This window comes from Balaenoptera physalus (genome assembly GCF_965194825.1).
Source record: "Balaenoptera physalus genome assembly, chromosome: 11".
Taxonomy (NCBI): Eukaryota; Metazoa; Chordata; class Mammalia; order Artiodactyla; family Balaenopteridae; genus Balaenoptera; species Balaenoptera physalus.
This window is the reverse complement of record NC_138896.1, coordinates 103,265,165-103,691,299: the sequence shown is the minus strand read 5'-3', so window position 1 is coordinate 103,691,299 and position 426,135 is coordinate 103,265,165. Positions and strand designations below refer to the sequence as shown.

General features: G+C 44.8%; 12 protein-coding genes, 1 long non-coding RNA gene and 1 pseudogene across 84 annotated transcripts; 6 read left to right on the top strand and 8 right to left on the bottom strand.

The window, feature by feature from the left end:
• The first annotated feature begins 2,690 nt into the window (after positions 1–2,690).
• RPUSD3 (RNA pseudouridine synthase D3) lies at positions 2,691–12,231 on the top strand. Of its 3 annotated transcripts, none has more exons than XM_082415789.1 (9): positions 2,691–3,050; positions 5,696–5,835; positions 6,712–6,756; positions 6,890–6,989; positions 7,844–7,951; positions 8,033–8,117; positions 8,338–8,461; positions 10,543–10,682; positions 11,630–12,231. In XM_082415789.1, the coding sequence occupies exons 1-9, from the start codon at positions 2,866–2,868 to the stop codon at positions 11,819–11,821; spliced, it is 1,119 nt and encodes a 372-aa protein (XP_082271915.1). In that variant the 5' UTR covers positions 2,691–2,865; the 3' UTR covers positions 11,822–12,231. The 3 variants fall into 3 exon arrangements, with proteins under 3 accessions (XP_082271915.1, XP_082271913.1, XP_082271914.1); XM_082415787.1 differs by lacking the exon at positions 2,691–3,050 and adding an exon at positions 4,755–5,385; XM_082415788.1 differs by lacking the exons at positions 2,691–3,050; positions 10,543–10,682 and adding an exon at positions 4,755–5,385.
• TTLL3 (tubulin tyrosine ligase like 3) lies at positions 12,209–42,801 on the bottom strand. Of its 7 annotated transcripts, XM_082415661.1 has the most exons (16): positions 42,358–42,486; positions 42,094–42,185; positions 40,300–40,468; positions 40,067–40,164; positions 38,880–39,008; positions 37,678–37,792; positions 36,744–36,842; positions 35,821–35,904; positions 35,340–35,535; positions 32,256–32,404; positions 28,862–29,105; positions 27,419–27,854; positions 15,737–15,909; positions 14,920–15,051; positions 14,580–14,778; positions 12,209–14,389 (listed from the first exon to the last, which is right to left on the bottom strand). In XM_082415661.1, exons 2-16 carry the CDS (start codon positions 42,139–42,141, stop codon positions 14,045–14,047), a joined length of 2,616 nt encoding a protein of 871 aa, XP_082271787.1. In that variant the 5' UTR covers positions 42,142–42,185; positions 42,358–42,486; the 3' UTR covers positions 12,209–14,044. The 7 variants fall into 7 exon arrangements, with proteins under 7 accessions (XP_082271787.1, XP_082271784.1, XP_082271783.1 ...); XM_082415658.1 differs by having other exon boundaries at positions 14,580–15,051; positions 42,358–42,801; XM_082415657.1 differs by having other exon boundaries at positions 12,209–14,374; positions 14,580–15,051.
• A 2,690-nt stretch (positions 42,802–45,491) lies between these two features.
• Positions 45,492–55,514, bottom strand: ARPC4 (actin related protein 2/3 complex subunit 4). The gene is given in 7 exon segments (XM_082415803.1): positions 45,492–46,399; positions 48,567–48,737; positions 49,732–49,827; positions 51,394–51,505; positions 52,774–52,892; positions 55,382–55,453; positions 55,455–55,514. Coding segments are annotated over 7 exon segments (621 nt in total). The 5' UTR covers positions 55,500–55,514; the 3' UTR covers positions 45,492–46,393.
• A 260-nt stretch (positions 55,515–55,774) lies between these two features.
• TADA3 (transcriptional adaptor 3) lies at positions 55,775–66,067 on the top strand. 9 transcript variants are annotated; one of them, XM_082415768.1, is made up of 11 exons: positions 55,775–55,894; positions 56,238–56,295; positions 57,016–57,240; positions 58,606–58,856; positions 58,976–59,081; positions 60,219–60,323; positions 60,566–60,707; positions 60,799–60,902; positions 62,111–62,220; positions 63,048–63,233; positions 65,500–66,067. In XM_082415768.1, the coding sequence occupies exons 3-11, from the start codon at positions 57,034–57,036 to the stop codon at positions 65,690–65,692; spliced, it is 1,404 nt and encodes a 467-aa protein (XP_082271894.1). In that variant the 5' UTR covers positions 55,775–55,894; positions 56,238–56,295; positions 57,016–57,033; the 3' UTR covers positions 65,693–66,067. The 9 variants fall into 9 exon arrangements, with proteins under 9 accessions (XP_082271894.1, XP_082271892.1, XP_082271893.1 ...); XM_082415766.1 differs by having other exon boundaries at positions 57,008–57,240; XM_082415767.1 differs by having other exon boundaries at positions 55,775–55,978.
• Positions 60,927–102,351, bottom strand: OGG1 (8-oxoguanine DNA glycosylase; the record flags this gene model as incomplete). Of its 17 annotated transcripts, none has more annotated exons than XR_014251421.1 (8): positions 60,927–61,757; positions 83,588–83,779; positions 84,720–84,850; positions 97,540–97,684; positions 99,282–99,463; positions 100,905–101,084; positions 101,651–101,898; positions 102,215–102,351. XR_014251421.1 is itself a non-coding variant. In XM_082415784.1 (7 exons), the coding sequence occupies 7 exons, from the start codon at positions 102,349–102,351 to the stop codon at positions 97,005–97,007; spliced, it is 1,032 nt and encodes a 343-aa protein (XP_082271910.1). In that variant the 3' UTR covers positions 96,757–97,004. The 17 variants fall into 17 exon arrangements, 9 of the variants coding, with proteins under 9 accessions (XP_082271907.1, XP_082271908.1, XP_082271905.1 ...); XR_014251425.1 differs by lacking the exons at positions 60,927–61,757; positions 83,588–83,779 and adding exons at positions 85,441–85,639; positions 88,308–88,493 and having other exon boundaries at positions 83,820–84,847; XR_014251426.1 differs by lacking the exons at positions 60,927–61,757; positions 83,588–83,779 and adding exons at positions 85,441–85,639; positions 88,308–88,493 and having other exon boundaries at positions 83,822–84,850.
• CAMK1 (calcium/calmodulin dependent protein kinase I) lies at positions 86,039–96,489 on the top strand. Of its 2 annotated transcripts, none has more exons than XR_014251420.1 (12): positions 86,039–86,133; positions 88,123–88,237; positions 90,324–90,455; positions 91,684–91,758; positions 91,866–92,004; positions 92,832–92,958; positions 93,051–93,126; positions 93,820–93,932; positions 94,503–94,581; positions 94,677–94,764; positions 94,941–95,220; positions 96,131–96,248. XR_014251420.1 is itself a non-coding variant. In XM_082415776.1 (12 exons), the coding sequence occupies exons 2-12, from the start codon at positions 88,155–88,157 to the stop codon at positions 96,437–96,439; spliced, it is 1,113 nt and encodes a 370-aa protein (XP_082271902.1). In that variant the 5' UTR covers positions 86,045–86,133; positions 88,123–88,154; the 3' UTR covers positions 96,440–96,489. The 2 variants fall into 2 exon arrangements, 1 of the variants encoding a protein (XP_082271902.1); XM_082415776.1 differs by lacking the exon at positions 94,941–95,220 and adding an exon at positions 96,357–96,489 and having other exon boundaries at positions 86,045–86,133.
• Positions 102,352–104,540: 2,189 nt separating the features above from the next.
• On the bottom strand, positions 104,541–120,602 carry BRPF1 (bromodomain and PHD finger containing 1). 10 transcript variants are annotated; one of them, XM_082415622.1, is made up of 14 exons: positions 119,977–120,599; positions 118,370–118,529; positions 117,459–118,067; positions 112,737–113,696; positions 111,729–111,891; positions 111,067–111,198; positions 110,545–110,691; positions 109,453–109,762; positions 108,805–109,125; positions 108,199–108,483; positions 107,554–107,701; positions 106,618–106,975; positions 106,114–106,268; positions 104,541–105,389 (listed from the first exon to the last, which is right to left on the bottom strand). In XM_082415622.1, exons 3-14 carry the CDS (start codon positions 118,055–118,057, stop codon positions 105,206–105,208), a joined length of 3,762 nt encoding a protein of 1,253 aa, XP_082271748.1. In that variant the 5' UTR covers positions 118,058–118,067; positions 118,370–118,529; positions 119,977–120,599; the 3' UTR covers positions 104,541–105,205. The 10 variants fall into 10 exon arrangements, with proteins under 10 accessions (XP_082271748.1, XP_082271752.1, XP_082271751.1 ...); XM_082415626.1 differs by lacking the exon at positions 118,370–118,529 and having other exon boundaries at positions 106,618–106,736; positions 106,839–106,975; positions 108,805–109,122; positions 119,977–120,595; XM_082415625.1 differs by lacking the exon at positions 118,370–118,529 and having other exon boundaries at positions 106,618–106,736; positions 106,839–106,975; positions 119,977–120,593.
• Positions 120,603–121,373: 771 nt separating this feature from the next.
• On the bottom strand, positions 121,374–146,365 carry CPNE9 (copine family member 9). 4 transcript variants are annotated; one of them, XM_082415715.1, is made up of 20 exons: positions 145,101–146,365; positions 144,536–144,576; positions 144,371–144,417; positions 144,193–144,296; positions 143,662–143,698; positions 143,103–143,179; positions 139,348–139,411; positions 139,128–139,231; positions 138,826–138,930; positions 134,242–134,283; positions 133,388–133,463; positions 133,226–133,279; positions 132,740–132,801; positions 131,960–132,006; positions 130,837–131,018; positions 130,468–130,595; positions 125,647–125,749; positions 124,881–124,938; positions 124,432–124,505; positions 121,374–122,617 (listed from the first exon to the last, which is right to left on the bottom strand). In XM_082415715.1, the coding sequence occupies exons 1-20, from the start codon at positions 145,391–145,393 to the stop codon at positions 122,432–122,434; spliced, it is 1,884 nt and encodes a 627-aa protein (XP_082271841.1). In that variant the 5' UTR covers positions 145,394–146,365; the 3' UTR covers positions 121,374–122,431. The 4 variants fall into 4 exon arrangements, with proteins under 4 accessions (XP_082271841.1, XP_082271842.1, XP_082271844.1 ...); XM_082415717.1 differs by lacking the exon at positions 125,647–125,749 and having other exon boundaries at positions 122,429–122,617; XM_082415716.1 differs by lacking the exons at positions 139,348–139,411; positions 143,103–143,179.
• Positions 146,366–146,482: 117 nt separating this feature from the next.
• MTMR14 (myotubularin related protein 14) lies at positions 146,483–189,400 on the bottom strand. Of its 7 annotated transcripts, none has more exons than XM_082415707.1 (19): positions 189,086–189,399; positions 186,854–187,002; positions 181,802–181,910; positions 176,033–176,108; positions 175,674–175,734; positions 174,053–174,175; positions 172,993–173,066; positions 168,132–168,202; positions 167,460–167,534; positions 163,571–163,637; positions 162,585–162,670; positions 162,236–162,312; positions 161,944–161,980; positions 159,452–159,522; positions 158,687–158,745; positions 158,390–158,528; positions 157,518–157,697; positions 149,962–150,117; positions 146,483–147,078 (listed from the first exon to the last, which is right to left on the bottom strand). In XM_082415707.1, the coding sequence occupies exons 1-19, from the start codon at positions 189,239–189,241 to the stop codon at positions 146,898–146,900; spliced, it is 1,947 nt and encodes a 648-aa protein (XP_082271833.1). In that variant the 5' UTR covers positions 189,242–189,399; the 3' UTR covers positions 146,483–146,897. The 7 variants fall into 7 exon arrangements, with proteins under 7 accessions (XP_082271833.1, XP_082271834.1, XP_082271836.1 ...); XM_082415708.1 differs by having other exon boundaries at positions 174,053–174,172; XM_082415710.1 differs by lacking the exon at positions 149,962–150,117 and having other exon boundaries at positions 174,053–174,172; positions 189,086–189,400.
• Positions 189,401–190,195: 795 nt separating this feature from the next.
• Positions 190,196–195,637, top strand: LOC309638998 (aldo-keto reductase family 1 member A1 pseudogene; annotated as a pseudogene). Its single transcript has one exon. The product of its transcript is annotated as an aldo-keto reductase family 1 member A1 pseudogene (transcript).
• A 19,212-nt stretch (positions 195,638–214,849) lies between these two features.
• LHFPL4 (LHFPL tetraspan subfamily member 4) lies at positions 214,850–246,678 on the top strand. The gene is made up of 4 exons (XM_082415607.1): positions 214,850–215,518; positions 216,435–216,917; positions 239,214–239,450; positions 242,837–246,678. The coding sequence occupies exons 2-4, from the start codon at positions 216,512–216,514 to the stop codon at positions 242,935–242,937; spliced, it is 744 nt and encodes a 247-aa protein (XP_082271733.1). The 5' UTR covers positions 214,850–215,518; positions 216,435–216,511; the 3' UTR covers positions 242,938–246,678.
• SETD5 (SET domain containing 5) lies at positions 220,514–338,705 on the bottom strand. Of its 15 annotated transcripts, XM_082415562.1 has the most exons (27): positions 338,343–338,704; positions 304,445–304,504; positions 301,505–301,691; positions 300,469–300,693; positions 296,901–297,093; positions 296,513–296,618; positions 295,977–296,185; positions 295,580–295,638; positions 294,847–295,025; positions 293,867–293,905; positions 290,308–290,550; positions 289,595–289,743; positions 289,092–289,209; positions 287,869–287,978; positions 286,707–286,956; positions 286,251–286,334; positions 285,244–285,501; positions 284,232–284,552; positions 283,571–283,813; positions 278,268–278,397; positions 270,870–271,114; positions 267,800–267,856; positions 265,430–265,897; positions 262,570–262,868; positions 261,551–261,684; positions 260,987–261,075; positions 259,801–260,645 (listed from the first exon to the last, which is right to left on the bottom strand). In XM_082415562.1, exons 5-27 carry the CDS (start codon positions 296,990–296,992, stop codon positions 260,037–260,039), a joined length of 4,491 nt encoding a protein of 1,496 aa, XP_082271688.1. In that variant the 5' UTR covers positions 296,993–297,093; positions 300,469–300,693; positions 301,505–301,691; positions 304,445–304,504; positions 338,343–338,704; the 3' UTR covers positions 259,801–260,036. The 15 variants fall into 15 exon arrangements, 14 of the variants coding, with proteins under 14 accessions (XP_082271692.1, XP_082271688.1, XP_082271694.1 ...); XR_014251403.1 differs by lacking the exons at positions 259,801–260,645; positions 300,469–300,693; positions 301,505–301,691; positions 304,445–304,504; positions 338,343–338,704 and adding exons at positions 220,514–221,342; positions 233,119–233,173; positions 233,827–233,936; positions 236,677–236,824; XM_082415568.1 differs by lacking the exon at positions 300,469–300,693.
• On the top strand, positions 337,529–346,054 carry LOC309639001. 2 transcript variants are annotated; one of them, XR_014251406.1, is made up of 3 exons: positions 337,534–337,783; positions 340,663–342,176; positions 345,309–346,054. It is a non-coding gene; the product is annotated as an uncharacterized lncRNA (long non-coding RNA). The 2 variants fall into 2 exon arrangements; XR_014251405.1 differs by lacking the exon at positions 340,663–342,176 and having other exon boundaries at positions 337,529–337,783.
• A 3,343-nt stretch (positions 346,055–349,397) lies between these two features.
• Positions 349,398–374,323, bottom strand: THUMPD3 (THUMP domain 3 tRNA guanosine methyltransferase). 5 transcript variants are annotated; one of them, XM_082415588.1, is made up of 11 exons: positions 374,220–374,323; positions 372,613–372,901; positions 371,462–371,539; positions 364,737–365,213; positions 360,997–361,127; positions 358,775–358,844; positions 355,643–355,758; positions 351,255–351,365; positions 350,513–350,636; positions 350,308–350,340; positions 349,398–350,220 (listed from the first exon to the last, which is right to left on the bottom strand). In XM_082415588.1, the coding sequence occupies exons 2-11, from the start codon at positions 372,865–372,867 to the stop codon at positions 350,170–350,172; spliced, it is 1,446 nt and encodes a 481-aa protein (XP_082271714.1). In that variant the 5' UTR covers positions 372,868–372,901; positions 374,220–374,323; the 3' UTR covers positions 349,398–350,169. The 5 variants fall into 5 exon arrangements, with proteins under 5 accessions (XP_082271714.1, XP_082271710.1, XP_082271711.1 ...); XM_082415584.1 differs by having other exon boundaries at positions 349,398–350,340; XM_082415585.1 differs by having other exon boundaries at positions 349,398–350,340; positions 374,203–374,286.
• Positions 374,324–426,135: the final 51,812 nt, after the last annotated feature.

Sequence of the window (426,135 nt, the reverse complement as noted above, 5' to 3'; positions counted from 1 at the left end):
CGGCTCCTTCCTGCCCCAGGTAGCTTAGCGGGCCAAGACTGGTCACCAGCAGGCTATGGCAGGAAGGCTGCCCCTCAGCAACCTGTCTTCACGTGCTACACTTTCATTACACTGCCTACCTCCTGGCCTCCCATCCCAAATGCTCCTGAGTGAATTGTCAACCCACTCGTGTATGATATTAGAGAGTTCGCAATAAATTATTTACGCTGATACATCTTCTTTGCTTCTGTTCTTTGCGAGGTGAGGGTGGGGTTCTATCTGGAAAGTTGGTAAGGTCTAAGGGAAGAGAGAACTCTGTTGTCAAACCATTCTCCATAATGTGGGGTTATAGGAAACAGCACTTTTTCTACCAAAAAAACAAACAACAAAAAAAATTACAGTTAATTCTGAAATTAATGTCTGCTTAATCTGAGGCTTGAGCAGATCATGTAATCAATATGGTAAATGACAATTTCCAAAATAAGTTTGCCTACCAGAAGGACTTTGGGAACACAAAAGAGCCAGAATTGCCAAAGCAATCCTGAGGAAAAAGAACAAAGCTGGAGGCATAACCCTCCCAGACTTCAGACAATACTACAAAGCTATAGTAATCAGAACAGCATGGTATTGGCACAAAAATAGACATATGGATCAATGGAAGGAAATAGCCCAGAAATAAACCCATACCTACAGTCAATTAATCTTCGACAAAGGAGGTAAGAATATACAATGGAGAAAAGACAGTCTCTTCAATAAGTGGTGCTGGGAAAACTGGACAGCTCCATGTAAAAGACTGAAATTAGAACATTCTCTACTACCATATACAAAAGTAAACTCAAAATGGATTAAAGACCTAAATGTAAGACTGGATACTATAAAACTCCTAGAGGAGAACAGAGGCAGAACATTATTTGACATAAATCGCAGCAATATTTATTTTGGATCTGTCTCCTAGAATAATGGAAATAAAAGCAAAAATAAACAAATGGGACCTAAACAAACTCAAAAGCTTTTGCACAGCAAAGGAAACCATAAACAAAACGAAAAGACAACCTCCAGAGTGGGAGAAAATATTTGCAAAAGATGCAACTGACAAGGGCTTAATTTCCAAAATATAAAAACAGCTTATATAGCTCAATATCAAAAAAAACAAACAACCCAATCAAAAAATGGGCAGAAGACCTAAATAGACATTTCTCCAAAGAAGACATATAGATGGCCAGTAGGCACATGAAAAGATGCTCAACATTGCTAATTATTAGAGAAGTGCAAATCAAAACTACAATGAAGTATCACGTCACACCAGTCAGAATGGCCATCATCAAAAAGTCTACAAATAATAAATGCTAGAGAGGGTGTGGAGAAAAAGGAACCCTCCTACACTGTTGGTGGGAATGGAAATTGTGCAGCCACTATGGAGAACAGTACGGGGGTTCCTAAAAAACTAAAAATAAAGCTGCTATATCATCCAGCAATCCCACTTCTGGCCATATATCTGGAAAAGACAAAAACTCTAATTCAAAAAGAGACATGCCCCCCAATGCTCATAGCAGCACTATATACAATAGCCAAGATATGGAAGCAACTTAAGTGTCCATCAACAGATGAACGGGTGAAGATGTGGTACATATATACAATGGACTAGTACTCAGCCATAAAAAGAATGAAATAATGCCATTTGCAGCAACATGCATGGACCTAGAGATGATGATAAAAAGTGAAGCAAGTCAGACAGAGAAAGACAAATATCATATGATATCACTTCTATGTGGAATCTAAAAACATGATATAAATGAACTTATTTACAAAACAGAAACAGACCCACAGACATAGAAAACAAACTTACGGTTACCGAAGGGGAAGGGGGAGAGGGGGACAAATTAGGAGCTTGGGATTAACAGATACACACTACTATATATCAAATAGGTAAACAAGGTCCTACTGTATAGCGCAGGGAACTATATTCAATATCTTGTAATAATCTACAATGGAAAAGAATCTGAAAAAGACTATATATATGTATAACTGAATCACTTTGCTGTACACCAGAAACTAACACAACACTGTAAATCAACTATACCTCAATTAAAAAAAAAAAAAAAAAAAGAAGGGCTTTAATAGGGATTATGGGATTAAGGCACTCTTCCAGTTTCTCAATGTCACATTTTATTACAACCTTTTAAGTGTGTAGGTGGGAAAGTACTAGTCAAGATGTAATGCAACTCTCCTCTGAAGCCTTCCCTAGCTTGCTAGACAGCCCTCCTTTCGTGTTCAGAACTCTTAATCTCAGGATTTCGAAATGAGCCGTTAGGTAGCCACAAAGTATTAGTTTATCAGTGTGAGCTGGCATTTTTCAATATCAAGCAACTCAAACAAGACAAGTAACTAACTATAAAGGCTACTTGGGTTTATTAAATGCTAAGATAAAGGCCTATGTTACCAAAGTTAAAGTCTGGAGGGTTATTTCTGGCAGCTGACCCATACCCTGCAGCCATGTGTGGAAGGAGCTGCCAGAGCTAGCAAAGAACATTTCCATTCTGGGCTTTCCTGCTCTTGCAGCTATGGTTGGAGGCCTGGCTCACGGCTGTCCTGAGTCCATGGGGTAGGCCTTCTGGTATGAAGGCATGATGTTTATGTCAGCACAGAAGCTATTCCCATTCAACTCTTGCTGAGGCTGTGGCCTACCTGCTCTTCCTGTGAAGTCAGTCATAAACTGAGCCGGGCTGGGGTGGCTGAAACTTGGAATTTGTCCCGACTTGCCTTCCTCCTGATATTCTGAGTTTCACACGTGAGTCTCGAGTGGCTGATCACTGTCTCTTGGCACTGAGCCCTCCCAGCCTAGGGATAATTAGGTTTCTTCCTTTTCTTCTGGAAGCTTGGAGATTAATGCAGTCGCACCAGCTGTGGGCAGTGAACAGGAGAGGGCAGGCTTTGATGAGTCTGGGGCGTGTGGAGGGAAAATTCCAAAGAGCAAGGGAGCTCAAGCCTTGGCAGGGCCAGGGGCCAGTCCAAGTGGGGGAATGGCCCTTCCTGGGGCCAAGCGTGACCAATGGAGGAGAAGTCTGCTGTCGGTAAGGTAGGCTGTGTCCTGCCCCCCGGCCTCCGCCTTTCCATCTTTGCTCAAGCTGCAAATTATGAACGCACCTTTCCGAAGTGGGGTTCCAAACTACCGCGGGGCCTTAGGACACAACAACGTCCGAGCCCAAAACAAGATAAAATTACTTGCGTTCTTGCTAAATTTCTTGCCAGTCCTGTCTGAATTTGTGCACATTTAAAAATTGACTTTTGGGACTTCCCTGGTTGGTCCAGAGGTTAAGACTCCGTGCTCCCAATGCAGGGGGCCCGGGTTAGACCCCTGGTCAGGGAGCTAGATCCCACATGCTGCAACTGAAAGATCCTGCGTGCTGCAACTAAGACCCAGCATGACCAAATAAATAAATAAATATATATATTTTAAAATTGACTATTTAAATCTTTGAATTAAAAACAATTAAGTTTACTGAGGTATAATTTACATACAATAAAATCTACCTTTTTAAGGTATATAGTTCAATAAGGTTTGGCAAATTTATGCAGATATGTTACCACTAGTTCCAGTACACCAAAAATTTCCCTTCTTCCCGCTTCTAGTCGATTCTCATTCCCTCAACCACTCCAGCCCTTGTCAACCACTGACTTTTCTAAAATGTCATGTAACTAAAATCACACAGTCTTTTAAAAATTTTATTTCTTTTATTTTCATTATTTAAAAAAATTTTTATGAATCGTACAGTCTTTTATATCTGGCTTAGTTTTTTTTTTTTTTTGGCCACACCACGCATCATGCGGGATCTTAGTTCCCCAACCAGGGATCGAACCTGCACCCCCTGCAGTGGAAGCACGAGTCTTAACCACTGGACCGCCAGGGAAGTCCCTTTTTTTTTTTGGTCTGGCTTATATTTTTAAACTAGGGCTCCATGTGTGTCTGAAGAAGAGATATATCAATGAGGTTAAAAATTTAAGCAGTTCTAAAGGGTAAAAATAATTATTCATGTTCTCACTTCTGATTCCTTTTCTGGAAGCAACCCACATCTCATTTGTGTATGTCCTTTCAGAAATGCAGAAATATGTAAATATAATAAATATATGTAAATCACACGCATGCACGTATATGCATATTCTAGTCACACTGTTCTTCACTTTGTTGTTTTTTGATTTAATATATTCTGGATATTGATTCACATTACCACATGCAGACCCCTACACATTCTTCAATTAATGGCTACATATGTATGTGCTACAATTAATTTAGCCATTCCTCTGTTGACAGATGTTGGTTTATCTGCAGTCCTTCACTAATGCAAACAATGAATTGAAAGTTATAGTGCTCTTAGTAAACAAAATGATACACAGGTTGCATGTAACTTTTCCATAGTTGTAATTACAGGATAGAGCCCATTTTGCTTTTTGCTTTTTTTGCACGTAACGTCTTCTTTTTCCTGTTGCCCGCTCCCTCTCCTCTGACCCACACCTTTCCCTCCTGGTGAATTTCTGAGTTCTTCACAGTCTGTAAATCACAACCCCTGCTGGGGAGCTTTCTCAGATTTCAGCGGGCTCCTGGGCTCCTCACTCTTCTCTCTCTCAGCATCTCCACAGCTTCTCTCAAGGTGGGTTGTGATGCTGTGATTTTAAAGGTGAACTTCTTGTGGTTGGGGCCGAGTCTTGTTAATTTGTTCACAGATGCCAAGGCCTTGCGTAGAGTTAGCATTCAAAAACTGAGGGTGATGAATAAGATTTATTTCCCTTATAGATCTAATCAAAGGACAATTTGTTTCCGTTTTTGAGATTTGTTTTGGTTTTGCTTTTATAAATAATGGTGCAGTGAACGTCTTTCTGCCTCTGGCCTTTTTTTCCTTTTGGATTTGGCACCAGGCTGTGTTCTTCAAAGCAAGTTTACTGTACCAACGAGTGTGGATTTTTTTTTTTCCTTTTCCAATTTGCCTTACAAAATTGTGCCCAGTGGCGGGTTTTTTTTTTGAAGTCAGAAGACTCCTAAGAACTGCAATGATAATCAGAAAACCTGGCTTTGTCCTAAGACAGGTCCTCTGACCCCCCCCAGTAAATTCCTCTTCTGCTCCGTGCCTCGCTTTCCCCAAAAGCACGGACGAGAATTTCTTCATCTCTTTCCCTGGCAAAGGCAAAGCTCCGCCTTCTCACAGCTCTGAGCCTCGCTATTCCGATTGACAGTCAATCTGACCAATCAGCGCGCTGTGGGGCATCCCTGGGCAGCCCTTCCGGACACATGCTCACTGTCCTCGCTCCGGAGATGGGCGGCTGTCGCGTTTTGGGCCAGGTCTGGGGTGGCTGGCGGCGGGGTCCGGGGGTCCGCGCAGCGCCCACAGCCTCAAGCTTTGGCACCGAGGCCCGGTGATTAGCAACCCCCGCCCTCCTTTGTGTAGGAGGGAGGCTGGGGCCGGGGGAGGGTGTGTGCGGGATCTGGAGTTAGGCAGATATGGGTTCTAATCCAGCTCTGCTGTGTGACCCTCAACTGGTCAGTAGACCTCTCTGAGCCTCAGTTCTCTCTTCTGTACAGTGGGGCCAGTCGAACCTAACATTTCGGGAAGCTCAACCCAGGCTTTCTGAAGCATTAGTAGGAAGCCGCAGGATTTAGGAAGAGGTGTGTGGAGGTAAGAATGGGCGGCAGTGATTCCCCTGTTGCTTACCTAACCTTTTCCAGGCATCAGCAGCAACGTCGAGGCTCCAGCAAACGGTCGGGGCCCCTGGATGACCAGCCTTTCTCGGGGCTGCTGCGGCCAGAGAACCTCAGTAGGGAGGAGCTGGTTGATGTGCTGAGGGCAGCTGTGGTGGATCAGAAAGGTGAGCGGTGGGAGGGACAGCTGCAGGGAGACCCGGAAGGGGAGGAGTCTTCACCTGAGCCTTCTGAGCATCTGGCCGGGTTCCCTACTAAAGCCTGTGGGATCAAATCCTGGTTCTGCCTCCCACTAGCCACAGGAGCTGGGACCAGACACATAATCTCTCTGTGCCTCAGCATCATGGGGATAGGGCTGTGGGGTGGGAGAGTGTAAATAACTAGAGAGCTTTGCACTAGTAGGCTCTCTGTAAAGGAAATTGCTGTAATAAAGTGTTTATTGAGGGGCAAAACACAGGCTTTGGAGCCATATCTAGGCTCTGTAATCAGCTTGCTGTGTGGCTTTAGGAAAATAACAATTTCTCTGAGCCTCAGTCTCCAGTGATTTTTAAATTTTCTCAGCTATTTATTGAGCATAGGCTATGTTCCAGGCACTGTTCTAGACATGGCTGTATAGTGCTGAACAAAATAAATATGGTTTCTGCCTTCAGGGAGCCAACATTTCAGTGGGAGAAATTGATTAACCAGAAAATAAATGAAAAAGGTACTTACTAGTGATCAGTGCTATGAATAAAACAGCGATGATGAGGAACTGCAGGAAGGGAGCAGACATTAGATTGGAGACTCAGGCCTCTTTGTGATGGTGACATTTGAGCCACGATGATATGAAGGAAGCAGCCACGTGAAAATCTGAGAGAGAGGAAACAGCAAGTGCAAAGGCCCTGACGTGGCAGGCAGCCTGCTTAGCATATGCAAGGTTCAGAAAGTTCAGGGTGATAACTCATGTATGAGAGTTGTACTGGGACCACACGATAATATGAATTGAGAAAGTGCTTTGTAAACTGCATCTGCTGTTGCTGATGTTTATGTATTATACGTTTCAGGACCTCTGGTGACACTGAACAAGCCACAGGGCCTGCCAGTGACAGGTATGGGCAGGGGAAAGAGATGCAATGAAAGGGGTTTTGATGTCTCGGAGGGGACGAAACAGTGAAGAGAAAGGAAAGGCAGGATAAAGTTGCCTCTGGGAGCAACTTGTACTCTTCCTTTTTTTTTCCCCAGGAAAACCAGGAGAGCTGACGTTGCTCTCAGTGCTCCCGGAGCTGAGCCAGTCCCTGGGGCTCGGGGAGCGGGAGCTCCAGGTTGTCCGAGCATCTGGGAAGTAAGTGGTGGGGGTGAGAGGAAGGTAGAAGGACAGGCATCCATCTGGGTGGGGGCATAACTACTTGGGAATAAACTGAGACATTTTCCACGGGCTGGTTTGGGATCACAGAGGTAGGATACAAGGAAAAGGAGGAGGAAGTGGATAGATCTGGGTTCAAATCCTTATGCATAAACTGTGATCTTAGCAATCACTGAGCCTCAGTTTCTTTAATCATAAAATAGAGCTAATAATATCTATGCTCAGTGTGCAGTCACTTCTCCAGTTCCATATTCATGGCATGTATTGTCAATTGATCTGTGACATTCTTTCCTCTAATTGCCATCTATTAGAGACGGTGCTTGAGATAAAATGTTTCTGCAGTTCCACAAACTCATGGGCTTGTTTGTGGGGAATTTAATTATTTAATAGCTAATATATATAAAATTCCTAGTACAGTGCCTAGCACATGGTAGACACTCAACAGTTGGTGGTAATTGTTATGATGTTTGGCTCTGAGCTCCCTGGGAGCCAGAGCAAAATGAGCTGTGTACTCATTTAAGCTGTGTACTCTTATTATCAAACACGGGGAAGACTTACTTGTTTCTCAAGAGGAGGTCTGTGTTATAGTCCTGATGTTACTGTTTGGTCGTAAGCAGGTCAGGTGTTCCTTTCTAGGGGTCTTTTTTTTTTTTTTTTTGGCTGTGCCATGCGGCATACAGGATCTTAGTTCCCCAACCAGGTATTGAACCCGCACCCCCAGCACTGGAAGCGCAGAGTCTTAACCACTGGAACGCCAGGAAAGTCCGGGGTCTCCTTTTTGTGTGGGTGAGCCCAGGGGATTTTAACTTTTGTGATTTGTCTCCTTCCTCCAGGGAAACCTCTGGGCTTGTACTCCTCTCCAGTTGTCCCCGGACAGCAAGCCGCCTCCAGAAGTTCTTCACTCACTCACAGAGAGCCAGGAGACCCACAGTCACCTACTGGTGAGAGGGGATGGGAAGCTCCCAGGGCAATGGGGAGGTCCCAGCAAGCCACTACGTGACTTCCTCTTGCCTCTTTCTCAGTGCTGTCACTGATGGGATCCCAGCTACTTCTGAGGGGACGATCCAAGCAGCTCTGAAACTGGAACACATTGATGGGGTCAATCTTGTGAGTCAGGGTCTAGGTGGGGAAGAGGAGGGGTCCTTCCAGACATAGTACCCCTACAGGGTATAGACGTGGGGTGACTGGCCCTCCAGTCCCCGAATACAGGCGAGTGACGACTGCCTATACTGTGGCCCTGTCCTGAGTCTGCTGGGAGCAAGGAGAGTCTGCGGGTAGTTCCCAGGTGTGTGTGAAGCTTGTTCATTCTTGGGCGCTGACACCACAGGTAGTTCCAGTGAAGTCCCCATCCCGAAAGGACATCTTGGAAGGTGTCAAGAGGACCCTCAGCTACTTCCGTGTGGTGGCCATGGGCTCTGGCTGTGCCCTGGTCCAGCTGCAGCCACTGACAGGTGGGTCTAGAGCCCCAGCCAGACTTGACAAACTGTATTTGACCGGAGGAGGCAGGAGGTGGGAGGAGGGTGGTGGTTTTAGTGGCAGCCTGGGGAGCATTTGATGGACTGTAAGGATGTATGTGACCAGCTCCACCTGGAGGGGCAGTGCTTCTCCTGTCACCCTCTGCAGCTCACCTGTTTTTTCTCTTAGTTATTGGTCTCAACGTCTTCTCTTTACCTTTGATGTTCTGTAGTTTCACTATGGTGAATCCAGGTGTGTGGGTTTAGTTTTGTTTATCTTGCTTGGGATTCACTGTGTTTCCTGAGTCTGAAGATTAATCTATTTCATCCATCCTGGAAAGTTCCCTTTTCAAATGTGCCTCTTGCATCCTTCCTTTTGAATGCCTGATAGACGTCTTTCTCATTCTACTGCTATGTCTCAACTTTTCTTTCACATTTTTCATGTCTTTATCTCTGCTGCTTTCTGGGTAATCTTTAGATATACCTTCCAGTTGAGAAATTTTCTCTTCCGCTCGATCCAACCTGCCAGTTTAACCTACCCATTGATTGTAGTTTTCACTTCTAGAAGTTCTAGTTGGTTTTTTTTTTTTTCAGTTGGTTCTTTTACAAATACAAATGGCCTTCTAAAAAATAAGGTATCTGGTTTTTTCTCATATTACTTGTTCTTTTTTGTCTTTAGTCATTTAAAACATATTTATATTGTGTTTCTATAATTCCATTGTCTGACATTCTGAGGGTCTAATCCTGTTGTGTTTCCTGCAGACTCTCTCCCCTTGGTGGATTGTTTCCTTCTTGTTCTGTGATTCAGGATTGTGAATTCAGGTTAAGCTGGGCCTTTATCAGTGGAAATCCTTTATTGCCTCATTGGAGGTGGTGACTTCAGGAGAGGTTCTGCCTTTGCTTCTGCTGAGTGCCCCATGTCACTGCTTCAGGACCTAAATATTAACGTCTCAGTTGGAAGTTCACAGTTCATGCAAGTGGGATTAGAGCCCCAAACCTGTGTGAGAGCAGCTCACGGTTGTGAATTCTTTTTGCTTCCCCTCATCCAGACCTAAGGTTCTTGTCTCCCTTCCTTGGTGGCTGGCTTTTTCTCCCGGTCCATCCTGTCAATGAAGATGTAGCCTCTCAGATTTCATTTAGGCACCAAGACCTCACCCCTGGCCCCTTGTAGCTACTTAAACCCAGGCCCCCTGCATCCCAAGATTGGCAATACCCTAGAAGAGGTGAAATGTTGGCTTTCCTGTGCTCTGGATTTGTTTTCCTTTTGTATCTTCGTCTGGGGGACCTTACTTTCCTGTGTGCCCAGCTGTGTATTTAGAAGGATGATCGTTAAAGTTTTCCAGTGTTTCTAAGTGGTTTATAAGAAGTGAGTTTTTAGATTATCCAGTCCAGCATATTGCCAGACGTGAAAGCAGAGGACAGTTCCTGGGTTTGAATCCCAGCTTATGGTGGGCCAGTCACTTCTTTTTGAGCTTCGGTTTTCCTGTCTATAAGGTGGGAATGATGATAGAACCCACCTTATAGGGTTGTCAGGAGGATTAATAAGTTTACTTATGTGAACAATTTCATACCATTTAAGTTTCCCCAAAACCAGTTCAAGTTGGTGTAATCTAAAAGGGGAAGTTATTGGCTCAGGTAACTGAAAGTTCAGGCCTGGCTGCATCCGGAGGCTCGGAGGACATCATCAGGAAGCTGTTTCTCACTTTCTTTTCGCCTCCTGCCCGCTGGCTTCTTCCTCCGACAGGCTCTCCCCGTGGGGGCAGAGATGGCAGGCGCTCCAGCAGCCCCGGCTCACACCCCAGCGGGAAAGAGCGTTCTTCATTCCCAGTAGCTTCACAGTAAATTCAGGGTTGCCCCCTTCATGGACAAATCCCACAGGGCTGGTGGATTGACAGCTCTGACTGTCCCGACCTGGTCATGCACCCCTCTCCAGTGGCAGGGGTGGTAGCATTCACCTCTCTGAAACCACACCATCTGAGAATGGGGGTGCCATCTCCCCAGAGGAAAGGGGAAGGGCAACACCGGGTGCACAGAAAGAGCTGCTGCCTGCCATCTGTCCTGTCTCTCTTGTCTTCTAGCATTTCCCAGCCAGCTACAGGCGCACATGGCACTACAGCTCTGCCCTCTGCTCGGGGACCACACGCACTCTGCCCGTGTGGCCACTGTTCTGGGCCAGCGCTTTCTGCTGCCTGCTGAGAGCACCAGGCCCCAAAGACAGGTACCCAAGCCCACCTGCCGGCTGCCTTTGGGGTGGGCTGGGGATGGGGGTGAAGAGCATCTCCAGACATTAGCTATGCAGCTTGGGTTTCCAAAGCTCCCTGTAGCTCTGTCTTGCTCTGTGGCGCTGAGCAAGTGAAATCCCCTCTCTTGGGTCTCTTTCTGTCCATCTGTTCAATAAGGAAGTCGAACTGGCTGATTTCTTTTTTTTTTTTTTTTTTTCTCACACACACACACTGTATTTTATTTTTACAAGAGATAAATAGACTGACACCAAGCATTGTACATGGATGACCACAACAAAAGCAACAATGATTGCAATTACCAAACATGAAACACACTCATACTATGTCATAATATTGACATTCAGTGAACTGGCTGATTTCTAAAGGCCCTTCTAAGTCTGCCGTTCTTTTTGGTATAAGGGGTAAAAGAGGTTGTGTGTGTCTATTTGGGTAACTCTGTCTGCTCTAACAGAATAACCTCAAGTACCAGAGCCTTAGCACAATAACTTCCTTCCGTGTTAAGCCCAATTAATGGCGGTAGGGTAGAGATGGGCTTGCTCCAAGCATGGGTCACTCAGGGACCCAGGCTGTTGCTATCCAGCCAGCGGAGGAGGAGACAGGGCAGGTTCATGGGGAGGTTTTCTTGGGCGAGATCTGGAAGCGGGATACATGCTCACACTCCTGTGGCGTTCAGTGGGGCTCAATCACACGGCCTCACCAACCTGCAGGAGGGGCTGGGGAATGTAGTTTCACTGAATGCCCAGGAAAGTGATTCGGTGACCCCCTAGCTGGTCTCTGCCATAGTGTGTGTTTGAGTGTGTACGTGTGTACGTGTAGAGAGGCATGCAGAACACGGACGCAGAGGGAGGAGGAAGTACTTGCCTCGCTCCCATTTTGCTTAGAGCTCACCTGGCTGAATGCTGACATGTCTCTCCCACCCCAGGTCCTGGATGAAGCCCTCCTCAGCCGCCTCCACCTGACCCCCTCCCAGGCTGCCCAGCTGCCCCTGCACCTCCACCTGCATTGTCTCTACCTCCCAGGTGCCAGGCCCAGGGACCCACCCATCAAGCTTCTGGCACCTTTGCCCTCTTATTTCTCCAGGACCCTGCATTGCCTGGGGCTCCACTACCAATAGTCCTCTGGGCCTTCTGTTCCCGCTGGAAAGCAGTGGGGTTGCAGGGTAGATGGGCTGCAGTCAGGCCCGAGGAGAGTGAGGTCAGTGCTCAACACGCAGAAGGCCACAGTGTAAGATCCTCTGTAGTTGGACAAACTTAAGATCACATCCTAAGGCCCCTTGCTGTGTGGTGTTGGGCAAATGACTTCACCTCTCTGGACCTGAGATAATAAAAGTACCTACCCTCATAGTATCGTTTTCAGGATTCGCTGAGAAAGAGAATGTTTATCATGGACCGTGGTTTCTGCCGAGTTCAGTATGTGGTCTTTATATTTGGCTGTTTCTGGCCCAATTCTAGCTGAGAGAAAATGTTAGGTTTTTAAAAAAATTGTGGTAAAATACACCTAATAAAATTTACCATCTTAACCATTTTTAAGTGTCCAGTTCAGTGGCATTAAGTACATTCACATTGTTGTGCAACCATCACCACCATCCATCTCCAGAACTTTCTCATCTTCCCAAACTGACACTCTGTCCCCATTAAACACTAACTCCCATCCCCCACCCCTCCCAGCCCCAGTTGCCACCATTCTGTCGTCTGTCCCTATGTATTTGACTACTCATTTAAGTGAAGATGTTAGATCTTTCACTTTAAAAAACCGTGAAATATATGAAACATACAGAGTGCATAAAACATCTCTGTGATTTAAAGAACAACTCGTAAGGTGACACCCACATAACCACCACTCGGCACAAAATAGAAGCATCCCTTCTCCTATCCTAGACAACAGCAGCTCTCAACCCTGGCCCGACATGAGAACCCCCTACCCTGCCCACTCAGAAAGCTTAAAAAAAACACCCGTGCCTCCCATGACTGCACCCCAAAGATACTGGTTTCACCAGTCTGGGATGGAGACCCTAGCATCAGATCTTTTTTAAAAGCTCTGGAATGGGTACTGTTGTTCAGTCAAGGTTGGAAACCACTGCCCAGACGTGGGAGAATTCTTGTTTGTTTTTCAGAGTTTTACCACATGTACTTGCATCCCTAAACAATATATTTCATTTTGCCCTGTTTCTGAAGTTTCTGTTGGAATGGAATTGTGCTGCATATATCCTTTTGTGACTTGTTCTCGCTCCACCCTGTGAAATGCATCCGTTGTGCAGCGCGGAGTTGGAATGTCAGAGCTTGCAGTCTATCCATCTGACTGTTAATGGACACTTAGGTCGTCAGCTGTTACCACACTGCTGCTGTGAGCCTGCTTGTACGCATCTCCTGGTTCAGCTGTGCAAGAATGGATTCATAAATATACAGAATATGTGTATCTTCATTTGACTAGTGTGTTAGTTTCCTAGGGCTGCTGCTGCAACAAATTACCACAACCTGAGTGGCCTACAACAACAGAAATGGACTCTCTCCCAGTTCTGGAGGCCAGGAGTCCAAAGTCAAGGTGTCAGCAGGGCTGTGCTCTCCCTGAAGGTTCTAGGTGAGAATCCTTCCTTGCCTCTTCCTGGCTTGTGGCTGCATCACACCAGTCTCTGCCCCTGTCTCCACATGGCCTTCTCCTCGTTTGTCTTCTCCTCTGTCTCTTGTAAGGACACTTGTCATTGGATTTAGGCCCCATCTGGATAATCCAGGATGATCTCATCTCAAAATCTTTAACGTACTTACATCTACAAAGACCCTTTTTCCCAAATAAAGTCATATTCACAAGTTCCAGGAAGACATACCAATGTTCAACCCATTACAATTAAGAAATACCAGACTTTTTCAGATGGGTGTGGCTTATTGGGTATTTCCTTTTTAGGTGACCTTGGCCCCTTGCAGAGGAAGGGACAGACCCACTTCATCTGGAGAAGGGCTGGGTCCACTCCTCTGCTGTGTCTCCTGCTGTAAACCTTGTGCCCATTAGGTGTCACTCTGCTGCCAGCCCAGCTCCTCCTCTGGGCCTGGGGACTGGGGAGGCCCGCAGGGCTCAGCAGTCGTGGTAACGTGTCCCAGCCCTCTGCTCACTGCCACGTGATCTTGGGCAAGCCATGTCTCCTCGTTCAGACTCAGTTTCCTCATTTGTAACATGAGACTTATCCTCCCACCCCGAGATCGGAGATGCCAGGGGAGTCCCTGGACAGGATGCCTCCTGTCTGTCACGGGGTGGGAACTCTGGGCCTTGCTTTGTGGAGGAGTTGCTGATGGCCTCTAGCTCTTGTTCTGGACCTTGGGGTACAGAGCCGCGCCCTACTCTCTCTTCACCCTCTAACAGAAAAGGAGCCAAGCCTCAAATACTTCATTTGCTTTTTTACTTGGCGTTGCGTCCAGGATAAGGGCAGTGACGATCGAAGCAAGGACTTCTGTAGCCACACGTCCCTCATGCCCCCCAGACCCTGGTGTGCACTGATAAGGGGCAGGGGTCCCGGAAGGCTCAGTGTCGTCATGAGGCATGTCGCAGCCTTGGGTTTGTCGCAGAGTCTGGCCTTGAACTTGCCTTTGGCCTTGATCTTCCTATGGGTGCTAGGAAGATTTCTGACTTCAAAGGGTTGAGACCATAAGTTACTTCCAAGTGGGGGACCATGAAGGCGCTGGGGAGCAAGAGCCTCGGTGTGAAAGGAGGAGAGAAGGGGAGAGATGATCAGGAATCTGTTCGGGAAGGGGGTTCTGACGGATACAAGCCCTTCCCTTGGGGCTCAGGCCAGCCTGGGAGCTACCCTCTACCTGTGCCCTTCCAGCCCTAACCCCGGTTCTCAGCATTGCCCACCAGGGTATGGGTCACTGTTCGAGGCCCACCTTTCTTGGTTTCAGGGCGTTGGGTGCCAGCATGAGCTCAGGGTTAGGTGGGAGGGAAATCAAAAACTTGGCAGTAGGTAGAGTCATCAAGGCCTTGCCTGTGGTCGACAGGGCCTCAGAGCCCACCAGCCTGCTGTGCTGCAGTCTGAGGCCCTGCCCCTGGGGTCGGAGCACACGGGGAGAAGGCAGCCGGGCCGTGCTGTGGAGGGTGGGGAAGTGGTGATGGGCTGTGAGGGCATGGGGAGCCCCAGGCTGACCAGCTGCCCCTCCAGGTGTGCGTGGAGGGCGGGGAGGCAGGGGGAGCTGACGGCTGGGGTGTGTGAGGGCAGATGGAGCCCACCTGGTTCTTTCTCCAGAGGCCGTGGGAAGAACACAGGGTTTGGAGTCCAACAGACCTGGGTCTGCATCCCAGCTCTGCCCCTTCTGAGCTGTGCAACCTCGGGCAACTTCCTTAAACTTCCTGATACCTCGGCTGGAAAAATGGGGATAATAGCACCTACCTCGCTAGGTTGTGAGGACTAAAGGAGCTGGTCAGGTATCAACACAGTGTAAACTGTTAAGTGCTGTACAAATATTAGTTCCTTTCCACAAGGCGACTTTGCATGGAGGCAAAGACAGAATACTGCAGCAGGGAAAGCTTGAGCTCTGGAGAGAGATCAACCTGGGACTGGGTCCTGGCATCTCTGAAACGAGCACAGCTGCCTAGCTGAGTGACTACTCTGGAGGGGACGATACTCATTTGGTTGTGTGTTTTTTAAAAATACTTTGTAAGTGGTGGCTTTTACTTACTACCGGTGGCTCTTGGGTGGGGACAAATCCAGGTGGTTAGCAGGGGCTTGGAGAGCAGGAAGAAACTGCCTTGAGACCCTGGGGTGTTTTTGGGGAATGGTCTTACCTAGGGCCTGGGGGTTCTTCAGACTCAATGGCAATCTGTTCAAGGGGTGGGGATGCCTGTCCCCACTAGCAAAGGTCATGGTGAAAATGCAGCCCATCCTCGTGCTGGGGGGTCCCACTTCCGGAGACTGGGGCGGACCAGGGCTGTGGCACTTTTCGCCTTGCCTTTCTTCACCTTTCCAGGGGCCGAGGTGGTGGCAGTGGAGTCTGGCTTCTCAGTGTGCCCCAGGCTCCTGGCCCCAGCAACTTTCCTAGAAGCTGACCTGTGGGTAAGGGTTCCCGAGTCCTTGCCTTCCCCAGAGCCTCGCTGGGTCAGCAGGTGAGGGAGGGCTGGGCGGACTTCTGTTTGCCGGTGACACATCGCCAGGGGCTTCTTGATGGTGGAGCCCTCTACTAGAAGCCGGATACCCACATACTGGGGCACCTCCACGACAGGCTGTGGGGAAGAAGAGGAGACAAGGCCTGCTCAGACAGTGCTGCTGGAATCCTAGGCCTGGAAGGACTCGGAGCACAGGTAGATGGAATTAACTTCTGGGGCACCTGGTCAGGAGACACTTCTGGGCTGAGAAAGGCAAAGCCCATCTCTGTCTCTTAAGGGGTCTGGCCCTGGAGGCCTGAATCAGTACCTAGAGGGTCACAGAGCCCCTGAGATGAGTAATCCAGAGGAGTGGGGAAGTCTTAGCCATGCCCCCACCGCACCCCTCCAACCCCTTGCTCTCCTAAACTGCCCAGCCGCCGCTGGAATGTGTGTTCTCCTCCACAGGCCGCTGCCGATGGACAGCTTCCTGAGGTGAGCGAGATTCTCTGCTGAGAGCATATGAGTTATGACACCCAGACAGATAAGAGGCCTAGAGCCTGCCTAAATCCTTGTCTGAACCCAAGACATGGGGAAGCAGAGCCTCAAAGAAGGCATTCTGTGGAGAGCATGAAGTAGCAAATATGCAGACGGAGGCAGAGAAAACAGTCCAAGAAAGGAGCTTCTGTACCACTTTCAATTCCCATTAAGGCAAGCTGTACTTCCTGCAGCTGGACACAGGAGAGCCCCCTGTGTCCTGCCAGGAATCTCCTTTTATTTTTCATTTATTAATTTTTATTATTATTATTTTTTGGCCGCACTGCATGGCACGCGGGATCTTAGTTCCCTGACCGGGGAGTGAACCCATGGTCCTTGCCGTGGAAGCATGGAGTCTTAACCGCTGGACGGCCAGGGAAGTTCCTAGGAGCCCTCCTTTTAATCTGGAGCTAGTTTGAGGTGTTTTCTGCGTCATCAAAGGATCCCGATTAGAATCTATCTAAACAGTCACTTAGAGCTTCTTAAAAATACAGATATCAAGGTCCTACTGTATAGCACAGGGAACTACATTCAATATCCTGGGATAAACCATAAACGAAAAGAACATGAAAAAGAATATATCTATATGTATAACTGAATCACTTTGCTGTAGAGCAGAAGTTAGCACAACATTGTAAATCAACTATACTTCAATAAAAAAAAAATACAGATATCAGAGCTCAAGGAAAGCCCAGTTGATGAGGCAAAGCTCAACTTTATGGAAAAATCTCAGCTAATAAATGTAGAAGGAATGATAGAATTAGCAATTTACCATTTTGCAACTCTAATACAATAGGTAAGGATCAAAACTAGATGTCAAAACAAGTAGGTGAAAAGGATGACAGGAAAATGTGTCATCTGTACACTACCAAAGAATCACCCTACAAACAAACTGATCATTGCAAAGGGGAGGATGCAACTTACAGTGGAGAGATCGGGTAGCCAAGACCTTAAAGCCATGGTCAGACTTAGCATCACTAATCATGAGATACTCTGACAATGTGTGCCTTGTGATGCTGTATGAGGTACCCAGCATCACCTCTCAAGTATACTTGCCAGAAGTGTGTAATCTGAACTTCATCAAGCTGGGTGACCTAACTTCTACTTTATAGGACATTCAGATAACAGATGAACAAGTTAAATACCACCATGAGGAAACAATCAGATAAATCCAGAATGTGGGACGGTTCCGTAAAACAACCAGCCTGGTGCCTTCAAAAGATCCAAATATGGGGAAAAAAGCACTGGGGCTGTTCTAGATTATAAGAGATTAAAGAACATGAAAGAGAATAAAATACCTAGGAATAAATTTAACCAAGGAGGTGAAAGACCTGTACACTGAAAACTGTAAGACACTGAAGAAAGAAATTGAAGATGACACAAATAAATGGAAAGATATTCTGTACTCATGAATTGGAAGAATTAATATTATTAAAATGTCTATATCACCCAAAGGAATCTATAGATTCAATGCAATCCCTATCAAAATTCCAATGCTATTTTTCACAAAAATAGAAAAATCAATCCCCAAATACGTATGGAACCACATAAAACCCCGAATAGTCAAAGAAATCTTGAGAAAGAACAAAGTTGGAGGCATCACACTTCCTGATTTCAAACCATATTACAAAGCTATAGTGATCAAAATAGTATGATACTGGCATAAAAACAGACACGCAGATCAATGGAACAGAATTAAAAGCCCAGAAATAAAACCACACTTATGTGGTCAATTAATGACAAAGGATTCAAGAATATACAGTCTCTTTAATAAATAGTGTCAGGAAAACTGGACAACCACATGCAAAAGAATAAAACTGGACCACTATCTTACACCATACAGAAAAATCAACTCAAATGGATTAAAGACTTGAACGTAAGACCTTAAACCATAAAACTCCTAGAAGAAAACAGGCAGGAAGTTCCTTCACATCAGTCTTGGCAATGATTTTTTGGATTTGACACCAAAAGCAAAGGCAACAAAAGTAAAAATAAATAAACTAAAAAGCTTCTGCACAGTGAAGGAAATCATCAACAAAATCAAAAGACAACCTACTAGATTGGTTCAAGATGTGGAGTAGAAGGACGTGCGCTCACTCCCTCTTGCAAGAGAACTGGAATCATAACTAACTGCTGAACAATCATCGACAGGAAGACACTGGAACTCACCAAAAAAGATACCCCACATCCAAAGACAAAGTAGAAGCCACAATGAGACGGCAGGAGGGGCACAATCACAATAAAATCAAATCCCATAACTGCTGGGTAGGTGACTCACAGACTGGAGAACACTTATACCACAGAAGTCCACCCACTGGAGTGAAGGTTCTGAGCCCCACATCAGGCTTCCCAACCTGGGGGTCCAGCAACGGGAGGAGGAATTCCTAGAGAATCAGATGTTGAAGGCTAGTGGGATTTGACTGCAGGACTTCGACAGGACTGGGGGAAACAAGAGACTCCACTATTGGAGGGCACACACAAAGTAGTGTGCGCATCAGGACCCAGGGGAAGAAGCAGTGACCCCACAGGAGACTGAACCAGACCTACCTGCTAGTGTTGAAGGGTCTCCTGCAGAGGCAGGGGGAGGGTGTGGCTCACCATGAGGACAAGGACACTCGCAGCAGAAGTTCTGGGAAGTACTCCTTGGCATGAGCACTCCCAGAGTCCGCCATTAGCCCCACCAAAGAGCCGGGTAGGATCCAGTGCTGGGTGGCCTCAGGCCAAACAACCAACAGGGAGGGAAACCAGCCCCACCCATCAGCAGACAAGTGGATTAAAGTTTTACTGAGCTCTGCCCACCAGAGCAACACCCAGCTCTACCCACCACCAGTCCCTCCTATCAGGAAACTTGCACAAGCCTCACAGATAGCCTCATCTACCAGAGAGCAGACAGCAGAAGCAAGAAGAACTACAATCCTGCAGCCTGTGGAACAAAAACCACATTCACAGAAAGATAGACAAGATGAAAAGGCAGAGGGCTATGTACCAGATGAAGGAACAAGATAAAACCCTAGAAAAACAACTAAATGAAGTGGAAATAGGCAGCCTTCCAGAAAAAGAATTCAGAATAATGATAGTGAAGATGATCCTGGACCTCGGAAAAAGAATGGAGGCAAAGATCGAGAAGATGCAAGAAATGTTTAACAAAGACCGAGAAGAATTAAAGAACAAACAAACAGAGATGAACAGTACAATAACTGAAATGAAAAATCCACTAGAAGGAATCAATAGCAGAATAACTGAGACAGAAGAACGGATAAGTGACCTGGAAGACAGAATGGTGGAATTCACTGCCATGGAACAGAATAAAGAAAAAAGAATGAAAAGAAATGAAGACAGCCTAAGGGACCTCTGGGACAACATTAAACACAACAACATTCGCATGATAGGGGTCCCAGAAGGAGAAGAGAGAGAGAGAAAGGACCCGAGAAAATATTTGAAGAGATTATAGTTGAAAACTTCCCTAACACGGGAAAGGAAATAGCCACCCAAGTCCAGGAAGCGCAGAGAGTCCCAGGCAGGATAAACCCAAGGAGAAACACGCCATGACACATAGTAATCAAACTGACAAAAATTAAAGACAAAGAAAATTATTGAAAGCAGCAAGGGAAAAATGACAACATACAAGGGAACTCCCATAAGGTTAACAGCTGATTTCTCAGCAGAAACTCTACAAGCCAGAAGGGAGTGGCATGATATATTTAAAGTGATGAAAGGGAAGAACCTACAACCAAGATTACTCTACCCTGAAAGGATCTCATTCAGATATGACAGAGAAATCAAAAGCTTTACACACAAGCAAAAGCTAAGAGAATTCAGCACCACCAAACCAGCTCTACAACAAATGCTAAAGGAACTTCTCTAAGTGGGAAACACAAGAGAAGAAAAGGACCTACAAAAACAAACCCATAACAATTAAGAAAATGGTAACAGGGACATACATATCTATAATTACCTTAAACAAAAATGGATTAAATGCTCCAACCAAAAGACACAGGCTCGCTGAATGGATACAAAAACAAGACCCGTATATATGCTGTCACAAGAGACCCACTTCAGACCTAGGGACACATACACACTGAAAGTGAGGGTATGGAAAAAGATATTCTATGCAAATGGAAATCAAAAGAAAGCTGGAGTAGCAATACTCATATCAGATAAAATAGACTTTAAAATAAAGAATGCTACAAGAGACAAGGAAGGACACTACATAATGATCAAGGGATCAATCCAAGAAGAAGATATAACAGTTATAAATATATATGCACCCAACACAGGAACACCTCGATACATAAGGCAACAGCTATAGTGCTAACAGCTATAAAAGAAGAAATCAACAGTAACACAATAATAGTAGGGGACTTTAACATCTCATTTATACCAATGGACAGATCATCCAAACAGAAAATTAATAAGGAAACACAAGCTTTAAATGACAGAATAGACCAGACAGATTTAATTGATATTTATAGGACATTCCATCCCAAAACAGCAGATTACACTTTCTACTCAAGTGTACATGAAACATTCTCCAGGATAGATCACATCTTGTGTCACAAATCAAGCCTCAGTAAATTTAAGAAAACTGAAATCATATCAAGCATCTTTTCTGACCACAACGCTATGAGATTAGAAATCAATTACAGGGAAAAAACATAAAAAACACAAACACATGGAAGCTAAAGAATACGTTACTAAATAACCAAGAGTTCACTGAAGAAATCAAAGAGGAAATCAAAAAATACCTAGCGACAAATGACAATGAAAACACGATGATCCAAAACCTATGGGATGCAGCAAAAGCAGTTCTAAGAGGGAAGTTTATAGCAATACAAGCCTACCTCAAGAAACAAGAAAAAATCTCAAATAAACAATGTAACCTTACACCTAAAGGAACTAGAGAAAGAAGAACAAAACCCAAAGTCAGTAGAAGGAAAGAAATCATAAAGATCAGAGCAGAAATTAATGAAATAGAAACAAAGAAAACAATAGAAAGATCAATAAAACTAAAAGCTGGTTCTTTGAGAAGATAAAATTGATAAACCATTAGCCAGACTCATCAAGAAAAAGAGGGAGAGGACTCAAATCAATAAAATTAGAAATGAAAAAGGAGAAGTTACAAAAGAAACCACAGAAATACAAAGCATCCTAAGAGACTACTACAAGCAACTCTATGCCAATAAAATGGACAACCTGGAAGAAATGGACAAATTCTTAGAAGGGTATAACCTTCCAAGACTGAACCAGGAGGAAACAGAAAATATGAACAGACCAATCACAAGTAAGGAAATTGAAACTGTGATTAAAAATCTTCCAACAAACAAAAGTCCAGGACCAGATGGCTTTACAGGTGAATTCTATCAAACATTTAGAGAAGAACTAACACCCATCCTTCTCAAACTCTTCCAAAAAATTGCAGAGGAAGGAACACTCCCAAACTCTTTCTATGAGGCCACCATCACCCTGATACCAAAACTAGACAAAGATACTACAAAAAAAGAAAATTACAGACCAATATCACTCATGAATATAGATGCAAAAATCCTCAACAAAATACTAGCAAACAGAATCCAGCAACACATTAAAAGGATCATACACCATGATCAAGTGGGATTTATCCCAGGGATGCAAGGATTCTTCAATATATGCAAATCAATCAATGTGATACACCATATTAACAAATCGAAGAAGAAAAACCATATGATCATCTCAATAGATGCAGAGAATGCTTTTGACAAAATTCAACACTCATTTATGATAAAAACTCTCCAGAAAGTGGGCAAAGAGGGAAACTGCATCAACATAATAAAGGCCATATACAACAAACCCACAGCAAACATCATTCTCAATGGTGAAAAACTGAAAGCATTTCCTCTAAGATCAGGAACAAGACAAGGATGTCCACTCTCGCCACTATTATTGAACATACTTTTTGAAGTCCTAGCCACGGCAATCAGAGAAGAAAAAGAAATAAAAGGAATACAAATTGGAAAAGAAGAAGTAAAACTGTCACTGTTTGCAGATGACATGATACTATACATAGAGAATCCTAAAGATGCCACCAGAAAACTACTAGAGCTAATCAATGAATTTGGTAAAGTTGCAAGATACAAAATTAATGCACAGAAATCTCTTGCATTCCTATACACTAATGATGAAAAATCTGAAAGAGAAATTAAGGAAACACTCCCATTTACCATTGCAAGAAAAAGAATAAAATACCTAGGAATAAACCTACCTAGGGAGACAAAAGACCTGTATGCAGAAAACTACAAGACACTGATGAAAGAAATAATGATGATACAAACAGATGGAGAGATATACCATGTTCTTGGATTGGAAGAATCAATATTGTGAAAATGACTATACTACCCAAAGCAATCTACAGAATCAATACAATCCCTATCAAATTACCAATGGCATTTTTTATAGAACTAGAACAAAAAATCTTAAAATTTGTATGGAGACACAAAAGACCCTGAATAGCCAAAGCAGTCTTGAGGAAAAAAAACAGAGCTGGATGAATCAGACTGCCTGACTTCAGGCTATACTACAAAGCTACAGTAATCAAGACAATATGGTACTGGCACAAAAACAGAAACATAGATCAATGGAACAGGATAGAAAGCCCAGAGATAAACCCACGCACCTATGGTCAACTAATCTATGACAAAGGAGGCAAGGATATACAATGGAGAAAAGACAGTCTCTTCAACAAGTGGTGCTGAGAAAACTGGACAGCTACATGTAAAAGAATGAAATTAGAACACTCCCTAACACCATACACAAAAATAAACTCAAAATGGATTAGAGACCTATATGTAAGACTGGACACTATAAAACTCTTAGAGGAAAACATAGGAAGAACACTCTTTGACATAAATCACAGCAAGATCTTTTTTGATCCACCTCCTAGAGTAATGGAAATAAAAGCACAATTAAACAAATGGGACCTAATGGAACTTAAAAGCTTTTGCACAGCACAGGAAACTACAAACAAGACGAAAAGGCAACCCTTAGAATGGGAGAAAATACTTGCAAAGAAATCAATGGACAAAGGATTAATCTCCAAAATATATATAAGACTCATGCAGCTCAATATTAAAAAAAATGAACAACCAAATCAAAAAATGGGCAGAAGACCTAAATAGACATTTCTCCAAAGAAGACATACAGATGGTCAAGAAGCACAAGAAAAGCTGCTTAGCATCACTAATTATTAGAGAAATGCAAATCAAAGCTACAGTGCGGTATCATCTCACACCACTTAGAATGGGCATCATCAGAAAATCTACAAACAACAAATGCTGGAGAGGGTGTGGAGAAAAGGGAACCCTCTTGCACTGTTGGTAGGAATGTAAGTTGATACAGCCCCTATGGAGAACAGTATGGCGGTTCCTTAAAAAACTAAAAATAGAATTACCATATGACCCAGCAATCCCACTACTGGGTATATACCCAGAGAAAACCATAATTCGACACATGCACCCCAATGTTCATTGCAGCACTATTTACAATAGCCAGGTCATGGAAGCAACCTAAGTGTCCATCGACAGACGAATGGATAAAGAAGATGTGGTACATATATACAATGGAATATTACTCAGCCATAAAAAAAGAACGAAATTGGGTCATTTGTAGAGACGTGGATGGATCTAGAGACTGTCATACGGAGTGAGGTAAGTCAGAAAGAGAAAAACAAATATCGTATATTAACGCATGTATGTGGAACCTAGAAAAATGGTACAGATGAACCAGTTTGCAGGGCAGAAGTTGAGACACAGATGTAGAGAACAAACGTATGGACACCAAGGGGGGAAAGCGGCGGGGTGGTGGTGGTGGTGGTGGTGGTGGGATGAACTGGGAGGTTGGGATTGACATATATACACTAATATGTATAAAATGGATAACTAATAAGAACCTGCTGTATAAAAAAATAAATAAAATAAAATTCAAAAAAAAAAAAAAGACAACCTACCAAATGGGAGAAAATGTTTGTAAATCATTTGTAAGAGGTTTATATCCAAACATACAAAGACAATCTTTTTTTTTTTTTTTTTGGGCCGCACTATGTGGCATGCGGGTACTTAGTTCCCCGACCAGGCATCTAACCCACGCCCCCTGCAATGGAAGCGCGGAGTCTTAACCACTGGACCACCAGGGAAGTCCCCAAAATATATGAAGACAGTCTGATTAGAAAATGGGCAGAGGATCTGAATAGACATTTTTCAAAAGAAGACATACAGATGGCCAACAGGTACATGAAACGGTGCTCAACACCATTAATCATCAGGGAAATGCAAATCAAAGCCACAATGAGATATCATCTTACACCTGTTAGAATGGCTATCATCCGAAAGACAAAAAATTACAAGTGTTGGCGAGGATGTAAAGAAAAGGGAACCCTTGTGCATGGTTGGTGGGAATGTAAATCGCTACAGGCACTCTGGAAAGCAGTATGGAGATTTCTTGAAAAGTTAAACATAAAACTACCATATGATCCAGCAATTCCACTTCTGGGTATTTACCTGAAGGAAATGAAAACACTAACTTGAAAAGATAGCTGCAAGCCCATGTTCATGGCAGCATTATTTACAATAACCAACACATAGAAGCAACCTAAGCATCCACTCATGGATGAGTAGACAAAAAAAATGTGGTATATATAAATATACAACGGAATATTACTCAGCCATTAAAAAGAAGAAAATCTCAGGACTTCCCTGGCAGTCCAGTGGTTTAAGGCTCTGCGCTACCACTTCAAGGCGGCATGGGTTCAATCCCTGGTCAGGGAACTATGATCGCACATGCAGCATGGCGTGGCCCCAAAAAATAAATAAATAAAAAGAAGAAAATCTTGCCATTTGTGACAATGTGGATAGACCTTGAGGGCATTATGCTAAGTGAAATAAGTCAGACAGAAAAAGACAAACACCATATAATTTCAATTATATGTGGAATCTAAAATCAAAAACAAACTGAACTCACTGATACAGAGAACAGATAGTTGGTGGGTGGGCAAAATGGGTGAAGGGGATAAAAAGTTACCAACTTTCAGTTACAAAATAAATAAGTCATGTAAGGTACAGAATGGTGACTATAGTTAATAATGCTGTATTGTATACTTGAAAGTTGCTGAGAAAGTAAATGCAAGGAAAAAAAATTTGTAACTGTGGTGATAGTTGTTAACTAGACTTACTGTGGTGATCATTTCACAATATATACAAATATTATGTTGTACATCTGAAACTAACAATGTTGTATGTCAATGATATCTAAAAACAAAACAAAACAAAACAAAACTTCAGAGAAATCTAAGCCATGCCTAATAGGTCCTTTAAAGCAGCTACAGGTCTTTTCAGCACCCCAAGTGTACACCTGTAGGTCTTATGATTAAGTCTTTAACACATTTTGAGTTAAAAGACAGGGTTGCAGGCCCTCTCTGTTAACAGTTGGGCTTCTATAATTTTGAGGGCTGTTGTCCTACATCAGCCTCATGGAAGAGAGAAGAGTTTATCTCTAAGATCTGTGGACATGGCCTTTGTGCAATAAAATGGGTTATAAATTGATATACAAGAAACCCACAAGGCTTTTAAAAATATCAACTTGGACTGAAACGGACAGATGCAATATGAAATGAAAGAGGCTTCTGTAGCCCCAAAATTCTTGGAGCAGGTAACAGACTAAGAACTACCGAGCATGATCACAGAAGAGGGAGCATGGCTCAAGGCTGAACAGACTTCCCAATGGATGGAAGCAAGAGACACAGGGAACTCCTAGGAAGTAATAATGGGTCCTAAGAGCAAAAGGAGAATTAAGTGCCAGGGTGGATTTCACAATTGCTATGGACTAATGATTCCTATGTACTTCCCACCCTGCCTCTCCTTTCTGAGTGGGAGTATCTATTTAAAAAAAAGAAAAGAAAAGAAAAGAAAAGAAAGGAAATGAAAGAGACAAAACAACCAATGCAAAGTGTGAATCTTGATTACATGTTGGTTTACAAAACCAAAAGACTTGGCTATAAGAGATTTTGGGAATAACTAGGATATTTGAAAAATGCAGATGCATAGTCCCTAAACCAGTCATTTCGGGTCAACCTCTGGGGGTGGGGCTTCCTGACAACAGTATCTTTGGAAAGCTTTCCAGGAGATTCTGGCCTGTGATCAGCATTTGGGAACCACTAAGTTAAAATTTTCCCTTCCCCTTTGCTTTATCTTATTTTCCTGCCCTTATGTTTCCTCATTTACATTTTTTGAAGCCAAAATGCTAACGTATTAATTTAAGATACAATCAGTAACTGACAAAGACCAGAACACTTGGGTTATGCGACCAGCACATCCTCTCCCTGTGGCCAAACTTTGATGGAATCCTAATCCTAATCAGAAGGATTAGGATATTTAATTTAATAACCACAGGAAATTATTTGCAGCGTTCAGAAACCCTTGAAATCAGTTTTCTGACTTTTAAAAATCTTATTCCAATAAGTGGACTCAAATCTCTTTTTGGAACAAGGTAAAATAAATAATAACAACAACAACAATAATAACATAACAATAATAATAGCAGCCTCCACAAATTGACTGTGGAGGCACTTTATGTGAGGCACTTTACAGTGATGGCATTTATCATAAAACACCTAACAACCTCACTAGGTACTAACAATAGCTAAAACCTCTGTGGCATTTACTATGTGCCAGGCACCTCTAAAGTGCTTTACCTGTATCAGCTCGTTTAATTTTCACAATCTTACGACGTAGGTACCATTTTCATTCCCGCTCTACAAATAAGGAAACTGCGACCCCTAGAGGTTAGGAATTTGAGCCAGGATTTGAACCCAGGGAGGTTTCAGAGTCTATGCTTTTAACACTATGCTACTGGCCTCTCTAGAAATATTATCCACACATTAACTCATTTCATCTCCCAAAACCCAGGAGAAAGATGGTTATAGCATGTCCATCTTACAGATGGGGAAATGGAGGCTCAAGGGGGTGAAGTGGCTGTACCCAGTCACTGTGGCAGGACCAGGACTTGAGCCGGGTTTATGTGACCGCAAAGCCCTGAGCTCCACTATGGGAAGGCCTCCCTGGGTGCTGCCTGGGCCTGGCCACCTCACCTGTCTGTAGATGAGCTCGAAGGCCCCCGTGTCACAGTTGCGGTCCAGCCGCCGGTCGATGACCACGCGCAGGGTGTCGGCCTGCACGCCAGCACAGAGCCGGGCGGTGACAGCCGTGGAGGGTGCCATGGTGGGGCTGGCGTTGATCTCGATCAGCCAGGGCTGGAAGTCCTCACCGAACACAAAGTCGGCGCCATAGAGCTCGAAGCTGGCCTTCCGACACTGCACGGTGTCCTGGGAGGTCTGCAGGGCGTGGATCACCGCAGCCTTCATGCCAGGCACGATGACGGTGGACCAGGCGTTCGGGGCCCCCATCTCCTGCAGGTGGGCCTGGAACTTCTGGCTTGACCACATGTTGTCTGAGGGCAGCAGTGGGTGTCGGTGGCACGAGTTCTCCAGGTGCTTCTGGATGGAGTTGTTGCACAGGTGCACGGAGCTGGGACAGAGCAGAAAGCTGAGGGCTGGCTCCCTGTGCCCCTCCCACCCAAACGCGGGGAGGGCAGGCAAACCCCGAAACCAGCCCCGCGCACTCTGGACCGCTCAGCTTGAGGGGACAAAGGCCTCATCACATTCTTCTAGGGCCACTACCAGTCTTCGCTCAGGACCTCTCTGAGGGCACTAACTACAGGGGCCACAGTGTTAAGTGCTTTGTGACAGTGTCAGTTAACCCTCCCAGTGCCTGGAAGATAAGAAGGTGGTTAAGAATACAGGCCCTGTGGTCACCAAGACATGTGTTCAAGTTCTATCTTCATCGCTGACTGGTAAGACCTTACATAAGTCATTTAACCCATGGGCTCCTTTCAACATCTGTAAAATGGGGGTAGTAACAGTACCTACTTCACCGGGTTTTCATGGAGGACTGAGATAACATACACGAAGTGCTTAGCAATCGTCACATACAGGGCACTCAGTAGCCGACAGCTATGAGCTCCATATTACTGCCTCCATTCTTCAGATGTGGCAACGGAAGCTTAAATACTGATAGGTTTTCACCTGACCCAAGTCACAGAGCTTGGAAACTTCAGAGACGGAATTTGAACCCAGGGCTCAGCAGGCTTCCTCTCCCCCGAAATGAACGCTGCAACCTGCCTCTCTCCTCTCACATTTCTCCCGATCCCCCTTTACCCCGCTCTACATCCTTTCTTCCATAACATATATCACTTTTAACCCATTAGATGATTTTACTGATTATGTTCATGGCTTGTCTGTTTCTCCCTGCTGGAATATGAACTCTTGAGGGCTGGGCTCGTTTTGTTCACTGCTGTGTCCCACATGCCTAGAACACTGAATGGCACAGGGTACACACAGGTGGCTGGATGGATAGAGGCCTGCCTGCCTGCAGAGTGTGTTTGAAGCCCCACATTGCCCTGGAATCGCTGCTCCTTGCCAGCTCCCCAGCTAGACTGGGAGCTCATGGGAGTGAGGGTTCTGGGGGAGGCTCACTTGTCCAGGTTCTTCAAGGAGAAGGGCTGTGTAGAGAAGCGGATGTAGCTGTCGCGGTAGAACCACACAGTAAGTGGGTTCCAGTCGGTCACCAGGAACCACTGTCTCAGATCAAACTTGGTGCCAAAGATGAGCAGGGGCTGCTCAATATACTTCTGCACCACCCACTTGCCTTCCTTCATCACCATGGGATTGCCGTCCACCAACTTCAGCATCTCCTCCAGGTGGTCCATGCACATGATGCCTTCGGGGGAAACAGGGTGGTCAGGGATCGGGCCAGGCTTGGGCTGGGAGATGGGCCAGGGGACCGTGGAGAGCTCATCATAAGCTCTCACCCCCAAAGGACTGATAGGCCCAAGTGCGTAAGCCTGCCCTTCTCCCTGTTCCCTTTGGGAAAGCTGAGAATCTGCTAAGGATTTAAAGTTTAAAAAAAAATTAACCAGTTTTATTTGATGAAAAGGAATATATGCACGGATAACAATTCAAACAGTATTGGGCTTTTTTAAAAACCACGTGCATAAATGACTTTGATTAGTTTTTCACAATAACTAATGGAATATAAAACAACAGAAGTGAAAAGTAGGCAGTACAGAAGGGTATACAATTTAAAAAAATACATCTCCTTCCCCAGAGGCAGCCAAGTGCTGCTTCCAGGTCCTATGGATAGGCTCCCAGGTTATGGAAGAGTTGAGTGTGCCTCAGTTTCATAGGATTCTATGCACTTAAACATGCTAAGGAATTGGAACACTGCTTGGCACTTGGTGAGCATTCAGTAAATGTTAACTCATATCATTATTACTAGTTACCTGTGGAAAACATCCCTAGGTATAGATTTGCTGGCTCAAAGGGTATGTGCATTTTTTCACTTTATAGAACAAAGATGTTCTACCAATTTGTACTCCCAGTAAGAGTGTATGAGATTGTGTGTTTGCCCACATTCTATCAACAGTGTTGATGATTTATTTTTGCCATTCTCTTAGGCAGAATGATATTTTAATTTTATCTGTTTTATAACAAGTGAAGTTAAGTATCTTATGCTAATAAGGCGTTATTTTAATGCTGATATATACAGTTGACCCTTGAACAACACAGAGATTAGGAGCGCCAACCCTCCGAGCAGTCAAAAATTCTCATATAACTTTACAGTAGGCCCTCTGTATCCGTGGTTCCACAGCCATGGATTCAACCAACAACAGATCATGTAGTACTGAAGTATGTATATAGTGAAAGAAATCCGCATATATGTGGACCCACGCAGTTCAAACCCACGTTGTTCAAGGGTCTACAGTAAGAATCACAAGGCAAACAAACACACAAATCAATCTCATTTCTTCATTGTTTGGCCCCTCAGACAGTCTGATTGCCCGCCAATGACACAGAATAACTTGTGCTGGGTTCCCAAGCCAGATCCTTTCTCAAATAGCCAGAATGATCACTAAGATCCCCAATAACATGACGCCTTGTATAGCCAAAGATTGAGGCTGTTCGTGACCTCTGACCCAGCAATTTCACTTTTAGGAATTTATCCTAAGGAAATACATGGAAAGGCTACTAAGATATCTGCACAGGATATTCATCACAGTGTTGCTTGTAATAGCAGTTCATCAATTAATAATCAAATAAAAGAAAAAAAAAAAGGTGGCCATCTAAATATCCATCAGAAAAGGATTAGGTAAGACCATGAGAGTACATCTAAACAAGATTAGACTATGCAGCTGTAAAACAGAATGAGGTAAGAAAGCACATACTGTACTTTTATATAAAATTCAAAAACAGGCAACACTAATCTATGGTATTGTAAGTCAGAATAGGGGTTCCCATTGCGGGGAGGTAGAGACCTGGAGATGGCATGGGAGGGGGCCCTCTCGGGTGCAGATAGTGTTGTATTTCATGATCTGGGTGCTGTTTCCACGAGTGTGTTCACGATGTGACAATTCACTGAGTTGTATATTCACAATGCATACCCTTTTCAATGAAGTATATTGTATACATATCTCAATTAAGTTTTTCTAAAAATGGAGAGAAAATGTTGAAATACTTTGGGATTCACTGTATTATTCTCTCTGCTTTTGTGTATGTTTGAAAAGTGTCTATAATAATAAGCTAAAAACAAGCAGGGAAGAAAAGCAGATCTAGATGTACTGCAATGGAGTGATCTGCAAGATCTACTGTTAAGAAAAAAGAAAGGTGCAAAAAATAAATGAGTAATACTCACTGATATGGAAAGATATAATAAATGAAAAAAGGAAGCTACCAAATAGTATGCTCTTATTTAAAATAAAATAAAACATGCACACACTCTCCACATGCATAGAAGAAAGTATAGAAAGAAACACATCACAAGGTGAATTGTAGTTACCTCAGTGAAATCAAGGGTGCCTTTGCTTCCTTCTACTTTTCTGTACTGTCTGATCTTTTTTTAAAAAATAACAAATACGTATGTTCATACTTGGAGAAAACCAACAAAACTATTTCCAAGGTAGAAAAAGAAAAGACTATGATGCTGGTTTTGAAAAGGCATCCCAACAGGAGTGTCCCATAGTGTGTGGAGCTGCGACAGCTTCACTTGGACATGAACAAATTCACCCAAGGGCAGGCAGTACATGGAGCGATCTGCTGCCAGAAGTCTGTTTTTTACATCTCGGAAGTCCTTAACCATCTTTTAAAGGCTGGGCTAATGCACCATCCCAGCTTGCTGGCTGCCCTGTTCAAATTCCATTCATGCTGAGCAGTCAGAATAATAGCTGAGAATAATGGCTGTTATTACATAGCAGGTACTCTGTAAAAGCACAGAATCCAAGCACTTTCCATATATGATTCTCATGTAATCCTCTCAGGTAGGCATTATTGGCTTCATCTTAACAATGATGAAAATGAGGCACGGAAGAGGTTAACTAACCTGCCCCAGGTCTTACGGATATTAGGAGGCAGAGCTGGGGTTTGGATCCAGGAAGTCTCGCTCCCAGCATCCATACCTTTAACCCCTGTACTATACCCTCACAAGGATGCACTGGTCAAATATGAGAGCCCTTCGATGACAAGCAACTGCATGTGAGTATCACCAGACCTGCCTAAAGCATTAACCTAAACCCACAGGGCAGGAGAGGAGGTGCTGGCATCATCATCACAGCAGCCAGCATTGACGGGGTGGCTACTGTGCCAGGCACCATGCTGAGTGGTAGATGTACTACCTCGTTTAATCCTCAACAGATGAGGGAACTGAGGTTCAGAGAAGTGATGTAACTTGCTCAAGGTCACACAGCATATAAGTAGCAGAGCTGGGATTCGAACCTAGGTAGTTTGGCTCCAACAGAACCTGTACTATTTAACTTCCCTGGCCTCTAGCTGGGGAGGGTGTAGGGTGCTGGTACAGGAAGCAGGGGCTGAGCCACACCTCGTCCACGGGACTTGGCTCCCGGCTTCACGATCCAGATGTTGCGATCTCCTTCCATGTCCATCTGGGGCACCACGGCCCGCAGCTGCTGCAGGAGGTCCTCACAGCGCTGGACCTGAGTGTCGAGGTACCTGAGTTCTGCCCCCTCGCTGTGGGGAGATGATGGGACTTGGGCAGGGCTGGGCCTGGGGGCATCCTGGTGAACAAGGCAAGGGGAGACAAAAGCCCCCTGGCCATGGTCCAACCAGCTTTGGTCACGCCCTTCCCCTAGAGATCCAGATAGGTCTCTCCCAAACCTCCAGCCCCACGCTCAGGGTGTCCCCCAAATCCACCCTGCCCAGGGCACCACCCAGACTGCTGGAATGGGAGAGGATGGGGACATTCTACCTGCTGCAACCCCCTCACTCCAACACTCCACCTTCTGCCACCTCCCTTTCTATTACATTAAAACTGCCTTTGATAGAATTTAATCATACCAGCATCAAATGATGAGGCACCACTATGTGCCAGGCACTGTGCCAAGGGCTTTACCTATATTATCACTAATCCATCTCCAGGGAAATGTTACTGGTCCCATTTTAGAGAAGTATAAACTGAAGGTTGGAGAGTTAAGGGATTTGCCCAAGGCCACACACTGAGTTAAGTGGCAGGATGCAAACTCCACTCTTCCTGATTCTTCCATCCACAGGTGCTTTTGGGGGTTCATTCCCCTCCTAATCAGAACCTAACACTGGTTGATAGGTGGGCCCCTTCCTAGTCTAATTCTTTTCTAGCACATCGGTATCACACATCTCCTTGATTTATTTCTCTTCCCATCACTTACCACCTGACACCCAGACTGATTTGGTTATTGCCTGTCTCCGCTCACTGGAACGCAAGCTTTATGAGAGCAGGAACATTTTTTGTAGTTGTTATTCTCTGTTGTAGTCCCAACCCCAAGCAGTACCCGGCACTTATTAGGCGCTCCCTGAAAGTCTGTTAACTGAATGCCTGGTTGGATAAGTAAGTCCTCTGGCAGGAGCTGGCCTCAGCAACTGGGCTGTACTGACAAGGGTTCATGGACAAAGAGGGACCTGTTCCCTACAGGACACAAAATGTCCTCAGCTAAACCAAGTCACAAAATACCCCAGATGGTAGCCTCATCCAAACTCTCCCATTTGTTTTCTTCTGAATGAATACAAAGGAAGCCTCCACTAGACGGTAACATCTCTTTAACATCTTAGCCTCTTGAATGTCTCCAGCCACAGAGGACTTATCTCTCTGTTGCTAAAGCAGGAACAGCAGCAGCAGCTGGGCAGTGCCAGGAACGGGGACAGTCAGATGGAGGGAGCTTGGCAAGGCCTCTTATTCACACGTAAGTCCTGGCTCTTCTATTTCCACAAGGTTTGCTGGAAACTTTTCTGTGGTCATGGCATAAAGAATCTGCTGAGCAAATCTGTGATTTGGCCCAGGAAAGTGTCACATGGTGGTGGCAGGGGCACGTGCAACTTGAAAAAGTATATTCAACATGACAATATGATTTTATATTTAACAACAAAAAAAAAGTGTTTCTGTGGAAAGTGAACCTTGATAAAAGCCTGGTTGGTGGGGGGAGCAGGGGGAAAAAAAAAAAAGCCTGGCTGGTGCGTCATGGATTTGTTTTTTTAAAAAGTTGAGAAGCAGCAGTAAATACTGAATAGATTAATAAAAGCTAATGATCTGTACTGAACAATTCAAGGCAATGTTATATGATGTAATATTTTATGTAATCCTGACTTTTGAGAGGTTCCTCCAGCCCCCAACTTACCCCACATCGAGAAATGCAGAGGAGTGACATTCTTTCCACCTACTGTTCTAACTCAGTCCTGATAATTCTTAATTTAAGAAGGGTGGCTTCATGTTTTCTGGCAGGTGAGGGGAAAGTATGGGGTCATCTAGTTTTTGTTTCCTGATGTTTAAAAAAAGATACAAATGAATTATTCATCAATGATGTGGGTTTGCTTGGTAAGTCATTCGTCCAGAGTTCATTTATTAGTTCTTCAGTCTCCCCATCAATCATTATATCTGTCTGTTCCTTTCTATTCTAACATCATGCCAGCTGAGGCCCTTGGCACTCCCTCCAGCTTACTGCTGTGTGCCCCTGAGGGCAGGGACTTCGTTTCATTTCTGGAGCCTGGCACAACTCCTGGCACATAGGAGGGGCTTGGTAAATGCTGAGTGTGCGCCTGCCTTCAGGGCCCTCCTCCGTCCAGTCTCTCCCACACACTCTGTTGAACGGAGTCTCCCTACAACAGCTCCAGGTCCATCTCAATACTCCTTTGCTCTGCTCAAGAACCTTTCCCCGGAGTGTGTTCTGCAAACGCAACCACTCAGGATGCTTGGGGCGGGGGGCTGGGGTCACGTTAAGTACAGGATATACTGCACACTCTGTCTCTCTTGGAGGTTTATACCACCAGTAGGTTCTGAAAAGTCCTGCATCAAGGAAACCTATTTTAGCTAACTTTGTTTAACCCAATGTTTTCCAAATGTGATGGACCACAAAAGCCCTTTTTTCATAAACTCTATTTACAGCCTGTAGTACTAGCATCCTGTGTAATACACTTTGGGAAACGTTGGCCTGCAGCATAAAATCTAAATGACTTAATAGAGACTTACTTTGTGAGTGAATTCTACGAGTCAGTGCTGAGAACATCATACAAATTATCCTGTCTAATCCTACCTTTCAGGCAGACATTATTTTTAAACCAATTTTACATTTGAGAAAAGCAAAGCTCAGAAAGATTAGTGATGTTCCCAAGGTCACAGAGCTTGGAAGCGGCAAAGGCAGACTCAGGTCTATCTGACAGCACAGCCATGATCTTAGTCACGATGCTATGTCAAGATCTGGGAAGAGTGGTTTGGATCCTATTATGAAGGCAGTGGGAGCTCTTGAGGGTTCTGAAGAAGGAGAACAGTAGGGTGAACGAAACGGGGAGGCTTGGAGAGAGATGGGGGCAGCACTCGACAGAGACGGTCTGTCCCTGAGCATCAGCTCAGAACATGGAAGCTGCCCAAGAGCAAGGGGCACCTGCCATGCCCCGTGGCCAGGGCTGCAGAGGTACTCACTGGACCACTTGATAGTAGCGCTGGAGGAAGAGGGACCAGCCCTCAGGGCTCAGGTAGAGCGGAGCCTCCATGTCCTTGTCAATGTCCACGTGGGCCAGGTTGTTAAGGTGCTCCTCGCAGGCGCACAGAGCCTCCTCCACAAACTCTGGCGACACCGTCACTGGCTTTTTCTCCTGTTTCTTGGGCTGCTTGTCTCCTGTAGAGACAGGAGGGGGCTGTCACTATCCCATATGCCATGACCCCCACTGCCCCAAGGCCTGTCACTTACCTGCGACTTCACCCTAAATACACCTGAGGCCCAGCACACACTTGCATCCCCTACTGCCCTGGGACCTACCACTCACCTGGGGCTTTTGTTCTAAATCCACCTGCGGCCCCAGTGCTCACCCTTGGCCCCCAATGTCCCAGGACCTATCACTCATTTGAGGCTCCACCTTAAGTGTCCCCGAAGCATCTCAGCACCTATAACCCCAGCACACACCTGCAGCCTCTCTGTGCTTGGGAGTTCTGACACACCTGAGGCCCTTGTGCCCCTGCTCCTGACACATGACAGTCTTCTTTGCACCTGGCACACCCAAGAAACAGCAATTGGGCAGTCAGCCTCTGGAGGAGCCAGGGATTTTCCTCCTCCCAGTAGAGCTGCCCCTCACTTCTTCGAATCCCTGGCTGATGAGACCCTGGGTTACAGGATGGAGGCTGTGAGGTAGAAGCTAAGTCCAGAGAGGGAAAAGGCAAGCAATGGGTTGAGCCAGCAGGCAGTGAGGGACTCTCTGTGTCCCTTCACAAGGCACAAGAAGTCCTCAGACCACGTGAAACTACAAGGTTTCACAGCTTCCTCTCCTCACAGACCTGAGCTCCCCACAGGGTAGGGATGGACCACATCCTCCTAGTCTGTCCAGGCCCATGGGAGGGCTGAATGAGGCAGTGGGTCAATTAACAAATGTATAGGAAGACACTTGGGTAGGTGGTTGGGACAGAAAAATGATGAGTGGATGGGCCGGAGGACAGATAGGTGGTGGATGGCTGGGTGGAAAAGAGGTAAATGGATGGGGAGACAAGGACAGGTAGGTAGATAGGCAGGAAGGTGGAGTGGCTAGATGGATAGGGAGTGAGGAGCTGAGAGAAGTAGGTGAATGAACAGAACGACAGTGGGGGGGGAAGATGAATGGATGGATGAATGGGTAGGTGCATGTGAGTTGGGTGGGTGAGTAGGTAGGCAAATGGATGGACAAATGGTGGACAGATGGGTGGGTAAATGTACGGATGGGTTGGTAGGAAGGGGTGGTGGATGGGCAGACGGATGAGAAAAATACAAAGACAGATGCGCAGATGAACAGGTGGATGGATGTGTGGCTGGCTGGGAGGATAAACAACTGGGGGGGTGGAGGTAACCACAGTACTTACCTGGAGCCTCTTCCTCTTCTGCTTGGATAGAGTATGACTTCCATTCTGACTTTACCACCAGCTTGAGAACGTTGCGGGCAGCTGTCAGCCAGAAGTCCTCTGCTCCCGGGGCAGGGGATACCCTGCTCAGCCTCTAGGCTCCAGGCCTGTTCTGGTTCCGGAACCTGGTCATGACCTGCCCCATTTTGGATCCGGAACCTGACTACTGTTTCTGACTCTAGAACCCGGATTAGAACCTGGCTTCTGTTTCAACTGTAAAAACAGACCCAGAACCTCACCTGACTTGGCTCATATTCTACCTTCAGAATCATGCCTGGATCTGCTGTCTGATTTCTCTCTTCTGTTCCTGATCCACTTTTTTTTTTTTTGGTGATTTTTTTTAAATTTTATTTTTTAATTGATGTATAGTTGATTTACAATGTCCTGATCCACTTCTGATACTTATCTAGCCTGAGAATCAGACCTTGGCCCAAAATCTATATCAGATTTGGAGACTAATTTAAACCTAGCATCTAATCTGGATCCAAATTCTGACCTGAATTTAGAGCATGTGCTGGAGTTGGAGCCTATTCTGCCTGAGAATCCCAAAGTCTAGAGCCTTTTCTAGATTTGGAACCCAGTCTAGCCAGTGGAATCTGACACAAGGTTGGAACTTATTCTGGATTCCAAACTCAACCAAACGACCAACTTCTAGAACCTGCTCTAGAAAATAAGATAAGCTACATCAGCTCTTCTGGAGGTCTGGGTTGACCAAGGTAGGAGGCTCATTAAGGGAGGCACATTAGGGAAAGATAAGGATTGGGGATGGAGAAGGAAATCTGCTGGGGTAGATGAGGGCATGAGGAGAGAGGCCCTTTGCTCTCCAAAACCAGCCAGGGCTTTAGCTCTCATCCTTCGGCTTGAGGGTCCAGGCATGGGGCTGGCATCTCCTTACCTATGAAGGCCTTTTTGTCATCCTCAGCCCCCAGGCGGTAGCAGCGCGGGAAGAAGGAGTCAGCATCGGCCTCGTCAAACCACGGCAAATTCCGGAGATTGAGACATAGACCCACCTATGGAGTTAGCCGCTGAGGGGGCAGGGTGGGACTGGCCCAGAGGGCCTCCAAGGGCCCCCACACTTGGCACACACCCAGACAGCTCAAGGGGACCCTGCTTGGACGTGCTCAGAGCCTCTGCCCCACTTGCTAGGCTTGATCCGCTCATGTCCACCTCCCCGTGTTGCCCATGTGGTTCCTCCGCCGAGTATGCCCCACATCCTTCCTATCCACTCTTTCACACCCTTAAATACCTGCCTTCTCTAGGAATCCTCCCGGTCCACACTAATAATATACTAGCAGGTCTCAGTTATAAAGCCTATCATTCTTGCCATAACCCCAGAAGATAGGTCTTACTGGTATTCTCATTAAAGATTAGGAACCTGGGCTTCCCTGGTGGCGCAGTGGTTAAGAATCCGCCTACCAATGCAGGGGACATGGGTTCAATCCCTGGTCCGGGAAGATCCCACATGCCGTGGAGCAACTAAGCCCGTGCGCCACGACTACTGAGCCTGCGCTCTAGAGCCCGCGAGCCACAACTACTGAAGCCCGCGTGCCACAACTACTGAAGCCCGCGCGCCTAGAGCCTGTGCTCCACAATGAGAGAAGCCACCGCAATGAGAAGCCCGCGCACCACAACGAAGAGTAGGCCCCGCTCGCCGCAACTAGAGAAAGCCCACGCACAGCAACGAAGACCCAACGCAGCCAAAAACAAATAAATTAAAAAAAAAAAAAGATGAGGGACCTGAGGCTCAGAGAGGTGAAGTCACTTGTTAATAAACCCAGCTAAGATATAATGGATCCATCAGCCAGATATGCTCTGCTTGGAGAAAAGGGTCCTCCTGCTCACGATCACCAGACATGGTGTTTGTTCTGTCTCCAGATCCCATTTGGATCCTGGAGTCTATTTTAGGCACCATGTCTACATGTGCCAGACATGCTGCAGGCGTTGGATTTGAACCCAGGAGTGTCCGAATCCCACTGAGTCATATACCTCCCCATCTCCTGAGAACTCTTACTGACGAGGAGAACAGGGAGTAGGGGTTGCCGGCCCAAGGACGGGGGGTGGTTAGAAGCTGCCATGCCCGCGCCCTGGAGAGCCCACCTTTGTGGTAAAGGAGCCCGCCCGGGCATAGTGGTTTATCATTTGATCCTTGGAGAGGAAGCGACAGTCCAGCACGTCCCGCCGAGTGGTCCAGATGAAGTAGGGGATCTCGTTCCGAACCATGCGCGACTGTGGGGAGGGGAGGGGACAGGGGAGGCTAATGTGGGCAGCACAAGGCCCGAGGAGGCTTCTCCCCGCCCTGCTGAGCAAGGTGGGTGAATGGAAGGAGAGGATGCTACCAAGGGGGCCTCTAGCCCACACGCCATCTTTGTGTACGTTAAGGAAAGACATCTCTTCCTCCGGGGCACACACTGGGTGAGCGGAGAGCAGGTGGGCTCGCAGCTCCTTTGGCCAGGTGCCCCTAGGCAGTGACTAAGCCCCACAACTGAACACCACACCTTGTTCTGGCTCTTGGCCATTAGTGACTTGCTCAATGGCATGACTGTGACTCCAAGCTGATGGGCACACAGCATGTGACAAAGGCTCTCTCGTGGGCTCCACCTCTCTCCGTCCTTCCTGCAACTCTGGGAGGTAGGATTATTGATAACCTCTAACACTATGTGCCAGGCCCTGTTCTAAGCTTGCCATGTCAACTCATTTAATCCTCACCATGACCCTATGAGGTAGGTGCTACCATTATCCCCATTTCACAGATGAGGGAACTGAGACACAGGGACTTCTCCATGGGCTCACAAGGTTGGGCCATATGGAAGTGGCAGTCCTCAACCTCGCCTGACAGACCAAAACGGCAGTTTGGTCTAGTTCAGCTCAGTAAGTGGTGGTGCAAAGATTGAAAGCCAGGTGTCCCCATCTCAGCACACACACCCTCCACAACATCATATCAGCCTCTTTCAAAACGTTTTAAGCCCTTCCTGCTAGCCTTCCCTTGCTGGGGACGGGGGAAGATGAACTATGGGGTTTTTATTTGGAAGGGGGAATTACCAGGCGTGGAGGTTGTGCCGGCTTCTGATAACAACCTAGCAAACAGTTCTGAACCCAGGCCAGCCTTGTCTGTGTCCCTCACCACTCCGCTGGCCTACCTAGGCTTTAGAGAACCAATCAGTTTTTACCACAGATAGGGAAACTGAGGCCCAGAGAAGGAAAGGACTTGTCTGGGGTCACCCAGCTGGACTCTAGTGCTCTCCCTCAAACGAAGCAGACCCCTGTCCAGCCCCCTGGGCCCTCACCATCAGAGCATGCGTCCCATGCAGGTCATCAAATTCCAGTAAATCATCGAAGTCGAACAGCTGTGGTGGCCGGAATGCCTCATCCTCATCTTCGTCCTCTGTGGATGCAGAGCCCAGGCCTGGTAAGGCCCCTGTCCCCATCCCACAGGCCCATATCACAGCCTCAACCCTGGGACAGTGGGAACCAAAGGGATGGGACTCAGGAAGTCTGGGGAAAGGGAGGGATTGCTCACCGTCCTCAGTGGTGTCACTGTCACCCATGACTGAGCTATTCAGATCCTTGTGTGGTGGTGGCAGTGTGGTACCCAAGTGATGGACCATCTTCTTCTCCACCCAGCCCCTCCGGCACAAAAGGCACCGGATCACAGGGTAGCGGCCTTGGATCATGAAAATCTTCTTCTGCTGCAAGGTGACAGAAGAATGCTTGTTCAGTAAGTATAGCCTAAGTGCCAGCCACAGGGGATATAAGGGTGAACCAGACAGCTATGGTCTCTGCCTTCAGGAAATTTCTATTCCAGTAGAAGAGACAGGCTATAAATAAATAGAAAAATAATCTGCATAGTAATCATCATAAGAGTAACTATATTTATTTGCTAATATTTATTGAGCACCTACTATGTGTTAAGCACTTATATACATTACTAACAATGATAAGTATTTTTAATAGATACTATTATCACCACTTAACTGGTTATGAAACAGAGACATAGAGAGACTGAGTAGCTTGGCCACACAGTGGTTAAGTGAAACAGCAGGAATTTACATCCAGGCTGGCTAGCTCGAGAAACTGGATCTTAATGGGGACGCAGAGAAACACAGTCAGGGGAGTCTGAGAAGGAGCCAGGAATGTGCAGAGCCGGGAAAATTGCAGTTCAGGCAGAGGGAAAAGCATGTGCAAAGGTCTTGAGGCTGGAGAGGTTGGCAGGAACTGGAAGGAAGCCAGGGTGAATGGAGTGTGGAAAATGAGGGGGAGACCTCCTGAGAGGTAGGAATAGACTGTGGAAGGTCCTGCAGGCCTTGGAACGAACTTGAATTTTATATTAAGAGTAGCGTGAAGCAATAAAGCAAAGGGAGGGAGTGACATAGTTGGAGGCTGTAAGTGTGGCTTGCTGGCTTGCTGTCGTACGGAAAACAGATGGAGGGGACAAGGATGGAAGCAGGGAGACGAGTCAGAAGGCTGTTGTGCTTTCTGCAGGTTCTTACAGTGGAGATGGGAACAAGGCAATAGCGTTGAGATTCGTTTTGGAAATAGAGACTAGTTTTGCTGATGGGATTAGATGTGTGCGTGAGGGAACAGAAAGATCAGATTTCTGGCTTGAACAACTGGGAGATGGAGAAGACCAGAGAGTAGGGAGGAGAACAGGTTTGGGCAGGAAAATCAAGAGTATGGTTTGGGGCATGGGTCTGAAATGCTTTGATGTTCCCTGGGCGGAGATGTCAAGTGGGGGGTTGGATCTCTGGAGCGTGCAGTTAGAGGACTGGCTGGGCTGGAAAGGGCATGGAGCGGGCACAGCACACTGACTGGACTCACGGCCAAGGAGACAGGTGTGGAGAGGGACCCAGGGAACCAGGAGTGTCCCAAGAAGTCTTCAAAGGCAACTGAAAAGTAGCTGCCAGGGAGGGAGAAAGGAGAACTAGGAGTGTGCAGACAACCAAAAGGGAAGGTATGTGTGGGGGGTCGGTGCCTAAGGTGCCAAACCAAGGTCAGGACAGAAAAGGGACTGACTGCTGGATCTGGCTCCTTGGAGGTCACCAGTGACCTTGACTAGAGTGGTTCCCGATGGGAGTGGGGAAGGGCAGGGAACCAGAGTGGTGGGAGCTGAGGAGTGAATCCCAGGTAAAGTAGACAATTCTGCCAAGAAGTCTGGCTGTAAACGGGGTATTGAAAAACGGGGAAGTATTTGAAGATGGGTGTGGGATCAAGGATTTTTTTTCTTGTATGTTTTCTAAGGATGGGAGAAAATAGTGCAGGGAGGCAGGATGAGCCACTCTCCAGGCCCTTTCTAGACCCCCAAGCTCCCTCCGACCTTGATAGCTCTCTCCACGTGGATCTTGGCGTTTCTGAGCCGGCCCATGTTTTGAGACGCCTTGGAGAATCCTCGCCAAAGGACAAGAGAACCTGCAGAAAGATGCGCAGTGGGGCTGGGGTAGGCACCCCTCCTCTCTCTCCACTCTTCATCCGGATGCTCATCCTCTACAGCTCTTCTCCGTATCCCCACGTCCGCCCCCAGTCTTCTGGTCCTGGCCCCAACCGCCTCGGGCCAGGAGGGACGGGCCGCAAGGGGCCTCACCGTCCTGCGGCGAGGCGTCCTCCTGGGCCGGGGTGGGCGAGGGCCCAGGGGGGCGGGGATCCGCGGCTCCCTGGGCGTGGCTGCCGTGGGCCGAGGACTCGAGGTCGCAGCCTAGGCGGCGCGCGGAGGCTGGGCTGCCGGCCCAGCGTTGGCCGCCTGCTGGAGCCTCCTCTGGAAGCCGGAACTCGGAGTGGCCCGCGCAGGGCCATGGGGCGGGGGGACTGGTGCGGAGCTCGGGCGGCAGCAGCTTTCGCGGCCAGCTGCACACGGGACCCCCGTCCTGGCGGTACCAGGCGGTGGAGCCACGGGGTGTAGCCCCCAGTTCCCCCGCCCTCAGGAGCAGCGCCGCGCCGGGGCCTTGCCTGCGCCCCTCGCCGCGCGCGCGCGCCCACGCGCGTTCCCAGGGCCCCAGAGCCCGCCTCCCCTGCGCGCGCAGCCGCGTCTCGCGGGAAGGCCCTTCGGTGCCCGAGCTGGGCCCTCCGTTCTGAAGCCCCGCCCTCTGTTTTTTGTCGCCTTAGAAACCACTCACCCGGCACAATCAGGCCTCGGATGGAGGGTTCGGCGGGACTACTTCCAGCAGGCCAAACTCCGAGCCTCACCTGCCCCAGACCCTTAATGAACAGGGCGCTGGAGTTGGAAGCGCAGAGCACTGGTCCGCCAGTTTCTAACAGAGTCCTGATTCTTTATCCAGCGCTTCCTGGGGCTTCAGTTATTCCGCAGCATTCATAGGGGACCACATGCTAGGTGGTGAGCTAGGTGCTGGGGACCGGAAGAACAACCTAGAGATAGTCCCTGATTTCACGGAGCTTACAGCCAAGTGAAGGGGAAACAAACAAAAAGCGAGCAACAAAGGAATAAAACAGGTGTAGGTATGATAAGGGCAATGAACAAGCAATGAACTGAAACTAGGAAGGGGGCACACTTTATATAAGGTAATCAAGGATGTCCTCTCTGAAGAGGTGACATTTAAGCTGAAGCCTACAGAATGCAAAGGTTTTGAGGAGCTCGCCAGGGGAAGAATAGCATTCCAGGGAGAGGAAAGTCTCAGCAACAGCCCTGAGAGAGTAAGAACCTTCCTGGGGAACTAAAAGGAAGCCAGTGTCCTGGTGAGACCTGATCAGATCTGCAGGACCTGGCAGATGGAGCTAGGGTAAGGTCCTTGGGGGTAGATTTGAAAGCCAGGGCAGTATTACGGGGAAAATAATGAAGTGCAGAACACCCCCCCCCCCAAAAAAACCCCTCAGAAATAAAGTCTCATTGTTTGAGTCGACTGCAGAAAAAAACAAGTTATGCAACAGCCCTCAAGACAAGACTGTAAGCAACCTTTTTGGAAGCAGTAGGAAAGTGTTAACCTCAAATGTCACAGGTGAGATAAATAAGCCTCCAAGACGTTAAATAATTCGCCTTAAATCACACAGCAGAGGCAGCATTGGAACCCAGATCTGACTCCAGAGCCCCACTCTGAAACAGAAATGCTATTAAACACAAGTCTATGTCATCACTCAGAAGGGTTGCCTATCAGTCACGCAAGTACCAAATGGACAGTTTGTGAGGCAAACTCTAGCAATGCCCACTCAAGCAAAGTCCACAAACCCAGCTTTGTTAAGTCACTGGTAGATCTGCTCATACAGTGACGGTGGGTCCTCCACAGAGCTGTCCAGCCAACCCTAACCACTGAAATCACCCTTCCCAACCCTGTGGCTGGTGACTGGGCTTCCCAAAAGGCACGCCGTCAGGAGAGGACCAGCTGATTGGCAACCATCCAGTCTGTACTCACCAGCCAGCAAATTTGGTTTTAGGGGCTCTGAACCCTGGAAGATGGATCTGTGACAAATGAGAGTTCTGGCTGGCTCACCCAGGCAATGCTGTCCTGTGAGGGCTGAGTGAGCAGCTACCATACTCTAGTGGACATCCACCTTCACCTTGAGCACCTTCATGAGAGCAACATTCACTGCAAAGCTAGGATACAGCCATATGCCCCAGAGAAGGGCACACCTAATTCTGCAAGGCAGGAGGGGGAGAGTCACAGAGGTTATGTCATAAAGGAGATGATAGCTGTCCAAGCTGCCCCCACCCCCAGCCCCTCCATCCTTAAGTCTTTAACAGTACCTTTTCCTGTTTCAAGAGACCCCTTTTGGCCACAAGGAAGAAACTCTTTTGAAAACTCAGCTCAAAGGCCAACCCTTCTGAAACTTTTCCTGACATCCTCTTCCATAAAAACACCCGCTGTGGGCCCCCCCCAGACTTCCACTAGTGAATCTGAAATGCTTCAACGCACCTATTTACACACCCAGCCGTTTTACTGGCCCCCAAGTCTCTCTGAGACAGGGATGATGTCATCCCCCACGTCCAGCACAATGGAAGTTACCAAACAGCTTGGATACTGGGCTGGTGGAAAGATCAGTTACTGTTAATTCAGTACCTGTACGGCAGGTACTGTGTCAGATTGACATTATCTCCACTTTAAGAAACTGAGGCACAGACTATTAATAACTTGCTCAAATTCATCAGTAAGAATCAGGACTCAAGACATTTTTTTTTTAACTTCAAGGTATCACTAAGGTTTAGTGCTGTCCAAGAGAACTTTCTGCACTGATGGAAATGTTCTATTTACATACCCTGTGACACGGCAGGCATCAGCAACTTGTAGCTATTGAGCACTGGTGGGACTGAGACAGTAGATTTTAAACTTTTTTAACCGTAACAATTAGACACACGTGGCTAGTGATTACTGTCTTAGCACAGGTAAAGGAAGAAATCTTGGATTTGAACTCTACCCGCTTGCTCACTAGCTGGGAGATTTGGGGCAGGCTGCTGCATCTCATGGAACCTCAGTTTCCTTAGCCATGAAATGGGATCATTATTTCTCTGAGGTTACCTTCTAGCCCAAATGAGCTCATTACGTGAAAAGGACCAAAGCTCTATATAGGCAGAGAGAGCAGTTTCAGAAATGGGTGGAGCCTGGACTGCAACGGAGGTCTCTTGGGTTAGGGCCCTCGGCAGGACTAACGCCAGGGGCCAATCGTGAAACTGTCTCTGGTGGGGACCCCCAGGCCCAAGTGCCAGCCAGATGGTTTTAGGGAAGAAAAAGCCTCACCTCCCCTCTTTTCACGTATACACAGAGAGCACAGACCTCATGCACCCCCAGAGGGGCAAAAAGAGACTTTAATTAGGGGAGGGAGGATCCACCAGAATAAGAAAAGGTACAGCGAGCGTGGGAGCAGAGGAGCCAGAGCAGGCAGGAGGCCCCAGCCGGGAAGCTCTGGAGGACTCACCTCTCCACCTCTAGCACAGGCACTGCACTGACAGACAAGGCGAAACAGCAGCCCCTCTCAGCTGGGAGGGCACGAAGAGGCCCCTGCGGCCAGAGGTTGCCTAGCTTTCAGGCCCCAGCTCCTAGGCGTGGCTGGTGGCCACCAGTTCAGCCCTTGTCCCCAACCAGTGCTGGGTGGCCATCTTCAGGCAGAGCTCAGGAAGCTGGCAGAGGGTCTCCACCGCTTCTACTGGGCCCAAGGAAATAAGAGAAGGAGGGAGAGGAACTGGAGTCTGAAACCTCCCTCCCTCCCCACCTGGGGTGGCTCCAGGGAGGAACAGTAGTCGCCTTCTGGCTCCAGGCCCGCCCAGACCCACAGCGACCAATAAGGTACAATCACTGGGACCAGTCACAGCCACTGGAGGTGGAGGTTGTTTGTTTAAAAAAAAAAAAAAAAAAAAAAGACAAAAAGGTTACAGTCTCCTACAAGCACAGAGTTTTAAGTTTCAAGACGTTAAAAAAAATCTGTCCCAGCCCAGGGGACTGAACATCAGAAGCCAGCCTGACCAGGCACATGTGGCCTTGGGGCAGGTCCACTGCTGCTTTGCTGCCCAGCTAGCAAGCACACCCCACCTCCCGCATCTAATGCCCACCCCGACACCCAGCTCCCCTCCGCTGCTGCTGCTGCCGCCGCCGCCGCTGCTCTGGGGAGTAACTCCAGGACGCCTTCGCAGAGACACGGGGGAGTCTGAGGGGGAAGGCCACGAGATCCAGCCAGATGCTTTAAAACTGTCAAGAGAACCAAGAGGCGGTGAATGATGGTTATTACTGTATCCTCGGAGGCCTGCTCTGGGGAGGTGGGCTGATTTGAGAGCTGCAGCTGTACTCAGATCTCTGCAGGGCAGGGTTGGGTCTCAGGACACCCTGTGGGCACGCTCTAATTTAGCCAGCATTCAGCAGTGACCTTTGGGGCACTGGCCCTAAAACCTAGCACTGGACAAGGCAGAAAAATTAAGGGTGATGCGGGTTTTTCCACAGCTCCCCTTGGCCGTGCCACAATGGCTGCCAAAAAGCCCTGTCACAGTGCCTTGCTTGATGAACTGAGGTTGCCTTCTTTACAAATGGGGGCTCACATGCAAATGCTTGGGGATTCAGAGAGAGACCCAGGATCTGGTACTCTGTGTCAAGCTCTGGGTGGTCCTCCAAGTAGGACAGGCCCTTGAATGCTTTCTGCCCTCAAATATCTCCCATGGTGCCTAGAACAGCCCTGGATATTTTATAGACCAGAGATTGTGGACCAATGGCCCATGGGCTGAACTCAGCCCAAAGATGAGCACTGTTTGGCCCAGGGTTTAAAAGAATATGAATTAGTCGATATGAATATGAATTAGCCAACCTTGAAAATATAGTACACCACACAAAGATCCAGATTTTGAGATTCTTTTGATGAAGCCACGGAGGGCCAGAGCTGTGCGGTGGTGATCCTCTCCAGGTGAGGCACGTGCTCACCAGGTCCCCACATAGCCCGCCTCACTCATGTACATTACCGGCCCGACCCTTACATGCACCTGATGCCATAATACTATCTTAGATCTTTGAGTCTGAAAACTCCAATTCCTGGTTCATTCACTTACTGGCTGAGGCACCTTGGACATATGACTTAACTTCCAGAGCCCAGATAATTCATCTATGAAATGGGGATGACACCTGATTCAAAGGTTGTTTTAGGTATTAAATGAGATACATGAATGTACTTTTTAGCTGTATTACCACAGAAATGTAATTACTGTAACAACTAAATGACTGTTGAATGAATGACCCAAATACTAAATTGGGACAAGAACTATTTTTCTTCAGTTGAATTTAGAGACCTCCCAGTGCCCTGGCCATATAACCTTGTGCTACAATACAGGGAAAGCTTACTATGCACCAGGTGATATGCTTTATACACATTTCCTCATTAATGCTCAACCACACTGAAAGGTACGGATTAATTAACAGTCTCACTTCACAGCCGAGGAAACTGAGGCTTAGTCGAGAGGTTCTGTAACATGCCCGAGGAAGCAGTGGAGCCGGACTCACACATAGGTGGCCTGACTCCACGGCCTGTGTGACCTGAACAAGCGCGTTCCCCTGGGTGCACAGTACAGCTACTTTGTACACTGGCTGTCCTCAGTATAATTAAAGCCCAGGGGAAGCGGGTGTAATATCCATTTTCAGGAATCGGAGCTCCTCCTGGGCTGGACCTGTACGCACTGGTAGGAGTAAACACGAATTCTACCATCTAGGGATCATAGCTGACTCTGAGCAGAACATAGCAACAAACCAAGGACTGTTCGGAAAAAGAAAAAAAAAAAGAAGGCACGTCGTGATTGACTAAAAAAGAACAACTGTGTCATCATTTCATCAGTGTAAACAATTCGCCCTCCTCAAAGGGCTGTAGTCCTTTCCGTCACGAAGGCACAAACAACTAAAGAGGGATCTGTAGGACTTAAGCCATGAAAATGATGGAAAACAGGCTGAAGAAATCATGACTTTAAGCCTGAGAAACAGATGCCGAAGGAGACTTTTCCAGTCTGTTTGAGAAGTGGAATTATACTATGATTAACTGTCCTATACTCCTAGAAAATTCACATGTGGATTTAACTTGCCTCACTCGGGGACTGAACTAGATACAGGGAAGGACTGTGTACATTTTGAGATGTAGAAATGAGCGACTAAGAGAGGCATCCCCCAGGCCCCCGGAGATGGAAAATGCCCTGCAGCTCTCCAACATGAAGCATGGGCCCTCCCACCCCAAGGAATCGGGCCGACCTACAGCCCACCAGAGTTCCTAGAGGCCTCAGGAAATATTCACGCACAGTTGGCACCACTTTCCCACCGGATGCTAAGTTCTCAGCACAACCCATAGGTCCTTCTACTTCTGGAAGGAAACCAGGAAGGCCCCTACACTTACATTCTTGAGGAACTCCTCGGCCACAATGCGCGCACGGGCATTGACCGAGAGCTTCATCTCACTGATCTCCTTGTCGATTTCTTCCATGAAGTGGATCACAAAGTCCACCAACTTGTGTTTATACATCTGTTCCGTGTGGAAGTTGGTGATCAGAAAACTGATGTCATACCCCTAGGGAAGGAAGACAGTGGGGAGGAGGGAGAGAAGAAACAGGAGAGAATCAGCATCCTGGGGGCACTGAGCTGGCCATGCCCTCTACGTCCACTTAGCCACATGCTTCCAGCTGCTTGTGACCCTATCCCAAGCTACATGCCCTTCAGGCAGCAGCCCACCTGCTCCGGTGGGGTGTGTATGTTGGATCCAAGGAACCAACAGTTGGATCAACTAAACCCAGTTGAGAATTTTGTGTCTATCAGACATCTCTGGCAGACTATCTGTGGCACAGACAGTTGCATTCAGAATGAGTCAAGGAAGAGTGAAGGGACTGGAAATCTTGTCAAAGAAGAATCTCATCAAACAAAAGGAACATCTAGTCCAGAGAGAAGCGAAGATGCTGTGGGAGAAGGATGGGACTGAGGTCTTTAACTCTCAGATGGGCTGTGTGTAGAAGAGCAATTTTATTTATTCTGGGTGGCCCTGGAGGTTAGATCTAGGACCAGGAGACATTTTAGCTCAGGATGAGGACAAGCTTGGCCAACATGTCTAATGCGTCTGACGATGGTTGTTTGCTGCTCTGTGTGGTAGTTGCTTAGTCACTGGCAGAGAGTCAATCTGGCAGGGAGTCTGTAGAGAGGACTCAAGTACAAAGTCAGGCAATAATTGACCCAATGTCAACTGTGGCCTTGAGACTATGATTGAGTTGGTGGCAGAGTTTAGATTTCTGATTCATCATGCCCTTTCTGCCGCTAAACTATAGGCTCTGGGAAGGTGCACAACGCATCTCATCTTTTTTGCCTTTTCCGTGGTTGAGGCAGACCCAGCCTCCTAAGCTGATTCCCCTTATTCCCACAACAGCCGAAATGAAGGCCAACTCTCAACTAAGGCTGTGGGCGCCCTACAGCTGGGGGAGCAGCAATCCCAGTTCTAGAAACAATCCCAGGCCAGTGACAGTTGACTCGGTAGTGGAATTCTGGGTATTACAAACATATGGATCACACAGTCTCACCTCCACTGGTTTCCTTCGGAGGATAAAGAAGTTCTCTGCTCTCATCATCATGAAGCGCATGAACTTGTGACATAAAATCTTCTCGATCTCATCAGCCTGGTGAGAGCAAAGGAGAAATGTGTTTCCCTAAAGCTGACACTCTAGGCCAATGGAAATCTGGAGCATGGTCTTCTGACTGCAATTTCCCCCAGGTTCGCTGGAGGTAGTGGGGTTGGGTATTGGCACACCACCACCTGAACTCTGAATCGTGGGGTAACTGGTTGCCAACTGAAAAGAGGGTCTACTACATTAGAGCCCTCCAACTTAATGGGACGTTATCATGATCTTGCCTTCACCCTTTCCAGAAAAGTAATTCTGGCAAGCCCAAATCTTTTTTTAATTTTTATTTTTTGGCCATGCCGCATGGCATGCAGGATCTTAGTTCCCCGACCAGGGATCGAACCTGTGCCCCCTGCAGTAGAAGTGCAGAGTCTTAACCACTGGACCGCCAGGGAAGTCCTGGCAAACCCAAACCTTTTATCTGTTCCTTCCAGAGTCCACATCTATATTCAAAACTACCCTTTCCTTTCTTATTTCACTAGTGCTACATTTTCCAGTCTGTGATACATACTGTGAAGAATATCAGAGATAACCTTAGGTGGTCTCCACTTTAGTAACAATGACCATCAAACAATCCCCAAAGTTTCTCTCTGATGAACTCTCAACATTTCTGAAGGAAGAATTTTGCTGCACAGGGCAGACACGCGCTTAACAGCCCTCAACACTTGTTAATCTCCCCTTTCAACAAAGAGAGCAGGCCCTTGGGTTAGAGCTTTCTATAGGCAAAAGTGTATAGTCTGAACTTAATAACCTTGTTTTGTTTTCAATGTGCTTGTTTTTTAGAGCTGTCCTCAATTTGGCAAGTGGTATTATTTTTCCATTTGTGGCACAAAGTTTCTTTTTCAAACAAATTTAAGTAGGAGAAAATAAGTTGGGCTTCCCTGGTGGCGCAGTGGTTAAGAATCCGCCTGCCAATGCAGGGGACACGGGTTCGAGCCCTGGTCCGGGAAGATCCCACATGCCGCGGAGCAACTACGCCCATGCGCCACAACTACTGAGCCCACATGCCACAACTACTGAAGCCTGCGTGCCTAGAGCCTGTGCTCCGCAAAAAAAGGAACCACCACAATGAGAAGCCCGCGCACTGCAAGGAAGAGTAGCCCCTGCTTGCCACAACTAGAGAAAGCCTGCGCACGGCAACGAAGACCCAGCACAGCCAAAAATAAATAAATAAAATAAATTTATTAAAAAAAAAGAAAAACAAAAAGAAATTACACTTCATATTTTTACCCTAAATCTCACTTTCGGAGTCTATGGCTATCAAATTGATACTGTTACTGCTTACTTTTCTGAACTGGACTTATCCTTCATTCCTTAGGAAAAGTTTTGTGACCTGACACCAAACTGGCCTGTAGCCTTGGCTGCTACATTTCCTGCCTTCCAATCCAGAGCAAGGCCTAGAAGATGGGGCTGATCTCTCTTTATTCTACCGAGCTGACGAGTTTGGCAATCATTTCCTGGAAACAGAACCTGGGTTTCTTTGCACCCTGAATCTGGCATGCTGATCTCTCACATGGGGGCCCCTGGCCTCCCGGTGAGGCAGGGGATCTGTGGTGAGCTCACCTGTTTCACAGCAATGCTGACCCGGACAGAGTTGATGGAGCCTTCAATCAGAACCTTTTCCTTCTCATTCCTGCTGATGGTCACAGGCTGTAGCAGGAGCTCTTTGCTACTCCTGAAAACACAAAATCACAGAGGCCTCTGTACTATAAAAGAACAGAATGGTCAAGGAGACCCCATGGCAGGTCCTAGAATCACTATCTGGGACCACAGAGTCCAAGGAATAGGAGACTCACAAGCAGGGGTGCTCCAAGATGGGGGCCAGCAAGCATGTTCTCCAGCAGAAAGAGCACAGGCTCTGGAGTCAAGGCGAAAACGTTTTGAAATCCAGCCTCCTCTGTTACTTTCCTTGGGCAAGTTACCCTGTTGGAATCTCAACTTCCTCATTTGTAAAATGACTCTGATTCCTATTTCACTGCTGAGGACTGAGAGAGATCAAAAAGAGTCAAGTGTCTAACAGTGTGCCTGGCACATTGTAGGAGCTTTACAAATGACAGCTCTTATTTTCATAACTATAGGCAAACCCATACACTGTTTAGGGAATGAGGAGAGAGCCTGCCTTAGAGATAAGGACAAGCTAAAATCGAACAGTCTGGCCTCCTCTAACGATCAATCCAGAAGGATTCACTTGTTCAGCATTAAGATCCCTCTCAGCTCAGCTCCCATTCTGATGTCCCTAGATCCCTGTGATGACAGTTGGTAGTTAGCTATGGTGGTGGTATCTGGGAGCTAGTATCCTTTAAAAATGCCTATTGGAAACGATATATGTTAAGTAGCATAACAGGGCACATCCTAACATCTTGTCAGTTTTCTTAAATTCAAATCATATCAACTTAGTGTTGTAACACTGCTTATCTCAGTTGTATATGTCCCAGATTAAATTTTAAAGGGGAAAAAGAATCATTTATTTACAAAACATAAATTACGTAAGAGAAAATAATCCCAAGTATGGAATATTTGGAGTGGACGATGGAAGAGTCTAGTTTTTTTTTGGCGGGGGGTGGGGGGGTGGGGGAATCCTTGATCTTTAAATTAGAAAAGAATAGAGATGGCATCTCAGGTAACTAAATTCTTAGTCTTCTCCTTAAACTGCCAGAGGGCTCACTAACTCCATGGGAGATACTTTCCAAATGGCCCTACGCTGAGAAGTCACACCTTGTGTCAAGCAATCTTGACTCCAGAGCAGCTTCTCCCCTGAGTTTTGTCCTGCCAACCCACTGACCCTATTTTCTGAACTTCAAATCGGGAACCATTGTTCATCTGGCAGCAAGACAAAAAATGTGAACTGCAGTTGTACTGACAACGCCAGGATGGAAGTTGTTCATGGCACACAGTCATCTCTGGGTGCTGCACCCATCAACCCCACCCCTTTCCCTTCCCTACCTGACTTCCACTTCCGGCTTGTTGTGTCGTTCCACCACCTGGGAGGAGAAATTCTCCAGGCAGAGGGCAGCCTGCAGTGTGGCCCGCACGGCACTCAGGTAGGGACGGAGAGTGGCAGTCTGTAGGAAAAACGCCAAGAGAGGATCAGAATCTGTCTCACCAAACCCACTGGTCCCCTAGTCGAGCTACACAGGAGCCAGGCAGTACTCAGGGTCCCTGACTCCCAGACACTACAGTAAACAGAATAGACTAGGCCTTCAAGGTGCCTTTCATTCTAGGTTTAGAACAGTGGTTCTCAACAGGGGACCATTTTGCCTGCCAGGGGACATTTGGCAATGTCAAGACATTTTTCATTTTCACAACTTGGGGTGGGGTAGGGGTTACTGGCATTGAGTAGACAGAAGTCAGGCATACTGCTAAATATCCTACAATGCACAACAAAGAATTATTCAGCCCCAAATAGTGCTGAAGTTGAGAAACTCTGGTCTAGAAGCATACAGGTGAATGACTGTCTTCAATCTACCTTTTGAGCCAACAAATGTATAAATCTACAGTGTGCCAGGCACGCTAGCGGCTGGGAATTCAAAGATGATTAAGACCTTCTCTACCCTTAAAACAGCTCAACTAGGTCAGGAAAACAAAGAAAGTAACTATGATATAATGGGTAAAATGTAAAATAGATTTACAAATTTTATTTGCAAAAGAAATTGGTTTTGATTTGAAGATGGAAATAAGATTAGGAGGACTTTACAATGATAAAAAGTAGAATGACATTCCCAATAGAGGCAACGGTGTCTAGCTACACTGGCCTATCTTCAGTTCCTCGTATTAGCCAAGTTCTTTCTCACCTCAGGCCTTCACACATGCCAAACCATCTATCTGCAGGCTTTTCTCCCCCTTCTTTGCCTAAGTCATCCTTTAGATCTTGGCTTATTCAGGGAAGGCCTCCTCCTTCCTCAGAGAGGCCTTTCCTGACTTCGCTCTTCATAGCAATTACTATAATTTACAATGACACACCCTTTATATACTTTTAATAAAGTAATTTTCTCCTTCACTAAACTGTAAGCTCCATGGTCAACAGACCATGTCTGTTTTATTCAAATTTACTTACCCTGCACCTAGCTCAGTCGGCACCTTACATATACACTGTCTTACTCAGTTTCTGTAGAATAAGTGAATGAATGAAAAAATAACTTAAGCAAGATCAGAATAACAAAAAAGGGCAGTAAGAGTTCCAGAAGTAGTAATGAGTACAGTGTTGCCGGGAAGCATTTTAGATTCAATGGATGAGGCTGCAGTGGTAGCCTAGAGATTCATGGGGAATCTCAAATTCCAGGCTACTGAGTTTAGCTCTTCTTTTAAGGTGGTAAGGAACTGCTGGGGCTTTCTGAGGAGGAAGTTACACGACTACAGTTGCATGGCAACTCTGTGGAGAATGGACTGGAGGAGAGGGAAGTGAGAGAGCAGGCAGAGAAGGTTATTTAAGGAGGGTAATGAGGGCTTGGCCTGGGGCAACGCAGGACAAGCAAGATTATCTCTGTCAAAATTCAGACAGCAAATCTGAAAAAGGTGCATTTTAGGTGGCCAGCCCTGTGATGTCTGCCCTTTCAAAAACAGAATAGACATATTCTCGTGTAATACCTCAACAAGTTTGATGTTTAAAAAAATCAAGAGGCATGGCCTAAATTAAAACAAAAAAAGAATATTCCAGCTTTCTAGCTGACATAAGAGGACACAGAGGTGGAATAAGTAACACAGGAGGACGAGCAAGCTTAGGGAGAGAAGATGAGTTTTGATCCAGAGGTCTAATTTCAAGGTGTCTTCAAGATATCCAGGTGAACCTTGAAAGAGAGCTAGGAAGGTAGATTTAGGAGTCACCATAAATCACATGGTCACGAAAACCTGTACATTAAATAGGTATCACCAGAGAGTGTAAAGAAGAGGAAGGTAGTGAGCCAAAGTCTCAATTTCCAGGAACACCCACAGTTATCAAGAGGACTTCCTGGAAGGGACGGGTCAGCAGTATGAGAGCTTATATTCTACAGTAAGGTTGATACGGTTGAGTTCTGACCAGGAAGGGGTCTGCGTAGAGGCAGCATAAAAGAGATCCTTCAGTGAGGCAGAAGCAAGGCTGGGGCAACATGAAGAGTGGGATAAGCAAGTGTGGAGGTTTCCCTGAGAGAACTGTGGAGTCAAGCGGGCAAGAGAGAACAGGGGAGTGTATTTAGTGAAGGTCTACTCGGGGTGGGGAGGTGGCCCTACTACGTGCCTCAGCGGCCCTACTACGTGCTGAGGCTTACTACGTGCCTTCGAGGCGCTACCACAAGCCTAGGAGAGCCCACTTCCGGCTTCCTCCATGCCTCACTAGGCCCCATCTGCTTCAAAGATCAGACTATGCAGCCGCAAGGCCTGCTTCTTCCAAGGGCGTCCCCCGCTCGCCCCTTCCTCACCTCGGCCCCGCCCCGCCCTCTTTCTCCCAGTCTCAGGGTGTCCCACACCCCCAGCATCCCTCGGCCCAGGGCCTCTCCGCTGCAAAGCCGCATCTCCCCCAGACCCAGATCCTTGAGACAGAACAGCGGGGGTCCCCGGCCCGGGGCCCGTCTCTCACCATCGCGGGCGCTGGCTGGGCCGGAAAGCGGAAGTGCGGAAGTGGCCAGTCCCGCGCCGCCTTCCCTTTCGCGAGAAGCGCAGCCGCAGTCTCCGCCCGGACGTCTGGACTGTACCATCAACGCTCCGAGCGGGGGAGGAGAAGGCTAAGAACATTTGGCCCCTCGGAAGTTTTCCCCCTAGGACTGTCTTGGTAGTTTTAGGCTCCTGAAGTGTAGAGTCACTACTCAAGCTTCTCCCGTTACCCGTGGAGCTCTTGCTTGCGACTCTGGCCGTCTTGTCGTCTTTGCCGCCTTCTTCCCTCATAGTCATGCAATGGTGCAGCCCGGCCTCAGGTTGGGCACCATATTAGGACAAGGCGAGGCGGAGGAGCCCTTCGATCCTTCCGGTTCTGCGCCCCCATCCTTTCTCCGGGCCCCTCCTACCTGCAGCCTTTGGGGCTCGACGGGACTAACTGCCCGGCAGAGAACTCGGCCGCCGAGCCCCGCCCCCCGGCGCCGGGCTGTTCCCTAGGGTCCGTGCGAGGCATACCCTCTCCACCCCACCTGCAGCGGGCTCGCTTGCTGCCCGCAAACCTCCGTCCTCCGAAAGACACAGGGTCTGGCCCTCGCGTCTTCCCGCCCCCGCGTCAACTGCAGGGGCCCCGCACATAGCCAGTTCCGGGGCGGTTGCTCGCACCGACCGGAACTCCCCGCCCCCTCCCGTGGCCGCGGGGCCGTGGGAGGCAGCAAGGAGGAGGTAGAGGGGGCGGAGGCCGCGGTAGGGTGTTCTTAGGGGACTGGGACCATAAAGGCGGGACATTGGGGCGATCCATGGGTGGGGCCATCCATTAACCAGCCCCCCTTTTTCTGTGCCAGGCACTGAACTGAGCTCTTGACGGGCATCATCTCTTAATCCTCAGAACATCCCAGGGAGGTAGGTACTATTGTTACCCCATTTTACAGATTCAGACTTCTTATGGGGAAACAGACTCAGGCTTCTTTTGCCCCCTTTTACGGATGGTAAAACCGAGACTCAGGAGAGTTAATCAACATGTTCAGGGCTAAATAAATAGAGAATGGTCAAGCCTGGGCTTGAATCCAGATATATCTGGCTTACCAGCCCACATACTTTACTCTCCGGGGCAAAGAGAAGGGGCAGAGGTGGGGAAGGGTGAGACAAGGAGAGGCTGGGAGGCACAAAGAACATTAAGATAATAAGTATGGGATGCTTGGAACTCTGGGGCTTTGCAGAACTCAGGAAGAGTGGAACTGAAGGGAAGAGCGTCAGGAAGACAAGCGTAGTATATCATGGCGGTTAGGGGCACAGGCTCAAAACTGTCTGGATTCAAATTGCATATTGGTAAGCTTGGACATGAACCCACCCTTACAGAGTCTCAGTTTCCTCATCTGTAAAATGGAGATGAGCATGGTCCCTGCTCATGGGGTTGGGTGAGGAATTCAATGAGAAGTCAGTAATGTGTCTGCACCTCACTTGGCACACAGTAGGTGCTCTACGAATAGGAGCTGTGCCATCAACCTTGTCAGTAGGTTACTGAAGCCTGACTTTCTCCTGGATGGAAGGAGCCCTTGGGCTTTTCTTGTGCCACTTCCCCCCACCGCCCCATCAGTGGTCCTTTCCTCTCCAGCTCCACAGGGTCCCCTATCCTGGGCCATGAGTGAGCTGAAGGACTGCCCCTTGCAGTTCCACGACTTCAAGTCTGTGGACCACCTGAAGGTCTGTCCCCGCTACACAGCAGTGTTGGCCCGCTCTGAGGATGATGGCATCGGTATCGAGGAGCTGGACACTCTGCAGCTGGAGCTTGAGACCCTGCTTTCTTCTGCCAGCCGACGCTTGCGGGTGCTTGAGGCCGAAACCCAGGTGATACCCCACAGAGGGTACATCACCAGGGATGGACTGTGGCAAGTTATGGGTTAGCCTCATCTGCTGAGGCTTGGGTTACAGGAGCTTAGTGGGGAAGAGAGAGGCCCAAACTGGGCTTGCGTGACATGGAAAGTATGCAAGAATGTGCATGATCCTCATACACTGCGAGATTTCTAACTCACTAAGCAACTAGTGACCCTTACTCCCCACAATGTTCTGGGCCCTGTGCTAGTCACTAGAGAGAGGTAATTAGGACAATTCTGGCCTTTGGGGAGTTTGCCAACTAAAGGGAAGGGGAGGTCAGACAACTACCAGGAGAAGTGCTGTTGTGGTTAGGAGTACTGGGGGAACTGGAATGGGGAGGCCTGGATTTGAATCCTGACCTAAGCGCTTGCTAGCGTTGCTATTGCCAATGCTAAATTCCAACGCTTGCAAAAGTTACCTCCTGCCTCTGAGGATCAGTTCTCCATCTGCCAAGTGGGCTAGATAATAGGACCTACCTCAGAGCTTTTGTGAGAATTAAAGACTTTTTGCAAAGGTTCAGCCCAACGTCTCATACTAAATAAGCATGGCAAACATTATTTACTGGTATGACTCTCATTATTTTTATTTATGGCATAAATATTCTCTGAGCCCTGGGTGCCAGGTGCTATGCCAGATCCTGGGGACCAGAGATGGTTAAGATGAACTTCCTGGTCTCCAATAGCTTATAATCTTCTTGAAGAGACAAGGTACTCTGTTTATTCTAGTTATGACCAAACAACACGATTGGGCCTACAGTGGAGGTACGAAGTACCAGATGCTCATAGAGAGAGAAGATGCCATTTTAACTGGACTTCAGAAGATGAATAAAATTAACTTGTGGTCCCTGGGAATCCACTGAAGCTTTTTGAGCGGGGCTGTGGCACAATCAGTTGTATTTTAGCATCTAAGAAGCTGGATAACTGATTCAGAAAAGGCTTCCCAGTTGTGGTGACATTTGAAGTAAAGGTTTGCTGGGAGGCATGCTTGCTTCCACCAGAAAGTTACCATCAGCGTATTTTCCTAGAGCTAATGTGCACTGAGACGTGATCTACTTGTTTGAACTGCCTCACGCTGTGTGACCAGCTTGGGTGCTGCAGAGGTGAATCAACACAGACAAACAAGTGAATGGAATGATGAGAAATACATGAATAAAATCCTGTGAGATGGGCACAGAAAAGGAGCTGAGTTTTGCAGGATGAGTAGGCGTTTACTAGATAAAAAGGGGAGGGGGAGAGACTTGGAGCCTTCTTGAGTTCTAGATCCTTATTTTTCACCGGGAGACAGAGTTGTCCTGTGTCTTCCCTTCTCCCCCTCAGTGACAGTCTCTGTGAATTTCAGATCCTCACCGACTGGCAGGATAAGAAAGGTGACCGACGATTCCTGAAGCTGGGTCGAGACCATGAGCTTGGTGCTCCCCCCAAACATGGGAAGCCCAAGAAGCAGAAACTGGAAGGGAAGGCGGGACATGGGCCGGGCCCTGGCCCTGGGCGACCCAAATCCAAAAACCTTCAGCCCAAGATCCAGGAATATGAATTCACTGATGACCCAATCGACGTGCCACGTATCCCCAAGAATGACGCCCCCAACAGGTTCTGGGCCAGGGGACATAAATGGGCCTTGGGATTCGGGTATTGGAGGCTGTGGAAGGCCCCGGGGCTTAGGCTGGTGGGGCAGGGGGCACCCCCTCAGGCTCTGCTTCTCTCTGCAGATTCTGGGCTTCGGTGGAGCCCTACTGTGCCGATATCACCAGTGAGGAGGTGCGCACGCTAGAGGAGCTACTGAAACCCCCAGAAGATGAGGCTGAACATTACAAGGTAGAGACCCCAGGCCTAGATAGACGTGATGGAGAACAAGAAGGCTCAGAGGTGCCTCAGAATCAAAGATTGCAGTGCTGTACATCATCTTCCTGCCCTGCCCTGCCTAGCCTCCCGTCTGTTCCATTAACCCACCCAGACACCCAAGTTCTAACTCTCAGCTTCCTCCCTTCTACCCCATCCAAATGGTCACCACGTCCTAAGGCATCTTCTTCAGTGAGATCCTCCCTTTTTCTCTCATCGCCTTCCGCTCTGCTTTGGCTCAAGCCTTCATCAGCTTTTACCTTGACAGCCTCTTAACACTTTGTTCCCTCTAGAGCAGGGGTCCCCAACCCCGGGGCCGTGGACTGGTAGCGGGCCGCCGCCAGTTAGGAACCGGGCCGCACAGCAGGAGGTGAGCGGTGGGCGAGCGAAGCTTCATCTGCCGCTCCCCCGTTGCTAATGTTACCGCCTGAGCCACCCCCCGGCCCCCCACCCCGGTCCATGGAAAAACTGTCGTCCACGAAACCGGTCCTGGTGCCAAAAAGCTTGGGGACCGCTGCTCTAGGGGGATTCTCTTTTTTTTAATATATTTTTTTTATGATGAAAATAAAAAAGTTTCCATTAAAGAAAATGTAGAAAATACAGAAAAGTGCTGGTGGGGAATTCTCCCATAGGTCAGCTGTCATGATCGGATGTGCTCATGACATGGCCTCCCCTGGCTCCCGTTACCTACAGAATCGAGTCCAAGCGTCTCAGCCCTTGGTGGCACAGCCCCAGTGCCCCTCTCCAGTTTCCTTGGCCACACTCCCTCTCCACTGCTGTATTTACCAGCCCTCCCAAGCACCTTGCCCTCACTCCAGGCCTACACAGGGTCCTTGCTGGTCTCTGGGCCTCTGCACATGCCCTTCTCCCCTTGGCAAACTAACACCCTTCGAGCCCCTGATCGCATGTTACCGCCACCAAAATGGCTTTGCAGATTCCCCAGCAGAAGGTTGGTCTGTTTTGTGTGCTGCCACAGCACCTTGACCTACCTCTGTCACTTCACTTGTCTGAATTTTTAAAAACTTTATCTGAAAAGGTAATCCATACAGGCAGTAACAAGTTCAGGCAATGCAAAAGATATTTTCCTCTCACTTCTGATCCTAGGATCTATAGTTCTCTCTAGAGATATCAGCTGTCAACGGAAAAGGTCCATGTACACGCACCATTCTGCACCTTACATCTTGGAAATTGTTCTGTATTGCCGTCTGTTTCAGTTCCGTACGTACCTGGCTTCCTTACTAGACTGTGAGTGTAGAGATTTTATCTCCTTTATCTCTTCTCACCTGTACCAGGCTCAGGCCTTGGCCCTGGGCTAGGTACTTGGGAAGACAGGTAAATGAAGCAACGAGGGATGAACGAAGAGCCTGTTGGCAGTCCCAAGTGCGCAGAGAGCCCCTGACACCCCAGGCACAGCTGGCCTGTATTTACTGCTTTGGGACCGGATGGGGTGTCTCCCACAGATCCCGCCCCTGGGGAAGCACTACTCCCAGCGCTGGGCACAGGAGGACCTGCTGGAGGAGCAGAAGGACGGGGCCCGGGCAGCAGCCGTGGCTGACAAGAAGAAAGGCCTCATGGGGCCACTGACTGAACTGGACACGAAAGGTAGGCCCCTCACCTCCCTGCCCACCCCAGGCCAGGACTTGAGTTCCTAGTACTTCAGCACACTTGTCCACCCCTTCTCTGCCCGATTCAGATGTGGATGCCCTGCTGAAGAAGTCTGAGGCCCAGCACGAGCAGCCGGAAGACGGGTGCCCCTTTGGTGCCCTGACGCAGCGACTCCTGCAGGCCTTGGTGGAGGTGAGCAGCCCAACCCAAAACAAGAACTGTGTTCACTCTGTTTCAGTGTTTAATTTTCATTGTTTATTGCAGTGCATTATACATTTAGAAAGGTACGTAGATCGTAAACGTACAGCTTGATCAGCTTTCACAAATGAGCACACTTGTACAGGTACCCCCAGGACCACAAAAGAAGACATCATCAGTATTCTCGAAGACTCTCTCACGCCCCTCCCTGTTTTTAACCTCCCCCCAAGGTAGCCACTACTCCACAGTTACTTTTGCTGAGCGTTGGCTAAAGGCCCCGTGCAAGGGGGCTTTCTACACATCCTCTTGTTAGAGGCAAAGACAGTGGTTAACCCCACGTTACACCCAACAAGGTCGAGGCTCAGAAAAGGGAACTGTTTGCTTGAGGTCACACAGCTAATACATAGAAGCAGGATTCAAACCCCAGGTTCAGGGTCCCTTTCTTTATGCCTGCTGGCTGCCCTTAGGCATATCTCTTCACCTCTTGAGCCTCAGTTTCCTGGCTGTCTCAAACACGATAGCGTCTTTCTCTCCCACGTCTTTCTGGGCACACGTTGCAGGTTGGCTGAGGTGGGGGTAGGGGGACATCTCCGTTCCACACCATCAGACGGGGACCCCACGTATGCTGGCTTTGCTGTCTTAAACATGCACTCTGCACAAGGTCACTCCAAGTGTGATTGCCACTCCAAGCCCACAGAAAAAGAGCAAGGAGTGTGTGAAGGCCGTGGCCAGCTGTGGCTCTTATCTCTTCTAATCACTTTCCACTGGAGAGAGTTCATCAGATGACCACCCCTGACTGCAAGGGACGCTGGGAAGTGTGGTGTATCTGGGCAGCCATAAGCCCAGCTACTGTGGAAGAAAGGCGAGAATGGCTTTTGGACAGCTGGCAGCCTCTGCCGCAGCATGCTTAGTGCAGCGCCTGGTGCATTGCAAATGGTTAACATACCTTAGCTCTTATTACCATTGTTGAGTGTTACCGTCACTCTTCTGTGCTCCCTTCTTTTGGTATCAGTACAAAAAAATTTTTAAAATGATCAAAGTTTTTTAGAGTCGGTTTGGGAAGACTTGCCACAGGGGGTGGGATAAGAAAAAGAAAAAGATACTTCTGGTATGTGAAGACTGTCCGTGTAGGTCAGAGGGGGGGCAGGAAAATGGTAATACTACAGCTCTTTCTCCCTCCATCCATTTCTGTGCTCTTCTAGGAAAATATTATTTCCCCCATGGAGGACTCTCCTATTCCGGACATGTCTGGAAAAGAATCGGGGGCTGACGGGGCAAGCACCTCTCCCCGCAATCAGAACAAACCCTTCAGGTGAGTGACATCCTGTCCACACCTCACAGTCTGGCCTCTGCTTCTGTTGACTTTTGTCCATCCCAGCATGGCTGGTCTTCATTAATAGAGAGACTGAGGACATTTTGATAAAGACCAGCAGAAGTCAGATGTGCGTGCTAGGCCAGGATTTCCACATGCACAGGCTTAGTACAGGGTTTTCGTCATGGCCCTGTTCTTACTATAAACAACCTAAATGTCCACCTGGAGGAGACTGGTTGGCTAAATTGTCATGACTCCATATGATGAAATAACTTGCAACTATTAATCGTATTAGAGAAATATAGTTAACTGACACGCAAAGATGTAAACAATAGAGTGATAAGTGGAAACTGTCAGTTGCAGCACAATACAGACAATATGATCCTATTTTTACTTAAGATATATTTAAATGTTGGTACGTGGGGGGGAAAGCTAAAATAATACATTAAAAAAGTGGGAATAATATGTAACAAAATCTGGAATACGTATAGTATTTATATAAGAACATAAAATACATATTTTTATGTATATAATGTAACATATGGTAAGAAGATGGTAATATATATAATAGTAACAGATAACAAAATAGGGATTCTCTTTGGGTCGTTAGCATTGTAGGTTTTTCTGTATTTTATATTACATAGCATATCGATATCTCTTGCTTATGTTTACAACAAGACCAGAGGTGTCTCTCTCTGTATTTTTATGTGTAGATAGATAGAGAGGCGGTGCCCAAAGAGAAAGGAAGGTGTTCACTAACCTTGGGCACCTCAGAGCGGTCCCCCCTTCAGGCTGGCCCTTGAGCTGAGCACTGCCTTTCCCTGCAGTGTGCCGCATACCAAGTCCCTGGAGAGCCGCATCAAGGAGGAGCTGATCGCCCAGGGCCTGCTGGAATCTGAGGACCGCCCTGCAGAGGACTCGGAGGACGAAGTTCTGGCGGAGCTGCGCAAACGGCAGGCCGAGCTGAAAGCGCTCAGTGCCCACAACCGCACCAAGAAGCACGACCTGCTGCGGTGAGTGTGGACAGGATGCCCGGGCCAGGGGGTGGCCAGTGAGGCCTTGGCCATGCTGGTGACCTTCCGGGAGCTTTACGACAGGCTTTCCAAACCCGGCAGGGCCTCTAAATCACCCGGAGGGCTTTGAAAAAATGTCAGTGCCGGGCACCACCCCACTAGTTTTGTCTCAAACAGATTCTCATTCCACAGACTAGAGCTCAGGCATCTGTGACTTGCTTATTCACTTCTAATTGTGGTAAAAACAAATAACACAAAATTTACCCTCTAAACCATTTTCAAGTGTACGGTTCAGTGGTGGTAACTATATTCGCATTGTTGCGTGGTTTATTTTTTAAGTCTTTCCATGCCTATTTTCTTTTTCCTCCCGAGGTTTATTGTGAAAAATTTCACACACACAGAAAATCTGACGGAGTAGTACAGTAAACACCAGTATACTCTCCACCTCAGTTTATCAACTGTTAACATTTTCTTGAGCATCTGTGATTACTACCAGCCCCTCACCAGGAACTGACCAATGTTTTAGTGCGATGTCATTCATTTTCTATTCATTCCCATCCATCTTGCCCTGCACTGGTCACAACAAGGGTGCAGGTGGTATCTGTAAGGAGATCACGGTAGTGGCTACCCTTTTATTGAGGAGATAGAGAAGCAGCCAAACTAAGTCCCCTTGCTCCTCGTAGGCAGGTGCTGTGTCTCCGCCTCACAGAGCCCCAACAGAGCAGGGCACGCTCGTTCATTTGGCCACCTCTGCCTGTCTCTTAGACGTTGTGCTGGGTTAGGAAGAGAGGCAGGGTGAAGGGCTTGCAGTCACCACGCGAGTGGTTGGTAAAGATGTTTATCATTAGAAGGAGAAGAAGTTGCTGGCAGGCTGCTAGGGTATTTAAGGATGAGGGTATACTGAGTGCCTACCATGTGCCAGGGGCTTTATGTACACCTTCTTACTTAATCTCTGCTATAGCCCAGGGAGTAGATGGTAGTTTTCCCTGTTTACCAAATGAGGAAATAAAGGCCCAGTGAAATGAGTGCTCTGCTGAAGGTCACACAGCCAATAAACAGCTAAGCTGTGACTAGAGCCCAAGGCTGAATCCAGAGCCTCTTTCTAGTTCCCTTTCAAGGGCAAGAAGAGGAAAATACAGATGAAAGAGTACTGAGGTAGGGAGGGGGAGGGGAGAGAGAGAGAGAGAAGTGGGGATGTGCAGCTACAGAAGTAATGGGCAGTGAAGGAACTAGCTTGGTTATCAGGAGGCCAGCGTGCAGCCCTCAGCCCTGCATGGGCTGCAGGGCCTTAAGCAAGGCATCTCCTGCCCTGAGCAGCAGCTTCCCCTTCTGAAAAATTAACAGGTTGGACTAGATAGATCTCTAAGTGACCTTCCAGCTCCACCATGAATTGAATTCATAGGTCAGGTTCCATTCGGAGGGGTCAGTTTGGTATCTCACTCACCTCCTGTAGACCTCAGGCTGTCTGGACCCTTAGGTTGCTCTGGAATTTGGATGCTGAAGTAAGCAGGTCTTCTGCTGGCACCAGAACACCTTTTTTTTTTTTTCTTTTTTTAAATTTATTTATTTCATCTATTAATTTTTGGCTGCATTGGGTCTTTGTTGTGGTGCACGGGCTTTCTCTAGTTGCAGAGAGCTGCGGCTACTCTTCATTGCCGTGCACAGGCTTCTCATTGCGGTGGCTTCTCTTGTTGCAGAGCACGGGCTCTAGAGCGCAAGCTCAGTAGTTGTGGCACACAGGCTCAGTAGTTTTGGCTCACGGGCTCTAGAGCGCAGGCTCAGTAGTTGTGGCGCACGGGCTTAGTTGCTCCGCGGCATGTGGGATCTTCCCGGACCAGGGCTCGAACCTGTGTCCCCTGCATTGGCAGGCGGATTCTTAACCACTGCGCCACCAGGGAAGCCCCCAGAACACCTTTTAAAGAAGATTGTTTGGAACAAGCCTGCCTTGATTCAGGTCTCCTCCTCACTAGTTGTGGGATCTTGGGGCATTTCTTATCCTCCTTGAGCCTCAGTTTCCTCACTGGTAACATAGGAATAATAGTACCTACCTCACAAGGTTGTTAGGAGGATTAACTGAGCTGATATTTTTGAAGAGGTAGTACCTGGCACAGGGCACCATGTAAGTGTGGCTCAATTACTTTGCTTTTTGGTATGAAACGGTCCACAGGAGTGGCAGCCCTGGGTATTGGGGTGGGCTCAGTCTGGAAGAGGGAGGAGCCCTACTCTGGTGGGCTTCCCATGGCACCTGGCCGGCTGGTCCCCACAGGCTGGCAAAGGAGGAGGTGAGTCGGCAAGAGCTGAGGCAGCGGGTCCGCATGGCAGACAATGAGGTCATGGACGCCTTCCGCAAGATCATGGCTGCCCGGCAGAAGAAGCGGACCCCCACCAAGAAGGAGAAGGACCAGGCCTGGAAGACTCTGAAGGAGCGTGAGAGCATCCTAAAGCTGCTGGACGGGTAGCTCTCACCCCTGCCTCAGGCTGCCTCCCCCTGGCTTGGGAGGGGGAGGCCCACTTCCTTCTTTGGGCTGCCAGAAGCCTCAGCCTGTGGCTGCCTGTCTAACGGCGACAGTCTCTAGAAGCTGTGACCCTTTCCTGAGGTCTTTTGGCCCAGCTCTGTACAGCCAGGACATGAGAGGCCCTGCTGGGCTGGCCTGGGGCCCAGTCTCTGCTTGGTCCCCCAAGATGGGGGGGACTTCATTTCTGGGTTGTCCTCGTTCCCCTCTTCACCATCTCCCACTCCCCTACCCCTTTCACCCTCAAGGACTTCTCCCTTGTGGTTTTGTAAAGTACAAACTTAAGAATAAAGTGACTGATGTGGGTTTTTTTTAAAAGCATCCAGAATCTTTGAATGTCTGTTACTGTGGGGTAGAAAGGAACTTGTGTGGGTGGCATAGTTTAGGAGGGCATGCTTGAGGGCTCTCAGCCTGCGGCCACTCGCCTTGGTCATTCATTCAGGGAGAACTTTCTGAAGATACTTGTGGCCGCAGGTAACAGAACATCCCAGCTCAAGGTGGTTTAACAACAAGGAAATGTGTTAGCTAGGGGTTTGGTGGTCCTGGGGCAGGGTGGCATCCAGGGTTGGCCAATCCAGCAACTCAACAAGGCCATCAAGGGTCCAGGTGTCTCCACACTCCCACGGTGTCAGCTTTTGCCTAAAGTAGGGTCCCTTCCAGCTGTGCAGTGGCAGCCAGTAGCAGCTGATGGAGGCCAAATGCTTCCTCATTTCTGTCCAGCACGAGAGAGGGCAGGAAGGCGCCAGCTGGCTTCCATGCCCACCCAAAAGAGCAAGAAGCCTTTCCCAGACACCCTTATGTTTCACCAGCCCAAACTAGGTCCTACATGCCCATTCTTGAAGCAGTCACTGGCAAGGGATGACTCTAATGGGTTTAAACTACTCTCCATGAAAATGGAGTCAGCTTCCCCACTAAGCCTAAGGCGGTGGGGAGACGAGGTGGGACACAACAAAGATCTGAAGAGGAAGGGGAAATGGATGCTGGATAGGCCACCAAGAGCGTCCCTTCCACAGCCCCGGTTAGGAAGCTAGGCCTGGGGTCACAGATGAATAAAGACACTCTTGTCCCTGCCTCCATTTGTTCCCAAACTATGGTGTCAAGAGAGTCGGAGAAGAATTTGCAATTTACTGTGGGAAGGCTGAGGTCCACGTGGAGGAGGGGAGGGGAAGGTTCCCTGACGAAGTGACCTATGAACTGAGCTGTAAAGAAGGATGGCCAGGACGGCCAACATTCTTGTATGCCCAGCACCTCTCCTATTGGAGAACTGTCCCTTCCCCGTTCCATGTAGCTCTGTGGGGCTGTCAAACTCGTGGACACACGACCCTAGCTTGGCCAATCTCAGTCCACCATCCCTCTAGCCACAATGATTGATCCAAAGAGTGGGCATGTGACCCAAGCTGGGCCATCAGAGGCCTTCCATAAGATTGCTCTATGGATGCGGAAAGAAAGGAGGATTTCTCTTCTTTTATATGAAAAACCATAAAATATAAGCTTGAACCACCCAGTAACCCATTTTCCTGCCACATGGAAGAGTCTGCCTGAGAATAAAGCCAATACAGAGAAGCAGAGCCAGGAGATGGAGAAGACAGAGCACTCATGATGTAGCTGGAGCCCTGGATCCTCCATTGGAATTCAGTTATATCCACCCACAAACGCTTCTTTTGGCTTAAGCTAGTTTACTTTGCAGCTGTCATTTGTCAACTGAAGAAGACCTAATAAAAGCGGATTTTGGCAAAAAGAAGGGTGGAGTAGGGTCCTGCGAGAAAGGACAGCGTGAGGATCTGCCTCCTGCTACGTGGCAGGGGGGGAGGCGTGGGGGTCGGGTGGCGCGGCTGCAGATTATCGGTGACCCACTGACCCTAGCTTGTGTACAGCCTTCTCAGAAAAAAACACCCACACTTAATTTCTAAAATTAAGTGCTCAGTAAATTCAGTCCTTTACAAGGCACTGTTAAACTCGTTAAGCTACTGAATCTTCTCAACTATCCCTCATGGTAGGTACTAATAACATCCCATTCACAGATGAGGAAGCTAAGTCAGGAGTTTACATGTGTTGCTTGCTCAAACAATTGATTAGTGGTTGAGCCAGGTTTCAAGTTCAGTTCATCTGACTTGCGCACAGAGCCTCTTTATTACACAACACATCAGGGCCCCACTTCCTTACAGTCTGTGAATGGTACTTCCAGGCTCAGGCAGTGCACAACCTGTGCAGCCATACATGGCAGCCCTGCCTACAGACCCCCTGTTCTTAATTCACTACTCATTTCCATGTCCATTAGACCAGACCATAAGTATGGTAGGCGTCGTTAGTAGAGTGTTCCAGGAACAGAGACAGATTTGTGGAGGAGGTAGGATGGCAGCTGAGGTCCCATAATTAGGTAGAATTGTGAGAGAGGAAGGTAGATATTATAAATAGAAGGAAAAACCCTAGAAGAGTGACTGGGCCTGATTCATTAGGGAAAAAACTTAACTTTCTCATCAGTTGTGAGAATTCTAGTTATTCTAGTTATTCTCTATTGTACACCTACTATCTGCCTAGTACTGTGCTGGGCCCTTTACTCCCATGTCTTATTTGATGCTCGCCACACATCTGCAAGGTGAGTAGTAACATCCCTACCCTGCAGAGTAGGACATCAAGGCTCAAAAAGGTTCACTGCCTTCTGAGGCTACACAGCCTTGGTGCAGGAACAGTTACCACCATGATGGCACCACCCCTGACAGCGTTGACAACCACAGCAGGACAGGGAGTCCCTTCTTATGGACATACCCATGTCCGCTGGAGCCAAAGAAGGCTTCCTTTATGGGGTTTGGAGAAAGCTGGGTTCCCTGTGATGAGGCGGAGATTAGTTCCAGCACCTCAAGGTTCCAATTTTATTTGTTTATTATTTTATTTTTTGGCCGCACCCCACGGCTTGCAGGATCTTAGTTCCCTAACCAGGGATTGAACCTGGCCCCAGCAGTGAAAGTGTGGAGTCCTAACCACTGGACCTCCAGGGAATTCCCTAGGCTCCAATTTTAATTTGAAACAATACTGACACCTTATCACCAGTTTGGGGAAAAAGTCTTCTGTGTCTTGGCCCTGAAAATCATCCACCAGCATCGTTTACCTGAGTCCCAAATGCCTTACAATTGACTTTCAGAAACAGCAGGGTGAGTGAGAACAGGATTGGGCAGAGGTTAAGCCCTGGCGTAGGGAACGTGACCCAGCATGGGTCCCCAGGCCAGTTCTGGGGACGTGACTGGTGGGTGCTGGGTCCCAGGTGACTTCTGCTAGGAAGCAATGGGAGACTTCCCTGGTGGCGCAGTGGTTAAGAATCTGCTGCCAATGCAGGGGACACGGGTTCGAGCCCTGGTCCAGGAAGATCCCACATGCCGCAGGAGCAACTAAGCCCATGTGCCGCAACCACTGAAGCCTGCGTGCCTAGAGCCCACGCTCCTCAACAAGAGAAGCCACCGCAATGAGAAGCCCGAGCACCGATAGATAGATAGATAGATAGATAGATAGATAGATAGATAGATAGATAAATGAATGAATGAATGAATGAATAAAAAAGAAGGAGGGGTTCCCTGGTGGCCTAGTGGTTAGGATTCTGGGCTTTCACTGCCGTGGCCTTGGTTCAATCCCTGGTGGGGGAACTGAGATCCTGCAGGCCATGGGGCACAACCAAAAAAAAAAGAAAAAGGAAGGAAGCAATGGCTGGAACTTTGTGGAAAAATGGTCAGAGGGTAAATTCGTTTCCTGATCTGTGACTGAGGACTCAAAGGAGAGAACCAAGCACAAATGGACCATAACTCACTTGTTCGTGTATTAACTCGCTCATTTCTTCTCTTCACTCACCTCATTGATTTATTCACTCCATCTACCTGCCTCCTTTTCCTCATTCGTTCTTTGGTTTCCTTACTCAGTGACCCTGTTACCGTGGCTAAGAGCTATGTAGGTGACTAAGGCTTCAGAGATGGGGAGGCAGCTGGGCAGACAACCAACACACAAGGCAATAAAAGCAATAACAGAAGAATGTACAAAATGTGTAGGGACCTGGGACAGAGAATGGTTTAACAACAGCTTAGAGGGTCAGGAAAGCCTTCGGGGAGGATGTGGAAAGGAGGCTGCCGATCAGAAGATACTCCAGACAAAAGGAACAGCAAGGCACAAAGGTGCGAACAGCTTGCCTGCTTAGAGAGAGGTGAGAACTTCAGCGTGACTGGAGCCCTGGCTGTGTGGAGGGGGAGGGAAGGATGAGAGATGAGGTGGAAAGTAGGTTGAGACCAGGCTGGAATAGCCTTTGCATGGCAGGTTAAGGAGCACTGGTTTTATTCTTGACGTCAAGGGTCCTCAAAGTGTGCTTCCTGAACCAGCAACATCAGCATCACCTGAGAACTTAATAAAGATGCAAATTCTCAGGGGCCAGACCTACCCAGTCAGTAGGGCTACAGGTGGGGCCCAGCTGTCTCTGTTTTAGCATGCCCTCCAGCTGATTCCTAATGCATTGTACAGTTTGGGCATCACTTTCCTAAGCAGTATGGAGCCAGGGTTGGTTTGTGACCAGGGCAGTGCCATAATAACACTCTGAAATGGAAAGTACTCTGATAGCAGCATGGAAGCTGTACTGAATAGAGGGGGTGAGGGTGAAATTGGGGTAGACGGGAGTGCAATCATGTGCAAAGAAATACATCTGAGGGACTTCCCTGGTGGCACAGTGGTTAAGAATCCAGCTGCCAATGCAGGGGACACGGGTTCGAGCCCTGGTCCAGGAAGATCCCACATGCCTCAGAGCAACTAAGCCCGTGTGCCACAACTACTGAAGCCCGCGCGCCTAGAGTCCAGGCTCCACAACAAGAGAAGTCACTGCAATGAGAAGCCTGCGCACTGCAACGAAGAGTAGCCCCTGCTCTCCGCAACTAGAGAAAAGCCCACGCACAGCAACCAAGGCCCAATGCAGCCGATAAGTAAATAAATAAATAGTTTTTAAAAAGTGTCTTTAAAAAAAAAAAAGAAGAAAGAAATACATCTGAGATAGGGCTTCCCTGGTGGCGCAGTGGTTAAGAATCCGCCTGCCAATGCAGGGGACACGGGTTCAAGCCCTGGTCTGGGAAGATCCCACATGTTGCGGAGCAACTAAGCCCACGCAACACAACTACTGAGCCTGCGCTCTAGAGCCTGTGAGCCACAACTACTGAGCCTGCGTGCCACAACTGCTGAAGCCCACGTGCCTAGAGTGCATGCTCTGCAAGAAGTGAAGCCACTGCAATAAGACCGCGCACTGCAATGAAGAGTAGCCCCCACTCGCCGCAGCTAGAGAAAGACCGCACAGCTACGAAGACCCAACGCAGCCATAAATAAATAAATAAATAAATAAATAAATAAATAAATAAATAAAATAAATACATCTGAGATGGCGGACGTGGCAGGAACTGGTAGATGTCCTTCCAAATCTGTTCTCCCTTTCTTCTATAGTAACAGAACTCCTGATTTTTAGCTGGACATGTGCCTCTGAAAGACTAAATATCCCAGCCTCCTTTGCAGTGAGGTGTGATCACGTAACTGAGTTTTGGCTGACAGGATGTGAGTGGAAGAGATGTGTGTCACTATGAGGTCTTGGTCCCAGTGCGTGTGCCCTCCATGTCCCCCTCTTCCCCTGGCTGGGATGAGGCATGGTGGCCACTCATCTTGAAACATGTGGTCAAAGACACCATAGGAACAGCTGAGCAATAAGATAAGAAGCTAGGGTCCCTCTTACCTTGTAGTCATCGTACCAGCCTGAGACTGCTGTGGCCAGATTGTTATACACTTCTATTTTATTTAAGTCACAATTATTTTGGGAGTCTCTTAGAGAAACCAAACCTATATTCTAGTTGATACAGTGAGTAGGTGGCATGCCAAGCCCTCTTTTCAAACTATACCTGCTTCTGTCTCTTCCCTTCTTCTCCTCTTTCTTTTTCAAAAGAATTTGAGAAAACTTATAGCTGAGGGTGTGTCTCACGAGTTTCATAAAATACAAATATCAAGTTAAGCCCATCTGATTTAATGGAGTCGCCGTCATTAAGCGTTAGATTTAGCTCTAAGCTCCCTGGAAGCTAAGGCGAAAAATGGAAATATGATGAATCAGTCTCAGAACATTTGATATCAGGGTAAAGGGCATCTCCCAGTTTTCAGGACAAAAATTCTAATAATTTGTCATGCTGGAGAAATTTCTCAACTGGAGTCATATGTTGATAAGATTCTCCATAAATTTGGCAGCAAAAGGAGACGGAATTTCACATGGCGATTTCTTATCACAACCTTTGATGAAAGCTCAGGGCCTATTGTTAAAACAACTCTGGGAGGACGGTTATGCAAGGGAAAAAGCTAGGGTGATGCCCAGCACTGTACATGAATTTGATCCTCTCAACAACCTACGTCAAAGCAGGTAATATTATTACACTTATTTTACAGATGAGGAAACTAGGATACAGAAAGGGGAAGGGCCAGATCACAGAGTTGGTGGTGAGCCAGTTTTGTAAGGCAGGTCTTAGACTCTAGAGGCCCTTTTTACACGTCCCTCTCTAGGGCCTACCAGCACCCTCACATACAAAATTGTAGGTACTGTGGGCTGAGAATCAGAGAAAAGCACAACAATCATTGCCCCAGACGGAGGGCAGGGGGGAAGATGGCGGAGTAGAAGGACGTGCGCACACTCCCTCTTGCGAGAGAACCGGAATCACAACTAACTGCTGAACAATCATCGACAGCAAGACACCAGAACTCACCAAAAAAGATACCCCACATCCAAAGACAAAGGAGAAGCTGCAATGAGAGGGGCGTAAGAGGGGCGCAATCACAATAAACTCAAATCCCATAACTGCTGGGTGGTTGACTCACAAACTGGAGAACACTTATACCACATAAGTCCACCCACTGGAGTGAAGGTTCTGAGCCCCACGTCAGGCTTCCAAACCTGGGGGTACGGCAATGGGAGGAGGAATTCCTAGAGAATCAGACTTTGAAGGCTAGTGGGATTTGATTGCAGGACTTCGACAGGACTGGGGGGAAACAGAGACTCCACTCTTTGAGAGCACACACAAAGTAATATGCACATCGGGGCCCAGGGGAAGAAGCAGTGACCCCATAGGAGACTGAACCAGACCTATCTGCCAGTGTTGGAGGGTCTTCTGCAGAGGTGGGGGGTGGCTGTGGCTCACCGTGGGGACAAGGACACTGGCAGCAGAAGCTCTGAGAAGTACTCCTTGGCGTGAGCCCTCCCAGAGTCCGCCATTAGCCCCACCAAAGAGCCGGATAGGCTCCAGTGTTGGGTTGCCTCAGGCCAAACAACCAACAGGGAGGGAACCCACCCCACCCATCAGCAGACAAGTGGATTAAAGTTTTACTGAGCTCTGCCCACCAGAGCAACACCCAGCTCTACCCACCACCAGTCCCTCCCATCAGGAAACTTGCACAAGCCTCTTAGATAGCCTCATCTACCAGAGGGCAGACAGCAGAAGCAAGAAGAACTACAATCCTGCAGCCTGTGGAACAAAAACCACATTCACAGAAAGATAGACAAGATGAAAAGGCAGAGGGCTATGTACCAGATGAAGGAACAAGATAAAACCCTAGAAAAACAACTAAATGAAGTGGAGATAGGCAACCTTCCAGAAAAAGAATTCAGAATAATCATAGTGAAGATGATCCAGGACCTCGGAAAAAGAAAGGAGGCAAAGATCAAGAAGATGCAAGAAATGTTTAACAAAGACCGAGAAGAATTAAAGAACAAACAAACAGAGATGAACAGTACAATAACTGAAATGAAAAATCCACTAGAAGGAATCAATAGCAGAATAACTGAGACAGAAGAACGGATAAGTGACCTGGAAGACAGAATGGTGGAATTCACTGCCATGGAACAGAATAAAGAAAAAAGAATGAAAAGAAATGAAGACAGCCTAAGGGACCTCTGGGACAACATTAAACACAACAACATTCGCATGATAGGGGTCCCAGAAGGAGAAGAGAGAGAGAGAAAGGACCCGAGAAAATATTTGAAGAGATTATAGTCGAAAACTTCCCTAACATGGGAAAGGAAATAGCCACCCAAGTCCAGGAAGCACAGAGAGTCCCAGGCAGGATAAACCCAAGGAAAAACATGCCAAGACACATAGTAATCAAATTGACAAAAATTAAAGAAGAAGAAAAATTATTGAAAGCAACAAGGGAAAAACGAAAAATAACTCCCATAAGGTTAACAGCTGATTTCTCAGTAGAAACTCTACAAGCCAGAAGGGAGTGTCATGATATATTTAAAGTGATGAAAGGGAAGAACCTACAACCAAGATTACTCTACCCCGAAAGGATCTCATTCAGATATGACGGAGAAATCAAAAGCTTTACAGACAAGCAAAAGCTAAGAGAATTCAGCACCACCAATCCAGCTCTACAACAAATGCTAAAGGAACTTCTCTAAGTGGGAAACACAAGAGAAGAAAAGGACCTACAAAAACAAACCCATAACAATTAAGAAAATGGTAATAGGAATATACATATCGATAATTACCTTAAACAAGAATGGATTAAATGCTCCAACCAAAAGACACAGGCTCACTGAATGGATACAAAAACAAGACCCGTATATATGCTGTCTACAGAAGACGCACTTCAGACCTAGGGACACGTACAGACTAAAAGTGAGGGGATGGAAAAAGGTGATCCATGCAAATGGAAATCAAAAGAAAGCTGGAGTAGCAATACTCATATCAGATAAAATAGACTTTAAAATAAAGAATGCTACAAGAGACAAGGAAGGACACTACATAATGATCAAGGGATCAATCCAAAAGGAAGATATAACAATTATAAATATATATGCACCCAACATGGGAGCACCTCAATACATAAGGCAACTGCTAACAGCGCTAAAGGAGGAAATCGACAGTAACACAATAATAGTGGGGGACTTTAACACCTCACTTACACCAATGGACAGATCATCCAAACAGAAAATTAATATGGAAACACAAGCTTTAAATGACACAACAGACCAGATAGATTAAATTGATATTTATAGGACATTCCATCCAAAAACAGCAGATTACACTTTCTTCTCAAGTACACATGGAACATTCTCCAGGATAGATCACATCTTGTGTCACAAATCAAGCCTCAGTAAATTTAAGAAAATTGAAATCATATCAAGCATCTTTTCTGACCACAACGCTATGAGATTAGAAATCAATTACAGGGGAAAAAACGTAACAAACACAAACACATGGAGGCTAAATAATACGTTACTAAATAACCAAGAGATCATTGAAGAAATCAAAGAGGAAATCCAAAAATACCTAGAGACAAATGACAATGAAAACACGACGATCCAAAACCTATGGGTCGCAGCAAAAGCAGTTCTAAGACGGAAGTTTATAGCAATACAAGCCTACCTCAAGAAACAAGAAAAATCTCAAATAAACAATGTAACCTTACACCTAAACGAACTAGAGAAAGAAGAACAAACAAAACCCAAAGTCAGTAGAAGGAAAGAAATCATGAAGATCAAAGCAGAAATTAATGAAATAGAAACAAAGAAAACAATAGAAAGATCAATAAAACTAAAAGCTGGTTCTTTGAGAAGATAAAATTGATAAACCATTAGCCAGACTCATCAAGAAAACGAGGGAGAGGGGCTTCCCTGGTGGCGCAGTGGTTGAGAGTCTGCCTGCCAATGCAGGGGACACGGGTTCGAGCCCTGGTCTGGGAGGATCCCACGTGCCGCGGTGCAGCTGGGCCCGAGAGCCACAATTGCTGGGCCTGCGCATCTGGAGCCTGTGCTCCGCAATGGGAGAGGCCGCGATGGTGAGAGGCCCGCGCACCGTGATGAAGAGTGGTCCCCACTTGCCGCAACTGGAGAAAGCCCTCGCACAGAAACGAAGACCCAACACAGCCATAAATAAATAAATAAATAAAATTAAAAAAAAAAAAAAAAAGAAAAAGAGGGAGAGGACTCAAATCAATAAAATTAGAAATGAAAAAGGAGATGTTACAACAGACACCTCAGAAATACAAAGCATCCTAAGAGACTACTACAAGCAACTCTATGCCAATAAAATGGACATCCTGGAAGAAATGGACAAATTCTTAGAAAGGTATAACCTTCCAAGACTGAACCAGGAAGAAACAGAAAATATGAACAGACCAATCACAAGTAAGGAAATTGAAACTGTGATTAAAAATGTTCCAAAAAAAAAGTCCAGAACCAGATGGCTTCACAGGCGAATTCTATCAAACATTTAGAGAAGAGCTAACACCCATCCTTCTCAAACTCTTCCAAAAAATTGCAGAGGAAGGAACACTCCCAAACTCATTCTATGAGGCCACCATCACCCTGATGCCAAAACTAGACAAAGATACTACAAAAAAAGAAAATTACAGACCAATATCACTGAAGAATATAGATGCAAAAATCCTCAACAAAATACTAGCAAACAGAATCCAACAGCACATTAAAAGGATCATACACCATGATAAAGTGGGATTTATCCCAGGGATGCAGGGATTCTTCAATATACGCAAATCAATCAATGTGATACACCATATTCACAAACTGAAGAAGAAAAACCATATGATCATCTCAATAGATGCAGAAAAAGCTTTTGACAAAATTCAACACCCATTTATGATAAAAACTCTCCAGAAAGTGGCCATAGAGGGAACTTACCTCAACATAATAAAGGCCATATACAACAAACCCACAGCAAACATCATTCTCAATGGTGAAAAACTGAAAGCATTTCCTCTAAGATCAGGAAAAAGACAAGGATGTCCACTCTCGCCACTATTATTCAGCATAGTTTTTGGAAGTCCTAGCCACGGCAATCAGAAAAGAAAAAGAAGTAAAAGGAATACAAATTGGAGAAGAAGAAGTAAAACTGTCACTGTGTGCAGATGTCATGGTACTATACATAGAGAATCCTAAAGATGCCACCAGAAAACTAGTAGAGCTAACCAATGAATTTGGTAAAGTTTCAGGATACAAAATTAATGCACAATGGACTTGAGGACACGGGGAGGGGGAAGGGTAAGCTGAGACGAAGTGAGAGAGTGGCATGGACTTATATATACTACCACATGTAAAATAGATAGCTAGTGGGAAGCAGCCACATAGCACAGGGAGATCAGCTCGGTGCTTGGTGACCACCTAGAGGGGTGGGATAGGGAGGGTGGGAGGGAGATGCAAGAGGGAGAAGATATGGGGATATATGTATATGTATAGCTGATTCACTTTGTTATAAAGCAGAAACTAACACACCATTGTAAAGCAATTATACTCCAATGAAGATGTTAAAAAACAAACAAAAAAAACAAAATTAATGCACAGATATCGCTTGCATTCCTATACACTAATGATGAAAAATGTGAATGAGAAATTAAGGAAACACTCCCATTTACCACTGCAACAAAAAGAATAAAATACCTAGGAATAAACCTACCTAGGGAGACAAAAGACCTGTATGCAGAAAACTACAAGACACTGATGAAAGAAATTACAGATGATACAAACAGATGTAGAGATATACCATGTTCTTGGATTGGAAGAATCAATATTGTGAAAATAACTATACTAACCAAAACAATCTACAGATTCAATGCAATTCCTATCAAATTACCAATGGCATTTTTTACAGAACTAGAACAAAAAATCTTAAAATTTGTATGGAGACAGAAAAGACCCCGAAGAGCCAAAGCAGTTTTGAGGGAAAAAAACGGAGCTGGAGGAATCAGACTCCCTGACTTCAGACTATACTACAAAGCTACAGTAATCAAGACAATATGGCACTGGCACAAAAACAGAAACATAGATCAATGGAACAGGATAGAAAGCTCAGAGATAAACCCATGCACATATGGTCAACTAATCTATGACAAAGGAGGCAAGGATATACAATGGAGAAAAGACAGTCTCTTCAATAAGTGGTGCTGAGAAAACTGGACAGCTACATGTAAAAGAATGAAATTAGAATACTCCCTAACACCATACACAAAAAATAAACTCAAAATGGATTAGAGACCTAAATGTTAAGACTGGACACTCTAAAACTCTTAGAGGAAAACATAGGAAGAACACTCTTTGACATAAATCACAGCAAGATCTTTTTTGATCCACCTCCTAGAGTAATGGAAATAAAAACAAAAATAAACAAATGGGACCTAATGAAACTTAAAAGCTTTTTCAAAGCAAAGGAAACTACAAACAAGATGAAAAGACAACCCTCAGAACGGGAGAAAATATTTGCAAACGAATCAACGGACAAAGGATTAATCTCCAAAATATATAAACAGCTCATGCAGCTCAATATTAAGAAAAAAAAACCCAATCAAAAAATGGGCAGAAGGGGCTTCGCTGGTGGCGCAGTGGTTGAGAATCTGCCTGCCAATGCAGGGGACATGGGTTTGAGCCCTGGTCTGGGAAGATCCCACATGCTGTGGAGCAACTAGGCCCGTGAGCTACAACTACTGAGCCTGCGCGTCTGGAGCCTGTGCTCTGCAACAAGAGAGGCCGCAATAATGAGAGGTCCGCGCACCGCGATGAAGAGTGGCCCCCACTTGCCGCAACTAGAGGAAGCCCTCGCACAGAAACAAAGACCCAACACAGCCATAAATAAATAAATTAATTAATTTAAAAAAATTGGGCAGAAGACCTAAATAGACATTTCTCCAAAGAAGACATACAGATGGCCAAGAAGCACAAGAAAAGCTGCTCAGCATCACTAATTATTAGAGAAATGCAAATCAAAACTACAATGAGGTATCACCTCACACCAGTTAGAATGGGCATTATCAGAAAATCTACAAACAACAAATGCTGGAGAGGGTGTGGAGAAAAGGGAACCCTCTTGCACTGTTGGTGGGAATGTAAATTGATACAGCCACTATGGAGAACAGTATGGAGGTTGCTTAAGAAACTAAAAATAGAATTACCATATGATCCAGCAATCCCACTACTGGGCATATACCCAGAGAAAACCATAATTCAAAAAGACACATGCACCCCAATGTTCATTGCAGCACTATTTACAATAGCCAGGTCATGGAAGCAACCTAAATGCCCATCGACAGACAAACAGATAAAGAAGATGTGGTACATATATACAATGGAATATTACTCAGCCATTAAAAGGAACGAAATTGGTCATTTGTAGAGACGTGGATGGATCTAGAGACTGTCATACAGAGTGAAGTAAGTCAGAAAGAGAAAAACAAATATCGTATATTAACGCATATATGTGGAGCCTAGGAAAATGGTACAGATGAACCGGTTTGCAGGGCAGAAACAGAGACACAGATGTAGAGAACAAACGTATGGACACCAAGGGGGGAAAGCGGCGGGGGTGGTGATGGTGGGATGAATTGGGAGATTGGGATTGATGTGTATACACTAATATGTATAAAATGGATGACTAATAAGAACCTGCTGTTTAAAAAAATAAACTAAATAAATTACAAAAATTCCAAAAAAAAAGAATCATTGCCCCAGAATATGCCTGTGTTAGCCAAGAGAAATTAGTGAGATCTGGTAAATATCAGAGGGACCTCTGAGCCTCTTAAGATAGGCTGCCGCTGATAGGGTGAGGAAGTAGGGGTAGGTACCATGGAAGCAGAGGGGAAACCCCAAATTTTGAGCTTGATTTCAAGCTTGACTAGAACTTGTGGGGCTTCAAGAACGGAAGGAGAAATAATATTGAAAGTGCTGTCCTAGGACAGCTAATGTCTAGAAAAGGAGAAAAAAACTCTTCTCTGTCTCACTTCTTACTGAGCACCCACTCAATATGTACCAAGTATGTGCTAGGAACCCAAGTGACAAGGGAACTAGCCTACTGGGTGAAAGGCATTTTCTAAGTTGTCTCATTCTCAAAATAACCCTACAAAGAAGGTATGATTATTGGTGTGATTATGTCCTGCTCTAGATGAGGAAACTGAGACTCAGAGCTGTTAAATGATTTGCCCAAGTTCCCACAGCTGGTAAGGGGTGGGGGTGAAGTTTGAACTCAGATCTGTCTGACTCCAAATCTTTCAATGCGCTATCACTGTTTCATTAGCAGGGAGAGAAAAGGTGTGATGAATTCGACATTTAAATCCATTCTATTTCTTTGTTGTTATTGTTGTTAAAATACAATTTAAATAACTGAACACCAAACTGGACCACACCCACCATCTTTTGGCATAATTTTTTAAAAGTGACTTTTTGATTGTAAAATTAATATTACTCAACAAAAAAATGTTTGGAGACTACAGACATGTAGAGAGAAGTGAAAGAAACAAAACTGAATCAGAGGGACTTCCCTGGTTGCGCAGTGGTTAAGAATCCGCCTGCCAATGCAGGGGACATGGATTCGAGCCCTGGTCTGGAAAGATCCCACATGCTGTGGAGCAACTAAGCCCATGCGCCACAACTATTGAGACTGTGCTCTAGAACCCGTGAGCCACTACTACTGAAGCCCGCGCGCCTAGAGCCCGTGCTCTGCAACAAGAGAAGCCACCACAATGAGGAGCGCACGCACCACAATAAAGAGTAGCCCCTGCTCGCCGCAACTAGAGAAAGCCCACTTTTTCAACGAAGACCCAATGCAGCCAAAAATAAATAATTAATTAATAATTTTTAAAAAAACCCAAATCAGATAATTCTTTAAACATTAACATTTGTGGTGTTTCTCTCCACTCTGTTATGAATAATTTGTAGTTTGCATTTTACATTGAAGTTATCAAACTGCATACCTGCTTAACATTATAAGCATTTTTTCCCTGTTTTTAAGTAGGTTGCATTACCATCAATTTACGAGCTGTGAAATATTACATCTGGTAGATGTACTTTATGTTTTTTAATCATTCCCTTCTTGGTGATTTCTTGTAAATTTTCCTGTTATAAAAATATTTCTTCAAACATCTTGGCGTGTATATCTTTGTCCTAATTTAGGATTATTTCCCTGAAATTGATTCCCAGAAGAGAAATTCCTGGTTCAAAAGGCCTGGGCATTATTTCTTTTTTTAAATATATTTATTTATTTATTTATTTTTGACTGCGTTGGGTCTTCATTGCTACGTGCAGGCTTTCTCTAGTTGCGGCGAGTGGGGGCTACTCTTTGTTGTGGTGTGCGGGCTTCTCACTGTGGTAGCTTCTCTTGTTGTGGAGCACAGGCTCTAGGTGTGCAGGCTTCAGTAGTTGTGGCGTGCAGGCTCAGCAGTTGTGGCTCGCAGTCTCTAGAGCACAGGCTCAGTAGCTGTGGTGCATGGGCTTAGTTGCTCCGAGGCATGTGGGATCTTCCTGGACCAGGGCTCAAACCCGTGTTCCCTACATTGGCAGGCGGATTCTTTTTTTTTTTTTTTCAGAAGAATTCTTATATCCTTTATTAGACTAACCAATGATAATAAAAATTAAAACTAAATGCTTAGAGCTAGACTTAAATATGACCAGGAAGAAATAGAAAAAGAATCACTCAATCACTCAGTGGGCAGGCGGATTCTTAACCACTGCACCACCAGGGAAGTCCCAGGCCTGGATATTATTTAAGCCTTTGATGCATACTGCCAAATTGCTTTCCAAAAGAAAGATTTTTAGCAAGTCATTTTCCCACCAGAAATGTAGAAGTATCCATTGCTCACACTAACACCAGCTTTTGGGGTTACCAGTTTTTTTAAACTTTATATTTGAGAGGGTATAAATGGCTTCTTTTAGTTTGTACTTCCTTAACTACTTGTGAGGTAGAGAATGTTCCATGTTCATTGTGTTTCATCTGTCTCCTTTGACCATTTATTGGGTTCTTAGTCTGTTATCAATTTTATGTTCTTTACATAATGGAAATATTAACCCATTGTGTGTAAAACATTTCCCCAGTCTGAAGTTTGCCTTTTACTGTTAGTTATGATTTTGGAATAAAGTAGGGTTTTTTTTTTTTTTTTTTTGGTTTGTTTCCAAAAACAGAAGTTAAGAATGTTTTTATGTTTGTGATGCAACAGACAAGGGCTTAATTTCCAAAATATACGAACAGCTAATACAACTCAAAAACTAAAAAACAAACAACCGAATCGAAAAATGTGAAGACCTAAATAGACATTTCTCCAAAGAAGAAATACAAATGGCCAATAGGCACATGAAAATATGCTCAACATCATTATTAGAGTAATACAAATCAAAACTACAATGAGGCACCACCTCACACTGGTCAGAATGGCCATCATTAAAACGCTACAAATAACAAATGCTGGAGAGGGTGTGGAGGAAAGGGAACACTCCTGCACTGTTGGTGGGAATGTAAGTTGGTGCAGCCACTATGGAGAACAGAATGGAGGTTCCTCAGAAAACTAAAAATAGAGCTACCATATAATCCAGCAATCCCACTCCTGAGCATATATCCAGACAAAACTCTAATCCAAAAAGATACAGGCACCCCTATGTTCACTGAAGCACTATTCACAATAGCCAAGACATGGAAACGACCTAAATGTCCTTCTACAGATGACTGGATAAAGAAAATGTGGCACCTATATACAATGGAATACTACTCAGCCATAAAAAAGAACGAAATAATGCCATTTGCAGCAACATGGGTGCAACTAGAGATTATCATACTAAGTGAACCAAGTCAGCCAGAGAAAGACAAATAACCATATGGTATCACTTACGTGTGGAATCTAAAATATGACACAAGGAACTCCCTGGTGGTCCAGTGGTTAGGACTTGGCACTTTCACTGCTGTGGCTCAGGTTTGATCCCTGGTCGGGGAACTAAGATCCTGCAAGCCGTGCAGCATGGCCAAAAAATAAATAAATAAATAAGATAAAATATGACACGAAATGAACCTATCTACGAAGCAGAAACAGACTCACAGACATACAGGACAGATTTGCGGTTGCCAACAGGGAGGGGGTTGGGGGAGGGACGGGGTGGAGGCTGGGGTTAGCAGATGTAAGCTATTATATATGGAATGGATAAACTCAAGGTCCTACTGTATAGCACAGAGAATTATATTTAGTATCCTATGATAAACCGTAATGGAAAAGAATATAAAAAAAGAATGTGTATATATACATATACATACATATATATATATATGTATAGGCGAATCACTTTGCTGTACAGCCGAAATTAACATAACATTGTAAATTAACTATACTTCAATTAAAAAAGGAATGTTTTTATATTTGTAAAGAAACCTGTCCATCTTTTCCTTGTGATTTCTTCCATTTTTCTCTAATCTTAAAAGATCATTCACTCATCTAATGGCTAATTTTCTGTTGGATTCAAGAATTGATGGAGGGACTTCCCTGGTGGTCCAGTGGCTAAGACTTCGAGCTCCCAATGCAGGGGGCCCAGGTTTGATCCCTGTCAGGGAACTAGATCCCACATGCTGTAACTAAGAGTTCGCATGCTGCAACTAAAGATCCTGCACGCTGCAACTAAAGATCCCACATGCCTCAACTAAGACCTGGGGCAGCCAAATAAAGAAAGAAAGAAAGAATAATAAAAGAATTGATGGAGATGTCTGAATTGTTTTGTCATTTTTTAATAACAAAAGAGAGAAGAGGATTATTTCCTTTACTTTTTTTTTTCATATATTTGACTTTCCTTGCCTTTTTCAGTACCTTGAAATATGCTCACTGGAAGTGGGGGCTGTAGGAGGAAGTGTGTATATGTATACACATCAAAAAAAGTCTGGAAGAATATGTACCAAAACATATTAACACTTTTTTTTCTGACTGATGGGAGCAGGGCTGGGATGGATTTGTTAGTTGTGCCTGCCCAGCACTACTATTTCCTTTGGGCAAGATAGCCATCTTCATTCCCTGTGACTTTGGTGTGGCTGCCCATGACAATACACTTACCCTGTACAGCACCTTATTCCTCTGGCAACAGTTCTGGGGGTAAAGGCATAGGCATGTCACTCCAGCAGAGCCCATCGGAGTCCTTCCCTGAGACTGATACATGAAACTGGGTGTAGCTCCTCTTTTGCTGGGTTCAGTTGGAAAGTTGGGGCTGCCTCACACCATGCTTCCTGCCAGGTAGAGGAGATCACTCTGTAGAGGAAAGGAAGCCGAAGTGTAAAGAAAAATCAAGACAAGGAGAGATGAGAGAAAGCAAATCCTCCAAGTACTGTGTCTCCAGTTCCGGTCTCACACCCTGATCCATGGTGTTCCTCTTTCAATCTTGCCTCAGCTATTGTGAGCCATAGGCTCCTCTTTGGTGAAGCTGGCTTAGATTGGGATTCTATTACTTGACAAGTGAAAGAATCTAACCAATGGCAAGGAGATTTAGGGGAGGGAAATTGCCCCTTAGCCCCCTATCCCCCAGGCAAACTAGGTCCCTTCTCTGAGCCTCAGTTTACACTAAAAGTACATTTTAGCTGTCAAATTTTTAATCCCAGTGGTATTCAAGGCATTTCACATACATCAGTCTCATAGAATTCTCAGGAGAATTCTGAGTCAGTCATCGATATTCCCATATTCCCAATGAAGAAACTGAGACTCAGAAAGGCAGAGTGTGACTCAGTTAAGTTAGTCTCAAAAGCCTTTCTAGGGGGACTTCCCTGGTGGTGCAGTGGTTAAGAATCCGCCTGCCAATGCAGGGGGCATGGGTTCGAGCCCTGGGCCGTGAAGATCCCACATGCCACGGAGCAACTAAGCCCGTGCGCCACAACTACTGAGCCTGCGCTCTGGAGCCCACGAGCCACAACTGCTGAGCCCACGTGCCACAACTACTGAAGCCCGCGTGCCTACTCTTGCCGTAACTATAGAAAGCCCGTGCACAGCAACGAAGACCCACCTCAGCCAAAAATAAAGAAATTAAATAAAATAAATTTATTAAAAAAAAAAAAAGCCTTTCTAGGAACCTCAGCCATCTTCCTTTCTCACTGTAAAATGGGCATAATAACTGACCACCCTCAGACACAGTCCTGAGGATAAGAAAGGGAAAAGCCAGTTGAAATTGAGTTGGGGGTAAGCATTGTCCCTTCCCCACCTTCCTGGAAAATGCAGGAATTCAAGAGTTGGGGGCAGCACTGGGTGATGATGGAGGTGGAGTTGGGGACCTCGGCAACGAGCCTCCTCTGGCTGGCTTCAGTCGAATTCATCACACCTTTTCTCTCCCTGCTAATTAAACAGTGATAGAGAATTGAAAGATTTGGAGTCAGACAGATCTGGGTTCAAACTTCAGTCCCACCCCTACTTCCTGGGAGTTGCTGCCCCGCCCCCCCGGGCCACCTTCCCAAAGAAGGCCTTGTGCAAGAGGACGTCAGTCAGGTCCCTTGGCCCCCTGCCTACCTCCCCGGAGCACTTTCGGGCTTTCCCTCCCCAACCTGGCCCCGAGCCATCGGCCACTGGCGCCTGCCTAGTCACGTGGCCCTGTTTGGCCGACTTCCTCTAGGATCCTGATTTAACTCTCCCTCCGCCACCGTCCCTCCCCGCCCCAGGCTCTCTGGGCACCATACCTGTTCTGCCCGGCAGGTGTAGGGAAGTAGAGCATCAGCTCTGCCTCAGAGGGGGACTTCGGGCTTTAGTTTTCCCGCCTGTCAAATGCGGCCCCCACCCTGCGGTTGCCTCAGTTCTCTTCACTGCCTCCTACTCTTGCTTTGTCCTTTCCCTACGGCCCCACCCCTCCACCCCCATCAGTCTCCTAAGCCCTTCCCAGGGACGGAGGTGGGGGGAGGGGGAGGGGGAGGGGAGGAGGGACAGAGTCCAACCTTAAGGGAGCTCACGGAACTGGTCTGAAAGAAACTCCAAGAGACAGGGTGAAAATGACCAGCTTCCGGCATCAGACAGACTTGGGTTCGAATTCGACTCTGCTTCTGACCAATTGCTGATTCTGAACCCTTCATCTCTGTGCCTCAGTTGTTCCTTCTGTGAAACGGGGACCCTGCCAGGAGACGAAGGATGGAAAGACTCCAAGGGAGGCTCCAACCTGAACTAAGGGTTTCCCCCGCCCACCCCCGCTCCCGGCGCCCCTTCCCTAGCCCGGGTGCGGAGCCTCACCTCCCAGTCCCTAGTCCCTCCGCCGCAGGCTCCTCCTCCTCTGACATCAGAGCCGCGGGCGGGGGGGCGGAGGGAGGCAGCTGAGCCCGAACCGAGCCCCACCGCAAGAGCGGGCGTGCGGCCCAAGCGCGCAGCAGCGGCGGACGGCGGACGGAGCTCGGCACCTGCCAACTCGGGCCTCCCAGCCAGCCCCGCGGCTGGGCAGCCGCAGGTACAGCCGGGAACCGCCCCGCCCGCGACCCTGGGCGCTGGCGGGAGGCGGGACCGTTCAGCCGCTGGATACCATCCCCGAAAGATGGGAGGGGGTGCCTGGGCGTGCTGGACTCTACAGGGTCAGGGCTGGGCCTTTCCCCCCCACCTATGGCCCAGGCCCAGCAGGTGCCAGGCGGCCGGTGGGAAACTGAGTGGGTAAAAGAGGAAGGAGGAGAGGGTGGGTGGGTGTGTGTGTGTGTGTGTGTGGTGTGTGTGTGGTGTGTGGTTTGGTGTGGTGTGTGTGTGTGTGTGTGTGTGCGTGTGTGTGTCTGCCTTCAGCTGGGCCTGAATGTGGAAGGACTGGGCATTAGGAGGTAAAGACGTGTGGGGGCCGTGTCGGGGTATGCGAATGTCATAGCACACGCAAGTGGATCTGATATGAAGTTGCAGCATGTTGGTGTGTAAGGGTATCCGTATGGGTGGGGATGTCTGGGAATCAGTGTTTGGGCTGCACATGTGTACCTAGGTGTTGTGTGTGCTGGAATCTGGCTCAAAGGGTAGTAAGTCAGAGTTGGGGGGTATACAGTTGTGTACTGAGGATGTTTGGAGTTAGATGTATGAGGATTTGGAGTTTAAGAGCTTCTAGGGTGTATAGGAGCTGGAGGGTGAAGGATGTGAATGAATCTGGGATGTCTGGTTGTACAGGTGAGGGGTGTGTCTGTCCTGTCTGCATGTCATCTCATCCAGGTGTGTGTGGATGTGTGTTTTGGGGTGTGAGAGGGATCTGTGGGAGGGATGTCTGGGTGTGAGGATGTCTGAGGAAGTGTGTCTTTGGACATGTGTGCTGATGTCTGGGGGTACATGTATGATCAGATGTCAGAGTATCATCTGGAGATGGAGTGTGCTGGATCTGGGGGCAGGTGTTTGGGTTCAGGGGTGTGGGTGGGTCTTGGTGTGGTGTATCTGGGTGTAGGGATATGTGTGGAACTGTGAGGTTTGTATTTGCCAGGCCTCCAGGTGGGTTTTAAAATTCTGCCTCTAGAGCTTACCATCAAGTCTCCTTTCCTAGAAGTTTCTGCCCCTGGGATAGGTGGCCAGACCCCCCTGGGAACAAAGTCCCACCCAAAGAGTGGGATCGCACACCAGGGGCTCTAGTCAGGGCACCTTCCCCTCATTTTCCCACAGAAGAAACAGAAGAAAAGTGCTCTCCCTGAGGTCACACAGTGACTGAGGTCACACAGTGGACTCTCTTTTGGCCTCACTTTCTGTGGGCCTGGGATGGGATTGAGAGGCTGTGTTCTCTGGATGGGTCCTAGTCTGGCTGCAGCACCCTCCAAGGCCTTTACCTTCAGCAAGCTTAGCTGGGCCCCCAGCTAGGGTCACTGGGCAACTCTGGGTCCAGACCCTATCCATCGCCAACCTCAGTCTCCCCATTCTCCATCTGATAAATGGAGAGAGAATGCTCACCCTCTACTGCTGGTTGAGACAGAGGTCTCAACAGAGAAAAGTACAGGCTGGATCAGGGTGAGATCAAGCCGGGAGGGGACAGGTTGGGTGGGACCATTTCTCAGGCTGCTGGGACCCAGACGGGGAGTCAGGAGTGAGAGGGGGGTAATAGGAGGTCCGGGGAGCTCCAGCTGTGGCTGCTGTTGCTGTGGTAACAGTGCAGAAGGAGCTATTTAAAAACATGGCTGAGATATTGCTGGAAGCCCAGGCTGACGGAAACCTGATTTCCAAGAGGCCTGGCAGGGAGAAGGAGGAGGGAGAGGAGACACCCCAGCAATTCCCAGGGTGGGGCTGGGACATCGCTGGTTCTGGGGACGGGGGATCCTCCGGGTCTGTGCATTTCTACAGGCTGCTCTGGGGTCTTCTCTGCTGTCCTCCCAGAGGTCAGTGTCCCCCTGAGTGTTTGGATTTAGAGAGGGAGAAACTGAGAGGTGAGCTGAATAAACGAATGAATGAGTGACTTTGTTGAATAAAGAATTTTGCTGCCACCCTGAAGGATTTTCCTCTAGGCATAAGGATATGATGCATGGATGTTGCTGAATGACCAAATGACCTGTGAATGAGTGAAAGTTGAATGATTTTGTCAAATGAATGAATCAAGGAATGAATAAACGCAGGCTGAATGGGGCCCCCAGTAAGTTCCCACGAAGAAGGCTGGGCCCTGCTGAGTCTTTTCCTTCCATTCCCTTTCCCAGGAGCCCTGGCTGTGGCCAGGGGGCAGTGGGCCATGCCGGGGGCAGCGGAAGGCCCCAGCTGGAAGCAGGCGGAGGACATTGGGGACATTTACGACTTCCGTGATGTTCTGGGAACGTGAGTCTCAGGGCAGGGGAGAAGGGGGAGCTGTCCCTGAGCTGGGGGGTGGGGTTGGGAAGGTCCTCACTCCTGGGCCTGACTGGCTGGGGAGACTGCGTCCAGGGTGGTGCTTCCTCTAGCCAGTTGATCACTGCTTCCTGTTTCCTGCTGCCCAGGCCCCATGGTGGCCTTGTATGGCCCGACTGGCCTGGGCTTCTCACTTCTGGCTGACAGTGGGTGGAACAGAGGCTGCTCTTGCCACAGCTCTGGGTTCCTGTGACGAGAAGAAAGTAGGAGGAATGAAGGAGCCAGTTTTTCAAACTTGCTGCCAAGAACTGGGGGTTCTGGCCAAGGTTTTGGAACTGAAGCTGGGCGTGGCTCTGTTCTCAGTGGTGGGAATCCAGAAATAACTCAAATCTGATCTCCCAAGTCGATCCCAAACATGTGAGGGAGACAGACCTACGGAAAATGACAACAGGGAGTGTGCTGTGCTCTAGCTAAATCCGGGAATGAGGACTTTGTTGAGCCCAGAGAGAGCAGTGGCTTCTGTGTGGAGAAGAACTTTCTGGAGAAGGGAGTATTAGAGCTGGGGACTAAAGGATGGGTAGGAGTGTACTTGTCAGAGAGGGAGAAGGCATTCCAGGCAGAAGGAATAGCATCAGCAAAGGTTCAGAGGTATGTTATGTGTGGAAGGAGACAGAGTCTAGTGGAGCTTCTAATCAGAGGCTGGGGGAAGAGTGGAAGAAGAGGCTGAGAAGAGAGAGGAACAGGTCATGTAAGGCCTGAAAGCCAAGCTATGGAGGCTGGACTTGATCCCATGAGCCATAGGAAGACATTTAAGACTCTGTGGCAGATTTGCAATTCAGGATGGTCACTCTGGCCAGAGCATAGAAGGTAAATTGGAGAGGGACAAGACTGGAAAGCAGCAATGAGGCTATCACAGTCACTAGTTATTCTGATGATTGAGCTTTCACGAGAGATGCTTTTCTTTGACTTATGACTTCTTATTATCCCAGGGAAAGCAAATCGTCCTAGAAAGAACACTCTAGTAAACCCTCCTTAATCAGTGAACTTTAGTGAAAATGAATGTGTTCCTTTCTAAGAGCCTGTTAGAAAGCATTGCTTCTCAAACTTCAGTGAGCATACACATCAGCTGACAGTCTTGTTAAAATGCAGATTCTAGGGCTTCCCTGGTGGCGCAGTAGTTAAGAGTCCGCCTGCCAATGCAGAGGACACGGGTTCGAGCCCTGGTCCGGGAAGATCCCACATGCTGCGGAGCAACTAAGCCTGTGCACCACAACTACTGAGCCTACGCTCTAGAGCCCGTGAGCCACGACTACTGAAGCCCGCGCGCCTAGAGCCCGTGCTCAACAAGAGAAGCCACCACAATGAGAAGCCTGCGCACCGCAACAAAGAGTAGCCCCCGCTCGCCGCAACTAGAGAAAGCCCGTGCGCAGCAACAAAGATCCAACACAGCCAAAAATAAAATAATAAAATTAAAAATGCAGATTCTGATTTAGTAGGTCTAGGGTGGGGCCTGAGATTCCACACTTCTGAAAAGTTCCCAGGTGATGCTGATGGTTCTTCATGGTTCTAAAGGGTGTTAAATAAGCCATGACTCAAATTGGCTTTCAGAAAAAGGAGTGAATCAGTCATGCACATAATAAAAAAGCCTAGGGAGTAAACTTCAGGCATGGGATGCAGGGGCTCACATGATGTTATCAGGAAATTGTCTTTGACGGTTTCTCAGCTCTGATTTCCTTTGTATTGGCTTCATTCTCAAGCAGGCTCTCCCCAAGTGGTGGCAAAGATGACCACCATTAGCTCCAAGCTTACATCTTACCAGCTTAGCAGGAAAGAGCACCTCATTCTCAAAGTGCCAGTAACCTGGCTTATATCACAGGACCCAATTACTGTGGCCAGGGGATAGACTACTCTGATTGGCCAGGCTGGGTCACCTCTGGCACCAGGGAGGTGAATGAGTGATGGAGGGAGGCTCATCGCATCTCCTTGGTCTGGGGATGGTCACGTAACCCATAGGGGGATGGAGGAGAGGCTGGAGGGAAGCTGAGTTCCCCACCTCGTGAATCCCCTCTCTCTGCAGAGGGGCCTTCTCAGAGGTAATCCTGGCAGAAGATAAGAGGACTCAGAAGCTGGTGGCCATCAAATGTATCGCCAAGAAGGCTCTGGAGGGCAAGGAGGGCAGCATGCAGAATGAGATTGCTGTCCTGCACAAGTACGTGAGCCACATCCTGTCCCTGCCCTGGGCTGACCCTGCCTTGACCCCTCCCATTCACTTCCTATCTCTGCTTTGGGCAAATCATCTAAACTCTCTGAGCCTCAAATTGCTCATTTGTAACATGGGGTAATAATCTCCACTTGGTAGGGATTTGGGGAGCATTAGAGGTCCTTTATTTCAAGTGCCTGGCACAACAGCTAACATGACAGATGTGACCGAGATGCCACTGCTTCTTTACAGTGGTTTAATGTCCAATCAGATCTAAAGGTCAATCCTTGAACATGTCTTGAACCCATGTATCTCAACTGACGTTATCTCTAGACCTACTGCAAGTTCCTGCCACATATTAAACCACCCAGCAAGTTGAAAAATGCCCATCTGTGGATGCCCTGACTCAACAACCAAATGGTCTCTGAACTGTTCATGCTGATGGGAAACCTGCTGTTCTCACTGAAAAGCTCATATAGAATCTTCACTTCCAGCCTCCCCCCCTGAGCTTTCCAACCACCATGGGCAGGGACGAAATAATCATTTCCACTGTTGGGTCAGGAAGACTGAGGCCCGGAGAGGACAAAGGACTTGCCCAAGGTCACACAGCAAGTGTGTGGCAGAGCCAAATCTTCCATCAAACTCAATTACCATCATTGGTTCATTTCTGGAGCGTTCACTGTGTGCTAGGCATTGTGCCGATTCTTCCCTGCATTTCCTCACATGATCCTCACTCCAACACTTGGAGGGAAGTACTATCACTGGCTTCATATTATAGATGAAGAAACTGAGGCCCGGAGAGGTTACCCTCAATTCAGTGAGTAGGAGTGAGCACCCACTCTGCACCAGGTGCAGAGCGACAGTGGTGAGCAAGATAAAGCTGCTGGCCTCGTGGAGATGACGTTCTGGTGGGGGAGGCTGACAACTGTATAAACCCGGACAAGTGTTAAAATCATACACTGATCAGCACTGTGAGGTGAGAAGACCTGCCCCCAAACAGCACATGGCAGAGGCGGATGAGGACCCAGGTCTGTCTGACGCCGGAGCCCAGTGTTAACCCCCGTGGCTCTCCTGCCTTCCATGACACTATGATACATCATGGTAAATCAGCTTTTCCCTTTGAGACCCAGATCTTTGGCACGTCCTGCCCAGGTTTGCAGGCGGTGGTTCTTCACGATGAGGGTGGGGAGGTGGCTGAACTGTCCTCAGGTCTGAACCACCTCATTTCTCCTTTCAGGATCAAGCACCCCAACATTGTAGCCCTGGATGACATCTATGAAAGTGGGGGACACCTCTATCTCATCATGCAGCTGTGAGTGGCCCTGCCTCTGCCCCTTCCTCACACCGCTCCCTGCTGCCCCCTCCCTGGCCTCTCTGCCTCCCGTTCTCTTGTCCAGACTGCCCTGTCCCTGGCTACAGGGTGTCAGGTGGGGAGCTGTTTGACCGAATTGTGGAAAAAGGCTTCTACACAGAGCGGGACGCCAGCCGCCTCATCTTCCAGGTGCTGGATGCCGTCAAGTACCTGCACGACCTGGGCATCGTACACCGAGACCTCAAGGTGGGTGTGAGGGTGTGTGGGGAGCTGGGGCACCCAGAGGTGGGGCCTCTGCAAACTCCTCACTGAGACCTTGGGTACCTCTCACCCCCTTGCTGAGCCTTGCCTTCCCATCTGCAGAACTGACCTGGTAACCCCTAAACTGCTTCCTCCCCATTCCATTTCCGACACACAAATGGACACAAAGGTGAACTGTGCTGTTATTTTATCCCAGTCGCATCTTATGTCTTTTTCTGATAATAAAAGTCCCACTTGCTCTTTGTAGAAAACTTGAATGGGGCAGCAAAACACAAAGAAGAAAGCCAGAAGCCCCTGAAAGCCTGCTCCTCAGAGACAATGACGGGGTTCACGTTTTGTAGTACATCTCATTCTGCTCTAGGAGAAGAGCGCTGGGGTGAAACAGATCTGGGTCTGAATTCTGTCCCCGCCACTCCCCTCCCTAACTGTAGATTCTCAGGCAAGTCACTTTGCCTTTCAAGGCATCAGTTTCTCCCCCTGTAAAGTGGGATTATTCAGAGTGGCCTAGCAGGGATGTGGTAAGGATAAATTGAAATCAAGCACAGCACAGGATCTGGTGCACAGGAGCTCCTCAAAAAGTATTCAGGGCGTCACAGTACACACCTGAGGTTTATAGGAAATTCCCTTCCATATCCCCGAGGCCCTTGGCCTTTTGGAACTTCGAACTTAATTTTCTTGTGCCTCCAACCAAGATGGCAGTTGTGACGCCACAGTGGCTTTTGGGGGGCTCGCTGGGGTGCTTGGGGAGGCAGAAGGTCCTGCTAGCCTCTGGCCATCTCCCACTCCTCTTCCCCACCCTCCCGTCTTCCAAGCCAGAGAATCTGCTGTACTACAGCCTGGATGAAGACTCCAAGATCATGATCTCCGACTTTGGCCTCTCCAAGATGGAAGACCCCGGCAGCATGCTCTCCACAGCCTGCGGGACCCCAGGATACGTGGGTGCGTTGGGCCGTGGGCTGGGACTGTGGGCGGGGGAGGAACCCAAAGCTGCCGGGCAGATTTGTCACCACCATGTCCCCTTCCCTCCACAGCCCCTGAAGTGCTGGCCCAGAAGCCCTACAGCAAGGCAGTGGATTGCTGGTCCATTGGGGTCATCGCCTATATCCTGTGAGTGGGGGCTTGGCCGTTGGGGATGTGGCTTCAGAGTTCTCCTCTCCCCTACTTTACTCTCTTCCTCCTCTCTGCCATTTCTTCCTTCCTGCCGTCCATATTTATATCTACCAATTAATGACTAATATTACTTCACTCAACAAATACTATGTTTCTGGCACTGTGCCAAGCACTGGGGCTTTAGCAGAGAACAAGACAGACAAGGTGCCTGCTCTCGGGGAGCAGACATGCTAGTAAGGGAGACAGAAAATAAATAAGTAAATAAATCTATAAAATAATGGCAGGTGGTAAGAAATATCAACAAGAAAAATCAAGCAGGGGAGGGAGATGGGGATGGATGCTATTTTAGATAGGAGGTCAGGGAGTCTCTCTGAGGAGGTGGCATGAGTGGCATCCTGGCTGAAGTGAGGGAGCCAGACATTCGAGGTGTGGGGGGAGAATGGTTTAGGCAGAAGGCACAGCAAGTGCAAAGGCCCTGAGGAAGGACAGATGGCGGCACGTTAAGGAACAGAAAGCCAGGGTAGCTGGACAGGAGTGAGCAGGGCAGAGAGGGGTACATTTCCCCCCTTTGTAAAAGGGGGAACTCCTTCCTGTGGGTCCTGCCTGATCCTTGAGACTGCCCCAAAGCTCCATCCCGGAGCCAGTGGGCACACTGCAAGTGGAGGTGAGAGTGAGTTTCTCCTCGCCCAGGCTCTGTGGTTATCCCCCCTTCTATGACGAAAATGATGCCAAACTCTTCGAACAGATTTTGAAGGCCGAGTACGAGTTTGACTCTCCTTATTGGGACGACATCTCTGACTCCGGTATTTGGGGCTTTGCTTTCTTCCCTTGGGTCCTACCTCCGGTGCCTTCCTCATCTGCTTTGGGGGTCTCCTCACTGCCTTCCTTCCACCTGATTCCCCAGCCCCAGACTAAGAGCTGTCCTCGAGACCAGACACCCACCCTGGGTGCTTCTCTTTGCCGGGCTCCTGGCCTGAGAAACTGTAGGCTTTCATTCATTTGGTCTTCAAACATAGTATTTTAGAAAATACCTCCCCCCACTGACTTCCTAATGCCTAAGACACCACCATTCATGTTTTTATCTGTCCTCCTGTGCCTCCAGTTAGGAGGCAAAGCTGTGAAGCCATTATCAATCATGTACACATCAGTGTGAATACACTGAGCACAATCTTCTCTAGGAACAAGTTATTCTTAAGGGAGAAAGCTGGAGGGTTGGGGTGGGTCTGGGGTCTTAGAGAAAAGGGTGCAGGTGGGGTGGGGCGGTGAATGGACAGATCTGGCTTCGATGCTGGCCAGACCTGAGGGGTGGGTTCTATCTTGGGGGTGTTCTCAGGCACCACCATGCTGTCTTTGCTCTTGTCTTGGGGATTCAGCCAAAGACTTCATCCGGCACTTGATGGAGAAGGATCCAGAGCAGAGGTTCACCTGTGAACAGGCCTTGCAGCACCCCTGGTGAGAGCGCCCACAGGCTGCGGGCTGGGGTGGGATCTGGGGCCCCAGGCCTGCCTCTACCTTCACTGACAACCCTCCACACACATCCGCTCTAGGATTGCAGGAGATACGGCTCTAGATAAGAATATTCACCAGTCGGTGAGCGAGCAGATCAAGAAGAACTTTGCCAAGAGCAAGTGGAAGGTGAGCCCACGTTTAGTCCTGGGTCCCAGCCTCCCCAGGACTCCTCCCCACCCCCATCCAGCCCTCAGCTCACACAGCAGCTCGCACCTCGTGGGGCACAGTGTAAATGCTCAGGGGTGCTTACTGAAGAACCTCATTCATTCATTCAATGCTCTGTGACACCTACTCTATTCCAGTGATGGTCCCTGACCTCCACGTCTAGAGGGAGAAAGAACAGTGTATACTTCTTAAGGAGACATCGAACCCAAGCTACGAGGTCCTGGAAGGGGCATAAACCTGTCAGACGTGATAGCCGAGTAGGAGTTAGCTGGGCACAGCAGAATAATATCTGAGGCAGAGGGAACCAGGGTGCAAAGGGCCAGGAGACGTGAGAGTGCGGCCATTCAGGGCAGTGCAAGCGCTAAGCCTGGCTGGACCGGAGGAGCTGTGGGGCAGGAGCCCAGGCTGCAGACACAGGTAGGGGCCAGGCTGCTTGGGGGCTTGAGTGCCACAGTGGAGCAATGACTTGATCCTGAGGATGCTGAGGAGCCCCAGAAGGATTTTCAGCTGGAACTTGCCCGTTAGAAAGGGCTCTCAAGATGCAGAAAGGCACGGTGCAGGCTGGGAGACCCTTTAGGGGGCCGTGGCAGAGACACAGTCAGGAGACGGTGAGGGCTTGGACCAGAGCAATGGCAACGCGAACAGAGAACACTGGTTGGTCCAGGAGTCGTTTGGGAGGCAGAACTGACAAGAAGTGATCGTAGAATGGATACTGGGGGAGAGAAGAGATGTCCAGGGCTGGCCCAAGATTTTGGTTGGGGACGAGGTGGATGGCAGTACTGTCACTAACATGGAGATCCCAGGGGCAGAAACTTGTTTTAGGGGATGATTTTGGTTTGGGACGTGGTAAATTTGAGGGACATCTCAGTGGATAGGTTGAAGAGAGAACGATACACACACACCTGGGCGAGTTAACCTCTCTGTGCCTCAGTTTCCTCCTTTGACAATGGTGACAGTAATAGTGCCCACCTCAAAGACATTCGTGACGATTAAATGAACTACTATGTAAATTGCTTAGAACAGTGCCTGACACATAATGCTATATTAAGTGTTTACTATTATGTGAATATAAATTATATATAAAAAGTTACGCACGTCTATCTATATATTTGTATACATTTTATACATGTGCATGTATGTGTGTATTACTATATGATATGACTGAATATAATTTAATAAAGTCTTGTAGAGGTTTCAGGGAGTTTCAGGCGATCAACCAATATCGCCTGAATAAAACTAACAGAACTGCTGCGAGAATTCCACCGCCAGACCCTGCCCCATGATGTCCCGCTCTCTCCAAAGTCCCTTCTTCCGCCTCTCTCCACAGCAAGCCTTCAATGCCACGGCCGTGGTGCGGCACATGAGGAAGCTACAGCTGGGCACCAGCCAGGAGGGGCAGGGACAGACGGCAAGCCACGGGGAGCTGCTGGCACCAGCAGCTGGGGGTGAGGCCCTGGGCTCTGTGGGAGGGCATGGGTGGTCCACAGAGAGGCACCCAGGCTAGAGCAGAGGGTCTCCTCCTGTGGCCAACTCTGCTGTCTCTCCCCGTGTAGGGCCGGTGGCCAGCTGCTGCTGTCGAGACTGCTGCGTGGAGCCGGGCCCGGAACTGTCTCCCACGCTGGCCCCCCAGCTCTAGGGGCCTGGATCCCACTGCTCCCATGCTGGCCCCCCAGCTCTAGGGGCCTGAACTCCGCTGCTGCGTGGAGCTGGGCCCAGAACTGTCTCCCACGCTGGCCCCCCAGCTCTAGGGGCCTGGATCCCACTGCTCCCACGCTGGCCCCCCAGCTCTAGGGGCCCGGAACTGTCTCCCACGCTGGCCCCCCAGCTCTAGGGGCCTGGATCCCCTGTGTAGGGGGGGTTGGGGGCAGCCTGCTCCCCCTCCCTCCCTGAACTGGGGAGCTACCCTGCTCCACCCGCGCTCCGCACCCCTTTCCCTACAGCCCCTCCACTGCATTTTCCATACAAATGTTTCTATTTTATTGTTCCTTCTTATAATAAAGGGAAGAGGTTAAAACCACAGGTAGCTCTGTCTCCCCAGACAACCCCCATCCCACACTGTCGCGCAAACTGCTTGATTTGAGGGTGCCTGGCCCCTGAGGTAGCTGCAGGGAGCCCCCTTTCCAACATGAGACTGGATGGGGGTGAGAAGGGGGAATGGTGGGGAGGGGTGTTTGGGGAATCCCTTCGTCCAGTGCCCCCACCTAGCCTTCCGGCCCTGGGCATTTCTTTCTGCGCTTTGCTGGTGGCTCCTGAGCTCGGTGGGGTTGGCGCAGGTCAGCACTGAACAGCACCTGGCGGAGGGGGGGGGAGGAGTCTGAGTGGAGAGAGGGTACACTGGGGTCAAGACTAGGGGGGCAGTGTGGGGAGCCAGAAGGGTTCATGGGGGGCAGGGCTGGGGCAAGGAGAGTCCACTGGAGTCAGGGCTGGGGTGGGTGGAGTCCTTTAGGGTCACCTGGGGCAGTGGTGGGGTAGAAGAAAGTGGGTCAAGGCTTGGGGCGAAGTCCCATGGGGTCAGGACTGGAGGAGGAGGGGAAGCCTAAGTTCACTCACTGCTTGGGCCCAGCCAGCATAAGGTCCCCACAGGCTCCGGAAAAAGCTTCCTAAACCAGAAGTGGTGAGGCGACATAAATTGGCCCCTCCTGCTCCCTATCCACAAGGGTGGGGTTTAGGGGGAGGTGTGGGAAGTTTCCACCACCTCAGCCCGCTGCCAGCCCCGACATCCCACTCTCTCCTTACCCAGTTCCTTGTTGGCCTGCGGGCTCGGACCCTTGGCGGTGGTGGGGTGCCAGCTGTAGTCACATTGAGCAATCTGCCACACGTGGACGTCCACGGGCACAGCCTGGGGCTTGTCTAGGGCCATCAAGCAGATGCAGTCGGCCACCTTTGACAGACACAGAGTGAGCCACAGAGGAGGAATGGCAGGGTCCAGCCAGCAACCTGCTTCTAGCCCCAAAGCCAGCTGCTTCCTTCTCCACTCTGAGGTTACTATGATTGTACATTCTATTAATAATTTAAAAAACAGCTGTGTGGACTTCCCTGGTGGCGCAGTGGTTAAGAATCCGCCTGCCAATGCAGGGGACATGGGTTCAAGCCCTGGTCTGGGAAGATCCCACATGCCGCGGAGCAACTAAGCCCGTGTGCCACAGCTACTGAGCCTGCGCTCTAGAGCCCGCGAGCCACAGCTACTGAGCCCGTGTGCCTACAGCCCGTGCTCCACAACAAGAGAAGCCACTGCAATGAGAAGCCCGCGTATTGCAATGAAGAGTAGCCCCTGCTCACCGCAACTAGAGAAAGCCTGCACGCAGCAACAAAGACCTAACGCAGCCAAAAATAAATAAATTAATTAATTAATTAATTTTAAAAAACAGATATCTCCTGGTATTAAGAAATTGTTTTAAAAAAAATGAAAATAAATAAATAAAAAACAGCTGTGATGAGGGTGCTACTGGATGAACATCTTATGTGTGTCAGGTTCTCAGGTTCTTGTTTTTTTTAATAAGTTTATTTATTTATTATTTAATTTATTTTTGGCTGCATTGGGTCTTCGTTGCTGCATGCGGGCTTTTCTCTAGTTGTGGTGAGTGGGGGCCCCTCCTCGTTGTGGCGCGCAGGCTTATTGCTGTGGCTTCTCTTGTTGTGGAGCATGGGCTCTAGGTGCACGGGCTTCAGTAGTTGTGGCACGCGGGCTCAGCAGTTGTGACTCGCGGGCTCCAGAGCGCGGGCTCCAGAGCGCAGGCTCAGCAGCTGTGGCCCCCGGGCTTAGTTGCTCCGCAGCATGTGGGATCCTCCCGGACCAGGGCTCGAACCCGTGTCTCCTGCATTGGCAGGCGGATTCTTAACCACTGCGCCACCAGGGAAGCCCCTTATCTTGTTTCGCAGACAAGAAAACTGAGGTTCTGAAAGGTGAAATGACTTGGCCAAAGTTACACAGCTAGGGAGACGCAGAACCAAGATTTAATGTTAGGCTGGAGTTCACAGCCCATTAAAAAGAGTTCTTTAAACAAAAGTTCATTTTTAAAGTACAGAGAAATATAAAAAAGAAAACAATAAATGCCAAATTCCCAATCATCTTTCTGATAGCTAACGCTGTTGATATTAAACAGGAAGTCTATAAGTACATATAATTTTAAGAGAAGAACAAAATGAAAAGTGGAAACATCTTTTCATTTGTCTTCCCAAAGGTAACCACTATTAAGTTCCCTGTGATTCCTTCTGGAAATTTCTGCATATAGCAGTGTATATATGTACCTGAACAAATGGTTTTTCTGAAAATGCATTCAAAGAGCAATGTCTTTTATACCCTTTCTGCATTCTACATTTCTCTAATAAAACATCTGCTGGTATCCTTTCTCCTTCCCACTTTGCCTCCAGAAGAGAAGCCCGCATCCAAGCACCCAACTCTCGGGCCTGCCTTCTCTCCTCCTCCGCTACTCTCTGCATGGGTGGTGAGGGCAGCTCCTACCCCCCTGGGGCCTTACCTTGGTGCCTACCCCAGGCAGGGTGCAGAGGGCCTTATGGGCCTCCTCATAGGGGGCCTTGCGCAGCTGCTGCAGCCAGGGAAGTCCACCCCGTTCTTCCAGGATGACTCGGGCACTGGCACTCACGTAGCGGGCACGATACCCCAGGCCCAGCTTCCTGAGCTGAGCCTCCACCTGTGGCCCTGTGGGGTGGTGGGGAGGGGAGCAGGGGTCAGGCATTATCACATTCTTCCTGTCATCAGGCTAGTGTGTGAGCCCTGCACCCCGCAGGAATGCTTTCCCTAAGCACCCCTCTCTTACCTTGCCACCCTCTGGGAGACCCTAGGACACCTGCATGTACAAAGGAAAGGGTTAAGGCCTGGGTTCTGCCCCTCCACAAATGTTTTCTGAGCACTGACTATGTGCTGTGCACTGCAGCAGGGACTGAGAAGGACTTGCTGCCCTGGAGGAACTCCCCAGTTAAGTTCCTTAACCTTTCCAAAGGGCGTTCACATTCATGATATAAAATAAAAGTCATAATAACAGCAACAGCTTCTATTTTCAAGTGCTGGGTATCATGCATGGGCAAAGTGCTTTAGGTACATTATCATGCTTACTTTTCTCAAGGACCCTGATGACAATATTATTGTTCTTCCCACTTTATGGATGGAGAAAATGAAGGCTTAGAAGAGGTTAAGTAACTTGCTCAAGAAAGGACATGGTAGAGGTGGGACCTTGCACTGAGGTCTGGGACATCAAGCCTGTGCTCTTAACCCATTGCACTACCTACCTCATGATTGCTTTATTCATCCCTCAAACCCTTCTGGATAGAGACTGTTATTCCCATTCCACAAACAAGTTAAGAGAAGCTTGGAGAGGTGAATGAATTTCTTGAGGTCTTATGACTACTAAGCTGGGAGCTAAGACCCAAGGTTGGGTTTCTAAGCACCTAAAACATTCTGTTTTCTCCGGAGGGGGCTGTCTCCTTCCTATGCAGTCATCAAGCACTTTCTCTAGCTTGGTTCTCACACCTGCCAACTGATATACTTGCCTCTGTAAAATACTTGCCTCACAGGGCTGCCGTGAAGAACACGTATGTTTCTGGATGCAGAATTGTTGGAATCATTGCAAAGATAACATATTGAATTTTCTGTTTACGTCCCATAAGCCAAACACTGTGCTAGCTGCAGTATGTGTATTCCTTTACTTAACCCTCATGACAACTCTGATAGGTAGGTGCTATTCTTATCCCATTCAATGGATTAAAAAACTGAGGCACACAGAGGCTAAATAATGTGCTCAAGGTCATATACGTAGAAGTCACGTGCCAGAGTTGAGATTCTGACCCAGGCTCTAGAATGCGTGCTCTTAAGCCCAAACTACTGTACACTGTATCCAGATGTCTTCTCATGAGCCATTGAACCCATGGGGCAAAAAGCCCAGACTAGTGAGGTGCTGACATTTCAGGGACAGATAAGGAAGATGAGGTGTAACTGGGGCTGATCAGACCAGGCAGGGTGGTTCTGGATGAGGGCAGTATTGAGAAAGGCAGGAAGCTTTGAGATGGGAGAAGGGCACCAGGGGAGAACTGAACAGACCCTGAAAGCTGCTGGAAGGCCCGGAGGCAAGGACCCACCTACTCACCAGTCAGGGCCGGCAAGCTGGGGAAGCCATGGTAGGCGACATCATCAAGCTGGAGGAGCCGAGGTCCGAAGGTCTGGCAGAGCCGCTCCACCATGCCAGTGATGCGGGCAATGTTGTTGTTGGAGGAACAGATGAAGGAGAAGAGGCACTCGATGGGGTCCTGTTGCAGGAGTCGCACACCTGGGGACCAGAAAGGCAGGGGGACCAGAAATCACCTGTTATTGGGAGTGGCCTCTTCTCACCCTCAGATTCTAGGTACCAAGGCTCCGGGGGACCCCAGGGGAATGAGGGACAGCATTGTTAGAGAAAGCAACACCAGAGCTCTCATTCCTCATAGCACCTCGTGAGGTCTGGGTTACCATCCCATTCCACAGACGAAGAAGCCACAATGTAAGCACTATGAGGGTGGGGATTTGTTTCTGTTTTGTTCACTGTGGTATCCCCAGTCGCACAGCTGATGCTCTGTAAACATTTACAGAATGAATGATGTCACCAGCCCCAGATCACACAGCCAGGATTTGGCTCAATATCCTTATCGCTCCACTATGGTGGTCAGCAGGACAATAATAACAGTAATAATAATTACTATGTGTCAGGCACTATTCTAAGCACTTTATATGTCTTAGCTTCTTTAATCCTCATAAAATCCTAAGAGGTGGATATAATCCCCATTTTACAGATGGTGAAACTGAGTAACTTAACCAAATCACAAGCACCCCAACCCCTGCCTCAGGCTCCGTACTCACCTTGGAATTTCTGAGCCACCTCTTGAAAGTGGGGGTCCACGGAACTCCAATGGTGATACAGCTGAACAAGGCTGACATCCAGCTGGAAGTACTGTCGCACGGCCTTTAGCTCTTCCAGTGTGGGCCTGCCAACCCGGCCCTTATCCCCTCGGTACACAGTGCAGTAAAGATGCTCCTCAGTCTGGGTCAGTGTCCATACCTGGTCGGCCAGCACGCCACTCCAGTGCGCAGGGCTTTGCTCCCTCCACCTGACCCCCAGGCACAGGGCAGCCCTAGCACTCAGTTTCCCTTCCTGCACCCTTTGGGGCCGTCCCATCTTATAACTGCTCCATATACAAAACTGACTTACAAATTGCAAAGTAAAAGCGCTTTCTTTTACATCAATTATATCATGTAATCCTCGCAACAACACTGCGCAGGCTTATTACCTCCACTTTATAAAGCAGGTAACAGGGTCACCACCCGTGCCTCAGTCTCCTCTTTTGTACTCTTAAGTTTCTTCCGTCACCCCCAATGCACCCCAGGATCTGTCGTGCTGAGGAGCCAGGAGCCAGGGTCACTCACCGGAATGACTGTCCAGAAGCCAGAACCAGGTCCAGGCGCAGCTCAGAGCGTGGACAGGGGATGGAGGCCCACAGGGCCGGGACGGAGGCTAGAGTGCGATGTCTCATGCTATGCTGCAGAAGGGAGCGAGCTAACATTTCCACGTCAGGCTCCGCCCCATGATGGCCCCGCCCACTCAAAGCAGCTCTACGCTCCGCCGAGACCCCGCCCCAAAGATCACGCCCCTCTAGGCCTCGCCCCCCAAATCCTGGCCTCTTAATTTGCTTATTTAAGGCCCGCCCAGTTTTATTTAATTTCTCCACTCCCCACAGGTCCCACTCCTTGCGGTCCACCAAGGCTCCATCCCTCCCACTCTGTCCCGACACTCCCGTCCTTCCTCCTTACGTATCCTCCCCCGCCCTCCACAGCCTCCGGGAGCGTACCACTGTCCCCACTGTCCCAAAGAGCTGCCGCGACTTTGGGAAGCGCGCGCAAGCGCGCTCTTCGACTTTCTCCGGGATCCGACCTCTCTCTCACCGGAAGTACGGTTCAAGCCCGGCTAATTGGATCCAGAGGTAGCCAATCCACGGAGAGTTAAGAGTCGCCAATGAGAATCGGGCGTGGCGGCGGGTGGGCGGGCCTTTCCGTGGCGCCGCAGCGGTTGGCGCGCGCTGGGCTTGCTGCCCGCCCTTGAGCTTTCCTCTGTGGGCTCGGCTGTACTCGGCACGCCGGCGTGTGCCATCCCCGCTCCCCACGGTCCAGGCGCACTGTGCGCCCTCAGGCCCCAGTCCTCACTGTCTGATCTTCTCAGAGCCCTGGGATTCCTCAGGGTCTGCCCGCCCACAGAACCAAGTCCTATCCCTCGCCGTCCTTAGCCTTTCTCACCGAGCCTCTCCGGGCTGATCTTCGCCCTCCTCAGTCGGCCTCCCCTGAAGCACCCCCTCACTGAGAATCGCGCCAGAACGCAGCTCCGGGCCCGCCGAGCCCCTGAGGTGTCCCCACGGCGTCTGGCTCCCGAGGATTCTGCCTTCGCGCTCACCCGCTGAGCCGCTCCCCTCCAAGGGCTTGTCCCTGAGCCTCGACGCTGTAGCCTTAGGCCTCCTCACAGACTTCCTCGTCAGAGGCCTGCCTCCTCGGACTGTCCCGCCGGGCGCCGCCCGCTGGCTGCCACAGCTGCTCCCTCCGTCTAGGGCCTTCCTCCACAGCCCTCCCTCAGCCCTGCCCAACGGGGCCCGGGTAGGCCTTCCTCGGGGACTGCGCCCAGCGGCCCAGCGAGGCCACAGGACCGCCAAGTGTGTGGCCCCCGGGCAGCCCCGGTGCCAGGGCCGGCTGCCTGGCCCAGGAGAGATGTATCATGTAACTTCTTACCTTCTAGAGAAAGACACAAAAAACAGGGACACAAGAACTGCCTCTGGGCGGTGATTCTTGGTTACTGCATCTGAGCGATTAGCCTTCAGATTCCTTAAGGGACAGACTGGCAGCTGATTTATCTGTGTCCCTCTTGCCACAGTTCCTAGCAGGGGGGGCTGTGAGCCTGGCAGCGTCTCAGTTCCGGGCTTCAGGAGCCCCAAGGCCCTGGGGCAGCTGCTTCCTGTGCGTGTCTCCTCTGCAGGCACGACAGCCCACAGGTGCCTAGTGCTTAGAGGGCATTCCTCCAGTAAATGTTTAAATTGGAAGAGAAGGTGTCAAGGTGGGGAATGAAGAGTCCCTCTGAATTCCTGCTCAGTCCCCAGCTAAACAGGGGAAGAAGGGTCACACAGCTATAGTGACTCTGAAGCAGCACCCGGACCGTCCCACTGGCAAAGGACTCGAAGCATCTGCAGTTCACGAAGGAATGGCCACTAGACTCTTCCCTTCCAGCCGTTCGGCATATTGGTTGAAGAGCCAGCTTTGGAGGCAGGCTCTTGTTCAAATGCTAGCTCTGCGACTTCCTAGTTGTGGGAACTTAGGCAAGTTACTTAATTTGTCTAAACCTTGGTGTCTTTTTGGAGATATCTACCCTGTCATTAACTTTCCCCATAGTTATTGCAAGGATTATACAAAACTGTGTATCTAAAGGTGCTTCAGCACAGGGTCTACCACTCAGTGAAGGACACGGGAAATGGGAGCTGTCATACTGGGTTAGCCAAAAAGTTCGTTTGGGTTTTTCCGTAAGACGTTACAGAAAAACGCGAATGAACTTTTCGGCCAAGCCAATATTATCTTTGCTGTTGTCTTACAAATGCAGCTGACAGAGCAGCCAGCAACCGCTTGGGCCCAATCATTTACCATCCCTGAGGAACACAGCCTCCCTGTTTATCCCTTTTGCCCTGGCAGAAGGCAAGAACCAAGAATTCCAAACAGACCATTTATTTTCTAAGAATCAATATATTTTCTTCCTTTGAAATAAATACAAACCAGTTTGAAAGGTGGGGGAATCTATGGGAAGAAGGGAAGTGGGGACAGGCCCCAGTCTTTTTTTTAGTACCAAATGACTCTGGCGCGACCCGGAAACGCAGTTACAAATGAGAATAATTTAAATTCTCCACTATTTACAGTATTTACAACAGCAGGGGAGGGGGTCACCTAGTGCCCCTCTTCCGGGCTGGACAGACATCAATCTCACTGCTAGGCTGTGCAGATGCCAGCTCACCTCACCACCTCAGGGGCCTCAGGCCACCAGGCAGTTAGGGGTTCTCCTGGCATGAGTAGGCAGAGGTGGTTGGATGGCCTGTTTTACGCAGTGTCCTAACCTTGGCCCACCAACTTGCGCTACAATGCCATGAGGTCTCTGGAGCTTTCTGGCCTGTGGGACCTCCCCTCTCATTGCGCAGAGCCCCCATGGGCCCTTGGAGTGTTCCGTACAGTCCAGCTGCACTCAGGGCGGGAGGGACCTCCCCCACCCAGCTTCCCCTGAGACTGGCCCCAAGACCAGGAATGAGTCAGTGCAGAGGCCGGTGCCACTCCAGGACAGTGAGCAAAGGGGAGGAGAGAGGTGGCTGGGCACTGTAGGTTGGGTTGTGCTGGACAGTATCAGTCACTATCGCTGGTCTCACTGCTCTGCTCGCCCTGCACCTTGCTGCGGTGCTGCAGAGCCCTGTGGTAGGCGATCTGTACTGACTTGCGGATGTTGGATTTCCGGCCCTCCAGCATCTTCTCCTTGTCAAGGTCCTGGTTCACGCCCAGAGGAACCAGCTTAGTCCTGGGCAGCCACTGCCTGTAGGACGAGGTGAGAATCGAGTAAGTCATCTCTTATCTCTGGGGGAGCAACAGGCACCAGCCTTCCTCACTTGTTCATTCCTTCAAAAACTCCTCCTGAGTGCCCCACTCTGGGCCAGGCTCTGGTGGGAATTAAAGAAACCAAGAGATGCAGTCCCTGCTCTCAAGGAACTGCTCACAGGCTAGTGATGAAAAGAGCCCAGTCATCGGTCACAACGGGGTAATCATAGGGTATTTATGGGCACAGAAAGGAGCCTTGACCAACCCTGAAATAGGTACCTTGTCCAGTGGGCTCCAGGCAGACTTAAGTGACATTAAACATCCTCTGCAGACAATTAACAACCAGAGACTACACGTGTAAGTGTGCCGGAACAGGGATTCAGAACCTGAATGATTATGCCTGCTTTATCCCCATCTTGTCACCATGGAGGCAGAGGTGGGAGAAGTCTAGAAGCCACTTTAGTCTGGGTGGGGAGCCACCCCCACATTTGTCACAGTCACTCATGGTCCTTTGATTTCTAGCTACAGCTGTCAGCTGCTGCCCGCTCGGTCTCTCAGACTCTTGGTCAACACAACCCTTTTGCTCAAAGATCTAAGTCCCTCCCCCACTGATTTATGACAGCTCAGGCTGTCTGTTGCTGGAGTTCCCTGGCAGCCTGCCCCGATACCGAGGGTTGCATCTGTGGCTATGAGTCACATCAAATGCTCCCCTCCTCCCTTACCAGGTTCGCTTGTTGTCAAAGAAGAGGACGAGGTAGAGATGCTCTCGGGCTTCCTGGGTCATCTGTTCCCCAAGTTTCAGCACCTCCAGTGGGGGCACAGGGATGGGAACCCCATGGTGGAACATACCTTCCCGGGGCATCTTTGGATCAATGATCTAAGGGTGTAATAAGACCTTGGTTTAGTTCAGTCTCCTCCTTCCCAAGGCTTACCCTATCCAAGAATTTGGAGACTACATCTGAAGTGGGAACAGAAAAAGGTTATCACACTCCTAGGGCTGCAGTGCTGACCCTTGGCTTCTTCCCATGCTGAACTATTTCAGAGCCCAAAGGGCAAAGGGAAGAAAAAGGGAGAGAGGGAGAAACTAACCAGGGACCTCTAAGTGTCTATCTGCCAAAGACTCCTGTGCTCTGCAGCTCAGCAGAGAGTAGGAAAAGTCTGCTACTTTTGAGTGTGTGTTCTGGGGCTGGCAGACAAGGGACATGACAGGAGAAGTGGAAGCCTACCAGAGCTGGGTATGATGGATAGCCCCGGCATTTGGCCCACACCAGGTCCAGAGCATCCAGCGGGGAGTCCTCATCCTCTGACAGCCAGCCAGCTCCCCGGCCCAGACTCTTCCTTACCACTTCACAGGAATGGGAGAGAGGGGGCGGATCAGCAGTGCGGGGTCTGGCAAGGCCCTGGCACTGGGCCCCCAGAACCCCTAGCTTTGGGTGGGCGTACTTACTGCTGTGGCCCACGCCGCGGCCAGTGCCCACGGAGTAGGCCTCGTTCTCAGTGCCCGAGGTATCTTCACTGCTGTCCTCTGGGAACGTGCCCCGAGAGAAGGAGGGCTTGCCCCGGCCTTGTTTTGAAGGCGTTGTGCTGTGGACAAAAGGGAAGCTCAACTCAAAGAAGGGGAAGAGTGGGGAATGGCATGGTGGGTATCCTCCCTTCTTTAAGCCCCTAGGGTCTAAGACGTTTGGAAAGCAGAGGCTACTTGAAGAATTTCAAACTCAAATGCCCTCAGGGACTTGGGGGCGATTTGACTGAAGTGGGCTGGATATAGCAGTAGTGATGAATGCATGCGCCCGTCTTAAGTCAACAGTGGCCAGAATTGCCAGTCTGATTTTTAAAGAGACTATAGAAACTGGGAATTTTATATGGCACTTCCGAATCTTTTTTTTTTTTTTTTAATACCATGCTGGCCAAACAAAATATGTCTGCAGGCCAAACCCAGGCCACAAGGAACCGGTTTATGCCCTCTGTTCTAAACCATCAGCTTAACACAGGGTGGGCCCCTCTGTTTCATTACGGTGACAGTCTCATCTATTCCATTTATTTTGCAGAGAACCTTTGGTTTGAGCCATCTTAATCTAGGCTAAGATGGCTGCCACCCCACTCCCCATAGGGAAATCTGGAAGGCCATCCCGGAGGTGGGTCTTGACCCGGAGGACTGGTACCTGGTCCGGTCTGAGGCAGCACTGCTGCTGCTACTGCTGCTGGACTCAGAGTCTGAGCTGCTCCGAGGAAGGCTGCAGTCATTACGATATACCAAGAAACTCTTCTTTACTGGCTGGTTTCCACCGCTGAAGCCGTTGGCTGGTAAGTCTTGGTTGGGGGGAGGGGGGAAGGGAAGGAATCAGTCAGGAAGACGTAGATCAGAGATCTACTGGGGGTAAGAGGGACTTAGAGCTTGGCTTTCACTTCTGTGCTGGAAAATTCCTCCAACCTTAGCCAGCAGAGCTAGCTCTGGGCAGTGTCCACCACAGTTGGCCACAGCTCTGCCCCACCCCTTGCACTTCCCTTGGCAGTTACTGGCCTTAGGACACAAATGGCTTAAAGGAGATTCCCCAAGGAGGATAAGAAGAGAAAAGGTGAAGTGATACAATGCAGGAGGGGGGGCCCTGGATGGGAATCTAGCTGGGTCATCATCTCTGGGCTTCAGTTTCCCCGTCTGTAAAATGAGGGAATTGAATTAAAGGATTCCTAAGGGCCCTTCTAGCTCTGATATATTATGGGCAAATGAAGGGATAGGTGGGAGTTATATTGGGAAGGATGGCAGCTTTGCTCACTCTACTGGGGGGCTGGGTGATGGTGAGGCTCACCCATTGGGGGGTCTTCTGTGGATTTATCACTGTCGCTGTCTGAACTCGAACTGGGCCGAGGGCTCCTACCCCGCTTGCGCTGACGCAGGGAGCCCATGATGGGGAGCTGGGGGGGCCCCACAGGACTGCCTCCGTGGCTGGGGGTCATCTGGCTCTCCCGGTTTTTTGGGGGCCGGCCCGGCCTCTTGGGCGGTCCAGCTGTCTTCGGGTTCTTTTTGGAGAACAGAACTGAGGTTCTCCTGCCCACCTCATGTGCGGGGGTTGAGGACATGTTGGGACCCAGGCCTGGAGCAGAGAAAGAGAGAAGGAGAGTCGGTGAGGGGCCTGATGTGGGAAGGGCATACGTCCAGGGTAGGCCCTGGGTATATAGGACCATAACTCCAGCTAGAGTAGGGGAGATAATTGGGGGGTCATGGAGTTGGGAACATTGTCTCTTATACAAATAGCCAGAGAGGCAGCTAAGAGGCCCTTGACTGGGGAATGAGGGAGAAAGTGCAGCTGGCTGTGCATGAGGGACCTCTGCCTGGGGCATGGCAGGCGCTGAGTGTGTGCTGCAGAGTCAAAGTCTGGCTGGCCTCGGGGTCCACCATGCTGCGGGGTTCAGACCTTTGCTTGTCTCCTGGCTGCTGCTCTCCTCGGCGGCACTGTCTGTCTGCCCGTCCTTGTCACAGGCTGCCGGGTGGGGTGTCAGGCTGCCCCGGCTGGAGGGGCCATGCCGCTCAGGCCCATCCCGTCCAGTTTCCCGCTGGTTGGCAAGCTTGCGCCGCAGCGCCGTCATCTCTTTCTTGATCATCTTTGCACGCCGTGAGCGGCCCACGCTCTGCTTACTGGCATTCACCTCATCCAGCCGCTCGAGCAACAGCTTCAGCTGCTCTTCCACTGGCAAGTGCTTCTGGTTCTCCAGCAGGACCAGCCGCTCTTCCTCTGCTGCCAGGGGTGGGAATAGGGAGGAAAGGGTCAGACTCAGGGCAGTCCTCTGGGCCCCGTGAACCTGGGCAGGCAACAAGAAACCCACTCTTCTCCCCCTCTGCTTCTCACCAGGAACAGCTGTAAAACAGTAGCACCGAGATGCGGAATGGCAGGGATTGCTATCCATTCACCCAGTCTGGCTTCTTAGAGAGCATTCCTGGGGATAGCTTGCCACTGCTCAGCCTAGCTGCTTCCTGCCTACACTGCCTGCTCCCGGGAGGGGACTTTGGAAAGCTGTTCACCCCTGGCATTGGCCTCTATGTGGAGGTGTGACTTATCACCCACCATCTTCGGTGTGGTGTGAGGCCTCGTCTCCAGCCAGGCTGTGGGGGATATGCATGCCCGTCTCAAAGTCAATGCCCATTTTTTCTGCCTGGCGCCGGGCCTGGCGGAGCACAGCACCACCCTGCTCACGGAGCCGCACTGCTGCCCGGTAGAAGATGGTATCCTTGGCATTATACTTGAGGCAGTTGCTGACGATGAGGTTGAAGTCCTCCTCAAAATCATCAAAGTTCAGGTAGCGGTAAGCCTCCAAGTTCTGCTTCATGGTGAAAAAGTCCATAGGCTTTTTGATGTGGTCTAGGTAGTCAGGTACCTGGGAGAACACGGTAGGTGTACCTAAGTGGAGATACGTTCCTCATTCCCCCTGAACCCCTGTTCCTAACAACCTCCCTTGAAATGCATCCAGCAACCTCCTCCCACCACAGTTAGAGGCAGGCATACAGCACAAGGGAAAAGAAAGCCGGATTCTAGTCTTGACTTTACTAGTCACAAGCTGTGTGACCTTGGCAAGCCTCTTAACCTCTCTGGGCCTTCTTTTCCTCACCTAGAAAACAGTAATGAAATTACAGCCAAATCTACCTCCTAGAGCCATATGAGGCTTTAGTAAGAAAATGACTAGGGGAATCCTCTGGAAATAACACCACCTTGCATTCCTATAGTTCTTTTTACTTATCATTAAGACTTATAAGGAGGCTGCTGCCTCAGGCCTCTCATTTTATACCTTTTAGAGAGAAGAGTCTGCCAGTCAGGACCTAGGGCTTCAGAGATGGTTCTTTAGGTGCTGAGCCTTCTAAATTCTCCGTTCTAGGGTTCAGCACCCGGAAAGTGTCTTCCTGCCCTGGGATTATTCATTTGGCAGACTCAGTCCCTGCCTCTGGGGAAGGAGTGCAGATTGCCTCCCATTCTGGGCCCTTGGGATATGACAGGGACAAGACAGAGTCCAGGTGATGCATGTGGCTCCAGTTCATCCTGGAGCCCCAGAGCCACCAGCCCCTCTCTTCAAGGTCCCCTCCTAGTCCCTGGCCCAGACCTGCAGCGGGGGTGCATCTGGGAGAGGAACAGAAAGAAGGTGGAGTGAGGGGAAGGGATTCTTACTTCGTCCAATTCGGTTACCTCAGACAGAGGGACCGGCTCGCTGAAGATGTTGCCTGTGTCCTTCTCTTGGAGCTGCTCCAGGGTTTTTCGAAGGAGGATGAGGAAAGGGGTCAGCTGCATCTCCATGGCAATCTGCTGGACCTTGATCTGACACACATAAAGGCCCAATCAGCCAGGCCTAGGCCAGTCGCTTGGCAGAGAGGTCTGAGGAGATGGTTGTAGCTGGTATGGGAACTCGCCTTCCTTCCCACCCAACACAGCTCGGTGTACTTGACTCCTCTGGACTTTCCCTTCCTTGAGCTCCCAGCACCAGCTACCTGCATCACATAATTTAGGATTCCGTTCATACTCTCCTGTGACATTCTGCTTCCGGTGGGCCTGAGAGCAAACTGAGCTCAGGAGACCTGACTCCTGCATCAGCCCTGTTGCTTCCTGGACAGGTGACACATACTTGTCCATGTTTTCTGTTTTCCTGGGTCTGTTTTCTCTACTGTAAAAAAGAGTTGGCCCAGGAGCACTCACCGTCTCCCTTTTGAGTTTCTCCCGCTTGCGGATCAGCTCCACCAGCAGCCGGGCTCGCTCCAGGTCATGCCGAAGCCGCTGCCAGGACTTGAGCTGTTCTTTGAGGGCCCAGTTCTTGTCTTCAGAATCTCTCTGAAGAGGCAAAAGAGGGATCAGGAAATGATGAGAGAGCCAGAAGGGACGAGAGCCCAGGAAACGTGGGTCAAGGGCAGGTAAAGCCAAAGGAGAGAGCACAGTGATTTATTGGTAGGCTCACTAACTAACTGAAGTGGAAGCTCCTCAACCCACGTGTCCCCTAGGCCCAGCACAGAGTCGGTGCTCAGCATATGCTTGCTGTGAACGAACAGATGAACACATAGGAAAAATACGTTAAAAATAATCTGTAAGGATTTCATCCTGAGCTTGCTTTGAGGCCTAGTTTAAAGGAGGAAACAGCCCAAGCCCTCAGACACTGGAAGCTACAGTCACAAATCTCTGTCCTTGGGGACTTCCCTGGCGGTCCAGTGGTTAAGACGCCGCGCTTCCAAGGCAGGGGGTGCGGGTTCGATCCCTGGTCGGGGAACTAAGATCCCACATGCCGGGTGGTACAGCCAAAAAAAAATTCTCTGTCCTCGTCCCCCTGGCACTAGTTCCTAGAGCCCACAGGGAATCTGACACAGTACCCCAACTTGGTCACAGTTCCTCTGAGACTGCAGGTGTGTCTGCAGGCGACGCAGCAGTGGGACCCCATTCCGTGACTGCCTCTTTAGCGTCCAGTAGCTGTGCAGCCTCTGCATGAACTGGCTCTTCCTTTGGATGGTCAGGCGGTTAGTGATTTTACTGAGCCTGGGAAGCAGGAGAGCAAAGAGAAAAACCTCTTGGGCCCTGATTTTCTTAAGCAGAACAGTGGTCTCTGGCTAATGAGAGTTTCTGAGTGGGGCTAAATAGGGAATAAATCTATTGTCAAAAAGGCCTATGACACTGGGCTAAGGCAAAGAAGAGCAAAGAGAGCTATCAATGGCAACTCAGCAGACAGGAAGCCAAGCTCCCAGCTCTAAGCCAGATCCATAATTCTGTTCACCAGTGGGTCAGGGAGCCTGGCCCCTAAGACTGCTCTTGTCACTGCAGCCCAGAGTACTGTTTGACCCTGGGATACCCAACTCAGACTGAGCCTGGGAAGGTTTTAAGATGAAGTGCTATTGTACAGCAGTAAACTATAGGAAATCGACTAGATAGCACAAGAGAGAGTAAAAAATAACTGATGACTGCAGCCCTCATTTGGACTTATTTGTGGCAGTAACCATTTCACAATTCCTTGAGCGTATCCTTCCCCCTTCTTCATTCCATTCTCCCTTCAGAATCAGACCATTTCTTCCACTGTGGCTGGTAGCTATTCCATCCTCTTTCTTCCTAACTTAAACCACCTCATCAAAATGGAAGGCAGTTTAAAACACATGTTAGGTCTGCCAGATAAAAGCTGAAGTTTCTGGTTCCTAATGTAAAAGCCAGGTGACCTGCTAGAGCTCATCTCTTTTGATATTAAAAAAAAAAAAAAACAACAAAACCCCCAAAACTTCTATGTAGCTCCTGATAGGAATAAGATACCCCAGCCCTGTCACTCCACTCAGTGGGCTGTCAGTCTCCAACAGGGCTTCTTCCCTCAACAGCCTGTCTACCTGCTCCCCTCATACCTGTGTGGTGGGATGCAGGGCACAGACACCACAGGTGCTGCTGCCCGTTTCTCTGCCAAGATCTTCCGCGCCTTCTTCATCTTGATCCGGGACTTGGCCTTGGCCTTCTTGACCTTCTCTGAGCTCCAACTCTTACCGTCCTCCTCTTCCTCCTCCTCCTCCTCCTCACCCTCGCTGTGGGATAGGGCAGGCAGGCGGCGTGCTGAACCTGGAGGTGTATGGATGTCGCAGTAGGCAGTCTTGCGGACGCTGAAGGAGGTGCCATTGGCACCCGTCTCCCGCACAGGCTCCATCTTCATGTAAAGGCCGGCCTGCTGGGCACATGTCACATGGAAGGCTGTGTAGCAGTTGGCCTTGTGGCACTGGATGCAGGCCCCTGAGCCCCGCTGTTTGCAAATGTAGCAGGTCAGCTTCCAGCGAGCTGGTGGGATGTGCTCGATGCTGTCGATAGGCTCCAGGAAGACCGTGTTGGCAAAGCAGACCTCAGGGATCCACAGGGCACACACCACATGGGCCCAGCGCCCATCATCTGTCTGCTTGAAGGCACCACCCTTGTTGGGGCACAGGGCGCAGTCCACAGCACGGGAGGGTGACTGTAGGCAGCGGCGGCACAGCCACTGGCCCTCAGGGATGTAGGGGACACCGTAGCACTCCTGGTGCACAGCCAGGTTGCACATGTCACAGAAGAGGATGACATTGCTGTTCTGGCACTCACCATCATTGCAGATACAGCACACAGCATCCTCATCCACTAGCGCATTGGGGTCGCCTTTATTGTGGCTCTCAAAGTAGGACTCTTTCTCCAGCCGGTCCATTAAGTACTCAAAGATTTCCTGCGGAATGGGACTCACACCCTCCGTCTTCCGCCGCTCGTTCATGATATCCAGCCAGATGTAGTCCTCCTCATCCATGTCGTACTCTACTTCCTCATCCAGCTCTTCCGCCGACTTCTCGATGTACCTGCAGTGCACAGAGGCAGCTCAGCACCAGAAGGTTGAGATTTCCCTCCCTTAAAGACCATGGGTTACATCTGCCGAGCACTCACCCTATTCCAGGCCTGTGCCTTTACATCTGTGTTGTCTCATTCTATCCTCACCTTTACCCCAGGCACTCTAAGTCCTATAATTATTCTTATTTTGCAGAAAAGGAAACCTTACATTTGGGGAGGTTAATTCACCTGCCCTGGCCCTCTTGTGAGAAAGTGGCAGAGCTGGGATATGAACCCAACCATGCCGATTTCAAAGCTCATGTCCTGGCTGCTACACTGCCTCCTCTGAGGTGCAGAGGCTCAGCCAGACTCCTGAAGGATGGGGCAGCTAGGACCCATTATTGGGGTGGTCTGGGTGATGGTACAAGGAGTCAGGGGAAGGAAGGTCCTCAGTTCTCATTTGCAAATCATACATAAGTTGTTTTACCACCAACTGGCTATGTCCTGAATGCAGCTGCTGTAGGTCTCCTGTTAGCTGGTGCCAGCATCAGCTCAGGGCTCCCTCAAACTCTAGGTACTCTGTGCTCTCTGGATAGCCTTGGGAAATAACGGTCAGAATAGCTAAGATTTACTGAGCATTTACTATAAGCTAGGCATTGTGCTAAGTTATCACATTTATTTTCCCCATAGCCATAGGGTCAATGTTTTTATTGCCCTCACTTTATAGATGAGGAAACTGGAAGCTTTGAGAAGTTAATTAACTGCCCAACACAGATAGTTCACACAACCAGGAAGTGGCAGAGTGACAATTCAAACTCCACTTCACAGCACTCAGTGGGCCAGCAGGGCTGCAGCTAAGGATTGCTCCAGGTGCCTGGGATACAAAGCAGGCTCCCCACCCCCTTGCCATGCACACTCTAGGTGGCCTGACCCTGGTGTTGTAAAGCTACAGGGAGCTTCAACGGAAAGAGCAGGGCTTTTTGCCCTCTAACAAACCTGGATTTACACGCTGGCTCTGTTACTTTGTGGCATTCAGGACATCACTGCCCTTTTCTGAACCTCAGTTTTATTGGTGACAGAATGAGGATACTACTACTTACTCCCAAAGACATCAGGATTAAATGGAATTACAAAAACAAATGGGCTAAATCAAGTGGCACACAGCAGGCCCTAGATAAATGTTATTTCCCATGCCTCCCCTCTCCTCTCCACAAGGGAAATGTAGCTTTGGGGGCTAGAGCAGGCCACACAAGCATAGGTTCTGGAGCCATGCTCTGGATGACAGCAGGCGAGTGAGCTAACCTCTCTGGGCCTTGGTTTCCACATCTGTAGAATGGAGATGCTAACTTGAACCTATTTCATACAGCTGTTGTGAACATTAAATGAGTTACTACAGGTAAAGGGCTGTGAACAGTAGCTGGCACGCAGCTACTCAATAAATGTTAGCTTTATGATTAGTTTTTGTATAGATCTGCCCCACCCTGTTTTGCGTTGTAACTGTTTTTGTGTCTTAACTCCTCCACTATTAGGTAGAGGCAAGAACCATGTCTGATTCACCACACAGAAAGAGGTGCTCAGTGTTGTTCATTTGAAAGACATTTACGGGGTGGAAGGGAGGACAGACTAAAATACTGTGTCTGTCAGAAGCAACTTCTTCCTTAGCCCTTTACCTCTTCCCCAAGGTGAATGCAATGTCCTCATCCTTGAAAAAGGGTGTGGCTCAGGGCTGGTGTGAAACATCTGGTCCCTTCCAGGCTTGGCACCAGCTCTCAACCTTTTCTCTGCCACGACACACGTGACATAATGTGATGGTGCATAACACACCCCCACCGTGCACCAAGATTACAGGCTGTGGCGCAGGTAAGGTAGGCTGCATGTCACGTACAATTCCTGACACAACAGCTGACACTCCACCCTCTCTCTCCCCCTCAAGAAAGCATACCAGATGTGAGCAAGGCAAGTGGTGTTATTAGAGAGATGACCTCAAGTCTTCTTACATTTGTATAAAAAGTAAATCATTTCCAAAACAGGCAGTTCTGCTAACAGTAGTAACAAATTACATGCAACACACCTCCCAACTGATTGCAGTGCACCAGCTGAGAGCTGCTGCCTGGAGAACAGATCTGATCCCCTGGAGGAAAGAGTGAATCTGAGTGGAGGGATGAAGAAAAGGAGGAGGAGGAGCTGGGCTGGGCTGCCTATTGGAGCCAAGAGCACTGAAGAGCCATTAGGAGAGAGGGCAGGCCCAGAGAGGGGTCTGTGTGTTGGGAGGTGGGCATGGCAGTCAGTACTAACAGACAAGAGAGACAGTGGAAAGCCAGAAGGAAATGGAGCTGGGCTGAAGAGATGAAAGGATGGAAGAGAGGAAGAAGAGACTGGCTAGCATGTGAACAGCGGTGAGAGAAGAGTGACACACTGGGCCAAATTACTTGAGTTCCCAAAGATTTGCTTTTAAAAAACTGAGATTTAGTATAACATCACATGGGCTGCCCTTCTGGTAAAAACTACCTTTCGTATAAAAACTTTTACAACAAGTCCTTGTCAGAGATCAGGCTTTCTGATTAGTTGATACCAAAGATGGCTCCTTAACGAACTCATCCAAATGCCCTCTTTGACTTGGATGCCACGACTCTAAGAAGTTTTACACTTGGTTTTTATTCCATCCTTCAGCTAGGGTTTCTGTATGTAGTTCCACCACCACACTTCCCCACTCCTTCATTTTTTACCTCATGTTAAAGGAATTTAGCCTTATGCCTATGACTTTTTTAAAAAATTAATTAATTTACTTATTTATTTATTTTTGGCTGCATTGGGTCTTTGTTGCTGCACGCGGGCTTCTCATTGCGGTGGCCCCTCCTGTCGCGGAGCACGGGCTCCAGGCGCACAGGCATCAGCAGTCGTGGCTCACAGGCTCTAGAGCGCAGGCTCAGTAGTTGTGGTGCACGGGCTTAGTTGCTCCACGGCATGTGGGATCCTCCCGGACCAGGGCTCGAACCTGTGTCCCCTGCATTGGCAGGTGGATTCCCAACCACTGCGTCACCAGGGAAGCCCTATGCCTGTGACTTTATTAGGAGCCACTGTGACTAATTTTTGGAAGGAAGTGGGGTACTAAGAAACAGTTAAATGAAACAAATAAAAGGGTCCTTGGAGGAGTACAAAACATAGGCGATGAAAATACTGCTTACGCAGGCTAAAGGATGGGTGACAATAACAGAACAAGTAATGGGAAAATTACTTCTTTAGATTTACAAACTGATTTTATAACCTTATGAAATCATTGTCCCTAGTCTTATACCTTTAGGCTAGCAGAGGAATATTATACCTACTCTGCAGATGGGATCACTGCAACACCAAAAGCTGGACGCCTTTCCCAAGATTACAGAGTGATGGAGTAGAAAGAGGAACAAAAAATGGGACCTTTTGATACTGTGGAAATAGTGCAGCTTTGGAGTCAGAGGAACCTGGGTTTGTCAGCTATCTACTGACATGTGACTTCTCGTAAGTCTGGTCCTTTTTCTGGACCGTGGTTTCCTCATCTGTGAAATCGGAACAATACCTACCTGAGTGAGTTGTGAGAATAAAATAATGGAATGGCTATAGAACACCCACTGCAGGGCTTGGCATGTGGCAGTGTACAGGAAGTGCCATCATCATTAGCTGGGGCACTCTTCTGCCTTGGCAGGACCAGTGTGCTTCTGCTATGCTTTACCCCTGCCGCTTCCTATCACCTATCTTTGACTCCTGAGCCCTGCTTGACCAGTCTTCCAGAGTCGGGGGGGTGGAGGCGGCCTTACCGGTAATAGGAAGTCGGCCGGGGCGGGGCGTCAGGGGTGTCCTGCTCCAGCTCCCGGTACACCACCTCCGGCAGCTTGGGGGCGGTGCTTGCAGAAGCGCTGTGGTGATGGTGGTGGTTGGAGTCCTTGCGCTTCTCCTTGTTCTTATGCTTGCCTGACTTGGGAGTAGCAGCCGGTGTCTCAGTGTTCTCCTTATTGCTGCCGTTCTCAGGGGCCTCCTCAGGGGCCTCCTCATCTTCTGACACCACATCCAAGTTGTCAAAGATGCTGATGCGGTGGACGCGGCCATGCAGGTCCACCTCCACCATGCGCTGGGCCTGTGCGTAACTCATCACCTCACGGCTGGGCGACTGGGATACCTCTGAGGGGGTGGGCGACTGCTTGTTGGCTGGGCGTGACTGGCGCCCCTTCTTCTTGTGCTTTCGGAGTGGAGTCTGCTGTGGGGGCGGTGGGTTGTCATGGTCATAGTGGTACAGGTGGTACTCAATACCACTGTAACTCTTGTAGACCTTGCGGCAGGTCTCCACGGGGCACTCATACGGTGGCTTAGTTGCCCGCAAGTTGTGGCAGAAAGTCTTCACGTCAAAGTCCACCCCCATGCTGTCACATCTAGAATGTACAGATCAGTTAGCACAGGCCCAGGGAAGAGCTCCTGGCCACCCACTCCACTCTCTCCAGCCCTCCCTCTCCCCAAGGGTTTTGGCCAGCCAACCTCTACAGCAGCTCCAAATGCCCCCTCCTCCACAACATGGCCATAGTCTCGGCCTTATCACCTCTTGCCTGATCACCCTGCTCTATGTCTCAGTTCTTCTAGCCTAATCTCACACAATGTGTCCAGAACGATCTTTCTACCAAGTAGAAATGATCATGTTAGTCTCTTGATTAAAAGCATCCTGATGTTCCCCACCTACTTCAGGATAATATCCAAATTCCTTATGATGATATTCAAGGTGCTCCTTTCACTGTTTGGCCTTAGTCCTTCTTTCTAGATTCTTCTTTTCACCAGTTACAGCTGTATTTCTGTCTAACCAGGGCAACTTGCCAGTCCCTGAATGTTACAACCTCTCATTCCTGCAAGATGATCTCTATTTAGAATGCCTTCCATCCTCCTTGATTAGTGAGCTCCTACTCATTCTTCAAAACATGGCTCGAATGTCACTCCAGTTATGCTTCTTTGTCTCTCCCATGGAGAGCTGTGTTTCCACAGCATTTCATCCTCACCTCCACCATGGCATTCACCACACTGGAAGTTCTCTGTCTCCTCCCATTAGACTGGGAGCGGTGCAGTGCAGACACCAGAGCCTACCCACCTCTGTATCCCTAGTACCTGGCATGTAGTGTTGTTTTGGCCAATGAATAAATAATCTGTTGAATGAATAGCTAAATGAGGGGATCACCAGTTCTGGAGCTGAGATGGATGAAGGCTAGTGTCAGCCCATGCGGAAGCCTGAACAGGTGGCCAATGATTTGGTCCTGGACTCCAGCAGAAATCACTGGGTTACAGAAAGAATTAGTTAATTTCTGAGGCCTTTACGGTAAGCCTATGCCCTGGCCCTGGGAGTGGCACCAGGCCCTAAGGGTACAAACAGGAACATGACAATCCAGGCACACTCAGCTCCATGCTGGTCCTCAGAGCCCTCCCTTCCTCCTCTCCAGTGTTCCTGGGTGAGTGGAGACAGCAGATGGCACCAACCCCCAGGAAGCCCAGCTTGGTCAGAGAGACTGCCCCAATTTCTCCAGGCCTAGCTGAGTTCAACAATTTAACTGTGGTCTTGGCACCATTCCAAGCAAAGCCACCCTGAGCTCCCTGATTAATAACGGTCCTTGTTGGCTCCTCTCCTGCGACTTAACCAAGCTAGTGAGCTGCTCCAGTCTCTCTGTCAAAGCCCCAGATTGTCATATCAGTAAAACTACTCCTTAAACTCGCCCCTACTTCCTACCTGCACCTGTCTTTAAACAAACCAATCAGAAGCACAAACAAACTCTCCTCTTTCAATGATGAGTCCCTGGTGAACGCTGCAGCTCTGCTGCCCCGGCTTCCTAAGCAGCACAGAAACCTCCAGCAAACGTCCCGCTGGGACTCAGCAGAAGCACAGAGGAGAGACAAGACAACTAAGATCCGAAAGCCCGTGGGGAGGGCCCCAGGCCCAGGGGTATGGCGGCGGCATCTGCCCCAGGCGCTCAGAGGGCTGGAGGAAGTAGGGGGCGGAGGCCAGAGGGATTAGGCCGGGCCCGGGCGGTGCCCGCAGCCCTCTCCCGGATGCGGCTACGTTTCCCCTTTGTCAAAGTGTAAAAAGTTAAACAAGGCTCCTCTCCTGCCATTGGCCCAGGCAGCCCCAGGCAACCCCGAAGGATACACTGTTGCCCGGGATGCAGGCTGTGAGCTAATGCAGTGTCAGTTCTCCGGGCTGGAGTGGCCCGAGGGTACTCGGGCTGGGCAGCTCAGTGCGCGCCCCACGAAAGTAGCCTACCCCTTCCCGGCTGGCCACTGCCGCCCTGGTCCCTGGCCCGCACTCACCGGCCACCTCGAGTCCGGGCTCATTGCCGAGGGCGCCCGCCGGGGCTCCGACCCCACTAGGGGAGGCCGGCGGGGAAAGACGGGCCGGGGATGGGGAGCCCCAATTCCGGAGACTGCAGACCTCGCCACCCCGACTCCCTGCCGCCCCACGCTCTGGCCCGGCTCCCTGGGATTCCCGCGCTGACCCCTGCCGCTCCCAGTCCCGCCGGCGCCCCGGTCTCTCAGTTGCGGCGGCCGCCGCCCCTTTCGAAAGCCCCTAGGTTGCCCGGTCTCGGGACCCAGCACCGCCGGAACAATGGAGGCTACCAGAGGCAGCACGGGGACGGCGGCGGCGGAGACGGTGGCGGCAAAGGCAGTGGCAGCGGCGGCGGCAGCAGCGGCGGCGACGGCGTCTGCGCAGGGTAAACGCGACGCCGCAACGCTGCCGAGCTGCACTTTCGCCACAGATCTCCGCCCGCCCGCTGAGGCTCGAGAGGCCATTCTCTGGGATTCGGAAGGGCCCCTGGACACCCTACATGGCTTTTCTAGCACCTCCATCTTAGAGTTGAGTTTCTGGGGACTGAAGTTGCGGTACTCGGGATCCGGAGTGGTGGGGCCGTTTGTAGCGAATCTGCGGCCACGTACGGTGAGCGCGGACTGGGCGTGAGGAGCCCGCCCTTCTCCCTTCCCCCTCTGCCTCTCTCCCCCCCATCCTCCCTCCGCCTCTCTCCCCCCACTCCTCCCTCCCTCCCTCCTGCTGGCGCCGCGGCTGCGGTAGGGACCTGGCCTTGGTCTCGGAGGAAGGCGGCGAGGCGGGGCGGGAGCCACGGGGCGGGACTGGGGGCAGGGCCAAGAGCAAGAGGGACGCGGACTGGAGCCTAAGGGGGACCCGGAGTTATAGGTAGGGGCGGGGCGGGGCTGGAAGAGAATAAACCAGTCTACGGGGCGGGGTTTGCGGAGAGTGGGCGGGGCCATCTGTAAAGCAGACCACAGTTAGGAGAAGAGGGGCTGAACGTGGGGTGAAGCGTGGGACTAAACAGAAAAGTGGGCCTCAGAAAAGAAAGGGCGGGGCTTTGGGTGGGCCTGGAACTTGGAGCTGGGCTAGGGAGAAAGGATTTAGCTGGGAAAAACGATGCGAAGCTGAAGGTAAAGGGTGGGGCTTGGAAAAGGTAAAGGGGCAGGGCTGGAGAAAAGGTGTGAATCTGAAAGTAGCGACCTGATTGGGGGTGGTGCAGAAGGCTGGTGGGGCGTGAAAGGGGTTGTGTAAGGTAAAATGAGATTCAGATGCTGGAACCCTGTAGGTAGGCGGGGAAATGCTTCATGGCTACGGGTTGCTGGTTGGAAGACAGTGTCAAAACAGAGCTGCTTTTAATGTGACTGGGCCACTTAGTAGCTATGTGAACTTGGGCAAGTCGTTAAATTCTTCCTCACCTACCTTTAGTTATTTGTAAAGCTGAGCTCGACAACTCTGTTGTCAGTTCTTGGGGGCTTTGGAGAACTTGGGGGCGAGGAAGAGTCCACTTGTTAAACAATACTTGTTGCTGAGCCTGTCCAGTTTTGCCATCAATGGGGAGCGTGAAAGATTCTGCCAGGGTTCTGGGGCAAAGCCCAAAGCATCTGGAAACTTCTGTTTTATCTTAATACAAACCTTGCCGTTGACCCACTATACAGTATGTGTTTTCATATACAGTGTCTTCCCCCAAACATCCTAATAAAATTAACACCCCAGGAAGAGGTTTGCTGATTAAGATCTTGGCATCTGGAGTCAAACTATTGGGTTCTCTACAATAAGTGACTTAACCTCTCTGAGCCTCAGTTTCTTCATGTGTAAAATGGAGATAAAATAGTGCTTACCTCACAGGATTGTTGTGAGGATTAAATAAGATGATACCTGTAAATCACCTAGCACAGTGTCTGACGTGTAGTGAATACTCAAAGAAATATCAACTCTTTTATTATCCTCACTCAAAAAACTTGGACTAGATGGATTAGAGCAGAGTTACACAGAATCATCTTAAAGCTGACCCCTTTTGAGGTCAAGAACTCCTTTTAGAATCTGATAAAAGCTATGGGCCTCTCCCCTCAGAAAAAATGTACACACATAAAGATTCACTTGTTTCTTAACGTATTTGAAGAATGTCTGAAGTGTTAGATGAATGTGTGTTAGGATGGGGATGAACCCTAGCTGAAACCGTCCTTGCCCCTTCCTTCTCTTGGTGTGGCCCCAGATCCTGGGTCCCTCCCTCCCCAAGACCCATGAGACATAACTGGAGTAAAGATCAGCTTTATTACTGGCATGAAGGCAAGGAGTGCCAGGCCCTCCTATGGTTGAGGGGGGCAGAGGGCTCGACCAGCCAGTACCGATCCTCCAAGCTGGCCTCCCAGTGAGGTCCAGGGTTCCAGGTGCCTCTGGCTTTCAGCAGAAGCAGTGGGTGGGCAGGTGAGCAGGCTGCTAGGCTTTGGATAGGTGGGCTATTCAGGGATGCTCTGGAGCTGGCGTCGGGCTGGGCTTGGCAGGGGGTGGAGGGCGAGGCTGGATGTCCCTGGTGCGCATATAGGACAGTAGCTGCTCTGGGATCTCGGCCAGCACGTCCTTGGCTAGTCGGGCCATGCTCAGCACCTGGTTCCCTGACCGGTCGACATAGTCTCGGAATGGGACGAACTGGGACAGGCACAGACAATCAGATGTGGGTGGTGGACAGAAGAGAGGGGAGTGGGGAAGGCAGCAGTAGGGAGGCTTCCTCTTTGACCCGCTAACATCTCTTTCCAAATATCACACTATCTCTCTCCCCCATCTTGAGGAGCTTTCTACATTTGCTTTCTCTCCACCCACTTTTTTTTTCACCTTCTGTTCACCCTCAACCCACTCTAATTTGGCTTCATGTAGTCTACTGAAACTGCTCTCACTAACGATGTCAACAGCACCATTTTCCCAAATTAGTCCAGAGGGCAATGATTGTCAGCCTCATCTTGCTGACTCCTCTTTAGCTTTCTATTACATTTGACCATAATCTTCCTGAACACTTCCCACTCTTGACACATTACATTCTTCTAGATTCTCCGACCTTTCTGGATGCCTTTCCCCCCACCCCCACCCCCAGTCCTCTGGGTCTACCTAATCTCTAAATCTGGTGCCTTCTCTCTCTCAGTTCTCTTCCTGGGTGATTTCATACACTTCTGTGACTTTACAAACTGTTCCCTGGATTAAGAGATACAAACTACTATGTATAAAATAGATATGCAACAAGGATATATTATATAACACAGGGAATTATAGCTTTTATCTTGTAATAACTTTTAATGGAGTATAAACTAAAAATACTGAATCACTATGCTGTATACCTGAAACATATTGTAAATCAACTATACTTCAATTAAAAAAAAAAAAACCTGTTCCCTGATGACTCCCCAATTTATACATCCATCCCTGACCTCTTTTTTAAGGCCCAGAGCCACATATTTAGTTGTCCATATCACATCTCCTTTCATTTGTCTTAGATACCTCAAGCCCAATGTGTTTACAACGGAATTCTAGGCTTGTCTGCCAAATCTGCTCCTCCTCCAGCTTTCTCTTTCCCAGTAAATGGGACTATCACTCACCCAGTGGCTCAGTATAGAAAACTGAGAATCATCCTTGAAGCCCCCATCACTCCCTGTCACCATTTAATCAAATCTTCAACTCTTGGAAATTTTTCTTAAATAATCTTTTGAACCTGCTTCTTCTCTCCATCCTTACTGCTTCCATTCCCATCCAAATTCCCTGTACTTCAAAGGCTTCCTCATTAACGGGTCTACCTGCCTTCTCTCTTGCCCTGCTATATAATCCACCGTCCTGCAGCATCTCTGCATGTCTTAAAATGGAAGTCTGACCACCCCACTTCTCTACGTAAAATCCTTCAAGAGCTTTTCAGTTCTTTTAGAACAAAGCTCTAAGCTTCACCATGACTGGCAAGGCCTTGGCTTCCTCTTCCTCTCACTCCCTGTGATCCTGCCACCCTGGCCTCTTGCCTTCTCCATGATTGGGCAAGTTCTTTTGAGCCTAAGGACCTTCTCACGTGCTGCTTCTCTACCTGTAATGCTTATACCCTCCTTTAGATTTCAGCTCAAATATCATTTCCTCGTAGTAGCCTTCCCTGACTACCCTACCTAATCAGGTCCCTGTTATAGGCTCTCATTGTGGCATTTGCAGTCCCTCTGGAGCACTTATCACAATCTAATGAGATGTGTGATTATTATTGGTTGCCTCCACTAGAGGGCAGGAGCCTTGGTATCTCCTACACTATGAATCCACAATGGCTGCAGCAACCTGCCTGTTTCTCAAAAAGAATTTGTTGAATGAATGTAGGAAGGCTGAAAGAGTGAAGGGAAGAAAGGTAGGTGATTAAGAAGGCAGTAAAGGAGAATAGCTGCTAACTTAGCCTCTCCTTCCCACCGTGCCTTTTGACTCCATGACTTCCTCTCCCTGGTCAGGTCTACCTGAACGATGTCCCGCTCTGCATAGCGTCCCCTAGAGGACACGCGCACGTCATCACCATCCAACTCTTCCATTGCTGTGGAAAAGACACCCCTCAGCTGATTGGCCTTTCCCACACCAACCCATGCTGCCCCCTCCCTCTTAGCTCCCCTTTGGAGTCATCAGGAGAATGCCTAACGGTCGTATCAAAGTCCTACAAATATTAGGCATTGTAATGGAGTTATTATTATGCCCTCCCACGCATTCCTTCATCCCAGGAACCTCAGGAGGGAAGTATTTGTATCAACAGCCTCGGTTATGATGAGGAAACAGGTTCAGAGAAGGTCTGTGACTTGGCCAAAGTCCAGCACAGGCATCCATCCTATCTTTTATATGAGGCAGGCCTGGGTGCCCAGATCCTCCCCTATTTTCCCCAGTTACTGGTCCCACTCATGGACACCCCCCATCTTACCCTCAAACATGGCTGGTCCCACACCGACAATAATGATAGACATGGGCAGTGAGGAGGCCTGTGAGGGAAAGAGGGTAAATGGTTGGGGTGAGCAGGCATAACAAGGGAAGGGACTGTTGGGAGACAACTCTGTGTGTGTGTGTGATGTTTCTGCACATCTTACAAGCAGAGGCACTGATTCCCTTTGTGTCAGATTATCTTTTCAAGGATGTCTCCATATGTAACTGCCTTGAAATATACAGTGTCTTCCTGTAAAGCAAAGGGCAGGTTTGTTTACTGTCCAGTATAATATCTCACACTGGAACAAAGGGAAGGCATACTTACTGCCCATTACAAAAGACTCGGGTTCTCTACACTCAGGGTTCCTGTTCTATAATGCAACCCACTGTGGGTACAGGTGTCATCTGGCCCTCTGCACATTATCTTGTGGGAAGTGGGACTTAATGAATCAGAGCCAATGCTGATAGTTGAGCTACTGCTATTGCTGGGAATAGCAAAGTCCTTTGCTTTTTTTGGCCACGCTGCATGGCATGTGGGATCTTAGTTCCCCAACCAGGGATCGAACCCATACCCCCAGCAGTGGAAGCGCAGAGTCTTAACCACTGGACCACCAGGGAAGTCCCAAAGTCCTTTGCTTTTGTGTCTGCTGCCAGCATCCATGAAACTGGCAGGCTGACTTGTTAGCTTGCATGTAGGGTAAAATCTCAGCCCCTTCACGGTTATTAACAGTGACCCCTCCCTGCCAAGCCCTCCTCCTCAGACTCACACTGACAATGGCCTCCTTGGTCTGTGTCATGTCAGAGATGACCCCATCAGTGATGATGAGCAGAACATAGTACTGAGAACCATCAGAGATCTTGGCTGCAGCCCTGGGTGAGAGGCCAAGATCAGAATTCAGCCGAAAGCCCAGAGAGTTCAAAGGAATGTCCTGTCCCTAAAACTTCCATAGCCAGCACGTAAGCAGTGGGCAAGGACTGGGGCTTCTGAAGCTCATGCTCCTTCCCCAGACCTGGCTGCCTGCCCCACCTACCATCCCTCCAGTTACATTTATAGAGCACTCACTATAGCAGGTACTGTGTTAGGCACTGGAGGTACACAGTAAGCAAAAACAAATCCATCCCAGTCCTCTTGAGAGGGGATGCTGATCTAAGAATCACAGAAATAGCTATAGAATTGCACTTGTGACGAGAGTTGGGATAGAAAGAGACACTGCTATGACAGTGTCCTGTAGGAGATCTTAACATGGCCCAGGTCAGTGAAAGCTTCTTTAAGGAAACAATGTTTGAGGATAAAGGAGAGGAGGAAGGAGAAGAGGCTAAGTGAAGGGGGAGGATCATTCCAGGTAGAAGGAACAGCATGGACAAAGGCCCCATAACGGGACTGGAGGAATCCTACACTTTCTGGAGCCCAGAAAGTGAAGGAAGCAGAGTGGACCATGTGACTGAAACGGGGCGGGGCCCAAACCACACAGGGCTTTGTTGGCCCTGGAAAGATTTTGGTATTTATACAAGAACAAGACCAAAGACTGAAGGCCTCCTTTCTTCCCTCTCTCACCCATTTCTCCTCTCTCCCTTCTCCCCTCTGCTGACCACATCCCATTGCCTAGGCTTCTGGGTCCTCAGCCAGTCTAACAGCTGCTCCCAGAGCTCCTTTTCCTTCTCTCACTATCAGTCTTTGAATCCAAGATTTTTTGATCTGAAGAGGACTTCAGAAGTCATTAACTCTAGTCCCCTTATTTTACACATAAGAAAAATGAGACCTCAGAGAGCACAAAGGCCGTGGCAGACCTGGTTTCTTGATTTCCAGTCTCGGGCCCTGTGTGCATTGGAAAGGATGGAATTGCACTCTCCAGTAAGGTAGCCCCTACTGAAATTTATATTAATTAAGTTAAATAAAATTAAACATTCAGTTCCTTGTTCACCCTAGCAACATTTCAAGTGCTCACTATCTGTATATGCCTGGTAGCTACCGTATAGGACATCACAGATGCAGAACATTTCCATCATTGCAGACAGTTCTGTTGGACAGTGCTGGTATTTAAGCTTGATATAAAAAAGGAGGAAAGCGTGGTGAGAGTGGAGAATTCAAATAGCTTCAGTTCATTTTGCCCAGGGCCCAGGGTGGGAGTGGGCCATGATCCGTTCCTGAATTCTGGCTGCAGCCTCCTCATAGGCTTGAGCTGGTACTGTTTCCTGTCACTCACTCGTTTTGCAAATAATCATTGCACACCTGCTATGTGTCAGGCACCAAGTTTGGTGCTGAGCATGCAGCAGAGAATTGGACATTGTCCTGGGGGGAGATGGATGCTTTCACCACTAAGATGCAGTGAGGTTAGGGCTTTGAGGACATGACATCTAACCTAAGACCTGAAAATGAGTAGGAGTTAGCCAGGTGGAGGTGGAGGTGGAGGTGGGGTGGGGGGAGGAGGGGAGGGTAAAGGGAAAGTGTTCCAGAGAGAAGGAATAGCATGTGCAAACCAAGAGAGTGTGTTCTAGGCGGTGCACGTAGGACCACAGAAGAGAGATGAGGCTGGAGCAGTGGGCAATGGCCCCCTCATGAAGGGATTTGTGAGCCAGGGCATTGGGGGGCATGGAAGGGCTTGGGGGCACGGGAGGTACATCTTTGGCTCCCTGCCGATGCCTGGCATTCCCAAGGCCATTTAGACCTGGAGCTGAGTGACTGGCTGGGGAAGGCCAGTCTGTGCCCCACTTGGCTGTGGGGTAGGAAACAACAAAGAGTCGTCTGTGATCATCAAAATCACAGCCGCACTCTTGACATACGTGATCTACTTTAATCCTCACCACCATTCTATGAGGTAGGCACATTTTTTTATTCCAATTTTTAAAATGAGAAAAGTGAAGTTCAGAGACATTAAGTAGCATCCCCAAGGGGTGGTGCAGCTGGGGTCCAAGCCCACGCTTGACCAACGGAACCTAAAGCCTGAGCTCTTGATTCCTCCAGTCTTCATTCCAGCCTGCTCTTTGGATACTCCTCCGTACACACTGCACATTCTGGTCAGAGTATACTGTTCACTGTTCACCGAGCTGGCCCTTCATGCCTCTGGGCTTTTCACATGGGGTTCCTGCTGCCAGGCCTGCTCTGTGCATCTTCCTCTGATAAAGTCCAGTTTGCCCTCTGCACCCAGCCAAGCAGTCAGTCCCCTCCACGACTAGGCTGCCTTGGGTCTCTCAGACTCTCCTTCTCCCTCTGCCTTCTAGGGTGCCACCCACCAAGACGGGCTGTCTGCCCATCCAAATGGGTTCTCACACCCCTGAGGGTACCAGCATGTGTACCAAGGGGAACCCAAGGTCACAGGATACCTGAAGCACTCATTATACTATATGATTTGGTGGATAAAGCTAGATGACTCTAAGTACACTTAAAACACCTCCCCCCCCTAAATTATAGCAAACATGGACACAATATCAGAAGAATGTAAATTTGCATGAATTTTTAAGATAAAATATGGGGATTTCAAAGACATTTTCAGCTTGGCTGCTTTCAGCTGTGCCCCCAGTTTCCCCTAGGGGAAGCGGTTGTTTGCCTTTGCCAACAGGCAACTTGCTGGAAAAGTCTGGGAAGCTCTGACCTACAGAAGGTAATGATTTGTTTATATTTCTGTCTCTTGCACCAAGGCAGGAGATCTCAAGGGCTGAGCCTAGATCTGATTCATCTGTGAGTCTCTAGTGCCCCAGCAGAGAACTGAGCACACACAGATGCCCTTAGAATAGTAATAATGATAATAATAGTACCAGTAATAGCTAACACCTATAGCACTAACAGTGTGGCAGGCACTGTTCTCAGTGCTTGACAAATATTAATTTAGTTAGTCCTCACGACAGCTCTATGATACTATTATCCCCATGTACAGCTGAGGAAACAGGCACAGAGAGGTTAACAGTCTTGCCCAAAGTGACATAGCTAGTAAGTGGTAGAGTGGGTGTAACTTAGCTAGTCTAGCCCCACAGCCCACATTCATGCTACATTCTCCTTTATGGAATGTTCACTGAATGAATGAATGAGTGAACTTGCCCAAGATAATATTTAAGAAATCTGTTTAATAACAACAAAAAAATGTGCTCAGGTTCCATTATTAAGTGAAAAAATCAGTAGTGAAAGGTTACATATAATTTGACTGCCATTATGGTTGCATAAGGAAAAGACTGTCAATAACTATATATACATCCACATTCCCACGGGCCATATTCTGGGTGATTTCTTATTTAATTTCTCCATCCTTGAAATTTTCTACAGCAATGTTATGTTACTTTTGTAATTAAAGAAACTATTATCTCACTATGAATTAGAAAATAACTAATCTTTATTAGAGAAAAGGCAAGTCTCTGGACATATAAATCTCCCTGAAATCCTTACACTTTTATTCTCTTTTTTTGTTTCATCTTTTTACTTTCAAGTTTTCTGAGGTACTTTGTTTTCGATGGGCCTCTTCTATTTAGCATACTACGGTTTTCTTATTATTTTTTATTCAATCAGAGAAACTTTAGGTTCACTGACATATGTTTGGTTTTAGTTGTCATTTTATTTTATCTGCATTTAAGAAAATCATTTCTTACGTGAGCTGGATTTTCTTTGCATTGTATGTTTTTGTTCTGAAAATTTGGAGTTACTCTTTTGTTTTTAGAAGTTACTCTTCTATAGTTTAATCTGCAACTTGAGCTCATTTTAATCTACCATGAGCACTTACTATGGGCCACACACTGTGCTAATCATTCTTTTTTTTTTTTAAAGAGTTTGTGTAATTTCTTTTTTTTATATTTATTTATTTTATTTATATTTATTTTTGGCTGTGTTGGGTCTTCCTTGCTGTGCGTGGGCTTTCTCTAGTTGTGGCGAGCGGGGACTACTCTTCGTTGCAGTGCATAGGCTTCTCGTTGCGGTGGCTTCTCTTGTTGCGGAGCACGGGCTCTAGGTGTGCGGGCTTCAGTAGTTGTGGCATGTGGGCTCAGTAGTTGTGGCTCACGGGCTCTAGAGCTCAGGCTCAGTAGTTGTGGCGCACGGGCTTAGTTGCTCCGCGGCATGTGGGATCTTCCTGGACCAGGGCTTGAACCCGTGTCCCCTGCACTGGCAGGCGGATTCTTAACCACTGGGCCCCAGGGAAGTCCTAATCATTCTTATATTGTTATCCAATTTTAAATTCCCAATAACCCTATAAAGAAGGTACTACGGTTATCCATTATTACACCTATTTACAGGGATGAAATGGAGGCTTAGAGAAGCTAAGTTGCTTCAGGTCACATGGTTAGTGAGTGGTAGACCTGGGATCACTCCCAGGTCTGATGCCAAAACTTGTGCCTTATCCACTGTTCTGTAGGCCCTTCTCTCTTCCCCAGACTTGAGGCCTGGGTTGTTGTTCCCAGGGAGTGGGGTTGGGGTAGTTTGTTGACACCCTTTCTACCTCAGAATAAGGCATTATGTAACCTCTTTATAACAGAGCCTGGCCAACACTGAAACTTTCACCTTCTCCCCAGAGCCCAAATTCACCCAAGAGTGGTCCTAACTATCCTTGGGAAGTCAGTTCACTGTCTGGGTCCCCTTAATTTCCCCCAGCCCCACCCAGTTTCCTTACCTGGCCACCTGGTTGATGACAGGGGCGAAGTAGGTGGGCCCGTAGAGCTGCACTGTGCGCAGGCTCTTGAAGTAGCTCTCCAACACGCCCTCGATGCCCGCGCAGGTGGGGTCCTCATCATTGTTGTTCTGTCAGGGAAGATGCCCTGCTGGGCTGATCCCAGCTCACTCTTTCCTTTTTCCATCGCTGTCTTTCATAGTCCCCTCCAAACTCCAACCCTGCTCCCCTCCCTGCTCTGCCACCTTCTCCTAGCTCCGCCTGCTCCTTGGCAGGTCCTTGACCCTTAGAAGAAACATAAGCAGAAGAATCTTGTCAACTTGGGTGGGCCAGATGCCAGGGCATGGAGTCTAGGTTCTGGCCATACCATACCAGGGGGAACTGGTGGGAGATCCGTCCCTCGGGAGGCAGCTTGGCCCCAAAGCCGTAAGCTGGGAACAGCTTGTCACTGTCATAGTCCTGGATGATTTCTCCCACGGCCTTGAGGGCCATGGCATAGGCGCTGAGCTGATAAGGACTCATGTAGTGCAGGGAGGTGGGCTGCAGGGGATTCCCTGTAGGGAAACAGGAGCCCCACCTCATGGTCATCTTGATGATCTATCAGTTCACCTGCCTATCACTGTATGCATCCATCCACCTATCCATTCACCCACTCTTTACCCATGTACTCCCTCATTATTTTACCCAGTCATCCAAATGTTCATTTGTCCATCTATCCATCCACCAACCCCTATATCTATCCATCAGTTCATCCACCTACTCATCCATCCATTCACCCATCCACTGGCCATAAATCCATCTTTCAGTCTACCTATTCATCTCCATCCGTCCGCTTCTCCATTCTCTTATCCAACTATCCACCCACCTAACCATCCATCCATCTATCCATCCATTCACTTGTTCACCTGCTATTTCTCTTTCTTTCCCATCCATCAGTACAGCCATATTCTTTCATCCATCTATCCATCCCTGTCCATCCCATTCATTCACCTGCCTGTCTATCCTCATATGGATCCATTCACCTGTCCACTCATCCATTTCCCCAATTTAAACATCTGAGCATTTGTCCACCCACATACCAGTTCATGCGTCCACCTGTCTAACCCACTGTACTCACTCACTACCCATTTGCCCCCTCTGTTTATAAATCTATCTAGCCACCCAGCCATCCACCCATTTACCTATTCATCTCTCATTACACTCCTATTCCCTCCCATCCATTCATTTACTCACCTGCTTCTCAAGCTATGTAGAGCTATCTATCCTTTCAACTTTCTTTGATCCATTTACCCACTCATTTTTCTGTACCCTCTCCCACCATTACACCCAGTAATCTCCTCACGACACTCCTGCCCCAGTATGAGCCTGACTGGGCCTTGCCTCAAGCCTGGGCTTCCTGGGTAGCTTAACTCTTATTCCCAGGTTGGAATCCAGGCCAATCCCTAGTGACTTCCTTAGAATTCCTCCGCACCCCATTCCCCCATCCATGCCTCACCATTGGAAGCTGTGAAGTCAATGGCTACTGTGAAGTTCAGCTGCGTCCTGTTGGGGAAATAGATGGATTGAGAAGTGAGGGACTAATAACTTACTATACCGGGATTTCTCAAACACTAGTATGCACATGAGCCACCTGGGAATCGTGTTAAAATGCAAATTCTGATCTGGATGGTCTGGGTGGAGCCTGAGATTCTGCATTTCTAACAAACTCCCAAGTGAGGCAGGTGCTGCTGGCCCACTGAACACACTTTGGGTGGCAGAATTAAATGCCTGCTGCATGACATAATATGCACGATGTAATTTAATTTAACCCTTACTATCGTCCTGAAGTAGTACTTAACAGCTCCATTCTACACTGGAGAAAAGTGAGGTTTAGAGAAGACAAGTAACTTTCCGAGGTCTGCCTGCGTCCACTAAACCAAGTAGGATGTCCCCTACAGCCTGCTTATCGTTTCCCTCTCTCTTGGCTTCTCCCTCTTGCCTGGACATATCTTCTGTCTGGGCCCCAGTAAGGTTACTGGGGACACCTTTGAAAACCATTGGTCTGTCATCTTCCCAGGGCAGGCTGGAAGCTAGGGTTGAAAGGCAGCCCCATGGAGAGAACTAAGAGGGGCGGCGCTCTGCACTTTATAAAGCACTTTGTAGTCTGCCAAGTGTTTTAAAGTTTATCCTCATGATCTCTTTGGACCCTGACCATTAATGAATAGTAAAACTGAGGCTCAGAACTGGGAGTAACTCATTGCTGGGCTTTCAGCCAAAAGCTTGGCCTGTGACTCACCCTCCCTTGATGTAATCGACAAAAGTGAATTCAGAGTCCACAGAAAAGGAAAGCAGCGTCACCTGCGGGACAGAAGAGGCAGCCCTGCTACTTTGGAAAGTGTAGGTAGGGTGGAAAAAGGGAAAGAGGCACTTGATTTCACCCCCTACCCCACCCTGTCCAATTTCAGAAAGGGCAAAAAGGGGAAGCTGTCAGAAACATTTGGATTTCCAAAAGTATATTAAATTGGGAAATATAACTTAGGTTTTCCCCAAAAATCTGCAAAAGAGTAAATTTCAAAACAATTTCCTTAGGTGAGAGAAAAAAAAATTAAAAACAAAACACAACAAAATCTTAAATGGTGCCACCTTGTATCCAACATTACTATATCCAAGTAATCCGTGCCAACAGCTTTCCCATACCCTCAACATTTGTCATGTCATGCTATGTCAGTGGGGATAGAGACAGAAGGATCCAGGGAGGGACAGGGCTCTAGGGAGTACTCACAGTTCCCGAGTTGACATATTTCTTCTTCTTACATTTCTTCCGAGGGTTAAGTACCTAAGTGAAGAAGATAACAGTGATGGTGAGAAACAGAGGACGGGAACCACAGACTGAGCACACTAGGATGGAGGGCCTGGGCAACCTGGGCAGGGCTGGAGCTCTCACCTCATACACTGTGAACTGGTTCTGGGCTTTGCTCAGCTCTCTGTAGCTGGTGGTAAACTCACCGATGAAGTCGTGACTGCAATGAGACCAGAGGTGGGTAAGCAACAACTGCTTGTGGCTTGGAGCCATCTCTGAAACCAGTCTTTTTTTTTTTTTTTTTTTTTTTTAAATAAACCATTAGCATACTGGGAGGTAATCTCATTAGTTTTATTTTTTTTTTAATTTATTATTATTTTTAAATTTATTTATTTTTTGGCTGCATTGGGTCTTTGTTGCTGCTTGTGGGCTTTCTCTAGCTGCAGCGAGCGGGGCTACTCTTTGTTGTGGTGTGCGGGCTTCTCATTGCGGTGGCTTCTCTTCTCGTGGAGCTCAAGCTCTAGGCGTGTGGGCTTCAGTAGTTGTGGTGGGCGGGCTCAGTAGTTGTGGCTTGTGGGCTCTAGAGTGCAGGCTCAGTAGTTGTGGCGCATGGGCTTAGTTGCTCCACGGCAATGTGGGATCTTCCCGGATCAGAGCTCGAACCCGTGTCCCCTGCATTGGCAGGTGGATTCTTAACCACTGCGCCACCAGGGAAGCCCGAAACCAGTCTTTTATTTCCACTATCTGTGCCTCTACTTGGGCTGCAGGGCACTGGGGCTTGGGCTAGAAGAGGGACCAAGCTAAGGGGAAGAGAAGGGAAGAGACAGTGTACCAGAGAGACAACTGAGGGCATCAGTTGTACCCAAGGACTTGGCATCTGTCATCAACCTTTCTGGCTCCCAAGGCTACTTTGGGGTTCCTAGTGAATGTACTACATATTTCAGGGAACTGTTTGTGTTAATTATAGGAGAGGGCAGTACTATGTGGGGCAGTGCTACCTTCCATCCCGGTCCCAGTCGTACACATCAATCTTCACTGTTCTGAAATGCAGGAGATAAACGTAGGCTGGGTGTGTATGATAAATCTGAGACACCCCCACCCACTTAACTCTGCACAGATCATCTTCCAATCCACCCATCTGTCCTTCTATCAAACTTCCTCCCATCCGTCCTATCCATTCATCAGTCCATGCACATACCCAACTATCTACTGCCACTACCACTATTACTACTACTACTACTGCTATTACTATACTTTACTATTGACTTTTTTTTTTTTCTTTTGGCTGTACCGCACAGCTTGCGGGATCTTATTTCCCCAACCAGGGATTGAACCCAGGCCCTCCGCAATGAAAGGGCAGAGTCCTAACCATTGGACCGCCAGGGAATTCCCTACAACTTATTGAGTCTTACTATATTCCAGGTATTGTTCTCAGCACTTTCACAGACTAATTTAATTTAACAATCATTCTATAAAGTAAGCACTATTGAGATAGCCTCATCCACCAGAGGGCAGACAGCAGAAACAAGAAGGACTACAATCCTGCAGCCTGCAGAACGAACACCACAATCATAGAAAGACAGACAAAATTAAAAGGCAGAGGACTATGTCCCAGATGAAGGAACAAGATAAAACCCCAGAAAAACAACTAAATGAAGTGGAGATAGGCAACCTTCCAGAAAAAGAATTCAGAATAATGATAGTGAAGATGATCCAGGACCTCGGAAAAAGAATGGAGGCAAAGATCGAGAAGATGCAAGAAATGTTTAACAAAGACCTAGAAGAACTAAAGAACAAACAGAGATGAACAATACAATAACTGAAATGAAAAATACACTAGAAGGAATCAATAGCAGAATATCTGAGGCAGAAGAAAGGATAAGTGACCTGGAAGACAGAACGGTGGAAATCACTGCTGTGGAACAGAATAAAGAAAAAAGAATGAAAAGAAATGAAGACAGCCTAAGAGACCTCTGGGACAACATTAAACACAACAACATTCGCATGATAGGGGTCCCAGAAGGAGAAGAGAGAGAGAGAAAGGACCCGAGAAAATATTTGAAGAGATTATAGTCGAAAACTTCCCTAACATGGGAAAGGAAATAGCCACCCAAGTCCAGGAAGCACAGAGAGTCCCAGGCAGGATAAACCGAAGGAGAAACATGCCAAGACACATAGTAATCAAATTGACAAAAATTAAAGAAGAAGAAAAATTATTGAAAAGCAACAAGGGAAAAACGACAAATAACATACAAGGGAACTCCCATAAGGTTAACAGCTGATTTCTCAGCAGAAACTCTACAAGCCAGAAGGGAGTGGCATGATATATTTAAAGTGATGAAAGGGAAGAACCTACAACCAAGATTACTCTACCCCGAAAGGATCTCATTCAGATATGATGGAGAAATCAAAAGCTTTACAGACAAACGAAAGCTAAGAGAATTCAGCACCACTAATCCAGCTCTACAACAAATGCTAAAGGAACTTCTCTAAGTGGGAAACACAAGAGAAGAAAAGGACCTACAAAAACAAACCCAAAACAATTAAGAAAATGGTAATAAGAACATACATATTGATAATTACCTTAAACGTGAATGGATTAAACGCTCCAACCAAAAGACACAGACTGGCTGAATGGATACAAAAACAAGACCCGTATATATGCTGTCTACAGAAGACGCACTTCAGACCTAGGGAAACATACAGACTAAAAGTGAGGGGATGGAAAAAGATGTTCCATGAAAATGGAAATCAAAAGAAAGCTGGAGTTGCAACACTCATATCAGATAAAATAGACTTTAAAATAAAGAATGTTACAAGAGACAAGGAAGGACACTACATAATGATCAAGGGATCAATCCAAGAAGAAGATATAACAATTCTAAATATATATGCATCCAACACAGGAACACCTCGATACATAAGGCAAATGCTAACAGCTATAAAAGAGGAAATCGAGGGCTTCCCTGGTGGCGCAGTGGTTAAGAATCTGCCTGCCAATGCAGGGGACATGGGTTCGAGCCCTGGTCTGGGAAGATCCCACATGCCGCAGAGCAACTGGGCCCGTGAGCCACAACTACTGAGCCTGCGCGTCTGAAGCCTGTGCTCCGCAACGGGAGAGGCCGCGACAGTGAGAGGCCCGCGCGCCGCGATGAAGAGTGGCCCCCGCTCGCAGCAACTAGAGAAAGCCCTCGCACAAAAATGAAGACCTAACACAGCCAAAAATAAATAAATAAATAAATTTATTAAAAAAAAAAAAAAAAAAAAGAGGAAATCGACAGTAACACAGTCATAGTAGGGGACTTTAACACCTCACTTACACCAATGGACAGATCATCCTGACAGAAAATTAATAAGGAAACACAAGCTGTAAATGACACAATAGACCAGCTAGATTTAATTGATATTTATAGGACATTCCATCCGAAAACAGCAGATTACACTTTCTTCTCAAGTGCACACAGAACATCCTCCAGGATAGATCACATCTTGGGTCACAAATCAAGCCTCGGTAAATTTAAGAAAATTGAAATTGCATCAAGCATCTTTTCCGACCACAGTGCTATGAGATTAGAAATCAATTACAGGGAAAAAAACAAAAAACACAAACACATGGAGGCTAAACAATATGCTACTAAATAACCAAGAGATCACTGAAGAAATCAAAGAGGAAATCAAAAAATACCTAGAGACAAATGACAATGAAAACACGACGACCCAAAACCTATAGGATGCAGCAAAGCAGTTCTCAGAGGGAAGTTTATAGCCATACAATCCTACCTCAAGAAACAAGAAAAATCTCAAATAAACAATCTGACCTTACACCTAAAGGAACTAGAGAAAGAAGAACAAACAAAACCCAAAATTAGTAGAAGGAAAGAAATCATAAAGATCAGAGCAGAAATAAATGAAATAGAAACAATAGCAAAGATCAATAAAACTAAAAGCTGGTTCTTTGAGAAGATAAACAAAACTGATAAACCTTTAGCCAGACTCATCAAGAAAAAGAGGGAGAGGACTCAAATCAATAAAATAAGAAATGAAAAAGGAGAAGTTACAATGGACCCTGCAGAAATACAAAGCATCCTAGGAGACTACTACAAGCAACTATATGCCAATAAAACGGACAACCTGGAAGAAATGGACAAATTCTTAGAAATGTATAACCTTCCAAGACTGAACCAGTAAGAAATAGAAAATATGAACAGACCAATCACAAGTAAGGAAATTAAAACTGTGACTAAAAATCTTCCAACAAACAAAAGTCCAGGACCAGATGGCTTCACAGGTGAATTCCATCAAACATTTAGAGAAGAGCTAACACCCATCCTTCTCAAACTCTTCCAAAAAATTGCAGAGGAAGGAACACTCCCAAACTCATTCTATGAGGCCACCATCACCCTGATACCAAAACCAGACAAAGATACTACAAAAAAAGAAAATTACAGACCAATATCACTGAAGAATATAGATGCAAAAATCCTCAACAAAATACTAGCAAGGAGAATCCAACAACACATTAAAAGGATCATACACCATGATCAAGTGGGATTTATCCCAGGGATGCAAGCATTCTTCAATATATGCAAATCAATCAATGTGATACACCATATTAACAAATGAAGAAGAAAAACCATATGATCATCTCAGTACATGCAGAAAAACTTTTGACAAAATTCAACACCCATTTATGATAAAAACTCTCCAGAAAGTGGGCATAGAGGGAACCTACCTCAACATAATAAAGGCCATATATGACAAAACCATGGCAAACATCATTCTCAGTGGTGAAAAACTGAAAGCATTTCCTCTATCAAGAAGGATTCATCTATCCAACCAAACACCCAGCCATCTGACATTTGTCCATCTGATCATCCATTCTTTTACATAACCATCCACTTATATGCCCATGCATCCTTCTACCCACTCACCTGTCTTCACACTGCCGATTTGTTAGATCATATGGTCAGCCTATCCATCTACTTTACACTCATCCACCAACTAATTCATCCACTAATCCATCCATTCCCTCTACCATCCATCTGTCTATCCATCAATCTACCTGTCATTCCACCTGTTTATCCTCCTGCTTTTTCAGTCATCCCTCTGCCTCTCCAACCAACCACCAATCTCTCATATACCCATTCATCCTCTCACACAGTCATCCACCCATTAATCCACCCATCATCTGTCCCTCCACTAATCCACCCATCAGTCCACTCATCCATTCATCTGCTATCCATTCATCCATCTCCCCCTCTACCCACCCACCAGTCCTCTTGTACACCCATCCATATACCCATCTGTTCATTCACCAGTTTATCTATTCGTCTGACCACCCATCCATGTATCTGCTCACTCATTTGTTCATTTGCCCTTTCATCCATCCATCCATCCATCCACCTATTCATCCATGTGGCTATCTGTCTGCTTCCCCATGCACCCATCTCCATGTCCAAAACTCTGTCTCACTGAGTAGGATCCTCCAACACTATTATGACCCTTCTACCTTCATTCTTGGGCCCAGGAACCCCACTCTCACGCCCTTGTCCCCTTACTCCTTAGCTTATGCTGAAGCAGACCTGTCATAGTCTCCATTGCACAATACCCGCACAGGGATGCTGAAGGGCTGCCACACAGGATTCAGCGTGTTTTTCACAACCTCCGTCTTGTGGCAGATGGTGAACCTGGAGAGGACAGGAGGATTGGAACCTGCCTTTGGGGTAGGACTGAGCGCAGAGACAGGGCCTGATACTCTTGGAGATTCAAGCACATATCAGGCGCTGCCTTGAGTGGATTCTGGGCTCAGGTCCTGGTGGAGTCTAAGATGTCCCAGCCTAAGAGCCCTAATGGGCCCATGGTCACAGTGGGGGCAGTGACTCACGTGCCATCCTCATTGCTCCTATAGAACACGAGGAAGGGGTCTGATTTCCCAAAGAAGTCCTTCTTGTCCAGCTTGTTTGCACACAGCTGCATGGTGGCAATATCCTATGGATGAAATAGGGCTATTGACACTCAAATTGCTCACAAAATCAGACAGCCCACTACAGGGAGTTTGGGGAGAGAAGAGAGCCTCCTGGGTCTAGTATGTGGCCCTTACTGACCCGACAATTGCTAAGCTCCTCTGCGGTCAGCAATATGGTGCCACGCTTCTTGCCTGGTACACCCCTGGAAGCAGAAAAAGCCTCTTTGTGAGGGGAGGGGGAGAGTAGGAAACAAGAATTGGGGTGGCCAATCTGGGATTGGGTAGGTCAGGGGATCCAACCTGTCATTGACTGACAGTCCCGAGTATGTCCACCTCTGTCCTAGGTGGCTTCTGGTGGGGAAAGACCTGACTTTGACTGGGGAAGGTTTCTAGTCTGGAAGGAAGGGGTTAACCTAGCCTACATGGACATCTCATAATGGTAGCATAGGAAAGAAATAGGATTTAGAGTTCTGGGCAAGTTATTTTCCCTTTCTTTGGGCCCTGGTTTTCTCTTTATTTAATGGGAATCTTGCCCACCTTTCAGGGTTGTGAAGAGATCAGAATGAATGCATGGAAGGAAAGCAGTTGGTAAGCTTGGTAGATATGAAGGTGGTTCTCTTTCTCAAAGCAGACTCTTCATCTACAATACACCAGACACTGTTCTAGGTTTGAATTGGCCAGTTGGCACTTTCCAGCTCTGCTAGACCCTGCCTTCAGGGAACTTCCAGGGGAAGGTGGGATGTCAAAGCCAATAGGCAAGTAGAGCGTGATGTAGCAATCCTAACGAGGGAGAGGAATTTCTATCCAGATCTGGGGCAAAAGGGCTGGTTTGTTAGGTCAAAGATCCTGTGCTTTCTGAAGACTGTGAAGAGTGAGATCAAAAAGTCCAGGGCAGCCTTATCTTCTTCTGACCCAAGAAGGGACACTTCCATGTGCCTGAAGGGTGCATACCAGGACACCCATCCCCAACTTGCCTTGGGTCTCCAAGCAGTCAGGGACGCTGTTGATATGGGCCTGCAAACCCTAACCCCCAAGGGATCCAAAGTGTGGTAGAGAGGAAGCTAGGTTAGGAGTATTCTCAGTTCAAGTTTTGACTCCAGCTTGCTATGTGGTTTTCCCCATCTTTAAAATGAGAATTTGAACCATTTCTTTGGCTCCTTTGATCTCTGACTCTCTGTGCTTTAAAAAGACAGAGTGTAATGAGTACAGGGACTCTTCACCTGCACATTCAGAACCGAGTCGCTGATCCTACTGCCTTCGCACTGTTCTTTGCTTCCTTAATGTTCTCCCTCATCTCATCACCCAGTGTGAATTCCAGTCACTCTGGACTATAATAATCACTCCCTTGCATCCTACTTCTTTTCCCTTGCCCTCTCTCACGTCTATATACTTATCTGGCAGAACCACAGCCCTAGTTAAATCCAATTCTCTGCCTAACCCGTATCACACCTGTGCAACTGAATATGGCCAGAGGAAAATACAGATTCGTGCTAATTGCTTTCATTTTAAATGTGTGACCACAAACCTCAAAAGGGTCCTTAATCATACTGTACACCCCGAGTCCCTTCACTTTTCCAGTTCTGCGAGATGTCAGTTTCACTCTCCCTCCTCCCTCCTCAACCCAAAAAGCCTCCTCCTCCATCCTCACTCTCAGCCAATGACCTTGTTTCCTACTTCACTGACAAAACTGAAGCAACCAGAAGAGAATGTCCACAGACCCACCACGCACCTACCCTGCCTCCAGTATCTTCTCCAACACGAGGCCTTCCTACCGCTGCTATAAATGACTATCCATGTGCCTATTTACCCCTCCACTGTGTGCTACTTTCCACACCCTCCCTCTTGCCTGCACAGAGACGTCACTCTATCAACTCTCCCCCCTTTTTTTTCTCTTTTGGCCAAGCCACACGTTATGTGGGATCTTAGTTCCCCAACCAGGGACTGAACCCGCACCCCCTGCATTGGAAGCGTGGAGTCTTAACCACTGGACCGCCAGGGAAGTCCCTTCCCTCTTTTTATTATGTCAAATTTTCAGTTTCTACTGGGTCATTCCCATTAGCATACAAATGTGGTATAATTTTTCTCATGTTAAAATATTACAAACCTATTCTTGCTCTCACTTCCCTCTCCAGCCACCCCTCCTTTTCTCTTCTCCTCTTTGCAGCAAAACTGCTTGAAAAATTCCTAATTCCCATTCCTCTCTTCCATTCTCTTCTAAACCTCCCCAACCAGGCTGTCACTCCCATCTCTCCTTCAAAACTCTGCTTGTCAGCATCACCAGCGACCTCCATCTGGCTAAATCCAATGGCCAGTTCCCAATCCTCACCTTACTTGACCTGCAGCAGCATTTGACATGGTTGGCCTCTCTCTTGTCCTTGATACACATCCTTCACTTTGCTGCCAGGACAAGGACAGCACCACCTGCTCTCCGTTACCCTCCCATTTCACTAATGATCCTTCTCAGCCTCCCTTTCTAGCTCCAATTCGTGGAGTCCTTGATCTTCCCTCTCTCCTCGCTCCCTTAGTGATCTCATCTAATCTCATGTCCTTAAAGAGCACCTAAGATTCACGTTTCCTATTGCCTATTTGACATGTCCACTCAGATGTCTAATAAAAATTATGAAATTCAACATGTCAGACTGAACTCCTGGTTGACTTCCTCCCACAGCTCACTCCTCCCTCACTTTAAAAAAAAAAATATCGTTTACGGCAACTCCATCTTTCCATTTGTTCAGGCCAAAGGCCTTGGGATCATCCTCGACTCCTCGTATCCTCTCACATCCATATTCAATCTGTCAGGAACCTGTTGGCTCCACCTTCAAGATATATCCAGAATCTGACCAATCCTCCCCCCCTTCACTGCTAGCACCGTGGATTACTTCTACCTTGGTCCACCCAAGGTTTAGTCTCAACCCGGCAGCATCCTCTGAAACCAAGTCAGATCATATCAATCCTCTGCTCAGAACCCTCCAGTGACTTCCAACTCAGAGTAAAAACTAAAGTCCTTCCAGTGGCTACAAAGCTCTAACTGTCAATGCTCCAAACTCACCTTCTCCTTTCTCCCCCCTGCTCACGCAGTTCCACCCACACTGGCCTCCTTGCTGCTCTTTGAACATATCAGACTTCTGCACTGGCAGTTTCCTCTGCCTGGAACATTCCTCCTCCAGATATCTGCACAGCGCACTCCCTTACTTCCTTCAGGTCATTGCTCTGAAGTTACCTCTCTAGGAGGCCTACTCAAGCATTCTGTTGAACACTGCAACACCTACCCACGCAGCATTTCCAGTCCCCCTAATTCTGCTCTACTTTGTCTTTATTCCTCAATACTTAATGTCTTCTAATATATTATGTAATTTACTTATTTATTATGTCAGTTTTGTACTGTTTTTCTCCCCCTATAAGCTCTCTGAGGGCAGGAACCTTTGTTTTGTTCACCATTGCAACCCAAGCCCCTTGAACAGTGGCTGACATACAGTGAGTATATGCCCAGTAGTGTTTGTGGAATGGATAAATCCCTGGTGCCTAGCACAGGGTATAGCATACAAAACGAGCTAATAAATATTTAGTGAGTGAATGTAATGTAAATTCCAGAGAACTTGATTTAGTGAGGAAAGCTTCCTGGAGGAGAAAGGCTTGAAAGTGGACCTTAAAGGTTGAATCAGACTTAGAAAAAGAAAGAAAAGGGTGAGGAAAGAGAGAGACAGAAGATCCGTCAGGCCTGAGACTGACTTAAGCAAAGCCCTGGAGGTCGGATTTTCCCAGGAGGGTGATGGAAGCTATTGAAGGCCCCTGACCAGGGGAATCCCAGCCTCCAGCAATACCGGGTCAGCTGTGTCTTTAGGAGGAGAATTTGGAGGCCCACCCTTCCCCCGCTCCCCTTCAGGTTCAGCTCACGTGAGGGGTCGCTCTACTCGGCTGCCCTGGCCTCCGATCACCTCTCCCAGGGCCAGGAACGCTTGTCCCAGGAAATCCTGCGCCGGGATACAGAGTCAGCGGGGCGAGGACCGGCTGGCGGCGCAGAGTCCCAGCCCAGCCCTGGGGACGCTGCTGCACTGACCACGGCGACTGGAGGCAGCGGAACCACGCGGCCGGGGCTTTAAAGGAGGCGCGGGGTCCCCAGGAAAGCTGCCCTTCTTGGTCTCGCCATCACTTTAAGCCAAGATACCATCCCGCCCCTCACCTTTCACACACCACACATGTCGCCCCCGCCCAGCCCCGTTCAGCCTCACCTTCTGAGGGTCCCAGCAGCAGTCGAGAAGGAAGAGTAGCAGTGAGTAAGAGGCACAGGCGGGAAACCGAGGCAGGAGCAGGAGAGGAGGGCAGGGAGGGCAGGTTCGGGGCCGAAGAAGGTCGAGTCGGGTTTGAGGGGTAGGAGGGTTCTAAGGAGGGTCGTTTAACACACACTGAGCGCCGCCTGTGTGCCCAGCCAGCCCGTGAGTGAACGGTCGCTCACCGGTTTGGAGATGTTGGTTCTGGAGTCGACGTTATACCTGGGAAGAGAGTGGGACCAACATGGGGCGGGGCTGGTGGGAGAGCCTGGAAAAGGAGTCGGATTTCGAGTCCAGGTTAAAATTGTGGGTGGAGGGAGGGGCAGCCTTGGACACGAATTCAACCTGGACCTCCTTTGGGCAGGAGTCGGCGTCAGAGTGAGTCAGACCCGGGGCGAGGCCAAGTCCGGGGTCTGCTGGGGGCAGGGTCACGTCAGAGGTAGGGCTTGGGAAGGGGCGGAGCCAAATTAGGGAGAACGGTTGTGGGCAGGACTAGGCCTGGGAGTGCACTGGGTTGGATCTGACCTAAGGGCAGGGCCAACCTAGACTTGTGGGCGGAGCTAAGGCTAGAGCCGAGCCCTTCAGAGTGCCACAGAACTGGGCCTGGGGGTGGAGCCAGGCCGGGGGCGGGGGGCCGAGGAGGGGCGGAGCCAGCCGGAATTTCAGGCGGATCCAGGTCGGGGGGCGGTCCAAGCCAGATCCGGGGCGGGGCTCACACATCGAAGCGCAGGTTTTGCTTTTCCTCGAAGAAGTAGTCGAGGACGAATTTGCGCACGAAGTCTGGGTTCAGCGTGTTGTCGATCACCTCGGTCCGTCCGAACTGAATGGAGAGCGGAGAGTCAGCAGATGATTCCCAGGGGCGGCTCCGGACTGGCCGAGGGTTCTAGGACTTACCTCCCGCCACTCTTGGCTGGCCCGGCTCTGCGTGTAAAGCACCACCACTGCAAGCGGGAGCGGGGGCGGGGAGGGAAGGACTTCAGGTCGGCCCGCACCCCCTCCCCGCCCCTCAGTCTTTCCCGGACCCCAAGTTCCCTCCCTCCTGGCCCTGGTGCCGCCTACTGGGGTCGGACTTGGAGAAGGTGTCGAGGTCCAGCAGGTTCCTAGAGAAAGGGACAGACAGACGGACAGGGGGTGGATCATTCTGGAGCCCATCGCCTCGAACCTGCCCAGACACGGGCACCTGGGGAGGCATGGGGCTCACATCACACTCCCCTCCCCCGTTACTACCTCCGGCTGGGGGGGGTGAGGTGGGGGTGGGGTCCGCGTTGTCAGCACCCTGGACAACACCGGAAATCTCCGCCCAAGAACCGTTTCTCTGCGGACTGGACTACCTCCAAGGGCCCAGGAAAGAGGGCTAGCCCCCAGAACTTTGCCCTCCTGGGGCGCAGATCCTACTGGACCCCCCGAGACCCGTCCCTTGAAGCCGCAGGCTGAGCCCTCTTTTGTGGCTGGAGCTGTTCCAGGAACCCCCTTCCCGAGTCCGCTAGCGACTCCCGAGTCTGCAGCCGCGATTTTCCTTCCCGAATGCTGCTTCCCCCAGCGGTCTAGCCCCTCTCCGCGTTAAGCCCCGGAGCTGGGTGGTGCTGGGGCAATGCCTAAGCCCTCCCCAGCGTGGCCCGCTCACCGGCAGGACACGGTAATTTCAATCTTGGTGGCCGGGACGCTGCGCTCAGAGGCTCCGCTGAGCGACATGGCTGGTCGGCTGGCCGGAGCTGCGGCAGGCTGCGAGACGGGGTCCGCCGGAGCTGCTAGGTGCGGCGGCGGGGTCGACCCATGTGCCGCCGCGGCGCTGGCGGCGGAGGCTGCACTCCCTCCAGCCCTGCGCGCACTCTTGCTGCTCGCGCCTTCACTGTGGCCGGCGGCGCAGCGCCTCCAGATGGCAACACAGCCCCGCCCGGCCCTGCGGGTGGCCCCCATCCCATTGGAGCAGCCTCGAGCAGGCCAGGAACCTTACACAGATTCGAACTCCAACCCACGAGGTGGGAGAGTCCTCCCAGCGCGTTTCCCCGGGGCGAAACCCAGTGCCCCCCCCATCCCCGCGAGCTGTCCCCGAAGCTGAAGGGTTCCAGATACCTGGTGGGCGTTGGGGTCGATTCCTCTTCTTGAGCCGCTCCCTCAACAATCTGCTTCTCCTCCTTCCCACTCCCGTCCTCCCTCCCTCAGTCTCTGAAGAGTTACACATTTGCGTGACCTTGGGCAAGTTACTTAACATCTCTGTGGCTCAGTCAGTTCATTAGTAGAATGGCCATTAATAGCACCTACTCAGGGTGTTGTAAAATTTCATGGAGAATAATCCACAGAAAGGATTTAGCACAGGGGATTGATTGTACACAGTAAATACTCAAGAAATGTTCACCGGCATTATTTCCTTCTTCTTGGCATTCACACCGATGACCTCTTTTGTGTTTAGAGTCAGAGGTCAGTAAATGGTGGCTGTTACAGCACTGTGCAAAACCTTTTGTCCATGTCCTTGAACCCGCATGACTTCATGGTGTTAAGAGATGCAGACACACTCTGTGAAGATGCAACCCACTCCAGGTCACACGGTAGGTGGTCAGCCAGGTCCATCCTCCCCACATCACCTACTACCTCCAAAGCCCTGGAAGCCAATCCCTCACCGAACGCAGGGGCTGCAGGTCACCTGTACCAGTCTGCTAAACTTGTTAAAAATGAAGATTCTCCCCACCCCCTTCCCAGCTAAATGAAGATCTCAGCAACTTCAAGTCTGAATTTCAGGCAGCTCTGGAAATCTGCATGGATAAACAGGCTCCCTAGGGGTGACTAGGGCCCACTCAGGCCTGAGGACCACTGCTCCCACCTTAACAGCCTATGACTACATGTCCCCATCTCACTAGAGACTCTCATGGCTCAGGGGTTAAGGGGAACACCCAAGTCTCCAGTTCCCTTCCTGCTTCATCTGTACCCCTCCCCCCAGCAAAAAGGAGGACAGGGAGAACCTTCTAAATAACTCCACAAAGACAGGAGCCAAATGATAATGCGATAGAGTAGCTGTTCAAAAAGGCTTTGATTTCATTTTGTGATCTGTGTCAAACTGCCTCATTCTCAGTGCAGGTGACCCCTCCTCCCCAGGAGACGAGAATGGAAAGTGGGGGTCTTTTGTGAAGTCTCGGCCTCCACAAGGCCCCAGGGAAACCCCACATAGTTCTGAGAGTTGACAGGAATCCTGGCAAAGACTAAGGTGGGTGGGAGGCAGTGACAAGTAGGGTGGCGGACACCAGTCAGGAAGCTGGGGTGGGGGAGAACCCCGTCCTTGGCCCTGCTCAGCCTTGGGGCTGCCATGTGCATGATGGAGAAGGGGAGATTTCCCCCCACCTTGAAGCACCCCTTGGCTGGGCACGGCTTTGATTCTGCTTAGGGCTCAGGTGAGAGAGGAGCAGGAAGCTGTCATGAGCTGGCTGCTTCATAAGGTGCTGCTGCTGGTGCCCCGGAGTCCAACACCACGGACAAACTGCTCCAGCAGGCCGATGGCACCAGAGGGACTGGGGGCTGCTGCCCGAAGCCCCACTGTGCTGCTGTAGGCAGCCAAGAAGGCTGAGCGCACCTCCTGTAGCCGAGTCTCCCGTTCACTCAGGGCTGTAAGCCTGTGCGGAGGGAGGGAGGGAAAGAGAGAGAATGAATGCATTACCCTGGGGCAGGATCCAACATTCTCTTCCTTACGCCACACTGCCTATCCTTCTGCATTCCTCAGTAGGCGGCCAGCATCTGCCCCGTGGCCATACTACCCTTGTGGTTCAGGCCCCAAGTGTGTGGCCCTGTTCGTCTCTTAAACTCTCTCTCAGCTCTCAGGCTGCTGTTCCTACCTGGAGAGGCCAGAGTCCTCACCTTCAGTCACTGCATTCCCCGGGTAAACAGCTAGGAAGGTGCTGGCTTTTCCAGCAGGATTTCTTTTCTCATTCTATCTGCTTTTCCTTCCCTGGCCTCTACAGGCACTTATCACAAGTCAAGAAGGGGAACAACAAGTGTGAATTCCACATAAGGCTGTTTGATGACTTGAAGAGTCTTTAATAGAAAAGGCCTGAGATACCAGCCACGCCCAACCTCTGGACTCAAAGTTACACGAAGTCTAGGGGTAGGAGGGACACAGAATTCGAGGAAAGGTCACAGACCCACATGAGATAAGCCCTCACGTTCCCATCCACCTAAGCACCAAGACCAGCCCTGACCACTAACTCACTCCAAAATTTCCCCTAAGAGACCAATCACTGGGTATCCCCTCCTGCAAATTTGTTAGAAGCAGCAGCAATATCCCCAGTTCCCAGGCCCAAATGACTTGCACCTAGGGCCTGGGGTAGCACATGGAGATACGGGGTAAGTGAGTGTCCAGGGGTAAGTATGGAGAGAACAGACCCAGGGAAAATAGATTGGTGGGAGTGGGGGGGGGTGTGTGTGAGAGAGAGTGAGAGAGTGAGAGTGAGAGAGAGAAGCAGCAGCAGCAGAAGCAGGTTGTAGGGCGAAGGAAAGTCAAATAGCTCTAGCAGCAGCACTAAGAAAATGGGGCTGATACTGGATTCCTGCAATACCATGAACAACTCCGAAGTCTCTCTTGGCATGTGGGGGAGATACGTGGCCCCAGATTTTCTTTACTTCCTAATTAGGTTTTACATAGGCTGGAGACCATGTGTGCTTCTTTAGCTTTTCCTGAGAGCATATAACCAGGAGAGATACAGATAGTAGTTCATATTCACAGGGAATATCTAAAGGTCCATATGTATGCATTCTCATTGCCCCCTATTTTTAGGAGGCCGAAAGGGGAGAGATCACAACCTATTTAGAAACAAGATAACTGGAGCCCAGAGAGGGTTTGTGATCCACTTGAGGACATACGGCAGGCAGAGACTGGAGCTACCATAGTGCCATTCCCTCTCAAGAGATGAGCTAGCAGGTTCAGAGAAGTCAAGGCTGAAATCCCAAGACAGAGCTGGTAAACATATTGGTTTTTTTTTTTGTTTTTGGCCATGTGGCATGCGGGATCTTAGTTCCCCAACCAGGGATTGAACCCGTACCCCCCTGCAGTAGAAGTGCAGAGTCTTAACCACTGGACCGCCAGGGAAGTCCCCAGAGCTAGTAAACATAACAGCTAGGATTTGGATTAAATTCCTCTGACACCAAAGCCAAAGCAGTGAACCCACATACTATGTGACCTCACCAGGAATCAACCCTGACCCCACGCCCATCCTGCAATCTTGGAGGCCATGGGATCACGGAGAACCTAGCCCTCCTCTGGGAACCACCCCTAACCTGAGGGTTGGCTGGGAGCACAGAGAGCTACCCAAGGCATAAATTGTAGGATCTGGGGCTACAGCTGCCCGTTTCACTGGCTAATACCAGGTAAGTGAGGGGTGCTATTAAGCAGGGGCAGAGATGTCTCTGCTTCCTCCAGAGATGGCTCTTAGGCTCTCTGGTTGAAGTAGAAAGAGCCTACAGAAAGGTGCAGACAACTATTTCTTTAATCCTCAAAAATCTAAGAGATCTTGTTTCTGGCTTAAGGGCCTGGCTATAGAGAAGGCTGTACCAGGCACCAGTGGCCCCTGAAGTCCTTGGGCTACTCCCTAGCTGCGGGGCCAGGGCCTGTGAGCACCATCTAGCAATCCCAAGGTCTGGCCCCTGCTTGCCCTCAGCAGGAATCCTTCTCGACTCCCAAGGGCAACTTGCCTCCAACCTGTCAGCACGGGAGGGTATGAACTGGATTCTGGTGGTGGTGATGAACACCCAGCACCCGGTGGGGAGGGGAAGGCCCTTAGGCAACCACAGACCAGAAGCAGATCCTGCTCCCCAGGCCACCGGAGGCTCTCCCCGCCTGACATCCGTGAAACAGCAGCGCAGGCAGGGGGCAGGCGGCAGCCAGAGAGGCAGCTGCTCTGCTAGAACTGGAAGTCCAGCACTGGAGCTTTGGAGGGAGAGGATTTTACAGGCTTGGGCTTTGGATGGGCATCCCTGTCCAATTTTCTTTCCTGACCAGAGACAAAAGCAGATGACAAAAGGGGGGAGGGGACAGCAAGGAACCCTCGGTTCTGCTTGGGAGCACAGCCCTCGGGCTAACCCAGCTCCGTTCTGGCTCCGGTCTCCACCATACACCTACTTTCACTACTCCACTGTTCTGCTTTCAAAGGGTTCTCATGTCAGGCAAAGCCTTGGACAGAAATAGAATCTTTTATAGCTAGAGTCCAGCCAGCTTTCCCTAAGGGTGTGTGCCCCAAGAGACCCACGGATGGGTTTTAGAGGCCGGGGAGAGTGAACACACTCCAACGCACTTCCTGAGCAGTCCATCAGGCCTCCTCCATACCTCAGGGTCCAGGAGCAGTGAGGTATACTTAGCTGAGACACTCGGGAGGGGCAGGGAGCCCAGGCCAGCTCCCTGGGGCCTGCTGCTGCCTCATTCCTAGCCAGCACTCAGTGGCTCACCAGCTTTTGATACGGGCAGGGCGGGGGGCGGGGCATCCTGTCTTCTCAAGCAAGACACTTACAGACAATTGTTAGGGAGCTCATCCGGGAAGCTGAAAGGGAGAGAGGAGTCTGTGTGCAGGGCAGCCCGTTCCTGAATACTGCCACAGCCTGTTACCATCTGCCAGCTGCCAAAGTCTGTGGAGAGAGAGGATCCGGGCAGGGGATGGTCCACTGATCTGGGGCAGAGAGGAGAGAGAGGGGAGATGATGTGGTCAGTCATATGCCTGACAGGGGACGCCCTGGAGGAGTGGGGCGGGGAGGCTATGGTGGCCCTGGGACCGGGCCACAAGGGTCTGTTGGTAGAGCATCTGTAAAGTCAACCATTTTCTCCAAAAGTACAAAAACAGCTGGACAGGTTATGACCAAGAAAGAAGAGTACAAACCACAAGGCAGGGACTTCCCTGGTGGCGCAGTGGTTAAGAATCTGCCTGCCAATGCAGGGGCCACGGGTTCGAGCCCTGGTCCGGGAGGATCCCACATGCCGTGGAGCAGCTGGGCCCATGCACCGCAGCTGCTGAGCCTGAGCTCTGGAGCCCACGAGCCACAGCTGCTGGGCCTGCGTGCCACGACTGCTGGGGCCCACGTGCCTGGGGCCTGTGCTCCGCAGCGAGAGAGGCCACTGCAATAAGAAGCCTGAGCACCGCAATGAAGAGTAGCCCCCGCTCGCCGCAACTAGAGAAAGCCTGCGCACAGCAACAAAGACCCAACGCAGCCAAAAATAAATAAATAAGATAAAATAAATTTATTAAAAAAAAAAAAATAGACCATAAGGCAGGCTCAGCTGTGAGGACAATGCATCATGCAAAGACTTACAGGAGCAAAAGAACAAGAGCAAAGCATGGTGACTAAGGTGAGCCAGCAACCAAAGCCTGGGATCAGGGCATGCCTGCTCTGGCTGACAAAGCAAGTAAAATCTCAACAGCACCAAAAGGAAGGGAGCAAAGCTGAATGCCCCAGGAACCTGGGACGCAGGATCACCCCACACTCCCTGGCATGTAGATTGGCAGAGTGGCAATGCAGAACCCAGGGCCACTGAGGTCCTATGGTAGAGATGGGAGAACAAGCCTCTTGGGGATGGTGCGGGCGGTGACCTAGATGGAAGAGGAAGGTGACGGGAGCCCTGAGCCCCGCCCTCCTCCTCTGCAGCGCCTTCCAGGAGCCAAAGTTCGTATTCACAAGCAACAACCCAGCAAACTCACTGGCTATGCCCAGAGGGAAGGAATGAATCAGGCAGCCAACTTGACAACTTCATCAGGCCTTTTTCAAACAGAGGTTTGGGGGGGTGCGGGGAGAGGAAGGCTGTATTGGGAATCTACCACTGCCACCACCTCCCCACTCACAGCCCAGCCTTCTCTGCTGTCTCTGGACAGTAGCCCAGCTGGTGGGGGAGGAAGGGAGGAGATAGGGAAACATCAAACGAGGCCCTTCCATCAGCTACCCCAGGTCCCAATCCCCAGAGGTGCATTATCTTTGATGCTTGACCCTTTGTTCTTTAATTCAAGAATAGCAGAAGGTGCTCCTGTAGGGACCCAGAAACAGAGCAGAAGCGTGAATAGTGGTACAGGGGGTGGGAAACTGAAAAATTAATTGACCTTGGCCCACCCAGTTAGCTGGAGTCAAGGGCTCCTAGACTGAGATGACAGTCCCCATGGGTCCCCAGGCCAGCCTTATCCTCAAGTAGTTGCCAAGCTGAGTGCAGCTCTGGCCAGCGCTGCATCTCTGCTGATCGTAAATCATCTCCTTCTTAGAGGCAGGGAAATGGCAGCCCAGACAAGTAAGGACACTTGCCCAAGGTTCCACGGCTAGAGAGTGCAAGAAGAGATCTTTAAAGCCAAGATTGATTACAGATTTGTTGTACAACAGAAACAACTTGAGACCAGGGAAAACAGCTAGCTTTCCACGTTAAAGCCGCCATGAATCGGAGCCCCCCTGCAACATAGAGACTTGCCATATTCATTGCTCCTGCTCTACTCTGGAAGGTGTATGACGGCAGCACTGGGGATGAGGACAGGCCGTGGTCTGCTACCTGGTGGAAGCCCTAGTGACTGACAAAGCAGGGCTTCCTCCTTCCTACGTGGAGAAACTTGGTAGGGTTCAGGCCAGACACCGTATCTCTGGTGATTCTTAACTGTCTGTAAATCAGAGACCGCTGCCTACAGGCAAGAGCAAGCTACACGCCACCGTGCGGTGCCTGCCCTGTGCTTCCTCTGGGTCATGCCGGAGTCTTCAGTCAGTGCAACCCCTCTTGAGGGCAGCCCGGCTCCACAAATCTCACCTCTTGCTCAAACTTTAAGGTAAGGTAGAGTTTCTTTTCCAGTTTTCGGGAAAATAATTGCTGAACAGCAGAGTGTTGAGGGAATGAAAGTAATGTGAAGCAGAGGAGGCTGGGTAGGATGAGGGACTTAAGGGGCAGGGAACATGGGGGTTTCTTATGCTCCTAACCCCGCTCCCCAGGGCTATCAGAGACTCACACTTCCAATGGGAAAATGACAGATGGAATATGGTTACAGAGAGGTTCCCAGCAAGGGCTCTTGGTCTCCTAGGCTAGTCCCTTCCCTGTACTTCCCGTGTCCAGCAGGTAGCAACCCCAGGCAAGAACCAAGCTTGAAGCAGCCAGGAGACAGCTGTAGTACGGAGAAGGCAGCACAGATAACAACAGGGCGCATGATCCCAGGGGTCACAAAGGAATCTCAGCAAGCAGCCAACCATCTTTTGCATCTTTTTCAAGAGTGAGCACACAGGCTCCAAATGAATCTTCGTATTTGAGGCTTTTGTCAAGGAAAAGGTTGCAAAGCAACCGTTGCGTTCCTGGGTTTGACAGCAAGGGGCTGTGTTAAGCAGAGAGGTCCTCGCAAGTGCACATCTGGAGTAGCTGGCTAGAGGGGGCACCTAAAGATGACAGGGAACAGTCATGAGAAGGAAGCACCTGCACCTGCCGAGTGAAAGAAGGAAGGAAAACTTTCAAGTTAGCCTCGGTACACAGGTAACGCAACCAGCCTTAACAAAACCCCATGCTCTTCTGCCCTACACCCTTACTCGAGGGCAAACACAGCATCTACCTCCACCGATCTACCTACAGGACTGGAGGGCACACGGGGCCAAGCCGCCCTCCAACTGGACAACTGTGGAGCTGACAGTGCTTCCAAGGTCATTCCTCCACATCCCCAGGGCCCAGACCTCTGCCCAGGAGGCTGGCTTCTTGGCAACATTTCACTCCCTTAGATGGGTATGGCCTAAGCCCCTCTTCACAGCACCAACAGAGCTGAACCGCCTCACCTTGCCCCACACCTGCCAGACCCCTGCTGTGGGCCAGCTCAGGCAAGTGTGTTTTAGTTGGTCCTTTTGGAAGGGGTTACAGGAGTACCCACACAAGCAGAGGTGGCCCAAGCCACACAGCTGAAGCGAGGAGAAAGAGGTCTGGCCTGAGGTACCTGATCTGGCCTTTTACCTAGCTGCCCAGTGCCCTGACACAGCCCATAGTCCTTCAGAAATGAGACTGATAAGGACAGATCTTAACGACAACTACAGTTTACTGAGCATTTCCAGTACTCATGGAAAAGATGAGTATTACTATATGCCAGGTACTTTGCTCCATTATCTCACTTAAACCCAAACTTATGGAGACCAGGATCATTACTCCCACTTTAAAGACGGGATAAAAAAGACTGAGCTCAGAAGGGAAGTGTTTTTTCCAAGTCACACAGCTACAAGCGGCAAAGCTGGGACTGAAACCCAGGCTGACCAAAACCCACGCAAGCCGCACAGTACACTGATCTTCCTTCCTGATAAGGGATGGTGGAGGCCTCAGGGATTGGCTCAGGGATGGACACGTAGCTTCCAACTGGAATAAAGCACAGAGTTTCTGATCTATGGTTGGAAAAGAGGCCTTCACGTGATCCCTGGATGTGAGAAAGGAAGCACACGGAGTAGCTGGCCACCATTAGGGAAGCTGGCCAGAAGACAAAGCTAGCATGTAGAAAGAGGCAAGGAGAAAGGACCATAGGGAAACGGAGTTGGAACCTTGATGAAGCTGTGCTTGAAGGCTGCATTTTTCCAACGTAAACCAATAGTTTTCCTTTATTGTTTAAACTCTTTTGAGATGGATTTTCTGTTATTTGCATCTAAAAGCACCTGATCTGACAGCTCACAGAGAGGGCTTGAAGGTTCACAGCTAGGAAGGACCTGGGCAGTTAGTTGCCCATTTAAGCCTCTGATGAGAAAAAAGAAACCCAAAGGTATCAAGTGACATGTCTGAAGTCATGCAGGGAACGAACATTTGAGCCAAGACCCAGAATCCTAGCCTTTCAGAGAGCCTGAATGTCACCTAATCTGTACCTACCCCCACCACTACCAAGCCTCCAGGTGATGGTCCCACAGCCTCTGCCCAAGTGAACACCTCCAGGAATGGGGCCTTAGGGAAGAATCCTTCCGTTCAACAAGGGCCTGACCCCACGGAACAAGTGACTTCGGAAACGGCTAGGACAAGATTCATCAGATTTGAAAAGTCATCAGTTTCCCTCAGCCTGGACTTCAGGCATTGGGGTATGTGTGTGTGTGTCTGTGTGTCTGTGTGTGCGGTGTGTGTGTCTGTGTGAACCAGAGACCTGTGCTTTCCTGCAGCAGCCCAAGGAGAAGTCTTCTGGGGCTCCAAGTTTTCTCTTATGGGTCTCAAGCTGGCAATGCCTTTAGGCTTCTCACCGCTCATCTCTGGTCTGGAGCTGTGGCCCCATGGGAGAACACATCAAACGTTAAGACAGGAACCCTATGTGTTACAGAAAGCAATCCAGTTTCTCTGCCTCGTTAAACATAGCCGGGGACAGAGCTCATTGCTCGTAACAAGCAGTTAGTAGGTGGTGAAGGATGGGGAAAGAGAAGCTATCTGGGCAGCAGAGTTGGCGCCTATGTTGTCACTTAGCTAACCAACCAGGCCGCTGGATGTCCCTCAGCCAAGTTCATGTGCTCTTCAGGCAGCTTGGCTTCCAGCTGGGCTCAGTGGTAGCGCCATCCCTCCTCAGGCACGGACAGTGCTATGCTAGCAACCCCCATCCCTAAAGATGTCTGACTCTGGAGCAGAGACCAAGACTACACACGGAGCTGGGCACTTTACTGACCAGGGCTCGGGGAGGCATGTGAGCACTGGTCCTGCCTCTTCCCAGTCCCCAGCCCTACAGATGATGAGAGATTTAACAATGGTCCAGAAACGCAACTCAATTAGAAGCTGCTGCAGTAGCAGCTAATGATGCACAAGAGCCACCAGTCTTGCCAGTGAAGGGTACGGGGTTGGGACTGGATAAGAGTCAGCACCCCACAGAACTTTCTTCTGAATCCGACACCTACTTCTTAACTTTGAACAAAGCTTCACCAATTCTTTTCACAGGGAAGTCCTACCTTAAAAGAGATATGCTTGTAGAACTTGGGAATGTGGAGCATAGGAAACCCAGAGAATTCACATTGTAAGGGGAATTTCAGCCGTCACAGATAGCTTTACTAAATAAAGGGTTTCTTTCCACACAGTTCCCTCTGCTGCACTAAAAAGCTGATTGGCTGTTGTTACCTAAGAGAAGCAGGAAAGCTAATGACAGGATCCCTCAGGCACTTTAAGATAAGAGAGACTAAATTAATTTTAATGTTAATGGAAATATGTAATTATAATTAGAATGCTCCAAATCTGAATAAAGTAGTCTTTCAAATCCTCTGGCAGACAAGCAGCCAATCCAGAACCTTGTCACCTGGCCAGCCCAGCCTGGCTACAAGCAGGCACTCCCAGAATAAACCAGCAGAGCCATCAAACACCTCAGAGCAGTCCACCCGACGCCTTTCCAAGGCGCCCATTTTGGTCCAGTTATTCCCGCCTCCTTCGCCAGGCCCCAGCTCAAAGGGCCGTGAGATCAGGAGGACACGCCCAAACCTCCTCAGCCTCCTGGACCATCCCGGACCAGCCATAAGCATCTGAGCCCCCAGTGCAGGTAGATAACCACTGGCGAGACCGAGGGAGATGACCACAAGATCGGAACTAGGATCTTTCGTCAGGAAGAAGGGAATGATAAAAAGCTAAGGTGTATGATGGGGTGTTGCCTCAGTGGGGGAGCCCCCAGCAGTTGGACAGTTAAGACCAGGGAGGACCCAGGGGACAGGAGGAATCTCCTGGTTTCCTTCCCAGTTGTCCAGCAATGCTGCACAGGCAGAAAAGGAGGCAGGGACGAGGAGCAAGAGCTCCAGCCCAGAAGAGCAAGGGTCACACAGTGCCGCGGCAGGCCCACAGCGGCCCTGAGGCAAGCTGCACAGACAAGCGCGGTGGCACAGAGGATGCGGATGAGCACGGCACGTGGGCTTGTCTGCTCGGCACCATCTCCGCGCAGCTGCCTCCACCAGACCCGTGGGGACAGAGGGGTTGTGGCCTTTATTTAACAGACTCAGCTACAGCGCTGACGGACACGGCAGTGCTCCAGTCGAAGGGCTCACCTTCAGAGGTGAGCACACAGGACCCCTCTGGACAGTGCAGCTCCTACTCACCCAGAGCTGATCCGCTCAGCCTGTGTGGGGAGGGTGCTTTTCCCCACCTTCCTCCATTGCTTGCTTTTGCCCAGAAAGGAAAAACCAGAGGACGGTGATGGGAGGAGAGTTCCCAAAGTTTCAGGGTTTTCCTTGTGATAAGCTTGTGACCTTTGGGTTCAGTTTCCTCCTTGGTAACATGCCTGCCACAAGGAAAGACCTGAAATTCTGGAGCAGTATCCAACAGAGCTGGGCTTGAATCTGGAGTGGACTTCAACGCTCACAATCTTTCTGCTAAATGTCTTTTCTCCCTGGAATTTATTAAGGACCTCTTAAGTTGCACACTTCTTTGTTCTCTTCAGAAGGGCCAGACATTCTCAAGGCCTTAGAAAACAAAGTAATTCACAGGACTCCTTCCCTGGCTGTATGACATGGAAGGAGTGTTAAGGGGTCAGCTAGGAAATGCCTCCCCCAAATGCCAGGCCATCCCTCAATCCTAAGCCCCTGGCCAGCGCTCAGCTTTAACCTCACCAAGGAAACATCAGTTCTGCGGCACACTCCAGCCACACCTCTCCATCCTGGCTGAGCTGCTCCCTTTCCAGATGTGCAGGCCTGCGAGGGTTGCCCCAGCCACACACATCTAGCCTAGCTCCCTACCGCCTGTCCTCTTTAGGGCCCCACCCATCCAGACGAGGAATGGGAGAGCCAGAAGCACCTCGGAGGATCTAGCGCCATCTCTTTAATCAGAATGTGAGGTCCACAGGGGGGCTGAGACCTGGCAAAGGCGACGGGGAAGGGCAGCCCCAACTCCCTGCCCATCACATCACAACTACTACACCTTCTGGATACCCATCTGCCAGGGCTCTGGGAAGGGGGAGTCTCAAACCACTCTGCGAACCAGCTCCTGCTCTGTATCCAAACATTAACCCACCCTCCAAACAGTGTGCGAGCCTGCAAGCTTGTCGATCCCCTCTGGCCTCCTGGGTACACTGCCCGCCAGGCCGCATGCCCTGGAACCCCACGCTCCAGCCTTATTAACAGGGAAGGGTAGCCACCCCACCATTAGGACTTTGGAGGTCCTCACCTGGGCTTGGGGACCTCCAGGGGACTGCTACCCAGCCTGAAAAAGTTGTCAGAATGGTTCGAGGACGAGGAGCTGGAGGACTTGGCTTCCACCAGCCCCTGGTGGGAAGGCAGGCGGTCCTCTGAGAGCTGCGGCCGGTTCCAGAGCACACTCTGTGGAGAGGATGAGTGGCTCTTCCTCCTGCAGTGGAAAGATAGGGCTGCTGGCTAAGGGGCCACCTCGGGCAAACCCTCTGCCCACTTGTACTAAATCTCAGGGCCCACTTTTTACTTGCACTGGAAAAATGCCACATGGGAGTGGGCATACTTCAGCACCCCCTTGGGCTCGGCCATGGGCAGCGAGGGCTGGGTCTTCACAGAGGGACTGTGACGTCTGAACAAAACTGGCCTGCTGGCCTCAGTGCACACGCTGGAAAACAGATTCTTAACTAACACTTTAGTAACTGACCCTCCCTGCTAATGTTATACAAAATATTGAGCCCTTTGTCCAGGGGGAAGGTCATCTGATTCTCAAAGGAGCTGACCCTCAACAAGCTCCCCATTCCCAATCATTATTTTGTACTCGCCCCTTTTTTCTTTTTCTAAGCTGGCCCCCACCTCCCAGGCAAATGATACAAGGGAGCACCCCCAGGAAGTCCCTTTAGCACCAGCGCCCCTCACCCGACCCCGTCTTCCCAGCCCTGCAGCTTCCTCCTTCATCCCGCAGTGCCCCCCACCAACCAGATGGCTGGCCTCTGAGGCCCAGTAGAGACAGCAGGGCATGGAGCTCAGCTCTCAGGCCTGCTGTCGGGGGCCCCTTTGTTCCTGGGGCTCCCTGGAGTTGGAGCCCTGGCTCACAGCTGTTAGCAAGCTTAGTTCCAGCCTGGCCCTCACCAAGCTGCCTGAGTCTGTGCTCCTGCAGGGACCAGCTCCACGGTCTCATAGGTGAAGCTCCCGGCGGCTCCTGGGGAGCTCTCCATGACCAGAGAGAAGTCACTGCCAAGGCTGGTGGTGCTGCCACGATCCTTCCGCCCTGAAAGAAGCCAGTGCCATCAGTCAGCACATTATCTTCTCCTGCTAGGGGTCCCCCACCTCTTCCACACAGAAGAGAAGTTTCTAGAACAAACAGTCCCTATGTGGTCTAGAGTCAGAAAGATATACAGAGAAAGTCTGCTGGGGCCCATGACTCACTCAGCATGCAGATATCTTCCACAGTGAAGCCTGCATCCCGGGCTGGCAAACTCTTCCTCCTGTAAACAGAAGCCAGGACAGTGAATTCCAGATTGGGCTGAAGTCTCCCATGTCCTCCGCATGCTGCCCACCTGGGAAAGAAGCTCCAACTCACTGGAAACTCATGGACACAGGTCCTACCTAAACTGCTGCAGAAAGGCCAGGCCCACTTCTGGGAGGCCAGCAAAGCCTGCCGCCTCCCTGTCAGTGTGGCCCTCAGAGTTCAAGTCTGGTCCAGCACACTAGGAGCTTGGATTTGGAAAGCTTGGACTTGGAAAGCAGGCAAAGACACCAACTCTCACAGGGGTCCTAAAGCAATTACCAGGCAAGACCCCTGTGTTTGCCGGGCTGGAAGCAGACTCTGCTCTGTGGCGGTGGGCTGTGCAGACACCCCTCTGCAGCAGCGCAGGGAAGGAAGCCATTAGCTCAGGCAGGAGAATCTTCTGCCATGGCGGTGGCATGGGGAGCTGGGAGTCCCCCTATCCTTGGGCTGGCTTTTCCCTGCAGCAACGAGCCCTGCTCTCCTAGTCACAAGATGAGCCTCTTCAGCCACTGGCCCTCCCCAGGTACCCCTACCTGCCCTCAGAGTGAAGGCAGGGACAGGAAGCCAGCCTGCCAAGCATGCAGGGAAGCAGGGCAGGGATAAGGCAGCAAGCAAGAACCCCCTGCCCTAGCGCGGCCCTTCCCGGAGCACCTTGCTCCCAGTGAGAGCAGGTCTCTCCTTACCTCTGTATCTTCAGAGCAGAGAACTCCTCAGAGATGATATGCTTCAAAAAATTGAAGCAGAAGAAGAAAATCTGAGAGACCAAAAAGCAGCACACATGAGAAGATAGCAGTCTCCAGGGAGAAGAATCTAGGTGGCAGAACTCCCAGGAGAGGGCAACCAGTGACCCTGGTCAACCCCTGATGGACAGCAGCCCTGCTTTGGGGACCCTGCTGGATATTCTGGTGTAGAAACAGTACGGGCAGTAGGGAAGGCTTAGGAGGTCGGGCAGGTGTGCCTGGGGTGGGGCAAGGAAGGAAGGGCGTTTCCTTCCGGAGAACGCAAAAGGGTAAGCCAGTGACGTTTCACACCATCTTCAAATTGCACACACACGTTCTCAAGCTACTGAAAAGGATGAAGAGAACAGCTGCTTCTCCCCCTCAGCCTCTCCTAAGAACCCCAGGGAGAGAGGCTAACAGGGAAGGACAGCTGGGAGAGAATTTCGGGGCAAGAAGATTAGTGGACACAGCAGGAACACAATGCAAGGGCAAGAGATCAGATTTTGTAGAAGAAATACCCGGAAACAGTGGTTCAGGAGAACCAGGGGTGAGAACAGCCACTGCCTGGCCCACAGCCTGCACTGTTCAGAAACTGTAAGGGGCAGGACGAAGTCTGAGGTGGGCAAAAGCCGGAGGAGGCTCCTGAGCTCTGACCCCGCATCTGCTTCCCCAGCTCCGTGAGCAAATTCTCTCTTCTCCCTTCCAGCCAGTGCCCTGGTCCAATGGGCCTCTGTGAAGTGCACACAATGCATAGTCTCTGCAGTTGATTCTGAAAGGTGTGGTCCATCAACCCCTCACTTGGAAAAATACCCACAGGGTATCCCAGAGCCCCGTAAGGTCTCCTCAAAAAATAAAAAAGGAGGAAGGGTGCCTAGGTCAGGCCAGTATGAAAACTTTGTTACATAACTTTTTTTTTTTTGGCCGCCCCGCACAGCTTGTGGGATTTTAGTTCCCCGACCAGGGATTGAACCTGGGCCCTCGGCAGTGAAAGCACGGAGTCCTGAGCACAGAGTCCTAACCACTGGACAGCCAGGGAAGTCCCCGTTACATAAAATTAAATAGGTGTCTTCACCACAGATTTTTTAGTCTTTAATATGCTAATGTGCTCTGAGAGCCTCAAAGGCAAAGGAGGGGTACGGAGCTGTTTAACAGGCCCCAGCTTTTTGCATGTTTTTAAAGTATCAGAGTTTTGAGTGTGTGCGGGGAGGAAGGGAGGGCTAAGAGAAAAGCCCACACCCCGCCAACCCTCCCAGCTGAGAAGACCCTCTTGTTTATGTTGAGACGTGGCCAGGGTTTGAATCCAGAATCCACTGGGCTCAGCCGCATCCCCTGCCCCGTCTCTGAAGGTGGAATCTGGCCTGCTCTGGGGATGGGGAGACAGCATGGGGGACAGCAGGTACTGGAGCGCCAGCTCCAGCAAGTCTCAAAATGAGAGGCTGCAAAGGGGCTTTACGTGCGGATTTCAGTGCCGAAGTCACCGCCTCTGACAGAGTTCATGGAGGCCTCTGAGGAACAGGCTTATGAGCTCTGCAGTCCTGGCAGAGGCGATCAGTGCTCAAAAGAAGAGATGTAGAAGGAGAGAGGAGCAGCTGAGAGGGAGGAACAAGAGAAGAATGCACAAGATAAGATGCCCAGAAGAGGCAGCTTCAGGAGGGTGAGAAAGATGCCTCAGGAAAATGGGGGGAGAGCCAACACTGCGTGCAGCTCCCACGCTGGGCATCTGGACTCATTCTCTTTGTGAGGCAGCAGAATCAACACCGGGAGACTCAAGGTTAATCACATTACCCAAGGTCATCCAGGTAGTAAGTGGCACAACTGGGGTTCACACTCAGGTCTGACTCCAGGTCTGTGTGCAGGGAAAACAGGCTGAAAACAAGAGTACCAAAGAGCCAAAGACTGAAAAAAGTAGCTAAAAGGATAAGGCGTGGACAGAGCAGAGAGGAGGAAGGAGGGACAGCGCCCGGACAGGAAGGGGACCCACAGCCCGCTGGCCGGGACTGGTCTGGTGGTGAGGAGCTGGCAGGAGCCTGCTTGCACGGAAGGCCCTGGGGCTTAAAAGCTGCCGAGTGGGTGTGATGAGACAAGGGAGGACAGGGAAGAGCTTCTGGCTTTAGCTGTAAGGATGAGGGGCACAGGAAAGGACTTGTAAATTGGTTCCAGAGTGCAGAAAACAAGGTCACCCGTAAGAAGGCTGGCACAGAAGGGGGGGAAGAGGACTGACACACAAAGGTCACAGGTAAGTGTTCTCTCCGCGAGAGAGGGAGACTGAGGCTCAGAACGGGGCTGCTGTGCCAGTGCTTTTCCTGCCACGCTGCCTGATCCCAGCACACACCAGGCAAGGAACCGCCCCCAAAGTGTGGACACCAAACAGACCATCACCCTGTCCCTCCTGGGGGTAAAAGAGCCCGAGCTCGCGGAGCCCTGACGTGTGCTCGCGGACCGTGAGCAGAACCCACCTCCTCTCCTTTGCTGAGTCGATCTACCAACATGTGCCTGAAACAAGAAGGCGAGGAGGTCAGAGCGAGCAGCCCCCAGACACAAGGATGAAGGGGGACCAGAGGCACAGGGACAGCCCATGGCTTTGGCACCTCAGCCTCAGGTGGGCCCGACCACACCTTCTCTCTTCCCAAGGGGGTGGGACCGTCTTCGCCTTCAACCCTGTCACAGGGGCCACCACACCCACGCACACAAAAAGGCGGTTCCCAAGCACCGGAGCGCCCCATAGCCCGACAGTTCCCGAAGGCTCACCCGAAGAGGAACCAGTCGTAGGCTACCGTTAGGTAGAGGATCTCAGCGGGCTTCAGGGACGCGTGGATGAGCCCGTCCTGGAGGAGACGCGCCCAGATCAGAAAGAAGCCTCCCCAGGACGGCCCCTCCTGGCCTCGGGGGCTGAGTCACAACCCCCGCCCCCGTGACAACCAGGCTGCCTGACAGCCCCCGGAGCGGGGTTAAACACGACACCTGCTCTGGACACGTGAGGTCCCTCGCTCCGAAGCCTCTCTGCTTTCTGGAAACAGTCCTAGCGCTCATAGACAGTACATCTTGGAAGGGCCTCTGAATGCTCCCTGACCCCACGGCCCAGCCCATCCATACTCACAGCCCACAAGGAAAGGCGCAGGAGAGAGATGAAGAGGGGCGTCCGGTCCCAGCCTGAGATACAGTGTACCAGCAGTCCGCTGTCATCTACACAGGAACATGGAACGGGAGGCCCAGGAGAGAAGCAAACACGGGCTGATGAGAAGGGGATGCGCCACCGCCCTGGCCTGGGGTGAGAGCCAGGCCACCCCAGAACCACGGCCTAGCTCCAGGGGCAGGCACGTGATGTTTCTGCCAACCTGGCCACAGTGACTGGTTCAAGGATGGGCACTGGATCCAAACTGAGGCAATGAGCGGGAGCTCTGGGACAGAGGCCGTCTCCCTCTTCTGGAGGGGTTAAGATGGCAGGAAACAAGTCCGGAACGATTGCCAGCCATGAAGCTAACTAAACAGTGGGTATGAGACAAGGAGAGATTCTTTGTGGTATTTGGCACTTGGCTCTGCTCTTGGGCCTTCTTGGCTATATAAACGAATACATTTCCATTTGTTCAAGCAAGTGCAGCCCCACACAGGTCCTGACTGATATGGAGGAACCAGAGTCAGACCGCCCTAGGACACTGAGCACGATGGGCTCATCCAATCAAAACAGTCAAACTGGCTGGAGTACCCTCTGGAGAACAGGCCCTCCAGGGGCTCTTGTGTGTGCCCAAGAAGAGGCCAGGACTGACTTTCTCTCACCTTTCTGAACCAAAAGAGGCCACTGAAGCCCCACACAAAAGGCTGATGCTCAAAGCTCAAAGGCCAGCTGACCCAGTGCAGAAACACATCAGCAAAAGGCTGATGCTGAAAGCTCAAAGGCCAGCTGAATGTGGTTCAGATGGTAACAAGTTCATAATTTGGGGCATGGAATAAATCTGCCAATGACAAGGGAATCCCCAAATCCTTCTCCCATAGAGCAAAAGGCCCCAATAAACACACGTTCGCGACGTCAAGACCTGGGAACACCCAGAAGATCCTATGGCCTGAGGCAGGCAGAGGCAGACTCACCATCACTGTTAATTATGGAAAGCAGCAGTTTCAGGTAGTTTTGTGTTTGTTGCACCAGATCCCAACTCTGTTGGAGAAGAAAAATAAAAGGATTCTATGAATAGGTGTTTAACTCAGAATGGGAATTTAAAGCATTTTTAAAATAAAATGCTATGAGTTATTCTGGGGAAACAAGTACCCCAGGCTCACTTCACTTTTCACACGTCCCTGCACCCTCACCCACGGGCCCCTCCCTCAGTGTGCTCTGACCCAACGTGCTGGTGAGGGAGGGGAAGCCGTGCAGGAGCCTGGGCAACCCACAGCCCCACAGCCCCGAGCAGCGGCCGGACACTAGCCTCCTCTGAGCCCTGGGCTCCGGGCACGGCTGTCTAGGGAATTAACAGAAGCCGACAGAGAGCCTTGAGCCCGTGGCCATTGTCACCAAATGGAAAGAGCCATTTCTTTATCGGCCATCACATCACAGAAACTAAGGTAACCATCAACCTTCTCATCAATCACGTTTCATACGTTTTTTATTGCTACTCACTGCATAGTCTTTTAATGAGTAACAAATGCAGTCTGTTTGGTAAACAAAAATCTTTTAAAACAGGAGGCCCGTGAGGTGGGAGAGCAAAAATAAGCAAAAGCCACAGAGATCGGAACCTCTGTTCTAGCCCAAGCTAAAGGTCTAGACTAGACCCTCTGAGAAACAGTCCATTTTGGAATCCGGAACCCCACGGAGGGGCCTGACCCAGTTCTGCGGCCCCCTCCCCCTAGCTGGGGACAGTCTCTTAACATGACTGCTTCTCAGTGTCTGGGGCTGTGCAGAGAGGGCGGTGAATGCCAGCTAGCGAGAGCGCTCCCATGGGGAGGGTGAACACAGCACCTGTAATTGGAATGGTTTTCCCAGGAATTTAAACCAGGCTCATTTACCTGACCTTCCCACGGACCCTGGAGAGTCCTGACCCACTTTCAGGAGCTCCAGAGAAAGCCGCTGCAGTGCCGTGCTAATAAACTTATTACCCATGGTGGCTCGGGGGTCTCTCCACTCATCTGGTTCAACGTGTCAGACACACCACTGCCAAGAGATTTCCTCCGAGCTGTGATTCCAGCGGGTGAGGAAAAGCAGGAGAGGCGGGAGCTATGCAGCAGGTGTGCAGGGAGGTCAGGCTGGCTGGGGGAGGACTGCAGCGGCCGGGAGAGGGCAGGAGGTGACCAAGGACGAGCCCGCAGGGCAGCTCCCACAACGGCAGCTGTTTGAAGGGGACACAAATGACCAAGGAACGGCGGCAGACACTGCTGGCCACCGTGCCCAGGGCTGGAGCAGGAACCACAGCCTGGGGAGCGCTGGGTCGGCAGAGGCCCAAGGTCACACAGCTAAGCTGAGCTGGGGTCTGGACCCAGGACTGTGGTCACACACTGCACTGTAGGAACACTTCCTCAGATACCAGAGTGAGAAACAGAAGAGGACCTGGGAAATGCATGAAAATCTAGGCTCACCTCTGACTCTCTCAACCTATGTGCGCCGTGACAAAGCCTCCAGGTGCAGAGGTGAGAACCACATATCAGCCTTATGTTTCCATGCCTGGTGCACTCTTTCCCTGGCTGGCAAACTCCTACTCATCCTTTAAAGGCCCAGCCCCATTATCTTCTCTACAGAGTCTTCTTCTGTGGCCACTGGTCAATATCCCTACTACGCAGGTGATGGTTATGCTGTTGCCTCGGAATTTTCCTAGACTGAGCCCAGTGAGGGCGGAGGCCATTTTGGCACCTCTGCATCTGTAAGGCTTCGTGCTTAGGGACTAGGAGGTACCTGTAGAATGTTCTTTCACTGACTGTTCATAGTCAGTGGCCAGCTTGAGGAGCAGCTGCCACTGGAAGGGGTCTTCGGGCACAGAATGAAAGAGCAGAGCTCTATGGAATTCCATCGGGCCACACAGAGGTCAGCAACACCCACACATGCACTACTGCTCGTGCAGTGGGAAACAGTGGTGTGAACGTGACTGTGGGCCTGGCCCTGGGACACAGCAGTGAACACAATGACTCCAGCCCTGAGGCTGGAGGGAAGGGAAGGCAAAGTGAATCGCTGCAGGTGTGCTAATTAAAAGGAGCCCTCTAAGATGCTGCAGGACCATGGAACTGGGGAGGTAAGCCTAGCCTGACCCATGGGGACCCTTAGGCAAGGCTTCTTGGAGATGGTGACATGCATGTGAGAAAAGGGGAGGGAAAGCACACGAGTGTTTGTGGCAGAGAGAACAGCATGTGCAAACCTGGAGAGCATCTTCCCTAAGGGGTGGAGAGGCGGTCAGGGTAGCTGGAGGAGAGGGAGGGGACAGCCAGTGAGTCACAAGAACAAGCCTGGACCATGTGGAGCTGGGTGGACCACATAAGGGTCCTTGGACTTATCCTGAGGGAAAAAGGAAAGTCAGTGGCAGCTTTGAAGGAAGGCGTGACAGTGACGACCCTGCCCCATCATCTGAGTATCGCGCTCTGCCAGGCCCCATTCACATGCTTTACGTTCACTATTTCCAGTCGGTTGCCCCTTCAATGTGGGCCCACGCTCAGCCATGAGACGACGGTAGCCTGCATTAGGCCAGTGACCTAAGAGATGGAAGCAAGAAGGACTGGGGAGTTTCCCTGGGGCAGAGACTTACAGAACTGATGGGACCAGCCATGGATGTTGGGGAGAAGAGGCCCCATTTTTCGAGTCTGAGCATCTGGGTAAATGGTGGAGGGCCTGGGGGTGCTGTGGGTTGTGGCCAATTCCATTTTGGGCAGCTTGAGTTTGAGGTGCTTGCATGACGGGACACTTGGAAAAGGAAGTAGGTGTGGATCAGCGAGAGAGGCCAGGCCGGGCCCAGAGCCCGGATTAATGGGAATGTAGATGCAAGCATCCAACCTCTCTAGGGATGGGGGAGAGGAGGCACATCAGAGAATTCTTCTTGGAGTGGACACTCGAGCCAAATCCTGAAGGCAGTGTGTCAGCCAGACAAGAGGAGGCTGAGAGGGCCAGCCAGGCAGAGGGAACAGACATGGGGAAGGCAGTGGGAAGAACGAGGCTACTTGTCCTGGTTGAAGCAAGTGGCAAGGACACTGCTAATGGCCTGTGGGCTTGTACAGTGGGCTAAACACGGTAGAGAGATGGATCCATCCAGTAAGACTGGGGACCCTTCAGACTTCCCTGGTGGCACGGTGGTTAAGAATCCACCTGCCAATGCAGGGAACACGGGTTCAATCCCTGGTCCGGGAAGATCCCACATGCCGCGGAGCAAAAAAGCCTGTGTGCCACAACTACTGAGCTTGCGCTCTAGAGCCCGTGCGCCACAACTACCGAGCCCGTGTGTCACAACTACTGAAGCCCATGCGCCTAGAGCCCGTGCTCCACAACAAGCCACTGCAATGAGAAGCCTGCGCACCGCAACGAAGAGCAGCCCCCACTCGCCGCAACTAGAGAAAGCCTGCGCACAGCAACGAAGGCCCAATGCAGCCAAAAATAAATAAAAAAAAAAAAAAAAAAAAAGACTGGGGACCCTTCCATGGCAGACGATGAGAACAGGAGAGAAGCACAGTGGAAATAATTTTAAGGTTTCTATAACCAAATCAGGTCAGGTAGCTCTGCACTTTCTCTGATGGAACACGCATTTAAAAGGTAAAATGAAAAAAGTCACTAAATCCCAGAGCTGGAAAAGCAAACTCCATGAGGTCCTCCTCTGGAAACAGAACCCCCTGGTGGATGCAAATCTTTTAGTAAGTCATGTTCAGAAAGCTTTGATTTTCTGGGCCAAGAAAGCAGGAGGGAGAGTTAAACAGGTAAGCAGCTCCTCCTTTCCCAGGAGGTCAGAGGTCACAAGCCAGGCCTTCAGGTGTCTGCCTGAGGGACTCGTGGGGCAGGCACCAGGGGTCCCCTCACCTGATACTGGCTCCAGTCAATGTTCAGAGAGCAAGTCAGGAAGTCGGGGATGCTCAGAGGGGCATCAACGTAGTCCTGGGGACAGAAAGACACTGTGAGATGCAGGCTGGCCACCAGAAGAAGCCAGGATGACCAGGCAGGTTGAGGCCCTGAAGCTGTGGCTACCACAGGCAGGCAGGATGTTCCCCCACAGTGCTCGCCTTCTCAGAGCCAGATGCCTGTGCCACCCTGGGAGTGACAGCTTAAAAATCAAAGGGACCAGATACTGCTGCCAAGTGGAGCTTTTCAGTTGGCCGTTTGAGTGCTGACGGCTGACGCAGAGGTGGTGAACCGTGTTCAGCCTCCGGCAGCTCCTGGGCTGCTCCCGCCCACTGGGGCGGGGCAGACGGCTGCTCCCGCTCTGCACACAGGTAGCGGAGCAAAAATGAAGGACTTCTCCTACCCGGTCCCTGAAAACTCGTTTACAGAAAGGGAGAAATTAAAGGGGGAGACAAAAGTACATATGGTGAGAGTTTAAACATGTACATACAAGGAGGAGAAAGAGAACAATAATGAGACTCATTCAGGGAAGAGCAAAGAAAGGAGAAGGGTAGCCGTTTTCCCCAAGAAGATTACTAGCTGGTTTCCCTTCACAGACAGAAGACCCAAGCTGATGAATGTTACCGCTCATACCTGCTTCCAGTTAAAGATGAGCCCTTCAGCCATGTAATCCCGATCCTTATATTCCTTGAAAAATTCACAGCCTGGAAAAGAAGGGCAGAGTCATGACACCACCCTTCCTGGCCCAGTGTCCTGAGATGCCCCTGGGTGCTGGAGGACCGGGGTGGCCACCAGCTCACACACTCCAAAGTGGGCCCCAGCTGACATGAGTGGGGACTGGGCCGGGCGAGCGGGAGCCTCCAACGCTCCTTGGGTTTCTAGCCACAGACCTTCCCGATGAGGCAGCCCCTGCCTGCACACCTCTGTATCTCTCTCCATCTGTGCTCACTGGTTGTTGGTCACTTTTCTCTCATTTCAGGTCCCTTTGCCCTACAAGTCCCTGAAGTGCCAAGAGCCAGCGAACAACAGCGTGGTTTACAATTTGAGCCCCGGCAGCACTTTCTCAGCAACCTACCTAGTTACGGAGGCTCACCCTCCCTCCTGATGCAGACACACTTCGGAGATATTGAGGGTTCAGTTCCAGACCACCGCAATAAAGCAAGCCACACGAATTTTTTGGTTTCCCAGTGCGTAGTAAAGTTATGTTTACACTGTATTATAGCTCATTGAGTGTGTGATAGCACTATGTCTAAAAATATATATATCTTAAATTTTAAAAATACCTTAAATAAAAAATAGTTCAGGGAATTCCCTGGCGGTCCAGTGGTTAGGACTTGGTGCACTGCTGTGGGCCCTGGTTCAATCCCTGGTCAGGGAACTAAGATCGTACAAGCTACACGGCACAGCCAAAAAAAAAAAAAAAAAAAAAAAAAAAAAAAAACTTTATTGCTAAAAAACGCTGACCATAATCTGAGCCTACAGTGAGGTGGAATAGTAACATCGAAGATCACTGATCACAGGTCAGCATAACAAATGGAGTAATAATGGAAAAGTCTGAAGTATTGTGAGAACTATCAAAATGTGACAGAGACATGAGGTGAACAAACACTGGAAAAATGTCTCCAACAGACTTGACACAGGGTTGCCACAAATGTTCAGTTTGTAAAAAATGCAATATGTTAAGAGTAACAAAGCGAAGAGCAATAAAATGAGGTCTGCCTGTACCAACCTCGCAGGCTTTCAGTGAGGACCGAACATCGTAACATGAGAGAAAGGACCACGGACAGTGCCTGAAATGTGACAGGCGCTCAAGAGACACGTCCTTCTCCAACAAACCTCGCCAAGATGTGCTTTCTGTATCATTCACTAGAAAAACTATAAGAAACACCACCAGGGTAAGACCTCAGGAACAGAGAGAGGAGTGGAGAGAGAAGCGCCTTGGCAATGTTCCCAGCTTCAAACCTCAGCCTTTCACGTAGCTCTGTGACTGTGAACAAGTTAATTTCTCTAAGCCTTAATTTTCTCATTTGTAAAGTGGTTAAGGATGAAATGAAATAATATGTATAAAACACCTGGCACAGCACTGGTACAAGTGGCACTCAGGTGACAGCATACTGGTGCCATCCTCATGCCACCACTGCAGTGAGAGCCCCAGTGCAGCCCTGCAGCTCAGCCTGGGGAGAACGAGGCCTGCACTCCTCTCAGTTCCTCCACCGGGACCAACACAAACTCCAGAGGGCACAAGGCTTTGGCCACAGGTCCAAGTCTGGTGAGGTCCCCAAAGGCAACAAAACAGTTGCCTGAATTCTGTCAAAGTAGCCACAGGCCATAAACATTCACATGGAACTCTCCAGCTCCTCTTGGGACATGCTCCTGTCTGGGGCCACACCAGGCGAGAAGGGAAAGGTTCTTTCGTGGAGGAAGGTCTGGAGACTTAGCCTGTGTGTTCTGCAGACCTGGCTCTCACCAACCCACACACTCCTGCACTCGAATCCCCCAGGCCTCACTGTGGACGGGGAAGTCAGGAATCAATCCTCAGCTCTAACACTTCAGCGTATTCTTGGGTGCCTCACTGGGAGAAAGAAGAAATATAAATATCAGACAGAAGCCCTGAGCTTATGAGCCTGGGTTTAGGAGGGACACCAATCATTCCTCAGAACTCCCGTGAAGTGCTCTGTTTTCTCAAACTTGAGCACTTGAATCAACACTGCAGGCTCCAGGCCAAGCTCTGACCAGCATATAATGCAGAAGCAACTGACTGTGAGAAACGGAGAGAATTAAAACAGCCTCAGTACCCAGGGCAATGCCTTGACATTCATTACCTGAACGGGCTTCTGAGCCCATTGAGAGGCAAACAGATGGGACCAAAAGTGAAGTGAGAATGGACGCTCGCTCAAGAGGGTAGCAAATTAGACTCATGCTGGGGAGTTTTCGGCCCCGTCTATCTTGGTGCCCTAAAGGAAGTGCTCCCAGAACACTTCTCGTTTTCAAGGGCTAGTCTAAGCCTAAGTTAGTCTGACAGAGAACTGATACCACCGCAGTTCCTGTCTGGGCTTCAAAGTCATCAGAGGGCTCAACAGAGACCCCTGAAATGGCAGCAGAGTGCATTTCAGGACTTGGTCTGGATAACGGCAATTTTGTTATGAAGTATAATAATGTAGGCACGTAAAGAAATTCTAGAACATCAGCAGAGGAAGCAAGGTAATTAAGGTAAGCAAGGTAAGTGCGTCTCTGTCCCCTCATCCGGGTGTGCAACAGCGTCTCCTGCCACCTAGGCTTCTGGATTTTTACTGATGCCTCTTAATCTCCCCTCGACACCATACACAACTATCAGACGCAGTACACGATATTCTGGGAAGAATGGGGGGAAAAAATTCACAGAGACATGGTATCATCTTACCATTCTGGCATATTCTTTTCTTACCATTTTGTGTAAGCACTTTTTCTCTTACACAGTTGAGATTGTACTATTTAATTTTCTACCTTGCTTATTAGAACCTTAAGCATTTTTCTATGACTATGTAATATCTCGTTCTACTATGGATGGCTGTACCATCATTTACATCATCATTATTCTGATTAATGAAAACATTTCCCATGTTTGGCTGGTATAATCAGACATGATGAACATCTTCAGGCCCAAGCTGGCTGGATTATGGCCTAATGAATAACTGGGTCAAAAGGTGTTAGTTAATATTTCAGGAGTCTTTTAACAAGCTGCCCAACGACAGCAGAAAGGATATTGTGCTACTGTTCTGGAGCAAAACGATTTTTTTTCTTTTCTTTTCTTTTTTTTAAAGTGTGGTGTGTTTTTGTTTTTGTTTTTTCTTTTTCGCTGCTGCCATGCGGCATGTGAGATCCTTATTTCCCCGACCAGGGATCGAACCCTTGCCCCTTCAGTGGAAGCATGGAGTCTGAACCATTGGACTGCCAGGGAAGTCCCACAAAACAATTTTTTCAAAGCCAAGTCTTACCGAGAAGCTGAATACAAATAAAGAAAGCTGACGCCTGGTTCCTCAGCCAGCTCAGTCCTCTCCCATTCACTTGGCAGAGAGTACTTCACTCTGGGGACCCCCAAAGCATCTCCTGAGAGTCAGGAGCCTAGTCTGAAAACCAGCTTTAGAGCTACCTGAGGGAAGCTCCGGTGCAGACCCCCACTGGGGACGCCTCTGTCTCGACGCATCTCTGACGCTGCCGAGCCCATGGCATCATCGTCATGGTTCTGCACCTGCCCAAAGCGAGCCTCTCCTCCCACGCACCCATCACTCGGCCTGGTGTCGGCGAGCACCTGTCAGGGACAGGTCTGGCACTTCACCCAGAATAAGCACCATTAACCACATCTTATGCAGGGTGAAACTGATGCTCAGAAGGGTTAAGGGACTTGTTCAAGGACACAGTGCTGGGACTGGAATGCACGCCCAGCCCCACATGCCACCAAATGCTAAGCTAGCAGAGAAGAGTGAGGAGAGACCCTGAAGGAGGCCACTGTAAGACAGCCAGGCCACAGGGGTCGTGGTTTGGATACCACCAGCTCACACTGATGAGGATACCCTCTGCCCACCAGGCAGTGGATGAACTTGAGGTTCTAATGAGAAGGCCTCGTGGCTCTACTGCAACCTGGGGACACCAGCCTGCTCTCTCTATTGGCCACATGGCTCCAAGATGAGGAGACAAGATCCAGCACAGGACTGAAGGCAGGTGCTACTGCTGAGGAACAGGAGAGAGGTTTCAAGGAGAAAGAGTCCACTTCCTGCCATCTGTTGACAAAGTTTGGTGCTGATGTTAGGGCTCTAATACCTCCTTGAACAAGCAGGTGTTGCCAGAAAGAAAGCTTAAACGCTACAAACTGGACCAACGCAGCTTCAGTATCCAGTGCAGAGAACGCTGCCCTGGCCACAGGTCGCATGCAGTCGGTGCCAGAGACAAATGCAGCCAGCTGCGTGCTCACCACGGTGCTCTGTGACACGGTGAGGCCACCAACCACGTGCAACTGGGGACAGAGCACTTACACCCTCACCACGGCAACAGCCAGCGCAGCATAGCTGGTTGCTGACACGGAGGACTAACGATGTCATTTCACACTGAAACAGCGCATTAGCTGCACAGAGCACGCCGATAAACCTGACCTCACCTAATCCGCACAACAAGACCCTGAGCTAAGCCTCACCAACTTCCAGTGACACCTGAGAAAACCTGAGGCTGGGCGAGGTGAAGTAACTCGCTCAAGAGGGCAGTAGGGAGGACCTGAGCCAGGACTCCATTCCCAGGCCCCTCCCAGGGGAAAGCCCGCCCCCTCCCCCACGAGGACAGCATCCTACCCTAAGGTGAGAGCCAAGGACCGGGAGCTGCACTGCGCTATGCTGAGCGACGGCAGATCTTGCCCAAGGGCTCCGGGGCATCTGGCCACCTAAGTGGCCAGGGCCTGAGGAGGGCCTCTAAGAGCCCCAGTCCTGGGAAGCCTGTCCCTTGACCAGACCTTGGAAAGAGCCCCTACCTGGATACGGGATGGAGAGGAGAGTGAAGTCGGCATAGCGCTGGGCTTTGTCCACCTTCTCGGAGGAGGTGACACTACAAGACAGGATTCAACGTGTTACGGCATCACAACACACGCACACCATTCCCCACAAGCGTTACCACAGCTCAAATGATCCTCCTGCTACAGAAACTACTGTTCAGAGTTAGGAATGATGCCCTCCAGGGGGCTTACTTCGAACGACTAAGAAATGCGACTGCTCTGCCGCCTCTACCCCAAGTCACCAGGTGAGAGCGCCGACTCCCCCAGACACCACAGCACCCGCAACGGGACCTAAGCCACGGAACGAGCTTCCCGCGAAGGCAGCACCGCCCCCTGACCCGGAGGGCAGAGTGAGAAAAGAGCAAAATAACAGAGACACTGTCCAAAGGGGCCCTGAGGCGGACTCTCGCCTCCACCATCTTCTCCGGCATCCACTGCGGACACTCCCAGACAGCATCTGAGAGACGCAGGACTACTGTGACAGCAGCGGGATGTGCAGGTGACTGCAAACAGCTGAGCTGTAACAGCCTCAGTGTGGCTTATTTTCTAAGACATACTCGGCATAATTAAAAGTGGATATTATAAAAAATAAACAACACTTTGGAAAAATTCCCCAAATTTCATCACCCTAACCCAGGTTCCATTTGTTTCTAATTTTGCCTTATCGCATGAAGATTTGTTCCATACAGGACATAAAAATTGAGTAAATACTGATTTTTTTCGATCCACTTTAAAAGAGACTCTAATCTACCAGAGATGGCGCAGCGGCAGCAGAGCACACGTTAGAGACCCGCGGCTCCCTTGGTGCTCTCCGCACCACCACGAGCAAGTGACTTAACCTCTCCGGCTTCAGTTTCTCCCCTGCAAGAGGGGGACACCAGAACCTCCTTGCAGGGGAGGGCTGTGTGAGGATACAGGGAGAGGATGCACGAGGCCGGGCACGCGGTGTGCCCTTGTAACTGCTCTGTGTCATCTCCGACCCCACGAGCCTGTGAGCACACGGCCTCCACCCACTTCGCAGGGGGTGCCCTGCACTCACTTCATGCCAAACTTCACCTTCTTGTTCTCCACCATCAGGTCACAGATGTATTTCACTGACAGGTACCGGAGCAGCTTGATGTCATACCCTCTGACCTTATCAAAAAGATGCGTGTCGGAACTTCTGAAACAAAGAGCCAGAGGGAGAAGCTGCACTGCACATTCATCCACAAAAGTCTGGGGCCTGAGGGGCGCGTGCAAGGAAGTCTAGGTTCTACAGAAGAACTTCTGATTCCCTTCTCCAGAAGACAGAAGGAGGGCCAAGACAGGACAACTGCTCCCAGGGAAGGTGACTTTCTAAGAGATTATCCCGCGACGCATTTCAAAGAGGAACAATCTGCAGCTGGGGCGAGAAAGGGCTTTTTGGCACTGCTTGACATTAAGCCAGAAGACTCAAGATAATCTCCGAGTTCTAAAAAGCAGCAGGCTAGTGGCTGATAGAGTCTTTGAGCCTCCATTAGAGTTTCTCTCTTTCCACCCCCCTCCCTTTCCCCCATTTATGACCGTTTTTAGCCATATGACTTGCTCAAAATGTAACAGATTGAAACTCACTGGGAGATGGACTTTTTAGAGCTATGTTATCAACTGATTGTGAAATATTAGCAAGTGAATTCCCTCTGCTTAGAAGGCCTCTGGAGCAAGGAGAAAGATAAAATTTTCCTAATCCCCAGGCTGCCTTTTGATCAGTCATACAGATAAAGGCAAAAGCAGAACGAATAAACAGGCACTATTAATTTTTTTTTTAATGCCCACTGCTTTGCTGTCCCCAGCAGACTCCTCACCAACAACAGTGAGCACTGTGGAAGACGGCCTGGCTGGGGCAGAGGTCGTCTGATCCCGGGGGAAGAGCCGAACATTCTTGAGCACAAGCCAGAGCCACTGCTCTTGGAACTAACGGGCAGAAGCCGGGCACAGCGAAATGCCTTTTCATGCGCTGAGCCATGATTTTGGGCGGCTGATCTGACTAGGGTGCTGGTGTGCATTCCAGAGACACTTGACACCAGTTAAAGACTTTTCATGTGGTACAGACCATGCAAAAGAGCTTTTCCAAAATATCCATTACTGCCGTTTTCTAAAAATATTTGGAAAGGAGGTAGGAAGAGTGGGAGCCAGCCCCCTCCCTCCCTTTAAGGCGGCCTAAAACATTCCTCTGTAGCAAGCTCCTTATGACACCTATCACACAGCTGTGGAGCTTCTAGTGCCCACATCTCTCATGTGGGGACCACAGTCCTTGCTTGTCCCGTCCCTCAGGCCGGGTGTGCTGTGCATCACCTGGTAGGCCAGATGTCAGCACCCTGGAAACTGTGGGGCTTGAAGACACACAGATGTCTGGCCTGTGTTTTGGGCCTGGGGTGCCAGGAACCCCAGGGTTGGGGCACTCTCTCTGCAGTCCTGGCGAGCACAGACTGCTCAGGTAGTCCATAAAGTCAGCTTCGGGTGAAGCTACAGGGTGGACTTCAACAACCCTGTTTCAGGGGTGTGGACTTGGCAGCAGGAGGAAGGGAGCCAATCCACTCACCTGGACCACTGATGACGTCACGACCGTCAGTAGGAAAATGGCCACCACTGCTCAGATGCCTGCCCCCAACCCAAGCCCAGACCCATAACCACCTGGCACTGACCGAAGCGCACAGTCCTCCTCCGTGACATCCTCTGCATCTGCCCAGGCGTCGTCTGCACCCCCTGTGGGAGAAACCTGCGGTCAGCACCGAGGCCGAGGCAGGGGCTCCACCCAGGGGCTTCCTGACCAGTCTCCCCCCGGCTCCACCCCAAGGACCATGCTCCTGCCTCTCTCAGCACCCGATGCCCCACACGCCTGGCAGTCTTCTTCACCCCCAGCATCTCCTCAGGTGACGAAAGGAGGGCCCTTGCCCACCCCCCAGCTTGCTGCCCCTCCACCTACACCACTGCAGCCCTAGGTGGCTATTCTCCACCACTGGGTTCCTGTTCTTAGTCAAAGACGGTGCAGCTCAACGCTCACCTGAGAAAATATAGTTGTAGCCAGTGCGTCCATACAGCTCCCCCCATCCAGCCAGCGTCGCCGACCTGCAAATATGCTGGGAGAGAAACCACATTTTCAGGGTCAGATGGTTTTCTGGAGTTTTTTGGTTCGGTTTTTCCCAGTCTTTCTTGAGATATAATTGACATATGACATTGTGTAAGTTTAAGGTCTACAACACGCTTACATATTACAAAATCATTACCATCATAGCGTTAGCTAACACCTGCATCATGTCACATAATCACCATTTACTTTTTTGTGATGAAAACATTTAAGATCATCTCTCTGTGTAACTTTCATGTATGTAATACAGTATTATTAACTATAATCACCATGCTGTACATTAGATCCACAGAACTTATTCATCTTACAACTGGAAGTTTGTACCCTCTGACCAACAGTCAGGTGGTTTTCTGAAGTGCACATAGTGGGGGGAACCCCTGGGGCCCCTCCAGGCCAGGAAAATGGGTGCAGGAGCGCTGCCCAAAGTCTTCACAGCAGTCACTCTGAAGTATGCCTAGAATTTAACCTGCAGCCTCTGTCAAGAAGTTCTCTCTCCCAAACGAGAGGCACCAGAGTGTCACTAACAGTAATGGGTAGATTCAGTGGTCGTCACGCATGTACTTGGGTAAGATCTGGCAGTTATCACATGTGTTTGTGAGTACAGGACTGAAATATGTACACCACCTTCCCACTGGATTTACACAAGCCCATGAGGGAGACGTGGCAGGCGGCAGGCACTGTTGCCGCTTCACAGATGAGAAGACGAGGGACGGGCGCAGGGAGGTGAAGTGATGACTAAGGTCCCACAGAGGGGGTCGAGCTGGGATCTGACCGAGCCCACCTCCCTTCGGAGCCTGCGTGCTGACCGTCACTGGAACTGCTTAGCGCAGGGGAGGGCAACCTTTGCAGCAGGAGGGCCATTTAAGGGAGAAATGTTTGGGGTTTTTTTTTTTAAAGAAATTTTATCTTCTCTCTCCTCTGTATCAAGGAAGTGTAGTGGCTGTAACTGTGCTTAACTATCCTTTTACTCTTTCCTCATCACTGAAGGAGCATTTCGAGAGCTAGAATTCTAGAAACCAGGCAATGGGCATGAACTTCATTATTTAATTTTAAGGCTGAATCTTTATAAATTGTGTTTGATGAGATCCAGGAGGAATGGGAGGAGGTATCTGGTGACCCCAAGGTCTAGTTACAGGCTGGGGGAGGCTGTGAGGGTGGCTGGGAGGTCACACTAGGCGAGGGGAGGGCATTTCTGAATGGGTCACGCAGCCTGGTGGTGTAAGGAGGGTCCCTGGAAAACTGCAGAATACTGCCCAAGGGGTCTCCTTCTCCACCTGTAAAACGGGGAAAGAAATAGTTTTGCTGCTAGGAAAGGGGTGTGGTGGGAACCGGTAGGTCATCACCCGGCTTTCTGAGGCAGTGGCAGCCTGGGGCAGGGGGCAGGTGATAGAAAGGCAACCTGCTACAGCCCGGGGCGGGGTGGGGTGCTTCTCCAGTGCCGGGGGCAAGAATGCAATCGTGGGAGGGTTGTCCTGGAAGCCTATGAAGAAGGGCTCGGGCAGAGATTCCTGCTGGCCTGAGCAGGATGCACTCTGCGGGGGCTGCTTCATTTTTTCTGGGTCCAAAAGCATTTTGAAAATCTGATGAAAATGATAAACTGTCTCTGGATAAAAATGTGCACACCAGAGTTTACCTACATCTCCAAGTCCATCCATGGACCCTTCTCCAGCCCCCGATAAGAGCCCCTACTATGAAGAGACCAACCCAGTGATCAGGAACTGCAGCAAGGGAATGTCAATCCTCAGGTTGAGGACGCCCCCAGAGACTCTCATGGTAAGAAGGGAGGTCCGATTCCCGAATGCAAGACAATGGGGGGTACGTGGTTTGGGTCTGACTGGCACATGTTATCATGCCCACCCTCCCCCATCATCCAAGCTGCCGGCACCAAATCTCACTCTTCTTTGCATTACTCTGCTAAATCTTTTCAGAGTGGACACACACCCCCTCCTTCCTTAGCTGCTGAGTTCTGAGTTCTTCTCAAGGTTCAGATTCTTCTTTCTGCTCAGTTCTCCCATCTCTTTTCGACCCTGTCTTTTCGGTAACGTAGGCAGCCGCACCTGGCACAGAGGACTCGTCAGATGGAGAAGAATGGGAGAGATGGCCAGCTCCCCAAGTGAAGCACCAACCTCTGCAGGAAAGTCCCGAGCCGGCGCCTGGGGGAAGCTGCATCCCAAGGCAGAGGCTAACACCTGACCTTGCTGCCTGGCCTCATGGCTCCAAAGCATAACCTGCCATTTCTGTACTTCAAGCTTCGCTCTTGACTGAAAAAGCAGGATGTACTCTGAATGCTCTCCATTTACCTAATTAGGAGTGGCCTCTAACTCTGCATGAGGAATACGGCTCTATAGGATTTGCTAATGTAGTAACCAACTTTAGCAAACGGAATAAAAGCAGCTGACCTCTGCTCCCCATCTCTTAAGGGAGGAAACAAAGAGAAAGATGACCTGTTCCAATTTTAATTGCCTAAAACCCAGATACAAGTGTTGGGGAAGAGAACGGCATGGGAGAACTGCTTACCCTTAAATGGTTGAACTTAGTTGTAAAAAAATTTTAATAATATATCTTATTCAACCCAATATATCCAAAATATTACTATGTCAACATATAATCACTTTGAAAATTATTAATGTTTTACATTTTTTGGACTAAGTCTTCAAAATCCAATATGTATTGTATACTCGCAGCACATCTCAACTAGGATACTTTATTTTCAGCATTTAAAGGGAAACGTAGTCCTGTCCCAAAATAAAGTTGTGTTTAACCAAAAAAATTCTACATTGCTTCAGCTATAAAATGGAAATTAATTGAAATGAAATACAATCAGACATTTAGTTCCTTGGCTGCCCCAGCCACACTGGACTGAATCTGGAGAGACGCAGGAAGCGGGCACTTCTGAACATACCTCCCCCTCCCCAGCCTGGCAGGATGTGCTGGTAGCAAACGCTGCTGTCCCCGCACTGGCTCCCCGCACTGGCTAGGGCCTGCTGGGAGCCACGTCTCTGAGGATGAGATCCCCACCTCACAACAGAAGACCCTCTCCCGCCCTTCCCCATCTCCCTCTCACCTGCTGGTTCACAGGTCAACCTTCCCCACTCACTGAGCTCCACAGGGACAGGACTGTCTTAGTCACCTGTCCCCCTAGAACGCAGCAGAGAGCCCGCTACCACTTTAAAGAGCAGTGTCTTCCTACTGAGCTTGCACGTACAGCTGGGTGGGCACTTGCTAGGTGCTGGGACGACAGCAGCAAGACAAGGCCTCTGCCCTCAAAGGGATTAACGGCTGAAAGGAGACAGCAGACTTGCAAACACAATAGGAATAAAACATATATAAGGTGTTTGATCCATGGTTGGGGAACTAAGACCCCACAAGCTGCACGGCATGGCCAAAAAAACCCAAAAGAATAATCCCTCCAACTTTTCGCCCTCCCTCTGAAATGAGTTGCCTTGGGCTCTTTCTCCCAGGCCTGCTGCAATCTCACTGGACTAAGCTGGTCAATGTGGCACTTCCCAAATGCATTCTGCAAAGTCCCTTCCTCAAGGTCTGCCGAGTGAGAAACAGCAGACCTGACAACACTACACAGGTCCCTCTGCTTCAGGACTTCTCAGAGCCTTTCCTATGTCAGTGCACACTTTCCGATGTACCTCTTGAATCTGGAGCTTGGGGGTCAGGCCAAATCTAGTAATGTGCTGTCTCTCACCCTTGTTTGACAGGGAATGCTTTGCACAAGCACATCCTTAAACTACTATCCTACGGAACACACTGTGGGAAGCACTGGTTTGAGTATTTCCTATGTAATTTCTAGCAACAAGCACTATGCCCCACAGAGCAGTGTGTTATACTCCAGTTATCTAAACCGGAGTTCCCAGAGCTTACAGCAACACGAAACTTTCCAAAGGGGAAGAGGGAATAAATAGCTTTAAGATGATTGATTTCTGGAACTTGACTTCCAGACATACTTTTCCCTAAAATCGACCTGTCCACAAAAGCCTGTGGCAAGTCTCCTTTCCTACCCCCCGCTTTCACATTCCCCCTTCTTCCATTTTACGAAAGAAAGGCACAAAGGGATGGAAACAAGCCCTGGGTCTCTCCTCCCCATTGCCCTGTCCCAGCCCTCACCTGCACTGGGAGACCGGACTATAGCCCGAGAGGCACCAAGACCACAGCGCATTCAGGTACGCATTGGATGACTAGAAAAGAGAGCCTAAGGGACTTCCCTGGCGGTCCAGTGGTTGAGACTTCACCTTCCAATGCAGGGGGTGCGGGTTCGATCCCTGGTAAGGAAGCTAAGATCCCACATGCCTGGCGGTCAAAAAACCAAAACATGAAACAGAAGCAATACTGTAACAAACTCAATAAAGATTAAAAAAAAAAAAAAATTGGTCCACATTAAAAAAAAAAAAAAAAAAAAAAGGAATAGAGAGCCTACACCCCTGCTTCCCTCCCCTGATCCAGGCTCTCTGTTAGTCTGTTCCTTCTGGATTAATCTTTCTCAAAATGCTATTTGCATCTTGTACTTCCCTGCTCAGAAATCACAGTGGCTCTCCCAGCAAACCTAAACACCTTGGCCAGCATCCGGCCTCCTGCATTCAGTCCCTTCCATCCTCGGCTCTGCCACGTACCTTGCGCTCCCGTCAGGGAGTCTCTCGGACTTTCCGCGCCTGCCTTCATGCTCCCCCGACGCTGGCACCTGCCTGGAACACCCTCCCACCCTTCCTCCAAAGCTGGCAGCCTAGTCCCGCTCACCTAATGAGGCCATGTCTGTCAGTCCACACTGCTGCTCATCTGTTTTTGTTTTTGTTTTTGTTTTTAAGTTTTGGCCGCACTGCACAGCATGCAGGCAGGATCTTAGTTCCCCAACCAGGGGTCGAACCCACACCCCCTGAAGTGGAAGCACAGGGTCTTAACCACTGGACTGCCCGGGAAGTCCCCAACTGCTGCCCGTCTTAAGTGGGTTCCTCTGACACCACACCACGTGGCCCTAAGCTGCAGTGTGGTAACTTGAGGGCATTTTGCAGTAAGTTTAAACCCCAGCTCTCTAGTTGTGTAAACTTGGGGAAGTTATTTAACCACTTTGAGCCTTCGTTTCATCTGCAAAATGGGAATATCAAATACACCAAAGGATTATAAAAAGAGGTGAAATGAGACCATAGTGGGCAGCCAAATTAACAACAGTCACTAGAATATAAGCTTGATAAGGGTGAGGATTTTTGTCTACCTTATATGCTGATGTACTTTGAGGCCTGAACATGAAACACATTCAATAAATACTTGGTAAATTATATGACTGAAAGAATGAACAAACAACAATGTACTTACTCATCTGATCTAATCTATTCATAAACTTTTGATGTAGGCATGATTATTTTTCCCATTTTATAGAGGAGGAAACTGAGGCCTTGCACAGGCAGGAAGTAACAGAGCCAGGATCAGAACGTAGGCAGTCTGGCTCCAGGACACAGGGTGGGGTCCTCTGCTGTGACTGTCCCTTTCCTAATTAGACTCACCTTCAAAAAAAGTCGTATCAGAATTGGTCTGTTTCTCTGGCCTGCTTCCCACGGCACCAGGCACCCAGTAATCACCCAAACTCGTCTGGCAAAAGCCAAGAACACGAGACTCTACACTTTGCATTACGCCAGGTACCCCGCGAGAGGGTCTCAGGGATGTGAGGCTACGGCGTGGTCTTACCTTGCCCTTGAACAGGATCACTGGGCAGACAAACCGTCCTCTGCACCTGGCCGTCTTGCTGCGGTTGACGAGGTCCTGCAACTTGCTCACCTGCACGGTGCTCTGAAACCTAAAAACGGGCAAGAGAGGTAGGTCAGGCTGCTTCTGCGTGAGTACAGTGTGCCCCATACTAGGGTTGTGTGTGTGTGTGTATGTGTGTGTGTGTGAATATTCATTTCAAATTTAATAAATGCTCAGATTCCTAAATTCTAGATCATGGACATGCTAAGCTTTTCAAGAAAAGAAAAAAATGCTATATTATAGATACTAAAATGGAAGTCATCCTGATTTCAAAACCTTTAAAACCTGAAGACATGGTATTTAAAATACAGAAACATACATAGCAAACTGAATGTTGATTATGTCTAGGGTGTTCAGTATTTTACTCCAAAAGTAAGACAATAGGTGTGCTGGGGACCCTCAGGAAATCATGGGGCCATTCTTGTCATCTTTCAGAGTGCAGGATAAGATGAAGGTTCACATTTCACACGGCTGTGAGCCTCTGATACCTCCCCAACGTTCCAGCTACCTCTAACAGTCCAAAAAGCCAACAGGGCAGGGAATGCTGGAGCAAAGGCAGTGAAAGAGAAGCTATTTGTGGCCTTGAGAAGCACAGTAGCTAATGCACTGGGTTTGGTAAGGGAGCTTCTAGAACATGAAAAAAATACATTTAGAAATGAGCTTAAGCAACTCACATATTAAATCAGGTCAAATCAGCTGACCCCTAAAAGAAGGGTCTACTCTCATAGCTTCACCCACTGATTCTTTTTTTCTTTTCTTTTTTTAAAATTTCTTGGCCGCGCTGAATGGCATGCGGGATCTTAGTTCCCCGACCAGGGTTTGAACCCGCGCCCCCTGCAGTGGAAGCGCAGAGTCTTAGCCACTGGACCACCAGGGAAGTCCCCACCCATAGATTCTTAACAAAAGACTCCACATCAGCCAGTCAGAGCTTCTGGTTGCAAGAGGAACAGGAGGCAGGGAAGTTCAAGAGTGGGAAGCTACTCCCGCCATGCAGAGTAATGCAAGGTGACAGGAGAGAAGGGAGGGAAGACACTCAAGTGCCCTCCTTTAAGGGCTGAGCTTCCAGGCCAAGTCCAAGAGGGCGTTCATTCCTTCTACATCCCAGTCGTGCTAGCACTCCCGTGTCACTGCACAGCATGTGCACACAAATAATTGTTTCAGAATGACTAAGTTCACCAACTCCTACACATCTGTGGTACCCTTTTAAGCATATCTGGATGCTGCTGGCACCAATAAAAATATAGTCTTTTAAAAACACTGCTGATTTCTTAGTAGCCTTCATAGATATATTCTCAAACCAGTTACTAATAAAATAACTACTATCAAGTGAAGATGTGAAACTGAAGTTAAACAGCGGTCTTCAAATAAAAACCTGGACCAAGAGTTTGGTGACCATGGAAAGAGAACAAGGGGATAAAATAAGAGGACTTATACTTCCTATGGTGATTTTTCTGTAAGGTCTGATTTAAGATTTTTTTTTTCATTTTTCTTAAACATTTTGTTTTAAATCACAAAATTATTATATCCTTACCATAACCAATTCAAACAACAAAGAAGTGACTACATGTTATTTTTACGATCAAGATTTTTTTCCTTTTTTGATGGAAGGAGGAAGGCTGGGGTGCCTCTTCAAGGTGCCCGTAGGACGGCACGGGCCAACTAGCCAGGTCCTAGAAAAAACATGGCTTACTGAAAACCAAGTTCTGCCACCTTCCCCTCACTCAGGTTCTCTATGGAATAAAAAGGCACCTCAGGGTTTCCCTGGTGGCACAGTGGTTAAGAATCCGCCTGCCAATGCAGGGGACACGGGTTCGAGCCCTGGTCCAATAAGACCCCACGTGCCGCGGAGCAACTAAGCCTGTGCGCCACAACTACTGAGCCTGTGCTCTAGAGCCTGCGAGCCACAACAACTGAGCCCACATGCCACAACTACTGAGTCCACGCGCCTAGAGACCATGCTCCGCAACAAGAGAAGCCACCGCAATGAGAAGCTCACGCACAGCAATGAAGACCCAATGCAGCCAAAAAATTAAAAAAAAAAAAAAAGGCACCTCAGAATGAAACAATGGCCTAATTAAACTGAGATGCCAAGATAATACAAAACTGAGCACACAGAGCACGGCTCACAGTAGTCTCCCCCCCACCTTTTGGTGGCCTCCGTCCATTTGCACAGATGTGGTCAGCACCATCTGTTTTAACCGACTCTCACGGAGCTCACTCCAGCAGCTCTAAAAGCCTTGTAACTGCATTTGAGTCTCCCAGGCTGAATCCTTCCATTCAACAAACTCTCCACATAACCGAGGGAGAGAACATGCCAGCATTTCCCTCTTAGAGACTCTGGGCAGGCTTATCATGTGAAGGAAGGCACCTTTTTCTTGTTAGGCTAGCTGGTGCTTTATTTTCCTGGGTCCCCTACTCAAAGAACCAATTCAGTTTCTGTTCTCAGTCGTTCCTGTTTTTATTTTTGTTATCTCTTGGCCTCAGAATCTTTCCCTTACTGTGCTAAGCACTGGGCTGTGTCAGGCACCTGATACTCATATTTGAATGAATGAAAGTGAGCTTGTGTATTTATGTCTGTCTTGTGGGACTGAGCCCTTAACCTGTGGGATCTAATGCTATCTGTAGAACACAAGGCTGGCGTCTGAAAGTTAGTGGAGTGGGAGAACAACCCCCCCACCCTACGCTCACACACAAGCTGGAATTATCAAGTGCAGAACTTTAACCACTGTCTTCCAATGCTTCACCTGTACTTGCCCTAATTCTGGCCTTTGTTACACTGTCATTGCTCATTGATTGGTCTGTGTTACTCACCAGATCTAAAGGTAGGGACTTCATCTCTCTGGTAGGGCCTCCAACTAGATCCCTGGGGTCTGCCTCATGGCAGCAGTTTGTCTCGTTGACAAACTCATGTCTTCGTCATTCAGAGATCCCCATCCAGGCTTCTATTCTCAGATATGGGCTAAACTGGGGAGGTGGGTTAAGAGGACCAAACCACTTCCTGAATCCAATTCTACCCTGTGTAACTCAGTCTAATTAGTGTCATATTAACACCAAGTCCAGGCATGTGTAAAGAAGCAAAAAGTGCTACTTCTTCCCACCTGAACATGCACATACTCCTTTCTCTTTAACAGGCATCGCCCACTCAGTATCACTTCGAGGCCTTGCAAGAAGTGAAAAGTAAAAACAAACTCCACGGGACTTCCCTGGTGGCGCAGTGGATAAGACCCTGTGCTCCCAATGCAGGGGGCCTGGGTTCGATCCCTGGTCAGTGAACTAGATCCCACATGTGTGCCGCAACTAAGAGTTCACAAGCCACAACTAAGGAGCCCACATGCTGCAACTAAGACCCGGCACAACGAAATAATAAATAAAAACAAACAAACAAACAAAAACAAACTCCACAATTCCTCTAGGGTTAGGGATATACTGCAGTGACCCTAGCCTGGGCAGCTAGACCCCGCTAGGCAAGATGGGAGCGCCGTGGTGGTGACAGAAAGAAGAGGCAGTCATACAAGTGCTCTGATCTACATTCAATTCCTTTTCCCAATACATTCTTTTTTCTCAGTGCACCCCACCACGACCTCATTACAGGGCACACTGATAGATCCCATTTTACTCCTCCGCTTGAAAGGCTTCTCTGGCTCCCTGGCGTTCCCAGGCTATAGCAAAGGTGAGACTCATCTAGGGAGCTCTCTGAGGCACAGATTCTGGAAACTGTGATTCAGGGGCCCTGGAATCTGTGATTTCAATGAGTGCTCAGGGGGTACTAGCCCAATAACCACTAACACCCACAAGTCCACACGCCTGATGATCAAGACCCTGTACAAGCTGGTCCCTAACAAAGGACATTTCAGGGACACCCCTACTCATCCTTCCAAATCCAGCTGAAAGGTCTCCACAAACACACACCAGGCAGAATCCACCCTTCTCCCCAGTTCGTCTACAGCAGTGCTTCTCAAACCTCCATTTGCGTACGAATCACGGGGCCATCCTGTTATGCTGTGATTTTGATTCAGTGGCTCTGGAGCCCAAGACTCAGAATCTCTAGCTGTTCCTGGGTGCGCGGATGGGCGCACTGTGAGTAGTGATGGCCCGCTGCGCTTTGCAGCACGACTCTACCACAGCACTCATCATCACAGTGCTTCCACGGGGCCAGGCTCTCACGGATATTGTTGGCAACAGCTCCTGGAACTCCCTTAAAATCAACAGCACGCAGGGAGCCTAGGGGAACAAACTTTGAGATCGACATAAAGCACTTCCTAGAGCGTCAGTGATTGTCTATCAGCGTCAACAACGCCACCATTTACTGACTGCCTATGGGCTGCATCCTGTGCCAGGTGCTCTGTGTCTGCTCTGGTGTGAACTGTCACCACACACAAAGCACTCGGGCCTTGGGAGGCCCTCAGTAAACGGTAGCTCTTACTTCTAATTCTTACAGCACACACGTCAGGCTTGGAATAGTCCTGTTTATCAGCAGGAACCGCAAAAGCCACTTTTCTAAATAGAGGTAGAAACTGATGAGGAAACTAAGAGACAAAGAGGTTCAGTAACTTCCCCAAGTTAGTTACACAGCCAGCAAGCAGGGCAGCCAGCACGTACGCTGACCTCAGGCTCTTAAGCTCCACATACCGTAAGTGCCCTTCCACATGTCGACAAAGCATACCTCCCACTTGCTCTCTTAAAAAAAAGAAAAAAACAGAACAAAAAACACTGAGGTTCAGAGAGGTGAGGTGTGAAGTCAGCTGTCTCAGGACAATGAGCTATAGGGTAGGAGTAAAACAGGAGGCCAGGGCTGTGACTCCCAACCCCTCCTTCTATGCTGTGCTACTCTGTCAATCTAAGATGTGAAACCCTGAAGAAAACAAAGATGTCAATGAGGCTTGACACCTGGGAAAAGTGAGCCTGCCCCACCCAGCTGCAGATGTTCCTAACCCTGGGCATGAGCTGTCAAGGCCTTCCCAGATGGGCACGCTTTGGTTACATGATGCTCACGTGTCTTTCTCCTTCTCAGAACTCTCATACTCCAGGAACACGATGTGCTGGGGGTAGTGGCCGCAGATATCCCCATTCACATTTTGGATCACGCTGTAACAGTAGTCTCGGCCAAACAGCTCCAGACACCTCTTCTCAATGCGCTCAACCTGCACAGAGGAGGAGATCTGAGCATAAAGAAGATTCTGGGGTTCTGAGAATTAGGCGGTTCCTGACCTGGAGAGGTCTCTGGGAATGACAATGTGCCTCTGTGATTATAATTCAATACCAGGAAAAGACATCTTGCTAGATCACAGGCCCTAAACGTGTGGTTCATGAACCCCCATGGTAAACTTTGGGAGAGACTCTGAACCCCTCAATGTTGTGGTGAAACTGTGTATGTTAAGCGTTTGAAGAGAGGCTGACACCTTTCGTTAGATTCTCAAAGGGGTCCACAATCCATAAAATATTAAGAACCCCTGCTCTAAGTTACTTTATTTTTAATAAATTTATTTATTTATTTTTATTTTTGGCTGCATTGGGTCTTTGCTGGAGCACACGGGCTTTCTCTAGCTGAGGAGAGCGGGGGCTATTCTTTGTTGCAGTGCGCGGGCTTCTCATTGCGGTGGCTTCAGTAGTTGTGGCTCGCGGGCTCTAAAGTGCAAGCTCAGTGGTTGTGGCGCACGGGCTTAGCTGCTCCGTGGCACGTGGGATCTTCCCGGACCAGGGCTCGAACCCCTGTCCCCTGCATTGGCAGGCAGATTCTTAACCAATGCGCCACCAGGGAAGTCCCTCTCTAGGTTACTTTAACCGGCACTAATCCATTATCTCCCTTTGGCTGCAGATTCTTCCCCATTCTCCAGCCACAGACCAGTACCTAGAAGCTCTAGTTAGTGTAATGAGTAAAAGATGCAGACAAAGCTGTCTCCTTACACGCAATTTGCTTATGAAATAGAAGGAACAGCTCCCTTAAAATTGCCCTTGTTTTGCTCAGTTCAGGGAAAGACCCAGCAGAAGAACAACATAAAACCTGTAACATCTCAAGAAGTCTGCAAAAGATCAGAAGTTTAGGGCCAGGTGGAGTGAGTCAAGTATAACTTTTTACAACCCTAATCTTCAGGGGTGTGTAAGAAGGAAGGGGGGCCCAGCAAAAGTGACCCTCTAGCCACCCAAAAGACCAATGTGGAGGGAAAAACTCACAAAAATTAGAAATCCTCAAATTTCAAGGGGCACGAGTATCATTAAAAAGCCTATTAGAAAATACAAATTCCAGATTCCCACCCCCAGAAATTCTAACTCAGTAGGACTGGGTGGGATCATGAAACCTTTATTTTTAACAAACACCCCAGATGATGCTGAAACAGGTGGTCCTCAGGCTAAGCTCTGAAAAATACTCGGTCCTTTGGAGAGTGGGGGAGACCCATCATTACTGAAGTCTTCCCTGCATTACTCCAGACTAGCAGATGCCAAGTGCAGTAAGTCCTAGCATAGGTAACCCCTGGAGCCAAACCAGAGTTTCATGGCCTGGGAGAGAACAGAATTCCATTGGAAAACCTGATGCTAAACCTGCCAAAACCACGTGGGGAGTGAAAGATGGCAGGGTCGGCAAGATTCCCATCAGACTGCCAGGCAATGCCTAAGATGGGAATGGCCTGACCAGACTGGAAGCCTTCCAGGTCTGGCAATAAGGAGACTGAAGGGAATCCCAAAAGTAGAAAAAAAGAGAAACTAAGACTTGCTTTTGACAAAGGAACAGAGGGAGTATGAGTTGCCTTCCTGCTCTATGGAAGAAGGAAAGGGATGGGCCTAATTCTAAAGTCATGCTGAGACTGTACAAGGGGGCAGCACACTCGGTTTATCTCTTGGCTCCATTCTGCCCCACCCCTCCAGCCCCTTCACTCTGATCTCTGACCTGGATAAATCATCTACCTTCAAAAAAATCTAGATATGAGAGTTTTTGTCCCCATACCTAATGCATGGGAATAACCCTCCTCAGCTCCTCTTCTCTAATCTCTGAACAAGGCCACTCAGCGCTAATCTTTGACCTCCAAACCCTTTTGTCTCAAACCAAAACGTCGTCCTTCCTTGGCTCGTTTTAAGTCCAGTTCCTCCTTTTCGGTTTTTAAACCCGACCCTTACTCTCCGGGTCCAGACACTGGGCACTTCCCTCTCTCTCTGTCCTATGACCCCTGACCTCAGCAACGTCGCAAACCAGGGACCTTCTCTTTCTGCTCATCGCGCCTCCGGACTCACCTTAGAGCCTCCCGTCCCGCTGCAGTCCTTGGCCCGGTACTGAGTCCGGGAGAACTCCTCCAGCAGCTCCCCGAGCCCTGGCTCCTGCGGCTGTGGGGTGCCTGAAGAAGCCGAGGACCCCGCCGAGGCGGCGGCGGCGGCCCGAGCGCCGGCCATGGCCCAGCCCCGCGTCCCTTTCAGCGCCCTGCCTCGCCCTCAGCGCGGGCCAGCCCAGCCCATGGCACCTGGAGGCACCGACTGCGAGCCCTGAACCTCCGGAGCCGCCTCAGCCACCTCCTTCGCTTTCCACTTCCGGCCCCGCCCCACCCAGCCGGATGTTTACTCCAGAGCTGCCCAATCGGAGCCCAGGACTCGCGCCCTGCCCCACGATTACCTGCCCACCCCCGACGCGGAGCGGTCCAAGTGGTCTCCGGAGAGGGGACCGCGGCCGCTCTCAGAAACCTCGTGCTCCGCCCCACCGGGTTTCCCCTGGGAAGCCAGGCTAAACCATTGGGGCTGCGGGGGGGTACAGCGCGGAACTAGGAGGAAGGAACCACGGGAAAGAACCAGCCGAAGAGTGGAATAAACCATTAACAGGGAGAGGAGGCGGGAACTCTTGGAGGCACCTACTTAGTGTTGGCAACCATAGTAATGACAATAAATAATAAAACAGCATTTCGTAAGGCACTTTGCTTGCATTGCTGCTCACAGCCGTCCCTCTGATTATAGTGCTGCAATAGTCAACCCACTTTATTGAAGTAACCGCGGGTCATGACTGACTTGCAATTCTGTAATTAAAAAGCCCCATGTTATTTTTCTTTTTTTTCTTAATGGAGTATTTCAAACATTCATAGAAATGGAGAGAATAGTATAATGAACCCTCATGTGTCCATTAGCTTGTTTCAATGATCATCAACATACACCAATCTATCTTGTTTCATCAATCTTTGCCCCATCCAATAGTATTATTTTAAAGCACATCTCAGGGTCGGAGGGAGGGAGATGCAAGAGGGAAGAGATATGGGAACATATGTATATGTATAACTGATTTACTTTGTTATAAAGCAGAAACTAACACACCATTGTAAAGCAATTATACTTCAATAAAGATGTTTAAAAAAAAAAAAAGCACATCTCATTATTTAATCTGTGAATACGCCAGTATTAATCTTCTAACAGATTAGTACTGTTAAAAAATGATTAAGGAAGAGAATTTAGGTGTTAAACATACTTTAACACTTCATGAAGCCACCACTGTTTGTTCCCAAGGGTCCAAAGAACTGCAACATGGGACTGAAGGTAGGACACTTTTATAGGATAAAGAATAAGGAACAAGGAAGAAATGGGAATTCCCTGGCGGTCCATTGGTTAGGACTCCTCCGCCCTTTCACTGCTGAGGACCTAGGTTCAGTCCCTTGTCAGAGAACTAAGATCCCTGCAAGCCACCTGGCGGCCAAAAAAAAAAAAAAAAAAAAAAAAGAACATGGAAGAGAAAAATAGAAAATGAATAAAGAACAAGGAAGTAATTATAAAGCCCAGAGTTTGGGGATTGGCTGACTAGATATACTGTGTTTCTGGTCAAGCAGAACATTTACAGAGACACCAAAGTTACTAAGTTTTGCTCTCTTGCTGTGGCACTCTGGGCAGGAGTGGCTCCATCTTTGGCCTAGAAATTTATTTCAGTAATTCTCCCTTTTCTCATCCTCTTGACCATTCAAGAGGTTTGGTCAAAAATATCAGTACTAACATGATCCTCAGTCACCACTGCCTCTTCTGCTCTCAGTGTAGCATTCACAAGAGGTGATGTCAGGCTTGTATTCTTGGCCCTGGTTCTGTTCTTCTGTTCTCTTTTGTCACTTCAGTCAGAGAGAGACCATGTGTTGGCTGGTCAGTCGCTGCCCACATGTATTTAAAACTTTTGAGAGAACCCAGCTTATCAGGGAGACAATAATAATTACTAGCAACAAAACAATGTCCATGGTTTGGAGAGTACTCCTGAGCCAGGGTCCCCATGATCCAAACCAGATAGAAAACTGGGGACACTTCTTTAAGCCAGTTGGCCTGTTTATGTATTTCGTGTAACTATGTCTCCCTTCCCCAGAAATGTTTATGCAGCGAGCTTGTTCCAGAGAAACTGAGGTGTTATAAATCAGGGAGAAGTTTGTGACGGGAAGAAAGAACTACAGGATCACCAGCATCCAAGCCAGTCCAATAGTCAGTTTACCCTTCTTTGCAATGGTCTATGGTAGGTGAACAGTTATCTTTCCAGGCTAGAGCAAGCCAAAAAGTGGAGAAAAGAATAATAAAGACCTTCATGATATAAGAATTAGGAAAAGGATGGTCAGAGAAGGAAGGAAGAATGGAAGGAAATGCTCTTAATCTGACTTCTTGGGAGGAAACAGTCTACCTCAGTGTTGCCTAGTTCTCTTCCTAGTCAATTGGATTTTGAGGTCTTTGGCATTTAAACAGGGCCAGATGTCAGGTGGGGTCTTCTTCAGTTGTGAAACGTACCCAGATTTTTTAATCTGTTTGTTTGTTTTTTTTAAAGTTGGCTCTTTTATTTTGCTATATATTTTTTTATACTTATTTATTTATTTGGCTGTGCTGGGTCTCAGTTGTGGCACATGGGATCTTCGTTGCAGCATGCAGTATCTTCTAGTTGCGGCATGAGAACTCCTAGTTGCAGCATGCGAACTCCTAGTTGCGGAATGTGGGATCTAGTTCCCGGACCAGGGATCGAACCTGGGCCCCCTGCAATGGGAGCACGTAGTCATAGACCCTGGACCACAAGGGAAGTCCCTGTACCCAAGTTTTCACACCTTGTAATTCGACAGTGATGTTAGTGGTCAAGAACACTTGGTAGGGTCCTTTCCAGGAATCTCACTTCTGCAAAAGCATCAAAGTAAAACAATAATTGTCTGTAAATGACAACGAACTTTAAAATGCCCATGGTTGGAGATCTGATGAGAGTTCATTATAATGGAATTGACAAGGAAATTTGGTTATTTCTGTGATACCCAACATTTTTAAGACGATAACTAGGAATCTGGGAAGCTGAGGCCCATTGGGTAGCTAGCAGGGCACAGGACTGAGCTGAAAAGCCATACTTCCCTGTTAACGTCCTGTGCTCGTGCCGAGGGGGCAATGGTGGCTTCCTATATCCTCCTGCACACTGGACAGAAGATGCCCCTGATTGGACTGAGCACCTGGAAGAGCAAGCCTGGCCAGGTAAAAGCAGTTATTAAGTATGCCTTGAGTATAGACTACCGCCACACTGACTGTGCTATCTATGGCAACGAGACTGAGATTGGGGATGCCCTGAAGGAGGATGTGGGACCTGGCAAGCTGGTGCCTCAGGAGGAGCTGTTTGCGACTTCCAAGCTGTGGAACACCAAACACCACCCTGAGGATGTGGAGCCTGCCCTCCGGAAGACACTCGCTGACCTCCAGCTGGAGTATTTGGACCTGTACCTGAGGCACTGGCCTTATGCCTTTGAGCAGGGAGACAACCCTTTTCCTAAGAATGCTGATGGGACTATATGCTATGACTCCACTCACTACAAGGAGACTTGGAAGGCTCTGGAGGCACTGGTGACTAAGGGGCTGGTGGGGGCACTGGGCCTGTCCAACTTCAGCAGATCGATGAAGTGCTCAGTGTGGCCTCTGTGCGCCCAGCTGTCCTGCAGGTGGATTGCCACCCATACCTGGCTCAGAGGGAGCTGTTTGCCCGCTGCCAAGCACGCGGCCTGGAGGTGACTGCTTATAGCCCTCTGGGCTCCTCTGAGCATGCTTGGCGTGATCCTGATGAGCCTGTCCTGCTTGAGGAGCCAGTGGTCCTGGCACTGGCTGAAAAGCATGGCCGGTCTGCAGCTCAGATCTTGCTCAGGCGGCAGGTCCAGCAGAAAGTGAGCTGCATCCCCAAGAGTGTCACACCTTCCCATATCCTTCAGAACATCCAGGTGTTTGACTTCACCTTTAGCCTGGAGGAGATGAAGCAGCTGGATGCCCTGAATAAAAATTTGCTATTCATCATGCCCGTGCTTACGGTGGATGGGAAGAGGGTCCCGAGAGATGCAGCTCACCCCCTTCAATGACCCATATTGAGACCACAGCTTCCTGGCTTCCTTTTCATCTCTCCAGCTATAATGTCCTGCCATCCCCAGAAAGAAGGAGTTAATAAAGCCATTGGAGTATCCATCCAAAAAACATAAAGACAATAACTAGGATTATAATTTATAACATTATACCATGCACATCAGATTTTTAGGAATTTTATATAAGTTCTGGAACACTTATGTTAATAACATACCCACACAAAGATAAGCTAAAGTTAAACATCACTTCTTATTTGGCAATGTTTTCTTTGTAATTTAACATATCAAATAAGCCTAATTAGCTTCACATTTCTCTTTTTATAAGGAGAGAGAACAAATATACTAGGGTCCCTTTGGAAAATCCCAAAGTTGGCCCCAGGTCAAAAAAAACTTCATTTAGAATTTGATTTTGGGGGGTTCCCTGGTGGCGCAGTGGTTAAGAATCCGCCTGCCAATGAAGGGGACACGGGTTCGAGCCCTGGTCCGGGAAGATCCCACATGCCGCGGAGCAAGTAAGCCCGTGAGCCACAACTACTGAGCCTGCGCTCTAAAGCCCTTGAGCCACAACTACTGAGACGCATGTCACAACTGCTGAAGCCCACGTGCCTAGAGCCCGTGCTCTGCAACAAAGAGAAGCCACCGCAATGAAAAGCCCGCGCACCACAAAGACGAGTAGCCCCCGCTCACAGCAACTAGAGAAAGCCCGCACGCAGCCACAAAGACCCGACACAGCCAAAAATAAATAAATAAATAAATAAATAATTTTAAAATTGGATATATTAAAAAAAGAAAGAATTTGATTTTGGGGAAGTTTGTCAAAAATATCCATTTAAGGGACTTCCCTGGTGGCCCAGTGGGTAAGACTCTGCGCTCCCAATGCAGGCGGCCCGGGGTTTGACCCCTGGTCAGGGAACTAGATCTCACATGCATGCCACAACTAAGACCCTCTGTGCAGCAACTAAGACCCAGAGCAGCCAAAATAAATAAATAAGTAAATAAATATTTTTTAAAAATATCCATTTAACCAAAGTGACAAGTAAAGACTTCAAAGGCAAGTACAGAAAGTTACATAGTTGTAAAAACCCCAAACCCTTAGCTTTTTTAAGATTCAGGGTTTTCTATTCGCAGATTAAATGTCTTTAAAAATATGACTAGGCTTTTGAGAAAAAAATAAAACTGAAAATCTTGAAAACCTCGACATATCAGAAGTGTTTATTTTTTGGAATTGTTACCATGTCCAAGCTCGCTCTGCTCGCCGCACAACAGGGCAATGAATCGCAGACGAGGTGTTGAGGCAGGGAATAGACTTTATCAGGAAAGCCGGCAGATGGAGAAGATGGCAGACTAGTGTCTCTGAGAAATCATCTTATCAGGGTTTGGATGCCAGTTTCTTTTATAGAATCAGAGAGGGAGAGGCGGAGAGGAAGTAAAGTAAAAGGGCCATCAGTCTTGCAAAACATCTCCTGGAATGACCAGCCTCGGTGAGGGGATGTGTTTTTTTTTTTTCCTTGCAGCCATTCACAGGTAGGCAGGGTTCCCTGAGGCAGGCCATTTTGTATGATTATAATAACAAAAGCAACGCAAAGGAAAGGTTAAAGTTAAAGAAACAGATCCAACATGGAGTCCAATTTAGCTCTTCCCTGTTAAAATTCCCCACTGTCAATGTCCATTCCACAATCTTGTGGAAAAAAGGGGTGACAAAGTTCTAACTGCTCAGTCGGATGGATCTTTCTGGGAGTGTCCGCCATCAGTGTCAGTGTTCCAGATGTTGAGATTTGTCTTTTGTTCCGCTTTGGAAGTGTCTACTTGACACTTGTAGACTTAAGAATATTCACAACCTAAAAGTTGAGAGTTGTCAGGAATTTTGAGGGCTTCAAGCCCAGGAGGCTGCATCTCAAGTTAAGAAATTTAGCATTTTTCTATGTATGGGAAGATGCTAGAGTCTGGGCTCACTGAAATAATTTCTTTGATATGCACCACAGCCCAGATGGGGCCTGTATCCTGTATTTTCACATCCTGCGTTTCCTCAGGGCTCACCATAGGGAGTGGCTGCAGTCTGATGGCTGCTAGATGGCAGGTCTTCTTCTCCTTCCTGAGTTTCCTCAGTGTTCACCGGCTCACACTGGGGGGCTGCAATCGCTGATGATTGATCCTCTCCTCTTGGTCAGGAATTTGACCAATATTTGGGAGACATTTCATGACCAAATTTTGTGCCATGGTGCTGGGAGGCTCATCCTAGGTCAGGCGAAAATTCTTGATATGCCACTCCAGGTGCTAATTTTTGGATTAGGCCCTATTGATAATTAAAGGTTCTCTGGATCCTCTGTCTAATTATGATCCAGGAGACATTTTCCCTTGTTGCTTCTTGCCATACCTAGAATCACATTATTACAATTATTTTTATGTTATAAAAGTGATCTATTTCCTTAAGATGTTTAGCCATAGACGTTTTGTTGGAGGCCTGGTTACACACTGGGTACTGCAAGAGACAACAATCTTATAAAATAGGATATAAGTAACAGCTAGTAACATTGACAAAGACATAGTGCAGCAGGGAGACACAAAGCACAAACAATTTGGAAATAAAGAACAAATTAAAACAATGATTAGCATAATATCAAGTCCACAGGAGAACCAGCTGGAGACAACAAATTCTGTCAGGATCAGGTAGAGAGAAAAAGATAAATGTTTCATCTTTGTTTAAAAAGGCATACTTTATCAACTTGTTGTAGGTCATAGCATAAGGTTATAGCATAAAAGTTTTTTCCTAAAAACAAAGATTAAAGTCAATATAGTTCCTAAAGTCATAAAGTTATAAATCATATTTACCAGTTCACTCAGTCCCATATAATTAATTCCCATTGATCTGGATGAAATAATCAGGTTTCCCATCAGTTTTGTCATTTGTTACCCAGTCCAGTGATATTATCTAAAGGCAATAAGAAACTTATATTTGTTAAAAAGTTCCTTTTTATCAGTCTTCTTGAAAAATCTTCATTTTGTAAAAGCATCAGGACAAAAAACAAAATAGTATGGTTAAAAATTTGAGTACAGGTCTTCCCTGGTGGCGCAGTGGTTGAGAATCTGCCTGCCAATGCAGGGGACACGGGTTCGAGCCCTGGTCTGGGAAGATCCCACATGCCGCAACTAGGCCCGTGAGCCACAATTACTGAGCCTGTGCGTCTGGAGCCTGTGCTCCGCAACAAGAGAGGCCGCGATAGTGAGAGGCCCGCGCACCACGATGAAGAGTGGCCCCCGCTTGCCGCAACTAGAGAAAGCCCACGCACAGAAACGAAGACCCAACACAGCCATAAATAAATAAATAAATAAATAAATAAATAAATAAATAAATAAAAATTTGAGTACAATGCAATTAGCAGGATTCTTGGATATAATATTTTAGAATAACTAGTATTATGATTGATGACATATCAGGACATATCAGATGTTAGGGATTCCATATAAATTTTGGAATATCTATATAAATGACATTTATCCATACACTATAATCTAAGGTTCATCTCCAATCACTTTACGATGTTTCTGAAGTAATTTAACATACCAAATAAACTTAGTTTGACATCTCTCTCTGAGATGTCTCAGAGATGTTCTTTCGAAGTATCCAGAGTCAGCTGGAGGCTAAAAAGCTTTAGTCAGATTTTGATATTTGGGAAGTTTGTTAAAAATATCAAAAAGGTTTTAAAACACAACAGGATCGCAGGTCACTGTGAAACAGTACCAATTCATTTAACCAAAGTCACAAAATGATGAAACGAAAACAAATACGGATCACCTAAGGGCACAGAAGCTCATTTAATCTGTTATGAAAAGGAGCACGTCTAACAGAGAGAGAGAGATCAAATTTCAGTCTTGTATTAGCTTACTTAACGAAATCCATTTACTTATTTAACTTCAATCTAAATTCAGTTAATTCTGACCATGTACAAAACTTTCTCAGTAAAATGTAATTCCATTCCTCATACCTTCTTAACTGAAAACACACATTCTACCATACTGAAATGTTTTATTGTTTTCAGTAGCTTTAATTCTATATTTAAATTAGAATCTCTGACTCTTAAAAACCTTAATTTCTAGTGACAACCAAGAGGCAAGTAATACTTACCAAATCTGGAGAAACTATTTTAGATGATTTTTAGAACATAATTATTCTTAGAGTTCACCTAAAAGCTCTTATCTCATTTATATTTACTTTAAAGTTTCATCATATCAAGTTATTTTTCTTGCTGACAAATTTGCAACAGATATAACAAGATTTCATTTAGCTTCTATTAAACCTAGGTGCAGTGAAAGTACTATACTTAATGTTGATGGCTCTAAAGACATGTCCATATTAATTAGAGCAACAAACTTAAACATTAATACTAGGTACTAATTTAATACTAAATATTTCCCGGTTCACGTGAAACTGAAACTCATTTACCTTAATTTCTCTTGTATTTAGAATTGTTTGGTTTGTAAGCGCTTACGTTTCTTTAAGCCAATTAAATAAGGCTCATTTACAGATTAACCTCAGCAATGTTACCCAAAGACAAAAACACATACAAACATACAAACAAACAGAGAGACATAGTTCTCATTTCAAAATTTCAGCCCTGAGTCAGGTACAGCAGTGTAAAACCCATCAGTTTACAAAAGAGGTTGGATTAAAGTTGGGTTTCTGGCAGATGGAACAAATCAAGCTCATTTGTCTAGATGGCTAAACCCTTTCTACTAATATTTATGGTAAACAAGTCAAGTTCTAAATTACTGTACCCTCTTTTACAAAATTTGCATTTTAAGAAGATGGCAGAGATAAGGGTTTTTGAGAAGACCAGATAGGACATTTGTATCTCAAAGGTACAGGCAAGTTTCTCCTAGGATGACTTTGTTTCCCCTTTGTTTAATATTTACAAGCCTCTTAAGATTACTCATATTTATTAGAAAATCAATCAACTTGTTCCCCACTGTCAGTGTTACCCGGGGCTCCTGTGGGGAAATCAGGGTCTGACGCCTCAAGTCCAAGGGAGTCCCCTGGCCTCTTACAGGATATTGGGGCAAGGGAAATTGCCCTGCTGCAGAAGTGGCTCCCAGTCCAAATTGGGTGCCCTGTCAGGTCTTAGATGGTGATACTAAACCAGGTCGTTGTGCCCCGGGTGTTACCACAGAAACTTCTATTTGATCCCAATGGGTAGGGGAAACAGGAGGCAGTGAATATGTTGGCAGCATGGGGGGGGTGGCATTTGGAACAACTGCCAGTGTAGCCTGCTCAGCCACTGGGGGAGCTGGATAGGCTGGGGTGGGGGCTAAGTTTTGAAATAACATGTCCCCACTCTCATTTTCTCCCTCTCCCCCTTGGGTTTCCTTTCAGATCACGGCACTATAAGGTAGTAGTCCTCTGACTCCTTTTCCTCCTGATGCAATAGCATAAATGCTCCTACATATGGAATCTCATCTCTTTTCCCTGCTCTTTTGCAGAACATTTCTAACTGTGAGATTGTATAATAATTGAGTGAGCCATTCAGGGGCCATCGTTCTTCTGATCCTAACATATATTGGGTTCATACACTATTACAGTAGTATATCATGTCTCTCTTAGTCATAGGCTCACGGCTATGTTTTGCCCATTTATCTAATATATGCCCCAAAGGGTTTTCCTTCGGGATAGGTGGAGTATTTCCCATTTTTATCAGTGTGACTACACCAAAACACAAAAGACACAAATTCCGACACAAAAGGCACAAATTCTAGCATCAATGCACACAAAACCAAAACAAAACCAACGAACTAGTTCCCAGATCAGGTAGACTTACCCTACAAAACCAACGAACTAGTTCCCAGTGAACCCGTTCCCAGAATCAGGTAGAGTCCAACAACAATTCCCCCCTCCAACAGGGCACCCCAACCAGATTGGCTTGTCCCGTAAAGGAAAAGCCCAGATTGAGGGGGAATATGTTCCCAGCATGCACACCAAAGGAACTTACCCTCCAGAATCGAATGGAGTCTGTCGACTCGTAGCCCCAAATAGAACGGAAGTTCCCCAGATTGGAACCGAAGTTCCCCAGATGGAACCGAAGTTCCCCAGATTGGAACTGAAGTTCCCAGATGGAACCGTCATTCCCCAAATTGAAGTCTGTCGGTTCTTTGCTTCAGCTGCCAAGCACTGGGGTAGCCGGTGCCGCTTCAGGGAACTTTGAAGGGAAGATCCTCGGGACAAATGGTCCTGGCAGCTGCTAGGGCCTTGCCCCAATATTCCCTGACCGGGCCGGCTACCCACGAGCCACAAGGCTCCTGGCTGGCTCGCCAAATTTGTTACCGAGTCCAAGCTCGCTCTGCTTGCCACACGACAGGCCAATGAATCGGAGATGAGGTATTGAGGCAAGGAATACGACTTTATTCGGAAAGGCGGCAGACTGAGAATATGGCAGACTAGTGTCTCTGAAAAACCATCTTATCTGGGTCTGGATGCCAGTTTCTCTTATAGAATCAGAGAGGGAGAGGCAGTGAGGATGTAAAGTAAAAAGGCAGAATAGAGAGGGAGAGGCAGTGTGGAAGTAAAGTAGAAGGGCCATCAGTCTTGCAAAACATCTCCTGGAATGACCAGCCTTGGTGAGGGGATGTGTTAGTTTCTTTTTTCTTGCAGCCATTCACAGGTGGGCAGTGTTCCCTGAGGCAGGCCATTATGTATGATTATAATAAAGCAATGAAAAGCAAAGGTTAAAGTCAAAGAAACAGATCCAACGTGGAGTCCGATTTAGCTCTTCCCTGTTACAGAATTACATATAATTTTAGAGTTCCTCTTTCTCTTCATCAGAAGCATAATCTAAAGTAATTGGTCTCTTAATGCCTGTCATTCTTCAATATATTTGCAGTGTTGTTAAAAATTTTCAGATTTAAGGATGATAACTCTAGTGACTAAAATGTTATAATCTAAGTGCACATTGTATAAATAAAGCTTAGCATTTGGCAATAAGTTAAAATTTTTATACATTTGGGGAAAGGGGTGGATAGTGTAAATAATTTTCAATTACAACATGGAATAGGATGATGACTTTTTTGTGGTTTGACAAAGGAAATTTAGGTTTTATTTTAATAACTTCATTGAACTGTCAAGCAAATAGGAAAAATGAAAAAATGAAAAAGTCCTCTTGTAGCTGATAAGACAGTGCTGGTTTGGTTCAATTAGTAGTAGGCTCCATGTCTGATTTTATTTGAGCTAAATTAACAAAAATTTTCATTAAAAAAAAAAGATTCAGGATTTTCTTAAGTAATCAAAGACCTGATAAAGATAACATGAAGTACAGTAAATTATTTTGATAAGACACAAAATCTTCGCTTTCCAGGCAGATTACTTAAAAGGCACTTTTTCTCACCAAAAAACACATCTTACATTCCTTACATAGAGAAGTTTCCTGTATTATTTCTAGTAGTTTTAATTATATACATGCTTTAGAATTCTTAACCCTTAGAATCCTTAATTCCTATTTAAAACTAAGAAGTAAGCCATCTGTTACACTAGCATTTTGTGGATTGGTAAATTTATAAATACATTTCATAATTTCTGGAAGTATATTCTTCCTCATAGTAAGTTTATCAATGTTGTACAAAACATATTTATTAACAGAACTATATATCTTTAGCTCCTCTGTAAAGGAAGCCAAATTGGATAAACTTATGATCAGAAGTTAATGTTTCAGCACTTTATCCTATTTGGAAATGATCTAGATATTCAATGAATATCCATCATTTAACTTATCTTAGTATAACTCAGTATAACTTTAGGGTTTCAAGTTGCCAAAAAGATTTTGGAAACTATTTTTAAGTAGACATACTATAAAGCATAATTATTGTTGAAAAGTTCATTTGTAGGGACTTCCCTGGTGGTCCAGTGGTTAGGACTCAGTCCTTTCACTGCTGTGGCTAAGGTTCAATCCCTGGTCAGGGAACTAAGATCCTGCAAGCCATGCAGTGTGGTCAAAAAAAAAAAAAAAAGAAAAAGTTCATTTGTAAGTTCATTTTACTTACATCTATTTAATTTACTTGTTCTTAACAATTATGTTTGGATTATTCATGAAAATTTCATGAAACACTAAACAGCTAACCATCATCTTTGGTTATCTTGCTTGCTAACAAATTCTATAACAGAGATAATAAGAGGAGCTTATTTGACTTGTAGTAAACCTATGTAGAATAAAAGTTGTATGTCTGTGTTATATTTAATGCAGATACTCTAAAGACATTCCTATTTTAAATAAACCAGCAAATTTAAACTAGCTTCCCCCCCAAGATTATCCTAGGTCATGTGACCTTGAAAAACATTTGAATTAGTTTTATATTTCTGAGAGTATGTTTAATTTCTTTACAAATGAATTTTGGCAATACCATCGGAAGGTAGAAGAAATATCACACATCTATAACACACATATAAAGATATACGTAAACATACAGAAGAAAACAGAGATCTTAAATTTTAGCCATGAGATGGGTGTGGATCCAAATTGTGTTTGACAGGAGAAATAAGTTAAGATTACCTGTTCGGATGGCTTAAACTTTTTAGTAGTATTTAAGAGAAAGACTTTTAAGATTTTTCATTTGCCTAGTTTCCAAAATAGACTTTCCCTTTTTTTCCCCTTCTTATAAGAATTACCTCCTTGAAGTTTGCTTTTCAATTGATGGTTCTCAATTCATAGAGAAGACCAATTAGAATATTTAAATCTTAAAGACACGGAGAAAGAATGTAAGTTCCTCCAATGAATAGGGCAGGTTTGGGGATTGGTAAAAAGGATGGGTGGGTGTTTTCTGTTCTTGTTGTAAATCAAGGACAGTTGTTTTTAATTCCTCCCAGACTTGGGTTGCAACCTGAAGGACATCATAGATTGACCCACCAACCTAGCTACTATGTCTCCAATTTGCTTCTTTTTTTTTTTTAAACTTTATTTTATTTATTTATTTTTGGCTGCGTTGGGTCTTCGTTGCTGCGCATGAGCTTTCTCTAATTGCGGCGAGCGGGGGCTGCTCTTCGTTGTGGTGCACGTGCTTCTCACTGCGGTGGCGTCTCTTGTTGCGGAGCATAGGCTCTAGGCGCCAGGCTTCAGTAGTTGTGGCACGTGGGCTCAGTAGTTGTGGCGCATGGGCTTCGTTGCTCCGCAGCATGTGGGATCTTTCCGGACCAGGGCTTGAACCCGTGTCCCCTGCATTGGCAGGCGGATTCTTAACCACTACGCCACCAGGGAAGTCCCCCAATTGGCTTCTTTATATCAGGGATAAGATATTCAACTAAGATGGAAATCAAAAGATTCCTATGTTGTAAATTCAGAGCTGTTTTTGGAAATTTATTTTTCTTCCTCTGGATATATGGTTTCATTTTAGCTTAGGGGAGAGGGCCTAAAAAGAAGTTCCTAACCAACTTTGAATATCAGCTTCCAATTTGGCCAACTTCTAACCATAGAGCTACTTAAAAAAAAAAAAAATCCTTTCAAATATCTTGTCAGGCTTCATCTGGGACAAATGGTAAGTGTTACTGGCAGTAACGAACAACCCCATGGATGCAAGAGGCATCCCCAGAGACAGTGCAAAAGATACTACCCTCCCAAGATCCAGAGCCACTCCTAAAGGTAGCCAAAGGCTTAGACCATTCCCTTGAGAGCTGGTGTGGAAAAAAATGCACAACCTAAAAGTTGAGAACTATGATTTATTCGGTGACATCTCTGAGGACTTAAGGCCGAAAGACAGCCTCTCAGATAGCTGTGAGAGGCTGCTCTGAAGAGGTAAGGGGGGGAGCCAGGATATATAGGAGTTTTGTAACAAAAACCAGGCAGTCAGAACATCAAAAGACTACCTGTTAATTAAAGAAAACCAGACATCTCAAGTTAAGGAATTTAGCGCTTTTCTATGTATGGGAAGATGCAAGAGTCTGGGCTCTTTGAAATCATTCCTCTGCTCTGCACCTTAATATCTAGGGCCAGTATCCTACTTTTTTTCCATCTTGAATCCCCTCAGGGTGCACAGTTGCGGGTGGCTGCCCTGGCTGCTTGGTTTGATGGCTGCTACATCCTTTGTTTACTGATAAGGCAGGCGACATTTTGACCCTAGCTGTGACCCGCATTTCTGCATATGTGAGTAGTGACAACCTATATGCCCCAGGCAGGCAGAAACCTGAACAAAGATCTAAGGACACCAAACTAAACAGACAAGAAGGCAGTAGCTGTCCCTGGGAAAGAAAGGATTGATAACCAATGGGTGTACCCCAAAACTAAATTCACAAGAGCCTGGATTCGGAAAGGAAAGAACAACGAAATTGTACCTTCCTTCCTCAACCAGGCACTACAGAGATCCAGAAAAGCTGACACTGATAAGAATTCTCACCTTTCTCAGGCTTCTGCCAGTTTTCCCAGGATCCCATTTACAGGCTCCAGAGCAAGTGGAGTTTAGAGAGCGCACTACAAAAATCTGACAAGGTTTTCCATTAATTTCAATTTTAGTTTCCCCTTGGCTGTTTAAGGAAATAACTGGTGGCATTTTACCCGAGAACGCCTTGGAGTCCCATCAACCCTGAGAGAGGTCCAGGTGGGGGTGCCCTTCAGGGGTAAATGTGCGAGCATTCGAGTTAGTGTGGAAGGATTTGACAAACTTTCAAGGACATTCTCCCAGTGTCCCAATTGACTGCAAAACAGACATCGAATTCTGGGCCGGTGCTCTGTTGATGGACCCCAAGAGGGTGCAATGGGGGATGCCCCGTGTTTTAGATTTCTGGCCTTGGAGCTGTTGCGGTTATAAGATCACTAACTTGGAAGACTATTGTTTACTATCTTGTAGTCTCTTCAGAGTGGAAAGGCAATTCAGACTGAGAATTAGCAGACAGTGAGTTCTCAGGTAAAGGAGACTAGAGGCAGTAGTAGGAGTCATGTCAGTCTTATGGTCTTTTATCTTAGGCACCTCTTGTGTCTTTAATTTTTTTTGAGATTTTGCAACTGATCTTTCAATGAAGCTGTTTTGGAATCTTGAAGACTTTTGGAGGCCTATTTATTTTTAATTGAAGTATAGTTGATTTACAATGGAGTATAGTTGTGTTAATTAACACAACATTAACACAATGTTGTGTTAATTAACACAACAGTAACACAATGTTGTGTTAATTTCTGCTGTATAGCAAAGTGATTCAGTTACAAATATATATATATATTCTTTTTTTTTTTTTTTTTTAATTACAGGGAAAGAGAGTTTTTTGTTGTGTTTTGTTTTAACTTTTTTTGGGGGGGGTTTATTTTTATTTATGGCTGTGTTGGGTCTTCGTTTCTGTGCGAGGGCTTTCTCTAGTTGCGGCAAGTGGGGGCCACTCTTCATCACGGTGCGCGGGCCTCTCACTGTCGCGGCCTCTCTTATTGCGGAGCACAGGCTCCAAACGCGCAGGCTCAGTAAATTGTGGCTCACGGGCCTAGTTGCTCTGTGGCATGTGGGATCTTCCCAGACCAAGGCTCGAACCCGTGTCCCCTGCATTGGCAGGCAGATTCTCAACCACTGCGCCACCAGGGAAGCCCAATATATATATATTCTTTACATTCTTTTCCATTATGGTTTATCACAAAATATTGAATATAGTTCCCTGTGCTATACAGAAGGACCTTGTTGTTTATCCATTCTATATATAACAGTTTGCATCTGTAACCCCAAAGTCCTACTCCATCCCTCCCCCACCCCACAGACCACACGTCTGTTCTCTATGTCTGTGAGTCTGTTTTGTATATAAGCTCATTTCTGTCATATTTTAGATTCCACATATAAATGATACCATATGGGGACTTCCCCGGTGGCGCAGTGGTTAAGAATCCACCTGCTAATTCAGGGGACACGGGTTCGAGCCCTGGTCCGGGAAGATCCCACATGCCGCAGGGCAACTAAGCCCATGCGCCACAACTACTGAGCCTGTGCTCTAGAGCCTGTGAGCCACAACTACTGAGCCCGCGTGCCACAACTACTTAAGTCCGTGCACCTAGAGCCCGTGCTCTGCAACAAGAGAAGTCACCTCAATGAGAAGCCTGCACACTGCAAGCCAAGAGTAGTCCCCACTCACCGCAACTAGAGAAAGCCTGCACGCAGCAAAGACCCAAAGCAGCCAAAAATACATATAAATAAATAAATAAATTTATATATAAAAAAAGATACCATGGACATTTTAAAAAAATCAATGATATCATATGGTATTTGTCTTTCTCCTTCTGACTTACTTCACTTAGTATGATAATCTCTAGTTGCATCTATGTTGCTGCAAATGGCATTATTTTGGTCTTTTTTATGCCTGAGTAGTATTCCATTGTATATATATTCCATTGTATATGTGTACCACATCTTCTTTATCCATTCATCTGTTGATGGACAGTTAGGTTGTTTCTGTGTCTTGGCTATTGTGAATAGTGCTGCTATAAACATACGGGTGCATGTATCTTTTTGAATTATAGTTTTGTCAGGATATATGCCCAGGAGTGGGATTGCTAGATCATATGGTAATTCTATTTTTAGTTTTCTTTTTCTTTTTTTTCCTTTTTTTTTTGGCTGTGCCGCACGGCATGCAGGATCTTAGTTCCCTGACTAGGGATGGAACCTGTGCCCCCTGCAGTGGAAGCATGGAGTCTTAACCACTGGACCACCAGGGAAGTCCCATATTTTTAGTTTTCTGAGGAACCTCCATACTATTTTCCACAGTGGCTGCATCAACTTACATTCCCACCAACAGTATAGGAGGAGAACACTACCACTTTCAATGATTTGTTAATCAATCAACTAACTAACCAAGTTTATATGGAGTGCTACTATGTGCCAGGCACCAGGCAAGGCCTGGGAGTGAGTGGTGGATCCTTGAGCTTTGCTATTCACCGTCTTGTAGGGAAGGCAGAGGGTAAACAGCAATCCAGTGGGTGGAATGCCGAGGAAGAGCAATTTAGATGCTCTGGCAAAGTTTGCTCTTCTGGAATCTCATCTGCAGAAAACCTGAACCAGGAGGCTGAGTTCCCAGTTGACATCTCTCCCAGGACAGCTACCTGAATCAGAGAAGGAACTAACTCTTCAGCCAGACTAATATATGTCCTCAATTTAATACTGCTAAATGGTGGGACTTCCCTGGTGGTCCAGTGGTTAAGAATCCACCTTCCAATGCAGGGGACACAGGTTCAATCCCTGGTCGGGGAGCTAAGATTCCACATGCCACGTGGAACGGCCAAAAAATAAAAAAATAAAATAAATAAAATAAATAAAAATTTTAAAAATTTAAAAATAAATTATACCTCAATAAAACTGACTTTCAAAAATTATACTTTGGGGAGCTTAACTAGAAGATGGAACCAAAAATATATAGGTAACAACAACAGCAAAGATGGAAGAATATGATTCTAAGTTAAAGTATTCTAAGATCCATTTTTGCATAGGAGGAGTATAGAAATCTTAATTTACTTTAGATATTATGTTAGGTATCTCTGTTTAAAAATGTAGGGGTAACCAATAAAGGGCAGAAATAAAATACAGGCATCTCTTGCTTAACATCAGTAATCTGTGTTAGAAATCAGATGTTCTGTGTGAAAACACAGACCAGAAGGAAGTGTAGTTCCCATTATTTTAAATGGGAAAAATTATAATGCATGATGTGTCAACACCAAACCCCAAACAATTTCCTAAAACATAAATAAAATACAGTGAAACACCTGTACACAAGCAACAGTCTACTGTATTAAGATTTAATATGATTAACCAGCAGTAGCAGCGGCACTTACATCTGTCCCAAGTCTGGGCGAGGGGAGAACTAGGCAGCCCTGTACCACAGGCCCTCACACTTTCTTTCTTTCTTGAAGAAACACAAAACCCTTGAGATTCATGTACTGTATGACGGAGAAAAAAAAAGTACTTAATGTTCCCCCCAAAACAGATAGTATATTTTGTACTTTGTAAAGTGTTCATTAAAATGGAAGAAAAAAATGAAAAAACCAAAAGATTTAATACGATTAAAACCACTGCTTCCTTCAAACAGTGTAGTACCAACATAAAGATAGACATACAGACCAACAGAACAGACTATAGACTAGAAAGCCTAGAAATAAAGCCACACATATATGGTCAGTTGATTTTCAGCAAGGATGCCAAAACCATTCAATGGGGGAAAAGACAGTCTTTTCAATAAATGGTACTGGGACAACTGGATAGCCACATACAAAAGATTGAAGTTGGACCCTTACCTTATACCATGTACAAAAATTAACTCAAATAGATTAAAGACCTAAACATAAGAGCTAAAACTATAAAACTGTTAGAAAAAAACACAGGGGAAAAGCTTTACGCCATTGTATTTGGCAATAATTTCTTGGATATGACACAAAAGCACAGGCAACAAAAGAAAAAATTGATAAATCTGACTTCATCAAAATTTACAACATTTGTGCATCAAAGGACACTAACAAGAGAGTGAAAAGACAACCCACTGAATGAGAGAAAATATTTACAAATCGCATATCTGATAAGAGATTAATATTCTGAGAATATAAAGAACTCCTACAACTCAACAACAAACAAGCAACCCAATCCAAAAATGAAGAAAGGCTGTGAATAGACATTTCTCCAAAGAAGATGTATGAACATCAATAAGTCCATGAAAAGATGTTTAACATCCCTAGTCATTAGGGAAATGCAAATTAAAACCACAATGAAATACCACTTCATAGCAAGTAAGATGACAATTAAAACAAAACAGAAAATAACAAGTGTTGGCAAGGATGTGGAGAAATTAGAACGCTTGGCACTGCTGGTGGGAATGTAAAATCGTGCAGCTGCTGTGGAAAACAGTTTGGTGGTTTCTCAAGAAGTTAAACATAGGATTACCATATGATCTAGCAATTTCAGTTCTAGGTATATAGCCAAAAGAATTGAAAGCAGGGACTCAGATGGTTATTTGCACACCAACGTTCATAGCAGTGTTATTCCCAATAGTCAAAAGGTAGAAGCAACACAAATGTCCATCAACAGATAAATGGATAGACAAAATATATTATATACATAAAATGAAATATTAACTTTAAAAAAGAATACAATTTTGATACATGCTACAACATGGACGAACCTGGGAAACATTATGCTAAGGAAAATAAGCCAGACACAAAAGGACAAATATTGTATGATTCCACTTGGATAAGGTACCTAGAATAGGCCAATTCATAGACAGAAAGTAGAACAGAGGTTACCAGGGGCTGGGGGACACAGAAGAAATAGGGAGTTATTGTTTAATAGGTACAGAGTTTGTTTGAGATGATGGAAAAGTTCTGGAAATGGAAGTGGTGATGGTTGCACATTGTGGTTGTACTTGATGCCACTGACTGTACACTTAAAAATGGTTAAAAAAGTTTTGTTATGTATATTTTACTACACACAAAAAGCAAAACCAGAAACCACTGCTTCCTAACCACCAAATAAATGATGCTGCTGTTAGCAAATGAGAGCCTTGTGTGTAACAGCCCGATACCATGATACTTCCCTTAGCACCAACATCTCAGAGGCACACCCATTTTGTTGATGTGGAGGCAAAATTTACAAAGAACACTTCATTCTGATATTCTACCAATAGTGGCTGGAATATTGCTTGAGCTATTTCCTACACTGAGTTCTGTTTAAAACATTGTGCTGAGTTTTAGGGATGTAAATATAAAATTTTCTTATCTAAATATTGGTCAGAAAATGTTGCGTTGAGGGGTAAGATACTTGTGTGATGTTCTGGTATTGAAAACCAAGAGGATTCTCATGGTAAATGTCTCACAAAGCATGAATTACAGATCTTCCAAACTAAGAGAAGAAAAAACCAAGAATAAAGAAAACTAAACCATTAAAATAGAAGGCTTGGAAGGAGAAAAAAGATGCATAGAGAAAGCATAGTAAATGTAAAACACAAAATTAGATGGTAGAAATAAGTTCACATTGATCAATAATCACAATAAATGTAAACAGATCAATGTTTACCTATTATAAGACAGAGACTTTAATACTGGATTTTTTTTATGAAACTTTTTGATTTTTACAAAAGATACTCCAAAAACATAATGACAGAAAGACTAAAGATGAAAGACTATACTTCAGGGAAATACTAGTCAAAAGAATGCTAGTATGCATCTATAATAATAACTTCATCTCAATATATGTAGCAAAAAATCAATAGACTCACAAGGAGAAACTGGTAAATCAGCAATCATAATGGGAGATTTTCCTCCCCAACATTTTTTAATGAAAAATTTCCAATGTACCACAGGCTGGAAGAATCTTAGAGCATACATCCAAATACTTACTGTCTAATTCTACCAATAACAGTTTTACTCTGTATTTGCTTTTTCACAGGTCTATCAATCTCTCCATCTTTCTATTCATTTATTAAGCCATCTTATTTTGCATGCATTTCAAAGTAAATTCAGTTCCTTTTCCCTTAAAGACTTCATTAAATAAGGTCGAATATCTGATTGCAATTTTTTCTTTTGAAATGAATTTTATATACAACAAAATACACAAATCTTAAGTGTGTATTTGCTGAGTTTTGACAACTGCATATATCTGTGTAACCTAAACTCCACGCAAGATACAGAACATTACCATCATTCCATAAAATTCTCTCATCTCCTTTCTTAGTCAATCATAATGGGAGATTTTAACACACTTCTCAGAAATGCATGGACCAAGCAGACAGAAAAAAAAAAAGAGTAATGATCTACAAAATGTGAACAATGCAATTAACAGACTTGAGCTAAGAGACATAGAAAGAACTTCCTTCCATTAACAGGGAGAGCATATTCTTTGAAAGCACATTTATGAAAATGAACCATGTACTAGGCCTCAAAGGGATATTCCACAGACTCCAAAGTATGAGTGTCACACAGACCACATTCTCTGACCACAAAGCTAGCAAACCCATCTTGCCATGGCTTGGGAAGATCTTGCCTGGGCATGGAGCCAACCATGGATGGAAAAGCAGGGTCCATGGGTAGATGTTGTCTCCCAACCCTATCACATGAGCTGCTGGATCCTATTGGAACCTATTCCTGCTTATGCCAGTTTTTATTGGGTCTCTGTCATTTGCAACCCAAGAGTTCTGAATAAAACAGATACTTCCCAGGTGAGACATGGTACAGCTATGAAGGCATCTTGCTATTGAATGAACAATTCTTCACACGTAAAGTTTGTTTCAAGTATAGAGCCCATTATTTCATCACCCATGAAAGAATACATATTTTTTAATGATGTCCTCTTTATAGATGAAACAACTGAGATTCCAAAAGTTGAATGACTCATTCAATATCACAGCTCCAGTGAGCCCCTTCACATGGCTTTGAAAATCTCTGAGTGAACCTCTGTCATCCTAACTCTACTCCATCTGTTTCCTTGTTCCTGCACTAGACAGTGAGTTCCTCCAGGGCAGGGACCGGGTCTTCCTCATCTTTGTGTCCCCACTGCCTAGCAAAGGACCTGTCAAGTAGAAGATGTCACTGACACTTACTAGCTGAGTGGTTGAAGGAATGAATGACTTATCAAGTCAAAGAGCAAGATTTAGTGTGTGAGTTTGAGGGAGAAAGAGAAAGAAATGGCCTTCCTTAGGACTCTTTCAGGGACATGAGACAGAAAACTAATTCAAACCATTGTAAAGAAAAGAGGGGGATTTAAGAAAACCATAGAATGACAGGCATAACTTTCCCCACAGGCTCTTATAAGTATTAAGAACCTCTTCGGACTTCCCTGGTGGTGCAGTGGTTAAGAATCCGTCTGCCAATGCAGGGGACACGGGTTCGAGCCCTGGTCCAGGAAGATCCCACATGCCATGGAGCAACTAAACCCGTGTGCCACAACTACTGAGCCTGAGCTCTAGAGCCCGCGAGCCACAACTGCTGAGCCCTAGTGCCACAACTATTGAAGCCTGCACGCTTAGAGCCCATGCTGAGCAACAAGAGAAGCCACTGCGATGAGAAGCCCGCGCACCGCAACGAAGAATAGCCCCCGCTCGCTGCAACTAGAGAACGCCCGCACACAGCAACTAAGACCCAACGCAGCCATTAAAAAAAAAAAAAGAAGAAACTCTTCATCTCTCTGAGGATATGTTGGCCCATTCTCTTGGTCTTTGCCATGGGACGGTGAACATGTAGCATCCTTACAGCTTATAATCCAAGGAATGAAGAGCTGAGACTTGAACCCAGATGGTCTGATGCCAGTAACCACATGATACGGACATAAAAAGGAAACCCGGGTGGTTGAGAAGAATTGAATCCACTCTACAGAATAATCTATACAGCATGGTAGTTAAGAATGCGGGCTCCACCTAGGGATAAATATCAGCTGTTTCACTTGCTAGAGGTGTGATTTTGGGGAAGTAATTTTTTTTTCTTTTTTGCCACGCCTCACAGCACGCAGGATCTTACTTCCCCAACCAGGGATCAAACCTGTGCCCCCTGCAGTGGAAGTGCAGAATCTTAACCACTGGACTGCCAGGGAAGTCCCTGGGGAAGTAATTTAACTTCTGTGTCCTCGTCTGTAAAATGGGCATACCTCATTGTCCTCATGTGTAAAACAGTACACATCTGTATTAGTTTGCTAGGGCTACCATTATAAAATACTACAAGCTGCGTGGCTTAAACAACAGAAATTTATTTTCTCACTGTTCTGGAGGTGAAAAGTCCAAGATCAAGGTGTTAGCAAGTTTGATTTCTTCTGAGGCCCCTCAGAAGGTGGCTCCTTTCTTGCTATGTCCCCCATGGTCATCATCTAGTCTCTGTCTTAATCTCCTCTTAAAAGGACACCAGTGATACTGGATTAGGGCCCACCCATATCACCTCACTTTACCTTAATCACCTCTTTAAAGGCCCTATCTCCAAACAGTCACATTTTGAGGTATTGGAAGTTAGGACTTGAACATATGAATTTGGGGGTGGGGGAGAGGGATATACTTCAGCCCATAACACTACCTCTTAGGGTTATTGTGAAGATTAAATGAGACAATATATCTAAAGCAAAGATCAGGGGACCTAGAATGCTGTAAGAGCTTAATAACCGTTCAATGTAACTGAACACTTACTTTAGGCGTAAGGGTATCTGACAAGTCACAAATCTTTCTCTGCTAGGATATTGGCTGGAAGTGCCCTGGGGGCTTCTCTCATCCAGGTGCTCAGTCCAGGATCATCTTTGCCTTATGGTCAATAGTCCCCAACTTGAGCTCACAACTGTTCTGTTCTGTTCTTCCTGTGGAGAGTTCTCAGACTTCCTTTCTGTAACTGCTCCAAGGTTAGTCTTGAAAACGAGGAGACATTCTGTCCCAGCTACTTATAGATCTGCGAGTGCCTTCAATACCACTGTAATTTCTACTCCTTGGGCAAGCCACTTATTAAAATTTAATGACAATCACTTACATTTATAAAGCCATTTTCAGTTTACAAAGCTCTTTGCCATGCATTCTCTCTCTTGATCCTCATAACATCTGTAGGAAGGAAGGATGTTTTTCTCTATTTTATAAATGAAGAAAATGAGGCTGTGAGGAGTAGCATCACCATCCTAGGTCACACAGTGGCAGAGATGCACCTCAAATTCTTGTCTTTGGGTTCCAATATGTCAGGAGTAGCTCACCCTTTCAGGCATTTTTCTACAATATAAATAATCCAGTACACCAGCCCGGGTTGGGGGAGATGTAGGTAAATTATTTGGGACTATTTTGACTGGAAGTGACAAAAACCCAACTCAAACTGGCTTCAGCAAAAACTGAATTCATTGGTCTACCTAACAGAACAATCCAGAAGCAGGTCTTCAGGCAAGGATGGATCCAGGTGCTCAAATTATGTCACCAGGACTGTCTCTCTCCACTTCTTAGCTTCTCTTTGTGTTCACTTTATTCTTAGACAATCTCTCTGCTTGGGGTGTCAAAGATGCCCCCCTGTGGTTGAAGCTGAAGCCCCAGCTCAACAAACTCAGTAAAAGGGGAACAATCTCTTTCTTGTAAACTGCAACAAATGACCTGGATATCATTCTCAACTATCTGGATTGGCTTATGAGCCAATCATTGTGTCTAGAACAATGGAACATGTTCATTGTCCAGGCCTGATCATTTGCCCCACTCTGGAGAGGATTAGGGTGAGTCTCACCAAATCCAAGGCCTGAGTGAGGGGGAAAGGAGTTTCTTTAAAGACAAAGTACTGATGTCAGAAGCGGTGTGGGTGGCAGGCAGCTCTCTCCAGGGTGTCATCGCTCTGCAGAGCTAGAACAGAGCAACCAGTGAGGAGCTGGGGGCCCATCTTAGCAAGAACTCTCAGTTCTTCCCTGGAGAGAGAGTAGTAAGTGGACTTCTGTGATTTTTTTCCTGGAGTGCCTAGCTTGGCTCATCAGGATAGGAAAAAAGACAATAATTCATGGCAGAATAAGGAGAAAAGATGGAACTTCTGGCTCTGGTAACTTATATTCAGAACAGTATCCACACCAGGACCACCCACAGAAGGAGACTTTGAGGTGCCCTTTGAGGATGACTTCCCTCCCCCCTCTTGCCAGCACCTTCTGTCTCCCCATGAAGCTGTGAGCTCCAGGAGGGCAGGGACCACGTCTGCTTTACCCACCATCTTCTCCCAAGGCCTAGCATAGTACTGTGCTGGCACACTGCAGGAGCCTATCACATATTCATTGGGTGGATGAAAAAAATTAATGAATCAGGTTGATCACTTGAATTGGCAGGATGGACTCACCTCTTTGTACAAGTCAATCCCCCTCTTTGGCCTCTGTTCTCCATCTGTCAAGTGGGAGAAGGTGTAGAATGAGACTCTCTTCACAGCCCCTTCCAGCTCATGCTTCTGGGATCTTAGGGTTCTCAGGAGACAGCCTGGACGCCTCTTCCAGGAACCAGAGGAAGGGGAAACCAAATTGACTGAGCATACTGTCTCAGGTGAGATGACTTCACATGGGTCTGTGGTCCCCAAATTGTGGGGGACTGCACATTTTTTTTTTTTTTTAAATTTAGGAAGGAAATAACACTGCCTGTTTCTTATTTTGCCAAATAAGGCCACGGCGGGGGGCGGGGGGAGGCGGAAAACAACTGCCATTAACTATCATCATCATTTCTTTAAAAAATGGAATTTTTTATACCAGGAAGGCAGGAAGTACTTCATCTCAGAAACAAAACAAAACAAAACAAAAAAACAGTCCCTCTACCCCGGGAAAAAATACAGGTGGCAACCTCACATGATGATAATTATGTGTGTTTTTTTGCAGATAGATCTAAATTTCACCAGACTGATACCTGTGTATGGTCCAGCATTTGGAACCTACTAACAGAGATTATTTTCACTACCTCTCAACACCTGTGAAGTGGGGCTTAACCTGCCCACTTTACAGAAGGGGAAACAGAGGTTCAGAGAGCAAGTGCAAGGTCACAGAGACAGTTACGTAGTAGTCAGAGTTTTCTGGATGCCAACCCAGATCATCTTGGCAGATCCTAAGCCAAAAGGTATTTCACTGCAGGGAAGAAATGACCTGCACTGGCTCCCTTGGAGTGTCCCCTCGTATTCTCGGGCCTAACCGCGAACTGCCTGGACCGGTATGCTCTGTTCTTTAACACACCCTCCTGATGTGTCCGCTTCATGCCAGGCACTGGGAGAGGGTAGGGAGAGAAACCAACACGTTCCCAGCCTCCTTTTCTCCTGTTCCCCATACTCACCCCGGGTCCCGCTCTCCAGGCCCAGCTCCACACACTGGCGGCCAACGAATCCCCACCGCGGGCGTGGGCCGCTAACAGTTTAGGAGGTTCCCTCTCCCAGAGGTGCTGGCAATTTCCTAGGAGACTCTGGGAACCTTCAACGCCTCCAAGACCCAAAGGACTGGAAGCGTAACGGTGCCACTCGAGAGACACTGTGGTAGGCTGTACCCCCGGTAATTTGGGAGCAAGGCATCAGTTCAAACGCTGTGAACTAGCACCCTGTTCTGCCCCTCCCCCGTTCCCATGGGCTTTGCGTGGCCCCACAATGGCACAGCTCCGGCCGGAAGGAGGGGGTCCCCCGAATTAGAAGGCCTTACTGTGGCGGAGGCTTACTGCTCCGGCTGGGGGACCCCAGGGACCGTGCCGACCCCTCTCCGGGACTGGCAGACACCCGAGCTCCCTTTCCTGTTCCGCTCCGCCCCGCACGCCGGCGGCAGGAACGCGCCTCCGTCGGGCCGCGCCGGTGCCCGAGAGCTCGCGCCTCCGCGCGGGAGCGCGCCCCGGGGAGAGCCCGAGCAAGATGGAGGCCGCGCCGAGGCCGCCGCCTGGGCCCGGGAAGCCGCCGCTCGGAGCGCCGAGCCGCGGCGCCTAGGCCGTGCCAGTCCCGGACCCACTGCTTCGGACCGGGCCCAGGTTGGTCTCCCCGCACCCCCTTCCCGCGGCCGCAGCCTCCGCGCGCGTCCGGCCTGGGCGCGCGGCAGCCGCCCCCCCCACCCCCCAACCCCTGGCCCTACCCGGGCCTGGCCGCTCCCCCGCGCCCCGGGGACAGCCCCTGCCCACTGCCCGCCCCTCGCGGCTCGGGCTGCCTGCCGGCGCCTGTCCCTCATCCCCTTGGCCTGGAAAACCTCTCTCCCTGTAGCCCTGGCCCGCCAAACCTAGGCTCCCCCCAGCCCTGTCTTCGGCGGGACCCTCCCAACCCCCCCGCCCCGTGTTCAGACCCTGCGGCCCCGGCCCCCGATGTCCCTCTAGCCTCATCCTGGTTCCTGCACTTCGCCCTCCCTGTCCCAGCCCCCATATCACCTTCCCAGTCCCCTGGCACTAGCCCCTTACATCCCCTTCTTACCCCCTCGTAGAAGCGCCCACCCCCCTCTCCACAGCCCCTTTCTAGACACCCAATACCAGACCTCCTTTTACCCCGAACACCAGCCCCCAGATTCCCTTCCGAGCTCCCTGTAAAACCCTGCTGCTAATTCTCCGCTGCCGGTCTCCAGCCTCCATTCCATCTCCCCACGGTCCCCTCTTACTTCGCCGGTACCAGCCCCCAAGCCCCCTCCCCAACGCCACCGTAACCACTTTCTAGCGCCCCGCCTCCAGCTCTCCTATGCTCCTTCCAGCTTCCTCATCCCAGCCCCCCAACTTTCACATGGCCTCTTCTTATGTCCCCGAATTGGAGATCTTTGCCAGTCTCCCCCTACCCTGACACCTTCCCAGTACTCTCATGACCCCCTCCTAGCTCCTCCATACCAGCCCCCGGGTCCCCTCAGCTCCGCCTCAGGCCCCGCCCTCGCGGGTTCCTTGGCTCAGGGTCGCTTCTCGCGTGCGTCCCCAGCTCCCGCCCGGCAGCCCGGCGGTCGGTCCCGGGCCGGCGGCCCCCGCAAGCCGCCGCCGGCCCCGCCCCCGGGCACCATGCTGCCCTCGCAGGAGGCCTCCAAGCTCTACCACGAGCACTACATGCGGAATTCGCGGGCCATCGGTGTGCTATGGGCCATCTTCACCATCTGCTTCGCCATCATCAACGTGGTGGTCTTCATCCAGCCGTACTGGGTGGGCGACAGCGTGAGCACCCCCAAGCCTGGCTACTTCGGCCTCTTCCACTACTGTGTGGGCAGCGGGCTGGCGGGCCGCGAGCTCACCTGCCGCGGCTCGTTCACCGACTTCAGCACTATCCCGTCCGGCGCCTTCAAGGCGGCCGCCTTCTTCGTGCTGCTCTCCATGGTGCTGATCCTCGGCTGCATCACCTGCTTTGCTCTTTTCTTCTTCTGCAACACGGCCACGGTCTACAAGATCTGCGCCTGGATGCAGCTCTTGGCAGGTAGGGGAGGGGCGGGGGTGGGACTCCTAGAACAGACGCTGAGGAAGGGGCTTCTTCCTTCCAGGACCCCTTCTTGGAGGAGTCAGAGACAGATTCTGCTCCTCTGTCTAAAGACACACCTCCTTCGCTGACTCTAAGCAGCCACTGGGGAGGGGATTCTATGAGAGAGACACCTTGGGGCAGAGGGCAGAGCCTTAGAACTGGGTCTCTAGGTCTGTGTGCTTGGATGTGGGCAGATTGCGTTTATTGATGGGTGAGCATTATGTCTGAGTTTCTGAGGGTCTCTGAGAAAGAGACCCTTGGCTCTTAGGGGAAATAACTATCTGAATGAGGAGTTACTCTAGGTGTGAGCAATTTCTGTTGCATTGAAAAATGCATGAGGGGCTTCCCTGGTGGTCCAGTGGTTAAGATTCTGTGCTCCCAATGCAGGGGGCACGGGTTTGATCCCTGGTAGGGGAACTAAGATCCCGCATGCCACACAGCGCGGCCTAAAAAATTAAAAACAAACAAAAAAATGAGATGGGGAATCAAGAGATCTGACAGTGACCTTTAACTTGCTAACGTTATCAATTTGGATGTTTCACTTTACTTCTCTGAGGCTCAGTTTCCTCATCTGTAAAACAGTGGAGAAGAGTCCAAGAACTCATGAAAGAGTAATTTATAAACTATAAAGTTGGGAAAAGATGGACGGTGGTGGTAAGACAAAGCTGTCTCTAGTGTCTGTCCAATGTTTGAAGTGTAGGTGGTTGACAACACCTGGCAACATGGGCCTCTGGAGAGCAGATCTCCAGCCTCCCACCCCCACCAAGGCAGGAAGGGTTCTGGTGCCATACCTAGCGGGAATGAGTCTCTGGGACCCTCTGAAATGTTTGGCTAAGACAGACACCTTGCCCTAAAAACCAGAGAAGGGCCTTTTGGGAGTAAGAACTGCTGAGACAGTTTTCCAGGATCCATTAGAGTCCCCCATCACTGCCTACCTTTCAATCGAAGACAGGTTTTGAAGATTCAGCAACTTGGGCATTTGCCTAATTGCAGGCAGGGAAGAAAGTTGGGCTGAGGACAGTTGGGCCAGGGGATGGCAGGGATGGAGGAGGAGGGCCGATGAAGACTGGTGAAGGAAAAAGTTTAGAGCCTTCCAGGGTTGGGAAAGAGAAGGGAAAATGTGATGATCATGCAGCAGAGATGGTTTTTAAAAATAAGCACCTCAGGATATTCAACAAGTGTCAGCCCCTTCAAAAGAGACCTCCTGAAGAAGCTGTTCTGTCACTTGCTGATGGTTCCACACCTCAAAACATTGTAGGAAACTGTCTTTTGGATTGTGGGGTGTATACTCTTGAACATCGTCCTTGAGGGGAAACCTCTATTTTTTAAAAAAAAATTAAATTATTTATTTTTGGCTTCATTGGGTCTTCGTTGCTGCGCGCGGGCTTTCTCTAGTTGCGGTGAGCGGGGGCTACTCTTCGTTGCGGTGCACGGGCTTCTCATTGAGGTGGCTTCTCATGTTGCGGAGCACGGGCTCTAGGCGCGTGGGCTTCAGTAGTTGTGGCACGCGGGCTCAGTAGTTGTGGCTGGAGGGCTCTAGAGTGCAGGGTCAGTAGTTGTGGCGCACAGGCTTAGTTGCTCCGCGGCATGTGGGATCTTCCTGGACCAGGGATTGAACCCGTGTCCCCCTCATTGGCAGGCGGATTCTTAACCACTGTGCCACCAGGGAAATCCCAAACCTCCATTTTTTAAAGGAGGACTATGATTTTTGGAAATGGCCAAGTGTAGAAAACAATGGATGGGAGTTCCCTGGTGGCACAGTGATTAAGACTCCACGCTCCTGATGCACGGGACCCGGGTTCAATCCCTGGTCAGGGAACTAGATCCCACATGCGTGCCGCAACTAAGAGGTCGCATGCTACAACTAAGCAGCGCACCAGCCGCAACTAAGGAGCCCGCCTGCCGCAACTAAGACCCAGCACAACCAAATAAATAAATTAATTTAAAAAATTTAAAAAAAGAAAACACAATGGGTGATCAAATTGAGAATTGTCACTTGAGATGAAAGCCAAGGTGTGAAGGCAAAATCATGAGGCTGGTTTGCTTCCCCAAGAGGACTGTTACAAATGCTGGGAGGAATTTCTGGCCCGTTGGAAGAATTGTTCAAACTCCCAAAAGGACTACCTTGCAGAAGGCAGCATTTATTCAGTGTGGACATTCTAGTGGGCTTGCTCCAACTGACTTAGGTGGAGGTCTTTTAAGATTTGGGAGAAAGTGAGAAAGGAGAATTGTAGGATGTGGGACGTACCTCCATATTTATCAGTACCCAGAAGGTGATTTCCATTCTACTCTTAAAAGACGAGCCGGAAAGAATATATGTTCAGCTGGAACTCCCATTTCCTGAACCTTAATTTGTAGTCTGCAGATGAGTTGCTGACCTCTTGGCCTTCCAATTCTCTGTAATCCATCCAATTCTCTGTAATCCATGTGGGTTTAATCTTGGGGATTTGATGAACTATCCAACAACCCCCATGTAAATATAGAATTTCAGGGATCTTAGAAATCAGCTCCTTCAAACCCTGCCTTCCTCCACCCCCATTATAGAGAGAGGAAACTGAGCCTAGAGACCTGAAGGTCTTACCCAAAGTCACACAGCCAGTAATAGAGTGAACTAGTCATGACTCCTGGTCCAGCGCTCTTTCCCTTGTGTTTCGCCCCACCTCTGAGGGCAATTATCAGAGTTGAGCAGTTCATTGTATTTTACTTAGAGATTTCTGAGCTCTGGGTAAGTGACTGACTTGCTTTGCTTAATAAAGGGCAGAGGTCAGGGGCTTCCCTGGTGGCGCAGTGGTTAAGAATCCGCCTGCCAATGCAGGGGACACGGGTTCGAGCCCTGGTCTGGGAAGATCCCACATGCCGCGGAGCAACTAAACCCGTGCGCCGCAACTACTGAGCCCACGTGCCACAACTACTGAAGCCTGCGCGCTTGGAGCCCGTGCTTCGCAACAAGAGAAGCCACTTCAATAAGAAGCCTGCGAACCGCAATGAAGAGTAGCCCCTGCTCACTGCAACTAGAGAAAGTCCAAGCACAGCAACAAAGATCCAACGCAGCCAAAAATAAATAAATAAAAATAAATAAATTTATTTTTTAAAAAAGGGGCAGAGGCCAGAGCACTAGACTACAAGTCATGGGATTGCGCTGGTGGGGGAGGGTTGTCTTAGTTAATTCTGCCTGTGACTCACCATGTAGTGTTAAGCAACCACTTTTTAGCTTAAATCTCAGTTTTCTCATCTGTACAGTGGGGAACTAATCAGTCAGATTAGTAGATTTAAAGTATCTCTTTCAGGCCTGTGGGGTTCCTAGAATAACTCTTTCACCAAGATCATTCCACTCAGAAAGTGAGAAATCAGTCATCCTCAGAGAAACTGCAGAGAAGCAGAGGGCCTTGTTTGTATCAGATAAGAATTAGAGGGACTTCCCTGGCAGTCCAGTGGTTAAGACTCTGTGCTTCCACTGCAGGGGGCACAGGTTTGATCCCTGGTTGGGGAACTAAGATCCTGCATGCCATGCAGTGCAGACAGAAAAAAAAAAAAAGAGAATGCCTGTTGTATGGTTCTTGTTCAAGTGAACATTTACTCACACTGTTTTTTTGGCCGTGCCACACAGCATGTGGGCAATCCCTGCTCTCAGGAAGCTTACCACCTAGCTGAATCGCTATATTGGTCAGCAATCTTTCAGTGAAAAATGACAGAAACGCAACTCAAGCTGACTTAAGTAAATTAAAATAAGGTAAAGAGGGTAGTGTTTTTGGCTCACATACATTAAAAGTCAGGAGTACTGGCTTCAGGCACGGATGGATCCAGGTGCTCAGATAACGTCATTAAAAATCAGTCTCTCAGTAGCATGGACATATATACACTACCAAATGTAAAATAGATAGCGAGTGGGAAGCAGCTGCATCGCACAGGGAGATCAGCTCGGTGCTGTGTGACCACCTAGAGGGGTGGGATAAGGAGGGTGGGAGGGAGATGCAAGAGGGAGGGGATATGGGGATATATGTATACATATAGCTGATTCATTTTGTTATACAGCAGAAACTAACACAACATTGTAAAGCAATTATACTCCAAAAAAAAGTCAATCTCTTGGGACTTCCCTGGTGGTCCAGTGGCTAAGACTCCGCACACCCTATGCAGGGGGCCTGGGTTTGATCCCTGATCAGGAACTAGATCCCACATGGTGCAACTAAGAGTTTGCATGCAGCAACGAATACCCCGAGTGCCAGTGCAGCCAAATAAATAAATAAATATTAAAAAAAAATCAGTCAATCTCCATTTCCTGGTTCCTCTGTCTTGGCTCACTTTTAAGTTCACGTCTCTCTTGAAGTTGATAAGTAAGGCTACCAGCAGCTCTGAATTTACATTCCTTCAGCTTAGCAATGCCTGTGGAAAAAACAAACAGCTTTTATTCAATGGTTCCAGCAAAAGTTCCAGGGCTGATTCTGATTGTCTAGCTTTGGTCAAGTGTTTACCTCTTAATTAATCAGTGTGACTTTGTCTAAGGTCTCAGCCACATACCCATTCCTGGGACACATGAACTGATAGGGGAGAAAGATAAATTCCCACAAAGGGAAATCAGGTGTGACCACTGGAAGAGGGCTGCTGTGGGTTAGACAAGTGCAGACAGAGGCCTCATCCTGGACAGTCTGAGCACTGATACGTGCTCAGCTTTAGGTGCTGTGCAAGCCCAGGGCAATTGAGGAGGATACTGCCTTAGCTGGGAGGTGAAGCTTGAGTGGAGCTGGGTGTGGACAGGTGTGAGTTGTGAGAGAGCATTCTGAATGGAGAGGAAGATCATGGAGGGAGAGACACAGAGGGGAGAAAGCCACATCTGGCTTGAGCGTGGCATCCATGTAGGGGAGCGGCAGCGAAAGAGGCCAGGAAGGAATGACGGGGCTACAGTGTGCAAGGCTCTGAGTACTGGGTCAAAAAATTTGGATTTAACCAGCAGGCAGTTCGAAGCTACTACCACTGTTAATAATCAGGAAAAAATAGTTAACGTTTTCTGAGCCTTTACTATGTGCTTGACCACATGCATACTGTCATTGAATCCTCACAACAATCCTATGGGGTAGGTACCACTATGAATATTTCATAGATGAGAACATTGAGCCTCTGAAAGGAAAGAGTCATTTGTCCAAGGTCATACAGGGGGTAAGTGGTGGAGCCAGAATTGTAACTCAGTCTGTCTAACTAGAAAGCCCAAGGATTTATGAAGGATTTATAAAGGAACATTCAGGATGGGAATAGAGACAGGATGAATTTGCCTGAAGAGTCGAACGCTAAGTAGAGAGGCTGGGAGACTCAGGTGGCTCTTTGTGGAGTTAGGGGTCAGCTTTTCTTTTCTAAAAGAATTAATTAATTTTTGGCTGTGTTTGGTCTTTGTTGCTGTGTGTGGGCTTCCGCTAGTTGTGGCAAGCGGGGGCTACTCTTCGTTGCGGTGCGCGGGCTTCTCATTGCGGTGGCTTCTCTTGTTGCGGAGCACGGGCTCTAGGCGCACGGGCTTCAGTAGTTGTGGCATGCGGGCTCAGTAGTTGTGGCGCATGGGCTTAGTTGCTCCGCGGCATGTGGGATCTTCCTGGACCAGGGCTCGAACCCGTGTCCTCTGCATTGGCAGGCGGATTCTTAACCACTGCGCCACCAGGGAAGTCCCAGGGGTCAGTTTTTCAAGGCTTCTCATCATATCTCTGCTACTCTTTACCTGGTCTTTCCCATCTTTGGGGTGCTAGACACTTTCACATTCGTTATGTCATTTACTGTTCTTCTGTTAAAATGACTTGCCCAAAGGTCACACATCTAGTGAAAGGAGGAGCTGAAACTTCACATGAGTCTAAATGGATCCAGAACCTGTTTTTAACCCCTGAATTGGAGCACAGGACGTGAATACACAGATTACAAGTTACAACTGTCAGGTGTATGTACTCGTTGTTTACCTGTGGGCTGAGTGAGGTTAGCCAAAGGGAGGTTGCTGGCTGGAGTAGAGACTCAGACTGGAAGCCTGGTCGAGGGTCCGAGGGGGCAGTGTGGGGAAGTGGTGGAGGACTTAGAATTCCCACTTTGCCACTTCCCAGCTGTGTCCCTTGGATAAGTGGGTTTCCTCTCTGAGCCTCAGTTCCCGTATCTGTAAAATGGAGGTGATTATTGTACCTACTTCAGAGGTCATGGAAAGAAAGAAATGAAACCATGTGGCTGAAATGCTGAGTGTGGTTCCTGGTATATAGTGAACAATCAGTAAATGGTCACTGTTATTCTTGTGACATAGTCTGAGTGAAGAGCGGCTTGTGAGGGGTCCTTGCTATTCAGGTGAAAGACTTTGGACTTGCTGAGATGATCAAAGGCCTTAAGAAGTCATAGACTGTCAGCTGGGAAGGGTCTTACCAATCAGCTGGCTCAACTCCCTCGTTGTACAGATGAAAAAACTGAGTCCCAGAGAAGAGACAAGTCCATGCTCACAAAGTGAGACTCCTCTATCCACAGAAGGGAGGTGATTCTGACCACATTTATTCAGTGTCGAGAGCCTACTATGTGTCAGGCGCTGCCCAGGGCTAGAATCACTGTGGCAAACAGCACGTGTGGGATGGAGTGGGAGCTGGGGAGACTGATGGTGGAGGTGGCAGCAGGGGCTGGTTGGTGAGCCAGAGATGAGCATCTTCCAGCCTTCCAGGTGTGTGTCCTAAATCATCAGGGGTCTCTGAGGTAGGAGCAGCAGTGTCACGACAGCTTAGAATATGCATCCACATCCCTCCCCACTTCCTTGGGTTATGTCTCAGAGTTGGTTTGGGATTTTATTCATCCAGTGAGTCTTTGTTGTATGTGGTGATACTGCTGAGCACATTGGGGGAATTTCTTTCCTCCCACTCTTGTTCCCGCCCTCATTTTCTTGCTCCCCCAATTCTCCCTTCCTTCCTTCCCTCCCTCCCTTCTTTCATTTTTTGCTTTGCGCCTTCTCCCCCTATTCCCTTCCTTTCTTTCTCACATCAGTCCTTCACTGACAGCCTCCTCTGTACGTCAGGCTACGCTAGGCTCAGGGAGTCCTGAGTAAGAGCCCTCGCCCCCAGGAAGCTCATAGTCTGATGGGAGAGGCAGGAAAGAAATTGCATCATCACACTATGGGATGACACATAAAATGGCTGAATCATGCGAGGGTATCTTGGGGGCACACGCTTCTGACACATTAAGGACAGCCAGAGGAGTCTTCCAAAGAAGTAACAGCCTTTGAGCTGAGTCTTAAAGGCTGAGAAGGCGAACCAGGCAGAAGAGGCAGTATGATTGAAGGTGTGGAGGAGGGGAATAGCCTGGTGTGTTTTGGGCACCACAAACAGTTAGCACAAGGGGAGGTGAGAGCTGAGACTGGGAAGGTGGACAGGGGGCTGGAGTGCGGATGCCTTCTAAGCCATGGTCAGGAGTTTAGACTTTATCTATAAGCAGCGGATAGTTGTTGACTTTTTTTTTTTTTAATCTTTAAAAATTTTTCCAGACTTTCATTTACTTTTCGGAAAAGTTAATACACGCACATGAAACAAAATTCAAAAGCTAAAATGGTGTTTAAATCAGATGTAAGTCTCCTCCCTGCTCTCATTTCTCAGTGATCATCCCAGAAGTCTCCTTCCAGGGGCAACCACTTTTACCATTTCTTGAGTATCCTTTCCAAGAAATCCCATAAATATACAAGCAAATGCAAACTATACTTTAAAAAAATAAATGGTATATTAGTTATCTATTGCTGCATAGCAAATTACCGCAAAACTTAGTGGCTGAAAGCGACAAGCATTTATTACCTCTGTTTCTGTGAGTCACAGGAATTTGGGAGTGCTTAGGTGGGTAGTTCTGGCTTGAGGTGTCTCATGAAGTTGCACCCAAGACCTTAGCTGGGGTCGGCTGGAGGAGACCTCAGAGTGAGTGCTCTGAGAGAGAGAAATAAAAAGGTATGATGCCCACCCCCCCTTCTTTGGTAGTAGCTTTATTGGATTTAAATCATATGCCACACAATTCACACATATAAAGTGTACAATTTAGTGGTTTTTAGTATATTTACAGAGTTGTGTAACCATTACCACAGTCAATTTTAAGATATTCACATAACCTCAAGACGCCTTATATCTATCCTTTAGCTATCTCCCCTTAAGCCTACCATGCCCATCTTCTCCGTCCTCTAAGCAGCCATTAATCTACTTTCTGTCTGTTAAGCCCGTTCTGGACATTTTGTATAAATGGAATCATATAATATGTGGTCTTTGTGATTGACATCTTTCACTTAGCATAATGTTTTCAAGGTTCATTCATGTTGCAGTATGGGTCAATACTTCATTCCTTTTTACAGCTGAATAATATTCCATTGTATAGATATACCACATTTTGTTTATCCAGTCATTAGCTGATGGACATTTGGATTGTCTCCGCCTTTTGGCTGTTATGAATAATGTTGCTTGAACACTTGTGTACAAGTTTTTGTGTGGACACATGTTTTCATTTCCCTTGGATATATTCCTGAGAGTCTAGTTGCTGGCTCAGGTGGCAACTCTAACGTTTTGAAGAACTGCCAGATTGTATTCCAAAGTGGCAGTACCATTTTACTTTCCCACCAGCAGTGTGTGAAGGTGCTTAGTCATATCCTCATCAACACTTATGTTATTATCTGACTTTTGGATTACAGCCATCCTACTGGGTGTGAACTGGTAACTTGTGGTTTTGATTTCCATTTCCCTAATGATTAGTGGTGTTAAGCATCTTTTCATGCGCTTGTTGGCCATTTATATACCTTCTTTAGAGAAACACCTATTCAGATCCTTTGCCCATTTTTTTCCTTCCAGTTTTATTGAGATACAGTTGACATACAGCACTGTATAAATTTCAGGTGTACAGCATAATTTGGCTTAGTGAACATCCATCATCTTATATAGATACAAAGTTTAAAAAATAGAAAATTTTTGTGTGTGATGAGAACTCTCAGGATTTACTCTCTTAACAGCTTTCATATATAACATACAGCGGTGGTAATTATATTTTTCATGCTGTACGTGACATCCCTAGCACTTATTTACCTTATAACTGGAAGTTTGTACCTTTTGACCACCTTCATCCAGTTGCCTCTCCTCCTACCCCCACCTCTGGTAACCACAAGTCTGTTCTCTTTTTCTGTGTTTTTTTTTTTTTTTTGAAGTATAATTGACCTACAACACTATGTTAGTTCCTATCATACAACATAGTGATTTGATATTTCTGTGTATTTCAAAATGATCACCAGGATGAGTCTAGTTACTTTATATTACCATATAAACATAATATATATTTACTGACTATACTCCCTACACTGTACATTTCATAACCATGACTCATTTATTTTGCAACTGGAAGTTTGTGCCTTTTAATCTCTCTCACCTATTTCTTTCCTCCCCTCATTCTCTTCCCCTTTGCCCATTTAAAAATTGGGTTATTTTTCTTTTTACTATTGAGTTGTAAGAGTTCTTTATACTCTTGTTTTAAGTCCCTCATCAGATATATGATTTGCAAATATTTTCTTCCATTCTATGGCTGTCTTTTCACTTTCTTGATGGTGTTCTTTGAAGCACAGAAGTTTTAAATTTATACAAAGTCCAGTTTATCTTTTTGTTGTTGTTGTTGTTGCTTGTGCTTTTGATGTCATTTCTAAGAATCCATTGCCAAACCCAAGGTTACAAAAATTTACCTCTGTTTTCTTCTAAGGGCTTTATAGTTTTAGTTTTTACACTTAGGGCTCTCATCCATTTGAGTTAATTTTTGTATATGGTGTAAAGTAAGGGTTCAACTTCATTCTTTTGAATGTGGCTCTCCAGTTGTCCCCGCACCGTTTATTGAAAACAGTGTTCTTTCTCAACTGAATGGTCTTGGCACCCTTGCCAAAAATCAACTGACCATGGGTTAATTTCTGGACTCTCACTTCTGCTCCATTGATCTGTATGTCTATCCTTATGCCAGTAACAGTCTGTCTTGATTACTGTTGCTTTGTAGTGAGTTTTCAAATCAGGAAGTGTGAGTCCTCCAACTTTGTTCTTTTTCACGATTGTTTTGGCCATCCCACTGCCTGTTTTTTTTTTTTTTAATTGAAGTATAGTTGATTTACAATATTGTGTTAGTTTCACGTGTACAACAAAATGAGTTACATACATATATTTCTCAGATGATTTTCCATTATAGGTTATTACAAGATATTGAATATAGTTTCCTGTGTTACAGTAAATCCTTGTTTCTTATCTATTTCATGTATTGTAGTAGTTTGTATCTGTTAATCCCATACTCCTAATTTATCCCTCTCCCCCCCTCCCTTTCCCCTTTGGTAACCATAAATTGGTTTTCTAGTTGTGAGTCTGTTTCTGTTTTGTATATAGATTCATTTGTATTATTTTTAGATTCCACATGTAAGTGATATCATATAATATTTGTCTTTCTCTGTCTGACTTCCTTCACTTTGTATGATATTCTCTAGGTCCATCCATGTTGCTGCAAATGGCAATATTTCATTCTTTTTTATGGCTGAGTAATATTCCATTGTGTATGTATACCACATCTTTTTCATCTTTTCTGGATATATGCCCAGGAGTGGAATTGCTGGATCATATGGTGGCTCTATTTTTTCTCTTTTAAGGAACCTCTGTACTGTTCTCCATAGTGGCTGCAACAATTTATATTCCCACCAACAGTGTAGGAGGGTTCCCTTTTCTCCACACCCTTTCCAGCATTCGTTATTTGTGGACTTTTTAATGATGGCCGTTCTGACCAGTGTGAGGTGGTACCTCATTGTAGTTTTGATTTGCGTTTCTCTAATAATTAGTGATGTTGAGCATCTTTTCATGTGCCTATTGGCCATCTGTATGTCTTTTTTCAAAGAAATGTCTATTTAGGTATTCCGCCCATTTTAAAATTGGATTATTTGGTTCCTTTGCTATTGCGTTGTATGAGCTGTTTACATATTATGGATATTAACCCCTCATCAGTTACATGGTTTGCAAATATTTTCTCCCATTCTGTAGGTTGTCTTTACATTCTGTTGATGGTTTCTTTTGCCTTGGGAGACTGATCTAAGAAAATACTGCTATGATTTATGTCAGAGAACCTTTTGCCTATGTTCTCTTCTAAGAGTTTTATGGTGTCGTGTCTTATATATAGGTCTTTAAGCCATTTTGAGTTTATTTTTGTGTATGCTGTGAGGGAGTGTTCTAATGTCATTAACTTACATGCAGTGGTCCAGCTTTCCCAGCACCCCTTGCTGAAGAGACTGTCTTTTCTCCATTGTACATTCTTGCCTCCTTTGTCGTAGCAAATGCCTTTTATGTTCTAATCTCAGATATCACAGACCACTTCTGCCACACTCTATTGTTAGAAGTGAGTTACTAAATCCAGCCCACATTCAAGGGGAGGAGAATTCAGCTCCTCCTCTCGAAAAGAAGTATATTTAAAAAGTTGTGGACATATTTATAAACCACCACAAATGGTAGCATACTAAACACTTGGTTTGTCTTGCTTTTTAAATTCAACAACACATCTTGGAGATTGTTCCAGATCAGTGTACAGAGAGCTGCTTTTTTCTTAAGAGCTGCATAATATACTTTTGTGTGGATGTGTCATCTTTTACGTAATCAATATTTAAGTTATTTACAATATCTTGCTATCACAGTATTTCAGTGGATAACGTTGTCTATAAATAATTTGATACATATGTAAGTATAAGGATAAAATAAAGACCTAGAGTGGAATTGCTGGATTAAATGGTCTTTACGTTTACAGCTTTGACAGATCCAGTCATAGTCTCCTCCGTGCAAGTTACGCAAAGTTACACTTCCAGCAACAATGTATGAGGGTATCTGTTTCCCCGCATTCTTGCCAACTGTCTTATCAAATATTTTATTTTTGCCAAACTGATGGGCAAAAAGTACTCTCTTATGGTAGTAATTTGTCTTTCCTTTATGAATGAGGTCGAGCATCTTTTATATGTACAGGCCGACCTCATTTTATTGCAATTTACTTTAGTACACCTCACAGATATTGCCTTTTTTTTTTTTTTTTTAAACAAATTGAAGGTTTGTGGCAACCCTGTGTTGAGCAAGTCTATCGGTGCCATTTTTCCAAATAGCATTTGCTACCCTTTGTGTCTCTGTGTCACCTTTTGGTAATTCTCACAATATTTCATACTTTTTCATTGTTATATTTGTTATGGGTGATCTGTGATCAGTGATCTTTGTAGTTGTTTTGGCACTGTTTTAGCTATAAAGTATTTTAAAATTAAGTTTGTACATTTTTTTAGACATAATGCTATTGCACACTTAATAGACTACAGTATAGTGTAAACATAACTTTTATATGCACTGGGAAACCAAAGAAAAATTTGTATGACTCGCTTTATTGTGATATTTGCTTTATTGTGGAGGTCTGGAACTGCACCCGCAATATCTCCAAGGTGTACCTGTATGTTTTCTGTAAACTGTCAGTTCAGAAATATTTTTCTACCAAGCTAATGGTATTTTTCCTCTTTGATTTGTAAGAACTCTTTATAAATTAAAAAAGTTAGCTCTTTGTGATATGTTACAAATATTGTCTCCCAGCTTATCTTTTGACTTTGTCTATGGATGTTTTCCCCATGGTGAAATTTGTTTTTTCTCAACACAAGCAAATCATCAGTTCCCTCCTATATGGCTCCTGAGTGTAGTATAATACCTAGAATGGCCTTGGAGTGTTTTGAGCAGGGGGGGAATCATAGATCTGGTTGTTGGTGGTAGAGAGGATGGGCTGGAGGTGTCAAGAGGATGAGGGCTGAACTGTTCTTATTCTGACAGCCTCTTATTTTTGTCTTACTCTTTTCATTCCATTTCATGTTATTCATCATTATCAACCTTTTATCCCAGAGCCGTTTAATGGCATAAGGAGAGCCCTGGATCAGGAGTCTGGGCTGGCACATAGTAGGTGCTTAATAAGTGTCTATTGAATGAATGAATGATGAGCTCTTTTTTTTTTTTTTTTTGGCCGTGCAGTGCAGCATATGGGATCTTAGTTCCCTGACTAGGGATCGAACCTGTGCTCCCTGCATTGGGAGCGTGGAGTCTTAACCACTGGACCGCCAGGGAAGTCCCTGAATGATAATCTCTGATTTAAGTCCTAGCTCCACCACCCGCTCCTTTGGAGGCAGCATATTCACCAGTCAGCCAACCTAAATTTGAATCCTGAGTGTGGCATTACCAACTAAGTGTCCTTTGGAAGGTTATACAATTTCTGACTCTAAGTTTCCTCCTCTATAAAATGGGGACTATAATAGTTAGTAACTAGCTCATGGGGCTGTTAAAGGATTGATTGAGAATGTGTGTACACACCCTGGCACAAAGGAAACCCAATTTGCCAAATAGCAATTGTTATTAGCTGTCGTGTGACTTTCGTCATAACCCTTTGGTTCCAACATTCCATGTTCTGTGCTACAAACCAAGGAGGAAAGGTTGAAAAGTGGGGAGAACTGGGAAATACACCTGGAAAAGCAGGGGAGCTCTGAAAGTTGGGCCTTGGAGTTTGGGGTCTTATTCTTAGGTTATGGGCAATTACTTACAGGCATGGGAATGACCAGGGCCAGATGTGGGTTTAGAAAGATGACTTGGGGACTTCCCTGGTGTTCCAGTGGTTAAGAATCCGCCTGCCAATGCAGGGGACATGGGTTGGAGCCCTGGTCTGGGACGATCCTACATGCCACGGAGCAACTAAGCCCGTGCACCACAACTACTGAGCCTGCGCTCTAGACCCCGCGAGCCGCAACTACTGAGCCCACGTGCCACAACTACTGAGCCTGCGCTCTAGAGCCCGCGAGCCGCAACTGCTGAGCCCACGTGCCACAACTACTGAAGCCCGCATGCCTAGAGTCCGTGCTCTGCAACAAAAGAAGCCACCGCAATGAGAAGCCCGTGCACCGCAACGAAGAGTAGCCCCCACTCGCCGCAACTAGAGAAAGCCTGCGAGCAGCAACGAAGACCCAGTGCAGCCAAAAATAAATAAATTTTAAAAAAAGAAAAGAAAGATGACTTGGGCAGTTGCTGCAGGGAAAGGACTGATGGAGGCCTGATGGGAGACCAGGAGCCTGGGGGGAAAGCAGTGGCAGTGGTCCAGGTGAGAGGGGCTGAAGCCGGGGGACGGGAGGAGGAGAAAACTGGAGACCTATTTAGGCGCCCAGGAGGTGTGTGTGTGTGGGGCGGGGTGAGGACAGGCAGGCCTTGCAGATGACCCAAGGTCCTCTCGTTGAACGATTTGGTCTTGGAATGACATTCCCAAAGGACACAGCAGGGAGATCCGCTCAGTCTGGGAAATGCTGAATTTGCGGTCCCTATGAGACCCACAGGGGGAGGGCTCTGACCAGCTGTTGGCTATTCTGGCCTCGAACCGAGGAAAGAGGTCTCAGCTGGAGATGTTAGATGTCAGTCTGAGTGTGGGTGAAATTGCCCGGGGAGAGCGTGTAGAGGGAAAGGAGGAGACAGCCTCGAAACACCAACCTTTAAGATGCAGGTGGAGGAGGAGCCAGAAAAGGCGGCTTGGAGAGAGGCGCCAGAGCAGCTGCTCAAATTAGCAACAGAGAAACTGAGAAGAGCAGCCTTGAGAAAGGACGGCTGCCTGGAGGAGCCAGAGGGACTGGGAAGGGATGGAGCCACCTGGATTGGCCTGGGCCAGACTGGAGGAGTGAGACAGGATGCAGGGAGAGCGGCGGGAGGGTTCTGACCGAGCCCTTGAGATGAGTGTGGCAGAGCCGAGCCAGGGTAGCGGGGGATGCAGCGGATTCAAAGGTTGACAGGAGGCTGTGTGTGGGCTCCATGCAGGCTGGGCCCAGGGGTGGTGGGGTAAATACTGTTCCCAAATAATGACCACACAAAGCGATGGGTGTCCCATCTCTCCATAACAGCATCTGTGACAACGGATACAATTATGTGTGTTCCTAACAGTCCCCCTACTAAACAGTAGCCTCCTCAAGATCAGGAACCACCAGCCGGGGACTGAATGGCTTGCAGGAGGTGTCCCAGGGAGGGGGAACAGCCCTCCAGGGGGGCTGAACTAGAAATGTTGTTAGGGTTAGGGTTAGAAGGGAGGCCCAGGGTGGCTGGAGTGTACGGATCGAGAGGCCGAATGGCTTGGGGGAAAGTGGGGTGAGCCTGTGGGTCACACAGGCCAGGACCAGGCATCAGGGTTTATCCTGAGCGTAGTGGGAAGCTTTTGAAGGGTGTTGAGCAGGGGAGTGGCACCACCTGCTTTTGACAGCTGACTCTGGATGCTGAGTGGAGAACAGATGATGGGGCAAGGATGAGAGCAGAGAAGCTAGTTAGGAGGCCACTGCGGTCTTCCAGGAGGGAGATCATGGCAGCTTGGACAGATGGTGGCAGTGGAGATGGAGAAAAGAGGTCAGTCCGAGATATTTTTTGGAGGTCAAGCCAGTCGGCCTTGCAAGTGGACTGGATTGGGGGTGAGGGAAGTGGAGGAGTCAGGGTGTCCCCATAATCTGGGTGCTGGATGGGGTGTAGGGAGCCCAGGCACGAGAGTCCCGTCCCCTCCGAACTCCCCAGCTGATGGAAGCACTAAGATTGGGCCTGGATCTTCAAATCCAGCGGGCGGGGTTGACTGTTAGGAGAGGTCTGGTCTCCCTTGTACGATAAGCCCCTGCCCTGGGGGGCAGGACAGAGCTGGTGCGAGGGACGTGAGGACAACCTCCTTCTTAGGGTGTGTGTGTGGGGGGTGTCTCCCTACAGCCCCCTAGCGCACCGGACCTGGGGAGGCTCTTCCTTGGAAAGCTGTGGTCGCGGTGCCGCCACAGGTCCTTCTCCGGGCTTCTCTCAGCCCCCAAATCAGCCTGGTTCTTTCTAGAAAAACCTTCCTAAATGTGAGGTAGGGACTCATAGAAGATACAGGATACGAGCAGCCATCCGTGCATTCTGTGCTATACTGCTTCTCTTTTTCACCTTTTCTAGGACTTTTACAGCTTTGTAAAATTATCATTGTTCTTTGTACAAAAATTGGAGAATATAGATGACCAAGATTACACACATAATCTCACTCTCCCAGAAACAGTCAACTTAACTGTTGGTCTGCAGTCGTAACAGTATAGAGTACTGGTTATGAGCAGGCTCTGGAGCCAGACTATCTGGGTCCAAATCCTGGTTCTGTAACTTACCAGCTGTGTGACCTTGGATAACTTGGATGACATCTCTGTGCCTCTGTGTCCTCAACTGGAAAAAGAAGATAATAATAGTACCTATTCCACAGAGTGTTGTGGAGATTAAATGAAGTAATGTGTGTAAAATACATAGCATAGTACCTGATGTGGTAAGTTTTATATAACTATTTGCTATAACTATGTAAGTATTTCTTCCCAAAATGAAATTATATTGTACATTATTTTTCACATCCTTTTGAAACCTAACATATCATAAGTATTTTCTGTATCATTAAATCTTCCTCAGTGTAGTTTAGTAGGGGAGTAGTATTCCATGGTATGAAAGAATATTCCCGTGTTGTTGGATAATTAGTTGCTTCTTTCTTTCCTTCCTTCTTTTATTATTTCTCCCTCTCCTCCTCCCTTGTTTTCCTCCTCTCTTCCTTCTTCTCTTTCTTGCAAATAAAGATGTGATAGACATCCTCATAGCTAAATCTTAGAGCAGATCCTTGAGCATTTTCTTAGAATAAATTCCTAGAAATTGGCAAGCTCAGTCAAAAGGGGTCTAGAGATTTTCAGTTATGTTTTTTTTGTGATTAATTCATTATTTCTGTGAGTTCCATTTGGCTTGTGCATTGCGATTCTTTGTTGCTTTAATTATTTCATTCCAAGTGAGTGAAAAAATCTCTGGCAATAGTCACTTATTAGTGGTCAACTCCCACATACCTTAAGGTTTCAGTAGGTAACTTATTCACGTGGTCCTGAATTCAAAAGGTGTAGCAGGTTAGCAGTGCAAGGTGTCCGTCCTGTCCTGTCCTTGGCTCCTCAATCCCCTCCTTAGAAGTAACCAGGGTTATCAGTGTATGTTATATAAATGGAATCACAGTTTTCCCCAATGTTATGACTCTAAGAGGCATCTAAGTTGTTGCACGTAGCTGCCATAACAAAATACCATAGACTGGGTGGCTTACATTTATTTTCTCATAGTTCAGGAAACTAGAATTCCAAGACCTAGAATTCCAGACCAGCATGGTCTGGCTCTGGTGAGAGTCCTCTTCTTGGCTTGCAGACGGCCACCTTCTTGCTGTGTCCTCAGGTGGCAGGTGCAGGGAGAGAGCAAGCTCTCTGGTATCTCTTCTTATAAGGGCACTAATCCCATCATGGGGCCCCACTCTCATGACCTCATCTAACCCTAATTATCTTCCCAAGGCCCCTCCCACAAATACTGTCACACTGGAGGTTACGGCTTCAAAATATGACTTTTGTGGGGACACAGTTCAGTCTATATCAAGCCTCTTTGGTGTCTGCTCAGGGACAGAAAGCCCTGGGGGACATCCAATCTGACCCCCTAGTAATGGGTAGCAGCTGGGGTGCATCAGGCATGGAGGGGACAGCTGAGCATAAATAAAGCCCTCCCTTTAGGAGTGATCGGCTCAGTGTATGTCCCTTGAGGATAGTGTAATGGTATCATAATGAAACTCTATTAAAATAGCTAAGCATAAAATGTATAATTAAAAAGCTTTACATAAAGGCACATTTACACCACAAGCTTTAAAGGAAACAAACATCCACGTATATTGTATATTTTCTCTTAACTTCATCACTTTTTTAGTCTCATCCTGGGTTCATTCCCCAAACTCAAGTATTGTTTTTCCTTTTAACTTTCCTTTAGTTGCTTAATTATATTTTAAAAGTGTAAGAGGATTTCATGGCCAGACATAGGTGGCAAAGGACTGGACATAATAATATCATTTTTATCATAAAAGTAATATATGCAAATGTTAAACACTTTCCAACAGTACAGTAGGGCAGAGAATAAAAAGCAAGTGTCTGCCTCCTTTCCTCTTCCACCCCAGGCAGTGTTTCAGAGGTTCCCATCATTAAGTTGCTTCTGTATTCTTCCAGAAATGTTTATAGACATGCAAGCTTACGTATGTATATATGTGTATTCTTTGAAAAACCAATATTTTAAATTATGTTTTTTTAATTTTAATTTAATTTACATGAATACATTCACTCCGTGAAAAGCTGAAGCATTACAAACAGGCTAAAGTCCCCACCCGCTCCCTGCCCAGAGGCCACCATTGTTATAAACTTAATTTCTATTTTTCCTGATCTTTTTGTGTGCATTTACATACACATCCATGAGGAAAATACGTCGTGTCATTTTCTGTGTTCCCTTTCCTCCCTCACTCCCTTCCTTCCTCTTTCTCTCTCTTTTTTATTTTTTTGGTAAAATACACATAACGTAAAATTTACCATTTTACCCATTCTTAGATGTCCAGTTCTGTGCCATTAAGAACATTCACACTGTTGTGCAACCAGCCTCACCATCTGTCCTCACAACTCTTTTCACATGCAGAACTCTGTCCCCATTAAACACTAACTCCCCATGCCCCGCCCCCAGCCCCTGACAACCAGTATTCTACTTTCCGCCTCTAGGAATCTGACTGCTCTTGGTTCCTCATATAAGTGGAATCATACAATATTTGACCTTTTGTGACTGGCTCATATAATTTAGCATAATGTCCTCAAGATTCCTCCACGTTGTAGCATGTGTCAGAATTTCCTTCCTTTTTAAGGTGCTCTGAGATGGCTCAGATCATTTGAAGGTAAAAGTATCCAGCTAGAACCTAAGAACAATGTTTTGGTTTTACTATACTTATGTTTATAGTTGCCTTCTATCTATGGTCAATGATCCTGGTTTCCTTTTCTTTGATAGTGATATAAAGCTTACTTTTAAAGTAAATGCCTCTCAGTTGAAAAGTGAGTCTATGGAATTCCCTGGCGGTCCAGTGGTTGGGACTCGGAGCTTTTACTGCTGAGGGCCTGGGTTCAGTCCCTGGTTGGTTGGGGAACTAAGATCCCACAAGCCGCGTGGCACGGCCAAAAAAAAAGTGAGTCTATTCAGAGAGAAACATTAAGTAAAGACCTGTCTGGGTTTGAATACAGAGCCCGCCACTTACTAGGTGTGTGACATGGATATGATACTACTTAGTTCCTCTGAGCCTCAGATTTGTTAAAGGATTAAATGAGATCACGCATGTTAGGGGCTTCACACCCTGGCACATAGTTAAGCACCCAATACTATTTGTTATCGTTATCATATTATTAATAACAGTAATGTTATTAATCTTAAATTTGTCCAACGCCTCCTGGCTGCTTGGGAAGTCAGTTGACTCTAGGGTGACTGGATATCGGTGCCCCATCCGAGGGCCCCTTCCCCTAGACCAGCGGTTCTCAACCAGGGACAACTTTGCCCCCAAGGGGACGGACATTTGACAGTGTCTTGAGACTTTTTTTTTTTTATTACTATGACTATGGGTGGTGGGTAGAGGCCAGGGGTGATGCTGTACATCCCACAATGCACCCCACTTACCCCACCCTGCACCCTGCACCTGTGTCTATGCCTTATAGCAGGTGGCTCTTCAGCCACCTCATTATTTCCATAAGAGACTTGAACTTGGACTCCAAAGACCTCAGCCGTGGTTTCCTCATCCAGCACATGGGGATGCTGAAGGCTGCCTGGTCTCTAGTTACTCCACCTCCTGATCGTTGAGCCTCTTGATCACCTACCTGGTCTGTGCTGTCCCTAGAGGTCTCTTCCTCTCCTGCCCCAGGTCTCAGGAAACCTGTCTGATTGGCTTTTCTCCACTTGCTTTACTTCTGGGTGTTTGCCATTCCCAGAGCAGCCTCTGGGGCCCCATAGCCACCACCTAAAACACTGCAGAGTAAAGGAGGCAGAGAGAGTGAGTGAGAGATGGAGAGAGAGGTCCCACACGCCCCCCCCCCCCCGCCTTCTCTGAGTGCCCTGTCATCCTGGGTCTCCTTCCCGTCGCTCCCTGACATGTATAAATACTCTATTTCTGTGTTGATTTGATTTGATTCGTCTCCACACACCTCCGCTCCTGAGGACAAGAAACCGTGACTGGCAGTGTCCCCAGCACCCTGCACAGTGCCTGACACATAGAAGACACTCAGAATTTATTTGTGGAATATATGAAGGGAGAGGCAGAGAGAGGAAAGGGCAAGGGGATAGATAAAGAGAAGGAAGAGAAGCAAGAAAAGGCAGAGAGAAGAGGAGGGGTGTTGAATGAATGTCAAATGCTGAGATCTAAGGAGAAAAGGGAAGAGGGAGGGTCAAGACTGAGGATTGAGCCCTGTATAGACTAGCTGGAGAGAGAGGGGGAGGGGAGTGGAGAGAGGGGGAGGGGTGTGGAGAGAGAGGGGGAGGGGTGTGGAGAGAGAGGGGGAGGGGTGTGGAGAGAGAGGGGGAGGGGTGTGAAGAGAGAGGCAAAAAAAGATGAAAAGGGTGGAGAAGAGAAAGGAATGGAGACACACGACTAGAGAGACACGTAAGTGATGAGGCAGCGAGACAGAACGTGCAGGCGCAGAGCCCCGGGAGAAAACCTCTTTGAACGCTGAGCTTGCAGAGGGAGGAGGACCACCTGCAGGATACTGCCGCGGTTTCCATGGTGACGGGGATGCTCTGGGCAGGAGAGGAAACACTGTACCCGGGAGAGGAGAAGGAGGGACTGGGTGGGTTTTGCCCCTCCCAGGCTCTTTCCTCACCCCTGCCTCAAGCTGGAGATTCAGGGCTGAGGATGGGGAGGTGGGAGTGCAGCCCCCCCACCCCCGACCCCTCAAAGGACCCTGCGGATGTGAAGGACTTAGGCGCCTCGTCTCCCACTCCTCCATCCCTGGCATTTGACCCTCCTCCCTTCTCCAGGGTCCTGGAGGGTCCTGAAAAGTGTTAGGGAAATATGGGAAGGTGGCTGGGTCAAGCCCTCTCCGTAGGCTCCTCCTCTCTTCCCACCCCATAATTGCTAGAGCGCCCCTGGGCTCCGTCCTGGGCCTTCTCTTCAGTTTCCATAACATCCAGTCCCAGGGATTTACATGCCCACAGCGCCCACATTTATATCTCCAGCCCTGATTTCTCCCTGAGTGTCCTTCTCCATTTGGGTATCTAAAGGGCATCTGCAAACTTGTTGAATTCTTTAACTCACCAAGCTCATTCTTGCCTCAGGGCTTTTTTGCATTTGCCCTTCCCTTTGCCACGAGCTCTTTTCCCCAGCCATTTATTAGAGGTGTCTTTCACTCGAGCTAGGAATTGTCTTGGAGAAGGTGAGCACGTTGGAGAGGGGAGGAAGGCCTGCTCCAACATGTGTGTGTGTGTGTGTTTGTGTGTGTGAGATCACAGTGCTGTCAGGGGCACCCTGTGTCAGTATAACGAGCGCACCCTAGGGGAGTGCAGAAGGACTGTCCTGTTAGCAGGTCGGGGTGAGGCCAGAGGAGGCAGAACTCGAGGCAGGGAAGAGTCTGTGCCGTGGGGAGCACTTCCTCGTACGGTAGATGAGGGAAAGAGATGGCAAAGCCAGGTGTCCCCCTCCCCACCCTGGCAATGAGATGTGCCTCCTAGACAGTGGGCAGAACTGACTGCCACTCCCACTTTGTCATCACTGTCATCTAAAACACAGGTTAAGCACCTGTGGACCTGCCGGGGGGTCAAGGGCCCCTCTGCCCCAACCTGAGCCTTGTGGTGACCTCAGGTCTCAGACACAGTAACCCAGTTGCTGGCGGACTGTCAGGCACTAAAAAGGGCAACATAAAGCCAGTAGACATAATCAAAAACTCTCACTGCCGGGAGGGGAAGGTCACAGCTGGAGGTGGCCTACTGAGCCCGGAAAATGGCTCTCAATAAAAATTTGTTGAGTAAATGACAAAAATAAACAATAAAGAATGGTGAGGATGGGAGAGGGTAAGCATGGCCAAGATGCTAAAGGGAGCTGAAGGAGGTGACCCTGGTTTGCTATTTTCTCCTATTTCCAGGAAGGCTTCCTGGAGGAGGAGTTGATTTGATGGGGGCAGGCGATGGCATTGTGTTTTGGAAAGTTTCTGCTCCCCAAGGCATGAGGCTCTCCCAGGGTTTAGAGTTTCTGGATCCACAGGAGGTGGTTCACAAGCTCTTGGGTTGATGGGCGGTGCGGGGGGGGGGGGGGGGCGGGTCCCAGCCTCAGGGGGCCTCCTGGTGGTCCTCAGGCTCTGGGAAGTAATCTTCCCCTTCTCTCTTCCTTCCTGACCCTGGCGGTGGGCTCGGTCTGGCGCCTTCTCAGCTCTGTGCCTTGTGCTGGGCTGCATGATCTTCCCCGACGGCTGGGACGCCGAGACGATCCGGGACATGTGCGGGGCCAAGACCGGGAAGTACTCCCTGGGGGACTGTTCGGTGCGCTGGGCGTACATCCTGGCCATCATCGGCATCCTCAACGCCCTCATCCTCTCCTTCCTTGCCTTCGTGCTGGGCAACCGGCAAACGGACCTGCTGCAGGAGGAGCTCAAGCAGGAGAACAAAGGTGAGCGGGCGCGCGCTTCCGGGTGGGCAGCTGGCGGTCGTGGGGTGCGGAGGTGGGTGAGGCCGGCCCCGCCAGGCGGGGCACCTTCAAAGTCAAGTGAAGCACAAGTTGGAAACCTTATAGAGAGGCCGACTGCCTGGGAGACAGTTGGAGGTTATCCCTCAAATCCGAACATTTGCACGCCTGACCCAGCAAACCCTCCCATGAATATAAACCCAGGAAAAACGTACATGAATGCTCTTGGCCGCAGTTTCAAAATAGCAAACACTAAAAACCACCTAAATGGCCATTGACAGGAGGATGGATAAATATATGGTGATACATTCACATCACAGAATTGTTTACAACTGTGGAAATGAATGAACGTGTTATATGTAACGGAATGAATGGATACATCCTGGAAACATAATATTGAGAGAGAGGGGAAAAAATAGAATTCCAGAAGATGACAGTGAGATAATTTTTTTGAGTTAACAAACTAAGTAACACTATGCTAAATACAGTTTAAATATATATATATATGGTAATATTGCATGTTTTTTAAAAAAGCAAAGAAATGATCAATACAAAAGGTATCATGGTGGTTCTCTGTAGCTGGGATGGAAGCAGGGAAGCAAGGACATGAGGTGGGGGACAGGTGGGTGTGTACAAACTATTGGCGAGTTAAGTACTTGCATGGTGAGCCCACAGATGTTTGGTGCAGTATGCTTTATACCTAGTATAGTACACATAAACTTTCGTATGTATCAGGTAACATTAATATACAATAAAGAAAAAATTGACACCTAAGGCCAGAGTCTCAGGGATAACCACTGTTATCAGATGCTTATCTATGTATCTACGTATGTCCCTTTGTGAAATATATGGTAGTGTTACGTGCTGATATAGGAGAGGCATCGTCCAAAACAAATCCCTCCTCAGATTGCTTTTTGTGCTCAACTCTAGAGCACGTCTTAAAGATCTTTATCATTTTGTGGAGAACCATCTTGTCCTTTTTATCCAATGCCTAGCATTACATAAGACGAAGGAATTATAGTTTCTTAACTGTTCTCCTTGTAGGGGCTGCTAGGGAGGTTCCCAGGTTTTTACTATTACTGGCAATGCTACAATGACCATCTTTGTCTTTGCCTTCTGTTTTCTTGGTGTTTTTCCAGAAGTGGAATTGCACACTCACAGTTGTAATGCTAATTCCAGATTGCTCTCTAAAGGAAGGTCGGTCCTCTGACCCAGGGGCCCATGCTGCCCCTAGAGAAAGGGGAGACACCCCGTCTGTCTGGGTGCCCGTGTTCTGCCATGGGAAATCGGATTTCGTAGTCTCACCCTTCCTTGAGCTCTTAGCGTGCGCTGGGTGTATGTTCATCACTTTCCTTTAATTACATTCATCTCTTGGAGCCTCTTATCTGTAAAATGGGGATAATGATAGTGAGGGTTATTATCTCATTTGGCAGGAGTTACTCTAGTATTGTGGTGTGAATACCCTTGGACTGTGAAGGCAGGTTGTCTGTGTTGGAAGCAGGTTGAGCTAAGAAGTGAATTCACCTCTTTGAGCCTCAGTTTCCTGCACTACCTAAAATGAGGGTGGTGAAAAAAAAAAAAAAAAGTAAGACTCACGTCCTTTTTATCCCCCGAGGATATTCAGAGACCTGATCTATGGAGTGGTCCATAGTCTCCATCCTCTTCCCAGTACAACTGGACTTGGATACAAACAGGCACACCAGATGACCGGAAGGACACCTGACCCAGTGCTAAGCACTGACACCCAGACTCTACCTGACTCACCCCACCTGAGCCCTGTCCAGGCCTGCACTGTCCCCCAGTCCCCACCATCTATGCACATTCCAGAACAACCCCTCAGAACTGTCGTCATAAGATGGGACAAGGGATGGGGAGAGGCGCTCCAGCTTCAGAACAACCCTTTCCTTTCATCCTCCTGAGAAGCCTCCTAATCCAAGTCAGGTGTTTCACATCCTAGAGGCATCTATTGCCGACCCTTGTCCCAATCCATGTTCTCCATGAGGCCTCCTCCTCTGCCTCCCCATGGCAGGGAGGGCTCAGCCTCCAGTCTAACATGTCTTGGAGGTGACAGTGGAGTAAGAGAAAGAAGAAAAGAGTAGAATTTGTCTCATGAATCAGCACTCTCCCAACTGTGGTTTATGTAAAAAGTTTCAGAGCACCAAATAATATTGAGGGTTTCACAGCCCATTTCAGGTAATGTTATGTTTGGTAAATTTAACACGTTTTACATGGAGGTTACCAACTGCTATGTAAAGTGTTTCTTAAATTAGAAAAAAAATTGTTTGCTAATACTTTCACAAAATATAAGTCAAGTCATTCTGCTCTACACCTCCAACTTCTGTAGTACTGTATGTCAATTATATCTCAATAAAACTGGAAGAAAAATAAGGAAAAAACAAAAAAACAAAAAACGAGGGTGGTGAGAATGGTACCACCTAACAGGGCTGTCCTGCAAGGAAGAAAGGTTGTGCCTATAACGGGGCAGCAGTGAATGCTCAGTGAAAGCTGTCACTCCTCACAGCTCGCCATCAGGCAGGCATCATGACCACCATTTCATAAATGAGAAAGCCGAGGTCTGGAGAGGTCCAGTAACTTGCCCAAGGTTACCTAAGTGGTGGAGCCAGGATTTGAGGTCCAAGTCCAAAGGCCAGGCTCTTCCCTGCTGCCAGTCCCCTTTTCAGGACCCTCCTGGGCTGCTAAGCTATCCTTCTCTGAGGCTCCTGTCCCTGGAGACACTGGCACCTGGTGGTTGCTATGGTCTTGGTGTGAGGTCGGAGCCTGCCCTCTGGTGGCAGCTTCCAGAAGTGCAAGACTAAGACAGCCACGTGGCCTTTCCGAAGAGGTTTGGGGTTGTGACTGGTGTGAGGTTGGCCCACTCAGCGTCCTCTCCTTCCTCCCCAAAGCACCCTAACAGCTCAGTGTTAAAAGTGACATAAGGGAGCCCCAGTTTGCCTTCCTTCAGCATCTGGGGATTTCCTTCCCTCACTGGGAGCTCAAGGTCAGTGAGCCTCACCATTCAGTTCTGAGCCAAAGACCTCTGGAAGAAAAGTAAGCTATACGTTGGTGTCATTTCCACTATTTACTATGTGCCAGACGCTGTGCAAAGCCCTCGGCTGGCATTATTTACATCTTTTTAACCCCTCAGAATCACTCTGTGAAGAAGTAGGCTATTATGTTCATTTTACAGATGAGGAAATTGGGGCTCAGAGAGGTTGAATGGCTGGCTCAAGGCCTTCCAGCTAGTCAGGGCTGGCTGCATTTCAGAACCTGGGCAGCCCACCCCTCTGCCCAGCTTTGCCCTGAGGAGTGGCTGACGGAGCCCCAGTGCCGGGCGGCCTCTGACTTTCTCCAATTCTCTCTCTCTCTCTTAGATTTTGTGGGCTCTACAGTAAGCTCTGTGTTGCGGCCAGGGGGTGATGTCTCTGGATGGGGAGTCCTCCCCTGTCCCGTCGCTCACTCACAGGGACCCTGAAGGCCGGGATCACAGCCCAGGAATTGACCTGCCCTCAGCTTGTCCTGTCTCCTGCCCTCTCATCCCTCCATTCACGCTCTGAGGGAAGACCCCGATCTTGGACTGACCTCACCTGCTACCTGCCTGCGAGCTCCGGGCTTTGAAGAGAGGCTGGGGCTGGGATGCAGCCTGAGGGAGGGGAGAGGCCCTGCAGAGCCTGGGAGGGTCTGGGTCTGCACCTCCCTCAACTGACCTAAGGGAGACGGCCCCCAGTCCCTGGCCTCCTCTTCCCCTCCAGCCTGGCCAGGGCCCTGCAGAGCCTTCAGGGGAAGGAGATGCCGTGGCTTCCCCACCAGGCTCCCTCAGTCTGGAGGGCTGCTGCCTGGCTCTATCCTCGCCTCCTCTGGTCCCCGCCTCCTGCAGAAACTTATCCAAGACACTGCTCCAGGGCAGCACACTGGACTCTTTCCTATCTTTTTTGTTTGGCCGATGATGGTTCCATCATCTCGTCACAGAGCTCCAGGCACCACCGGCCTCCCTGGGGCCTCTCTGCTCCTGCTCCAGCCTGGTCCCAGCTCTCCCAAAGGAGTCTGAGCTGCACCGAGGGAGAAAGCACAGGGCCTTCTGGTCAGATGCTGGCTGGGGCCCTGTCCACGCGGACTCTGAGCCAAGACAGGCAGGCTCTGGAGGCAGCGCTTGGACTCCTGTCTTGATGGCGCTTGGCCTCTGCAGCTGGGGCTGGAAGTAGCTCTGGGGCTGGCCTGGCCTCCTCCCTGCTCGGATGGCTCACCAGTGACTGGACCCTTGACCCCGGCCTGTTTTGTACAGCATAGACTTCTTGGCCCTGTTGTCAGGGTTGGGGAGAGGTGCCCATGAGTAGGGAATTAGGGGATGCGTCGCCCCTCTGCCCCTTCTCATGCTGTCCCCCCACCCCCTTCTGCCAAGGGCAGAGACTGTCTTGCCTCTTTGATACTTTTCTGCATAACTTGAACTTGCAGGTCACCTCTGAACAGGGTACCCCCTGTCCCCATCCCCAGGCCTCGTAACCCTCTCCCCACCTCTTCCTCCTCCCTGCCCACCTCTCGCCTTGCGGTTTGCCCAGGGTCTGCAACCTGGTGGGCACGCTTGGAGCCGAGGCATGAGTGTGTTTGTGTGTGTGTGTGTGTGCGTGCGCGTGTAGGTGTGTGGGGGGCAGATGAAGAGTCTTCTCTCCCCCTCTCCTCCCACCGTGGGGACATCTCCCCTCCTGCAGGGAGCACAGGAAGGAGACTGCAGGTGTTTCTGACCTCCCCTCACTGCCTTGGGGACCCGGTGGTAGAGCCATCTGGCTTGGGGCTTGGACAGCCCCTTCCAGCCCCCATTTTGGCGGCCGGTTGGCTTCATCTCGTGTGCCTACTTCTGTCTCCAGGTACTGGCTGCCTGGCCTATTGTGGAGGGGGGGCATGAGGCCCCTGCAGGCTCAGTGGGGAAGCGTGTGGTCTCCATGTCATGTCGGCCTCAGCCCGAGGGAGGAAAGCAGCGAGTGCCATGTATTTGCAGCCTTGTGTTCATTTCCATGGGACCTGGACCTGACAGAGTTTCCAAGACAGACCCTAGAAATCCTCTGCCTGAGTCCCCCATCTGGACCCTAACTGGAGTCACATGCTGGGGCCTGGGAGGGTTCCTGAAACCTGGAACTTACTAAGTCCTGCCCCCTGCCCTCTCTACTCCCTCCTCCTGGGCAGATACCTGCCCCTTGTGCTCTGGTCCCTGCACTGTGCTCCCCTCTCCCCTGCTCCCACCAGGGTCCCGTGCTGAGTGGGAGGGTGAGGGGAGCCTCGTGAAGGTGGGGAGTGGGGTGGCAGAAGTGAGTTCCTCCAAGATCCAAACCAAAGCCCAATGTTGGAGGGCATCAGGGGGAGGGACCAGGAGCAAGGGATTAGAAATGGGAGGAAGGGGACTTCCCTGGCGGGCCAGTGGTTAAGACTCCGCGCTTCCAATGCAGGGGGTGCGGGTTCCATCCCTGGTCGGGGAACTAAGATACCACATGCCACGTGGTGCGGCCATAAAAAAAAAAAAAAGAAATGGGGAGAAGACAGATGGGAGAAAGAGAAGAAGGAGGTGCAGAGACAGGGAGAGAAGGAGGGAGGGAGACCGAGCGATGGGGGGCGGGGTGGATTTAGAGGGTACAGAAGTGGAGAAAGTGATCAGAGAGGGAGGCGTGATGGATAGAGAACCTGGAGGTGGGAGGGGAGGTGGCCAGAGACGAGGAAGGAACAGGGATGGGAAGGAGGCAAAGGGGGAGAGGTGAGCTGTTGGAGGCCAGGTGCAGGGGGAGAAAGGAAGGGGAAGGAGAGGAGGATAGAGGGGACAGGACTCGGAGGAAAGGGGAGCAGCTGTTGCGTGCCCACTGTGCGAGGGGAGAGCCTACCACCCACGGGGGCCGCAGACCCCTGTGGGCTGCTGGTGGGAAGGTTAGGACCTACCTCCTCAGAGGCAGAGGCGGGGCCCAGGCAGCCATGCCCCACCCCATTGGGGTAGAGGCGCCACATCAAGGGAACCGTCTAGGTGACTGCTGAGCAGGTTCGTGCCACTGGAGTGGGTTAGTGGTAGAGAAAGGGAGGGTGGTTCCCCTTGGGGTGGTTGGACGGTGATTCCCTGTTACCATCCACCCAGCCAGCTGCTGTGGGGCAGTGGGAGACGCACCCAGGAGCTTGGGGTTAGGAGGGGAGTGTTGGTGGGGCTGAAGGAACACCAGGGTGCCTTAGGGAAGGGAAAGAGGCTGGAGTGGGTACCAAACCAAAGCCCTGTCCCTGAAGCTTTAGCAGAGGTGGGAGCAGAGCGGGAAACAGATGTTTCCACCAGAGACCCCAGGTGAGGCTGAAGTGTCGCCAAGCCAGGGCCCAGATGGCTCTCCGGGGCCAGGAAGCCATCACAGCAAGGATGTCTGTAGTTTGCTCTCACCCACGCCTGGCAACTTGGCTTTAGCCTTCGGGAGGAGGCTGAAGCAGAGATGGTCTGTTCCCAGATCGGTCTCTTGGTCCCTGAAAGACGCTGAGCTTTGAGCGGCCCACTGAGGCACTCCTCCCCCAGCCGTGCCTGGACCAGAGGGATCTGGCATCATCTGGTTTCCTTTGCCTGGTGTGGGACTATCTCAGGAGAGGCCAAGGCAGCTCCAACCTAGTGGGGGTTCAGAGCACTGCTTGCTCAAGTCCTTCCGGGTCTTGGGATGTGTAAACTTTCCTCTCTGGGGACCAGTACCCATGGAGGAAAACACCATGGGTAGGGTCAAGATCTTTTTCAGGCCTGCTATAGCCAAGAAGTTGAGAGCTTTTAGACAAGGCTGTAGGGAAAAATTCTCTGGCCACCTTTTGAAGTTCCTACTTGGGCACAGGGGAATCACCCTTCTTCAGCTTCCAGTGTGAACTGAGAAAGGGAAACCCTCTCTCTGGAGAAGCTGGGACCTTCCCAGCACGAGAAACTTCCGCAGGCCCCTGCCTGGCTCAGGGCTAGCCTTCGGGTGGGACTGGAGTTTCCTGAGAAGGGAACAAGGGAGCCACAGTCCTCCCCTGAGCTCTGACCAGCAGAGGGCCTATGCTGTGTGTCATTAGGATAGCTTGGTGTTGTCTACACCCCGTTAGTAAGTTCCGTCTGAACGTGTCCTCGCCGTTCATCGTCCGATTTGGTAACACTGATTTCGGTCCTGACCCCTTCTGCTGCTGCTGGGTTTGAGCTTCAGTGCAGGTGGAATGACATTCAAATAAAGAAACACTTTATATCACCCATGCTAGCTTCTCCTTCTCTGAGTTGGCCCCCAGGGGATTAAGAGGGGCGAGATTCAACCTGACCCTTTGTACCAGCCGTGGCTGCGTATTAACAGACCTTATGTGGAGGTAGCCAGACCTTGACTGACATGGAAGCCAGCACTTTCAATCCTGGCTTTCATCCTCAAGGACACCTCATGGCCTGAAGTGGCTGCTTGGACTCGTCACTTTGAGCCGCATTTCATTTTAAAGAGACTTCTGGAGATCCCATAGGACTGAGTCACACTGCACACCTAACTGAAATGTAATCTGTTAACAAATAAAATTGGAGTTGTTTCCAAGGAGAAAGGAGAGAATAGCTGGCAGTCTCTGCCAGCTCCTGATTGCATGGGCTTGAAAACAAGGCTCCACCCTTTTCTGCCTGTGTGGCCTTGGGCAAGTCCTTTCACCTCTCTCTAAAGTTGTAAGGAACAAATGAGGGAATGCGTGTGAATTGCTTTGCAGTGTCTTGCACATAGTAACGTGCCCCATGTGGCAGCTACGCCGATTATAATTTTTGCACTTGGGAACTGAATCTTCATTCAACACATTTTGAGCACATAGTATCTGCTAAGAATTTAAAGAACAAAATCAGATTCTCCGTCTTAAGGGTCTGGTTGGGGAGATGAAATCTGCCTGGTGCAGGGTACTGTGGGTACCCCAGGTAGGGATACCTTGCATGGCTTTAGGTGGGGTGGGTAGAGCAGGGGATGGACAATTTTAACTGTAGGATGAACAGGAGGTAGGCAGGCAGGCAGGGGCGAGGAAAGCCGTTCATGAAAGACAACGCAGCTTGGGGAAAAAGGCTGAGATGAGAAACCAAAATGAACCTGTGAAGAAATAAGAGCAATTTAGTAACCCTGAACTGTGAAGTGTGAGGTAGGGAGGGTCAGAGATTCATCTGGAGAGATCAGCAAAGGCCAGATGATGACTAAGCTCTGAGGCTGTGTACAGCAGTTCAGACCTAAGAGCAGTGGGGAAGGATTTTAAGCAGGAAAAGGACACAATTAGATATACATTTCAGAAAGATCACTCTGGTTGTAGTGTTAGGGGGTTGAGTTAGACGGAGACAATTTGAAGAAAAAGGAAAGCAGAAATCTGGCCTGACGCAAGGTGGTGGCAGTGGTTTTGAGAGAGAGAAGGAATTCAATATTTAGGAAATAGAAATTACACTTAGTAACTGACTGATTGTGGGGATAAGGGATACAGTGGCATCAAGGAGAGTTAAATTTTTTGCTTGGGGGGAAAAGAAAAACTTGCCGGTATAGCAGGGGAGCAAGATAATCAGTTCAATTTGAGACATGCATGTGGGACATCCTGGTGGACTGTTCAGGAGTCAGTTGACTTACATAGATTTGGGAGCTCAAGAGAAAGATTTGGGCCAGAAACACAAACGTGCAGGTAATGGCTGACATATGAAGTACAGATGAGCTTGTTCAGGGTGACTGTGTAGTGTGAAAAGAGCGCGGGGCTGCAAAGTGCTGGAAAACAGCAATCAGAGGAATGGATGTCCAGAAGGAGAGTCAGAGCTATGACGAGAACCATGAGAATGTGGTGTTAGCGAAACCAAGGATTTATAATTCAAGGGGAAGGTCAACTGGTCAGATGGAGCAGAGAGGTCCAGAATTAGGGACTTAAAAATGTGTCTACTAGATTTGGGAACAAGGAAGCTACTGTTGGATTTGGTAAAAGCATGTTCAGAGGAGTGAGGTTAGAGCCAAAATGAGGTCTGTTCAGGAAGAGAATGGGAGGTGACTGAGTGAGGATCTCCTTCTGGAGAAGTGTGTATAAGAAGGGGAAATAAGTGACTGGAACTCTTTCAGGAAATATTAAGTACAGTGAACAAAGATCAGCATGTAATCTAGAGGAGGCTATGGAATCTCTTTTTCTTTAAACATGGGAGAGTTCTGAATGTTTGTAGGTCATGGCCGTTAAGAGTTTAAAGAAAAAGAGAGGATGACTAATGGAAGAGGCGAGGAAGCCTCTTTTTTGGGGTAAAGTACAAGATTTAGGGAGCTCTTGCCTGATGGCATTCAATTCTTCAGTGAAGCAGGAGGCAACACTGTCTACTGAAAGAAAAGGGAATGAGCAAGGGGTTTGAGAAGAATTATGAAATTTTGGAACAGTTGCTAAAGGGGCTGTCCAAGGATAAAAAAGGATCAAGAAAAGGACTGATGGGTGACCATGAATTTGTGGTGACACCAACAGATGGGAGGGCAGGCACAGAAGGTAGACTATAGACTGAAAGGTAGGTGCAAGGTAAGCCGAGTCAGAGAGCCACCAACAGATCTAGGCTGGGTATGGGAAAAGGAGAGCCTGCAATGGGGCAAACTGACGGAGGAAATGGAGAAATCAAGGCGCTAAAGTTTATGTGAAAAAGCTGGAAGGTTAGGAGATTGTAGCTAATTAGAAAGTTGGGTATTTGACCTGAATATTCTAATTCTTGTAAAAGACTTTGAGATGTGAGGCAACCTGGTTAGGATGTCTGCCCAAATGGTGAGGATAATGGCAGAAATTGGGGTGCAGAAGACAAGCCAAGTTGCTCCAAAGATCAAAGAATCAGAGAGAGAGGTTAGATGGTTAAGATGACAGCAGGAAGAGGGCTGAAAGCGCAGTAACTAATGCGTGAGCAGCAGAGGAAGCAGGGATTTTTAATCTGAGGGACAAGATATATTTTGTCTGGAAACATTTAGGGAGAGCCTCCACGCAACAGGATGTGAGAGAAGGAGCAGCCTCCACGTCAGAGGCTGCAAAGGAGGTGGCGTCCTAAGGAGAGAACCATATTCAGTCAAGGCCAACAGACAATATGGAGGAGGTAGGGGTTTGTCCATCAAAGAAAAGAGCACTGCAGAGAAGTTGGGAGAGAAGGATGGTACGTCGTAAAAGTAGAGAGCGCTAGGAAGACAGATGACATGGAGAACTGTCATTTTGGGAGGTGACTAAGGAGCATGAAATTGGTAGAACTCACCAGACTCCAAGTTTCCAATAGAGCTCTAGTTTGAAACCCCTTTCAAGTCCACTGAGGCAGAGCAGGACTGGTGACACCATCTGCTGGCACCCACACAGATCTGGAGGTTCGGGAAAGCTCATTTAGGTGCCGAAATTCAACCTGAGTGGGTTGGAGGCTTCTTCAGTTTCATTTAGTCATTCAACAAAATATGTGTCAAATGCCTGTTCTGCTCGGGTACTGCCAGGCTCTAGAAATACACAAATAGGCCAGACAGAGGCCCTGGGCTCAAATGACATTAGGCCACTTAGTAGCAGGGCTGTTTGCCTGTTTATTGTGGCTATGTAAGGTTTTGTTCTTTGTTTTGTTAGACATATTGCAGCATAAGACAAATGTACAGGCAGATGACCTATTAAACATAACCTTCTAACCATAACCAAAGAAAATCTTGCTAACCACCCCAGAAGCCTTTCAAGTGCTCCCAAACACTACCCCCCTTCCTTCCCTCCTAAGAGTAACCACTGCCTGGCTTTTTATTGTAATCACTTTCCAACTTTTATAATTTTTTTCATCCAAGTGAGCATCTTTAAACAAAATAGTTTAGTTTTGACTATTCTTTATGTCAAAAAGAATTCTTTATGACTATTCTATATGTCTTTACCCACTTTGTTTCTTTTCATCCCTCCTTGCAATTTGTTGAAGAAACTGGACCATTTGTTATGTAGCGTTCCACAGCTGGGATTTTGCTGGCTCCATTCTTGTGGTTTAGTTGAACAAGTTCCCTCTGTTCTCTGTATTTCCAGCAAATTGGATCTAGATGCTTATTCACATTCAAGTGTATGTTTGAACATTTTAATGACTGCTTCATAGTTGTTGTTGGTTTTTTATCAAGAGATACATAGTATCTAATTGCTTTTGTGTAATTACGGGTTGAAAAATAGTGATGCTCCAAATCTATCATTCTCTTATTTGTGGGAAAGCTTCTATAAAGGGAAACATCCTCATTTTCGATCTAGCCAGCTAGTGGTACAACTTGTATAGGAAAGGCAAGAATAATGCTGGAGTATTTCCCTTTATTTTCTAGTTTTCAAAAATAAGAGTTGGTTCCCTAACATCCTCCCAAGATGAACAATTATTATGTTTTGGTACCATTATGAACTCATGGATTTAAACATGCTTGATTCTGTTACATTTATCATAATTAATGCTTAAAATGTTGTCGTTGGTGAGCAGAAGCCTCTTTAAATTGGTGTCTTTTTTTTTTTTAATATTTATTTATTTGGCTGCGCCAGGTCTTAGTTGTGGCACATGGGATCTTTAGTTGCAGCATGCAGACTCATTTGCGGCATGGGGACTCTAAGTTGGTTCTCAAGGACATTGGATTCATTTGCTTTCTCTCACATTAAAGCCCTCATATATAATACCACAAATATAACTACTAAAACCATATTATTTTCTGCTTATTTCTTTGTAGTTGCACTGTATTTACATTGCCTAGGTCACATGAACCAGCTGACACTGCAGTCTCACCTTATATTCCTCATTCATTCTTAGTTCTACACATAGCTAACTGCATATAATTAACTCACAACCACTTTCTGTTGCTGTTTCTTAAGACAGTTTGGTCATCCAAATCAGCTCAGTTTCTAACATATTCCTAAGAAAGAATTAACAGGAATAAAGTTCCCCAGGTTCTGGCATGAGGATGACAGTTTGCTGCTATTACATAGTTGGTATGAAACTTTTGGTTCATAGTCTCTTTGAGTATCTTAAATATATTATTCCATTCTCTTTTGCCATAAAGTGTGGCTGTCAAAAAACCTGACAGAGGGACTTCCCTGGTGGCGCAGTGGTTAAGAATCCATCTGCCAATGCAGGGGACACGAGTTTGATCCCTGGTCTGGGAAGATCCCACATGCCGCAGAGCAACTAAGCCCGTGCACCACAACTACTGAGCCTGCGCTCTAGAGCCCGTGCGCCACAACTACTGAGCCCATGCGCCTGGAGCCCATGCTCTGCAACAAGAGAAGCCACAGCAATGAGAAGCCCACGCACCGCAACAAAGAGTAGCCCCCGCTCCCTGCAACTAGAGAAAGCCTGCGTGCAGCAACGAAGACCCAATGCAGCCATAAAACAAAACAAAACAAAACAAAACAAAACAAAACAAAACAAAACCTGACAGAGCTTAATTTTCCTTCCATTATAAATAACTTTTTAGGCCTAGATATCCAAGATTTTTTTCTTTTCTTTAAACTCCAACAATTTTAGAATATCTCGATATTGGGTTTGAATTCTTGGTTGAATTTACAAGGTATGCATTATGTTCTTTCAGTTTGTAGTTTGAAATATTTCAGGAAAAGTTTTCTTGAATTATAACTTTTGGTATTTGTTCTGTTCTCTTGCTTTTTTTTGGTCTTTGGAAACACCTATTGACACATGTTGTCTTTTTTTGCCCGTCTTCGATATTTGCCACTTAAAAAAAAAGACTTTAAAAAAATTTATTTACTTATTTATTTTTGGCTGCGTTGAGTCTTTGTTGCTGCGTGTGGGCTTTCTCTAGTTGCGGTGAGCAGGGGCTACGCTTTGTTGCGGTGCGTGGGCTTCTCATTGTGGTGGCTTCTCTTGTTGCGGAGCACAAGCTCTAGGCACGCAGGCTTCAGTAGTTGTGGCACGCAGGCTCAGTAGTTGTGGCTCACGGGCTCTAGAGGGCAGGCTCAGTAGTTGTGGTGCACGGGCTTAGTTGCTCCGTGGCATGTGGGATCTTCCCAGACCAGGGCTCGAACCCGTGTCCCCTGCATTGGCAGGCGGATTCTTAACCACTGCGCCACCAGGGAAGCCCGCAAATACAGTATTATTAACTCTAGTCAACAGGCTGTATATTACATCCCTAGGACTTATTTACAACTCCAAGTTTGACCTTTTGACCACCTTCACCCATCTGGCCCACCTCCCAACCTCCACCTCTGGCAACCAACCACAAATCTGTTCTCTGTATCCATGAGTTCTTTTTTTTTTTTTAAAGATTACCCATATAAGTGAGATCATATAGTATCTGTCTTTCTCTAAATTATTTCACTTAGCATAATGCCCTTAAGGAGCAACCATGTTGTTGCAAATGGCGGGATTTCATTTTTTGCTTATGGCTGTCATTGTAAATATACATTTTCTTTATCCATTCATCCATTTATGGAAACGTAGGATGTTTCCATATCTTGGCTACTGTAAGTAATGCTGCAGTGAACATGGGGGTGCAAATGTCTTTTTGAGTTAGTCTTTTTTTTTCAGGTAAATACCCAGAAGTGGGATTGCTGGATCGTATGGTAGTTCTATTTTTAATTCTCTGAGGAACCTCTGTACTGGTTTCCATGGAGGCTGCAAAAATTTACATCCCCACCAAGAGTGCACATGGGTTCACTTTTCTCCACATCTTCACTGAACTGATTTGTCTTTTTGATAACAGCCATTCTAACAGATGTGAAGTGGAATTTCATTGTAGTTTTGATTTACATTTCCCTGGTGATTAGTGATGTGGAGCACCTTTTATGTCCTGTTTGCCATCTGTCTCTCTTACTTGGAAAAGTATATTCAGATCCTCTGCCCATTTTTTAATTGCAATTTTTCTTTTTGAGTTATATGAGTTCTTTATATATTTTTAGATACTAACACCTTATCAGATATATGATTTGTAAATATTTTCTCCCATTCAGTAGGTTGCCTTTTCATTTTGTCCGTGGTTTCCCTTCTTTTGCTGTGCAGACGATTTTTAGTTTGAGGTAGTCTCACTTGTTTACTTTGGCTTTTGTTGCTCGTGTGGTGTCAAATCCAAAAAATCATCATCAAGACCGATGGCAAGGAGCATACAGCCTGTTTCCTTCTAGGAGTTTCACAGTTTCAAGTCTTACATTCAAGTCTTTAATCCATTTTGAGTTAATTTCTGTACATGGTATAAGATAGTGGTCCCATTACATTCTTTTAGACGTGGCTGTCCAGTTTTCCCACTTATTGAAGAGACTGTCCTTTCCCTATTGTATATTCTTGGCTCCTCTGTCATAAATTAATTGATCATATATGTGTGAGTTTATTTTTGGGTTCTCTGTTCTGTTCCATTTATCTATGTGTCTTTTTTTTAATGCCAGTACCATACTGTTGTAATCACCACAGCTTTGCAATATAGTTTGAAATCAGAAAGCATGATGCCTGCCTCCAGCTTTGTTCTTTCTCAGGATTGCTTTGGCTATTCAGGGTCTTTTGTGGTTCCACATATATTTTAGGATTGTTTGCTCTATTTCTGTGAAATATGCCATTGGAATTTTGGTAAGGATTGCACTAAATCTTAAGATTGCTTTACATTGTCTGTTTACTTGTTGAGTTTTAAGAGCTCTTTGTATGTTGGGTAACAGTCCCTTATTAGAGATGTCTTTTGCAAGTATTTTCTCCCAGTATGTGGCTTGTCTTCTCACTCTGTTAGTGTCTTTTGCAGAACAGATGTTAATTTTAATCAAGTCCAGCTTACCAATTATTTCTTTCATGGATGGTGGTTTTGGTGTTGAATCTAAAAAGTCATCGCCAAACCCAAGGTTTTCTAGATTTTCTGTTATTGTCTAGGTATAGTTTTGCATTTAGGTCTGTGATACATTGAGTTAGTTTTTGTGAAGAGTTGTTTGTTTGCTTTTTTCCTTAAATTTATTTGTTTATTTATGGCTGTGTTGGGTCTTCGTTGCTGTGCACGGGCTTTCTCTAGTTGCAGCGAGTGAGAGCTACTCTTTTGTTGCGGTGCGTGGGCGTCTCACTGTGGTGGCTTCTCTTGTTCGAAGCATGGGCTCTAGGTGTGTGGGCTTCAGTAGTTGTGGCTCGTGGTCTCCAGAGCGCAGGCTCAGTAGTTGTGGCACACCAGCTTAGTTGCTCCGTGGCATGTGGGATCTTCCCGGACCAAAACTCGAACCCGTGTCCCCTGCACTGGCAGGCGGATTCATTTAAAAAAAAAAATTGTTTATTTATTTGGCTGCATTGGGTCTTCGTTGCTGAACGCAGGCTTCCTCTGGTTGCGTCGAGCAGGGGCTACTGTTCGATGCGGTGTGAGGACTTCAGTAGTTGTGGCATGCAGGCTCAGTAGTTGTGGCTCTCGGGCTCTAGAGTGCAGGATCAGTAGTTGTGGCACACGGGCTTACTTGCTCCATGGGCATGTGGGATCTTCCCGGACCAGGGCTCGAACCCGTGTCCCCTGCATTGGCAGGCAGATTCTTAACCACTGCACCACCAGGGAAGTCCTGTGAAGAGTGTTTAAGGTCTGTGTCTAGATTCATTTTTTGCACGTGGATGTCCAATTGATCCAGCTCCATTTGTTGAAGACTATCTTTTCTCCACTGTATTGCCCTTGTTTGTCAAATATCAGTTGACTGTATTTGTGTGGGTTTGTTTCCGGGTGCTCTATCAACCTATTTGTCTATTCTTATTCCAATACCATGCTGTTTTGATTACTGTAGCTTTATAGTAAGTCTCAAAGGCCGGCTGACTTCATTCTTCCCTTTTAACACTGTGTTGGCTATTCTGGGTCTTTTTCCTCTGCCTATAAACTTTAGAATAATTTTGTTGATATCCACAAAATAACCTGCTGGGATTTTATTTTATTTAATTATTTTTGGCTGTGTTGGGTCTTTGTTGCTGCGCGCGGGCTTTCTCTAGTTGCGTCTAGCGAGGGCTGCTCTTCGTTGCGGTGGGCAGGCTTCTCACTACGGTGGCTTGTTGCAGAGCACGGGCTCTAGGCGTGTGGGCTTCAGTAGTTGTGGCACGTGTGCTCAGTAGTTGTGGCTCGCAGACTCTAGAGTGCAGGCTCAGTAGTTGTGGCGCACGGGCTTAGTTGCTCCATGGCATGTGGGATCTTCCCAGACCAGGGCTCAAACCTGTGTCCCCTGCATTGGTAGGCAGGTTCTTAACCACTGCACCACCAAGGAAGCCCTATCTGCTGGGATTTTGATTGGGATTACAAATCTAAAGGTCAAGTTGAGATCAGACATCCTGACATTGAGTCTTCCCATTCATGGCCATGGAATATCCCTGTTTATTTAGTTCTTTGGTTTCTTTCATCAAGAATTCTGTAGTTTTACCCATATAGGTCTTTTAGATATTCTGTTAGATTTATACCTATTTCATTTTTTCGGTTCTAATGCAAATGTTATTGTTTAAACTTTCAAATTCCAGTTGTTGTTCATATATAGGGAAGCAATTGACATTTGTATCATTAACCTTATACCTTGCAACCTTGCTATAACTGCTTATTAGTTGCATTTTTTTATTTTTTTGGGGGGAGTCAATTCTTTTGGATTTTCTATAAGACAATTATGTCCTCTGTGAACAGTCATTTCTTTTTTCCCAATCTGTATACCTGTTATTTCCTTTTCCTGTCCTATTTCATTAGCATGCTTTTATCTGTGGGGATATTATTCTGCTCCTTTCTTGTAACTGTTTGGAATTTGACTATGGTACTTTCAGTTACCCATTTTTATGGGTAAATAAAGGGAGGCATGATTTTTTTCTAGTTTCAAGGTTTTACAGCACATTTTTTTTTGTGTGTGTAAAATATTAAAATATGCACTGTGCAAACAATAGCAGTTGACATTCAGCAGAACAATTTATTTTTTTTACAAGTTTATTTATTTGTATTATTTTTGGCTGTGTTGGGTCTTTGTTGCTGTGTGCGGGCTTTCTCTAGTTGCAGCGAGCGGGGGCTACTCTTTGTTGCGGTGCATAGGCTTCTCATTGCGGTGGCTTTTCTTGTTGTGGAGCATGGGCTCTAGGCGAGCGGGCTTCAGTAGTTGTGGCTCCTGGGCTCTGGAGCACAGGCTCAGTAGTTACCGCGCACGAGCTTAGTTGCTCTGCGGTATGTGGGATCTTCCCGGACCAGGGCTCGAACCCATGTCCTCTGCGCTGGCAGGCGGATTCTTAACCACTGCGTCACCAGGGAAGCCCCAGCAGAACAATCTATGACCAACTGTTTCTCTCAGGAGTTAAAGAACAAGGTAAGTTATTTAACACTTTTATGGACAATCCTAGTTTCACTCATTCAAAATACTTTAATGTGATCCTCCACCTCTCCTGCTCAATTTGGATTCTATCAGGAGTTTCTTTTCAGTGTGGAGCTCTGTCCTGGGAGCTTTGCTGTTTAGAATTTTCTTGGGCCCAGACTGCTCCAGCCCCTTCAGACTTACCCAAGCACCTTTGCACGCACTGCAAATCCCTTCTAGTTTGACTGTTGTTCTCAAATTGGCTCGCTGAACTTCCAAGTGAGTGCTCGTTTGGAGTTCTGAGACCCATCAGACACACCATTGCTTCCTCTGGAACAGAACGTGATACCATGAAGGTCTTGTGGCTATTGGTGTTTTGAGGCTCATGGGGATGTGTAATTTTCCTATAAAGTTGCCCAAGGTTTTGTATCTCAGAGTAAGTTTTGAGTGTAGGAGCAGGGAAAAGTTATAGGGGAACACCATCTCCTTCAGTAACTATGCTTTTTCTCCAAGCTGTTTCCTTTATTCATCTTCAGCACAGGAACCTTTCTGTCTCTGAGCCTCATAGCAGGTTATGAAGGCTGTGCTGATGAACTGATTATCAGTGTAGTTTCAAAGTAAACGGCCTACTCCATTTGGACAATAGTGCATTTTTTTCTTCAGGGTGACCTTTAGTAAACAGAGAACCATGCACCATCAAACTGATGCCTGAAGGCTAAAAAGCCCAGACTGCTTTTTAAGGCAAGAACTGGTATGATATACTTTTCCGGCTAGTTAAGTGATTTCTAGTCAGTTTCAAAGCATCTCTAGCTATCTCTCTTTGTTTCCTGGGTAAACTGCAAAATTTCCAAGACTGTCAGTTGGAGCCTGCCATTTAGAAGAGAGAAATCTTGGACACATTATATCCTCTGAAACTAGTAAAAAATTATAGAATGGGAATAATATACCTACCTTAACATATTCTAAGGATGAATGAGACAACCAATGACATAAATGGAAGAGCCTGGTTAACTGTGAAGTTGTATACAAGGTGCACTTGCTTATTTCTTTAATACAGTTCAGCTTCTAATATTTATATCACATCGAAAGCAACGTACCTAGTAATAGAGGAGGAGGCTGTCTTATCTTCATATTCCCAGCACCTTACATATAGCCTAGCACTCAGTAGCTGTTTAGTAAAGGATTATAGCCTGATCTTAATCATAAAATGGTGAAGGAAGATCAGTCTGTATTCCTGACCCCATTATGGACAAAACAACACCAAGAGCACAGTTTCCTGAATGTGGGTCCATCTTTGCTCTCTTCAAGTAAGGACAGCGTTAGGAAAACCAGGCAAGGCAAGGTCACAGAACTGGACAAAGAAGTTCTCAACTTATGATTATTATGGTTAAGAATTTTATTATCAAAATTATTACATCTCTTGTGAAAGTTCAAATGTTACAGCAAGGTGTAAACACTCCACTTGAGAAAGAAGTGATACTTCTTCCCTTCCAAGAGTCCCCCCCACCCCCCCGCCCCCACCCCCCCCCAGAGGTCTGGTCTTGACAGCACCCTGCCCACACAGAGTGGCTGGGGTCTCTGCACGTGCCAGGCAGGGTGAGGGCCGCCTGCCCGCTGGCCTCTCCCCTCGGTTAACAGCCAAGGGGAGAATGCAAACCCCAGCCCAAATGGAGAGACATTTACATATGTTTTATATAATATACAAAGAAACCAGCATCCCAGGCAACATGATTTCCACTCCCAACGCTCTCCCAGACTGATGGGTTTGTGGGGGAAACAAAAAAGTATTCTGCTGAAGTCTCAGCATTAAAAAAAAATCTCCCCTCATTTGAGCAAACACCTGATTTCAATTTTGAAAAAGTGAAATTTTGTAACAGTCACACACAAAGAGAGAAGACTGTGCATATGATAGTTGTAGGAGAGGGTAGAAAGAAAGGGGATGTAAGAGGCTGAGGGAAAAAAGGAGAAAACAAACTGGAGGGAAGGAAGGAGGGAGACTCACAGTATTATCTTGTCCAAAAGAAAGAAGTAAGGTCCACTGCAGCACCAGGGATTACACCTGTCAGATATCTGCTACCCCTACCATGGTTATAACTGAATACAAAATTAGATAAATAAAAACACGCCGGATATTACAGTAAACAAGTGAAAGAAATAAGCTGGCAACCGTATGGAATTTAAAAAGATTGTGTACCCCACCTGGCTGGCTCCAGGGCTCCTGCAGGGGTGTACAACAGGCACAATGCACTGATGGGGAGAAGCCAGTCTGCTCTCATCTCTCATCCAGAACAGTGTTATTAGGTGTGTGGGTGGCTTTATAACACTCTCACCTGGGCCACTCTCAAATAAGCATCTCCCAAAGAAACGTGGGACATGCCACACACAATCGCAGTCCTGTCGGTGCCATTCCACAAACGTATCTTTCCACTCTTACCCTGCAGTCACAAGTGCATGCTCCCCAATCACGGAGGCAGTCCTACTCAGGGGATCGTCAACTCCTGATTAACTGGGAGTAGAAAAAATAAAATTCAAAGAATTCCCAAACCACCTGGGACCCTTCCTAATCAAATTTATTGCCAAAAGCTGATAAGTAGCAATGCAATCGGCCCATCTCAGTTGTATCTCTTTTCTTTGCCTACTTACTTCATAGATCACTGAGCTGTGAAATAGCTTGGGGAAGGGGAGTGGGATGGTACGAGCTGGGGGCTCAGACAATCTACTAGGACAATCTGCTCCTGAATAATCAAGAGTTGACCATGAGCTCTTCCTCAGAGATCCAGGCACCCCTCAGTCAGAGCACACTCCAAGCTTCACTATCCCTGCCTCTTTCTTGGTGTTTCTAAGACAAAGGTAAGGAATATTCTTGGGTGGACACATCTTGGCCAGATAACTGCTTTTGGAATGGTTGTCTTATATACCTACCTTTTTTCTTAAGTGCATAAAACCCTAACACTACTCAGATGGCTTGGGGCTTTGAGATTGGCTCTTTTCACCGTTTTTTCCTTTGAAAACTTTTTTTTTTTTGATTTAAAAAGATGTCCTCACTGCACAAGTGACTACAGGATACAGGCAAGGATGGGAGACGGAGGCTTCAACACAACTCATTGCACTTAGAACCATTACTAACCGAAACACCATTTGCTTGTCAACAATGTACCCTTAACAGCAGGGAGAAACTTCTTTATAGTCTCTGCTTCAGACAAGATTTACATCTTTCTCCAAGGCCAGAGCCAGTCACGACCACAAGTCTTGTTTCTTGTTGACCAGACCCAATCCTCTGGCACCTTGTACCCCCCTCCCCCAGCAATATGCTCGGCCTAGGTTCCAGAGGCAGCTGGAAGGAAGCAGCTATGGGCTCATTCAAGTTCTGTTTGCCCAAATCCAGAAGCCCTAGGAAAGTCCTGTCTGAGTCTTGACCCCCGACCCCTGCAGTGGCTGGAGCCGGTACTGGTGCACACCCCCACTCCCTCGATGTGGGTAGTGCTGTGAATTGGAAACCGCAGATACCCTGGAGGCCTGGTAGGCAGCTGACTGCCCAGCACTGGGCAGACTGATAGTCCGGAAGTCTGATGGCAATGACGACCTAGAGTTCTGAGGAAAGGAGGTGGAACTCAGAGTTCCTGTGCTGGACTGGGAAACCGAGTCTGAGGTCGGCGAGTCTGAGGGGCCCTGCGGGGTAGGGCTAGCAGCACTAGAAGGGCAGCTCCTCCTTGGAAGACTGCTGCCGGTGCTGTTTCCAGAATGTGGCTGGCTGCTATAATACCCTGGTGTCCCCGTAAATGGGGCCAACGAGTCTGTGGACACAGGGTGGGCAGGGCTGGAATAGGACGTGGAAGAGAGGGAGGATTCTGAAGAACCATGAGAAGGGGGGTTCCCAGGTCTCAGTGCAGTAGTTCGATAACTGTATCCCGGAGACTGGGTGGGATGTCCTCTAAAGGGGGAGGAACTCTGTTGAAGGAGGCTTTGTGATTCTGTCCGTGGACTATCACACTGCAGGAGCTAGAAAGAGTTGGGAGGAAAAGCATAAGGAGGTGAAAAAGTCCCTATTTAAGCCATTTAGGCTTGTGAATATTTAAAATATCCTACTTTTTCTTTTTCTTCATCTTCTTAAACATTTGTTCTTTTTAGGATACCAAGGACAGTAAAATGGCTGTCTTTGGTCACTTAATTTTTCTGGCATGATTTATTACCTGAAGGTGAGCAGATGATGACTTATCTCCAAAGCTGCTGAAACTATATGCAAAGACGGCATCTCAACTGCAAAGGATGGCCAGGATCACAAAACATTTGGAACCCAGAACACATTCTTATGCCCAGAGATGAGCACTTTCTTGTCTCACCTGGTAGCTGTATCTGGAAGGGCTGTAAACGGCTGCTCCTTTAGAGAGTGCTGAGCTCAGTGTCTCTGGGCCTTCACCATCTGCAGGGTCTGGAAGGTAATACAAAATCAACTTATTTTCTTAGAATAAGTGTGAGAGATCCATTGTTCATTCAAGTCACCAATGCCAGCACCAACCCATGCCGCTCTCTTTCTGACAAATCAGGTGAGCGCAGCATGCCAGAAGGGCAAAAGGAGTGGTTAATTATGGGGTGGTTTAAATGCCTGATCTGATTTCTGTCTCCTTTTTTCTCTTCATCCTTCATCAAGGTGATTCCCAGGGCTTTGGAGAGATGAGTTATATAAAGGTATCCTTTGGGAAAAAAGAGCAGACAAAGAGCAAGCAATGCTAGATCTTAAGAATGCTGTAGCCCAAAAGAGTGAAAGCAAGACTGAGCTGGAACTCTGCATAAACGGGAGCCCAACTGCCTAAGAAATGGACGCACCTCAGCCCAGCATTTGGTGTGCACTGTGTAGAGCCTGGCTCGTGTCCCTGTACCTGGTTGGCAGAAGGCCACAGGCTCACCTGAGTCTTTTTCTGTGATGTTACTCTCCCACGTGGGAGAAGGCTCTCCTTTCTGGGCCACCCTCACACTGCTTCGGAGGACCTTGGGGATGCTCCCTCCTTCTCGGAGTCGTTCTACTGATGTGGGAACCATCCTGTGAAGGCAATAGGGTGTGTAGGTTTATGCCACAGGACTTTAGAAATAAGAGTCTGGAACAAACAAAGCTCTGACAAAAAACTGTACAACGTATTCTCTTAGAACACCCTCTTTTTAAACATTATTTTCTTCAGGACCAATTTAAAACAAGGTATTTTCTCTGCCTCAAACTATGTCAGGCACCTAAGAATAAACACTTTTAAAGAAAAAAAGCAATTGAGGAAAAGGGGGATTTGAAGCTGTCTACTTTTAACCTCCATCTTGAAATGCTAATTTTCTCTTCTGTGAACTCATGTGACTGGCACGTGGTAGTAGTTTAATGTTTCACAGATTAATGAACATTACTCCCTTGAGCCATGTCTCTCCTTTCTCAGACCTCGTTTCTTCAGTTCAAGATCCCTAAAATGCCTCATTCTTTATTTCACTCATTTGATACTCAGTACCTGACATTAGTATTATTTATTTGTGGTGTCCCCTAAACCAGACAAATCCTTTCAGAACGTGTCATATCTCTCTGTATATGCTAGCCGTGTGGAACTGAGATATCTGTTGTTAATTTAAGGGGAACTGAGCTCAAATCCTGACTTACCTTTCACACGAAATGAGAAAACAGAAGAGGCAGTGTTAGTGCCCAGCGAAAAAAATAACTCCACTGTGTCCACAGCTATATGCCATCCAACACGTTGTTTTGCAGGCTCGGTGGCAATTCTTTGCTTCTGTAGGGCTGGTGGATTGTGGCTGATACTATTAAATCAGCTGAATAGGGTAGATAGCACTGTTGGCTGGCTTTCTCAGATAAGTGTTTCCATGCATCTTAGGTAAAGAGCCTAGATGTTTACTTCCCTCCTGAATTTAATCATTAAAGCATCAAACATAAACTTACCACCTACTGCTGATACTCTCTTGAGGTCTGCAGTGAGATGAAGTGCCTCTGGAATCCGATGGGCTTACTGCCTCCAAATGAGACATAGAGGAATGAGACGGGGAGAACTTTTTGTGAGGGGAAGATGGGGTTCGGGCTGAGGATCCCTGCACACCATGGGCACCAGTGTCAGAAAGTGAGTTACTGCTGCCTTGCCCAGCTCCTGCAGACTTGCTTTTGCTCTGTGTAGAGTCACCTCCCCCACCAGCAGAATTTTCCTTGGCTTCTTGTTTCCGTTTGCGGTACTCCAGCAGGGATACCTAGGAAGGAAAGAAGAAATAGGACCCTAGCTAGACATCATTAGTGGATCACTAGCAATGGGGAAAGAAGATAGAACCCTAGTAAACTGCTAGCAAGCCATGCAAACAAAGCAGGCACCAACAGGTGACTTTTCCAAGTGTGAGAGAGACCTGAGCACAGCTACTTATTTAAATCAGTCAGAAACTGGTAAGGAAAAGAGAATACACTAGGAGATGGCATTTTTGAAAAATGGTATTCACCAGTAGACCTCAACCTTTATTCTGCCTTCAGAAAAACCTGTGAGATTACAGTTCCCTTCAACAAAAGTGTGCTATCATAGCTATTTGTAACAACGGTAGCACCTAGAAAAGGGAAGGTGAAGAGCTGGGATTTTGTGTAGTTTGAAAATGTCTCCTAGGTGATTCTGATAGATCTTCCTCACTCCCCAGAAATCCCTAGAGTTAGTTGTTTAAAAACAAAACAAAACAAAACACACACACACACACACAAAACCAAAAAGAAAAAGCCAATGCTTCAGTGTTTTTAAATGTGCTCAATTTTTCAAGACATACCCAGGGATTTATTACTGTTACTGTTTTACACATAGAGAAACTAGTGTAAAAGGAGAAAGGAAATGATTTCCTGTTTATACTTTAGCAAGCCGGCTCTAGAAAGCCTGTACTTGGAAACTTCTCCTCGATCTGCCATTCCTCTGCCTTATTCTTTCCTGACTGCCACAACAAACCCTTCCTCCCTGCCCTGCCTAGTACACCTCCTCTCTGCTGTTACAGCACACCGTGCTTACACTGCCTCTCGACCTATTACAATGTCTTGTATGCCTGTAAACTGTCATGTTCTACAAGGGCAAAGACCAAGTTTATTTGGCTTTTTATCTTTAACATACAGTGCAGAACTTGGTTGACAGCAGGTGCTCAACAATATTTCTGAAATAACAGATCATGATTTCAATCACTTTTGCACATAATAAATGAAACCAGAAATCCAAAGACTGTTTCCACTTTTGTTCCTGCTAGTCAGTGCTGTTCATGCAACAGTATTCTAAACCCAGTGCTATTTTTTTTTTTTTTTTTTTTTGGCTGCGCCTCGCAGCATGTGGGATCTTAGTTCCCCGACCAGGGTTCGATCCGTAGTGAAAGCACGGTGTCCTAACCACCGGACCGCCAGGGAACTTTCCCCGCAATGCTATTTTATTACAAATTATCTGCCAGTGTTTCCTCCTTCTTTTACCCACTTAGGGCTCTCATTTTTCTGTTCAAATGTAAACTATAACAAAAACACAAAGTAAGACAATTTTGTGTATGCATTTTCTATACACAATCATGGAAAGGGGTTAATAAATTCTGGTAACGTATTTCACTGTAATGCAAAGACAAAAAGCCACTAGGCTACATTTGAACAAGAGTATCACAGATATTTTGCAATTATGTGAGACTGTCACACACACACAACATTAAACACCTCTAGCTCTGACCAGTAAATGGAAGTTGCTGTGACAACTCAAAATACTCCTATGCATTTCCAAATGCCCCTAGTTGAAAACCACAGACATAAAAAAAGCACAGTTTTGGCTTTGTAATTTATAGATCAGGCATCACCTACAAGTCAAGCCCCAAACCAGATCTCTGAGACCTGGCCCCGCCCACCTCTGTATTCTCCTCCTGACTATCCCCACTATTCACCTGCCACCAGAGCAACATTCAACTGCAACCACATCACATCCCTGCTGCCCACTCAATGGAGTGTCACAGTTACTTGTTCTGCTCTCTCTTCTGTAAGATCTTCACCCCCTCAATTTGCTGGCTGATTGATTCCTACTTCCTGTTTTGAGATCAGCCAAATCAGTGACCTGTCACCTTGCACTCTACCACCCCTCAAACTTGGCTACGAACCTCTTGTATGTTCTCAAGTACCCTCCACATATCCGACTTGGTCAGGTTTCCTGTTAAGTTGTTCTCATCACATCTGAACAACTCCTTTCTCATCATTAATATAATTATCTGCTAAGCTCAGTCTCACTTGCTATAAGCTCCATTAGGGCGGAACCTAGGAGGCAATATAGCATGGTGGCAGTAAGAGCGTGCAGTCTGGAATCAGACAGACCTGGGTAGTGTCCTGGCTCTTCCATATACTAGCTGTGTGACCATGGGCAAGTTACTCAACTTGCCTTAGTTTCATCATCTACAAAATGGGAAATTACCCATCTTACAGGATTATTGTGAGGTTAAATGCATAAGAAGAGCTTAACAGTGCCTAGAACATGAAAAGTACTATATAAAACATGTAAGTAGCATTATTCTTTTTCACTGCTATATCCTTTGAATTGCCTAGCCATGTGTATGGCACATACATGGTAGACATTTGAATTTGCTTAACATTTACAGCACTCATCAAATTATATTAAAACAGTCTTTCACTAGACATCCCAAGAGACCGTCTTACTTATCTTCATTTTCCTCACATTGAGAACAGTGCTGAAAACACAGTGGTAACTCAAGTAAATATATGTTGAATTATTCAGTTAAAGTTCTTCAAAAGGGCCTATAAAATGTGAAACACTTACCTTTTTCCTCTGCGGTGGGTTCTGGGGGGCAGATGGGACTCCTTCACAAGCCCTTTCGCCACCAGGTGACATGGATCCACGAGAGAGGTCTTTCATAAAACCATGCTCGTATCTGCTGGGAAACCCTTCTGCAGGGGAATAGCCCCCATCCAAATGTAAAGGCTTCCTATCCCCTACTAGGGGAGACCCTCGATACAATCCATCTGCTCGAGGCATAGCGTTCAATGGGGAGTAGGCATACATCAAGTTAAACTCTGTCCGAAACGTCTGGTCCGCGTTTCTCACAAGGGTCTGATGTCCATCTCCACTCCTGCTTGTAAAGCCAGTCTCAGAGGTGGGTCCGACAGAGGGATGAGGAGTCAGCTCAGAATGACCCGAGCTGATCAGGGAAGGTCTGTCAGCACAGCTGTTAGTGTTGGAGTCAAGGTAGCCTACTTTTGTCAAGTCCAGGTCTTTTCGGTGACAAAGCTGAAAGAATAAAAATCAACGGAGACATGGGGTAGGGGAGAAAGGAAAAAGTCAAAGGGCAGAAAAGAGGGGAAGTGAGGGGGCACAGGTGAATAAGAATAGGTAAGAGGGACGAAAGTAGAAGAGAGAAAGCCATTAACATCTGTAAAGGTCCCACGTAATACCAGTGTATACACGCCAGATTACCAAAGAATCCTGGCCTTCCCCAAATTGTTTTAAAGTCTTTCTGGAGGAGAATACTGGGAAAGTCAGAATTAGATAACTGGCCAAATGTGACTATTTTGCCTGCTTAGCCTTTCATCAGGTTTGCCGAGTCACCGTGCACTACACTCAGGGACTGGCAGTACAATGAGGGATGTACCTGAGCCCCACGGAGCCAAAGAGGTGAGAACAGTGTCTTAAGATAACTGGCTTCTGGTGTTATTCATTTCTAAACTAATATTGATGGAAGGTGGGAGGAGGGAAAAAGGCGAAAGAAAGTAGAAAGTAGACGAAAAGTCAAGTATTTAAATTACTGGTTCAGGGAAGAAGAATGGTATTAGTTAACGACATCAACCAACCAGTTCTTCACTCGCTTTCACTATTAAGTATGTATTTCTCATAAAGCTTTCTGGCCACTCAATTCTTCTTTTTGCATCCTCTAATGTATGTTAACATATCACAAGACCACTAATGCTCATCACTGTAGAGCATCTGAAATGCTGAAACGTACCAAAAATAAACCCATCTACTTGGTCATCATTACCTCCTAACATCAAGATTTTCTGCCACTATGTCAGCTATAGCTAACTCTCTAGAAAGAACAGTACCAGAAACCCAGATGACACACCATGTCAGCCTCCCAATTATGCTATCTTAGAATCTTTAGCAACTGAGGGAGAGCTTTACATTCCTTACAAAATAGAGTAAACAACACCCAGAAGACCTCTAGTACACTAGAATACAATCTTCTTCAGTTTCACATTGATCTATAAAATACTACTGATTCAGAATTTGGTCACCTGTCACTGAGTTTATTTAGCACTAACTTTTTACTGGAAGGGTGTGGGGTTAACAGTTTAGTTAATTTCTGAAAGGTTATGAGAGACTATAACTTTCTCTTTAAGAGGAAAAACGCTCCATGTGGATTCATGGAGTTAATCATTACTACGTTTGTCCAAATCTTTTAACAGTTAAGAAACTCTAGCACTAAAATATGAATTTAACATCTCCATAGCAGTAGGATTTGATATTCTAAGAGATACCATTTGTATAGCAACCATTTCCCAACCACTGCAGAATGGAGCCCTGAGTCACAGGAGCCATGGGCCGACTTAAGCTGAGAGGCATGACTCTCCCTTTCTAAAGAATCTGCTTAATCTATCAACCAAAGCTCAAAACATCCAGTTAAACAGCTGTCAGATTAACCCGGGAATAAGGCATAAATCACTGCCTAACTTTTCCAATATAAGCTGCCCAAGATAATAAAGATCAAAAAACAGCTCCTACCAACTGTTGATATAACCTTCCTTATTTAACAAACACACTGTTAGACTTTAACAAGGTTCCCACCACATCTTCAGCTCCTTTAAACTTGACTTCTAGATTCTATTCTTTAAGAAAACTCTTCAGCCATACCCTTCCCCCCACCTCCCCAAAAACAACAAAAACAAACCCACCACACACACACACACACACACACACACACACAAACTACTTCATTTTCCTCCATCTACATTGAGAGTTCTGAGTAACCACAGGCACACATGGGAAGATTCATTCAACTTACAGTGACCAATCGGCCACCCTCCAGCCCATCACCCCATTCACTCAGATCCCCCAGCCCTCCCCACACACGCAGGAGCACACTCATGCACACTCACTCTCAGCCTCCAAGTGTGATTGAGATGGTGTGATAACTACCTCGGGTGACAGGGACTCGGGCCTATTCGCAGGGGAACTCTCAGGGGAGGATATGTTCTAGAGGAGGGAAAAGCATCTTGTTATTCATCTACTCAAAGAAGCAAAACAAAACAAACAAAAAATAAAGCAAAAAAAAGCAAGCATAGATGGTTAGCCACAAATTTTGGGGGGTGGGGGTGGGGCAGGGAGAAGGGTAAGAAGGCACAAGGGAAATGTTCAAATGCAGAATTCATCTCGATGGACAGAATGACTTGTTAAAATGCTTCCTGGCGTCTTTGAAAGCATTTAAGGATAAACTGGTTATGTATCATGCTGTAAGTAAACATCTCAAGCAGATACCAAGAGTTAAATTGGTAAGAATTTACACTATTACAGTATATGTCTTTCTCTGTTAGATGAGATTTCCTACAGTACTTGTTATTGAGGGGCACCCTACCACTCATTCCTCCTGCTTAGGGGCAGCTTTTCTCTTCACCCCACACCCTCTTCTGAATGTCACATTTCCTCAATTCTCCTGTGTGACTCAGGCCTGCCACCATTACCCAGGGAAACTGCTTAGCGTGTTGGGGGCTGACAGGGCTAGGGAGACGGCCAGTTCTTCTTGAATGACAGTTGCAGAAGTTATGATTGATGGATTCTCTAGCTCATAGGCTAGATGGTTCTTAACATAATCCAACTGGATCTGACCACCCCCACTAAGGTTCTTCTCTGATATTAAAATCCACTGTACTTTGAGGAATAGAGGGAAAAAAGAAAAAAAAACCCGGCAGATGTGTACACTTCCAGTCTCTGGTCCTAAACAGGGCTACCGTTCGGGCGGCTTTTGCGTGAGGCAGCACTCCCGTATGAAACAGGAACTGGGTAGTAAGTTCAGATGGGAAGGTATGAGGGGTAAAAAAGCAGAGAATGACGGTGGTAGCTGTGACAAGGATTCAGGGGCAAGGTAGGGGAGGGCCTCTAATATCACAGGCTCTGGACAGCTGTGGCCTGGGTGGCTGGCCCATCCTGGGGCGGGAAATGAGGCTGCTTCAGCAGAGCAGGGGTACTGGTGTTCACTTTATTTGGTGGGGTGGTAGTATGTGTGAGATGGATACTGGGGTATGGCTCTCCAGGCAGGAAGACAAGGGAAGGGTTATTCTGCTGGAAAGGAGGGGTTCATTAAACTTGCCCTCCCAATGTTGCTTTCACTCTTTTTTTTTTTGATGCTTCCCTTTCCTCATGATCTTCTCTTCTACTACATATCTTTTCAACTATTTCCCTTGGCATTTCTCACTTTCCTCCTTTCAAAAATATTCTTCCCCCAACCAAGCTGATCTTTACTTGTGACACCTTTCTGCTATTTCTCTGTGTCATAGTCTTCGATGGAAATAAGGCTCCCCACCTCCCCATACTAGAATATAGGAGAGTACAGCAATTAGAATGGTGATAAAGATGGTCGAGATGATGAAATCTGTTTTTTGAATTGATGAAAAAGGCCAAATTTTCTTAGTTAAATCATGAGACTAAAACAGTGAAAACATGCACTGAACTTTTTGACGGGATCGGCTACTTAATGTATTATAATATTTTCTTTCCCTCCTGGTATTCTAACATTATGCTTAGACTATGCATCACTAAAATGATCTTTGATTTTAAAAAATAGAAAATAAAAACACCTTACATTTGCATAGAATTTCACAGTTATCCAAAACGCTGCAAGGGGTAGGAAATACACTGAGTGCTAAACCCGGCTGTTCTAGATGGCAACCCACCTTCTAATTTCACCTTTAATTACAATAAAACGTTAATTATAATAAAGTATGAAATTCTATTCCTAGAATCTACTGCCTCCCAGTGAGAACGTCCTCTAACGAAATTTTACCATCAAACTTCAGCTGCTAAATGAAAAATCAACTGCAATTAGATCCAAGTAAAGTCAGTAAGGCCCATATCAGCTGTTTTGCTATCTGACTAAAAAGAACGCCACAGGGAATTTGGTAAAGGGTAACTTCCCTAGAAATCAAATGTAACCAGAAGGTTTTTTTCGCCTTCTCAAAAAGGTTTGCTCCAAAAGTAAGTTAACATGGTCGAGTTTAGGTACAGAATACAGCTGCCTCTTACTTTCAAGGTTGCTAGTTTCCTCTTTCTGAGTTAGTCATTTAAAGGTTCAGGTCTTTTTAATCTCCGTGCTCTCATAAAAACTGAATAGGTAGGACGGCACTGATTAGAACATTCACCTTTATCAAAGAACACATCTGGAGAAGTGCAAGGTAGGGTCAGAGCTGAGTGTTTAGTCATCAGAACAAATTTTTCTGAGAAGGAATAGATAGTGTCTGTTTAACTTAATTATAAATCAAAGCAACATGCGATAGATGAGTTTTTTTTTTTAACGCACGCACACGGATTTTATTCAGTAAAGCTGCCGTCACTCAAACTTGAATACTAAAGCAATTCAGAAGTAACTTTTTGAAACAGCTGACCAGAGAGTGAGTGTAATAAATCTGGTTCTTATAAATGCATGTTGCTAGGCTCTTTCTACTTCTCATTCCTAATACATGACAAGAAGGGAAAGTAACCTGGGAATGAAAAAAACCCCTAAACTGCCATAAACCATACCTCAGTGCTTTCTAAATCTCTGTTTACTTAGGCACACGAGAATGCAAAATAACAAAGACACTTCACTTATTTAAAGGCCTAGAAATAGAGGCCCAACCAATCAGTATAACCTGAGCTCTCAGGCAGGTGTCATTAATGGTTACTAAACAGCTAGAGGCCTATTTTACCCAAGGTATACAGTAAAGATAAAGATCTAGCATGATTACCACCTAAAGTAATGGAGGTTGATGAATTGCATGCAAAAGATAAGATGAGTGTCACCTGTGGGAGCACTATTCCTATTTTGGGAAGTATGGGGACTGCCAAGATGAGAGGCTACCAGGTAATAGGTCACAATGACCCTGAGGTTTCCCATTCTCTTGCTAAGATGGGCGAAGAACATGGTAAAGAAACATTTGGAGTGATGTATTTGAAATGAGGAGGTGCAAATAATGATTTCCATATTCAGCACTCCCAACAACCAAACCCAAATCACCTCAAATTGCAGAGGAGTATTGCAGCGACTAGCAGTAGTAAGAGACGTGACTGGTGAGAACATGAGGCTGTATCCATTTCGACACTCCTCTTCTGGGTGAGATGGGCCAGGTGTGGTCAGCTGGGGGCTCTTTGAGCCTGGATTGGGAGGGGGTGGTGTGACTGGAGAAAGAGGCCGCAGTAACTTGGTAACATTCTGCTCCATCAGATAGCGAGACTTCCATTTCTTTAATGGGCTCAACAAGTCTGTGAAATACAAAGCTTGGATGAGAGGTCTGAAATTACATCCTAAAGGGCTGCTTCATAGTGAAGCCATTATTAATCTCTAGCCCACAATGGCTGGTAACTCCACTTTTGCCTCATCCCATTGTTATCTCCTGCAATCAAACCAAAAGCCCAAAGACTTTTTAACTGTCACACTTAAAGTAATTCTCAAAACTCTCTACCTCCCAGAAAATCACCAAATGAATTTGACCCTTTTGATAACTAATCCCTGGAGCTAATTTAATCTCTTGTAGTGGAAAATATAAATTTAGTTTTTTCACACTGAATTTCTGAAAATCTCAAATCTGTGTCTCTTTGTTAAAATCACCCTCTACTGAATTGCCACGTCACCAGCTCAGTTTCAAGCTTTTATATATTTTTGCCATTCCTTAGCAGCTCTTTATGTAATATTCTGCTTTAGTAGGAAAGAGTTACACATGATTACTTGATCCTCGTTGAGCCCTTAGTTTTAGAGTGCTTCAAAGTGTGAAATCATTTCTACAGAAACTTCTCCCAATCATTTTCAAAAACTAGGGTGGTACTCTTTTTCTGATTGGAATATCCTACTTTCTACTCTACACTTCTTAGTTCCGCTTAGAAAGGAAGTTAATATGCTATAAATTTTACTGACCATTCAGGCCAATGCACCTATCTCACTTTCTCAAAGGAAAAATCTATTTTTATTCGTTTACAGTTCAAAGCTATTCATTTACTTAATACCTACAATATGGAAACCACTGAACTAGGTAAGTGGGGGAAAATGGTTATCAGGTATTCTATTTTAAATGGGTTTACAAATGTGTAAGAAAAAGAAAACATATATAAAACGTGTAATATAAGTTTAAGAACCTCAACAGAGGCGATCATACTGCTATGTGTTAGTAAAAAAAAATTATGCTTTTAAGTGCTTATTACACACCAGGCACTATACCACGTGCTTTATGTGAATTATCAGATGTAATGTGAGTAACTCTATAAACCCAGTACTATTGTTATCCCCACTTTACAGATAAGGAATTTGACGTACAAAGAGGGAAAGACTAGGTCATCTGGTTCCCACCTACATTCTTAATCATTAGGTTAAATTATACCCCCAAGGCTTGGTGGAAGGAGTGACATTTACCCCAAGTCTTTGAGGAAAAGTTTTCGGACAGTATCAGAGCTGTGCTTGAGAAAGATTCTCCTGGTAGCAATGGTTAGGATGAGAATGGACACTGGGAAACTATTTGGAGTTAATGGAGTAAACAGAAAGAGTTACGAGGCTTGAACTAGGGCAGTAGGGGTTGAAGCAGAGACAAGAAATAAAAGCAAAAAACATTGGAGATACATATTTTTCCTTTCAGATATATAAAAATTTAAAAATTTTCCTAGATTAGAAGTATATTTGTATTTTCCTTCTGTTCCAGATACTCATTTTTCTTTTCTCCTTTAGAAAAGTGCCTAGGTATAAACAAACAAACATGTGATTCATGACTTATAGTTAGGTTTATATATTTCAAGAGTCTTAAACAGTGAATCTTTCAAAAGACTGCTATACTGCTAGGTCCAATGCTGTAACTACTAAAGGCAATTATGTAAGTGATAAAGTTGATTGTAGAAAAGTTATAAAGTTCAGATGAACTCTCCCACCCCCAAAATCAACTTAAAGGTCATTCATTTAAAATATATTTACTGAGTACTTATTATGATATATTCAACAAGAGACCTGACACCTGCCCTTATGAGGTTTATGGGCCAGTGGTAATCTGTCTACTTTTTTCTACGAACAGCACTATATTTACAAAATTGTTTTTTTCAAGTTTCATTTTTCTTCTTTGTGCCATACACAGCTATCAAATTTCATGTGGTTAAACCTATCTTTTATGGTTTTTTCCCTTTACTCAAATGATTCCCAAGGTTATATAAACAAACACTCACATATTGAAACACATACATACATAACTTGAAATCATATCCACAAATTAATTCATTGCTAATATGCTGGTGTTATTTTCATCTAGAACTCTTTCCTGACATGTCCTTACTCACCCTGTCTAAATCACACTGGACAATAACCTACTATTTTCAATCAGAAAAACATAGTAAAAATCCTTCCATTACAATGACAAAAATGTTACAATTATATTTTAATTTTATTAATAGTCTTTGGCTATACAATGTTTTATATTTTTATTTAGTCAAATGTGTCAACCATTTCCTTTATTTTCTGCCTCTGATGTCATGTTTTTGTCACCCCACCCCAAGACTATAAAAATACTGACCTATTTTCCCTTTATCTCCATATTTAATTTTTGAATTCAACTCAGAACATATAGTAGTTTAGGTACTAGTACGTTCTATCCTTTTCACATGCCAAATGGCTAGCATATTCTTCCAAATTCTTTCGTAATTATAGAATAATCACATTTCTCTATTGATTTGAAATATGACATTTATCCGACTAGATACTGGGTTTTAGTTCTGAATGTTATTCTGTACACTTTTTAGTAAAATTGTTTGGGCAATTCCAGTTATTCTACTCTAGCTCTCCAAAATATTTTGCCTATTCTAGCATACTCGTTCATGTCAATGAACTGTAGAAATCATTTGTCAACTATGCTGATACTGGGACTTCCCTGGCAGTCCAGTGGTTGGGACTTCGCCTTCCAATGCAGAGGGTGCGGGTTCGATCCCTGGTCAGGGAGCTGGGATCCCACATGCCTCACGGCCAAAAAACCAAAACATAGAGCAGAAACAATATTGTAACAAATTCAATAAAGACTTTAAAAATGGTCCACATCAAAAAACAAACAAACAAACAACTTTAAAACAAAACAAACAAAAACTATGCTGATACTACCCCCTCCCCAAAGCTGATTGGGGTTGTATTAAATTCATGAGTAATTTGTAGAGAATTCTAACTGAGCACCGTGGCACAATCTTTTAGCTACTCATGCCTTCATTTATATTCCTCCTCCTCATTATTATTATTATTTTGGCTGTGCCGCACAGCTTGTGGGATCTTAGTTCCCTGAGTAGGTATTGAACCCAGGCCCTCAGCTGTGAGAGCATGGAGTTCTAACCACTGGACCGCCAGGGAATTCCTTATATTCCTCTTCATTATAGATCTGCCACATTTCGAATTAGGTTTATTCTCCAGTGTTCTCTATTTTCTGTTACCACTGTGAACTGGATGTATTTCTTCCTGTGTATTACCTAAATGTTATTGCTAACATGTAAGAAAATGTTTACATATTTTTGTGCCCAGCTACCCTATTGATCTCTACCAGTTTTTCAGTTAATTCTCTTGGCTTTTCCAGGTAGATAAGCATATTATTTGTATACAATGGCAACAAATACATCCTCTTTACCAAAACTTTTATCTCATAGATTTTCTTTTTGGTCATCAGTTTGGATAACAATTCTAGATGTTGTTAAATAAGAATGGTAATACTGGGATAAGTTGATAACCAATTTAAAAGTTTAATCTAACTAGTTTTCACCATGAAACATAACTGGCAATTGTTTTCAGATAGATGTAAAATAAAAAATCATTCAGTATGTTGTTTTATTAGATTTATCATTAAATTCACATTTACTGTGCTGTTACTCTCCCTTCTCCATTTGGCTGGCTAATAAATTATATGAATAAAATTTCAAATACTGAACCACCTTTACATTCCACGGAAAAATTTTATTTCGTCATAATATACTATTCTTTTAATATTCTTACAGATTCAAGATTCAGATCACTGAAATCTAATTCAAAAGTAGTACTGTGCTATTTTTTGGAGGTTAATTTGATAAAATAAATTGAGTAAAAATTTTAATGCTACTGAATAGTATTCCATCAAAAGTATGTGTAATAGAAGATAAACCACAAATTCTAACATTTATTTGTTGAAACCCAGGTTGTTTTTATCCTGCATGTGTTTGCAATTATTAATAATTCCATGACTAACACTTTGTATAAAAATTTTGGTCCACACCTATTTCTACAGAACAAGTACCTAGAACAACAACTACTAGGTTAAGGAATGAACTTTTAAAATGCATGACAGGGACCTCCCTGGTGGCGCAGTGGTTAAGAATCCACCTGCCAATGCAGGGGACACAGGTTTGAGCCCTGGTCTGGGAAGATCCCACATGCCGCAGGGCAACTAAACCTGTGCGCCACAACTACTGAGCCTGCGCTCTAGAGCTCGTGAGCCACAACTACTGAGCCCGCACGCCTAGAGCCTGTGCTCTGCAACAAGAGAAGCCACCACAATGAGAAACCGCGCATTGCAAGGAAGAGTAGCCCCCGCTTGCCGCAACTAGAGAAAAGCCTGCGTGCAGCAACAAAGACCCAACACAGCCAAATAAATAAATAAACTAAAAAAAATAAATAAAATAAAATGCATGATAAATCTTACCAAATTGCTAGCAGGGATATTACTTCCCTGTCATTTTTATTGCAAATCCTTTCTCCCAATATTTTTGTCCTCTATTAATTCAGAGAACTAAGGACACAGAAACATTGTTTACTTAACTTTAATTAAAAAACAAAAAAAACCCAAAACACTGAATGCACATAGAATTTACTCTGGCAAAGATCTAAGTCTTTCCCAACCCCCATGCAAGTAAAAACTCCAGAATAATTTACCAAATCTTTCACTTACATAAGGCCTGCTTCTGGCTATTCTGTTCCATATATACATCCATTATTGCACCTGTACTAATTTAATTACCAGCTTCCAGATTCATATTAGAAGTTAGTTTTACACTTCTAGGTAAAGTACTTCTTTGTCATTACTTTTTCAATTTTTTCTTATTTTCATGTTTATTTTTTATGATAAGCTTCCAAGATCATTTAATCAAACCCCCAAACAAACTAGTCTGATGGAAACCATTTGAAGCCAAGAAAGAAACTGACTCATTATATTTCTTCTTTCCATTAAGCAGTATGGGAGTTCCCTTCATTTTCTCAAGACTTAAAAAAATATTTCTCAGTAATGATTTGTTTTACATGTCCCCACCATTATTCCTAGGCAGTTTCTCAGTTTTGTTAAGTTTGGCAATGAAAAATTTTTTCTTCATTTTCTTGGTACATAAATGGTATTAATTTTTGCATATCCAGCAGTTTTATTGAACTCCTGTTAATTTTTTCAAATGATTGTTTAGGCTCTCCTAGATAGATATCCACATCATTTACAAATAATGAACATTATGTCCTCCCCTGCCTGAAGAGTAAAACCATTTATTTCCATACAAATTTAGCTTCTAGGAACTTAGAATCTTTAATGTATCCTAGTATATGACTAATTTCTGTAAATGTTCCATAAATGCTTGACAAGAAATCTGTAGATAATGACAGTAATAATTCCTATTAAGGGTCTGATATGGTAATTTATGTACCTTAATTTAATCTCATATTAGCTCTACAAAGCAGATATTATTATACCCTTTCACAGATGAGGCTCAGAGATAACTTTATAACTTGCCCAACATCATATAGTTAGTAAAGGGTAGAGATGGTCTTCAAATTCAGGTCTGTTGGATTCTTTCTACTACGCCAACTTGTCTACCTTTTTTGATTAATATTTTCTTGATCTTTTTGAGAGGAAAAAAACAAAAACAAAGAAACCAAAGCAACAAATAAAAATAATTCCTCAGGATTTACACTAACTTGTAGCAATATACCAAGTCACTCATTTGAGTATTGCTTGGTTTTAAATATTTTCCTGTTTACGTTGTTCCTGAAGGGCAAGGTGTGTCCTTTGAATGTTTCTCACTGCGAGAGACGAGAGAGGTTCAATAAAGGTTGGTGACTAACAGTCCTAATTCCATTCCAACCAGGGCACATAATAACAAAGGCACTTTCCCTATGAGTCTTTGCCAGTCAGGACATGAATTGCTAATACAGCCTCCCTTTCCCAACCTCAAATACATACACACACACACACACACACACACACACAGACCATACACATACATATGTGTGTATACTAGATAGAAGATTTCAGAGTTAAGATATACTCTCACCGTACTGTAAAAGCTGCCAATAAATTGATAATATTGATGGAAATCTGTTACCAGCATTTCTTTATGTTAACCTGGTTTGAGTAAATCTCCCTAATCTTTGGTGAAGAGAATAAGATATTTTAAATACATGGTATCATTTATCTTCCAGATGTTCTACACTGGGATCTTAATATCCTGAGGTTACACATGCGATAACTTATAAGGTATAATCCAATCTAGGGATAGAAAAACAAAGTCAATAATTAAAAAAAAAATCTATTTTTAGTAGCCTATTTTTCCCCAAATACAGTATTACACAAAGTTTTAATATAAAGCAGATATTACTAGTACAAATATCTTTATTTAATTCAAGTTCATATTTACTCAGGCAATGAATAGAAACAAAGAAGTGGTTTTTATGAAAATCTGAAATATTACTCTGTGACTTTTAGCATCTTATTTATTTTGGTATTTTGTTTTGATTGCATAATATTCACAAAATTGATTTAGAGATAAATAAACTAAGAGGAATCACACAGAGCTTTTCAATTAAAGTAATACTGGCCAAGAGAAACTTTGGTAATAAGACTATCCCAAAATAAGTTAAGTTGGTATCAGGTCCATACACCAGTGCTTTCAACTGCAATTCAATTAAAACCCCTGCAAGAGTCACTGGAAAACCAGTGGGCCAGATGATTTTACATGACCCTCCAGTTTGAAAACAACCGATTCATAATAATTTCTCATTTACTTCACTCATCCCCTGCCCCTTCAACCAAGTCCCACCCAACTCAATCACCTACGATTTTGATTCTTTCCTGAATAGTGCCCCACATCTTTCTTGCTTATTTCCCCTCTTATAAATATGGATATAGATTTCCTAAACTTACTACTTTAAATGTATCTAACCTTTTTTTTAACCATTTCTGCTGTTATCTGTACACTGTCTAGTTCCTTCTTTGTCGTCCTGGGAATACTGATCCCTGACTTGAGATCTCTCTCTTCCTCTGTAAAGACAGATGTAAAGTAACTATTTAGAGAACAATGCTATTTCTTTTTTTTGTATCAGACTTTTAAAAGTACTCAGTGAAATTTTTTATGTAGACCCAAAATAATCATTGCTCATGTATTCAGAAAGGTCTGCCATACATACCTGCATTGTCTTTGCAGATACTAGAAGAATTACTATTCTCATTACTTTGGTATAGGTGCTGAGTTCTAGTCTCTTGGGGTACAGATGATGTCTGGGTCATCCCTTCTTCCAAGGCTTGCTTTATCCAGCGCTATAATGGGAAAAGAACCAGGGAATTATCAATAATCATTTAAAACTATTTAGGTCACCTATTTTAAATGCATTAACCAGGTCATTACATATCAACTGGTGAGAGATGCAATACAATGCATTCATTCGGGTCCACAGTCAAGTAGTTTTTGTCTTGTGTTTCAGCATTTTAGGATAGTGCCCCATCAATTCCTTTTATGGGGCAAAATTGAGAAAACCTGGATTACACATAATGCAGTCCCATAAAAAAGCCCAAACCAATAAAAAAAAATGATTACTATTTAACTTTTCATATTGCTTAGAATGGGATAAATGGGAAAAGATAAGGAAGAAATCTTAGCATTTATTTAAGAGAGACTCCGATCACACAGGATAAAACTAGCACATAAAATAAGTACGTAGAAGGAAGATAAAAGATCTCTTAAGAGCTGTCTGTCCTGTGTTGGGCGTATCTGAAGAAGTAATAGAAAAGATTCACAGGAAAACTCTGGATGAGGATAAAGAGCTCTTCACTACAAGTACTGAAATGCTTCCAGAAAGTCTACTCTCAGAATATCCTCTGAGTTTTCCCTCCTTGTTAAGTAGTTTGGTTAAATTATCCATGAATAATACAAATCATCCCCAGAATAAATGACCTTCTGCAGAAATCAAAAAGGCAAAAAAGTAAAAAAGAGCTCTCTAATCAGTCATTTTTTGTAGTGAATAATGGAATCTAAAATGATGCAAACAGATTTTGGTCAGAAAGTAAGCCTGCAGAGATTAGGGTAATAAGATTATGCATCCTGTGGAAGAGAGAAAATTTCTTACCTGTAATTGTGTTCTCTTAAGATACACAGTTGTAGGTTGCTCACCACTCTGTGGCTCTCCTGCCCTGACATAAGACAGATCGAATTTTGATAAACATCAATTTCTGAGTCAGACCCTATCCCAAATAGGAAGAGCAAAGGTGATTATAACTTTACACCTTTAGAGAACCAATATTACAGGTAAGTAAATATTCTCTTTACCAAAGAGAGCAATTCTAATAGACTTACCCTCTTAGAAACTTAGGAAATAATGTGAGGAAACCAGACCATGTGGTCTGCCAAATGAAAGAATAAAATTATGAACATGAGGGGGTAAAGAGTGAGTAAGTATCTAAGAAAGACAGCTCAACATCTACTGAATTACATCAGCATTTTAGGATTTGATCAGGTCTCTGAAAACCCAAAACAAGACCAAGAATGAACTACCTCTCCTACGTACAGAATATTGATATAAAGATGAAAACTGTCAGAACCATAGCTCCTTACATAGAAGAGACCTCAGAGGTTACCTTGTCTAACGCATTCATTGTACAGATGGGGAAAATAAGGCCAGGGGGCCCAAAAGAGTGAAAATCCTTTGTTATAGATACCTTAGTACATACAAGTTTTTCATCAGAGCAGATGACAGGACTCATTTGGGGTCACTGTGCTTTCTTCCTAGAGAAGTCAATTTCTTATATTTCCAGTGTCAAATAGATGCACCCATAAAAGAACTTACACTCTGGATCTGATGACTACAAAAAGGGAAAGCAGAACCAGGACAAGGGCATTCTAAGGAATAAGATGTTGCTTTGGTTAGCTTAAGGTCGAACACAGCAACATGATCAATCCCATTCCTCCCTGGCCCTATTTGTATGTCTGCACAATATTTCAGGGCCTGTAAAGAAGGAACATGAACAGTTATTTGTATCTAACAAATTCCAATCACCCCTACAGATAATAAATTAACTTTAGACAACCCTTCTCCCCAAGTTCTAGCTACAGTTATTAAGGTCAAAAGAACATTTCTCCCTTCCCTGAAAGTCTGTGTTGAACAGAGTTTTAGGAAGCTCAGAGATGGGCAACAGAAATGTCTTAAAGAGTCTCATTATGATGGGGAAAGAGAAAGGAATTAATTTGGGTTTTAGGGTCCAAAGACCTGGATTGAAACTTGGCTGTGCCTCTTACTAGATGCCTAACTCTGGGCGAGTTACTGAACGCTTCTGAGCCAAAGCTTCTGGATCTGTAAATTGAAGCAATAATCCCAGCCTCACAGGGTTATCATGAATGGTGAGACAGTGTGTGTGAAGAAAGCTTGTAGCACAGTACTGGGCACACATGTTCAGTGAGGACTAGTTCAACTGAATTTCAGTGCTATGGACAGAGATATACAGATTAACAACCCTCCAGTGCACATCATGAAATATCAATGCAAAACAGTGTTTCATTTTCAGTCTGAACGGGAGAACAAATGCCCACACATATTATGCCTACAAGGTAAGTTTAGAGATTTAGAGAGAACAAGGAGGAATACTACTGAAAGGCTTCTTAGCCAGTCATAAATGCTTCCATTCTAAAATAACAAGTGAAGTAAAATCCCACAAAAGACATGCCATAACATGCTAGTTAAGAACTGTGAATCGATTTAATTTAGAAACTACAGAGACATCATAAAACATTCTGCCAAATACTCTAAGAATCTGGGTGCAAATATACACATGCAGCTTTATACTGTTTTAAACTTATGAAGCTTTTACCTCCTTTAATCAGATATGAAAGAGTAAGCCTATTAAGAATGTACACTGTTCTAACTAATACCATGGAGGACAGTTGTTCTCATCTATCTGTTTAAATTATATTCTTCTCCGAGGGATTTTCAGAAATTTATTACAATTTTGTTTTATCATGGAAATCTTCTTAGGTCCTGTACTATGTCAGTACTTTCTAACCAATCTAAAAAATCTTCTCCTTCCCCATCTAGGATAAAGCTGAGTTCAATTTCTATATAAGATCCAATTTCATTAATTTTGTCCCATAAAAAGTTACAGTCTTGTTGTGTAATATAATCTTGATACATTAACAGCAACTATTAAATCTGTGATTAAAACTTAATTTTAAAAGACCCAATTTAAGCAAGATAATTTGATATATAAGTCAGCATACATAGCCTGAACTCTTCCGAAAGACCAATATGACACAAACAGATAAAAGTGCCTGAGCAGAGCCTGTATAAAACAAGACTAAGGATGGTCATATACATGTGGAGAATATAACACGGACATGAGTTAAGTGGGATTTCTAACTGTTGCCAATGGAGACACAAAGATGAGATACAGATATAAGTCCTAAACCATAACCAGGTAAAAAGAGCTCTAAGAAATGGATTTTCTATCAGATTTGAAGTCATACTTCTACACATTTTTGATTTTCACAGAACTCTGCTACTTGGAAAAAAGCAAGACGGGAATAGAAAGATTATAACCCAGCATCACAATGATCAAGGCAGTATTTTAAGAGGCTAGTCCGTACTATTTACAATTCAGACTTCACTACTACTCTGTATTAATAACTGTTTACCCTTCTTAAAGGACCAAAATAAGAAATTCTATTATCTGACTTGATAAGATGCTTCAGTAGTTAACATCCTAGGAAATCTAGTACTGTGTCTAGCCAAAGACAGAACAAAAGGAAAAAGTTTATTTCACATATATATTAAGCCATCTCTTGACTTGTTCCTCCAAACTAAAGACCATATTTACAGCTTCTCTAATTGTTCGATACTACTCTGAAAATGTAGTTAAAGATTCTGAGCTGTTACTCTTAATGAGGGACTGAGCTAAATGTAACAGGAAGATTAGTTTTGCATGCCATACCACAGTTAATGCCCTTCTCCAATTATTACAGAATTAGGTTAATCATAATGGTCATTAAATGGCAAATACTTTTTTTTCCTTCTCAGATAATTTCTAAGATCCAGGATAAGTAACTTGGTATAATAAAAGATCCCCAGAGACCCAACCTTCCTTTATCACTTAGGCAAATTTCTAGTCTTATTTCCTTCTTAAGAAAGTTGTCACTGTTTTCACTTCTGACACCTGGAAGTTACGTTAGTCCATCATCCACAAACCCTTCTGGCAAAGATCTCATGGTCAAATTTCTCTTTCTGAGTTGTTCTACTTGGTAATTTCCCCTAAATAAACCAGTAAGTGACTCAAACACTTAGGTAAGATTAGGAAAAGACTTTCTTCAGTGTATGCTGCTCATTCAGTGGTAGTACCCTTCCTTTGTGTGCAGATCCCTGTTGCCCTCCTCCCCTCCATATCCCACACCACTTTGGCTCATCTTTTATGCCCCCTCCCCCCAAGAAATAGTATCTGCTCTTTGGGAAAAGAGAAAAGCTTTAAGTTTGGAGGAGTCAGGGAAGACCTGCCTGGAGTTGGAGACTTCATCACATCAAATAATCTATATGCAGCATCCTCATGTACGTGATGCCAGTGGAGGAGGGCAATGGCAGACACTGAGGAAGGCAGCCTGAATCCAGATCTGAGGATAAGAGAAAAGGGTGTTCCAGGGAACAGACTCTACCTCAAAGGAAGACCAAATGAAAGGGTGTCCTATACTTCTAGAAACACGAAAATGACATTATAGGTCTGAGGGAGTGATCTATTCTTGAGAGACACCTTTGGAAAATATGTAGGGCTTCTGGGAATTAAGAAAGAGCATTCCAAAAACAAACAACCGTCAAATACTACTGTCACTAGATCCAAAAACAATATATAACTAGAGAAGAGTGAGAGAGAGGCAGAGAGAGAGAGAGAGAGAGAGAGAGAGAGAGAGAGAGAGAGAAAATTTTATAGTGGGTTCCATAATCACTAGGGAATAAACAGTCCAACTTGTCATTTGATCAAGGAACAGGAATTATGCCAATTGTAAACAGGACTTTTCCTCTACTCTCAGTCAAATGATAACAGTGATTGAATTAATCCAAAACACAATTCAATCATTCTTTAACTTGTGCAACAGTGCTCTAGAGTACCTGGGGCCCAATCTCACACAATAATCACAAATGGACATGTTAACCAATATCACAAGAGCACACACAGAACACCCCTCCCTACCCAGTCACCAACTGCTATGTGCTCTCAACTCAGTAACCTCAAGGGCTCTCAGAAAAGACAACAGTGAATACTCACAAACTGAGCACCAAAAATGTAGTATACATCCCACCTTAGTCTCACTGACTCTTGATGCGTCAGTATTTGTGGTTGAACAACTAACTCATTATAAACTCATACGGGCAGAGTGTGGCTATCTAGAGAATGTGTTAGATATGTCACCAGTACTGGAATCCTAACTTGAAAGAAAAAAACCGTGTAAACACATACATACCTTTTTACAGGAGCTGAACGTGCCATCAGGCAGAAGCGGCCTTCGACGCCTCTCAGGGATAAAGGGTGAGCCAAAGCGAATGTAGTGTTTGGGGGTGGTGCAAATTAACGGGGAATGGATAAGACCGGGTAACATGTTCAGGGTCGTTGCCAGTACAGTTGGGTCCGTGGTGATACGTAAAGGGCACTCAACAGGGCACTCTTGCTTCTCTGCTTTGTCATTCAACCACTCTGTAACTAGATACTAAGTTAAAAAAGAGACCATCAGTTGATGCTGCAGATGCAAAAGCCAGAGGCAGCAGTGTAGCTCACAAACACAAACCTCATCTAGAAACTAGACAGAGGTAGATATAGCAGCTGCAGAGAGTATGAATCGCACATTCAGAGCACAAGGGTATCTTCTTTCACCCTCTCCATGACCACTATGGAAGGAATGATTTCAGCTATCAGCAATTTAAACTCTGCCTAAAAATTATGGGAACAAAAGTAAGGTAGCAGGATGACCTCAGCCCTATGTGTCTAAGCATTTTATCTAAAACTTTCAATCTAATAATTCTTAGATTATTATTATTATTTTTTCCCCTGGGGATTACAGGTCCTTTCACTTTACTAAGCCACAGATTTTGGCAGACTACACTTACGAAGATGTACTTGTAACTCACCTTTTTGGTTTTGGGGTATTTAGATGCAGCACGGTTGACATGGGATCCAGTAACTGATACCACAGTTGGGTCAGACCCTGTTAATTGCCTGTTTTCTCCCGAACTGTCTACATTTCCAGCTTCAGTAGGAGTTACTGAGCTGTTATTTCCCCCCTCTTCCAAGGCAGCTTGTGATAACTCTGCCTGCTGTGCAATGGCCTGCTTTTGACGTTTTAGTCTTTGGGCTGAACTGGTCCGGTACCGAGAAATTCGACTCTTCGGTCGGGGCCTAGAAGGCTTTGCTGGAGGTGGTTTGGGGACTGGTTTTTCGGCAGCAACATCCTATAACAACAGCAAAGTTAACTGCTTACCAGAAATTTCTTATCAGCAAACATTCTATCCAGTTTCCTATTCACTTTAAGCATTCTGAATGTTTACTGGTGAAGAAAGTGAGCGTTTAAAAACATTAATTTCAAATGTAATCCTTATAAAATTTATACATTTAAATCAGCTAAAAAGGCTACAGGAAGATGTCTCAGTTAGTTATTTCTTTTTCTAATAAGTATTTATAAAATAGGTCTAAAGTCAGCTGAAAGCAGCCACCTAATTTTAGGTTCTTAGCAGGGAACGTAATTCTTCCTTTGTCTCTTTCCCCAGATACTGAGGTTTTAGCTTAAGGCTTAGAATCCATGGCTAAGGTAGGAAAAGGAACGAAGAATTAATTCTGAGAATCTTATGAAAGGTCAGGTACATGACAGTGCTACACAGAGAGCCAAAGAGAAACCACATGATTTTTATGAACTCACCACCAACAATATCTGGCAGAAATTGTAGAAAGTCCCATTTTAGTCTGAGAGTATCTAGTCATTCAAATTCTGTCTCCTTGAATCCCACGAATCAGCTGACTGAAAATAGCCTCACTTATTGCAAAATAAGGCAAAGCTGAAAATGCTGATACTAACCATTCCAAAAGATAGGTAATTGATATTAGCAAAAGAAAGACTATCTAAGACCTGGAGTCTTTTCATCTTACCCCTGCCTGGGAAGACCTCCGGGTGTTCACTCCAACACTCTGTGGGTTGCTTGGGATGGCAATGTTTGAAGCAGGGTTGCTAACTTCAGATTCAGGGGCTTCAGTTTTTGTCTCCTCTCCCACAGGAGTCTCTGAGGTGGTGGTAGTAATCTCTATGTCAGAGTTGCTCTGTTCCAAGGGCTGATCCCGCCGCTTCTTTCTTTTCTCTAAGTTTTCAAAAGCATGCATGATGGCTTCAACCTTCCTATCTTCCCGGGTCTAGAAAGAAATAACATTGGCATAGAAGGAAGCCTCAACCAGGAGAAGGGAACAGCTTTTCAGAAGTATTATTAATGGAAATTGATAGACATTTATAGAAAATACTAGTAAGATAATACATATATCTTTGAGAACATAAGATAAAAACTAAAAATGTTTCATCTTACATGTTGCAAAGAGTTGTAAAGAAAGGCAAGGTCAAACCCAAGCTTTTCAAAAAGGGTCAGCTATTTTGAAACTTTTTAATACAAAAGAAATATAGCCATCAAAACCAATTTTTCTCTGCAGAGTTCAAAAAAAAAAAAAAAAGTCAAGCAGATTTTCTTAAACAGCTTCTCAGGGACAGAAATAAACATGACTGATTTCAGTCATGACTGAATCCATATGACTGAAGGTTTTGTTTGTTTTTTAAATGTCAAAATCCACACAAACTTAGGAAATTGCTAAGTTAGAGTAAGTAGCCTAAGGATATTTTGTTGCATTAAGACAGTTTTTTGGAAATCAGACTGTTAGTAAGAAACCTCTTAAAACCATCATCTGATAACAGTCACTAGAGAACTACGTGTGTGTGTCTGTGTAAAAAATCATAATAAAATCTGCTTTATAGAAAAAGCCCACACTGTGACCTAGAGGTGATGGCATAGTAACTTACTGAAGAAATGAGATGATATAAATTCAGAAGAGAAGGAGTTTACATGCTATACGTAACATGAGTCAGCAGGAACAAAAAGACGTTAGAAGGTACTCACCCTCTTGCTATGAGCTGGGTTCTCCTGGTCATCTGTAATCTCTTCTTTCTCTTCTTCTGCTTTTTCTTCTGGATTGTCTATTCCCTTTAAGATAGAGGAAATATTCAGCTGTATTCTTAAGCTCTAAGAAAAATCAATCCCTGTTTTTTTGCTGGTAGCTTAAAACTCTAGAAACAATTTCTAGTGCTTTATAGTGTTACTCATGTGGGGCCACATGGTAAACACAGATGATAAATCTCATTCACTGGACTGAAACCTGATAAGTACCTGAATGGATGTTCTTGACATTGTAAAAAATAATAAAAAGATAATGAATGAAAGCACACCCACCATGATATGAAGGTTATTAAGTGTTAATATAGATTCCCTACATAAAACAACATGTGGCAACCTGGGATCCTCTTCATCTGAAGAGGATCAACACCAAAGCAACAGCCTCTGACCAGGGGAGATTACCTCATGGTCACTGGATACAATCACTTTCTCAGGAATCTGCTCTGGTTGCTGATTGTTATCCTCTTCTGGAGCCTCACTCTGCTGCTCCATCTCTAGCTCTTTCCGTCGTGCTTTTCTGCGTCTTGTCTCTGCTCCGATGGTGGGCAGGCTTGGGGGAGGTGGAAGTGGCGGCTCTGCAGCACTGGGATTCCTTTTCTGTATAGGGCAATTCCGGTTCCCCTTGTGACATGCACAGTCCACTTTGTAATTACTGCTCCAAAGAAACAACCAAAAGTGCCTGTTTCAGTACCCTTGAATATCAGTTATATTATCCATTCATTCTTTTGAAATATTAGTAATTTCCTCTAGTTTCATCTTTGAACAAGGTAAATAGTCATTAAGAAAGTCCTATAAATACTTTCAATATTCTGTGTTTCTGTATATAACCCCAACTCTTCCCCTATACACGGTCAGTGGAAAGGAAATGAAGTCCCCACTAAATTCAATTCTCCCAACTGTCTACGCTATTTAGTGGGCAATGAATCAGTGACAGACTCTACAGTGGCCGTACTTATCTTGTGTCTACCTTCACCATGTCCTCACTTTTACCTACTGATTCCCTACTTATTATTAATACCTTTTCTTCTTGCACCTGTGCCCAAACATCAATTGCCACATAACCCCTTTTTGCCTGAAAGGACCAAGGGAGAAAAAGCATCCATTTTACAAAACCCATCACATAATCACCTATGACTTGCCATCTGTTTTTCTGCATTGCCATGTACAGCTACATTACATGACTTGAGTGGATGGAGCAAAGCTTTAAATTCTCATTCTATATGATCCCTGGTACAAGTGCTGTGTGCATAACAATAGATGCTACTGCAATTTCTACGAGTGTTTCATACAAACACTTTTTGTTATTCTTGCTACATAGAGGCATAGGCCAAAACACCCTTGGTTAGAAGACTGGTAAGCAGTATCACACTATGTAGCTGTGTCTCTTAAAATAACACCCTCAGTCTGTCTTTCCCTCCACAATTTCTAGGCAGAAAATGCATTACTCATGGAAAGATTAGGTTTAAAAAAAGAAGCAAATGGCAAGGCACAAAAGCAGACTGAACAGAATAGCTTAATCTGTAAGACAAGCAATTCATGTTAGGAAAGGTTGTGGAAATCTTACCAGTTACTGTACTCATAGTCAAATGCTATGGTGACCTCAGCATCCTTGGTGATGGCAGACACAGCATAGATACAGAGGTGAATCATCCCATCTGCAATCATGTGTCTCACCTGTGTGAACAAGGCTTATGGTTATGATTTATCAAAAAGACCAGGAATTCTCCATAAGAGGGAAAAAACCATTTACCAAAATGATATCTCCTCACTTAGAGTTATGGTAGTCTGTCATTTAACTCCATCATTTCATTTGAAACTATCATATAGTAATTGAAAATTTATGATATTTCTTGAAATAAATGAAGAAATCTTGAGATGTTAGCAATCAGGGTCTGCTCTACATCTTTTTTTTTTTTTTTAAATAAATCTATTTATTTATATTTATATTTGGCTGCATTAGGTCCTCGTTTCTGCGCGCGGGCTTTCTCAAGTTGTGGCAAGCGAGGGCTACTCTTTGTTGCGGTGCACGGGATTTTCACTGCAGTGACTTCTCTTGTTGCAGAGCGCGGGCTCTAGGCACGCAGGCTTCAGTAGTTGTGGCACAAGGGCTCAGTAATTGTAGCTCGTGGGGTCTAGGGCGCAGGCTCAGTAGTTGTGGCACACGGGCTTAATTGCTCCGCGACATGTGGGATCTTCCCAGACCAGGGCTTGAACCTGTATCCCCTGCATTGGCAGGCGGATTCTTAACCACTGTGCCACCAGGAAGTCCCTGCTCTACATCTTAAAGCTGTTTTCAGTTGCACCAGAAAATTAAAATTCCTTAGTCTGTAAGAAAAGCTCTGTGGATTTTCTTGCTGCATCTGATGTGGTTGCACTCATTATGCACCAAATATTGAACTTTAGAAATGTCTAGAATCTCTCTCACAACCCTATTAGCTGAAATCTAAAAAACTGCAACCACACACCTTCGTTTTGGCCCAATGATAAAATCTTTTATATGGCAATTCTTTAATATAACCTCATTGACTTCTTATCCAGTCTATCTCCTTCTCTTTAGCAAATGCTAACATGCTTTTTCCCATTTCTGCCTTCTCTAAAGAAAATCCATTCCTTGCCCCCATCTTGTTAGAATAAATGCATCATTACTTTTGTTTTTCATCTCTTACAACGAAAGGTCATAACCATTATCTACAGACCTTAATCTGGGTGAAGTTTTCAGACTGCTTCTTCAGTTGACTTGTCCTTTTGGTGGTTCCATTCAAAGAGAAATTGCTACAGAAATCTTACCTCTGCATTTGGTGTACATGATCTTCTGATGAACCGAGCATCATTACCGAAAGTACGTGCATCCACACACATCTCTACACCATTGAATTTTGAGTAGAAGAGCACAAAGGGGTATGGTCTAGGGATATAATTAAAATTCCTGTAATTCTCAATACAAATAAAAAGGCCACCCCATGATTTCAAATATGAAGCACATGCTGACAGAAGAAGCAGTAGTCCTTTGCAACGCCTACACTTGGAAAACATCACATGCTTGTCTGCTTCTGATTAAAGAATAGGCACAAAGCAAGGAATGCTTCGCTTGGAAAGGAGTCATCACCACTTTATATGTTAAACAATTTGCAGGTTTATTTGCACTTCTCTACAAATAGCAGAGAGGCGTGAGCTTATTTGAGCTGTAATCTTTTCCCCCAAGAGCATCCCATCAACCAGGATGGTTTTTACAGCCATATGCTCAGCCAGGCCCACTTTAGCCCTTACTACTCAATGAATGATGCTCTTACTTTTTGAAGAAATGCCCATTGACCTCAAATTGCTGCCGTAACATGACTTTGCCTCGATACTCTATTATAAGAGTGTCCAAAGCCAAATCTCTTGCAGCCCTCAGGATCTTCCGGTGCTTCTGAACACGAGTGACTCTTCCCAACTGGAGCTGAATAAAATCAGAGTATTAACATTAGATAATATCAATAGCAGCTTAGCAGACATTTAAAATATTTCTTAATTGAGGAAAAGGCACCAATATTTTTAGGTTTTATTTGTATATGTTACTTAGCTTGATGATCAGACATTTTAAAATATGATAAAACCTTAGTATTTCTAGGAAACAGGCTGCATCTAGTGAACCTGCCACCCCCCCCAATCCTCAAAGACAAGAGAAAAAAAAAATCTAAGAAAAATATATGATTAAAATTTTAGTGGCTCTATGTGTAATGTAAGAGCTTAGGTTTCTATTAATCTTAATAATTCCTACTGAGGCTGTATAAAATTTCCTACCTTAATTTATCTATTTTTAATTAATAAAGATATATAGTTTAAAAATATGTATCTGAACAGTTCACAGTTACTGTACTTGCTTTTAGTTAAAGATGCTCAATAGCTGGCTAATTTGTTATTCTAAGGCCATTTGAAAGAAACAGTAATTCCAAAATATGTCCTTTTCCTGGGTTCTTAAAATCTCAACTACTTAAGGAGTCTTTAACCCTTTGATCCTTACCTGCATTTGGGAACCAATAACTGTATTATTACAGGCCAATTCAGTCTTATTAATAGTGTCTAAAATAGCAGGTTTGCCCACAAATTCCTTGCTAGAATGTAGATGTTGTTCAAGGGCGTTCTGTACATCTGCACTGTACTGATTAGTGAAGGCTTCTTCATACTGATCAGTCCATAGTCTTATCCGATTTTCCCATCCCTCAGTTGTGTTCTCATCTAAATTCTGTGCTTCAGAAGGAGAATTCTGTAGAGAACAAAGGTCAAGTAGGTTAGGAGAGTCCATAAAAGGGCAGGGGTGGGTGGGTGGTTGGGGGTGGGGGTGGGTCAGGCTGAATATCCAGAGAAGATTAGTTTTCACTTGGCAGTTGGTGTGGCATAAGAGTAATGGCCTGGGAGTCAGGATCTGGCTTCTATCATGGTTTCATTACCAATGAGCTGTGAGGTTCAGCTTCCTCATTTATAAAGTGAGAAATTAATCTGGATTGCAATTCCATCCCATCACTGTGATTTTATGACCATTTTTAAGTCATAAAACTCAAACTTATCAGAAGAATGACATCAAGTTCATAAGAAAATCTTCATAAAAACGAATAGAGATACCTCAAAATATCCACATTGCTTAAATTTCAATACTTATCAAACAGCAGCGTGCCATCTCAAATTGGTAGTTTTACTAGCATCCAGGAGAATGTTTTTGTGTGACTTATTATTTTTAATATACAATTAATACATGTTCATTCTAAAAATACATGTGACCCAAATAAACAAATAAGTAACTCATACTCTTGCCTCCCATAGAAAAAGCTATCATTTGGAGTATATCTTTCTAGCACTCTACTTTTGACATTTTAAAACAGCCACCCTCTGAAGAGGTGAGGTGGGTGGAGGCGCGTTGGTAGGGGCAGTGTAGGAAATGCTGAGAGATACTGTGCTATACCTCTCTCGGAAAACCGCTGCCCTCTATCACAGTACAGTACTGAGGAAAGATTATTACATCTCACCAATATCATCCTAAACAGTTTTATACGTGCTTGTGCTATAGAGACACAGCTGAACTCTGATACATGTTCCCCTCCGTGGTGTTCAGGACTTAAGGTGTCGTCAGAAAACAAAACAAACGTGTGATGATGTCACACTAGTGACAACTAGAAGGAAAAGACACTATAGTACCAAAGCTACCTGCAAATCCATGTCGACTCTAAACTTGCAAAAACAGGTATAAAAAAATTAAATATAGTTTCCACGAATGACAGAGAAAACATTTATACCCATTATAACAATTACTTTCTTTCACTTCTGCGTCACTAGTTTTGATTGACTATTGTCTACCATCCTTCCCCCAAGGAACAGGGAAATCAAAGGAAAAAGTTAACACCACTGTTTTCCACATTTGTCACTAGAGTCCAAAAGAATGAACAATAAACAAAGGGATCTAACAAACACCTAAGGCTAACACACTGAGAACAGACTATCACCAGCTTGAAGTGTCAGTAGCAGCTGAGCAAAAAAAAAGTACAAAAGTTGAGGCTTAAGGGTGTTTATAAGACTGGGGATTAGGGGTGCCCAAATAGTATTCCCAGGTTTAAGCATCCAGTAGTGATCACTGAACTTATGACTTGTTAAACAATGTATACTGGAAGGCTTTGCCGTAATTTTAGCTATTGTTCACTAATATAACTCTGTCTACTCTGCTACCCCATTCTTCCGGGTACTGGAGACCCCATCTCAGTGGGTTTAGAGCAGTGGTTCTCAACCAGAGGGGATTTTGCCCCCAAGGAGACATTTAGTAATACCTGAAGTCATTTCTGATTAATACACCTGGGTGTGTGTGTTATTGGCACCCAGTAGGTAAATGCTAGGGATGCTGCTACACAGCCGACTGTAATGCAAAAGACAGCCCTGATCCCTACGAAGAATTATTTGGTTCAAAATGTCAACAGTGTCGAGGTTGAGAAACCCTGGTTTAGAGCAGTCTCCAGTAGGGAAATTCAACTTTGGGGTTAAAAAGCCAAATGATAGGTTCTTCTCATTCTTACGGTATTGTTCCCACTCAGAGGCTTGGTGTAGTTCTTACTAACAATTAATTCTGAGTACAAAATTTATAACTCAGTTTAGAATTCTCATATGAGAATAAAAATAAACCAACTAGTACTTTTAAATTATCTAAAATTTAACATGCTTATGGGGCTATCTGTCAACATCTCAAAACTGCAAGCAATATTTGGGGTTTACATGTAGTTTTCTGAGAGAGCCAGTCAACTGCTTTCAAAAGGTTTCAAACCTCTGGAGGCAAGTTACAATAGTTAGCTGATAAAAGAGAAAAGGGCTTAACACCTGGGATCAGGGGCTACGTCTGCCCCTTAAATCTATTGAAGGTCCCCTCTAAGCAACTGTCTCCTTGCAGGAGATAGATCTAAGAAAGAAACAGTAATTGTGTTCCAAGATATCCCAGGATTCTGATGGTCTTGGGCTCTGAAGTCCTCTCCCATCTCTTTTACAGATATGTACAAACCTGTTTATGGGTATATGCAAGGTGAGGCCTTCTAATTTTATATAAAGTGCTACCTGAGATCTTTTTTAACATGAATCATATTGGTGTTCCATATGTGTGTGTGTGTGTGTGTGTGTGTGTTTGTGTGTGTGTGCGCACATGCATGCATAAATCCTAAGAAAGCTTATCCTCACTAAAAGAGTTTAATGTTTACCACAGAACGGTCAACAGGAAAGATCCTGCTTTTATATCAGTTACACATTTAGGCATAAGTATACATATGGAATTAAACTCAACCTTAACTCTAATTAAATGCTTGGAAGCCATTAAGTAATGGTGTGGGAGGTATGATGTCCTTCTATATACACACATAGGTAAAGGAAGATACCAGACAGTATATTCAAATCTCCTTTGGGCAAACTCTTTCCTTATCACCTAGTAACTGAAAGTCCCTTTAAACCATTGCACATAATTGCTCTATTCTCCAACCACTACCCGAAATCATGCCTCAAAAGCTCTTTTATTTGATAATTGAAGAAAAGAAGCACACTAGCATCACCCGAGTCTTCTATACCAAACAGACATGCCAGGAGAAAACAGCTCAAAAGTAAGTAATTCCAGTAAGAATAATTCTTATCAAAACTACTACCTTCCTACTGGTGAAATTTATCCTTCCAACTGGTGATTAAAGCCTACATGGTGCTAGGGTGGGTGCACAAGAGATCCTCTGTCACCAGAAAATCCTCACTCCTGAGGTGGAGGCCAATCACAATGATGGAAAACATCAGCCTCATTCTGTTTGGCAAAATGTCACTTACCCCCACCCCGAGAGAAGCAGCTAATGAAAAACCAATAAATGAAGGCTAATTACAGAAAGGGAAAATATTTCAGAAAATGGCCAAGAAAATCTACTTTGGAGAAAGGCTCTATGAAAACTGAATGGCAACAATTACAAACTAACGAAAAGCAGGGTCCAAGATTCCCAGACCATCAATGTCAGGAAAGAAGCTGACCAAAATGCAAGATCACAGTGAAGTAAAACACAGCATCAGGGAAGAATACCCCTTACCTTCATCCGCAAGGACTTCCGGGATCCCTCTCGAAATGCCTATCCCAAAGAGGAAAACAAGTAGAACAAAACAAAACTTGGTACCAAGAATGACAGTTATACCTATCTGAGACTAAAACTAAGGCAAGAACTAGTGTTCTAGTCTGTCCCCTTTACCCTAGGTAACAAACACAATGGAATTCCCCACACTATTATCAAGAATAGGGGTAGCACATGGCCAGTGAACTCTGAGGCTAATTCCAATACTTTCCATTGCGGAATTAGGTAATAAACAGGGAAGAGCATGCATCACTTAAATCCTATATGCACCCCTGACACTAAAAGAAAAAGTAAATAAAAATGTTAAGTAAGGCTGCAGATTTACCAGTTCTGAAATTAAGAAGGAAACAAAGACCAATCCCCTTAACAAGGGGTGGGCAAGTCACCTAGGAGCAACAAGGTTGCCGTGATGGGGAAGAAAGAACACAAAACAGAAGAGATTTCTTCTGGAGACTTTTTAGTTGAGAATACAGGAAAGTGACCACAACACTGAGTAAGCCTAGACCATTCAAGAGATGTTTCCTGAATTTTTTGAAACAAGGGAAAAACAATCAACCAACGACATGAAGTGGGCATGTACCAGAACAAGAATTTCAGACTGGGTTTTGGGGTTGAGGAGGTGGGAGATACTGTAAGGACAGTGGAAGCCTAGACTGGAGGCTGCAGCACACATGGGCTTGTGCCAGGTGGGGCTGGGATTTCATACCTGGGATGGGGGCTGGAGCAAAAGAAACTCTGTGCCAGTTGTGATGATATGGAATGGCATAAGAGAGGTTGATCTACATGTTCATAATACAAATTAGCTGATTTGTGCAAGCAGAGCAAAAGTGGCCCTTCAAACATCTGGATCAAATTTCTTAAAAGAATTCTGGTGCATTCTTCATACAAAATTTGGGCTATTTCAGACACATTTCTATTTGAGATAGTTTTACCCTTCATACCTTGATTTTCTTCGTCTTTGGTGCTGCACGACCCTTTTCTGGACTCTTTTTCCGCTTCTTGGGTTTGGTTCTTCTGACAGTTAAGGTGATGCTTGTAGGTGTGTGCTGTGTTGCTGTATACAACACAGTGGAAGGAGAAAGCTCCTCATCCCAGCTTTCTGTTGCACTGCTATCCCCACCTGAAAAAAGGTTATTTCATAGTTCACGTTGTACAAAAAGCCTCATAAATACATTAAAAGCAGCTTATTCCTTTAGATCTACCCCATACCCAGTAAGTTATTACTTCTACTATTAACTCTATTATCTGTAGAACATATACCTACATTCCATACAGAAACAAGATTCTTTCTGTATCATTGGCATTAAGCATACAAACCCTGTTCTATATCATGTATTTCTCCCCATGAATTCAGTCCCCAAGCTCCACTGCCTCAATGTATATGTAACATAGAAAAGGATGTGTGTGTGTGTGTGTGTGTGTGTGTGCGCGCGCGCACGCACACGCACATGCGTGCTCACAAGGAATATGTTGATTACTGTAGGGCTAAAATTGTTGACTCTGGATACAATTAATTCACAACAATAGAATTACAATGGTCTTGAGAGGACTTTAATCACTGTCCATGAAAAGAGCTGGGGACCACAGGAACTTACAAGAGGGGTTCTTGGGATGAATATTAAAACCACAAAATAGTATATGTCAAAATATGGTCCCAACCCATCTCTGGCTCACCTGATATGTTGTCCTGCTTCCGCCGATGAAGTCTAATAACCTTCCCCCTGCTCATTCCCCTAAAGAGGGAAAATAAACTTAAAGTAGTCCTTCCAACAGCATGCAGCGCATCATCACACACGTGGGAGAAGTATCTCTGCATATACTACCCCCTTCCTCCCACCTACCAAATGTTTCCAGGACATTAAATTTCATATCAAATTCAATAGCTTTAACATCAATCTCTCATTCCTTGTTGTCAGCAATTCTCACCTAGTGCAGAGAATTCGAGCCAAGGAGCACTAAGGAATCATCTACATTAACAAACACAAGAAAGAATACTTTGAGCTTTTCCCTACTAATAAGAAACCCTAATCCCAGCAACCCAGGGTTGGATTTAGATGGAACACGATCTTACCTGCACTTGTCACAGTTGAGAAGGAAGCCATCCTGAGAAAGACCACAAGGACACCAGGTAGGAACAGTCTCTCCTTCAGAGTTCGGGCTGTCTCCACAGCGTTCCTCTACGGGCGACGGCAGGCCATTCAGGTCAGAACGGGGGATGATCGTCTGGACAGGGGGAGAAGCAGGAGGTGTCGGAGGAGGAGGGGCTCCGTAATTATGATCCTGAAAATAAGATTTTTTAAATCAACAGTGTCCAAACACTGGCCCCTCTCTCCCCTAAAGTATGGTACATATGGAAAGAAAGAAGAAAGTAGTACCCTTCGTTTTTTTGGCTTCAACCAGGAAAGTGATAAAACAAAATGCCAAGGTCAACTGGGACATAAAAACAAGAACAATGATGCAGGGCTAGACGTCCGCTGGAGGCAGGGAAGTGCAAAAGGGGCAACTTCGTCATGCTGCATATAAACATTTCAAGAAAGTCACAATGTATAAGAATGGATTACACTCCAGGAAGATCACTGCTCTGGAGAGAAACAAATGCATACTCACAGCATAAGGCAGTCCTCGACACCCATGTCTCTGAGTGGTCCCATAATTATGAGTGGAATACACGCTCTTCTCATTAACTGCTGGACTAGCCTCCACAGATTCAGGGCTGCACAAAGGCGAAAAGCAACGCATGATAGCATAACACCTAATCTTCCCTTAAACTAAGACTTAACTTCCCATTCTAACCCCTCCTCTTTCCACAACCACCAGCCACTAGAATAAGAGAAAGAACTCAGTGAAACAATCTGATTAACATAACTAAGCCTATAAATAACAGTAGGAGTGTCATTAAATGTGGATTTGTGTGTAACATGAAGCCAGTACAGGCAGATGTCTCAAAGCAGGCACCTGGGATACAAGGTGTCCCTAATGACAAACACAAACGTACCAGCTGAGCAGGGAGTTTCCCCTAGAGAAGCCACTCTGGGCTGGTTTAGACTCAGAACTATTCTTCTTAATTGGATCTCTTAATACTTCCATGAAACCTCACATGACATTTGCAGTGAGTGAGATGATGAAAGTGCCTTCTGCACTGCCCCAGGGACCAGGCCCTCTTCCATTCACTACCAAGACAGGATACCCTGAAGAAAGTACAGGTAAAAACAATGGCATCTTATATTTATCATACCTCTCATCTTGATGAACCCCCAAACACCTTCCAAATATTAGAGTAATAATTTCTCATCTACCAATGACATGCAAGCATATCAAGGACACAATTATTTAATAGCTGCATGATAATACCATAGAACTTCAAACTATTCAAAACTGTACTCAGAAGTTTAGTCTAACGACAAATAACAACAGTAGTATTGGCTACCATTTTGAATTGCCCATTATTTGCAAGGTGCTTTATATGTATTAATTCATTTACTCTGCCACTACTAAACATGGTAAACAGCACCCCATCTTTACAGAACACGAAGTTGAGGTGGTGAGATTATATGACTTCACCAAGGTTACCCACTGACAGAGCCAGGATTTGAAACATTGTCTGACTCCAAAGTCTGTGCTCTTTCCACTATGCCTAATTGGTTTGGAAACCAGGATAACTTTCTTCTTTTAAAGAAAATTACATAAGATCTTAAGTAACCAGGCTTAGTGAGAAGCTTGGTTGAGTATTTTTTTGTACCCTCACTGAGTGGAAAGTAAACTGTTCAAGCACAATTTATTAAAATAAAATAATTATAAATGTGTTCAAATTTAGAAATTTAATGTAAGCCCTTACTTGATAATAAAAAGGCATAGGTGGCTAAGGACAAAATTCACGCTTTGGGGCAAAAAGAACTTTAACTCTGATTACTTAGGTACCTGGTTAGGTTTTGGAGAATTTTGAAAGATAATTAAGGAATGCAATTGTATGATTTGCAGAACTGAATAATGGGTTATCCGTCATTTAAATTAACCAGCACTGAGATTCACAAATCAGAAACTCCAAAGACACACATAACTCAGCCTTAGTGGTGGATCAAAGGGTCTTTTAGGGAATCAAATAATGAATATTGTTTGCTTCAAGTAATGTACATTCTTCCTGCTTGGAAATACACATAATGTAGGACTTGGCAGGATTCAAGTGTGCAGTTCAGTGTGGTGCAATGTCAGCTGAGAAGTGAGGGATAAAAGAAAATTCTGAGATATGTATCCAACTCACCCAGTTATATGCTCCAAAACTGTAAGAAGGGATCTTATAAATAACAGCAAAGGTAATTTCTAGGTGAAGAAGAACTTTAGACACAGGAAAGTATTCTCTGTTAGTGAAGTGCATGCATTTTATTACTTAAGAGTGTCTGCAAGATGGGAACTGGGCGGGGGTAGGGGAATACATCAAGAATGCAGGTCAGTATTCTTGAGAAATAGATGATCTGAACGTGGCTCACTGAGAGGCAATCAGCTCTGAGTATTAGGAAACAGGTGGGGTTTCTTAAATAAACCAAAGGCAAACAAGCATTAATAAAATGAAGGTAGAATTTAGTTTCTATGATGGACAGGTTAAGAGAAAGTAATAACTTTACACAACACTGTTAATTTACTAGATAAACAAGTATTTCAAAGAGCTGTACATATTTTATGTAAGAGATTTTGTACCACTGAACACATGGGGTGAAACATGACAGCTGTTTATTAGAAATGGAATTTGTTTTTTGGACGGGAAAAAGGAAAGTGGCATGAAATAAAAGATGGCCATGGAGATGGAGCTATGCCAGTTGTATCTTACCCATCTCCAAACTGGGTAAATATGAACATATGCACTTCATGTGCAAGTCTAGGGAATAAAAATAAAATGTATATTGTGTAGGTTAAAAGGCCATCCCACTGCACAATACTTTGTAGTCAAGCATAGCATTTAATATATTGCTATGCGTGCCAAATACTAAAATTTAAGCTCACATCTTTTGATGAGGAAACTTTGCAATTTCCATACTGGTTACTGATTAAATACATAGTTACATGCTGACAGGTAACTATAGGATTTCCTAGGCTATTCTCTGACATACAGACACATATATCAGCTCTTATCTATATTTTAAAATATCGATAAAAATTTTGGAGTGTTAGGATTGCATCTCTTCAATAGCGAATGATTTTATGCAAATGTACTTATAGCCTTTCTTCCCCTATGTTTGAACTTCTATGACAGCTAGGCACATACACAGAAGCCATGCTTACAACAGATATACTCCATCAACTGTGTTCCAAGTATAATATGCAACCTGCTGTTATAACACTACCTCTTAGAAAATGTCTTTAATTCATTTATGGCAGGATTGTAAATTCAGAAAAGTCTTTGCTTCTATTGTTACATCTACAGGTTTTCCTACAAATATACAAAAAAACAAAAACAAAACATAATGCATACCATTGCCATCAGATTTAAAATCCCATAAGGTAAGGTCTAGATCTTTTATTTAGTTGATGATGTTGTCCTTAATACCAGGTTTAATCTTAGAGTGCTCAGAACAGTGGAATATGCATGACAGTGACATATGCATAGTGAAGCATTAACAAATATCATCAATAATTTAACAGAGTGGTATATAAGCTAATTGTTGACATTCTCTTGCTTTATAGGAATACTAAACGAAAAACTGTGTAATTAGCTAAGACCACAGTATCAGAAATCTGTCTGGAGATTATGGATGAAAATGTTTCAGGAAATAGAAACACTGCAGTCAAATTTTTAGGCCAGAAGTATTTTTTGATTCTGCAATTACTTCTGGACTCCCTAGCAACATTTATGGGTAGTCAGCTCTGTACTCTGGGAAAAATCCCTGTTTTAAGAATAATAGTTTTAGGTCTTTTCCTTAGCTACTAACCCCAAACTTGCTGAGTCAACCTTTTCGTTGAAATTTCCCACAAATGTTAATGTTGTTTACATATACAGTTTGTCAGTCAATCCATATAGGAGGCTAGTGGTTGACTTAATACAAATTCATTAACACTACACAATTACCTATTAATGCAGGAAGATTTTTAAGTACTCTATTTGGGAAATAGTTGTAAAATTGGTAGTCTCGGCTATTAGCATAACTAAATCTCTGTGGCATGCAAAACAATAAAAACAAAACAAAACAGGAAAAAAGGCCCTGGAAGTAACACAATCCACCCTTCCCTACCCCCCCGACCCTCCATCTTCCTTTTTATATGGGAATAAGGCCAGAAACTGCTTTCAATTCTACACGACCCCAGAATATAATACACTGCTTCTTAGGGTAGCTTCATTTTAAGTCTTCCTCTTTAAGGAAGTCATGAAACAGTTAAATTATCCTAGGTGGCTTTGTGAAGAAACATACATGCTCTTTACTAATATTCTCAGTCTTAAGGAAGAAAACCACTATTATCAGGGATGCAGTTGAACCCAGAGTTCTGGTACAGTTTCTTTACTTTGCTGAAGGGGAAGGAATCCCCAGGGACTGTGAGAATGGCAAGAGAAACAGGGGAATTAGAGCAACACCCACCTCACTCAAGAAGTGGCTGTGGGATCAAGAGTCTGAACTGGACCTGAACATATTCAAAACACCAGGATTTTTCCAGCCCAGACCCTAATCCCTGGTACTGCCTGGAATAGACTTGGCTTCTGGGGGTGTGCTGCCCCCTAGGCCCCTTGGGTCTCTTTCGCTGGACTTTCACATCCTGGTGTAGTGCCACTTCGTCTTGAAAGGTAGGGGGCTTCCACTTCCTTTCTGTAAGCAAGGAAGATTGGGTACAAGGGAGGTAAAAGGACAAGAGGGGGAATCTGTGAGCAGGGGGAATCTTGGACAACTTAAAAGAGAAGGGATACAAAAGGCTAAAAATTTTTAAACTGTGAATATAAAGTTTTATAATGAAGGCCTACCTTCATTGCCATTTGGCATTTAAATTCTTCAAGAATTGGGAGTCTATTTTAGGGATTGGACTTTTCGACAAATTCTGAATTCCTAAAGCTGCTCTTAGCTGAAAAAAAAGTTTGGTACCACTGATTTTGAAGGTCCTCTTTCTAGGCAATGAATATTATAAAAACAGATGATACTAATTTCCACATTTTCTATCCCAAATATCAGAATGTCTAAGTAACCTGCCCATATAGTTGCAGCCCCTTTACTCTAGAACAATGAGAAGTACATAGGAAGAGGCCTTCAAGGAAAATCAGTTGGAGAGAACTCCTCCTTATCCTCGATTCATCAGATAATCATTAACTCTATAGAAGCAGGTAGTGACACTTACTTATTTCAATCTTCCTCACCCATCAAAACAAATGAAAACATAATCACTACCTTGAAAATTTAATTCTATTAATTATTTACTCAGAAATCCCGCCCCGCCAAATTCTTTTCCTCCCGCTTCTAATTATTTTTTTCCTCCAGTTTCTATGGGGGTAAGGGAAAGGTCTAATGTCATTTACAATGGGCTAGGCTTGGGTTTAGAAAATACCACATATTTATTATTAGATGCCCACAAGAAATTTGTCTCCACACAAACTGGTAATGTATCTACTACTTAGGAAGCAGCACTTACTCTGATCCAGCAGCCATATCTGAGTAGGATGTATCTGGTGTGGTGACTCCCAGAGGGATTGCAATGCTCATGACGTCCAACACAGCAGAGAGTGGAAATCACGGGGTCCAATTATCAGAGACTGGCCACTCTGAGAGTGGGGGTGAGCTGCAGAGCCTCAACCAACATGTTATGGACATGAGGAATCCTAGAACAGAAAAGGAAAACATCTAGTAACCAGACAGTTCTTTAAATTTATTGCAAATACTACTGAATATTTTTCTATTTTTTGAACAAAGCTTTTAAAGGATAAATATAAAACAAATACAAGGGATCAACATTGTCTCGTGTTTACTATGTTCTACATTAATGTTCCACAAAGTGAGGTAGCAAAAGTTATGCTCACTTTTCATTTCTATTTTAATTCTTTTCTTTTCAGATAAAGGGAAAGTAATAGTCTGCTCACCAATGAGCACATTTCTCCCATTCCACAACTGCTTATCAAACAAAAATTTCTGACACCCTAGGACTTAACAAGACACAGAATAGTTAAAAGAATTTACTAGTTTAATGTTATAGTTTAATGTTATTCCTTCCAAATTAAATATGATGATAAAAGAAATTAATTTGTTTATATTTGACTGAATAGCTGTTTCTTATTGCCTTCTTTTGTCATGGAATACTCTTTTCCTTCTTTTAAACCTTTTTAATAACTATAATTTTGGGAGAAGATGTAATTAGTAACTATATCTGTGAGATAATATCCACTGCTAGGTATGAATAAAAACATAAACCACAAAGTGTACAGTTTCATGATAAAAATTAGAAAATTTTGCATGGAAAAGCAGTGAGGATACCTTGAGAGTTGGTGACCACAGCAAGTGGAGTTTGGGAACAGAAAGAAACAAACTTGGTAGTGTAAAGAAACAATAGTAGATTAAGTAGATTAAGAGATTTGGAGGTATGGTGAAAAGGGAAAAAGTGTACTTTGATTTTACATTAGTGATTTTATAGTTCTGTAAAAAAAAAACCATTAAAAGAATGGAACACAGAGCATTTTATGTGGGAGGAAAGAAAGTCAATGTGACTGTTAAGGCCCAGGTTAATAAAGATTTTTGCAAAAAAACTACAAAAAGAAGTCATGACTGATACACTGATTCATGATAAGACAAATAAGACAGCAGAAAATGGTTATTTATACTAAAAAAATTAAATCAAATGAAAAGTATACCATATTAATTGAGTCAATACAGGGGATCAATGCAAATTTTAAAATGGTAGATGATCTCAGATGCTTGACTCTTATTTTGAAATATGAAGCAAATTAACATGGAAAAGAAAACCAATAGTGAACAGTGAATCAGGACAAGATTTTTAAGAACACGTAAAGATAATACTCTTCTGTATCATTATTTTACAATGCTAGAACAGCTATAAACTAAGCAGTCCTCCCTGGCACCTACACTTTGAAAGAGCTGGATCTCACTAATGGACCTAGGACTCTCCAAATCCTGTGTGGCAATATACCTGTTCCCACTCAACTTGAGGTGACATGTTGGACTTGAGACTGAAATGAAAAGGGCAAATCTTCCTACCTATTGCTTCCTTACAGCTCATAAAACAAAAGTGACTAATATAACTTTCTGCCTTTGGGCCTATTTTACACATAAATGTTTCCTTTCCCTAAAAATATAACCAAACAGAGGAGAGCAGTACACTCTCTAATCCTCTGGGAAATTGAAATAAAATTTACAAGTAACAGAAGAGAGAATACTTATCAAATAAGCCCAAAAGGACATTTTTAAATATTGGGGATTGTTGGTTACAACTCCTTCCCTATTTGGTATCACTGCATAATTCTCAAAAAAAAAAAAAAAAAAAAAAAAAAAAGCCCAGAGGCTACTTGGCTAAATAACCAGAACAGAGTCTAATAATGAGCATACTACTTTGACCAATACAGGAATCTGAATCATGTGTTATATTTCAGTAAAGAACCCCTCCCTGCCAATTACTCAACACCATTAAAAAATCCTCTGTCATAGCCATTACTGTTATATGCCCATAAAAAAATGTAGGTGTCTAGATAAAAGAAAACTTACAAAACTAAGCTGACAGTGGTTATTTTTCTGAGTCAAAAAAAGATATACTTAAAAGGAAAAGATGGAAAAATCACTTCAAATAATATCTCCTTAATAAATGAATAAGTGATTAATACATTCCTTAATGAAATCCCAACCCAGCTAATGTGGATAGGTGAAAAATAACTTTAAGAAAGATTAAGTAGTTAACTACTTTGATGAATTCTTCCATTTTCCTTTTGTGTAATTTTACATGACCCTTTCCACTCTTCTGATGAAGGCATTTTGGATCACCTTGGTTATACTGTTCCAAATAATACTTTTATAATATTGGGTGTTTTTAATTAAAAAAAAAAGATAACAAAACCTAATTTCTCATATAACCCCAAGACTAGTTCCTTTCTTAAATAACATGCAAAATGTAGCTATTAAAATGTTAACTGAAGAACTTATAACAGATCATCTATATGCAGTATTTTACTATAATTACCCTGGTTGTATAAGATAAGACAATAGGCTCCTACTATAGTTTACCAAGCTTAAGTAGTTATAGCAGTTACTAATTTATCACATAGTTGGAGATATGTCCTAGAAAGAATTGATAAGAATTAAAATCTCTAGGTGGAACAGTTTCAAAGTATCTTTTACTTGTTAATTTGTCTCTCTCTCTTCCTACCAAAGTAAAAACTCAATGAGGACAAGGATTTTTGTGTTTTATCCTCTGTTGTACTTCCACAGCCTACAACAGCACCTGGCACGTAGAGGGTATTTGAGAATTATTTGCTGAATAAATTATGATCACTCATATCAAAATTATAGTTTTTAGCATTCACTGAGGTACAAAAATTAAAACAAATTAAAAGAATTTACTTGGCTCAGTCACCTTTTTATAGACCTCTGAATATGAAGTCCCCCAAAATTATCTGCCAGTAGTTCTGAAGACCTAGAAAAAGTTGAGAAGCAAATTAGTATAGAAAGAAATAACATAGATGGACACATGGAATAGAATTCTACAGAAATAATATTTTAACGGTAATTGTTCCATTTAGTACTGTATCTTTGTCCTTTAACCTTGTTATCTTATTTTCCTGTAAAGCCAGAACCTAAATAAAGGGTAGAAAAGGTAATTGCCTATTTGAGTTAAGAAGTGATACATATTGTCTCTGGGTAATCCTTTTCTTTCCTTCAAATCAGAATTCTCTCCCATTTCCCCAAGGATTCCTTCTTTTTCTCTCTCCTAGGAGGTGCTTCTCTCCTCCTCTGACCCATTCTTAAATTCGGAGGCTTTTCTTTAATCAAATGTCAAATTTATTCTCCAGTCAGACAGGGACCTACCATGATCTGTTAGAGTTCATATTAGTCCTTTCTTCCCCCTACCCTCTTGTCCTACTATAGAAAGAGGGACAAGAGGGAATCCATTTGTGGTCAACTACACAATGGAAAGCATGTAGAAAACAGAGCTTTAATTAGCTTTCTACACTCCAAAAAGAAAAGGAAAATAGGTGATGACATAGGACTTGGGGGGGAAAAAGTCAAATTTAACATTAGCCAGAAAGGGGTTTCAACATCTGAAATGTTATATCATGTATGTGAAAAGAGCTGTGTTTGAGATTCCAGTTACCAAGCAGTAGACAGTAAATGTTCTTTATGTTGATATCTTATGGATTTCTAACTTTTTATTAAAAATTGGGAAATAAACTATTCTTTAGAAACAATTTTAAAAGAGCATACTCAGAACTGTAAAAATAAAAGGTATGAAGGTAACAGTACATGGAAGGAAGAAAAGAATTACACAAAGGAAGAAACAGACTCCTTTAGCAACAACAAATGAGAAAGAAAAAAGGACAGGAGTAAAAAGAGAAATAAGTACATGAGTATACAGTAGAGGGAAAATGAATGCATCAGAATTTCAATTTCATTTCAGTTTAACTACAATCCATCAGACCCCCCAGGAACTGTAGTTAAGTTCTTGGACTCAGAAGCAGAACCAGCTTGACTCCCAGTACTGAGTACTCTTTTGAGAAGTCACCATTTACATATAGTTTCTAAGGAAAAGGCTTTTAAGAACGTGCCAGAAATAGTTTATAATTACCCCAGTCTTTTTAATTGAATTCAGAAATGGTCAATAGTCTCTGTATCTGCCATTCTGACAGTCTCTTCTCTATATGACTTGCTGAAAGCACAAGACCCATGTGATCTGTCAGGTCACTCTCAGAGAAAACAGACAAAAAGTGTTTTAAGAACAACTCCAACAGAGATTTCAGAAAAAGAAATTGCATCAGCCAGGTGAGCCGGAAGCAGCTGGGAGACAAGAGTCCAATAAACAGCCAATCCGATGAAAGAAATTCAGAACAAGTCTGCTTCAGTAATCCTGTGAAGAGGACTGGCAGGAAGAGGAGTGCCGCTTCAGAAAAAGAACAGGCCTCATATGCTTCAGACAGTCTTTGTACTGTGGCTGTGGACCTTGGCCATTCTCCCAGAAATGATGCAATCCTGATGAACAAGATCTGCTGCCAGAGAAACAATTGTTAACAGCCTATGCAGACAGCAACTTAGCCAAGAAGCAATCTCTGATCAAGCAATCTCTGATCAACTCTCTCCACAAACCACCAGAAAGTCAAATTTCTTCCTCAGTTTTGAGCTCTGACAAAACATGTTAGTGAATATATATTTAGATATATACAAATACGCCATTTTCTCAAAACGCCCCTTTTTAGTTCCTTTGGCTTTATAATATCTATCCTCTATCATTACATTTGAAAGAAAACACTGAGATTATTTTTATTTTTATGAATTCTCATGCTAACAGCAAGATATTTATGTTGAAATTTTACTTTTCTCCCATTCTTATAAAAAAAAAAATGTTTGGGGATGTAGTGGCTTCCCTAAGTTTTAAAATCACTCTGCAACCCAGGGCCCAATTATGAGATTTCAAAGTAAAGACAAATATGCACACTCACTAATTCAGGGCCAGAAAGGTATATTTTATAGACATTTTTGAAATTATGTGAAACTCAATATGTTAAAAATAGGCAGGTATTACAAAAAGAGAGAAAAATCTCTTCTTGCTTAGGCTGACACAAAAGGTAGGCTGAGTAATATCAGTTTGCAATGCCCACTTTTCTCAAGGGCAGTAATATTACTTCAGATCTTTTAAGAGGGTTAATGATTATTTTCATCCTATTAGCCACAACTTACTATTTTAGAATCTAAAACATCCTCAACTTAAAAATCCTCCCAAGGGGACTTCCCTGGTGGCGCAGTGGTTAAGACTCCGTGCTCCCAGTGCAGGGAGCCCGGGTTCAATCCCTGGTCAGGGAACTAGAAGCCACACGCACGCCGCAACTAAGGTGCCCACATGCTGCAACGAAGACCTGGCGCAACCAAATAAATAAATAAATATTAAAAAAAAAGAAAAAATCCTCCCTAGATTAGATTCATCATCTCCTAGGCCTGGTTTCTTTTTCAGAGCTTTGGTATCAGGTTGTTCACACAGTATTGTTATGAAATTATTAGGATTTTTTCCTGCCTTGCATACTAAATAAAAGACTCTGTATACAAGAAACCTCATTTCTCTAAACTCCAACTAGCCAGATGCGACAATTAACCAAATTTCTTCTTTTTGAAAGCAATAACCCTTAAAGTGGGATTCACTAAAAACACAAGCTTCTAAAACGTATTCTGAAATCAATGTGTTCAGCCCAATCTACTATGCCGATATTTAAACTATTAAAATAATAAAAATCAACAGATATACAGAATAACTCTGAAGCAGTAAAATTTTTAATAGGCCAATAAATGAATACATTCAACACAGTTCAGAAGAAAAAAAATGTCAGAAAAATTTTCAATAAGGGTTAAAAGAAAATAACCACTAATTTTAAGATTCAATTTCTGAATCTACTGATTATTCAAAATTTTGTTATACATATAAGTTGAGATTATTCTTAAATACTTCTAATACTTAAATTTCCTACTTTTGAATGACTACACAGTAAAAAGGGAAGACAGAGAGAATATTAGAAGATTTTTTTGTATGATTATACCCTCAATTTTTAAATCACATAACACTTAAGAAAGCAGTAAACATATATGTACATTTAGCTACACAACCAACTTGTTTGAGAACTAATGTGGCAGCTGCATTATATGCTTATCTTCCATTTCCAACCCAAACTGAGATACTGAGGAAAAACACTGCCGTTGTACTGTTAACATAAAGCTTTTATCTTGGGAGGAGAAAAAGTATGTTAGGGAAAAGTACTGTATTAGGAGTTAGGAAATTTGAGTTCTAGCCTATAACTTAATTAGTCTGGTGATCTCTGAAAAATCACTTTTTATAGATGAGACTTAAGTTCCTCAAAGTAAAATCTTCATTGGGTTTCCTCCTGCTCTAAATTTCTGTGAATCGTGACAGTGACTCAGGCAATTCATACAATGTCTCAAAAGTCTGTTTTCTCAGTGTACAGTAGAAAGAATAATACCTGTACTGCTGACATAGGTGCACACAGATAGATCAGTGTTTGTAGCAAATAATAATTTAAGTGGCTCTCTGGAACTTTAAAATATATGTAAACAAAGAGGAGGTGCTACTAATAATCTGAATGTGGCTAAAAATTATTTTCACTCATCTCTAACTGTATATTTCAATTTTGCTAAAGTAAATCATGTGAGAAAAGGATATGTAGGAAACATGCAAAAAAAAAAAGTCTAGGAGAGAGAAGTGATAAGCTTTAGAATAAATAAATAAGAATTATTGGAAAATAAGAGATGTACTCTAAGAAAAGAGAAAGAGTTCAGAGATCTGGGGAAAAGTTCATGTACTTGGGGTAGTGTAAGTTATAAGTTAGGCTTACGATCTGAAGCAAGTTAATACAGGCAAAGGATCTAGAAATTCAGGGCTGAAGAGAAGAAAAGACAAACGTGTTGGGATAAACAATTAAGAGAGACTAAAGAAACATCATTATTTAGTAATTTAGAGCCAAGATAAAGTTTTCCTTTTCTCCTACCTCTTCTCCTTCAACACGTGTTTATCCCTTGGCTCCTTTGCCTAAATTTATACTCCCTCTAGGGGCTACTGGGCTTGGCACAATAAACTGTCTACAAAAGCTCTAAACTTACTAGAGTAGGAGGTAATTAAAACCCAATTAAAAAAAAATCCTACTTCAGTCCATAGTAAGAATTTCTTTCCCCATGAAAAACTTCAATAATGGCAATATTATAGAGGCGAAGACATATTTCATTGTGCTTGGAAGGGAGGTGGGGGTGAGTAACAGGATAAGAGTACACTCTGTAAATAACGAAACTAAATACTACAATCTTAAATTATTTTAGGATGACACTGAAGAAATATTTTATTTACAACTCATTTAACTATGATAAACAGATATTTACTGCTAAACTAACCAAGGATGCACAGACTCTTTCTGCCTTTAACAATAATCAATTAGGAAAATTTTAGGTTTCTAAGTGTCAAATAAAGATGATACCCTCAATGAACTTCGATTTACCTCTTTAAAGAGCTATATTCTAAAGACTTTCTAAAGGTTTTGTCCTACTGTGTTTGAAGCCTCTGATCATGTTTTAGAGCCATGTTCCATACTAGATAGGAAAAGAACCTCTCCTACCTCTGTGTTTGCCTCCTCTAAATCCTTACTGTTTTCATTTTCAAACCCTGAATGGGAACCATGTTCACTTACTCCAGACAAAGTGAGTTATACATATTTATCAGGAATTGATATCTTTATATTTTCAGTAGTTTAGGCAAAATTTCTCCGGTTGATAAAAAATTTAGAGTTTTAAGTTCAGAGTCTAATTCATTATTCTATAGATGAAGAAACAGAGCTATAAAAGTATTAACTTATAAGAAGTCACACACACAGTAGTGGAGTTTAGAAGAAAATTAGGATTTTAATGTATAGGCTCTATTTATTAAAGTAATTACTACTAACTTTAGATAGCAACATTTGAATTAAAAGAAAAAAAATTTTTTTTTTGGCTGCTGAGCAGCTTGTGGGATCTTAGTTCCCCAACCAGGGATTGAACCTGAGCCCTCCACAGTGAGAGCGCAGAGTCCTAACCAATAGTCCACCAGGGAATTCCCTAAAAGAAATTTTTAAAAAATTAAGCACCAATTATTGTTGGTACTACGTTAGACAAACAAGTCCAGATTAACATTCCTGGCTCTCTTGGGATTTATATTACCCAGATTTGTCAGGGTTTTCTTCATTCATTCATTCAACAATCATGAAGTGAGTAACTACTCATGTAACTCTACTACGTATAAAAACCATGTTAAGTTTTATTTTAAAATGTTTCTATTGGGACTTCCCTGGTGGCACAGTGGTTAAGAATCCGCCTGCCAACGCAGGAAACACAGGTTCGATCCCTCCTCTGGGAAGATCCCGCATGCTGCAGAGCAACTAAGCCCGTGCACCACAACTACTGAGCCTGTGCTCTAGAGCCTGCGAGCCACAACTACTGAAGCCCACGCACCTGGAGCCCGTGCTCCGCAACAAGAGAAGCCACAATGAGAAGCCCACGCACCACAATGAAGAGTAGTCCCCGCTCGGCGCAACTAGAGAAAGCCCGCGCGCAGCAACAAAGACCCAACGCAGCCCCCGCCCCCCCCAAAATAATAGTTTCTCTTATCCAAGTAGAAGAGGGTAGGCACTTTGCAAAAACTCTTTCGGTTTCCCTATGTGCCAAAGTATTGCGTCTTTACAACTATGAGGGAAAAGAAAATCCTAAAGTGTGTCTCTACAATTCATGAGTCATCCTGAAGTGAAAACAACACCCTACCCCCAAAGAAAGAAAACCCCAAACCACTCCATCTTTTAGCAGTGACACAGAGGGATACAGAAACAGATTCTTTTATAAATCTCTTAAACTGTTTAGACAAAACTTTTCACTGATTGGTCTCATGAAAAATTCTATTAAGAATGAAGAAGAATGAAGAACAATGGGCAGCAAGAACCTTCAAAACACAGACAAACAGAACCTGACTATACGTGTTCTGTGATTATTTGACAGACCAGGTGGCTAAGTATCTAGCAGTAAAGGAATTTAAAGCTTAACAATTCTGATGTGCACAACGGGGATCCGCTCCTGACCAACAGCTGTATCTTTACTGACTTATTAAGAAATAATAAATGCTTATAAAAATATACAAACATTACAAAAGCATAAAAAGTAGAAGTGAAATTCTCACATAATTCCACTTCCCAAAGTTCCCCAAAGATGAAAGTGAGAACCCTACTGTTCTTTAATCAGCTTTGCTCATTTAGTAGTAAGTTTTGGACATCTTTCTATATGCGCATGTACAAAATTTATTTCTTCCTCTTAAACGACAGCACTGAGGCTTCCCTGGTGGTGTAGTGGTTAAGAATCCACCTGCCAATGCAGGGGACACGGGTTCAAGCCCTGGTCTGGGATCCCACCTGCCATGGAGCAACTAAGCCCGTGTGCCACAACTACTGAGCCTGCGCTCTAGAGCCCGCGAGCCGCAACTACTAAGCCCACACACCACAACTACTGCAGCCTGTGAGCCTAGAGCCCGTGCTCCGCAACAAAACAAGCCACCGCAATGAGAAGCCCGTGCACCGCAATGACGACCCAATGCAGCCAAACAAAAAAAAGACAGCACTGTATTCTATCCTATGGATCTACTATAATTTAAATCAATTCTCTGCAGGAGAATGTTTAGATTGTTGCTAATCTTCCATAATATACACAATGCTGCATTGAATGGGCATGTACATATGCCTTTCTTTATACATGTGTATAAACAATTCCTTAGGACACATTCTTAGAAGTGGAACTGCTAGAAGGGCATGAGCACATTTATTAGTGATGCCGAACCACCCTCCAGAAAGTTAAAGCCAGTTTACACTCCTACAAACACAGTGGGAAGGCTACATTTTCCCGTAATGTTCAAAATAATTTCAATTCTAACATTCCTCATAGAGTTTCTTCCTTAGAAGACTCTCTACAGCCTACAAGAAAACCCTAACACGAAAGTTAATTGCAAATTCTCAACAATTCTGTGATACACTTTTAAGACTACTGACTGGATGCACTGGATATCCTCTAAAATTCTTTTATACTAAGTAGGAGATCTCAATTGCTTTTTCACTAAACTTGGGATGGGATCTTCAAAGTAAAACCTAGATAATGCACTATTACACAATGGAAGTATTTTCTTATGGTTGTCCCATGACATAACTTTAAATTCATTTAAAAGAAGGCAGCGCCAAGCTCTAAATTTCTTTTCCCAGTAATGAAAAAACAAATGCTAGCCATCTAGCTGGCATCTGTTGATTTGAGCTCTTCAGTTTCAAATAAGCTATCAAAGCTCTGTTCTAGCAGTTCTGCCTCAGTAGTATATATGATTCCTCCCATTTATAATTACCCTCGGAAAGAGAAAAAAGTTTGAAACTACAAGAAGCTTGTCAATATTGACTTACTAAAAGACAGAGTGCCAAAATATTGACTAAATTTGTAACGTAGCTACAAATCATTTGGTATATACTCCACTATGACACCGGACATGGTTCAAATCTAAGTCCTGGGCCAATGAGGCAAAAAACCTCTCCTTTTCACTGTGCTGGCACTAGCACCTGACTGACAGCCTAGATGCAGAGCTATTCTTTCTCCTCTGAAATATTTCACAGATTATCTTTTATCCATCCATTCACCAACACTACTCACCTCCTTATCATTTCAAGGTTGCAGTGAACTGCTCTCACTAACTGAGTTCTCAACCCTCCAATCTACTCTTCATTCTCCCATGACGCTAAATAACTATGATCATTATCACTGTACTATTAGAAACCTACAATGGCTACCTAATACCTACTGGGTTAGTTCAAACTCCTTTGCCTGAATGGAAGACCACCTTTGTTAATTAGCTATTCATCTGTTTCTTTTCCTTCAAAATTTTGTTCACACTACTTATCTTGTCTGATATGCTATTTTTTTGCATCTTAAAAAAACTTTATTATGAAAAATTTCAAACAAATACAAAACCAGAGAAAACTCTGTAATGAACTCACAGACTACCGAGTTTTAATCAACAACCAACTCATAGCCAATCTTATTTTATCTATAATCTTTCCTCTTCTACATTATTATTTTAAAGTAAATCCCAGAAATATCAGTTGTACATATTACATTTGCTGAATAAAGTTGTCCCTTGTTTATTATAAATATGGTGAGAGTGGTTGGCTTACAATGACAGGTGGCAGTGATAGGGAAAGAAAGACCATCATTCCAAGGCAAAAGTGAAAATGGATAAAAACGTAATGTAACTCATCAATTGATTTGCTGAGTAATGTTTAGGCTTTACAATTATACACACATAGCTATTAAAAATGTCTTAATCATTTTTTTTTAAGAAAAAAAAATTACTGGGAATTCCCTGGTGGTCCAGTGGTTAGGACTCCGCGCTTCCACTGCAGGAGACACAGATTTGATCCCTGGTTGGGGAACTAGGATCCCGCAAGCCGTATAGCCAAAAAAACCCCCCAAAAAACAAATACTGTAAGCAATTTTTTTTGGATTTTTAAATTTGATATGGACCATTTTTTAATAGATTTATTTATTTATCTACTTATTTTTTTACGTATTTATGGCTGCGTGCGGGCTTTCTCTGGTCGTGGCGAGCGGGGGCTACTCCTCGTTGTGGTGTGCGGGCTTCTCATTGCGGTGGCTTCTCTTGTTGCGGAGCACGGGCTCTAGGCGCGCAGGCTTCAGTAGTTGTGGCTCACGGGCTCTAGAGCGCAGGCTCAGTAGTTGTGGCGCACGGACTTAGTTGCTCCGCGGCACGTGGGATCTTCCTGGACCAGGGATTGAACCCATGTCGCCTGCATTGGCAGGCGGATTCTTAACCACTGAGCCCCCAGGGAAGCCCTGATATAGACCATTTTTAAAGTCTTTATTGAGTTTGTTACAATATTGCTTCTGTTTTGGTTTTCTGGCCCTGAGGCATGTGGGATCTTAGCTCCCCCACCAGGGATCAAACCCGCACCCCCTGCATTGGAAGGCAAAGTCTTAACCACTGGACTGCCAGGGAGGTCCCAGTAAGCAATTATTTTTTGATCTGAGTTTGTTGATAATAAAATTTCTCGTGTTCTTGAGAATGCAGATTTTTCCTTACAGCAGAGTTAAGTACAAGCATACACACGACCCACACCTGTGACACAGCATTCTTATTTGTATATGCTATGTGTCAATAAGTAAAAATGGATAAAACACAAAAGAAACACCTGGAAGCAGTTAAGTGTGATAAACCAATGCATTAAAGAGAAGGACTGTTTGTGACCACCTAGAGGGGTAGGACAGGGAGGGTGGGAGGGAGGGAGACGCACGAGGGAAGAGATATGGGGATATATGTATATGTACAGCTGATTCACTTTGTTATAAAGCAGAAACTAACACACCATTGTAAAGCAATTATACTCCAATAAAGATGTTAGAAAAGAAAAAAAAATTGGTTTTGAGTCAAAAAAAAAAAAAGAGAAGGACTGTAACATCACACTAGCAATGGCTCATATCTGAGGTGCTAGCCAGCTGTTCTTTTTAATGAGCAGTTTCTTAAGAGTACTAGAACCTCAGACTGATGACTAACTTAGGGTTAAAAAAGCTCATATACTCAATGGAGGCATATTTTCCAGTCAAAAAATAACTAACTAATAATGGTGTCACAGAACAGAAACATCTGGGAATATATATAGCTGATACCTATATGAACCACAAAGCAGAGATATCTTAAGACCCAGTTAGTGGAAAACAGGCCCAAATCACTGTCAATGCAAATATATACCAACACATTCTATTACCAAACTACCCTCCATAAGCTATACTGATAACAATAAAATTAAACTCAGGATAATTTGTAATTTAAAAAGTAACAGTGATGTAAGACAATGATCAACTCAAAGAAACACTGATGTACATTGTTTTGCCTAAGCAAAAAACCAGCTTACATTTACTCATATAGTAGCTTACTGGGTAAAATGAAATCTTTGGAATGGTAAGTACATCATTTCCCTAGAAGTCCAAGAGGATGAACATCTCTGGACCAACTAGCTATTAATTTGTTATGAGACGCAGAAACTTGTAAGAGTTCTCATCATGAAAAACATCAAAAATATTTAACTTATGGATTGTAAAATTATTCTCTGGAGATCTTAATATGAAAATAACTTAAAAACCTTGATACAGAGAATTCCCTGGCGGTCCAGTGGTTAGGGCTCTGCCCTTTCACTGCCAAGGGCTTGGGTTCAATCCCTGGTTGGGGAACTTAGATCCCACAAGCTGCGTGGCGTGGCCAATAAAAATAAAAACCCTGATAATCCAGTTTCAGTAAACCCTTCAGCTGTATCTGGGCCAAAATTCTCATTCATTAATTCTTACAATAAACTAGCCCCAGGACACGGACAAAACAGTACTTTTTAATGAATACAACTGGTACAGTAAAGTTACTCCAAATTCTCATGCAAAATATAATCACAACCGTATACTACGTTAAAATTTCCCAGTTATTTTATTGTCTCTTTCAGTCATCTCTATTGCTTTTCCTGTCCTGTCAGAGTTTGACCCTAAGCAAAGCCCAGAATTCTAGCACTGAACAAAGTGGAGTAAAACATAAAGCATCTTAGGATTTAGCTTCTATTTTTCTTTTTTGTTAAAACATTTTCTATTTACAAACTTATTTTTTCCTAAGTAAAATATTTCTAAATGCTCAACATTACTGTTTTTGAATATGGTATTTCCTCTTCCAGTGCCTGGTAACCAATATAAAAACTAAGGCTTAAAAAAAAAAAAAAAAAGCCTATGCCCCAGATTTTGACAAATCTCTTGTAGACCACCACTAATAACTTTAGAGCAGTGGTTCCCAATCTTTTTGTGTATAAGGATAGTTTTTAAAACTGCAAAAATTTTTGGGGGTGGAAGAAATGGCTATAGGGGGTCAAAGGTAGAAATCTCCAATTGTAAAATAAATAAGTCATGGGGGTATAATCTATAGCATGGTGACTAGTTAATACTGTATCGCACATTTTAAAGTTGCTAAGAGAGTAGATCTTAAAAGTTCTCATCACAAGAAAAAAAAATTGTAACTAAGGTGAGGGATGTTGGCTAGACTTATTATGGTGATCATTTCACAACGTATACAAATCATTATGAAATCACTATGTTGTACACCTGAAACTAATATATCAATTAAACCTCAAAAAAAAATTAAAAAAATAAGCCCATTAGGGTGGGCCCTAATCCAATATAACCAGTGTCCTTATAAGAGAAGATGTGGACACACAAAACACACCAGGGACATGCACACACAGAGGAAGGACCATATGAAGAGGCAAGAGAGTGACCATCTGCAAGCCAAGGAGAGAGGTCTCAGGAGAAACCACCCCTGCCGACACCTTGATCTCAGACTTTTAGCCTCAAAAAAAGTGCAAAGAAGTTTATCTGCCGACTAGGAAAATACAGTAAAAAACAAAAAAACAAAACTGTGAATTTGTCAACACATTACATCCTTTGCAACTGGGGTTCCTGGCCCACAAAGCACCAGTGCCCAAGAATAATAATTATAGAGAACTGACAATATTTCTGCACAAGAGCCTTTCATTTATGTCCTTAAGGACCATTATCTGTTAATATTTAGCCACGACGGGACTAAACAATTTATACTCTGATAAATGTATCAGATGATCCTTACTAAAAGTGACAAAAAAAGGGAAAGAAACAAAATCCCTGCCTAAGAAGGTGCCTTCCTTTGACCTCTTGGGCCAAACCACCATAAAGCCCCCTGTTAAAGCAAAGATGTCTTTACATTCAACCCTGAATTCTGAAAAAAATTACATGACTCCATGGCTCTTCAATGAACTTAGGATTTCTTAAGAATCCACTAAGACTCAAGTTTGTGTTTCATGTTTTAAATTCCAACTCTTCCCCCATCTGTACATGAAAGCAAGAAGGAAACCCACAAGGCAGGCTCTCCATTTGCCTTAGTATTTATATTCAAAACTTTATCTGGGGTATAACTAACTACCTTGTTACAGTTTTTCTAGCAGATTTCCAACTTAACACCTCTTAGCTATTATTTGAGCATACATACTCATTAAATTCCTACCAACTCTGCATTACTGAACTGTTCAAAGCAAACAATATTGGCCTAAAATTTTCTTTGAGGGGGACCTACAACGAATGTTTATTTGGCTATCAGTCTATTACAGTTCAAACAAAATCCTAATTTACAAGCCATAAAAAGTTTTAAAGATAAATGTCTGGGAGCCGCTTGACACCATTCCTTATTCTACAGAAATTCAAATTCCTTTTAGAAGTCTTATCAGACTTCTAGACCTATTATTAATGCCTCCTTTTTTTTTTTTTTTTAATTTTAAATTTTTGGCTGCGCTGGGTCTTTGGTGCTGTGTGCGGGCTTTCTCAAGTTGCGGAGCACCAGCCGTAGGCGCGCGAGCTCAGTAGTTGTGCCTCATGGGCTCTAGAGCGCAGACTCAGTTGTGGCTCACGGGCTTAGTTGCTCCATGGCACGTGGGATCTTCCCGGACCAAGGACTGAACCCGTGTCCCCTGCATTGGCAGGCGGATTCTTAACCACTGCGCCACCAGGGAAGTCCTTTACTTCCTTTTTAAAAGGTATTTTCTTTGGGAAAAAATTGATTTATCAAGCACAACTGACTGTGCATCTGTGCCAATTTGATACAAGTAGGTTTTGATTTCTAATAGCAAAATTATTTAAATTTTCAAAAATACAAGAATTCACAGATTACTTCTTTATAAGAAAACAAGTACGTTCACAGGTGGGCTCTGTGGTGGTTTGCTGCTTGGCCCAATAGGTCAAAGGGGGGCACCTTTTCAGGCTGAAGAAGAAATCAACTGAGTCAAGCTGCTCTCTTAGGAACCAAATCCTAGGATGCTTATAGTTCTTAACCTTTCTGAAGAGTAATCACAGATTTCTGTGATAATCTTAAAAAGATTATGAAACATTACCTCAGAAGAATGTAGAGACAAAACTCGAGGGAAAAATTCTAGGGATTCCTAGGCCTCTGATCTACATCCTTTCCTGAAATGCAGGCAGTCTGGGATAAGGGAAGCCGGTAACTGACTGAATGGTAAATACCCTGGAAGTCAGAATTTACAATATGTCTAGTAGGGGGCAAAGTCCAAAAAACCTCATCAATTTCCTCTCTTTATCCAGATCCAGGACCCCTATCCAATTCGAGGCAAAGAATCCTAGAGGAAAAAGGGGAAAAACTACAGACGGATGGCAACACCCAAAGTCAGGAGGAGAGGAAAGTGCAGATTATGTTGGTGGAGTCTTCTTTAAATAACATAAGTAATATGGTATAATGAAAAGATCCTGGAATCATACAGGGTTGACTTGCCTTATTACTAGCTGTGCGATCACTCTGATTCAGTGTGTTCATCTGTAAGCCACTCTATAGCACTACTTTGAGAATTAAGTAACATAACATTAAGAGAACTTAGCAAGATACTTAGCACACTGCAGACCTACTTTTGGTATGCAGGGTTACAATATTACAGAAGTAAATAGAGGTCAAAAGGCAAATAGGAACCACTTTCCTGCTTCCAAGGCAATAGTATTTAGTGGAAGAAAGGAACCTACAGTTTGAGTTTTGTTAATAACTTGCCAAGTCTACTAACGTTAAGACTTGCTAACAGTCACAGAATAATCTGCACTCTTAGTCAAATACCCTATTAATTTTCTTAGAGAAATCTGAACTTTTTGGCATTGATGTGGTATTTATAAGATACTTTTTCAGAAATTCAACCAGCTCATAAAATGAAATCTAATATATACTGAACATACTGTTAATTTACCCACTTGCTTCCTCAATCCTGTCCAATTCCTCTCAGGAAGGCTCTCCAGAATTCTACACAGACTTTTAAAAAATATTAGTTTCCTTTTACTACAAAGTCATATCTGCGTAGCCACTCTGTTTTTCCATTGATTGGAAGTATCATGTGACAGTCACAAAAGGAACTGGGCTCAGAAGGCAAGTAGCACCAATGGGGAAAGACTGAAACATCTGAGTATGTTACTATCTGCTTTATCAAGACTCACAACAGCCAATTTGATAGATACCTTCATTTTAACCTTTAAAATGTTTTATTGTGAAACATTTCAAACAAGTAATAAAAGTAAACTTTTATAAGAAACTCCATTTATGTATCATCTTTCAACAATTACCAACTCACAGTCAATCTTGTTCCATCTTTTACCTCTCCTCCATTCTAAAGCAAACACCAGGAACATATCATTTCGTCCATAAATATTTCAGCATGTATCTCTAAAAGACAGATTCTTTAAAAAAAAAAAAAAAAAAGTATGCATTTTAGTTCCTGTTTTGTTTTGGAGGGAAGATAACTTTATTTTTTAAATTTTTATTGGAATATAGTTGATTTACAATGTTGTATTAGTCTCTGCTGTACAACAAAGTGAATCAGTTATACATGTATTTACATATATCCACTTTTTTAGATTCTTTTTCCATATAGGTTATTACAGAGTATTGAATAGAGTTCCCTGTGCTACATACAGTAGGTCCTTATTAATTATCTATTTTATACGTAGTACTGTGTGTATGTCAATCCCAATCCCCCAATTTATCCCCCCCTCCCTTTTTGGGGGGAAGATAACTTAAACCACCATTTTGTCCTTTCCTAGAACTCCCATTCCTATATCTAAAGTATTGTCATCCAATCTGAATTCACTTTAGCACTCCTCAATCTCACTCTAATCCCAAAGTACTAAAACAAACAAAAAACCTTCCAGAAAATTAGAGCGGGAACACTTCAAAACTCATTTTACCCTGATATCAAAGCCAGATATGAATACTACAAGAAAAGAAAACTACAGGTCAATAACCCTGATGAACATACACGCAAAAATCCTCAACAAAATATTAGCAAACTCAATTCAACAGTACATTAAAAGGATCATATACCGTGATCGAATGGGATTTATTCCTGGGATGCAAGGATGGTTCAACTACCCAAATCAATCAATGTTATACACATTAAAAATCATATGATTATCTCAATAGATGCAGAAAAAGCATTTTACAAATTCCAACATCCCTTCATGATAAAAACTCTCAATGAACTGGGTACAGATGGAGTGTACCTCAACGTAATAAAGGCCATATATGACAACCCACAGCTAACATCATACTCAATGGTGAAAAGTTGAAAGCTTTTAAGATCAGGAACAAGACAAAGATTTCCACTCTTACCACTGTTATTCAAAACAGTAGTGGAAGTACTAACCAGAGCAATTAGGAAAAAGGAAAAAAAGAAAAAAAAGAAAAGGCATCCAAATCAGAAGTAAAATCATCTCTGTTTGCAGATGTCATGGTATTATATCTAGCAAACCCTAAAAATTCCCCCCAAAATGTTTAGAATAAACAAATTCAAGGAATTCCCTGGTGGAGCAGTGGTTAAGAATCCGCTTGCCACTGCAGGGGACACGGGATCGATCCCTGGTCCAGGAAGATGTCACATGCCGTGGAGCAACTAAGCCCGTGTGCCAAAACTACTGAGCCCATGCGCCACAACTATTGAAGCCCGCACGCTGCAACCACTGAAGCCCACGAGTCTACAGCCCGTACTCCGCAATAAGAGAAGCCACTGCAATTAGAAGCCCACAAACCGCAACGAAGAGTAGCCCCTGCTCGCCGCAACTAGAGAAAGCCCATGCGCAGCAACGAAGACCCAACACAGCAACAAAACCCCAAAACAACAACAACAAAAAACAAATTTGGCAAAGTGACAGGATACAAAATCAATATATAAAAAAATCACTAACAACAAACTACAGGAACGAGAAATTAAGAAAACAATCCTATTTACAACATCAAAAAGAGTAAAATAATTAGGAATAAATTCAACCAAGTGAAAGATCTGTGCACTGAAAACTGTAAAACAGTGATGAAACAAATCAAAGACACAAACGAATGGAAAGACAGTTCGAGCTCATCAACTGGAAGAATACTGCTAAAATGTCCATACTATCCGAAGTGATCTACAGATTCAATGCAATCCCTATCAAAATTCCAGTGGCATTTTTCGCTGAATAGCCAAAGCAATCTTGAGAAGGAAAAACAAATCTGAAGCATCATATTTCCTGATTTCAAAGTATATTACAAAAATTCAGTATGGTGTCGTCATAAAAACAGACACATACATCAATGGAACAGGATAAAGAGCCCAGAAATAAACCCATGCATATACGGCAAACTAATTTTCAACAAAGGTGTCAAGAATATACAATGGGGAGAAATTCAGCAAAAGCTATGAATCAGGACTTTTTTGGATATTCTTTAATTTTGAGAAGCATCTTTCTGTTACTAGAGCTGTTAAGAGTATTTTATAGGCCGTGACAGCACTGTAAGCAACCTAAGTGTCCATAAACAGATAAATGGATAAAGAAGATGTGGTACATACACACAATGAAGTATTACTCAGCCATAAAAGAAGAATGAAATACTGCCCTTTGCAGCAAAATGGATGGACCTAGAGATTATCATACTAAGTGAAGCCACACAAAGACAAAATTGTATGGTATCACTTATATGTGGAATCTAAAAAATAACACAAAAGAACTAATTTACAAAACAGAAACAGACATAGAAAACAAACTTATGGTTACCAAAGGGGAAAGGGATGGGGTGGGATAAATTTCTGATAAATTATTTCAAAATATAAATCACAGTACTTCTACAGCTGGTAATTCTGATGGAGTAATTTTTCTTAAAAAATTTAACTCTTTACATAAATCAGTTTGTTGTAAATCTGAATTGAATTTTAAAATGTAAATTTACACAATGGCATTTTAGTGTTTCCTCTGACATTTTCTGTAAATTATGGAGGTTGTACAAGAAACTAAAAGTGGCTTTTAAAATTTGCATATAATTAAAATATAATGTAATTAAAATTTCATTCATATATATATAAAAAATACACAATGGGGAAAGGATAATCTCTCTTTACCATAAATGGTGCCAGGAAAACTGAATATCCACATGCAAAAGAATGCAACTGGACGCCTATCTTATATCACACAGAAAAATCGACTCGAAATCTATTAAAAAGACATGAATGTGAGACCTGAAACCAAGCAACTCCTAGAAAAAAAGATAGGGGATAAGGTCCTTGACACTGATCTTGCCAATGATTTTTTTTTAAAATAAATTTATTTATTTACTTAGGGCTGCACTGGGTCTTCGTTGCTGCGTGCAGGCTTTCCCTAGTTGCGGCAAGCGGAGGCTACTCTTCATTGCGGTGCACGGGGTTCTTATTGCAGTGGCTTCTCTTGTTGTGGAGCAGGGCTCTAGGCGTGCGGGCTTCAGCAGTTGTGGCTCGCGGGCTAAGAGCGCAGGCTCAGTAGTTGTGGCGCATGGGCTTAGTTGCTCCGCAGCATGTGGGATCTTCCCGGACCAGGGCTCAAACCCGTGTCCCCTGAACTGGCAGGCGGATTCTTAACCACTGCACCACCAGGGAACTCCCGCCAATGATTTTCTTAAAAATTAATTTTTATTATAGTACAGTTGCTGTACAATGTTGTGTTTGTTTCTGCTGTACAACAAAGTGAATCAGTTATACATATACATATATCCACTCTTTTTTTAGATTTCCGTCCCATTTAGGTCACCAGAGAGCACTGAGTAGAGTTCCCTGTGCTATACAGTAGATTCTCATTAGTCATCTATTTTATATATAGTAATGTATATATGTCAATTCCAACCTCCCAATTCATACCACCCCTCCCCCCTTGGTAACCATAGTTTGTTTTCTACTTCTGTGACTCTATTAATGCTTTGCAAGTAAGTTCATCTGAATTATTTTTCTACATTCCACATATAAGTGATATTATATGATATTTGTCTTTCTCTTTCTGACTTGCTTCACTCTGTATGACAATCTCTAGGTCCATCCACGTCACTGCAAATGGTATTATTTTGTTCCTTTTTATGGCTGAGTAACATTCCATTGTATATACGTATCACATCTTTATTGCCAATGATTTTTTTTTGATTTGACACCAAACGCCAGGACAACAAAAGCAAAAATAAACAAGTGAGACTACAACAAACTAAAAGTTTCTGCAGAGCAAAAGAAACCATCAACGAAACGAAAACGTAATATGGAATGGGAGAAACTATTTGCAAACCACAGAGGTGATAAGGGGTTAACTTCAAAAACATTTAAGGAACACATACAACTCAAGAACCAAAAAAGGAAAAAAACAACAACAAAAAAACCCAATTAAAAAATGGGCGAAGGACGTGAATAGATATTTTCCCAAAGAAGACATAAAAATGCCCAACAGATCCTTGAAAAGGTCCTCAACACTACCAATCATCAGGGAAATGCAAATCAAAACCACAATAAGACATCACTTCACACCTGTTAGGATGACTATTATCAAAAAGACAAGAGGGCTTCCCTGGTGGCGCGGTGGTTGAGAATCTGCCTGCCAATGCGGGGGACACGGGTTCGAGCCCTGGTCTGGGGAGATCCCACGTGCCACGGAGCGACTGGGCCCGTGAGCCACAATTGCTGAGCCTGTGCGTCTGGAGCCTGTGCTCCGCAGCAGGAGGGGCCGCGATAGTGACAGGCCCGCACACCGCGATGAAGAGGGGCCCCCACTTGCCGCAACTAGAGAAAGCCCTCGCACAGAAACGAAGACCCAACACAGTCATAAATAAATAAATAAAATTAAAAAAAAAAAAGACAAGAGATAACAAATACTGATGAAGATGTGGAAGAAAGGGAACCCTTGTGCACTGTTGGTGGGAATGCAAATTGGTGCAGTCACTATGGGAAACAGTCTGGAGGTCTTCAAGAAATTAAAAGTAGAACTACCATTTGATCTAGCAATCTCACTTCTGGGTATATATCCAAAGAAAACAAAATCACTATCTTGAAGAGCTATCTGTACTCCCATGTTCACTACAGCATTATTTACAATAGCCAAGTTATGTAAACAACCTAAGTGTCTGTTGAAGGATGAATGGATTAAGAAAATGTGATATCTACCTATCTATCTAGCTGTTTACCTACCTACAATAGAACATTATTCATAAAAAAGAAGGGAATCCTGCCATTTGTGACAACATGGATGAATCTGGGGGGTGTTATGCTAAGTGAAGTCAGACAGAGAAAGACATGTATTGCATGGTATTACCACTTATACAGGAATTGGTAAAAAACAAACAAAGCAAAAACTCATAGAGACAGACTGTAGAATGGTGGTTGCCAAGAGTTGGAGTGTAAGAGAAATGGGAAGAGGTTAGTAAAAGGGTATAAACTTTCAGTGAAAAGGGTGTCTAAGTTCTGAGGATCTAATGTATAACATATATTGGAAAACCGAAACTTGCTGAGAGATTAGAATTTATAGGTTCCCTCACACACACAAAAAGGTAAACGTGTGATGGATGAATGTTAATTAACTTAATTGCTGGAATCCTTTCACAACATATGTGTATATCAAACAATCTTGTTGTATGCTATAAATATACCACAATTTTGCTTGTCAATTATACCTCAATAAAGCTTAAAAACAAAACAAAACAAAAACAAAAACACCTGACCTGATGAGCAACCTGGACTTACATAGCTTTACCTGAAGGCACTTAAAAGGCTGATATATCTTAAAATTCCAGAGTTAAAAAATTCCTTTCACTCTGGTCAGTATACACGGTGCCCTAGAGCCGCTTCTAATGATGTCTCAAAAGGACCTTGGATCCTGAAAAGAAGCTTTGTTTCCTTAAAGCTCCCTTCTCTGGACTTCCCTGGTGGCACAGTGGTTGAGAATCCGCCTGCCAATGCAGGGGACAAGGGCTCTCGATCCCTGGTCTGGGAAGATCCCACATGCTGCGGAGCAACTAAGCCCATGCGCCACAACTACTGAGCCCGAACGCTCTAGGGCCCGCATGCCTCAACTACTGAGCCGGCATGCTGCAACTACTAAAGCCCATGCGCCTAGAGCCCGTGCTCCGCAACAAGAGAAGCCACCACAATGAGAAGCTGCGCACTGCAACAAAGAGTAGCCCTCGCTCGCGACAACTAGAGAAAGCCCGTGCACAGCAACGAAGACCCAATGTAGCCAAAAACAAAAACCAAAACCCCCCCCAAAAAACCACCAAAAACTCCCTTCTCTATTAAGATTTTTAATGTAGTTATATTTATATAGCAAGCACTGGTACATTTGTAAAGTCAGAAGCCTCAAATTTTAGCTAGACACCAATTATTCCTTTGTTAACAGTTGGTTCTTTTCATATAGCCAAGTGGAGTTGTGAAAATCAGATGCTATATTTACAGCATGTAAACATTACTTATCCTAAGATGCAGACAGAGTTTAGAGAATTGATCAAATATTCATAACAATAACGACCTCCAAAATAAAAGCTAACATCTAGAGGATGCTTATTTTCTAAAAGCCACTGTGTCCTCAATCACTTTGTATGCATCAGCTCATGTAATGCCCATAACAACTTCATGAGAAAGGCACTATCCCTATGTAGCCAAAGACTTACACTCACCTGGCTGAGAAACTTGTCCAAGGCCAGAGCAAGGAAACCCACAAACTAGAAGCTGAACCAAGGTCTATCCAATTTCAGAACCCTCACACCTTTAACCACTATCCCTTAACCATTTGGCATATCTTGATTTAATATTTTTTAGCATACAAAATAAATATATTAGAATGTGACATAAGATTGCTGAAATGACGCTGTAACTTCTTTTAGGTATTAAAATTAGAAAGGATAAGACAGATATAATATTTAACAGGTTTAAGACTTTCAACAATTTGATTTTTAATTTAAAACTTATAAAATCAAATAATTTGACTTTTAAATGACAAAGCTAAAAATTAGATGACATCCTTTCTAAGATAATATCTAAATTTCAGGTCTAAGGGTGAATCATTCAAAAAACGTTAATTGATGACCTTTGTACTACAAGTACTACCAGTGTCCCAAGTGGTAGTCAAGGTCAAGTATCTGAAATCATCAGGGACAAATGGAAAATGATCTAACAACTCAAGAGAGAATTTTTACTAGATAAAGGAAGTTTCTTATCTTGAACTGTTTATATTAAGTCAAGAAATTCTGGACCCTAGAAGAACAGAAAAGTCTACGTCCTTTTCCATGGCCTAAAAGTTATCAGTTACTGAAAAATCTAGAAGCAGATAAGTTTTAGTAAATAAACTAACTTATATGCTTTTGTGTTACAATAAAAGTACCACGACAAAATACCACTTTAAATAGTATTCGTATGAATCTGTATTCGTAAGTCTTACATATAGGAAGAGGAAGATAACAGAATGGAAGAAACCTAGAAGTTAGACCTCTGACTATACTCAGATTTGTAAATTTCACTTAGTAACCGTATTTTATATAATTATAAAACAAAAAGTAATCCCTGAAAAGTCTGAAAGTGAAATAAAACAAATTAACCCCACTGTCTATCAAGTTGGTGGCATAACCACATAAAGAAGAACTATCCCAAGTGATTTTAAACCACTGTAATTTGACTGCATATCCTTGGAGGGATATACCCTGAGGGCAAAGACAAACAAACAAAACAAACTCACTTTCCAGTAATCATACTGTTCTGCCATTCTAAAACTGTTGTGTGTGTATCGTGGGACAAAGCAAAGTGATTACATTGGTTATTAGTGGAAACTGGGATTTGGGGCATGGGGAAAAGATCAGGCTTATGAAAATATCATGAAGCACTAAATTCAAAATAGAAGTTATCAAATACCAACAACTGATATTTAAAAAAAAAAAAAGGAAAGAGAAAAAGAGGAAAGGAGAGAAACCATTTTTTAGTTCTGTTCACTGAAAAGGTCTAGAAACAAGGTCCAACCCAAGAGCACCAAACACTCCTAATACCCAGACCATGGTCTCTAACTACCATTTCCCACTAAAAGAAATCAGAGTTTTGCAGAAATGAGTAATTCCAGGTTTGGGGTGGGAAATACACAGAATGATCCTTGAACATCTTGTCATACCAGAAAGCAAGGAATCAATCGAAACAAGCCAAGAAACGACTGAGAATAAGTAAAAAGGACTTAGAAGCCAACAGCCAAATGTGGGACAATTTGAATGTCAAAACTAATAACTCCAAGGGACTGAAACATATCAAACAGGTTTAAAACCTTAAGTACACAATAATAATAACACTTTATTGCTCACCTTTAGACGTTGCTAAGTTACCAACCCATTATTTTGAAAATTAGTAAGAGGGGAAAAAAACCCACCAAGTACTGATCTTGCTTTTTGTATTCAAACTGTATCTTAGGGTACCATATAATTAATGAGGGGGAGTATTATAGAAAATAAATGAAGTAGTGATAGAATATCACCATCCCACAACCATAAAGGAAATAAGGATCTAAGCCTGTTCTTCTCAAAGTGTGGTCTGAGAACTGAAGGTCTTGAGATTCTTTCGGGGAATAAGTGAAGGCTTTCCCTTTTTAACTACACATCTGTGTTAGGCCAGATTTTCTTCAGTCTTTAACCAAAACAACTTATCACAACAAATTAAACGTAGAAGTAACTATGAGAAAGCAGTTACCTTCTATCACTAAAGAGACTTACAAAAATATTAAACAATGCCATTAAAAAAACTGGAAAATTATTTTTCGTAACAGTCATGTTACTTATGTCAGCAGGATTTGTTATTGCTATTCTAAAATTAGTTAATAAATATTTTAAAAATATTCTCAGTTTTAATTTCTAATATGGTAAATCTCAATAGAAACTACAAAAACAGAAACACTCTGGGGCCTTCAACAGCTGCCTAACATCACAAAGACAAGCAGACATTATGTAAGTCTTAAGGGAAGTATCCAGTACTTTTATAAAATATACTTGAAATGGATCTAATCACTAATTTACATAAAATATGGGGGGGGGGCATCTAATAGGAGAATATGTTAAATGACACCATAGAGACACACTTTCCAAAATCCAAGAGTAAGAACTCAACACAATGATAAATTTCATTAGTGTATTACATGAGAAAAAGAGAAGAGAGAACCTATAAATTAGAAGGCACAAACTAATCAACCAAGTGCAATGTATGGACCTTATCTTGACCAAATGGAATGGTTTCAGTAAAATCCAAAGGGAGTCCATTTTTCTACATTCCCTCTATTTTGTTGTATTTGGAAATTTTTCATAACAAAAAATTAAATCTGTATCTATCCCCTCCCTCACCACGAACTAAAAGGAAAAGAAAAAGGCATTCTAAACTGTCCACGTGGAAATGGGGGTTCAGAGAGGCCAACAGAAAAACCCTAGCCGAGAGGACAATCAGAAGAGCTCTATAAAAGAAAACTGCGTTGCTATGGAGTGATGAAAAGTTTCACGACCCTCTATAATTAGGGTGAGCATGTAATTTACGGCCCAAATTGGGACATTTTTGAAAGTGAAAGAGGTGCTATTACTGACTACCTGGTAGACATAAACCAGGACTCTGCCAGGGAAACCAAGACGTATGGTCACTCTATCCATAAAAGATTAAATTTAAAAATCATTTTCACAGAAGATATTCAACTCAATCCTTTGGGTAACTATTTTCCATAGAAACATATTCCTAATGTAATAGAGTTCAGAAAAGCTAAGGTATTCTACACGCACAAAAATTACTTTTCATCTTTCTTGCCTGGCACAGTTATATCATAAAGTGGGATATGCCTACTTCTCTTCTTGTTGCTCAGTGTATGCTGCAAACCTCCAGCCATTCCTTTTCATACCAACTGTGCATGATAAACTATGAGAGGAAAGTTACACTTACCCAGAGCCTTGCTTTTCTAAAAATACACGTCTTCTCATGGGCCTCCACACATGACTTAGTCAGACTCCTACTCAATTTATGAACAGATACCTTATTCCTAGCAATACTTCAAATCTTAACAGCCTAGGGGTAAAGGAAGTGTAAGCAAAAAGGTCGGCCAGCCCAGGCTCCAAAGGGCCTTGGGGTTGGCATTATTATTGCCTACTTGTTCTATAGTGGTATGGCTACAGTAACTGCAGAGCTCCATACATGTTAATATAATTTCCAAATTTTTAAATTTTTAGCAAATATCTGGTTTTAGTATTGCTTACATAACATGTCACCAAGAGATGAGTACCTGTTAAACTGTGAATATTTTATGCCATTTCATAGGTTTTAAAGTACTGGGTAAACCTTTTCAATAAAAGTAGCCTAAATATGAAAGTATGCAACAATTTGGTACAATTTAGCCTCATCCGAAAATGTGGATTGATACCCTGTCAACCTACCTTTATTCTTTTCTATTACTAAGCTATGACATTAAAGTTCTAATTGCCATAAGTAAAACTAAATTTGTCTAGTAAGAACGCAAATAATTAAAAACGGACTTCAAAAATTTGGACTTGCGTCTACAATTTCCTCAAACCTGTTCTTCGTTATTTTTGTTTTCTTAAAGTCATTTCACCATATATTTTCCAGGCTGTGGGCATAAAGACACTTAACTTGCATGGCTATAGCAGTCTGCACCACAGAAATCAAGAAAATAAAAATTTATGTATTCATACAACAATCTAATGCTACGTTTGGCATGCAATCAATCACAGTCCCTCAAAGTCTCCTTGTTTTACTTTAAGAGATTAAACTCTTTTGTCTTTAGAACTAAAATACAGTTCTTTTAAAAAAGTGCCCTTTACACTCTATCCCAAATGTTATCATATTAAACATTTATTTTTAAAATAACTATCTGACTGTGGCTCTTCCGTTCCTGTCTGGTTTCGCTTATAAAATAAGTCAATTCTCAACAGCCTACGTTAATAAAGGAAAATGTAACATAAAGGCAGAGTAATTGCCAACAGGTCCTTCCAGGTCATTCCTCATAAATAAAACCTTCCTTGGATGCCAAGAATGCCCAAACAGTTGATTATTAACTGCAGATCATCCTCCTTCATAGAGCTGTGAGAGAGTACAAACTGTATGTGTTGTGGCATGCACAGAGGTTGGTGGAAGGAAACAGAATTTTTCAACACAGGCCAAAGATCATAACAGGACAGGAATAAAAAACCATGGAGACAGGGGGACAAAAAAAGAAAAGAAACAACCTTAAACAAAATGACAAACAATGGGTGCAAACGTAAAACAATGAGATCCATCTGGATATACATTAAAATTAACAAGTCAACATTATTAAATATGCTAACACTATACTGGAACATCCTAACCAGATCATAACTTCTAAGAATTATGAAATAATCCTCTTACTATATCCAGCAGTGCACATGCCTTATTAGATTACTGGATTTTATTTGAGTCTTCACATTTCATGAGTGCAGAGGAGAAAATTTCAGCATCAGAAAATAAGAAAAATGATAAAAATAAAATTTCTTGTTTGGGGAGGTGGTGTGGGAAAAACAAGGCTTGAAGAACATAAATTATGCAGCTTGAAGAAAGAAGTCTGAAGAATGAAAAATCTATGTTCAAACAATTTCACCTCCACTAAGGTAAAGGGGTAAATATTCATCAAGGTTTAATTTTAAACCTTACTTTTGTCATAAATCTGAGTTACACTAATTAGTAATCCCCAATTCAAATTGCAAATATTATCTACAGAAGAGATTCTCTCTTTTTTCAAGCTAATAATGCGGTGGCATCTGGTGGTAATAATGATTGTGTGACCAACCAATGAAAAATAAGTATGCTTAAAAACAATTTTTCTCCTGTAAGGCTAAGAACTGAAATGGCTTATCAAGAAAGAGAATGCAAGATACTGAAGTTATAAAACCTCTTTTACTACTGACTTTTAAGAATAGGACAAATTAGCTTTGTATTTAAGTATATATAAACAATCGAATCATAATGAAAATCCTAATAGCCCATCCAATTTTCCCCCTTTGTCCTATTTTCCTTCTTGCTGGGGAGAGGCACTGCGGGATGATAATAGCAGGAAATAACGTGGAGCAGCTGCACAGGCAAGATGAGGTAGGTAGTGCTGCGTTTCACCTTCATTCTAGCCTACTGCTGACTACGTCTTACTGAAAATGAGATTAGCTGTTTGGGGAGCCAAAGCAGTTATCAAAACCTTTGGGATCAAAATGTGCGCCCTCCCCACTCTTGCCAGGAACTTTTTAGGGTAATAGGAGTACTAGGAACCACGATGAAGAGATTTCTAATTATTTGGGAAGTGGTGTGTGTGCGCCCGAGTGTGTGTACATGCACAAGCATATGCGCAAAGGATGTTTACCTTAGTGCTAGCAATGTGGGTCTTAGGACACGTAAAGAAAACTGTCTGGAATGGAGGCCAGGGTTTGAACTAGATGGCTTCTATTTTACTCCCACAAATCTATAGAAATAATCCGTGTGAATGAATTTTAAAGAGAAGAAATGACTACCCTTAATTTCCATAGTAATACAAAATACAGCCCACTAAACTTCATGTTAATGAAAAAAACTTCTAACTAATGGCAGTGATAATTAGTCACTCAAATTTCCCTTTTCAGGCCAAAATATATCTTTACTGCCAAGACCACTGCACATAAAAATATAATGTTAGGGCTTCCCTGGTGGCGCAGTGGTTGGGAATCCGCCTGCCAATGCAGGGGACACGGGTTCGAGCCCTGGTCTGGGAAGATCCCACATGCCACTGAGCAACTAGGCCCGTGAGCCACAACTACTGAGCCTGCGCGTCTGGAGCCTGTGCTCCGCAACAAGAGAGGCCGCAATAATGAGAGGCCCGCGCACCGTGATGAAGAGTGGCCCCCGCTTGCCGCAACTGGAGAAAGCCCTCGCACAGAAACGAAGACCCAACACAGCCATAAATAAATAAATAAATAAATAAATAAATTGTATAACTTAAAAAAAAAAAATATAATGTTAAGTACGTAACACATATTTCTTTTACTGAGGAAAAAGACACAAAACTTGGTCAAGTTTGTTTACTATTACAATGTGCATTAAAGGCAGTTTTTTAGCTATTCTATTAAGTTAAAACATCTCTTCTTTGCTAACAGCCACAAGCTCTGAACCCATAAGTAAAAATTAGCACTCCAGTTTCCTTTATCATCTCCTCCAGTATGGATAGAAGGGAAAACTTTAAAGCTAGTTTATTAACATTGCAATACAGGTGGTATCTCAATTCAAGCAACAGATGTACTCTTGGAAAACTGAGTTCAAACCAATTATGTCTAAAAATCAAATTCTCCTAAAATATATTAAGCATTTAAAGGAACCACAGCATACACCTTTTATAAAGCAGGAATCCTTTTGCAATCAAAATAACTGCCATCTAATTTGTGAACTCAATTCTTTAATATTTTGGGTTTTTAAAAAGAAGTGGCACACATGTATTGTTCAACATTTATTTTAAAACTAACTACAGGGCTTCCCTGGTGGCTCAGTGGTTAAGCATCCACCTGCCAATGCAAGGGACATGGGTTCGAGCCCTGGTTTGGGAAGATCACAAGCCGCAGAGCAACTAAGCCTGTGCACCACAACTAATGAGCCCGTGTGCCACAACTACTGAAACCCGTGCACCTAGAGCCTGTGCTCCACAACAAGAGAAGCCCACGCACTGCAACGAAGAGTTGCCCCCGCTTGCCACAACTAGAGAAAGCCTGCGCGCAGCAACGAAGACCCAATGCAGCCAAAAATAAATAAATAAAATTATTTAAATAAATAAATAAAAGTAACTACAAATACAGTTCAGGACATTGATCCTTTTAACATTTTAATGAAAACCTCCACAAACTTTGAAATATTTCATTATTATTTTGCTTAAAGGGATAGATAATGACACATCGCTTCCAACTCTGTGATTCGTATTAATTCTAATAAACTAGATGCAACCATCCCACTTGCAAGTGGGAGTTGAGCACGTATGTATCAAACAAGGTTGTGCCTAACTTAAAAGGGGGGCTGGGTAAACTCCAGAGAATATCAGGTTCTCCAGGAAGTAGGGATGAGACTGAAACAGTAAGTGACCTTTCTTTAGTTAGCATCTTACATGATGGCAACCCAACACTTGAATGCTGAAGGATGCTCTCCATAATACCGATATATAATTGGAGCTAACAATATGCAACTATTTCACAAAGGGAAACAAACTATTCTACTTACTCTGGTCTAATCCCAACCCAAGTAAGGACAATGTATGTATTGAAATATAAAAGTTTTATTCAGATAGAATATTCTTTTCCATTTTTTTAATGAGAATTCAGCTTTCAGATGCTCCAGAATTGGTCTACTGAGGGGGAGGGGTGATTTGTATTTAGGAGGGTGGCGAACATGGGATTTATTCTTTTAATCTATACAAAGCTTTAATTTTTTATTTTCCTTGGAGGAGGGGAGGCGTTCCTACCAGATATTCAGGGACATACTAAATTTGGGGTTAACATTATATGGTTGGCACAAATTCAATGCTCGAGTAGGAACTACAAATGATTTCTTTAATTGTATGCCAAACTGAATAATCTCCCAGGGAAAAGAACCTCCTCCTCCTGCCTTTCCTACCTCCTGCCCCTCCCCCATCAACACTGCCTCCCTGCTGTGCAAAGAGCCCTTTGTCCTGCCCTGCACTTATCTAGCTGTTTGGCCATATTGACAGGCCAACTAGAGGCATAATAAGCGAGTCAGTCTGATATAAGCAGCTGGCAATTTCAAACAAATATCTTCCTTTTCTACTCAGACCAAATCCTGCTGCAGAGGTCTCAGGCCCCTCCCATGCTTCCACCTATTTTTCAAACAGCGCAGCAAGGAATTCTGCATTTTCTCTCAATTAGGTAGCACATCAAAAACTTGATTCCCCAGACAGAAACAAATTCTGTATAAATCCTACATCCACTGTTTTTTCTGTGATTCATAACATAGGCCAAGGAGTACCCTCAGCTCTAGGTGTATAACATGACTAACATGGCTAAGGAAATGATTCTTACTCCTTCAATTTGCCATCAAAACTCTGATAATTCTCATACTTCAAGGAAAGACAAAAGAGCACAGAAGAGAAATCAGTCAGATCAAATCAACAGTTGTATACATCAAGCAAAACTGGCCAATAATCCTAGTGTTTTAAAAATACTAAGACATTATTCCAATAAGCAGAAAATTCCTTATCCCTGTCTTTATATCAAAGATACTTAATGTGACCCTTACATCTCTCCCTGAGGTATTCAGCAAACAAAATCCATATGATGGAAAAACTGAGTGAGGCAGGATGGGATTACAAATTCCTTGCTCAGTGAGGGCTCATATAAAGTAGACAGAGATTCTGCTTCATTGTTCCTTTATTATCTCTCATAGTTCCCTTCATAAAGTGTTAAGAGTTTAATATATTCTGTCAAAATAAGAGGATTCTCTAAAGTAATGCTTTTCAACACCCGTCCCCCACCTAGTTACAGGGTATCTTTTACTCAATTTAGAATGAATATACAACAGAATACTTTTCATAAGACTGCAACTAATTAAACAAAATATGTATCGAGATATTAAAGAAATGATATTCTATCAACCTTTGGTGAACTTCCCTGAATCTTTACAAGAGATATCAATCATTGCATCAAGGGAAAGGTTAAAAATGCCATTTCACTACATATTTTGGAATTTTTGGCAGCAAGGAATGGTATCAATCCCTGTTTATCATAGGTACATTATACCTATTTTCTAAGGAGTGCCTCTGAAAGGTTTTTTTTTTTTTTTTACAAATAACTACCAGTTGTATTACTAAATATATATTATCTTACAATTTTGAGGAGTCAGTTTTGTTTGTTTTAAACAAAACATCCCTATCAATAAGTTTTAGTTTTCAACAGCCAAAACAATTTTTATAAAAAAAATTCACTGCTAGGCCTTTTAGTTTCAAATTAAACTGACACATGACCAGAGATGAACCACAAGTTATAAAAAAAATTTTATTCATGATCCAATTTCTCACTGATAAGATGTATCCAACAATCATTAACTGTCCTTAACTGTGGCCTAACGTTTCATAAGTTATTTGAATATGAAGAGGATAAAGTAAAAGTGGTTGTCTGCACATCTGCATTTTCTACTATATTATTTTCCTGTCCAAAGGAAAAAAAAATGAAGTAGCCACTCTCCTCCAGAAAGGCCAAAATAAGCCCAGAAAGTATGTAAGTTCCTGGACACAAAACACTATCAAAAGATATTAAAAATTTCAAGTATACTGGTTAAATAAATCTTATGAAAAGGCCCTCTATGCTCTTAAGGAAATGATCTTACATTAAGATCACAAGGGGGTTCCAAACAGGAAATACAAGTTAAAAGCAATTACTTTATAAGGTAACTTTCATGTTACATAATAACTTAAAGACATTTATATCTAAACTACATTAAACAGCCAGTATGAGTGAAACCATATTTGCCTGATAGACATCTTTTATATGTGATAGTAATAAGAATTAGAACCACCTAAAATATTATCCATTAAAGGTTCTGTTTCATTAGTCTGCTTACATCACTGAGAGACAATGCAAGCAACCTTTGTGAATGACAAAACTCATTTCCATTCTTTTTGGTTCCCGCCACAAATGCCACTCACACCACACATTATAGATGACTAGGTACATCTACACAAAACTGAACATATCAAAATTCTTAGGGAAAAAAATATATGGGCTGCAAGAGTCGTAGGGGGAAAGAAGACAACACATGGGCATCTGTTAAGTATTGGATGTAACTGATGGTATATTGGGGGGGTGGTTCTTCTTCAAGTACTTCCATACTCAGCAAACTTTTTGCTTAATCAGAGATCTCCCTGAAGTGTGGGAGCTGTGGGGGAAGAGAGACCACATAAGGGGCTCAGAGGCTGTCTTCTCAAGTATCCTGTACACTAGATATTCGATTTCTGAATATTCCTTCTAGTCTGTCCCATATTTCAGATGGATCACGGCCAAACATATACATCCTTGTGATCTTAGATGACTATATTCAACAATATTATAATGAATCAATATCATAGGTCAAATTCTAAAGAAAAAATCTAATCTGGAGAAGTCTATCACAAATACAGAAAAAAAGAAAATACCTCTGATAGTTATATATAGAAATAATTCCAAAAAGGACAGTTCTTTTTAGAGTTTAAGATTCCGAATTTAGTATAATGTTTAGCAAAACACCTGTCCAATAAGATAAATATGGTCTAACCGGAAGTAAGGAGACATACAAATAAAGTACTAAAATTGATTTAATGATTAAAGAGATGGAGGAAAACCTGTCAGTTGCAGAAAAATGAACTGATATTTTCCCCCTTCTTGTTCTCAGGGAGATCCTTAAATTCTTATTACTTTGGTTGTAAATGTATTGAAAAATTAAAACTCAAATGGAACTTCCAGTCCTATCCAAGAAAAATTCCCAGGTAAAAACCAAAATATGCCAATAAACCAAAAACTGAACAAAAAAGAAAAGTCTTTAACTATGATTCAGTTTCCAGATGGTGATATCCATAAATGGGTAGAAGGTTATGAACTGCTAGTTCTCATGTCCCCACCAATAAAATGCAAACCAGCTCAGCAGTGAAAATTCCCAGGAAAGCAAGGTTTCTTCTTAGTCCTGAAGCAGCCATCGCCTAAGTGCAGCTCCCTGCAGCCAACAGCATTAATGGACGCTGCACTGCTGTCCTTCCCTGGAGACAGCAGCCAGCACTACTCAAGCTTCTCACGTAGCAACCAGAGCTCCAGAGCCAGCAGCTGCTGCTGCCTTGTATACTCACCCCGGTGATCCAACCCAAAGGAACAACCTTCTCCTTACCCCACCCCCACTCCTTACACACTCTTTTTTTTGGGGGGTGGGGTGGGGTGGGGGGAGGACCAGTGTTCCATGCCAGGAGGGCTGGAATTATGCCTTTAGAAAGAAACAATCCTAAGGTCACCCTTTTAGTTTGAACTAAGGCCTTTTATTAGGAAAATCAACATTTACCAAATTCCAAATATATATTTAATAAGCCAGCAATTTAGGAATGAAGATTAAGCTTTAGACTTTAAAAGGCCAATTTGCCAAACACTCTCTTTACAGTCAAATTTAAATCTGCAGCTAAAGACAGAGGCTTGTGTTATGTCCTACCAAAGGACATAATTCATTTTTCTATATATAATGACATACTGAGTAAACCTTAAAGATTCTAATCCCATAATGGGCCAGAATTTTTGGCTACAAAAGAAAACTAATGATCCTCCTGAGAAAACTGATAGAAACCAATAAAAAAATTACCTCTGTCCTCCAAGAGGCCCAGAAACCTCTGATAATGTGAATATTCTCTGCTTTAATACTACCTCAGATTCCATACACCTAAAATTACCATTTATAATTTTTCTCTCAAAGTGATGTAAAAACATTAACGATATAAAACTAATCACCAAAAAAAAAAACCAAAAACTAATCACCAAGAAATTTTCCCAAATAGGGGGTACACATTCTCCTAAAAAGCTCAAACACTCAACTCAGCTGAATCCTCCCTAATCAAAGTATAGCTATGTAACATCTGCCCAACAAAAAAAATGTTAATATGACCTTGGTCACATATCTGTTACTTAAATACAACTCGTTTAATCAAGTGCTAAGGGAAATTAGCAGAGGACCTAGGGATTTTTCCAGTACTACGAGAACGGGGAAAACTGGAAAAATGAACTAAGTACAGACAAAGCCCAATGGAACCCAGAGGTCTGGGCAAGAAATGAGTTAGTGGTGAACACAGTGCACGAGTAACATGAGAAAGCAGAAAATGCAGGTCATACACGCACCCCTGACCCAGACCAGCAGAGCTGGCTCCAGCACCAGTATACACGGGAAAGACCAGTTATTCCTAAGAAGTGAGACAAGCAAAGGAGCTCTGTAGAATAAATTAGCAGAGAAGGGGCTTTCCCGACAGTTAAACTTTCCCTCTCACGCGATTCACCTACTTAAAACCAGGGCTCTTCCTCACCACCATTCACTTCGCATCCCCGGCTTCCGCACAGACGGAAAGGGAATTCATAAAGGCTACATTTTTCTGCCTTTAAAGACGTTCGCAAATGATCGCTCTCCACGCCCAAGGCAGGCAAAACGACACAATCTGGCTCAACTCCAAGCCAAAACCCTACAAATTCAGTAGGGCCATCTCAGAGATACTGGGGCGAACGCCACCGAGAGCCCAAGAATGCGAGCTGGGGGTGGCGAAGGTAACGTCTTTAGTGTGGGAAACGAAGCAATCATCTGCGATGGGGACCCAGGACGAGAGGGAAGGCGTCCAGGAACATTCTGGGGGGGGGGATGGAGATCGAGGCCCCCAGAGGGATCAGAGTTGTCACAAGGCCGCGCGAACGGGGGTGGGGGTGGGGGTGAGGTTTGGGGAGGGGGAGAAAGTGTGCCTGTGTATTTTGAGGGGAGGGCAGCGAGAGGCCTATCCTCAAGTAAAAGGTAAACGTGGAGTAGGCAGTTCCCAGGAAAAGGGGTGAAGAGGCGTGGGGGGAGGGGAGGCGTCCTGACCCAGGAAAGACGTGAAAAGGGTTGCGGGGTCGACGAGATTACCGACGGGGCCTCTCTGCCTGGGCAAGAGGGGTGCAACGGTGTGTGGGGGGTGGCGAGCGGGAAGAGAAGGGGCAGCATCCTCCTGCTGAGAGCCTGGGGAGGGCCAGGCCCACGTCCCGAGAGCGAGCGCGGGGAGACGGAGGAGGTGACCCTTCCCTCCCCCGGGGCCCGGTCGTGAAGGAAGGTCTCGCTTTTCTGTCGGACCCTTACCTTGTCCCAGGCCTGGGCCCGGGCTGCGGCGCACGGCACTCCCGGGAGGCAGCAGGACTCGAGTTAGGCCCAACGCGGCGCCACGGCGTTTCCTGGCCGGGAATGGCCCGTGCCCGTGAGGTGGGGGTGGGGGGCAGAAAGGCGGAGCGAGCCAAAGGCGGGGAGGGGGAAGGGCCAGGGAAGGAAGGGGGGCCGGCACTACAGTGTTGGCGGACTGGCGGGACTGGGGCTGCGTGAGTCTCTGAGCGCAGGCGGGCGGCGGCCGCCCCTCCCCCGGCGGCGGCGGCGGCGGCGGCGGCGGCGGCGGCGGCGGCAGCGGCAGCAGCTCACTCAGCCCGCTGCCCGAGCGGAAACGCCACTGACCGCACGGGGATTCCCAGCGCCGGCGCCAGGGGCACCCGGGACACGCCCCCTCCCGCAGCGCCATTGGCCCCTCCGCCCACCGCCCGGCACTCATTGGCCAACTCGCCGCCAATCAGCGGAAGCCGCCGGGGCCGCCTAGAGAAGAGGCTGTGCTCTACAGCTCCCGCTCCTCAGAGAGCCTCGGCTAGGTAGGGGAGCGGAACTCTGGTGGGAGGGGGTGGCCTGGCGGTTTGGGGTGGGTGGGTGGCTGAGGTCGTCTGGCCGGTAGCTGGGGGTCGCCTTCCCCCGCGGGAAGTCGGGAGCATAGCGTTTGTTACGCTGCAAGGGAAAGAGGTGGTTAGAGGCAGCTGAGAGTGCGGCCCGCCCTGCGGCAACCGGAGGGGGAGGGAGAAGGGAGCGGAAAAGGCTCGAATCCCGACGGAGCCATTGCTCCCTCAGAGGGAGGGGCGCTTCCGGCTCTTCTGTCACTGATTGGTTGCCGCTCCTCCCGCCGTGTGAGAAAACACAAATGGCGTGTTTTGGTTGGAGCAAAGCGCCTGTCAGTTACAGCCTCGGGAGTGCGCAGCCGCCTAGAGACTCTCGCATTGCTCCCTGGGGGGTAGGTAGGTGGGGTGCGGAGAGAGCTGGACTGGCGGGCGCGGTCGGCCTCCCGCGGGGGGGAGGAGAGGGTCAGTGAAAGTGGCTCCGTGCGGACGTCCTGCCACCCTCCCCTTCCTTTGGGGGAGTCGGTTTACCCGCCGCCTGCTTGGCTTCGGCATCTGATTGGCTGCTGAAGCCCCGGCAACGGCCCCTTGTTATTGGCTCGGGTCCCAAATGAGCGAAACCACTGCGCGGGTCGGCGGGGAGGCGGTCGTTGGTACGGTCCTCCCCAAGGCCCAGCGCCGCAGTGTCTGGCCCCTCGCCCCTGCGCAACGTGGCAGGAAGCGCGCGCTGGAGGCGGGGGCGGGCTGCCGGGCCGAGGCTTCTGGGTGGCGGCGACTGCGGCTCCGCCCTGGGCGCCCGCCGCCTGAAGGACGAGACTAGCCAGACGTGCTCCCGGACCCGTGGGGGTGGAGGAAGGAGCGGGGGTCCTTCTGCTGGTTTGTGGGTGGGAGGCGCATGTTCTCCAAAAATCGGCGCGAGCTGCAATCCAGAAGGCGCTGCAGAGGAGGGGGCGGAGAGAAGGCCGCACCCTGCTCGGCAGGGGGAGGGGAGTGCCGCAATACCTTTATGGGAGTTCTCGGCTGCCTCCTGTCTCCTAAGGACCGCCCTGGGCCTAGAAAAATCCCTCCCTCCCCCGCGATCTCGTCATCGCCTCCATGTCGAGTCGCTCCTTCTCGATTATGGGCGGGATTCTTTTGCCCAGGCTTAACCTGATTCCTGGGCGTTGTCCTGCAGGGGACTGAGCAGGTGTAAGATTATGAGGACGAGCCCAGTTTCTCTACCCACAGACTTGAGTTTGTGTCGCAAAGTAATTATAATAGGGGTGGAGGGGGGAAATGGACTCCAGGCAACACCTGGGGCTGATTTTATGCAGCGAGACTGCGTGTTATTACTTCTTAAGATATTTTTGTCGCATTTTTCCTGGAGATTAAGGGAGATAGATTAAAGGCATGATCTCCTGAGTTTTAAACTTTACCCATTTGAGGCCCTTGCTACACCACCAAAATACAGCATCTTAGATTTAAATCTTAATCTTAAAATTTTAGTCCCCACCCTTGCATCCCCAGGGTCAGTCATTTTAACAACTCTCCCTCATGGTTTCAGCCCATTTTCTATTTGTTTTACTTGCTCATTTAGTCCCAGACATACCATTGGCTTTCTTCTCTCCTGTTTTTGGTAGCCCGGTAAGTCATGAAACCACACAGGCTACCCAACTTGAGCATAGGCCTCACGGTTGCCCAGCAATGCGTTTATTCCTCCCTTATGGATATTCTTGAATCTTCACCTTAATTTTCATTTTGTCCTTTTCCCTCAGCTGGGATTCTACTCCTGACCCTCTTCTCAGTCCAGATGATTTTGACTACTGCTTTCCTGAGAATTGGACGTGAGGTTTAGCAACATCTCTCTTTTAAGTCCTTTGAATACCTTTCAGTCCATCTCCAGTGCTGTTCTCATCAGTAACTGAGCTCAGTTGCCATAATGCTAGTAGTCTCTGAACTAGTGTCTCCATCTCCGGTATCTGCTGATACAACTTTTGTGTGTCCAGGACAGTTGTCCCAACATAAAGATAGAGCATGAAAATAGCTGATCCAACTCCTTTATTGGCTCCCTAACTACTGACAGGATGAATTCCATCGATGCAAATGTGATATGCGAGGTTCCTCAATGGACTGATCTCACCTTAACAGCTTTTTCCTTTGCCACAGTTTTCCTCATATACACAAAAACATTACTTCTCAAGTCACACTGAATTGATTGCTGTTTACGCAAATCACAGTGAGATTATCAGACCTCTTTGTAGGGTGGTTCCTCCTGGAATGCTACCCTTGATAATCCTTACCCTTCCAGTAAAGACTGCTAAAACTCAAATATCATCTTGCCTTCTGTGATCTGCCATCCTTTAAGCCAGACTCGCCTATAAAAAAGTTAGTGTTGCTTTTTCTTGGTCCCATAGCGGGTTGAATCATAGCACTTCTCAGGTTGTTGTTGTTGCTTGTTTAAATTCTCTTAACTATTCGGAGCTTCTTGAGGGCACAGGCTCTTGTTGAGTCTTGTACCTAAGCTCCTAATATATTCCTTGATGGCTAGCCAACCCTAAATAAAAGATGTCTTCATAAGGTTTGATAGATTGGTCTCTCAAACACTTCTTTGTGTGCTTGCTAGTGCTCTAGATGAGCACTGTCCACTAGAACCTTCTGCAGTGATGGAAATACCCCATAGTTGTGCTGTCCAATATGGTGCCCACTAACCACACATTACTATTGAGCCCTGGAAATGTGGCTCTTATGACTAAGGAAGTCAATTTTTAATTTTATGTAATTTAAGTTTAAATTGCCACTGTGGAGGTGTGGCTATAGCCACAAACTTGTGTTGTAGATTGCAGAATACTTAATATGGACATTGATAATTTTGTCTTCATACTGAGCAGTAAGGAAATAAAAGTTGAACCTTTCTGGCCCATTTAGGTGTGAGCCACCCCCCTCCCCGCCCACCAAATTGGTTGGTTGGTTGGTTTTAATACTTATTTGTATACTTTAGCTGACAGCTGAATCCAGCAAACCATTACTAAAGATAAACCTGCCTTGGACAATGGTGTGTTGAGAAAGCAACTGTTGATTCATTTGAGTTTCAAGAATGCATAAGGGATTTTAGGAAAGTGGGATTTCATTAAATCATAACGGTGACAGAAGTTTAATGAGGAATAGGACTATATCTGATGTTAGTGAAACTAGCCCTGAATTTCAGTTCTACAAAGTTTTTAATTTTGGAAAACCTTCATCAGAGGAGGCCCTAAGTATCGTATCTTAAGTTACAGGAAATCATCACAAAGTAAGTTTTCATTCTGATGAAGTATAAATTAATAGATATGTTTTAACACCAAAATGCTTTTTGGTTTATATGCTAATATAGATAGCATCTTGTAAATTTCAATTTTTTATATATATATATTTTTAATATTTTATTTATTTATTTATTTTTGGCTGTGTTGGGTCTTCGCCTCTGTGCGAGGGCTTTCTCCAGTTGTGGCAAGCGGGGGCCACTCTTCATCGCGGTGCGCGGGCCTCTCACCATCGCGGCCTCTCTTGTTGCGGAGCACAGGCTCCAGACGCGCAGGCTCAGTAGTTGTGGCTCACGGGCCTAGTTGCTCCGCGGCATGTGGGATCCTCCCAGACCAGGGCTCGAACCCGTGTCCCCTGTATTAGCAGGCAGATTCCCAACCACTGCGCCACCAGGGAAGCCCCCAATTTTTTTTTTTTTTTTTTTTTTTTAAAGATTTATTATTTTTTGATTGATTGATTGCTATGTTGGGTCTTCGTTTCTGTGCTAGGGCTTTCTCTAGTTGCGGCAAGCGGGGGCCACTCTTCATCGCGGTGCGCGGGCCTCTCACTATCGTGGCCTCTCTTGCTGTGGAGCACAGGCTCCAGACGCGCAGGCTCAGCAATTGTGGCTCACGGGCCCAGTTGCTCCGTGGCATGTGGGATCCTCCCAGACCAGGGCGCGAACCCGTGTCCCCTGCATTAGCAGGCAGATTCTCAACCACTGCGCCACCAGGGAAGCCCAGCCCCCAATTTTTTATATTTAAAAGATAAGTTTTTTAACTTACAATTTCTTAAGATTTCTCCTTAAAATATGAGAAGTGCACATAATTGGCTTGCTATTTAATGCAGATTCCCAGTCCCACACCCAGAGATTCTGAATTCAGTTAAGACTGGTGGGGGTCACTAGAATTCTGTGTCTTTTATATGTTTCTGATGTTGGTGGTCCAGAAATCACACTGCAAATACAGCCCCGAGGAGCTACAGTATGCCTATCTTACAAAAATGATTACAACTTCAGGGAAACTGTATGTCCCCTTTACTTGGTAATTTTTTCCTCCAGAAAAACTGAATAAATGGGGAAACATTTTGAAAGGCAAAAAAAAGAGTTATATTTAATAGTTTGGGAAACTTATAGGTCAGACTGCTTTGTTTTTAAAAGGAATGTTAAACTATTCCAAGTAATCTTTTTTTTTACTTTTTTACCAAGAAAGTTCCCTTTTTTGTCTGTTTTCCCACTAAATGCATTCCTCAATGATACGGATTTGTTCTTGATTCCCTGGTGCCTGAACACAGAGCTGGGTACTCAATGAATGTTGATTTTATTGATTTATATGTGAAATTTGTTTTCAAGTAATAGTTTAAATCCACAGAAGCAATGCTCCTTTTATGGAGAAACTTTAGGATCATACTTAACCCAAGTCACCTAATATTCTATTCATAAAGGAAACTGATGCCTCATGGTCTCTGAATACATTTGTCTGCCATTCAGCTCTTCCTTGGGTTTCCTGTGCAAACCCTTGCACTTATCCTCTTCCTGTGCTTGACTTCCTCAGGCTTTATTACAATTTTTAAACAAACCAGCTACTTACCTCCCTCTGAAGTAGAGCCATATTATTTCTTACACTCCTAGGACAGAAATTAAGTAGAGTGAAAACTTGTACTTGCATGAGAGAGTTGAAGGTTTTGTAAGGGATTTTATAATCTTTTTTTTTTTTTTTTTTTTTAAGATTTACAAAATTTGAACTACATAATGTTTCTCTCATTTTTTATGCACGGAAGAGGTTTGGTATAACTATGGTTTGCAACTGTTAATCCAGAATATGATACGGATCAACATCACAAGGGTAAGACTAGTTTGTTTTAAGCCCATCTTAATTGTAGAGCACATTGTTAGGTCACATATCTAGAAGTCTGGTACTTTACTTTGCAGGCTGAGAATTCTTTATTTAGTTACCAAGTAGCGTACTACTTTATATTGGAGGACGTATTTCTCCAGAAGACTTTTCTTCTTATCCATGACTCCCCATGGAGTCTTGATGGAGTGGGTGAGAAACTGGGTTATTAGAGAACTGTTAATAGAATGGTATAAAATATTTAGGTTTATTTTATCTAGGCCAGAGTTGAACTTGATGACTTATTCCTGGTATCATGGTGTATACCTTCCTGGTGACTAGAGAGATTATTTTCTGCCTCTCTGATTATATCTGAAAGTCATGGTTACACTTAATAATCCTACTTTCTAGCTTTTTTCCTGGACTTTTGCTTTGTACTGGTACTTAGTCACCCTTTGTGTTCTAGTTTTATGGGTTTTTAAAAAACATGTTTATGATTGGCTCTTCCTGCTGACAACGGTAACACATTTTCAGATCACATTTATAGAATTGGTTATTTTACCAGCTAACGAACCCCACCTCTAGCATATGGATTCTACTCAATTCAGTCAACATTCTTTATAGACTTTCTTCTTTTTACTGACCTTTGGTTAAAATCTCATCCCAGACTTTTTGGTATAATAAGTAGTGGCAACTTACTAGTGCATACTATGGGCAAAGCTAATGGAAACACAGGTTAGAAGAAAAGAACTAATAATATTGAGTGCCAGTTGTGTACCAGATAGTATGCCAGACTCTGCCAGTGTATTTAGTGTGGTTCTGCTACATAAAACCTCATCTTACAGAGTAGGAAACTGAAGCTGTGAGGTTGAACAACTTTCCTATAGACTATAGCAACTACTTAAGGGCTGGGGATTGAGACTGATCTGACTTGCTTAGTCAGTATTCCTTACCAATTTAGGGTACTGTGTTTCTCTGGTGGAAACAGTCTTTTAGGAAATTTAATCTGGCTACAGATATAGGATGGGTTGTAGGGTTGAAGGCAGAGAGACCGCTTAGGAGATTCTTTTACAGTAGTCCAAACGGGAAGTGATGCGGTCTGGTATACAGTGATGGCAGTCAAAATGGAAAGGAAGTTACAAGAGTCGGACTGACCAAATGGTCACTGAAAATGGTCTCAACACATCACTTCTCAAGGAAGCCTTCCTTGATGCCTTAACTCCACTATATTGGGTACCCCACCTGAATGCTGTCATAGCATTTCTCACAATTGTAATTAGTAATTGGGGTTTTTTTCCCTATTTTTTTAGGTTGCTCCTTGAGGGCATGACATTGCTTGTTTATGGCTATATCCCTACTGTGTAAGCATATAGAGGCCTTCAAGGTCAAAACTGTTCTCATAATATAGTAAGTCCCCTACATACTAACCTTCAAGTTGCGGACTTTCAAAGATGCGAACATGTGTTTGCACGTCCAGTCGTGTAAGTTAGTTCACGTGTCTGGCGTACATTGTCATGTGCCTGCATCCTCTACAAGTGGTTGTGCTTTTTTGTACTTTATAGAGTACAGTAGTATAGTATCTTTATTTCAAGCCCAGCATGTCCAAAAGCGCTGTAGCTGGTACTGCTCAGAAGCCCCAGGTGATAATGATGGAAACAAAAGTGAAAATTGAGAGGGTGGAGTGAGGCGAAAAGATGGTAGACGTTGCTCATTCTTATAACATGAACCGTTCAACCATCAGCATGATTCTAAAGAACAAGGACAAGATCATGGAACAGGTGAAGTCTGCTGTGCCGATGATGGCGACAGTAATGTCGAAGAAGCGGGAAAAGTGATGGAGATGGAGAAACTTCTCAGTGTGTGGATTCAGGATCAGCATCAGCATCGAGTCCCCCTCAGCTTAATGCTGATGCAAGAAAAGCTAAAAGCCTTTATGAAGACTTGAAGAAGAAATATGGCGAAGAACCAGACGGTGCATCTTTTAATGCCAGCCATGGCTGGTTTCATCAGTTCAAGGCTAGAGCCAGCCTTCACAACGTAAAAGTAAGTGGTGAGGCAGCGAGTGCCCATATGGTAGCTGCCCGGGATAAGGAGTCCAAAGAGGTTTTTAGCAACTTAGTGACCCTCAGAGAGAAGCTGGAGCTAGATCTGCAAGAGGACGACTTCATTGAACTCCTTGCTGTGCAACACGAGGAGCTTACTAACGAAGACCAATGGAATTGGAGGCCCAGAGAAAGGACGAAGAGAGACAAGAGGCGGAAGAAGTAACCGAAGAGATTCACGATACAGGAAATGGCAAGGGGATTTTCTTTATTCGAAGAGGCACTGTTAGTTTTTGAGGCGCAGGATCTGAATGTAGAACAGTACATGAAGGTTGCAGCAGCTGTTCAGGATGCAATCCAGTGCTACCGTGTCATCTACAATGAGAAAAAAAGAGCTACTGCCCAGACATCACTGGATTGTTTTTTCAAGAGGGTAGATAGAATTGAATCCAGCAAGGAACCAGAACCTGTGCCATCAATGTCAGGTGTGAGTGAAACTGCAGCTTTGACCTCCGTCTCCTACTGCTGACGATCCTTCAGTTCTACCATCTCCCACCTCCTCTCCCTCCTCCAGTCAGTAACTCTTGCCTGTTCACTCGATGCCAGCCCTTGTATGCCAGCTGTTGTACTGTACTACTGTACTTTTTAAGGTACTGTACTGTAAGATTAAAAATGTTTTATATTTTGTGTTTGTTTTTTATATAAACCTATTATAGTACAGTACTATATAGCCGATTGGGTACCTAGGCTAACTTTGTTGGACTTATGAACAAATTGCACTTACGAATGCCCTCTTGGAACTGAACTCGTTCATTATGTAGGGGGCTTTCCGTACTAAGACATAACTTACCTTTTCAACTCATTCTCACAAGTACGTAGAGGCTACACGATATGTGTTGGATGACATCATCACTGATGTTAATTGAATGGTGCTGTATATTCTTGAATTTTTCATAATTTCCTAAGGTGGTAGGTTTAGGGTATGAATATCTGTTGTCTTTAGAAATTAATTCACTCTTCAGGTTACACCTCCAAAATCCCAGCAAACCTCAGTATTATGCAGTTGTTATTATAAAATCTTGTAGTTTTCTTTCTTTTCACCTAAACATAAACATGAATACATTCTGTTATGAAATAAGGTGATGAATATTTCAGAGTTGTCTGATGCATAGGGAGAATCAACTCCAAAAAACTATGAGAAAAACCTACTGAAGTATCTTAAAGGATAGGTTATTGTATGAGATTACATGCTTTGTAATGTGCCATTCTTTGCCGAAAATATAGTTACTTCCGTGAAAGTGTTAATGTGATATCTTTTTACTGTATTTTACTTTTTTTCTGTTTTAATTTCTGATTATGGTAAAATATTGGTAAACAGAGCTACTTGGAGCCCTCAGTTTTTAAGAATGTGAAGGGGTCCTGAGCCAAGAAGTTTGAGAAAGCTGCTGTAGCACAGTGTATATTGTAAACAAACACTCATGCCTGTTGAGTAGCTGGATGTAGTTAAAAATGACTCCCAGCATTAAGTGTAGATTACTGGGAGGATGGGCATGCTAGGACAGGGAGCAGGTTTTAGTGGAGAAAGAGAGGCTCCTGCTGAGTTTAAGTAGGACATACAGGAGAAGGGGTAACAATAGTAGGCAGTTGGAAATTCACAATTTGGCCTTGAGAAAAACTAAAACACCATTCTTCTTTCCAGTGAAAACTGCTTTCATCATGGAATATATCACTGAACAGCTACTACCTCACAACTGATTGGCATACGTGTTAGCCTTGGGGCAAAAGTATGAGGGTGACAGAGCAGGCTTCTTGTAAACAATGATAAATTTTTTCATGTTGTGCACATTTTAAAATTTGGTACAGGAGAGACCTATATATGGTGTTTCTCTTGAACTTAAAAAAAAAAAAAGTAACTAAGGTACAATAATTTGATTTTTTGTCCTAGAATTTTCAAACTTTCATCATATTCCCACATAACACCTCAACTGAACGTGGAAAAGCCTATGCTTAGAATAAGGATGTTTTACTTTTCCTATGCCTAGCTCAGTAATTAATATTAAGCACTTGTGGGCATTAGTGTACTTCAGGCACTTTACAGACCTTTTAAAATACTTCCTTTTTTCAGTCTTCAGCTTACCTTTTGGTCCTTGCAGTGGAGACTTGAGCCATGTCTGACATTGACATGTCAGAATCTAAAATTTTCTGGAAGTCTTATTACCATTTTAAAAGAAATGTTTAAACAAATGTTTCCCTCTCTAGCCACTAGTACACTGTCTCTGGGAGGTAACCATCTTCCTTTAATTTCATTAAATTTATAAAATCTGTCTCAATGTCTGTTGTTTTTTTTTCCCGTCTAAAATGCATTGAATGTCTGCTCCATAACTCAAGTCATTCTGTTTTCAGATTACTAAGATTACGTCCCCCATCTTTTTACATCCCCATGGTGCAGGAGGTCCGTTTCAAAAGTTAAAAACCAAGATCACAGAACTAGTAGGTGGCAGTGTCATATATAATTCAATCTCAGCTTTTCTGAATCCTCATGTAGCGCATTTCCTGTTCCTGTCACCAGATTACAAAACAATACTAGAGAGGAAGATGGCAAACTATTACAATGTTCACTACATACTTACATCATCTTAAATCACATCTGTTCATGTTTTTATGATGGTATTTAATAGGACTAAAGCTATGATATATCGAGCACAAATTTGATACACTTAAAAACAGCCAATATGCAAAAATATCCATTTGTTCAACAGATATTAAACGTCCATGCTGGTAGGTAATGTGTCAGGCAGTTGGTGAACAGTAGAGAAAACATGGTCCTTGTACTTTTCCAGTCCTGTGGACTGCTGACCAACACTTAGAGGTTTAAATGGTTTCTTTTGTGAGAGGTGAAAGGCTGTTTGTTCTATGTTGAACCCATAATAGTGAAATTGTGCATTCTGATGACGTTAAGAACTCCAGTCTAGGATATAAGACCCTTTCTTAATTCCAGTTCATTCTCAAGTGTGAGGTATATCAGAGAGAAACCACACAAGGACTGTTGGCTCTGCTGCTAATGTGAACTCTGTTCTTTCAAAGTAAAGAAGTACTGTGTCCTTTTATTCTAAATGAGACATCAAAAGTTAGTATGTTGTGGACATGACACTGAAAATCTAAGCTGAATGCAGCCACAAACTCCAAAGTAAACTGAATACAGAATGCCACATAAAACCCCAACTCTTTGTCGCACAGAAGCACTTTTTACAAGGACTTGATGTTTAGGTTATTTCATTTTCCACTGTCTTGGGAAGGACTTTCTGCTACTGGAAAAGCAATTAAATATGAATAGTGACTGAGAGAAAATAAAAGAACTTATACGCAAAGTTTTTAATTCAAAGATATATCAGTTTGTTCTCTAGTCCTTTAGAGAAGCCAACAAAAATACTTTGACAGGTTTATGTTTGACTTTGAAAAGCATCACCACCTTTGTGTAATGAAAGAAAAATAAAATTTCTTTAAATATGGCTTGTTGGTCCCATACTTCATCTACCAGTGTAATCACTGCTGTTTACAAATAGAAATGTCTATTTAGTTCTATCTATTTATCTGAATAACATGCATATTGTAATTTTTAAAGCAGATAGTAAACTTTTCTGTAGGTCTCGTGAGATTTCACCTTGTCACTGGGCAAACACTTTTACAAAGTGTAATCTTCATTTTTTAAAGTTGAGGTGAAGAACTTGAGCAACTAAATAACAATGCTGCAGAGGCAATGAAATGTAACCTCACGATCTGATTATGCTCTCTGCCTTTCCCTTACGCCAGGGTAGCTTTACTACCTGCTACAATGGAAAACAGGAACTGCTATAAAGCCTGAAAATAAAATGTTCTAAACCCGAATCCCAGAGTATTTTAGTAGGCTTCGCATCTTTAAAGCATTTTAAGAAAAGTACTAATTGCCCAACTACAACAGCTCCAAAGAAAAGCTCTGCTTTCTCTTAAGGCTTGTTCCATTCTATTCACACCTTTTGCTATCTAGGGTGAAGAGATTTACCCCAGACTTCACTTTTATTAATACTATTTTTCTCTCAAAGCAAGTTCTTCATGCTGACATTTCCACTGTCAGGAAGCACTGGCCGCACTACTAATCGTCTTCAGTCTTTGCATTACCAAGGAGGTCTTTCTCCATCTTGTTCTGAGGATGAACAAAAGTTTGAGGTGTACGTTTCAGAAGATAAACTGCAGCATGAAGACCCCCTATGTTGACCCAGACGGTATGTACCTTCCGCCATAGGTGTCCCATTCCAGATAATGCCTGTGTACACACAAAAAGTAGAAAAGTAATTAGCTGATAACTGCTTCTCTACCAACCAGGGGTCTTAGTAAGAAACACTGGGAGAAAACAAATCTTATTGAAATATCCCCAAGTGTACTTAAAAAGGTCCTAAAGTTATCATGGGCTGAGTTTTCAAGCTAACGTACAGCACCTTAGTAAAGCATTTCTTGTCCTGGGTCAGTAGTACAGCTTGGCCTGTCCCTGGCCTGCAGACACGGCTCATCTCCTGTAGGCAAGCTGGATAAAGGTTCCAGTTTCTCTTCTTGGAGCCCATCCTATAAAAGAAGGTCTAATGAGTCACTTACTTTTGCAAAAAATAAGTAGGACTATATGAAATGAGAAGTTACTAAAAACTCATTCGCATTGCAATAAGAAAGTCCTGAGGTATGAAAAATAGTTGCCTTTTAGAGCCAGAGCTGTGCCATTACATGTCAATGAAATGATTAGATTTAGTAAGTTGTTTAGAATTCTGAATGGTATGAACTGGTTATGGAAAAGATTTGACAACTATAATAGTTATGTAAGTTGTCCCCTTAATGAGTATAAGCAATCATTATGTAAATGAAACCAGTGATTAAAAAATATCCTGAGAAACAACCAAGTTTTCCTGAACCTTTCTCTGAAGTATTAATGTAATTCAACAATGGGCTACAAAGTGGATAAACCTGTGATGGTCAGGATCAAAGTGTAGTTAATACATTCCTGAGTTCTCAGAAGAAACAAAATGGGTGAATCTATCATATTGTTACATTCTTAAGTGAAAAACTGTTAAGTCTGCTAAAAGAAATGGAAGATTTCTGACAGAATAAGCTCAAGGAAAATACAACAGATTCAGAAGACAAGTGGGTACTAATATAACAAATGAAAGTAAAACATTTTTTTACAAGTCCCACCTTTTTCCAAATGGCATGTCTGTTACAATAATGTCCACAGAGCCAGTTCTTAGTGGCAAGTTGCAGATATCCCACTGAATAGTATCTATGGGCAAGCCCCAGGACAGTTTGCTGTGGCGACAAAAGAAAAGGTGCTTCAACATATCCTGAAGAATGAAATTTTAAAAGACTTTTCTTCTGAAGAGACCGCTATAAAATACAAAAACTAAAATAATATCAGTGACAACATCAACAACTTAGTAAAAAATTTTAAAGTAGCAGGTAGGCAGAAAGCATAGGTCATAAGCTAAAACTTTTATAATGACAATCTGTAAGAAACAAGTAGATTAAAATATTAGTTAAGATTGGTTTTCAAAAGATGTCTATATCTATTTCATCTACAATTTAAGAAGACAGATTAAGGGGGAAAGACCGTTAGCACAAAGAACTGTAGTACACAACTTGAAAACAGTGTTAAGGCAGTTAATTACATAACTGATGATGTAAAAACATTGTTGATGAAACATACACTGGAAAACAGAACACTGAAGAGAAAAAAGATGATGAGGTGACACATCTGAAGGATAAAGTTTGGTAAGTCTACACAGAAATAACAGGAGACCTAAAGAAACAGATATGTAAAATTAGGAAATATAGAGGTGCTGGTCTTAAGATTAAAAAACACGTATCATACTATAAAAAAACAAGAGAACAAAAAAGTTAACATCAAAAAAATAATGACAGAAGGCAGAATGAATATAATAATATAAATGATATAAATCCTCCCCATTAAGGCAAAGCTACTAGTTTAAGAAACAAAATTATAACAGGCAATAATAATGCACAGGCTAAAAATTAAAAGCAAATCAAAGATTATGAGCAGAAATTAAATGTTGTAATATTGATATTTAATAAAGAATTTAAGAAAAAATAAAATGCAATAGAGGTAATCACTACATAATAGGAAAAATAGAAATATTAAAAATATGTATTACACTCACAAGCACCAATAGCTGCAATAAAACAGAATAAAAAAAAGGCAAAAAATATTAAAAGTCAATGTAAGATTGGGACTTCCCTGGTGGTCCAGTGGTAAAGAATTCTCCTTCCAATGCAGGGGATGTGGGTTTGATCCCTGGTCGGGGAACTAAGATCCCGCATGCTGCAGGGCAACTAAGCCCACATGCCACAACTACTGAGTTCCTGCACCTCAACGAGAGAGCCCAAGTGCCAGAAACTCACAGCTAGAGAGAGAAAAATCTACACACCACAACTAGAGAGAGGCCCGCTCGCCACAATGAAATATCCCGCATGCCTCAATGAAGACCCTGCGTGCTGCAACTAAGACCCGATGCAGCCAAATAAATAATAAAAATAAATATTTAAAAAAAAATCAAGGTAAGATTGATAGAAATAGTACAGGTTGAACAGACAAAAAGTGAAGATGCAGAGGATATGAAAAACAAATATGATAAAATATTCAGAAAATAGAAATTATTTGCTTAAAATGTCAGGTTTCAAAGAAACCCTAGTCATGTACTACACCTCAGGAAAAATCTCAATAAATATAAAACAAAATATACCATAAAAATTCATTAATCACAGTAAAACATAATATAAAAATAAACTAAAAGCTTTTAACTACTTATGTATAAAAAATGATCTAAACCATTGGTCCTCAAAGTTGGGCCATGGACCAGCAGCATCAACATCACTGGGAAGCTTGCCAGGAAATGCAGACCCTCAGGTCCCATCCTAAACCTACTGAATCAGAATCTGTGCGTAGTTAACAGGTTCCCCAGGTGATTCATTTGCACATTAAAGTTTGAAAAGCACTGTCCTAAACAATTAGATCAGAGAGAATCAAGTATATAACCAACCATTTAGAAAGTAACCAAAACAGATTTATCAAAATCTATAGGATATGGTCAATAGGAGTACTTAGCATAAAAGTCAGCTCTAGTCAAAACTTTTATTAAAAAGAAGACATTTACAGCATATAATTTAAGATTTTAGATAACATGAAAAAACCTCAATAGGAAATAGGAATAAAAAACAAAAAGCATCAAGCATAAAACCACAGAACAAATAGTATATGAAAGAACAAAACGAAGCACTGGCAATCTAATCAAAAGGGAAAAAAAAAACTAGCAAAGAAAAGAGGATAAGCAGTATACAGACATAAAATAATATTAAGGCATACCATGTATAAATAATAAATATGAAATTTTGCATAAAATGAACAAATATTCTTAAAAACAACTGATTTCTACTTACAAATATAAACCTCACACTAAGGGTCATGGAGGCAGCTGTGAGGTCAATCATGGGATATAATGACTTCCTGTGCTCCTGGATATGAAGCACCTGTAAGACCTAACAAATCTGTTTACCGCTACATATTTCTGCCACTTTATAAGAAAATGAAGGACTCCAGCAGAGGAGACCAGAGAAACAATTTTGTGATGAGGCCTCTCGTAGGAAACTGCAGACCAAGTGCTATTTCAACCAATTCTTCCCAAAGACAGCTGAGACTGTGAAAGAATGGTGAAAGGCTGGCACAGATGGTGTCTTCAAATGTAATTTGTAGCAGTGGGTTAGGGCTTAAGGTACTATAGCAACATACATCTCAGGATGGGAAATTTCCCAGAGGCTAACGGACTTTCAATGCACAGATATCAAAGGGATATGGTTGAAGGACCTTGGAATATTTTGCTTGGAGAAAAGAGGATGTGGAGAGCTGGGATGGAGGGAGAGGAGGGTTGGTAGCCCTTCAAATATCTGATGCTAATCATCACTGTGACACAGAGATAAGATTTTTCTTTACAGACTCAAGTGGAAGAAAAAACCCAGATCTGTACAAGGTACAGGGAGAGATTCAAGTTCCCTAAAAGATATGACTAGCACTCAAAGCTGTGCTAAGCTGGAATCAACAGCCTTCAGAGTCATAAGAGGTGTTTATACAGGCTGGAAGACCACTGGTCAGGATCTCCTACAGGACATTTAGGGACTGTAGGGACAGCTTTCAGGTCTCTTCCAACTCTGAGACTTAAGTGCCAAATAACAGAGGAAAGGCTAAATAAACTGTAATATTTCTGTAGAATGGAATATTATGCAGTCATTAAAAAACAGATTGAATAAAAACATTAAAAGCATTTGAAATTTTTTAATGTTTTCAACTGTTTAATTGCATAAGAAAATATTAATATTTTAATATGTACTTGTTTTATAAGAACCTAGAAATCTTGAATTGAGAAAATGATTACAAAGCGTGTCTGTGTGTCAGTCTGAGTTATGAATGAATTAGGTCCTGGGGCCCATGTGATCTTGTAAGACTACAATCACCAAAAGTGGTCCTGAAGCATACTAACAAGAGGACATGAAAGCTAATATGTGTGGGATATGCAAACATTTGGAAATTAGATTATTTTCCCCCCGGTATTTCTCTAATCCTTATAGCATTAAGCAGAGGATTGAGTTCCTTGTTTGTGTTCAATTAAGTTTCAGATATGAGAGTGCACCGCTGCCACTTCTGTCCTCTTCCCCGACAGCTAGGAGGACAGCTAGGGCCCCTTCTCTCACCCCCTTCACGGGGTGCCTTCTCCAAACTACATCACTTATTCAATACTAAAACATTTCCAGAGAAAAGACCACTAGTCAGTTAAGAGCAGTCTTGTGCCTCTGTTAAACCCCCAGCTGGATGCCTGCATGCACTAATGGAAAACTTATGAAATTAAAATGAATCTATGCAATTCTTCCACTACCTGGGAAAAAAGATATCTGAATAAAGAAAGAAAAAGGAAGACAGAAATAAAAATAGTTGCATTAGGGTGGGGGAAATTATAGTTAAATTTAAAATATTTTAAAAATAGAAATTAGTTTCAATCAACTTTTAAAATTTAAATGGAGTCTCAATATATTCATTTGGCTATAATACTGTCACAATGCACTGGGTGTATTAGTTCATAAAGCCAATACGAAAAGTGATTATCGGACTTCCCTGGTGGTGCAGTGGTTAAGAATCCGCCTGCCAATGCAGGCGACACAGGTTTGATCCTGGTCCAGGAAGATCCCACATGCTGCAGAGCAACTAAACCTGTGCACCACAACTACTGAGCCTGTGCTCTAGAGCCCGCAAGCCACAACTACTGAGCCTGCGTGCCACAGTTACTGAAGCCCAGGCGCCTAGAGCCCGTGCTCTGCAACAAGAGAAGCCACCGCAATGAGAAGCCCGTGCAACGCAATGAAGAGTAGCCCCCACTCACCGCAACTAGAGAAAGCCTGTGTGCAGCAACGAAGACCCAACGCAGCCAAAAAGAAATAAATAATTAATTTTAAAAAAAAGAAAAAAGAAAAGTGATTATCTAAGTCTAAGAGATGCTACAAAATCTTTTAAATTAATATTTTACCCTTCTTTGACTTGGCTCTTGGTCAATAAAGATGAGATGTTATTTGCTGCTCTATTCACAGCCAACGGATTATTATCACCAGCAATGTGATAACAGTTAGACCATTCTGTAGCCCCCTAAAAGACAAGAGTATATATGAAAACAGAAGTAGCAAACTACAAAAAAAAAAAAAGAAAAAATGATTAAAGGTAAAATCATTTCAATCACTTGTCAATAAACAAGACAATCCAATCCAATCCAATAATCCAATGCTTTTCTAAAGTGGCAAAATACTGCATGCTGTCAACTTTGCTATTCCCCTTGCTTGAAATGCCCTCCTGTTCTTTCTGTTTGCTGAACTCTTACTCATCTCTCAAGGCCCAGCTCAAATGTCGTGCCCTCTGTGACATCAACCACAACTCTCCAAGCTGTCTCTCATTTGCCCCTCCAAAAGCACTTTGTACGTGTATCTGCCACTGCCCTTGCTCTCTTTTTAATTATTTCTATACCTGTCTGCTGCTCAACAAGTCTGGGAACTCCTTAAGGATAGGTCTGTATGTCACTCAGTCCCTCACCCAGCAGTCTGCCACATAGTAGGCATTACAGACTTTAAATATAAATGCAGTTTGAAGACGTTAACCAAATCAAACTAACCTATATCCTTTTGTGATTATGGAATTTTCATATAATCCGATAACCTGGAATATTTGAGAATTTAAATAAAGTGTAATCTCTATTATATAGGCTTTTGAATGATAACCACCATATTCTTGAAAGGATTTTGTAATTTAAAAAAAAAATAAATTTATTTACTTTATTTATTTTTGGCTGTGTTGGGTCTTCGTTGCTGCATGCGGGCTTTCCCCAGTTGCGGCAAGCGGGGGGACTACTCTCTGTTGCGGTGGGCAGGCTTCTCATTGCGGTGGCTTCTCTTGTTGCAGAGCACGGGCTCTAGGTGCACGGGCTTCAGTAGTTGTGGCACGTGGGCTCAGTAGTTGTGGCACACAGGCTCTAGAGCGCAGGCTCAGTAGTTGTGGTGCACGGTCTTAGCTGCTCCGTGGCATGTGGGATCTTCCCGGACCAGGGCTCGAACCCATGTGCCCTGCATTGGCAGGCGGATTCTTAACCACTGCACCACCAGGGAAACCCAGGATTTTGTAATTTTAGATCAAAAACATGTCAGCAAAACAGAAATACCGAGCTTTCCATATTATTTGTGCAATGAGGTGACATACTGCCCTAGGCCTGAACAATGTTCTATGCAGATTAACAGAAGGTTTCTGATATGAAAGCAGAGACAGTTCTGCCCTTGGTTTAGGGATGAGTAACAAACATCTCCTCCTTCGTAAACAGTAATATCCCCTCATCTATGGACACAGGGCTTCTTAGCTTTTTCTTTTGCACAGACCCTTGAGGGTAATGGAGAAGGGTGATGTAGGGAGGATGATGTAGAGTTTGATGAAAGCCTCTCAGGTGATTCTGATTGCCCAGTATTCATTTTTTCTTCTAAACCTATTTAGATTTTCAGCCCCTGAAAGAGATGGGTTTTATAGTACTTCCAAGTTTTAAAGGCAGTATTATAAATCAAATACTTTGTACTTTGGTGAACAAACTGTCTATATACCCTTTCAAAATTTCATTCATTTTGATCATATACCAACCTAGGTTTTTCCATATTGACATCCTCATGCCTACCCCTACATGGAAATGCCTCAAACATTTTCTTTTTATCTTTTTTTTTTTTTTTTTTTTTTTGGTGGGGCTGGGAGCTCTTCTGGTCTCTCTCTAGCTCTGTTGCATATTTCTTGACATGTAGTGACCTTCACTGCTATTCCAGACAATAGACACATCATGGTTTAATGCTAGAGGAGCACACTCTGCTTTGTTCCCAGAATTCTTTGTGACAACAACTGAGTTTTCTCTGTGTGGCTCTTAGCCAGAGTAAATTTCTCTAGCTCACACTAGCAGAAAACAGCAGTCATCTAGACTACTATGATTTCCTTCTGGGATTCTAATTCCCAGATAGCAGATGTCATTTTCTAATTGCAGTCTGGATTATTTTTCCCTTTGTGGGTTGTTTTGGACTTGCTCATCTGTCCAGTTTCTGCTCACTCACAGAATCTGTGGTATCTCCCTGCAGTTTATTCCCACTGGCTTTACATATACTATACGTAAGAACTTGCTATGTTTCACAAATTTAAGCAATTTTACTGCTGCCCTCTTCCAAATTATTTATTACAAAAGTTTAGATAATATTGATTCAATAATACGGATTCAAGGAGACTCTCCTGTTAAATGTTCTCCAATTAGAAAATGCCTTTCTATTTCTTGCTTTGCTTTAGGCAGTTTTTGAGTCCTCTCAATGTCATGGTATTTTCTGAAAACTTTGTAACCTTGCTAGACTTCCTAACAAACCTAACTAATGGTCACAGGCTTCCCCATCTTACAAGAACCCAGGAGGATGGAGAAGCAGAGTCTCACTTTATAGAGATGAAATGCCCTCCTCCAGTTCATGCTTGAACCCTCAATTATCTTTTCTGTTCAAGTCTTCCCATTTGTCTTTTACAGAAATGGGACTCACCAGTTTGTAATTCTCAGCCTCCTCTGTAATCCAGTGACTAAACATGACTTATAACCTAAATCTAGTCCTTGGCTATTTATAATAAGTGGCTACATCCTTATCACAAAAGTTCCAGCTTTACTAGTGTAATTCACTCAAAACTCTTGGGTCCATGGACCTAACCTTGGTGATTTCATTATGTCTAATTTACCCATGAGTTCTAGAACATTCTGGATGTATCACTTCCTTATCTAAAAGCTAAAGAAGGGCTTCCCTGGTGGTGCAGTAGTTAAGAATACACCTGCCAATGCAGGGGACACAGGTTCGAGCCCTGGCCTGGGAAGATCCCACATCCCGTGAAGCAACTAAGCCTGTGCACCACAACTACTGAGTCTGTGCTCTAGAGCCCGCAAACCACAACTACTGAGCCCGCGTGCCACAACTACTGAAGCCCACGTGCCTAGAGCCCATGCTCCGCAACAAGGGACGCCACCGCAATAAGAAGCCTGCACACCGCAACAAAGACCCAACGCAGACAAAATTAAAAAAATAATAAATAAATAAATAAATAAAAGCTAAAGAAAAGTTATTACCTCAATCGATATTGCCCCTGTTCCACACATCGGATCAACTATTATATCAGTAGGCTGAGGAGCACAGAGCCTAGAGAAGAAAACAGCCTATGTGAACAGACAAGACTTCCACAATGACTATTCCTAAAGCTTTAAGATGAAAGGCCTGTTATGAAGAAACAACAATTGATATTTATTTTAAAAATCAATTTGTAATTACATGTTGACTCTATATCCTAGCACTTAAAAAAAAAAAAAATTACATATAACTAAAAGTCCCCTTTGACTACCATTCAAAATCCCATTTCACTTCCAAATGGAAATAGTTTCTAGATCTTTTAATATATGTGTGTATGTGCTTTTAGAAAACACATGTTATTTTGTATATAGACCTGTGTTGTTACATTTAAAACAACTCAAATGTGTCAAGTAGAACATGTATCAATATAAGTTTACTGGAAATTATTCATTCAATATTCCTTTCCTAATTAATTCAATTTTAAAGATAATAACATTGCTATAAAATAACTGCTTTACTTTGAGCACTTAGTATTTGCCAGGCATGGATTTAAGCTCTTTGCATGCATTATCTCTTTTAATCCTTTTAACAATCTTGTGAGATAGGTTACTATTATTATTCTCATTTACAGATAAGCTGATGAAAACCTATCCATGGACACAAAGCTAGTAGGTGACAGAGTCAGGATTAGAGGCATTACTGTTAGTGGCTTAAATGTTACCTCTTCTATGAAGCATCCCCTCCTCAGATAGGCGACAAGGTTTCTCTTTCCTTCTTTTGTTCTGCTATTCTTTCCACATTCTATTATGGTTCTCCCTTACAAAACTGAGATCCCTGGGGACTAACTCTGGATTCTTATTGTAATACCTGTCCAGCTCTACTTCTCCATTCCTGCCCCTCAACACATGGTAACAGAATCCTTGGCAACCCTCTTGGTAGTAAGCAACCCTGTACTCCCAGCCACTGCTGCTGGGTCTGGGTGAACACATGACTGAAACTATGTCAACCAGATTCTCTCTTCTAAGACGTGGGAACAAAGAGCTAGAAGACCTAGGCAGTATGGGGCTGGCTGGTTATTTAAGATTGGAAATACATAAATTTAGATGAGGGGCAGCCATTTGCACAGATGAGCAGAGACAAAAGCCCGTGGGCTCCCAGGGTAGATAAAAGTGACTGTCTAGGTTTCTGGTGGTTTTCTAAGATCTGGTTCCTACCCTTCTTAAGGTATGGCTTTTAGTTTTTCTGTGGATTTCCCAAGACTTCTCAGTATCTTGCCAGTAATTCCCCCTCCCACACAATCATCACTTTTTTTTAATCTTAAACTAGCTTACTTAGGTTTCTAACAGTTGCACCCAAAATAACTCTCCATATCCCTGCCTCCTACCATAATGCCTGGCAGTAGATAATAAATGTTTGTTAAATGAATGAAGACTAGGAGCTCTTCCTTAATCAAACGGGTGCAGTTTTCTATTGTTGTCATTGAATTGACAGGTTCCAATTGTATTGAACTAGGACTCCATGGATGAGCAGGGTAAAAGAGGAAGCAAAGATTGGAGGAGAAGGAAATACAATTAACTACCAGGCTATGCCAGGCACCATATGTAACAGGTATTTTGCATCTGTTTTTGCCATTTAGTCCTCACTAATAATCCTTTAAGTCTAACATCAAACCCATTTTGCAGTCTGGCAAACAGAAACCTAGAGAAAACAACTCGTCCTAGTGGTGGAAAGAAACACCCAATCAAAGGGAAAAGGGCAAAGGAGAAAGAAAGTTATGTCTTGCTCTTGGAAAAGTGGAAAATTTTCCATATGAGTATAAAATTTTAAAATATAAGTAAAAGCTCTCTGTGTTCACTTATACATTATACACATTAAAAAAATCTCTGCTTTCATCTGCTTCACTGCATAGAAATGAAACAAAGCAAAATCTGTTCTATTTCCCAACATGCAGTATATCCTTTCTAAACAGAAAAGTGATAACCACGTTCAAGAGGCAGATAAAAACTATCGTTCTCATTTTAAAATCAAGAAAATTGAGATAGTAATTAAGTGATATTTTCAGGATCTCAAGGAATCAACATTGGATACAAAGAAAGAGAGCTTTAGCTTTTTATCCTGTTCCTTAACTACTAGATTCTAACACAGTACCTCACAAATTACATTTTGAAGGGAAAATTCAAACCAAGTTGTCACTTTCATCTACATGGCAAACCCATTCTCTTACCTGAGCATCCCATAGGCAAGAGTAGATCTAAGAGTTGTGGGTCCAAAATGTGTGATATTTCTTCGGTGAAGACTCTCTTCTGTCAATGCAATGCCCACGACAATTTCATTATCATGGATATTCAAAAGAACCTATAAAATAAGACAGAATAAAATAGTTTTAGGGTTATTCGAACTGTACTTATCACTAAGATTTTACAATTTGAGGCTTTATTAATTTTTGTTACTTTATTACTGAGGTATACTTTGCATACAGTAAAATGCACAAATCTTAAGTGTGCAGCACAGTAATTTTTACATATAAATCCTGTGTAACCACCATCATATAAAGATATATATTTTTTCTTGCCCTCTCAGTCAATACCCACCACAAATTATCATTAATCTGACCATTACCATGATAAACTATTGTCTTTTTTTTGAGCTTCATATAAATGAAATCATTTAAGAATATCCTATTTTAAAATTTTAAAATCTATTTTATTCTTTTAATTCACCATATTCACAAGTTAGCTATGACCAGATTCCCCCTGAATTTTTATAAGAGAAACACATTTTGAAGGTTTCCAGGTTTTTAATATGCATTTTTAAAATTTTTAACTTTTTTGGAAAAAATTCCAAACATCCAGAAATGCTTACCAGAACACTGGCACAATGAACTCTTAAGTATGCTCTTCACTTAGATTAACCAACTGTTAACGATGGGACACATTTGCTTTAACACCTATTATTTTTTTAGTACTTTTTAAAACTTGACTCAAGTAATGTCTGTGAAAGAATGTTTCTTTTTGGTCTTAGTTATAGTTTTTCTAACACACAGTTAAATATATACTATTCAAACAAAAATAAAAGTAAAAATAAAATACGTTCTGCAATCTTCCACCTAAAATTTCCTCATCATGATCTTAACAGCAGCAGCTAACACTTACCTAGCTATATGCAAACCACTGTTCTACACACTTTATATTTGTTACCTCATTTCATAGCCACACCCTCTGAGCTAGGTATTATTATCCTCCTTTTATAGATAAGGAAATTAAGGCACAAAGAGGTCAGTTTACGTGCCCAAAGTTATACAGCTCGTAAACTGGGATTTAAATCCACGTAGTATGGCTCCAGAATCTGTACTCTGAGCTCCCATGCTAACTTCTGGACATCACTGTTCTAGTTAGCCTATTCATTCTCATAACAGCTGTTACAAGAAAAAAAAGAATGGGGACTTGTTCTTCTGATTTGATATGCAAAAAAAAAAAGTTACAGAGAGAACAGGCAACTTGCCCCAGATTCAAGTGTCCCAAAAGCAACAGTAAATGACTCCTTGGTGAAAACGTCAGCTGCTAGGGGCCTTTTAGGCTGTCAGAGATGGAAAGACTTGTTAGTATGGCTCACATGTGAATCACCCTTATAGTAGAAGACTGAGACCAAGGAGGGTAAGCATGTTAAAAAGAAGTATCTGGGTTTGGGAATCTAGCAGAATTGAAGAAAGAGGACAGCTGGCTCTAGCATGAGTATTAGCAATGATGTCCTGATTTTAGAAGGTCGAGGTTTGTTTTAAAAATGTATTCCACTTCAGAAGCAAAGTCTGAAACCAAGACACACAAAACAAAATAGTTGTTTTAATTCTTTTGAATTTTATAATCTGAAAGTCCACATAATGTTGTAAAAAGCACTAGATTAGAAATTAGAAAATTCAAGTCTTAATAGCTCCCATCTATTAAGCATGTAGTATAGACCAGGTATCACACCAGATACTTAAAATGTATAATCTCAATTAACCTTCAGGACACACAGGTATAAACTATTATTGGCTCCATTAGAAACAGAGGCTCAGAGAGAATAACTTGTCCAAAGTTACACAGTTAGGGAGTCAAAAGTTGGATCTAGCTCTGTCTCCATAGCCCATGCTCTTGTTAATAATACCCTACAGTTTTCTTTCTTTGAGACATCTTTGTCTGGTTTTGGTATCAGGGTGATGGTGGTCTCGTAGAATGAGTTTGGGAGTGTTCCTCCCTCTGCTATATTTTGGAAGAGTTTGAGAAGGATAGGTGTTAGCTCTTCTCTAAATGTTTGATAGAATTTGCCTGTGAAGTCATCTGGTCCTGGGCTTTTGTTTGTTGGAAGATTTTTAATCACAGTTTCAATTTCAGTGCTTGTGATTGGTCTGTTCATATTTTCTATTTCTTCCTGGTTCAGTCTCAGAAGGTTGTGCATGTCTAAGAATTTGTCCATTTCTTCCAGGTTGTCCATTTTATTGGCATATAGTTGCTTGTAGTAATCTCTCATGATCCTTTGTATCTCTGCAGTGTCAGTTGTTACTTCTTTTTCATTTCTAATTCTATGGATTTGAGTCTTCTCCCTTTTTTTCTTGATGAGTCTGGCTAATGGTTTATCAATTTTGTTTATCTTCTCAGAGAACCAGCTTTTAGTTTTATTGATCTTTGCTATCGTTTCCTTCATTTCTTTTTCATTTATTTCTGATCTGATCTTTATGATTTATTTCCTTCTGCTAACTTTGGGGGTTTTTTTATACTTCTTTCTCTAATTGCTTTAGGTGTAAGGTTAGGTTATTTGAGATGTTTCTTGTTTCTTAAGGTAGGATTGTATTGCTATAAACTTCCCTCTTAGAACTGCTTTTGCTGCATCCCATAGGTTTTGAGTCGTCGTGTAGACATTTCTCCAAAGAAGATATACAGATTGCCAACAAACACATGAAAGAATGCTCAACATCATTAATCATTAGAGAAATGCAAATCAAAACTACAATGAGATATCATCTCACACCAGTCAGAATGGCCATCATCAAAAAATCTACAAACAATAAATGCTGGAGAGGGTGTGGAGAAAGGGAACCCTCTTGTACTGTTGGTGGGAATGTAAATTGATACAGACACTATGGAGAGCAGTATGGATGTTCCTTAAAAAAATAAAACTACAACTGCCATACGACCCAGCAATCCCACTACTGGGCATATACCCTGAGAAAACCATAATTCAAAAAGAGTCATGTACCACAGTGTTCATTGCAGCTCTATTTACAATAGCCAGGACATGGAAGCAACCTAAGTGTCCATCAACAGACCAATGGATAAAGAAGATGTGGCACATATATACAATGGAATATTACTCAGCCATAAAAAGAAATGAAATTGAGTTATTTGTAGTGAGGTGGATGGACCTAGAGTCTGTCATACAGAGTGAAGTAAGTCAGAAAGAGAAAAACAAATACTGTATGCTAACACATATATATGGAGTCTAAGAAAAAAAAATGGTCATGAAGAACCTAGGGGCAAGACGGGAATAAAGACGCAGACCTACTAGAGAATGGACTTGAGGATACGGGGAGGGGGAAGGGTAAGCTGGGACAAAGTGAGAGAGTGGCATGGACATATATACACTACCAAATGTAAAATAGATAGCTAGTGGGAAACAGCCACATAGCACAGGGAGATCAGCTCGGTGCTTTGTGACCACCTAGAGGGGTGGGATAGGGAGGGTGGGAGGGAGGGAGATGCAAGAGGGAAGAGATATGGGGATATATGTATATGTATAACTGATTCATTTTGTTATAAAGCAGAAACTAACACACCATTGTAAAGCAATTATACTCCAATAAAGATGTTAAAAAAAAAAAAAGCTTTGTGGCCTCAGTTTAATTGTCCATAAGATTGGGTTAGTCTTGAAAATTCTACATATTTATAATGATAGCCTTCTTGAATCATCACAGTAAGAGCCTGCACTTACCTCCACATCAAAGTTGGTCATGTCAGCCTTCCACTTAAAATAATCTTGAACAGCACCCCCAAAATCTCTTGCCGCCTCATTTGAGGAAAAGCAATGTTTCTCTCCTGCCCTGTTGCATGTGACTCTAAACTTCAGCACTTCAGGATCAGTTTCTTCTTTTGAGCTTTCCTCAGTCTCATCTTTGCAAGATGTCAAATCATCACCTACTAATGTTGATATCTCTTCTTTGATGGCTGGATTTTCATAATAGTCTAAGATCTGTGAATCTAAGACATTGTTAGTGAACTCTTTTTTGATATCTCTCTCATCTGTTTTGTCTCCTCGTCCACTTTCAATCTTCTCTTTACTTGAATTCTGATTTATCTTTTTGTGCTTTGTTTTTTTTTTCTTGAAACAAGTGTTAATTTTCCATATTTTTAAAGGGTCTGACCATGGAAGCTTCCCAGCCAAGTCCTCAAAATCCTTTAGAACTTCTTCCTATAAAAGAGAGAATGAAATCCATTCATTTCATTCCTTTCTCACCACTTTAATTGAACAAATAAACCCCTACTTTGCCTATAGACTACATTAATTGTTATGTTGGGGGTGGCAGGAGTACAGGACAAAAGAGTAAATAATATAATGTCTGCAACTGAGGAAATTAAAGTCTCACTGAAAATTAAGATTTACACAAATTAAGGCTACTACAGAATAATATAACACAGAATGGTAGATCAGAGGCTGGGGTTCAAGATTAAAATGTAAGCAAATAAGGAACTATTAACAGTGGTTACCTCCAGTGAGGGGAAACAAGTGGATGAAAGACAGGGGAGGGAGGGCAGCTTACCTCTCACTGACTTCCTTTTGAATTTTGTGCTGTGTATACATATTAACTATTTTTGAAAAGAAAAAACCCAAACCTTAAACAGTTAAAAATGTATCTATCCAATTTCTAAATAGTATCTATAGTCATCTTTTAGAAAAGTAAATCTGATCATGCTTAAAGCCCCTCAACAGCCTCCCATTACACCTCCCAAAATTTAAATTCCTTAAAAAGCCCAAACAACCCGACTCTTGCCTGTGTCTCTTACATCACTTCAGGATCATTCTCTCCCTAGCTTCGTACCTCTGCTTGGAATGTATTTGCTTCACATGGCCTCTCTGCACTGCTGGTTCCCTTCTCATTATTTAACAGCAATTTAAAAGGCACATCCTTTGAGAGACCTGCTGTACTTAAAGTAATCCTCTCAAGTCATGCTTTTCTCATTTTATTTTCTTTAGATAACTTAACATTATCTAAAGTTATTAGGTTTAGGCTCCTCCCAGAAGGTAAGCACAGGGTGGAAAGACCTTAGCTGTCTTGACCATTGCTATAAACCACACATCTAGAGCAGTGTCTGGCATAAAAAAGATGCTCAGTAAACAGCTAATGGATAATATGGTTAAATGTTAAAATGGGTGGTACAGAGCAGTGCTGTCCAATTCAGCAGCCACTAGTCACACACAGCTACTGAAATATTTTAAATGATTTAAAATTAAAAATTCAGTTTCTCAGTCACATTAGCTACACTTCACATGGCTATCATGCTGGACAGCATAAACATACAACATTTCCATCAGAAGTTCTGGTGCAGAGCACTGGCGCAGACAGTATATGTTACTGAAGATCAAAGTAGAAAGAAATCAGTGCTGACTGATGGAGCTGAGACTTGAATTGGAAGTGAGTGAAGGCTCTAATACTACTTGAAACCTGATGAAATAATGGTAATATCAGGTTGGGCAAATTCAATTTTATTTACAAATAATTTCCGTATAAAGGGCATCTACAGGACTTGCAGGTTTAACATGGTGGGATAACACTGGTACAGCCCCTTTCTTTCTTCAGAAACCACTCTAAAAGAAAAGAACAACAGAAATACCAACTCTATCCTAATAGAATCTACATGGTATCTGTAACCTAGAAACAGAACATAAGAATTCTAACATAAGAATTCCCAGGTTCAGTGAAGGTAAAGCAGAGGTGCAAGAAGACACCAGAGGGAGAATGACTACAGATCTCAGACAAAGGGGAGAGCAGTCTGCAGAGCAGTAGGAAATAAACTCTTCTCTGGAACAGCAGGGAAAAAGTACATGCACTGAGAGGGAGCATCCCTGAATCTCGTTTGTACCCAGAAGCAGCAGAGGAGAGAAATGGAGGCTGAACAAGGAATCTCATAGACATGCTCTATTTGCTGGAAACAGAGTAGAGATGGGGAGAGATACTCTACATTGTGAATAACCCTAAAGCTGCTGAACGCTTCCGGCTAGCGAGAAGTAATGGTTAAAAGAACTCGTTAAGTGGTATGGAAATTACACCTCAATAAAGCTATTTAAAAAAAGAAGGAAGAGAACTCATTCACCACAACCTTTTGTCAAAAGGAACTTCACAGTGAATGAGGGGGATTTCTTGCTAGCTTGGAACAGTTCCTGAACCTCCTATAAACAGTAGGCCCAAGAGGAACTCCCTCATTCAAACATGAGCAATTATCAAAAGTTATCAGCACCAGACTTATGTGAATGGAAAAAAGGAGAAAAGGGACAGAAAAACAAACAGCGGACAAAAACCAGTGACCAGAAAGACACTGCCACAGAGCAGCTGAAAACCGTGATCAAATATGTTGACATGACATCAAAAAGTGTAATAAGGAAATACTGTTGCAAAATAAGAGCTCAAAGCAGAGATATAAAAGCAGGAAAAAGATGAGGGGAGCCGCCAGAAGGTGACGAAACAGGATCCTGTAGAGTTCAAAGAAAAAGTGGAATAAAAAAACAAACCACTGCAAAAATGAAGACCATATTGAAAGCACCACATATAAAAGCCACCGCTGAAAACACAGTAAGGGATGTGAAAAAAAGTAAAGCAAATACAATAAAAATGAGCAAAAATTTTAAAAAGGATTAGAGAGAACATGATAAAACATCAAAGATAGTCAAAGAGATCCTACTGAATGTATAACTGGTTTATCCCTGATGAAGGGATTTAAAATAAACAAAACATACTAAAAAAAATAATAATTCAAGAAAACTTTCAAGAAATATAAATGGAAGTGAATTTCTCTATAGACTGACATGTCTTAACTGGAATTAGCAACAAGGAGACATACACTGGTGAACTTCAAAGACTGAAAAAAGAAATCATCTGGGCATCATGCAAAAATAACAAAAAAGCAACAAATAAGGAGGAAAAATAACAAGATGACTTCAGAATTTTCCATGGCAACATTTCATGCTAGATGAGAACAAACATTGCCTATGATATTCTTAAGGAAGGAAAGTGTGACTCCAAATTTTAAACCCAAACTATTAATCAAATAGAAAGGTGAAAGACAAACATTTGTGAACTCATGCCAGTCAAGAGAGAAAAACTGTAACAAAAGGACAGGTAGTGTGCCTATAATCAATTTAACTATAGGACTAAATGAAAACAAATACAGGGATTATGAATGCAAAACAGAATGTAAATGTTACAAAGTGGCCTGTCATTGGAGGGGAAAGGGAACAGAAGACGGGAAGTAATTTAGCACACTGATATCCTCTTCTCTCATACCCCAAGGTCAAAGGATAGAAATTAACGCTTAGCAGAGAAAGTGCAAAACACAGGCAGTTTGGTGCTTCCAGAATATAACCTCAGTGACTTTTCATGCAGCATTAAAGCCTTTTCCGGTTTCATCCAATCTTTTAAAAAAATAAATAAATAAATAAAGATGATTTTTTTAAAAGTATATTTAAAGGATTTAAAGGCATGTGGTTCAACACTAAGAAAAATTATAAAACTGGAAGGTGAAAGGGAAGGAAGAGAGATATGGGAAATATGCCAGTTTCATCACTGCTCTTAGTAGGGATTCAAAAATACTGTGTAAACAGTAGATTAAGTTGTATTTATAAAGGTAACAGCTAGAGAGCAAATACAAGCCTTCCAAATATTTTAAAACACGTGCACGGGGAAAAAGCAAAGAAAACGCTTAACATAAATTTTTATAAAGAAAGAAAAAGAAAGCAGAAGGTGTGTAGCATAAATGTGACAGAACCAAGACCAAACACTTCTGTCATATCAATAAACATCAATGGGATAAACTTATTAAACAGAAAAATGACCCTCAGACTGAATATGTACAAGGGTGTATATAGGATGTTCATTGCACTACTGTAATAGCAAGACTGTGAAAAATCCTAATGTCCTAAATGGGACCGATTAAATTGTGATACAGTCAAATCCAACAATGATATTGCCATGATCTCCAAGATAAATGAGAAAAAACACAGCCCAGGACAGTATGTACGTCATACTTCCATTTGTGTAAATATGTAAATAAAATACACATATTCATAAAATATCTCTAGAAGGATATCTCAGAAATTGGTAATAGTTGTTGCCTCCAAGGAGGGAAACACATGGTATGAAAATAGGGGAATACTTTTCACTGTATATCTTTTCAGTCTTTACAGTTTTGCTCTAAGTACATGTATAAACTAGCTTAAAAAAATTTAAATCACAGATGTTAGCCTTTTTTTAAAATCAGTTAATAAAAAGGCTAATAAAATTCATGATATCATCTGAATATTTAAAAATAAGAGAACCCATTAGAATGCTTAAACTAACAGGCTTTTATAAGCCATGAGAAAGTATAGTGCAACAAAGAAAAACTGATGGTCAACAGAATGAAAACTAGAAGCCGATGTTTAAAAACAAGGTTTTATTGGGGGCATGTTCCAAATTAAGTCCACAAAGTGAAGGGCTTAACAATTTCTCATGGTCATACACGAGAGAAGTTGCCCTTGCAGAGATTTGAAAATCTACCCTAGGGCTTCCCTGGTGGCGCAGTAGTTAAGAATCCACCTGCCAATGCAGGGGACACAGGTTCATGCCCTGGTCCGGGCAGATCCCACATGCCGTGGAGCAACTAAGCCCATGTGCCACAACTACTGAGCCCGAGTGCCACAACTACTGAAGCTCATGCACCTAGAGGCCGTGCTCCACAACAAGAAAAGCCACCGCAATGAGAAGCCCGCGCACCGCAACGAAGAGTAGCCCCCGCTTGCCGCAACTAGAGAAAGCCCATGTGCAACAACGAAGACCCAACGCAGCCAAAAGTAAAATAAATAAATAAATTTAAAAAAATAAATAAATAAAAGGTGAAATTATTAAAAAAAACAAAAAAGAAAGAAAGAAAATCTACCTTAATCCCTGCTGCTCTTCTTCTGGGACTTCCACCAGTAATATCTTTTGCAGTTACTTACAAGGCAACTCTGAAAACCTGGCTCATATAGAACCATTCCATAATATCAAATTCACCTCCAAAAACACTCAAAATAATACAAATTCTAAGATGACAAAAACATAGTAATTGAAGAAAATATTAATAACACCCTAGTAGGTTAGAGGCAAGAATTTACGATGGACACTTATAGTTTTAAAAAATATGTTAACATTTATTCATGTACAGAATTGACTATCACAATTTTGAAATACTTAAGAGCAAAAACTGTCAGTACCCTGCCTGTTATTTACTAGTTTTATAGATATGATATGGTTGGCAATGCCTATCAGAAGGCTGAAGGGTTATAAAACTAGTGTTAGAAGTTACATTTTTAGTTAATAAAATTATCATCTATTTTGAGTCTCAATTCTTTTAGGTCTGTTTTTTTCTAGGTTGGGGGTTCATATCAGTTTGACTGGAAATCAACCTGTTGTCAATAAATAAAAATTAGAGAATTAGACAGCACATCACAATTTTAAAAAAGATTATTTCTAATATAGGCAATAAAACTGAAAGAAAAAAGTTTTCAAGCATTTGACTCTGGAAACCAGACCAAAAAGCAATCTGAAAAATACCAAAGACTCACTGTGATCTATTTTCAGCCTTCAGCTTAGGCAGCATCTCAATATTTAGGAATCAGATGCTAAATACAAGTTGGGGACAAAGCTGTTATCCTAACAACTGAAGGAGTATTTAGATATTACTTTGGCTTTATTTCAAAAAACAAGCTAGAGAAGAAAGCAGGGCAAAAGGAGCATAATGAGAGAAAGTGTTATTTGTAGATGACACAAACTGTCACCTACTCTGGTTCACAGCCTAGAAGCGATTCTATTTTGAAACCGTATACATCAGCAAAGCTCATCTAAGGTGTCTTATCTTTTGTAAGAAAGTCAAACAATTTGTTCTATTTCTTATAAGTTTTTCAATATTGATTTTTATTTCTTTGTTCTGTTATTCTTTCATCTTTTTAAAGACTGGAATACAATTATCATATAATATTATTTTAGTCTCAGGTGTACACATAATGATTCAGTATTTGTTTACATTGCAAAATGATCACCACAAGTCTAGTTAACATCTGTCACCATACCGTTAAAATTTTTTTTTCTTGTGACGAGAACTTTTAAGACCTACTATCTTAGCAATTTGCAAATGTGCAATACAATATTATTAATTACAGTCACCATACTGTACATTATAGCCCCAGGACTTACTTATCTTATAACTGGAAATCTGTACCTGTTGACTCCCTTCACCCATTCCCCACCCCCTGCAATAATGATTTTTAAAAGCAACTTTTGCGATGGACTATCAATAAATCTCTGGATTTTACTGTAAAAGTCTCCCAGTATTCTATATTATAAAAGCAGCAGTAATGCTAAATGATACACAGAATGTGATCTTTGGGAAGATGGCTGAAAATCAGCTACTGCATTTGGGATAGCTCACCTTTGTTTCTTTGAACTGGTAATCCTTAAACTCCTGAACAACCACAAATAAGTTATCAACTGATCTCAGACAGTGAACCTGAGGAGGGAAAAAAATGTTAGAAACAAATTTCTGCAAAAGCTTCTGAAGCGCATAAACTATCAACATTTAAATATAAAAATTAGGTACAAAGATTTTGAAGCAGCTAATACCTATAATTTGTATTTAAAATTTTTCCCAGCTTCTGTTCCTCTACAGAAAAGGAAAAAAGACAGATGGCAGGATAGAAGCTTGAAGTGTTACGTGGGCAACACGGGTTTGGGGGGGAAGGGAGAGACGAAGACAGTGAAGTGGGGCTTTATACTGCCCTCATGGCTCTCTGGGGTACTGTACAGGGTTTGAGCTCCAGCTCTGTGATTATTAGCTAAGCAACCCTGTGCAAATTACTTACTTCTAAGCTCAATTTTAGGAATAAAATTAATTAATCCTTAATTAATGAGGATAATGGTAAGGCCTATCTTTACAAAGCTGCTGAGTTATTAACTAAAACACTGGATGAAAAATACTTGCTTATCAATTCATCTCACAGATATGTAGTGGGTGTCTACTATACACCAGACACTAAGAGCTTGGGAGATATTGACCAAAAAAAATAAAAAAACAAACAGGCAACAATCCCTGCCCTCACGTGTCTTATGTAGTAATGAGATACAGCTTAGCTTTTACTTTAGTGGGATGGCAGTTTGCTGACCTTCACTTCTCACCTTCAGTGATTCCTAATTACTTTTGAGCAAGAATAAATTTGATACAGATAAAAAGAAAAATCTCTCCCTTTATGCTTCACCACTGAAGTCTAAACTTCAGCTAGACGCTGAAGTAAATAAATTCTAAGAGGCGTAGCAGATACTAAGAATTTCTTCATAAGTCTCACAGGATTCTTTCTGGGGAATTCATCCTCAGGAAATATTAGGATCACTTCTAAAAAATACAGCAAACCTAGTAGTCACACTTACAAATCAGTACCCAATGGAAAATGCAGTAATACTTTAAAATCACCTGATTTGAGCCAGAGCAAAGAAAAGCAATAAGGATTCCAGAGAGGTCTGTAAACTAGAAAGTAACCATAAAATGATCTATTTAGAAAACTATTTTAAACATTGCTTCATTCAAACCTGAGCCAGACTTTCCACTGAAATGTCAAAATATATCTTGCCCCGGTCTTTGCTGATTTTGCACGATGACCCCAATTTCTCTCTCACTTCATCTGCAGCTGTTTGCTCAAAACCAGTAGGCACAGTGGCTCCAATAGTGACTTGGAGATGTTCAGACTCACTTCTGAGGCCACTTTCTGTCACTTGTACAGACCTCTGGTTCTCATGAAGGTTCACATCTAGGAGCTGGTTAGTGGCTTCTTGAACATCAGACATATTGGCAGTGCTTCCAAGTTCCTGAATATAGTCTCTTTAAAAGTAGTACAGAAAAGAAAAAGAAATAATGCCTAAACGTTATCACCTCTTATTTCAACTATAACTAAAAACATCTGCTTTGGAAGTCTGGCAGAACAACACAACACAACTGATCAGTATTCACCAAAAACAAAAGGACTGAATAACATGGGTACAAAGTGGAGGATATAAATTATTATTAAACAAGCAATACAGATACTGTGGAAGAAAAGGAGACAGACAAGAGTATTTCCACAGCATGAAATGTTTGGTTTGGGATCACCTATCTTGATGATAGCCATCGCATAACTACAACAGTTAATCCCAAAACAGAAGTTGCTAGAACACATTCAAAAATATTTCTACATCTAGTCCTTTTTCAGCTAGCAGTTAAGAACATGGGGCTTTGGAATTTCAGACCTGGGTCTGAATTCTTGCCCTCACCATTAAGAGGCTGAATGACCTAAAACAAGTTTATTCTCCATTGCCTCAACTTCCTCATCTGCCAAATGGGAACTGAATAATGCCTCTCAGTGTTGTTGTAAGACTTCAGTGGGAATAGCATACTGCCAGGCCCATGATTAAAACTTGCTAATTAAGGATATCTACCTTCCTCCTTGAAATGGATAGTGATTCATGCATTAAAAAATGATTAACTGAGCATCTACTATCTAGTGACTACAAATATTTGAATGCCTAGGACAGGCCAGGCTCTGGGATGCTTGGATGGGCATCAAGAGAGACCTGTGAACTATCTAAATCAGTAAACCAAATTTCCTTTATCTGAGCTTTTGGTAGGGTGGGGGGCGGGGTGGAGTAGGAGGGACTAAAGAGCTGGGTGGGAGGTGGAGATCAATAGTTCTCGGCAGATTTTCAAAGTTTTGTGAGCCAAAACAACTTAAGTACGCCCAGAGTATCTACACAGTTCTTGTTCTGTACCCGGGACAGGCGACAGTGTCTAACACAAATAAAAGTCAGTTCCTGCCATTAAGGAGCTCAAGATCACTGTGATACGACCTCCATCTGCTAAATAAGGCAGCTGAAGCCCACGAAAGGACGTATCCTACCAAGGTTAGAGAGCCAACCAGTGGCGCAGGCTAGAATGAAACCCACGTCTCCCGACTCCCACCCGCAGGGCCCTAATCACAGGATCCCGGGGAGCAGGTGAAGCCCAGGGAAAGGTAGCGAGAAGAGCTCCACCGTGGATCGGGCTGAAGTGCAGCCAGTCTCCGGCCCGGGTCGCAAGACGAAGGCCGCCCTTCCCTGCCGAGGGTCAGCAGCGCCCCACCGGGCCACTCCCACCCGCCTCCCGGTTACCGGCCGCCAGCGAATACCCTTCCGGCTCCCGGTCCCGGCGAGGCCAGCGCGCCCAGGTCACCCCGCCGGAAGCCGCCTCGGTGCCCCGGAAACGGAAATCTGGTGGCGCGGTCACAGCGGCTCCGCGCTAGGGGCGGGCGTCGTTGCGAGGTCGCTGAGGAAAGAGCATGCGTGTAGAGGTCTGTGGGCCGTGGCGCGCATTACGTGGTGGTTGGCTCCTGCGGTTGGGGACAGGCTCCTCAGCAAGCTGAACCGGGGAGGCGGCGGGCGTCGTAGCCTGTCGTCATTGTAACTAACTTTAGAGAGCGCTTAGCGGCGCTGGCACTGAGTAAGCGCTTCACACGCGTCATTTAATTTGTTCCAATAACTCTCAAGTGGCAGGGGCCACCCCTCTTAAGGCCGGGGAAACTGAGTCTCACAGAGGTTAAGTATCTTGCCCAAAACGTCCCCCACAGCACTTTAGAGGCAGAACTGGGATTTGAACCTGGCTGCTGTGACGCCAGAATGCTTGCCCTTAGCGTCTGAGCCAGTATTGCTCAAACTAGTCCCTGAGTTGTACATTGTCTTCATTATTTTTGTCCAATTGTACTGTTGTTTACTTAACATATTTCTTTAAATTTATAGTTTCAACAAGTTATTTTAGAAGGAGATTTTACAATTCAGCAACAAAAAGATAACTCAGTTAAAAATGGGCAAAGGCCATTTGGAATATTTTGAATATTTCTCCAGAGAAGACACGCATATGGTCAGCAATCACATGGAAGGATGATCAGGGTTACTAGTCATTAGGGAAATGCAAATTAAAACCGCAGTGAAATACATATTTGAGTGGCTAAAAGTTTTAAAAAGTGGACAGTGCCAAGTTTCAGTAAGGGTGTGGAGCACTGGGACACTTGGGCTTTGCTGGTGGGAATGCAAAATGGTACAGCCACTGTGGGAAACAGTTTGTCCTTTCCTCATAAAGTTAAACAGAATTACCATATGATCCAGCATTTCTACTGGTAGCTATATACCCAAGAGAACTGAAAACAGATGTTCAAACAAAAACTTTTACATGAATGTGTTTAGCAGCATTATTTATAAGGGCCGAAAAGTGGAAACAACCAGAATATCCCTCAGCTGATGAATAGGTAAACAAAAGTGGTATATCCGCACAATGCAGTATTATTCAGTCATTAAAAAAAGGAATGAAGTACTGAAACATGCTACAGCATGGATGAACCTTGAAAACATGCAAAGTGAAAAAAAACCAACAACAGTCCCCAAAGACCACCTATTCCATTTGTATGAAATGTCTAGAATAGGCGAATATATACAGACAGAAAGATCAGTGGTTGTTTAGGGCTGGGAGAAATGAGGAGATTGGGGAGTGATAGCTAAAAGGTATGGGGTTTCTTTTTGGGGTGTTGAGAATGTTTTGGAATTAGTGATGGTTGTACAACATTGTGACTATTACTAAGAAACACTGAATTGTACAGTTTAAAATATTTAAATTGGTGAAGTTTGTTTTAAAGGAAACTTTGGTCTCATGGGAAACTCATCCTAAGTTTCCTCATAGGCAAAATGCTACTTCTCTCATAAGAGTTCTTGCAAGCTTTAAATGAGATTAATGTGTTACATAATTAAAATAGATGGTGCCATTAAAAAAAAATACAGTGGAAACAAAGTTATTAAATGCTGGCCAGATAGTGTTCCCTACAAAAGGTTCTAAATGTGAGGCCCATTCTCTTTTTAAAAGGATAAATTATCAAGTATTAGAGACAAAATTGCATTAAATGAGACCTTCTTGACATAATGAGAGGGATTAAAATATTGAAAAGATTCTTTCCACTTGATTCAGTGTTATTTACTGCATACCTTTATACTATTTATATTGTCTCTCATAAACAGGTCACACACTGGGGAAACATTACCCTAAGACAGTAACTACCTGTAGTATCATGTTAGGTCTGTTGTTGAAGCAACAGAACTTCTTTTTTTTATAAATTTATTTATTTATTTATGGCTGCGTTGGGTCGTTGTTGCTGCATGTGGGCTTTCTCTGGTTGCGGCGAGCGGGGGGCTGCTCTTCGTTGCGTTGCGTGGGCTTCTCATTGCGGTGGCTTCTCTTGTTGCGGAGCACAGGCTCTAGGCGCGCGGGCTTCAGTAGTTGTGGCGCATAGGCTCAGTAGTTGTGGCTTGCGGGCTCTAGAACGCAGGCTCAGTAGTTGTGGCGCACGGGCTTAGTTGCTCCGCGGCATGTGGGATCTTCCCAAACCAGTGCTTGAACCCGTGTCCCCTGCATTGGCAGGCAGATTCTTAACCACTGCGCCATCAGGGAAGTCCACAACAGAACTTCTTGAACATCTATTACATGTTAGACACTCTCAGGCACTAAAGATACAGCACTGAAAATTTTTTCTAGAGCTTATATTCTAATGGAAACGACAGACAATACAGAAAAATACACATATCATCCCTGTGATGATAAGTATTACGGAGAAAAACTAATGAAGAGTGCTAGAGAGATGGAGGGGAAAACCTATTTTATATCAGGTGCTCAGGAAGGCCTCTTTGATAAGGTGACAAAGCAGAGCCTGAAGGAAATGAGAAAGCAAGCCATTTGGGTATCTGGGCGAAGAGCATTCCAGGCTGAGGGCACAAACATGTTCAACAGGGTTTAGGAATATCCAGCCAGGAGGCCAGCGTAGACTGGGAGGAGAGAATGAGGGGGAGAGAGGGAGAAGATGAGATGGGATGGGTATATCATATAGGCCAATGTTTTACAAATTGTCACCGTGACTTAGATTTTAAAAGAATCACTCTGGCTGCTGTACGGAGGACAGTAGAGCGCAGGAATGGAAGCAGTCCCCAGGCCATTTCAGTGGTCCAAGTGAGAGAGAATGATGACTCAAACTAGTATATTAGGGGTGGGTGTGGTGAGAATTGTCAGATTCTGGTGTATTTTGAGGGATGACCTGTCACTGCTGATTGGATGTGGGTTTGAAAACAAGGTAAAGAACAGGAAGTTTAAGGGTCAGACCTAGCAGATTTTGCTGGTTCGAACTGCCCATGTTCTGCTGGCGGATGAATGCTCAAGAGCTCAGGCCAAAATGTTACAGAAGAAGTAAAAATGGACATATTTGCTCTTTAGAGTTCTGGTTCTGGTTTATTGCAAAGAGTAATAAACCAGAACCAAAATAGTATTTTAGCTTACATCAGGCAAACCCTGATGATCTGCTGTGAAAATATTGACTAAAGTGCATCCTTGCTTGAAAATGCCAGTTTTGAATAAGTAACACATACCTGTAGAAATTGAAGCCTCTAATTCCTTTCTAACCGGTAGTTGTATTATAGTAAACTAAAGTGACCCCTAAGTAAATAAGCAAATGATTAAATTTAATAATTCCTATCAGATATAGTGACACAAATTAGGAACTGAGTGGTAGTTGCTCCCATGAACATAGATATCTACTTTACCCTAATAGCTGTCTATCCTTGCCTATTCTTAAGGGTAAAACAATATCGTGGTTAGAAAGTTAAAGAGTACAGCCACTCCCCAGGCCGGTCCCTTCCTCTGCTCTTGTACGGAAGCAAGCTGTTAACCACGGCTGCCTTTAGTTCACATGGTGATTTCCTCCATGTCGCTAAATAGCATGCTTGTAGTGCTATGTCTTGCTTTTTCAATTTTGGCATTATCTGTGAAGTCTGTTTTGGTACTTGAGATTTAGCCTATTTCCCCCTCCCTTCCCCTCCCATTAAAGTTACAACCCAATATAGTTTGTTCCTCTATGTTAAATTTACTGGGGTAGATTTAAGCGATATATGAAACATTTTTTTGTTTTATCAGCTGTAGACAGTATCTTTTGATTCCGCATACTGTTAGGTGAGGGTTTTATCAGCACTCCTGGCCTTTCCGCTGCCCACTTTGTACCTTTCTCTACTTTTCTTCCTTTTTTTAAAAAAAATTAATTTGTTTTATTTATTTTTATTTTTCGCTGCCTTGGGTCTTTGTTGCTGTGCGCCGGCTTTTCTCTAGTTGCGGCGAGCAGGGGCTGCTCTTTGTTGTGGTGCGCGGGCTTCTCATTGGGTGGCTTCTCTTGTTGCAGAGCACGGGCTCTAGGCGCGTGGGCTTCAGTAGTTGTGGCACTCGGGCTCAGTAGTTGTGGCTCGTGGGCTCTAGAGCGCAGGCTCAGTAGTTGCGGCGCACGGGCTTCATTGCTCCGTGGCATGTGGGGTCTTCCCGGACCAGGGCTCGAACCCATGTCCCCTGCATTAGCAGGTGGATTCTTAACCACTGCGCCACCAGGGAAGCCCCTCTCTACTTTTTTTCTTTATAGCTCCCAACCTATTTTGTTAGGATTCCGCTTGGCAGGTTGGATTCCTGTGGGGATGTAATTGAAAGGATGCCTCTACACCTGCTTCTCACTCAAGAAACTACTAAAATTCCATCTTCCCCAAGAAAACCTTTTGGGACCTCACTGGGAAACAAGTGATGTGTCTACAATCCTATTAATGAAATGATATGATAGACTAGGAGTCCATGAACTCTTAACCCAGCGGACCTTTGGCCTGTCAGGTGATGATAACAACTAGAGAGGAAAACAATCAGCTTTGGCCGTGCCCTGAACAAGCTGAGATTTGTTTACTTTTCCCATGCCCTTGCAAGCCAAAGGCTATAAAACTCCTGTGAGAACTCTCCAATAGAATTAGTGGCATCACAGTGAATTTTCAAGAGAATGTAGTTGAAATTTATCGTTCACCTTGAACTTCCTATGGATAAGTACGTTTATTTAAAAGCAACTCATTCATCTTAAAAGGAACTGTATTTTGGCTGTAATTGAGATTGCAAGGAGGAAGACGGTAATGAGCTGGGGAGCAAAACACCCCTGCCACCTAGTGGTCACTCATTCTGAAACACGGAAGTTCTTTGAAAGCACAGACAGCAGAAAAGGAACTGAGTTGGTACAGGAAACATCCAGCAAATGTTCGGAACTGGGGAAACTTCTGTTCCCTCTTCCCTTGTTAGAAAGGGATGTTTGTGAGCCTTTTTTAAATAGTCAAAGACGAAGCAAGGTATTAATGGGGTTGACCCTGAGAATCGTTCTTCCTTTGTGTAATCAGAAGAATTAACAGAGCACTGACAAGGGGAGAATGTTGTTAGATAAACACGGACAGCCACCAGATCTCTAGCATGAAGTGGAAGCTCCAGAAGGAAGCAGGAAGTGCAACTAGTGAGCAGAGAGGGACCACAGTGAAGCAGGACCCTCTGCAGTGGTTACTGCAGCAGCAGCAGCAGCATGGGTCTAGAGGCAAAGCAGAATTAGAAGCAAGGCCAACAGGGACGATGATAATCAAGTTGCATAGACTCAGGATCACTGGTCAGCAGCAGCCTCGGAGACCATGGTCTTGGGACTGTAGTACTGCTTGGTTCAGGGTAAACTAGTCAGGACACTCAGGGGATAACAAAAGTAATTAACATTTATGGAGCACATACTCTATCCAGGCAGTGCTTTACATGCATTATCTCATAATAGTCCTGTGGAGTAGATGTTGTTACCAGCCCTGTTCTGCAGATTGTGAACTTGAGTCTAAGTAACTAGCCCAAAGTCACAGAGCTAATGAGACTTAGAGCCAAGATTTGAACCAAGGCAATTTGATCCGAGTTCAAGCTCTTCATTGCCATGCTTTCCTGCTTCCCTAAGGGGGAGGGAACATGGGGTTCAATGCCTCTAACTCTACTGACTGTTGTATTGAGGGATAGTTGTGAATTGGAACTCTGAAGGTGATTAAGATCTGGTCTTAGGTCTGCCACCTACTTGCAGGAGGATATTTAACCTTTCAGGAACTCATTTTCCTTCATTGTAAAATAGGGATAAAATGGTGACTATTTCATAAGTTGCTGTTGAAGATTCATTGAGATAGTATAGTTTTTGGCATGTGGCAAATGAGATGGCTTGCCTGCAGAATGGTTGCCAACAATTCTCATCGTTGTAAGGATCTCTATTCCTCCCAAAAAGAGGTGGGATCTGTTTCCCTTCCCCTAGAAATGTGCCTGGGCTTATGACTTGCTCTGACCAGTAGGACGTGGCAGATGTGTCTTTGGCCAATTCCAAGCCCAGGTCTTAAGAGGCCTGGCAGTTTCCACTTTTGCTGTCTTGGACCACTTGTGCCACTTTGTAGGGAAGCTCAGCCTAGGTTCTTGTGTGGTAAGAGACCACATGGAGAAAGAGGCATCAGGGAGCCAGAGTCCCACCTGAATGCAGCCATGTGAGTGAGCTGTTGAGACCTGAACTGACCTGCCAACCTATATAATTATGAAAAATAATAATTCATTGCTGTGAAACGACTAAGTTTTGGGATAGTTTGTTATACAGCAAATAGAAAGTCCTCAATAAATGGCATCTATTAGTATTATAATTGGTGCTGGTGAGGGATTCAGCCAAATATCTGGTTTATCTTTTCTTAGGTCACTGGGTTTTTTTTCCTCTTTCACTGAAATAGACTGAGAGAAACAAGGGTTGTATGTGCAGGTGAATGTTGCTTGTTACAAATATGTCTTGTATTTTTATTAAAACAGAGTGTTGCTGGATATCTACTCAGAAAGACTTTGTTAGCATTTCACATTGCTATATACATTTGACATAATATAGAAGTATATTTCTTCAAACATTTCCAATTCAGGCTTTTCACTAAATTGGTTATGGTGGGACCTTCCGAAGCCTTTATGTTGGAGACCTTCCAAAACCTTTATGTTGGAGGAGCTGAGGCGTGAACAGAGACTTATCCTCTTTCTAGCATCTGAAAGCCTTGAAAAGGACACTTCACTCTGACCTTCATCTCCTTTATCTCCCTGTCCCTAAATTCTCTCTTTTTCTGTCCCTTCTCACATGCTTTTCCTATCTCTTTTCCTTATTGGATGATTAAATAAGATCTTCCCTACTGAAATGTAAGTTCCAAGAAGGAGGAGATTTTCACCTATTTTGTTCTCTACAGAACATTCTTAGAACAGTGCCTGGCACACAGAAGGTGTGCCACAAATGTGTGTTGAATGAATTAAATAATGCATATAAAAGCACTTAGAACAGTGTCTGGCATAGGGTAGATGATGCTGAATAAATATAACCTATGGCAATTCAGTACTGTAACACATGAGATCATTCACTTTTATCTTTTAAATATTCTATTACTTTTAGCCTTTCCTCTCTTTTCTTTCCACTTTATCCCTGCTTTTCTTTTTCTGTCATTGCATCTTCTCTCCTGCCCTTGCTTGTGGCCTGTCAGGGACCCTCATTGGTGTTGTTTCACCCTACCTCAGAGGAGGGGCAGAGAAATCTTTTTGGAACTTTGTCTTGGATGAAAAGTAACTATTTGTGATTCATAGCTGACCTAGGACTGCACATAAAATTCTGCTGTTGAGGCAAGCCAAATTCTGATGGTACTGAATATTTTATCTAGAGACCTGGATAATGGAAAACAACACGCTTATTAAGTTATAGTCTAACAAATGCTTGACTGTACATGTCTCTGGGTGTGTGGGTGTTTCTAGTGCCTGTTGGTGAGTAACTGCTACTCTTGGCAGTAGAGATGTGAGCAGAATCAAGCAGAACTGATTTAGCTAATTTTCTCGTCCCCTTTTTCTCCATAAGGGAATGGAAATGTACTGCCATGCAGTGGAGCAGTTCTTCCTCAGGCTGGTAACATTATGGAATTCCTGTTGAAATGTGAGCTGGACTGGTGAAAACCAGATTCTCATATCCTCTCATGAGCTGTTTGTCAAGGTAAATCCTATATATTTTAAAATCATGGGGAAACTTTGAACCTATCATCAGAACCAGTTATACAGATATCTCCATTTCCTCCAAAAGTCACTTATGTAGGAAGAGCTCTCTCCTCTTTCCTGCTAGTCTTTCAGATTCAAAGCAGGAGTTTCGTGAATCCGTAGGCCAGCGGCTGGGTAGCTTGAGCTGAGTACAAAACAGTCCTGGTGCAGTTCTCAACACAGCATTGTTTATGTTTCTATTAGGCTAATAGGTGGCTCAGATCTCTTACCCCTGCTAATGTTTGAGTCCGTTTTATATATATATATATACATATATATATATATATATGTATATATATATATATATATATATTCATATAATATATATTCCTGCATATATTCTGTCACATAAGACCACTGTTTTAAAAACCAAGAGTTGGGAGGAGAAAGGGTGAGTCTGTGAGCCTCCTGTCACTCTTTCCCAAAATTGCTTTCAGCCACTCTGTTTTCTTTCCTTCCTTCAAACATCTGATCACCTTATAGGCAATAATTTACCAGGTCTCTTTACTAGGTTAACCAACCTAGTAAATCAACCTAGACTCAGGGTAGTGAGATTTTGAGGCATTCAGACCAATGATTTGCAAATACGTTAACTTAATTGGCACAAAAGACCTCATAATACACCTAACCCATCCATTCCACTTCTTGTGAGAAGAGAATTTGATGATAACAAAGAATTAGGGAGGAACAAAATAGCAACCCCAAGTGGCAACATCATAACGTTTATGCATGAACAATATGATAAAACCAGAAAAACAACTATATTTGACCCGTGAAATAACACATACAAGAAGGGCTGTATTTGAAACTTATGACACTATGAAGTCTCCCCAGTCTCCTCAAAATCATTCCTGAAAACTGTGGAAATTCCAGCAGTCTATGTTGTCACATGTGTGGCAGGAAATTTGCATCATTACCAAACTTTCTGTGTCAGCCAAAGTTTTTGATAATTGGCAGTACTGCACTTTTTTTTTTGAGACTATAAAATTTTAAGCACTCTTAATAATTAATGAAGAAAGCTATTAAGTACTTAGTCATATATAAAAATGAAAGTCCTTGGCCTTGCATGGCATTTGTTCTAAGAGTTGAAGAAAGAACTTTCATATTTTGAACTCTTCATGTTTCGTCAGGAAGACTCTAGTGGGCCACAACTATACGTGGAAACTTGCTGTTCCAAATGTCTACAACAGCCTTATTTCTGAGCCTTCTCTGGCCTGTGTTTTTTTTTTTTTTAATTAGTTTTATTTTATTTTATTTTATTTACTTTTGGCTGCTTTGGGTCTTCATTGCTGCATGTGGGCTTTCTCTAGTTGCGGCGAGCGGGGGCCACTCTTCCTTGCAGTGCACCGGTTTCTCATTTTGGTGGCCTCTCCTGTTGCGGAGCACAGGCTCCAGAGCACAGGCTCAGTAGTTGTGGTGCGTGGGGTCAGTTGCTCCGCAGCATGTGGGATCTTCCCAGACCAGGGCTCTAACCCGTGTCCCCTGCATTGACAGGCAGATTCCCAACCACTGCACCACCAGGGAAGTCCCAGGCCTGTGTTTTTGAACCTGTAACTTTTTTCCAAGTCTTTGAGTAACAATTTGATTTCTGCATTATTTCTGCATTAAAATGATCACTCTACTGGTGGAAGTATAATAAATGAATAAAACCTTTCCATGGAGTATTTGGCAAAGATTCAAAGTCTTAAAAATATGCATCCCCATTGATCTGGCAATTCTACCCCAAAAGAGATAATTATGATATGAACAAAGATGCATGTACAAAGATGTTTATTTTAGTATCTTTTAAAATATTTTTAGGGACTTCCCTGGTGGTCCAGTGGTAAAGAATCTGCCTTAGAATGCAGGGGACTCGGGTTTGATCCCTGGTCAGGGAACTAAGATTCCACATGCCACGGTGCAACTAAGCCCATGCGCCACAACTACTGAGCTTGCACCCTTCAACTAGAGAGGCTGCGTGCTGCAAACTGCAGAGCCCACACGCTCTGGAACCTGCACGCCACAACTACAGAGCCCACGTGCCCTGGAGCCTGCGCGCCACAACTAGAGAAGGGAAAACCCACACGCCACAACTAGAGAGAAGCCTGCACACCACAACGAAATATCCTGCATGCCTCAACGAAGATCCCGTGTGCCATGACTAAGACCTGATGCAGCCAAAAGTAAAATAAAATAAATTTTAAAAAATAATAATAAAATATTTTCATATTAGGTAATTTTATACTAAGAAATTGTTCACAACTCTAATTTTAAAAAGTAGGGCATATAAAGTATGTATAGTATAATCCTTTTTATCTAAAGATGTATGTTTATTTATAGAAAATGGCTGGAAGTATATATAATACAGTGTTAACAGTGATTATCTTTTTGTGCTATTACAAACTCTTTTCAGATGTCCACAATAAACATGTATTAATTCCGTAATAAGAAGAAAGGTATTTAAATACAGTTAAAATTTAAAAAAATCCCTTTGGCAGCCATGGTTATTAGAATATGAATGAGGGAGATTGCATGAGAGCTTATTGCAGTGATTCAGGCAAAAGACAATGTAAGTAAGAACCAAGGATAAGGCAGTGTGGATAGAGAAGGAAAAGCTTATTGAAGACATATTCAGTAGTCCTCTGAGAACTATAAACACACACCACACCTCCAAGTCAATAACAACATTGATCTTTTTTTAAAAAAAATATTTATTTATTTGGCTGCACCAGGTCTTAGCTGTGGCATGTGGGATCTTCGTTGTAGCATGCGGGATCTTTAGTTGTGGCATGCGGAATCTTTAGTTGCGGCATGCGGGATCTTTAGTTGTGGCATGCGGGATCTTTAGTTGCAGCATGCAGGATCTTTAGTTGTGGCATGTGGGATCTAGTTCCCTGACCAGGGATCGAACCCGGGTCCCCTGCATTGGGAGCGTGCAGTCTAAGCCACTGGACCACCAGGGAAGTCCCAACACTGATCTTTTAAAAGAGCTAACATGATTCATCTGTATCCTTAGAGAAGGGGTCTGCAACCCCTGGGCTGCAGACCGGTACCAGTCTGCAGCTTGTTAGGAACTGGGCCGCACAGCAGGGGGTGAGCGGCAGGCAAGTGAGCAAAGCTTCATCTACCACTCCCCGTCACTCCCCATCGCTCCCCATCGCTCACATTACCGCTTGAACCACCTCCCCCCTACCCCGTCCATGGAAAAATTGTCTTCCACAGCCCCGGTCCCTGGTGCCAAAGAGGTTGGGGACCGCTGCCTTAGAGTACCTTCTAATATGCATTTAAAGAAACTCAGAGCCAATTCTGATGAGAGGGTTTTGGTTTTCTGACTTGTTCAGCTGAGTTAATGGAGGTCCAGTTGATCAAGAATGAGAATTAAGAGGAGGACAGGATTGTGGAAGTAGAAAATCAATTCAGTTTTGGACATGTGGAGTTTGAGGGGTTTGTGGGACACATACTAAGCTGTGGTACACGAGTCTGAAGCTCAGTTCTGGTCAGTAGATACAGAATTAGGGATCATCAGTGAATGAGTGATTGTTAAAACTGGTTGGTTGTTATGGTTACCTGGAGAGTGAACAGTGAGAAAAGGGCTGAGCAGGGAACCTTGTGGAACCCCTGCAGTTCAGGGCAGGGTGAGAAAGAGGAGGTCCCGGAGAAGACTGAGGAGTGGGGAGCTAGGCCAGCCCGTAATAGGCTAATCCAAGTTCAAAGCCTGGCGAGAGTGAACAGTTGGACAAGTTCAAGGTTGCTTTCATTTCTACTTCCTCTCTAATGTGTGAGCAAACATTGAATGAATAGATGCTGAGGTTTCTTCTGCTCCTCGTGGAGCTGTGTGACCAGAGTTCAGGGGTCAGTGCAGTCCCTCTCAAATCTGATCTGCCGTTCACTGGTCTTCAGGCTGGGGAAGGGGTCCGTAGCCCTCAAGGGTCTGGGTATTACTTCTTAAGGCAATTGCTCACTGTTCCACAGGTACTTCCTCATGTGTTCTCTCTTCTTACTGCCGCTCCACCTGCACCAGGCTTGTCTGTGGCATCCCAAAAGTGGCCAGAGAGGTTCAGAGGGAAAAGGCAGTTAAGGGAGGGGAGAATTTCAGAGAAGGAATTGTCAACAGTATCACGTGTCAGTGAGGTAAAGTAATATAAGTGCTAACAAGTTCCCACTATATTTGGCAATTTAGGGCTATTTGTAACCATACACATAGGGTACCGCCAAGCTCAGATTCCCACAAAAGTCATTTTGAGTCTCATGAAACATAATCCAAATATTTATTTTAGCTGTGGTATTTTGTTACAGCAGCCTGAGATGACTAAGACAGCCACCCTGCCAGACTCCCTCCTTTATGGTGATTTTCTCTTAGTGGTCCTATTGTCTCTTCTAACAGTTGGGTTTTTAAAGGAACTCCCCTGTCCATCATACAGGTTGTAGCATATTCCACTTGTGGGCAGTTCAGCCTCTCTTCCACAGGGCTCTTGTGTCCCATGAACATCAAGGAATGCATCTGGGTACCAATTTCATTGTCCCCGAACCTTCCCAACAGGTGAGAAGACTATTGGATGTTGGTCTTCCCAGAGCATACGGTGGACTTCTAGGTGACTCACGTCTATCAGGTCATCCCTGATTCATGGAATGCTCAGTTGCCCTTAAGTGGCAAAATAAAAGAAACACATTCAGATGGAAAGTGTGGGTCTTTAGCACCAAATTATAATTACTGGGCTTTATAAGGCATGGCATTTGTCAGAGGCAACAATGCTTAGACTCTCCTGCAAGGGATGAGGCAGCTCCAATCTTATGTCTGTTGCCAGCTTAATTTGGGGCCCCAAACTGAAGCATTATAAATATCCATATCTTTTTACATCTGTCATTGTTTATTTATTTATTTATTTTTACATTATTTATTTATTTATTTATTTATTTTTGGCTGTGTTGGGTCTTCGTTTCTGTGCGAGGGCTTTCTCTAGTTGCAGCGAGCGGGGGCCACTCTTCATCACGGTGCGCGGGCCTCTCACTGTCGCGGCCTCTCTTGTTGTGGAGCACAAGCTCCAGACGCGCAGGCTCAGTGGTTGTGGCGCACGGGCCTAGTTGCTCCGCGGCATGTGGGATCTTCCCAGACCAGGGCTCGAACCCGTGTCCCCTGCATTGGCAGGCAGATTCTCAACCACTGCGCCGCCAGGGAAGCCCTGTCATTGTTTATTATTTGGTTTTCCATCTGCCCTGCTCTGGAACAGGAGGAGGAAGAGAAGACAGAGGGAAATGGTAAACTCTTTAGAGGAATAGTGCCAGTTATGAAATTCATAAACAAAATAGATTGAACCGGAAAGAATGAGTCAGAGATGAAGGAAGCGTGAAAGCAGTGAGTATCACACTGGGAAAATATCACCTGAAAGTGCTGACTGAATGCTCCTGCTGTATTTGTGATCGGCTCTGTAAGTCTGATCAGCACAATTGGGTTCCTGCACTGCTTGCGCCTCACTGCCCTGTGAGTGCATTTTCATTGTTTCCTCATATCGAGCCCTTAGATTCATTTATATAATGCAAGCTGATGACCCGTGGTGAGATTGTCCTTTCCTCTGGTGATAATGATCCTGTCGCACCAGGTTCCTGTTTCACTGGAGTGTGAAGAGAGTTAGGCTGGTTGATTGAGTCCACGCTGGAGTGAAATAAGAATTTTACTGGAGAGTCCCTTGGTCTTGCTGCATAATAATGCCTCAGACGGTACTTAAAACTGGGAGTTATCTGCGTGCCCAGCCCTCTTGCAGTAGTTGCAAACAGGCAGCCCCAGGGTCTGATGTATTTTATTTGGTCTACCTAGGGTTTAGAATTAGTTGCCAACATTTAAAAATAGGAATATTCCACACCCAATTTTCCTGCTTCTCTTTAAAACTGGAAGATCTGTAACGCTGGCCCTGCAGCCCCTCCCGGAAATGACTGGCTGATGCTGAGTGGGTCACTGCCCTTTAGTGTGGACATGAGCTCTCCAGGTCGCCACAGTCCCTGCTGCTGCACTCATTTATGTTGGCCACCAGAGGCACCTGAGTTTGTGTTCCATGACCTATAGGAAGGATGTGCAGGGGAGGAAAAGCCTTTTTCCTCTATCATCCTAGGTTCGTGGCTCTGCCTAAGAATCAAATTGATAATATATAGATTAACAAGAGACGAAAACCAGTTTTAATTATATAGGTACACATGGGAGTTTCACAAAGAAACAAGACTCAAGGAAGTGGCCAGATGATTGAGGTTTATATACCATCTTAGGCTAGACAAAGGAAAAGGGGTTTTGGGCTTCTGGGTAGGAGAGAAAACTTATGACAAAGTGAGAGGAGGAAGTATATGATAATTGTCTTATTATGTAGTTAAGAGTTGCTTAGGTGATAAAAGTTGTCTTTCTTCCTGGTACAGAGACACCTTTACAAAAGGAAAGTTCCTTCATAAATATAAGTTTCCTTTACAAAACGGGAAATTTATACTCTAGTTTTAAGCAGTTAGGGGGAGGTGAAGAGCTTTTCTTGCCTCTGCTTGTTCTCAGTTGCCTTTAGCTTAAAATAATCCATATGCCAAAGAGGCATAATTTCATATGGCGTATGCTGGTACCCTTCAGAAGGAAACTAGCATTTATTGAATGTCACTTTTATAGATGAACCACTGTGTCTTGTAACTTGCACATATGATCTCATTTGATTTTCCTAACGACCCAGTAAGATTTGAGCTCCAGTGCCACAGGAACCATGCCTGTGATGGGCTTCAGGACATGCTACCTCAAAATATGGCCCCTTGGCATATTGTATATTTTAAGCTGAAGGAATTTGAGAACACAGCAGAAGCAGGAGGGTCACTCTGACCTTCTCCCTGCCCTTCTCCCCTGAAACAAGTCATAAAACTTTCATGTGAGAAGTGCCTATACAGGTTTTCCCTGCTATCCGAAAGTAGAGCATTCCTGTGAAACCTTTCGTAAGACAAAGTGGCACAAGGTGAAGAAGCAATTACCTCAGGACACATCTTGCTAATGGATGCACAAAGTAAATCAAGAGAAAGCACAGATGCTCACAGACACCATTCAAAGGTGAGGTGCCTAGATGCTGAGATGCTGAGTGCAGTTCCCGGGGAAGGAGCTTTGCGGAGCCACTCTGCTCTGGGTGTGTGCTCACTGCAAAACAAACGCTAAATGCTATTTTCATTTTTTTGTCTTTTTCATTTTCCTTCTTTCTTTCTTTCTTTTTTTTTTTTTTTGTAAAAATGAAAGTCCTCTTCAGATTTCTTTCAGTTAGTAGAAGCAGGAAAATATAGGTCTTTTGAAAAAGTGAAGTGGCATAAAGCGAGCTTTTGAAAAGCGGGGGATATCTGTACCTGGAGGAAAGGTACATCCTCATCTCTGAAGACAAAGGGACCCTGAGAAGAATCCTAACAAGCAGATCTTGCTAAGTTTCCCTCCTACTCCTTAACCTCCCCTGTTCCTCCCTGACTAGCCACTCTCCATCAAACCCAGCATTAACCTCTCAGGTCTGACTGTTTCTTTGGGTCCTCATTTCCTTATGGAGCCTCCCATGTAACATAAAACTAATATTTCATTAATTTGTATGCTTTTCTCCTGTTAATCTGTCTATGTCAGTTTAACTTGCAGACCCAGCTAGGCACCCTAAGAGCGTCGAGAAAACGTTTTTCCTCAACACTGTGAGAGTACCCTGCACTCAGTGTAGTCAAAGCTACGTGGTAGGAGCTTTGAATGGATGAAGGTACCCATGAACACATAAATATATGAATGCAGCATTTTAATTCCATTTTTGTAGATGAGAAAACCAAGGCCTTGAACAGTTAAATAACTTAATCAGATTCATAGAGCCAATAGAGGTTACAGTTGGAATTTAAAGATGAGACTGTGTGACTCCAGAGGTTCAGTGTGAAGGAAAAGACTATGGGTCGTTCAGGGCCAGATGCATGGTAGGCACTTTGTAAGTACTTACTGAATTGGTTGACAATGCTCAAGCATATTTTCATGAGTACAAGCAGCCAGAAGATTGCAAGCATGGTTCTTAGCTTCTGAAGTTTATTTAAAACCTACTGGTGTCTAGGTGCCTTGGACTTTGGGATTTTGTAATAATCAGTCTCTGTAGTAGAGGGCACCATTGGCATGTGACAAGGAGGCCAAGACATTTCTGTCCACACTTGACTTGTGTCCCATAAATGTGGTCAAATCCCAGAGTTAATTCTCCTTGCACATCTAAGGAGCTTCCTCCAGGGCTTATTTCCTTACACTACCTCTGATGGTGCTTGGTTACCACCTGGAACCCAGAGCTGTGCTCAGGGATAAATGTAATTCAGTGCTCCTTTGGGAGCTTATTAGGAGGACCTGAAGCTGGCATAGGAAGCAGGCCCCTCAAAATGAAGCCCCTGTCAGTGAGAAGGGATTAGCCTGGCTGAAGAAAATGGGGGAGTGGGGAAGAGGGTATCCTGTGACTTAGTTTCCAACTCTACGCTGATTATTCCTAAACTGATCTATAATTTTGATATCTCTCAAACAAGTCTCATAATTGCAAAAACTGTTAGATATTTCTTCCAGACCTTTGTGTACCATGACTCCAAAACCAGCATATGGAAAAGTGAGCATATCATATTTTTGCCCATACATCAGTCTTTCCTTTTAGTTTTTTTCCGTTAGTGGTTATGTACTCTTTCACTTACCAAGGTTTAAACTTTGGAGTTTTCTACTGTTACCAGATCAAACTTGGGTGTGCTCAGCCACCATGCAGTAAAGCCAATTTACTTCACCGGGTGGTGGAGGAAAGTACAGTTATTTTTTTTGTTTGTTTGTTTTTAAAAATTTATTTATTATTATTTTTTTTGGCAGTGTTGGGTCTTGGTTGCTGCGCGCTGGCTTTCTCTAGTTGCAGCGAGCGGGGGCTGCTCTTCACTGCAGTGTGCAGGCTTCTCATTGCGGTGGCTTCTCTTGTCATGGAGCTCGGGCTCTAGGCGCGCGGGCTTCAGTAGTTGTGGCACACGGGCTCTAGAGCACAGGCTCCGTAGTTGTGGCGCACGGGCTTAGTTGCTCCGCGGCATGTGGGATCTTCCCGGACCAGGGCTTGAACCCGTGTCCCCTGCATTGGCAGGCGGATTCTTAACCACTGTGCCACCAGGGAAGTCCGAAAGTGCAGTTTTTATTGCAGGGCCCAGCAAGGAGTATGGGTGGCCTATTCTCAAAAGACCCAAACTCCCTGATGGCTTTCAGGGAAGAGTTTTTAAAGGCAACATTTGGGGTAAGGGCTGTGGGGTGTATGACTTTCTTCTGATTGGTTGGTGGTGAGTTAATGGGATGATGTTTCAGGAACCTTAATCATCAACCTTCTGGTTTCAACCAATCTGGGGTTTACATGTTTATGGTCAGCATGTAGTCACCATCCTCCACCTGAGTGGAGGATGACCTGGCCCTATAGGCAAGTGAGTTTGCAGCCCGGGCTTTACCCTGAAGAGTGCTCAACAGACTTGAAAGCCTTTTACACATCCATTATCCCAGCAACCCAACAAGGTCAGCTGGCATTAAATCTCCATTTTGCAGCTGAGGAAACTGAGGACTAGTGAGCTAAGGGACATCCCTAGAGCCACATAGTGACAGAGCAGGATGAAAACCCGTCACTTTTCACTTCTGCTTCAGTGCTTTCTCCCTTCCATCTGGGCAACTGACTGTTAGTCTCTCCAGGCCAATACACCTGGCTGCCACCAAAGCCAAACTCTGTAAGTTAATAGGGTACCATGTTTTCAAGAAGGAGAACCCTCTATCTTGTCTTTATTTATTGTGAATATTGTCTGTAAAGTGTTTAATATACTAACTAGTACATAGAAGGGCCTTAATGATAGATAGTTACTCTTATTATTATCTACTTTGTTTCTATAGCATCACTTGATGCCCTTTTCCTTCTTTCCCTACTCTCCATACCCCTGGCTGGATACTTTCATCCCTCATCTAAGATCTGGTACATTTTCTGTATCTCTATTATAGCACATAATCACACTGTATTATATTTTTTTAATGTGTCTCTCTACTTACTCCCTCAGTCCTTGGGTGCTTTGGTTTCAGGGATTATTTTTATTTCCAATCTCTGTAGCACAGGGCCTGGCCCAAAGTAGGTGCTGCATAAATGCTGAATGGAATGGAATTCCCTTGACTGGAATTGAAATTCAGTTGCACAGTTGCAAGATACGTTCAATCATATTCTAATTTTACTCCCTATAATAATCATCCTGCGAAGCAAGTATTATTATTAATATCATTATACCCATATTAAGAATGAAGAAATGAAGCTCAGAATCCTGAATTCTCTCCAGCTGGTGTTACTAGGTGATGTTTGCCAGGTTTTCCATCAAACAGTTGATTGTTATTCTTTGCTTTTCTTCATAATTTGTGCAAGGCTTTCTCCCTGACAGCAGAGCCTAAGCCTTATGTAGATCTTTATCCCCAGCATGGGGTGTGGCAGGTTTCAGACACTCAGTAAGCGTTGATTTGAACGTAATTTCCACTGCTATATGTTAGAAGCTGTGTCTGTTACCAGTTTAGGGAAATGATTGAAAGTATCATCTAAAAGTTGCTCATGATTAAGTCTACTTTCACTCCATCTGAATATTATCCAAATATACTCACTGTTTTATCAGAGATTGGATGCTGAGAGAGAGAGAGAGACTGGGATTGACTTGGATCTTTGAGAAAAGGACATGGGAAATTGCACGGTAACCAGACCCTGTCTGAGAGAGAATTCTTTCTTTGTGCTAATACCAGAGAGTGCAGGGCTGTCATGTGAGGAGCAGTTAGGCTCTTTGTGTATCAGGTAAGGCAGTAAAGAGAGGACTAAGGTTCAAGGAAAGGAGGAATTAGAAAGGGCCAAGTGATTGAAATCAGCAAAGGGAATGGGCCAAGAAATATGAGAAATGGAGAGGAAGGAAAGACTGAGAGGGTGCTCTGTAGATAGCATTTAAAAGAGACTAAGGAATGCAAAGTGACCCACTGTGAAGGAGCCACCGGATACCATCTGTACTCTCCCTCCTCACCCCCCACCATGAGACACTTTCTTCTGAAAAGGATTGTCGTCGTCAAACCCCAAACACCACTGCAGTATTTTGTGGTGCTATTGCTTTTAAAATATAGACTATAATTTTATTTTAAGAATCTGATTAATCTGTGATAACATTCTGGTATTTTGTAGAACTAAAATATGCTAAGGCATCCTGTCAAGAGAGATGATAAGTCAAGAATCTAGGGTATTTTTTTCCTATCATCATGGTTGCTGATTTTGATAGGGAATTACCCACGTGCAAGAAACATTTCCTGGTATTAGCAGTGGGTTCCATATCATGTTTTGAGCTAATTTGATTTTCTGGTCTAGAGCCCTTTGTGTCTGAATAAAAATGACAGCTATATTCACAGTCATCATATTCTCTTTGGAGCAAGTTCCTTTTGCTCATGAGTCTGTTATTATTGAAGAAGCATTTAGCTGTAGGTAAATGACCCTTGCCTTCTGTCTTTAATTGAAACTCAGCCTGCCACAGTTAATATGTTTCATGATTCAGTAAATCTTGGAAGAAAAACCTAATGTGCTGTAAAAGCAAAGGAAAAAAATTAATTGATTTCAGCACACATTTTCCTATGTAAACAATGCTTTGCTTTCATGTAGAAAGAGCTCTCTTGACATTCTTTTTTGCATAATCTTCCACACGTTCTTACCAGTATCTGTTTAGTTGTATGTAGTTTTGTTTTCAGAAGAAGAACCCTTTGGTCTGTTTAGAAGGGAACGTGAGATCTGTAATCACTCTCTGGGCATGGAGTGTGGGCTTGATCTATGTGTTAGGAAAAGAAGTGCAAGAGAGCCTCACTGAAAGGGCTTTTACCTCACTGTGTTACTTTAGTATTTTTTTTGCAGCATTGACCCAGCATAGGCACCTCAATGACTTGAGATAGGCTCTCAGCTTTGTAAATTCAAGTTGTATCAGTTAGCTATTGTTGCAGAACAAATCACCCTACAACTTAGTGGCTAAAACCAACAACAGTATATTACTTTTCACTATTTTATGGGTTTGCTGGCTAGTTTTTCTGCTGATTTTGCCTGGACTCACATGGCTGCATTCATTTGGAAGGTCACCTGGGGGATGGGCTCATTTGGGCTATCAGGAATGTCTGGGCCTCTCTATGTGGTATTTCATTTTGGGCTTCTTCACACCATGGTGGTCTTGGGGTTCCAAGAGGATAAAGGTGGAAGCTGCAAGGCTTCTGGAACTTCCATTATGTCACTTCTACCATATTCTGTCAGGGCAAGTCTCAAGATCAGCTTAGATTTGAGGAATGGGGAATCTACCTCTTGTAAGAAGGAGACCCTATATGTTGTGGCCAAGTTTTTCTACTACATGGCTACTTATCTGGGAGAGAATTATTAGGATATTTGGGACTGGGGAACGTGCTTATATCTGGGTTTTGAGTCTTAGACAGTTGCCAACTGAGCCAGCTGTCCCTAAAGTGGAGTGTGTATGAGAGTAGCTGGATGTGTACAAGTTTGCTTCCATAATTGTATTCCAGAGTCATCCCACATCAGACTAGGGCAAATTGCGTCAAGTCTCATTTCCTCATCTTTAAAGTGGGAATAGTAATAGTGTCTCCCACGTAAAATGTGAGGATTCAGTGAGAAAGATAATGTATGGAAGGTGCTCTGCATGCTTCCTGGAACACAGCAGGTGTTCAAATGAATGATAGCTAATTTAACTTTTTAATTTTCTTATTTTAAATCCTGGTTTTTTTTGTTTTTGTTTTTTGCACAAGTAATTCACAACATTCTTTTCAGGAAAATCTGAAAATATAGAATAGCAAAAAGAGAAAAAATATTTCAAATTACCCAGTATCTTACCACCCAGGTTTAGTCACTGTCAGCCTTTTGGTGAAATTCATCTAGCGTCTAGACTTTTTTCAATGCATATAAACATATGAATAAGTACATGTTAGAGAGAGAGAGAGATTGATTTGTGTGTGTTTAAGTTATATATATATTATATATAAATATATATATATATATAATATATATATAATTTTTAAAATCACAGAAGTACCCATTACTTTTTATTATTTGTAACCTTCTCATCCTGGCATTTGTATAGGCACTGAGACTGCAGTGTTAAGTAGAACCTGACTCACAACCTGTCATTTTAGTCTTCCATGGATTCCAGCTCATACCTGTTACCAGATCTGAATTTCTCAGGGTGAATCTAGGAAACACCAGGCTCCAGAGATGCTCTGAGAAAGAAAGGTTTCTTGGTCAAATAAGTTAGAGAAATGCTACATATTCTCTTCCAGTCTTTGAGAATCACAGATGCTCATTTGTGATTAGATAAATATTAAATTAAATTAATACATATTAAATATGTGATTAAAAATGCAAAGGCTCTGAGAAGTCCTGTTGTAAAGCACCCTATTTCACTTTAACCCAAACTTTCCCAAATTAAGTGAAATCTTCTTTTGATTTTATTTTGAAAAATAATATACAGTAAAAATAACTTTTTTTTTGGTGTACAATTCTGTAAAATTTCACACATACATAGATTCGTGTAACCACCACCGCAGTCAGGATACAGAACAGTCTCATCATACCCCAAAACGCCCTGGTGCTATCCCTTTATAGTCATATACCCTACTCCCCCAGGCTCTGGCAACCAATGACATGTTCTTCACCAATATAGTTTTCTTTTTTACAAGAAGGTCATATAAATGGAATTATACTGGCTTTGAGACTGGCGTCTTTCACTCGGGTAATACCTTTGAGACACATCCATGTTGGATGTATCAAGAGTTAGGTCTTTCTCATTGCTGAGTAGTATTCTATGGTATGGATGTCCCAGTTTGTTTATCTTGTTGAAGGACATCTGGGTTGTTTCCAGCCTTTGGTGATTATGAATGGAACTGCTATAAACATTCATGTACAGGTTTTTGTGTGAACATAAATTTTTACTTCTCTAAGGTGAATACCCAGGAATGGGATTGTTGGGTCATATGGTAAGTGGATGTAAGCAAATTCTTGTTATCTGTGTAATACCTATTAAGATCCCACATAATCAGTATTTCACAGAATGTGCTATCAACACCCTACAGTCCTAGTATGTCACAGAACATACTTAGGAAATAAAGCTTTGGGAAGGCCTTGAATGCTGTGACAATGCTGTATTTGAGAGTCAGATAGACCTCAAATCCATCTCCCACATCCAAATTTTGCTTAAGTTCTGCCAGGACTCCCACCACATTCCCATTTGTTGAGGACCTACTGCCAGACATTTGTATCATGATCACATTTAGTTTAACCCTCACAACAGTCCTGTGATTTTGCAGATGAAGGAGCTGAGGACCAGAGAGGTTAAATGGCTAGCTTAAGTTCCCACAGCTGGTAAGTAGCTGAACTTTGAAGCCTTGTACCTTATCTCCAAGCCTAGTGCTTTTTTTGCTACCTCCTCTACATGTCTTTTTCTCCCTTTCCCTCTTGGAACATTTTTTTTCTGGGTCTGCAGTCAGTTGTCTTAGACCAGGGCTGGCAAATAAAAAGCACAAATGCTGTCATTTCCCACTTCCGTGCTCTTGGCAGACATCGCTAGTTCAATTCCATCTTCTCTTTGTTGCTCAGCCCTGGTGCAACGTTCTCCAGACAACTATCAGTTGATTGGAATTAGCATTTGAGCTAATAACCATCTACTATTTTGTTCCTGGACTCTGTATTAGTTATCTATTGCTGTGTAACAAAGTACCTCAAAACATAGTGGCTTAAAAATAGTAAACATCATTTATGATCTCGCACAATTTCTATGGATCCAGAATTCAGTTAGGGCAGGTAGAATGGCTGACCCTACTCTGCCATGCCTGGCACATTCAGTTGGAAGACTTGAAGGCTGGGGCTGAAGTCATCTTAGTTTTGTTCACTCACTTGTCTGGTGGTTGATTCTGGTTGTTGGCTGAGGGCCTACCTGGGGCTGTTGTCTGAACATCCTCATGTGTCCTGTCCCTGTGACTTGGGCTTCCTCAAAATGTGGTGCCTTGCTTGGTTCCAAAGCCTAGAATGGAGAGAGAGAGAGAGAGAAAACATCCCTTTTATCACGTTCTATTTCTTAGAAGTGAGTCACTAAATCTGTTCATTTTCAAGGGGCAGTAAATTAAACTCCAAGTTTTAAAGGAAGGAGCGTCAACTAATTTGTGGACATATTTAAAAATCACCAGATGTTGTGCACATATGGACATAGATAGTGTCTGTGTAACATTCTTTGCGTGGGCCTCGTATAGCACTATGAATAATTAAGTGTTGGAATTAAGTTTTTTTGGTGGTAACAGTTGGAGCTAACATTGTTCAGAACCTTTTACCCAGCATGCCCACAGTGAATATTCATTGGTTGGAGACAGTACCTTGGAATCTAACCTCTCTGCCCTTCATTGGGTCTTTTTTTTTTTTTAATTTATATATTTAATTAATTTATTTTTAGCTGTGTTCGGTCTCTGTTGCTGTGCGTGGGCTTTCTCTAGTTGCAGTGAACAGGGGCTACTCTTCCTTGCGGTGTGCGGGCTTCTCATTGCGGTGGCTTCGCTTGTTGCGGAGCACGGGCTCTAGGCACGCGGGCTTCATTAGTTGTGGCACGTGGGCTCTAGAGTGCAGGCTCAGTAGTTGTGGCACACGGGCTTTGTTGCACCGTGGCATGTGGGATCTTCCTGGACCAGGGCTCGAAGCCGTGTGCCCTGCATTGGCAGGCGAATTCTTAACCACTGCGCCACCAGGGAAGTCCCTCTTCATTGGGTCTTAAAGACAGCTTCCTTTATCAGTGTGAGAGGTTTGGCTAGAGACCCAGAGGTAGGACCTCTGACAGAAAAAGCTGAGGGGAAGTACATTTAGATCTTATTCTTTATGTAATTTCACGAAAGTGTTGTGCTTTCAGTGCATCTGTTCATATTTTCATTACTCTGTGCAAATTTTTATGCACAGTGAATTAGCAAGACTCTTTCAGACATTAACAGATAACCAGAAAAGGGAATTTACTGGTTCACTTAATTGAGAAGTTCAAGGGGATAAATTTATTATGATTGGATCCAGGCCCTCAAAGAATGTTCGTAGGATACAGTTTCTTTCTCTTGTCTGCTCCTGTATTTTAGCTCTATTTCCTACTCTATTGGCTTTATTCTCAGGCAAACTCTCCCTGGGAGGTGGTCCAAATGGACAGCACCATTACATTATACTGGCTTAGCAAGCCCAGTAGCCCAAGTTGCCTCTTTTCTTATCGCTCTAGAAAAGTGCCAAGGTTAACGCTTGTCTTAGTTTCTTTGGGCTGCAGTAACAAAATACCACAGACGGGTGGCTTACAAAGAACAGAAATTTATTTCTCACAGTTCTGGAGGCTGGAGTCTAAGATCATGGTGCCGGCAGATTTGGTATGGTATCTGATAAGGCCCCACTTCCTGGTTCATAGATGGTATCTTCTTGCTGTGTCCTCACATGGTGGAAAGGGCAAGGGATCTGTTTTGTAAGAACACTAATCCCATTCACGAAGGCTCTACCCTCATGACCCAAGCACCTCCCAAAGGCCTCACCTGCTTATTCCATCATCTTTGGGGGTTAGGATTTCAACATATGAATTTGAGGGGGACACAAACATTCAGACCACAACATTCAGATGCTGATTGGCCTACCTTGGGTCACGTACTCCCCCCTGAGCCAATCACTGTGATGTATGTGGAATCCTGGCCTGGCCAGTAGGCAGTCAGTCCCTCTTGAACCCATGAACTAAGGTTGGGGGCATTTGTTTCTCCAAAGGATGGAATGGGCTTTGTTATCAGAAGCTGGCAAGCTAGACAACGGCAACAGACATTCCCTGAGCACAGCGACATGCCTTTAGACCCCAAGGACTTTCTCTGATCTCTGCTCTCCCGTTCCTGTCCTGGCTTTCCACTTAGCCAGTCCTCCCTTTTCACAATCATGTTCCTACTCAACTTGTGGGCTCTGAGTTTCCCAGGACAACTTAAAGGGCAAAAGCACCCGTTTATAGTCTAAGGTCTAGCTCTTACTATTGATGCCTTGATTTACTTCTGTGACTCCTACATTCCTGACTCCTGGCCAGCTTAGGATTTGAGGGGCACAGGACGCTTTGGTTTTGGTCTTAATTTTCTGGACTCTTAACCTGCCTCTCATAGTCTGGAAGCAGTTACTACTTGACCTGTGGCCTTTGTTTGGGGCCTTTTGACTCCTTAGTTTCTGCTGTTTACAAATCTGTTAACCCCTTACTTCCCTCGCATCCTGTCTCCTGGTTTATTTTATTACTTTGCCTCGTTACCACTACGCCTTGGCTTAATAGTATCTCATGGGCCAAATAATTTCCTAACATTGATCAGTATTCTGGTCTATGCCTTCTCCATCAACAGGCCTCCCTTTCTTCTTCTGGAGGACAAGCTGAGATAACAGTGAAATTAGCCTTGGATTCAGAACCAGAAGCCCTGAATTCAAAACTTGGCATATGTGACTTTAGGCAAGGCTTTCTAATCTGTCTGCACCCCAATCTTCTCACTTGTAAGAATAATATCTACCTCACAGGATTGCCTTGAAGATTAAACAGGAGAATGCAGATATGGCAAGATAATAATAGATAATAATTCTAAAATGCTAATGTGTGTGTGTGTATTTTAAATTAGTTTTTCTTCACCCTTCTATGGCTCTTTTGTTTATGCAGTCTTCCCCATTTAAGCAGCTAGGCCATTCTGTGCTCATTAATTCAGGGAAGGAAATGTCAGAGCAGAAAAAACAAATAAGAATCTTTTTTACTTTGGTTTCCAAAAGTCTAAAGCCCTTAGGGGAACACTGAGAGCACTGGACATGGCCAGAATGAGTGGGGGCAGGAGTTTTGAAGAGAGATTCTCCCTCAGAGGAGCAGAGAATCCACTGTTCTGGGCAGAGGAGAGGAGGTAAGGGCGGGAAGAAGACACACAGCGAGTCTGATAAAAGTAGAGCCCTGGGGAGCAGAAAGGACACGGCTGGCCGACTCCAGGTTCCCAGTGTGGCCCAGAAATGGTGCTGGGCCGGAAAGGGTCATGCAGCCTGGGGTGAGGGACATGTCAGTGATGATCAGCGAGGATTGAAGCCTACGGGCCAAACAAGGTGATGGCGATTTCATCTGACAGCTGCGTGGATAGATGACAGCAAGGACCAGAATGCAAGCCCTGATCACACCCCACCCACCCACCCCCACACACAGTGATTATCCATAAACACCCAGAGCCTAGAGGCATTCCCTGAAGGTGGGAGGAAGCCTTTAAATTAGCCGAGGTTACATTTTTACCACTCTGGTTGAATAGAGGCTAAGAATGAAGTTCAGTTATAAAAATTTTTTATATCTTGTGTATAACTGTGTGGTAGATTGAGAGCCATAACTACCACCCTAGAAAGCACTTAGCCTGTGTCTGTAGGTCGGTACCAGACTACTTGTACTGAATTTGAATCCAGATGTTATTGAGCCTTTGAATATAATGTCCTGCTTGATGTCTGAGGCCTGGTACAGCCACTCCCTACATCAGAGGTTCTCAAAGGGTGGTCACTTGTGAGAAACACACTTTCTCAGGCCCTGCCCCAGAACTGAATCAGAAACTCTTCCAGGTCATTTTGATGCATGCTAAAGTTTGAGAACAACTGCTCTACATCATTTCTGTTTTCTCTTCTCATTTACACTCTCAGTTTCTCAGACTTATTCAAACATAGTCAAGTTACGGTTTGACACTTGACTAGCTTCAGCTTTGGGCCAGCCAGACATTTTATGCTTCTCATATGAGGACAGGAGAGCTTCTGATTTCCCCCAGAGTTTTCCTCATAAACATCCCAGTTTCATTTCCCTTCATGGAGTACCCAGTTTCTGGAAGGAAAATAGGGAGATGGGGAGAAGACCCTTCAGTAAATCGGGAGAGGAAATCCCAGACAAACGTGGTCTTAAACCTTTACCAAATATGCAAGGAGCCGGTGAACTTCAGAGGGAATGATTTTTGTGGCCAGGCAAAGTTCCTGGGGAAATTGATGACCTAAACATTTCCCTGTTTCTGGGTCAGGAAATGATAGCACACAGATGGAATTTACAAAGGGAGCCTGAATGTAGCGGCCCCACCCAGGCAGCTCAGCAAAAGGCCCCTTTCACTGGCTCTATTCAAGTATAACGAGTGCTCCCCAGGCTCTCCTGGCTGGCTGCTTTTTCTTTTTCTTCGACTGCTTTCACTATTCCACAGAGCACTGCCCTGCATGTAGTCCACTTGGGACCGGGGTGAGCCTTGATTTGGCAGGAGAAAGGAAGAAGTACACAGTGGCCTACAAAATTGAATCGCTCTGCCTCCCTGGCCCCTTTCCTTGAATAATAGGCCTTTGTGCTTTGAAATGTAGGGAAGTCCCAGTTTCTCAGGCTTAAAAAAAAAACCCAAACCTTCCTCCAACTTCTCCTGCCTTAAGATGCTTAGCAGGAAGTAGTTAAGGGGCAGAACAATTATTAAATCAAATGTTTCTTTAACAATTTTAGAAATCGCTAGGATAGCTGATTTCTAAACAAATACATTTGATGCATTCCTTCAGATGGACAAAAATATCGACTCAATTAAAAAATCCAGCTTTAAAAAAAATCATATAGGACAAATTGCTCCATTAAAAAAGAAAAAAACAAACCTGTTTTTGGCTCTAGCCAGTGACCCACTTTCATAAAATATTTGACAGAGCAAAATTGCATTACCAGAGAGGAGTCCAGACAGCCTTTGGAATCTGTTGAAATGGGTTTTTGATAGTAGATATTATTTAGGTCATCTCTGTTCTCCCTTCCTGAATTTTATCCTACTTTTTCAAAGATGAATGTTAATAGCATCACATTCTTTTTTTAAAATCCTGGAAGCAAATTATATTGAAAAATCATTATCATCATTTAGGTCCCCATATGTTTCAATGGTTTATGTATACTTGAACATCTTTGATTTTCATTTCACCATAAAAGATGTGATTTCACCATTAATTTTGAATTTTGTAGAATGTAGCAAAAGGTATAAAACATTCTTCAATCAAGGACTTATTTCTTTGGCTGCGTTGCTGGAGGCCAGGCTCCGGAACTAAACTTGGAGTAAGAGGTTATTGTCTGCCCCTCCAGCAGCATTCCCCTTCTTTCCAGTTCCAGCCCAGATTTGTGTTTTCTCCTCTAGGCTACTGGATCTCTGCGAAGCTCCACTCTCACAGAGTAGAGAACACTGGATCCCCACCTGGCCAATCAAATTAGCAATCCCTTTCTCCCACCGAGCATGGGGAGGGGAAAAGGCATAGTGATTGGTTTAGGGATGGGCCATATGACCTAGCCATAGGCAATGAAATGCACCTGAGACTTGTCTGGGATTGGTGGGAGAGAGGCAGGTGCCGTCCTCCCTTTGATGCTGAAGTCTGGGAGAAGGTGGAGCTGGAGACACAGCAGCCAGTTTGACACCCTGAAGTGAGAACCTGAAGCCATGGCAGAGGCTGGGGGCCTTTAAAGAGCCTGAGGATGAATGAAGCAACCCTACTGAAGATAGAGCTAAGAAATGGAGAGAAACCCAATCCCAATGACATCATTGAGCCGTGTGCCTGAAGCCAGACCTACCACTAGAATGTTTAGTTGTTCTAGTCAACAAATCTCCTTAGTGCTTAAGCCAGTTTTCTATTTTTAAACGTGGTCTTGCCAAGGCAGGTCTGGAATCCAAAGGTACTGGGCATTTGCTAAGACAAGGCTCCAGGTGATGGGAATGAGGCTGGAGTTTGGTTCTCAGAACTGGGCCCCAGTGCCACCCTGCTCCCCCACCGCCTGGCTCTTGCCTGGGCGGGGCAGGGGGTGACTTGATGCTGGTTTCTGCAGAGGGGTGCTGGATCGACTTAAGTCCTTGCCATCTCAGGTCAGGTCTGTCCTGGGAACTAGGAGCAGGACCAGACTTGGAGGTAGGGGAGGGGCAGCTGTGGGGGGGGAGGGGCAGCCTGGACACATATTGTGAGGGGCTATAGAACAGAAACTTCACGCTGTGTTACATCTCTTTCATTGCATGGGCTCTTTTTTCCCTCCTGCTCTGTGTGCCCACCAGAGCAAAGAGTGTGTCTTTACTTTGGGTTTCTGCCCTGAATATCTTCCCACCCTCTTGTGCTCTGCCTAACTTCCACAACCGGGTTAGACATCTCTCCTCAGTATTCCCGTAAGCTCTTTTATGTACAGAGCATCTCATTTTTCATATTATATTTTCATTCATTTTTTCAACAACTATTACTGAGTGCCTGCCATGTACCAAGTGTTGTTCTAGGCATTGAAGGTACAGAAATGAACAAGACAAAAATACCTGCCTTCAAGGAGTTACAGTATATTCTAATGGGTAGAGATAGGCATAAGTAAATTATAAGCCTTTTAAAAGTGGATTTGTGCAAAGGGGAAAGAACAGGGAAAGAGAACAAGGACTGACAGGGAAAGGTGATAATTTTTAATAGACTGGTGAGGGGTGACTTCACTGAGAAGGTGGCCTTTGAGTAGATTTGAAGGACATGAATGAACATGCCATGTGGGTCTCTGGGGGAAATACTCTCCAGGTGAATGGAACAGCAAGTGCAAAGGCCCTGAGCTGGGGACTTGGTGTGTTTGAGATACAGCAAGGTAGCCAGTGTGAGTGGAGTGGAGTAAGCTCCAGGGAGAGGAGTAGCAGTTGAAGTCATCACAGGGTTAACAGGGAAATAGGGATCAGAGGCTATTGTAATTATTTACTGCTGCATAAGGAACCACTCCAAAACTTAATGGCGTAACACGGTTTATTATTTCTCACGATTCTGTGGTTTGACCAGGCAATTATTCTGCTGGTCTCACCCTGCAGTCCCTCATGTGGCTGATAAAGCAGGACACTAGGATGGCTGGGCTGGGCCTCTCTCCTAGTGTGGTTTCTCACCATTCACTTGTTTTTCCCAACCTTCTTATGTGACAGCTGGGTCCCAAAAGGGAGCATTCCAAGGGGACCAGCCCCAATGTGCGAGTGCTTATCTAGCCTCTGCTTGCATCACATTTTCCAGTGTTCCATTGGCCAAAAACAAAGCAAGCCATGTGGCCAAGCCCAGAGTCAGTATGGGAGTGACTCTATCCAAGAATGTGAATACCAGGATGCAGGAGTCATTGGGGACCACCATAAAAATGCTCAGGGATCCTGGCTTCTAAACCCATAGAGAGTGAGGCAAGGGTGTACATGATTGATGGGCTGTGGGGTTTGGCTGGAGTGGAGGAGAGAGGTCAGGTCAAGAATGTTGACCACGTTCCTGTGATCTAGTTGACTAGCTTTGTCCTTTGGTAGAGCCAAGGGGTCACTTGAGAGGACTGTAGTTCTCCATCATTTCCGTCAGCCTCCATTTTCTTAGATGTGAACAGTTGGCATCTTCTCAGTTATATTTAAGGTACCGTGTACACAGTTTCAAGACAAGCCTCCAGGATGAATCTCCAACTAGACTGCTTCCTTTTCAGCTGCACCTACGTATAAATTTTGGAGTTACCACTGACAATGTAAATAAAAGGAAATAAGATCTGGTGAATCCATTTGAATTCACCCAAATTTGAAAGGAACAGAGATAAAATTACAAGGAGCAGATAGCTGCCAAAATGATTGTTCATTGATTCATGCAACAAATATTTGCTGAGCACCTGTCATGTGCCAGGCATGTGGTTTCACAGGCATTAAAGACATTCTGGAGAGGACCCTGAAGTCTACTCACTGAGTCTCATTTAACAATCGGCTCTCTGTGATAACTGCTTCCTTTTTTAAATGTTCATAAAAAGATCTTTTAGGTAGTCTTCCGTGGACTGTCATCTTCCTTTTATCTCCTCGTTGTCCATAGCCTTTGGAATCATTTCAGTGCTTTTCTGATTATTTTATTTTTCAAAGTAAAAATAACTTTATACATTTTCTTGTTTTTAAAATGATCTATGCTTGTTTGAAAATATCTGAACACACAGACGAGTGGAAAGAAGAGCGTAAAAATCTCGCGAAATTCCACCTTCCTGAGGGCACCACTGGTAACGTTTTCATGAACAGCCTTCAGACATCCCTCAGTGAATATACATACATGATGCAATTAACGGAGTTGGGCTGTAACCTGATTTTTTAAAATCCCATTTTGTGAGCTTCAAATTTGTTGAGTCCCACAATGATGGATATTTAGGTTGTTTCCAATTTTTGTAACTAGGATTACATAATTTTTTGATTCTCTGATTTCAACTCCACCCCTGGGGTTTTCCTGTTTTCTCTGGGACATATTTTTCTACTTTGCTGAAGATACTATCTTTGTAGGTTTTTTTTTGTCTTGTCAGTTTTGATCATTGACATCTGTTTTGTTTAGGACCTCTAACAGGAGTTTCTAAGTGGTTTTCAAGTAATGTATGATAGACTTTTAAAGGCCTTATTCAATTTTTTCATTAAATGTAGCCTACATTTGATTGACTAAAACATCACCTCAATAGCTGTGTGGTGGGTTCCTAGGCTGGCCAGTTCTCTCTGTATTTTTGGGTTCAATTTGGTGTAAACATGGTTACCAGGCTTGCTACCATTCCCTCCTTAAAGTGATTTCATACTATCAGCATTTCCAGCCCCAAAGACCCCTGGCTGACCTGGGTGTTCGGAGGTGAAACTCCCTCCAGAAGTTCTGTGCCCTGGCTGGCAGTGTGGGTGGCGTGTGAGGCGGGCAGCGATAAAAGCTAGCTGGGCCTAGGTGGGCTTCTGCTCCACTTCTTTTTTTTTTTATAATATATATATTTTTAAAATTAATTAATTAATTAATTTATTTTTGGCTGTGTTGGGTCTTCGTTTCTGTGCGAGGGCTTTCTCTAGTTGTGGCAAGCAGGGGCCACTCTTCATCGCGGTGTGCGGGCCTCTCATTATCGTGGCCTCTCTTCTTGTGGAGCACAGGCTTTAGACACGCAGGCTTAGTAGTTGTGGCTCATGGGCCTAGTTGCTCCGCGGCATGTGGGATCTTCTTCCCAGACCAGGGCTCGAACCCGTGTCCCCTGCATTGGCAGGCAGATTCTCAACCACTGCGCCACCAGGGAAGCCCTGCTCCACTTCTTGACCCACCACATCCTGAGACTCAACTCTGGGCAGTGCCCTGCCACTGTAACCGTGTCACATCGCACGCTAATCCTTTGTTATGTGACTGCCGCCCTGCCCTGGGCTGTGAGCTTCTCAAGGGAGGGACCTTTCCAATTGGTCTGTGTCACCCAGGTATCCTGTGCAGTACCTGGGAAATATTTGCTGAATGAATGAATGAGTGATTGACTGAGTGAGTAAAGGCAAGAAAAAAAAAAATCCTGATATTACAGCCAAGTAATGTTTTGATGCTCAGTGCAGGGAAAGAGGAGGGAGGTGGGGAAGCCAAGTTACAGAGAAACACAGCCTTATGTGTGTGGGCTTTGGAGTGGGAAAACCAGGACTCAAATCTGGGCCGGACAACCTACCAGCTGTGTGACTGTGGACAAGTCACTCAACTTTTCTGCACTTAAGTCTCCTTATACATAAAAGGGAATTAATTCAAGTAACAGATAGATTCAATAAGTATTTATTGAATGCATTGGGCTAGGCACTATTCTAGGTGCTGGGGAGTCAGCAGGGAACACAGATTTTTGTGACAGCCATGGGATCACGCTGTTCAGAGCAACTTTAGGAGAGAAACTCTCAAGAGCTGTGAAGAAGCTAACTTTACCCTCCCTCCACTGCACCACCCTTTTCATGCTGAGGCTGCAGTGAGGGTCTAGGCCACGGCAGCCTGGGCTCTTCTTGCCCAATCCTTCTGTCCCCCTCTCTCTCTGTGGGTGTCAGACCTGCATCAGGGTCGGAGGCTTTCCTGCCTCCCCCTTCTCCTTCCCCTTTATCCTTCAGATATGTGTCTCCCAATAAGTCTCTTGCATGTCTAATTCTGTCTTGCTGTCAGCTTCCTGGAAGGCCCAAACCAATATAGCTCTGTTCTCAAAAAGTTTACCTGATGGAAATCAAGTAGTACATACCTCTGAAGGTTGTTATGAGGATTAAATGAGATGATATTTGAGAAGGGCTTAGCTGAAGGCCAGCACCAAGTAAGAGCTCAGTCAAGGATACACATTGTTGTTTCTATTACTATTATCCTCACTGATTTTATTACCCAGGTGAGCAGGTAGAGAGTGATATCTTTCAGGTGGCAATTTCCTTGGTTGGTTCAACCCAGTGGACTGTACCTATATCCCTGTGTCCTTCAGGGTTTCTTCAGGAACAAGAGGCTAGAAACTGGAAATGGGAAATCCTGGGAAGATGCTTTGTGGCCTTCAGAAAGTGAGGCTGGAGCTTCCAGAAGAATCTTCTGATTCTAGGAAGGTTGGAGTGTGGACGGGAAGAAGTCTGAATGACCGTCTTTGAGATCTGTCCTTGGCTGAGAATAGCACAGGCCACTCACTGAAGCTTGGAGGAAAGAGTGATGGGGAAGCAGAATGTGGTGAACATGAGTACAGGAGTGTGGAGCCAGGCTGCCTGCATGCAAATCCCAGCCCTGCCATTTACTACCTACCTCCCAGGCTTGTTATGAGATTTACGGTAATAAAGATAGAAAGCTCAGCACAGAGTAGGTGTCTGAAAACTGTTGGCCCCTCCCCCTGCCCGCCTCCCCCAACACTTTTATTCTATTATACTTGGAATAGTTAACATTGTGTAACTCCTCTGGGTTGGAGAATTATGGTCAGGGCCTGAGCCACTGTCCTAATCTCTGTGGATTATTGTGAAGGAGAGGAAGGTCCAGGGAACGAAAGGAGGGAGGGCGTGTGGGCATGGAAGAGGAGTTGGGCTTTCGCTGGGCAAATATTTATTGAGCAGCCACCATATGCCAGCCCCTCTGCTGGGTGCTGGGTTTATGAAGGTGATTAGGACACAGGCACTCTTCCTAAGGGGCTCAGATACTAACTCGGAAGCCAGGGGTGGACAAACAGGTCTGTAAACAGTGTGCTGAGTCCCATGATGAGGCAACACACAAAACTTGGGAGCCTGTGACCCTGGGTGGAATGGTTCTTGCCATTGCTCCCCTCCCAGACTACGTGAAGCTCCTATGGCTCCTAGATTTTTCCACAGAGCAAACTTATCCCACGAGTACAGGATGAATGTCTCCCTTTCCTGCCAGACAGAGGATGCTGAGAGGACGTGGCCCGTGAGCGCACTGCTCCTGTGCTCCCCCAGGGCCTGGCGCAGGGCTCCGCACACGTAGGCAAATATTTGTTGACTGAGTGGTCTTCTGTCTCCCTGCTGTAAACGAGTATGACAACGTTGATCTCAGGGGTGGTTGTGTGGAGTCAATGGGGTCATGTTTATCAAATGTAAGTCACCTTACAAATGTCATTATTGTAGACTTTTCTAATTGGTGTAGTCTCTTGTGGGTTAATGTAGTAAGCTGTGCAGTTCTTCTGAACTTTCTTATGCGGTTATGTGGAGGATTAAGTAAATATATATAATATTAGAACAGGGCCTATCATGTCATAAACACTCAAAAAGTCTTGGCTAAATCAGTGGGTATAAAGTTTCAGTTACGCAACATGAATAAGTTCTAGACAACATAGCCCCTATAGTTAACAACACTGTGTTGTACACTTAAAAACCGGTTTAGAGAATAGATCTCACCACAATTAAATTCTTCTTGTGGTAAGAAATTGTTCTTATCGCAATTAAATAAATTCCCCCAAACTGAAATCAAAACAAGCAAACAAAAAAACCCTTGAAGGACAAATATATATATAGGAAAAATAGAGGCAACATTATAACTTGTTAGAGTGCCCAGAACAAATACATCACTTCTAAAATTTATCATTCACCTTGGTTTATAACCCATTACTATTTCAAAATAAAGTGGTGAAAAAATGTGGGGGGAAAAAGTCTTAGCTATTATAAATATTATCACTGTTGCTAGTTTTTTATGTGTCATTTTACTGATCAGAATTCTGAGATTCAGAGAGGTGAAGCACCTCACCAGGGACCACACAGCTGAATGTGGGCAGAGCAGCTCCTAGGAACCAGGTCTTCTGAGTCCCGACCCAATGCTCTGGGACATTCTTGGAACTGCCCGCCAGGGGACGCTCTTCGCCCGGGATAGGATCCAGCCAAGGATCCAGCAGCAGCCTTTTCTGACTAGAAGAACCTAGCATTCTAGAGCTGGCAGGGATTTTGATCATGTCTAAGCCCTTCTCTTAGAGGGACAGAAACAAAGCTCTGAGAACGTATGTATCTGGGCCCAGATTCACCCATGGTCACCAGGTGATGCTGGGATGGAGTCCCAGTTTCCCATTTCCGAATCTCATTTGCTTCTTGCCTCCTTGTGTCATCCCTTGCCCACGTCCCTGCAGCCACTTCTGGACTGTCCCTTTCAGAGCTAGGTGCTTCCCTGCTGGGCATTTGCAGGGCTCAGCTCTCTGGGGGTGGAGAAGGTGTTTGGGAGCAGGGCAGGGGTTGAGGCAGGTTGGGGAGCCCTCCCCATTTCTTACCATTCTCTGGCGTCATTCAGGGTAGTGTGTGCACTGCTAAGGGCAGGGATCCAGGAACTAAACTGCCTTTGTCCAAACCCTTGTCCTCCCCTTACCAGTCCTGCATCTCATTGTCCCATCTATAAAGCAGGAGCTATAAAATACCCATCACACAGGGTCTTTGTGAGGATTGAGTTAATATGTGCAAAGCACCTGGAACAGTTGTAAGCACATGGTAAGAGCTATAAAAGTGTTAGTTCTCAGTATTATAACTCACCAGCATCCTACCTGGATATGAGTTGATGTGAGAATTTCAGTATGATTCATCACAATCCTCAGCTATTCACTCGTCTGTAGTATCCTTTCATAATAACAAGTGCCATCTACTTGCAGTTAAGCTGTGCAGTGTGCTAAACCTGTGATTTCATTATATCAGTTAATCCACAGAACAACCCGTGGATACTATTATTGTTCTCAACTCAGAGTTGAGGCTTAGTCAAGACTAAGGCATTTACCAGACTCACACAGAAAGTGACAGACCTGGACTCACACTCAGGCCTGTGTGATGTCAAAGCTGAGGCTTTTTACCACTACACTGTCTGACCTCCTCTTTTTTTTTTTTTTTTTAAAGCCAACATTGCCTCAAAGTACTTTCTTTTTTTTTAAAATTAATTAATTAATTAATTTATTTATTTATGGCCGTGTTGGGTCTTCGTTTCTGTGCGAGGGCTTTCTGTAGTTGCGGCAAGTGGGGGCCACTCATCATCGCGGTGCGCGGGCCTCTCATTATCGCGGCCTCTCTTGTTGCGGAGCACAGGCTCCAGACGTGCAAGCTCAGTAATTGTGGCTCACGGGCCTAGTTGCTCCGCGGCATGTGGGATCTTCCCAGACCAGGGCTCGAACCCGTGTCCCCTGCATTGGCAGGCAGATTCTCAACCACTGCGCCACCAGGGAAGCCCCTGACCTCCTCTTGAAGCCAATTAAAAACAATAAAACCAAGACCCTGGAGGAGCCCCAGCATCCGCTCTGTTCACGCCTCTCTGCAGGACCTATCTCCCTCAGAAGCAATCCTGCAGGGTGAGGTTTCCTACCACTCTTATCCTTCGGGACAAAGGAGCAGATTTCACAGATGTCTCCCTGCTTCCTGGCAAAGACACAGCATGCTTTGACCGAAAAACAAAGAGCCCTCTTCAGATTAGAGCTGAGTTAGTCACACAACCTTCAAGGGCCACCTTCCCAGCGTCCTGTTTCTTCTGCAGCCTGCAGTCCACTTACCTGGGCAGGGTGGGTTGCCTGCATCTCAGGCACATGAATTCACTGAGTTCTGGGCGATCCAGATGTAACGCGAGCTCTCAGTGACTCAGGCCAGACTATCTGGGATTTTTCCTCTCTTGGCATGTGAGAGAGCCTGCAGTGCTGACATCTTTTAGCCAAGGAAGAAGCAGCAGGCACCAACCTACAATTACAGAATCACAGAATGTCAGTCAGGGCTGGAAGGGACCATAGGATGCGGAGAAAAGGATCCTGACGAGGGAAGGTTCTTGGTCAGGATCTCGTTGAGCAGGAAGGAAGGTGCCCAGATTTAAGCCCTTACTTATCCTTGGTACCTTTCCTGGTACCCCCAGCTCCCAGAGGTGCTGAGAAGAGGGCTGAGCTGGGACAGGGTGGGAATGCGCATCTAGGCCACTGAGTATATGTGCATTCAGTGCTCGCTCTCTCTCTGTCATAGGTGATGATCCTGTAAAACAGGCTTTCTCAACCTCAGCACTAGTGGCGTTTGGGGCTGGATAATTCCTTGTCTTGGGGGCTGTCCCGTGTTTAGCAGCATCTTGGGCCTCTACCCACTAGATGCCAGTAGCACTCCCCCAGTTGTGTGACAACAAAAAATGTCTCCAGGCATTGCCAAATGTCCCCCTTCCTGCTCCCCACTCTTGTTGAGAACCAGTGCTCTAAAAACCGGCTCCTTCTCTTCTGGAAACATGTATTAAAAGCTTACTATGAGCCATGCTCTGCTGGCACATGAATCAAGCATGGGCTCTGTCCTTAAAGGAAGGACTCATTCAGAGTCCAGCTGGGGAGATGGACAGGGCCACACAGGTGGCAGAGTATGGGAAGCCCTTCCACAGAGATAAGCAGTAGGTGCTCTGAGGGGCACAGGGCAGGTGCTTCACTAACTGGAGATCCAAGAAGGCTTCACAGGAGGACATGGCAATTTTCCAGGCAGGCAAGGCAGGTGAACAACATTCCAGGCAGAAGGAATGGAATGTACAAAGGTCAAGAGTTGTGAAGTGTGACATGTTGGGTGAAAAAAGTATTCTAGTGTGACTGTGTCCTAGAGTGCACATGGGGAGTGGTTAGGGAGCAGCCTGGAGGAGGGTGAGGCAAGAATAATGAGGATGGGACTTCACTGGTGGCGCAGTGGTTAAGAATCTGCCTGACAATGCAGTGGGCACGGGTTCGATTCCTGGTCCAGATCCCACACGCCGTGGAGCAACTAAGCCGGTGCGCCGCAACTACTGAGCCTGTGCTCTAGAGCCCGTGAGCCACAACTCCTGAAGCCCGTGCGCCCTAGAACCTGTGCACCACAACTACTGAGCCCATGCGCCGCAACTACTGAAGGCTGCGCGCCTGGAACCCGTGTTCTGCAACAAGAGAAGCCACCGCAGTGAGACGCCCGCACACCACAATGAAGAGGAGCTCCCGCTCGCCACAACTAGAGAAAATAGCCCGCGCGCAGCAACGAAGACCCAGTGCAGCCAAAAAAATAAAAAATAAAAAAAATAAGAATAAGGAAGAGGATAATGATGATGGTTAACTCATATTAACCATTATTATATGCCATAATATATGGCATCTAATGATGATGGTTAACTCATATTGAGCACTTATTGTATGCCATACTGTTCCAAGTGTCTTATGTATATTGTTTCTTAATCTTCATGGCAATCCTTTGAGGAAGGTATTATTATTATTACTTCTACTTTATAGATGGTAAAGATGATGCACAGAGAGATTAGGTAACTTGCCCCAGCCACACAGCTTGTTAAGGTGATGGAAATTTGGTTATGAGATCCAAGGATTTTGAAGTAGGCAGTGTCATGGTCAGTGTCTCAGTTACCTTTTGCTGCATAAAAAACCACCCCAAATTGACTGGCTTAACCAATGCACTTTATTATATTTCATGATTTCGTGGGTTGGCTGGGGCTCAGCTGGGTGGTTCCTCTGCTGGTCTGGCTTGGGCTCTCTCATGCAGTAGCAGTGAGGAGGGGCTGGATGTCTGCCACCTCGACGTTCCTCCATGTAGCCTCTCTCCTCTCTGTCCTTCCTTCTGGGCCTTTCCCCATGACCACTTTCTCCTGCAGAGTAGCCTGTTCTTCTTGGTGGCTCAGTAGCTGCCAGGCCTTTTTCATGTGAGGACTTGGAAGTCCGAGGATGTTGTTTCCTCTGAAGTAGTATTCTAGTCAAAGTGATCACAGGCACAGCCCAGATTCACAGGGAGGGGACATGGGGTCCACCTCTGGTAGGAGGAGAGGCACACACATATAGGGAGGGAAGGGAGGAATTGTTTGAGGCCATTTTTGGCTACTGGATATCAGAGCCAGATTTTTATTCCAGAAAGAATGTTCTGGCAGCATTGTGGAGGTGGATTGAAGAGGGCAAGACTAAAGACATGAAGGTGAATTATGAAGTCACTGTAACAGCTTCAACAATTTTGGTTAAATTGGTCATTCAGCGTCTCTCTTCCGTTACTGTGGAAAGACCAGAGTAATTGTGTTTTTAAAATAATTAATTAATTAATTTGGTTGCACTGGGTCTTTGTTGCAGCAGGCAGGCTCCTTAGTTGTGGCTCCAGGGCTCCTTGGTTGCAGCTTGCTGGCTTCTTAGTTGCGGCACGTGGGCTCCTTAGTTGTGGCAGGCGGACTCCTTAGTTGCAGCTTGCCAGCTCCTTAGTTGTGGCATACGAGCTCTTAGTTGCGGCAGGCATGTGGGATCTAATTCCCTGACCAGGGATGGAACCTGGGCCCCCTACTTTGGGATCACAGAGTCTTATCCACTGTGCCACAAGGGCAGTCCCAATTGTGTTTTAATAATAATAATAATAATAATAATAATAATAACACAATAATCATACTAGCCTACATTTATTAAGCACATATTATATGCCAAGCACTGTCGTAAGTACTTTTCTACACATTTTAATCCTCACAATTAGCTCATGAGGTATATTCCTATTTTACCTTCTAGAAAACTGAGATCAGGTGTGTCAGTCACCTTGGGCTGCCATAAAAAGCTACCACAGACTGAGTGGCTTAAACAACAGAAATTTATTTCCTCACAGTTCTGGAGGCTGGACGCTCGAGATAAGGTGTCAGCAGTGTTGGTTTCTTCCGAGGCCTCCCTCCTTGGCTTGTAGATGGCTGTCTTCTCCCTGTGTCCTCACATGGTCTTTCTTCTGTGTGTGTCTGTGTCGTGATCTCCTCTTTTCAGAAGGACACCAGTCCTATAGGATTAGGGCCTCCCACATGACCTCATTTTATCTTCATCACCTCATTTTACCTTCATCACACTTCATCACCTGTCTCCAAATACAGTCACATTCTGAGGTACTGAGGGTTAGGACTGCAACAAACACATTTTGAGGGGACACAATTCAGCCCATAGAGTCAGGTAATTAGCCTCTGCTCATGTGATTAATAGGTGGGAAGCAAGTATTTGACCTGGTCTGTCTGACTTCTGGCTCCTGTTGTTAACTGCTCCTTATAGTATTACCCCAAATTGTCTTCAGTTCTTGTCCCAAGCAGGAAAGAACAAGGTGGAGGAAGACACCAAGCCTGTAGAGCTTTGCATTTAGGACTTAGCTATTTCTAACTGAGGAGTAGGAGTTGAATTCCACTTACCTGTTCTGTGTCCTTCACCTGTCACTCTAGCGTAGTGACGTTTTCGGAAGGGCACTGAAAGGTGGGGGGTGGCATATCCTGATAGAACCATACTAGGGGATGATAGTAGTGATCACTAACACTTTATGAATGTGTACAGTGTCCCCCAAGAATGCTAAGTGCTTTACGTGCATTATTTAATTCTCACAATAATCCTGTCGGGTGGGTATTGTTATGTTTCCTATTTTACATATGGGGAAACTGAGGCAAAGTGATGCATTAACCTGCCCCAATTCACCCAGCTAATAAGAAGTGGCAGAGTCAAGCTGAGCAATCAGGCCATCTGAATCCAGAATGTGTACTCTTAACTATTATTCTTCCATACTGACTCTGGGAACCTGGTAAAGAATGTTTTTTTGATGTCGAGTTGTATGAGCTGTTTATATATTTTGGATATTAGTCCCTTATTGGTCATATCATTTGCAAATATTTTCTCTCATTCAGTCGGTTGTCTTTTCATTTTGTCAGTGGTCTCCTTTGCTGTGCAAAAGCTTTTAAGTTTAATTAGGTCCCATTTGTTTATTTTTGTTTTTATTTCCTTTGCTTTAGGAGACAGATCCAAAAAAATATTGCTATGATTTATGTCAAAGAGTGTTCTGCCTATGTTTTCCTGTTTTCTTCTAGGAGTTTTATGGTTTCTGGTCTTACATTTAGGTCTTTAACCCATTTTGAGTTTATTTTTGTATATGGTGTTAGAGAATGTTCTAATTTCATTCTTTTGCATGTAGCTGTCCGGTTTTCCCAGCACAACTCATTGAAGAGACTGTCTTTTCTCCATTGTATATGCTTTCTTACTTTGTCATAGATTAATTGACTGTAAGTACATGGGTTTATTTCTAGGCTCTCTATTGTGTCCACTGAGCTACGTGTCTGTTTTTGTGCCAGTATCATGCTGTTTTGATTACTGTAGCTTTGTAGTATAGTGTGAAGTCAGGGAGCGTGATTCTTCCAACTCTGTTCTTCTTTTTCAAGATTGTTTTGTCTATTCGGGGTTTTTTGTCTTTCCGTACAAATTTAAAAACTATTTGTTCTAGTTCTGTGAAAAATGCCATTGGTGTTTTGATAGGTATTGCATTGAATCCGTAGTTTGCCTTGGGTAGTATGGTCATTTTGACAATATTAATTCTTCCAATCCAAGAACAAGGTATATCTTTCCATCTGTTTGTGTTGTCTTCAATATCTTTCATGGGCATTTTAATAATAGACATTTTAATAAACAGGAAATGGAGATGGCCAACAGGCACATGAAAAGATGCTTAACATCACTAATCATCAAGGAAATGCAAATCAAAACCACAGTGTGATATCACCTCATAGCTGTCAGAATAGCTATCATCAAAAAGAACACCAATAACAAATGTTGGTGAGGATGTGGAGAAAAGGAAGCCCTTGTACACTGTTGTTGGGAATGTAAATTCGTGCAGCCATTGTGGAAAACAGTATGGAGGTTTCTCAAAAAACTAAAAATAGAACTACCATATGACTCAGCAATTCCACTTCTGGGTATATATCTGAAAAAACAAAAACACTAATTCAAAAATATACATGCACCCCAGTGTTCATAGCAGCATTATTTACAATAGCCAAGGTATGGAAGCAACCTAAGTGTCCATCAACAGATGAATGGATGAAGAAGATGTGATACACACACACACACACACACACACGCATGCGTGTGTGCACAGTGGAACATTACTCAGCCATAAAAAAGAATGAAAAATTGACATTTGCAACAACATGGATGAACTTGGAGGGCATTATGCTAAGTGAAATAAGTCAGACAGAGAAAGACAAATACTGTATGATATCACTTGTATGTGGAATCTAAAAAATACCACAAACTAGTGAATATAACAAGAAAGAAACAGACTCAGAGATTTAGAGAATGAACTAGTGGTTATCAGTGGGGAGAAGGAAGGGGGGAGGGGCAATACAGGGATAGGGTATTAAGAGATGTAAACTAGTATGTATAAAATAAGCTACAAGGATGCACTGTACAAAACAGGGAGTATAGTCAGTATTTTATAATAACTATAAATGGAGTATAACTTTTAACAATTGTGAATCACTATATTGTACACCTGTATCTTATATGATATTGTACATCAACTATACTTAAATGAAAAAAAGAGAATGAGTCTACACTGTTTCCACAAAAAAGAATCTAAGTCAGAGAAGACCCATTAGGCCATCATTTACCCAAAAGTTTTCAATTTCAACCATAAAGATATTTATTGCTACATATCAAAATAAAATACTGATACTGTTTCTTTATTTATCAGTTATAGAAATCACTTACTGACTTGGTGTTATCTGAGATTAAAATGTCTGTCAGTTACTTGCCTTCTATCTTTTCCTGCAAACCCCTATAATCAATATTTATTGATACCATATTACGTTTATATAATTATTGTCCATTGCAAAGCCAAAAAGTATACTGTGATTATATTTCCTTCCTTGTATACCTTTTTGTTTTTTCTGGAGTTCATAATATTTAATTTTTTAAAAAAAAATAAATTTATTTATTTAATTAGTTTATTTGTTTTGGCTGTGTTGGGTTTTCACTGCTGGGCGCGGGCTTTCTCTAGTTGTGGTGAGCGGGGGCTACTCTTTGTTGTGGTGCGCAGGCTCCTCATTGCGGTGGCTTCTCTTGTTGCAGAGCACGGGCTCTAGGAGCACGGGCTTCAGTAGTTGTGGCACACAGGCTCAGTAGTTGTGGCTCGCGGGCTCTAGAGCGCAGGCCCAGTAGTTGTGGCTCACGGGCTTAGTTGCTCCGTGGCATGTGGGATCTCCGGACCAGGGCTTGAACCCGTGTCTCCTGCATTGGCAGGCGGCTTCTTAACCACTGTGCCACCAGGGAAGTCCCTGTTTGTTTGTTTTACTTGCATTATTTTCTATGTACCTGTCCTTTTCTTTCTAATTAGAACTTTCATGTCCTATCAATAGTTTTTCATGCTCAAGTGTGTATACCCCTCTATCTGGAACTTTCCTCCTTGAAGCCCTCCTCCTCTAGTACAGACAGGTTTTACTTTATGCCTTTCACCTAAAGTAATGATAAAGTAAATAATAACTATTATTCCGGGAGTTCTCTTTTCGTTTATGTTGGAACCCCTGTTTCCTGGGTCCCAGGTCTTTCTTTACTCCCTGGTTTTGGTGACACTTTTCCTTCTGTTGCTTTCTAAGAAATGATACATGGGAGATATATTTTTTTGAGTTCTTGCTTATTTGAAAATGTCTTTTTTTCTACCCTCACTCTGGATTTGCAGTTTGGCCATATAGAATTCAGGTTGCAAATTATTTTCCCTTAAAGACATTGTTCCATTGTCTTCTAGCTTCTAGGGTCATTTTTGAGAAGTCCAATGCCATTTTTAATCCTATTTCTTTGTATGTGACTTATCTTTCTGGACACTTGTAGTTCTTCTCTGTATCCCTGGTATGCTGAAACTTGGCATTCGTCTTTCTTCATTCATTAGGCTTTCAGTTGGAGACTTGGGTCCTTCAGTTCCAGGAAATTTTTCTTAAATTATTTCTTTGATAATCTTTTCCTCCTCTGTTTTCTTATTTGGATGTTGAATTCAAATGATTCCCTAAATATTTTATCCTTATACTATCCTTATTATTTTCCATCATTTTGCCTTTTTATTACTTCCAACCTGTCTATTAACTTTTTAACATTGATGATCACTTTTGATTTCCAAGGGCTCTTTGTATTTTTCATAATATACTGCTTTTAAAAAATTGATGGGACTTCCCTGGTGGCGCAGTGGTTAAGAATCCGCCTGCTAATGCAGGGGACACGGGTTTGAGCCCTGGTCTGGGAAGATCCCATATGCCACGGAGTAACTAAGCCCGTGCGCCAAAACTACTGGGCCTGCTCTCTAGAGCCCACGAGCCACAACTACTGAAGCCTATGCGCCCAGAGGCCGTGCTCCGCAACAAGAGAAGCCACCGCAATGAGTAGCCTGTGCACTGCAATGAGGAGTAGCCCCCGCTCGCCGCAGCTAGAGAAAGCCTGCGCACAGCAACGAAGACCCAACACAGCCAAAAATAAATAAATAAAATTAAAAGAAAAATAAAAAATTGATGGATGCGATATCTTCTCTGAACTCTCTAGGAGTATTAATTGTAATTTTTATTTGAAGCTTTCTTCTGTTTCTGGCATGATCTGTTTCTTGCTGATCCAATTTTTTTTGGGGGGGTGTGGTTTGTTTTGGTCTCTGTCTTTAATGATGGGGGCTTTCCTCCAGTGTCTGGTGACCCTTAGTTATCACTCCATATTTTAGAGTAAGGCGCAAGACCTAATTGGAGGTGGGAAGGATAAATTAGGAGTTTGGGATGAAAATATAAACACTACTATATATAAAATATAACCAACAAGGACCTACTTATAGCACAGGGAACTAAACTCAGTATTTTGTAATAACCTATAGTGGAAAATTTAAAAAGAACATAAATATACATAAATATATACATATATAAAAATTCTTTTCCATATATATAACTGAATCACCTTGCTGTACACTTGAAACTGACACACTGTAAATCAACTATATTTCAATAAAAAAAGGCAAAAGAAAGACCTAACTGTAAGCCCTATGTGTACATACAGAATTTATCAAGTGGAAGCCTTTACTGTTGGGTTTTTGGTGGGGGTCTTGCTGTTTTGTTAGGGGAACCCCAGATGTTATTATCTATGGTTTTCTTCTTCTGGGGCAGTTCAGTTTCTTAGGAGAAGAATCCTCTCACCTGCTGTCTAGGGGTAACACATGTTGCCTGTATTTGGGGAGCAGAGTCGAGGAAGAGGACTGGGGTTCCCACTGCTCAGGATGCACTCTCGCTGAGTCTCCCTATTTCCAGAGCTTACCTCACTCCTGCTGGCTACTGTGCCAGTTGTACTGGAATCTAGGGCCTCCCCAGTTCAGATCCGCCAGGGATCAAGCTTCCATTCTCCTGCCTGGGTAAAGAGTAACTGCTTGGCTTCTGGGGCAGAGGATGTTTTCAGCTCTGATCCTTACTGTGTTCCATCCTTTTATCGTGGGCCAAATCTTTCAGAGGTTTTGTGGGGCAATCAGTTTGCTTCTCACCTGTAACCCCCTTCCCCACTCCCCCTCCCTTGCTCTGCTATGATGTTACCATTCCTCCATCTGCTTTCCATCTTTTAAAAAGGAACAGAATAAATGCCAATAAGCACATAAAAAGCTGCTCCACATCACCAGCCATCAGGGAAATGCAAATCAAAACCACAATGAAATGCCACTTCATACCCATTAGGCTGGCTTATTATTAAAAAAAACCCAAAACAAAAAACAACAGTGTTGGGGTGGATATGGAGAAATTGGAACCCTTGCACATTGTTGGTGGGAATATGAAATGGTGCAGCTGCTGTGGAAAATAATGTTTCCTCAAAAAGTTAAACATAGAATTACCGTTTGATTCAGCAATTCCACTTCTGGTATATACACAAAAGTTTTGAAAGCAGGGACTTGAATAAATATTTGCACACCAGTGTTCATGGCAGCATTATTCACAATAGCCAAAAGGTGGAAACTGCCAGAATGTCCATTGATGGATGAATGGATAAACAAAGGGTAGTAATATCCATACAGTGGAATATTATTCAGCCTCAAAAAGGAATAAGATTCTATCAGTTATTCCTCAGTAAAGCTGAAAATGAAATATAGTCTGATTTTGTAGGGGAAAAAAAAGGAATGAAATTCTGACACATGCTATAACATGGCTAAGCCTTAAAGACATTATGTTAAGTGAAATAAGCCAGTCACAACAGGACAAATATTATCTGATTCCACTTATATTCCACTACTTAGTGTAGTCAAAGATGTAGAGACAAAAAATAGAATAGGGGTTACCATGGGCTGAGGGAAGGGGGATAGGGAGTTATTATTTAATGGCTCCAGGGTTTCAGTTTGGGATGATGAGAAAGTTCTGGAGATGGATGGTGATGATGGTTGCACAATAATGTGAATGTACTTAATACCACTGAACTGTACACTTAAATATGACTAAAATGGTAAATTTTATGTTGTGTATATTTTACCACAATTTAAAAAAGAGCTGAAAACAAAGAGTGGAAATCACTTGCTTACTGTGGTATCATGTCCCATTTTCTTCATCTATGTGAACATACTCCTTTTAAATTCTTTTACTGTCATTTTGGTGAGGTCTCAGGAAAAAGAGACAATATATGTGTGTAGTTAATGCATCATGTATGACTAATTTTCCTCAAGTATTTTTTCAGTGCCTGCTACATGGATGACACTGTGCTTGTGAATATAAATGTGATTGGTTTCCATGTTGAAAAAGAAAAAAAATCGCAGGTGCAATACTTCTTCTATACTTGTACACTGTCAAATATAGTCTTGGCTCTGAGGTCACTAAAGCAGGGAGAAAATGGATTTGCTGCAATATTTAATATATTTGCTGTCATCTTGGACTATGGCCCTAAGTTGCCGTAGCAACGGACAGAGCAGGAACTTCATTAGAGGAGGAGCTCCTTGGATTTTAACCATGTTATTCAATCAGGCATGAATGATGGGGTAGACCATCACATGGCACACAGAAGATCTTTTACTTTGATAAGCTGTGTAATTAGCTAAATCTAATAAGTCATTGGAACAAGTAAAACAACAACCTAAAACCTTGCTTTTTGCATCTTTTCTGGAGTCATCAGTAGTCAAAAGATTTCCTTGGAATTTCCTTGGTGGAACTCTCCAAAGCAGTGCTAGCAGTACTATTTGAGCATCATCAGCAAAGGGCAGGAAGGGGCACCAACAGATTAATGATGGATAACAGCTTACTGTCACTGGCATGTTGAAAGAAGATGCCCGGCATAAACAAGGTCATCAAAGAAATTATCATAGGCAAGCTTTAGGTCTTTGTCACAGGTGGGTGGGGAGCTATTTTTTAGAGGGAAGAAGGGTGCCTTCCCAAATACACACATACACTCACTCACATCCACACCCACACCCACATACCCGCTTGAAAAAGCTTCAGTAGCAATTTCAAAGCAACATGCAGTGAGTCCATATTGCTAAGAGAGTTCAGAATAAAATGTGATCAGAATCAGGTGGGGGTGGGGTGGTAGTAATCACCACCAGGGATGGCTTCCAGGAGGACAAGAGCTTTAAGTGGAGTTTTGGAAAAAGGAAGAGTCACATACTCTTGAGGAAGACAGAGTTGTGTCTGATTCATTAAGACCTTACCATCACTCCAAATCCCCAGTTTGTCTGCTTGTGATTAAATCAGACTCATTTTCAACATTTCCTCCTAACAGCCTTCCAGGAGGCCCCAGGCAGAGCAATCCAATGGAATCATATCCTGGTGAACTTAAGAAGGCAAGTATTTATTTTCAAGTCTCTTTACCAACCCTGGAAATTAATTGTTTTGTTGACTCACTTTCCTTCCCCAAAGGGTAACGTTTGAGTTTGTTGCCTATTTACAATACTGGTCTATTTTACTGCAAATATTCTTTCATTGTGTTGTTCTCCCCTGGATACAATTGTAGTATAATTAAACATGAAATAAATCGTTTTTGGGTTTTTTTTTTTTTCTTCCTTTTTTGGGGAGATGCTAATATTCTAAAGCCCTAAGCAAGGTACCATGCAGTTTACAAAGAAGGGCCAGATGCAGTCCTTTCATGCTGTTAAGGGACAACAATAGAAGAAATGACAGAAGATAATCAGTGATTAATTACCAGATGAGTGATAGATACCAGGTGGTCCCAACCTGAGCTTCCCAGCCCCACGGGGTAATGAGGGAAGGAGGGAGGGGGTGCCTGTGAGTTATTTTCAGGACTTCAAAAAAGAGTAACCAAAAAAGCTCATATATACCAGCGATTAGATGCACAGGCAATTTAAACTAAAACATCAGGTTTCTTTGTTCTGGGCTAGAATTATAACAAGTCAGTTATAGAATAGAAACACCAGTTACCCTATGCTGATTGGAAGCTCTGATTGGCAGTTACCCTTGTCTTTGATTAATAAAACATGAGAAAACGAATTATTACTTGATAAGTATGTTTTGTTTGATAGACAAAAAGTATTTCAAAGCATGGGATTTGTGAAGGGAGGATAATAAAATGGTTTGGGTGAAAAGACTGGGAATGAGGAAGATGAACAAGAAGTGGTTAGGAGCAGTTTAACGGGGATAGAGAGTGCAGAGAAGGAGGGACCCTCTTAAACAAGGTTGTGACAGATATGTCGGATTTACCTGTGCAGTGGTTCCCAAAGCGTGGGCTGCACCCACAGCATCAGCACCACCTGGAAACTTGTTAGAAATACAAATTCCTGGGTCTCACCTGCTGAATCAGAAACTGGGAATGACGCCCAGCCATCTGTGGTCTAACAGGCCCTTCAGGTGATTCTGATTTACACTACAGTTTGAGAAACAAATCTATACCATCCTTTCCTAAAATCTGAAATACTAATGAAACAGGAGACAATTCTAAGAACTACCTGCTCAGCCTTAAAACAAAATGAATCACTATCAAGAAAGTTATTTCCTTTTCCAATCTCTCATGCCTTTTGATAGCATCACAGAGCAAGAGTCTGGTCCTCATTCGCATCTCTTTTTCAAACAAGGAGAACAGGCTGCATTCAGGTTCAAAGGCCTGGCAGGTGACGGAATCTAATTTGACTCTGATAACTTGGTTTTCCTTCCCTCACATTTATTTTTACAGTTACCTTCCCTTTTGGCAAGTGATGCTAGTTTTCCTTTTGCAAAAGGAGTATAAAGTGTTTCTTATGAAAACTTTTTTTATGTAAAAATGTGATTCGATTTAAAGAAAAAAGGTAAAAGTACTAGAGGTATGTGGAAATGGAAAACATACTCAAGGCATTATGTGAATGATTGAAATTGCAAAGTCTATTTAAGACAACAATTTGTGTGTGTGTGTTTGGTGTTGATGCTTGAATGGATAAATTTGTATTTGTCCTTGTTTATTGGTGTTTTGGGAGAATAAGCCACAGATTGAAGCAAGTACAAGTAAAAAGGAAAAAAGTATCCAAATAGCAAAAGGCATTCCAGGCAACAACCTATGACCACTTGTGGGAGCAATACCTAGTACAACAAAATCCTCCACAGCAAAAGGAGCCACTCAGTCCTTTGGAGTCAATTGTGCCAGGATTTTGGGATACTTCATTTCCTGAAGTATAGGGTTGCTGAGATGTGATGAGAGCTGGAACACAGGCTTTGTAATCTATTGAGGAAAAGAAGAAAACAATTCTTGCATAGGTGACAATTAACATCATGTTTCCACCCATACCAGATTCATAGAGATGCTTTTTCATCACTTCATTTTGAGTCAAGAAGTGCCCAAGTTAATTGATGTATGTACAAACATAGATGTGTCCCAGCATGCTATGGGTAGGGTTATTCAGGGGGAAATTATACTGCATTCCTTTTCTCACAATATTTTAATTACAGGTAAAGTCTGATGAAAAACAATATAAAGGGCATCCTCTAAGATAATGATTGTCTAACTTTTTTGACCTCAATGCATGAAACACATTTTACAGCCTTTTTGACCTCAACTTTTTTGACCTCAATGCATGGAATACATTTTACAGCTTGGCCCAGTGTGTGTGTGCACACACAGGTACACATATACACACACTTTATAACACCTAAATAAAGGTTTGATGGAATAATACTCATCCTTATAGCAAGAGACATGCTCTGCAAGTTTTTACTCTATCTTATTAAATTGATTTTCCAATCCTTTAGTGGTCTCTTTCCCACCTTCCTTCTCTGAGGATACTGATTCAGTAGGTTCGGGATGGGGCTTGGAAATCTGCAAGTTTTGATAAGTTGCCTAGAGGATTCTGATGCAGGTGGAACTTGGCCACACTTTGCGAAACACTACTTTCAAGGAAACAATAATAGAATCCTAAGGTGTTAGTATATGAAAAACTTTATGAATCTTGTAGTCCGGAGTTGGAAGAACCTCCATTACCTACTCAATAAAGTTCAAATATAGAATGACATTCAAGGCCCTTCTTTCGCTAGCCCCTGCTGAGCTTTTCAAGTATAAACCTAGCTGTGACCTTGCTGCTCTCCCTCATTCCTGTTCCACACAACCAAACTGCATCAGATAAATCATCATTTATGCACCACATGCTTTTATGTAGACTTTCATTTCTTGCAGTGTAGTGGAATGGCTTACCCTGACTGATCCTCCTGCTGAAGACAACTAAACGTGCTAGATGACATAAAAAGCCATTAAAAAATGTGTTCATGAGCCAACAAGTTATTAAGGAATCCTCAAAGACCAAAAACTAAGTAAGTAAAGTAAGCAGAATCCCAAAGCTGGCTTTTGCCTCAAAGATACTTGCTGAACTGGCTGATTTTTTTAAAATTAATTTTTACTGGAGTATGGTTGCTTTACAATGTTGTGTTAGCCTCCAGTGCACAACAAAATGATTCAGTCATACACATACAGATATCTCCTCCCTTTTGGACTTCCCTCCCATTTAGGTTACCACAGTGCATTAGGTAGAGTTCCCTGTGCTATACAGTATGTTCCCATCTGAACTGGCTGATTTTTGAGCTTTAGTTTTTCATGGGGAGACAGAAAGTGAAACCTAGAACCTGCCTAAGGTAGGGGTCTAATAGGACCCCTTCCATAACGTGAGGACCTCAAATGGCCATACCTCACTGTAAAGGCACTTTAGTGCAAGGGTGATTTAGAAATAAACCTGTCACCTGAAGAATAAAAATAGTTGCTTATCTTGAAGACCGGGCCTGGGTGGAGGGTCAAAAAAAATCTTCCCTGAAAATTTGTAATCATAAGTCAATCCTTATAAGGATCTATAGCATGAATTCACACAACCAAAGTGATTCTAGGTTAGTAGTATCCTCGAGGTACCTAGCAGAACCAAATGCACACCCCGTAGAGGAACCTGTCTTCCCCAGGCCTCAAGGAATTCTTCATGATAAAGTTTTAAAAATTTTCAGCTCATGCTCAAAAATGGTAAAAATACATAAGGAAGCGAGGCAACATGAGTACTGAGCCAGCAGAAACAGCAGGCAGCAGAATCAGACCCATGAAGACTATAGATAGTGGCATTATCACAGAATATATAAGAAGTATTTTAATATGTTTAAAGAAATAAGAAATAAAATTACAAATAAAGAATCAGACTGTAAAACTGACAAAGTATATTAAAAAAAGAATTTCTAGAAATAAAAGATTATGGATTCAGCAGTTAATTAGACAACATTGAGGAGAGAATCAGTAACCTGGGGGAGAGTTCTAAAAAATATGTTCACATATTTTTCACATATCAATATGCAGCACAGAGACACAAAGGGGTGGAAAATATGAGAGATGAAGTGATCTGGAAGATAGAATTAAATAATTTTATACACGTATAATTGGTGTTCCGGAAGAAGAGGAGAGAAAGAATGTTGCAGAGACAATATTTGAACAGATGTTAGTTGAGAATTTTTCAGTGTTGCTGAAAGACACCTGTTCACACATTCAGGAAGCCCAGTGAATCTCATGTAAGATAAAAAGAAATCCACACCTGCACATAGCATAAATGAAACTGCAGAACGCTAAGACAAAGAGAAGATCTTAAAGCAATCAGAGAGAAAGACAGATCATCTTTAAAGAATGATAGTTATCCTGACAGTTGTCCTCTCAACAGCAATAGTAGAAACCATTGAAATATCTTAAATGTTCTGAGAGAAAAATAACTGTGA

Excerpts from the sequence above, each read along its gene's own strand:
- SETD5 (XM_082415562.1), bottom strand. The coding sequence starts at position 296,992 with ATGGAAGTATTAAGAGATCCAATTAAGAAGAATAGTTCTGAGTCTAAA. Across the intron at positions 296,619-296,900 it reads GGAAACTCCCTGCTCAGCTG|CCCTGAATCTGTGGAGGCTA; the intron begins GTACGTTTGTGT and ends GCCTTTGTGCAG. Across the intron at positions 283,814-284,231 it reads AATACCCCAAAACCAAAAAG|TATCTAGTTACAGAGTGGTT; the intron begins GTGAGTTACAAG and ends TTTTTAACTTAG.
- RPUSD3 (XM_082415789.1), top strand. The coding sequence starts at position 2,866 with ATGCAGTCGCACCAGCTGTGGGCAGTGAACAGGAGAGGGCAGGCTTTG. Across the intron at positions 6,757-6,889 it reads ACAGGGCCTGCCAGTGACAG|GAAAACCAGGAGAGCTGACG; the intron begins GTATGGGCAGGG and ends TTTTTTCCCCAG. Across the intron at positions 7,952-8,032 it reads AGACCCACAGTCACCTACTG|TGCTGTCACTGATGGGATCC; the intron begins GTGAGAGGGGAT and ends CCTCTTTCTCAG.
- TTLL3 (XM_082415658.1), bottom strand. The coding sequence starts at position 42,141 with ATGGGCCGGCTCAGAAACGCCAAGATCCACGTGGAGAGAGCTATCAAG. Across the intron at positions 36,843-37,677 it reads TGACAAAAAGGCCTTCATAG|AGGACTTCTGGCTGACAGCT; the intron begins GTAAGGAGATGC and ends CCCCGGGAGCAG. Across the intron at positions 35,905-36,743 it reads AGAAGAGGAAGAGGCTCCAG|GTGCAAAGAAGACTGTCATG; the intron begins GTAAGTACTGTG and ends TGGGTGTGCCAG.
- THUMPD3 (XM_082415584.1), bottom strand. The coding sequence starts at position 372,867 with ATGTCTGATGTTCAAGAAGCCACTAACCAGCTCCTAGATGTGAACCTT. Across the intron at positions 365,214-371,461 it reads ACCAGTTCAAAGAAACAAAG|GAAGAAGTTCTAAAGGATTT; the intron begins GTGAGCTATCCC and ends TCTCTTTTATAG. Across the intron at positions 361,128-364,736 it reads TGACCAACTTTGATGTGGAG|GTTCTTTTGAATATCCATGA; the intron begins GTAAGTGCAGGC and ends CTTATTTTATAG.
- MTMR14 (XM_082415707.1), bottom strand. The coding sequence starts at position 189,241 with ATGGCCGGCGCTCGGGCCGCCGCCGCCGCCTCGGCGGGGTCCTCGGCT. Across the intron at positions 187,003-189,085 it reads GCGGGACGGGAGGCTCTAAG|GTTGAGCGCATTGAGAAGAG; the intron begins GTGAGTCCGGAG and ends TCCTCTGTGCAG. Across the intron at positions 147,079-149,961 it reads GAGCTCCCTAACAATTGTCT|GCTTACAGCCCTGAGTGAAC; the intron begins GTAAGTGTCTTG and ends CCCTCCGCACAG.
- CAMK1 (XM_082415776.1), top strand. The coding sequence starts at position 88,155 with ATGCCGGGGGCAGCGGAAGGCCCCAGCTGGAAGCAGGCGGAGGACATT. Across the intron at positions 88,238-90,323 it reads TTCCGTGATGTTCTGGGAAC|AGGGGCCTTCTCAGAGGTAA; the intron begins GTGAGTCTCAGG and ends CTCTCTCTGCAG. Across the intron at positions 94,765-96,130 it reads TTGCCAAGAGCAAGTGGAAG|CAAGCCTTCAATGCCACGGC; the intron begins GTGAGCCCACGT and ends CTCTCTCCACAG.
- BRPF1 (XM_082415622.1), bottom strand. The coding sequence starts at position 118,057 with ATGGGGGTGGACTTTGACGTGAAGACTTTCTGCCACAACTTGCGGGCA. Across the intron at positions 111,892-112,736 it reads CCCTGCATCCCACCACACAG|GCTCAGTAAAATCACTAACC; the intron begins GTATGAGGGGAG and ends CCTGCTTCCCAG. Across the intron at positions 106,269-106,617 it reads ATCCATCATACCCAGCTCTG|ATCATTGATCCAAAGATGCC; the intron begins GTAGGCTTCCAC and ends TTACACCCTTAG.
- CPNE9 (XM_082415715.1), bottom strand. The coding sequence starts at position 145,393 with ATGGGGGCCACCCGCAGGGCCGGGCGGGGCTGTGTTGCCATCTGGAGG. Across the intron at positions 143,699-144,192 it reads CAAAACCTGCGCTTCGATGT|GTATAACGTCGACTCCAGAA; the intron begins GTGAGCCCCGCC and ends CTCTCTTCCCAG. Across the intron at positions 131,019-131,959 it reads TGACTTCACAGCTTCCAATG|GGAATCCCCTGCAGCCCACC; the intron begins GTGAGGCATGGA and ends GTTTCCCTACAG.
- TADA3 (XM_082415768.1), top strand. The coding sequence starts at position 57,034 with ATGAGTGAGCTGAAGGACTGCCCCTTGCAGTTCCACGACTTCAAGTCT. Across the intron at positions 57,241-58,605 it reads TGCTTGAGGCCGAAACCCAG|ATCCTCACCGACTGGCAGGA; the intron begins GTGATACCCCAC and ends TGTGAATTTCAG. Across the intron at positions 60,708-60,798 it reads GACTGAACTGGACACGAAAG|ATGTGGATGCCCTGCTGAAG; the intron begins GTAGGCCCCTCA and ends TGCCCGATTCAG.
- LHFPL4 (XM_082415607.1), top strand. The coding sequence starts at position 216,512 with ATGCTGCCCTCGCAGGAGGCCTCCAAGCTCTACCACGAGCACTACATG. Across the intron at positions 216,918-239,213 it reads CTGGATGCAGCTCTTGGCAG|CTCTGTGCCTTGTGCTGGGC; the intron begins GTAGGGGAGGGG and ends GCGCCTTCTCAG. Across the intron at positions 239,451-242,836 it reads GCTCAAGCAGGAGAACAAAG|ATTTTGTGGGCTCTACAGTA; the intron begins GTGAGCGGGCGC and ends TCTCTCTCTTAG.